At 33.0% G+C, this 478,262-nt stretch overlaps 35 protein-coding genes, 3 long non-coding RNA genes and 2 pseudogenes across 60 annotated transcripts; 26 read left to right on the top strand and 14 right to left on the bottom strand.

The window, feature by feature from the left end:
- The first annotated feature begins 11,673 nt into the window (after positions 1-11,673).
- On the top strand, positions 11,674-18,870 carry LOC140059541 (YTH domain-containing family protein 1-like). The gene is made up of 5 exons (XM_072105481.1): positions 11,674-11,875; positions 13,009-13,033; positions 13,812-13,900; positions 14,839-16,458; positions 16,880-18,870. Exons 1-5 carry the CDS (start codon positions 11,855-11,857, stop codon positions 16,907-16,909), a joined length of 1,785 nt encoding a protein of 594 aa, XP_071961582.1. The 5' UTR covers positions 11,674-11,854; the 3' UTR covers positions 16,910-18,870.
- A 2,443-nt stretch (positions 18,871-21,313) lies between these two features.
- LOC140059511 (uncharacterized) lies at positions 21,314-36,181 on the bottom strand. Of its 3 annotated transcripts, none has more exons than XM_072105452.1 (18): positions 36,117-36,181; positions 34,734-34,935; positions 31,288-31,352; positions 30,604-30,761; positions 30,328-30,471; positions 29,611-29,724; positions 29,233-29,325; positions 28,755-28,842; positions 28,598-28,653; positions 28,407-28,484; positions 27,640-27,699; positions 27,232-27,287; positions 24,919-27,091; positions 24,296-24,458; positions 24,032-24,156; positions 23,754-23,900; positions 23,326-23,406; positions 21,314-23,018 (listed from the first exon to the last, which is right to left on the bottom strand). In XM_072105452.1, exons 2-18 carry the CDS (start codon positions 34,901-34,903, stop codon positions 22,716-22,718), a joined length of 4,074 nt encoding a protein of 1,357 aa, XP_071961553.1. In that variant the 5' UTR covers positions 34,904-34,935; positions 36,117-36,181; the 3' UTR covers positions 21,314-22,715. The 3 variants fall into 3 exon arrangements, with proteins under 3 accessions (XP_071961553.1, XP_071961545.1, XP_071961561.1); XM_072105444.1 differs by lacking the exon at positions 36,117-36,181 and adding an exon at positions 35,594-35,688; XM_072105460.1 differs by lacking the exon at positions 36,117-36,181 and adding an exon at positions 35,594-35,688 and having other exon boundaries at positions 30,604-30,746.
- A 90-nt stretch (positions 36,182-36,271) lies between these two features.
- Positions 36,272-46,185, top strand: LOC140059531 (translocating chain-associated membrane protein 1-like). The gene is made up of 11 exons (XM_072105471.1): positions 36,272-36,485; positions 37,973-38,051; positions 38,377-38,489; positions 38,909-39,025; positions 39,528-39,617; positions 39,739-39,792; positions 40,146-40,216; positions 40,620-40,730; positions 41,569-41,712; positions 42,100-42,251; positions 42,792-46,185. Exons 1-11 carry the CDS (start codon positions 36,357-36,359, stop codon positions 42,917-42,919), a joined length of 1,188 nt encoding a protein of 395 aa, XP_071961572.1. The 5' UTR covers positions 36,272-36,356; the 3' UTR covers positions 42,920-46,185.
- Positions 46,186-49,165: 2,980 nt separating this feature from the next.
- Positions 49,166-50,963, bottom strand: LOC140047220 (large ribosomal subunit protein eL30-like). The gene is made up of 5 exons (XM_072092111.1): positions 50,907-50,963; positions 50,733-50,788; positions 50,140-50,285; positions 49,863-49,993; positions 49,166-49,284 (listed from the first exon to the last, which is right to left on the bottom strand). Exons 2-5 carry the CDS (start codon positions 50,751-50,753, stop codon positions 49,241-49,243), a joined length of 342 nt encoding a protein of 113 aa, XP_071948212.1. The 5' UTR covers positions 50,754-50,788; positions 50,907-50,963; the 3' UTR covers positions 49,166-49,240.
- Positions 50,964-51,188: 225 nt separating this feature from the next.
- On the top strand, positions 51,189-68,395 carry LOC140059496 (WD repeat-containing protein 35-like). Of its 2 annotated transcripts, XM_072105427.1 has the most exons (26): positions 51,189-51,309; positions 51,907-52,024; positions 52,429-52,503; positions 52,949-53,041; positions 54,229-54,491; positions 55,148-55,313; positions 55,747-55,892; positions 55,988-56,206; positions 56,383-56,475; positions 56,976-56,996; positions 57,431-57,491; positions 58,006-58,220; positions 58,751-58,914; positions 59,280-59,490; positions 59,947-60,075; positions 60,601-60,689; positions 61,017-61,220; positions 61,764-62,040; positions 62,151-62,213; positions 62,600-62,812; positions 63,054-63,128; positions 64,148-64,216; positions 64,953-65,085; positions 65,501-65,717; positions 66,570-66,638; positions 67,024-68,395. In XM_072105427.1, exons 1-26 carry the CDS (start codon positions 51,286-51,288, stop codon positions 67,187-67,189), a joined length of 3,573 nt encoding a protein of 1,190 aa, XP_071961528.1. In that variant the 5' UTR covers positions 51,189-51,285; the 3' UTR covers positions 67,190-68,395. The 2 variants fall into 2 exon arrangements, with proteins under 2 accessions (XP_071961528.1, XP_071961535.1); XM_072105434.1 differs by lacking the exon at positions 56,976-56,996.
- A 2,546-nt stretch (positions 68,396-70,941) lies between these two features.
- Positions 70,942-76,978, bottom strand: LOC140047209 (major facilitator superfamily domain-containing protein 8-like). 2 transcript variants are annotated; one of them, XM_072092089.1, is made up of 11 exons: positions 76,791-76,978; positions 76,519-76,618; positions 75,600-75,729; positions 74,902-75,142; positions 74,666-74,779; positions 73,743-73,946; positions 73,037-73,160; positions 72,773-72,907; positions 72,585-72,682; positions 72,210-72,403; positions 70,942-71,908 (listed from the first exon to the last, which is right to left on the bottom strand). In XM_072092089.1, the coding sequence occupies exons 1-11, from the start codon at positions 76,798-76,800 to the stop codon at positions 71,702-71,704; spliced, it is 1,557 nt and encodes a 518-aa protein (XP_071948190.1). In that variant the 5' UTR covers positions 76,801-76,978; the 3' UTR covers positions 70,942-71,701. The 2 variants fall into 2 exon arrangements, with proteins under 2 accessions (XP_071948190.1, XP_071948199.1); XM_072092098.1 differs by lacking the exons at positions 76,519-76,618; positions 76,791-76,978 and adding an exon at positions 76,410-76,462 and having other exon boundaries at positions 75,600-75,731.
- A 9,427-nt stretch (positions 76,979-86,405) lies between these two features.
- On the top strand, positions 86,406-88,016 carry LOC140042395 (major facilitator superfamily domain-containing protein 8-like). Its single transcript, XM_072087697.1, has 4 exons — positions 86,406-86,467; positions 86,673-86,776; positions 87,178-87,365; positions 87,789-88,016. The coding sequence occupies exons 1-4, from the start codon at positions 86,406-86,408 to the stop codon at positions 88,014-88,016; spliced, it is 582 nt and encodes a 193-aa protein (XP_071943798.1).
- Positions 88,017-88,570: 554 nt separating this feature from the next.
- LOC140047202 (histone-arginine methyltransferase METTL23-like) lies at positions 88,571-92,251 on the top strand. Its single transcript, XM_072092075.1, has 5 exons — positions 88,571-88,710; positions 89,224-89,328; positions 89,465-89,705; positions 90,199-90,283; positions 90,741-92,251. Exons 1-5 carry the CDS (start codon positions 88,633-88,635, stop codon positions 90,889-90,891), a joined length of 660 nt encoding a protein of 219 aa, XP_071948176.1. The 5' UTR covers positions 88,571-88,632; the 3' UTR covers positions 90,892-92,251.
- Positions 92,252-93,665: 1,414 nt separating this feature from the next.
- LOC140059485 (polycystin-1-like) lies at positions 93,666-123,054 on the top strand. The gene is made up of 37 exons (XM_072105416.1): positions 93,666-93,785; positions 96,866-96,890; positions 98,578-99,083; positions 99,542-99,728; positions 99,983-100,161; positions 100,555-101,185; positions 101,564-101,707; positions 102,043-102,240; positions 102,593-102,825; positions 103,182-103,338; positions 103,523-103,611; positions 104,177-105,085; positions 105,515-105,659; positions 106,538-106,724; positions 107,293-107,492; positions 107,869-108,132; positions 108,604-108,776; positions 109,228-109,399; positions 110,080-110,141; positions 110,594-110,656; positions 111,580-111,705; positions 112,141-112,266; positions 112,449-112,500; positions 112,864-112,937; positions 113,489-114,122; positions 114,570-114,865; positions 115,296-115,523; positions 115,809-115,910; positions 116,287-116,402; positions 116,679-116,844; positions 117,140-117,418; positions 117,533-117,703; positions 117,967-118,305; positions 118,399-118,528; positions 119,007-119,242; positions 119,512-119,680; positions 119,950-123,054. Exons 1-37 carry the CDS (start codon positions 93,744-93,746, stop codon positions 121,383-121,385), a joined length of 9,246 nt encoding a protein of 3,081 aa, XP_071961517.1. The 5' UTR covers positions 93,666-93,743; the 3' UTR covers positions 121,386-123,054.
- A 4,946-nt stretch (positions 123,055-128,000) lies between these two features.
- Positions 128,001-129,383, top strand: LOC140059464 (rRNA methyltransferase 2, mitochondrial-like). Of its 2 annotated transcripts, none has more exons than XM_072105401.1 (3): positions 128,001-128,180; positions 128,383-128,536; positions 129,006-129,383. In XM_072105401.1, exons 1-3 carry the CDS (start codon positions 128,049-128,051, stop codon positions 129,332-129,334), a joined length of 615 nt encoding a protein of 204 aa, XP_071961502.1. In that variant the 5' UTR covers positions 128,001-128,048; the 3' UTR covers positions 129,335-129,383. The 2 variants fall into 2 exon arrangements, with proteins under 2 accessions (XP_071961502.1, XP_071961494.1); XM_072105393.1 differs by having other exon boundaries at positions 128,910-129,383.
- Positions 129,384-129,911: 528 nt separating this feature from the next.
- On the bottom strand, positions 129,912-156,271 carry LOC140059434 (regulatory-associated protein of mTOR-like). 5 transcript variants are annotated; one of them, XM_072105351.1, is made up of 32 exons: positions 155,965-156,271; positions 154,484-154,586; positions 154,232-154,314; positions 153,314-153,472; positions 152,790-152,936; positions 152,424-152,602; positions 151,722-151,781; positions 151,529-151,629; positions 150,844-150,988; positions 149,018-149,192; positions 148,563-148,646; positions 148,194-148,304; positions 148,015-148,089; positions 147,666-147,731; positions 140,865-141,056; positions 140,138-140,281; positions 139,258-139,438; positions 137,713-137,805; positions 136,622-136,902; positions 136,212-136,315; positions 135,918-136,107; positions 135,307-135,408; positions 134,965-135,073; positions 134,576-134,690; positions 134,191-134,315; positions 133,260-133,367; positions 132,954-133,060; positions 132,489-132,619; positions 131,815-131,901; positions 131,394-131,510; positions 130,853-130,982; positions 129,912-130,535 (listed from the first exon to the last, which is right to left on the bottom strand). In XM_072105351.1, exons 1-32 carry the CDS (start codon positions 156,100-156,102, stop codon positions 130,470-130,472), a joined length of 4,008 nt encoding a protein of 1,335 aa, XP_071961452.1. In that variant the 5' UTR covers positions 156,103-156,271; the 3' UTR covers positions 129,912-130,469. The 5 variants fall into 5 exon arrangements, with proteins under 5 accessions (XP_071961452.1, XP_071961463.1, XP_071961472.1 ...); XM_072105362.1 differs by having other exon boundaries at positions 139,270-139,438; XM_072105371.1 differs by having other exon boundaries at positions 139,303-139,438.
- LOC140059478 (uncharacterized) lies at positions 155,994-158,357 on the top strand. The gene is made up of 3 exons (XR_011847200.1): positions 155,994-156,019; positions 156,855-156,968; positions 158,348-158,357. It is a non-coding gene; the product is annotated as an uncharacterized lncRNA (long non-coding RNA).
- Positions 158,358-158,715: 358 nt separating this feature from the next.
- Positions 158,716-162,975, top strand: LOC140042378 (adenosine deaminase-like). Its single transcript, XM_072087696.1, has 7 exons — positions 158,716-158,837; positions 159,158-159,387; positions 159,607-159,725; positions 160,541-160,690; positions 161,007-161,104; positions 162,164-162,293; positions 162,853-162,975. Exons 1-7 carry the CDS (start codon positions 158,716-158,718, stop codon positions 162,973-162,975), a joined length of 972 nt encoding a protein of 323 aa, XP_071943797.1.
- Positions 162,976-163,634: 659 nt separating this feature from the next.
- LOC140047194 (adenosine deaminase-like) lies at positions 163,635-168,865 on the top strand. Its single transcript, XM_072092063.1, has 9 exons — positions 163,635-163,711; positions 164,175-164,236; positions 164,584-164,712; positions 164,884-165,107; positions 166,742-166,860; positions 167,065-167,208; positions 167,393-167,490; positions 168,267-168,396; positions 168,506-168,865. Exons 1-9 carry the CDS (start codon positions 163,679-163,681, stop codon positions 168,596-168,598), a joined length of 1,032 nt encoding a protein of 343 aa, XP_071948164.1. The 5' UTR covers positions 163,635-163,678; the 3' UTR covers positions 168,599-168,865.
- Positions 168,866-169,402: 537 nt separating this feature from the next.
- LOC140047186 (uncharacterized) lies at positions 169,403-173,433 on the bottom strand. The gene is made up of 3 exons (XM_072092051.1): positions 172,809-173,433; positions 172,051-172,119; positions 169,403-171,653 (listed from the first exon to the last, which is right to left on the bottom strand). Exons 1-3 carry the CDS (start codon positions 173,019-173,021, stop codon positions 171,612-171,614), a joined length of 324 nt encoding a protein of 107 aa, XP_071948152.1. The 5' UTR covers positions 173,022-173,433; the 3' UTR covers positions 169,403-171,611.
- Positions 173,434-173,624: 191 nt separating this feature from the next.
- Positions 173,625-179,075, bottom strand: LOC140059419 (nuclease EXOG, mitochondrial-like). Its single transcript, XM_072105327.1, has 6 exons — positions 179,025-179,075; positions 177,868-178,108; positions 177,431-177,592; positions 176,842-176,981; positions 175,788-175,979; positions 173,625-175,264 (listed from the first exon to the last, which is right to left on the bottom strand). The coding sequence occupies exons 2-6, from the start codon at positions 178,010-178,012 to the stop codon at positions 174,851-174,853; spliced, it is 1,053 nt and encodes a 350-aa protein (XP_071961428.1). The 5' UTR covers positions 178,013-178,108; positions 179,025-179,075; the 3' UTR covers positions 173,625-174,850.
- Positions 178,564-182,715, top strand: LOC140059427 (elongation factor 1-beta-like). Its single transcript, XM_072105338.1, has 7 exons — positions 178,564-178,719; positions 179,789-180,014; positions 180,144-180,210; positions 180,974-181,020; positions 181,301-181,379; positions 182,177-182,292; positions 182,559-182,715. Exons 1-7 carry the CDS (start codon positions 178,640-178,642, stop codon positions 182,595-182,597), a joined length of 654 nt encoding a protein of 217 aa, XP_071961439.1. The 5' UTR covers positions 178,564-178,639; the 3' UTR covers positions 182,598-182,715.
- A 1,197-nt stretch (positions 182,716-183,912) lies between these two features.
- LOC140059388 (polypeptide N-acetylgalactosaminyltransferase 1-like) lies at positions 183,913-200,713 on the top strand. Of its 6 annotated transcripts, XM_072105280.1 has the most exons (13): positions 183,913-184,061; positions 184,890-185,151; positions 185,452-185,623; positions 186,775-186,941; positions 187,649-187,856; positions 188,703-188,876; positions 189,041-189,211; positions 191,443-191,560; positions 191,885-192,202; positions 192,534-192,632; positions 192,769-192,900; positions 197,571-197,600; positions 198,659-200,713. In XM_072105280.1, exons 2-13 carry the CDS (start codon positions 184,941-184,943, stop codon positions 198,791-198,793), a joined length of 1,935 nt encoding a protein of 644 aa, XP_071961381.1. In that variant the 5' UTR covers positions 183,913-184,061; positions 184,890-184,940; the 3' UTR covers positions 198,794-200,713. The 6 variants fall into 6 exon arrangements, with proteins under 6 accessions (XP_071961381.1, XP_071961404.1, XP_071961399.1 ...); XM_072105303.1 differs by lacking the exon at positions 188,703-188,876; XM_072105298.1 differs by lacking the exon at positions 189,041-189,211.
- A 454-nt stretch (positions 200,714-201,167) lies between these two features.
- On the bottom strand, positions 201,168-202,077 carry LOC140042362 (uncharacterized; annotated as a pseudogene).
- Positions 202,078-202,970: 893 nt separating this feature from the next.
- On the bottom strand, positions 202,971-209,116 carry LOC140059373 (uncharacterized). Of its 2 annotated transcripts, XM_072105266.1 has the most exons (3): positions 206,427-209,116; positions 204,135-205,871; positions 202,971-203,900 (listed from the first exon to the last, which is right to left on the bottom strand). In XM_072105266.1, the coding sequence occupies exons 1-3, from the start codon at positions 208,654-208,656 to the stop codon at positions 203,395-203,397; spliced, it is 4,473 nt and encodes a 1,490-aa protein (XP_071961367.1). In that variant the 5' UTR covers positions 208,657-209,116; the 3' UTR covers positions 202,971-203,394. The 2 variants fall into 2 exon arrangements, with proteins under 2 accessions (XP_071961367.1, XP_071961361.1); XM_072105260.1 differs by having other exon boundaries at positions 202,972-205,871; positions 206,427-209,114.
- A 3,996-nt stretch (positions 209,117-213,112) lies between these two features.
- Positions 213,113-223,449, top strand: LOC140059331 (uncharacterized). The gene is made up of 17 exons (XM_072105212.1): positions 213,113-213,262; positions 215,375-215,428; positions 215,679-215,708; positions 216,436-216,797; positions 217,133-217,156; positions 217,422-217,610; positions 217,831-217,900; positions 218,251-218,369; positions 218,521-218,576; positions 218,813-219,028; positions 219,360-220,285; positions 220,418-220,541; positions 220,739-220,870; positions 221,144-221,344; positions 221,784-221,951; positions 222,257-222,349; positions 222,606-223,449. The coding sequence occupies exons 1-17, from the start codon at positions 213,198-213,200 to the stop codon at positions 222,717-222,719; spliced, it is 2,943 nt and encodes a 980-aa protein (XP_071961313.1). The 5' UTR covers positions 213,113-213,197; the 3' UTR covers positions 222,720-223,449.
- LOC140059365 (uncharacterized) lies at positions 222,261-265,780 on the bottom strand. Its single transcript, XR_011847169.1, has 4 exons — positions 265,682-265,780; positions 261,942-262,047; positions 234,793-234,842; positions 222,261-222,473 (listed from the first exon to the last, which is right to left on the bottom strand). It is a non-coding gene; the product is annotated as an uncharacterized lncRNA (long non-coding RNA).
- On the top strand, positions 224,410-232,416 carry LOC140059336 (protein FAM234B-like). Its single transcript, XM_072105224.1, has 12 exons — positions 224,410-224,889; positions 225,265-225,771; positions 226,011-226,202; positions 226,573-226,715; positions 227,189-227,363; positions 227,651-227,807; positions 228,281-228,454; positions 228,733-228,826; positions 229,183-229,347; positions 229,498-229,690; positions 229,907-230,074; positions 230,749-232,416. The coding sequence occupies exons 1-12, from the start codon at positions 224,874-224,876 to the stop codon at positions 231,066-231,068; spliced, it is 2,304 nt and encodes a 767-aa protein (XP_071961325.1). The 5' UTR covers positions 224,410-224,873; the 3' UTR covers positions 231,069-232,416.
- On the top strand, positions 233,671-243,965 carry LOC140059354 (inward rectifier potassium channel 2-like). Its single transcript, XM_072105246.1, has 2 exons — positions 233,671-237,557; positions 242,775-243,965. Exon 1 carries the CDS (start codon positions 236,352-236,354, stop codon positions 237,552-237,554), a length of 1,203 nt encoding a protein of 400 aa, XP_071961347.1. The 5' UTR covers positions 233,671-236,351; the 3' UTR covers positions 237,555-237,557; positions 242,775-243,965.
- Positions 237,820-239,435, top strand: LOC140059303 (uncharacterized). Of its 2 annotated transcripts, none has more exons than XM_072105182.1 (2): positions 237,820-238,016; positions 238,346-239,435. In XM_072105182.1, the coding sequence occupies exons 1-2, from the start codon at positions 237,829-237,831 to the stop codon at positions 239,235-239,237; spliced, it is 1,080 nt and encodes a 359-aa protein (XP_071961283.1). In that variant the 5' UTR covers positions 237,820-237,828; the 3' UTR covers positions 239,238-239,435. The 2 variants fall into 2 exon arrangements, with proteins under 2 accessions (XP_071961283.1, XP_071961274.1); XM_072105173.1 differs by having other exon boundaries at positions 237,876-238,016; positions 238,353-239,435.
- Positions 239,829-241,847, bottom strand: LOC140059314 (uncharacterized). 2 transcript variants are annotated; one of them, XM_072105194.1, is made up of 3 exons: positions 241,671-241,847; positions 240,326-240,733; positions 239,829-240,228 (listed from the first exon to the last, which is right to left on the bottom strand). In XM_072105194.1, the coding sequence occupies exons 1-3, from the start codon at positions 241,802-241,804 to the stop codon at positions 239,904-239,906; spliced, it is 867 nt and encodes a 288-aa protein (XP_071961295.1). In that variant the 5' UTR covers positions 241,805-241,847; the 3' UTR covers positions 239,829-239,903. The 2 variants fall into 2 exon arrangements, with proteins under 2 accessions (XP_071961295.1, XP_071961302.1); XM_072105201.1 differs by lacking the exon at positions 241,671-241,847 and adding an exon at positions 241,052-241,069.
- On the top strand, positions 248,486-251,343 carry LOC140047178 (uncharacterized). The gene is made up of 2 exons (XM_072092038.1): positions 248,486-249,531; positions 249,770-251,343. The coding sequence occupies exons 1-2, from the start codon at positions 248,927-248,929 to the stop codon at positions 250,896-250,898; spliced, it is 1,734 nt and encodes a 577-aa protein (XP_071948139.1). The 5' UTR covers positions 248,486-248,926; the 3' UTR covers positions 250,899-251,343.
- Positions 252,723-255,661, top strand: LOC140047168 (G protein-activated inward rectifier potassium channel 2-like). Its single transcript, XM_072092027.1, has one exon. The coding sequence runs from the start codon at positions 253,352-253,354 to the stop codon at positions 254,483-254,485; it is 1,134 nt and encodes a 377-aa protein (XP_071948128.1). The 5' UTR covers positions 252,723-253,351; the 3' UTR covers positions 254,486-255,661.
- Positions 256,899-261,981, top strand: LOC140059346 (G protein-activated inward rectifier potassium channel 3-like). The gene is made up of 2 exons (XM_072105235.1): positions 256,899-258,517; positions 261,853-261,981. Exon 1 carries the CDS (start codon positions 257,095-257,097, stop codon positions 258,511-258,513), a length of 1,419 nt encoding a protein of 472 aa, XP_071961336.1. The 5' UTR covers positions 256,899-257,094; the 3' UTR covers positions 258,514-258,517; positions 261,853-261,981.
- Positions 265,781-265,968: 188 nt separating the features above from the next.
- On the top strand, positions 265,969-287,922 carry LOC140059285 (ATP-sensitive inward rectifier potassium channel 12-like). Of its 2 annotated transcripts, none has more exons than XM_072105154.1 (3): positions 265,969-266,440; positions 274,019-275,712; positions 286,341-287,922. In XM_072105154.1, the coding sequence occupies exon 2, from the start codon at positions 274,093-274,095 to the stop codon at positions 275,680-275,682; it is 1,590 nt and encodes a 529-aa protein (XP_071961255.1). In that variant the 5' UTR covers positions 265,969-266,440; positions 274,019-274,092; the 3' UTR covers positions 275,683-275,712; positions 286,341-287,922. The 2 variants fall into 2 exon arrangements, with proteins under 2 accessions (XP_071961255.1, XP_071961262.1); XM_072105161.1 differs by lacking the exon at positions 265,969-266,440 and adding an exon at positions 270,527-270,596.
- A 2,204-nt stretch (positions 287,923-290,126) lies between these two features.
- Positions 290,127-290,244, bottom strand: LOC140063715 (5S ribosomal RNA; annotated as a pseudogene).
- Positions 290,245-292,133: 1,889 nt separating this feature from the next.
- Positions 292,134-302,110, bottom strand: LOC140059269 (lipase maturation factor 1-like). Of its 2 annotated transcripts, XM_072105147.1 has the most exons (11): positions 301,859-302,110; positions 301,181-301,487; positions 301,059-301,069; positions 300,807-300,955; positions 300,438-300,503; positions 299,199-299,369; positions 298,389-298,563; positions 296,906-297,059; positions 294,470-294,653; positions 293,938-294,050; positions 292,134-293,466 (listed from the first exon to the last, which is right to left on the bottom strand). In XM_072105147.1, the coding sequence occupies exons 1-11, from the start codon at positions 302,061-302,063 to the stop codon at positions 293,229-293,231; spliced, it is 1,773 nt and encodes a 590-aa protein (XP_071961248.1). In that variant the 5' UTR covers positions 302,064-302,110; the 3' UTR covers positions 292,134-293,228. The 2 variants fall into 2 exon arrangements, with proteins under 2 accessions (XP_071961248.1, XP_071961241.1); XM_072105140.1 differs by lacking the exons at positions 301,059-301,069; positions 301,859-302,110 and having other exon boundaries at positions 292,155-293,466; positions 301,181-301,311.
- A 15,917-nt stretch (positions 302,111-318,027) lies between these two features.
- LOC140047160 (uncharacterized) lies at positions 318,028-320,776 on the top strand. The gene is made up of 2 exons (XM_072092014.1): positions 318,028-318,472; positions 318,944-320,776. The coding sequence occupies exons 1-2, from the start codon at positions 318,126-318,128 to the stop codon at positions 319,863-319,865; spliced, it is 1,269 nt and encodes a 422-aa protein (XP_071948115.1). The 5' UTR covers positions 318,028-318,125; the 3' UTR covers positions 319,866-320,776.
- A 1,353-nt stretch (positions 320,777-322,129) lies between these two features.
- Positions 322,130-385,358, bottom strand: LOC140047156 (uncharacterized). The gene is made up of 6 exons (XR_011844913.1): positions 385,050-385,358; positions 382,995-383,037; positions 376,099-376,166; positions 358,942-359,135; positions 338,820-338,882; positions 322,130-323,125 (listed from the first exon to the last, which is right to left on the bottom strand). It is a non-coding gene; the product is annotated as an uncharacterized lncRNA (long non-coding RNA).
- A 5,198-nt stretch (positions 385,359-390,556) lies between these two features.
- LOC140059259 (GTP-binding protein 1-like) lies at positions 390,557-402,349 on the top strand. The gene is made up of 12 exons (XM_072105130.1): positions 390,557-390,841; positions 391,154-391,514; positions 393,527-393,635; positions 393,902-394,085; positions 394,565-394,773; positions 396,415-396,554; positions 397,047-397,285; positions 397,598-397,742; positions 399,222-399,404; positions 399,972-400,110; positions 400,486-400,627; positions 400,748-402,349. The coding sequence occupies exons 2-12, from the start codon at positions 391,350-391,352 to the stop codon at positions 401,082-401,084; spliced, it is 1,992 nt and encodes a 663-aa protein (XP_071961231.1). The 5' UTR covers positions 390,557-390,841; positions 391,154-391,349; the 3' UTR covers positions 401,085-402,349.
- Positions 402,350-404,310: 1,961 nt separating this feature from the next.
- Positions 404,311-424,791, top strand: LOC140059249 (transmembrane channel-like protein 7). Its single transcript, XM_072105119.1, has 17 exons — positions 404,311-404,371; positions 404,836-405,130; positions 411,097-411,166; positions 412,425-412,506; positions 412,790-412,933; positions 413,423-413,499; positions 414,227-414,381; positions 414,992-415,139; positions 415,753-415,914; positions 417,025-417,194; positions 417,780-417,900; positions 418,403-418,500; positions 419,283-419,390; positions 420,090-420,296; positions 420,553-420,708; positions 421,456-421,534; positions 421,930-424,791. Exons 1-17 carry the CDS (start codon positions 404,311-404,313, stop codon positions 422,122-422,124), a joined length of 2,328 nt encoding a protein of 775 aa, XP_071961220.1. The 3' UTR covers positions 422,125-424,791.
- A 469-nt stretch (positions 424,792-425,260) lies between these two features.
- LOC140047142 (transmembrane channel-like protein 7) lies at positions 425,261-438,762 on the top strand. Of its 2 annotated transcripts, none has more exons than XM_072091993.1 (16): positions 425,261-425,442; positions 429,101-429,194; positions 429,345-429,426; positions 429,969-430,103; positions 430,503-430,609; positions 430,799-430,941; positions 431,904-432,051; positions 432,621-432,782; positions 433,025-433,188; positions 433,330-433,465; positions 433,664-433,761; positions 433,984-434,091; positions 434,175-434,381; positions 436,923-437,081; positions 437,710-437,788; positions 438,207-438,762. In XM_072091993.1, the coding sequence occupies exons 1-16, from the start codon at positions 425,426-425,428 to the stop codon at positions 438,501-438,503; spliced, it is 2,136 nt and encodes a 711-aa protein (XP_071948094.1). In that variant the 5' UTR covers positions 425,261-425,425; the 3' UTR covers positions 438,504-438,762. The 2 variants fall into 2 exon arrangements, with proteins under 2 accessions (XP_071948094.1, XP_071948086.1); XM_072091985.1 differs by lacking the exon at positions 425,261-425,442 and adding an exon at positions 427,221-427,413.
- A 363-nt stretch (positions 438,763-439,125) lies between these two features.
- Positions 439,126-450,934, top strand: LOC140059240 (uncharacterized). The gene is made up of 6 exons (XM_072105107.1): positions 439,126-439,846; positions 444,104-444,263; positions 445,488-445,659; positions 447,542-447,776; positions 448,682-448,934; positions 449,185-450,934. Exons 1-6 carry the CDS (start codon positions 439,287-439,289, stop codon positions 449,761-449,763), a joined length of 1,959 nt encoding a protein of 652 aa, XP_071961208.1. The 5' UTR covers positions 439,126-439,286; the 3' UTR covers positions 449,764-450,934.
- A 1,607-nt stretch (positions 450,935-452,541) lies between these two features.
- LOC140059218 (CCR4-NOT transcription complex subunit 3-like) lies at positions 452,542-462,992 on the bottom strand. 3 transcript variants are annotated; one of them, XM_072105088.1, is made up of 17 exons: positions 462,838-462,992; positions 461,737-461,804; positions 461,520-461,594; positions 461,311-461,400; positions 460,902-461,126; positions 460,544-460,657; positions 460,177-460,297; positions 459,425-459,576; positions 458,687-458,862; positions 458,223-458,305; positions 457,429-457,590; positions 456,269-456,510; positions 455,827-455,929; positions 455,353-455,539; positions 454,683-454,815; positions 454,033-454,158; positions 452,542-453,529 (listed from the first exon to the last, which is right to left on the bottom strand). In XM_072105088.1, exons 1-17 carry the CDS (start codon positions 462,860-462,862, stop codon positions 453,434-453,436), a joined length of 2,178 nt encoding a protein of 725 aa, XP_071961189.1. In that variant the 5' UTR covers positions 462,863-462,992; the 3' UTR covers positions 452,542-453,433. The 3 variants fall into 3 exon arrangements, with proteins under 3 accessions (XP_071961189.1, XP_071961195.1, XP_071961199.1); XM_072105094.1 differs by having other exon boundaries at positions 460,189-460,297; XM_072105098.1 differs by lacking the exon at positions 457,429-457,590 and having other exon boundaries at positions 452,544-453,529.
- A 1,157-nt stretch (positions 462,993-464,149) lies between these two features.
- LOC140059208 (centrosomal protein of 131 kDa-like) lies at positions 464,150-477,823 on the top strand. Its single transcript, XM_072105077.1, has 20 exons — positions 464,150-464,229; positions 464,777-465,054; positions 465,159-465,255; positions 465,675-465,777; positions 466,043-466,687; positions 467,133-467,408; positions 467,536-467,716; positions 468,149-468,371; positions 468,703-468,769; positions 471,042-471,221; positions 471,318-471,443; positions 472,164-472,270; positions 472,789-472,885; positions 473,310-473,527; positions 474,055-474,280; positions 474,485-474,559; positions 475,041-475,189; positions 475,580-475,751; positions 476,073-476,269; positions 476,787-477,823. Exons 2-20 carry the CDS (start codon positions 464,793-464,795, stop codon positions 476,929-476,931), a joined length of 3,546 nt encoding a protein of 1,181 aa, XP_071961178.1. The 5' UTR covers positions 464,150-464,229; positions 464,777-464,792; the 3' UTR covers positions 476,932-477,823.
- The last annotated feature ends 439 nt before the right edge of the window (positions 477,824-478,262 follow it).

The raw sequence follows: 478,262 nt of genomic DNA, 5'->3' as shown, positions 1-478,262 counted from the left end.
GATTTCACGCAGGCGGGGGCAAACACAATGATTGAAAGGGCATTTTCTTACGTTGCGTAGATTGCGTTGCGTCGCTAGCTATAGAGGTATAACCTGTTATTTCAAATATTCATTTCGACATTTTCTTATGTAACACCAATGTATAAAATTCAGGTTTTGATACTGGTAAAGCTTGCTTCCCATTTGGATGCAACGCAAGTGAATTGATCAATGAAAAGCGACAGTTCGGATGATCCATCGCGTCTCGTGATTGGTCAAATTAAGCTTGGTTCCCACTAGAACGTAACGCAAGGACGTAAACGCAACGCAAGCTTGAACCACTGACAAGCGGCAGTTCGAATAATCCATCGCTTGTGATTGGTCAATTCACTTACGTTGCATTACGTACTTGTGTTGCGTTTCTAGTATTTTACATGCGTTACGCTTACGCACTTAGTTGCGTCCTAGTGGGAACCAAGCTTGAAAGATGCATGCTACTTAACTGTATAATTTATTATCACTCTAATTATGCAATGAAAAATTGCTCATTTTAGGCCCTGTTTCTGCTGCCAACTAAATACCGTATATTATACGGTATATTTTTGGCAGCAGAAACTGCGCTCATAAAAAATATACCGTATTTTGTATACCGTATTTTCCCCACAAAATTTGTGGATAAAATACGGTATTTACAAATTTATACCGTATTTTTTGTACCCGTTTCTGCTGCCAATAAAAAATACCGTATTTTTTTTTTACATGACAAAAGGTCAACATTCGTGTTTTTATTTTCTGTCGCTGTCAGCTCTTTTACACACGTGTATATATATATTCGGCGAAAATGTGGAGCGAAGACGTCACAGGGCCTGTTTCTGCTGCAACTGCTCAAAATACGGTATAAAAATACGGTATAAAATACGGTATTTTTTATACCGTATTTTTTAGTACCCCGTTTCTGCTAACAATACTTCTTGGGTGGTCGTGTTGAATTTCATCTTTTTTACCCAAATTGCCATTCATTTATTTGATCGATAATTAAAAGTCGCAATAAAGGAAGTTTTACGTCTCACTTTCAACAGCCAGCCCTAGTGATAGAGATGTTGTGAGAGCACAGAAAACATCGTAAATGGGGACAATTAATTCGTTCCCTCCCCGAGTTATTGTATTTTGCAATGTTGTACTGCTTTCGCAGGCTCTTCAGCTTTGAGTTTACTTGCTTTGGAGACAAGTCTATTCCATACTCCTGCTTTTTTATTTTAGAAATGTCTTTATAAATGTGGTTGTCCCTTTTATTACCTTTTAGTTGGCCAGACATTTTAGCTTCCCCACACAAATTTATTTAGTAAAACTGTGACGTCTTCGCTCCACATTTTCGCCGAATATATATATACACGTGTGTAAAACAGCTGACAGCGACAGAAAATAAAAACACGAATGCTGACCTTTTGTCATGTAAAAAAAAAAAAACGGTATTTTTTATTGGCAGCAGAAACGGGTACAAAAAATACGGTATAAATTTGTAAATACCGTATTTTATCCACAAATTTTGTGGGGAAAATATGGTATACAAAATACGGTATATTTTTTATGAGCGCAGTTTCTGCTGCCAAAAATATACCGTATATATACGGTATTCAAAAAATACCGTATAATATACGGTATTTAGTTGGCAGCAGAAACAGGGCCATAGTTTTACTAAATAAATTTGTGTGGGGAAGCTAAAATGTCTGGCCAACTAAAAGGTAATAAAAAGGAACAACCACGTTTATAAAGACATTTCTAAAAAAAAAAGCAGGAGTATGGAATAGACTTGTCTCCAAAGCAAGTAAACTCAAAGCTGAAGAGCCTGCGAAAGCAGTACAATATTGCAAAATACAATAACTCGGGGAGGGAACGAATTAATTGTCCCCATTACGATGTTTTCTGTGCTCTCACAACATCTCTATCACTAGGGCTAGGCTGTTGAAAGTGAGACGTAAAACTTCCTTTATTGCGACTTTTAATTATCGATCAAATAAATGAATGGCAATTTGGGTAAAGAAGATGAAATTTAACACGACCACCCAAGAAGTATTGTTAGCAGAAACGGGGTACTAAAAAATACGGTATAAAAAATACCGTATTTTATACCGTATTTTTATACCGTATTTTGAGCAGTTGCAGCAGAAACAGGCCCTTAGAAAAGATACAAAAAGGTATTCTGATTAGTAGAAATTTTAAAATTAGAAAACACTTTGTAAGTGATCACGTGATTACACTTGCATCTAAAAATAATCTAAAAATAAATACTATTTCAACTATTGTGAGGCCCTTTTTTTTATATGGCCCTACTTTTAATATTTTCAACTCGATTCATCTTACTGCCTGTTTCCCTATAGATCGCAATGAGTTTCGTGTCCTCTTTCTTTACATATTCAATTTGTTATACTCATAAATCGAATATAAAAACATATTAAAAAATGATGTATAAAAGAGTACGGATACATCCCCTTTCCAGTGCCCTCAAATTGTTCAGTTATCCACGTAATGTCGTATGCGCAACGCAAGTTGACCAATCACAAGCCATGAGTTATCCAAACTGTTGCCTGTGATTGGTCAACTTACTTGCATTACGCCTACGTCCTAGTGTGAACCAAACTTTCGATCAACCGAACGCACATCATCGCATGTGTGTACTCGAATTACGTATCTTCTCTTCGATAAATATTTTAAATTCCTCCTTAATTTCACAACTCACTGATGTGCTTTTAACTGAAATGATCTAAATTTAACATCAATTTTACCAAAATGTCCTTGAATGATAAAAGTGTAACAATCTTTAAGCGATCAAACAATTAGAAAAATGCTTTAATTGAATCCGAGTTCAACGTGTACAGTTCACATTAACCGATTATATCCGAGTTTGACTTAACAGTGTAGGCCTACATTAACTGAGTAAAGATCCGAGTTTAATGTAACAGTGTACATTAACCGAGTATATCCGATTAGATCCGAGTTCGACTCTTTAACAGTGTACATTAACCGAGTGTAGATCCGATTAGATCCGAGTTCGACTCTTTAACAGTGTACATTAACCGAGTGTAGATCCGATTAGATCCGAGTTCGACTCTTTAACAGTGACTGTACATTAGCAGTAGGCCTAGTTCTCACTCAACTCTTTTATTGATTTATATCCCGCCTTTACCGTCCGAACTACACATCTTTCCAGTATCATCAGGCAAACCATCATACGGAATACTATATCAAATCTCCCTCACATACGTACAGTTAAAACAGACAAAATATAAATTGATTTTATGTCATATTCTATAATTTTGACCTATTTTGCGTTCCATAGCATATACATGAGTGATATTACTATTATTATTGTGTTAAATTTGTTCCCCTTTTTTCGTTTATACGAATTGAAATGTTTGTCCTTCATGAAATGTAAACATGCTGACATTGTCTATTATTGTTAGTATTTATGTTGAAAAGAAAATCGGAAGGTCGCGAATGTAACAATAGTAGAAATTGGAAGTCTTCAAAAAAGAAAACTTACGAAGTGTTGTAAACAGTTATGAAAACATAACAATTGAAATGGGAAGTTTGAATTGTATAGTAGTGAGTTTATAAAGGCTAATTTACACAGACGAGCCGCGGTAACGATAAAAAAAATATAGAATCTATGTTATTCCTTATGACCATTTTTACACACACAACGCGAAGCGGGCGCGGGGCGCGGTGTTTCAGGATAGATTCTACGACGTGAGGACAAGCTACGCCGTTTCCGCTCACCGCACGTCAGTGTGAATTGGCAAAAGGCAGACGAATAGTATGATCAAATCAAATGAAAATAACATTTGTTTTCTTATTTAGTCGATAAAACCCTTCCCACAGACATCAACATTGACCCCACATATCTAAATCTATACATCTGTGTGTATAGTTTACTGAAAACAATAATTTTCGATTTACTGATAACATTCTAAATTTAGATCCTGTTGAACCTGATTGCAAAGCAGGATATCTTTTGGTGTTTAATTAATTTCTATTACAATAGTTCGTGCGTCTTTAGTAGAGAAACCACACACGATATCCAGCTACACTCTAGTCCAGCATAGCAATTTAGATTTAATTGCGTATTAGCTTCTAAAAGATAATTGTCTTATGACAATAACCAACGATATAAATAGATTTTGAAATCAATGGCGGTATTATCGTTTTTGTGTAAAATCGTAGTAGTGATGTTTGCAGTTAAAGTTATACATTTATAGCAAGAATGTCAATCATTTGTTCAATACCAAGGTGGTGTATATTGTACTTAAGACGTCGTTGCGTATCCGGAGTTTATTGATCAGGCTGGGTCCCACTTGGACGCAAATTAATGCAAGGACGTTAGCGCAAATGCAAGTAATTTGAGCAATCAGGACGCTATGGATCATCGATCCTAAAGCTTGGTTCCCACTAGGACATACCGCAACGTAAGCGAGTTGAACAATGACAGTTCGAATAATCCATCGCTTGTGATTGGTCTACTCGCGTGCGTTGCGCTTACGTCGTGTTGCGTCCTGGGAGTAAACTATAACACGAATAAATTCCCCGAATGATGTGAACGGAAAAAGTAACACGTTAGACTATATCGATGATTAAAAATCAGTTTGAGACCACACTGCCCATACTACATACAGTATAGTAATACAAATCTGACCACCAGATACAAAATGTAACGCATTTTATTCTATTTCCATGTAATATGTGTTACTATACTAGCTAAGTTATTCTATAGTTATTTTTAAATAATGTTTATGAATTCATCTAGTATTGATTTTCTTCTTTAATATGGATTATGTATAACCTGTGTCTAAATGGTCAGAAGATTTCTAAATTGAAATAGCGAGTGAATATTACTTAAAAATATTCAATATTCTGTCAAGTATATAGCTATATATAACATTGCATTACTCAGCACATCTAAACCGCGCCGTGATACTTGGTCATCAAAGTCGACGCGAGCGTACAAAAGTTGTAAACGAGTATCAGCAATAATTTAACGCGCGTGCAAAACAGCATTTAGACATAAATGAATACGTAATTTGTACCTATACCGAATACAAGTTATTTTTGTCTTTATTATTATTATCATATCAGCATCTTCCGTATTGTTAATCTTACTGGATTTTTTTTCTTAATTTCGAACAAAATAGGCTACTTTACATTACATTAAACATCAATGCTCAAATATTATATTGCAGTCGACATATTTAGAAAGAAATGATGACTGCAATGTATACATTATATTCATGAATTCATTCCTCCTCTATTTTAGATGTAAATATCTTCGGAACATGAAGACATTGGCAATGAAATATCACCTCGGCGGGAATGAAGATGGCTGCCAGCGAGGGACAATCTATCATGGATTATTCTATTTTTAAAACATCGTGACTTGAATTTCATTTCAACTGTATGAAGATTTATTTTGGTAATTGACGTAGATGAAAAAAAAGTTGAATATCTGCTGTACAAGAGACAAGGTGATATAGGTAAAAACGTGAAAGGAATTACGTATGGGACGCATTTAAACTTCGGTTCTCCTTGAGTGCACAACGCACGGACGTACGCGCAACGCATGTAATTTGATCACAGGCGGGAAATATGAGTGATATTAGCGAGCATTATGCTGTACTTTGCTGTATATTACGACCATACTGCTTGCAATCATGTGACACACTATACTAATTATATAACAAAAATATGATAGCCAACAGACTATGTTTTCTGGCTGGCTGTTTTTTAAAAAAACTATATTTAATGAGGGTGATCCATCCAGCAATTGCTGATAATTAGGGATCCTCAGAGGTTCACAAACGTATACACAAGATGCTCTACATAAACAAAGTTTTATTACAAGTCTTTGGGAGTGGAGTTATAATTTTATCCTTAGAAAAAATCCTGACATGTGATCCAGAGTGGTAGGCAGGCATCATAACCACCAAGCCACAACTCCACTCCTTTACCGTTTTTATTAATTTCCTGCTTATTTAATTTATGTAATGCCTTTTGAATTTTGATATAACTTGATAAATTCAAAACAATTTTAAAATTGCATAATATTTCCAGGGAAGAGTTAATCTTCCTTGATAGTTCCTACTAATTTTGCAGATATAAATAAATAAACTAATTTAAAAACTCTTATTTTATTTTAAAATAAAATATTTCGATACTTTTATTGTCTCGTCTTTGTGTTTCTTTTTTTTAATGAATTACAATGATATATCAATCATGCTCGGAAGCAGGTGTGTCATTGTCTATTTAGAATGACAGTTTATTTCCACTGACCTAAATTCAAGGCAGTCGTTACTATAATATCTAGTTATATTTACGATTGATTGATTGATTGATAGTCATGATTGTCGAGACAATCATCACACACGTCATCAGTTATCTAACTATTTATAGATGTGATAATAAATGTCAAATAGATCCAAAAACTCTTCACTTTGTGTCATGGTATCCAGTTTGTAAATTATAAATAATCACTTTAATATGACATCAGATAGACTGACATTTATATATACTGTTACTGTATATTATAAATATTACAATACTTACTACAGTTTGCCTGGATAACCTCAAGAGTTATTATCTTTTACCGAATTGTTTGTTATTCCGAATTGAATTACTTCCACGCACACGGTAACTGTCTCTAATGTCCCGAACTGCGCCCCATAACAAACATTGATACATGATCATATAACTTTATACATACAGGTATATCAAATTGGCCTACATTTCATGTCTGTAATCAAGTAATCAACTTTTAGTTTAGTCAACCAACCAATTACAGCACTGGTGGCATATCTTACTTACTACAAAACCAGTGTTGAACCAATTGGGAACGTTGTTTATAAAAACATAGATGCTGGCGCATGACTTAGCTCTGTCTACACTATCAAACTTTATGTGACAAAACAAATGTGATGTGCCCATGGACATGATGATGTCATACCACTACCATATTTGGACACATCACACTTTTATTTTTTCAAACAAGTTTGATAAGTGTAGACAGAGTGCATTCTTTTTGTTTCACATCTTTTTCTTTAATTACGGTTACGGTAAAATAATTTTGGATTTTTCGATATTTTTGGGAATTAATCATGTGACATTAAAATAGCATATTAAAAGAAAAATGTTTAAAAAAAATGTTTTTAAGGGAACAATGTATAGCTCTAAAGTTGAAATATTTTATCCATGAGTTCGATGGCGTGTATTTCATTAATTGGAGATGTATTAAGCTTTGGGTAAAGTGAATCATCCTATATATAGTGTATCGAAATATGAAATACTATGCTAAACTAATAATACTGTTACTGACATTGATTCTTTAAATTGATTATAAACGAAGTAGTAGGGTAATTGTACGCGCGCTTCTTGATTAGTTCGCAAGTCATGGTTGTTGTTATTGATTTCTGCACTACATAACGGAGATAGTAGCAATATATCTAATAGTATTAGTAATTCTGAAAATTATGATGATGAAGAGAAGAGTCTTGATGGTTGTGGCTGAGATGATGGTACATGCTGAGGATGAAGAAGAAGAAATTGACCTGATGATGGAGGAGGAGATGATGCCAAGAGCAGTGGCGTAACGGCTATGAGCACGCTCACTTAGTTAAACTTAGGAGGCCTAAGACTTACGGGGTCTTCTCTGAGCAGTGCCCAGAGGAAACAGGCATTAAAACATGTCGAAAAGGGCTAAAAACGCCCGGCCTCCAGCGTTGGAAGGGTAATTGTGTCAATAAACACGAAAGACGAAACTTGGTTTCCACTAGGACGCAATGACGTACCTAAAACGGAAGTAATTTGGTCCATCAATGGATTTATCCATGGTCCATCATAGACGGAAGATCTTCCAAGCTTGCGCGTCCATCTTCGCGTTTGGTTCCCATAGTGGGAACCAACCTTATGTCCTCTAAAATACTACCTATCATTACAAACCAAACAGCATTATAATTAATTCATTACCGTATGTTTACCCTTTTTCTTAAATCCAATACCGTCGAGCAACACGCGACTACGTTTACATTTCTTACTTAACATTAACTTGCTATATTGACCATGTCTTAAATAAACTAGCGTTCACATGTTGCCGATCGAACTGTCTGCTCTGGCATGACACGATCGATATAACTAAAATAGACGCCAATGTTTTAACAGCAGTAACAGCAGACTGTGTTAGATAATATTAGACAAAATTAACACAGCGTGGTTTGACTGAAATAATGCTCAAGCAATCACCGATTAGGATTGATATCGATTTTGTTGACAACCTTCAGATTGCTATACCATCATATTAAGCTCTGTCTACACAGGTTGACAAAAACAAGTGTGATGTTCCCAAATATGGTAGTGATATGCCCAAATATGGTAGTAACATGACATCATCATATCATGGGCACATTTTTTTGTCACATAAAGTTTGATAGTAGACAGAACTTAAGACAAGTAAAAGTTCATCTGTTAATCATTTCGTTTTTTATGATCCAATGCATATGTATTGGATCATCAAAACGGATTCCTTAACAAGACAAATGTGAAGAGCTTGTCGCCTCGATGCATTCATTATGAGTACGAGGCGGTGCAGTATCGTCTGCACGATAACTATACCTGCGTGCGCCAATGATCCTGTTTCGAAACTATGCAAACTCGTATATTGGAAACTAGTCTGTATATTGCCGATTCACCATATATCGTCTGAAACCAGGCTACATGACTGACTGAAACATACCTACATGCATCCACGAAAAACGCTCGATCATCATCGTGCTCTCATACAACATATTAATGCCACGTATACCTCCACCACAACATGTTTAATGTCAAACATGAACGTTCGCTAATCAAATAGACAATGCAGACAATCAATTAATCTAAGCAAACAATGTCGGACTTTAATAAAGCTTGTTTACTCACTGGCGCAACACCTTGCCAATGCCTGCAAGATCGACGAATTAATAGTTCTTCCTTGTATAAAGCTTGGTTCCCACTAAAGCTTAGTTCTTCCCCCTCTAGAGACGCAACGCAAGAAGAACGTAGACGCACGGCAATTACAAGCGACTGTTCGAATAATCCATCACTTAATGTGATTGGCCAAATCACTTGCGCTGCGTTACGTACGTCTTTGCGTTTTGTCTCTAATGCAGTGGGAACCAAGCTTGAGACGTAACACAAGGGCGTATACGCGTAACGCAAGCGAATCGACCAAATGACAGTTCGGACTATTATTGCGCTGTGTCCTTGTGTTGCGTCCTGCTTGAAATCAAGGCTCGTCTTTCTCAATAATTGACACTAAAAGTCATAAACGTTTGTTATATCATGATGACCACTTAAAGTAGTGACATAATCACCGTCATCATCATTTGTTTATTTTCCGACATATTACGTAATATTTTCTTACGATGTAAACACTTTTCAATATAAATAAATCTTCAATAATTATCATAACTTAGGCCAGTAGAGCTGGAACAAGGTTAGAATATTACTGAGAAACTGTATATAACGTTTTTGACTCGACTGGCTTTCGATTGAATCGGAAATGACAGGCCTCCGTCTTATTTGGTAAAAAAAAATCCGAATAAACGGAAATACTTGAGCACAATTGAATCTTTATTATTATAAAGCATTACTACTGTATTATTAAAGCCATGCTGTGTCTTGTGACTTCAAAAAGCCTAAGACGTGCCCGTTTAGACGTTATTTAACGAGAGTTTTACGCGCGCCTGTTCAGACGCTGTTTAACGTGTTTTATACGCGCGGGTCGAGTTGGTCTTTCATATATTGTCGCTGGTAAATTCATATGTCGTATCAAGGTATAAGTATGTTCCTGAATGACATCTTCGATAAGATCTACTTCATTTTTGGTTGCCACTGGGACGTACGTACGCGCGCACAAAGCAAAATTTGACCAATCACAAGCGATGGATTAACCTGGCCACCTGTCGCGCGCTTGTAAATGGTCAACTCAATTGCGTTGCGCGTACGCCTTTGTGTTGTGTCCAATAAAGCTAAGCATGGAATACTAAGATTGTGAACTCAGGCCTCTCTTCAGAGATTTTTATCCTATGCATGTAAATTATTAACAATTATTAACACTGTGCTGCACACACCTATTAAATTTTAAAAGTATTAATAATTAATATTATTAATAATATTTATAGATAATTTAAAAATTATCTATAAATATTTCGTTTTTAATACCGTCTATGCAAAATGTTTAATGCGCCAGATGTCCTTTCCCTATACACCACTGCATTATACAAATTCAGCTAGCTGTATAGTACAAAATGAATATAGCTTAAATAAAATGCAACTGTATATATATATATATATATATAAATTGTATAGGTTGTACTGCCACGTACTTGTAATTATGACGAAATAATATTATTAATGTGTCAAATATTTTGTTTACATTTGAATTATATGAATAATTTGTTACCTGCAACTTAAGTTATATTCTTACCGATTTTAAGTGGCTGTAGAAATCCTTATATTATATCTTCACATTATCGTGTAATCGTCGTCTGCTGAATTGAATAAAATAATCCGGGTTTTTAATATGGTCGTTCGCGGGAAACAAACACTTCAGAGCTACTGAAAGGACCAGCTTGTGGTCCCGCGTAAACACCGTACTATTTCCTATGGTAATATATTCCACGATGACCGCCGACTGCACATTGACCGAGTGTAATTTGTGGGATGGCCTCCTGGACAATAACACAGATACACGGCGCACATAGGACACAGTATCTTTTGGGAGAGGGCGCACTCAAGACTAATTTAGCATGCAGGGAAAGAATTCAGACAAAGTCAATATAGAAAACTCGTTTTTTCCAATAAGGCAAAGGCGCGCACGCACACGGGGAACATGCATTTTACCATATAATTCGCGCCGCCGAGGGCAAGCGACATGATCAGACGAAGAGAGGCCCTTACTTTCAAATATCGAACATACGTTACCATATCAGAGTCATCAAGTTGACGCGCGCGTACATTTCTATGTTTAAACGCGCGTGCTATATTTGCTGTCTTCTTGTGCACACTGATAGGCCTAGAATAAGAAGTTGAGAAAAATGCCTTGAACAATTACTAATAATGTGGTCACCACATGCTAAATTTATCATAACACAAAAAATCGCTCTAATAAAAACATGTACAAGTTGCCTAAATCATATTACGTCAGAGTTATTGAGGGTTAATCAAACTTCATTTTTTTTACTTTAAATGTTTTCCAAACGCGCTTGGATCCGTCCCTGCTCTCTGATGATCAAGACAACATTATTAGGCCTACTCCGATTTTGTTTCGCCCCACTGCGCTGCAAACCAATTATGACTGCATCGACGTGTCATACGTACTTATCGTGTGTGAAACCACGTGACACTCATGAGCGTTAATGATTTGACAGGAGTGCGGTGTAAGAATGTTGTATATAACGTCGTGTGTGGTCTAAGCTATTTTAAAATCATTATTATTATTTGTTTATTATTTATGTATTTGAATAAAATTTCACCCGTTAAATTTAATTGAAAATACAGAATACTAAAAGTTATTGCTGCATCTGCATTGCAGCTGCTGCTAATTTGTAGAGAATTGGGGAGAATGTTTTCCTGGCAACCTAATCTTTCCAACAGCGCATGTCCAAGCATCGCCATTGTTTCGTGAGTAGTACATCGTTTCCTGAAAATTTACAGGAAACCAGAAGTGATTTTTCTCATATAAAACTCTTATATTTTTAAACTGATACTTTCATTGATCGTTGAGCAACTTATATTTGTGATTTTTAAAGACATTTCATACTTGAACTAATATTAATTGTTATATTATCGGGCAATGTCTGCTGGTGTAGAACAGGTATGTTGACGTAGCTAGCTGCTAGTATCGCCTCTCTCAACCTTTGATTTGATTGCTTCCCTGCTGAAAAGTAGACAGAGAGAAATGAATGTGGCCTTCGAAGGAATATGCTAGAAAAAAAGCTGATTCTATAATTTCAAGAAAATATTCGTTGATTTTCAGTATCGAGATTATTGTGTTGAACGCATTATTTTCTGCTTATCTGTCACAACAAAATTAAAACTGCAAGAAAAAGAAGTATTTTCGTCGGTTTTATGGAATATCGTTTGGTCAACAACAACATCGAATCCAGTTTTTCGCCAGATGGCGCGAATCGTAGTGTAGATTAGTGCATATGTTATGTAATGTTCATGAGTTGGCAATGTTGTAAAACATTGGGCAATCCAATATTTCTTACAACCATAAATTAATAAAAAGCATTTATTTTGGGTTTTTTTGTGGGGGAGGGGTAATTTAAGTTAAGATGTCATGTATTTAAACTATTATCTTCCAAAAACATGAAAAATGAAGATTAATTAATATTAAATAAAATAAAAAATTGAATAGGCCATTTGGGTTTGACAATTTTAATCGCAGCCATAGAAAAAAAAAGTTTTCACTTATAAAAACACAAAATAAACTAAAATACAACCAAAAAACCCATTGACTTCCAATCACTGACTATTTTTTGTGTTAAATTACATTTTTTTTCATGTAAATATTTTTTTTATTTGTCAAAGTAAATAACTAATTTCCAAGTAATATTTAACAACACGATTTTGGCAGAAATTAAATCACCATTTTTACATGGTTTTGGAAAAGACTTCATTATTTTGTTAAATTTTTATAATACATTTTTTGTAGAAAAATATAAACAAAATTATTTATAATATACAATGAAACTAAAAGAAAGATTAAAAAACAGATAAAATTCAAACAAGGAAATAGTATACAAGTGCAGTTTTCTGCTTTAGTTTTAGTCTTTCAACTTGTAAGATGGATCATGTTGTTTGTATTCACCAAATTTTTTTGGCAGCAGAGGTGGATCCACAATTTTTTTTTAGATATCAAAAAGTATTTCATACATTGATTTTAGCTCTCCAATTTTGTTTTATTTAAATTATGTATGAATTTTTTTTTAATTGTTTTTGCAGCGATCACGAGGGCAGAGAAATACAGGTAAAATACTCTTCCTGGTTGTTTTATGTGATGTGTGTACCAGCTGGATCTTAATCATAGCATTTATAACCAAGTTCATTTTATGTTAACCAGATTCATTATTGTCCCTTAGATAGTTGACACTAACTATCAAAGTCCAAACTGTCATCAATATAATGTCATCAATATAATGCCAATAAACTATCCTAATTTTCTATGGCATCAGTCATGCCATTGCATTTTCAGTACAGTACCCACATATTATCTACAATTTCTCTAGTATCCTATAGATAAATTCCATAATACATTACAGTATGGCACATGTGACAACTACGGTACTGTATATCACAAGAACAAGGTCACATGTGACAATTATTTAATATTTACCCTAAAATTTAAAAATATCCATAATACAAAATTCACTCTAGATACTGAACAAATGACTAAGGCCTAGAGAAAAAAAGAGTTCAAATTAAAATATATCAAAAAATGCTAAAGACCTCAAGCCTTTGAGTGCAACTTAGGGTTCCTAAACCAGGGGCCTGAGGTCACTGGGTAGAGCTAAGAACCATATCTTGGATTTGTTTGGGTGACTGGTGAAAATTCGGGGGTTTCAATGGAATCTAAAATGAGTCTTAAACAGCACTACACTCCATTTTCAGGATTTTTTATCCGGAATCTAGACATAGTGTGAACGTACCTGTACAGTAGGTTAAAGCTCCAGAAACTTAAGTATGGTTTTTATTTGCCATATTTAATCAGGCTATCAATCTAATGGTGTATTTACTTTGCTCTTCAGTGCAAAATGGCCCAGTTAATCCTAAAGATTCGATGATTGAAAACGAAGACTTTGTAGATCGCTACATGCAAAATAATCAACCAGCACAGGTATTGTTTGTACAGTACTCTATTTAAGTTATCTGCTTTAGTCTATGTAATGTATATATGTCACTTCAATTACACAAAACACTAATCAAATGTCTACAAATCCTGTTATTTTCTGACCTTTACCCCTAATGTCTTCGCAAACTGAAAGCTCCGTATTGTACAACTAGACGGTGAACTCCATCATAAAGCTTAAAAAGCAAGCCACAATGGAGAATATTATTTGATAAACTGTAGAATCCACTCTCATGAAGCCGAACATTTTTGGGGTAGCTCAGAATATTACTTTTGGGTTAGTTTACTGTTCAGAATGCTCTGTTAATTTGTTATTCAGTAAAAATGGGTATGAAAGTGAACAAGGCAATTACAGTACAAAATTACGCCAGAAAATGTCCTAGAAAAATTGAAAAGTTTTATATTGTCACTTCTTTACAGTTAACTTCTACGTGTATTGAAATGTCATTAAATTCATGTGTAATATACTGTACCTATTGTTATTTCACTCCAGCAGCCTGGTCACAGTTCACTAGTTCTATTGTCCCTTTTCTATAGTAATTCATGACAATTTCTTTACTGCGTGTACAGTCAACTCGTTTCATACCAGACACCATTGAACTCTCCCAACTTTACTTTAAAATCTGGTATTCCGAATGTGTTATTAACAAGGTAGAAAAGATCGGTTTTCCAACAGTCCAGTAATGGGGGAGTCAACTGTATTTTCCTACAATCATTAAATATACATTTTTAAACTTCTTTTGAAAAATAAATTTTCATATATTTACAAATGAATATGTATCATGATACAGAATATAAGAGTGCTAGAAAAGTAATTTTAATTATTTTTTTATATTGTATGTACTGTGCCTATGAGTAATTTTATTGGATAAACATTATAAAGGCTTTTAATATTAGTATTCTAATTGTATTTAATTTTTTTTCAGCCCGCCCAACAAGGATACAATACAGGTGTGAGACTGCCACCAGACCAGCAGCCGTTTGTTCAAAGCTACTACCCTTACTCGTTCAACACTGCCCCCTATTCTATGCCCGGCAATGAAACTCCCTGGTCAACTACCGGTGGAGAGAATTTCTTCAATTATGGATACGACAACAGCGCTGCCAGTTACATGCAAGAGACAACAACCTCATCTAGCTATTACAACCAACCAGGAACTACCCCTCCTTATCTTACTCAGGGAGGTTTTAACTTTTTCCCTGGTAATGCGGACTTTGGCACTGGACCATGGGAGAATAGTGCAGCTAATCAGGGGCAGGCAAGCCTACCTACTGCTCATTATTATGACTATCGTTATCCATCGCCACAAGCAGTTTCTAAACTTAGACCCTACCAAGAACTTAACGGTACGAACACTTCAGATGGAAAATCTCACGGCATGAAGCTTGTTGAACAAGGTGTTTCGGGTTTAAGCATTGGAAATGCAGAAAAATCGATTGTTCAGGATAAAATGGACTCGGATGTTCGTGTTGTCACTCAACCAATGATCGTTCCACCGGTTTCTCAAATACCGCCCCCAAGCGCTCCTGTGCCTGCAGCTCCTGTGCCTGCTAAGCCGACATCTTGGGCGGCCATTGCTAGTAAACCGGCTAAACCTGTGCTGAATAAATTAAGCAAAAAATCTGCTGCTCATGCTCCGGTTCCAACCCAACTGCCCACCATCAAACAAACAACTTTAAGTATCGGTACTTGGGATGAAAAAAACATTAAGACTAGCTCTCAAAATTCAGAGGAAATGACAACAAGCCAACAACCACAGCAGCAACAACAAGGACAGGCTCAGGTTCATAGACCCCCTCAGGGTCAATCAGGACCTCAAAAAATACAGGCAACAGGCCAACACCCTAAGGTGCAAAGTCAGCGTTGGGGTGGGGCAAACCAGCAACCAGCTAGAGACTCGAGCTATGCTAATCGCTCAAACCCTGCAACAACTGCGGCTGTGACCGAAGTTGCCCAGCCAACGGGCGACGGCGTAAGTCCGGTTTTGCAGAAATTACGAGCCAAAAATGAGTACAATCCGCCATCTTTGAGTCTGAACACAAAGAACGCTCGTTTCTTTATAATTAAGAGCTATTCTGAAGATGATATTCATCGTTCTATCAAGTATAGTATTTGGTGTAGCACTGAGCACGGCAACCGTCGCTTGGACAGTGCTTTTAGACAGCAATCCAGCAAAGGACCTGTTTACTTGTTGTATAGCGTTAACGGTAGCGGCCATTTCTGCGGAGTCGCAGAAATGTTATCGGCTGTCGATTACAATGTAAGCACCGGAGTGTGGGCGCAGGACAAATGGAAAGGTCGTCTCGACGTTAGGTGGATTTATGTAAAAGACGTTCCGAATAGTCAGCTTCGTCACATTCGTTTGGAGAACAACGAAAATAAACCAGTGACTAATTCGCGTGACACTCAAGAAGTGCCGCTTGAGAAAGGCAAACAAGTTGTGAAGATAATCCACAACTTTCAGCATACAACTTCAATTTTTGATGATTTTGGACACTATGAAAAACGACAAGAAGAAGATTCAAATCGTAAAACTAGTGGAAATGTAAGTAAACTGCCCTCAAACTAAATCTCCATTATTTTTTGCATTTTAATTTGTTTACACCATAATAACTTGTCATCACTGTGATAAGTTTTATTACCCACAATGTGTAATATTCAAACATGAAACTTGCATTTATCAATATATTTGCTAAGGTATTTTTCGTTCAAGTGAGTTAACCTAAACTCTGTACATGGCCTCTGTAGATCGCTTTACCTGTTCATTACTATAAACCTGGCAGTGGGTTTAAACCCAGTAGTGGGCTTCAACCCTGTGTGTGTGCTTAACATGAGTCTGTATGTTTTACAAATATTTATCTGTTGTAAATCTTATTACTTTATATGTTGGTAAGAGTAGTGACATGACCTTATTTTCATAATTTATCCAAAACGTTTACTCACTGTTAATTTATTTTTTGTTTTAGTCTCGAAGATCGAACAATCCGAGAAACTAAGCACTAGAGGTACTTGCGCTCAACCATCGATATATTGATAGCCTGATTAGATACCAACAAGCCTTGCTTGATGACTTAGAATAAATGTGTCGCCATATTGTAGCTGTCTGTGTGTCCTAATATATGCACTCTATTATACTCTTTGAGGAACTAATCTGATATACATTAATAAACTTGATTGAAATACAGGCACTATGGTTAATTAGTGCCCTTGAATGGAGGTTCTAAGACAAGTGTCTAGGAGCACTAATAATGTATACTTGTTGCAAATGTTGATGAAGAACAACTATAATCATATACAGTAATTGTGAGTGGCTAGCATCCTCTACGAAATACACCTGGATTTAGTTTAAATTAAGGAAACGTTTTCTTTTTTTGAAATCAAGTTTGTGAAGAAAAACGGTTGAAACCAAATATTGTTTACCCTGCAACAACAGTGATGAGTAATGCTTACTTTACAAGTGTTTTTACTGGAATATATTTGTATAACAAGATCGTTGCATTCATGTTAAGTGTACGAATTATCAACATTTAAGTTTGTTTTGATGACTGCAACACAAATTAAAGCGTTTGTTTGCCATTCCTAAGCATTTTAAACGATAAATCGGAAAAATTTGACCATGTTGGCACTGAGAAACTTTCGAAAAATGCTTAGTTTTGTGCTGCTGTATGTGACAACAGTATCATGGCAAGTGAAGTAAAACTGATTTTCAGAGGAAGATTGAAACTGCTATGGAACCCAAGAAAACGGTAGCGATTTTGACCAGAAGTGTCTAAATTGCTTGTTTACTTGATACATTAACCCGTACTGTACTAACAGTCTTTTGGGTTTGACTTATAAAAACAATTTATAGACTTTTAACAAATTATAAAACAAACTTCAATAAATTTTAATTCCACAATGTTCATTTGTTGGACAAAAGACATGCTAAAATACAAGAGACAAGTTTGAACTTGATTGCTGGATTGAGACCAAATATGGTGAACGTAGAATTAGCTAAGGCACTTTACAGAAGCGGTCAAGTATTTGATATCGACAGTTGTTTCTCTTTTTTTGCAATTTATGGAAAATGTATAGTCTAATTACAATTTCAAATGTTTTTGTTTACCATTATCATCATTGTTAAAATTGCTCAATTATTATATATCTAATAACAATAAATGTGATAAAAATGAACTTATATGGTCATAGTGTGTCCATATTTGGCAATAATTTTCCTACATATGGTCAGAACACCTTGATTGCCCATATATGTACATGTTATGTCCATATATTGCTATAGTATGCCCATATATAGCCATAACATCCCATATAATGTAGGAAGTATAATGTTTTGCAATACTCTTATGGAATGTAATACTTTTGAAAATGCAACACTTTTATTCACCGTCCTTCCCATTTCAATCATTTTTTAAACAATTTCCTTTCAGGTTTTCTAAATGGCTTGTTGTAATCATGTGATTGTTCATTTACAGATTCTATAGACGTATTAAATTCACTGCAACAACCCTAGTGTTTGCACAGCCCTTTATCTCACAGAAGATGTTTAGTTTACTTCTTACACTTAGTTCTTAATGTAATGTATGGATATATAATAATGTTAATGATTCGTCTTGTCTTTTATTCGCATGATATGATAATACATATATTTCCTTAATTGTGTTTCCTTTATACAAATTTATATACATTAATTTCTTAAAAGAAATAATTATGAATTGAATTCTGGAATTAATTTTGAAAATTCTTTAAGAATTTGTTTTAATTTAGCAGCAAATTAAGCATTAATGTGGTCTTGATCAGCTTTATTTTAACTATTTTTTTATCTATTTTTTCTTGATTGAAAGCTTATCCCTGTAGCACAACGTGTTATTTGTTTTCTTTTGTGTATTTGTCTATTGTTACATATGATACGGAGCGCAAGTGAACACCATACCTGACCAATAAAAACCACTGAAACCTATGTCTTTCGTTTCATTCATTGCAATTCTTCTGTTGGTGCAGTACCCGCTGCTTACTTGGGCACGAATCTAACCACTAGCCATCACCAGAAGCTCGGTGGGCTAGAGGTATAAACGCCAGGCTAGTGATCTGGAGGTTGTGGGTTCGAATCCAACCCGAGAACTACTTGCGCATTTTTTCGCAAGTGTTCTCAAATGTACTTAGTATAAAGTACAAATTACGTCAGAGTAGGGTAAAACATCTGACCAATTACACAACTCCCTGACTCAAAGCAACTCCACAGTAGTTTAAAAACAATTACAATCCTGTTGGTGCAGTACCTGCTGCTTACTTGGCCTCGAATCTAACCACTAGCCATCAGCTCGGTGGTCTAGAGGTATAAACGCCAGGCTAGTTATCTGGAGGTCTTGGGTTGGAGTCCCACCCGAGAACTACTTGCAAATTTGTTTGCAAGTATTCTCAAATAATGTACTTACTATAAAGTACAAATTACGTCAGAATAGGGCAAAACATCTGACCAACAAAGTTATATGTAGGAATTATCAAATATAGTATATTTAAACGGGCAGAAACAAGGCTGTGGCCACAACCAATAAGTCTGCTCAGGACATGGCTGTAACCAATAAGTCTGCTCAGGTCATGGCTGTAACCAATAAGTCTTCTCAGGACATGGCTGTAACCAATAAGTCTTCTCAGGACATGGCCGTTACCAATAAGTCTGCTCAGGTTATGGCTGTAACCAATAAGTCTTCTCAGGACATGGCCGTTACCAATAAGTCTGCTCAGGTTATGGCTGTAACCAATAAGTCTGCTCAGGACATGTCTGTAACCAATAAGTCTGCTCAGGTCATGGCCATAACCAATAAGTCTGCTCAGGACATGGCTGTAACCAATAAGTCTGCTCAGGTCATGGCCATAACCAATAAGTCAGCTCAGGATATGGCTGTAACCAATAAGTCTGCTCAGGACATGTCTGTAACCAACAAGTCTGCTCAGGACATGGCTGTAATCAAAAAGTCTGCTCAGAACATGGCCATAACCAATAAGTTCGCTCAGGTCATGGCCATAACCATATGGCTGTAACCAATAAGTCCGCTCAGGTCATGGCTGTAACCATAAGTCTGCTCAGGACATGGCTGTAATCAATAAGTCTGCTCAGGACATGGCCATAACCAATAAGTCTGCTCAGGACATGGCCATAACCAATAAGTCTGCTCAGGACATGGCCATAACCAATAAGTCTGCTCAGGACATGGCTGTAACCAATAAGTCCGCCCAGGACATGGATGTAACCAATAAGTCTGCTCAGGACATGGCTGTAACCAATAAGTCTGCTCAGGACATGGCTGTAACCAATAAGTCTGCTCAAGACATGACTGTAACCAATTAGTCTGCTCAGGACATGGCTGTAACCAATAAGTCTGCTCAGGTCATGGCTGTAACCAATAAGTCTGCTCAGGACATGGCTGTAACCAATAAGTCTGCTGAGGACACGGCCATAACCAATAAGTCTGCTCAGGACATGGCCATAGCCAATAAGTCTGCTCAGGACATAGCCATAACCAATAAGTCTGCTCAGGACATGGCCACCAATAAGTCTGCTCAAGACATGACTGTAACCAATTAGTCTGCTCAGGACATGGCTGTAACCAATAAGTCTGCTCAGGTCATGGCTGTAACCAATAAGTCTGCTCAGGACATGGCTGTAACCAATAAGTCTGCTGAGGACACGGCCATAACCAATAAGTCTGCTTAGGACATGGCCATAACCAATAAGTCTGCTCAGGACATGGCCACCAATAAGTCTGCTCAAGACATGACTGTAACCAATTAGTCTGCTCAGGACATGGCTGTAACCAATAAGTCTGCTCAGGTCATGGCTGTAACCAATAAGTCTGCTCAGGACATGGCTGTAACCAATAAGTCTGCTGAGGACACGGCCATAACCAATAAGTCTGCTTAGGACATGGCCATAGCCAATAAGTCTGCTCAGGACATAGCCATAACCAATAAGTCTGCTCAGGACATGGCCACCAATAAGTCTACTCAGGACATGTCTGTAACCAATAGGGCCTATAGCCGCATGGCCGTAACCAATAAGTCTGCTCAGGACATGGATGTAACCAATAAGTCTGCTCAGGTCATGGCCATAACCAATTAGTCCGCTCAGGTCATGGCCATAACCAATAAGTCTGCTCAGGACATGGCTGTAACCAATAAGTCTGCTCAGGACATGGCCATAACCAATAAGTCTGCTCAGGACATGTCTGTAACCAATAAGTCTGCTCAGGACATGGCAATAACCAATAAGTCTGCTCAGAACATGGCTGTAACCAATAAGTCTGCTCAGGACATAGCCATAACCAATAAGTCTGCTCAGGACATGGCCACCAATAAGTTTGCTCAAGACATGACTGTAACCAATAAGTCTTCTAAGGTCATGGCTGTAACCAATAAGTCCGCATGACCCTAACCAATTTGCATAATTGTCTGGAGCACTGCTTTGCTTTAAAGCTAAAAATGTTGTTTTTCTTGCCAGCCTTAGCTATCACCCAGTTTAGATTGTCACCATGATCTCTGTCGGCAATTTATGTATAGTAATGTAAACAAAATAATGCAACAAACGAAATAATTCAATTTTTGTTTATTGAACTGCCATAATGAAACTTGAAATGCTATGTTTGGAAGATTTCACAAAGAAACATCGCAATTCTCAATGAGCAAAATGAAACGCATTACTTCTAACTATAAAAAAAAATAATGCAAACTGTACAAAGATCTTGTAAACATATACATCCACCTGATAAATAAAAAACTTAATTTACAGCTTTTTTCCAGCAAATTAAAAAATATTTACATCATATTCATTGTTTAATTTAACACAACATTTTTATTACGGTTAAATATTGAAGTGTTTTGTGTATTTTCTACAAATTCTTCGGGATTAGCATTAAGAATTACAAAATATAAAGGCTGGTAATAAGCCTGGTTAGAATATTCAGTGAGAATACTATAATACAGTACAGTAGTAATATTTTATTAATAAATAATGGGACTATTATAAAGTAATCTTTAGACTGCATGAGTGATTTCTTTTTCAAATATTATCAAAAGCTATAATCCAATTTAACATTCCAATTTACTATTTTCAAGGTCTAGGCCCAATTAAACTTGATTGTAAGTCCGGGTTAACAAACGTGCATTAAATAATTTTTAAATTCTTCTTGTTATTTTTATAATTTAACCACATTTATCCTTAATCTTGCTTCTTTTTACTATGAAAACATATTTACATAATTGTTTTTTTTATTCCCGACATTAATGTCACAAATTTGAATCCTGATTTGAGTAAAGCATTTATAACATTTAACTTTAAGATTTTGTTTATATTTTGAAAATTTAGTTTAACATGTAGTTTGAACTTTTCATAAATATATGCCGTATATCCTCAGGTATAATCCCACTTTGGGTCTAATCCCACCCCCTACTTTATGTCTGATTTCACAAACAGGCATATCCCTAGGTATTGTAGGCCTCTCTCTAGCCAGTTCAGTTTTTACAAGAAATGCTTGTAATCATTTTTTTCCTAAACCATGGTTTCCCCAGAATAGTCCTACCCCCAATAGTTGGCCAAATTTTGTGTTCTATGGGGATGAGATTATACCAGAGGATATCCAGTAAATATATATCTGTTGATTTGAAATAATCTTTGAACATTTGTGACCAGTATATATAATATACATTAAAAATCATTAAAATGTTGTTATTGTAACTTGAAATTTCCACAGAGACTGATTAGACAAGAGAAACTGGAATGGCACTGTAGGCTCTCATCTTCAACTTGCATTATAATCTATGATTAATGTTCGGTACATGCAACATATTAGGTCTTAAAATAACCGGTTGCCCACGTGGGCCAACCATGCTTCTGATAAGATTCTGTGGCCGCAGAACAGGAAACTGCTGTACCGGTTCCAACCGGTACAATCCAGCTTGATTTGGGGGCGGTAGACATGGGTTCTGAATCGGTGCTGTTTGTAAAGTAGCTCCTGGTGGCGCTTGTACATAACGTATTAATGTTTGCATCTTATTTTGAGTGGTCGAAGCTGATGGTATAATCTGTACAGGATGTGGTAGATTTGTCAATTGCTGTAGAAAATAAAATGATTATGATTAATTTACCATTTTAAAAATTCTAGATCTGCCATCTGATCTGACCATAAAGTGTTATTCAAAACCATCAACTTTTGTGCTATATGGAGAACTCATAAATTAAACCATTTACCACAGTAGTACTAGAAAAAATGCAAGTTCCACTGTACTACAATGAACACCTCAAGATTAGGATTCAATAGAATTTATTGGTTTTGTCATCAGTTAATTTGTATGATGTTGATAGCAACCTAGTTTGACCTTAGACCTGAATTGTGACCTAGGCATTGCCATTGTAGATTACCTGATTGTTTGACCTCATAGCATCATTTGGATGAATCTCTGTAGGCTTCATAACGGATGACTGGATTGGCATTATAGGTTGCTAGAAAACACACGGATATCAATCCATTAGTATTGAAATTGATATACATATATTATATGTACACTGTTATTAAAGCCCTGCCTACACTATCAAACTTTGAGACAAAAAAATGTGATGTGTATGACACGATGACATCATACCATGGAGGTAAACATCCATGATTATACCATATTTGGGCATATTGCACTTTTTTGTATTATTTATAGAATTGTGATAGTGTATGGTTAATATGGTATAAAGTAGTTGAACAGTACAATCAATTATTTAATGTTGAGATATTGAATCCTACCTGATGGTATGTACTTCAATGTTTGGAATATGTATTGTCATTTTGTACAGTAACTTACTTTGTTGCTTTTCTCTGCATTATCTGCTGATCCCAATTGCTGGCATGTGCTCATGTGAACAGGCCAATGTTTTTGTTGACATGGGTAGTCACAGTAACTCGTGTTCCAACAGCAATAAAACACAGCTTCTTTCACACAGTTGGCGCACTGTGAATAAACATTCATTAGATTGAAAGTATAAATATAACAAAGGACATTCTATGTGACTATTTTGAGTATTGTGTTTGTAAAAAGAATGTTTTTAATACTACTTGGATCAGAATGTACTGTAAACATACCCATTGTTTCTTTTTTGTCAGTTCAACTTCTTTTTGTTTCTCTGTTTCCATCTGTTTCTTCAGCGCTTCCAATGCTTTGGATTTATCATGATCAAACGTGCTCCTCATTTCAGATATTGTCAGGGCTATATAAGAAGTTTTAATTTGATATTTTGATATTGTATAAGTGATTGGATACTCTTAATGAACTGTTTTCCTATGTTTTAGTCTTACATTGATTATCAATAGACCCGTTTTTAATAGAATCATAGATCCGCCACATACCTGCCACATGTTTAAATTCTTCCAACTCTCTTGTATGTCTCCACTTAAGGAAATCAACTTCTTCTTGATAACCTTTCAAGACTTTCTTTGTTTCTTCTTCTACTGAGTTCTCTGCCACTTCAGAATACATCTCAATTAATGTCTCCTTTACAACATGTGATACCTAAATTATGTTGATAAATAATAATAAAATGTTGTATTTTGTAGTTCTATCTATTGAAATCTATCTGCTGAAAACAAGCCTTTTGAATCTCATCAATATAATGTGAAGTTTGTTTTTAGTTTGGCGTGCATACAAAATTAGCACTACCTCGTGCTCAAGTATGGAAATTACAGTACTGTATTTTTTCCTAAAAACACATTAAAATTTAAAAGACACTGCAAGGGTTTGACCCTCACTAGGTTCTGGTGGTAGAACGACTATAAACCGTAGGTCCAGTACACACATTTGGCTCATGTGCGCTTTAAAGAACCTGGTACATCTTTCGAGACGAGTAGGGCATTACCTTGGTGTACTAGTATACACACAGCAACTGTCATACACCCAACTCATCAAGATTGTTAGCATACGCAGTTTGGGGTCACTCTCTATAAATAAGGTTAAATATATAAAATATATCTACCTTTCCAATATATTTGTCGAAATTTCTAATCCTTGCTGCAATTTGTCCAAAGTTTTCCGGTTTACCCTGTTTTTTGCTTGTTTTTGGCTCATCTTCATCATCTTCAGTAACTATTTTTGACAGAACATTATTGTCTTGGTTTTTACAAGAGTCACCTTTTCTTGGTGTTTGTTGGTTAACTAAATCTACTATATCTTTTACATGGTCAAAGACTTCGTCATTTTCTAATTTTCTTTCTTGTTTACTTTCATTCAATTCAATTTTTAAATCATTTTCTGTACTCTTTTGTGTTTCAATCGATTCAGAACTCTTTTGCTTTTCATCCTCTTTTTTATCAATTTCCATTTGATTATCATCTTTTTTATCATTGTTCCGTTTTGTTTCTACAATTTCCACTTCAGGGCCAACCTCATTATTTGTTTCTGGCAAGACCAAATCAGGTTCCACACTATTTTGTTCATTTTCCTTACTTTCATCTTCACCATTAATTTTGTCTTGGAAAACACTGTCATCTTTGTCTACAGTTACCTTATCCTGTTCAGGTGTCTTTGATTCATTTGTACAACTTTCTTTAAGTTTATCTTCAATTGTTGGTGAACACTTTCCATTTTTTTCAGTTGAGTCATTACTGACTTCCATAGGTTCTTCAGAACTGCAACTTCTCTTTCTTCTTACTTCATATCCAATTTCTTCAATGTCTTCATCAGAGCTATCAGATTCCCTTTCACTTTCCTCACTTTCAGACTCTGTCTGCATTTCCACTTCTTTATCCTCAACCTCTGCCTTCAAACCAAGAATTGCTTTACAAGATTCAATGGTTTTACCCAGTTTTTCCATGAATGAATTACGTTTACTGCCGCCATTCTTTTCTTCTTTATCCAACCTTTCTTCTTTATCCAACTTCTTTTCTTTATCCAACTTCTCTTCTTTATCCAACTTCTCTTCTTCAATATCCTTTACTTTTGTTTCATCATCATTTTTCTTTGATTCTGAAATATCATTTGAGGTTTCCATCTTTTCTTCTCTTTCATCAGTACCTTCATTCATTTCAACATCATTGTTGCTAGTCTTTTCAATTTCTTTTCCAACATTTTCAGTAACTTTATCAACGGTATCCTTTTGTGATTCTTTCTGGTTTTCCTCAACCAGTTTTGTTTCGTCTAAAGACTTTTTCTCAGATGACATAGTAGTACTTTGTTTGATTTCTGATTTATCGAACTCAATTTCTGATTTATCGAACTCAATTCCCGATTTACCAGACTCAATTCCAGATTTATTTGACTCAATTCCAGATTCATTGGACTTAATTCCAGATTTATTGGACTCAATTCCAGATTTATTGGGTCCATTTATTGTGGACATATCATTCTGTTCTGGTGAAGATACCAGATTATCATTGTTTATGTCTTCATTTCTTGGCTCTTCAGTTTGATCATGTTTTTTCTGCTTTATTTCATCTTCTTTAAAGGTTTCAACCAATTTACATTTTTCTGTTGATAAATTGTCGCTATCATTTTGTTTAACCTTAGTACTGTTTCCTTTTGTGATATCTGTACTTTTTTCAATGTCATTTGTTTCCTTTTCATCTTCTGTTTTGTTAGTATTGTCAGATTTTCTAGTATCCTTAATGTCATTTGTTTCTTTAGAACTGTCAACTTTCTCAGAATTAGAGATTTTTGTATTATTTATAACTTCATCCTTCTCTATACTTTTTGAACTTGTACTTTCAATGTGACCTACTTTCTTTTCGTCACTTTTCTTTTGTATATCTTTTTGTTTGATTTTCCCATTATCAGTTGGTCTCTTATTTGGATCTTCAGATTCAGTTTTTGTCAACTTTAAACTGATTTCTTCATCAACTATAATAAGTTTATCGGATTCCTCCATAGGCTCTTTCTTGATGGACAAAATTGGAGTATTTCTGAAGATACTATTTGTCTTGTTACTTTTGGAAGATTTTTGAGTGAATGTGTTGTTTTTCTTTAAATTTGAAATTTTAGGATCATATGATGTCCGGTGAGGAGCATATTCAAAATTGCCAAATTTCTTTCGTATTTTCTCAATATGAAGGGTCATTTCTGTGATAGCACTGTTTAGCCCGTTTGTTTTTTTCTTGGCTGGACATGGTATTTCCTCTGATATCTTGTAACAGTTTGCCACTGGTACCCAAGCCCTAAAGTTAAAAATAAAAACACATTTTTTTATACAGTATATTTTTACATGTACAATTTCCAAATGTTGTTGCTTAGGATCTTGGAATCTTATGGCTGTACATTGGGTGATAAATATTTAAAAACATGAAAGTACATTTACCTATCATGTTGACCAAAGAATCTTACATCTACTTGACCCTTCTTAGTTTGCAAAGCCTGTACAAAAAGTAATTAAAAGTTGTATATAAAATATAAAATAAAAGTTATAGAGCTTTAAACTTTACATGATCTGGCCTACAACTGTATATAGGAGAGGCCTATAGGATGGGGATTTAAAGGACTATGGTGGTGGTGGTACCATGCTAATGCTTAAGCCCTGTCTCAAATATGGTAGTGGTATGCTTAAATGTGGTAGTGATATGACATCATCATGTCCATATAAGGGCATATCACATTTTTTGTCACATACGTTTTGATAATGTAGACAGGGCTTTAGTATTGTTGCTGTATTTTGTCTGTGCTTGTTATTCTTTGTACAATGTATGGTATCGAAAAATAAATAAAATACCTTTGCTGGCCAGAATGGAAAGCCCTGCAATCGTGCCCATACCAAGGGATGAGGCTCTCTCTGTCAAAATACAATATAAGTGAAAATAACCACAATATTTATTGAACAAAGTATCATCAACATACTTTAAAAATAATCAGTGTCACTTAAAGCTATATATTCAATTTAATTTCTCTTCATTTCAGAAAAATCATCCATATTAATAAAATAATAAACAGAAAAAAAAATCATATATACTTGTATAATTTGTGTACATTTAACAGTAAATAAAATACTTGGGTGATTGGGTGATTAAAAAGCATAATCAATATTTGGAATTTCTAAGAAGGTGCTTAGGGTTGTTGATTGGTGGAATTAAACTAGGAATAGGTAATCTTGACCATATTTATCATGTAGAATATACGGCCATACTGCATTGAAACACCGGTTCTCGTCAGATCACCGAAGTTAAGCAACGTTGGGCCCGGTTGCGTTCTGGATGGGAGACCGTCTAGTCGTGGCGGGTGCTGTATATACTGGAGAGTGATGGTGTAATGGTAATATCGGACTAGCATGTGATAGGCATGGGTTCGAGGTTATCTGTACCATACTAATTGCATCCTTAGGCAAGATGCTCTACTCTCATTGCCTAATCTGGTAGGCGCTGCACTGCTGGCTGCCGTGGGTCCGTGGTGGGCCTAATCCGAATTTCCTCACTGAGGACAAATATTAATACAAAATACAAAAAAAAAAAATAGAATCCAAAACCTGATATGACAGACACTTACACAAGGTTCACAAAACCAGTTTTCACGTTTAATACAAGATGATAAATAACAATCTTCACACACTTCAATCTCGCTCATCTATAAGATAAATGATTTAAAAAATGATGAGTTTGCTTCTTATAAGTTAAAAAAATGTCCTGTCGCATTCATATACATATTTAGCAGTAAACTGACAATAGAAATAGTCTCACCTCATGTTTACAGATTTTTATAATCATCTTAGCATTATTCGTAAGTTTGTGATTGGCTGAAATAAAAAATATATTGAATATGAACATCATATTACAGTTCAGTGGTTAAACTAAACAGTTTTTGTAATTAATTCCATAATGTTGAATATGAACGTACATCCATTGTATATGATACAATTGTGTAAAATCCACTTGGCATCTGCAAGGAATGCATCAGTTGATCCATACTTCTTAGATTTTATGTTCTGTCATTAAAAAAAATTCAGAAAAGTAAAATATAGTTTTGTTCATGTAGTACAGTAGTCACAAATTGTAATTAACAACATGAGCTGTCAAAAACAACTATTCTGGTGTAGATTTGTTGATTACAGACCAAAACCTCACAAATAGTACATAAATTCGGTTTTATTAAAAGAAAAGTCTCTACAAGCTCTAAAAATTTGAAGATTTTGTTATTTCATGAGTTTGAAATACCTTTTCCGAATTTAATTATGGGAAAATTTTATTCTGAAATTAATGTATGAATGTTATATAAAATAAGATTTAATAGTAAATATGTTTCGATAACTTAATCTTATGTACACAGTCTTTCATGAACTAAAGATATTTAAATGATTTACATATGCTATGCTAACCTTTTCAAGAGTTGATAAGTCCATTGGATGAAATATATATTCATAATAGTCTTGTATGGCATCAGCATCTACAGGTTTCATAAATGGTTGAGCCTAGAAAACAAATAACTACAGTATTATTTTAATTCCTTCATTTTAGCGTCTGTGACACCATTTACAACTGTACTCAAAAGACACCCCACACTTGCAAATAATGACCATATTAATTATCTAAAACTCTTATTGAGGGCGTTCTAAGCTTGATTTGTTCCCATTTTGTTTTGAATATTAATGTTTTGCTTTTATTTTGTAATTTTAATGTATCTCTCTCTTTTTAAAAAAACCTGCCAGTGGAGGCTTTTTTAAATAAATTGAAATTATTATTAACTATGAACATACCCAGGTGTGTTTCATTCTTTGAAGTGAGAAGATAAGCAGTCTGGATAGCTGGTCTACTGATAACATGGCCATTGCACGCGATTGACTCTCTACACATTCAGCTTTCATTATTTTCTAAATACCAAAAAAACACTTTATGTAATTATTCATTGTGTAAACAACAACTAGTGACACAGTAGTGTAATATTCTTGCTTAAAGGGCCTTTCACACCTGTTCCGACCCGGTTCCGGTCCGGCGAATCGAACGCCAATGTTTCGTTTTCACGACGCTCCACGCGGCCAAGCACCAATCGATATGCGCGTAGCGGCGTAAAAACGAAACATTGACGTTCGATTGGATTTGCCGTCGCCGGACCGGAACCGTGCCGGAGCAGGTGTGAAAGGCCCTTAACAGTTGTAAGGCCCTGAGTTCAAATCCTACTTTTCAAGATAATTTGTTATAGGTGTTATGTACTGTATGCTATTTACGAGTTCTTGTGTAGTGCCATTCTAACGAATGGATCAATGTTCATGCCACTGTGTACTCAGATGTTACACCTTACAAGTACATGCTTCTTGGACTACTTCAAGGTTCACATCATGTCAGTGCAGTCACAGTAACAAGGACTGTCATTAATAAAATATCTCTACTACCTACATACTAAGGACTAAGATTTAGGAAATAATGGATTTATGTCTCTTCATATGTGTGTGTGTGCTGAACTAAAAAAAACATACCTGGCACTCTGGACAGAACCAGTCACCATCTGGATCCTCAGCTAACTGGAGACATTTTGAATGGTAGACTCTTGGACAAAGATCACAACAGATCATAGAGCCTTCACGGTGGCATATCCAGCAATAGAAATCATTACTCGAGTCCTAAATTATAAAGATTAAATAATAAATAATTGATTTTCACATTTTAATAAATTTTCAGGAGAATCACTGGTATAGGACACTCTGAAATCATGGAATACCTTTATTTAATCAAGGTAACCGATAAGTACTTACCTGATCACGTAACCTTTTTGGAATCTTCTTCTTTTTCCTGGATGATGGAACGTAGTCTTCTCGTTCACCAACACTCTTTCTCTTTTCATTTTTATTACTATTTGAGGTACTATCCAACTTCCTCTTGAGAGTAATCTTAAGATCTGTAGAATGGACAACTAAAAATTATATAAAACTCTTGTCTACACAAAAAGGATGTGCCCATATATGGACATGATTATGTCATATCACTACCATATTTGGGCATATCACTAACATATTTGGGCACATCATACATTTGTTGTCAAACTAGTTTGATAGTGTAGACAGAACTTAATATTATAAATACTAAATTCATATCTACAAAAAATCCAAATATCAGGCAAATATTAACAATCAAATATGGGCACTATGTAGCATGGGCGAGACTATCGGCACAGTAAATCTTCTATCAGCACAGAGAACTAGGCACACAGTCGACCTTTACATTAGATCATGCACGATACCAAAAATATTCAAAAACATGCACCGATAGCCACAAGCTTTATCTCTTATTAATGTATATAGATTTGAACCTGCGACATCTTATTAACAGGGTGAGCGTCTTACACCGCATATGCTTCATACAGTAGTATAATATAAAATATAATTATCATATATTCTTATCTTTAAATTGAATATAAACAATACAAAGAAATGTCTCACCTTTTGATTTTGATATACTAGTTTCAAACTTCTCAGGTAGTAAAATATATGGTTCTTTTCTTAACCTAAATTAACATATTAAAATATAAAAAAAAAAGTAATACAGTTATTCACTGTGGAACCTTTGTGCTCAAAATAATATCATTTAAAGGGGGCATATATGCATTTAAAAATGCTATTAAAAAATATAAATTATGATTGTTTGTTCCCTGATCGGTCAAAAAATTGCTAATGTGAGCTTTGTCAAATAGAACAAATGTGTGAAGTGAAACCAGAATTACATTTCTATTGAAATGGTGGTTACCGTAGGTCAACGCTAGATTGTTTACTGAGTACGTACTTAATGTTTGTCTTAATATTCAATAAAATAAATAATCAATAGAAAAACAAAACTGTAACTAAAAAATTTCCAATCGTTTATGACAAAAATGATTTATGATTTCTGAAGGTGACACTATAAACAATTGGTTGATAATCCATCCACTATCTGTAGTCTGTGATACAACATATGGTTGTTTTGTTATATGTTGTATTATTAATTGTTTAAGAACTATCAAATACAGTATTTAATTTGCAGGATACTCAAGGCGTTGTTTATCACAACAAATATTATTTTTTTTTTAAATCGACAGTCGATCTGTCTTGAAATTGCATTTTATGACATTAGATATACAGTGTTATTATAATTTTCTAAATAATGGATAACAATTCTTGTTCTTAAAACTTTCCAAAATTGTCATGTTCCCTTAAGAATAAGACAACAATATTTTAAACATAATAAAAATAAACAAACCTCCAATTACTACAATTAAAAAATTACACCGATTTAAAATTATTTAAAATAAATTATGAATCATGTGGATACCTCTAATTTCTTCTTTTGATATTAAACTTACCGTTTTTTCTCATTCATGGTTAAATTATAACATTTTTCCGCATATATTTAACTCAAATTATTCCCAAAAAATATTCCAATATTTGTGATATAAAATCAGCACACCATAGACAAATTACTTTCAAGAGAATCGCGAATTTTGACCATTTTAGATTAAAATATTTCAATCAATATAATGTACTTAAAAATCTGTGAATCCAAGTAAAAAACAAGCAGCATAGGAAGAACACTACAGAGCTTATTATTGAATAATAAACGACCTGTATATCATGTGACTACAACAGCCAATAGTATTAGATTATTGCTGCCTATTTGACCTCTTCATTACCTCAATGCAATGTACGGTTGTTGTCTGATTGAACAATTTCAACATGGCAGCCATTTGCATGTTTCCATGCCATTTACAGTCAAAATATCATGTAAAATTAACTCATTGCAAATGCGCTGTGTTAGTAAACTATATTTACTGTAAAAATGTATCATAAACCTGTTAATGTTACTACCTTCTGTAGTACCTGTAATTAGTTAATGAATTCTGGCTTTTCTAGTGTAAAATCCCATGCATGATGAGTAATACAGAATGTACTGTACTACTACTATTAAAACAGTCTACATCAGATTTTGTAATGATGTAAATTTGTTTAAAAAACAGAGTAATTATGTTAGAAATGTGTGAGCCATTCATATTTAAATATGTACACTATCAACAATGACTAGTTCACTGTCTGGCTTTTGTAGTACAAACAGCCTCAACGAGTTATGGCTGGCCTATAATTCTGCCATTTTCGATGATACACTAGGAAGGGTACTGTGTGTATGTACTACAGTATATGATAATAAGTACAACGCAAGGTAGAATAAGTTTTAAGCGTTATTCAGCTTAAATATTCCCATCAGGGAGTTGTTATTCATGTAGCGTATTTTCAAAATTAAGTAACAGTACAATAATAATTTGGTAAGGTGCTATGAACAGCCTATTCACTGTACTCTATGTATGGTATTGATAACAGTAGAATAACTCACGACTTTATGTGTGCAATTTACACTGTAGTATTTATAAAAATTAATAGTAATGGTATTGATACTACAACATTATATGTGTATATACAGCGATAAATATGTGTGGTGCTATATGATCTACTAAACTTCTAAATAGTAGTAGAATATTTCATTTTTGTGGTGTTGTATATGTGTACTTCCCAATATGTACAAGTATATTATTGTTACTACTGAATAACGCTATATGGGTCGAATATAACCTATTCTTTTATCAACACAACAAATAAAAGTAGTTATTATTATTTCTTTATTGACAACTGGAGATAACAGTGTTCAAAATGGCACACAAATAGTACGGTACAAGCATGAAAATAGCAATAACAAACTTAGATAATATTTTCACTAACTAAAGAACTTTGAAAACAAATTTTGACAGTAATGAAGGTTCAATAGAAAAAAAAGAGGCAAGGCTATATTACAGCAATGTATATTACAATTTTGGTATATGCGTGCAGTGCATTTTGTATAAAATATAAAGTTGTATCTCTAGCCATACCCTATAAAGTATAATCTAAATACTAAGTAATTCTAATCAGACAAAAAAGTAATAGTGTTTCTATGTGCTTACATACGTAGAAAGTATATGTACTGTAGAAAACAGAAAGAAGGAAGTTCTTATAGAAAACATCAGATGTTAACAAAAATTCAAGATGGAGGGTCTACGAATATTAAGACATTAATAAAATTAAAATGTTTAACATTTAAAATACAAATTTTGGAACATGGCAAATAACACATTAATCAGTTATCACAGTCCTGTGTTTTTTGATAGTTTGGTGTCTCAATGTTTTAATTTTTATCTTTTACAGAATATAATTTTAAGATTAGTTAAAGGTGAGTTCTGTTCTCAATGTACGAGAATGAGATATTAGGAACTTAGTAGGAACTAAGCCTTAAGCATTATGTGGTAGGGTGGCCAGTTCCTTTCAAGCGGCCTTTTCTTCACTAGTACATTCCAACCAGATATCATTTACAGAGCTGAGTGGATTTGGGAGTTGTTCTTATTGGAAAATTCCAAGTTGGATAAAACATGATAATTTATATAGATAATAATATAATATAATAATTGATAATTTGTAAAAAGAATTTGTAAGAAGGTGAGAGTTGCATTTATATTTGCTTTCCCTTTCTTCTTATGCTACAAGACAATAGTAAGTTATCCAAGTCATATTTGCATCCATGTCAGATCTAACTGATTTAAATTGTGTTGGTATATTTGCTAACCTCTCGTTTCCGTTAACTGGACCAAGAATCTGGATCAATTTGCCGAGTTAACAATTAACAATTTGGAATAATCATTATAATCAACATGAACAAATAAAGATTTTTTATTTCAACCAATTGTTATGTGAAACACCACTGAACATGATCTTATCATATACGTACGGTAGTGTTAATCTTTAGATAATATTTATTGTATTGGTCCATCATAAAATATGTTGGAAATTCATTTTCCAAATGGCATACCATGTTAATGTTAATCATATCTTACCCGGCATTGCTTCGATGTGCCCTTCGTAGTGCTAGGGGTAGGTCTTTGGCAAACGGGGGTGTCTCCAATATCGCTGGGGATGTTGTGTCCAACTTCAAACTTGTTTCAGAGTTGTTGACTGGGCTCAATGATGGACGAGCACTCGACGGAGTAGAAATATCAGCCGACATAACTCACTGAATTATTGTATTACTTCAACATTCTGGAAGAACAATGGGAAAGAATATATTTAGCACATTGGGAATAAACTGGTTTTTTTTTTGCTTAGTAAGGAAATAAATTGTACCATCATTTCAAAATTGTGTAAATAAATTTGGTTTGATCATTATTTTCTATTATTTTATCGATTTTAAGAGAATTTTGTAATAACATCAACAGGAAAATAGGCTGTAGGAAACACGGAGAATACGATTTTTGCTACTATCATATCAAAGAAATAATTCCTCATTTCAGTCAGTGTCAATTTTCCATTTTGTTTCCTTGTCTAATGACGAATTTTATTCTAAAGCTTGGGTCTCAATTGGACGCAGCGCAACGACGTCAGATTAAGTAAACGAATAACAAGCGAAAGTTTGGATGATCTACCATTTTGAAATATAGCCCTTCATGTGTTGTGTCTGATGGTGTCTGAATTAACCCAATGTACCCATAGCCTATAGCAGGTAGCACCTGTTGTATGCCAGAGAGATCTTTCCCCATTTTAATAAAGCAGTGCAACCTTGCACACTTTGTTACAAAAATGGCTGACACTCCATTGTTAAATTTAAACTATAAATAATAAAACAAAAATGGAATAGAAAAGAATAACAGTAAATAACAATTGCGAATTCACATAATTAAAATGATAAACATAAACAAACCGTTGAATCTTTACAGTGACACTAAGAACAAGTGATGAAACTTGACTATAAACCTGAAAATTTTAGAAGCATGCTCTCAACAAAATTTTCAGCAGTGTGTCTTTACTCTTGTTGTAGTACAAACAACAGGCCAAAAGTCACATGTATTTTCTTTAACCTCTGATTGGTTGCTGGTACAGCTGGCAAATAACCATGTAAATTTAACATTTTTAAAGAATTCTTGTCAATAGAGCTTGAAAAATTCTGTACTGATACCACAAATTCAGTTGGGAAGTTTTAAGGTACAATTCAAGTTAGAAAGAATGTCAAATTAATTAAAATTTACAAAAATAAGTAATATTATTTCTTATGCTTTTTTGGTTTGTGGTTTCATTTGCATGATAATCAATATGCCTGTAGTTGAGCTGTTGTGTCAACACAAAAAGCATCTCGTCGGTGGTAGAATTAAGTTAGCTTGAAAGCTAAACAAGATGTGATACTTTAAATGAAATAATCATAAAAAGAATACACTACTTTATGTTACCTTGCAATCTCACATTGTATGAAAAAAACCTGTTTTTTATACGGCTAACTTGACAAACGTGGAACTCTGGAAATTGGATCAGCCCTGGATTTGTGATTGGTCTGCCATAAAAGGACTGGTAGAGCAACGCATGCGTAAAACTTATTTTTTCGTGTGTGTCGAGCCGGCCGTCTGCTTGCCAGGAACTCGTCAAAGTGTATCTCGCTCGGCACCGTTTTTTGTAAAGAATAAGCCTTCAAAATGGGTGCAAAACGAAAAACTGGAGTCACTAAGAACCCACCGATTTTAAGCCATGAATTTATTATTCAAAACCATGCTGACATCGTATCGTGTATTGCTATGGTCATCGTTGTTGGGCTGATGTTTCAGGTATAGTTTTACATACGCTAAAAACCACACGTGTGTGTGGTGGCCTACCGGCTGACAAACAGCGGCTGAATGTGTTGATGACTGCCACATCAGCAGTTTTACTGACTTGGATTAGGCTAAGACTAAGCTAAGCTGAATGAAATTTGACATATGTTTCAAATTTTAACTAGCAATACCATCACTTTCCAACGATTTTATCAATTATTACATTACAATTATTGTACCCAATTATTCTTTGTACGTGTTTAGTGTTTAGTTAATTGTTTTTGTGGTAATTTAATAATATGCATTCAAAATACGGAAAAGATAAATGAAAACATGTTTCAGTTCGAGTGTTTTGGGGATTTGTTGATTAATTGTTTTTCTTCATCCTCTAGGGTTACACCCTGGTACTTGTAGGTATACCAGGATTCTCAACGTCCGTAGTTTCTACATGGATTTGACTAAATTACAGATGCATCTAAAAATAGACAGAAATACTACAGAATAAATATAAAAAAATTAGGCTTATGCAAAAATATGATTCTGCCTAAATTGTGGGAAATTTCCTGTAAAATATGATATTGGACACGCGATGAACTGCCTTACTTCCTGGTTTCCCCTGAAGCGGACAGAATACCTTTGCTTATCAACCTTTTTAGTTTTTGCAATCTACAGTAAATAATACACAACTGTTGAGTCAAAAAGTCTTTTTTTGTATGTGTATGAGAGCATGCTTAGAATCACCTGTTTTTTCATCTTTTATAAAAAAAAAAGAAGAAAATAGTTGTGCTATTAATTAAAATGATACATCGAATGCATTTAATAATAATTGTTAATCAACATTTTCAATTGTGTGTGTTTTTAATTTGTTTACTAAATGTCCTTCTGTTCGTTTTCAAACAATTTTGGTATGCCACAGTTTCCTATTTCGTACAATAACACACATTTAATTCAATTAATAGCATTTGTTTAAATGTCTGCCTCTACCTCATATTTCTTATATTTATTTCATAACATGCATATTAAAGCTGACCCTATATTTAGGAACAAAATATGCAATGCTGTGAACTGGGAAACGCTCTCAGAAAAACACACCAGAATTTTCTTCACGTCCAAAGATCCCAAATTCAATCTTTTAAAACAAATTTATTAGAAAATCTAAACATTTTGAGGAAACCAAACAAGGATGTTAGTTTTTTCTATATGTTTATTTTTTATAAATTACTCTAAGTACATGACTCTAGATAGAGGTGAGTGCCAGGAAGGGTTATGAATGGGTACATGGACGGATACTGGTTTCTTTTTTTTGTTAGACTAGTTTGATGGTGTAGACAGAGGTTTAGAGCTGCCCAGTGCTGGACTTTGAAGAATCATTGGTTTGAAGCACATTTAAGTAACCCTGTCTGAATCAATAAATCCGGAGCAATTTCTAATAATATATTCAAGACTAGAAGTAGAGAAATGCAATGGAGATATTTTTTTACTGTTAGTTTTGTTATTTGTAGGCATCAACTCCTTTTGCAACATTATTTGTGACTATGCAGCATAATTTGACTGTTAATTCAACACCAGAGGAAAACAAAGGTAACTCATTGTTATTGTCTAATAAATTATTACAACTTAGTCAGTGCTTAACACTTAAGTTATATTCTTAAACATCATACAATTGGCATAATAGAAATACAATTATGTTAAAATAAATTCATCTAGTTAAATTATTAAATCTTTGCAAATTGTTTTTGATTTTGTTTAACTCCAAAAAATAATTCTCAAAAAATAAACAAATTAAAATAATTGATTACTAATTATTGAAAGATTGTGCATTGCAACCTCATAATAAATAGACACATAATATTTATATTATTTCCATTTTATGCAATTTAATTTGTCTTTATTATATATTTTTTAGAACCTGTAGAAGCAACGTTTTACACATATGGAACCAAGGATTTCTTTTCAGTTTTCTTTTATTTCTTAATCACCATTGTCATACATGCTGTCATCCAAGAGTACATGCTAGATGTAAGTACATACTTCATTGTACTGCAGCTACTGCAGTACAGTAAACTTGTACTGTTAGTGTTGATGTTTTCAACAGACTTCAGTATATGTCTCTCTTATCTTTTGCCTTTGCAGTATAATAACATTGGAGTCCATAAACTGACTTTTCTGTTGTTTAGATATTCTGCTGTATTTACTAGCCAATTCTGTTAGATAACAAATAATGTTTTACTAAGATAAGATAAATCTTTATTGTCATGAACACAACCAGGCGAACATGAAATTGGTTTTCCTTAGATTCTTAAAAACACATACAATATATAAAACATTAAAAATATCAATACAATACATTAAAACTATTAGTAAACAAACTATCTTTGAAATGTTGAGTTGGAAACATGAATATAATATACTTATATACAATATCTTTTTCTTTACAGAAAATAAACCGCAAATTGCATTTATCAAAATCTAAACACTCCAAATTTAACGAATCTGGCCAATTATTAGTCTTTTACCTGATTTCTATCTGTTGGGGATTGGATACCATGATTAAGGTATGTATAGCAATGTATGTTAATCTCATGCCTGCTAGCAGGTCTTCCTTTAGGCACTCGGCAAGCCGTTTGGCCTGTATATTGCAATCCACATGTGTAGTGTACAATAAAAAAAACAAAACTATTCAACGGATTTCTGATTGAGTACTTTACATTGTGTCTTCCGTCATCCTGTAGAGTGTCGGCCAAAGTTTGAAGAGAACTAGAAGTAGTAGTAGATAGATACCCAGGCTCCTTTGTGCCACCCTTATTCTATTAAGAGGACACATCTTTATTATTTATTAAAGTGGAATCTTTTCTGAGTCAAAAACAATTTTTATGTTGGAGAGTTACTGCAAGTTACTGCAGTAATTACTATACTTTGCAGTTACAGAGAATTGTATTTTTATCTGTAATAATGTTCACTTACTTTTTCACAAATTATTGTCATACCTAAATGATAAAATTAATTTGATTTCTTATTTGGATATTAACTACTGTATATATTTGTTTATTTCTTCAGGAAGGATTTACAGAGAACTTGTCATTTATGTGGGAGGGCTACCCACATGCTAATCTCTCATACACTCTCAAATTCTACTTTATTATTCAAGTAAGTATATTATTAGAATTCATTGTTTCAAACCACCTACGTATATCAATTACTGCAATAGTGTTGTATGCGTGTGTACTACTGCAATTTTGTATTTCAAATGTTTTTTTCTTTGATTCAGATTGCATATTGGCTGCACACGTTCCCAGAAATCTATTTTCAGAAAGTTAAAAAGGTAAATTTTATTTGCATTACCTTTAGAAAGGTTTTCATGTTTCATTTACTTATTTTATAGGGTTAATTAATTGTGTATGTTAAAATGTATGATCAGCTATTAGGGCCAAAATCAACAATATATGAAAAATAATAATTGGTTTTTAAAGGGTGAGTTTGTATTAAGTTTTTGAAGGATTTGTTTTATGAAGCAATTTAGATTTGTTTTTACTTGGAAAGATTTTTGACAGTAATGGCCTCCCATACTTGTTGGTGACCTTCCTCTGCATAATGAATGCTCTTGTGCTATTTCAATACAATTTGCAGACAGATTTAATTTTTAATCTCTTTATGATCTATTTTTTTAATTTGCAGGATGAGATGAGTTATCGGTTACGTTATCAAATCCTGTACACAGTTGTTATTATTGCAGGCTTCTTGTTAAAGTAAGCTTTCTTTACTAGACACTACTGTAAAGCTCTGTCTTTACTACCAAATGTGGTAGTGATATTCCCAAATATGGTAGTGTTATTCCTAAACATCTAGTGATATGACATCATTATGTCTACATATGGTCACATCAAATCGAAAAGGTTTTCGCGCTCTTTTAAGCTTGGTTCCTACTAGGACGCAACACAAGGGAGTTGACCAATGACAAGCAACTATTCGAATAATCCATTGCTTGTGATTTGTCACCATGCACCTCGTCCCATGTGCCAATAAGACAACAGAATTAGCATGATCGACCTTGCTAATAGAAAACAAGGCATCAGACACACAGTTACCTCATCCACCCCACTACCACTAACTTTCATTTTGCCAGAATTCATGATGTTCTCTTTTTTCCAGCTTGACTCGTCTCACACTTGTATGCCTGATTATTCACTATTCTGTTGAGATGATTTTCCACTTTGCTCGACTTATGTACTTTAGCGACAAACCTGATTGCTCAGCACCATCGTAAGTCACCTTTTTAGGTATTTCAAGATTTTTAAATTAAAACTTGATCGATCGGGCAAGTTTGTGGTAATGCTGTTTTTCAAATTATTTCATTTCATAATGGTATATTTATTAAAAAAATAAACTGAAAAACTGAATTGCGATTGATTTTTATATGATGAAATGTATAAAAATATAAATCTAAAACACAAAAAAAAAAGAAAAACGGGGCAAAGCTCAAAACGACATAAGAAACAAAAAGCAAGGCAGGTCTGACATACAGTCATGAAGACTGGACTGCTTGCTTGTTTACTTTGATCATGTGAATTTGGTATTTTTAACATTTATAATGAGAATTTAGAAAATGTTATTTTAATGTTTGTTTTTGTAATTATTTGCAGTAAAGAAAATTTAATATACAGTAGAACAATTTAAATATAAAGATCTGTCAAAAAAAGTGATATGCCCAAATATGGTAGTGATGTGCCCAAATATGGTAGTGATATGATATCATCATGTCCATATATGGGCACATGTGTGTGTCACATAACGTTTGATAGTGTATACAGAACTTAAGGAGAGTAGAAGGGTTATAAATAAGCACTTGATATGAATTAACATCTTATTAATTTTTTTTAATTTGCCAGATTTATTGTGTGGGCTGTTTTATGCCCAAATATGGTAGTGATGTGCTCAAATATGGTAGTGATATGACATCATCATATCCATATATGGGCACATGTGTGTGTCACATAACGTTTGATAGTATATAAAGAACTTAAGGAGAGTAGAAAGTTTATAAATAAGCACTTGGATATGAATTAACATCTTAATAATTATTTCTTTTTTTTGTTGACAGATTTATTGTGTGGGCCGTTTTATTTATCATAGCTCGTCTGGTTACAGTCACACTCATCATACTAACCGTAGGATTTAGATTAGGCAAGGCAACAAACCAAGAAATGAACACAGAAATGGGGAATTTTAACATTTTACCAATAAGGTAATTATTAAATAATCTAAACTGGTAGCCTGAAGGGTTTTAAAACTATACACTAGTAGAAGAGTGATGGTAAATTGGTCTAAGTAGCCCCTTTTGTGAAAAAAAAACAACCCCCTATAAGAATTCCTAGGCTTTAGTACAAAGAGATGCAAGTAATTGAACCGACCTCCCAGTGTGATACTGCTTAGGGTTCAATGACTTTAGGTTATTTTAGTTGCAATAAGTTCAAATGGTGTATTCCTTTTATTTATGTAAAAGTTACGTCGATATTTATTCTAAGTTATGACAACTTTTTCAACTCACCACAAAACTTATGATTTTGTAGCCTGTTTAATTCCATAACTATTAGCAATTAATACATGTCTTATAATGTATATATTTATATAGGATAAGTGTATTGACTGGCGTTTGTCTGCTAGAGGCATGGATGCTGTGGAACTTTTTGACATTCCAACTCCGTCGCTACCGAGAAAATCAAGCTTTTACGGCTAAAAAGAAGATTGTTCCAAAAATGAAAGATAAAAAAGCAAAGAAAGAAGGTTGGTTTGTCGTTTGTTTCCTCTAAATTATGAATTTTCCCAATTTCAAAATGATATATAAGATAATTGGTGTCTAAATGATGCATAATACAAATTGCATTGGCAAAAAAATATGTTTGCAATAAATTATCTTCTTTAAAAAGTGTTGCTAAGTGTCTTAAAAGACGAATATAATCGGTACTGACATGTTTTGAGAATTCATTATCTTTATGAAAATAAAAGCTATAAAGCGCTAAGTATTCCTGGAACGTCTAATTTGTATTTTATATTTCTCTGTTCTATCATTCCCTTAAGAGGTCATTACTGAGTTCAAAGGTCATCATCATTTCAATAAATTTAAGCTCTGTACTGATAAATCCAAAATTTAGAAATATATTTTTTCTCAAAAAGCAAAACTAAAATACATACAAAATTATAATTAGTTTTGTTCTTCTCAGTTTTTTAAAAAATTATTCTTGATTATTTTGGATTATTTTTTATGGATTTAAAAAAAAAATAAAAAATTTAATATAATTGAAATATTTATTATTATTTCAACAGCGAAAACTGTAGCTGTGGAACAACCACCACAACAACAACAAGATGATGAAAATAGCGCCAATGAAGCATCCCCTAAAGCCGCAAATGGAGGAGTCCGCACTCGGTCTAAACAACAAAAGAAGAAATGAAGATTTCTTCTGAAAAATTTCTGTTTTTCATTATCAAACTAAACCCCTCCTAATTTAATTATAACAGTGAAGTCATTTTTTTGTTCATGTCAAACAGTTTTCTCCACAAATAATCCTGTAAATGTGCCAAATCATATTCAGTATTTAATACATTCAAAATATTTGCTTTAATATTTTATTATAACATTCATGTTATTCATATCACGTTCAGATTTCCAAATCAGATCTTTAATATTTTATTATGATTTTATTTTTTTTAATACAGATATTATCTCGCATTTTCATATCACAGTTTCATACAGATTAAATCTTTACTACAATATTTCTCTATGACTGTAATCGTAAGACTTTTTTTTTATTAAGCGTTGTTTAGCACAATGGCTATACCCACCAATCCCAGAGAGAACACAGTATATTTACACATGGGGAAAAAAAAAAAAAAGTTTTGGCAGTGTACTTACATTAGCATGTTGTGTTTAATTTATATTGCAAAAACAAGTTTATCTTTAAAAGAAAAATTACAAATCTATAAATAGGTTTTTAAAAGAAAAGTTGATTATTGATGCCAATTTAAATATGTAAATATATTTTTGTGTGGTCGAGATTTTTGACGACCAAAATGATTAAATCCTTTCAAAATAGCCCCACCCTACAGTGTAGACTTACTGAGTAGGCACACCATCTTAGTATTATGTAAGCTGACTTAAATCATACAAATCCACACAGTGGAAACTGTAGAGGGATTTTTATACAGAAACTAGTAAAATATTAAAGACACCAGACCTACGTTTTTTTTTTACCCTAATTTAAGGTCACACACTACATTTTATGTAAAAATAAATACCATATAGACCTATTGCGATATTTTTTTTTTTTACAAACTGTTAAAAATGTGAAAATTAAGTTGATTCTAATAATTTTAGCGGCCTCCTATAAATCCAAACATGCATCTGGCGCGGATTGATATTTTCATATTGTGATGTGATGCACCCACTTCGATCGATCGCGTGAAAGGGTAAACAAATAAAAGAACGTAACTTTCTAGCTAACATACCAGGTCTTGCCAAATTTGTATTAACAGATTCTGCCAAAAAAAAGAAAGACAATTAAGCAATGCGGCAACGTTAGGCTAGGTATACAGCTAGCATACGATGTTCATACGTTACTGCTCTTTACCAGTTAGGCCTACAAAACTCAGCCCAACTAAGCTAGGCCTAGAAACTTTTGACACGAGCTACTTAGGTAGTGCTTTGTTTTTTTCTTTTTATCACAATTAACCTTAGAACGCACATTTAAGACAAGGAATGACATGGGTTTAATGTTTTTAAAGTTATAAATATGCATTATTTTTACAAAACGTAAAAAATTGCAGGTCCAGTGTCTTTAACTGATTTGTACTTGTCTACTGCCAGTACATTTAACAACTCTATTATGGAAAATGATACTGTACGTTTTGGTTTTTCAATATTATTATTTTGAATGTATTTAGATTAGTTTTAGGCCTACAAAGTATATGTACTAATTTAGTATTGTCTGCCTGTTCAGTTATGCATGATTGTATATAATTATTATATAAAAGAAAGTTAATCGAGTTCAGATGAGCACAGTGGATGTGCAAGAAGCTATCTTCCAATCAGTATTACAATTTGGTTTTGGGGTCCCGTCCCTCCGGTCAACCCCATTTCTGTGGTCAAACCTCTCCCTACAGTCAAGTCTCCCTCTGCAGTCACCCTCTCCCTCTGCAGTCACCCTCTCCCTGCACACAACCTTGAAGTGCTTGCCATCCATGCTTAGGTTTGATAAGATTAATTCCATGAAGTTTAAAGTTTCACCATGGATTTACAGAATTTTGATAAAAATTTACATGAATACGCAGAATATTTTTAGAATTTGAATCGGTTTTGTTTTGTGAAGCTGTAAAATTGCAGAGCTGCGGAAAAAATAGAGAAAACAAACTTAGATGTAATGAATTTTGTGAATACTGTAGATTATATAAATTTATAAATTCTAATATGTTGCAGTAAACAGTATTTTGACATTAATTTAAAATGGCATATTTAATATCAACAATTTTGTATAAATGAATTTATAAATGATTGCACATAAGGTGGTATTATTTGGACAAAGGTAATTTCGGTACAGAAACAAGATTTTTTTAAATCTCGCCATATACTTGTATACTTTATTGTTAATCATTTGGCCTCTAGTTAAGTATATTGTACATAATCTAATCATTGCAGAAATCTCAAAATGATTCTGTTTACAACTTCTGTCTGTTCCCCTAATTTTTTTAGGAATAGTTCATAACCTGTTCAAAATTATTGTCCCCTTAAAAAATAATTTTGTAATATATTTTTGTCAAATATGCCATTTTATGTCACATTACTGTTGTTATTTACTATGACTAAAAAATAGATCTTTTAAAAAGAATTAATATCTGGGGAAAAATTCCTGTAATTTAAAGAAAAAAATTACACCCATCTGTCTGACAACAGGTTTTTTGTTGAAATTTATTTTTGTCTTTTTATAAGTGAAATTAGTAAGTACGTTTAATGGCGGCTGTACACGGCGAAGGTTCTGGAGAATTAGAAATGTTGTTTACTGGAAAGTTGGGGTATGTGAGTTACTACGATCTTAGGGAGTAACGCCCCTACTGTACCCCAGAATATAAACATAAAAAAAAAATATAAACAGAAAATGTTTACGATACTGCTGATTATTAAACTAAATATTACATATTTAAATTATTTAATAGAATATCAATAAAAAAGGCATCATTTAATGAAGAAAGAATAATAATTAAAACTGTTGTGACAAAAAGTCGAGCGGTGTTTTTTTAAAGAAATATTTCTTGTTATTTTTGTTATTTCTTGAGTGAATAACTTTATTCAAACTAAACATGGCCAATCATTAATATTCATTTTTTGGCTGACATATCTTTAAGTGTAATTATGCAATTTTAATTAAACTATTTCATTAAAATATTTATGTGTATTCTTTCAAAAAAACAGTTTTAAACCGTAACATTTTTAACAAATTGTATTAAACATACAGACACATTTGTTTGCACACGCCCACCATTTTTTTTAGGTTAGGTCATTGAGGTCACTAGCTTTTTTGTCCCATAATGCATTTGATTTCCATTTCAAACGCATGTTATTAATATTTACTTTAGTTGCTTTACTATATTTAGACTTGATTTTATTGAATATTTTGTCTTTGCTTTTTGTTGTTAATCCAAGATTAATAAAATACCAAACTATCAATTTGTTGAGTCAGTCTTTTTTTTTTAATGTGAAATTCAATGAATTCAGGCATGATGTGTTTATAGAGCAATTCAAATGTTATTAATTTTTGTTTATAAAGTCCAAACATTTCACTATTTTGCAGTCTTGTAGGGCTTTCTTGGTTTTTTAAAAACTCACATAGGTAAATTATTGTTACAGTTTCCCTGTAAGTCTAAATATCTGTTTGACAAAATGACAGCTTAAAATAAAGAACATGAGACATTGGATTAACATGTTTAAACAAAGTGTTGAAGTCTTCCTTTTCTGATCCTGTGAATTTAAACTACATAGTGTTGTATGTTTCATATCTTCAACCAATTACATTTAGTGACTGTATTTTCCCCATAAGTTTGGTGAAGAGTCATTCCAATATTGGTTGTGGTATTTTCAACTTTTTCTTTGTCATAGGGTGTTATTAATGGCACATTATTATTGTAGTACTGTAGGCCTACTGTAACTACATTTTGCTCATTCAGATTTTCTGGAACACAGCAATATATTTTTGTCCTATTGCGACTACTTTATCTTTTATCAGTTTTCTTTTGCATTTTACCAGAAACACAATTTTCAGATTGAAAATCTCCTTATCCGTGGCCTCCCATATGTATGATTTGGTGGGTGGTTTGGAAAAGTGAAAGTTGTAAAGGCCAATTCATGGAACTGACAAGCGGTGGAATGACACAGTGGCACTTTGGAGTCTCTGATTCACCTTGTCCTCTCCCGATGCCATGTTATGAAAGCTCTGTCTACACTATCAAACTAGTTTTTTTTTTTTTGTTTTTTTTTTTTTATTCAGTATATTACACAGAGGCGCCTTACAAGATGGAACCATCTTAGCTTCAAGGCGCCTCAGATTAACAAATACAACATTTTAAAACAACTAACAGAAACATCAATTAAATCTTCCAGAATTAACAAGAAATTGTTGTACATAATAAAATAATAAAGCATTTTCACAATTCGAAAGAAGATCGGAACCAAAAATAAGTATTTCACTTAAAAATGTAAAATTAAATGTTAAAGAAAAATCCTTGGCTAAGATATCCTCAATAATTGAGTTAGCGCTTACAAGTAGAATATCTCTTTGTGTATTATAATTAGGGCAGTAACATAAGAAATGAAGCGGATTCTCAACATTAAAGCCACAAGTACAATTTGGATTGTCCCGAAGTCCATGTAAGAATAAATGCGAATTGAGACAGCTGAAACCAAGTCGGATTCTAGTGTGAATTTGGTTAATCTTCTTATCACCTGTATCATAATAAGAACGTTTTTTTGTTTCAAACAAATTGGATTTCAGTAGCAATTTTTTAAACTCAACAAGAAATGAGGAATTTTTTATTTCATTATTTAACTCATTCCAATGTGTTATAATAGATGGGACAAAAGATAAACGATATGATGTGGTCTTACAAAATGGAATTATTATATTTCGGATGTTACGCAAGTTATAAACTTCAATATTGTCTGAAAAATTAAATAAGGAGTAAAGATACACCGGTGTTAACTTATGAATAATTTTAAAAAACAGTATTAGGTTAAGAAATTGTCTACGTTTTTCCAATGATAACCAGCCTAATTCTTGTCTTAATGCATTATGACTTGTATGTTTCCACGCACCAGTACATATTCTACCTGCAGAAATCTGGATATTTTCTAGTTCATCACCTAATTTATCTGGGATATTACACCAAACAGGAGCTGCATATTCCATTAATGGTCTAACGTGTGATATGTAAATGTGACAGAGAGCCTGTCGAGGTAGAATATGTTTGACACGACGTAGCATATTTAAAGATAAAGACGCTTTGTTAATTACAGATTGGATATGGGAATCCCACTTGAGTTTTGCATTAAGCATTACACCAAGATGCCTATGATCATTTACAAATTGTAGATTTACATTATTGAAATTTAAACTAACATAGTTATCTAAATGTTTACGTGTAAACAGTATAGCTTTCGTTTTGTTAGCATTGAATGTTACTTTCCATTTTTTTGCCCAATTATAAATGACATTAAGATCACCATTTAATTTTTGTTCTGAAATATTACGATCTGTACAAATATCATATAACGAAGTATCATCTGCATATAAACTAATATTAGATTTGATATTATCAACCATATCATTTATGAATACAATAAATAAAAATGGACCCAAAACAGATCCTTGGGGTACTCCTGCTGTAATGGTCACCCAAGGACTGGTAGTTCCTATTAATACTGTTTTGAAAATAGTCAAGTAGATCCTGATCAGATTGAACATCACTTTGTGGTGGCCTATGACATACATAAGTCAAAATCGTCCAGTTTGAAACTTGTATTTCACACCTTATCACATCTGACAAGAGATCATTACAAATATGGGAATTAACTAAGTGTATAGAATTAGATATGTAAAACTAGTTTAACAAAAAAAAGTGTGATATCATCATGTCCATGGGCACATCACATTTTTTTGTGACATAAATTGTTAGTGTAGACAGAGCTTTAGAACACTTCCAAGGAAAGTCAGGTGCGGTGCTGTTAATTAGTCATCAATCCTGTCCCTGTATTACTGTATAAATATTTTGCTTAGGTCGGGTGTGGAGTTTTCAGACTACAATCTCAGTCATTATCACCATTTAAAAATTAATATCATTGTTCTTGGTTTAATAATGGAGGAAATAAATAAATGGAGAAACATCAAGTGAACTTCGAACTATGCAGAACACCAGCTGGTGGTATGCTATAGTGTCAGAATCAAGTCACAATGATTGAACTTACACTGCACATGCACATGACGTAATTGTACCTCATCGTCATAAACATGGCAGAATTTCCAGATCAAATCATACCATTTATTTCCTCAATGGTTAAATATGTATTTTACATGTTTAATCATGTTGCCATACCATTTCAGTGATACTATGCTAGTTAGTTTACACTGGACACGTGTAAAATAATCACAAATCAGTAATTTTTCTATAGATTTTTATTACTTCATTTACAAGATATGAAACCTGTCAGCAGACTAAATAAATACATTTTATTATGACTGCTCAGAGGGCATACTGCGAATGATGTCACTATCACCTGAAAGATACAAACAAAATAATAAAATTGGATTTCATATTATTAGCGAAGACATTTGCTGTTATTCTTTGAGTAACATTCAAAATATGTATGACTACAATCAGTTTAAAAAACAATTTTTAATTTCAACCAATGTTATGCACTTGTCAATTGTATGACCCACTATACGACCCCCGGGAGAGTTGCGTCATTTGTCCGATGTGCGTCGACCTTTGAATACCATGACGCACCCGTGCGTCAAAAATGTGACTTACTTTTAGGTGACCATGACGCACCCATTTTGACGCACTGTGACCATGTTGTTTATGATATGGTGGGTGGTAAAGTGACGGACATTGACACACCTTGTTCATTGATGTGACGTACCATCTAGGTTTTTTGACTCACCCCTGCGTCAGTAATTATTTGTGAATGACACACCCATGACGCCCCTCTCCCGGGGGTCGTATAGTGGGTCATACAATTGACAAGTGCATTATGGTAGTTTGTAAATTGCCGCTGATTGTGAGCTTATGGAAATATATAATTTAAATGTCAACAATATTATGTTTTAACAACACATGCATTGGGTAACATACCTGGATCAGTAATGCATAGCGTACATACTCTGAAGTATTTACCGCATGCAGTTCCCAGCTCGATGTTGTTTCCTGTGTAATGATGTACACCAGTCTTGGCCAACATAGCGTAGTACTCAATTTCACTTTTTCTATAAAGATATATATAATACTTGAAGATTACATAATTAGAGGATGATGGAAAAAAAACCATTTTAATCTTTTTTTTTACTGTGAACAGCAATAAAAATAACATTTCAATTAGTGTTTTCAATTAAAAAACAGTTACTGTGTATACCTCAATTGTGGAGTGTTACTGGCTAAGATGACAAGCTTTGCTTTGCCTTGTCGGAGTGCTTTTAGTGTTTGTTTTAATCCTAGATGATACTTGCCACTCTTCATCACAAGTTGCAGACGTGAGTTAATACTCTCGATCTGTTTTTTCTATTTAAAATGAAAAACAAACATCGATTTAAGTGAAAAATTGTTCAAATAACATTTTATGATCATGATGGTAAGAGTTGGCTAGAAAGAGTACTTTCTACTAATTAGTAGCACTATAAAAGTATTCTTTTTTTTAACATCGCAAAAACAAACTGTGAAAAAGATAAAAAATATAAAAAAATATAGGCCTAAACATTCTTCGGCCCGGGAAACAAATTAAAAATACATTCACATTCACAATAAAAATGAATAAATTTAATTTTTTACTTGTATTTATAAAGTTACTTTTATTATTAAATATAACAAAAGTGGACAATAACGGCGATTCGCCAAATTGTACACATGTACGATTGCAAAGGGCAGTTCACAGGGCTGGGAGGCTGCGTCGTCTCCTTCACGTTCTTGATCACTCACACTCTCTCTCTCGCACTCAACCAGCTCACGTACCTGTTTTCTTGATGCAACCATTGTGAACGTTTAGCCTCCTTTTTCCAGCTAAAAACCTGCAAAGTAATTAAATAAATACTTATTTAACAAGTACATATTAGAATTATGATGATTTAGTAATCAAAAAAGTAAAATATTTCCGAAAATATGACACGAATGTTCATAAACACCTACCCTCAAAATGCACGTCGTGCGAAAAGGTCAAATATATCCGTCCCAGAATTCAATTTCATGACCTCTACATTATCAGCGAATGATTTTAATAATAAAATATCTTAAAAGCCACGAATATCATTTTTTAAAGTAAAATTATAAACTATTCTGATAATCATATATTACGGTATGTAGGCCTAGTTGATTATAATTTTTAAATATGTAGCTAACATTAACAAAACAACAAAATGTTTTTTGTGTCCTCACAATATTAGACGTTGGTGGCGCATTTTGATGTTTCCAAGGCGAAATGCCTCAATAAATAATTCGCTCTAAACGTTAAAAAAGTTTGTTCAATCAATTAATGTTTGCAATTTAGACTTGCAGTTGACAAAAAATAATGTTCATATATCTGAGTAAAAAGGTAACAATTTTTAACTATAAAACATTGAAATAAACCCTAGGCCCTACTTCCACGCTGACTAGGCCTAGCTAGGCGGCCTACGTAAGTAGGCTACCCCCACCGCAGACTAGTAATAAAAGGCAATACCCAGTGCATATCGGCCGCGGGCCAGTTTATTTCGGTCGCTGAATATGGAACAATCAATTTTATGGCTCGCCACTCTCTTCAAAATATGGAATTACTCCTTTAAACTCGACTTTATTGATGGGTCTTAAAAAAACTTAATAAAGTTATACAATACAATAGTAATACATCATCATGATTCATGCATGCATGCAGCAAGGTTTATATTGCAAATAACGTGCACGATGCATGGTGGGAAGGGTTTTGGGAGCAAACGTCTCAATGCACACGTACATGATTTGTACGTACGCGTCGTGCACTGATGTTTGCTCCCAAACTCTTCCCATCATACATTGTGCAATTACGTTCCTCGTGAAATCAAGCTAAGCAATAAACCTATAGTTGTTTAACTAGACAGTTGTCGTTTCCATTGAATTGATATAGACCTAGATATCACTGTTTTTCAATTCAATGCCAATTTTATTCTCTTTTTAGATTGCGATTCCTAACAACACCAAATTACGATGTGTGTCTTGGAATCAACGGCAGGGCTACATAGCTTGTGGAGGAGATGGAGGCTTACTAAAAGTTCTCAAGTTAGAGACACAGACAGGTATAATTTCATCCTGTACATAAATCAACAACCCATCACTTGGCATTTACAATATCACATCACGTTTATTTATTTATTATTATTATTTTCTTTTTAAAATAAACATTTTATCAACTACATTTGTTCCAATTGACAATAAATAACCTGATTGTTAGCTATAACTATAATGTTTTTTATTTTGTTATTTGTTTTTCATTACCAGCAAGGTAACCAGCATAGGTCTTTTTTCACCTGTTAGGTCTTTTCTTGCCTTTCATACCTTTTAGTAATTAAATAAATAGCTTTTTGTTTTACTCTCATTTAACAATGTACATTAAATATTGTATCTTTGTCAAATTATTTTTGTTGTAAAGATAACAAAGTATCAGCTAATTTTCAATTGTTCTTATTTTATCTACATGAAGGTAAAGATGTGAAAGTGCGTGGCTTAGCGGCACCAAGTAATCTGTCCATGAACCAAACCTTGGAAGGCCATAGTGGTAAGCAATTTGGTTAGATGTTGATGATCGCTTTTATATTTTAAATATTAGATATATTGTCCCCCTGAAAAATTATTCTTAAACATTTTTTGTTGTTGAATATGCCATTTTAATGTCCCATAGTTATCCACTTTTACCAAAAATTGGATTTTAAAAAAAAATTTAGTTACCTGAAAAAAAGTGTAATTTTAAGCAAAAAATGGTCAAATTGGCTGCTGGCCAATGGGTTTTTGGTTGAATTTAACCATTTATTTTGTCTTTCTTTTTAATTTTTTTTTCCCTTTTTTTTATATGGAAGGAAGTGAATAACTTGATTAAAACTAAAAATAACCTATCCAAAGTCTGATTTAATTAATCTTCATTTTTCATGTTTTTGGGGGACTATAAATCTTTAATAAAAAACATAATTTAAAATAAAACACAAATTATTGATATCATTTTACAGGAGCTGTTCAAGTGACCACTTGGAATTCTCACCATCACAAATTGACCACTAGTGATCAGTATGGACTCATCATTGTATGGATGCTGTATAAAGGTACGTCATATAGATAGATAAACAGAGACCGTGTGGTGTTGTGGGTTTCATGCATGCAGCCTTTGGCCTTAATGAAAGTCTCACTGGTCCTACATTATTGTTAAACAGAGACCGTGTGGTGTTGTGGCTTTCATGCATGCAGTCTTTGGCCTTAATGAAAGTCTCACTGGTCCTACATTATTGTTAAACAGAGACCGTGTGGTGTTGTGGCTTTCATGCATGCAGTCTTTGGCCTTAATGAAAGTCTCACTGGTCCTACATTGTTTGATACTAATGTTAGGATATTTTTTTGGATCAAGAATGGAGCTATAAAATTAGCTCCATGGATCACATAAAAAAGCTTGTGACTTGTGACTTATGTAAATAGATAAAGCTAACCTGTTTAAATAAGATAAGATAAGCTTTATTGGCACGTTTACAACTGAGACATTGAAAAATAAAATCATAATGAATTACAATATATACAATAAATGTTAGATATAAATAAATAAAAAGAAAATAACATTGCACACAGTATTAAAAGCAGATTCTAATTATCTTTAGAAGTTAGAGTTAAAAAGGTGGGCAAAGTTGTACAATGGATTTCCTACATATATTTGTTATACATTTTTTAGGGAGCAGTTGACAGATCTGCCTAGGCTAAATAGGATTGTTATAATATTATGAAATGCCAGCTAAATTATCACCAACCAATAAAGTTAATGCTCAGTTATTTTTTGTTGTAATAAATAGAGATGAACTAGTTTTTTCTCTGTCTGTGTTTCTGATAATATTCTAAAGAAATGAATAGATCTGTTATGTAATGCAGGTGTGAATAGCATGGCAAGCTGAATATCTTAAGCTCTGTCTACACTATCAAACTTTATGTGACAAAAAAATGTGATGTGCCCATATACATGGACATGATGAGGTCATGTCACTACCATATTAAAGCATGTCACTACCATATTTAAGTATGTCACTACCATATTTGGGCCCATTACACTTTTTTGTCAAACTGGTTTGATAGTGTAGACAGAGCTTTATACTAATGATACAGTCGGCTCTTATAATGAAGGAAAGATAATCAACTTAAATTTTCCAAAAAGGTCCCAAGTTCGTTCTCTACCACTAAAAATGCATTACCTGATTGACGATATGTAATTTGCATTTGTTGTTTACTTCCGTATTCCAATTAATATTTTCAGGCTCGTGGTATGAGGAAATGGTGAATAATCGAAACAAATCGGTTGTGAGAAGCATGAGCTGGACTGCAGATGGCTATCGCATCTGCATCGTGTACGAGGATGGCGCTGTGATTGTCGGCTCGGTGGATGGCAACCGAATCTGGGGAAAGGACATCAAAGGCCAGCAGTTAAACCATGTGGCATGGTCACCTGACAGCAAGTCTTTGCTCTTTGGAATGTCTAATGGAGAGATACATATATATGACCATCAGGGAAACTTTATTGTGAGTTCTCCATAAACCCCAGTATACTTCTTCAAATGTTCAAGTTGAGACCTACAGTACTGTACCTAAAGTTGTATATGTGCTCATAGTTCAATTACAGATCAATCCCACTAGCTAAACAATATCTGCACTGATGATTGGAGACCTTCTTGTGTTTTGGTTGTGGAAGGTTCAATTCACTATACACTGTACAGAAATAAGGCAGCGTGGAAAGGAACTGGCCATACTACCACATAATGCTGAGGCTTAGTAAAATAAGCTCCAACAGCTCATTCCCCTAAGTTCAGAAATGAATACGGGACTTACCTTTTTTACGTACACGAATACACATATGCCTGTGCCCAGAAAAATCCTCAACAAGAGAGGTGCTGTGATCCATTTCTGTAGTGATGAAACCAGTGGCGTAACAGCTATGAGGGCTCACTGGCTAAACCTAGGGGCCCTGAGCTTATAGGGGCCCATGAGCAATGCCCAGAGGAAAAAACAGGCATTAGAATAATATGTAGAAAAAGTATAAAAACACCTGGCCTCCAGCGTTGGAGGGCCACTTATGGTTCTTAAACTAGGGGCCCCTGCGTTATGCCACTGGATGAAAGTACTCCACCAGTTAAATATAGTTAAATTTCTTCTGAATAATTGGTTTCTTTTTACATTAGAATCGTCTTACAGTTTACTGTTTAACTAACGTGACAGGAGTGACGCGCATTGCTAGTATTCATTGGTATGATGGTCAGCATGGCTATGTGGTACCAAACTGCCCATGCTTAGCTATATGCTTTGATAATGGAAGAGCTCAAATCATGAAGAACGAAAATGATGAAAGTATGTTAAATTTCTAATTTATAAGTAAATATAAATGTGTTTATTGAAAAAGTGAAACATGTGTATTGCTCTGTCTACACTATCAAACTGTATGTGACAAAAAATGTGCCCATATATGGATATGATGATGTCATATCACTACCATATTTGGTCATATCACTACAATATTTGGGCATATCACACTTTTGTTGTCAAACTAGTTTGAGTGTAGACAGAGCTTTAGACACAAGACAAGTGGGACAATTGTTGTTGCCTGATTTTACTTGCCTGGATGTTAGGCAAGTGAGTTTGCTAGCCTGCATCACTAACAATTCTCAAATTATTATTCTCAATAGAATTAAACTGCATTTAGCACAGTAGCTTGACTGTTTAAAGCAATTATTTTTATAGCAATTTGATGTACTTAACCTTTGACCTTTAACCTTGCACATAGACCCTATACTGATAGACACTGGGATGACAGTAGCCGATATGAAATGGAATCATACGGGGTCAGCACTTGCTATAGCTGGGTCTCAAAAGAGCTCACAACAAGACAAGGACATCAATGTAGTTCAGTTTTACACACCATCTGGTGAGGTAAGGTTAAAGGTCATCTTACAATTACTACTGCTTACTACATACCTGACATTTTACATCTAATGTTCAAATAATATTTGTTTTGCCTTTGACAGCACATGAGAACGTTAAAAGTTCCTGGTAAAGAGATGGTCTCCTGCTCGTGGGAAGGTGGCGGTCTTCGCATCGCGTTGGCCGTTGACAGCTTCATCTACTTTGCCAACATACGCCCAGATTACAAATGGGGCTATTGCTCGGATACGGTTGTGTATGCGTTTACCAAGCCAGAGCGATCAGAGCATTGCATTGTATTCTGGGATACAAAGAACAACGAGGCATGCATTTTTGTTTCTAAAGTAAAATCTTAGATACTTTCGTTTTGTCCAAGCTTTTAGAGGCATTTTGTTATATGGCATTTCTAGAATATCTGTGTTTGCATATGTTTACTGAAACTTTAATTGTTTTCTTATTTCATTTTTAAACTTTGATTATTTTTTTTCTTACATTTCAGCGTCATATCAAATATGTGCGAAACTTAATTTCTGTGACTGCATACGGAGATCATTGCGTTCTTGCTACCAAGGCAGAAGAAGGCATGGGAAATGTAAGAACAATTGAAAACATTTTTTTAATGAATAAGCATCCATCTTAGAAATAGTAAATAAGACAAATTTACTGATATTTGAGTTCAAGGAAAACTAAATTTATAATAAAATTTTGTCAGACTAATAAAATAAATGTCTTGGAATAATTATTATAAAACATTATTGACACAAAATGTTGTATATTGACAATTGGTTCTATGATTTGAGTGCAACATGAGCCTAAGCTGTCTGTTGTATCTCTAAAGCTCTGTCTACACTATCAAACTTTATGTTTAAAAAAATGTGATGTGCACAGATATGGACACGATGATGCCATATCACTACCATATTTGGGCATGTCACACTTTTTTTTTATAGTGTAGACAGAGCTTATTTCAAGGGCAAAAGCTAGATTGGGCATGGGTGCTTTTTATTAATTTTATTTTCTATAAACTTGAATTATAAAATGCCATTTGACCCATGAATTCATTAACATTTTATGCTTTTGACCTTTTGACAGGAAGCAGATGAGATGACCCAGGTATATTTCATAATTACTCCCAAACTAATCCCCTTCTGTAACATCATGCATGGCAGTAACATTATCATTTCATCTTTCTTTCATTATTATTTCTTTTATTGTTTTACAAATTATTATTAAACATTTGCTGTGGTGGTGGTGGTGGTTTTACTAATGATAATCAAACAATATTTTCTATTTTTTAAATATTTTACTTTAGATATCTATAATAGCCTTATATAGTATTTTGCACTTGTATAGTATCAAACCCTTGATATAAAACTTAACATAGAATCAAATCCTTATTATAGTACCCACCCTGTAATATTCTTATTATTATAATACTCTCTTTAGTTATATTTATATACTTATTAGTTTAATATGTAATCATTAACCAACCATCACATATTAAATTATAACTTAATTTTTACTCTATATCTGCTTTTCATTTTTAGTATGTTTTGGTCCTTTGCAACTCCATTGGTACTCCTTTAGATTCCAAGTATATTGATATCGGTAAGATTTGTTTTTTTCATTTTTTAATCTAAACTTTTTATTCTAATCATTCCTTAACATTCACAAAGTGCATTAACAGCAACCAACATCTTGAACCACACAGTAGGTACTGAGCACTGCCTTCCGTGATTAGTAAAATGAGAGGATCTCTAATTTTCGAATTTAAGATAGCCCCTGAATACCAAACTGGCATTATGTCCAGCTGGCATAATGTCCAGCTGAATGAGTTATCCTCTACGAATAAAGTTCAAATAAAATAAACATGTTTTATGTTTTGATTTCAATGATTTATTTGGTTGAATAAACTGATACACAAATATGGAACAATAAAATCCAAAACTAATTGAACCAGGATAACCATAGACAGTCTTGAACTTATTTTCATTTGGGTCCTTAATTGTACCGTGGCCCTTACATTACACAAACATCTGATTCCATTGTGTCATCTGTATCTCTCCTAATATGTTATGTATCTGGAGAAATAAACATTTGTTATCAATTTGTATTGAAATAGAGCCACAGTTTGTAGCGTTGACCAAGACACACATCATTGCTACATCAAAAGAAGCATTTTACGTGTGGCAGTTTAAAAGTCCAAAGACAGTGACTGCAATGTCAGTTAACCAAGCTGTTGGTAGAAAGAAGGATAACAGAGAGAAGGTCTTTCATGTTGATGACCTACCATCTGGAGCTGGTGAAGGAATGCTGGATTTTAGCAAGGCTTTTGCTGTAATTGTATTTCATAACTATGTATTCTACTTCAGCCAACTGTCCCAATACCAGACTCTCTAAAATCAGAAACTCGCCCAAAACCAGACTTTTCTTGAGGTTCCAAATTCCTTTTTACCATTAAAAAAACATTCCAAATACAAGACTTTCTGGAAAACCAGACATATTAGGCCAGCCCAAAGGTGTCTGGTACTGGGAGAGTTGACTGTACAAACATTATTTTATAAAACTGTAGTAAACTTGTTATCAGTGATTATTTACTAAAGTAAAATGATAAAATGAATGTTTTCATTTGAAATATTGACTTTTCTATTCGACGAGGTGCATCGGTTATGACCCTTAAGCTCAAAATTCTTAAATGTATACAAATAGTACAGGTAACCCCAATTGTTGAAATGGAGGGAAATAATGCCTGGCATGTGACACGAAATCAAGTGATACACTGTGTTATAACAATCCATGATTATGTTAATGCAGTAACTTATTTTCTTGTTGAAATAAGTCAATCATCTTTTTGTTTTTATTTGCAGCCTACAAGTGACCCAATCTGTGCAGTATGTGCCTCTGATAAGTTACTGATCATAGGCCGTGAATCTGGTACTTTGAATAGGTACTCCTTACCGCATGTTGCCTTCGTTAACAAACATGCAGTCACATGTCGACCGCATGCCATCTCCTTGAACTCTAACTCAACGTAAGTAAAAAAAATTAATATTTCAGAATATAAAATTAATTTCATCTTTGCTTTGTAAAGTTGAACAAAAAAATTATGTTTTATTGTAGATATTTCATTCATTTGTTTTTTTTGCTGCCTTTTTTTTACAAAAACATTCCTAAAGCTCTGTCTACACTATCAAACTTTATGTGACAAAAATATGTGATGTGTCTATATATTGGACATGATGATGTCATATCACTACCATATTTAAGCATACACTGCCAAATATGGGCATTTTTGTGACATAAAGTTTGATAGAGCTTAGTAAACTTGATTTACCATATAAATTATAGTAAGCTCTATAAAAATAAAAGATAATTTTTATTTTTATATTTATATAGACGACTAGCAATAATCGACATAGCAGGCGTTTTGACGTTCTTCGATCTCGACGCTAAAATTGTAAACAGTGAAGGGAAAGAAACTCAAGGCCAACAGTTGGACTTCGAACGCAAAGATGTCTGGGATATGCGTTGGGCCGAGGACAACTCGGAACTGTTTGCTATGATGGAAAAGACCAGGATGTATATCTTTAGGAATTTAGATCCCGAGGTAAGACATGCATGGTTTTGTTTTTATAATTTTTATTGATTGGTTTTTGTAGGTCTGTCAGAAGCATTTGGAACTTTCCTAAATGATAAGAAAATAAAAAACAGTACTATGCTTTTTTTGGTCAACAAGTGTGTCTCCTGCCAACCACTTGTGACAGCTTTAAGCTATGTCTACACTATCAAACGTGACAAAAAAATGTGATGTACCTATATATGTACATGATGATATATCACTACGATGCTTGGGCATATTACTACCCTATTTGGGCACATCAAACTTTTTTTGTCAAACTCGTTTGATAGTGTAGACAGAGCTTTAGACTCTTACCAAAACCAGACATTATAATTTAATTTATTTTTAATATGTGTTAAAAGATGGTTGCAAGTTCCTAAAATATTTTATTTCATGACAACTTCTTAAATATATTGATTTTTTATTATTATTTTAATTTTACAGGAACCAATTCTCAGTTCTGGATACATCTGTCATTTTGAAGATCTTCAGATCCGATCAGTACTTCTGGATGAGATCATGAAAGACTCAGAACATCCTAGTAAAGACAACCTTATTGATATGGACATTAAGGTAATAAGAAATAGTGGAGCTGTAATATGCTATCCCAGGGTCAAGTTCCAACTTTTTCTATTCCACTCCCTTAATGATGTATTGTCCCCCTGAAAAAATAATTCTTTTAAAAAAAAATGTATCGTGTAATTTTAATGTTACCTAATAGTTATTCACTTTGCCCAAAAATTGGATGAGAACAAAATTATTTACCTGAAACACTGTAATTTAAAGCAAAAAATAGTTAAATTGGCTGCCAGCCAGTGGGAGGTTTTGGTTGAATTTAACCATTTTATTTTTTATGAAAGTAAACTTTATTCAACCTAAAAAATGACCTATTCAAAGTCTGATTTAATTATTTGATTTTGGGGGACAATACATCTTTAACCTCAAATGAGACTTAGTTTATAAGCATAATATGTTTATTGATCTTGTAAGAGTGGCAAGTTAGCTTGCTGTAGAATGTGTATTTAAATATAAAAGAAGATGAAACCGATTATTATCAATATTTTAATTATTAACTCTAATTATTTTATGTTTTGACAGTCTTTACGAGACACAAGAGATTTACTAGAGAAAGTTGGAATAGAAGAAGCAGCACAATTTATTGAAGATAACCCACATCCAAGATTATGGTGAGATTTTAAGTTATTTATAAAAAGCAGAAGATACTGTTATACTGGCTTGATGATATTAGGTCCCTGTGAAGCTGTAAAGCGTATTATAACACATCCTCAATTTTTTACAACTCCCAGTCTACTCAGCTGTAAATGATTACTTGGTTGAAAATACTAGGGACGATAAGGCGACATGGAAAGGAACTGGCCACCCTACCACATAATGCAGAGGCTTAGTAAAATGAGCTCCTAACAGCTCATTCCCCTACGTTCATAAATGAATACTAGACTTACCTTTCCATTTACATCATATCAATATCATTTTTGTTTGGACTTTCTTGACAGGCGTTTGTTGGCTGAAGCTTCTCTAGAGATACTAGACCTAAAGACAGCTGAACAAGCCTTTGTACGCTGCAAAGACTATCAAGGGATTGAGCTTGTAAAACGACTTGGTAATCTGCAGAGTGAGGTGATGCGTAGTGCTGAAGTGGCAGCCTACTTCAAGAGGTTTGAGGAGGCAGAGAGAATGTATTTAGAAATGGATAGACGGTAATTATTTGAACTCGTAAAAGTATCAGGACTGGCGTTCACACACACAAAGCCTGAATTAGACCTGGTATTCACCAATATAAAGTTGTCTGGTATACGTCAAACATAGCTTTGGTGCATTCATGTTATGTGAAATTGGATCAAGTTTGAGAGTGAACTCATGACCAAATATTGCTTAATGCTTTTTCCAAACCCATAAATAAACGCAACAACATCAGCAATACAAGTATCTTTTACCCTAAATTCATTCTATTATATATTTTTACTGTATATGTTTTGTAGATAGTTACCTTTTTGTAAATGTGTGTGTACTTAAATGAAAATTACTTTGTTAGTTGTCTTTGAATTATTTTTATTATATTGTTTATGTTTCTCTACTGAACCACTTTGGAAATCAATGCGTTAGCACTTAAAGTGTCATTCAGTATAAAGACATATATAAATAAATAAATAAGAGACATTAAATTTTAATATGACACACCTGAATGTATCCTTGCTATTTGATTGGTTAATTTTGTTAACCAATCATTATTTGTATACTAGTGATCTAGCTGTAAATCTCCGAGTCAAACTTGGTGATTGGTTCCGTGTTGTTCAGCTTCTGAAGAGTGGTGGTGGGGGTGATGACACGCAGTTAGAGTTGGCGTGGAATGCTATCGGGGATTACTTTGCAGATCGACAGAAATGGCAGCAAGCAGTCACATACTACGTACAGGGCAGAAATCAAGAGAGATTGGCAGAGTGTTATTACATGTTGGAGGATTTCAATGGTCTACAGAAACTGGCTGATGCACTCCCAGAGAACCACAAGCTACTACCGGTAAGGTTTTTATTGCATTCAGTTAAAAGAGACTGTAATTTAAATGTATTGTAACAATCAAGAATTGACTTTCAGTGTCCATTTTTTAATTTTTTCTATTACTTTTTTAGGAGATTTCTGCAATGTTTGTTACTGTTGGTATGTGTGAGGAAGCAGTAACTGCTTATCTAAAGGTAGAAAGAAAATACAGTATTTTATAGTAATACAGGATTTCATTTCATTATTTATTCAGTCTATATCAATATATACATAAAAAACATTTTTAAAAATCAGAAATTAGGGAGACCAGGGTTAACCTAACTGAATTTAATCACTGTAGCGGAGCCGGTTGACCCAACCCCAAAGACATTTTACACCACCTAAAAGACACAGAATACAGTTATAGCGAATCAAAATGAATGTGAACTTTTCTAATGAAGGATGATGGGCTTTCAATGACTGCAGCATCTGTCAATTATCTGAGAAGCTGTTAAAAGTTACACCGAGTCATGTAATTTTGCAAATTATCTTATTGGATTAAGTTTTTGGGACTAGATGTCACTTGTATGGTTATTTTCAGTGCAATAATGTGAAGAAAGCTGTTGATGTATGTGTTGAGCTAAACCAATGGGACCAAGCTGTTGAGCTAGCAAAGAATCACAATATTAAAGAGATTGATAATCTACTAGCCAAGTATGCAGCTCACCTACTGGATAAGGACAAGAAATTACAGGCTATTGAACTGTATCGCAAGGCTAATCATTTCTTAGAAGCTGCTAAGCTTATGTTTCAGGTAATAAATTTTATGTCAAAATTATATTTCAATTATTTTTTTGCCAAATTTCTTTCAAAATGACAAATGAGATACAAATTAAACGAAAAGCTAAATCTCAAAACAGAGCCTTTTGTGATAAATTATGGATCACCTGTAAATAAAACCATATAAAAGTAACAATTTAATTTGTCTTCATTGATATTTTTCAACTGTAATACAATAATATTTAAGTTTATATATAAGTTTATTTTTATTTCAGATTGCTGAAGAATATAGTAAAAAGAAAGTGAAACCTTTGAGAACTAAAAAGATGTATACACTGGCTGCCTTACTGGTAAGTATTTATGTTTTGTAAAGCTCTGTGTTCACTCTTATTATTACATCAAGATGTGCTTTAAATCTATACTGCTGCCTCTACTTGTAAGTATTTATGTTTTGTAAAGCTCTGTGTTCACTCTTATTATTACATCAAGATGTGCTTTAAATCTATACTGCTGCCTTACTGGTAAGTATTTATGTTTTGTAAAGCTCTGTGTTCACTCTTATTATTACATCAAGATGTGCTTTAAATCTATACTGCTGCCTCTACTGGTATACTTGTGGTATGCCTGTTTGATCAAAATAACCGGATAATAATGTGAAAAGCATCATTTGAACATAAATATGGAATTTGTGCTATATAAATGGATAAAATATTATTATTGCAGTACATCACCTTCTTCAATCAATGTGTTACATAATAGATATAACATATTCATTCATTCATTTATTTGATCAAAATCACATAAAAACAAGTAAAAAAGGTTCATGAATAAAACAGTATAAAAACAACATATAAAACAATGATAAAAATATTTTAAAACATCTAAAACCGTATAAAAAACAAAGTTTAAAATATTTGTAAAATATTTAAAAACCATTAAGAAATCTTAAAAGAGATAAAAAGGGGGAGAAAAAGTGATTTCGATCAGGATCGTCCAAGAAAACCAATAACTCGGGTTTATTTCCATTGGAATTAAAAGTTAAAAATAAGTTTAGATGCTATGCCGTTTCGATGCGAGATTGTTTTTAACTAAATTTCTAAATACATTTACACTCTCAGTACTTTTTATCGTACTTGGTAATTTGTTCCATTCTTTAATTGCTGAAGCATAAAATGTGCCATCTATAACATTACAAGAGATTGGTGGAACAAAATTAAAATAACTGTGTCGGGTACCATGTGCATGTTGGTTCCCAGCCTTTATAAAATTATTACCAAGATAAGATGCTACATTTGACCATACCCTTGGTCAAGGCATTTGATAAATGTCCACTATATGGTCTATAATAAACTTTACTGTTTTTAAATAGATTGAAAACTACCATGAAAAGATGAAACTATCTAGTCGTCTGAAATCAAAGAGCCGCAAAGGAGCTGATGTAAGTACTGTAGAGCATTATCCAACAAAAAGGAATCAGAAATCTCAAAATTAATATTATCATAGCCAAAAAATGTTTTTATTTATTAAATTAATTTGACTTAACATACTTTGACCTCAGCTGATACTAAGTTCATCTTATTACTCTATATATTATTCTTTTACAGACTAGCTCAGCTTTAGCTGGTCTACTAGAGGAGGATGCAGTAGCTTCTGGTGATACTTAGTTCATCTTATTACTCTATATATTATTCTTTTACAGACTAGCTCAGCTTTAGCTGGTCTACTAGAGGAGGATGCAGTAGCTTCTGGTGATACTTAGTTCATCTTATTACTCTATATATTATTCTTTTACAGACTAGCTCAGCTTTAGCTGGTCTACTAGAGGAGGATGCAGTAGCTTCTGGTGATACTTAGTTCATCTTATTACTCTATATATTATTCTTTTACAGACTAGCTCAGCTTTAGCTGGTCTACTAGAGGAGGATGCAGTAGCTTCTGGTGATACTTAGTTTATCTTATTACTCTATATATTATTCTTTTACAGACTAGCTCAGCTTTAGCTGGTCTACTAGAGGAGGATGCAGTAGCTTCTGGTGATACTTAGTTCATCTTATTACTCTATATATTATTCTTTTACAGACTAGCTCAGCTTTAGCTGGTCTATTAGAGGAGGATGTAGTAGCTTCTGGTGATACTTAGTTCATCTTATTACTCTATATATTATTCTTTCACAGGCTAGCTCAGCTTTAGCTGGTCTACTAGAGGAGGATGCAGTAGCTTCAGGTGATACCAAGTTTATTGATAATGCATGGCGTGGTGCTGAGGCATACCACTTCTTCCTACTAGCTCAGAGGCAACTCTATCAAGGTATGATTAGATAACAAATAATGCCATTGATCAACAGATTTTTTTTCACAGAATTATAAAAGTAGTGTGTTGGTTGTGATGCTTGCCTACAAATCCCAAGGTCTTTGGTTCAAATCCTGTTTAATGCTAGGAATTTTTCTAAAATACTTGTTGGCAGACAAGTGTACAAAATATGGTGTGCATGTTTGCTATCTACCGAATTTGTATACATTTTATGTAGATTTCAGCGTCCTCAAGTGTGCTTTATATAATGCATTTTTACATGGAATTGTATACATTTTTTTTCTACAGAATTGTTATATGTATTTTGTACTCAGTGATCTTATAAATGAATTCTGACCTCTTGGAATGGCATACATTATGTATATAGCCTTATTTAATATGTGAATTATCACTTTTGCATCTGTATTGGTAGGATACGTGGATGCCAGTATGAGAACTGCATTATACCTGTGTGAATTTGATGATGTAATACCTGCTTCAGACATCCACTCACTTCTAGGCCTAGCCGCCTGTGCCAACAGGGCATTTGGAACCTGCTCGAAGGCATTCATTAAGCTTGAATCCCTGGAAAGTCTGACGCAGGAACAAAGACAACATTATGAAGAACTAGCCTTGGATATATTTACTAAGTGAGTATTGGTAATTATTGTTCGATTCCAAAATGTATTTTAAGTGGAGAGAGGTTCTATACGTCAACAGTAATTCTTAGTCTTCTCTCCATGACAGTTGTCACATAATGCTTTCTATTTCTTTCTATTTTTGTTTATTGTATTATATGTTTTATAAGGACAGTTTGTCTGAAATAAAGTTGAATTGAATATAATATTGTTAAGGTGTGACAAATATTGAATCAGTCAGAGATAAATACAATATTTTGCAATAGTGAATGCAGCATTTTTCTTTAAACACTGTTTTTCTCTGCTAACAGTTTTCTAATAACTTTTTGAAGATCAACATTTATGGAAAAAAATAATTGATATATTTATTATAGGTAATCTTTATGCTTTTAAGCATATAACATGCCCCTTTTTTGTAGTTCCTTGTATTCATACATCCAGAGAGCACACCAATCTATTGTGTGATTCTGAAATAAAAGTGCATGTTCTAATATTAAATAATGCTTAAAGATGTAATGTCCCCCAAAAACATGAAAAATGAAGATTAATAAAATCAGACTTTAAATAGGCCATTTTAATAAAGTTATTTTTACTTATGTAAAAAAGTAATTATTTCACTTAAAAAGACCAAAGAAACATTTAATTTTAACCAAAAACCATTGTCTGACAGACAATTTCTTGCTTTAAATTACATTTTTTTCAGGTAAATAAGTTTTTTTTTTCTATCCAGTTTTGGTCAAAGTGAATAACTATTATGTGACATTAAAATAGCATATTAAAAAAAAAATGTGGATAAAATAGTTTTTAGGGGGACAATATATTTTTAAATAAATTAATATTGTTTTTTTTTTCTGTTTCAACTAGACATGCTCCAAAGGATTTAAGAACCAATGCATCTGAGTGTAGTAGCTGTGGAAGCATGATTCCTGATTGGTTCGTATCATTTTTGATTATTACAAACATTTACAGTTTAGAATGCTTGTCATCTAAAATTATATTCTCGCTGCTCTGGTCATGTTCAGACTAAGCAATATAATTGAACTTTGTTTAGAAAATAGAATTGGCATCATTTCCCATCCCAACTCAAACTTTTTTTCCCCATCCCTCCCCCAACCTTGTTTTTGTTCTGTTTTTTTTTTTTTTTTATGCTGAAAAATTAAAATCCCATATTTACTTTTTAGGAGACTGGCTATTATTCAGACTTTTAAAATTGTAAACATATATAATGCAGTGTATATTTGTCATCTATCAATTTAACTGTTTGCCAATAACCAAATTAAGAAAATAAAGTTAATATTGTCTTTTCTTTTTTAAACAGGTCTTCTGTGTGTCCAAGTTGCGATACTAAATTTTCAAGGTGTATAATGACCGGGCGCCCTCTAATGGATTATCAGAGCTGGTCATGCGGAGTATGTAAACATCGTGCATATGATGATGAGATAAGGAGTGTTAGCACTTGTCCATTGTGCCATGCTGTTATCTGATTTAGTAGGAAAAAAGAACTACTAAATCAAATATTATAATAATATGTCAAATATTGCTTGTAAAGGGACGATTTTTGTGGTACAGTGCAAGGTTACAAGTGATATGTTCCCATAATACATTTAGGAGGTAAATTGACCTCTAACCCAACATTTCTGGACTTATGTGCTTGTAAGTTATACCTCATGTGTTTTAGTAATCCATGATTTTTTATGAATAGTTCTAAAAAATCTATCCTTGATGGATTACTCCTGCTTTTTTTCTGTAAAAACCTCTTGTTAAGTGATTTTATATACTGTAGTACTATGATGCATTTACATAGATTAGCTATCATTTTTAAAGAAGCAGCAATATAATATTTTATGAGAGTTGTGTTATAATATGTATCATGCACAAATCCATCCATTGATGTATGTCCTGTAAACTGAGAGTAGTATAGTTCCAATCATCCTGTGATAATGTGTTATTGTATTGACAGTACTCTTAACAGCTAACCACATGACATAGTCTACAGTTACTCTAGGTTCACTTTTAGAAATGTTTTGTTGCTATCCTCTACTACTACAGGCTCTAAATAAATACAGTAATAATACATTTATGCATTTCAACTGTACACAGTCAGTTCAGGCCCATTGACACGAAAACGATCGATGGTAAATAGATAAATAGGCATTTTTCTTATATAAAATAAAACAAAAAAAGTTTTCATCTTAGAACTATAGAATAACCATTTATTCTTTTATGAAAATAATACTTTCAAGTCCAATCAAATAACGTCATGATTTGTAAGAGCAATAATATCGTGACGATATAACGATTTTATTGTTTTTATTGATCATGACGTCATTTGATTGCATAGATGGTTATTATATAGTTTTAGGATGAAAACTTTGCTAATTTCTGTTGTTTTATGTAAGAAACGATAAGATTTATAAAGCACACATATCCACAAGTGCTCAAGACCCTTAAAAAGTATGTTTATCTATTGATCGTTATCGTCCTAGTGTGTAGCAGCCTTTAGATCTGCGACGATTAGTTCGCTGGAACGATATAACGGTCATTGTAACACGCATGCACCTACCAGATATCTACAGTATATCTTTTTATGTACCTGTATATATTTGTCAACGTATTCAAATTGTCAGAATGTATATTTATTTCTATGGAATCCATGTATATTTGAAAGATAATGTGTGATTGGATAAAGAGCTCCTATCAATACCATTTTGTAGCGAAGTATTTTCTTTATCAACTTTACACAAAATATGTTGTACGTTTTTTTTTAATTATAGACCAAATTTCACATATATAAATGCAGAAAGCAATGTATGAAGAATAATGGCATAATGCAGGTAGTTCAAGCTGTTCAAATACAAGATCGCTCAGATTGTTCAGTTACGAGATCGTTCAAGCTGTTCAAATACAAGATCGCTCAGATTGTTCAGTTACGAGATCGTTCAAGCTGTTCAAATACAAGATCGCTCAGATTGTTCAGTTACGAGATCGTTCAAGCTGTTCAAATACAAGATCGCTCAGATTGTTCAGTTACGAGATCGTTCAAGCTGTTCAAATACAAGATCGCTCAGATTGTTCAGTTACGAGATCGTTCAAGCTGTTCAAATACAAGATCGCTCAGATTGTTCAGTTACGAGATCGTTCAAGCTGTTCAAATACAAGATCGCTCAGATTGTTCAGTTACGAGATCGTTCAAGCTGTTCAAATACAAGATCGCTCAGATTGTTCAGTTACGAGATCGTTCAAGCTGTTCAAATACAAGATCGCTCAGATTGTTCAGTTACGAGATCGTTCAAGCTGTTCAAATACGAGATCGCTCAGATTGTTCAGTTACGAGATCGTTCAAGCTGTTCAAATACAAGATCGCTCAGATTGTTCAGTTACGAGATCGTTCAAGCTGTTCAAATACGAGATCGCTCAGATTGTTCAGTTACGAGATCGTTCAAGCTGTTCAAATACAAGATCGCTCAGATTGTTCAGTTACGAGATCGTTCAAGCTGTTCAAATACAAGATCGCTCAGATTGTTCAGTTACGAGATCGTTCAAGCTGTTCAAATACAAGATCGCTCAGATTGTTCAGTTACGAGATCGTTCAAGCTGTTCAAATACAAGATCGCTCAGATTGTTCAGTTACGAGATCGTTCAAGCTGTTCAAATACAAGATCGCTCAGATTGTTCAGTTACGAGATCGTTTAAGCTGTTCAAATACAAGATCGCTCAGATTGTTCAGTTACGAGATCGTTCAAGCTGTTCAAATACAAGATCGCTCAGATTGTTCAGTTACGAGATCGTTCAAGCTGTTCAAATACAAGATCGCTCAGATTGTTCAGTTACGAGATCGTTCAAGCTGTTCAAATACAAGATCGCTCAGATTGTTCAGTTACGAGATCGTTCAAGCTGTTCAAATACAAGATCGCTCAGATTGTTCAGTTACGAGATCGTTCAAGCTGTTCAAATACAAGATCGCTCAGATTGTTCAGTTACGAGATCGTTCAAGCTGTTCAAATACAAGATCGCTCAGATTGTTCAGTTACGAGATCGTTCAAGCTGTTCAAATACAAGATCGCTCAGATTGTTCAGTTACGAGATCGTTCAAGCTGTTCAAATACAAGATCGCTCAGATTGTTCAGTTACGAGATCGTTCGGATTGCTCAAATGCGCACAATGTACGCACTGTTGTTTGGAATGATTAGTTCCAAGCTGCTTCGTCTGTTTCGTACCAAAATAGTCCGTACGAGACAATTTTACCAAATAAAAAATAAGAGGGTCTTAATTGTATAATGTGTTCTTTGGACACCACAAGTTTTTGACCATCTTAAAGTAGCCAAATTTACATAATACTGTAGTAGCTTAGGAAGATAGTGACAAAGGCAACACATTGGCACAAACATTCTTTAGGGTTCAATGGGCGTTGAAAATGACTGACCGCAAGTCACCGAGAATTAGTTATAGTACAGAGTAAAATTATTCAAGATAAACATTTTTATATTGTTAACTCCAATGAAAATATAATGGCTAAAATGAACGTGCCCTTTTTTAGACTTTGGACTAGGATTAAAAAAGTATACATTTACATTTAATCCAATCCATATTTTGGCACGGAGAAATAGTATCGCCAGAAATAGCAAGTAACACGTGCAGTGGAATACTTTAATTCAGCAGGTCATTTGTGTGACCTTTTGATATTTTCCAAATCCAATGCTGACTCTTTAATCTATGCATAAACTAACCATTTGCGTTGTTGATGCACATTGTAGTGCAGTGGGAGTGTGTATCATTGTAGATAGATTGAGAACTTCTGGAGTTCTTGTCCCAATAGGTAGAAACTCGGGTCTTCAAAACTTCTTGTAGGTACTAATACTGGTCACTGGTAAGTATCTTCTTTCTATCAAGTAACTTGTTACAATTTTCGGTTGTCTTAAATAATGTATTTCGTCACTTGCAGCTTTTCCCGCCGCCGAATCATAAACTGTCTCGTCAGTTGCTTTTGAAAGTCAAGGTGTTTTAGAGTGTTGACATTGTATATAAGAATGGGTACACTATTTTGAATCGAAAGCAACAATAGGCAAAAGAACTGATTTTTAATTGTCTAACTGAAATTAAAGATTGTTAACTAAATTTATTAAAGAAAGTTTTGTGCTATTTTTTTTTCTGAAAACGTATTGATTAAAAAATAAGTTACATTTGTCAAAGAAGTTAACAAAACGTTCATCTAACTTTGGATAGCACCGGTAAACAGAAACAGGTCGATATAATAATAGTTTCCTATGTCGTGTTTGAACCCTTTTTTTTAAATAGCGGCGAAATATTTTAAGTTCAATTTGGAACTTTGAATGTTCGAACGAAAGATTAAAGATGTAAAAAAGAGGCATTGAGATATGGGGCGCAGCAATACGAATTCATTTCCCGGAAGGTTATCATAGCCAATAGCTTTGTTTTTTTCTACAGACGAAATTAAAGACCTCATTGACAGTTATGGACTTAAGGTAAAAATATTTTAAGAATCTCTTCTGCACCAGCACCAATATTTGCGATACTGGATTTTAGTTATATTTTCAGGCAAACCTGATTCTTGCTCAGGCACCAGAGATCTTGAACCAACTTCCTCGTTCTATCCGTACACTCCATCCCCCTTAAATTCAAATGTTGATTGTTTCATTGATGTTTACCGCCGATACAGCTCGTTGTTTCATTTCAAATATAATCACAAAGAAATCAATTACAATACTGTAGGCACACTGCATGCATATAATTTTTTACTAACCTTACGGTGGAACGTATGAAATAATTTTTATTGCACAATTAGCATTTTAAAAATACTATACAGTTTATATAATGCATTGATATCTGCCTTTTTTCTATAAAATTATTTAGCCTTTTTCTAACAATAATTTTAATGGAGGCCTATACAGTAGGAACAATATTTTCTTTTGAGAAATAACACATAGGCCTAGAATAATTGATTATGCTTAGTCAAATCATTTAAAAGCAGCGCTTTGTCAGCTAATACATTTCTTTTGATAAACCGTATATGGCACCATTCTTTTGTAAAATGGAAATACTCCAGTTGCAACTATGGTAAGTAGCGCAAGTAAACACCCTTCTGCCCATTGAACTCCGAATTCAGTGTAGATGAATGTGCCCAATAATGGCCCCACAACTCTGCCTGTGTTACCCATGGCTCCAAAGATACCTAGAAACAGTCCCTAAAAAAATATAAAATACTCAAGTCAAGTGTGCAAAATTGTTATTTTCGAGGGCGGTTCTTGCTATTGTATGTGGAAATACGACGTTGAAAAATACCGCTACAACACCGACAAATCGGGAACGACACACCACGCGTCAAAAGTTCGCTGTCTGTGCACACGTGGCTTTGATCACACGCCTACCTACCTGCACTAAAAGTTAGCGATAAGTGTGGCCATAAAAACCAACTTACCCCAAATAACTAATCTTGAACAAATACAAACGGACGGTTTAAATTAAATTAACTAACATTAAGTTTACCTGTTGGTTTGGTCCAAGTGTTTTACAATATATAATATACGTGATTGCTTGAAGTATAGGATATCCAAAACCTAGAACACTTAAGGAGACAATATACTGTGCTACGGCTATACTAGGAGTTGTATCACACCAGGAGTACGTCCAGGGACAGCCGCCTTGACCATCGTCTGAACTATTGGTTGTCATATTTATATCTGAAAATAAAAAGTCTTAATGAAGTATTTTAAAATTAAAATTGTGTCCTTATACACCACTACTCTTGAGAACATTTTGTGTGCGTTCTTCTTTCATACTGGTAATCGTTAATCGTCCACTTTGGCATCCAATCCCGCATCCACAATACATTTTGTATTTAGAATTGTAAACTACACTTACCTGGACGAGGAGGTACGCCAGGACCCATCGGAATAGCCAACGTTGTACACATTATCATCATTATAATACCGATCGCGAGAAAAACACGGTCTTTAAATCTGGAAAAAAGAATAGGCCTAAACGTTTTAGCATTTGTGTGACTGTGCGGATACTGATAGCAATAAAATGCCTAGTATTAATAATCATACCTTTCTAAAAGACGCCCCATCGCTGCTATAACAAATATTGAGAGAATGGCCAATGATAATGCGATAATTCCACTCTTCTCTACAGCTTCTTCACGTGACCATCCAAGCAGATGCATTCCATAAGGAGAGACAATCCTAAATAGAGTAACCCCCCAAAACACTTAATTGTTTAATTAGCCTTAATAATTCGAGTGAAACGGTATATCTACAACAGACTAATATTTGTATTGTTTAAAAAGTGTACGGTGTTGTTTTCATACTTACGTTGTATTATATCCAAAACTAAAAATAGTAACGCAATAAACGGCATTTAAAAACATAACAAGCGGAAGATCTATTGAAGATATGTCAATATGCACCATTCCTTCACTTCCAACAATTTGATATTCTAAAATTAAATTAAAAATAGAAGTGTCTTCCTCTTTTTACGGTTACCCGCATTTGAATGAATGAATGAAGAATGATGAGACCATGATGATAATTGTTAAGTTCATGAAGACCAAATGGTTTGTTAGGATCTCCTGTTTGAATAGTTAAAGAAAATGTTGCAGTGTCTACCCGTTTTCAGAAGTTAAATCATACAAACTTGACCGTGAATAGAGAATAAAATAATCTTTGTAATAATTTACTAATATATTTAATAATCCTGCAGATTGCCGAGATAACAACATTTAGTGACTTGACATACACCAAAATCGCAGTTTGCCCCCCCCCCCCTCCCCCTTCCCCAAAAAGCTTTATTGGAGACATTTAGGAAAGTTTGAGCAGATCGGGAATGTTATCTATCTGAAAAATTCACACTGTACGACGGTTTTTTCATAAACGACGTAAATCTCTAAATGTCTGTGATAAGCCCATAGAACATGAATGTCATATCACTACCGTATTTGGGCATATCACTACCTTATTTGGGCATATCACACTATATTTGAAAGTGTAGACAGAGCTTTAAACATATTTTTTTACTTACCAGTACAACAATCGGTATCTGGCTTGCTGGCGTGCTGATCTGGTTCATCGGGAACTCGAATTTCGCGAAATACAAATATAACAAAAATTAAATTTATGAAGATTATAAACAAGTTTGTTATTGCTGGAAATGTGTAAACATTAATTTTCAGCTTGCCCACAGTCCAACCAGTTTCACCAATAGGAACGTAGGCTACCTGTAAAACTGAAAAGATTGAATTACATTTGGAAGGTGGACCGTGGTGCCACAACCTACATCATGTTAATCTTTGTTTTGAGGAGGAGCCTATTCACCAAGCTTTGCTTTCTTTTAGGCTCCTCCACTTTATATTTATATAAAGGGTTCAAGTCCCGTCACATGTCAGGATTTTTTCTAAGGACCAAATTCTCCACTCCCAAAGACTTCTAATAAGACTTTGTTTATGTAGAGCATCTTGTGTATATGTTTGCTTTGTGAACCTCTGAGGGTCCATAATGATTAGCAATAGCTGGATGGATCACCTCATTAAATATGGTTAAAAATATATATATATATTTGTAAAGTGAAACAAATAAATTAAATGAAAAAAATCTTGCAATACGCGAGCCTCCCGATATGTATACATTTATAATTTCTACTACTCTAGATATTGATACGAGAATAGAAAACATAATGATATCGGTCGATATAATGTTTATAATCCATTCATGCGTTGTTTTTATAAGTGAAATAATGAGTTGCTGTTTTCGCCTTCGGTACCCATTATAGATGACGATATTTTTAGGTGTTTACAGCGCCCTCTATGGGTGTATATAATATTATAGCGCCCTCTATAGTTTCATAAAATTTCCCTATATTTTTCCAAGTTGGGAAGTCTGAGAAAATGATGACGGTTAAAGATATATCGTATGGCATAATAAAACGAATGTATAAGTTATAATTACGAGGTCCAACTGTGTATCCAATTAGTTGTGCAATGACGAGATTTGATGATATTTGCGTTCGCTCCTTCAGTGTGGTTCCTTCACTGATGTAAACTCTGGTGACAGTTATACAACCTTTAAAATAGAAGAAAAAAAATCTCAAAATGTGCTTATTTAATTTAAGCTTTGTATTGAAACTTATCGTTCCTGTCCATGGAATTAGTATTTTGTCAAGACTTGAGTCAAGTTGTACTTACCTGCCTGTATCCCAGCTAACGCTCGAGCCGCTATCAACGCTGTAATTTGATGGGATTCTGGAATGTATACGCACATATACAAAATGTTAGCCATCAGTCCTACGATTAATGTTACCGTTACCGGCACCTTACAATTATATCTGCCTGCTGTCCATCCACAAATGAATCCAGCTAAGAGAGCAAATAGACCCTGAGTAGAGTTGGCCCATCCTAGCAATGTTGCAGTAGCAGTCTCGTCAATCTAAACAATATAATGATAGGCCTTTCATTGGCTTTTGAGTTTTTGATTACCATAACACCGCCATCAGTAAACTAAACGATGTTGACAATTCAATAAACGTTCTTATTTTTTATATTTAAAGATGTAAATCTCCCTGGAAAAATAATTCTTTAAACATTTTTTTTTTAATATGCCATGTTATTGGCACATAATATTTATCCACATTGACCAAAAATTGGATCTAAAAGGGTATTTACCTGAAAAAAACTGTAAATTAAAGAAAAAATAGTCAAATTTGCGGCCAGTCAATGGGTATTTGGTTGAATTTGACCATTTTATTTTATAAGTGTAAACATTATTTTTTTTACAGAAGTGATCAACAATATCAAAACTACAAAATAACCTATTAAAGTCTGATTGAATTAATCTTCATTTTTCATGTTTTTGGGGACAGTACATCTTTAATGTTAAAACTTACATCAAGTATATAAGACCAGATGGAAGGCAAGATGACTGAGTATGTTACTGCTTCAGTAAAGATTGTCAAGTACATTACACGTATCGACTTCCACCTTGCACTCTCTGATGATCTATCGAGAGCATTTTTCCTTGAATTCCAAATAAACAAAAGAAGAAGAATAAAATATTAATTTTGATAATGTATAATGTTGAACTTTGTATAAAATTACGATATGTCACCATATGTCTCATCCTCGCATCACAGACGACTTTCCATTGCATCGTAATCATATTCATCCTTAGTGTCGTCATTGGTTTCATCCTCCTCTTCCTAAGTCTTGTTCACAGTCTTATCCTCTCTCTCCCCACTAATCTCATCCTTTATTCTTGGTACCCTCGTCATCGTATCTCATCTTTCTGAATCTCCTAACCTTCCTCAATTCCTCAGTCTCTTAACCCTCATCAGTCTTATTCTCATCCACTCTCTCTCCCTTTTCTCTCATCACTACAGTCTCGAGTCATTCTCTATTATCAGTCTCTTAGTAATCGCATCTCATCTTTCTGAATCTCCTAACCTTCCTCAATTCCTCAGTTTCTTAACCCTCTTCAGTCTTATTCTCATCCTCTCTCTCTCCCTTTTCTCTCATCACTACAGTCTCGAGTCATTCTCTATTATCAGTCTCCTAGTAATCGCATCTCATCTTTCTGAATCTCCTAACCTTCCTCAATTCCTCAGTCTATTAACCCTCCTCAGTCTTATTCTCATCCTCTCTCTCTCTCTTCTCTCTCATCACTACAGTATCGAGTCATTATCTATTATCAGTCTCCTAGTAATCACATCTCATCTTTCTGTATCTCCTAATCTTCCTCAGTCTCGTAACCCTCCTCAGTATTATTCTCATCATTCTGACCATTCTTGGCACTATCTTCCAGCTTACTTTGATATGACGTCATAAGAAGTTCCGTTTCCACCATAGCTGGTTTCCTTTTCTTCGTCCAACAACCGGGTAGTCTCCTGCTGGTCTATGTATTTGCTGTCTATTATAATCAATACATTATATAATTTCCCACAAGGTTAATTTTACTTTGGTGTGATTCTATTGAATCATTCCATTTTCAATGATTTATGAATCCCTTCCCAACATACTTTTCCAAAAAGTTCATAATACGATATGAAGCATAATAATTTATTATATAATAGTTTTCTTACCAAATTCCATTGGGGCATCTGTCTGCTTCAAACTGAAAATAGACCCGAGAGAGCCCTGGTAGGCCTAGATCAAACAAAATGTCAAGCGGTCACAAGATTGCAGTAACGGTGCATTAGTTAACAAAGCAAAATGACGTCATAATATAACAAAAGTCGATCACGTGAATTATATAATCTCCTTTGTCGGAAATGATCGGATTGTGCTATATTTAGGCGCAGAATAACGGTATACCTTTTCTATTCAAAATATGTCCGTGTTTATATAGTATTATTATCATACTAAGTTTTTTTTAGGTGGGGGGGGGGGGGGCTTAGAATTTACTATAAACTATGAATTACTAACGTGGTTATATTTATACCACTTCACATTGAGCATGCAGAAAAGCAAGAAAGTTGAAAATGCACTCGGAAACTAAACCCAAGTCAATCGTGTGACTGTCACGATATAATATTAATAAGGTATAGTACTAAACAGGGCTGGTATTTAACAACATACAATAATACTGCAATCACCGCACCCTATCATGATGCTTATTGGGATCTAGCTAGATTTCACACTTACTATAGATTAATAAATCTTCGTTGGTTTAGTTTATTTGCTATTGATAAGTAGTGAACCTCGCTTTCGCAGATAATATGTCTACAGTAAAAAACACGCTGATTCAAAAAGCAGATGTAGGGCCCGGAAAATGTATTTTATTTTGTTATGATTTAATCGCTTTATTTGAACTAATTAACGTTTACATTTTGAATCTCAACACTATAACCGTGTAATATATTATAGTAGGCCATATACTATATTATCTAAAAGTAGGTTATTATCAGATTACATAGGGGCAATGTTTAAATTTCCATTTATTGTAGTAGCGCATGATCGGCTTACCTTACACATTGCCACTCATTCCTGTGAAACGAGATCACGTTATTTTATTCATATAAACGCTTAATATGCTTGATTCGAACTCCAATACACTAGGTAATACATTTATCATAAAAGTAAATACGAAATAATTAAAGAAACAAATAAACATTTAATATTTTCATCTTTTCAGAAGCTCGACTAAACTTAAACGACGATGGCACTCCATACGCACCATGTATATTGTTGCCTTTTGCGAGGCTTTTGCCAACTCGATTATTCTAACTTCAATGTGTTCGTATTTGAAATATGTAAGTCATGCTATTATATATTTTTATGACAATAAAAAAATATTATGATTAAAATATTATAATAAAGTTCTATACATTTCGCTTACTTGCCATCGGAATAGCCCATGGTGTCGTTTAAATAGCCCATGGTGTCGTTTAAATAGCCCATGGTGTCGTTTAAATAGCCCATGGTGTCGTTTAAATAGCCCATGGTGTCGTTTAAATAGCCCATGGTGTCGTTTAAATAGCCCATGGTGTCGTTTAAATAGCCCATGGTGTCGTTTAAATAGCCCATGGTGTCGTTTAAATAGCCCATGGTGTCGTTTAAATAGCCCATGGTGTCGTTTAAATAGCCCATGGTGTCGTTTAAATAGCCCATGGTGTCGTTTAAATAGCCCATGGTGTCGATTTTGGTAGACGTTAAACAATTTATTATAATTATTATCTTATATTATTGTACAATAAATATGTGTATTAGGTTTTTCGTATAGCATTGTAAAAGAGCAAAGACAATAGAAAGTGTATGAATACGGTATTATACTTTTAATAAGCCGACGTATAAATGATAAAATGAAAGCCATAGCAACGGTATCACCATGAACCTAATGTTCAGTTTTTATTGTTGTACCACAGTATAAAAATGCATACATTTAATCCATTGATAATTTCTATAAAAACAAAACCGAATATCTTGTATATTTTATAGCACACAGTCGCTTTCAATTACATCTTTATTTTACTTTAATATTAACTCTACTTGAATTTGCAATTCTTTTCGAGAAAAAAAAATTAGCGAAACTGTAAAATGCTTGACAGTTTCGCTGTCCTGCTCGGACAGCTTTTTCAGAAGAAAAGACAGCGAAATTGTCAAACAGGTAGTTTCTTGTTTTTTTCGAAAAGAACTATTAATTTATGAATATCCAAAACCAGATGAACATTTTGTAATCAGCTTGGCCTACTTATTTTCAATTTCAGATGGATGATGATGTTGAGACGACCGTAATGGGGCAACTAACGGGAATGCAGGGGTTGTTAGCATTAGTGTCATGTATTACTTGTGGTAGTGTCAGCAGTAGAATTGGCTGTAAAATTCCGCTAATAATAACTAGTATTGCTGCTCTTGGTTCCAATATAGTTTATGTGATTCCATATCATATAGAGTCTCAACAAATTACTTTAGTCTACATATCAAGAGCCTTAGCTGGAATTTCTGGAGGTATACAAAGATTTAATATTCTATATGTCCTTTAATACATTGTGTGCAATGTGTAACGACTTCTTTACTAATGTTACACTATTGTTCTCAAACTATAATAGGTTGCTTAGCGATTGCTCGAGTATACTTATCTGTTGGCACCACCATACTTGAGAGAACTACGGCAACTTCTCATTTTGTTGCTGCCCAAATGCTTGGCTATACAGTAGGACCAGGTGACATTTCAACCTTTTTTTCGTATTCAACTAGTTTGACCACCTTACAATTAAAAATCTGTATCATCAATACTGACACTGAGATTAACGCTGTAATTGAATAATGCGAATATCATTCATTTTTAAAAACGTAATAAACAACTTGAATTTCTTGTATTGTTTTGTTGATAGCTTTACAAATGGCCTATGTTCCAATTGGAGAGGAAGGTTTTACAATTTCAACCATGAGCTTAAACGTTTACACTTTGCCTGCAGTCACCAACGTACTCTTGGTCAGCCTAAGGCTGATGTGTATCTTATTTTTGTTCAAAGAAGTACATGTTGATGACATCACTACAAGTAAAATAACTCGCTTAAAACAAGGTAAAGATTAAACTTTTCGACATTTTATTGCTCATCCTTATGACTATGAAGTTGAGACCTACAGTTATAATTTTTAAATAGAAATATCCACATGAACGTTTTTGTTGTGACATGTACTTGTTTTTCGCCATCAGTAGAAGATTCATCAACAGTAGAAGAGTCATCAGTTGAGAAGGTTTCGTGGTTTTCTGGTCTTGATATAGTTGTTACCGTGTTTCTGAATCTTCTTTTCGCCGCCACCGTCTTTACCTTTGGAGTAAAATCAACGTGAGTAAAATAAATTAGTAGGCCTGCAGGTTTGCGGTAATCGATGTGTTCAAAAACGAAAAGTAGAGATAAAGAATGCCTCGGCGTTTTGTTCTTCTGGAACTGGGTCTTTTTGAAACTTTATACAATTATGATTTCCTTTTGGAAATTAACCAATTAACCAAATATCCTTAAATGTTGATTTAAAGGCGGTCCTTAAATATTATTTATTGATGATTTAGGCCTAAGGAAAAACCTTAGAATTTAAAGTTTGAATGGTGAACACGGCACTGGATCTGAACCTGACAACGAGGAAGTGGTGGTGGTCGATAATGGGCACGTAGGTGAAAATGATCGATTATGAAAAACTTATGCGTATTAATGAGTACAAGAATTGTGTCAATAATGAATCGAATTTTAATCATTCACACTGAGTTTTTTAAATTTAGTTTACTTGTCATGTCGACAACTGCTTAGGTGGTCAATGCGTAATGTATTTAGTTATTTTTATCTTCTTTCACACATTGTTATTATGTCTTATGTATATAAATATCTGTATATTTTTGTTGAATATATGAAAAATTATTGAATCATACAAAAAACAAACAATTTATATATAAGTATTTATATTTTAGAGTGGCAGCACCGTATGGAATGCACATACTTGGATGGAGTCGACAATTAGCAACACGTAATGTTGGCATGATAATGTTTGCATTAGCTGGCTGCGGCATTTTTGTTGTGATTATATTGGGGAAAATGTCAAAACTGTAAGCATAAAAATAAACGCGACGATAACGAATCCAGTAATAGTGATATTATATAGGCCTACTAAAAGCCAGATTAGATTTAATAATTGTTTAGCTATTTTTACTTCTTATCATTATTAATTATTTACTTATGACAACTGTATTCACATTATAGTTTTTTTACTTTGCTTTTAGAATTGATGAGCGTGTTTTGTTATCAATTGGAATGGTTTTAACTAGGCCTATAATAAGCTCGATTCTGCTTATCCCGTTTGGTTCGGAATCACCTGAAAGACCCACTATAGGTTTGTTTGTCGACTTATGTTGACATCATTGTCTATCAAATGTAGTTATTATACTCTCTAAGTAAATCAATAAAAACATTTACTATTAATATTGCATGATAGTAAACTAATATTGCTGTTTATTCAAATATTAATTACGTCATTCGGTTGGTCACGCGACGTTGGTATATCGCTAGGCCAGTCAGTCAGTGACACAAGAGATAGGATTGTGACACGTTGATACCGCTTTGTACGCCGCCGCGCGTCATCCATTTTCTTCAATTTCTTTCTTTTTATATCCATTCACATAATCATAAACATACATAAATAATCATAGTACAAAACATAAGAATGGAAAGGGAGAAACCCCCTGTTACCAAACTATATATATAAATATTAATGACGGTCCTTGATACTGTATTTATTTTAGATGTTAATGAAACGTCTGCTAATAGGTGAGGGAGGATGCCCATGGAAGTACTCCTGGTGTGATTCAACTCCCGCAATGTCAGTAGCTCAATACGTGACAGCTTTGAGCATTCGAGGTTTTGGGTACCCAATGTTACAAAGTACAGCATTCTTTATTTATGCCAAGACCTTACAACCTAAACATCAGGTATTTTAAACTAAAATCAGAATGAATGAACTTCGGCGGTGTCCAGGGATACAAATAAATAATCATCACAACCTTCTCTAGCCTATACATGTTATCATTTATAAGGGGAACATGCGATGAAATATAAACAATATAAATTGGGCCTATGTCTATAGCAAATGACACTAAAACTAATACAAATTTATTATGGAAAGTTATAATAGACTGAGGATTAAATATGTAAAAAGTAAACATAATGTTTGATCATGGTAAACAGCTGCTCATTATTGATATGTAAAAGTTGGTTGAGCGAGTCAAACATAGGATATATATAAAAAATTAATACTGGAAGTTTGTGTGCGGATGAAAATGAATATGTATAATGTATAAGGCCTCTATTGTATAAACATTACATTATTTTTGTTTTTTGTTCACAGGGTCTTTGTATGGGTGTATTTAGCGCTATATGTATAATATTATAATGTATTACTATTAGCCTCTACTGTATAAAAATTACAGTACTTGTGTTTTTTCTTCACAGGGTATTTGTATGGGTGTGTTTAGTGCTATGGGGAATATTGGCAGGCTGATAGGATCTTTTTTTGGTGGATTTGCATATTTCAAATACGGCGTTCAGTGGGCATTTGGCTCAAGTTGTATCATAATAAGTACTATGGGAATTGGTATAATATTGCTTTATCCTAGGTTAATTCCATACACAAAACGGAAGAAGCAAAAAGACAAATACGAGGAAGAATGTTATCTCTAAAAGTGTTGAATACCTAGACAATTTTTTAATATCAAAGTCACTTTGACCAAAAGTTGGATCAACAAACACGAGTCATACTGTGTACCTGGTCAAATGTAAACGTTATTACAGTAGAACCATTTCTTTTGGGACACTCCTATTCATGGAACATTTTTCGGTATGAACCCATTTTGGGGGGGGGGGGGGGTCCCGTGTCCCGTGTCCCGTGTCCCCTTAATAGGAGTTCTACCGTATGTATTTTTATTCTGAGGAGAATAACTAACTGAATAACTTTATTAAGCAAAATGACGTCATAATATAACAAAAGGCGATCACGTGCATAATTATATAATCACCTTTGTCTGAAATGATCGGATTGTGCTATATTTAGGCGCAGTAGGCCTATAACGGTATACTTTTTATATTCAAAATATGTTCGTGTTTATATAGTACAGTATTATTATCATACTAGTTTTTTTTTTGGTGGGCTTGGAATTTACTATAAACTTTCAACAACTATGAAGTGTAGATTTGTATGGTTATTTGTATGCATTTAAATTAAAACACTAGGTATAAGGTAAAAAGTGTAAAAATCAGAAAATAACGAAAAAAGTAGAAAACGGTAATTTATTGTACGAAAATGAAATGTGAATGAAATATGTATGAAAGGTTGAATGAATAAAGGTGGTGGTTAACCACAAAAGACAACAAAAACTGAATTACTGACTCGGTAATATTTATAATACAACTTCACATTGAAAATGCAGAAAATGCACTCGGAAACCAAACCCAACTCAATCCTGTGACTGTAGGCCTAGTGTCATGATATAATATTAGAGACGTAGTACTAAACAATATAATAAGATCATCATGATGCTTATTGGGATCTAGCTAGATTTCACACTTACTATAGATTAATCAATCTTCGTTGATTTAGTTTGTTTGCTATTGATAAGTAGTGAACCTGGCTTTTGCAAATAATATGTTAAAAAACACGCTGATTCAAAAAGCAGATTTAGGGCCCGGAAAATGTATTTCATTTTTTTTCAATTATTTAATAAGTATATAATAAGTATTATAATTAATAATCGCTTGATTTGAACTTTTAAAGTTTACATTTTGAATCTCCACACTAACCGTGTAATATATTATAGTAGGCCATATACCATGTTATCTAAAAGTAGGTTATTATCAGATTACATAGGGGCAATGTTTGAATTTTCATTTATTGTAGTAGCGCATGATCGGCTCACCTTACACATTGCCAGCCGATGCTGTGAACGAGACGTTGTTTTATTCATATAGGCCTAAACGCTTAAAATGCTTGATTCGAACTCAGAATACACTAGGTAATACATTGATCATAAAAGTAAATACGAAATAATGAAAGAAAAAAATAAACATTTAATATTTTCATCTTTTCAGAAGCTCGACTAAACTTAAACGACGATGGCACTCCATACGCACCATGTACATTGTTGCCTTTTGCGAGGCTTTTGCCAACTCGATTATTCTAACTTCAATGTGGTCGTATTTGAAATATGTAAGTCATTTTATTATATATTTTTATGAAAAGAACAATACATTTCGCTTTCTTGCCATCGGAATAGCCCATGGAGTCGTTTAAAACAGTCGTTTAAATAGACTCTAAACAATTTATTTACTTTATTTATTCCCTTATTTGTGTACAATAAATATGTGTAATATTAAGTTTGCCGTAGCATTGTATAACAGCAAAGACAATAGAAAGTGTATGGATACTGTAATTGATAAATTTCATTGTTAACTTTTATTAAACCGAATCCCATAATTGATAACTATTGATTGATAATTGATAATTATTAAGCCGTATAAATGATAAGAGATAAAATGAAAGCCATAGCAAAACCTTTCCATTCATAATAATTTCTATAAAAACAAAACGAACATCTTGTATTATAAATCGTGTCATAATTAGAACACAATCGCATTCAATTAAATCTTTGTTTTATATGTTAACGCTTGGCCTACTTTTACAATTTCAGATGGATGATGATGTTGAGACGACCGTAATGGGGCAACTAACGGGAATGCAGGGGTTGTTAGCATTAGTGTCATGTATTACTTGTGGTAGTGTCAGCAGTAGAATTGGCTGTAAAATTCCGCTAATAATAACTAGTATTGCTGCTCTTGGTTCCAATATAGTTTATGTGATTCCATATCATATAGAGTCTCAACAAATTACTTTAGTCTACATATCAAGAGCCTTAGCTGGAATTTCTGGAGGTATACAAAGATTTAATATTCTATATGTCCTTTAATACATTGTGTGCAATGTGTAACGACTTATTATTGTTCTCAAACTATGATAGATAGCGTTAAGTCTGCCATTTTTCACAATTTTTGACACTTTATTTAACTTGTTAAAACCTTTTTAATCTTTTGATTCGTGTGAATCTTCATTTTGTTGTGTTTTATTGTACAGTTTTTATATGTTTCTCCAAAGGAAGGTGAATAAATTAGAATTTGAATTTGAATAATAGGTTGCTTAGCGATTGCTCGAGTATACTTATCTGTCGGTACCACCATACTTGAGAGAACTACAGCTACGTCTCATTTTGTTGCTGCCCAAATGCTTGGCTATACAGTGGGACCAGGTAACATTTCAACCTTTTTTTCGTATTCAACTAGTTTGACCACCTTACAATTAAAAATCTAAAGCTGTAATTGAACAATGCAAGTATCATTTTTTGGCTTTGCCTCTTTCAAAATTTAAAGAAATGGTTTTTTTTCTTTTCCAGTCTGTTTCATTCTCAAAATATTTGTAAATTAGAAGAACTGTTCTTTCTTATTGTTATTTTGTTTTGAAAGAAATAAATGTTACCTTGAATTGAATTCATTTTTTAAAAATGTAATAGGCATAAACAACTTGCATTTCTTGTATTGTTTTGTTGATAGTTTTACAAATGGCCTATGTTCCAATTGGAGAGGAAGGTTTTACAATTTCAACCATGAGCTTAAACGTTTACACTTTGCCTGCAGTCACCAACGTACTCTTGGTCAGCCTAACGCTGGTGTGTATCTTATTTTTGTTCAAAGAAGTACATGTTGATGACATCACTACAAGTGAAATAACGCGTTTAAAACAAGGTAAAGATTCCAATTTGGACATTTTATTGCTCATCCTTATGACTATGAAGTAGACCTAAAGTTATAATTTTAAAATAGAAATACCCACATGAACGTTTGTGTTGCTGATCGGTGACATGTACTTGTTTTTCGCCATCAGTAGAAGATTCATCATCAGTAGAAGAGTCATCAGTTGAGAAGGTTTCGTGGTTTTCTGGTCTTGATATAGTTGTTACCGTGTTTCTGAATCTTCTTTTCGCCGCCACCGTCTTTACCTTTGGAGTAAAATCAACGTGAGTAAAATAAATTAGTAGGCCTGCAGGTTTGCGGTAATCGGTGGTGTGTTCTAAAAGGAAAAGTAAAGATGAAGAATGCCTCGGCGTTTTGGTCTTTTGGAACCCGGTCTTTTTAAACTCTTGAGTCTTCTTGAAACTGAATAAATTATAACTTACTTTTGGAATTCACTTAACCATAAAACCTTTGTGAATACCACTTTATAAGAAAAATCCTTTAATGTTAATTTTAGGGTGGTCTTTATATATTGTTTATTGATGTTTTAGGCTTAAGGGAAATTCTTTAAAACTTAAGTTTGAATGATGAACCTGACAATAGGAAGTGTGTGGTCGATAATTGTCGCTTGGTGAAAATGATCGATTATGAATGGTCGATGTGGATGATTTAGATTGTTATGGTGAAAAACTTATTTATGTAAATTTAGTTTACTTGTCATGTCAACAAACTATTACATATTTTGATCTCCATTCGCACATTGTTATCATGTTTTATTTATATAAATATATGTTGTATTTTTGTTGGATGTGTGGAAAATTAATGAAGCAAACAAAACAAACAATTTCATTATATTTTAGAGTGGCAGCACCGTATGGAATGCACATACTTGGATGGAGTCGACAATTAGCAACACGTAATTTTAGCATGATAATGTTTACATTAGCTGGCCTCGCTATTTTTGTTGTGATGATATTGGGGAAAACATCAAAACTGTAAGTATAAAAATAAACGTGACGAGATAACGAATCCAGTAAGAGTGATTGCTGTTGATTTGCATATTATTATAGGCCTACTAAAAGCCACATTAGATTTTTCATTGTAGACCTAATACGTGATTGTTTAGCTATTTTAAAATCTTATTATATTATTTATTTATGACAATTGTATTCACATTATAGTTTTGTTACTTTCTTTTAGAATTGATGAGCGTGTTTCGTTATCAATTGGAATGGTTTTAACCATAATAAGCTCAGTTCTGCTTATCCCGTTTGGTCCTGGGTCACTTGAAAGACCCACTATAGGTTTGTTTGTCGACTTATGTTTACATCATTGTCTATCAAATGTAGTTATTATACTCTCTAAGTAAATCAATAAAAACATAAACTATATTATTATTGCATGATAGTAAACTAATATTGCTGTTTATTCAAATATTAATTACGTCATTTGGTTGGTCACGAGAAGTTGGTATATCGCTAGGTCAGTCAGTCAGTGACACCAGAGACAGGAATGTGACACGTTGATAACGCTTTGTACGCCGCCGCGCGTCATCATTTTCTTCATCTTCTTTCTTTTTATTTCCAAAACATAAGAATGGAAAGGGGGAATCTCTGAAGCATAGCTTATTACAAGTAGAACCCCCTGTTACCAAACTATATATATATAAATATAATGACGGTCATTGATATTGTATTTATTTTAGATGTAAATGGAACGTCTGCTAATATTGGTGAGGGAGGATGCCCATGGAAGTACTCCTGGTGTGATTCTACTCCAGCTATGCCAGTAGCCCAATACGTGACAGCTTTGAGTATTCAAGGTTTTGGGTACCCAATGTTACAAAGTACAGCATTCTTTATTTATGCCAAGACCTTACAACCTAAACATCAGGTATTTTAAACTAAAATCAAAAAGAATAATCTTGGATGTCCAGAGATAAAAATAAGAAACAATCACAGACTTCTGTAGAAAGCCTATCAAGTTATCATTTTGTAAGGGGAACATGTGAAGAATAAACAATATAAATTGTGCCTATGTCTATAGCAAATGACAACAAAACCAATAAAAGTATTATTAAGTTATAATAGACTATACTGTATGGTTAAACATAATAATTAAGTAAACATCGTAGTGTTTGATCATGGTAAACAGTTGCTCATTATTGATACGTAGGCCTAAAAGTTGAGAGAGTCAACCATAAGATATGATATATTACTGGAAGTTTGTGTACGGATGAAAATGAATATATGTATAATATAATGTATTAGGCCTCTACTGTATAAAAATTACAGTACTTGTGTTTTTTTTTCACAGGGTATTTGTATGGGTGTGTTTAGTGCTATGGGGAATATCGGCAGGCTGATAGGATCTTTATATGGTGGATTTGCATATTTCAAATACGGCGTTCAGTGGGCATTTGGCTCAAGTTGTATAATAATAAGTACTATGGGAATTGGTATAATATTGCTTTATCCTAGATTAATTCCATACACAGAACGGAAGAAGCAAAAAGACAAATACGAGGAAGAATGTTATCTCTAAAAGTGTAAAATATAATAGGCTATTTTTTAATGTTATTATAATAGTTATTCGTTTTAACCTAAACGTTGGATCGACAAAGTGATCATTACTTCTGTCTGATTAAACTTAGACAGTGTTTTTGTTGCTGTATAATAGTAGAACCATTTCTTTGGGAAACTCCTATTCACGGGACATTTTCCAGTATGAACCCATTTTTTAAGGTCCCGTGTCCCCTTAATAGGACTTATACAGTATGTCTTTTTAAGTTATGAAGTAATAACTTTATTAAAGCATATTCATCTTTGTTTTTCATTTTTGGACAACAGAACACTTTCGTAGAAACATTAAGTATGACACCCCGTGGGTTTATATTGAAACTGTGTAGCACATTTTATTTTCTTGTGGTCCATTGGAGTAGAATAAAATAGGGTTGATTTTTAAAAAGCGAAATAGTTGAGTTTTATTTTAAACGTGAAAAGCATTACTTGTGAAATATCAGAAAGTTTATAAATATTCCAGTCGAATGACTTCTGAAAGTACCAATCGAAACACAAAACTGTAAATAACACGCATGACTGGTTTTGTTGAGAGAGAAGGAAATGATGGAAAGTCCGCGCGAAATCTTGATTTCATGTGAATGGATGAAAAATGCATGAAAAGAAAGTTTGTTTTCGATTTATGTAATGAACAACAGATAGAAATAAACATCCCAGAGGTATATACAAACAAATACAGTAAACATTAACTCTAGCTTTCTAGGCCTCCTAGGTCTACTACTACTAGTATTATATAGCCTATAGGCCTAGCCTAGCCTAGGCCTAGCTAGTAGAGGCTAGGCTATCTAAAGCATGGCCAGCTGGGTGGTCGATATCGTTTGTGTCCCTTGAGCCAAGGGCCTAGGCATAGGAAGGATTTATTGGGTTTTATATTGTATATTTATTACATAATGCAAACCTATTATTATTTGTGGCTTTTATTTACCACCAGAATTTAGTTTTTTTAACTGAGCGCTCTAAATAAACATAAAACTTCTAAAAAATCGTTCAAATTGCACATAACAATAACATAATAATATATAACATATATAATAGTATTTGCCTTATTTATTAGAATGAATGGCCTGGTGCGTTTATTGTTCATTTTAAATATTTTGTATTGAATTGAAGATTTCTTCAGCAATAATATTATTATAGTATTAGTACCGCATCTTTTTATTTTGTTTTTATAGATTCTTGACCCTCGCTATGGCATGTATACATGGCCTGCAGCAGCTGTATTGGCGCAGTATATTGTTAACAGAAGAGATTATATTAAAACAAAGTTCATACTCGAGGTACAGTACTTATACATAGGTTAGCAATGTGTTTAACCCTAAGCTGCATGCAATTTGACAACCCTTTTTAATACATTAAAAAACAGAGCCAACAACAAGCCATTTGAGACATTTATTTTCAACATATTTTTTACAGCTAGGTGCTGGGACAAGTCTACCAGGTATATTAGCTTCTAAATTGGGAGCTAATGTGACCCTATCGGATAACAGTTTATTTCCTCAATGCATTGAACATAGCAAGAGAAGTTGTAAAGAGAATCAAGTTTTAGACAAAGTGGATTTTGTTGGTATAACTTGGGGTCAGTATTCATTAGCTCTTCTCAATCTTCCACACGTTGACATTGTGTTAGCCAGTGACTGTTTTTATGATGAAAAAGGTAGGAAATTTGTTTTTATATATAGTTATACATCCAAAGGCAAATTACTGAAAAAATGACTGTGGGTATCAGTGGCTGGATCTCAATGGAGATACAAAAAAAAAAAAAAAGCTAAATCAAAACGATAAGTAAAACAGCCATAAAAGTTAGCAGAGCTTTCGGCAACACTAGCCCTTCATCAGTGCAAGTGAAGGAATTTGAATAACGTAATTGTATAAGAGCTGGCAAGTGCTGCCTGGGTAGACAGGAATAAAAGAAATACAACAAAAGGAGGCAGGGTGGAGTCTGAATAAGAGTAGAAAACAAAGAAGGTAGCTTGGTAGAGATATAAACAATTTTGGAATAAAACTATATATAGTTATACAGTAAGAGTAATTCACAAAAATATTCTTGTATTATTGAACATTCCAACACCTTTGATTTAAAAATTAGATTGAATAATATTTTCTTTTGTTTTTCATTAATACAGTATTAACCATTTTTTACAATTTAGATTTTGAAGATGTACTTGTCACTGTTGCATTTATACTAAATAGATACAAGAATTCAAAGAGTTGGATTACCTATCAAGAAAGGATGTAAGATATACTTTATTAATCATCATTGTACTACACCATTATATTAGGGAACTTGTTATTTTGCAATGACCTATGACGTCATTAATATGAGTTTGGTTTAGCAATTTTTGTCAAGTTGCTGAACCCAATTTGGTCGATTCTAGGTCCAGAACATGACCATAGCTTTCTTTTATCGCAATCATGTGTATTTTAACCTATTTTTAACATGTGCATTTTAACCTATTTTTTGTTTAAAAAAAAATATATTTCAGAGCTGGAAGGCAAATGGAAAAATGATGAAATGCATAATTTACTTGAATTCTATACTAGGGATCTAGGTTAACACAAATCGAAAGCTTCTTATTTACATGGAAGCAAAATATAATATCAAACTTAACTACTATTATTAATGTACATTTTTCTTTCTTTTAAACTTAACACCTACTAATAAAATGTACTCTTTCTTATATTTATGTAGCTCGGATTTTGATATTGTGCATTTGTTGCACAAATGGAAACTGAAATGTTGCCATATACCTTTAAAGATGTTTGACGCTGGCTCGTCGTCGATTGGTCAGTCTCATCTCCCTGGTAACCATACAATTCGGATGATTGAATTAACACTTTAATGGCTGTTTCTCTATGTTCTGATGCTGCAAATACGCTATGTAAATTGTAACAAAGCATTAACATGATATCATTATTAAACCGTCGTTTAAATGGAAGCTGTTTACAAGGACAAGCCTCATAATAATTATATCATTAATAGTGCTTTGTTTACAATCATTACGCTTCGAAGACAGAAACACTGTATTAACAATTTTCAGAAATTAGGCCTACTGTATACAGACAGAACTACTGTTAAAGGGGCAGTTTCTCAAGACCCAACAATGTGCCTGTCTTAATAGGTGTTGCCCATAGTGTTGAAACATATATTGCCTCTCGTTCGGTTAACAAAATGTGTTATTTAATATGGAAGTCTCCTGAATAGGGGTGTTATGTTCCAAAGGAGGAGAACTAAAAATTACCAATTTTAAAGTAGAAACCCACGGGAAAGAGCAGAACTGGTAGGAACACTCTTAAGCTCTGTCTAGGCTACACTATCAAACTAGGTTGACAAAAAAAGTGTGATGTGCCCAAATTCCCAATGGTAGTGATATGACATCACCATGTCCATATATGGGCGCATCGTATTGTTATGTCACAAAGAACTTTGATAGTGTAGACAGAGCTTTACACCAGAGCGACAACGACAAATCAATGGTATGTAATTATTCCGTACTACCACGACTAAAACGTATTTTTAAAACATCGATATCCATATAGTTATAAAATACCATAAAATATAACTAATGTATTAAATAGATTTTGTTGGCTTTTGAAAGTAGACAATAAAAACACACTAAACACAATGCTTACCGTGATCTATAGAAAACACCCGATGACGCTCAAATTAGCTGGATGCGTCCATAGCAACGGACGAACGCATAAGCATTAACCAATATTCTGTTAAGATAGAGTTTCAAACTTGAATTCAAAATTATTTTAATCAACTATATATGTTCTTGTAATTGTTAAAATTAAAGTGCAATGAAGTGTGAAAGATACCCAGCCAATTTGATTACATGGTAAGGAAAACATAATTATAGTACAGTAAGTTGTATTTAATGTTTTAATCATTCCCAGGATTGAATCACATGTTTTTTTGTCTTTTGTGGGTTCTTCCAACTATTATCTTTAAAAAAACGTATCGTTTTTGATACAGTATTTAAATATAAATTACGTTGTCATAAAAACATGACCACATTTGTAGAATATAAGTACAGAGTCTAAATAAATATACGAACAAACAAACAAACTAGCATAATCCTTAAAAAGTAGAAATAATGGTGTAGTTTGGATATTGAACATAAACATAAGATGTTGAGTTGACATGTACAAGTATTTCTGTGTTCTCTTTCGAAGAACAGCCACAAGTATACATAATGTAAAAAACATACACTTTAATATTTTACCATTAAAAATTAATATAAAATCTGTTTTTCTTTGAAATTAGCCCATTTTTGTTCAGCCTTGATTTTATAACATGCATATTCATTCTTTATCAATTACATGTTTTTGTCACATAAACTTTGATAATGTAGACAGAGCTTTAAACAGAGAAAATGATAAATTCACCGACGATATAGAAAATATTGTATGTCTGAATTATGACTGACTCTACATAATAAGCATCGATCCTATTAAAGTATCTAAAACAAAACGTAACTCTTGAAAATCTACTACAAATATTAACATACGTCTGTTGCCATCACTTAAAGGAAATTGCTGTTGGCTGAAATTAAGGTTCATCGATTGAATAATTTAAGAAATATACAAAAGAAAATTATCGAACTATAACTACTATTGATGTGATTTGTAGTCGGTGTCTTTATACACCAGTAACCAGTGTACGTATTCTAGTATCATGTGATTGTCTGTCTTTATGCGCCGCGTACATGCGCGTATTCGAGTATTAGTGATATTGTAGTCGAGTCTCTTGTACACGTCAATTTGTGTTATTTCAGTACCTTTTGTGCGCCGCGCTTGCATTGGGCTTATATGATTTTGTAAGAGTGTCCATGCATGCCACATATAGGTTGCCTAATCGTATTCCTACCCAATTTTCTGTCTTTATGCGCCACGTACTATGCGCGTATTCGAGTGTTAGTGAGTGTAGTCGAGATTCCTGTTGTACACGTCACCTAAGCATACAATGTTTGTCATTTTAGTACCTTTGTGCGCCACGCTTATATGATTTTGTAAGAGTGTCCATGCATGCTACATGTAGATGGCCTAATCGTACTCTTTTTTTTATTTATTTAGATATATATTATATATATATATATATTCTTTTTTTAATCTAATCGTATTCCGACCCAAATTTTAAGTCATTTAATTTATACTGTAGGCCTACGATAATGGTGCCGTTTTTACGATTGAACGTTTGTTTGCACGTATGCTATCGACTATCCAATCATTTTTGTTTACTAAAATAATATGCACTAATGATGTCTTTCATTCGCTAAAATTGTATCGAGCGTCATTTGAATAAAATACGCTGTTTATGAATACGTCGTATAGAACAAGATCATAAACGTCTGTGGCAACGTGGAATATTACTTGTTAATTGCTACCTTGCACATCTAAGTAGATGTATTGTTCGAATGCGATCGACTATGATCACTTTTCATTAATAACTTAATAATACCAACTTGAAATTGTCTTCCGGCTTTATCGATCGGAAAAAATATCAAATCGTCGATTAACGATCAGTTTTGCGCATGCGTGTTAGGTTTTTCTAGATGCACAGTGTCGATGATTTTGTGCGAGAGTTGTCCGCGCACAATCGTCGTCGAGTTTATTGCGACATTTTGGGATTAAGATATTACCTCTACAAAATGTACATCATTGGTATGTTTAAAGTGTGAATTAAGGCAACATGGACAGGCGCCTGCCAATTGTTTTTATATTTATCATCTCGGTAAGTTTTTGAAACACTACCAATTTCAATAGGCCTATTTGATTAAAAAATGAAAACGATAAAATAGATTTTCTTTAAGAAAGGCAATATTGCCGGCAAGCCATATATATATATATATATTTGTTATTATACGTTATTCTTCCAATGTTGGTATTTGTTAGTTACGAAGGAGTAAAATCTTTGAAATTATTACCGAAAACAAGATTTTCCAGATGTAGGCCTATATTATTATCTTACATCATTAGCATAACCTTATGTTCAGTTTTTTATATGGAACACAAATTTATTTGATATTAGATATTTATTATGTATTTGTCTGCGTAATATCATAAGGTAACAGAGTCAGCACATTAATTCGGCTACATAGTTTAGGTTTATAAAGATTGCCATTAACAACCAACAGACAGTAAAACAATATAGTTATTTACAGTACGATGATAATAGGCCTAACCATTTGGATACTTTGCATCTAGGTGATATTTTATTTTTTGATAATACAGTACTGGGCCTACCGATAATCTTTATTTTCCCAAAATGTATATGAAAATATAAATTGAAATAATAAAGAGAGAAAGGGTACGATAAAAGCTGCGCCTTTTTACACGTGAGCTAATGACCAAAAAATTACCAAGACCCTATCTGTATCAATTCGTTAATCTCCTTGAACCCGATGTAATACATTTTATAAATTGATTTCTGTTAATTAAGTTAATTCTACCACAGTTTTAGGTCTCAGTAAATCAATTGCAACGATTTTTTTGATAGACAAATCATTTACATGAAATTAACAAGTGGTATTAATTCATTTATTTAAATGAGGTGAAGCGTTTTAGTAGTACAGATGACGTAATGTAACCTTTCTCGCTGAATGATTTTTCATCAATTCTGTTTTGGCAGGTTAAAGGTGAAAAATGATCAGTTGATTTCCTATTGCCTATTTAAATGTTTTCAATGTCCTCACTTATACCCCTTTCACACCAAAACTCCGGAGTGATCTCCGGAGACACCCCGGGGTTTAGGACCATTCAAAACGTCGAAAAACTCCGGAGATACCCCTTTCACACCAACCTAGCAACAGTGTCTCCGGAGTTTTGCTTTTGGTGTGAAAGGGGTATTAGTAGGGAAGTTGAAATCCAACCACAAGAGTAACCAATAGTTAACACCACCTAGAACTAACCTTAATCCGTACCTAAGGGCTTCTTTGCTCAGGTACCAGAGATATGGAACCAACTTCCTCATTCCACATTTTTTTAATTCAAATCTCTCCTAAAACTCACCTGTTTCAATAGTTATTCTTTTCATGTTGCGCTGTGAGACTCCGGTAAAGACCGCTTTATAAATGTTCGATATTATTATTATTAACCATTTTGAATTAACTTTTAACCTAGAAGATGTTTTTTCTTGAAATCATAATATATCTGTATTTTAACTTAAAACAATTAACTCCTATATCAAGCAATAATGTTTGTTTGACTTGAATAATAATAAATGAAAGGAAATAAATATTCTTGATGCAGTGGAAGACAGATTTTCGTCACAGATGAATCTGTATAATAACGTGCTTTCGTAATTGGAGTAAGAAAAGAAAAAAATAAAATCGCCCAATATTTTGGGCTTATGCGTATGGTAATAATATTTTGTAATCTCCTTTGTTATCGTCCCGAAACGAAATCCGCTAATATTGGACAGGGACAGAGTGCTTGAGGAAGTCAGGGATAGGCCTACATCTGAATAAGGTGATTGTAATTAAAAACATTTAAATATAGATGCATTAAGCACCTTTGGTGGTGGAGAAGTGCGCATTAGAAATCATTATATCATTATTATAGAAATTATTATTACATTTTGAATGAATACCTAATTCAAATGACATGTTTTTTGTCTTACGTGGGTTCGTCCTACTTTTATTGCCCTTTTATTCTTCTTATTTTACTTGTAAAAAGATTCTAAACCACCGTTAGATAGATGGTCTGTAACGCAACATAAGAGTGGTTAAATTCAGAATATTTATAGATTTAGATATTCGTGGGGTTGAATGCTTTTTATGTCAACAAATTTCAGTGAAATTATTCCACACGCGTGGCTTCGTGTGCGTTCATGTTCAAATTATTAAAATACAATCGCTCATAAAACTTAGTTTGTGGTGGTGAATATAATATTTTATAGAAGAATAAGAATATGGTTATTTATGAACTGTGCTATGTTTATGAATAATGCTATAAATACGTATACATCGATAGTTTCTGTGTTATTATTATGTCAATGTAACAGTCAATGTTATTTAATTGTATCTTTATTTTTTCGATGTGAAAACATTTTAAATAAATTTGAGTTTCCAAATTATTTTATTCCATTCCTCGTTCCAACAAAAATTTGTTTATTTTTTAATAAAATCTAAACTGCATTTAAGAATAATTAGTTCCAATTGCCAAGTAAGGTATTTTATTCTATTCCTCGTTCCAAACAATTTGTTATTGTCTGCCAAATTTAGTTAATGTACGTGAGGATAGAGAAGAAGGAAGGACACTTGATGAGGGTGATTCATCCAGCAATTGCTGATCATTTGAGACCCTCAGAACAGATACAATACACAAAATACAACAACAAAAAAACAGAAAAGTTAAAGAAAAACAAAAGCCTATAAATAAAATAAATTACATGAGAATTAAAAATCGGAATAAGAAAATTTGGAAATATAGAAAATAACTGATATGTTAAATTTTAAAAAAATAGATAATATATATATAAATATTTAGATCTAAAATTTTACAATTTAAAGTCTGGAAAAGGATTACATAGTTTGGAGAAAAGTCAAGTCTAGGTTTGAAAGAGGAAAAGGATAATGAATTGCGGATAGATAGAGGAAGATCATTGAAGAAATGAGGAGCCTTGTAAAACGTAAAAGGTTATTCTTATACGTTTCCCGGTCCCTCAGATTACATAAAGCAGATATATTATTATTTTTATTCTATACAAACTCAACCAATGTCCTCCTCCATTTACAAACACGACGTTTGTTATTGTTTGCTACACGCTTTATATTAGTCGTGACATTGTTATATTCTTACTCTTTCTTCTAGATAACTTGGCAACCAGTTATCAGTGGTAAGTAATCAATATTGTTACTTTAATATAATTGTGTTTTACGATGCTGGATCTTAATTAAGAAAATATTTCCAATATATAAATTAAGTTATCAAAATAATAAAATTCAATGAATATATTTGGAAAAATATTTTCATGATTATTTCACCCAATAAAAGTTACTGTATCTAGATTTCTCCAATATTTGGTAATTTATATGTATCGCCTATTTAGTATCATATACCATAACCTTTTAATTAAACTAACCTTACATGATACAGGCATCACATGTGATACACATGAAATTCTGTATTACCGAATATTCCTATGATACAGGGAAAATATTGTCAATCTAATCTAAAACTAAAAAATAAATGTTTGGATACATTTTATAAAGGAGAACACGTAGAATTAACATTTTCTTCGTTGTTATTTGGCCTTGAACATTCGTTAGTTTCACGATTTGTATAAAAAATCCTCTCTGGTATTCATATAATTTATACACAGAACTACTATGGGAGATATTTAAAAATTCTAAAAAATAAGCCCAAATGACGATATGAGTTTTTACATTCCAGTTTATTGTGTTTCGATGGTTACAAATTACAATACATTGTTGTTGAATGTTGTTATCATAACAATAGTAAAGGATACTAGCATTATAATAATAGACGTGATGGCAATTATTGACAAAATAATCATCGCTTTTTTTATGACGATTATATTATTTTGCACAAAATTAGCTATCAAAATATTGCCTGCCTTCAGAATTTTGTTCAAATAATTTTTATCATATTAATCATCTCATAAATGTTTTATATTGTTGAAGTCAGTTTGATAGTTGTTGGTATATTATGGATTATTGTAGCGGTAATAAGTTGTCATGGTAACGTTATTCTCTAAATCTGGTAACAAAGTTGACACACTGATCTTTTTAAATATGTTATTAATTTATATTTCATATTTGGCTTTTTTTATGTCAACAATAGAATTGTGAATTTTACTCCTAGATGAATCCCTAAATACAACAATATGAGAATAGATAATGTGGTATGGAACGCCACAGAATATTACCTACTCAATATAGGCCTACAAATTGTCAACAAATATTCAACTAACTACTGTTTTTCAATGTAAATATGTAGATGCCATTTTTTGCAACTTACAAGATACAACGTAGTCCCATAGTGTCAAATTAGCCTAATATATAGAATTACAATTTAAACAGAACCGTTAATTAGAAATCCTTGTAACCAGACAACGTTACTATAACCACGTCATAAACATCAGTATCGTTATTTTAAAAGCTTTTAGTAAAGTATGGAGTTCTTTTGTTTGGTTGTCAAAATTCAATATTTTCTAAAAGGCTCGCTCATTAAGAGCCTATCATAATTTGCCAATAGATAGATTTTATTCTTAGAACGAATTAAGTTTAGCGGACAGTGCCCATGTCCTATGATAACCATTTCAACTTAAACCTCTTTTAAGCTTGATTCCCACAAGGACGCAACGCAGGAACGTAATCGCAAAAATTTGACCAATCACAAACGATGGATTATACGAAATGTCGCGTGTGATTGGTAAATACTTGCCTTGCCCTTATGTCCTTGTGAGAACCAATCTTTAAACTAGTTCCAACCCAAACTGTTATTGAATAAAGTTGTGTGCATTTCTACTGCTTACTGGTTGTTTGTGGTCTTTCTCACAGTTACACATGGTTGCTATGAAGTTGATAAGTTGGCTCGTGTATTTTATGAACCACCTGAAAACCGTGACCCAGATCAACTTACCCAACTTGGCTGTCAGATATCATGTGCACAATATGATTACGCGTTTGCTGCTGTTGAAGAGGGAAACATTTGCTTATGTTCTGTCACCAACACATATTTACCGGCGAATGCCTTTACATCTACATCTTGCAATGCACCTTGTACCGGGGATGGTGCTGAGACTTGTGGCGGTATAGGTTATTGTGAAGTGTTCGATTCTTTGAACACTCCCATTACAGTCAACTTGACAACAGGTGTTACGTTCATTGTTGGTGTTTCTGGTTCTATTACTGTTACTTCTACTGGTTACGAGCCGGAGTTTACTTTCGATTTTGGTGATGGCGTCGCTGTTACTGAACCGATAAAACTGTTGACACAATCTCATATCTACGCCATTCCTGGTTACTACAGTGTTAAATGCACAGCAGAAAATGGATTTTTGGCTGTAAGTTTGTAATATAAATTTCTTTAATAATAGACATGTACCAACCAAAATAACGCGTTAGTAAAATATATGCTTTCCATAAATGACTGAATGAAAGAAGAAAAAGCAAATTTCTGAGTTAGGTTTATGCGTATACAACAAATCGCAACTTGTCGGAGATCAAGAAATAGATTTGCTTAGAAAACAATGTGTTGAAGATTTGCTGCATAGCAACATTAGCAATACACCACTAACATGATTTAAGTTTGTATCTGTACGTAATTACGTATAGTACCTGTACGTAACTACGTATAGTACCTGTACGTAACTACGTTAGTACGAAGTCGAGTCATGTCGCACTGAACGCATAGAATTTCAGCACTTTTTTTCTAGAAAATTATGTTTGTGAAATAGCGCGTTTTTTTATTGATAGATATTTGTTACAATTGGCGAGATATGTTTGTTCATTTCTTTTAAAGGGTGATGAAGACACTACGGATGTATTGGTTCAAATGCAGATTGACGCTGATGGCCTCGATTTGGTTTGTCCAATTGTGGAAGATCTCAACAATGATTTTGATATGACTTTGACTGTGTTTAAGGGTTCTGAGATGTTGGTTGATGTTGATATGGATGGGGACACGTTAAACACGACTGCGATTGGTAGTAAGTTGTTGAGAATTCTATATTTTAACAACAAACTGACTTGAGGCCACTTTAAGGAGCTGTTCTTCAATTGCCATACAGTAAAACACTTCCTTTGGTACTTTGTTGGGTACTAGAGATCTCTCAGGAATTACTGTATATACTGTTTTGCAACATAAATTCAATATAGATTTTCACTGTGTATATTAATAATATAATAAAATAATGTTTTTAATTCATTCCTTCCTGAAATAACGAAATTGAATATTGAATAGGTCCTGCTATGTATAGTATTGGATTCATAGCACAGGATGCAAGGGCGGATTTAATGGACGGTACCTTGTTAAACTCTGGTTCCACGGTATGGGTTCTACCTAGACTAGAAATCCTACAACCTGGCTACATCATGTCAGTAGAGGCCTATGTTACTACACCTGGTACAGTCAACATACTTGTAAGATAAAGATAACATTGTTCTTGTATTACCGTAATTAATTCAATTTATTAAACAATCTAGCTTAATTATGTTTCGTTTGAAAGAAAAAATGTAGTTTAATTTAAGACTGTACTATGTTTTAATTTAAATATCAATGGTCCAGAGGCGATTAGACAAAGGACAACTATGTCTTACTGTAGGTCACATGCTTATTAAAGAAAGGAAGCTTTTAATGTATTTATTCTGTTGACTTACCAATCACATTAACCTTTTAGAATAATTACATAAAGTAAAAAATCAAAAAACAAAATGCCAAAAAAAACGAAATATTCATTATTATAACGGATAAAGTTTATACAGTAATTTTATTTCTTCCTAAATTCAAATTCTCATGTTGTTTTTGCATAATAGATCCTAAAACCACTGTGTTCAGGTGCCGACATTTACTGTCCTCAAAATAACAATTGCGATGTAGAAGCAAACTGTAACTATGACTTTGCCTATAAATCAAATCCACTATACACTGACTATTGTGGTACCACTGGCGTATACTGTGCAATGTCTGGTACGTGTAAATATGGTGGCGTGTGTTCTCCTAAGGACCCACGGTATGATGAATCCGGCCCAAGAACTGATTACAAAGTTATGGCAGCTATACCAGTAACATTTACAGTAACAAATGCGTCTCAGTATTTCCAGATACCAATAGCTGACATCATTGGAGGCACTCTTGCTGATATTGGCTTTGTTATTGGTTATGAAACGAATGCTGCGGGTTTTGGTTGGCAGAATATTACCAATAACACTATCGAGTACCAATATTCCGGAGTTGCATACAGTACGGGCTCGGTACTGGATGTCGCAGATGCTTTGGTTTTTGAAACTCAACATTATCTCCGAGTTAGTTTGGTTAAAGAACTTCTAGCGGTCATAACATACGCATTCCCGACGTATGGGGAACACCCAGTTACGGTTGATGTCCGTAATAGTTTGACCACTGAAACGAAAACATGTACAGTTACTATTCAACAGAATATAACAGGTATATATTTTGTGTGTCTAATATAATAGAGATTAAATATATGAATGAAATGTTGATAATTCGACGCTCGATCTGTTTGTCATCAACCCAGCATTTTGGTATTATATCTATTAACCAGATACTTTAAAACTATACAATGTTGTGATTTACATACATTATGTTTAGGCTAAAGGCTAAATTAAACTTTGTAGATAATTGAATTAAAATCCAAGCATTTATCGATTAATCGATATTAATAAGAATGTGTTTTTTTTGCGTTTAGAAAACTGATTCAAAACCCACATAACTGCATTCCGTTTACCAGAAATTTAAGGTGGATTTAGATTGTAATGGCATCAATTGAGCTAACACATTTTGTAATTTTCTTATCGATTTCAGGATTAGAACTGACAATGATAAACCACACTGTTGTAGATTCTACAGAAGAAGCGACACTCTTTGTATGGCTAGAGCGTGGTATTCCAGCGGCGCTGTACATTGATTGGGGAGATGGATCAACACCTGACGAAGTCGATAGAGTGTGTACGTAGTACTATTAAAGTCTTTTTTTTTTGGCTCCAATATCTGACATGATCAAGTTATTAGAAAATAAGCTCAAACAGACAGTACTTGTACTAGCCAGGGTTATCCGTTAACAAGTACAAGCTTGGAGAAGGTGAACGCAAGTAATTTGACCAAGATCATTGGAATGTGATTGGTCAATTGCGCCAGATTGCGAACCAGGCTTAAAACAAACAGGGTCGTAGAGAAGTTAAAAATATGTATTTATTTTGAAATTAAATTATTAAAATAATGTATTTATTGTATTACAATGCCCGGTATAAATTAAAAATTATTTACATATGTCTTTTTAACAGCAACCTCGCCTGATGTACCAGACAACATCACTCATTCGTTCGAGGCAGCGGGAAATTTAACAATAACAGTGAATGCAAGCAATTTGTGGAATTATGAAGTATTTGAATTTAACATCACCGTTTACAACCCAGTCGATTTAGCTGCATATGATATTGTTACAAACAGTCCTCAACCTAATGGTTTGGGGGATGTCAAAGGTAATGCAATGACGTCGGCACAACAAGTGAGTTGGCCAACCACAGACAAAAGAGAAATCACATGAATATCACGTCGTGATTGGTCAAATTGCAGTACTTGCGGTGCGCTTACATCCTTGCCGTGCGTCCTAGGTGAAACCAAAGCAGATGACGTGATCATTCTCATCACGCTAAATTCTTTCTTTCAACAGTATACAGTATAATGTCCTGTTCTTTTCTCATATGCTCACCGTCACAAATCGATTGTATTTGAACTTGTCTAAAATGTGTTATATACAGTACGTTGAAGGAAATGTTTCGAAAATATATATTTAACTTATTATAACAAATGTAATTGTATATTAAATTGTAGGAGTGATTACAACGGTTGTTACGTATAATAATGCGGCAGTTAAAGCACCCACTTTTGTGGATGTCTCGATCAGCGGTGGATATGCCTTTGACGAAGTCGTTTACGATGACATTTATGATATTACATCAATCGGACAGTCATGCTCGTTGAAAATTTCATTTACATATTCTGGCGAATACACACTTAAATTAGTATTTTCCAATCTACTAAATAGTGAAGAATATGAAGTATTGGTAAGGATATTGCAACGTTTGCAATCTAACAACAGGATGTTGAATTGCGGTGATCAAAGGGTTTATCTGTGGCTACGGCACGATCAGTTCCACGCCTCATATATGTAGGCCTCCTTGGCTTTGCTTTGCGAACGAAGATTTTACTGTTGGTATTTGTCGCAGCCAGATATAAGATCAAAGGACAGCTCAGTGTCCTGTTGTTAGATTGCCTTGGCACAGCGTATTTTCATCTAACAATGCTGTATACATTATTTTATTGTCATAATGTTTGATTGATTTATAAAATATTTGTATGCATCCTTTTTTTTGTTATATTAAAAATAATGAAATGATATTTTAATTGATCGTTTTGTTAGGTTGAAATAACAGACGTTATTTATAATTTTTCTGTAACACCACGTCATATACCAGTACAAGAGCAGTACAGAGATGCAGAAGATGCTAATCTAGTCAGTGGCACATGGCATGTCCCAATAGAAGTACCGACACTTTTTACTGCAAGTGTTCTACAAGGTAGGCCAATGTGGATGTACGATAATAGCTTTTAAAGATTACGATAATGTTGATATTAATAATGACTATGGTGAAACTGTTACTGTAGTATGTGGTGCTCTCACAGCGCCTAATAAAGAACCCACTGATTTGATATTCAAGTTAAACGGACGAGTACATTTTTGTATTATGTATTTATTATTAGGTAGCAACCTACAATACACATACTTTGATTTTGGTGATGGTGTAGCTGCAACTACATTCGACGATGTCTACAGTCATTCTTATCTGGCGGTATGTACTTTGTGTTTGTATTTGTTGTTTCAAATATTGTCAGTTTATTTAATCCAATTAATACTCATATTGTTATACAATATTAGAATATCCATAATAATAATAATAATATGTCGGTCTTACATAGCGCTTAATGCTAAAGCACGTCGCATTATTGCCATTGTTATTTATTTATTTTTTGAAATAAAAAACGTATATTGCAGATAGTAATCTTTGTACTTATCATGAGCCCATTTGTACACCTGGGTGGAGAGAGGCAAACGTAAGTAAAGTGTCTTGCCTAGCAATGCAACAACTTGAACTTCGGGTCTCGCGATCAGAAGTCGACCGCCCATTACACTGCGCCCATTACACTGCGCCCCACGCTCTATATATGGGAGTTTCAAAGTGCTGGAGAATGGATCCTCTGCCTTTCTTTTTTTTTATTATTATTATTTAATTTTAGGATATTTTATAAATCATTGCATTAGGTGCTATATACTGTAAGACTACCATTATTATTATTATTATAATATTTTAAATGGATTTAAATACTTTTTCTTTAATTGTTTTTTATTATTTTTAGATCGGTGATTATACAGTAACCGTACAGGCTAACAACTCAGTCAGTTCAACTAACGTATCTACTTTGAACATCAAAGTTGAATCCAGTGTACGAAACATAGTTGTTGATGAAGGCCCGTTAGCGGGGCAAAACGACTTGAAATACTTTACTATTAAAATCGGACAAGTTGGTAATAATACGTGTATTGTTTTTGATTACGGTGATGGAACTCCAAGGCAATTTTATGGCACACCAATAATGTGTTCAGGGTCTGACGACTATGTAGCTGTCGAATCGACAACAATCAATACCGAAATCGATATTTCCCACGCGTACACCGAAGAAAAGAGTTATGTGCTTAGGATAGAAGCGTATAATTTTGTATCAACCTTAATGGAAGAATATCCATTTGCAATAACGACACTGAACTGCCACGTACCTGATATAATAATACGTAACCACCAGCCTGATATAACGTTACCCAGTCTTGTGAACTCTAAAGATGTCTTGATTATCTCAACGCAAACTATTATTAACTGTGAAGAAACTGTTGAAAACATAAAATCTTGGAATCTAACGAAGGTCACACCAAACGGAATCGTTGAACGAGTAATAGACCTTGCGTCCTTAAATCCTGAAGACCAATTTTACACAGCAGCTTATGATGAAGCAGATATTAGATTTGACAAATTTAAGATGGATGTTGGCATTTATAAATTCATTTATACGGTTGAAATGTTGAGGTCGGAAACAGAACCAGTAGTATTTGTATCCAGTATGACACACTTTGTGAATGTGCAGAAGTTACCGTTAAACATAGCTGGAGTCGAGGGCCAAGTTGATAGACTATCAATCGGAATGGGACAGTTACTAGAATTGTCACCATATACATATTCTACAGATCCGAATATTGATCAGACATTTTCACAGGTATATTTTTTATTAAAAATTAAGTAAACGTGTTATATGTAGAAAATCTAGTCTGGGTTCAAGACGGAGTTTTGACTTAATATTAGTTAAAAATATTCCATGTTGGTTTAGGAGCTATTTTTTTCAACGCCATATGTTGGCACATATGGCGTTTCATACGTGCACTACTTGAGCTTGTATTCCAGAGACAAACTCTGAAAAGCCTCGAAATAACTATACAAATAACTTGGGGCAAGTCTACAGAAAACATGATAGGCCTAATATTTACCGTCTGACATGAACTACTGTAAAACATTTTTAGTAAATCTAGTTATTGTTATTATCTAATTTATTTCTTCAACATTTAAAACAAATAGATTTTTTAGTGTGCCCAGATATGGCAAAAAAGGACCATCGGCATTATATCTTCATTGTATTGTTTGTTTTAAGGGCATTGAAACATTCCAAATATTCTGCCGACGTAAAACTGAAAACTGGCCATCTGGGAACATAAACGACGATGTGCTAGCCAGCAATGGAAAAGTAGCCTGTATGGATCTTGAAGAAGATGAATTTGGAGGATGTTTTTGTGGAGGTTTGAATATGTTATTAATAGGGAGTTTTTAATTTGCGAGGACCTAGTAACTAGATGCATCATGTTAAAGAGTCGCTATCCAATCGAGTTTGAACAATACCATGAAAGCGCGCCCCATTGGTCTAATGGTTAGGACAACTACTGCATATGAAGCAGAAGGTTCCTCCTGTAACCTACACCCTCCCCTTACCAAATTAACATTAATGCAACATAATATCTGTTATAGTGGCACAAAATTATTTAATGATCTTCCCGACGAAATAAAAATGGCACCTTCAAAACAATATTTTCTTTTAAACCTAAACAAATTATACTCCATAAACAACTTATAATAATAGGCTTAAATGAACATATTTATTTTGGTTTTTCTGTGCTCACATAGTATTTTATTATTATTAACAATTGTCCTTGTCTTGCGTTACTTGTTTGTTTGTCTTGTTTTGTTTCTGTTCAAACTTCAGTATAATTACAACTTCTTAACTGGCTACCCGTCACAAGTGTTTTTTGGAGGGAAACCTCCAAATGCTATTACTGTCTGGGTTTTTTGCCTCTTAATTATTTATATTTAAATTGTTATTTTGTTTACCATGAAAGATAAGAATTAAATGTTATTATGAATGAATGAATGCAAAAGGTTCCGGTTTTGAATCTCGGTTGGGACGACTTTTTCTCATTCTCATAGATTTTCTCATCTTTATCGCTTCAAATTAATTAATTAAATGTCAGTATGTTTCATTGTTGTGCCTGTGATGTGTATATACATATATACTTAGTATCTTTTAGGTTTTTCATTTAATTGATTTAATTTAATTGAACATTATTTATCATCTTGTATTTATAAATCATAAATTAAATAAATTGTATTATCTGTTTGAAAGGACCTGGTATGATATTTCCTGAAAATGGGACCTATCTTCAACATACGAACTATACTCTAAACACAACACGTATGATTTCTGAAATTGATTATGAGATTGTACTGAAGGGAATAAAAGGAGAAAATGAAGGGTTAAGATACCTCGAACTAAGACTGACGGAATCTACTCCTCCTCAACCCATTATAAGGTAACTGTAGGCCTAACACATTCCTAAATACAGTGACGCTTTATCATGGAACTTTGCTATAATACTTGATTATTTTGCTCTCTGGTTTAACATTAACTGTTATGGTGTCTATTGCAATTATAAATACAATACTAATAATAATAATAGCACCAGTAGACATGTAATTTGTATAGTATTAATCCTAAATACAGTGATGCTGTATCATGAAACTTTCCTACGATACTTGGTTATTTTGATATCTTCCTGGGTTAACAGCCGATCCTCTGTACTATAATGTATACAATATTCATCCATCCATTCATTCATTTCATTTTGTACAATTATTCATGACTGTTTAACCATTGCCTTTTGTAAGTGCCGATGTTGTTTAGGCCTATTACTTGTCTTCTTGATGTTATTTTTTATCAACTTAACTGTGATGTAGCCTATTAATAAAGAATTTAATTTAATTTTTAAAGACACAGCATTGTAATTTTTTTAGAAATTTGCCTTCCGATTTAATATTATTAAATATATATTATTTAATATATTAATTTGTGATGTTTGTTTGTTTTTTTTTTAAATTCAGGATTGCGGATGGGACGCCGTTTTCTTACTCATTGGAACCGTCGAAGTATGGCCAGGTATTAAATTCTGATACTGACATTCGTGTCATTGGGGAATGTGTTCAGCCTTGTAATATTACTAGTTATAAATGGAAACTTCGACCCGGAAACGAAACCGGTTATTTTGAGGTGTCCTGGGATGATTACGATTCTAAACCAACAGGTATAGTAACCTTAATATATATTTTTAATTTGTACCATAGGCATATCATTTGACCATGATTTTAGTTTCTAGGTGTATTCTACTTAAATAAATAAATCAGCAGATATAGGTCCTCATGTGGGCAGTCCAGTAGGAGAAGCTCGCTGCAAGGTGTTTGCGAGTGACCACTCAAAGATAGAGTTCTATTTGAGATGTTTTTGCTCTTTGTTACAAACTCAAAGATAGAGTTCTATTTGAGATGTTTTTGCTCTTTGTTACAAACTCAAAAATAAAGTTCTATTTGAGATGTTTTTGCTCTTTGTTACAACCATCTGTTGCTCTTTATTTTACTTGGTACTTTAAACATATCTATATGTTATGCTGCTTATAAAAATAGGAATACAGACAAGTACATTATACATATCACGTGAGTTGGTTGAACAAAGCCTTCCTGTAGTAACTCGGTATGAGATTGAACTGGTAGCGACGGATTCTGACGGTGTAGATGGTGTAGCTGCTATCAGAATCGGTATTAACATACCTCCAGATGACGGTACTTGCACCTGTGAGTCTCCAACTACACTAACAGTAGGGGAAAGCGTAAATATAACGTGTGATAATTGGTATGACGCTGATGGTATTGGTGAATATAAAGTTTATAGTAAGTACACTTTCTGGAAAGAAATTGCCATTTTACAATATACTTGCTTTTGGTAACGTATTTTTTTAGTACAGTATATAATATTTTGTGGACGTTTCTGAAAATAGTCAAATATTCATCATCATTCATTGTTTAAACTAATCGCGAGTCGGTAAATGTTTGAGCCACATTAGGGCCGTAGCCACCAGGTACGGTTGGTAAGGTTTCAACCCAGTGTTAGACATTACCTGTCGATTATCAGTGGACACTGCATTGTTATTATTATCCTATACAAAAAGAAATCATGGGATGTAGGCCTACCTATAATGTGGAACTTTCGCTTTCGTCGACCTAGGTCATGACAATGTGTCGTCGGTCGTCGCAAATTGAAAGCTCCCTGAAACTAAACGAGCGTATAAATTATCGTCAGGTTGAGAAGCCGGTTTTTCACTAGGCGAGAACTAACTAAAGCTTAATTATAATTATTATTAGCTAAAAATAGTTTATCGACAACGGACAGCTTCTTATTTACACAAGAAACTGGTAAGCTTAACCATCTGAAGCCTCCGACTGGTCCAGAAAGTGACGATTATAAATTGGAATTGCACGTAGAAATTCGTGATAAGTTGAAGTCGTCGACCAGACTGAAAGTCTGTGATATCTTTGTAAGTATCATCTCATCATTAAGAGTGAATCTAAACAAGAGTTACATGCATAATGGTACTATTTTTTTAATTAAAAAAAAACATTTTGTTTTATTCTTCTAACCTAATAATGTATATTTCTCAACGACTTGTTTGTGTATTTTATTGTTGACAACCAGCGTAGTGTAGGCCTGGGCCTATTACTACGCATGCGCTAATTATAAGTAAGTTAGGCCTATATACTTTGAATAATGTGAGTACGAGATAACTAGATCGTCTGGTTGCAGTGCTCGAACGAGCATTGGTAGGACTAGATGTATCAAAAATAAAACTTACTTAATTCATAGTACTTTATTTCACAACACATTTGTTCCATATGCTAGCAGGGCTAACACACTCATCAGATGAAAAGTACAAACTTTGAATATTTTAATATTGTATGAATGAACGAATCAGATCTGCTGTTTATTAGGTTAGACCTCCAAGTACAGAAGAAGCAGAAGCGATATTGGAAGAACTTGACAATAAACTTCTGAGTGATGATACTCCTTACGAAAATCTTAAAGCCGGAGGTGATACAATGTCTATTGTAGTGGCAGTGCTTCTGGATGGTGGAAGTTTGAACGGTATTCGAGATGTTACTGGTAAGTTTGTCTAAATTAACTTCCGCTATGCTGTGCCTATTATCACCCTCCCAAATAGAACCAAAATGCACCAATTACTTAATACCAGATCCAAAAAAAGCTATCAAACTTAGCTAAATTTATTCATAAAAGTTTGTATTTGTTTTAGTTAGATGTTGCTTCTCGATATATCAATTATGTATAAGACCAAATATTTATGTCTGGAAGTGTTTAGTTTGTTTCTGTATAAAGCTTGGTTCCCACTAGAACGTAACGCAAGGACGTAAACGCAACGCAAGCGTTTTAACCAATGACAAGCGAAGTTATAGACAGTTAGCAATCACAAGCGAATAAGCCATCGCTTGTGATTGGTCAATTCACTTGCGTTTCGTTACGTCCTTGTGTTGCGTCGTTAGTGGGAACCACGCTTAAGATTGAAATGTTTTTTTATACCCTGAAAAGGGTCGATAAAGAAATAAAGAACCACTGTGATTGTCACTGTCATTTAAGTAAGTTTGTTACTGTTTTTATAATGTTATTTTTTGTTTTTTTTTATTTCTTATTTTGAATGCAAATGAGCGCCTTGCTTTTCGCTAGAAAATGTATATATGCCTTTTAATGTTTTGGATAGATAAATAAATTAATATAATTTTAAGATTATTTACATTGAACAACAGTGTTTTTGTTTGTTTTTTAATTAGATAAATCGTTTGATGAGCAAACTGAAAGCTTATTAAATTCGACAACGACAGAATCTACCGCAGTAAGTTAATTAATTAGTTAAGATTGCTATATTGTTTGAAGGTTTGCATAGCGAAATCATATGTTGATTATCAAGTTTACGGTACATCACGTATATAAGTTCTAAAATGAACTGTTGAGTTTCTCGACGTTACGATCAATATGCTTTGATCGTATCGTCCTCAGGAGTGAGAACTCAGAACTAATTTATGTGGTGTACCGCAAACTTTATATCAATATTTGAGATTGATAATGGAACCGCTTATGTAATTGTGAAAAGAACTGTTCAGTTTCTCAAAGCTTCGATCAATAATGCTTCCATCGTGATTAATGCGTAGGTCTACGTTTGAGACCTTTCTCAAGATGTCTTTGACAACTACTTGTACATACATAGTTGGCTCAAATACAAGTTACAACAAAATCATATCAATTAGAATCAATAACATTGTGTGTATCAATGCTGTCCTTTTTCAGACAGAGGCGAAGTTGTCGGAACTGAGCGACCTAGAGGAATCTGAAAGAAACAAAAGAGCTCAAGTAAGATCATCAAGACATATATCTTGGTATACTGGTATATGAAAACTGTGAATTGTATTAAGTATTGACATACGATACCAAAAGAAGCCCATCTCGAAATGAAGCCCACTCCTCTTTGGTCTGCATAAGTAATCTCGAAAAGAAGCCCATCTCGAAATGAAGCCCATCTCGAAATCACTGGACTTCTTTTCAAGATAGTTATTGGCTTCTTTTCGAGATAGACTATTTGAATACCAAATGAACAAAGGTGGTTTAATGCCAGATAACTTGTGATGCAGATATAATGTATGACCGAGTTTATATCATACATTTATTTTACAGTTAAAAATGGTATATTTATCACAAATATGTAAAATTGGCAGGTAAATGTCTAAAAAATTCTACAGCAATTCACAAAATGTACAGCATTCATTTCGAATTTCGCCCCTCTTTAGTTTGCAAAAAAATCTTTAAATTAAGCCCATCTTGAAAAAAAGCCCACTCAAGATACTAAAAAAAGAAGCCCACTCAAGATACTAAAAAAAGAAGCCATGAGCTTCTTTTCGAGGCTTTACGGTAGTTTGATCAGACACAAACATTATCTATACAATTGATTTTGCTTTGGTCAGATCTATTTTGTTGATCAATACAGCTTCAGTTGTTTTTGTCTTTGGTCCATGTCAAAGAATATGTCCTTAAAAGAATACATAGTGTGCAATTTAATATATCTATTAAAGGAAGATAAGCTTTTGTGCAGTGACATGACCAATATATAAATTTCCCTGAAAATCAATAGGCATCTGAGTATGTAAGTATATACCTATGCACAGAATAAAATAAAAAATGAATAAAAAAACTAATTATCAACTAAAATGTAAGTTGGTAAAACCCATAGCAAAGTAAATAATAATAATAATAATACAAAGCTGTTTTATTTCATACAGATATGTGCAGTACTTGTAGATACTCTAACTTACGCTACTGTGAAGTCAGTCCAAGATATCACACAGATTGCCAGTGCTTTTGTTGTAGTTACAAATTCATCAGATGAAATTTCCGATGACGCTATAGTATGTCGCACATTTAAAGTTATATTGGCCCTCTGACATTTTTTGTTTTTGAACATGCCATTTCTAATTTCGCATAATAGTTATTCACTTTGACCATAAATTGGATTGACAAAAATATTTTTTACCTGAAAAAACTGTAATTTAAAGCAAAAAAATGGTCAAATTGGCTGCCAGCCAATAGGTTCTTGTTTGAATTTAATCGTTAATTAATTTTTTTTTAAATTAAAAACATTTTTTCTATAGAAGTTGCCTATTCAAAGTCAGATTTTATAAATGTTCATGTTTCTGGGGACAATACACCTTTAAGGATTAGTTCGACAGACGAATAAAACATTCAATTAATTAATCAATTGATTAACTAATTATTTACAAACTGTATTCTATTTATAATAGTTTCTACATTGTGTTTTATATTGTTGCGTGTATTCATTTCAGAAAGCCGGTCTAGAAATAGTCGGAGATATGGTTTCACAACTCATTGAATTTTCTTCTGATACTAACCAAAATGAATTGGAAGAAGCAGGTTTGAGTGTTATCAGTGCTTTGGGAAATTTAATTGAGGTGAGTCGGTACTTATTATTCAGTACGTGAATAATAAGTAATACGCATGCGCATTAGTGAACGCTTTCGATCCATTTGGACAAATTTGCCTCAATGAAACAAGTTTTATAACGTATGTTTAAAATCAAACATAATAATATACTTGTAAGGCAAATGTTTGTTTTCTTTAATTTCCTTATCAGGGTTCTACTCAGTCTATAGATAACCCATTATCAACAGCAAACGGATATATATGTAAGTTGGATAATTACAATTTTCAATTCCTTTTTTTTTTGTAATCCTTTTATTGCAATACGCTATTTAACATGCATTCAGGACTTTTTCTTTCTCTCTTTCTTGTGCTGTTAAACATTACATTTAGTAAATTTAGACTAGTTGTTGACACAGTGTTTTACACTTAATTGTAAGATACTTATATACATACATTAATTTTTCAATTTAACATGTTAGGAATTTCTTTTTTTTTAAACCTCTAAAAACCGTATAAAAGAATCACTAAATATATACTCTTTGCATATGTCCAGCTATACTGTATTTTTATACGTTGCATAAAATAAAAGTGTAACAGTTACAAATATGTTTATGTTTGTTTCTTAGCTCCGTCTTCATCATTAACGTCAACTGCTGGAACTACAGCTGATCCACAAGCCATGAAAGACCGAAATGACAAGGTACTTTCCCTCATTCATTGCCCTGTCGTTTTTGATATTTGAAAGCTATTGTCCATAGAATATAGGCCTACTTTGTTGCATCAGAAAAAAGCATTTTAGTCCTGAATAAGAACAAGAGTAAAAAGAGTAAACATATTAGAATCATCTATTGTTCGGTGCGACATAGCATTTTCGTTTTTCTTTGATTTTCACTTTGAGACAACCAAATGAGTCCCTATTCTGATTTCGGCCTGCAACTGCACATGCAGCTCTGCACTTGATCTTGTGTCCATCAAATACTTTTCAATTACGTACTTTTCAGAAAGTACTGTATGGCGAAATCTATTATTGACATGTTCTTTATTGTGAATATTTTCCAACTCAACGGGTTAATGCCTAACAATTGTCTGACATTTGAGAGTTTCCGATTTGCGATGACATGAACATAGGACTGATGACGACTTATTGTCCTTAGTCGTCGCAAAACGATAGCTTCCTAACATGATATATGGACGGGTACAATACTAATCCATGCTTTCAATACTGTAATTCTTGGTATGATGGTTTTTCAGGCCCGAAATGCAGTGAACACATTTATGGCAAATCTGGATACTGTTTCCGAAACACTTGGTAATAACAAAGTACCAGGAGAACCTCCAACCGCAATTGTTACTCCAAAAATTACTGTTCAATTGATGAAGGACTATGCTCACTTGCTTGGTAATGAAACAACGAATGAAGGAGCTGGTTCGTTTGATGTTGGAGCTTGGTGCGGTGGTATATTACCGAAGACAGGTTGTGATGATGAAGTTGTGATAGTTCGACAAAGTATGAGTATAATTATAAATCCGTACAATTTTGACGAATCATCAGAACAAATTCCTGATTATGCAACCACAATGTCATTTACGTTTCGCACAGGAAGCAATGACGAGATTTCAGTACAAAATTCACCAGCACCTATTCAAATATTTTGCCCTCGCATCGGCACACCCGAACCAGAACTGGAACTATACGTTCCATCAGAATATAATGAAACTGCCTATTTTTGTCATGGAATTGAAATTAAGGAAAACAAAACAGCATTTATGTTTGATTTCCGCCCAGAAGAGCAATCGCTATATTATGCTATTATGCTGCAGTATGAGACGAAACCAAACATCACACACTATGACCATATTTGGTTTTTTGGATTCAACGAAACTGGTAAGTGTTAGTGATGTTTTACGGTTTAGATATATAAGAGTTTAACATATTGATGTTTATAAGCGTTTAACATCTTGACGTTTATAAGCGTTTAACATCTTGATGTTTATAAACGTTTAACATATTGATGCTTATAGCGTTAACATCTTGATGTGAAAAATAAAAACAATCTAAACATCAAATGATTTGGTATATTACTTGATGTGTACAAGCGTTTAAGATCTTGATGTTTATAAGCGTTTAACATCTTGATGTTTATAAGCGTTTAACATCTTGATGTTTATAAGCGTTTAACATCTTGATGTTTATAAACGTTTAACATATTGATGCTTATAAGCGTTTAACATATTGATGCTTATAAGCGTTAACATCTTGATGTGAAAAATAAACACAATCTAAACATTACAATGATTACATCTAAACATCAAATGATTTGGTATATTACAGGATTTGATGACGTAAACAAGGATGATAGTATATATTCAGTGTTTTTATCAGACTCATACGTTGGCTACAATGCCGGGAAGTATCAGTTATGTATATCTGAAGTCACACCGATTGCTGACACGTCTGACATCATATATGACGCAACCATTGATGAAGATATCGAATTATTTGACGTGGGAGACAATGTTATTGTACAACTAAACAATGTTTCATATAACTACTCCTTGGTGATTTCTACAACAGGGTGTAAATTCTGGGATGAGGACATAGGAATGTGGTCGAGTGAAGGATGCTGGGTAAAATATATTTATTATTGTATAGTTATTTATATCCGAACGAGTTTATATAAAGGGTTGTAAATTGTTTATATAGAGTTATACACATGTAGAAAATGGAACTGGAAATGGAAAGAAACTTTGTCAACTTTAGACTCATCAATTATTGGAACGCCGCCCATACAATGTAGTAAACGTGATATTAAGCTCTGTCTACACTATCAAACTTTATGTGACCATAAATGGACATGATGATGTCATATCACTACCATCTAGATTTAGAGTGAAAAAATCTGTATTGGCTAAACAATAACTCATAGCCTCCTGGGTTATGAGATTTAATTTGGTTAAGAGGCAAATTAATATATTATACAACTTAAACCCAAAACAATCTGTCTCATTTGAATTTAAATTATTATTACTAAGTTAAACCGTGTTAATTTATTTGCAGGTTGGGACGGAAAGTAATTTATCAACAACAGAATGCTTTTGTAACCATTTGACCTCATTTGCAAGTTCTTGGTTCGTTCCTCCAGCTCCTCTGGATTTCGATTACATTTTTGCAAATGCCGGGTTTTTGGACAACATTACAATCTATTGCACCACTATTGCTATATATGTTATCTTTGTTATAATCTTTATTTGGGCAAGAAGGAAAGATAAAAAAGACGTTCTTAAGGTAAAGCATAGCATGGACTTTACGGAGACATTATATAAGCTTACTTGGGAAAAGAATTCCACATTCCATTACAAGTGCAAACAAATAATAACGGTCCATTCCAGATTTTCCAGAATTATTCGTAAAACTAAAAAACATGACGTCATTAAGAGCTTAAAATGTTCGTTTCCTCTACAGGAGATTTAAGAAGCTAATTGATATGTTTATTAAATTGAAAAATTATTTCTAATGTATTTTAAATGCATAATTTCTTTATTTAATGTTTAATGTTATTGTTGGTTTAAGCTTGGTGTAACCCCATTGCCTGATAACGCACCTACCGATCGCTATTTCTATGAAATCACTGTGCTGACCGGTCAACGGAAAGCTGCTGGAACTGACTCGAATGTAAGTGAGATTTAGACTTTTAAGACTGCTAACTGTGTTTCAAATTTCGTTGATTTATTTTTTCCATTGTCGAGCAAGATTTGTTGGGTTGCTTCAGCTTTCCAATCAATATACCTTGGTCCGAATCGCAGTATGCGTTCGTATGGTTAAGTTAATATGTAGGGGTTATGTATGTGCTATATTATGCGACTGTTGCCGTCAGCAGACAAGATACTGCAGTCCGGTTTTTGTCGGTAAACATGATACCGTACGAGAATCGACTGAGAAAACAGGCCTTGTTTGATTATTTCTTTTTCTTTTGTGCTGTAATTTACGCCATCTTTATTCAAATTCATAATCTATATTTGTATAATTATGCTTTTTTTTCAATTCTCAGGTACACTTCATTTTATCTGGAGAAGACGATGAAACTGATGTACGTTGTTTTGAAGACGATCAGCGTAAAGTATTTCGACGTGGTGGCGTTGACCGCTTTTTACTTGCAGTTCGCCAGTACGTATGATATATTAAAATTAAGAAAAAAATTAAATGATATGTTAACTCGAGACTTTACATGTTTGTATATTATTTATGCATTTTAAATGTGAGTTAAAATGTGTGCTAAATGTATAAAGCCAGCTAATAAAACGTAGCCTAAAGAAAAAGTAGGCTTACATCAAAATATGCTTTGATATAAATGTTCCATTCGCTGTAGATTTCAACTGTTTAGATATACTATAGCGTATCAGTTGTAACTTACTCGAATATTGTTTTAATTTTAATTTACAGACCATTGGGTGCCCTAAATTACATTCGAATCTGGCATGATAATGCTGGAAAGGGCAAGATGCAAGGCTGGTATCTTAAGTACATTGTTATCAAAGATCTTCAAGTGCGCAAACGATATTACTTTATCGTAAACCGGTGGTTCTCGGTCGTTGAAGACGATGGCCAGGTATTATCAGATTCTTAGTTTGTTTCACGTATTTTGTTTAATGAGTGTATAATATCGGCCAATAACTCCTGACGACAAGGACAATGAGCTAAATTAATTCGTACACATCTGGTACATCTGATTCAACGTACCCCGAGTACAAATTTTTCTCTGTATTTGTGTAGTTTATGTATTACGTCATTCGCTTAATTAATCATGCATAACGGATTATAACTAGGGCCATCACAACACTCTAATAGCGGTCTAGATTCTGATTTAACGCCTCGAATAATTTAATTTTATTTTCATAATTTAGATCGATCGTCTGATCGCTGTTGCCGGTAAAGACGAAATGCAAGAGTTCAGTCACGTGTTCTCAAACCACACACGAAAGAATTTGAATGATGGTCATCTGTGGTTTTCAATTCTTTCTCGTCCTGTTGGCAACAGGTTTACTCGTCTACAGAGGGCGGGATGTTGTCTGATGGCGTTGTGGCTTGAAATGCTCGTCAGTATCATGTTCTATAAGGTTATTCCACCTGCTGGTTCCGAAAACCCTGTCAAAATTGGACCATTAACCATCACTCCAGCATCGGTAATGAATATTCACATTTTTTATCCTTTGATATTACTTCACCAATTGATCTTTATAGTATCGAATAAAAAATAAAAATGTTTTTGTATTGGCATTTTTCTTTGTATTTTACAGGTTATGATCGGATTGGAATCAAGCCTTCTTGTATTCCCTATAAGTTTACTTGTTGTGAATTTCTTTCGTAAGTCTCGTCCGCGGAAGAAACGTAAATCTCGTATTATGGCAGCATATGAGAAGCAATCAAAGGCGTTTCAGAAGAAAAATAAATTGGACAGAAATACTCTGGTATGGTCTTTTAAGTCTTCTTTAACGTTCATTGTCAATTATAGTATTTAAATGAGGAGGATTTCAACATTAGGTACTGTGTATAGGCCTACAGTATGTTTGTGACAAAATATTAGAACGTTTCTTTATGCTCTCTTCAGCATTCTTGAAAAACATCAATATTATGTTTAGTTTTATTTATCTTTAATTTATATGGTATTGATTGATGGTTGATGATTAGCATTCATGAAAAAAATTATTATTGTTATTTGTCTTTATTCTAGGTAACTCCATCAGCTGTAAAGTTCTCCAATTTAGATGGAGAAGATCTCCAGGAAGTTAAAACCAAGCCTCACAAATCAAAGAACGATGAACAATTAGAACCAATTGTAGTTACAACTACTGCATCGGTACCGGTAAAAAAGAAAAAGAAGAAAGTGCGCTTTGGTTTCCCTTGGTGGTGTATCATTATTGCTTGGATCCTGACGATATTAAGTACAGCAACTGCAACTGTGTTTGTTATCTTCTATGGTATTCAACTTGGAAATGACGAAACATCTATGTGGCTTGCTTCACTGTTCATTAGTTTTTTTACAGCAATTCTCTTTACTCAGCCAATAAAGGTGAGAAATGCGTACAATTTACTATGATAATGGTGTACATTAATAGGTTTGAAAGCAATGAATTACAAATAAACAATTAATTGTCTGTTAAAGGTTGTCCTCATTGCTGTGTTCATCGCCTGTATTATGAAAACACCAGGAGCTGAACAAGAGGAAGATATGGATGATGACGAAGAAGAATTTTATTTGAAAACTGACGAAGAGTGGCTACATTTACCAGTTGGTGGGTTGTTAAAAATTGTATTTATACTAGTGCTAGATTAATGTAAGGTGGTAGTTTAATGTGGTAACTCTACTCCTGAAATTAACAATTTAAGGAAAACGTTGACTAGTGCGCATGCGTATTCAAAATTTCAACTACTTTTTGTGACGTGAAAATTGTGCAGCAAATCAAAACTCAGGATTGGTTGTTTCGCGCAAATATATTCACCTAGTGGAAAATAAGTTTAACTTGTTATGAACTATTATTTGTTATTATTAACACATGATGGAGCTTTTGCAACAACCAACCTGGGTCAGTCAATCGATGTGTCGCCGGCCGTCACCTGGATCTAAAAACCATCAAAACTGTGTCGGAGTGGGGAGCTATGGACACATGTCTCAATATCTCCACATGGCGTAGTTTGGTCGTCCCAAATCAAAAGCTCCCTGTTATTCATAAATCATTATTATTACAACAGATGTTTCTCTTGTCTTTATAGAAGGAAGAAGTAGAAAGATAACTTATCAACCACAAAAACCCGAAGACCTTGAAAGAGCTCGTGAACAACGACTAAAAGAAATAAAAATGTTTTCTATATTTCGTGAAATTTGCTTTTACTCTTTCTTTGTGATCATTTTGATGGTTGTCAGTTATGGTAATACAAATTCTATGGCTTATGATGTTAAAAGTGTTCTCTCATCGAATATCCAAGGCCCTATAAATAACTTTAACAAGGTATGTTACTCTTCATATTACTTGTTGTATTTCACTAAATACTATATATGTATTTTTTGTTAATTCTTTTCACGTACAGTAAACTCAAGATTAAATTGTTTACAGGAGGAAACACACGCAAAATACAAAAATATTAAACTAAGCTACCATCAATGCTACCATCAATGCAACATTTCTAAAACTATCTACTTAGGATTCTTTAAAGCAAAAAAAACATATAACATATATCCACATAACACAAACCATATATTTACTTGTAATTGTTTTAGATTACAACTAGAGAAATGTATTGGAGTTGGTTAAGAGACGTTCTTGTGCCTTCCCTTCAAGTGCCTGACTGGTATAACGGCCAAGCACCCAAGGAGAATTGGTATTTCAGTGACCGCCATTCACTTATACTTGGTTATGCAGTTGTTCGTCAACAACGCGTTATTCCAGGTGTGTTGTTCTTGCTTTTTCTTGCTTACCTATTGGAACTTGTTTCAGTACCAGTTTAATAGTTTTCAACAAAGTTTATATTTTGTTTAAAAAAATACTATACAGTATAGATTAAAATTTTAAATTTGCAAAAGTATTAAAGTCTAGAAAAATACAAAGACAACTAACAACGCATCATTGCCACCTAGTCTTTACAGACTAATAATTAAAAGTTGTTATGATTGTTCAACTTACTGTCCCATAACTGTAACTATGTTTGATTATTTCAGATTTATGCGATCCACATGAGTACTTTGAAGACATAGTAAATACCTGTAATGTTGCATACTCAGTCGGTGATTCTGATGTGTCCAACTACGGAGCAGAATGGACAAAATATAATGAAACCTTAAAGCACCAGGCCATTGAGTTCCAATACACAGACTGGGATGTCTTAGATAGTTACCCATTTCTTGGACGTCATGGTTTGTACAGTGGCGGCGGGTATATCATAGATTTAAGTGGTGATATTGATTACGTACAGAGTCGAATAGACAAGCTTCACAGCCAGCACTGGATTGACAAACACACCCGCGCGATATTTGTAGAGTTTTCCGTATACAACGCAGAAGTGAATCTCTTCGGAGTCATCAACATGTTAGTTGAGTTTCTGCCAACTGGATCTCTGTATCCAACTGAACGGATAGATGTAATCCATCTCCTTAGAACGTATCATGGCTTTGCCATGTTTGTCATTATTAGTGAAGGTATATTTATAGGGTTTATGATATTTTTTATTGTCAAAGAAATTAACAACTTTCGAAGAGAGGGCAAAAAATACTTTTCTAAATTCTGGAACTGGATAGAATTTCTCATTATTTCAATATCGATAGCTGGAGTGGTTCTTTACTTCTATCGGCACGTTGTCAGTAAGGAACTTGTCGAAAAGTTTAAGGAGAATGGAAGTAAAGAATACATAAAATTGCAATATGTTGCCAACTGGAATGAAGTGTTTATGTACATGCTGGGTACTGTTGTTTTTCTGGGAACAACAAAGTTTCTGAAGTTACTGCGATTTAATCGAAGGATGGCACTTCTGTCAACTACACTAAGAGCTTGTGCCAAGGATCTATTTTACTTTGGAATCATGTTCTTTGTTGTCTTTTTCGCCTTTGTCTCAATCTTTTATCAGTTATTTGTCACTATTCTGTTTGACTTTTCAGATGTAGTCTATACAATGGAAAGTCTTATCGGAACCCTGCTTGGTGCTTTTGACTTTGAAAGCATCAGTACGGCAAGTGGGTTGCTTGGTCCAATATTCTTCTTCTTGTACATGGCTTTCATGCCGTTCCTACTTATTAACATGTTCCTTACTATTTTAAATGAATCGTTTACTGAGGTGAAACATGACAACGACCAACAGGCAAATGATTATGAAATGGTTGATTTCATTATGCGTCATTTCAAAGGACTTCTTGGGATGAACAAAGCTCGGGACTTGCTTCATGAAAAGAATAATAAAGATGTTGATAAAACACCTGCAACCGAAATTGAAGAAAAGATTTCGGAATTCCCCAGTAAGGTTGATCAGTTGCTGGATACAATTGCTAAAGTTTATTTCGATGCTCAAAAGTTTGATGATATTATTTCGAAAATGGGTGGTGGACCAGAAGAAAAGCCAAAATTGAAGAAAAAACTCAATAAAAATATTAATTTTGTGGCATAGCTAGGAGTAGCCTTAGCTATCTAAAATCTTAAGAGATATTTCTTTATACATGTTTGCACCTTTGAAAGAACACTCACAATGATTGTAAATCAGGATTGTAAATCAGGATTGTAGGCATATGTTATATTAAGATTACGATTGATTATGTTTGAAATGCCAATTACAATAGGCATGATATAAGCTTTGTTTACCTTCACACATATCCTTCACAAAAATTGTTAAAAGTCACATCGAATTGAATGTGATCACGTTATAAAACCACTTTAGACTTAGAGAACACTGACTGAATACTGTATTTAAAAATTGTAATTGTTTGTCTAGGTCTGTAACACTAGATTATAGATCTCTTACATATACTACCGTAGGACTAAAAATACAATTTCTTTCGGTTAAATTCTATATAATAATTATATTGGTCTAATGGTAGGATGTCCGCATATGAAACAAAATATTCCGGGCTCACATCTCGAATGGGGTGGATTTTTTCTCATTCTCACAGATTCTCTCATCTTTACAGTTTCTGAATGAATGCCCAGTATATCACTGGGTGGTTAATTTCTCTGTCTGTAAATGTATTATATAATTATTATATATCGATGGGTAGCTACAGTAATTCAGCTGGATTATCTTGTAAATTAGAAAGTTAAAATTTGCATTTTAACTGTTATATCTTCTTTAATGTATCATAGGTTAAGTATTGGTGATATGTATTTACAGGTGTATCTAAGTGTCAGCAAATAACTCCCCGCCCTCCTTTTATCAACATTACTATAATATGTTTCGTTTGAGCAATGAGGAACCGTATCGTAAATAGCCGTATAATATACGCATATGAGGGAAAAACAAAATTAAATAATTATGCTTATTTTTTTTTTAATCGAATAATAAAATAATATTAACGTCAATGAATGTGATTGGGCCTACTAACATCATTCTTATACATTGTGTTAAGATGACGAAGGAGCTTCTTCTCCAGAGTTAACCGATTCATGAGTGTGTGCGGGTAATTAATATAACACAAATTAAGTCACCAGGAATCAAGAGGCATTACACATGATTAAATGTGGCATAATTAAATACGGCATTAAGAAGGCCTACTATATAAAAAAAGAGTATATATAGCCATATAACTTTATTTTTTTAATATACAATTAATTATTATTATTATTATGTAAACCTATGAAGCGAGCAATCTAGAGATACCCACCTATTTAAGTAAATTTGAATATTTAAATAAAATTCAGGCTGTAAAATGTAATAGTTATTAGTGAGTGATATTATTATTTTTCAGAAGTTTGGACAACATTTTTCTTTTTTATTTTTCGACAATAATGCTTAATAATAATACTACAATATATGCAATGTGTTCTGCGCATGTCACAATATGACCAGTTATGTAAAAAATATATGTGTCGAAATATGGCAATTACATGGAATTTTAGTATGTATTGAGGTAACATGCGCAGAGCATATTATTTGTTTCTGCGCATGTCACATAATGATTTAGTAACCAGTTATGTCAAAAAATAAAAGGGTCAAAATATTTCCCTGTCCATTTTTGAAAATGACCAAAATATCGACTTTTAAAAATCAATTATTATGCAATAATTAATATTGCCAATATGTGCACATATATTGCGTTATCATCATCCTATAGAGTCATAGTAACTAGTTATGTCAACAAATAAAAAGATCGAAATTTGGTCAGTACAGGAAAATTTTGGAAAAATGGCCGATTTTCGACCCTTTTATTCTTTGACATAAATGGTTACTATTGCATAAGAAACATGCGCAGAGACGAATAATGGGTTCTGCGCATGTCAATTGTGCTATAGTAACCAGTTTTGACATAAATGGTTACTATAGCATAATAAACATGCGCAGAGTCGACTAATGGGTTCTGCGCATATTAATTGTGCTATAGTAACCAGTTTTATCGAAAAATAAAAAGGTCGAAAATTGGCCATATTTTAGAAAAAATCCCTGTACTATAGTACAGGAAAATTTTGAAAAAATGGCCGATTTTCGACCCTTTTATTCTTTGACATAAATGGTTACTATTGCATAAGAAACATGCGCAGAGACGAATAATGGGTTCTGCGCATGTCAATTGTGCTATAGTAACCAGTTTTGACATAAATGGTTACTATAGCATAATAAACATGCGCAGAGTCGACTAATGGGTTCTGCGCATATTAATTGTGCTATAGTAACCAGTTTTATCGAAAAATAAAAAGGTCGAAAATTGGCCATATTTTAGAAAAAATCCCTGTACTATAGTACAGGAAAATTTTGGAAAAATGGCCGATTTTCGACCCTTTTATTCTTTGACATAAATGGTTACTATTGCATAAGAAACATGCGCAGAGACGAATAATGGGTTCTGCGCATGTCAATTGTGCTATAGTAACCAGTTTTGACATAAATGGTTACTATAGCATAATAAACATGCGCAGAGTCGACTAATGGGTTCTGCGCATATTAATTGTGCTATAGTAACCAGTTTTATCAAAAAATAAAAAGGTCGAAAATTGGCCATATTTTAGAAAAAATCCCTGTACTATAGTACAGGAAAATTTTCGAAAAATTGCCTATTTTCGACCCTTTTATTCTTTGACATAAATGGTTACTATTGCATAAGAAACATGCGTAGAGAGGAATAATGGGTTCTGCGCATGTCAATTGTGCTATAGTAACCAGTTTTGACATAAATGGTTAATTGTGCTATAGTAACCAGTTTTGACATAAATGGTTACTATTGCATAATAAACATGCGCAGAGTCGACTAATGGGTTCTTCGCATGTTAATTGTGCTATAGTAACCAGTTTTATCAAAAAATAAAAAGGTCGAAAATTGGCCATTTTTTGGAAAAAATCCCTGTACTATAGTACAGGGAAATTTTCGAAAAATGGCCGATTTTCAACCCTTTTATTCTTTGACATAAATTGTTACTATTGCATAATAAACATGCGCAGAGACGAACAATGGGTTCTGCGCATGTCAATTGTGCTATAGTAACCAGTTTTGACATAAATGGTTACTATTGCATAATAAACATGCGCAGAGTCGACTAATGGGTTCTGCGCATGTTAATTGTGCTATAGTAATCAGTTTTATCGAAAAATAAAAAGGTCGAAAATTGGCCATATTTTAGAAAAAATCCCTGTACAGGAAAATTTTCGAAAAATGGCCGATTTTCGACCCTTTTATTCTTTGACATAAATGGTTACTATTGCATAAGAAACATGCGCAGAAACTAATAATGGATTCTGCGCATGTCAATTGTGCTATAGTAACCAGTTTTGACATAAATGGTTACTATTGCATAATAAACATGCGCAGAGTCGACTAATGGGTTCTGCGCATGTCAATTGTGCTATAGTAACCATATTTGACATAAATGGTTACTATAGCACAATTGACATGCGCAGAACCCATTATTCGACTCTGCGCATGTTTATTATGCTATAGTAACCATTTATGTCAAAAGTGGTTACTTTTATCGAAAAATAAAAAGGTCGAAAATTCGCCATTTTTTAAAAAATCCCTGTACTATTATAGTACAGGGAAATTTTTTTCATGTTTCTTGTATTTTTACTTTAGTTTTAAGTATTAATTTAAGAGGGAGAATATTCAATAATAATAATCATTACGGTGTTCACATCGTCTCTCCAGGGTATTTAATTCTAAATATTCCAGATATAAAATTAATACTTTAATAACAATTCTAAACAAGTTTAAGTGAGTATTGAATAAAATAATTATTGACAATTATTACACAGCTTGCTGTGCAATTAACACCCTTGTTGTGCACTTGAATGGGTTTCCTATGACATAATAGGTGTTAATATGTCAATTGAGTGAGTCTTTCATGGCATTTGCAGTTGAGTTAGTCTTTGGTGACAATAGTAACACTTGTAATTGAGTGGTATTTTGATTTTTAAATTTCATATTTCTAGTTAAAATGTTGAATATCTGAATATACCACAAGGTGTATTATCATTCCCTAAATAGCCCAAAAAGCTAAAAAAGTAATTTTTGAAAAATGTGTCAGTTGAGTTTGTTGTTCTTTCATGGGCAGTATTAGTACAGGGATTTTTTCGAAAATGGCCAAAATATCGACTTTTTAAAAATGAATAATTATGCAATAATATTGCCACATATGCACATATATTGCGTTATCATCATGTTATAGAGTCATAGTAACTAGTTATGTCAACAAATAAAAAGATCGAAATTTGGTCATTTTTCGAAAATTTCCCTGTACTATAGTACAGGGATTTTTTCGAAAATGGCCAAAATATCGAGTTTTTAAAAATCAATTATTATGTTATTATCATCTTATGGAGTCATAGTAACCAGTTATGTCAAAAAATTTCCCTTTTTTTTTTCGAAAATGCCCAAACTATTGATTTTTTTAATGTATTGAGGTAACATGCGCAGAACTGAACATAATATTTGTTTCTGCGCATGTTACATAATGATATAGTAACCAGTTATGTTTTGTGTAACAATTATCTCAAAAAAGTTGAATGTTGAAGATGACAAAATTTTCACAATATCTTTCAAATACTGTAACTTAATCCTAATAAGCTTTTCAGCGTGATCACTCAACCGTGACGTCATTTATACGCCATTTTGTTAAATCACATTATCTATATATAAATTTACGTAAGGGCAAAATTCGGTAAATCGCGCCTTACTTTTATAATTTTTACTCGATGGTATATAAAGTTGGTTCGTACTTTCGGTACTGATTTTAACCACCTGATGTAACCCTGTTTACTAATTAAATTAAGTTAGATAATAAGTTATTGACGGTTAAAACGAATTTAGGTTCCAAGATTTGCCCCAAATAGGGGTGTTTTCCGACCGTGGTATACACTGTATAATGGATGTCCATCTTGAAAAATACCCGCCACAAAAATGCGAGGAGGCTTCGCATTTTCCTATCTCCTCCTACGATAATTGTTTTTAATAGCTGAAAACCGGTTGAACAGCTAGAGTACACCATCATAATGTTGAAGACAGGCCGATTTTCTTTAAAAAATACTATTTTGATACATTTAATATACGTTTTTACAAATGTATTGATTTGTGATGAATGGAACATTCCAAATTATTTGGTTTAACCATACAGGTATAGATTTAGATTTATGGGCCCCCTTGGAGAATAAACATAAATAGTATTGCAATGCTGTACAATACTGTTAAGGTATTAACCACTTTTGATCGCAATTTGAATCGCAAATTTCTTACTGTGAGTGTTGGTACTGTTAGATGTAATATAAAAATATATACAAATAAACTTTATTACTGTGAGTGTGGGTAGGCCCTACTGTTAGATTATAAACATATAATATACAAATAAACATTCCAAATTATTTGGTTTAACCATAGAGGTATAGATTTAGATTTATGGGCCCCCTTGGAGAATAAACATAAATAGTATTGCAATGCTGTACAATACTGTTAAGGTATTAACCACTTTTGATCGCAATTTGAATCGCAAATTTCTTACTGTGAGTGTTGGTACTGTTAGATGTAATATAAAAATATATACAAATAAACTTTATTACTGTGAATGTGGGTAGGCCCTACTGTTAGATTATAAACATATAATATACAAATAAATAAACGTTATTACTGACAGTTGCTTCTCAACGTTTGTATTAATTAATAATTTAAAAATATATAAACGTCGTAGTGGTGTATCGTTACATGTACTTTACTATTTCAATCGACTATGACAGTGAGAGTTTTAACAAAGTACCGTATTAAATCGTAAATGTTTTACTGTATTTAGTGGTATATTATTTATAGGCCTATAAAACATTAAAAACAATATTTCGTTACTGAGTGGATAAGAATATATTTTAAAATGTTTCCTCTTTGTACCTATCTTCTTCCCCCATCCCTCAACCCTTAATGTTACATACAAAACACAAATTGGGTTTGTTTAAATGAGTCCAAATAAAAAAAATTGACTCATTTTGTTTCTCTCTCGGAAGTAATTCCCAGGGTGCTAATTTTAGCTGACTACATAAATCATTGTGTATATTTATTCGTTTCTGTAAACGACAATGTATTATAGTCTGGCAGTACGTACATTTGAAATCTCCATTTTTTTCTCGCTGGAAATACTGTGTATTCGAGAACCATCTGTGGGCACGACCTAGATGGTACGCGAGCGAAGCGAGCGTGCCATCTAGTTTAAACAATAAAAGAAAATTTACCTATACTATAGTACAAGGATTTTCCTAAAAAATGCCCAAAATATCGATTTTTAATATGTATTGTGGTAACTATTTTCGACAATTCCCTGGCCTAATTTCGACATGTTTTGAAATAAATTGAGTGTTGTAACATGGCAAAATATTTTGCCCTCCCATATGATCTGTACGACACAAATTTCGATTGCCTTATAAATTGATTCACCAGATTACGATTTAATCGATATTTTACAAAAATCCAAATTCTCTATTATATGAGATATAATGTGTAAACAAAATGTATGTTTTTTTTCTGCTGTTACTACTGAACGTTACAAAAAAACAAATAGCTGTTTTTTAAATCGCGCCCTCTTTTGGAACATGTTCAGGGGATTTCCCTTTTCCATTTTGAAAGGACACGTGTGTTATTATTGTTAATAAATATAAAACATGTTGCGCAAAATCTTTAGACCTATAGGTAACTCATTACATACCGGTAATCAAAACAAGCGAAAGGATTCCTCTAGCTCCAAAAGATGGCTTGCTAGACAAATGAGAGATCCGTTTGTAAAAGAAGCACAGGTAAGTAAGAATTAGTTAGCCTCTCACTCAGCCAGCAGAGCGCATTGCCACATTGACAGCATGAGATGAGGTCAATTCGACTACACACACTACACCAATCCACTACACGGCTAGGCCTAGCTATAGCCTATTCATAACAGGAAGCCTTCGTCGTTATTCCAAGATGTTTGTATACTATTTTGATGGAATGATATTGTTCTAGATCCAACATTACAGGGCAAGAAGTGCTTTCAAGTTACTGGAGATTGATAGCAGATTTCATATTTTTAAACCTGGTGATTACGTAATAGATTGTGGCGCTGCCCCTGGGTCATGGAGTCAAGTTGCAGCAGATAAGGTTAATGCACTTTCAACAGGTAAACTCAATGTATTTATCAAGGATGTTTATTTTTTTAAATATTTGAATACTGTATGATATTGTATTGTTTTATACGTCAGGAGCATTTCACATAAAATACAACCTCCTTTGCAAAACTATTTACTATTTTGGTACTTAATACTTAAGTAATTCTCCCTAGCCATCAGCGCAAGCTTGGTTGTCTAGAGGTTTGCCAGGCTAGTGATCTGGAGGTCGTGGGTTTATCTCCCACCCGAGAATTTCTCGCAATTATATTCTCTGTACTTTGTATAAAGTACAAATTACGTTAGAGTACGGCCAACACCCTGACACAAAGCTACTCCACAATAGTTACAAATAATGACTTTACCATTCTTGTTATAATTTTACAGACAAAAGTAAACCTTCAGGCAAGGTGGTGGCTATCGACCTTTTAGATTTTGAGCCAATACCAGGAGTAATGACATTATGCAAATGCAATTTTTTAGAAAAGCAAAACCAATCACAGATTATATCCTGCCTTGGAGACAAAATGGCTGACTGTTTGATAAGCGATATGGCACCAAATGCAACTGGAATTAAAGATTTAGACCATGAAAACATTGTGTGTTTAGCAAGTGAAGTTTTTGCCTTTGCAGCTTCTATATTAAAACAGGATGGAATAATGCTCTGTAAAATCTGGGATGGATATCTGTATGGAAATTTGAAAACAAATCTGGAAAAATCATTTACGAATTGTAAAATTGTTCGTCCGGATGCTAGTCGCAAAGAGTCTTCTGAATTGTTTATATTGGCCAAAGGATACAATAAATCATAATAACATCTTCACACGATCTGTGTTTATTTATTAACATTTTACAGTTTTAAAATAAGGACTTAGTGTTAACTTATCATATACAATAATTTGTACTGTTTCAAAAAATGTGTTTATATACTAAATATATATATATCCAAATTAACATTAGCCAAAAAAGCCACATTTAAAATTAATAATAAAGCCTATCAATATTTCAACATAAATTGTCAATATATTTATAAAATCTTAATACTAAAGTTATTGTCAAAATTCAATGACAGAATGCATAAATTAAATTAGAAATTATATATAAAACAATGCAAAGACTATGTAATAGGACGTTCAAAATAAATAAATTGATGGGATTCTTTCAAATACACAAGCAAATCTAGTTTGTAGACACTGCTTCAGGTAATACTCGTTAATTTCAGTGATTTTTAACTGAAATTATCAACAGTAATGTTGATGGTCAAAATTATCCTAATTATGTGGTTTAAATTATTCATTATTAGCTACATTTATTTGTGTAAACTTTTTATTATATAATTAGTTTAGCATGACAATCATCAACTGAAATAAATTAATATAAAATAATAAATACTTAATTATGTGACAATGATAATGACAAATTAGCTGGTATATTTTAGTTCACTCAGTTAAAAGTATATGGTTATTATTAAATAATAACTTTATGCAATTTATAATAAATTACGATTAAATGGTATATTCAAATTAGGCTGGCTATTAGCTGGCTTTTTAAAATAAAGTGGTTTTTTTTTTATAAATGGTTAATGTTGAATAATATACAGTAAAATAGTATTCAGTAAAAATAATGCCGTCTGTGTTTTTGTTCAGCCATAGCTGTCAATAGAAATTAAATAATTATTTATTATAATCTTACACAACATGAAACCATGGTAATTTAGTAGTTTTTTTCAACACAGTGTTGTGTGTTTACTTCTCAAGAAACCCCAGGTCTAATGTGTTTCATGTTTTATTGTTTAGATAGTAAAATACTTAGTAAAATGTGGATAAAAGAATTACATCAGCATCTCATATTTTAACTACCACTTTATAAACATTGCTATATTTAAATTATGATTCTCTAAAGTTAAAATGATTCCATAATACCTATATTCCGTTGGTTTAAATTAAATCATTTTTTCTTGTCGGTGGAATATATAGACAAAAATGAGTCTGTGCTACCTGCCGCTAAATGAACCTATACAAAATTAATTAAAATTTAAATTGTGTTATTATGGCAAGAAAGCAACTCATAGATAATGTTGTAAGATTATATATAAATATTGTAACATCATACAGTTTTATAATGAACTAATTAGCTATAAGGTAATAATAATGTTCAATTTAATAGCGCAAAATGAAGGGCGCCTCTAAGCGCTGAACAATCAACAAAAAATGACATAATGATGACATGATGTTGAAAAGTCACAGTGACCTAAAATACTAATACACCAATATTGCTACTCAGGGTGTCACCTGCTAAATTGTATATGATAATTAGATAAGAATACTTACCCTATGAGGATGGAAGGCTAAGCAGTTGAGAGGTCCAATTCTTTGACCTATAAAACCTTCATAATACTTAATAGTACTCAGGGTGTCACCTGCTAAATTGTATATGCTAATTAGCTGATTGGCTGATCCACTGTAAAACAACATCATTATAATTTATGTAAGGCACACGAAAATATACCTCATCCGTCACATCAATCTGACAAAATCTAAGATATAGATCACAGTACTGTTATGGCCCCCGATCGCAATGCGTTCCTTTGATACTGTATGAAAGTGGCTTGGTTGGCATAGCCTGAAAGTTATTATTGCAATTGCAATGACCTCTCTGTGACACAATTGTGACTGGTGGAGAATTATTGAACATGGAATCCAAAGAAATTGGTCTAAACATGTTTTCGTCGAATAGCTAAAGGGGAATTAAAAGGTGCCCCTGCAAACGACAAAAGTATCAGACGTGCTGTTTAGGAGGACAAAGTTTCGGGAGTTAGTAGTTTTATAATATAGATTATACAGTAGATTAGTTATGTAAAGAGACACTTACCAAGCAAGTAAACCTGCATTTTGATGAACATCCATAGCTTGCACATTTTGTATAGTATTAATAAGTTTAACGGACTCGGTGAAGCGTGGATCCCAAAAACGTATATCACCACTTACACTACAAAACAAAATGTGTGTACTCAATTTAATTATTAAAACATTAATCCTGTTATGGGCGACTTTGGTCGCTGTTGGATGAAGATGAAATACAAAAAAAAACTTAGCCATAAGATTATCCCAAATGTGTACATCTTTGACGTCTATGTGATCTCAATGTAAAAATGGGACGATAAAAAGTGTTCAACACTATATGGCTATTATAAATATAGAACATATAACAAATAAAACTCACAGTGGTATATTTACCAATGCAATACTACATAATGAAATGGTCATTATTTAAACGTATTGAATATTTTTACCTTGCACTAATAATCTTGCCTTCACCACCCTTTTGAAGATGCACATTCACAACCCAGCTGTTATGTTCCCTCAGTGTCATTACACGACTACAAAAAAACCAAATAGATTTTATGTTAATTGTCATATTCGATTGGGAACTTTCGTTGTCAACGTAAAGATTCGTTGAGTACTTTTTGTATTCAAATTGTAAATTTTTGCTCAACAGAAAGTCATTCGAATAGAAAACGTTGACAACGAAAGCTTTTTCGTTAAGAACAATCTTAACGCTCAAAATACTCAACGGCAAAACTGTACTCAACGGTGAAAGTCTAAATCGAATACGACAAATGTCAGTACAAAGGCCGAACTTGCTTTAGGTCAACCAGTTAATGACCATCATGCAGATCATTAAAAACCTGCAAAACGATATAATAAAAGTAAACGGAAAATGTAATTAATTGTATATTGGGATCCATTAAGACTTGTAAATAAATAGACAGACAATCATTACTCATTTAGAGGAAATTTATTCAGCACAAAACTTCTCACAAAGAGCAAATCAAAAAGAATCTTTTTAACATGTCACTGTCTGGCTTTCTGTTAGGAAGGAGTATGTGGGTAAAACAACTTATCCAGGGCAGTCCAGGGTTGTTTTCAATAACATGACAACCAATTAAATTCATTTTATTCTTACCTATCAAGTGGAGTTAGTCTGCGGTCATACAGTCTAACAGAGCCATCACCACAGCCAGCTATTAACAAAGATCTTCCAACAGAATCACACGCTATACTTGTTACACAGCTATCAGCACCTGTCGGGATGTCCTAACACACACACAAAAATTTATAAAATATTATACAACAAAATAATTATTCATAAATTGTTGAATGTTTGTTCGTTTTTGTAATAAACTTAAATAGATATATGTATATATGAAATCTCACAGATTTCCCCACCTTTATCGTCTCAAATTAATTAATAAAATGTCAGTATATCACCGGGTGGTTTAGAATTAATGTTCTGTGCCTGTTGTATTTATATATATATATTAAATGTATATATAGCATGTAAAAATATCAATGACTTTTTAAGTTATATGTAAATATTGAATGTATATACTGTAGTAGCATATAAATATCAATGAATTTTAATACATACTTGAAGTTTAATTTCTCTCTGTGTATCCCACACTCTTATTGCACGAACATCACCAGATGCTAACAACATTCCTGATTCTTGTTCCCAATCAACAACCAAACCAGAGCCTAAACAAAATATGCAGCCTGGTAATGTGCCCTGTTTCTAAAGCTCTGTCTACACTATCAAACATTATATGACAACAAAATGTGATGTAGCGATATATGGACATGATGATGTAACATCACTACAATATTTGGGCACATCACAGACAGAGCTTTACAAAGTAATGAAAAACTCTGTATATATAATGAGGAATTAACCTACCTCTAGAAGATGGTAACATTTCTGAAAGTGCTTGCCATGCGGTGACTAACTCTAGTCCATCTCCCATAGGACTTGTGTAGTCCCTCCATATTCTAACACAACCATCGTCTATAAAATATATGTCAACTATTATTTAATGGACTGCATTTAAATTATGTTGGAGATTATTTATCTAATTTATTTATACTGTAAATAGATTTGAATACAAACCAAATTATTTTATTGTTCACAAAAATGAAAATTGTTGTTTGTTGTTTATTATTTGTCCACAAATAATACATATATTTTCTTAATAAATCTTTAAATATTTATAAATGTGGATGGTGGTCGGTCACATTAAGTCTAGAAATAGACTTTAAGCAGAGACCACCATTAACAAAATAGAAAAAACATTACAATGAGATTAGTGTACAATAATTAAACAAATAAATATATAGAAAAATAACATTAGTATAGTCATGGTGAGTGAGTGGCCGAGCGGTTAGGACAGTGGAACCGTAATTACGTAGCCATAACATCGGCAGGGGTTCGAGGCTCACTCACTCCATGGTTCCGGTGGTAGAACGTGTCTTCTCGGATAAGGACTGTATGTCCAGTGTACACAACTAGCTCTTTCGAGACGAGTAGGTGGTTACCCCGGTGTACTAGTACGTCACAGCCACTGATCCCAAACTGGGCCCTCTGGGAGATCAGTCTTTGACTGAAGAGGTCGTCCAGTATAAAAATAAACTAACTAACTAATGGTTGCCAATAAGGAAAATCGTAAATTATTTTTAGGTATATTTCAAATTATTGTTGAGTAGAGCAAATGGTATGTTTGCTCCAAAAGTAATTCTGTTTATAAAAACAAAGTTGGGCTTTCCAAAAAATTATTTAAAAATCAAAATTAAGTGTTATAAATTTAATTATCAAACTAGTAAAACTACATTACCTGATCCTGTAAGTAACAATGGTAAATCATGCGCATTCATAAAATTCATAGACGTTATTTTTGTATTACGTGGGTTCTGATTTGTGAAGTAATTCATCTTGCCACCTTGCTCCCAATTCCAAATGCTGAAAAGATTACAGAAATAATATTACAGTGCTTTATTTTACTTAGTATCTGTTAAATGCTTATACACATTGTAAATTATGAATCAAATCAGTTTAATATAATTTTTGTTTTAAAAAGGAACCATGTAATACCCCTTTCACATTGCTTAGAAAAACTCTGGGCTTACACCAAATAATCACCAGAGCTCACACTATATACCACATTCGGGTGCTAACACTATGGTGTGTGTAAACTCAAATTTATGACTTGCAAAACTCACCAGACGCCCTCTTTGTCTGCAACTGCTATGTGAGGGTCATAAGGATGAAACTTGACCACTAATGGTGTTCCTAGATTCTTATTGATAAATATCTGGTCGTCTAATGTACTGGCAGCTGCAATTACAAAATATATTAGGATTACGATATGTGTTACGTTTATATAATACTAAAAATACTATAGATTCCCTTTCACATTGAACACTGTGAATTTAAGTGAATATTTATTGAGTTAAGTGAAATACTTAATATTTAAAGGAAATATCTCATGTAAGTTTGAATATGGCCACTGGATTCTATTTAAGTGTTAAGTGTTTTGATTTACTTCAGTACTATTTTAGAGTAATATAAATTATTCTTGTTGGGCCAATAAACTTAAGTATGAACTTACAAGCTCTCTTTATCTGGTCTTCTGCTTCATGCCGCACACGGCTGTTTCTCACAAACCTCCACTCTCTTTCCCGATGTACAAAGCTACTAGGATCCATTTCTTCTGGAAGCTGCAAGATTTTGTTAATTTTGTTTGTATAATTATTTGATAATAATAATAGTTGACTAATATAGTGCCTAATGCAAACATATCTACATACTTTTACATCATACTTATATTGCGCTTTTATATACAGTAGTATCAAACACAGTGAACAAGATATTACACATTGATGGTCTTTTAAAGATGAGTGCTAAATTCATTTTAACATTAAAATTGAATATGATTGCACACAAATCTCACCTTCATTACTGATCTGGCAAAGTATTTACAACTCCACTCTAAAAATTGAGTTGCTATTTTTAAGTTCTGTGTTGTACTAATGTCACTAACATCATCCAGAGTCTGAAAACATCAATATACAGTAAATAGTAGCTTTGTAACAAATTTAGATTTTGAGGACCAACAATCTTGTAACACTCAATATTTATATTAGATAAGGAAGAAGTAACTGGTGGATTAATGTAACACATACAGTATACAAGTATAATCCCATACTCAAGTGTAATCCCCCACTTAATTTACAGTAGGCCAGAAATTATGGTCAATTTTATTGTTTAATGCAGCACCTCAGTTTTTGCCAAATTGCATACCAATACCTCCAAGAAGAAAGCCTAAATGCCAATTTACGCAGACGAGCGGTAAGGGTGATTGGAAAAAATTGTGATTGTCGCACATAGCATCTGTATCAATCTTGAGAGGGTTTTCGTTCAACCGTTTACAGTTACCACTCGTCTGTGTAAAACGGTCTTAATAATATGAAATTACAGTCCATAAATTATTTTCAAATAATGCAAACTGTACTGCATCAAACTACTTAAATAATTATCAGAGAAAAATATAACATTTCTTACAGATGAAATAACAGGTCCTCTATCAAATATCCTGCGAGTCCTTGGAAATTGGTAAGAATGGGGTACCTTGTTGGTTCCTATTCCAATTGGTGCAGGATTTTGGGGTCTAGCTGGGGGTGTTGGTTCTCCAGGTCTTAAAGCAACTGGACGCACAATTTCAATTGGTATATCTAATTCAACTTCGTTTTCACTTTAAAAAAATCACAGATAAAACATTTTTTTTTTTAAATGATCAGACTGTGTTTTAATTAATGCTGTTGATGAGCCGATTGATAAGAGATTGAATGATCTTACCTTACTTTGACAGGTTCATCATCTAAGTTCCTAACTGGACTTGAAGGAGCCGAATTTATTTGACGTTTGTCTTTCAAATGCCTTGGTTTTGCCGTTACCGTAACCTGTAATATACATTGTACATTCAATTTTTTATACATAAATAAATAAAAATCTTGACTAAAATATTGATATTACAACAACTGTTGGAAGTTGTCTTGGAAGTTGAATGGCTACAGATTAACATCATTTGTTTAAAAGCACTTTAATCTATACCATAAAAGAGAGCATTTATGTCTGGTCTTATACAAATGTTTGCAATTGTACAAACCCACACACGACTACAATTATACTGTGAAGGTTTTTAACTACATTTGAATACCAATCACGAGTGGGTATCTTTCATATTAATACATTTACAGTTATTTTACCTTCAAATTAATGGCATTGACCAACGAATGGGCTAACTGTTTGACCTCATGGCTAGGATCACTAGCCAGCATTAACATTATTTTCCATATTTGGATATAAACATTAGTCGATGCTCCAAAGATTTTGGTTAAAGCTTTACTTGACAAACTCCAGTTATTACTGCTGGAATTGGTCGGTGAGCTCCAGTGATTGCCGCTTTTATGTGGTGCTGCGTTAGGTGTTTGGATTATGTCTGAAGCCGAGCCTGCTTTGGGTGAACCAGCAACCGGCAATGGAAGGCCTGTAAAAGTATTATTAAAATATATAATAATAGAGTAAAAAGAGCAGGAAAATAATTAACAATAAGTACTTGTTACCAAATGCAAACAATACAGCAGAACAAGATAAACGAACAATCACTACAAACAAAGAACTTATAACACAAGAATCTCCTGTTCTTCAATTTGCATTCAAAACACAGTATCGGAAGTACAGGGTTAAAAGGTCAAACTGGGCAACGCCATTTCACAGCATGGAGCAGCGCCCCCTCCAAACTAGGAAGTCAATTACTCTACCCCCCTAGAGTATTAGCAGATCCCCTCTATGATTTTGACTTTCTAATTTGATGCGGGCGCCCTACTCCTCAGTCAATTACTCTATCCCCCCTAGAGCATTAGCAGATCCCCTCTATGATTTTGACTTTCTAATTTGATGCAGGCGCCCTACTCCATGGCTCACAATGGCGCCACCCATATCTCTATTCTATCCCACAATGCCTTTCGAAATTGTTACGCGCTTCGGATGAACAGGAGATTCTTGTGTTATAAGTTCTTTGCTACAAACTACAAAATCACACTACTGTATTAGTGAAAATAAGATTTTCAATCTACTAATTTTACTGTTAGATTAAGGCCCATATGTAAAACATTATAGCTACTTTCTCATGAAAAAAAGAGATCCCATCCCTCACCCATGCAAGTCAGCGTACAGCCGTGAAAATGCCAATCTCCTGGCTTGAATGAAACCTAACAAATGTTTTATTTAGCTAAGCACCCCTTAGTTCCAATAGACAATCCCCTAACTATAGTGAATGAAGAAATGAGTTTTGTACCAGTACGATATGCATTGTGTAATGAAGCCTGACTGTGATTTCTTTGTTTTCTTATTGAATTATTGACAGACATTCGACGATTCACCTCGGGATCTACAGGATAAGAGAGAAGGTAAATAAGCATGCAAAAATAGCAAACATGCCAGGAACAATACCAGGATGAACAATGTCAGGTAACGTATGTGTTGCTGTACACTATGTGTTTCGAAAAAGGAAATCAAGAATATCTTCGTATGTATGTCGTGTAACTACAACATAGACGAGACATTCTCAACTTTATTTACTTTCATAAACACATGGTGCACCTCAAGTGTTACTTTACTAAATACTAGTGTTTATTTGCCATGCACACCTTTAAATATCAACACTGTGAGGTTTTTTTTTTTAATTACTACACGGTAATATCATTATTTGTAGGATACATCAATCAAGATGAAAATATTAACATCATTAACTACTTGTAATAAGTAACATTATATATGTCTTATATTGTCCAACATAAAAACCACCTTAAGTGATAAAGTATTGCAAATATTGAATTTCATTTAGCCTAGCAATACCCAGTATAGTATACCTTGAAAATAAGCAATTAACACTACTGCTATCAAGCATAAGCAATGCTACCAATGCATAAGCAAAACCAATGGAATTCCCATTAAAACCAACTCTTTCAAAGCCAGATTCCCAAATTCTCAAATTATTTTCTATTTAAAATTCATCTTGAATTGCAGACTTTCCATTTTAGGCCAGTATATGCGTGGTTTGGGAGAGTTGATTGTAATGGTCCCACAATCTATAATTAAAGCAATATTTAATGGCAGTTTTTATAGTGCACCAGTTGAAACGGATACAAAACAAAACACACACTGCAAAGTATTATCATGCAAGAACATTGAAGAAATGATACAGCAGCAAGAAATGGAAAGAAAGTGTTAATAATCCACAGAAGGAAAAAGTGTGACATATAAAAATAGAAAAGTATTACATTAAAAACAACAAATGAAGATTATATAAACATCAATAAATTACTTATATAGTAATAATAATGAGGGAGCTGTAGCTTTGTGGTTAACGTGCTTGATTTCCAATCCCAGGGTCCAATCCTGACCTAGTGCTAAGGTTGTAACTCATGACTCTTTCAGCTCCACTACCTAAGCCTCAAACAAGACTTTATAGTTTAAAAGCACGACGAGTTACTTTTTGTTGAAATTTAACCAAATTTGTTAAAATTGTATGGCAAGACTATCATTGCAATTTTAACATCTGTACATCTGAAATGTTACATTTTGGCATAAATAAAAAGCTACCAATTAACTTGATAGCTTTCCAATATTATGGAAAATATGATTGTAGAAAGGTTCTAGTCATACAAGTTTGTGTTTATCCCGGAAGTAATGTAAGTAAATAACTGATATATTGATATGAGATAGTAAAATACAGAATACTAATGACTTAATTGTGTAGAGCGGAACACATTTTGTCAAATATAAAAAAAGATGACAGACATAATGTTTTTACAAAGACAAACGAAAACAGATGCACTACCGTATACACTACCATTAGGCTTAGATACAACAACCACAAACCCACCAGGTGCCACAGGTGGGGGTATAGACAGGCTCTGCTCATCAAGAGAAGACTCATTTTCTTCTAGTATCTGTCTAGCAACAGATGCAAATTGCCCTTCAAATTGTTGAATTAGTTGATAGAGTGCTACAACAAGTTCCTGCAGAAAATGAAACAATGTTTATTGTATATTTTTTTTTTATTTACACCATATTTAACCTCAGAGGTTCACAAGACAAACATATAAACAAGATGCTCTAGGTAAACAAAGTCTTATTACAAGTCTTTGAGAGGGGAGTTGTAATTTTGTCCTTAGAAAAAATCCTGAAATGTGACAGAACTTGAACCCAGGACCCTTGGAGTGGTAGCCAAGCATCATAACCACCAAGCCACAACTCCACTTCAAGGGGACATTCAAATTCAAAGGAAACCAAAATAAGGGGAGACCTTTCATTTCGAAAAAATTGTTTTAAACAGTACAATGTATATCTGTATGTATTGCAGAAACCATTCTTATTGTCATATGATAATACTCCTGCCATGACTCTATAAAAATGTCAATAAAAAATATTCAAATGTTGCATCAGTTTCTTTGTCTATACCTTCCCTTTTTGTAATGATGGTATAACAAATATAAACATACACATTTAAGTATTGCAAAATGAATTTATAACTTATGGGTTCAAAATAACCGTTTTATTTAATCAAGTGTTCACAGTTTTAAAAAAAATTGTTAACCTTATTTCTATTGCACACTAAATTGAATTTCATATCTCTCTGCTATTTTAATTGTAGAAAAACTTGATTATTATAATATTATTATTATTATAATGTGTTGATTAGCATTCATACAACTTACCATTCGAACTATAGGGCTTCCATCATTTGCTACATTGATTAATGTCATCCCTACATTATGATCAATGTTAGTGGAATGGTCAGTTTTTTCTGTTGTCTTATTTCCAATAAATGTTCCAAGCGCCAACACGGCAGATGCACGTACCTGTTTAAAAATTTATGATATACAGTATGCTACCACTTATTGTATTGTCCTATACAGTTGTTTAAATATCAATTTTTTCACAAGATTACATAATAATAAAAATAATATTTATTCGGTCACCAATGAAAAAATAACCAGGAGTGAGAACAGGCTAAAGCCCAAACAGATTCTGCACTCAATCCATACAATACAAACAGTTACAATAAAACATTATACAAGAAAACTAAACAACTGTAATACAAATCAAACTATACATTTAACATGAATAAAGTGTTTTGTTAGAGCAGCCTTAAAATATTGAAATTGTATTAAATCAGTGTTAATAATAAATTAGGCATGTTTTAATATAAAAGATTATGTCTACCATCATGATTGAGCATGATAAATAGAAATTGTTAAAATGTTAATCATATCACTCACAGAATCTATTTATGCTAATGAGGTGTCTTGTTGTATGAAAACTGGGTCATGTGCATATATAATCTTAATGCTAATTGGTTGATTCTATATTAATCAAGTTTCTTCAACATGTTCCATTAGGTAATTCAGGTATCTAAACTAGGAATAACATCAAAGTACAAACCTCAGGTATGTGGTCAGTTAATAGTTGGTAGAGCTTTTCATGGGCACTGTCTCTAACACCACACCAGCGAGCAGCATCAAAGCAAGTCCATACTCTAGCAAGACATAAAGCTAACCATTGCCGTAAAAGCGGATGACTATCAGTCAACTGTTCTAAACATATTGCTATTACATTGCCTTGAAGAGCTGCTTCCTACATAAAAAAAAAAAACAATCATAATATAATAATGTTTTTAGTTATAATAATGATAACTATATTAACGTGTAGTACAGAACTAACCATCATTTACACACAAAAAACAATATTAACTAGAATTTAATTCGTCACTTTGACGAATTATAGGTGATCAATTTTATCATTTTATTGACATTAACATTTTTTAAACATGCACGTACGTTAACATGCAATCGTAAAAAGCTGATGTACGCCATCCTATGACATGATGCATATACACTTATAGTGCTGAGTTGTACCTATGTGTCATATACAATATGTACAGTATATACTGTATATCTATATACAGTGTAGCATAGGTGAAATTACGGGACCCACATCATGTTCTATTTTTTTGGTATGATGGAATTATCAAAATAAACTCGAAGATGACAATTTCGAAAGATAATTAATTGAGCAAATAAATATAAGGATTGGAAGAGAATTTGACACGTAGAAGCGCAATGCGCGCTCTTTGAAATTTGTATAACTTCGACTAAAGAAATTTAAAAACAACGTTTTAGCTTCAACTAGCCATATGATAACGTCACAACATCCGATAGGCTTAATTTTTATATGAATTCATATCTACATTTCATCAGCTTTCATAATAAATTATAATCATCAAGGTCACATTTGATTCTGAAGAGCTGTAAGATATTCAAATGTATGGTGTAGGTGAAATTACACGACCTACGTTATTCAAGTTTTTACGCGTGATGACGTCATCAAAATGAAAATGTTTACAGCTCATAAGAAAGATAATTAAATGAGCAATCATATACAAAAAAAATTACCGAAAATTGGGCACAAAATAACCGAGATGCGCTCAGTTGAATGTGATAATCTATGACAAAAGAGAAAAAAACCTAATTTTTAAATTCGAGTGGCCATTTGGTGACCTCACAACATTTTGTACGTCAAATGTGTACATGAATTTATATCTAGAACTCAATGGCTTCCAGAATAATTAAAAAAAATTGGGGGTCATCGTGCATTCTGAAGAATTATTTTCATTTTAAAAATGCCTTATTTTTCATCATTTTCAGCACTTTTATGCAGTTAATGCGCGCATTTTGTCATTTTTAACATGCTCGTATAGCATTATTTTAAGTCGGAACGAACTCAAATTCGGTGAATGTACTAAGGATGGTGAGTAGAATGCGATTTCTACAAAAAATTCGTATTTTTACGCTTTTTAAGAATCGCGCGCTCAAAAACGCATTTTTGCGCAGTAATTTTTTGAAACACGCAAATGGCCTAATTCATGCTCTAAATTGATTAAAACTTAATTTTGAGCTTTTTAAATTTTAAACGCGCGATTTTACGCGCGTGACCCTACGTGCGCGTGCGTTTTTACTTGCTAATATTTTTACCCTTGACCTGAAGTTTACGTGTAATAAATTTCATTAATATGTGATAATGAATTATGGAGATATGATTGATAATGTGATTTCACAAAATGGCGTATAAATGACGTCACGGATGAGTGATCACGCTGAAAAGCTTATTAGGACTAAGTTAAAGTATTTGAAAGACATTGTGAAATTTTGGTAATCATTGACATTAAACTTTTTTAGATATTTGTTACACAAAATAGTGCCCAGAAACAAAAATAACAACTAGACATGAAACTCGTCACTTTGACGAGTTAGTTATCCGCACGACAAACGCCACGTGCACGTCATACATTGGACACAGAAAAAGATTATGGCATATTGACATGAACTGAAGAGTATAATATGTTGTTAGTGCTAAATGCTGTATATTTTGTGTCATATACTATTTACAGTATACATAGTATAATCTGTATACATATTAATACAGTGTAGGATAGGCGAAATTATGGGTCCCGTCATTTATTCCAATTTTTAACATGGTGACGGTATGAAAATGAAACACTGATATAGGAATTTCGGAAGGAAATTATCTCAGCAACAACATATTATTGTGTAGAAGAAATTTTAATACGTAAAATATTAATGCGCGCTCTTTTAAATGTAATGAACTATGACGCAAAAGATGAAAATACGACTTTTTTTATTTAACTGGCCATATGATGACGTCACAACATCCGATTTGCCAAATTTTTACATGATTTTGTATCTACAATCCAATAGCTTCCAGAAAACGTTTTAATCGTGATTATCCCATTTTATTCTTACGAGCTATAACAGATTAAAATTTACTGTAAAGATGAAATTAATGACCCAAGTAATTAACATTTTTAGGCATGATGACGTTACAAATATTAAAATATTTTTAACTCATGCGAAAGGTAGTTGATTGATCTAGACAATATTAAAATCTCGGAGAAAATGGAATACGGATAAGCGTGATGCGCTCCATTGAATGTGATGAGCAATAACAAAAGAGACAAAAATCCTATATTTTATATTCGCGTGGCCATACGATGACGTCAAAATGTCCTGTTAGCCATATTAATGTATGATTTGATATCTACAACTCATCAACTTCCAGAATATGTAATAAAAATAACTTTCACCGTTTAGTTTAGAAACTACGACTGTTTAAAAAAAGGTATAATTTTGACGATTTTTTTAGCTTTTTGATCAAATACGCGCGCAAATTATTCAATTCGACGTGCTTGTAATGACGTAATTTTAAGTCGAAATTGTTTAAAAGTTGGTAAAATTACTAGAAAAGGCTGGAAAAACATAAATCACGCAAAAAAAGTATGTTTTTAAAGGTACGTGCGCCCCTCGCGCGTAAAACTTTGCGCACGTGTGGGAATTTTTGACATGCTCAAAATGACAAGAAATGCGTAGAAAGTTGATTAGAAATTGATTTTTCGCATTTTAAAATTTTAAATGCGCGTGCGCGCGTAACTTTGTGTGAAACATGCCATTTTTAATCCACAGAAAGTTGACTCTTGATATGAATTAAATTTTCACCAAGTCTCAATACAAAATGACTTTCGGTTTTTAATCTATGATCAATCATTTAAATTCATAAAATTGCGCGCAAGTCACGTTGCGCAACTCTGACGTTTTTCAAAAATAGGAGGTGCACAACGTCACGTAAATATCTATATGTTGACAAAGTTATGATATGTTCTGTTCACACATTTTAGAGAAACAGGGCTCACAAAAAAAGGAAGAAAGACAGAAGAATAATACAGAACTAGACATGAAACTCGTCACTTTGACGAGTTAGTTATCCGCACAACGACAAACGCCACGTGCACGCCATACGTTGGAATATTGCACACAGATAAAGATTATGGCATTATGACCTGATCTGAAGAATATGATATGTTGTTAGTGCTGAATTCTGTCAATTTTGTATCATATAGTATCAGTATAAACAGTATAATCTGTATACATATTACATACAGTGTAGAATAGGTGAAATTACGGGACCCGTCATTTATACCATTTTTTAACATGGCGACGGTATCAAAATGAAACACTAAAATAACAATTTCGGAAGGATATTATCTCAGCAACAACATATTAACCTGTAGAAGAAATTTGGATACGTGAAATATAGATGCGCGCTCATTTAAATGTGATGAACTATGACGAAAAATATAAAAATACAACTTTTTTTATTCAACTGGCCATATGATGACGTCACTACATCTGATTGGCAAAATGTTTACATGAATTCGTATCTACAATCCAATAGCTTCCAGAAAACGTTTTAATCGTGATTATCACATTTTATTCTTACGAGCTATAACAGATTAAAATTTACTGTAAAAATGAAATTAATGACCCACGTAATTAAAATTTTTAGGCATGATGACGTCATCAAAATTAAAATATGTTTAACTCATGCAAAAGATAGTTGATTGACCTAGACAATGTTAAAATCTTGGTGAAAATGGAAAATGGATAAACGTGATGCGCTCCATTGAATGTGATGAGCAATAACTAAAGAGACAAAAATCCTATATTTTACATTTGTGTGGCCATATGATGACGTCACAACATCCGTGAAGAAAAAATTCTGCATGAATTCATATCTACAACATAACTGCTTTCATATTAAATTAAAAAAATCAGGGGTAACGGTTGATCCTGAGGAGCTATAATAGATTCAAAATAGGCATAATTTTGACAATATTTTGTAACTTTTGCAACTACAACGCACGCAAATGGTCTAAATCAACGTGTACGTATGACGTCATTTTAATTTGAAATGATGTTAATCTTATTAAAAATGACTAGGAAAGGCTGAAAAATCACAATTTAATATAAAAAAACATGATTTTCATGCTGCGTGCGCACCGCACGTGTAAAATTGTTTGCGTGCGCGGGAAATTTTGACATGCGCAAAATGTCATGAATGGCGTAAAAAGTTGATTAGAAATTAATTTTGCGCATTTTAAAATTTTAAATGCGCGTGCGCGCGTAACTTCTTGTAAAACATGCCATTTTCAATCAACAGAAAGATTGCCCTTGATATGACTTAAATTTTCAGAAAGTGTAAAAAAAAAATTATGCTTGGTTTTTAATCTAAGATCAATCATAAAAAATCATAAAATCGCGCGTAAGTCACGTTGCGCAACTCTGACGTCATTCAAAATAGGAGGTGCACAACTTCACATAAATGCCCATGTTTTGACAAAGTTATGAAATGTTATGTTTACCCATTTCAGAGAAACGCGCCTCACAAAAAGGAAGGAAAGAAAGAAGAATAATACAGAAAAATATTGATCCAATACAATCACAAGGAGTTATCCGCTACTAAGCGGATAACTAACTAGACATGTAACTCGTCACTTTGACGAGTTTGGTTATCCGCCGCGCAAGTGGTGCAACATTAACATTAAGGGGATAGGTTGAGGACAAAAGGAAGTGTTCACGTTGGCATTATGACCTGAACTGAAGAATATGATATGTTGCTGAATTTTATTATTTAAATTCATATATAGTATACATAGTATAATCTGTATCCATATCACATACAGTGACATACATAGAATAGGTGAAATTACGGGACCCGCTATTTATTGCAATTTTTAACGTGTTGACGGTTTTAAAATGAAACGCGAAGTTAGCAATTCCGAAAGGAAATTATCTCAGCAACAACGTATTAGCATGTAGAAGAAATTTGAATACGTGAAATATTGATGCGCGCTCGTTTAAATGTAATGAATTATGACGCAAAAGATGAAAATACGACCTTTTTTATATAACTGGCCATATGATGACGTCACAACATCCGATTGGCAACATTTTTACATAATTTCGTATCTAAAATTCAATAGCTTCCAGAAAAAGTTTTAATCTTGATTATCACATTTTATTCTTACGAGCTATAACAGATTAAAATTTACTGTAAAGATGAAATTAATGCCACACGTGATTTAAATTTTTAGGCATGATGACGTCAAAAAAATTAAAATATTTTTAACTCATGCGAAAGATAGTTGATTGACCTAGACAATATCAAAATCGGGGTGAAAATGGAAAACGAATAAGTGGAGATGCGCTCTATTCAATGTGATGAGCTATGACGAAAGATACAAAAATCCTAAATTTTATATTTGCGTGGCCATACGATGACGTCACAATGTCCGGTTAGCCATATCAATACCTGATCCGATATCTACCACTCATCTACTTCCAGAATATGTCATCCACAAAAAATTGACCGTCTAGTTTAGAAATTACGACTGTTTAAAAAAAGGCATATTTTAAACGAATTTTTTAACCTTTTCATAAAAAACGCGCACAAATTGTCCAATTCGACGTACTCGTATGACGTATCTTTAAGTCGAAATTGTTTAAAATTTGGTAAAATTACTAGAAAAGGCTGGAAAAACATAAATCGCGAAAAAAATACGTTTTCAATGCTACGTGCGTACCGCACACGTAAAAATGTGCGCACGCGTGGGAATTTTTGAAATGCTTAAAACGACCAGAAACGCGTAGAAAGTTGATTATAAATTAATTTTGCGCATTTTGAAATTTTAAATGCGCGTGCGCGCGTAACTTTGTGTAAAACACGCAATTTTTTTTCAACATAAAGTTAGCGCATGATATAAATTAAACTTTTGCGAAGTTTCAAGTTGAAATGTTATTTGGTTTTCAACATATGTTAAATACGAGAAAAACGTTAAATCGCGCGTACGTCACGTTGCGCAATTGCAAACATCATGAAAAGCTTCGCTTGACGACGTTACGTAAATGTCAATATGTTAAGATAGTTACCGAAATGTTATGTTTGCGAGTTTTAGAGAAAAGCGTTACACAAAAATCATACAGAAAGAAAGAAGAAAAATAAAAAGATGATGATTTCGTACAATCACAAGAGGTTATCCTGCAACTTCGTTGCGGATAACCAATAAAGATTTGATACAATAACAATAGGTGATCATTTTATTCTAAATGATCACCTAATAATAAAATATGTACAGTAATTATTTACAGTTACAGTAATATTATATTACAGAAAACATACACACGATGCTCTGCATAAACATATCTGACAGTAGGGTTATTTTATGTCATGAGAAAAATCATGATATCAGGATTTAAACTCAGGACTCCAGGATCTGTAGCTAAGCATCAAAGCTACCATTTATGGTCATCATGGGTGTGCTGATTGGCTTACCTGGCCATTTCTATAATCATGTACAATCATAGCCAGTACAAAGGCTGCCATCGTCCTGTGCTCAGCCTAATAAATACAACAAGTTATTGGTAGTGAAGTTGAACATGTTGTGAGAAAAAATCTTAACATTTAACAGGATTTGAACCCAGGGCCAAGGGATGGTAACTGTGCATCCAAACCACCCAGCTACAACTCCACTCCACTGATAAAGTAATACAATCAACTCTCCAGAAACAGAACACATTTAGGTTGTGGTTTTAGAATGTATTTATAGGTGTAGGGAGATTTGTAATTGACAAATGTAATAATATTGTAAATAAAGATGTTTATTATATGTATTGATACTTACTGGCATAAATGGGTCTGCAAGAACAGACAAAAAATACTTGTGCCCATGGTCTTTAACAAGATCAGCTTGGCAAGACTAAAAAAGAAGTTTTAAAGATTTACTAATCGAAAAAATCTATAGTGTAAACAAACACACACAAAGCAAATCAGAAAAAAAAATTGCAAAAAACAATGACTTACTCGATCAACTGCTAGTATCTTAGCCCAGATGAAGACTAGCAGAGGTCGAAGTTCACGGGCTGAACTCTGTAATAACTTTAATACATATGGGAAAATTCCAACTGATAGTGCCTGTAAGAAAAATTTGCTAATTAAATTAAATGAATAAAGTCATTAAAAGTGAATAACAATTGTGGACATACTGAATTGTATTGTATTGTTGGGGACAAACTAATGTGAATTTAGTAACCATGTCCTTTTTTTATTTAGTCACATGATCAAGGACTGTCAAAAGTGAATTTAGTAGCGAATGTCCTTTTCTTATTTAGTCACATGATCAACGACTGTCAAAAGTGAAATCCACCGTCCAAGTAATAATAGTTTACTTACAAGACTTACAGCCCATGGGCCTAAATCAAGAAACCGTCCAAGCAGATCAAGAGCACGTAACCGATGAACTTGGCTTAGTAGTACCTTATTAAAAAGACATAAATAATCACACAGATATGCAATACATTATTGGACAATGCTGTTTAACAATAGTAAGGTAGTTCAAGACTTTTAACTGTTTACACACTTTATAAAAGATAGTAGTATTTATTTATTTTGATAAATAATATTTACATTTGCTTGAGTTTTAAAAAAGTTTTTCTATTTTTTTATATCTAATGCTGATGTTTTCATTTTCGTTCCACTATGTAATTGTAGCTTTACCCATTGGCAATGAAACATTTACAAGTGCGCTTGTTTTACAATGCTTTTACAATAAAAAGTGATATATAAAACAGATTTTTATAAAACAGGCTTTATTCTAAACATGTTTTATACATTAAATATCCAATTACCTGCAAGACAATAGGAAGTTGTTCTGGGGGGTTTCGTTTATCAGATCCCACAGTTAACCATACTTGAAAAGCTGTAAGTTGTTCACCAAAAAATGGACTATGTTTGTACTCTTTGCCTTGTAATAAAGCAGGAAGTTGGGAAAGACAAATATCAACTGCTAAATCCCAGGCTTGCCTACAAAATATACATATAATAATTATTGTAGAGGTACACACAAAACACAATGTAATAGCATTAAACTGCTAAATCCCAAGCTTGCCTACAAAATACACATATAATTTTGTAGAGGTACACACAAAACACAATGTAATAGCATTCAACTGCTAAATCCCAGGCTTGCCTACAAAATATACATATAATTATTGTAGAGGTGCACACAAAACACAATGTAATAGCATTCAACTGCTAAATCCCAAGCTTGCCTACAAAATATACATATAATTATTGTAGAGGTGCACACAAAACACAATGTAATAGCATTCAACTGCTAAATCCCAGGCTTGCCTACAAAATATACATATAATTATTGTAGAGGTACACACAAAACACAATGTAATAGCATTCAACTGCTAAATCCCAGGCTTGCCTACAAAATATACATATAATTATTGTAGAGGTGCACACAAAACACAATGTAATAGCATTCAACTGCTAAATCCCAAGCTTGCCTACAAAATATACATATAATAATTATTGTAGAGGTGCACACAAAACACAATGTAATAGCATTCAACTGCTAAATCCCAGGCTTGCCTACAAAATATACATATAATTATTGTAGAGGTGCACACAAAACACAATGTAATAGCATTCAACTGATAAATCCCAGGCTTGCCTACAAAATATACATATAATTATTGTAGAGGTGCACACAAAACACAATGTAATAGCATTCAACTGCTAAATCCCAAGCTTGCCTACAAAATATACATATAATTATTGTAGAGGTGCACACAAAACACAATGTAATAGCATTCAACTGATAAATCCCAGGCTTGCCTACAAAATATACATATAATAATTATTGTAGAGGTGCACACAAAACACAATGTAATAGCATTCAACTGCTAAATCCCAGGCTTGCCTACAAAATATACATATAATTATTGTAGAGGTGCACACAAAACACAATGTAATAGCATTCAACTGATAAATCCCAGGCTTGCCTACAAAATATACATATAATTATTGTAGAGGTGCACACAAAACACAATGTAATAGCATTCAACTGCTAAATCCCAGGCTTGCCTACAAAATATACATATAATTATTGTAGAGGTGCACACAAAACACAATGTAATAGCATTCAACTGCTAAATCCCAGGCTTGCCTACAAAATATACATATAATTATTGTAGAGGTGCACACGAAACACAATGTAATAGCATTCATTTAGACATAAAAATATAATGCAGTGCTTTTGACATAGTACATAATATATTTAGGATTGAAACAGTACTGTCTGCAGATTGGATAATATATTCATATATATACTGTATATACGAATTTGATCAATACCATAAAAGCACCAGAGTGGTCTAATTGTTAGGACATCTGCTTTTCAAGAAGGTTGCGGGTTCGAATCTCGGTTGGGGTGACTCTCTCAGATTTCCTCATCTTTATCGTTTCAAAGTAATTAATTAAATTTCAGTATATCACCAGGCGGTTTAGAAATCATTCTGTGCCTTTGATATTTATATATGAACATTCATATATATTTTTTTGGGTTTTTTTGCCCTTTGATATTTTTTTTTTAACTTTTGTAATGGGACTTACAGATCTTGGCTAAATTAATGTGAACTTGCATGAATGAATATTAACTCACCACATGGCATGTTGGTATGTTTGTGGTAAACGTGGACTTGAGATAGGTGTACAATTATAAGAACGCATAATTCTCTCAGCTAGAAGGAAGTTGCGAAATAAACTAGCAACTAGCAAATCTTGACGGAACAACTTTTGGAATAGATCTGAAATTTTAAAAAGAGCAGCATTGAATTTCAAATTGAATAACCTTTTTGGTTTGAACATTTAAACATCCAACACAGGTACCACACAAGTCATTTGACAAATCAAATCATGCAATGGATTGTCCAAATTGTTGCTTGCATTGTATGTACGTCGTTATGTTGTGTCTAAGTGGGAAACAAGCCTTACTGATTGTGTGATATTCATTAAGGCTCAGTCTACACTATCAAACCTTATGTGACAAAAAGATGTGATGTACCCATATACTGTATGGATTGATGTTATATAATTACCATAGTTGGGGATATCACTACCATATTTGGTCATATCACTACCATATTTTGGCATATCACAACCATATTTTGGCATATCACAACCATATTTGGGCATATCACAACCATATTTGGCCACATCAAACTAGTTTGATAGTGTAGAGTAGAGCTTTAGATAGGAGATTTTTTTATTTTAGTTTGAACGTGTGAATGGTGAATACAGTAAGATCAGTTTAAGTTGTCAATATAAAAAATAAATGCAATACAAACCTCTTGGCAATGAATTCCACGCTATAGTATCCGTAACAGCTGTAAATATCCAATTTAGTTCACCTAGAGGTGTTCGCCGATCATTCAACTGACCAGGAATTCTGAGGAAAATTATACGAATATTTTATGATAATTACATGTGTGTTACATTTATTGTTTTGAAAAGAATATAAATTTCTGAAAACATACTTACTTATCAACAAGTTCTGGTGTGATACCACTAACTAGACTACTACTTTTTTGGTAACAAAACCTGAAACCAAAAGAATAAATAGATCAAATATAAAAACAATTTGTGTAAGTAGATCAGGGGGACACAGACACTCCAGCTACCCATCTACATTTAGAAATATACAATGCTAAAGATTTAAGACTAGGTTGAGTTTAAGCGAGTGAGTGGTCGAATGGTTAAGACAGTGGAACTATAATACGTAGCCATCGGCAAGGGTTCAAGACTCACTCACTCCATAGTTCTGGTGGTAGTACGGGTCCTCTCGGATAAGGAATATAAACCGTAGGTTCAGTGTACAAATTTGGCTCTTGTGCACTTTAAAGAACCCAGTACATCCTACGAGACAAGTAAGGGGTTACCCCAGTGTACTAGTACAAAAACTGTCACACACAGTCATAATAACTGGGTCGTCTGGGAGATCAGTTTGAAGAGGTCACACAGTATAAAGAATGGATAATAATAAATAATAACAATTTTTAGGATCTCAGCCTTATGAAAACTCCACTGGACAGAATCACTGTGACTGATCAAGGATGATAAATAAATCAAGAAGATGACAATATTAAGTCCCATAATCTTAGTAGCAATATACAACTGAATGCCGATTTTAATCATGATTTTTAATACTAAAGACCCACGGCGACCAGTAGAACTGTACATTACCATCTTAAAGCTATTTTGATTGGTGTGGTCAAGCAAGATGTGAATAGATCAGCTGGTAGTTCAGGGTTCATTGGTAATAATTGATTTGAGCTGCAAGCTGCTAGTTGTATACAGTTCTTAACTGGTTGTGGAAGTGGAAGCTGATTCTTTGGAAGTGTATGAGTGTTGATGCCGGCAAGCTGAAAATAACAGCAAAACACAATAATTAACATTTTGAAATAGGCTTATATTATGTCACTTATTTTCAGTAAATGCGACCATGATTTTGAGCTAGAACTGTTACTCAGGTTCTACTTTTGTGATCTGATCTTAACTTGTTCTCCCTACACAGAAATTAGAAGCTTCACAAAAAAACTGAAATCATACCTCTCTTTCGTGAACCTTTTGAGCTGAGAAATTTTCAAATGATTCAAGTATAAGGCCAGCATTAGAACAATCATACACGAAGATAGATGGGCTACCCATCCACGTCTGTAAATCATACACTGAAAGGGGTATGTACTGTGTGTAACTCTGCAAGAATACAGACAAAAATCTATCATAAACAATATTGCATTTACATGATGCCTCAATGCTAATCAATGTTGCATATCAAGAAAATGTGTGTCTGTTCCAATCAAGTTAAAATAATAATGAAAGTTTAAAACAAACTATAAAGCTCTGTTTACACTACCAAACATTATGTTACAAAAAATGTGATGTGTTCATATATATGGCCACAATGTCATATCACTACCATATTTGGGCATATCACTAACATATTTGGGCATATCACTAACATATTTGGGCATATCACTAACATATTTGGGCATATCACTAACATATTTGGGCACAACACACCCTTTTTGTCAAACTAGTTTGATAGTGTATACAGAGCTTAAGAAACTTACTTTATTAAAAACCCAAATCTCTCCATTTGTTGTTGGTCTTGGTACGCCATGCCCATTATAATGAAAAAGGACACGTTCTTCTTTAGCATTGCGTCTTAGTGATGTGCATAGTTTTTTTACTTCTTCAACTGTCGGATCTAAACTTTGTTTATAACGTGCCTACAAATGTGAAAATTAAAGAAACATAAATTTCTGTTTTAGTAGACTACAAGATTAATGTAATGTCTCCACATATTTCTTTCCCCATTCAGAGAGTTTCCTCACTTTGATTACATGGACTGCTGTTGGCTCTTATACAACACAATATTTGACTATAACTTTAGATAATTATTTTTTCCTGCAAAGGCAAAGCAGATCTATTTTTCTAAATTAGCAAAATGTTTTTTATTCCTTTTCCATTGTGTAGGATAGCACTCTCATTATCTCTGAATAATAGAATAGCGTTCTCACTTTCTAGAAGCGTCTTTCGCAACTGCTTCGGTCCACTGTAGTGCTGTTCACGAAATCTTACGTGGGTCTGAACTGCAGCCGGACCGGAGGTGGTGTGAAAGACGAATAAAGAGGGCGTGTGGCGCAGTGTGTTGGACGTTGGACTACCGATCGTCAGACCTAGGTTCGAATCCAACTCTCGCCGCATTGCTTGTATCCGTAGGCAAGATACTTTACTTACGTTGCCTCTCTCCACCCAGGTGTATAAATGGGTACCCAGTTAGATCTAGACACAACTTTGCGCTGGTTACCGGCTGCATTATGGGAGTATGTTTCCATACGTGTTTGATCCCATAAAAAATACTGGGGTAATAATGCTTGTAAAGCGCCTTTGAGCATGATTACTCATGAAAAGGGCGCTATATAAATGTGGTATTATTATTATTATTATAATACATGGTGTACAATATTTCATTGAAGCATCCTTACTCTTGGCTGCCAACGTTCATATTGCTTCTGCAAGTTCCCTCCTATGGCATCCAGTGCTTTTTGCGCACTCATTGACAGGGGATCTACAAATATAACCATATAAAAAATTAATGGTATATACACTTTCATATCATGTATTTTTAACTAATTTGGATACAAAATCATTTTAATTTGTCTATGCTCAATTTGAACTAATTGCACATAACAATTACATTAACAGTCAATGTTATCATCCATTATTTTGTTACTTACCTATCCAGCACTCAAGTCGAGCACATGGCGTTGTCTTGACAACATCTGGTGGATCTACTCCAACGTTAAGGCATAAAACTAAAGCAACACTTACTGTTTTCATCTAAATAGAAAGAAAGCGTTTTTTTATTTCAATCAATCTTTAGATTTATTTTCACACCTGAAAGCCAGACTGGTTTTTTAGGTAAATTTAATAGTGCTAGTTAGGCCTAGGCCTCCTAGGCTACTTTATATATAAAAATACTAGCACTAACTTGGGCCTGCCTAGCCTAGGCCTAATGTAACTCAGCTGTAGCGTGTGTGTGGTAGTAGCCTACTTCTACTAGGTAGGCTAGTAGTGGTAGGTACTGGTAGGCTTACGAATTTATTTTAATTCATCGAATAACGTGACCCTAAAATGTTTCTGTACTCGGCGCTAGTTCCGTTTCGCACCTGTCGTTTATTTCGACTCAAAATTGGTTAAGTAACTTTATCGTGAGTACCACACCTTAGAATTAGGCCTCAAAAATACTTTTACGAAGGAGATCACACAAAAAGTAAAAAATAAATCCTTTAAATTGATGAATTTACAGACGTGTTTCTCGCACATCGGTTCGTGAATTTCGCATACTCCATGTTCAATGTTGTTGTTTCTATGGAGCGCCAAAAGAGCAATCATAATAGAGGGCTAAAAACTCAGTAAATTTCGTATATTTAATGCATTTATTGGTGAAAATTACGTTTAATTTTATCATATTTTGTCAATGTCAATGCAACAAAAATATTACTGTTGATACTGTACATGGTTTTTGCAGGAGCTTTTAGGAATGAAAATCGACAAATTTATCATCATATTACATGTACTGTAGGGGTATACCTTAATCTAAATAATAGTCTTACTCTTAGGCCTAGGGTTGGTTGCTATTTGACAACAGCAAATTATTAGCAGTAAAATGTTACAGCATTTTTATTGACAAAATATATTAAAATTAAACGTGTATTTCAATAATAAATGCATTAAAAGAAGACGCATTCCACTGAGGTTTTAACCATCTATTGTTGTTGCTCTTTTGGCGCTCCATAGAAACAAAAATATTGAACTTCGAGTATGCTAAATTCGCGGCGAACGGTATGCGAGAAACATGTTTGTAAAATCATCAATTTAAGGATTTATTTGTTACTTTTTATGTGATTCTTCTTCATAAAAGTACTTATGAGGCCCAATTTTAAGATGTGGTATTCACAATAAGTTGCTTAACAATTTGGAGTCAAAAGGAAGTCGAAATAAAAACAGGTGCGAAACGGAACTAGCGCCCTGTACTCTAGGCCTAGAGTAGATGTGAAAGAAACTCCCTAAGGTTTCTCGTCAAAGACCACCCGGGTTAGTCATTGAACGTAAATTTGCTAGGCCCAGGCCCATCTTGACCTATGCCTGGTATGCCTCGTCGAATACGGAGATCCGTCGAATACCCCGCCTCGCCTATCCTCACTTCCCTACTCACCCTCTCTTTCATTCGCCATGTCTGTGTTACAACGTTGCCTCCCGTAATCGGTTCGGTGTGTCTCTTTTTCATAAACGCCAGGGGCAGCTGCCAATCCGACAATTCACTTTCCTCTGACTCTGTAATATCATCATACATTGTCCTTTCTTTAGAATATTAAAACATACAATTAAACAAGCTAAAAGTGAAATTTAAAGGAGGTCTATCGTTTGTTATTATGCCCCAAGCAAGCGTCGTACTCCACATTATTTTTCTTAATTCCTCATGTTATTACGCATGCGTAAAGGCACATAAACCGATATGAAACGCCAATAGTGCTTTTATTACAGATATTTCTCACCCTCTCGCCCTCTCGTAGTGTACGCCGCACGGGGTATTGGTTTTCGGATACATTTTACATTGTATTTTTGTATAGATTTTATATATAAATAATAATGTTAAATTGGAAATAATGTCTATCTAAAATTCAGTGGTTATTGGGTAGTATAATGTTCGTTATGAGCTCACCATACCATCATTGATAGTATTTTAAATAGTAAATACACAATTACGTAGGCGTAATTTCTTTATTTAAACAAATTATTTATTATTCCTAATAATCTATTATATGCCTGATAAGATATTTTAAAACTGTATTAATTCTAAAACTTTGGGCCTTCATTTTCGAATTTCCAATGTAGGCCTAAGTGTTGCAGGCGCCGCACCCATTTTAATCAATAAAGAAACTTTAGTTTGCAAGAAGACCACCACGTGTTCCATAATTGTTTCCTTTCACATTCCTGAATATCACTACAGTGCTTACATTTAATAATTTAAACGTTTAAACTTTACTTTGTACTTTGTTCATAAATATTTGTTAATGATAATATTTATTGCTGCTGTTTGTATAGTGTGTTTAAACAAGATATACCCCTTTAGTCCAACAACATAACACTTTTTCACTCCACTCTGAGACAGTACCGTACAGTGTCAAGATGCCGATGTTTAAACCAGGGTTGTTTAGGGTACGTAAAATTAATCATTTTGGTCTTGCTGGTTGCGTAAAGCTTCTTAGATGAGAATAATTTTTCAATTTGTTACTGATCCTCTTGGGTGGTACCGGTAGTTAACTGTTCCTAAAACCGTACAGATAGGCTAAAATAAATAGATATATATCGCGATTGTGACATTAATGCTGAATACTCTGGTTTCCAAGTACTGCACTCACATGATGAAACCGTAGGCCTATTTCTCGTTTGACAGTGAGCTGGAATTTCCAATTCATATACAGGGCCGTAGCCAGGATCTGTCAAGGGGGGGTTCGGACACTAAATATTTGGGTCAACCCCCCCCCCCCCCCCTGGGGGTGGGGCCTGATGCGAAGCGAATTTTGTTAAATGACAACCCTAGATGGCCGGAAAAGACACTCTCGTGCAGCATGCTACCAATGACCAAAAGGATCGTACTTTTTTCCTCCTTCTCAAACACGTCGATAATTTAAAGGACGATAACTATTTTGTTGCCGTATGTTAGATGCGCGTGCTCTGTGCGGAACCGCCGATTGTTTGATCATTTACTCCGTATTTTGTTTTGCGTTCAATGCGAACGTACATCTAGGAGCAGCCCCGAAAAAAGCACACTGGTTGAAGGCAAATGCTATTTGCTAGCTCTATCTATAATATTTATTTACAGCAATTTGTTGAGGAATATAAATATGTAAATAGGTGATATTGATACATTTTAGTACGTATCGGCTGGTGGTCTAGAAAAAAATAATCGGATGCCATAATGTGAACTACAGTACTCTTGATACCATAGATATTATAGTGTAAAATATTAATATTCACTATAATCCTCTATGATACATTATACTTCATAGTCACACATAAATACTGATGTACGTCGGAAGGCTATATACTTTATGCATGCTGCCTGACTGCCAGTGATCTAAACAATTATAGGTACGCAGTTGTCTGGCGGTGTCCTTTGTACGAATCGTTCGTGCCCCAGTTCGCTATGAGACGCGTCAATATCATGTTACATGCAGGGACCAAACATTTATTTTTCAGGTTAAAATCGGCAATTCATTTGCAGCTTTTAGAAATGTACAGACACGTATCGCTAGTTGACGCTCATACAGAGAAGAAGGTTCACGAACAAGTTTACGAATTTTTCAATTTACAAACAACTTTTTGTACTGTGGGGCACGTATTTGGAGGATTTTTGGAGATGAGGGTGAGGTATTGGGCATGTCGGGGATGGGGGTTCGCAGTCGGTTAAGGGGGGTTCGCTGTAAAGGGGGGGGGGGGTTCGCCCGAACCATAAAAACCCCCCCTGGCTACGGGCCTGTATAACACCCTTATACTGTAATTTTTTGTTTAATTTTTTGTTGTATATCGTGTAGATTGAGTTGCACTTACATCTTGACGGTGCTTGTCGACCAGAAACACTTTGGGATACAGTAAGGTAAATAAATAAATAAAATAGTTTTTAAAAAAATACAAAAAGCAATTTGTTTTTGTTTATTTCTGATGATTTTCCATTCCAACTTCAATTACTGAAGTGCGCAAAAGGTGAGTGATTCTATAATGAGTGTTTTTAAAAACTGAAGATCGTGTATACCAAAGAAGTGTACGGTTATGAATAAATATGCATTGTTTGTTAGTTTTACTTGTATCATGAGGTAGATATAAAATAAATTTATTTTACATCTCCCTGCTTATCGTAGAGATATTATCTGTATGTTTGTATTTACCTTTTAGAGAACGTAAAATGATCGACATTGAAAAACGTTTTAAAAGCAAAGAAAACTTCATCTCAGAGTTGCGGGTTACTGGTTCAGGATCACTTCCAAAATTTATTAAAACTTTTGACGTTTTCTTACCAATATTAAGGCAAGTAGAACATTGATTTTATTAACTATATACTGACTGACAGATAGACGTATACGATTCTTCGACAATGCCGTTTAGTAGGCCTCTCATGAATTCTGACGTGCGGGGGCACAACACAATTCGACAAGAATTACGTTAACTTCAGTCAGTCCACCTCTGTAAACAGTAGGAACATTATACACACAAAGATTCACTTATACCACCAATGAACATGTTATTACCCTTGCATTAACCATTCCTTTTTATTTACTATGGAATGGAAAAAAAATTACAAAGTGCTACACTATTACATTTGGTGTTCATCTCTCAATATTATTCAGTGGTCATAGAAAATCAATCAAAAGAATTGCTTTAGAATTATGTGAAGATAAGGCAAAAGAAGGTGTAGCATATTTCGAAGCTTCTTACTGCCCACACCTATTGGCTGATGAATTGCGTGGAGTTACTGCAGAAGAAGTAGTGAAAAACGTCAATGAAGCTTTCTTCGAAGGTCACAACAGATTTGGCGTAAAGGCAAACAGTATTCTTTGTATGTTGATAGGTAAACCAGGCAAGTTAAACAGTTCTTACAATGTACACTAATTAGTAAATAAAAACAATGTTATAGTTCCACGTGGGATATGAATTTTTTCTCATTGATTCTTTCGGCACAATGTTGATGTCATTAGCAAATAGGGACGGACATGTTTTTTCTAGAGTTGTAAAGCAGCAGTATTCATAATAAAAATCCATTGCTATATCCCATATATTATTATAACGTTCATTACAGAATGGTGCGCCGAGGTCGTTCGTCTATGTCAGATTTACAAACATCATGGTGTGGTTGGAATCGGATTGGCTGGAAATGAACTAGAACCACTTCAACAGGAATACTTTGATGGAATGGATGTAAGATTATTTTTTCTTTTCTATTTTATTTCATCATCACCCTACAGAGACCAAACGTCACCATTAACAGGGTTGAAAGTCATAAAATATAATATCATATATTTTCAAGCAAAAATCATTAGATAACAAGACAACATTTAGATATTACTGACATTAGACAAAACCTTGTGACGGAAACAAGCAATCAAATAAAAAAAATACCAACAGATCCATAAACTTTACATAGTGAGTGGTATAACTTAGGCAAACGATTAACAAAACCATTTTTAGTAACATTTACCCTCCCTCTTAATATAAAAAATAAAGCAGGATATACGCAATTGATATTGTGGAACAGAATAGGAAAGTACACTTCAAAATTACCATGACAAATTGAGTTCATAGCCTTAAAAAGAAAAATTTAATCAAATAACTGACGCCTATCCGCTAAATTAATTAGAACGTCTTTGCTAATAGAACCACATTTACACACGTAAAATCGACAAAACTTGTTCTGTACACTTTGTTAGTATACAAAACAAACTGAAGTCAAATAAAGAGTACTGGTATAAAATAATGTATAAATATGCGGTCGTACCCTTTTTAACATAGCAGGGAAGTTCACCCGTTTACTGGTTTGGTCTTGACAACAATAAATAGGAAAGCCCGCGAGCCACGATTAATTTTTTTTTATGATCATCATCAAAACCATGGAGGTATATACCTCTCCATGATCAAAACAAACAGACACACGAATAGATATGTGTAGGCCTTTTTTATCTGAATTGAACCCAATTTGTTTATACTGTACTATAGATTTTTATTTTATTTTGAAGGAAGCCTGCCGTCTCAAAATAAATCGAAGCATACACGCAGGAGAGGCTGTACCTGCACCTGCTGCAAACATACGACGAGCAATTGAAACGTTTAAGGCACACCGAATTGGACATGGCTATAGATGCGTAGATGATGATAATGTTTACACGGTATTTGCATTTTTTTTTTCAAAATAGTCATCACTTATGTTGTATCATGGATTAATGAATTCATTAATTAATCCATGGTTGTATGTAGTATTGTGACCAAGCGACGTCAAAGCTAGAGAACTTTGATTAGTCAATACGTGCGTTGCGCGTGCATCATATCACTTCGTTGATACTTTTTAGCTATGGCTAAGGGCATTTCCGGAAAAAAGCTTCAAAAAACGAATGAGTGACAAGGAATTCACCCGGGGCACGTTGCACATGATAAAGATTTTCTGAAACAGTATACGTCTTCAATTTGTGTTCGTTTTTTTTCCAGTTGGTAAAAACTAGTAAGGTACACCTGGAAGTTTGCCCAACCTCCAGTGTCCGTCTTGGATCTGTTAGTTCTGACTTTAAATTACATCCTGCGAAAAAGTAAGTACTTTATGTTTTACATTCATCATCTTTAGTCACGCCTCTTGCCTTTGCAACATGACTCTTTCCACTATTTTACGTCACTTTCCTCTGCATTGTTCTGTCCTTTGCAACATGACTCTTTCCACTATTTTACGTCACTTTCCTCTGCATTGTTCTGTCCTTTGCAACATGACTCTTTCCACTATTTTACGTCACTTTCCTCTGCATTGTTCTGTCCTTTGCAACATGACTCTTTCCACTATTTTACGTCACTTTCCTCTGCATTGTTCTGTCCTTTGCAACATGACTCTTTCCACTATTTTACGTCACTTTCCTCTGCATTGTTCTGTCCTTTGCAACATGACTCTTTCCACTATTTTACGTCACTTTCCTCTGCATTGTTCTGTCCTTTGCAACATGACTCTTTCCACTATTCTACGTCACTTTCCTCTGCATTGTTCTGTCCTTTGCAACATGACTCTTTCCACTATTTTACGTCACTTTCCTCTGCATTGTTCTGTCCTTTGCAACATGACTCTTTCCACTATTTTACGTCACTTTCCTCTGCATTGTTCTGTCCTTTGCAACATGACTCTTTCCACTATTTTACGTCACTTTCCTCTGCATTGTTCTGTCCTTTGCAACATGACTCTTTCCACTATTTTACGTCACTTTCCGCTGCATTGTTCTGTCCTTTGCAACATGACTCTTTCCACTATTTTACGTCACTTTCCTCTGCATTGTTCTGTCCTTTGCAACATGACTCTTTCCACTATTTTACGTCACTTTCCTCTGCATTGTTCTGTCCATTACATTTTCAATTTCCATTTCATTTTAACTTTCACGATCTTCCTCTGGGTCGTACTCTACTGTTTTAATTATTATGAATCTAATTGAAAATACAAATTAAAATTGTAATTGTAGTATATTAGATTACAAGAAATAGCATAAATTCAAATTGTATTTGTAATAATAAATTAGATTTGCAAGAAATAACATCAATTCAAATTGTATTTGTAATAAATTAGATTGCAAGAAATAACATCCATTCAAATTGTATTTGTAATAATAAATTAGATTTGCAAGAGATAACATCAACTTTTCGCTCAACACTGATGATCCACTTCACTTCAACAACACGGTTGGGGATGAGGAAGAAATTGCACTTAAATACTTTGGTATGTCTGAAGAAGACATACTAAAAGCGGTAAGATATGACACACTCGAATGTACTTCTTTTTTGTTTATTTTTTTAATTTATTCAACTTCTCACTAACACTGTTAGTAAAGGATCAATCCCAATTGCACAGTGGCTGTGTGTGACAGTGGCTGTGTTTGTGTGGACTAGTACATCGGAGTCGTCTCGAAAGATTTACTAGGTTGTTTAAAGTTCACATGAGCTATATGTACACTGGACCTATACGGTTTATTTATAGTCCTTATCCGAGAAGACTCGTTCTACCACCACCATGGAGCGAGTGAGCCTCGAACCATTGCCGATGTTACAGTTCCACTGTCTTAATAACCGTTTGGCCACTCGCTCACTTCAGTGAACCATGATATCTCATCTACCGTTGTACGTGACAAAGTTTCCGTATAGGAACAGGCTTATTTATTATAATAGAGATTTTAATCAGTGTTTTAGTCAGTGTTATGTGTGTACTTTGGGGACAATGTATCTCATTGACAACGTGTTATCGTATACGTACTACGATAGGTTCATTTGTATTTCTGACTCTCTTAACTGCAATTTATTATTTTTACAGAGAATTCGAGCTGCCGAAGCGTCATTTCTGTCTGATGAAGATAAGCAGATTTTGGTTAAACATATTAAAAAGAACAGTACTAGACCTAATTCGGAGCAGCCCTGCTGCTGTAGTATTCTGTAGGCCTACTCAGTTAATTGTAATAATATAAATACATCCTAAGTTTCTACTTTTTGCAAATAAAAAGATTCTTCCATGGATAGTAAGCACGTGAATTACATTAGCATCCTATAGCAACATGCTTTCTATTTCACGAGTGATATAATAGTTATTTGATCACATTAAAAACAACAGTACTAGACCGACTTCGGGGAAGCTGTAGTATTATGTAGGCCTACTCAGAATTGTAATACTATAAATACATTCCCAGTTTTTACTTTTTGCAAATAAGAAAGATCACTCTTTCCTTAGCAACAATAACATGTTTATATTTCACGAATTAATAATAGTTATTTGATATATAAAGTTAATAAAAGTTGAAAACATTACCTTAAAAAGATTTTTATGTTATTCTGTATATTCAACATTCTGGTGATCTGCATGGAAAACGGTAAATCACTGAATTAAATAAGTGTCCCCATGAAAATAAGCTCGATCAACTTCGTTCGTCTTGCCGAGGTCGTTTCATTTCATTTTTATTTGTTTTTTTTATAAATATATTAATGATCTAATAAACGCCGGACTAATAAGCATGTTAAAATGCGCTGTAAGCGTCCCATAGTCATTAGTAATACACGCTTGGATGATTCCAGAGGACAAAGGTTATGACAACATTATAATGAATAGAAGATTTGCATTGAGCTTTATTAACTTTGGAACATTCAGAATGGCAAGTTCGTTTAAAGAAGGTCTTTACAGGGTAATTATTGAATAAAATGTGTTTAATAGATTCATGCTATATAGTTAATATATTAAACAATAATACATAGTGTTAGGTACAGAATAGTGAAAAGGTGGTGTTTAATTTTACGATGGGTTTTGCAGAGGAGGAAGAGGCAAGTCACAATAATACGTACCTGGGGATGGGGAAGCACGAGATTTGAGAGGTCGTGGACTGTCACTGCACTTCATTTCCTTCTTAAAATATAAATATTTGTTTACATTAATGTTATTAATCAATTGTCAAATCATTTTCATAACTTGTATAAAATGTACTGACAGCTCCAAGCAGTATTAAATGATGCAGAATCAATCTAAATAAAAACTATCTCTTGCTAGGGTAGGGTAGGGCCAGGCCTAGAAACATTAATACTAGGCCTAGGCCTATTTCAATATATTATAATTAATAATGCTATGGATGTGTTGAATTGGTTTTGTTTTAGGTTGAGTTACATTGCCACCTTGATGGTTCTTGTCGGGCAGAAACTCTTTGGAACATTGCTAAGTATGTAAAATAATTATATCAAAGAAAATGGAAAAATTGAATTTATCTTGAACTGTTTTAACCCCTGTTTTTTCTTATTTTCTTCACTTTTGAGAATTACCTCTAATAAAAATATAAATCACATTATACAAAATACAACAAGCACAACTTGTCAAATTTATTGTTTAGAAAAAAATACTCTGCTCTGAATAAACCACCCATAAAAGTTAAAACATCATTTGAAATAAATGACCGCACCTTCCAAACGAATAACCTTAATGAACAAGAAATGCCCTTGGGTGTTTATTTGAATAAATACGGTATGTAGAAAAACTATACTAGACTATAAACAAGATATGTTTTTTTAGACGACGTGGCATGGTAGATACACTGCCTGGAAAGAATTTTAAAGACTTCACTTCAGAGCTACACGTAGTGGGTGGTGGATCATTGACAAAATTCATCAAGAGTTTTGAAATTTATATGCCTATTCTAAGGTAAGTTATAGTACAATATTAAATGCCTTGATAGAATGTACGCTGTCAATTTCAAATAACATATTATTCTCATTATGATACCATCTTTGGAAACATTCTTTTAAACAATTAGACTGAAATGGTTAATCAATGTTTTTTAAATTTTATTTCATCATTTGTTATAATTATTAGAGGTGATAGTGAAGCAATAAAGGAAATTGCAAGAGATCTGTGTGAAGATAAATTGAAGGAAGGGGTTGCATATTTCGAAACATCATACTGCCCTCATCTTCTATCAAATGAAAATATGACAGCAGATCAAGTTGTACAACTTGTGAATGAAGGTTTAAAAGAAGGACAAGACAAGTATGGGGTACAAGCAAGGAGTATACTATGTCTTATGAGGGGAAAACCAGGTACTATTGTATTTGATATTTATAAATCCAAACACAAACTTTGCAAATAAACAATGCATATTTTTTCTTGTTAATTTTAATGTCCAGTTTATTCTGTTTTTGTATATACTTTTTAAATATTTATTATATACAGATACAGATAAACTTTCATCCTTCACAGGAAATTTACAAAGTTGCAGTTCAAGAATACAATAATGATTTAAAAAAAAAAACATTAGCAACAATTTAAGAAAAAAATCATCAAACAGATTATCTCTGAACATTTTCATTGTAATGTCGTAGCCTGGTAGGGACTTTCCAACTTCTGTGTTGGGCGATTGGCCTATGGTTTCCTCTTAGGCTATTTGCCAAATTTTCAATAAATAAATTCTGAGTGCATCGGTGGCTGTGTCTTTTAGTTTACATAACATAAACTTTATTGCAGGGCTGTTGTCAACATGAGGACATTTTATTAACCCCTTACTACAGTCCTGTTATTATCATGTTTTTAACATGGTGAAATTTCAGTGGTTCACACATAAAATTATCAATAGTGCATTACAATAAAATAAAGATTTGAAAATTTGAACATTGCACAAAGTACAGTAGTAACATTATCTTTGAGATTTATAGCTTACAAAAATGATATACAATCAGGGAAGAGTAAAATTATAATCTTCTCTGATACAATAGAGTCCTTGTTTATTATAATGTAATGCAGTATAACCAAACAGAAAGTAAAATTGCAATACATTTGGCGACTATCATTTCCTTATGATGCAATTATGTGCAATAGCTTGAAATAGCTAGAAACAAAATACTTGCTTTGTTTGTATGTTTGTTAGTTAGCATGATAGTGCCTACAATTTTCAAGTTAATATTCAGAATTTTTCATTTTAGATAGATATATACTTACAGACCATGCCTGTTGAAATTCAAGAAAATCGGATGTTCTATTGTTATTCAAATTAACTATTTTTAGTTGATAATTAGTTTATATGCGTCATTCCTTATTTCATTCTGTACATAGGTATATACTTATTTCATCTTTTATTTCAGAAAAAAGAATACAGAGTAGGAAATTCTCCAGAATTCTGTTCCGTACTTACAGACATGCCTATTGATTTTCAGGAAAATTGATATATTGGTCATGTCACAAAAGCTTATCTTCCATACCATATATATTAAATAGCTCATCTTCTGTATTCTTAATATGGATACATTCTTTGACATGGACCAAAATATTAGTCGACTGGTTAAACTGAATGGGTTAAGGCAGGGGCACAGATTCAAGACACTCCTAGACCATTGTTCTGGTCAATCGTGATTTCAAAAAGGTCATTGTTTCAATACCAGAGTTTGTAATTTATACAACCCCAGCAGGATTTGAACCATGGTTATTACCAAAAGCAAAAAAAATGTATCTTTCAACATGCTCCCTCTCTGTGGATATATTATGCCAAGTACTCCACTCGTTTCTGAGTACTTTCATTTATGTGTTTAGCATTTGAAAAGAAATACAGACTGTAGAAAGTTTTCAATGATGATAGCATTGTAAAAGCCCTCTATTTACAACACTGTAATGTAAGTTGCTAAAAATACATTGGTGAAGATTAAATAATGGTGTCTTATAATAGTAATATTTTTGTTTGTAGAATGGTGCCAGGAGGTTGTAGAATTATGTGACAAGTATCGAAATGATGGTGTTGTAGGCATTGGTATTGGTGGTGACGAATCACTAACTCTACAAAATGAATTTCACCAGGCATTTCAGGTAAATAAAGTTTAGCTCATCCAAATATATAAAATGTATTAACACAGTATGTTAATGTTCCAATGAAATACCTTCTGAGTGCAGAGTCTAAGCTTTCGTACCAAATATTTCCCTTATTTTTCTACAGGCCTCCTATATTTTGATCCTTAACAAAACCCTGCATTCTGAGAAAATGGAATTGGGTAATGTATCTTTGTTTTTCAGGAAGCCATTAAACTAAATATAAAGAGAACAATACATGCAGGGGAGTCTGGACCAGCAGCCAATGTAAAGGAAGCAATTGAGGTGTTTAAAGCTCAACGTATAGGTCACGGTTATCATTGTCTTGATGATGATAAAGTTTATGAGGTTTCAAAGTTACATTTATTTTCTTTCAAAGAACAATTTTGTAATTTCAAATGTTTTGTCTTGATGTTTTTTTTTATAAATTTCAATTAGATTTGATTTAGACATGGTATTTTGTCGTATATTGCTAAATAAGAGAGTATGCGATTCATTTTATCATTCTTAACATATTTCAATCTTCCAACAGTTGGTAAAGAAGGCAAATGTACATTTGGAAGTATGCCCAACCTCTAGCATGGTCCTTGGTAGTGTTAGTCCAGATTGGAATAAACATCCAGCTATAAGGTCATTCAAATTGTATTATAAATTAAAGACAAATTACTATAAAAACAAAACTGACAGTGATGAATGTATCAGTGGCTGGATCTTAACAGAGATACAAAGAGTAAACAGTCAGAAAGAATTGCTAAGCTAAACGCTATGTGTTGTTCAGAGGTAATGAGAGTACATATATAATATTATATATATCACAAACAAAAATAAAACTTGGTTACTTCATAGTACTTTATAACACTATATTAGTATAAATTCAAAGGCAAATTACTGAAAATAATGACAATGCTGTGGGTATCAGTGGCTGGATCTCAATGGAGATACAAATAAAATAAGCAAAAATCAAAACAATAAAGTAAAACGGCCAGAAAAATTAGCAGAGCTTTCAGGCGACACTAGCCTTTCATCAGTGATATATATATAGTAATATAAGGCATAAGCCTGAGTGCATAGGAACAAAAGAGAGTAGAACAAGGGAGGCACAGACTGATAAAATAAAAACAAATAAAACAACATAGCACATGAAAAGAACTGTTCTCAAATTCAACATAGCATGAAAGCCACAACAATGCCTTTGCATGTGTGCTTGTTTTTGATGAGTGAGTGGTGTATGAATGCATCATTGCAGAGTCATTCCTGCTGATAATTATGTCTTTATAATTGTTGCTAGTACAGTCGATAATGTAAACATTGTCTACTGCTAATTTGATGTCATCAAATACACTAATATACCATATGCTGTGACAAGCTGCAGAGTGTTTGTACAATACCATGCATTTTTTTTGCAGATTTGCAAAAGATAGTTTGAATTTTTCATTAAATACTGACGACAGTTTGCATTTTATGAACACATTAATGACAGAAGAGGATATTGCTCTGAAATATTTTGGAATATCTGATGAAGATCTGATAAGATTAGTAAGTGCCTTCAGTATTTAATGTACTAGTAGGCCTATGCTTATATGAATATAAAACAGTAATCCATAGTGCACCTTTTTGGTATAAATGTTATTTTATTATCTTACAGAGAGTTTGTGCTGCTGAATGTGCATTTCTCCCAGAAGAAGACAGAGACAAACTAGTGGAACATGTCAAGTATTACAGTAATGCTAAAAAATAAGTCCCATACAACTTAACAATATAAAGTATACTCCAATACACCAAGTTTGGATTACTGTATCAATATACAATAGTACGTTGGGAAAGTAGCGGGGAGAATAGTAGTAGTCTGTACTTAAAATATTAATGATTGCAATTAAGACTGCTATATAAGAATGGATTACCTAATAAACTTTCATATAGACCTACCATTACTGAAGGAATCATAAAAATAAAAGTTGTATCATTATTCATTAAAAAACGATTAAGGATTAAATAAAGTATCTTTCAGTTGTAGTTGTAGTTGTTCATGTTGTATCGCCCTCTATTAATACACTACTATTGTCTCGGGTACCATAGAGAATAATGAACCTCTATGCTCAAACAACAGACAATCGAAGGGGATATGGAAGCCTATTGTAATTTCGCGCTCTCTATTTTCTTTGATATCTTCGGCTTTCTAACGCCCTAGTGAGCTAAATGCAATGAAAATTCGGCATTCATTTCAATATGTTATTTTTTTAAATTTATTTATTTGGAAATACACCTTTAGATCGGTGGCACACTTAGCACAAAGGTGCATCCTTCACAATATAAAACTATAACAATTAACAGAAAAGTAAAAAACGGCAAAAGCAACTATCAACCCCTATCCTACCCCCTACCCCCCCCCCCCCCAATTTACATCGATACATACAGTAGATCATTATTTTACACAATGAATACAAAACAAGATATAGTAAAAGTGTATAAAATAAAATAAAATCAACTGATAAACACAGCTTATTACGAAAACCTCCTAACCCCCCCTCCCCCCCCCCCACTTTTCACTTTTTTTTCAATTTACTTAATGTAGCAATGTAGATAACATAGTTATTGAGTCATGGAATTCAGTGAATCATTTCGAAATTTCCATGCTTGTTTTCTATCTTTTACAAAAACTATCCAAAATATTTTCACACTCTTCATCAATTAAATTATCTGAGTATCCCAAAATATATTTAAGTTTGTCATTTTCATGAGAAGTATAAAAAGTATCAAACATATCTTTGCTGCCATTTCTATACATATCCACATATAAATTAAATAATTCCTGATTACGTATATTATTTAAAGCTGGACAATTAAGGATGAAATGATGGATGTCTTCGTCCGAATTTGTACCGCACAATTTACATTTTTTATTATTATCAATATTCCAATTTGCAGTTCTATCATTCAAAGGTAGAGTATTTGAACGAGCTTTAAATTTTAATGCAGCACCTTCAAAATTAGTTTTATCAATTAAGTAATTTTCAAGTCCAGGTTTTGATTTTAATGTTTCATAGATGTGGAGACTTGAATTATTTTGATATTTTGCATATGTATGCAAGGCATATACATGGCTGCAGTTGCGTGCTCAAGTTTACCGACCGACATAGTGAGCTGTAGAGTCGCCTTGCACGCGACTAAACATGATCCAGCATTTGCGCGCGCCAGAAATATTTTAGGCACCATCGTGTTATTTTTAAATGGCAACAAGGGTTACGTAAATGAAATGTATTATTTCTACACTTTGGACCGTACGGTGGCCCACAACTGTCACGCACACTATAACACAGAATCACACAATTAAAGAAGGAATTACACAATTAAAGAAGGAACTGAGTTTGAATTCCATACATCATCACAAAATCATACCCGATAAAGACCTCGAGGCTTCGTTCATTTTAATCGATTGTTACGACGTCGTATTTACATGTATTGTTTGATCTAGCTCCGAGTCTTCAACGAACATACTTTTCTTAACAAAGAAGCTCAGTAATCAGTATCAAATGTCCGTACAATTGAGTTGTATTGAATGAACCATGACAACCAACCAATACATTGCGAGTTTTAAGCATTGTGTAAACTATAAAACTTTAGGCCTATGTGAAAAAAGTGTTTTATATAGGCCCCTATGGACATATCTCATATTGTCCTATCACTACCATTTTGGCATATCACTACCCTATTTAGACACACCACACTTTTTTTTGTCAAACTAGTTTGATAGTGTTAGACAGAGCTTTAGAAAATGACAAACAATTGAGTTGTTATTGTACAGTATTAACCATGACAACCGACCAATACATTGCCATTAGCAAGTTTTAGAAAATGCAGATGCTAAACAAGAAAATCCTCGTTCGGTAAACAGAGCTTTAGGAAATGACAAACAATTGAGTTGTATTGAATTAACCATGACCAACCCGAAATACATTGCGAGTAGCAAGTTTTAGAATGCTAAACAAGAAAATCCTCGTTCGGTAGACAGAGCTTTGAAATGACAAACAATTGAGTTGTATTGAATTAACCATGACCAACCCGAAATACATTGCGAGTAGCAAGTTTTAGAAAATGCTAAACAAGAAAATACTCGTTCGTTCCAATTTTACGTGAATCAAACGGATTTACTTCTTGTATTTGTTTTTTATATTGACAGACAAGTTGACGATCCGTTCATTTTGTTTTATTAATACACTAATATTAATACAAAAACAAACAAAAAAGTTCACACTAATAATATAAAAGAAACACCATAAACATCGTCGATGTTTAAAAAATTGAAAACTACTGTTTCACACACTCGTCTTAAATATTGTATAAGTCTAGTCACTAACATGTCAGAACAATATTTTACAGTCATTAACATCCATCAGAAATACTAAATTAACACAAAAATTACACCAACTGTGCACTTGTTAAATCACGAAATTGAATTGAAAACACATCATTTTCCATACGTGCACATCATTGTTAGGCCTAAATCAAATCTATGTTAAATTTAAAAGTAAAAATGTACTGTATATACATTTTCGCATTGCAATTTTGCCACAAAAGAAGGAGTGGAGAGAAATATTTTTATTTATTTGGTTCAATATATAAACTGACACACAAATAATGGAACAGTTAAAACGAAACTAATTGAACCAGGATAACCAAGGAAGTTTTAAATGATATAAAACTTATATGCACTAATATTAAATCATCACAGTGCAGCGTTATAAGGTTGAGTTTTATTCTCTAGCCATCGATGCTACTTGGACGTCTTCCAGTTCCTATATAAAAACATTGACAAAAGAACAAATTATTTAGCATTGCGCTATTGGCAAAATGGTATATTGACACGAATGAGAGAAGAAAGGTAGATAGATTTACAAAAAAAATCATCTGGTTTCAAATGGATATTTAAAAATAAATGTTAACCTTTTTGTCAATATTAATTTTCTGAAAATAGCTGAAACGTAGCAAGTAAGTACTGGAAACTGGTTTAACAAAAAAGTTAACATTTATTTTTAAATAGATAGATTTAGGTATACGTTTAGGTTCATACATAAATATCAGCGTCTTTTTTTCCTTATTAAAAGGTGAAAGAGGAGGGTCAATTGGATAAATTTGGTAACGAATAAGGGAAGAGGAAAGAAATAAATTTAAAACATGATCAATGTAACAAACCTGTCCTTCTTGAACGAGTGCGCATATGGGACAGAATAACGACATCAGACAGTCACTCGTGTAGCTTCCCTGAAAAATGAAATTGTTCATTGTTGGTATTTCTAAAATGCTGCTTCGTTATTTCTTTGTCCAAATAATAGAAGCAATAATAGATAACACATTTTATTGACGTGTAATTGCTATATAGTTGTATTATTTAAAAAAGAACTATTGAATATTACATTACATTACAAATTTGCATCGTAATTATGTTTCATAAACTGGTTGGAAAAGAAGAAATGGTTTCAGCAGTAAATAATCAATATTTAATCATACAATGCAATAGTGTCCAAGGTAACTTTGTTAATTAACAATTCCTTGTCCAACAAAGCATTGTTATTCGTTTCAATCTCAAGCCTTTAATAATAAGACATGCAGTAGGCGCATCAATCTTAATTTTAAGAACGCTATTATAATGTTAGGTACGGAGTAGGTCTATGTTTTTTTCAAAATAATGTTATGCAAATGAGAGCTAAAGAGTTTATGGAAACATTTACAAAATGAACCGTATAAATAACGTGATAATCAATCGCAATATTTAACATTAACACGTAATATTTATCAGACCAGAAGACAGTAACAAATTATCGACAAATCAACTTGATCTAACATCCATGATTTCACAATTGCTAATCAACATTTTCATCATCATCATCTACGAAAACTGGTTTTAGAAATTGATAAAGAAACACAATTGTAAACATTTGTTGCCTACTAACCTCTATTCCCTTATTTGCTCTTGTTTTTCCTCTAATCTTGGTCATGGACCAAACGCCAATACATCCCAAGATGGACAGCAACCCATACACCATGCAACTCTCACCGTTTTTCTCTGCATTTTTTCCGGCAGTATAACATGGTACAAAATATGTGATAATACACATTCCAAAGTTATCGAAACATCCGAAGAGACCGTGCTGCCATTCGCCCATTTTTGCTATTTTATAGTTGTTTTTACTTGTTCGAAGTACTACTTGGTTTCTTTCAAATTTTGAATATCACACTTTCCCATTGATGTGTAATAAACCCCTCAAGTTAGCTAATTTGAATAATCCCAAAGGTAACCATGGTAGCATTGGCCGGTTCGACGAGTCCTTTCTATTGGTTTCAATATTCATCAGTTGTTAAGATTACAGTACTGCGTTGCTTAATTCATTGAGTGTGAGTGACAATAGCCTCTCTTAAAGTCTATTTGTGTTACTTGTTACAGAGAAAATGACGGCAGAGGCGTCACAAATTAAGTAATAAAAGATGAACCATTCGCGATAAAGTTGGCACTCAATGTTGACAAATCGATATAATAGTATAATAATTACGATTATTAATGTTATTGATTATGACCATTGATGAATTAATAAAATAATAATAAAAGTATTTAATGTGTGTTTTTGTATTAAGTACCTTGATCAAACAAAACTAAAATATTTATAGCTGATAATAATGGCTTCTGCGTTAGTACCATTGTATTTCATTAATTCTAATATTGCCATCATCCTTTGTTATGTATTCTTATTTATTTTATTGTATTGGTATGGTACAATTGCATGACATGATACTGTATACTGAATAATATAAACGTATAATAATTAATATAAATAAATAAATCATTAAAAGTGTATATTTTTAATTAGCAACCCAGGACGAGGAATCTAGCAAATTTGCCCGTGTGACCTACCACTTACATTTTTTTGTATTATTGTTTTTATTATTTATTTATTTATTTATTTTAAAAATTATTTTTTTGTATTTTGTCATTGCGGACTTCAGCGAGTCGATTCCAAATAATATATACAGTTCTTGTGTATTTCCACCAAGACTTCAACATCGGTTTAACCATGGAGAAATATATTGAATATTTGAACGCATTTCTTTATTCTCCGTTCCTTATTTGATTTCATCGTATTTAACAGCGAGCACAAACTCGCCAATTACAGGATGGCTTTTATAAATTTTGTGCTTACAAACTAAGTCTCATTTTAGGCTTAGGGAGTGGAGTTGAAAGAGTCGTGAGTTACAACCCTGGTCAGAAATGAACCCTGGACCTTGGGATTGGAAGGCAAGCACGTTAACCACCAAGCTACAGCTCCACTAAATGATTCCTATATAGTCTATATATCACATTATTATTATTATCATTTTCTGTAGATCTGATATTGATATCAATCATGAGCCTCGATTATCATTTTACCTAATCATATAATAATATCTCAATGAAAAATAGTGATCAAAACAAGATATATTGTGTTGAATGGTTAGGGTGACTAGACCAATAAGGACTATCAACATCACTTTTGTTTATTTTGGCAATTCTAACAATACTTTTTCTTTTCTAGGCACGAGACCCAAGTCAATACTAATTTAATGGGTTTTTAATAAGCTATTAAGCTCTGTCTACACTATCAAACTAGTTTGAAAAAACTGAGTTTGACATCATCGTTTCCATATATGGGCACATCAATTTTCTTTTGTCATATAAAGTTTGATAGTGTAGACACAGCTTTATAAACTTGCAAAGCACATGCGCAATTTTACGATTCAAGAAATTATTGGTCCACTTAAAATGAAAATTTGAGCAGCCTATTAATATTTAGTTTGTCTTTAACTCTAATTAAATTAATTTACAAATACGATGTAGCACCATATACGATAGGGAGAGCTAAAATTACAGGTTTCTCAATAAGCTTCATTTCATTAAAAAAATAATTAAGTGTGGAGCCATCTCTGTCAACAAACCCCCACCCTCCCCCGATACGTTTTATTATCATCTCATCAGTTCAGCCTTTTTTCTTTCATATATTTCATATTCTGCTTTCTCTGGACTTATTTTCTTTCTCTTCATTTCCTTCCACACTTTTTCAAGTTCATCCAAGTTATAAGCACTTTCAAGTTTCTTACGAATAAACATTAGTTCTAATTCTTTACCACCCATAAGCTTACAGCTAACAACACTACACAAGTTCTTTGTCTTACTCAAATTTAACATCGGTAAGAACTTTAATCCAGATTTTTTCTCTAGATCATCAAGTGAAACTTGATAGTTGGCAAGGTCTGAACCGGTGATAGGTTGATTTGGAACAATAAATGCACCAACAGCTACCATTTTGTCAAATGTATTTTCAATGACAACAATCTTGTACAAATGAGTTGGAACAGCAACCTGATTTACACCAATTACCTGTAAATAAAGTAGTGTGTAGTTACAAAAGATTAATGTAAATACGAATTTGTTTATTTAGAATGGTCCAACTATACACCACACATCAAACGTACCACACGCCCGGGTGCTACTGCTGGTTTAGTAAGTACAGTAATAATAATAATAATATGCTTTATTTAAACACGAAAACTTGGCTCAACTAGCAGTTGTTTTTCTGAGAGCATGGAGGCAAAAAGAGTTCTAAGATCGAGATCGAGGGTAGATTCAGATATATTTAGGAGTAAGGTTGATTATTTTGGGATGGGTACTATGTGCAGTAGGTGCTATGTATAGAGTAGAAATCCTGATGTATAGCATTGTGTAGTGTGTGGAGTTCAGTAGGATCCCTTACTCCCAATCCCTATCTCTTCAACTATACTTGAAAATATATTCTACTAAAGGTTCAATTGTTTATAACTTCATTTGAGTCATTTCTTTGTATTTTAAGTGTAGTTGTACTAATGTTCTTGTGACTCAAATACAACAGTGGTTTGAATACTACCTCATATTTTATGAATAATTTGCCATTTTCTTCAACTGTTGGAATAAATAGAGGCCCACTAATAACACGAACATCATGAAATGTTTGCGTTAGGCTTCTGCAGTAAATCTCAAAACGATTCCAAAAATGTTGATTGTTATTGATGTCTTGTGGAACAATATTAGACAATAAAAACGTTTCATCCATTGCTATCTGAAAAGGTAAACACATACTATTAAATGATTTCCACTAAAGCTCCCTCTATGCTATCAAACTAATGTAGTTTGACAAAAAAAACTGTGATGTGCCCAAATGTGGTCCATGTCCATATATGAGCACATCACAATGTGGTCCATGTCCATATATGAGCACATCACAATGTGGTCCATGTCCATATATGAGCACATCACAATGTGGTCCATGTCCATATATGAGCACATCACAATGTGGTCCATGTCCATATATGAGCACATCACAATGTGGTCCATGTCCATATATGAGCACATCACAATGTGGTCCATGTCCATATATGAGCACATCACAATGTGGTCCATGTCCATATATGAGCACATCACAATGTGGTCCATGTCCATATATGAGCACATCACAATGTGGTCCATGTCCATATATGAGCACATCACAATGTGGTCCATGTCCATATATGAGCACATCACAATGTGGTCCATGTCCATATATGAGCACATCACAATGTGGTCCATGTCCATATATGAGCACATCACAATGTGGTCCATGTCCATATATGAGCACATCACAATGTGGTCCATGTCCATATATGAGCACATCACAATGTGGTCCATGTCCATATATGAGCACATCACAATGTGGTCCATGTCCATATATGAGCACATCACAATGTGGTCCATGTCCATATATGGGCACATCACAATTTGTTGTCACATAACGTTTGATAGTATAGAGCTTAATACTGGTAACACTTTGTACAATCTATACAAAAAGAAGAGTGGATATATGAAAAAAAGGGAATTACAATAGGATATAACACCTAAAAAATAACTGATTCAATTTAAATGAAATATAAATGAACTATAAGTACTTGGCTATATTTACTATCTGCAGCAGGTGCCATGTGACCTCTTGACCAGCCACTATTTTTGTAATCACTATTGGATGATCGGAATATGTCGACTATTTGCAAATCTTCTTTGAAGTTTGACTTCTTGCGTGTTGCTGAACCTAAGCAAAAAATATAATAAGTGAAAAAAGTGACAAATAGAATGTTGATTTACAGTCAGCATTTTTTAGCCTTGTCCAATAATAAAATTCACAATTATTGTTTAATAAAAATACTAAAATATTACAAATTTTGCGACCAATGTGGACCTGCTTCATTTTTAAACAGCCATAACTTTTAAACTAATGTGATTTTTTAACCAAGCCACTGGTTGATTTGTCATGGAATTACCCCATGTGTAAAAGGAATCATTATTATTATTTATTCAGGCAAAAGGTATATTTTACAAAATATAATACAAATCAACAAATTAAACAAACACGACGCAAGAAGAAAATATAAAATCATAGTCACTAGCTGCCAAGAAAACACAAAAGCCACTGTCACCAATTAGGTGTGTAGGCCTACCTCCAACCAGTGACATACAACCAAAATGCCCTGTTGCAATTACCTTTTAGATGATCGCCTGTGATGTGCTCTGCTACCCAGTCAGGAATTCTTTTGGCTTGATTATACCCCAATACATGATTGGCATGAAAATAGACATTTTCTCCTCGCTCTGGGGCACCATACTTCAAAATTCTGGCTCCTTGAGATATTTTTTGCGGATCAGCTAAAAGTAATACGATCAATTTTGTTTTATTGATTCTAAATTATCACATTTTTATTAACTGCAGTACAGCCTATACGACACCACTATTGCAGGGAAACTATGGCCAACTTACACAGGGGAAACTCCTATTCAGGGGATAATTAACTTATTAATTTGTTGGGTCCTAATGGTGTCTCTTTAATAGGGGTTATTGTAAATCGATTTTTCATACACATCATGCATTCTTGATCAACAAATACAAATATATTATTTAAATTTTAGAAAGTGATGACTACCTGTTGTGAATTTTTCTTTAATGTTGTTAGGCAACTCCGTCTCTTTTTCTTTTGATTGAAAAAAACTCACAAATCCAAGAACAACGAACGATGACGTTGCAGCAATTGCCAAGTTTCCACAAAATGTTCCAATAGGTCTAGCCATACTTTTTGTTTTATGAAGGTCAGCTACTTTATTGACAATTCTGTGAAATGGTGACCCAGGGATTTTGGTGTATTGAAGGTAGCACAAATTAGTAACCTGTGAGAGCAATTTATAATTACAATTATACTATGTGATAAACAAATCAAATGAATAAAAATGAATGGTATTACCGTACTTTAAAAAGTATATAACCAATAATATACACTTCAATTTATCATTGGTAAAGCAGCATCATAATATAATGTAATAATAACTATATATTAATAACTAAGACAAAGAAGAGGTATTCTATATTACGGATAATATTGGTTATTTAACCTCCCTGACCTTGTTTGATATAGGCTAGCCTAGTAGTCACTAGTCTATACTTGCCTACACTCTACTTGGGACTAACTGTACATACTGTAAAGAACTTTTCGGTGTGGAAATTCCAGTTGTATTGTAAGTATTGTCTGAACTAAACAACCACAAGGTGGCGCTATATAAAGAATGGGTTGGTGCGAAAAAAATATACACAAGGCCCAAACGGCGTTCCATACAATATACACGTGGCTTTTTGGGTTGGTCCGGTTCTCTCGGTTCTTTATCTAGTTTGGTCATTCGCCGTCGTGCAGCAAAACAGACAAGATGGGATTTGGTGATTTGAAAAACAAGACTGGTCTTCAAGCACTGAACGAGTTTCTCGCACAAAAAAGTTATATTGAAGGGTACGAATAACCGTATGTATAGGCTAGGTTTAATTCTACTAGCTAGAGGGCCTATCTATAGACTATACTAAACTACTGTAGTGTACTAAAATAGACTCTACTCTAGTAGTAGAAAGAGGCTAGAGGCCGCCTGTAGGGAGGAAGCCTAGAACTAGGTAGTGTGTTGAAGAGAGGGATGATGAGGCTTTAGTTTAGTTTTATTATTATCCTACTCCTATTCCTCCTACTCGGCCTAGACGTGACTAGCTAGGCTATTTTTAGCATGAATATCATAAAATATAACCCTACTCAGTAGCAGTACCTACCACGGATTACCACCAGTCCAATGCGTTGGCAGAATGATTACCGTAGCTAGTATGACCACGTGCAAGGGTTCTTGTAAGTTAAATGTAGCACGTGACATTTTTCGGATTACATAAAAGCCAAGGGCAAGGCCGCCGTGCCTATTTGCTTTATTTAATTATCCTAGATGTATTGTTCATCCTTGAAAGTCATTTTAATTGCAAATATTCCAGTGCTATATTATTATACTGTTATTAAGTTAGGGTTTGCATAATTTTTATTAATGTTTTGATTTAAATTATTAAATTTACTATTGGCTCAATAGTATTTACAGCTTGGTAACCGTACACTTTTCGCGCTTCAAATGCATTGCGAGTTTAACCATCTATCTAGGCCTAGCACTTGGCTTTATTTCTCTGAACAATATACGATTTTTGTGACCAGTCAAACATAAAAAAATAACTGTTTATTGCGTTTCGGGGTATTTCCGGAGATTATCTATAATTGTTCTACTTTTCATCCAATTGATTGATATTGCTGCCTTATCAAATGGTTTAAGCCTTGGCCTCTTTCTAGGTTATAAAATAATGTATAATAAAGATTATATATAATAATAATGTATTATATTCCTGCTATGGCACAAATAATTTCAGTTGGTGAAAAAGATGAAATGTTTTATTTTCATCTTTCAACTCATAAAATTATTTGTGCCATTTTTCTCAAAAACATTTATATTTGTGTAATATAGAATACTACTATGTTTAACACAAAATGCAATTTTGTTTAGGTATGTACCTTCACAGGCCGATGTTGTCATTTTCCACGCGGTAGGTAAGAGCCCAGGTGCAGACTTAGTTCATGTTGCTCGTTGGTACAATCATGTAAAATCTTACAGTAAGGATTTTGGCAGTCTACCAGGTGTGAAGAAACCAGCTTCGGAGTATGGTCCTGCAGGTGATGGAAAAAATGATGATGATGACGATGATGATTTGTTCGGCTCAGATGATGATGAGGTATGTTTATTTAGACCTAAAAAAGCAACGTTTTTATCTATTATGAATGCCTATGTTATTGTAAAAACATAACATGTAATTAACAAAAATGATTATACTTTTACGGTTTTATGGTGTTTTTTTTTTTAGGATGCAGAAGAAGTGGCAAGGTTAAAGCAAGAAAGATTAGAGGCATACAATGCCAAGAAAGCTAAAAGTAATTTTCATTTGCTCTTTTATATTTATATATGTACTGTAGTGTTAAGACCAATTTACACAGAAGAGTGGTAACGGTAAGTGACTATTTGCATAAAATATGTGCAGACAGGCGGTTGAGCACTCGGATAGATGCAAATTTTACATGGAAAAGCACACGCTTTTCTGCTTACAGTTACTGCTCGTTTATTGGTCAACTTAAAAAATGGAAATTAATTTTCCTTGACATAATTAAGACAATGAGAAAAATACATCAAATTGCAGAAGTGATATAGGCCAATGTTAAAATACTGTTAAATAGGCCAAAGAAATTTAAAAAATAGTATTCTTAATTATTTTGCATTAACTTAATAATTTTGAAGTACGAAATTGAACTACAGTACTAAATAAATATTACAAAAACAATCAAAAGCTAACAAATGATTATATTGCTTAATACAGCTTTACCAGATTCTGATAAACTATGCTGATTAGCACATTATGATGTTGGTAATACTGAAATTAATTAACAATGTGCTCAACCATGGGACTTATACTGGTCTAATGGGAGTTGTGGCTGTCTGATGGTGGTAGTCATCTTCATTAAATCAAGACCATTTTTATTGCACCCTTGTTTTTCTTCAGTTTTTCTTTAAATTAAATTGTATATACGTTTTTTAACATTTTGGCCCTGGCACTGCACCTAGTATACCTATCCTCCATAATCATATATAATGCTGAACCAAATCAATAAAATGTTATTTTTGCCTTTTTTTTTTCTCCAGAACCTACTTTGATTGCCAAATCTAATATTATTTTGGACGTTAAACCGGTAAGTGTATAATCAGTATAATATTATACAACTGAGATATTGCCTGCTTGCGCACTTTGGGAAAATGTAATCCTTTGAGAAAAATATCATCCCTTGAAAATGCATAAATATAAATTATTCTCTTATGATTATCCTCGGAAATCTGGTTAGATTTAATAATAAACAACCAACTCTCTGCATTCAAATACACACACAATTACAATTGTAAAAAAGTACATCCAAATATGTTTTTTAAATGAAAACCAGATGTAAACATGTAAACAATTTAATTTTATTCAAGTGGGATGATGAAACAGACATGAAGGAGTTGGAAAAACGTGTACGATCTATAGAAGCTGATGGATTACTATGGGGAACAGGTTGGCAATTGACTTTATACAAATTAATTAGATTGTTAAAATATTGTAGACAAATAAAACTGATACAGTAGTAGAGATAGAAAAGTATGTATGCAGTGGCGTACCAGCTATGAGCACTCACTGGCTAAACCCAGGGGCCTGGAGCTTATGGGCGGCCCCTGAGCAGTGCCAAGAGGGATGATCAGGCATTAAAACATGTCGAAAAAAGGCTAAAAACACCCGAGGCCTCTGGCATTGGAGTGTTCCTAAACCAGAAGCCTCGGGCATCTGTGTTACGCCACTGTGTGTATGTGTATTATTTCTTGATCAAAATATTGTACATATAACATCTGTCCCGAGAAGGGTTGAAGAAATAAAAGTGGAATGAACCCACATACGACAACCTAAAATAAAGTTGAACATTGAAACATGAACATGTTTCACAGTCAAATTTTAAGTGACAAAAGAACGTGATGCATCTATATGGACACGATGTCATATCACCACCATATTTGGGCACATCACCACCATATTTGGGCACATCACCACCATATTTGGGCACATCACCACCATATTTGGGCACATCACCACCATATTTGGGCACATCACCACCATATTTGGGCACATCACCACCATATTTGGGCACATCACCACCATATTTGGGCACATCACCACCATATTTGGGCACATCACCACCATATTTGGGCACATCACACTTTTTTGTCAAACTAGTTTGATAGTGTGTAATGAAATTAGGTGATGAATCCAGCTTCCGTTTATAAAATATATCAGTTTAAAATAAAATATTTTTTTTTAAGGTAAACTTGTGCCAGTTGCCTATGGAATTAAAAAACTTACGATTTCATGTGTGGTAGAAGATGATAAAATAAGTACAGATTTTTTGGAAGAAAAAATATTGGAATTTGATGAATATGTAAGTTTAATAAACAATGTATCATTTATTTATACATACCAAGAAAATGCATACAATTATTTTGATTCCATTCTTATTTTTTTAAAAGACAAATTTAATCGGACTTCCTTAAAATAATTGTTTTGAGATAAATCATTTTTTTTGGATCATGTTTTTTATCAAATTGTTGTTTCAAGTTATATTTCAGGGAATTAATTAGCAGATTTAAAATGATGCAATGAGAAGAAATTAATTTAATGAACACAATTCTGTTTTTTTTTTTTCAGATTCAAAGTATGGATATTGCAGCATTTAACAAGATCTAAATGTTCTGAATTGCCAACTGTGCAGAGCAGTAAAGCTGCTGAATGATGCGCCTACAAAAATATTATTAGATTAGTATGTTCAAATGCAAGTTGAATTAATAAACATGGAATTTACTGATTTTGTTTCAATTTGTATTTGTTTATTTGCAATGTACTGTATACCAATATAAAATGATGTAATTAGTGTATAGTATTCAACTTTCAACAGTTGCACTCAAACAACTAAACAAAAAGTATCCAATATACTAGTATGTTTTGAGATGCTTTTACATTCAATGTTATATACAGTATATATATAAATCCAAAGGCAAATTACTGAAAAAAATGACAATGCTGTGGGTATCAGTGGCTGGATCTCATTGGAGATACAAAAAAAAAGCGAAAAGCTAAATCAAAACGATAAAGTAAACAGCCAGAAAAGTTATATATTATATATATATTATTTAGACTGACAGCTTAAAGATATATAAATGTTTTTGTTGCATAAGCCATTTTAATGTTGCATAATATTACATAATATTTATTCACTTTGACCAAAAAAATGTAATTTAAAGCAAAAAATAGTCAAATTGGCTGTGGGTTGGAACTTTAAGGCTACAAAATTGCCTATTCATAGTACGATTTTCTAAATCTTCATTTTTCATGTTTTTGGGTGACAATACATCTTTAATCTATATACATCTATCTATATCTATATATTCGAATACAAAAAGTACTCAACGAATCTTTACGTTGACAACGAAAGTTCCCAATCGAATACGACAATTAATACAATAACTAATAATCATCTATAGGCCTATATAGAGTAGTAGAGTATTAACTACTAGCATGTTGATTTATAAATATAATAGCCATTACCTATTGTCCGGACACTTTTGAGAAGTTGTTTTTTACCCATCGTCAGCAGCATGTCATCACCGCTGCCCGGCCGCATTTTTCTCTCCTAAAATTCTAGAGTAAACTCGTCGTGTCCGCCAACCACGTGCCTATATCATAAACTCAGTATGTGATTGGCCAGTAGTTGATATTCCAATTTACATGTCATCGTGTAGTTGTAACACGTGCGACAAACTGGTCAAAAATATGCGCTGAACACCAGGGACTAATACAGGTCTACAATCATTTTCACTTTTTGACGCAAACCAAAAATAAAAGTAAAACGTCCTAGCATTGTGTAGAAAAGAATGAAACGTGAAAGCGAGTTCACTCCGTTTGCTCGCTCGATTTCTTCTGCTGCCCTCTGTGGATGTGGTGCGTTACTGCTCTGCTCTCTCGATTACGACGTCCGGCCGCCGTGTGTCTGAGTCGTGTACGTGACGTGTAAATTGCAAGATAAAAAATAACATGTCCACCACCACCTCCTGCGGAAGTTAGTAAATTTATTGAAACGGACAACGGGAACACTACTCATGTTGTAAATAACACTATATACAAGTAATCGTACCTCATAAATGTGAATGTTAGGTAAGTATAATGGAAGAAATTGTATTGGAATAGTATAGACTAAAATAATAATACCTTCGCTTCGGACTAAGGCTAGCCTAGCCTAGGCCTAGCTGCTAATTAGGCCCTCGGATCATCCATCCAGCAGGCCCTCTATCTAGTGTAGGGCCTAGCTATGATAGCAGGTTGCTTGGTAGACTAGGCCTAAAAGGCCTCCTAGCCAATAGAGGCCTCTATCTAGCCTAGGCCTAGTGGAAAGCTAGGTAGCCTAGCTTTAGCTGCTTACTACAGGCTAGACGAGTCCAGTAGACTCATCGTAACATAGGCCTACACTTATAATATTTAATTAATTAAATATCAAATGCAGCAGTACTGAAGTGATGGGACTGAGAGAATGTCAATTAGAATATGTGTATGAATGATCTCTTACAGAGATTTTTAAGATTAGATGTAAGAGGAAACAAGTTAATATATTTAATTTATTATTAAATTTATATATTTTAAATAAACAAATACACAACAAGTAAAGCATAATAAGAATGTTTATTTATCAAAATAATCATGTTTTGAAATTAAATAAAGGTAAGTGAACCTCACAAAAAAAAGACAAAAAAAATATACTGAGAATAAGATTAATGGTGAAAAGAAAAAATGTTATATGATTTATCATAAAATTAAAATAAACAAAACAATTTTTGTCACATTAATCCTATTTATTTAGTGCATGTCTGCATGAAGTTGGACATGATATCTCACAGTCATTTATTGGTGGTTTGCCTCATTTTGTTTATATATGATCATAATGTTAATTTGCATACTAAAATTTGACCTTTGAATGATTTTTTACAGGCTTTGGTGTCCAGTATTTGTTGGTTAGTTGAGACCTTAAAAAAAATAAATATGATTTCGAAAAGGAGACAGTGTAAGTTGATCATTGCAACCTCTATGATCTGGGTTTTTATTGATGTAGTGGCTGTACTGTACTACTCTGCTCCTTGTATAGGACCTACATGCAAAAAAGCAAGTGAAAACGATCCCAATCTAGTGAAACGTATTGTTGAGAATGCAAATGAATGGGTATATAGAAAACCAGAAGATAAAAAACAAATAGGTAAGAATCTAAAGATTGAATACATTCTTATTGTTAAGAATTATGATAGAGGAGACAACTAGAAAAATATGGGAGACCATTTTGATGGTATGAATGATTTAAAAAGCCTCTAGCCTAAAGTAACCTAGACCTAAAAAACAATTGAGACAAACAAAATTCAAAGGGCTTCGTAAAAAGTATTGGCTTAACAAATTATTATTGTTAATAATTAAGTACAGTAAACTTATCTTATGAAGTAGTATTATTCCAGGTACTGTTTCTTAATTTTAAGAAGCAAAATAATAATTGCCTTCTCTTTAGATGTTCCACGCCAAATCAACTTAGATGCACCTGGCGAAATGGGAAAGCCAGTAATCATAGAACAAGAAAATAAAGCAGAGTCAGACAGACTTTTTAAGATAAATGAATTTAATTTAATGGCAAGCGACAGAGTTGCACTAAATAGAACGTTACCTGATGTCCGTCCAAGACAGTAAGTGTACTCAAATCATTGTTTGAATCTGACCTCACATGGATGAGTGATTTAAATGTTAAAATATGTACAGTATGTATCATGGAGGTAAAACATTTTTTTTTTCCTCCATGGTATGTATACTGTACTTTATGGTAAAAAAACAAATCAGGTATTCAGTTTTGCTGTAAAAAATGTCAAAAAAAAAAATGTAATAATGTAAAGAATACTGTAAATTATTTTGCAGTATTTGATTTGTCAGTCATTATAATTATTATACAGATTGCCATTTAGTTACATTTCTTTAGTATATATAATTATATCTATATTTTAGTATGCTTAAAAGATAATCTACAGTATGATATCATATTACACATCTGTTCAGAAGTCATCGTTAATAACCCAAATAAAAACAAGTGCTGTACTAAAATTTACTTGTATGAATATTGTTACTATTACTATATAACCTTTTAATATATAGTTTCCAATAATATACTACAGATACTCGTATTAAGTCAAGCAGAATTAATCATTCTGTCCTGGTGTGCATTAAATTCTTTAGAAATTATTGATTAGTTTGTGAAATAGGTTTGCCACGTGGAGAGAAAACAATTGTCAACCAATCCATTGTTAATGTTAACTCAATCAGTGGCAACATGTGCAAAAAGATAAAACAATGCTATTATCAATGATTGAGAATGGTTGCCACGTGGAGAGACTTGAGATTATGTGACAGCACAATACACATTCAGAACAGATATTAAATGGTACAACCTCTATTTAAATATCCACCATCCATTCATTAAATAAACAATATTATATAACACCTATATAAATTCCTGTCATTTGATTGGACGAATGTGGGTCACATGGCGTGCAATAGTACGCACTATTCAACGTCTAGATGTTATATAAAACAAATAATGAATGTTTTGTATTCGTGTAATGGTACAAATAATGGCACTTGGTGAATGATGAAAGGTTATATCAACTCGGCTTTGCCTCGTTGATATAACCTTTCATCATTCACTTCGTGCCATTATTTGTACCATTGCACTCATAAACATTCATTATTTGTATACTAGTAATAGATTAGAACTGATTAGAACTTTTTAAAAGAATTTTTAGATAATTTAAATTATGTCATAAAAATGTAATCAAATTAATTTCAGATGTCGGGACAAAGTCTACTCTAAGAATTTACCAGACACAAGTGTGATATTGGTCTATCATAATGAAGCATGGAGCACGTTGTTGCGCAATGTTCACAGTATCATTAATCGCTCACCTAGAGACCTTTTAAGAGAAATTATTCTAGTTGATGATGCTAGTGATCAAGGTATGTAATCTTTATTTTAATTAATTATGATGCATGATGCAAATATATATATTACTGCATAAAGATTTCATTCTTTGTACAATACCATGGTATAAGTTTAAAAAAAATAGTATTTAAATTATTAATAATGAAGCATATGAAATAGATACAAATGGTAAGATATTACTAAAATTACATTTTGTATTTAATGTTCTGTTGACTTTTTCCTAGCTTACTAAAATTGGAGATTATGGAGTTTTATTAATAGATATACAACATTTATTCTATTTTGTATCCTAAAATAAAATTTCAATGCCCCCTGCTGTTTGAAAGCTTTCATATGGTGATAGTATTTTGAAAAGAAGTTGTTTTCCTTAAAACAGCTGTGTACAGTGACTGTACAGTAATTAGCATTTAAAAAATTGTTTAAACTGGTGAGTTTCGACCATATGGCACACACTAGGATAAGAATTCAGTAATTTATTTATTTGTTCAGTTGTGCATCAGTGAAATTTAAATGAATATTGTTTCTTAATGATGAATATTTCTGAAAAATTGATTAGTTTGTCATTGTTTCTTCGAGGGGTTATAGATTTGGTACACCTTGTTAATAGGAAATCACAATTTACTGATTCTAATCGAGGCAAGCGGCACATTGCTTAATTGACGTTTTAGGCAAACAAAATATTTGCATCGGACACTTAACAACACTTGGCTTTATTTTTCAGATCACCTTGGCAAGAAATTAGAAAACTATGTTGCTAAGTTACCGGTGTCCGTTAATATACAACGAATGCCAAAACGTGCCGGATTGATACGAGCGCGTATGCGAGGAGCAGACGTTGCAAAAGGAAATGTACTTACGTTTCTCGATTCCCATTGCGAAGTTACAGAAGGCTGGTTAGAACCACTGTTGGCAAGGATACACGCTGATAGGTAATGTGATCATTATTACATACTGTAATTAAATGAAAAATTGAGTTTAATAATTCAATAAACAAATTATGTTATCCTACTGTATCACTAGATTTAAAGTCCTTTTTATTTATCATATACTGTATCAATTATTACCAGTATATTAATAATAGCACCAAGTGGTGAAAGTCAAAATTATCTTACGAACATTGCCTGTACTTGTTTTCAGTAATTAGAAAGTTTAACCTTTATCACCACATTTTTAAACCATTGAATCAATTATATATGGTATTTAAAACCATTATATGGTAATTTATTACATCTGAAACCATTTTATATGGTATCGTATGCCTGGAACCATGTTTAAGTCCTTAGTCTGGGCCTTTTCTTTATTTGACATTTTTTGGGTAGATTTGTAATAGAAAGCATGTCCAATGCCATCTAAAAATTCCATTTAGGCTCAACAGTACTAATTGAATTTCAAAATAGCTTCCCAGACTGTTTATATTCTACTAATGCTTAATTTTCTTCCAAGTTGTTTTTAGAAATCTGTATAGGGATCAGTGACAGCATAGCATATCCACTGTTGCAAAATTCCAGAACAGCTAACCCTAATATTTGTAATTTAAGCTTGAAACTAATACTATGTTAACATCAACAAACCTTTACAGTTTATACTCGTACCGTGCAAAAGGAATGTCTTAGACAAATTATCTCTGACGATTTTCAGTTTTAGCAATTTACAAAAACCTTAAGCTAAAGCCATTGTTTTAAAAAGTAAACAATGATCTAAAACACTACTTTAAAAGGACTCCACTGTAATTGTTAAAAAGCATAATTATAGTGTAAAATATTTCTAACCTGTAGGAGGACATCTGTATGTCCTGTAATAGATGTAATAAGTGATGAGACATTTGGATATGGTGGTCACACGGGTGACCCTCAGGTTGGTGGTTTCAGCTGGTCTTTGTTCTTCAACTGGCATGCAATTCCGAGAAGAGAACAAACAAGACGTCATGGTGATCCCACCGAACCCGTAAGGTAAGGCAGCAGTATTATCACACGAGGTGACTACTGTATTTGTTACCTTCCACTAACTACAAATTTGTTTTTCTCATAGGATATCAAGAACGGCCGTCATCATCATCCCAAGGGTTACGTCTCGTTGATTTTCTTGTAAAACATAATTTCTTTTCTTCATTCAGAACAATTGCAGTTTGTCCTGTTATTGATGTAATCAGTGATGAGACTTTCGGTTATCAACACGGGAATGACCCGCAGATGGGCGGGTTCGGTTGGTCCTTATTTTTCAAGTGGTACGGTGTCCCTAAACGAGAAGCATTACGACGAAAAGGTGACCCGACCCAGCCTGTTAGGTAGGCCAGCTGTTTACCTGGGCCTGCATTCTATGGCATGTTGACAGAATGAAATGAGCACAAACAAACTAATATTGCACAACATTTTGTTTTCTTCAAGCTGGTTGGAGAACCTTAATTCTGTCTAATTTGTTTTTATTAATATACAAATTCATTGACAATAGTCCTGAATCGGGAATAAATAACTTGATTTGTGCATCATTCTTGGAAGTTTTGGCATGTCTAAAAAATAACAAATAACCACAAGATAGAGACTCAGACCAATAGACTGAATGTCTTATAAATTGAAGCGATAGGAGGAATCTCTTGCATGCAGTCAACTGCAGTAACATTATGACCAAGCTTGTATTTAGTAACATAATATGTTAAAATTACAGGCATGGTAATGCACATTTAATAATCATTCCTCATTCTACTGTACATTATTAAATGTTCTCTTCTTGCCTTAATAATTGTGTTATTAACATCAAGTATTTATTGTGTAACCATATCCATGTATCCAGACCTCCCTACTTACAAGGAAAAATGTAATTAGATGATGTAATATACTGTAAAATCTGATACTACAGAAAATTAATGAAAATTTAATTGGAATTTATGAAAATAGACATTTATATGTCTATTTTTATATACAATTTTTGTTTTGTTCCGATGGTTGATTTTTATCAACTAAAACACACAAAATTGGTTGTTTATTCATACTATTTTGTAAAAATTCCCATTTTAAGAGAATAAATTTCCGCACGACTTGGAGTGTCGGGAGGTCTAATTATCAAAAACTTAATAATATCATGTGTTTTATAGATTTGTTTTTTAAGTTTTTTATTTTAACAATGTCTTTTACTCTTCTTGATACAAACTATTCTATATTAATTGTACTAATATAGATTTTATAATTTGTTCAGTAACATACCTTCAAGGAATTTCCTCTAAAGCCCATAGCCAGTTGGGGTTGAGGGTTCAATTAAATCAGCCTTTGTCCTCACATACCTTTTTCAAACTAAATAACAGCGGAAGTGATGGTATAGGCCTTATAATTGGCATAACTTGTGGCAAAACGAACCCCACCAAATAAAGCTACTGGCTACTGGCTTATGTTGTATAAAAATGTAACTTCTTTTTATTAATGATTTGGCAACCAAGTGCATTGAACTAAAGCATGTTGTTTGCCATGTGTGTTGGTGTATGTTTATGTATCTGCATGAATTTGCTATTTTAATTTGATATATTATTTTGTCTGTAAAGCCACCGAATGTTATTTTTCCATTTAATGTTGGAAATTAAATGTGGAAGAAATTCAGTGTAAAAATACATCAAAATATTCAGACACTTATGAATTTTTAAAAAAACCTTTTACAATTTTTTTTCTTCTATAAAATTGTAATTCAAAAGTGTCAAATTATTCTAGAGTGTATGCAGAGGCAAATTACATATAGTGTCATATTATTGGATAATCTGTCAAGCTACTAGTCCTATAGGAATAGAGTTAATAGTTATTTTGAATATTAATGATATTTTATATAGATTCAATGATCTGCTTTAAGGATGCATTTTAATTTTCTTTTTAATACTATTTTTGTTGCTTCTTTAATGATAATTACAAATTAATGATCTTTGTTGCAAATAGGAAAGTGATTTACTGGGAAAAAGCATACATTTATTCTTTATCTATTTTTCATAATTCATTAAATAATTATTTGTATAAGGCAAACATCATTAATCATAGAATCAATGTATTTAGTTTCAGTTTGGTATACCGGAATATATTTTATTACGTTTGCTTTCCTGATGTTTTTATTCCTTTTCGTAAAAGCATGATGAAAACCTAAATTTCCATAAAACCATGTGTTTTGGTTTAATTTACCTTTTGTCCACTTTCTTGTACAGTAGAACCTCTATTAAGGGGGCATCTTCAGGACACTGAAAAGTGTCCCCCTGAATAAGGGTTGGTCATAGTGGTAAAAACATATACTCTTCGTTCAACCATAAAATGTCCCCTTAATATAAGTGTCCCTTGAATAGGTGGGGAGGGATTCTACTACTGTATTTTGAATTGACGCTTTATAAATTATTGATATAATAATAATAATATAATAGCTATATCTACTGTACAGCTGAATCAATTTAATTTTAATCAATGTAACCAGAATTTCTTGTAAAGGCAATTTTTAACTGTTATTATATATTTTGATCATAAATGTTAATTTCTTAAAAATGTTGTATTTTTATAGGTCTCCTACAATGGCTGGTGGTCTTTTTGCCATTTCTAAGGATTATTTTGAAGAGCTTGGGCGGTATGATCCAGGTTTTGATATATGGGGAGGAGAGAATCTTGAACTTTCATTTAAAGTAAGATTAATGATAGTTAATATCAATATTCTAATAGTCTATACTTACATCTGTATATTTGTGTATTTAGTTGTTATTATTTTAATTTGTACATCTTTTTTTTTCTTTTTTATATTTCATTGATTGATTGAAATTTATATTTATTTCCATTTTGTATTACTATGGACAATAAAGAATATCAGTATTAGTTTTTATGTTATTTGAACCAATGTATAAACAAACTGCATTTTATTACTGAGAGAAAAAAATACTAATTTAGGCAGTTTTGACAGTTTAATTCATGAAATTAATGCATAGTTGTTCTTTTTCTTGTAATTTTCCTAGATATGGATGTGTGGAGGCACATTGGAATTTGTTCCATGCTCTCACGTAGGCCATGTTTTTAGGAAGAAGTCACCATATCACTTTCCTCCAGGCACAAATTATGTAAATAAAAATAATCGAAGATTAGCGGAAGTATGGCTTGATGAATACAAGAATTTTTATTATAGAATAGCGCCATCAGTTGCCAAAACCGATCCAGGAGATCTTACAGAACGTCATAACCTTAGGAAAAGTCTGAATTGTAAATCCTTTAAATGGTATTTAGAGAATGTTTACCCAGAGTCATCGTGGCCTGTTAATTTCTTCAGTATGGGTGAGGTAAATAGCATTTGTTTATTTATTTTTATTTTTATATTTTATTTCTTTTTTTGCAAGGGTATACTCTAGGTCTAACAGATGCACTTACCAGTACAGCTGACTTGAATAGGCACTCTACAGAAAACAATGCATAAAGATATTTTTGTTAAAACGTCAAATTACATATCCATTTCATTAAAAGTTAAAATTGATAGACTATAATAAATAATTAAGTTAAAATTTAGTTTTTTTAAATATTAACAATATACAGTATATATCATATATATATATAATACCATATGTTGAGTTTAAATGTCTTGAGCAAACTGTTATTAAGCTTTTTTTTTTAAAGATTCGAAACGTAGAGACAAACCAATGCTTAGATACTATGATGAGAGACACAGGTCATAAAGTTGGCCTCTATGCTTGCCATGGTCAAGGGGGTAACCAGGTATCATTTCATTTTAATTTGTATCGATACTTAATTCATTTATTTATTGATCTTCTTTCAAACACACATTATGTATGGTATACAAAAGAGGAGGAAAAAATGATTTCTGTTCTTACTTGATACTATCTTTTTTCAGATCTGGGCTTTTACAAAGAACTTTGAATTAAAACATGATGATTCCTGTCTAGATGTGGCACACACAGGACCAGTAATGATGTTGTCATGCCATCAACAAGGTGGTAATCAGAAATGGTCCTATGATAAACAGGTATACAGACAGAATTATTTTTACAATCTACATAATAATATGTAGGGTGATTGTTGGTCACTGTACTGCTAATATTACTCGCCTACTACTTTAATATATCTTCTGCTAGATAGTCAATGTACTTCTAGGAGACATGGCTACCTTTTGCTAGATAGTCAATGTACTTCTAGGAGACATGGCTACCTTCTGCTAGATAGTCAATGTACTTCTAGGAGACATGGCTACCTTCTGCTAGATAGTCAATGTACTTCTAGGAGACATGGCTACCTTTTGCTAGATAGTCAATGTACTTCTAGGAGACATGGCTACCTTTTGCTAGATAGTCAATGTACTTCTAGGAGACATGGCTACCTTTTGCTAGATAGTCAATGTACTTCTAGGAGATATGGCTACCTTTTGCTAGATAGTCAATGTACTTCTAGGAGACATGGCTACCTTTCGCTTGGCTAAATTACTTTCGGCTATATGTACTTCTAGGCGACTTACTAACTTACAGCTATGCTAAATTACTGCATAAGTCACTGTACTAATCTACACATTCTGCTTAAAATGTAATTTTCAGATTCTTTGCTACCCAACATTGCTAAATTGCATTCTGCTAGATAGTCACTGTAATTTCATTCTGGATAGTCAATTTACTGTACTATTGAAATACCTGGTTACCTTTCTAGCTTTGCTATTTTTCCTTCTGCTAGATAGTCGCTTTAATATTGAAATACCTGGTTACCTTTACAGCCTTGCTATATTGCTTTCTCGAAAGTCAATGTGATTATTCCTAGCTATCTTTTACAGTTTCTATTATATAGCCTTGCTATTCTGCTAGATATTCAATGTATTGTGGGGAACCCTATCTATACAGCCTTGCTATTCTGCTAGATATTCAATGTATTGTGGAGAACCCTATCTATATAGCCTTGCTATTCTGCTAGATAGTCAATGTATTGTGGAGAACCCTATCTATATAGCCTTGTTATTCTGCTAGATAGTTAATGTATTGTGGAGAACCCTATCTATACAGCCTTGCTATTCTGCTAGATATTCAATGTATTGTGGAGAACCCTATCTATACAGCCTTGCTATTCTGCTAAGATATTCAATGTATTGTGGAGAACCCTATCTATATAGCCTTGCTATTCTGCTAGATATTCAATGTATTGTGGAGAACCTTATCTATTTAGCCTTGCTATTCTGCTAGATAGTCAATGTATTGTGGAGAACCCTATCGATACAGCCTTGCTATTCTGCTAGATATTCAATGTATTGTGGAGAACCCTATCTATACAGCCTTGCTATTCTGCTAGATATTCAATGTATTGTGGAGAACCCTATCTATATAGCCTTGCTATTCTGCTAGATAGTCAATGTATTGTGGAGAACCTTATCTATTTAGCCTTGCTATTCTGCTAGATAGTCAATGTATTGTGGAGAACCCTATCTATACAGCCTTGATTTTCTGCTAGATATTCAATGTATTGTGGAGAACCCTATCTATATAGCCTTGCTATTCTGCTAGATATTCAATGTATTGTGGAGAACCCTATCTATATAGCCTTGCTATTCTGCTAGATAGTCAATGTATTGTGGAGAACCTTATCTATTTAGCCTTGCTATTCTGCTAGATAGTCAATGTATTGTGGAGAACCCTATCTATACAGCCTTGATTTTCTGCTAGATATTCAATGTATTGTGGAGAACCCTATCTATATAGCCTTGCTATTCTGCTAGATATTCAATGTATTGTGGAGAACCCTATCTATATAGCCTTGCTATTCTGCTAGATAGTCAATGTATTGTGGAGAACCTTATCTATTTAGCCTTGCTATTCTGCTAGATAGTCAATGTATTGTGGAGAACCCTATCTATATAGCCTTGCTATTCTGCTAGATATTCAATGTATTGTGGAGAACCCTATCTATATAGCCTTGCTATTCTGCTAGATATTCAATGTATTGTGGAGAACCCTATCTATATAGCCTTGCTATTGTGCTAGATAGTCAATGTATTGTGGAGAACCCTATCTATATAGCCTTGTTATTCTGCTAGATAGTCAATGTATTGTGGAGAACCCTATCTATATAGCCTTGCTATTCTGCTAGATAGTCAATGTATTGTGGAGAACCTTATCTATATAGCCTTGCTATTCTGCTAGATAGTCAATGTATTGTGGAGAACCTTATCTATACAGCCTTGCTACTCTGCTAGATGGTGAGGGCGTGTGGCGCAGTGTGTTGGACGTTGGACTACCGATCGTCAGACCTAGGTTCGAATCCAACTCTCGCCGCATTGCTTGTATCCGTAGGCAAGATACTTTACTTACGTTGCCTTTCTCCACCCAGGTGTATAAATGGGGTACCCAGTTAGATCTAGACACAACTGCGCTGGTTACCGGCTGCATTATGGGAGTATGTTTCCATACGTGTTTGATCCCAAAAAATACTGGGGTAATAATGCTTGTAAAGCGCCTTTGAGCATGATTACTCATGAAAAGGGCGCTATATAAATCTGGTATTATATATTATATATTATAGATATTCAATGTATTGTGGAGAACCCTATCTATATAGCCTTGCTATTCTGCTAGATAGTCAATGTATTGTGGAGAACCTTATCTATTTAGCCTTGCTATTCTGCTAGATATTCAATGTATTGTGGAGAACCCTATCTATACAGCCTTGCTATTCTGCTAGATAGTCAATGTATTGTGGAGAACCCTATCTATATAGCCTTGCTATTCTGCTAGATAGTCAATGTATTGTGGAGAACCCTATCTATATAGCCTTGCTATTCTGCTAGATAAAATGTATTGTGCAGAACCCTATCTATATAGCCTTGTTATTCTGCTAGATAGTCAATGTATTGTGCAGAACCCTATCTATATAGCCTTGCTATTCTGCTAGATAGTCAATGTATTGTGGAGAACCCTATCTATATAGCTTTGTTATTCTGCTAGATAGTCAATGTATTGTGGAGAACCCTATCTATACAGCCTTGCTATTCTGCTAGATAGTCAATGTATTGTGGAGAACTCTATCGATAGCCTTGCTATTCTGCTAGATAGTCAATGTATTGTGGAGAACCCTATCTATATAGCCTTGCTATTCTGCTAGATAGTCAATGTATTTTGGAGAACCCTATCTATATAGCCTTGCTATTCTGCTAGATATTCAATGTGTGGAGAACCCTATCTATACATCCTTGCTATTCTGCTAGATATTCAATGTATTGTGGAGAACCCTATCTATATAACGTTGTTATTCAATGTGTTATCAAGCTAGACAGCCTTGCTATTCTGCTAGATATTCAATGTATTGTGGAGAACTCTATCTATATAACTTTGTTATTCAATGTGTTATCAAGCTAGACAGCCTTGCTATTCTGTTTTGTGGACTGTGGAATTAGGTTATGTTACTACTGTATACAGTTTTAGTCAATTATAAAAGCATGAAACAAGATATGAAATACATGAAACATTAATTTTCTATCATGCTTACTTTTGATTGAATGCCTAATGCTCTAGTTAATATGTGCAATGTTTCCATTCACCATTAATGCTTTATGCTTCCATGCACTTAACGCATATAGCTTTAATTAGTCTGAATTTATAATTGAAAATCTCATTTAATATTAAGTATCATTACACACATTGTTAACTATTCATTTTTACAGCAGGAAATCTATACTGTACTTTGTGTTGCTATTAATTTCCATGAATAGCAAACAGATTGGCTATTTCAATCTAAAATTATTTGTTTTTTAACTTAATTCAACACATGTATTGCTGTGGCAGGTACATGTAAAGGTTAAATGTCGCTAACTTTTTTCATGGCACATTTTTGACATACTGTACTAGCTAATACAATTGATAAAAATAATATCTTCATAGAGTGAGCAAATCAAACTTTATGCATAGAGATATTATGTTCACTATAATATCTCTATGCTTTATGTGACATGTGATGTGCCCATATATGGCATACCACTACTATATTTGGGCACTTGTTTCGTCAAACTAGTTTGATAGTGTAGACACAGTTTAAAAGCCAATTTACACAAACGAGCGGTAACAATAAGTGAGTGAGTGGCCGAGCGGTTAAGACAGTGGAACCGTAATTACGTAGCCATAACATCGGCAGGGGTTCGATGCTCACTCACTCCATGGTTCTGGTGGTAGAACGAGTCTTCTCGGATAAGGACTATAAACCGTAGGTCCAGTGTACACATCTAGCTCGTGTGCACTTTAAAGAACCTAGTACATCTTTCGAGTAGGGGGTTACCCCGGTGTATTAGTACATCACAGCCACTGATCACCAACTGGGCCCTCTGGGAGACCAGTCTTTGACTGAAGAGGTTACCCAGTATAAATATAAATTTCAATTCAATTCAATTCAATAAGCGAAAAACCATGTAGATTCCATATTTTTATTACCGTTGCAGCTCATCTGTGTAAATTGGCCTTAACAGGTATGAAAGGAGATAAGGAAAACAGATAGTTTGATAGATTAGATTTGGACTCTCTTTCCTTGATCCTACTTTATTGGGCATGGACTTTTATTTGTTATGTTTATGTTTCCGCGACTTAAGTTTTTGCGTGTCTGCATAGTGAATAAGGGTATTTTATCCTTTTTGTGAAATAAGCACAAAAATAATATACAAATTATTTTTCAATGTAGGAAAGGCAAAAGTGGACTTATTTTCAAGAGGTGAGAGCGATGTTAGGTGCACTCTTTTGCTCCACTGCATCTTCATTTATGTTGCTTTTTTTTTTAAATTCACTCTGCATGCAAAAGCTACACTTCTCTTGCATTCTTTGGCTGAAATTATTAATTTAATTATTCTTTCCCCTCACTGCTTGCCACCTTCCAGCAACTCCCAAACTTGCACTGTATGTAGATGACAGCAATTTATTTTACAAAGCAACCTGAATATACAAGAAATATTATTTAATAAGTTACACCATAGAGGAATGAGTTTAGAACTAATTACTAATGACTGAATGTAAACAAAGTTGGTGAAAATACTTGCTACCAACAGGTATCATTTAGTTTGTAGTATTAGTTAAGTTAATGTAGACTTACTATAATCAACTAAGGTACAAATTAAACAAATATTGCGCAAGACATGGGTGAATATATTGCAGTATACATTAATATTTTTTGTTGAGTCTCCTATAAACCTATACCTATGTCTACACAACCTGCACCTAATAATACACCCAATGAATAGGAACAATTTATTAACAGAATGAATGGGTGAATTAATAAGGAAAATGTTCAATATATGAAATTTACTATTGATTGTACTGTACCATCAGAGCAGATGAAAAAAACCATGATGGTATATTTTCAGTAATTGTACAGTCAACTCTCCCAATAACTGACACCTCTCTGTAAAGTCTGATATTCAGAATGTGTTTTTAATGATTAAGAAAAATTTGGGACCTTCTGGACTGGTTTTGAGAGAGAGTCCAGTATTGGGAGAGTTTACTAGTTAAAAGTCGGAGTAGCTCTAAAGCAAGTAGCTCTATCAAATGCCTGAACGGCTTGGCTAATAAGTAATATAAATTAATGAATGAACTACCTGTTGAATAAATGTGAATTATTTATATACTATACACCGATATATACAGTAGCGTGGAGATGAGATAGTTGTTGTTTATTATTTCTTATGCTATCTTATTTTATACTGTACCTTTGCATGTCTGTACATGGTCTTCATCAGACATGGTTATTTCCTTTCATTGAGTTATTCTTGTTTTCAGACCAAAGAATTGAAACATAGCAGTGGACTATGCTTGGATACATCAGAAAAGGCTCACGATGAACCAAGTGTGAAACCATGCAATGGTCACAAGACGCAACAATGGGAAATGATCAATATGCAGCTACTTGACTGAACAACATAATTTAAAAACAACTTACATGTTTTATACTACCAAAAAGAAACATTGCCATTGATGGCAATTTGCTCACTTTTGACAGTTTTGAAGATAATTTGTGTATTGAAAACACCTGTGTAACATGCAAATTTCTTACTGTCTTCTCTGAAACAAATCAAGTATTGTATGTTAACTTGTTAATCTACATAAAGTTTAATTCAAATAATTTATTGAAGTAAATTAACATTTTGATTTGAATATAATCTATAAGCAAATGAATAATGGAGCATGTAAGCAGAACATGTTAAATTAGTTTTGTTTTAGATCCTATAATCAGGAATATAAATTTAATTATAACATAGGATATATATTGCATTGTTTTTTGCGATGTAGATCAACTGTTAATAGTGCAATAAATAACACAAGTTCTCCAGTCTAACAAGCTGTACGTTAAAAATAGTATAACACACCAATGTGTATCCTTGCCATTTAATTGGTCGCTTGTCATGTGCCATGCATTATTTGGATCCAACCCCATGATTAGTGGAACTTTGAATGTTCAGGGTTAATTTAGAATTTTGTGAACATGATGTTGCATTTGAAAACCGACCTTAAGTGTGCTCTACTCCACACACCATAATTTGTATAGGTCTAGTGCCTAGCCTTTGACAGTCACAGGTGTGTTATAAAACAAATAATGTTTGTATTTGTGGAATGGATTACATTAGCTGAGAGATGAACTGCTCCACATCGATAAATAGACCAGTTGCAGTCCATCTTTCAACTAATAGAAATATTCTATCCATTCCAATAATAAGTATTATTATTTGTTGTTATACTGTAGTAATTTCTATGATTTATTGCATTATACAGAAATCACGAGGATATGTATATCCAACATTGGACTTAATTTTCGTTTTTGTTAACACTATTTTGGATGGGAACATAGGAATATTATAATTGTAGATTAAATTAAAGAAGGAAAATGTAGTAAAGTATAATTACTGATTAATTAGTAGAGTAAGTGGATAAAGGGAAAGAGACGCTTCTATCGTGTACAACAAAGAGCCAGCATACTGTAATTTAATTAATAATTGGTGGTTATATCACCGTTCTTGCTGCAGCCTGGGTGTACTGTAGGGAGAAAATATTCTCAATTTAAATAATGTCAATCCTTTTAAAATAGACCAAATTGCTGCAACAATAAGGTACTGTTTATTAGTGAGGGGGACTTTAATTAATAACATTTCACTGATTTAATATTTAGTATTTATATACTAATTTGAAGACTTCATTTAAAGACTTTATTTACAGTTTTACAGTACTCTTGAAAACTATGAAATATAAAAATATACAATGATTTCTATCTATATTTTGTACTTTGTACCACAATTTATTTCTGTATATTACAATGTGCATTTAATCAACAGAAGTCAAACATATTTGTACAGTAGGAAGGCCCAGGAAATGATTTTTTTTTGTATACACATATCAATGAATCCTATTAAATGTTCTTAAGTGGGGTTCTTTTCCGTCCATACTTTTATGAATTTGGTGATATTTAGTTTCATCATTTTTAATCTTTTTATAGTGTCGTAAAATCCAATCTATAAATCTGGGCGTCGCATACATTTATATTAGAGCAATAATACTTAAATAAATTGCATGCTGGTAAACATGAATTTGGACTAACATTAGTGGTGATGGGATTTAAATCTTCAAATATTTAGCATTTTTTTCTATTTGCTATATTATAATTGATGTGTGGTGGGTACTATACATTTCCGCCTAAACCATGTTTGTTTATTAACGAAAAAGCAATATCAATGTATAATTTCTAAATGCGATTGATTATTATTATACTGTTGTACATCTACATTTTATGAATTGTAGTGTATTTGCACATTTATTTTCCCATAAACTTATCAATTAATTTTATATTGTGTGTATTTCATTTATTTGTTTTAAATTCTAACACAGTCAACTCTACCATGACTCCTACAATTCAAGCCCCACTTGGAAAAAGTGATGTCATTATTTGGAAACCGCTGGACTCAATTAAGTGTAATGGTAAAATGGTTACAAAGATTTTTAAGCCTTGTACTGATTCGTCGATGAGAAATTTCGGAAACTGGATTACCAAATTTGACTGGTCGCAGGTCTATAGTATAAAAGATGTATATGATAAAGTGAATATAATGAATGATACCCTCACCACTGCGTACAACAAGTTTTTTCCTACCAAACATTTGCGAGTTTATGAGTGTTGTATAATGAAAGTACTACTAGGTCATGGGACAATGAACGAAGGAACAAAAGACCACAATGTGCCAACATTACATATGTCCTCAAGTAAAAGATGCATTTATAATAATTTACAACATTTGGTTCTTTATGTACATGTCACTAATGCTGCTGTAGAATTTTTATTATGTATTTTTAAATGAGCTTTTAAATATGGTATTTGTCCAAATTTCTTGCCACAAATATCACAATTAAAAGGCGTTTCTCTTGTATGTAAAATCAAATGGGCATTTAAATTGCCTTTGATTAAATTTTCTCCCACAATCTCCACATTTATAAGGCGTCTCCCCTGTATGTATTAACAAGTGTCTTTTCAAATTGCTGTTTTTGCTAAATTTCTTTCCACACTGCTGACATTCAAATGGCGTCTCTCCTGTGTGTATCATCATATGTGTTTTCAAATAACTATTATTTTTAAATTTTCTGCCACATAGTTCACATTAGAATGGTGTTTCCCCAGTGTGTACTCTTAAGTGTGTTCTTAAATTGCACTTCTGGATAAATTTCTTTCCACAATGTTGACAGACATGTGGTGAATCACCTGTATGTATCATCATATGAGTTTTCAAATAGCTCTTGCGTTGGAACTTCTTTTCACAATAGTCACATTTGAATGGAGTTTCACCAGTATGTATTCTTATATGCCTTTCCAGATGACTAAACCTATTAAACGTCCTTCCACAGTATTCACATTCATATTGTGTTTCCCCTGTATGCATCCGTATATGTTTTTCCAAATCAGTAAGTTTATTACAAATTTTTCTACAGTATTTACATTCATATGGTATCTTTCCAGTATGCCTTCTAAGATGAATTCTTAAATTACTTTCATGATCAAATACCTTTCCACAAAATTCATATTCAAATTGCATTTTTTCTCTTTCAATTCCCAAATGAACTCTTAATGTATTTAAATCTACATTCTGTGCACAATGTTCACATTTATACATCATTTCATCTTCACTATTGTCTTCTATCAATTTTACAGATTTTTGCATTTTGCAATCATCAATACATTTTTCACCATCTTTATTTTGAGCATAAATAAATCCAGTTTTATTAGTTACCAAATTATCTTCATTACTTTCTTCTGCAAGTTCTTCATCTGAGCCTTCTTCATCAATCCGAATATATTCTTTATAGTAACCTGAAAAAGAACAACTGCAGTACAGTATTTATGAAATAAAACAATATGTAAAATGCTTATTGATATTTAAATAGGACATATATAATGTAACCATAACAAATAATAAAATATGCATATAAATATAAACTTTACCTATTTCAACATTGATTTCAGAATCTTCTTCCATAGCCATTAGTGTTTTTATTTCATTTAATGTTACACCATAAGTTCAATTTTTTGGATACATTTCATGAAAAGATTTCTGTTCATTTTCAAGATGTTTGTATTTTAGTATACATGTCATTTAGTCCATTGTCTGTAGTCAATACAATAATCATCATGTGGTGGTGTGATCGATCCATTATTTTTTAATCGATGTGAATAATCAGCATTCAATAACAAAAACATACCTAATGTAAAAATAATATAACACTTGTTTGTTTGTTTGTTTGCATTATTTTTTTCCTATGCAATTAAGGCAGGAATCATGAATAATTCATTACCTTAATTATTTTCTATTACAAAGAATTGCAAGATAGCTGATCTACTTCCCAAACTAAACCTAACCTTCTAAATAATCTCTCTCAATATTAAAAAAAAATCAAGTTTAGAATAATTATTAGGCCTATAATATATTTATAATAATTATTTATCCAATTTCAAACCGACAAATCAACGGCCACGTACCTCCTCCAGAGAGAGAGCCTAGGCCTATATAATACTGCAGAAGGAACGGTAAACAAAGCCTTGGTAGAGGGCGCGAACCGACCAGAGTACGTACTCCTCGTGGTTGTGTTGTATTTTGGGTTGAAAACGCGTGTGGAGGAGGGATAAACGCGCGGTTTATCTAGAAAAAATGATTGGTTAAAACTTTCTAAAAACTTTTCCAACCACTTTTTCCCCCTCAGTAAAGGAGAAATTAAAATACAAATACAATATTTTTTTCAAAGATCTTTTATTACAGAACAACAATACAATGTGCTCTGGCAATTTTTACCATCCAAAAACAACAAATAATTTAAAGATAAACATTGTAGCAACAACATTCACAATGTACATAAATAAACTTTTCAAAACAAATAACTTTTAGTTTAAAGATAAACAGTGTAGTAACAACAATATACATAACTAAACTTTTCAAAATGGCAATGCCATTTATCAACTGAAATTGTATTTAGTAAGCATCTTATTATATCTGGAGCTTTTTAACATGCAATAACACATGTTTTTTACAACTACTAAAATCCTTGAATTTTTTCCCACAATGTTCACATGCATAGGGTGTCTCTCCTGTGTGAATCCTCAAATGAACTTTTAATGCAGTACGTTGACTAAATTTCTTTCCACATTGTTTGCATTCGTAGGGTTGTTCTCCTGTATGTATCCTGCAATGTCTTTGCAAATTGCCTTTTTTGTAAAATTGTTTTCCACATGTTTCACAAACATATGGCTTTTCTCCAGTGTGAATCCTCAAATGTTCATGCATACTGCTGGATTGCCTAAATTTCTTCCCACAATATTTACAATCAAATGGCAACTCTCCAGTATGGATTCTTAAATGTGCTTTTAGACCACTTTTTTGTTTGAATTTTCTCCCACAATGTTCACAAAAAAAGAGTGACTCTGTAAATTTCTTACTTTTCTCTGTGAATTGCTTTCCACAATGTTGGCAATTAATTGGTGACTCATCACAATCTGTAATGGAGTGTGACAGCATGTTACTTTTCTCAGAAGAAGCCTTACCACAATGTTCACATTCAATAGTTAATGACTCTCTAGTATGGGTTTTTAAATGCAATTTTAATGATGTGTTGGAATGACATTTCTTTCCACAAACTGAGCATTCAAATAGAGCTTGTCCAGTGTGTATTTCCTCCAAATGATTCTTCAAACTATGATATTCTTTAAATTCCTTTTCACAATATTTACATTTGTTTGGCTTTTCATCTGTACGCAACTTTAAATGTCTTTTTAATTTACTTGCTTCTTTAAATCCGTTTCCACAAACTTCACATTGAAAAGGACGTTCTCCAGTATGTCCCATTTCATGAGTCTTCATCACAACCAATTGATTAAATTTCTTATCACAAAATTTACACTGATAAGGTGTTTCTCCTGTGTGTATCAAAATATGTCTTTTTAAATTATGACTTGTAATAAACCTCTGTCCACAATGTTCACATACATAAGGCCTCTCTCCAGTGTGTATTTTCATATGTTTATTCAAGAACGATTTTAATCTAAAATCCTTTCCACAATGTTCACATATATGAGGCTTTTCTCCAGTGTGTATTGTAATATGTTTAGTCCAACGGTTTTTTTGTTTAAACTTCTTTCCACAATGTTCACATACATAAGGCATCTCTGCAGTATGTGACCTCATATGTTCAGCTAAATCCTGTTTTTCTCTAAATTTTTCCTCACAATGTTCACATACATAAGGCATCTCGTCAGTATGTGTCCTCATATGTTCAGCTAAATCCTGTTTTTCTTTAAACTTGTCCTCACAATGTTCACATACATAAGGCATCTCGTCAGTATGTGTCCTCATATGTTCAGCTAAACCTTGTTTTTCTTTAAACTTGTCTTCACAATGTTCACATACATAAGGCATCTCTGCAGTGTGTGTCCTCATATGTTTAGCTAAATCCTGTTTTTCTCTAAACTTGTCTTCACAATGTTCACATACATAAGGCATCTCTTCAGTATGTGTCCTCATATGTTCAGCTAAATCCTGTTTTTTTCTAAACTTGTCTTCACAATGTTCACATACATAAGGCATCTCTGCAGTGTGTGTCCTCATATGTTCAGCTAAATCCTGTTTTTCTCTAAACTTGTCTTCACAATGTTCACATACATAAGCCATCTCTTCAGTATGTGCCCTCATATGTTCAGCTAAATCCTGTTTTTCTTTAAACTTTTCTTCACATACATAAGGCATCTCTTCAGTATGTGTCCACATATGTTCAGCTAAATCCTGTTTCTCTCTAAATGTGTCCTCACAATGTTCACATACATAAGGCATCTCTTCAGTATGTGTCCTCATATGTTCAGCTAAATCCTGTTTTTCTTTAAAATTGTCCTCACAATGTTCACAAACATAAGGCATCTCGTCAGTATGGTTCCTAATATTTTCAGGTAATTCCTCTATCTGTACTCTCATGTGGGATTCAAGACTCAATTCCTCTTGTTCACACACCTGGATTTGATATTCATTTTGTACTTCGAATTCGTGTGAAATTTTTGTTTGCATTTTCAATTGTCTATCATTAGCAGGATTTTTATCATATTCACATTCTTCTTCTTTCAAGAATTTTGTTGCTGTTGAATTTGTATTGTACTGTTCAGTTGTTTTACTAGTGTCATCCATGCAAGTGTTGTCATCATTACTTCTAGGCTCACTTTCGCCAATGATTTCTCTGCCTTCTATTGGACTATTCAAAATACAGGTATCTTTGTTTAGGCTGTTTGTATTCTGTTCTTTTTCACTCATCGCTGTTTCAAATAATTGAAAGTTTTCATAAATTATAATTTGTATTTGCTCTGAATCCAGACAAATTTCAACTTCCTGAGATTCGTCTGTTTCTTTTACCTTTGGCAAACAATTTTTCATATCATTACCAACTGTATATAGTTCATCTTCATTAGAAATCTTCTTGTCATTAACTGGAAAAAAAAATATGAATATATCTTTAGGCAATGAAGCATTTATTGTGTCGTACTAGATATCTGTATTAAATTGTGTAAGTTGAATGTGGATTTGTAAAAAAAAAACGACCGAGGAGGAATTAGTTGTTTTCTGGATCTAGAACCACCAATACAGTAGTACCGGGTTGAGGTGTTGACCAAGGAAGCATGTCCCAAATTCCCAACATGCACAATGAATCGACATAACCTATAGTTAGGTTGTTTTTTGTCGCAAATCGCAAGGCTCCCTATTGAATCTTGAAAGCCAACTAAAAAATTTAGAAATATGACATACGGTAATACAGAAATTGGTTATAAATTAATATTTGGCCTATTTTCCAAAAAAAATCATTGTAGTATTAGTACAGGGATTTTTTAAATATTTTGTTATTGGTCTTGTTTATATTTATATTACTTATAATATTTAAATGATTTTTATAATCAGCAGAATCATGCCCAACATGAAAATAGTGCTTAAAAACCACACAATGTAAGAATGAAAATCATTAATGCAATGAGCAGAATTAGACATACTTATTGAAAAGGTAGAACTTGAATGACTAGCCATATTTGTATTGTGTAATGCTAAATGCTTTTTAAAACATTTATAGTCTTTAAACTTCCTTCCACAATGTTCACATGCATAGGGTGTCTCTCCTGTGTGAACCCTCAAATGAACTTTTAATGCAGTACGTTGACTAAATTTCTTTCCACATTGTTTGCATTCGTAGGGTTGTTCTCCTGTATGTATCCTGCAATGTCTTTTCAAATTGCCTTTGGTGTAAAAACTTTTTCCACATGTTTCACAAACATATAGCTTTTCTCCAGTGTGAATCCTCAAATGTACATACATAGCATAGGATTGCCTAAATTTCTTCCCACAATATTTACAATCAAATGGCAACTCTCCAGTATGGATTCTTAAATGTGCTTTTAGACCAGTTTTTTGTTTGAAATTTCTCCCACAATGTTCACAAAAAAAGAGTAACTCTGTAAATTTCTTACTTTTCTCGGTGAATTGCTTTCCACAATGTTGGCAATTAATTGGTGACTCATCACAATCTGTAATGGAGTGTGACAGCATGTTAGTACTTTTCTCAGAAGAAGCCTTACCACAATGTTCACATTCAATAGTTAATGACTCTCTAGTATGGGTTTTTGAATGCAATTTTAATGATGTGTTGGAATGACATTTCTTTCCACAAACTGAGCATTCAAATAGAGCTTGTCCATTGTGTATTTCCTCCAAATGATTCTTCAAACTATGATATTCTTTAAATTCCTTTTCGCAATATTTACATTTGTTTAGCTTTTCATCTGTATGCAACTTTAAATGTCTTTTTAATTTACTTGCTTCTTTAAATCCGTTTCCACAAACTTCACATTGAAAAGGACGTTCTCCAGTATGTCCCATTTCATGAGTCTTCATCAAAACCATTCGATTAAATTTCTTATCACAAAATTTACACTGAAAAGGTGTTTCTCCCGTGTGTATCAAAATATGTCTTTTTAAATTCTGACCTGTACTAAACTTTTTTCCGCAATGTTCACATACATAAGGCCTCTCACCAGTGTGTATTTGCATATGTCGTTTCAACCCCGATTTTAATCTACAACCTTTTCCACAATGTTCACATATATGAGGCCTCTCACCAGTGTGTATTGTGATATGTTTAGTCCAACGGTGTTTGTGTTTAAAGTGCTTGCCACAATATTCACATACATAAGGCCTCTCTCCAGTATGTATGCTAATGTGTACAATCAAGGTTGATTTTGATTTAAACTTCTTTCCGCAATATTCACATACATGAGGCCTCCCTTCAGCATGTTTTTCCATATGTCGACTCAAGATTGATTTTAATCTAAATCCCATTCCACAATGTTCACATACATGCGGCTTCTCTCCAGTGTGTATACTTATATGTTGATTCAACACAGATTTTAATCTAAAATCTTTTCCACAATGTTCACATACATGAGGCCTCTCACCAGTGTGTATTCTGATATGTTTAGTCCAACGGTTTTTATGTTTAAACTTCTTTCCACAATGTTCACATATATAAGGCATCTCTCCAGTGTGTATGCTAATATGTTGATTCAACACAGATTTTAATCTAAAATCTTTTCCACAATGTTCACATACATGAGGTCTCTCACCAGTGTGTATTCTGATATGTTTAGTCCAACGGTTTTTATGTTTAAACTTCTTTCCACAATATTCACATACATGAGGCCTCCATTCAGCATGTTTGCCCATATGTCGACTCAAAATTGATTTCAATCTAAATCTCATTCCACAATATTCACATACATGCGGCTTCTCTCCAGTGTGTAAGTTAATAATATGTTGATTCAAGACAGATTTTAATCTAAAATCTTTTCCACAATGTTCACATACATGAGGCCTCTCACCAGTGTGTATTCTGATATGTTTAGTCCAACGGTTTTTTTGTTTAAACTTCTTTCCACAATGTTCACATACATAAGGCATCTCTGCAGTGTGTGTCCTCATATGTTCAGCTAAATCCTGTTTTTCTTTAAATGTGTCTTCACAATGTTCACATACATAAGGCATCTCTTCAGTATGTGTCCTCATATGTTCAGCTAAATCCTGTTTTTCTTTAAACTTGTCCTGACAATGTTCACATACATAAGGCATCTCTGCAGTGTGTGCCCTCATATGTTCAGCTAAATCCTGTTTTTCTTTAAACTTTTCTTCACAATGTTCACATACATAAGGCATCTCTTCAGTATGTGTCCTCATATGTTCAGCTAAACCTGGTTTCTCCCTAAACTTTTCTTCACAATGTTCAAATACATAAGGCTTCTCTTCAGTATGTTTCCCTTACATTTTCATCTAAACCTTGTTCTTTAAACTTTTCTCCACACTGTTTAAATTCAGGTTTCTCTCCTGTATGCAGTTTTGAACATTCTGTTTTATTTGGACATTGTTTACAATCAATCGACTGTTCCTTACTTTCTTTAGTAATTGTCATTATACTTGATTTTTTCCATTTGTTGATGATTAATTTAACCTTCATTTGGTTATCAACAAATCTCTGTATTTTTCATCTTCACTTTGTTTCAATATGATTGGTACAGAATATGATACACTAGCATATCTTTCTTGTCTTTTATCTTCATTTGCCTATATATTTTAAAAACATGCACTCTCAATAAATATTGATTCCTGTCTAGTTCTAATGTTTAAGTTTGATCTGAAATTGAAAGAAAAAATGAGTAAAATAAGTTACTATACTGTACTGCGTGATCAAACCAACATTATCAGAAATCCAAAACTTATTTAAACAACTAGACCTGAATTAATTAAAATTGAATAAAACTGCTTATCTGAGTGAGATTACTAAAGAAGTTTATTCATAATAATCTATAGTCTACTCTGGAGATAAAGATAAACTGTCATGATGGTGCTCACAGCGGGGAGGGTTCACCTACCAATGAAACATAGCAAACCCCATCAATGCTGCCCATCAATCAAAATCGCATATGATTCATGAATTATGATTGGTAGTAAATAATTATAAAGTGATTGACATAAATACTCATGTAGCCTAGCTAGGCCTACCTAGTACACAGTAGTAGGCTTATTTGATATAGGCTAGACTACACACGCTAGTACAGCAAGTAAATTATTTTAAACTTTATTTGGCTCGCGCCCTCTTTGGTCATTACCAACTAGACTAGGCCTTCTAGAGGGGATCCAGTCAAGTCGCCCCATCGCAAAGTCGCCCCATACAAAGTCGGCCAATACAAGTCTCCCCATCGCAAAGTCGCCCCGGCACAGTCGCCCTATTACAAAGTCGCCCCATCGCAAATTCGCCCCATCGCAAAGTCGCCCCAACGCAAAGTCGCCCCATCGCAAAGTCGCCCACGGTTTTAATCATAATTATCGGTTGCGTTTGATATCGATTGCGTTGTTACTTTGGTCGCGCTAAATGTCGTATGCATTATAATGTTTATCCTATTATAATTTGTGTTTTCATTTTTATTTTACAGGTTTTAATGGAGTGATGTGCTTTTTAAAAATCATTAAAAAAATAGTCCCTTGTTTGAAAGTTCTAAAAAGATTATCCCTGATTTATAGTTTCGAAAATGTTAATTTAATAGGATTTTAAAATTAGTTACCAGAGCCACAATTACGAATCTTTTTTCAACCTACGCGTGGATACCAGCTCATTTTTTAGGATAATATAATAAATGTATACATGTGTAGTAGGCCTTCGTATAGATTTACAGTAGTTAAAACAATGAGTGTTATAGGCTACTTATTGATCATTTTGCATTTATTGACAAGTTATGTGTCTTAATTTTATAATGACTTTTCAAAATGAAGAAATAAAAAAAAAAAAGGATTTCATCGCCGATATTTTACATGCAGGTATTTTAGTAAAATTAAAACGCTACATTTTGACCATGGAAAAACCATCGTACAGTATCGTGTGCGTGTTTTTTAAAAAGGGGAATCCCCGACGGTCAGCAGAAAGACGTAGCAGCTGTGAGGAAACTGCAGATACCAGAAGGCGCGGCTCCGATTGGTTTCAGAGAATGTTTCAGATGGCGAGTCGCCTTTTATTCAACAGCACAATGATCATTTTACTGAAGACATTCTTTTCAACCCTTTTGGTTATAGAACATCCTAATTATCATGCCTAATAAATATCCTCATATCGGGTGTTTATTTAATTTAAATTTAAACAAGACAGTGAAGAGGCACGGAATAATACGTACACGGACGTACAACGAATACACACGCACGTCATCATTTATATACGACATAGTGGTGATATGATGCAATTTTATAATGGATATAATGATGGGATTGACTTTCCAGGCTTACAATCAATGTTCATTGTAATACTATGTATATAATAGTAAACTGAATGTTTATAAATAAATTGTTTTTATCGCGACCAAAATTAAACGCGACCGATTTCGAACGTGACTGATATCATCGTAAAACTCCGGCGGGGTTTCCCCATTTCAGATGGTGCGTTGTAGTGCGACAACGGCGGAGTAATTACGGGGGTTTCCCTCTGGTAAAGCTAGCACGTTAGTGCGACCGCGGAGTGATTGGTCGGGGGCTTCCTCTCTGATGATGATGGGGGTGCGCGCCGATCGTGTGACCTGAGACTACATGGCGGGGCTTTTATGCCTACACGTTCCGTGTTATTTTGTGTATCATTGCGACATTTTACGCACTTGTAAACTATTTTTTAACGTTTTGGGGCGACTTTGCGATAGGGCGACTTTGTGATGGGGCGATTTTGCGTTGGGGTGACTTTGCGTTGGGGCGACTTTGCAATGGGGCGACTGTGTCGGGGCGACTTTGTTTTGGGGCGACTTTGCGATGAGGCGACTGTGTAAGGGGCGACTTTGTATGGGGCGACTTTGCGATGGGGCGACTTGACTAGCATCCCTAGTTAGAGGCCCTATATACTCCTATAAGTATAAGCCTAGCTAGGCCTAGCCTTATTAATATTACAGTACTACTAGGCCTACCTAGCTAAGCCAGGTCTACAGTAGCAAGCTAGGTTCTATTACTATTATCCTAACTAGCTACGTAACCCATGTTTTTAATTACTTCTAACTAATTACTTGTTATATATATGAGATCGGAGGGACAGGAAGCTCGAGCTGCATGCTGTGTATCGTACCGATTTCATTTCGTGTATGAAGCGCTAAAGACGTAAATACTGGATGAACCAATTAGTAATTTAAATCCAAGCACTTAGGATCTCTAATTAATAATCAATATTTTTAGATTTAAAAATCTATTTCTATTCAGCAAAACACGAACAGTGAAGTGGTTTCTTCCTTAATTAAAAAAATTGTATTACTATTCTAAACAGAGAATTGTAATAAGCCAAAGGCCAGAAGGCGTACTCTGAAAAGTGTGTTTAAAAACATTATTTATTTTTAAAAGATAATAATCTAATCTAATATAATATATTAAGACCACATCAATTACAACACATATTCTTGTTAAAGCACAGGAATGAATAATTTATTGGTAATTTAGCATTGTTTTTGTACGAGGATCATATAGAATGTGTTCGCATTTATATGCTTATCACGCTGCGTTGCTGCTCAGTGTTCTCATACAGATAGGCTCAACACAGGCGTATAGTAATAGTAGTGTGTATTTCGTAGGGCATATCTGATTGGTCGATTGCAGCCACCATCTTGTTGGTACCCTCTCCATGAAGAATCACTTTTTGAACTGAGATAACATTGCAGTTTGCAATCTAGCCTTCGGGTATAAAATCTTTGATATTAACATAATAAACACTAAATGAACATATTGTTTGAAGGTGTGCATGGGGAAAATCAATAATCGAAATGTGAAACATATTAAATTAACTAAAATATCTATATTTCTACCACGCTTTGAGCATTTGTCATCTTGGAAGAATAGCTTCGTCATCCGATCATTATCGGATCTAATCAGAGTGCAGCATAATTTTGCTGCTATTTGATGAATGTAGATAAATCACATGTCTTACATATATTGTAAATTTTGGTTGGTGTAATACAGTTGTTAACATTCATCATCTAAAGTGTTTTTTCGGAGATAACCATTACGGATCATTCGTCGTAAAAACGTAAACCAGGTCGAATCAAGTTTATTTGATTGTGCAGACGTTAAAATCCAGTTTTGACAATTGAATGTCATCGACTTCAAATATAAGCTCGGAGGAAAACAAATGTCGAGTTTGGAGAAGAATATTGTGATTTAATAAACATTCTTCATTGACGAAAATTTGTTTTTGGCAGATTCGATGCGACTATTGAATTCCCAGTCTTCTGTGGTATTCTGGTCATGGACGATTTGAGCCTGAGCCAAGATAGCGAAACCTGCCGCCGGCTTCCCCTATTTATAAAACCAAGTTGTCGAATGGAATTAATAACAAACAATGCATTATAATTATGGATATTTGAAGGATCAATCACAATATTCATGCAAAATTATTCTTGTTGTCAGTACAATACTTTTTTTAAATTATTTTTATGTCCCACTAATACTAATAGTAATACTGTATTTAATAAAAAGAACAATAATAATTGTAAAGGCGCCGATGTCATCCCATAAGGAACCCACGTCTATATCATGGAATTTGATTGGTTGGTGGTTGGGCCCCCAGCAGTGCGCGGGTATCCACTATATTGTTTGCGTTATATTAAAATAGACAGGAGGAGGAGAGAGAGAGAGAGCTGCAGCAGATGATCACACGACAGCATTTCTGAACTTTTTCATGCTAAATGTTCAGTTATTATTAAGTTAAAATGCATAACGAAACACTGGTAAGGCCTGATAGCCCATTTCTAAAGTCAAGACCACACGACAAAAGGTGAGAATAAATGAAAAGCCCTAGGCCTAACCAGTCTAAATAAGCTAGGCTGCCTAGAGGCTAGGCTAGCCTACTACTACTAGCTAGTAGTAGTAGGCTAGCCTAGGCCTAGTTAGGCTCTAACTAGCCTAGGCTAGCCTACTACATCGTCTAGGCCTACTAGTAGAGGCCAACAAGAGGCCGGCCTAGCCTATTAGGCCAGGCCAACAAGAGGCCGGCCTAGCCTATCTATTAGGCCTTAAATATTTCAGGCTAGGCTAGGGGCTTTTAGGCCTAGTCTTAGAGTCTAGAGGTGCGTTAGCCTAATAACTAATTACTAGGCCTAGGTAGACCCTACTCTAGAGTCTAGCCTAGGCTAGACTACTAATAATAAGTAGGAGATGGGCCTAGCCTAGCACGTAGGCCTAGATAAATACAGTCCTAATTTATTTATAATTAGCCCTAGCTAGAATAAATACTAACTAAGTGAGTGTCAGTGTCTGAACTGTCAAAAAGTGTCTTTTTATTAATTGTAATTTGTAGCATGATATAGGCCTAGGCCTATAACTTGTCTGATTACATTAGAAAATCAGATAGAAAAAGCCTAAAATCATTTCTACTCTTACAAATCTATGTATTATATTAATTATGAATATGACCTGATCAATTTTATGTATTACCAAAAATTTATTTATTTAATATTAGCAAAAGCATTTATTTTTATTTAACCTTCTGTTTTTAATGTGTCAGAATCAATAACTTGTCTGAAGTTTATAATCTATCAGAATCGATAACAATTAAATAAATTGTTTAGTCGGTGTTTTGTTATGTTAGTCAGTGTTTAATTTGTATGCACATTTTTGGTGTGATGTGTCAAAGCTAGAGTAAATTAGAATGTGATTTTAAGACTCTTAATAAAAACAAAGTTGGGAAAACTTGAATGAATTTTGTAATATTAAGTAAAGAAATTTATTCAAGTAAGTAAATAAATACCCACAATTGTCAAATTACTACGTGACATTTTGAAGCAATTTGTAAGCACTGTTTATTAAGGAAACAGATGATTAGAGGACTCAGGAAAAGAGGATTAATACAGGAAACCTTAGACTCAGGAAAAGGGAAGTGTGCTCTCACTAGTAATGGTAGCCAAACCTAATACAATTATCATTGTAGTCGACAACATATAACTCAATTTTGGATTTTAGCAGGAAAGAAATGTATGTATAATTGTTATTTTGCAAAACTCAATCAAAGTTTTCCCAATGATAGTTTTCCTAGGTGGTAGTTGCCTTTAGAGACATACAGCATGAATGTGGGTGGAAAACGACGCGACGCTTACGTATGTTTCCTTCTTAAAGTATTTCCTGTAACTAACATGCTTAGTCATCATACTACACACCAGATAAATGTGGTTTTTTTTTAAAAATCAATAGCTTCATTTTTCAGTTAACAGATAGTTAAGCTTGGTTCCCACTAGAACGTAACGCAAGGACGTAAACGCAACGCAAGCGTTTTAACCAATGACAAGCAAAGTTATAGATAGTTAGCAATCACAAGCGGATAAACCATCGCTTGTGATAGGTCAATTCACTTGCGTTGCGTTACGTCCTTGTGTTGCGTCGCTAGTGGGAACCACGCTTTAATAAAGAATACTTAAGAATGTGAATGTTGTCTGCATCAGCATGCCTTACTGTTTGTCTGACTGACAGGAAACAGCTAATTAGTATTATAAGGCAGACAGTGAGTGAACTTGACTGAAAAAAAATGTGCTATGCTTGTCTGATACTATAATCACCATTATATATTGTTTCTTCCCCCAATATATTGTAAGGCCTCTGGGTTACTTACTTTACAGTAATTATTAATTATTTACTTTCCAGTATATTGTCTTAATAAATGGATTTCTTAATGAAATAAATGCTATTATTGAATTGAAAAAATCATACTGTTTTTACATTGAATATTAAGTAACTGTATGTGTACAGCTGGTGAATATCAGGATGTAAATCAATTTACTAATACTCTTGGTCTATGGATGATTTCAAATTCTATTTTATTTCATTGGTCTGCCCTCTAGTAGTAGTATACATACTGTAGATGATTATGTTCATTAAATATATTGTTTGTTTTTAGGCCTAAACTTCGATTTAATAATCCAAAGCAAACTGAGGAATGGCTTTCTTCCAAGTAAGTGTTTGTAAATTGTGAATTTAAATAGTCCCAACTCATTCATTCCCAAAGTAAACAACAATGATTGATATAAATGAATAATGAAATATCCATTGAAACTCAGTTACTTGGCTTATTTGAGTCTCCACACATTTATCAAATAAGATGTAAAACAATAAATTGAATGCATACGTCATACTGAGTGGAGCTATGTGAATATAACCCTGCAGTAAACCTATTGATCTAAAATCAAACTATTTATTTTCAGGGAAAAGACAGACTACACATATTCCAAAAGGTAAGCATGAACAAGTACATGAACCACATTCTTACAGTATTTTCAGTGTTCTCTCTCTGATTTTATTTCTTTTTATCCTTCTTTCATTGTTGGCCTACTATATATTTATATATATATTTATTTTTTTTATCTTTGTTAATTTTGTGTTTTTATAGTTTATTTTGTATTTTATGTTTGTATTGTTTGAGGGTCCCTAATGATCAGCTGATGCTGGATGGACCACCCTCATAAAATATTGTTGAAATAAAATTTTTTTAAATAAAAATATTTCAAATGTTCAAAAGAGCAACAATTAAATTTGTTTTGAAATTACTGTATCATACAGTAATTGATTAGTTTCACTTTCATCCTCATAGCCCATATACATTTTTACTTACCAAGTAATGCTACTGAATAATTTATGCACATAATTAGTGCACATACAGTAAAATTATAACATTATTAATATTAGTAACAATACATTTGTTGTACAGTACTGTTGGTTCCTAATAAATATGTTACATTAATGCAATTTATTCATACCTGATATATATAAAATCACAATGGCTTGCCTCACTTTTTTTTTACAGAGTTTAGTTTTCTTATATAAAATTATAGGTTATTTCCTTTTCTAGAGCTAGTGCACAAACAACTGCAAAATAATCACATTGTTGGTAAATGTAGAGCAGCAGTTGAATTGTTGTTATTGTATTCGCTTACTATACACATTCTGTTTTCTTTCTTGTAGTGCAAGCTACTCAGCTTCCAAGGCAGAAGCAAGTTTAGCGGTCATAACCAACAATTACCCAACACCAATAATGTCCCGTAGATCACATGGTGTTATATACAACGATAGTAATGGTGCAAGTACAGCTAGGAGATCTAAACGTCTTGCTTCAAAACAAATGCCGTTAGAATCGTATGATAACCTTAATGAGTATTCTGAAAGTATTACTAGTACAACGACGAGTATTTACTCACAAGATACTCATAATAGCTATGATTACACTGATATGTCAGATTGCTCAACTGCTATTTCATCAAATATTAGAGGAAGATTATTTCCTTCTTCTGAACAATATAGTGAAAAAAGACTGGATCATCTCTATGGTAATTATATCATTTATCATTCGTTTACATAGAATAAAATATGGTAACGAACGTATATCTATATATAAATCCAAAGGCAAATTACTGAAAAAATGACAATGCTGTGGGTATCAGTAGCTGGATCTCAATGGAGATACAAAAACAAAAAAAACGAAAAGCTAAATCAAAACGATAAAAAAACGTATATCTATATATATATTCAATCTGCAGACAGTACTGTTTCGATCTTATTAGATCTCGTCAGTGCAGATTCATGTAACTTAAAAGTAAAGTTCTTATGATAATAATCTAGACTACACTAAATAACATTGTATTATATTTATATTTCTAAATAGGTCTCGATAGAGATGAAATTTCTGGTGAGTACTTTTTTTTTACATCTCGGAAATGGATACAATTAATGTAGAAGAACAACACCCATCATTGATCTCAATGTATCTCTGTCAACAATTGGAATACGAATGTGTGATGCAAAAAGTAGTAATATCAGGAAATAAAAATAAATAAAAGAAAAATACAATATTTAGCTAGTCAATTGTAATCAATATTAATTACTACAAGAAAAAAAACATGAGCATGTTTAATGTATTTATGTATTGAGACATGTTCAATATTTATTTTCAGATACTGAATCAACAAGTGCAATTTATTCCCGAAGTAGTAGCTTTTCTTCAAATCTAAGGTCGTTAGATCATAGTGCTTCAAATATGGTGATGAGGTTATTAAATGTAGTGTTTTCTGTTATTTCTGTTATCATCTTAACAACATCGAAAATTGTAAGCACAGTCATTATTCATCCTACCAAAAGTCTTGGTAAGTTTCCCTAATAGAAATTCTGTTTTTGATTCAATTGTAAAAATGAAGATTATTTCCATTGACTCCCACACCCTTGTTTATATTCAAATCTTGATCTGATCTTACCTGTTACCATCCATGTATAATATTAAAATATTTGTTGTTTTTATACTGTATATTACACCATCATTCATGGAAATAAGTAATTAAATAATATATTATTATTTCCTGTTTATAGCCAAGAGTATAGTAACCCAGTCTTCCTCAGAGCAAACTGATATAAAAACACAAATAGTATCAAGTTTAAGGTCAGTGTTTTTTTGCATTGTCTGCCATAGATTTTGTTATTAAAGTTTAATTATTAACATGTTATTTAGACAGGTATGTTTAGCTAATACTTTGATACTCCGATATTAGCCTACAACTAGTAAAATAAAGGGCTTACCTGTAAATCAAGTACAATTTAAATCTCCACTGCCAAATGATGATGATTCTATGAATATTTAGATTCTGTCTCTCATAAGTTTACTATAATGAGAATAGAACCCTGTTACATAAAGTTCCTCACTGTAATAGTGGTAGGTTATAATTAAGAAACATCATAAATTCATAAATATTTTGTTAATTTAATTAATTGTTATTTTTTTTCTATATTTAGCAAAATATTACAGATTTTTACGTCATCAACATCATATTATAAAGAAGATAGAAGGCAGAAAAAAAGAAAGGCATTTGGTACATTATGCTGTTGGCTTGTCTTACTACTTGCCCTTTTAGGTTTGTTTTACTTAATTTATTCATTCATAAATGCCTTTCTGTATTGATGTCATTATTATATACCAACTTCTAAAAATTATTTCCAATATTTTAGTCCCATGATTACAGTTTCATTTTCTAGATTGTAATGCAATTTATTTTTATATGACAGGATCTGTTATGCTTTTGGGAAGTTATTTTTTAATTTCAAGCCACGAGGAAACGGAGGTATGAGACTAATGAAAGCTATCTTGGTATATAATATTAAGCAATAAATAACATGAGTTATTTATTCTTCCATAATAATACATACAATATCAAACTAGTTTGACAAAAAAGTGTATGTGCCCAAATATGGTAGTAATATGACATCAACATGTGATCATCACATCACACTTTTTTGTTACATAGAGTTTGATGTAGACAGAGCTTTATACATTTATTTAAAATTACATTATCTTTAGGTTGATTCATCTATTCATAATATTGATAAGACGTTGGATAAAATGATGAGTAACTTACAGAATGAGAAAACATCTGATAAAGTTTTAACGGAAAGAATCGTAGAAGAAAAAGTCATCGCAGTCCATGAAATACAAGCTTTGATTTCTACTCAAGTTCAGAAAGAGATTGCTGCTGTTAATAATGTGTTACTTGCTCAGCAAAACAAATTAAAACTAGTATGTTTTTTTTATGCAGATACAGTATTATATATAGTATAATATACTCTCTCAATACCATTCTTGTCCTGGCCTAATACAACTTTCAAGAACTTTTTTAATGGTAACAATAATTTGGGACCTTTTGGTATCTTTTGAAAAGTTTAGTTTTGGGAGTGTTTGGTATTGAGAGAATTGACTGTATATAATTAACACATTTACTAACTTATTTTTTATTATGTATCTTACCCAATAATCTGGCTATTAGTAAGTATGCCTAGGAACAATAGCCACCTTATTAATCATTGTAATCAAATTCCAATATTAAAATAATTATTTGTTTGTTTTTCAGCAAGAAGTTGTTATTAGTGATCTCCAAGACAGAATCACAAAACTGGAAGAAGGTCAAACAAAATCAGAAACCAACATAATTACATTGATGAATATTCATGAGACAAATATGCAAAAACGAGAGGTTAATTTGGAAGCTCTACCAAATGCTACTGCCACTGATAATGGAAGGATAGCAGCCCTACATGGAAATGTCTCTAAGCTTTCAAATATAGTTAATCAAATGCAGACAACGATAAATCAACATAACATTACTGTTTTCAATTTACAGAATAATAAATTAAGTCAGTTGGAAAATAAACTAGAAATTTTAGACGAAGAAGTGAAAACTTATCAGAAAGATATAACTGGTACTGTGCAAATAATACAGGAAAAACTGATATCCACAACCTCTGAAATGTCTGGCCTGAAGTCTTATGTTTCAGATTTACAAGATTCCAATTTAAACCCGCAACAAGAAACTGTTATCTCTGAAAGAGTAAGCAAAGAAATAAATCAGCTTAAGTCAGACATTGTAGAGATTAGAAACCAACTGTATATTCCTGGTACTTCCAAATGGATTGATGTTAATTTGTTAAACGAACGTGTTAAAGCATTGGACTCTCAGGTTGAAACCATTCAACAAGATCTGGTGATGTTAAGTGCTACAAGCAACGTTGCTAAGCAATCATCCAATCCGGATACAACTGGTCTATTGAAATTACAAGAAGATATAGTTCTTTTAAACACTATTCTTGGAGTTTCACCAGGTAAAAAAGACAGTACACTTATAACATTACAAAAGAGGCTAGCAATTTTAGAGGAATCAATTACTGGAGATGAAGCAAACACTCAATTTGCTCTTGATCTGTCAAAAGCAACGGGTGATGTTGTTCTACTGAAATCGGGTATTGACAGGTTAACAACATCAGTAAAGGCTTTAGAGAGGTAAATAAAGCAATTCTTATAGTATAAATATAAATCTCTAATTTTAATACAAATTTTAGTACAAATATCCGATACATTTCTGTATGATACCCTCCTCTGTCTGGTTTAAATGGTTTCATTTCCTTTTCTCAGTGGTGTTACTGTAGCAGATTTGGAGAACATACGGACAGATGTAACGCATCTAAACACTGTTTTTGAACAACTTCAGTTTGATCTGATCAAATGCTGTAAAAATGCTTCAGCTATGGCTGCTTTGGTATGTTACTTTTATTTATAATTCATTTCAACTTACCAGACACTTAGTTGTGTAGACTTGATTGGGGTGTGAATTTCATCTTCCCAGTCTAGGATGTAAAAATAGAAGTTTTAAACTGATCTTAACATTCGCACATTTCTAGATATTAAGTATTATATATTATTATATTAAATACCTATATTTACCTAATAAAACAGTTTATGTCCGATGAATCTGGTGGCGTTCTCGATTTCTTGATGTCAAGATTTGTTGGAAGAGATGAATTGGATCTGGCAAATGAAAAGTTATCAACCAGTTCTCTAAATACAACGGCTAATTTGAATTTACAGGTATTATTCTATCTATTAACTATTATTGATAAAATGCATGCACGTACTATACATATACAGTTATATACTTAAGTTCAAATTTATTTACTTAATAACTAAAATGATGTTCTTCAATCTCAATCATATACAACACTGTCATTCAAAACTATGGCATTGAACAATGACATGCCTCAAATAAAAACATTAAACAACTTTTCCCTTCTTCATAATGGAAATGACAACTGTAATGTGCAAAGGTGTTTAAAATTAATTTGTTTTTTTTTACATTTATAGGAAATTCGCAATATAGTGAATGACCTGATGCTTATTAACAATGCAGACAAAACTGGTATGGTTGACTTTGCTTTAGAATCAGCTGGTGGTAGTATAATAAGCACACGATGTTCAAAAACTTATTCCTCAAAGACAGCATTACTTAGTATTTTTGGTATTCCCTTGTGGTACGATGCTAGTAATCCTAGAATGGTTATTCAGGTGAGTAGTATCATTTTTCCATATGAAGCAATTATCCTGAAATTTTTACTATTGATAACACCTTTTGCTGAAAACCAATGCCAGTTCTTTGTTTGCTAATAAAATTACAGCATTTGTAATTTTTTAATTGTCTAGGTATTTTATAGTTCCATAGTAATATACATACATGTTCTACAGTTATATACTGTACTTAAGTTCAAATTTATTTACTTAATAAATTTAATGTTCGGATGTGCATTATGAAACAAAAAGCTGCTATAATAGAAACTGAAATTGGTTTTGTTTCAATCTGAAAACTCAATCTAAAAATGCCAGGATTTGGTAATTTAAAAAAAAACACAAGAACAGATAAAGACAACAATTTCTACTTGCACATTTGGTCCACTGCCATCATCTATTAATATTATAACCTATGTTTACTCTATGCTAACTATTACAGCCTGATGTGAATCCTGGTAACTGCTGGGCATTTGCTGGAACTCGTGGATTCATAGTGATTCAACTATCAGGTCTTGTTAAGATAACTTCCTTTTCAATGGAACATATTCCAAGATCATTGTCTGCAACTGGTAACATTGACAGTGCTCCTAACAACTTCTCTGTAATTGTAAGTTTATATTTACTCTGTATTATTTTTTAAATACTATATTTATTCAAATAAATTTCCCGGGCGTTTATTGTTCAAGATGGTTTTTAGGGGAGCACTTATTCGGGAGAGGTGTTAATTTTTTCGAATAAATACTTTACTTCTAGGGTCTATACTAATTTGATCATTATTGCCAGGTGTTCATGGATTGCCATGAAAATGAACTGCTACAAGAACATATTGGGAGAGACGTTTAGTAGCCTAGGGCATAAAATTGTAGCTCTAGAAAAACAATAAAACTAAATAGATACTAATTCTTTTTGCAGGGCCTAGAACATGAATATGATTCTGAGGGAACTCAACTTGGTAATTATGCTTATGACAAAAATGGACGTCCTATTCAGTTCTTTGCTATACAAGTAAGTAATTCCCGTTTGAAACATCTCATTGCAAGTGTAGTTGTTACTTTAGGCTCCAGGATGTAGGTATAACATCATTTGATTTGTCATTCTAGCTGTCCCTTGTCATTGGTCAATTGTGCTGCTGATTAAAATTTAGGATTTATAGAAAATAAATAATTATAATTGCCGTATTATATTCAACAAAAGCACAGTATATGGTTTGTTGTGTTGAAATATGAAAATAATATATCTTGTATTTCTAAATAAATTACAGAAACCAAACCTACAGCCGTTTCGCATTGTGGAGTTAAGAATTAACAACAACCATGGAAACCCAGACTACACTTGTTTGTATCGATTCAGAGTTCATGGAATTCTGGAGAAGTAACTGTTTCAATACACTACTACATTCATAAAATGAATGTCAACTCAATCTAATATCCCTTTTACATCTCCTAGCTAAACTGGAGTTTACACACTTTGATGCACACCATATGAAATTCTGGTGTTGATGCATTGGTATGTACACTCCAGAGTTTTTTATAGACTATGTGAAAGGGGTATTATTCTTGTATATCTCTTAACATAACAGTGTACTGCATTTTCACTGCCAATTATTGTTTTTGTAAATCCTCTGTTTATGCTATCCTTTATTTTCTTACACTCAATGCCAAAGGAATTATACTTAGAAACTGTAAATATGGTGTGTAAATACTTTTTCAAAAATGTATTGAAATAAAATTGACATAATACAAATTTGTTAAATCCTTGCCAAAATATGCATTATAAACCCTGCTTAGAAAGCATTGGTTTATCCACTGTATATTCATATTTCAAACGCACAAACTTAGATATAGATCAGGAATTTTCGATATAAGTAAATAGATTCGTCTTGCAGGGGTGAAAGTGTGATGAGGTAGATTTAATGACAATAAAATGGGTCTATTATTTATCAGTTTTGATGTAAAGTATTTAGTTAAATGTAAATAATTTATCATGTGGTTTGTTTCAATATTGATTTACTGAACATGTCATTTAAAAGTTTATTAGAATGTTCATTTACAAAGTATTATTAAATATTATTGGTAAATATTTTGATGTAAATATATATAAACCACTGATTGATAATGACATAAATATATTTATTTCATTTTGTAGCATACACAAGTATTACAATTTATGTGTGTTTATTATTGTAATGCAATTTGTATAAAGGAACCATAGTTTATTAGAGTATAAGAACTACTGGTAGTAGGACTGTGGCTTGTTGGATATACATACTTGCCTTGCAATCTTAAAACCCAGTGTTCAATCCTTACCTAGTGCCTATTTCTACTCCACTCCCTAAGCACCTTCAAACAAGACTTATAACCATATAGTTTGTTCATCCTGTTATTGGATGTGTGCGATAAAGAAGCAGAAAAAGCTACATATAACTGAAATTACTTTTTTCTTTATTTTTTGCTAAAACATTTATTTTATTATTGGTAATTATTTTGCTAAAATAAATACCAGCCACCCATCAGTGATATATTGTTCATTTTGAACATTAATAATTTATGTGAGTATGTTGTAATGTAATTTTCATGCTAAGCATGATTTGTACACATGATGCATAGTGTATTTTGCACACAATTTAAGTTCAGCGTTCTTGTGTTTTTAAAAAAATTTTCTCACAATTTTGTTGCATTCGAAAACTGTTTATTTGGCATTGACTGAACCAGGGAGGTATTTTTATACCTCCCTGACTGAACTAAACTTAAAGTTTATCCCACAATTTATAAAGTATTTATTGAACTTTTTATTTTTACATTTGGAAAGAAAAGTGAACAATTTTCCATTCACAAAAAATATTAGATATTACATTAGAATATACAATTTTATTAAAAAAAACACTAAAAAAAACTTGTGTATTTTACTTGCACAGAAAAGAAAAAATATGTATGTTTTTAGGTTTGTATATCAAATAAAAGAATATTTTGAGAACAAAAAATGTTTGTTTGATTGAATTGGCTTGGAAATTGATCATAAAATACATAATATAAGAAATATATAATTTATACATCCTACAGTTTAATTTATTTCATAGAAGACACCGCAAGTTATTTTCCCTTTACTGATAAATTTGCGGTTCCAGCGTTCCATAGATTTAGAACATTACCAAGTTGCCAAAACGGTGTATATTATCATCCTTGATTTTATTTACCGTTTGTTTCCGTGTGTGTTTGTTTTACTAAATAAACGAATTTTAGAACAAATGTGAATTCAAAGTCTTGCTATCATCTTGAAGTTTAAAACATGTAGTTAAGTATCCTTGCCATCAATTACGTTTCACTCTTTTCCGAAGTCTAGCTGCTAGGCTTGATTTTTGGCCTAGCTAGCCTAGGCCAGGCCGAAAACACCTCGCATGCCCCCTACGCTACGGCTACACGGCGATTCACCGGTTGTACTACCCAAAGGCCCACTACTACTGTGACGCTACTAGGCCTAGGCCAACATCGTGTACTCAAGATACGTTTTTGTTTGCAATGCTATCTGTTGAATGGCGCTTTTTAATGGTACGTTTTGATCCTGATTATGTAAATGTTTAGGCTCAAAAACATGTATAATATTAATAATATAAAATAGGCTAGCATATGGCCTAGCTAGGCTAGGCTTTTTTTACTTTTATTTAGCTAGGGCTAGGTAGCCTAAGTCCTACTACTAACTAGGACTAGGTAGTAGGTAGGCAGGCCGCCGCCTATTTTTAAACTTGACTTAATTTTTTTTATTAGTGTTGTAATCGTGGCGTAATAAACATAAACCCAATCACATCGCTCTGGAGTTCACACACTACAGTATACAAAAGGCAACTAGTAAAGTCTAGGCCTAGTGTGTGTAAACTTCGGACTTTTGATACGAAAATATCTGACAGTGTTGATTCTCTTTTGTAGACCTAAGAAGTAAAAGGAAAGGGTATCTGCCAGTTGCTCTGTTGCCGTCAGCTAGTGATGATAGTGATGAGGATGATGTCTTTTTACCACCTGTTGCTGTTAATGGTAAACTTCAACTACCCAATGAACCACACATCCAAGATGACCAGCCTACAATTCAGAATCCACTTGAGACAGTTACAAATGCTCACTTCAGTCTCACTGTTCGGACACCACACACTAAACAAAAACAGCCAAATTGCCGTTCGTTCTGTCTGACATTGATATGTTTAGTTATAATGGGCATTTTATTTGGATTTCTTCTTCAAATTGAAATTAAAGATTTAGAGTCATCAAACTCAACCAATTTCAACTTTTCTTCTGAAGTTGTTTGGGAAAATATTTCAAGACTGTATTCCAGCGAGTCTGTTGTGCGTTTAGAACATATAAATGATGATGGAGTTTTAGATTTTGTGTATACACTATTAAGATCAACAATACAGAGAGCCCATTTTTGCAAGAGTATTAGTAAGCTTGGTTTTTTTTGGTTTATTAATTTTAAATCAAATTTCATTTATTTGAAATTTGTAAATCTAAAAGCAACACTTTATTAGTCTAGATTCTAGTAAATTAGTGTTGGTAAAAGGATACATTTTGGCACACATGGCGTGTCATACATAAACTTGAGCTGGAATTACAAAGATCAATAATGGAAAAGGCAAGTCATTCTTTGTAAGTAACTAACATGTTGTTTTGTTTGTATATAGATATGAGTGCTCCATGTCTTGGAGCAATACAGGGAGTTGATGGTAAAAGTGGTGATTTACTTTGGCAAACAAATGTTGATAATGATGTATTTGCTATGAACTGTGGCAAGCTTGATGTAGATAGAGATGGATTTAAAGATTGCATTGTCGCTGGCCGTGGTGCACAACTCATGGCTCTTAATATTAGAACAGGTAAGAAATTAGGTGGTTTTCCTGTGAAATTAAATGGAATAGTATTTCCTTAGCGAAGCAAATGCAATAAAAAAAAAGTGATTACTATTACAAAAATCTGGAACTCCTCCTTTGAGACACCCCTATTAAGGGAGCACTCTCCTATTAAGGCAACACTACAGCCAACCCATATTTAAGGGGCACCACTATAGACACTTAACTACTATATGAAATGAATGAGAGTCAATATATATTAACAGTAACACTATAACAGCCAAGCCCTATTCATGAGACACCACTATTAAGAAGACAAACATTTGGTGTCCCCTTAATAGAGTTCTTCTACTGTAAGAATCAAACAAGTTTAGATGAGCCACAATATTTCTTACAGGTAACGTAATTTGGTCAGCTAATGATTCATACAGTAATTCCTTATGGAACTTTTATCAGCCACAAATTGTACCAGACTTAAATGGTGATGGAGTAGAAGAAATTGTAGTCAACCATGGTGGTAACTACAAGTATAAACCTGAGGTAAAAAACAACACTCAATGCAACTATCAATATGTAATAATAACACAGTTTGATTTGTTTTATAACCTGAAATCCAGTAGTACCAATTCCTTATTACATATGCATGTGGTACTGTGATGTCAGATTGTACAACTGTATGCTGTTACTTCATAGGTTTTGTTCTCTCAATTTACATTGATTTAATTTATGAAACTAGTATAGAAAGGCAATCGGAGAGCGCAAAATCCACCTTTGCATATGCAAATTTAATTTAATGTTCCCATACAGCTATGTAACTATCCTTTTTATAACAATTAAGCAATCAATTTTTGAGTAATTCTACTAAATAACAAAAATAGGAAGAAACAAACACACACACAACCGACCAACCTCTTGCCATTTGAGGAATTTTGGGGTTTCTCTTTTTGCTTTTGAAAGGTAAATGTTATAGGGTCTTCCAGATTAAAAAAAAACATTGATTCTCTTACATGCAGGAGTTAGATAGAGAGGCTGGGAGAATCCTTTTATTGTCTGGTAAAACTGGTTTATCACTGGGAAGATATTTAAACATGTCAGATGAGCATGAAACTTATTCAGCCATTACCTTATACACACATCAAAATGGAGCTATTTACATTCTATTTGGCTCAGGTGGAGAGACAGTTCAAGGTGGGCTTTTATTACATTTCATACTTTGTAAAATAACAAGAAAACTTTGTGTGAACTTTGTCAAGAGTGAAAAAGACACTTTAAAGTGAAACATTAAACTCTTCTGATTGATATGTTATTACAATTACAAATAAAAAAAACTAAACAAACAATTACAGATCAAATCTATACACATAGGTTTAGAATAGCTGGATCTTAGAAGAGATATTTATTTTATGAAATCAAATAATATGTGATCCATTATAACCAACATTAATTTACTGTCTTCATTTTATTTATGCTTTAAGGGTCTTTGTTTGGAATCTCTTTACGAGATCTATACTGCTATGTAATGGAGACAACACCAGAAATGTTAGATCTTCAGATACTCAAATCTGATGTGTATAACCTGAAATGGGGAGAAAGCAGCAGTCTTGATGATACAAATAGGATAGAAATAATGAGGTAAATCTATTGTCTATTTCTTTAATTGACGTTTGTATAATTCTGAGCAGAGTATTGAGTTCTATTGTTAAGAGATACCTTTCTAATAATTATTGAATAGTGCATCTTTTTTAATTTAAAAAATCTCATACTCCAAGAGATGTTGACAGATTCTGTAAAGTAAAAGGATATTGTCAATGTCACAGAATACTGTATCCTTGTCAAATAATAATTTATACAACTTTTATAAGTATCAGTTCGCAAAGTGATTATGACACTTGACTATCAAAGAAAGACCTGATAAGAACTCTTAGTCTATTCAGTTGTAGTACATGGCATGAGTAAAATACTTGGGAGGAAAAGACAACATGGAAAGAATCTGGCGACCCTACTGTACCACATAATTTCCAGGCTTAGTACAATGTGCTCCTTACAGTTCATTTCCCCATGTTCAGAAATAATATGGTAACCTACCTTGTTATACATATTTATAGGTCAGAAGGAACCAGTGGTGTAATGGTACCAACAATCTTAGCAGATATAAACAACGATGGAGTAAATGATCTTATTGTGTCATTATTCAATGGAATGTATACAGTTCTTAATGGTAATGATCTTAGTGTAATTTGGACAACAGGTCAAATGTTTGAAGGCTATCAATCATACAGGTAATTATGTACATCTGTTTTAACATCCACCTGTGTATTTTATCATAAAGCTATGTTATTATATCATAGCCACCATTGAATCATATTGCCAGATCTTATATTGGAATTATAAACACGCAAGTTGTTTTATATTCTCATGTATAACACAACATATAGATATATAATAATATATTTATAATTGTTATTTTGGGGTTCTCTGTATTGCATCATTTTCTCTCGCAATTTCATTATGTTGTTATCATGTATATGTCAAACATAACCATCTTCATTATTCACAGTATTCCTGCGCCTGGTTATTTTAATGATGATGTGTACCTTGACATCATGGTGTGTTTGTCACTTGGTACATGGCCAGTATACCATCAAAACACTGTAATCACTTTGGTTCTCTTTTCTTAAACTCTGTCTACACTATAAAACTTTATGTGACAAACAAATGTGATGTGCCCATATTCGGACATGATTCTGTCATATCACTACCATATTTGGGTATATCACTACCATATCTGGGCACATCAGACATTTTTTTTGTCAATCTAATTTGATAGTGTAGACAGAGCTTTAAAAAATATCATGCTACTGTTACAAAAATATATATAATATAATTCAAATGCTACAGTTTTATGTATGCTAATTTATATCTTAATAGAATATATTTTAATTATAATAACTTTTCGAAGTTTCAAAATGTCAGAATATCATATGAGTAAAATATAACTTTTTCACAGGTAGCAATTCTAGATGGGAGAGATGGCTCAACATTATGGTCTACAACTGCATTGTCACAGCGAAGGATGATGAATTCTCCATTATCTGTCAGCCAGGGTTCACACAAATCAGCTTTTATATTTTGGCTAATTGGTAGAAGATTTACATTGCAACAGTCATGCTTTGTAAGGCTTTATAAATTCTATTTACAGTAGACACAAATACTTTGTAGTAGACTTAAGATGTTTTTTGTAAATAGATTAGAATTAAAATAGAGAATTCTTGGTATTAAATTTTGCCCATAGTAACAACCACACAACGATGTATATTTTCAGTTGGATGATAGCCATGCTAAGTGCCCAATGCATCATCATGGTGATCACAAAAAACGTCATACAGATTCAGGCAGTGAAAATTGCAATAATGAAACATTGCTATTGGACGAGGCAGAGTTACTAATGGTTGACAGAGACTCTATGAGGGCACCATCAATTCTAACCAGAGTACAAGCAGACACATACCGCTATGGTAACAATTTGTAAAATTCTCACATTCAATGGGGGCACCCACATTTTTAAACAGGGTGCAGGTACCTACCGTTAGAGTAACTAGCTTTTCGAGGCTTGTACATTCCATCAGTTTTATACAGCGTACAACTTTTAAATTTTTTCATACTATTTTTAAGCAAAAACTACTATTTTTTGTGTTTTTGGTTTTAATATGTATTTGAAAATTGCTTTACAGAACTCACAAATAATGAAAATGAACCCAATCAAAATATATCTACAACAACTAGTGATAAGCTTTTGAGAGAAGAAAATACAAAACAAAACACTCACCATCGAAAACGGGAAGTAGAAAAAGAGGATGGGTCTGAATGCACTGTCCTTGCAGCAACAATTATTGCTACTGGTAAGTATACACATGTGAAACCTTTTAAATTATTCTAACTTGTTTATTGTCCAACAATGTTATTAGGGAGCTTTTAATTTTTGACGACCAATAACCTAACTACATCAATCGTGTCATTGGTCATTTTCTGGACGTAGAAACCGTCAAAACTGTGTCGAGATGGGGAGCGAGTAATCCCGTCCCAGTATACCAGTATGCCTACAATGAATTAACATGACTTAGTGGTGGTTGGTTGTTGTAAATTGAAAGCTCACTAGTGAAAGAATTTGATGTAGCAGAAGAAAGCAAAGCTACAAATGAAACCCTTGAAATCTTGAATGGGTTGTGATAGGAGGGGTTTCTGTAATTGCATTGCAATCCAAAAATATGCATGAAATAATACTGTAATAGAATAAGTTAATTGCAACAAAAAGAAACTTTAAAATCCTAAAGAAAACTATAATAAATACAAAATAAAATAAAACTGATTATTCAAAGGATGACCATATACTTTTTTTTAATGGGCAGATATTATGATTAATATCCATACAACTAAACTATTAGAGTCAGGGGAAAAATTACAAAAGGGGTCCTACTTTCTAGGAGTTTTATCAGATAATTGACCACAGTGCTGATTTTGCCATTTTCCACCGAATACATTTACAGGCACTTTCTTTATGTCTCTACTTGATTAGGAGCAGTAAGTGATATAGATTTTGACGGGAATTTGGATATGATAAACTTGTACAGCCGTGATGCCGTTGTTCTTGATGATGTGTATTATGTAAGAAGTTCCTTAACAATACAACGTTTAAAACTTCATACTCAAAATTTGTTTAGAGTACCACTCAACAAAAATACAACCTTTATTAAGTCAGAAAGTTGTCACAATTGCAATGGTAATTCAGAAATTAAACTGTTTAATAGTGGATGGTTTGGCTATATGGGATTGGATGGTGATGGCATATACAATGATGGTCAGAATAAAAGTATTAAAGATGTATTGTCCCCCTGAAAAAATAATTCTAAATTTATTTTTTTGTTAATATGCCATTTTAATGTCACCTAATAGTTATCCACTTTGACCAAAAATTTGATCGGAAAAAAAATTTATTTACCTAAAAAAATGTAATTTAAAGCAAAGCATAGTCAAATTGGCCGCCAGCCAATGGGTTTTGACCATTCATTTTATAATTGAAAACATTAATTTTATTAAACAAATATTATTATAATAACAAATAAATTAAATCAACCAAACTAACATTTTATGAACTGCAACATTATGCATTTTAATTTAGATTTAGATAAATAAGTATAGGAATAAATACTATGATGATAGTAATTTTTAAATGTAAAAAGGACCTTGTGGATATAATACAAGTTTTATTATTTTAATGGATGTAGTAAACAAAAGGCGTAATTAATAAGATTCTTGTAAAAATTGGGACACACCTGGAAAATGGAGGAGCCAGCGTAGTTGGTAGGATTTAATTAGTGCCCTGCAAAGGTATAAAACAATGCATCTGGAAAATGCACCTATAAATTGAGGGGAAAGCATAGTTATGAACAAAAAAAGGGGTAAGCACACCTATAAATTAAGAAGTGATGGATAGCTTCTTATGTATAGTGCAATATTGTAGATTTTTGTATTTTGGTTTTTACTATGGTATGTTGTATATTAAAAAAATCTTTTACAAAATGTGACATTCCTTTGATGACAAACACATGAAAATGAATACTTCATAGTTGCACTAGACCCTTGGAATTACAAGCCAAGAAATTGCCAAGTATTGAACACGCATTTTATGTTCACAAATTGCCTTAAGTAATTTACTTCCAATAAGAGTAGGTAAGTTTAGCAATATGTTAGTAAGGTCTTATTTAAATGTATCATCTCTAAGTAGCTCATTATCAAGAATATATGCTTTCAATGTTAATAATGTCTTTCAACACTGCATTAGGTAAATATGATGATATTTGCCTCTACTGTTAAAGTATGTACTTATACAGTAAATACCAATGTGGTAGTGCTTAATATGTATTTATATTTGTGTTTGAGCTGAGGAAATTATACCTTAAAATATTTTGTGCCTTATTTTTATAATCTGTAATTAATCATGCCAAAAACTTTCCAAAGCAATATATTAAAAAGAATTTTTATGCAAAAAAATTATATTTAAGTTATATATACTGTTCATCAAAACAATGCATGATATAGATAATGAAGCTGCAGCATTACATCATTACTATCAACCAAACAATGCATGATATAGATAATGAAGCTGCAGCATTACATCATTACTATCAACCAAACAATGCATGATATAGATAATGAAGCTGCAGCATTACATCATTACTATCAACCAAACAATGCATGATATAGATAATGAAGCTGCAGCATTACATCATTACTATCAACCAAACAATGCATGATATAGATAATGAAGCTGCAGCATTACATCATTACTATCAACCATACAATGCATGATATAGATAATGAAGCTGCAGCATTACATCATTACTATCAACCAAACAATGAATGATAGATAATGAAGCTGCAGCATTACATCATTACTATCAACCAAACAATGCATGATATAGATAATGAAGCTGCAGCATTACATCATTACTATCAACCAAACAATGCATGATATAGATAATGAAGCTGCAGCATTACATCATTACTATCAACCAAACAATGCATGATATAGATAATGAAGCTGCAGCATTACATCATTACTATCAACCAAACAATGCATGATATAGATAATGAAGCTGCAGCATTACATCATTACTATCAACCAAACAATGCATGATATAGATAATGAAGCTGCAGCATTACATCATTACTATCAACCAAACAATGCATGATATAGATAATGAAGCTGCAGCATTACATCATTACTATCAACCAAACAATGCATGATATAGATAATGAAGCTGCAGCATTACATCATTACTATCAACCAAACAATGAATGATATAGATAATGAAGCTGCAGCATTACATCATTACTATCAACCAAACAATGCATGATATAGATAATGAAGCTGCAGCATTACATCATTACTATCAACCAAACAATGCATGATATAGATAATGAAGCTGCAGCATTACATCATTACTATCAACCAAACAATGCATGATATAGATAATGAAGCTGCAGCATTACATCATTACTATCAACCATACAATGCATGATATAGATAATGAAGCTGCAGCATTACATCATTACTATCAACCAAACAATGCATGATATAGATAATGAAGCTGCAGCATTACATCATTACTATCAACCAAACAATGCATGATATAGATAATGAAGCTGCAGCATTACATCATTACTATCAACCAAACAATGAATGATATAGATAATGAAGCTGCAGCATTACATCATTACTATCAACCAAACAATGAATGATATAGATAATGAAGCTGTAGCATTACATCATTACTATCAACCAAACAATGCATGATATAGATAATGAAGCTGCAGCATTACATCATTACTATCAACCAAACAATGCATGATATAGATAATGAAGCTGCAGCATTACATCATTACTATCAACCAAACAATGCATGATATAGATAATGAAGCTGCAGCATTACATCATTACTATCAACCAAACAATGCATGATATAGATAATGAAGCTGCAGCATTACATCATTACTATCAACCAAACAATGCATGATATAGATAATGAAGCTGCAGCATTACATCATTACTATCAACCATACATTCTATAATTGCACTTTACTTTTGCTGATTATGTTGACTTCTTGCTTATTTTGGTGGGTAGGTAATAACTAAACCGACTATAGTTTCATCAGATTCAATGTTTATTTATCTCAATTCATAACTGTATACTGAGGACGATCAAAGCATATTTATTGAAACGTCGAGAAACTCAACAGTTCTTTAGAACTAATACATGTGGTGTACCGCAAACTTTATATCAACATGTATAAGAGTAGTTCCTACACATTGACTTTATATGCATATCTTCAATTTACTTTAATTCAAGGATAATAACTGCTTGCATTAATAACAACCATAGTCCTAAAACATTGTTTATAACTTTATAATGATATTTTTTTTTCTAACAATTGTTACGGTTTTCTGCGGTTGACATTTAGTTGGTTTAAATATAACTTTTTCATGCGTTTCCCCCAATTATGAGAAACAAATGATTTAGTGATGAGAGATTGGTGTGAAATTACGGTATGTAATAAAACAGCTTAAAAAGATTTGAGTATTATATAGAGAAACTAACGCTTTGATTTGAAATGTTTTGACACGTTTGTATAACACCGGTTTTGATATCTCATCAACATTAGTACAACATTGATGATACCTATTAGCAATTTTGTTAGTTATGCATCATTTAATCATCCAGTCAAAGCAATAGTTACGTTTTAAACTAAATTTGTTTTTTTTTTACTATAGACTACACTGATATTTGTAACAATTCTTAGTCGTTTAATTTGATTCTTGTAATCCATGGTGAAAAGTAATATTTATATAGTTTAATAAACTAATACAGGTATTTGTATATTTGTATTATTTGTGCTAAAGTCATTTCTGTATTATTTGCTAAGTATATATCATTATTATTTTGTAAGTAATATTTATATCATTTCCTTGTCATATGCAAGCATTTAGATTGATTTGTTATTTATCATATATTTTTGTAAACTCTGTTTTGTAAGAGAAAAAAAATTATAATATGTTTACCAGATTATTGTTCAGTCCACCGTTGACAGTACTGGTTTTCAAAAGTTTGCCTGTAAAATATAGTTTGGAAAAATATTGAAACATCAAATGAAAATAATACTTTAAGGAAATATAATTAAGAATATTTAGAATATTAAATTGATCATCTGACCTAGTTTTAGATGTAACTGTATATATCCTGTTTACTTGGTATATATTTAATGATTTTAATTAGAACTTTATTGATCCAATATATCAATAACTTCATTAATTCAAGGTATTTTTTTCATCAATTAAAATCGTACAAGGCAGCCAAAGGTTAAAAAGATAAGAGAGATAAAAAATATCAACATACACAATTAGCATTCAGCTAATAAAATTAAATAAGGCTAAAATAAGTACAATATTAATATTTAAAAAAAAAAATATTTAGCATTATTAATATTAACAACTCAATTATTGTATTTGAAAATGAATATTATATGAAGAGCATATTTATATACACAGAAGTATCATTAAAGAATTATTTAAATATTTGTTTGCTGTGAATAATTCATTCAATAGATCACCATATAGGTCAGTAAAATAAACAAGTACCTGAATCAGGGAGTTGTCATTTATTTACTCCCTGGCTGAACTAAGTAAAGTGGGGGTTAGTCCTTGGATAACTTTGTAATTAATCATTTAACAAGTTTTTAATGGCTGGATTTAGGCGAGGTTTAAAATGCCGGAATTGACTCGGTAAATTTGCAGGGTACTCACCAGTTCTTTGGGAGTGTTTAATGACCTATGAGATACAACAAATTTTATGGCAATTCTATGCAAATTATGCTGCTTCCGCGCAAAAATATAATGTTTAAGTCGGTTTTCATGAACGTGAGTAGATTCAAGGATGTTCCGGTTCTTTGAAGTTCTGGTTTCTCAAAAATTTCATAAACAGTCAATGTATTGTAATGATGTATCAAGATCGTGTAATTTTTCAGCATTCACAGCCTTGGAACTTCAGTTTGGAGAACTTTATAAATTGATGTTACTAATGTATTACAGAAATGATCGAATAAAACATTAATGAATGTCATGAAAAATCAATTAAACAGACAATAAATGACTGTGTCAAATATTTTGTGACGTCAAACGTCGGTTTTAATAGTATAACAATATGATCTATTGTTGTGTTTTAAATAATTCACCCCATATACAAAATGGATCAATCTAGAAAGTGACAACTGTTTTAACATTTTACCATAGCCTTTATTTAGAAGCACACATTTCATCTGGTGTAGTACTATCGTTGAGGAATATTTCTCATAATTTATAATTAGGTTTTGGAATACGTTTATTTCTTTGAGAAATTAAGAATAGTGACATAAGATCCTTGAGTACAGCTAATATGATTGATTTTTTTGTGTGCTAATTCTATTGTGTGAGTTGTTACTTGTTTAGTTCTTTGTCAGCGTTTGAACACTACCACATCCAAGCTGGTTATTGCTGGTCATACCGTACAATGTTTCTTAAATTGTAGATTTGCTACTCTAGTTAGAGAATCAAGTTGACATTGCTTTTGCTTTACAATAAAAAAAATGGCAGACACACGATTTTCAAGTGAAGGAAGAAATCATATTGAAGCCAAAAATTACAGGAACCATGCTAGTTCAAATCATCATCAGATTATTCCAATTAAAAAGGAAGAGACTTGGAAACGTCTGGTAGAAAAAAATGGACACTGTAACGTTACCCCATCAATCCGCGCAAACTTAAGGCGATATGCTGTAGACCTGTTTACAACTTCTGTGGATATGCCATGGCGATACAACCTCATTATGGTGATTCTTGGTTTTTTTCTTAACTGGTTTTTGTTTGGTTGCATTTACTATGCCATAGCATTTAATAGAGGTGATTTTGACAATCTTGAAAATCAAGAATGGAAACCCTGTTTTCGTAACTTTAAAAACTGGAAATCTGCGTTCATGTTTAGCATTGAAACACAAACTACTATTGGCTACGGTTTTCGTTGTCCCACCGAGGAATGCGGAGAGGCTATGTTTTTTCTTGTTTTTCAAACCATTTGGTCCAACCTGTTAGAGGCCTTTATTATAGGTAGTTTTATTGCCAAATTTTCTCGTCCGAAGTTAAGAGCAAAAACAATCATGTTCAGTAAAACAGCATGTATTACAATGAAGGATGGTAGACTAATTTTTCAATTTCGACTTGGTGATCTTCGAAAAAGTCCAATTGTAGAAGGCCACATTCGATTGCAGATGGTGAAACATCACATAACTAAAGAGGGCTGTTATGTACCATTTCATGTTTTTGACATTAATATCGGGCATGAATATGGCTTAGACCGGATCTTTCTTGTGTGGCCAATTGAAATAGCTCATGAAATAAATGAAGAAAGCCCATTATATGAATACAGTAAAGAAACTTTGTTAGAGTCAGATTTTGAAATCATTGCAATTCTGGAAGGGATAGTCGAGGCAACTGGTACTACAACGCAAGTAAGAACTTCTTATTTACCAAATGAGATTGAATGGGGCTATGATTTCAAAGCAGTTATTTCCGAGAAAAATGGAGTAATGGATGTTAATCTTGATAATTTTCATCGCACTTTAATCACAAACACAAGTACATTAAGTGCAAAACAATTGTGTGACAGTTTTGTTGATTCTTTGGACGAAAATGTGAAACATAGTGACAACCAGAGTGAAACAGACAACGAAGAATGTGAAAACAAAGAAACTCGCATTGGAAGGAAAAAATTGGAAATTGAATCATCTTTATAATAGGTAAGCATAAAATATGAAACCAATTTTGTTTGCAATAAAAGTATCAACAACATTAATTGTAGCTAAATTTCAACTATGTACTCAATAGCGAGCTTTCGTTTTAGTACGGTAAACGTGCAGTACGGCCGGTTTAACCAACCGTGACCGTACTCATTTACTAGGTTCCCGTCATGTCTGTTTCTGTTTCGTTTTGTTCACGGGCGCGACGGGAACATGTGCGCGATGTATCAGGTACCATCATCAGTTGACTCGACTTTCAGCATCTTACAACATGGCGAACCTACATAGGGTACGAGATGCTCTTGTTGCTGCCTATATATCAGATGTTCTGGACGAGGAAGAATTCATTATGTTGTATAGTATGAATTCCCCAAGTAATCCTGATTTTCAGTATAAAAGTGATGAATATCAATTCAACTTGGATAAATTCAACGATGATGAATGCAACAGCTATTTCAGGTAAGCCGACCATCAGGCTAAATCAGGGTAGCACTTCATTTATCAATTTATAATCTACTACTAGGTAGGGCTAGATAACGTTAAGGCATTATAAAGCTTAAATACATTTAACATTGGTTACTAACAATTATACTTCCATATACCTTGAAGGTATTGCTTTCTTTTATGTATAGCCCTAGTAGGCTACTATACTATCTACAGAAGCTACTATTTAGTAATAAATGTTGATTAAATATTAAATTAATATATGATGCCCATAACATGTCCAGTATCATGTATGTTATCCATTATGAGATTTAAAATATACTGTGTATTATTATTTCCCTTAGATTCCAGAAAAATGATATCTACCGGCTGAAACATGCTTTGGGGGTGCCACCAACTGTAATTCTGGAGAATAAGTCGAAAATTGATGGACTTGAGGCTTTGTGCATCACACTCCAAAGGTATGCATATCCTTGTAGATATGGAGATCTTATCAAGGACTATGGACGTTCAGTACCACAGCTTTACTTGGCGTTTAAGTGGATGACCAACTACATCTTCGACATCCATAGACATCGGATCTCATCCTTAGATCAGCCATGGTTATCCCCACAACATTTACAGGAATTTGCTGAGGCAACACACACAAAGGGTGCTGCTTTGAGGAACTGTTGGGGGTTCGTTGATGGAACCGTAAGGCCAATATGCCGACCAAATCAGCATCAACAAGTTATGTATAATGGTCACAAAAGAATCCATGCCATGAAATTCCAGTCAGTGACAGCTCCCAATGGCCTCATAGCTCACCTATATGGACCTGTGGAAGGGAGGAGACATGATGCATTTCTCCTTCGTGAATCGGGTCTGTTGACAGAGCTTGAGGCCAGATCACATGATCCACAGGGAAATGTATTGTGCGTGTATGGTGATCCTGCGTACCCATTGCGCCCACAATTGCAAGCACCTTTCCTGACGGTACGGATAACACCAGAACAAGTGGCCTTCAACGCGGCAATGTCCAAAGTCAGAATTAGCGTTGAATGGCTATTTGGTGACATTGTAAATATATTTAAATTTACAGACTATAAGAAGTCTCAGAAAGTGCAATTGAGTGCATGTGGCAAAATGTACATTGTTTCTGGAATACTTACAAATGCACATACATGTGTGTATAAGAACAATACATCTGCCTATTTTGAACTTGAACCGCCATCGCTGGAAGAATATTTTCAATGAATGTATTTTTTTTCTAAATTATTGTAAATAATTGTGATAGAAGTGATATTGAATTTATTAAAAATTGTATAAATTATAAAGTAAATAACTGTTTCCATTTAAATTTAAGAAGTTATTCATATAAATATTTTTATTGTAACCATATACATATATACATTCATAAACATCTAACTGTAATACAAGAGAACCTTTAATAGATTAAAAGAAATAAAATGGTTCCAGTTTAAATAAAAATCCTGGAAAACTCTTAAACACTTAACTGTATATAACATACCAACACTAAAGATACACCTGCAATAGAACAAATATTTAGTGTATTTTTAAAATGTAAATTATTGTAATTGTGACTAAAGTGATAGCTGAATTACCGGTATTATGTTAAAACGTCGTAAGGTAAATAAATGTTTCTATTTATTGATATTGAAAAGCATGTATTAATTATATTTTGTTAATGCTCATTCATATAGAAACAAAACTTCTTTGATTTAAACTACATATTCTTTGGCATCAATGGTATTCAAAACATTCAAGATAATAATTAATAGATTGAAAGAAACAATGGTATAAGTATATATAAATAAAGGCATGCATTAATAAACACAAATATATATAAAAACAACTATAGTAGAAAGTATATTGCACAGATTAGCACAATAAAAAAATATATCAAGGATCTAGGTTTTTCTTTTCCATGGACTTAAGAAATGCCATCATCAGTGTTTGCGTTTGCTGGTTTTGATGTTGCAAGAGTTGCTGTTGTTGAAGTATTTGCTGCTGCATTTGTTGTTGTTGTTGCAGTTGTTGCTGTTGGAAGGCCTCAAATCGTCTTTCCCTTCCTCTTTCTTCTGCCCTCCTTCGTTCTTCTTCCTCTTTTTTTCTCTCCATCTCCTCCCTTCGAAGTTGCTGATCTATCTCCATTTTTTTTTGAATGATACCGATTGTGTCATTCCCACTATTCCTTCTTTTTGGTGTGTTACTTTCAACATCAAGCCTAAAAATAAATTTACAAAAATAAGAACTAAACTAAGGAAGAGGGGGATAAAAAACACTTTAATCTGCCTCTACATTTTACATAAATTTGGTATTACCTTTTCCGCGTTTCTCCAAATGTTTCACATGCACGTTTTCTCATTTCTGCACCATCAGCCTTTTTCTTCTCTTCATCTCCTCTTTCCTTTGGTAACATTTCTATATCCTCCTCTTCTTGGATGAATTCTTCAATACTTTCCCTTATTTGCTTTTCCTCATCTGTCTCCTCCACTGCAATTCCACTGGCTGCCTTTTCTTTGTTATTTTTTCCTTTCACCTTATCCATCAAATTAGATATGCGATCTCGCACTGCCCGCCTGTCAACTTTGTATTCACGGGCCTTCATTGCATCAGCAACAGCCTGCCATGCCTTTCCCCGCTCAGTTGTGCCCTTCTTGGACTGAAAAGGTCTAGCCAAGATTACTTCTCCTATTAGGATTTGATCCTTTTGGTTGTCCCAGATCATGCTGAAATAAATAATAAAATCACATAATTTATGATAGTGTTTTTTAATGTAATATTTTTCTCATCAATTCAGTGTAGGAGTTTTTAATCTAATGAAGTAATAAATGAAAATAAATAATATAGCTTGAATGAACTATCCACTTTATACAATTAATCATGCTAATATTGATTGACATTGATAACACATTTATTTCAGACTGAAAAAAGCATACTATTATATAATATTATATGTTTTGTGCATACAAAAAAAAAGTTTACAATAATAATAATATATTAAAATAAATGTAAAAAAGTGAGCACTATTGAATTATCTAACTAACCGGTTTGTACTCTTTTTTGTCTTAATTTTTTCTGCCTGTTTTGAAAAAAAAATAAATAAAAAATCAAGATAAAAATAATAAAATGTACACAAGCTTATCTACATATATCTTATATTGTATGACAATAAGATAAATACTTTAAGCTACATTGGCAGGGAGTTGTTATAAATCTAATAAAGTAAACAACTCCTTTGTTTTAAGCAAAGCAGGATTGAATTGAAGATAATTTGATTAGCTAGTTTTTATCAATATTATTGAACTTGTCATTTTCTGTCATCTTTTGAGTAGGGGGTCCTACGTATCTAGACCTCCTATTTGTGCAAGTTGTGTTTATTTGTAGGACCGTGTAGGGATAGCCTAAATGCCAGCAGCTAGGGTATCGCAGCTAGGCCCTAGGCTAGTTAGTTCGATTAGGCCACTGGTTTGCCCTCTATTATACTACTACTAGCCTAGGCTAGCTAGGCCCTAGCTAGGCCGAATCTCTAAGCCAATTTTTTTATTTTATATTTGGCATCACTGATCTAGAGCACTACATTAATGAACATTCATTTAATATGCTATAGCCTAGTCTATGTTTGATTACATAAAGCTAAAATAACGACTGATTAAACTGCTTTACCTTTGACGATACTGCTTCCATCGTGTCCTTCGTATTAAAATACACAGCTGAATGTTCGTTTCAGACAGGACGCTATTTCTTCTCACTACCGTTCTGAAATTTAGCGCTACGGCGAGTCTTAAATTTCTGCGCATGCGTAGATCACATTTCGGTTCAAATTACCGTACTGAACTACTTCCGTACTAAAACGAAAGCTCGCTAGTACCTTTGTTACTAATACTGTATATATATTGCTGGTTGGATGATTACTAAAATATGCTTTCTTATTCAAACAAAATGAATGATCTAACTAAAATTGTATTTATTGATGGTAGTGTGAATTACAAAAGTGCCAATCAAATACTGTTTTGATAACATTACATTTTTATTACCTAATACATAAATTGAAAGTCAATAGTTTGAACTCTGAACAGAGAAAATGTTTGTGTAATAATAATAAAAGTAATAGGAGGCCTACTGTAAAACCAGAAACTTTCATATTATATATCATTCTTTATACTGTAGATTGAGATATTTGTTATAACACCATAATTACTGTACACCATGATTAATTGCTTGCTTTAAATTGACATACAATAATGCTTTTTAAATGTTGTTTTAAAAAACAACGTTTCGAAACAAATATTAACATGAACAGTACAGAAAAATAAATAATAACAATGTTACTGAAGTGGGTAAACATACTATTTAGAAGTAGATACCTATGAGCATAAATCTTAATTCTGACAGCGTGAGGCTAAACAAAAACAGCATCGCGTGCCCTACAATAAATTTATATTTCACATCTGGTATTTTCACAAGTCAATTAAGAGCAATATCAAATTACTTTAATTTCTTCAGTTCATCAACAAGATATATCTGACCTTCACTTACCTACAATTAACTAATTAATTGGTTCTGCTGGCTAAACTTGAAATTGTATTATTAGATATGGTTAGTAATTGAATAACATTATGGAATCATAAACAACATGAATGTCAAAATATATGAACGCACTCAATTTGACTTTTGGTACTTTTTGGTACTATTTATATCACAGTTATATTGTTAAATTGGAATTAGTATCAGAATAATTGCTATGTATGTTTGTTTTTTTTCTTCTAGAATTATTCTAACTGGACGAATGGATTTCCTTGTACGATATTTAGAAAGCGAATATTGTAACAGAATATAAAAACTGAAACTGAAACTAGAAGATAGTGAGGTCAAAGTAGACAAAATGTAACTTTATAGAGAGATATTTGATGCAATCATGTCTAAGAAAATGTTAAAAGTACTTTACAAATCATGTGTACACAATATTTCACAGCAATGCATATTCCTATAGATAGAAAACTAAAGATCAGTATTTAAAGTTTTAACTATGCATTTTATACTTTTACTAAGCATACAAATTACTGTATAAACAGGAAGATGTAAAATAAAGTTTACATCTCCATGGTATAAATATAAAAATATAATAATAAGCTATTATTGTAGCATACAGTGTTTGTAGGACTATTTATTAGACAAATGGACTGAAATAAAGTATTTTGTATAAAGGGTAAACAATATCAAATTGGACAGCATAAACAAAATGGTTTGGAGGGAAGGCACATGGCTATCATTACCCATATTTTATTTGAAGAACTGAACAGTGCTATAATTAACTTTCTACAGGTACAAGATTTCTTGGTTTTCATAAAGAATAGTAGAAATTATTTCAGAACTTTCAGAAATGTTGGTTTATTTTCTTGAGAGTTGATAATATAATCAATTAAACTTGCCGTCTTATTCAACAAATAGTCCAAAAAAGCATCTTGTTGGATTGATCATAGAAATATTCATAGATATATTATAGTGAACCTCTATGGATTGAAGTATAGCTCTCAAATTATTCATCAATAATCTCAATACATTTTAGGTAGTTTTATTTAAACATTTCATTGTATAATATAGTTAAAATCTAATATGCATGGTAATATAAGGTTTGTCAGATTTCAGCATCATGTAATTTGGTAAAAATAAAAATGCTCATTAGATATGCATTAAATGCTGCTGTTGTTTTCTTAAAACTTGATTACAAGTCATTAACTTTAGTACATATTTGTCAATGAATATTGTCACAGTTCATTAGCAATATAACAAGTTTTAACCATGGTGGAGGAATCAGTTCATATAATACTACTAGTGTAACTTTATAACTCTAAATAAAGACGTTTTGAGAATTCAGCGTTTCGATCTATTTCATCCATTTTCAAGAATCATGAACATGACTCATTTTTTTCCATACAGTATTTACAAAATTGTCATCAAAAGCCAGACAATATTTCAATTAAGCAATGAGTGACTGATGCTTTTCATGCTTTTGTAAATATATAATTACTGTATAAAGAAAAAAAAGATGAGTCACGCTCATGATTCTTGAAAATAATCAAATAGATTGAAACTTCCAATTCTTAAAATATGTTCTGTCCCTTTATATCTAATACAGTAATATATATAATGTATATTGTATATAATATACTGTATATCTAATACAGTAATAGCATTATTTTATTTGAAATTATTTAGTGGATATTCTAACATTGGTTTATTATTATTATTATTATTATTATTAAATTAAATTAGTAAATACATGAGGAATAAACAAATCTATTATAACAGTGTCATACAGGCCCGTGCGGACCACCCCTTGAAAAACAAAGGCCCCACTTTCAAAATCGTGCAATTAATTATCAATTATAGAATACTGTGGTGTACTATATAATTTCTCTGCATAACTCAGATTTTCGGATAAAATTGAAAAAATTCATCTCCTTCCCAAAATATTTTTGAATTAAAAAAGAAACTCAGATTTTAGTGTGTAAAAAGTGTCTCTGTAAGCGGATTATAAAACAACCGAAATTGCTCTGAGAGCAAAAGCTGGCCCCAAGCCTACAGTTGCTCGCTGCACTTGAAAATACTTGTTGTCAAGAAAACTCCCCTCTGATGCATTCTGGCTACGGGCCTGTTATACAGTATATTTCAATTTCCATGTAACCTTATTGTAATTTAACAATGATATTTCAAACATACTGCTACCTATCTTGAATTCATTTCTCAAATTCTGTTCAATTTTAACAATTCATTAAGTCACATTATTGTCTTGTTTATATATCGTGATGTTGTATAAATACAACAACAATTTATAAATATTAAATGAGCATGTCAATTAGTTAAATGTAGGTTAAGCTTCTTACAAGACTAAGGACAAATTGATGCTTTGAGTTTGATTGTCAATCAATAATGAAAAGAATAGGTGATGTAAAAAAGGGCTTGTAATGCATAATTCACTAGAGGAGCATACTGTATATATTTTTTAAGCATAGTATAGTACAGTTTTTATGTAATTTTTTATAAAATGATTTTTTTTTGCATACGAGGAACATTTGGACATTCTAAACTGCAACATGTGACTTTACATATTCAGTGATATATGATGCAGCCATATTCTGTGGTCGTTCAAACTCATTAAGTATTTACAAAAACAGAATATCAATATTATGCTTTAAAAAAAATAGGGTTTTCCCTGAAACTAAGTTGCTAAATTTGTTTATATCATAATTGTAGTTTTATTGAATAAAACAGACTATAATAAAAATGGTGTACTTCTTTAAAATGAAGTAGAAATTTCTGTTATTATTTTACAAAATAACAAAGCAACGGGATACAATATAAGGGAAGAAGTTGAAAAACAACATGAGCATTGAGGAAGTGAGCCCTCAGTGTTTTATTTGCGTTCACACCATTCAGTTGTTTGAAGTCTGTAATTTATAAAGTGAGCCCTCAGTGTATTATTTGCCTTCAAACCATTGAGTTGTTTGAAGTCTGTAATTAAGATTTTAGAGAACATTTCCATTAGAAGCCTATGTTCAATAGAAAAGGTCCGATATGGATATGGATGTAAATGATTTTTAAGAAATGTTGTACAGATACTCCACACAAACAAACCATAAAAAGAAAACAAAAAACAGCATGGGAAAGCCCAATATTGAATTAATAACGATAGAGGTGTGAAAGTCCGTGGGAGAAATATTGGCAATACTAATCTAGTATTATTTTAAACTTATATGGTATTTGTTCAATGTGTTGATGACCTCAACTAGCAATTGTGCCATACATACATTGATTAAATTGTAATCAATATCCAAATTTCATAGTTTTTTAATTAGCCTATAGCAATAGCATGTGCAATGTTAGAAAAGTATAAAAAAATAATTTAAAAAAAAAATAAACGCCCCGCTATGAATAAACGCATCCCACCCCCCCTGTTCAAATCCCCCAGGGCCTTTATTTTTTCCTTAAATAAACAGCCCCCCCCCCCCCCCCCTCAACATGCATATACACACAGTATTGTATTATAACTCATTTATAATATGTAGTGAAATTCATTGAATTCCCTTGATCTACAATTGACAAAGAATTTTGAAATGTTACTGTATTATCTTCTTGATATTAATTGTGTTGTATTTTTAGGGAAAATTTATTTGATTATACATGTTACCATATTACACCCAAAAAATAAACGCCCCTCTAAAAACCCTCCCAAACAATAAATGCCAATACGACAATAGTAACTTTTTAATGTCACATATTTAGTAAGTATTTACTCATCACTTTTACCAAATATTGGATCCAAAAAAATGATTTAAAATTAATTTAAATTGAAAGGATCTTAGTGACTGCTAAGCTACCACATACTTGATCTGTCATGTTATTAAAAACTGGTGATGAAAGATGAAATTTTACTAGTGGTGGTGTTGTTGGTGGTGGTAGGTGGTGGTGTTGGTGGCGAGAACTGTAATTCCCCTTGGCTTTTTAATGATTCAATATCTAAAAAATGCTAAAGTTAAAGTATGTATATATTTAATTTATGCAAAAAATAAAAATTGAATTGAATAGGATTTATTGAAAGTGGTAGCTCCATTCACTGACCATATATGGCAAATACATTGTGTGTCACCAGTTTATTGATCAGTAAATTTATAAGTAAAAAACAATTCAAATGAGATGTGACGCAAATGAAACAAACTAAACTTTTGTTATGCTTTGTCGGTTCATTTTACCAACGGCCTTGAGCTGGCAAGTGGAACCCTAAATAGCCAATAATTTAAAAAACAATAGTTAAATGAGGTATGATGAATTAAACCAATTAATTGGTTCATTTTACCAAAGGCCTTGAGCTGGCAAGTGGAACCCTAAATAGCCGATAGTTTCACGCTTTGAGTTACATCATAATCTTTGCAACATGACGTTGCAAGTGACGGGTGCAAACTTTTGTTAGGCGGTTGTAAACAGAGAGTTTCTATCACTTTTGTATTGTAATCAACTTCCTGAGTATTGTGGATGATCAATTATTTTAACACCATCTTATAACACCAATAAACACCTGTTGAGTCTCTCACCTCTTTACCATGCATATCATTTAATTTCAGGATTTTGCATGAAAAACACCCAAAATGTAAAAATTATTCCAAAACAACTTTTTTTCCAATGAACTTCACATGGTAATAATTAAGGCACTGGAATAAACTTGAAAGAACTGGTAAACACCCTAACAATATATACTGTATATGATGGTAAAAGTTTGAAACCTATAAACCATGAAATAACAGGATATTGGCCATAAAAACCTACTTAAGTTTGCCATGTTTCTTTTTGTTCTGGCCCTTTTATACTTTTTTTTAAAGATATTTATATTTATTTATTTATATTATTTATACAACTGCAATTATTATTCAGTACTTTTTAAATGATAAAATGGCATTTATTCTAATGAGTTAACATTTTAATAAACATTGGTTTCATGAAAATGGAGATGTTTAACATTTAATATAACCATGGAGGAAATTCCTCCATGATATAACCTAGCCACATCTCTAAATTCATATAATAAGGTCTCTTGCATACAAACCAAATGGGAAGGTGCAGCTGACACTTCAAGACATGAGGAACTTTTGCTACCTGTTTTACTAAAAAATACTATGGACTTGAACTAACAAAAAGGCCTGCCAGAGAGGGCGCAATATTTGTACTGGTTCCGGGTGAACGGGAACTGTTCGTGATGGGGTTTGCGATACTGTTGGCAATTAGTTTTCATTGATTCAAAGGTAGGACCACTCTACCGATGTACTTAGCATCCAGTATAGCTCAAATTCCATGCTAAAATTGTGCGATAAATCGTGACATGGGCCAGGTAGTTAAACTATTAACGTATATACTCGGGTATAATCCTATTTCAGGTCTAATCCCACCCCGCCTTTATTTCTGATTACACAAACAAACATAATTTATTATTGACGCAAATTTTCCAGGAATTCGGCCCTGGGCCCCACCTGCTGCCTACCCCTGGGACCCCACCTGGCCCCAGCCTAATTTGATCAATCTACTTTCTGTTCCAAACCCAACTCCCAAAAAATAATCCTTGATTTTGTCCTTAAATACCTAGTAAATGGGGAACATAAATAATTGCAAGGAAAAATTTATTTTCAGGCGCTAAAATATAATAATTATATAGATATTATTATTAATAATATAGATATAGCCTATTAATAATTTAGCCAATGAGGCCATGATGTGTAACTCATTTGCTTGATGTGATAAAAATATTATTATAATACAGTAAGCTACTGTATGTAAAATTATTATCAATGCGGTGAAGCTATTGATGTCTGAATTTACCAATGTACTTGAATATGGCTATACACATAGCCTAATCTGTATAAATTATAGTCATGCCTATGCGAGGTCAGTTGAGGCAGTAATAGGCATTGTGCATCCATGCGTGACAAAAAGCTACTCACACACACAAAGGCTGTCTAGTTTCAACATAGAAAATGATTCAATTTACTGACTAGAAAAGTACTAAACATTTGCTACATTGATTACTTATCATCAATTTACAAGGATCAAGATTGACTAAATGTAAATCAACCTTTGCTTTCTATTATTATTGTGCTATATTGCTGTGGTAGGCCTAGGCTACCTTAGTACCTATTTTGATTGTCTATTCTACTCTAGCAGAGGAAACACAGTTTAAGTGTGTACTTAGTCAGCTCTCAGTTGAATAAGTTGTACAGAATAGTGGCCTAACATTTCTAGTTACATTGGGCCTAGTTACCTTAGCTGAGTACCATCACTGATATTCTGAATTGCTTTGTTGAAGGGACAATATAAATTATTTAGGTAAAGAAGGCATTTTATCAGAACTTTAATTGGAGATTTTTATTTTAAAAATGGCAATGGATGGAATGCGTAGAAAACCAAATTTTTCACTGGATGAAAAACTGTTTTTAGTCAACTACATAAAGGAACATAAATCTCTTCACGATGAATTTGATCCATATGGTACTGACCTTACAAAATCTTTAAATGGATGGAGTGAAATTTCAAATGCATTCGAGAGTCATTTTCCAAGTAAAACACCTCGTGATCCTACCGATTTAAGATCTTGCTGGAAGCGTATCCGTGATAAAGCCCGATGTATATATGCTCCACAGTCTACACCCTTATCTTCAAATAAAAAACACCTAACAAAACCAAAATGGTTGGAAAAAAAGAAACCGATTCCAAATATAGTCAGCAAACTGGCATGGGAGTTTATGGTAGAGCAAGAAGGTAATACTCCACATGGCTCACTGTACAAAGGTCAAAATGACACCAGAGAATGGCCACAGCAATCGGAAGCAAATTCTTATGACCAAATGCATTCTGCAAATTCGCCAGAGCTTTTACTTGTAGAAACTGATGATAATACTAATGAGTTGGCTGAAAATAATGATGTCATCAGGATTAAAAAAGAATGGATTGAAGATGAAGCAGAAAATAAAGATCTGTCTGAGTAAGTTATTTAAATTACATAGATACTAGTGATTATTTATTGCACTGGTAGTAGGCCTACTACTTTAGGCTACCTTAGTGCCTATTTTGTCTTTCACGTTAGCAGAGGAAGTACATAACTGTTTATGATTAAACTGTACCATCAATAAGTTTGTTTTGTCATTACATCCTGCCTAACTTAAAACTTACTTATACTTAAGTACCTAAACTCTTAATTAGTTTTTTTTATTTTGGTACAGGAATGTAGATGACGAATCATCCGAAACTAGAACATCACAAGTCAGAAAAGATGTGATGCCAAAGATTATGATGGTAGAATCATTACAATCTGAATCACGCAGAAGTCTTGAGATACCAGAGGATACTAATGATATGGATGAAGATATTTATGATAGTCAAATTGAAACCAATCAGGAAGATTCGTTTCAACTACATCACCACCAGGATCAAATGGCATTCCAACGTAGCAGCGAAGACATAAGGCCATATTTAGAAAATAGGTCCCAATCAGAAAGAAGTATGCGTTCCACAACAAGAAATTTTTCAGATAGTAGATCAAGACGTGGGTCTTCTGGGCAACACAGCGAAAGCTTGGGATATATTCCAATACGACAAGAACAAGACAAAACTATGATGTCAACTGGATTTAGGCCGAGTCAAGGTCATGCATCTGGATTTAGATCAGGCAATCATGAATCCGAGTTTGTTTCACTTCAGGAGGATAGATTAACTGATGACCAACTAATAACCACAAGTAGGCCTACATCAAGAAGTCAAAGACAAACCTCGCTAGACTCTAGAAATGTTGTACAAAAGAGAAAATTGAGATCAAAAGTAGCAGTAAACACATTCGATAGACGACAATCAAAGTATTACCAAGGAATGAGACACAGGCGTTCAAGGAACTTCTTAGCCCGTCGAGAACGAGCTCTAGGCAACTCCCGGCAAACTGTACAGGAACAGCCAGAATTGCCATGTGATGATATTCCTTCACCCCCTCCTCCTCCTCCTCAACAAGTTAGAAGTCAGAATGCCTGGAGGGTTAGGAATACATTGAACGAATCCAACCTTGAAGTCTTTGAAGAAACAGCAGCCAAGAATATGAGTTTCCAGCGAAAAAGACCAATATCAGATGTTTACTGCAACCATCCATCTCATAGTGCATCTGCCGCACCAATTATGGAAGTACCAGAAAACAGATCTTTCAACAAAGAAATAAATGAAGATATGTTAAAGATGGCACAGGAAGAGCATAATATTAAGATGCAGATTCACAAGCGTAAATTAAGAGTACTTATGCTAAAACAGTGGTCATTAGAGCAAGAATGTATTCAGGCTGGATATGATCTTCCACCAGATTATTATTAATTTATTCTTGGCATGTGGAAAATCAATTATTATATTATGAACATAGTAGTAAAATTTGATATTCTGAAAGACATTGGAAACAAATTATTGCTTTGAAAAATAAGTGTATGTATCAGGGAGTTGTACCTCCCTGTGTATATCAATGTAACAAAATGCTGCTTTTAGGTTTTTAATTAATCAAATATGTACTTGTTGTTATTATTATTTTTTGGTTCAGCTGTTTAGCTCAATGTATTTTAATCAATTTTAAACAAAACATTATCTTTTGCTTTTGCTGTTAGTTTAAGTCAATAATCAATTCTTTGTATTACTTATTACTAATTAGTATCAGAAAATGTGGAAACTATGATAAATTTTTTATCTAAATAAGATTTTTTGGTTGCTTTTAGTCTTATTTTAATAATGAGAAAAACAAGGTACATAATGTAACATTTAATTTGTAAAAGTTTTAATAGTAAGTGTCGTAGTTAAGTAATCAAATAGTATTGTACTGTATAATGCGAGCACAAAATAAAGTAAAATTTACCAATTGAATTGTATAATACTGTTTTCTTTTATTAAAATTCTTATAGTTCTTCATTGTACAATGTAAAAGTAAATTATAATATCAGACAATTCATCAACAATACTGAACTGCATAAAGTTTAGACCGATAAAGTACAGTGTCCCTATTCATGACCACATGTCCCTGGCCATGGACCACATCTCCTTTTTTATCTAATTCAGTGGAAAATTATAAAAGGTGGTTTTTAATGAGTCCAGTGAGCTAAATATTGGCTTTGTTCATGTGTAATAATATTGGCGGGTGCTACCAACTATGTCTATATGTAAGATTGTTTGAATACTTTTGAATATCAAGGGACAATACAATGCCTAAGGCGGCATCAGATTGTTACAAGATTCACTCGCAAAACAATTTTGCACAATCACTCTAAAAGTGAACATGGTATACTCAGAAAGTTACTTGTTTTCTATGCTAACCGGAGTAAATAACCAAATAATGTTTACAAATCAAACAATTTTTTTTTCCATTATTTGAATTAATACACATTTATTTACACATAAACAGCTAAAAATTAAAATTTACCTATCAACCAATTTAGTTTTTTTTCTGTTGATCTATTTTATTATGTAAATATGCAAATCTATTTTCTACACTACCAAAATTAACACAGCTTCCACGAAAGATTCAATATTTTTTAAACACACTTGACGTGGTTTACAGTTACACAGAAGCAACTCTAACAAAGGTAAGTATCTATTTATTATATAAATTACATTGCCATATACAGTATTAACTTTACCCAAACAGTTTTCACCAATTTATGTGAGATTAATTATGTACCGTAATTTAAATAGAAAATGTTACTAAGGAGGCAGAGACTAGAAATGATGAATGAGATAACCTTTTAGAAAACTTTTCGAATCAACAGGTTTGCATTTAAAAATAAATCAAGGTCTTTACAATGTATTAAAATAAAAATATGTAGTGAATTGTATTTGAATAACCTATTACCTAAATTCAAAATCTTGTTAATACCTAAGGGAGGCATAAACCGAGTGTCTACATATTTTTCCATGAAAGTTCAACAAGTGTAACCTTTGCACAATGAAAACTCCTAATAAAAGCAAGTTTAAACCAACCAATTGCATAAATTGAAAATGCAAACATGAGTTTTAACCTTTACAATATAATAACCATGGAATAACCAATCAACTATTTAAAGTTTAATTTGAGATCCAATCAAAAACACACCATACTATGAAGTTTACAGTTGCAAAGCTGACACAGAGGGTGGCAGATCAAAGACTCTAACAAGTAGGAGCAAACAAACTCAGTCAGGCGTACAATGTAAAATAGCGTTTACTTTCCTATTGTGCAGCAGATTTCCACAGCTTGGACAAGAATAAAGGTGTTTAAAAATGTCAAACAATAGGATCAGTTCTATGAGTTTAAGTTCAAACCAGTGACATAAGCAACTTCATTTTGTGCAAAGTAACTCTTCGAAAAGGACATACACAGAGAAACGTCAACTGTTTATATTATATCAAATATTATGGATTTATAACTTCCTTAGGAAAAGGAAACTTTCTTTATATCTGATATAAGTTTGAATAGTAGCAAAAAACAAGTTTATTTGTTTGTTGTATGTTATAATTGGAACCTTGACTTGTTGATCGTTATTAAAAACTGCCTTTCATATGGTTTATTTGTTATTTGATTTAACATGACTTGGAACTATGTACTTACTGTACAGAGAAGCTACAATTTACTCATGAATGGATTGAATACACTATACTGTAGGAGAGGATAAGAATATACTATTACTTGATGTTAACAAACTGCCAAGTGAATAAAAATCACTTCTGCAACTCCAAGTCTACTAAGTTTCCTTAGCTTCCAAACAGGCTTTCTTGATCACATTGATTATCCAGTAGTTAGATAATCAATCATGGGAAAACCAACATTGTCACGACTTGTTGATAAAAAAGGACATTGTCACGTTGTCTACAAAAATCTACATTACACAAAAAGTTTTTGTAAAGATATCTTCACAACATTGTGTGAGGCAAGATGGAGAATTTTAATTTTATTTTTTGCATGTTGTTACTTGGTTAGTTGGATGTTATTTGCAGTAATATGGTACACTATGGCAAGTGTTAATGGTGACATAGGCTACACAGCAAACAACCTTACTGATCTTGATTCATATATACCTTGTGTATATCATCTAGACAGTTTTCTAACAGCATTTCTGTTCTCGTTAGAGACACAGACTACAATTGGTTATGGCTACAGAGTTGTCTCAGATGGCTGTCCGCTAGCTCCTGTAGTTGTTGTAATCCAATCGGTTTTCAGCTGCTTTATCAACGCAATTCTATTTGGTTTAATTTTTACAAAAGTTGCAAGACCAAAGAAACGAGCAGTAACATTGAAATTCAGTGATACAGCCTGTATTGCAAAAAGAGATGGCCGTTTATGTCTGATGTTTCTTGTGGCTGACACCAGGCCAACACATCTTTCCAATGTGACAATTCAAGCCAAGTTTGTTTGTTCACGAACAACATTAGAAGGAGAATATATTCCTTTTTATTCATATGACCTGAATCTGAAATCAGAAACTGAAGCTTTGAGTCGTTACCTTTACCTGGCATGGCCTTTGATCATCTGCCATTACATCGACCAGCAAAGTCCACTCTATAACATTTCTAAAACAGATTTATCTAGAGCAAAATTTGAGATAATTCTGTTATTAGAAGGTCTGGTTGAACAGACCGGGTTACAGTGCCAGGCACGAACATCGTATATTCCATCTGAAATCAAATGGGGAAAACGATTCTCCAATTTAATGATTGATCGTAATGATGACATTAAAGATCACTGCATTGTAAACTTTTCTGTATTAGATAAACTTGAAGACCAGTCTATACCATCCCACAGTGTAAAATATCAAATGGAGCAAACTAGAGAACCAATGAAAGATGCATTGAAACCATATGAACATGACCACAGTAGCAATCAAATGACAAGTAATGGAGTTTGTACAATAATTAATAAAGCATTTGAAGAACAACATCAAAGATGAATGGTTATTATTAATGCAGCCAGCTATTTGGTTATCATCAGATTGTTGTTACACTTTCATAACAATCAAATGCTGTACACATCATAACTAGAAATTTTTTTTATTGAGAGAGAAGATTTAGAAAACTTAACAAACTTTGAAATTGTAAAACTCATTAATTTTTAATATTTAAATCAGAATTAAATTTTTTTTAAAACATCCTTTTTGCCAAAAAATATTTTATACCTTTATAATGTACTTTTATATGTATTTTTTATATACCATTTTATATTGATAAAATCTAACAAATTTTATAATGTGAAAGTTTGGATATAAAAATGATTTCAACTGAAATAATTAAGTGTTGAATTAAGATTATGATCTGTCCCTGAGTGGCAGTAATTTTTTTTAAATTCTGAATCCATCCTCCACAATCAAAAACAGAGTATGTGGGAGTTTTTAATAATATTGTGGGATTGTTTTTTTCAAACTCAAGATCATGTCACTCACAACAATAGACCTTTCCTTTATTAGTTTATTGTGTCTAGATTAGGAAAGTTAAGTTCAACAATTAAGTTTAATTTTGTGATCTACAACAGAGTTAAGTTTCTTTTTGTTATTTAACAGTATTAGTGACTCACTTCTGAGATTTGCTATTACGCATAAGTTTAGAAGCTTTCACATTAGATTAAGTTAAAACATTTAGTTGTTCAAATCAACTACAGTACTTACTTACAACTCAATAGATGTAAATAAACAAAGCAAATATTTTAAACATAGTTTCTACAAATTTTATAAATAGATCATTTATACAGTGGCAGTAAAAATTTCACATTTAATGTTTTGTAAAATAAAAGGATGACATTACGTACAGTAAAATAAAATGAATGATAAACACCAATATTATAGTACATACTGTGGAAAAGGAAAGGAATTAATATAATTTACAAATTAAGAATGTAAATAATTGCGCTTTATACTTTTATATTAAAGTACAGATTAACTTGGTATTTAACTAGAAAAGAAATTCTTCCAGTGTTCTTGAAAATATTCAAAAAAGTTTCACATTCTTCTTCCATGACTACACGATTACTGTAAACATTATTAAATGTTACGACTTAGTTATATAAAGTGTTTTTTACTTTTCAAACAGTAAACATTAATCATAGTAATTAATCAAAGAGTAAACAATAATGATTTTATTTTGTGTAAATACAGAGGAATTTTGTAATAAATGTTTAAAAATAAAGAATAAGAACAAAATAATAAGAATTTGTTGTGAACTATGTTTTACACATGGAGGTATCTTTTTTATCTTCATAGTTTACATAACAGTAACGTAATACTTCACTTCACATAACAATGTTTTTGACATATTCCAAAAAGTTATGGATTAGCTAACAGGATACATTCCAAAACAAGAATACCTTCTTAAATTTTCTATTGATTGTATATTTCTTTTTCTTTTTGTTAGGTAAATCATAGACTTATTGACAGTTTTAATCAAATAGCATGCTGTGATCTACAACAACAAAAAATCAAAGTCACCAACATATGCATTACGTGACAATTCAATACTGCTTCATAAGCATTCGCTACAATTATGAATTTTCTGGAAAAAGTACCGTAATTGATTTTGAATAAAACTTTGTATTGCATGACAATTCAATATTTAGTATCCGTTCATTTACATTGGCCTTTAAATTATCTTGAAAATTTAATTTTTTTTAAAGAACTAATTGATAAAATGACAATCATGTTTAAAGAAAGTGGAATTTTTTTTCCATAAAAATTAAGTTTTTGGCTATGAACACATTTACAGGTATAGCATCCAATATATTAATTATGTACATATGTACATTTTATAAAGTTTATCAGTTCAACAAACATTGTATTTCATCAGGTTTTGGAATCACCCAAAAAAACAATGTTTTATGATTTTCCAAGGCTAGAGGAGTGTGTGAATCAACAAGTGTCATATATTTCGTACAACACTCTTCTGATAATTGATAATTTTCACACTTTGCACATCAATAATCAAACCCTGATTGGTTCAATTCAAATCCATATTGAAATCAGTATTTAACAACGATGCAGGGTGGATAAAGTTGGGTAATAGTCGATGAGTTGAATCATCAACAAGCAAATTTCGTTGAGCTAGAAAATAATTGTGAGAATATCATAAGATTAACAAGATTTTAGTCTTCATGATAAAACTTAACAGAGGAAATAAGCAGACTGACTCACGTATCTCATATGTGTTTTATTAGGGCTGGTCAGGCACGGATACACCGAACATTGCACATTTACTGTTTGATTTAGAAGGTGACTAGAGTAAAGTTATTTTTAAAGTTGTCAAGTTCAATTTACTACACTTCACATTTTTACTATCTGTTATATCGCAATTGTATTGTAATTGTTTAATCTGATAAACTTAAGTACAAGACTGAACTTCGGACTTAAAGATAAGTTTTGGTGGAAATACTAAACAAACGATTAATTAGGTAAAAGGGAAATAGGAACAGTAGTGTGCAGTTTGCCTTATGAGTAACAGTCGTGGATCTGACTCCAGGGTGAAAGTTTCAAAGTGAATCAGCTTTGAATAGGAAAGGAAATCAAATCAGGAAACCATGAAGAAGGTTGCTTCCTTTTCTGATCGATGTAGCGTGCAGAGTTACACATCGTCTTCAGAAGAGGACCCACTGAAGAACAGGCCAGTTGATACGCCTGATGCTCAAATGCGAAGAAGAAAATCTCTAATGAATATCGTAAAGCAAGTCAATTGGAGGAAAGGTCGCAACCTCCAGCGTCTTGTGGAAAAAAATGGCGACTGTAATATCATTCATAGAAATGTTAAAAGCCGTAAAATGGACATGGCAACTGACATTTTTACAACTTTTGTAGAAATGCGTTGGCGATGGCTTTTGTTTTTATTTACAATTGGATATTTGATTGGATGGGTTGGTTTTGCAGGAATTTGGTATGGAATGGCGTGGCAAAATGGTGATATAGGTTACCTTTCCTGGGAGAATTCTGATGATTACGAACCGTGTGTTAATAATATGGACAGTTTTGGAACGGCTTTTTTATTCTCTCTTGAAACACAGACAACAATTGGATATGGTTTACGTGTAGTCACTCCGCATTGTTGGATGGGGTTTTTGATGGTAATTATTCAGTCTGTGTTCAGTTGTTTAGTGGATGGTATTTTGATTGGTTGCATCTTTGCCAAGCTGGCCAGACCCAAAAAAAGAGCAGTAACTTTAAAATTTAGTAAATGCGCTTGTATCGCAGAACGTGATGGGCAATTATGTCTTATGTTTAGAATAGGAGATATTCGTAGCAGTCACCTTTATGGAGTCACAATACGTGCACAGATGATGCGACCAAGGATCACACAAGAAGGAGAGTGCATTCCTTTGTTTTGTTATGATCTAGACTTAAAATCCAAAAACCATGACAACAACCTTCTCTTAGTTTGGCCAATGATTATCACTCACCAAATAAATGCAGACAGCCCACTTTATGATTATTCAGCCGAAGAAATAAAAAATGCAGATTTTGAAATCATCATCATCTTAGAAGGAGTGGTTGAACAAACCGGTTTACTCTGCCAAGCTCGTACTTCATACTTACCATCAGAAATTAAATGGGGTGAGAGATTTTCAAGCGCTCTTATGACTCTCTACGATGAATGGGAACGACAGTTTTCAGTGGACTATAAACAATTCAATAAGACGTATCCCGTTTCAGACATGCCCATGTGCAGTGCACGGGAGTTAGATGAGAAACGTTTCCAAGAACGTGAAGGTCTTGACTTGGAAAGTTTGCGAGGATATCAACACGGATATCAACACAAACGTCTACTTGACATTAAAACGCAAGAAGCTGTTAAGGAATATAGACCAAATAGCAGACAACAATCAAATGGTTCATGTGAACCTCGTGAAGAAAAAGCTGGCTTAGCATCGATGGAATCACTTGAGCAATTGGAACAGAATATTAGCAATAGTTATTTGAGATCTCCATCACGACAATCAAACGTTTGATGAGGTAAATATTCTTATTAAAATATTCAAACTTTTAAATATATAATTGTCACTTTGGCTCAAAATTCAACAAATTAGCAATTTGGTAGTACATTTTCCTAAAATATTTAGCTAATGTTTACAGGTTGTGCCTAGTTGATTTGCTCATTTTGATAGTTAGATTTTTTTAGTGTTCTTAAAATAAATCTTTTACACTTAATCAATTGGCAAAAAGTGACCATGAGTTTAGTATCTAATTATTTAATGAGAATAACTTAATCTACTTCCTATTGTAATTCCATGTAATTTCCTAAAATGATAAAATTCATTAAATAAACCTTTGGCAGATATAAGACCATACCATCCAAATTTTAAAAAATTACAAAGTACAGGTACCAAATTATTATAGATTTTCATAATCATTCATTAGAAGGAGGCTTGAAATAAACATAAAACAACTTGTTTTTTAATTGTTTGAATCATAGAAATATATAGTGAACTACTGTTAAATATTAAGAAAGCAAACACAAAACATTAAACCACATTTGTGGTCAAGATAATTGCAGAGTTGACACTTTCTTTTTTTACAAATCTTTTTCTAATTAGAACTTAATGAGTTCAAGGGGCTTATTTTTATAACTCAAACATATGCTTATGCATTTTAGGCCAACGATTGAATTTTAGGTCAACAGAAAAATAAAAACATACATGTTAATACTGACTTGTAAAAATCATTTTGCGGCTGTAAAGCTCTGTCTACACTATCAAGCTAAATGTGGTGCCCATATGTACATCATCACTGCCATATTTGGACATATCACTACCATATTTAGGCACTTATCACACTTTTTTTATCAAACTATTTTGATAGTACACAATCTCTTTTTAAATTGAATTTGTGGTTAAAAGACCTTGATGACATATTACGAGGCCTATAGCTCAAAATAGATTTAGATTAGATAAGCACCTACACTAGTTTGCTTAAGCCGCATGTGGAAAATTCCATTGAAGGAAATGATAACAATATGGAGCTATTGAAAGTAGTTGAGTTTTAAGTCACATTTTGTATGATTCTATATTTGCGTCATTTCACTCTCACCAACCAACCATTGGAACCTGTAATAATATTTTCAAATGTTTTCTATTAGAATGTTTGATATAGTTTTTTGGTTTTTTTTAATGTATTATATTTTTATAGTTCATCATCATTAATATATTAGATTGCTATTAGCGATATTATGAACGATTTTAATGAAATAGGAAAATAAATATATTATGCTTTCAACATAATGTTTGAAAAGCTTAATGCTTTATACATGATAGTAATTATAAAACCTCAAATTCTTTCCTGTCACAGTTTGTATGACACATACGAAAGCCAGTGATTATTAATATTGAGGTGATACAAAATGGCACAGTGGATCAATTCATTTATATTACATTGAAAAAAAAATTGTAAATGGAAATAAAGATAATTTAATTATCACAAAGGATGCCTTAAATTTCCTAGCCACATTCTAAATGAACCCTAAACTTCAGCTTATAAACTCCATTAAAAACAATGTAAACATAACATTTTACTGGCAAACATAAAATAAACTTTCTAATAAATAGGCAAAACACATTTTGGACATACTGTAAATAGACACTGTCTATAATTTACTTTTTCTCATGGATATCAAATTAATTTGAACCAAAGAAAATAAATAATAGTATTGTTAAATATAACCACTAACAATAAATTACACATAAATTAAGTTGTAAAACATGTATAAATCATAAAGATTTAACTAAATTTGACATTGGAATAATAATTACTAATGAGAACTTCTAGACATGTGACCGTCTGAACTTTCAGCTAATTTATCTGTAAGTGAACTAACCCACATCCTTGCAGTTACATGACTGTTGATTCTTTATCTTTCATAACATGGCTTTCATAATCCTGTATCAGCATTAAATGATAATTAATATTTTCCCTAGCCCTTATAAAATGTTTCACTTATATTCCATTAACATAATTTCATTTTTTTTTACATTTTGTGTCATTTAAATGGCAAAATATAATTCTTTTTTTGGTAAACTTTTTGCACTTTTGCAGAAAATGTAGGTTATTTTGTGTCACATGTTTTAATTTAAAATAAAAGTCATCATTTTGCCAAACCTAATAGTAATACATGACTTATAAAGGAACTTTTGACAGTCATGAGTGTGAGTGGCAGAAAACAACCAGAAAGCACAAGATACTTCCAAATATTTAAAACATTATACACGAAACTTTTTATACAAACCAAAATGTTAAAAACCATATATAGCCAAGTTGTAAATGATATTATACATCACAGTTGGATATCTGAGTGCAACAGGTTTAAAATTGATTATTAAAGTATAAAGAGTATGACCTCTAATCCCAATGGCTTTACACTACAAGGTACCTAATAGATGTACTTTTCGGTGTACACCATGCATGTAAAGTCACTTACTGGATTATTTTACCATCTAAAATAATGTAATGTATTACGGTATGTTATAATTTGAGGCCTATATTTTTATATAAGCAAAGCAAATGAAACTTTTTCCTTTTTGTCATTCATTTTCTTGTTTTTCGTATTTGTATCCTATTTTTTAAGTGTTGAGGGCCTGATGCATGTCAACCTCGGCTCTTATGAGTCACCCTCATTAAAAAAAGTTTAATAAATAAAATAAAAAATAAACTTTTTTATTTTTGCTCAACTGCTAGGCCTAATCTATTTTTCTATTAAATCAATTTCACTTTTAAAATTGTGTTAATAAGAGTTTCTTCCAATGTTGTATATGAGCATATGCTTCACTTTAAGTTTATTCCATACTAAAGAAAAAGTTGTTGCCATCCCTTAGCAATATAAAAATTTGACTGAAGAAATCACCATGGGCCTCTATATATAATACAGTATAGGTTTCAGATATTACTACTGAAATATAACTACCATACTTTTATTTTCAAAAATGTATTTCTAATTTTTAGCCTAAGCTTACACAGTAAAGCTTTGCATACGGTAATACTAAAATAAGCTCTTATATAGAGGGCAGCAATCATGGTTTTTAACTTTACTTTTATTTACAGTAATTAAATCCAATCAAAATTAAAAACTCTGAATAGACACTGGAAAACATATTTGTGATTATTCTCAAAATCCGCTGGGGGCCCTAGGGGTTGCTCCCTATTTTGATATGAGATTAAAAATATATTGGTATTCATATTTAATGTTAGCGCACCCCTGCCTTATAATCTGCATAAAAATAGGCATGCGCTGCTAACAAATTAATAGTTGGTGGGTTATATTATAGCAGTCATGTTTTAATATTTTTTTTTTATTACAGACACCACTTATGCCAAATTCATATTTGATCAAAACAATACAAGTAGGCCTAAACATCACAGCAATTACCTGCGGAATGATAATACTCACCGAATGATGAAGAATGCTGTTGATTCACTTCTAACATGACAGCAAGAAGTATAAAGTCCACAAACTGTTGGTAATTGTGACGAAACCATATATTCTTTGATCACTTCTATCAAGAAAGAAGACATATTTCCAGTCATTTTATACTAAGAAAGTTGTACTGTGTATAACTTTTAATGTGATATGCAATTTACCTGTGAAAATGACTTATTTTTAGTAATGTGTAGAAGCTGAGGCATTATTGATTAAGTTTTCAACATTTTCCTGATACCAGGAGTCAGATTTATCAAACTTGCTTAGCAAAAATAATCATCTTAACTTTTTTTTAAGTCAATTATCTTGCTTAAGTAATTTTCCAAAATAGCCAAAACATTATTTTTTTCTTAATAGATTTCAAAATCCATTCCCTGAAAAAAGGTTCAAAAAAAGAAAAAGTTTCAGTTTTTCACAAACAATGCTTTATATTTAGCATAAGCAAAGGATTGATAAATGACAGCCTAGGATATCACAATCAAATGTCATACACATTAGTAAATTGTACTTTAATTTATGAACTTTAAATTGAACACCAAATTGGCTCAAACTAATAAATAATATAAATTGCCTGCTTGCTAATAAGCTGCTCATATACATTTGCAAAATATATATTAAAACATTATAAATAGAAGTAGTATGAGATGCAGATTGATTGATATCATTTGTAAATTATGATGAAACTCTTGAAAACATACCTACTGTATGTTGTTTATGAATGCTTTGTTCAGCAGGTCTGTTTACAAGCATGGCCGTAGCCACCAGTAATGTTGCATCTTATTTCACCCTTTTTTACTCCAACCCCCAATTTTTCAATTATTTATAACTTTAATTTAACAAGAATATCATTAATATGTAATTAAAACTGCTCAGTAGGCTACCGTCTCTGAGACTTAGTAGGGACCCTTTGACAACTGTACCAGTGACCTAATTCTTCTCCTTCTAAAAAACGCATCATTTTCATTCTTGTGGCTACGACCCTGTTATGTTCTAATATGTGTTAAGTGCATGAGTGAAACAAGAAGATAAAGAATGAAAATGATTATACATAGAATGCATGATTTCAGAAGTGATGAAATGTTTGAAACATTAAGTATAAAATCACTAGAAGCTTTAAATGGGGAAGGGGGAGGGGGGGTTGGGTCCATGAATTTTTAAACTGGGAAGCACTAACATATCTAACATATAATATTAATAGTATGTCCAAATTTCATTTTTTCTGTGAAAGGTGGGAGTGCTTACCCTTAGCGCTCCCCCTGCACCCACCCCTGGGTATTGGTATTCGTGAAAGTTGATGAAAATCATCCTTTCAAACAAATAGGGAGCTTTCGATTTGCAACGACCGGGGATCGATGACAAAGCTAGGTCAGGTCAACCAATGTGTCGTCAGTCATCGCCAGGACTTAGAAACCATTCAAAACTGTGTCCGAGGAAGGACCTAGAAAGTATCAGAACTATGTTGAGGTGAAGAGCTAAGACAAATGTCCGAATACCTCACTTGCACACAGTTTATAAACATGACATAGTTGCCAATCGTCACAAATCGAAAGGCCCCTAATAATTAAATTTTGTTTATCACCAATTATTTTAGTTTACTTATGATGATGTACAATACAAACTAATTTAATTTCTAGAAGATCAGTCGTTTTAATATCATTTATTTATTATTTGATACATTTATACTATAAATTGCTATTATGATTTATTTAGTAATTTCTTTACAATACATTTTTTTTTAATGATCAGGTTTCTTTTCTAAATCAATTTCAGATAACTATATAATTCATAGAACCATTGATTAGATAGATAAAATAGCAAAAACTTGTTGTCAATGAATACTTTGTTTTTATTATGTAATAATAATAATAATAATAATAATAATAAGATTTATAGAGCGCACATATCCACAAAGTGCTCAAGGACATGATTTTATTAATTATTAAGGTAGATGAACCAGCAATTTTACGTAAAACAAAACAGTTATATGGTTAAAGAAAATATATTTTTTGGGAATTTAGTTGAACCATTCCAGTCATTAATGGTAATTCAGGGAACATTTGTGCCAGTATAGCATCCAAATGCTACACAATACCACCTTTATTGCTACGCATCAAATAATATGGCAAACACATTGCAATACAAAACTATATTGCCTACTTAAATTTAGATTGATAAACAGTGTTATTAATAATTTTTTAATCAAAATATTTCCTGAATCCTTTCAAAACAAAAATGCAAGAAATAAAAAATCAATTAATAATAAATTTCCACTTTATGTGCAAAATGTATACATTTATACCCTAATTAAGGTCAACGTGCAAATTGAATTCAATTACAAAAGGTTGTAAAATTAACAAAATTGTTTTAAACTCTTTATTTTTACAGAAACAAAATACAGTATATCTAAATAAAAAACCAAAAAGGAAATAAATTTTAAAAATGTATTGACAAAAATGCATAGAATTTATTTCAACAGTGTTGTTTTATGTAAATAGTGTCACAAATATTTGTCAAAATGTTTATGTTGAAAAGTGCAATCATATCAATACTTTGTAAACCTTCCAAAACAACCTCTGAATTGGAAATTTTGAATTTATTAACATTCACAAAGCGACAGAAAAATTCCTCTGAAAGTGTGAACAAAATTTATATTCAGGTAAATAAGGGCTACAAATTAGGTTTAACATATATTATATTTTTCTACTTTTATCAGGTTGCCGTTTCAAAATACAAAAGAATTTTATTACTTGCTTTTTGCCAATTGTGATAATATTATTGCCAAGAGTCTTTTGCAATTCTTAAAGCAAATAAAGGCCAAATAAAACAAATAGTTTCACGTTCCGTTCAGTTTCAAATTTTAAAGCCACATGAATTTTCTTACCATAGTTCTTTTTTTATTCTGTAAGAATCGCACAAAACAATTTACCATAGAAAATGAATGATCTCAATCATAATGGTTAAATATCACCATCAAGTTTGTTAAAAAAGTAGCTATGATAAATAGTCCCTCATTTAAAGAACAAATCCTGGATGTGGAATAGACTAATTTGTTTATTTGGCCTAATTTTGGTACTTGATGGCTTCGAATGGATACCTTAAATCAGTGAATAAAAACAAGTATTCTCCATTGTAATGTAAATAACTTTTATCTCAATAAACTGTTGCTTGATATATAATAAATTGTTTTTTGCTCTGTTTTATTTACAGTATTATATTTATGCAACATAACAACCAAAATAACTTGTGGCAATCTTTGCTGTAGTAAAGTAATTTGTCAAGTAGTTTACCAAGAGGCTGTCAAGCAAACTGTCAACTGCCTAGCTAGTATGTGGTCGTATGACATTCTAATGCATTTATATTTTTTATCGGTTACAGTATATCATATTTTTTATTTCATTCAACTGCATTTTTATGAAGTTTTAGCGGCCAAACACACACACACACACAAAATTACTTATAGATTTCATTTTTGTAACACATGGAAGTCCTAGGCCTATGCTCTATGCAAAACAGATAGGAATAAGACGTCCGACCAGGGATTAGACCTACACTTGATGTAATGCACGTCATCGAGTAATTGGGTAAAGAGAGGCCTATATAGGCCTAGGCCTAGACTAAGTTTGATGGAAAAATAATTATACTTATAATAAGATACGAAAGTTACTTATATCTCTATAATCTCTATTCCAGGTATTGTTGTATAAACTTACAATTCCATTGGTTGATATCCGCTAAAATGCGGATGACCAATAATATACAGGAAAGTTTTGGTGGTGTTGCAACTAAGTTTTGAAAAAAGTTTAGTTTATTTGTCGTCTGCTTGACTATTCCATTTTCTAATAGGGTTGCTTTAAAATTTACAAAATGCAGTGTTGTTTTTATAAATATTACAGTATAAAGAAAATAAATTTGCAATACATATATGATTTATTTCAATTTCTATAAAGAAATATCTTTATTAGGTTAGAATTTGGTTGGTTAAAACTCGATTTGATTCCTATCCATTGTTTGGATTGTCTTTGTCTCGGGAGAATACACCTATACCAAAGATCTTATAAGATCTTTGCCTATACATATTTACGATTGTTGAGGGCGCTCTTGATAAATGGACATTCTGACGGCTTTGTACAGCAGTGTAGGCCTACTCTTAATTTATTTTCTAAAAAAAGTGTTCTTATTTTTATTCTTACAGCGTAAAGTGTCAAAATTATAATAATAGGACTGTTATTACAGTACCTGTATTTACGTTTTTGAAAACGTCCCAAACTTAATACATAGTCGTGTAACACCCGGAGTCTCGTAAATGACGTCACATGTCACTGATTTCCATTCATGCCATGTGTACGGTATTTTCCATGTGCAGTGGCGCGAGCAAAACTGTGCGAGTCGTTTCTTGACCCTTTAAATCGTTAAAACGGTTCCTAAGTTACGAGTCTTCAATTCCTTAATTGAAATTATTGATAATTATGGTAAGTATTTCCACACGGTATACTTTGTTTTGAAATTAAGATTCAATTAGTAAAGATATTGGCATATGTTGTATGAAATATGTAGGCAGCAAGGCACCACTTTGTTGTTTTACACTGGGTGTACTGTGTATAGAAGCCCAACCGGAAGGAAGTACAACTTTGGTTGAGTCTACTACGACGAAGTAGGCCTACTTTTGTTCACTTCGAAATTGTTTCGATACATTTTTTAATGTAAATTAGAGTAATTATTTATAGAATTGTTTGAGAATAATGAAAAACAAAATGTAGGCTAAGCCTAAGGTATTACAATTTTATTATTCTGACTGGGCATGATGTTTTTCAGTACAGACAGTATGTAATTGTTTGTAGGCCTAGTGTAGGCCTAATTTAGAATTACAAAAATATGTTTTATTTTTAAATTTTATTGTTCACTTGATCACCTTATGTTGAAAGTTCAGCAATTATCTTAACAGCTTGAGATACTAATTAAAAATCTTTTGTGAGGTGTGAAATCACAACAACTATCGAATAGTTTAAATTTGATTTACTACACATTCTTTCATTGTCATTTAATTAGATCAAGTTTATTCAAGCATGACCAACTTCAAACGTTTCAACTGCTAGGATGCAACGTAAAGTAATTTGACCAATCACAAGCAACATTTCAGATGATCTGTCGATTGGTGAAATTACTTGCGTTTACATGCACGTCTTGCGTTGCATCCAACCACTTCCCTTTGCCAGGAATTACAACCTACTTTAAAAGTTCCTATCGAAAGTGTCATAATAGATAATTGAATGAAAAATATGGTCATCGTTTTTACTCATGAGTAAGCACTGAGATTAATAAAGTATCGCCTATCCATTTCTATCAATATCAAGATCTTCATAATCTTTATAAAATAACAATCAACGTGTTCTTTCAAACGTATTTGATGACCAGAGCATTACCTCTATTAACTTCAAAATGATTTATTATTGATTGTTGTTGAGAGCACAGGCTATTATCAAATTCAAGTCTGATTATATTTATTTTACTCGTTTGATTTGCATTACTTCCACTGTTTGGTTTGAATTATCCAATAATTAATTATTTACCTTGAAATATATTTAGATGAATATTTTTTTTTTCATACTCGTGCAGCTAATTTTTTAAAGTTTAGCCATTTAAAATCTAAAAATCTGTCTACACTATCAAACTACCATATTTGTGCACATCACACTTTTTTTTTGTCAAACTAGTTTGTGTATAGACAGTGTATGTTCCTACTTCTGCTATTAACATTGGTACCAGTATATACATTGCTGATCTGGTGTCTACATTGCATAAAATGTAATTACTCTAAAAATAAAACAGACAAAGTTATAGTTTCTCCCTCAAAATAAAATATTTATTGTACGAGTACTTTCGATCATTAGGTACTGATAGAATATTGGTAAAAGAGGAATACATATAGAGACACTAGAAAACAAAGGAGTCTATTATAAGCTATATGGGCATAACATAACAATGAATAATTCAGACTGATAAAAAAAAAGAACACTCTATTACTGTAAAGGGACACTCTCCGGTGAAATAAATGGTGAGAATTATTTGTTTAACCCTATGTGACCCTATTTATTAAGCGGGTCCCAAGTTGTCCTCTTAATAGAGGTTTTACTGTAGCAAATTGAGATAACATTATAAATTATGATTACTAGTGATATACAGTACTGTACATCATGTGATTTCAAACTTTACATTAGAAATGTCATTACTAACATAGCTGAAGTAGATTGACACCAACATTACAAGAGCTTATTATAGATCACTTTGAGATCTCTTGATTACGTCTGTAGGTCGACGCGCCTTCATCTATCTTTAATCCTGATTTATTAGTGTCGTAGTCGGCACTCCTTTTTTGTCGCTTTGAATTTCTGTATGAGAAAGTCTCTTGGTGATGGTTAAATTTGTTTTGTTGGTTTTCTACTATTTTGGTATAGACCATGGTACTAATGTTATAGATAGACCATGGTACTAATGTTATAGATAGACCATGATACTAATGTTATAGATAGACCATGATACTAATGTTATAGATAGACCATGGTACCAGGGAACATTTTCGCCAGTGTAGCGTAGCACAAAGCTATACAAAACAACCTTATTGCTACACATTTTGAAAATTGTGTAGCAAAAAATACAATACAAAACTATGTTTCTCAACTTAAAAATCAGTTTGATTAGCAATATTGCTAAACAAAATTGTTAAATGAAAATCTTCCCTAGGTACTATTTTAAAATGGTACGAATACCCAACTGTACTATAGAATTCATTGAAAAAAATTAGTCAGGATAATTAATGCTTTTAAATGCTCAGTTGCTTGAATTTTAATACAGAACATGGTCTTAACCTACAGTATAGTAGTACTGTATATACATCAGTACACTGTATTAAGTTGTATATAATAATGATCTAAGTATGATCTAAATAATAGATATTACTATATTAGTAAGAAAGCTTGTTTTCACCTATTGTAATTTTTATGTTTTTATCACAGAACAATTGTTAGCAAAATTTAACAGATGTGTTTGAAATGTCAATCCAATTATAGATTTTATTTTAGCATTTAATCTTGGTGTAACAATTATTCCACAATAATATTTATGACTTCTGATTTTAAAGAGGACCAACATTTTATTTTGTGAACTGTTTTAAATTTCAATCCTTATACTTTGTATATTAATATTAGTATTCCTACCAAGTTTATTAACTGTCTATATTTGTATTATTTATTTTAATTATAGATATTACCTGTACACTGTAAATGACCAATTATTGTTCACTTAAACTTAAGTGAAACAGAAAACCCATTTGGTTGTTTTGTATGATTGATGGATTATTTTAAGCTATTAACTCATCGTTGATAATAATTTAGTCAATTGATCCCATCTAGCAGAAATGCTTTTATTAGAACCATAAACGAGAGGTGAAAGGTTAACCGTGATTTGTTCATAAGTGCTGGAAAGACAGGTGATGGATGTTATTGTATAAAATTAGAGTATGATTTAAAATCTTGTTAGTATATTGTATAACCATTACATTTTAACATCCACACTCTATCAGTTATGAAATGGTCACATTGTTGTATTTCCTCTTTTTTATTTGTTGTTTAGTTTAATGTTCTGTTTATTATTTTCTGAATTATTATTTTATAAACTCTTCATTTCCACCTTTGGTTGTTTTTTAGTATTTAAACCAGTCAAATAAAAAAATGTATTACAAAATAGATGTTTATATTTTTTTTAAATGGCCACCTTGATATAATCAGGGGCGAGCCCCAACATCCCTTACAATATAATAATATTGTGTCAAAATTAGATATCAAAAAATAATTCATAATTTCATTTTAGCTGTCAAAAAGGGGAGTGTGCCCCAAGCGCAACCGCCTTGGATCCACGGGGCCCACTGATATGATATTGACTGTGATGCCCCAAGCGCAACTGCCTTGGATCCACGGGGCCCACTGATATGATATTGACTGTGATGCCCCAAGCGCAACCGCCTTGGATCCACGGGGCCCACTGATATGATATTGACTGTGATTCGTGACATGGTTCAACCAAATAAGTTCAATGTTTAAAGTAAATTTGCTTTAGTCTCCTCATTGATCACTCTCTCTAGATTAAATTAACATTTGAAGACACCATAGACAATATCCATTCAAATAAAAATTTATGTCAACATGAACTCTGCATTTAATCAGTACTGTACACTGTCTCATAATAAAAATACAGTACTGTAAGTAAATGGAATCATGCAATATCTATTAAATTAAAATTATTAAAACTACTTTAGTCAGAGGTTGATGCTAGTGATAAGTATTATACTGCAAATATTGGTATAAATAAGGTTTCTCTATGCCTGTAAATTTATATATAAAATGGTATACAAGGAAAAATGATTAAGTAAATTATTAATATTATTGTCTTTGTGTATAAGGAAATAGCTTCTAGTATCAGCAGATATTTTGTTACAGTTTAATGCTGCCACTTGAAGGTGTGGTTTGCGGGGACTGTACCATTTATGGACAGCCTGGTGTTTAATTTAAATAGGTTCTACTTTTCTATCTAGTCTTTTCTTGAGAATCGGCAATTGTCTGATACAGCTGAAATGTAAGTTGTACTGATTGACTACCAAAATCACTGTTAATTTATGCATGGATGGTTTGTTTAATTTATGTAGCTCACAAAGGGTATGTTCAGACTCACGGAGTTACGGTGGAGTTATCTACGCAAGGCGTACGGTAATCCGTGGCGTTAAAAGCCAAGGTGTTCAGACACAACGATCAACATTCCAATGCCTTGCGTTTAAACACTCTGATCAGGTCAAAGCAGATAGAACTATATGTATACATTCATGACAACTGCATGAAAGTTTACATTATTTTTTTTATTTTTATTTATATAATGTTTACCTTCAAATATACTGATTTGTTCTTACTACTTGTACATTTTAATTCAAAATAATTTAAAATGTAACTTGTTGTTACATGGACAATTATCTGATTAATTGATTTAATTTATGAAAATATCATATTACTGACGCCAACTTTACTGTTCTTTAAAATCTGAACCTGAAAATACATTTGACATTGCTATTTCGCTGTCGTATCATAGGGTACGGTATGTAGTTCCTGTCTGCTAATCGTGGTCGTGTATTTTCATTGGTTAAGGTTAAAATCACTGATGCATCACTGGATTAGCGTTATGAAATCTACCCTCTCCCGCTAGAGTTATTAACGCCACTGGCGCGGAGTAACAGATTCCTAACGCTAATCCGCGGCATGGTTCAGACACAAAAATATGTACGCCGCTTACAAGTTTGAAGATGGCAAAATTTAACCTTTCAGATTGTCCTATAATCGTGACAGATTATTATGGCAATCTATAACTTTAATGTGCAGACGTCTCATTTCATTAAAACCTATCTACTCATTTCAAATGCATAAAATGATGTCTGTTTTACATTTGTTTACTGTAGAACACCAAAACATTTGACGTCACATGATTCATTAGGTTCCTAGCAACGAAGACATAACGATTGCGGTCTATTTAATTAAATTCCTTGTGGAATGTAATAATATTGACCGAGTTTGTCCGTTTTCACTGGTTGTTTTGGTCAATGCCAATTTGTGTTGGATAGCAGACACTTGTCAAAGCTCCAATTCATACCAGAAGTAATTTGATTAAATTTAGTATTTCTGATGTTTTCTGTACTGTATATTTTGACTATACTGTAGCTCTGTCTGCACTATGAAACTTTGTGTGATAAAAAAAAAAAGCCCATGAACATTGTGATGTCATATCACTACCATATTTGGGCATATCACTACCATATATCGGCACATTACACTTTTTTTGTCACATAAACTTTGATAATGATAATGTAGACAGAGAATAAGGATTTAAGATTAATGGTTATTGTATTGTTTTTTTATCTATGATTTGAGATGGATCCCTTTAATTTCAATTGAGTGGTTGATGATTCTGATGTAACAACAAATTCAGTAATTTAGTTAAAACAATTGAATTACAAAATTCATCTGATCAATTTGTGTTTAGCATTTCTGAGTCATTTAAATTTCCAATAAAGAATGGTAAATAGTATATTACTTAGTAAACACAGTGTACACACTGTGTTATATGTTTTGCCTTTGTTGTACCTTGTTAGTACAGGAAAGATCTCACCTTACCAATGTCAACTTCACACTCCGCTGAAACTAGGACACCTGACAATCATAGAACATAATAATTAAAAATGGAATTTTAAGTATGAACTTAACCTCGGTTGGTAGTTGTTAATTACCAATATATTAGCAATTGCTGCTGTTAATAATTAATAACTGCCCCATAAACTTGTAACTAGATACATTATTTTTAGACAGATCTCTGTTCATACCTCTACCACACAGTATGTTATTTAAGCCGGTTCTACTGTACATACACCGGTCCTGGTAGGGTGTACAATTAATTTAGAAAATTCATAAATCATAACAAAATATGTGAAAACAAGACAATTTCGGTACAGGTACTGTAGTATACAAAATCATTTTTTTTTTTTATATTTTTTTTAACCAATGCAATATACTGTAGTTATGATGAAATAATGTTAAATCCCAGATCCAAAGCATTTACATACCAACAATAAACACCAGATTCTAACAATATGCTGTATTGTATTTAGCCCAGTCACTTTCCATTGTGTACTAAATGATAACAAACTAGGTAGTACAGTAACACTGATAGTGATATGAAACACTAAATATTGTAATGACTAACAGTAATACTTATTTGTATATGGTTCAATGCTTAAGCATTTACCCTATTTTGACTTACTGTAAGCAAAAATATTAATGCAAACCTACAAATTGCTCGCCATTTGAAATCCATTGCCATAGAGAAAATAATTTACAATATTTTGTGAAGAATCGTAAGAACATGACAAATGGATTTGATTTTAAACCATAGTGGAAAACATAGTAGTTTCAAGCATTGGTATCTAATGTTGTAAGTTTAAAATATAATATTCTACATCATTGGTATATTCGTCTCCAATATCTCCCATTTGACAGTTTATGTTACAAACCTTGGGAGAACCTCAATACATTGACTTGCAATTGGTTTCTAATTATTCTTAGCCTTCCTTGGAGATGTTGCCGTCTTATAACCCATATGAAATGTTCAGATGCAACACCCCTTGAGATCTTGCTGCTGAGTAGGTTAGCAAAACAAACTGTATAATGATGTTCATAGAAGCCTGTACTACAAGTTAAGCACGCTTAGTAGTAAAGTAACTTGTAATATAGTGCTGGGCTATCAGCAGGACCAAAGCTGCAACGACAGGTGTAGTTACAAGAATTTAGAATCGATATTATAGGTGTGTCTTATACTAGTACACTAATCATTATTATTACACATTTCATGTTTTAATTAAAATTGTAACTGTTGTAACTGTAATTGTAAAAATGTCACATTAGGTGTTACAGTACACAACCTACAATGTATTCGTCATTTGTTCCTTGTTTACCGTATGCATTGTTATGGGACACTTCCTTTTCCTTACTGAGTTTGTATTGTTTTTATGAACAAAATAAGATTGTTTAATTTCAAATACGTATATTATTACTTTGAGTTTACATTAGAATGTTTATAATGTATTACTTTAGTCGATTTATTTTCAATTAATGTTTTTTGGACTTTAATGTTATGGTAGGTAATTAAGTGTTTTAATTTGTAATTTATAGTGATGAGTTGAAATCACCCCAAGGCTGTAATAGTCTAGTCTTTTAATTACTGGAAAATATAGCATTTAAATCTATCTTCAGCAAATCTTGTCTGCTACAGTACATACTGTAACAGTACAGAGCCACCACTGATCTGTGCATAAGCCCCTATGGTAAAAATGGTATAGTCCATATAATTACTTAACCAACTCTATTGAACAAGTCGCTCAGTTTGTTGAGTTAAGTTGCATACTGAGTACCTCTCTGTTTTATACTCCCAATTAATTTACAGAAACCATTTTACTTTTACAGGAGAGCGGACTACTGAGTGCCGATCCTTAAGCCTCTTTTATTGTGTTGAGACCAAGCAATGGCAGGACGTCTAAATGTTTGATAAAAACACCTATGAGAAAATGCATGGATCAGACAGTACATGTAGACTGCCCGGAGCAGAAGGAGATCGAATGATGACAGGATGGCGTGGAAGTATGGCTAGCTCAATAAGTAGTTCTGATGTGGAGGGCCAACCAATTGAAACACATGCTGATGTACCAAACCACCATAGCCGAAAAGAATCTATGAAATCGTATAAGCTACGCAAAAAATTGAAACGTCGAAAACAAATGCAACGATTGGTACGTAAAGATGGTTGGTGTAACGTAACACATACACATATTAAATACCGTGGATTTTGGTTTATTGCAGATATGTTTACTACGTTGGTAGATTTAAGATGGCGATACAATCTACTTACATTTACGCTAGTTTACGTTCTTGGTTGGTTTATTTTCGGACTAATTTGGTATATTATTGCTTCCGTTCATGGTGATCTTGGTTACTCAGAACGTTACCCGAATGGTACATGGGAACCATGTGTTTATAAAGTTGAAACTTTTACAGGTGCATTTTTATTCTCACTCGAAACACAAACAACAATTGGCTACGGGTTTCGTAGCGTCACAGAACAGTGTCCAATAGCTATTTTTATAGTTGTCATCCAATCAGTAGTTAGCAGTTTAGTCGACGCTGTCATGATTGGTTGCATTTTCGCCAAAATTGCGAGGCCCAAGAAGCGAGCGGCCACACTAAAATTCAGTCGTAATGCAGTCATTGCTCTAAGAGACGAAAAGTTATGTTTTATGTTTCGTGTAGGAGATATACGGGATAGTCATTTATTTGAGGCCCATCTACGTGCATATATGGTTAAACCAAGGGTAACAGCCGAGAAAGAAATCATTCCCCTTTTTCAATATAATTTAGACTTGAACTATGACACAGGTGAGGATCGTATATTTCTTGTGTGGCCTTTAATTGTTTCTCACACCATTGATGAAGAAAGTCCACTTTATACTTTATCTGCAAAAGAATTGGACACTGCAGATTTTGAAATTGTTGTTATATTAGAAGGTATTGTAGAACAAACAGGTTTGACAACGCAAGCAAGAACTTCTTATTTGCCGTCTGAAATTCAGTGGGGACATCGGTTCTGCAGTTCTGTCATCGCGATTCATAGCGAAAACGATAATCAATATGATATAAATTATTCTAAATTTGAACTAACATATTCTGTGCCAGAAACACCTAAATGCTGTGCTCAGAAACTTGATGAACAGAAAGAAAAAGATGAAGACGAAGAAGTAACGTCTGAACCTGCAATGAATCTGTTAAAGAAACTTGTACGACAAGTACTGTTAGAGGAAAGAGTTAAGGCTTTTAATGAAACTAATGATAGCCACCAAATGAAGGGCCATGCAAAAGTCTATCCAAGATTAACCAATGGCAACGTACGCTCTGCCTCCCACGGTAACATCAAAGAGCTGGAGAAAGGTCGTGATCTTCTACCAAAAATAAAATGGGGATCTATATCATCTAATGATATTGCACAGTTAACTTCTGGAGAATCCATTAGTTTTGATGAACATCTTGAAAAGCCTTCTCCAAAGCCACGAAAAACATCAAAAGAGTCGCAGATTTGAACATTTCTACAATGTTCAGTTATACCAAAGGTAAGTAAAAGCTCTCACATCAATAAATTATCAGTAACATACAATACTAATATGACAATTTGACTTGTAGGTTTTGTATCCATTTGTTTACTGGAGGTGCACATGAATAACGGTTAAAAAACATTGCAGAGTATCAGTTTCAATTTAAAACAAAGACCTCTATTAGTTGAAAGGTTTTAAACTTTAAGGAAATACAAAGTAAAAACCTCTAGTAAGGATACAAATCTCAAAAACACAGTACATAAGTTTTTCTTAGTACTCTAGGAAAAAGATTGACTGTGGTACAGTATTACAGTTACACATAATCAAATAATAGTAGTATAATGAGACAATGGCCACATCATTTGGCAAAATAATGTTGGGATTATACTTGGGAGATGGCTTTTTTGTTATTTTTTATTATAAATCTGAAAAGGCTAAGCCCAAGGACCCATTTAGTTGAATTGGGTTTCTGCTTGACTTGGCCTAAACAGTCCTAAGATGACATCGGTCTACTTTACGATTCTCTGAAAGCCTACTGTAGATTACTGTGGGTAGGTAGGATTATAGAGTACAGTACAGTAAATATGGTGTGATGAAACATACTATGCTGATAATAAAATTGAAAAAAATCATCTCCTTCCCAAAATATTTTTGAAATGAAAATTTGATTTAAAAAATAGGCTGATAATATTTATTTAAGTCTTAGCAACACAGTAGTCAGTATGACTTATTTTATTATTGAATAATATTGAATCTCCGAATGCATGCGAGACCTAATGTACTAATATTCAACAATTATCAATCTTCAACAATTATCAATCTTCTTGAGCTCGGTAAAGCGATTTGTGTAAACTTTAGACTTGCGTTCTGTACTGAGTCTACCAATTAAAACATTAATTTGAGCACATCATTACTTTGTAGACTACCAAATTACATCACAATGTTTGCTCTGTATTGATTGAATTAAAAAAACAATTTACAGTACAGAATTCATGTAAACCAAGACTACTGTATACCCATTAAATGTCAATGTTGACATTAAGGAGAAATTGTATTATAAACTATTTAATTAAACAACAATTACCAAATGAAATGGAACACTGAAAATTAATTTTAAATTTAATAATTATGTCTTATCAGATTCTAACTAACTTAAAATCTAATTAATCATTTTGGTGATCATTAGTACTGTATGCCTAATTCCTTTACCTTGCCTTAATGTAGAATGTATTGGTCAAAGAAAGTACAGACTTAATATTAGTTATTTATGGATTGAATTAGTTGGTCCCTAGATGCACTCAATTTGTGGACTATCATATATAAAGCAATCATTCTCAGAATTGTTCTGGTTTCTGAGTAGATAGAGTACAGTAGAAATTAAAACAATAATCCATAAAATTAATTAACAATATTTTGATTATTTCTATTAAGACATTAATAATGTTTTAGTCCTTAAAGTTGCAATAAAATTCTGGGAAATTTTGATTAGTTTGTTTATAGTATCAGATAACAGTATGAATATAAAAAAAATGTTTTCCGGTGTACGTGATCATAAATATCATATTTTGATTTTACATTAAATTTAATGTCTTTTTGAATCAGACCAGCTTTGCAATGTTATTTGATTCACTTGGTCAATATGGTCACCTTTCCCAAAACTGAATAGTATTACCATTGTGCAAGTCCTCCAACAACCTTGTATCTAGTTTCCCTGAAAATTGAGTAATTTAAACATTTATGCAATTGAAGTTTGAATTCCCGCTTTTTATATATATATTTTTTATAATATTAATTATTAATAAACCAAGGAACCGGTTAATACCAGATGCTCTTACCTGCAGTATTTGAAAATGTCAACATAAATTATGCTTCTTATTGATTTTTTATATAATTATTATAATAATTAAATGGTTAAAATAGTTGCTAGTATTTTAATGCCATTTTAGTGTCATTGCTAACCATCTGGTTTTTAACTGAATTTATATAATAATTAATATTTCGATATTTTTACTAAATTACATTTTTCTATGTCTACACTATCAAACTTTATGTGGTGACAAAAAAATGTGATGTGCCCATATATGGACATGATGATGTCATGGCGCTACCCTATTTTTTTGTCAAAGTAGTTTGATAGTGTAGACAGAGCTAATAATAATAATATGAAACAGAATTTTGATATATTTAGTCATTGACATTTCCTTGAACATATAATCTATATTCTATGATGTAGCAATAGTAATATTCCACAGGTGATTTTGAAAATATTCATTCACTAAAAAACATCACAAAATGAATAAAAATATAATGTAGTAGTATGACTACTAGTATCACTATAAATTAATGTTTAATTATGTCTAATGTCTGTCACATACTTTATGTAGTATTTTACATTTTGAGAATAATTTTCTAGATACAAATGGCTGTAAATTACCTATTTGGTTGCATTTTAAAACAGATGCCATGTCGTTGATATCCTCCTGTTTAGCATTTTTATGCTTAATGATAGAGGACACAGTAAGGTTTTAAACAGTTTTATGTTTTTTAACCAGTAAGATGTAAATTTTATTTATTTTTTGTATGGGATTTTATTTTATTATTTAATTGCGAAAGATTTTACATTTGTAGATTTTAATTTACATTCTTATTATGCCCAAATATAGAATTATGAGTGAATATCATAACATCTAAACATTATAATTTCTTCCCAAATTCTTTATCGACATGAGTATTTTAGTGGTCTAATCATGATCTAAATTTGATGCCATCATTGCCTACCACTTGTTGAACAAACAGGTGCCAGTAATTGTAATAACATTACTTGTAACTTGTGTACAAGTCCCTGATTTATAGTACTTTTGTTTTATCACAATGACTTTTATAGGGTTTATAAAATATTTACTACTACTACTGTAGTACTATGACTTTACCTAGTAACTTTCACCCCAGTTTTTACAGCACACTCGAAAGACACCCAAGTGTTTGTTCTGATTATTTGTTAAGTAAATTTACTTGTGAATGCTATCCTGTTGAACAATCAATTTATATGAAGGCTGTAAACACAAGTGTATTGTGTGATCATGAGATGTTTACACCAATGAACAATAGAGCTGTGGCCAACCTACTACCAGGGAGTTGCAACTCCCTGCTACAGTACTACAATTATCAATTATATTGGTCTTCTTCAATTCAATTTTTTTTATACTGTGTTGGGTATAGGACTGGTTCCTGGGTTGTACCTCAATTTAACATGTACATGTTTCATAACTGCTTGAAACAACTCAGCCTAAACATAAACACAAATAATGTACAGGGACAATAAACAGTATGTAATATCGTGTCTTCTGATAGAAACATTTATCCCATATGAAATACTATTGTAGCCGTTTAATGTTGATGTTTTTTCAAGAAGCCAGCTGTTCGGCTGAATAGTTTAGTAAGTTTAGAAAAGGGTTAGAACCCCAAATCAACGTTGTTTTCTATAAAAAAAAAAAAAAATGTATTGTAAGAGATTAGTTGGGGGTTGTTGCCGTTTGCAGATATGACTCTGCCTGTTGTCGCTAAAAAATAAACAAGAATTGATGGTCTAACATTCAATTCCTTGGTCTGTACCTTTCTTTACAACAACACATAAACAAACTGCAATATGAAATTGAAATAGTACCACTAAAGACAAGTTTATTTTTTTAATTAATGTCTGATTAGAGTATTACTGTACTTGAAATAAGTTGTTATTTGAAAACATGTTTGTACACCAAAGACGTTTCTTTTACAAGGTAAAATTAAAATTTGTAGTAAAGCGATCAAATAGCTAATTTTGTAGTATGTCAATTGATCCAAAGTTCAGTGTAATTAATTAATAATAAGAAGTAGGTATTATCATGATTGCTTTCATTTTTCTTTATACTCATTCCATCCTCATTTTAGACATCATCGATCTCTAACCAGATTATCGTTACGAGTTATTGCAATTAAGTTTTCGTATAAAATACATCGGTTTCCTACTCTAAGATTTTGAATATTGCTTCCAGTGGTTTTTTATATACCGTAGTCACAATTTCCATTACTCAATGGCAGTATGCAATGCAATATTTTCTGTAAAAATGGTTCGTATCAATTGTAAACTGGGTGCTTTTTGTATTCATTTAACCTTACAAAGCCAGCCAGTGAACTTTCATTTATACTTGAGATTTTTGTAAACATCCGTAAAAAATGATTGTCTCTTGACAAGCCTTCATCTTTAAGAGGATTGGCTTGTATGCTTATTGTCTGTCGTTCATTTTTTCGATTGTTTTAATCTTTGTAACAATTGTACAGATTTTCTGACCTTTTGTTTGTACAGATTTGAGTCCATTTGTGAATTCCCAAGTGCCATCCATTATACACACATTCACTTTGCAACCTTGCATATAAACATTTGAACTGTTACAATAGAATCAATATTCTTGAAATTTGGATTCTAATATTTTAAATAAGAGAAATTTTTCTTTTTAGTTGATCCAACAGATCAAAAATTACTAAAAATGGTACTTACTACAGTACAACAACGTTTTGAAAACATTCAGTTTTCTTTCTCAAGTAGACTGGTCAATACGTCACCTCAGTGTTTTTGAGGGCGCTGTTTTTTTGCTGCAACATTGACATTGCTCTACCCACTTGTTTTCCTGGGTCTGAATGATGTCATCGTATGTGTGAGACGTTGTGTCCGACGTTGTGTCCACCATCGTCCCTTTTTGTTACAGATACAATAACACCGATGTGACGTATTGATCATTATACTGTAACCAAGATCAACAGTCTACTTGACAAAGCAAACTGAGTTTGAGAAACGTTGTAATAACTTAATAAGTACCATTTTTAGTACTTTTCGGTTATTGAATCAACAACAACAACAACAACAACATTCTCTCTTAGAATAAATATTGCAACTATCATAGTAACTCTTATTTTCTTATTTAATGCGCTGAAATGGTGACAATAGGGAGCATTCGTTGATTTGTGACGACCAAAGTTTGGTCATGTTAGTTCACTGTGCACATCGGGATATTGGGACATTTTTCTTACTACCCACCTCAACACAGTTTTGATGGTTTATATGTCCAGTTGACGACCGTGTCTTCGGTCGTCGCAAATCAAAAGCTTCCTATAGTTAGCATTTTACCAATATTTATTTCAAACTGTACACTCAAGTGAAGATGATAATCAGTACCACTTTTGATCTGAAGTAGAAAAGTACAGTAAAAACTGTTATAGTGTACAGTTGGTTCAAGTACACACAGTAAAGTAAATGTCCCACTTCAGATCAAATAAAATGGACCAATCAAATGCTTATTTAAAAGTTTATAACAAACTTTTAGTTTTGGATGAAAGGTTTTTATAGAACTACAAAACCCAGTTACAAAACATTTTAAAAATTGCATGATAAAATTATGACACCTAAATTTATGGGAAAAATAAAATATCGTTAAAAACTAATGTTTGGATTTACGATTTAATGTTCCTTAATAATGATGATGCAACAATGACGGAGAATATTTAGATAGATTTTAACGCCATGTATCGTTCCATTTGTATGAATTATTGGCAAGATGATGTTATGCTCATTAGTAATCTTGTCATGAATTATATTTAGCATGTTAGTGAGTTTTCTTACATTTTTTATAGTAAAGGTTGATATAATGTTGGTCACATAATAATGTGTTTTTAATATTTTTGGAATAAATTCATATTTCTTGCTCTCATTATATTGGTTTATTTTAAGATGTACGGGTACACTGGATTTAGTGTGTTTGGGTGCTTTCATTTTAATTATTCTACTGCAGTCTGCAGTTACTGCAGTAACTACAATTTCTTTTTAACTTCAATATTTAGCAAACTTTTTTTTTTGTAATTGTACAGTACATACTGTTTATTGCAGTGACTGCCTCATAAACTTGAATGAACTAAATTATTGCAGTAAAATTGTAGTAACTACAGTCACATGATGTGTTAATTAATTTCTTGAAAATTAAAAAAAATACAGACAGCTAGCTGGTATGATTAGAATTAATATAAAATGTGTTTCACCATGTACATATGAGTATAGTCTCTATTTGTTTCTAATTTTCATATCTATGCTCCCCGAGACTAACTTGTACGGTGTATTTATAAGTTGCTGGTACCATTAAGAAACTTTTTATTTTAAGTTCAGTTATGGTTTCTATCCAAGCTGTCAATTGTTAAAATTTAAATTAATTATTCATCTGTCGGTGCATTATTTTAGTGATTTTGTTTATGAGCAATTATTCTAATTTGGTACTAAATTGTTAAAAGGTTATTTTGATCGGGTTGTTTTTATGAAGTATTGTTGTAGGTTTGTGGTTTGTGTGATTAATGCTTCCAATTAGCGCATCATGATGATGCTAGGCCTAGTCAACGTTAAACCACGCTATAAGTGTGTTCTTCACTATGTTTTCTCATTTGAAATTTACTATTTAGAAATACACTGTAGGAGATTAGGGACATGTTTCTGCTGCTAAAAAAAATAAGCATGTGAATAAATTACTCCCAATTTCTTGTCTGTAGAAATTGGACAAATTTAAAATAACCAACAACCTGAAAAAACCACCAAAACTATAATATATCACACTCACATGCAATAAGTTATAAATATCTGTGGCTGCTAAATACAGTATGTATCTATTCTATGTAAGAAAGATTTTGCCTTTTAAAGTAGTTTTTCACTACTACTAAAGTCTCCTTTAAAATGATTTATCTAACCTGCCATCTTCCCTTTCAATTTACATGTTGTTTTAGGACAGACAAGACAAGGTATTAGTTTAAAATATTGTCAAGAGTATAAATCTAGATCCAAATTGTAAACAAAGTCTTGTGCACCATGAGCTTATATAACTAGACCAAGATCAAGAGTCATCTCAACATAAGTAACAGTATCAAGATTGATTTTCTAAGAAGTGCTGATATTTTAAACTTGATTGAGTGATTCCTATCATTGGTTTATTTGGATAGAGTTGTCCATCACTTGACCGGTATTGACCCTACTGGTCAGCATAGTGCCCTGTGAAATATATCATACCAAATGACTTTCCTAAAGGTTGTGTTTATGGAACATGCTGAAGGCAGCAGAGAACAGGAATATCCTGAAGTATACTCAGCTGTTTACCATTAAAACCAAACAGCACTGGATAACAGATAAACTCATACAGTATCTGACTTTTCTAGATCTAGAAAACTCGGATATCTGACTTTTCTAGATCTAGAAAATTCAGATATCAATATCTGGGTTAAAAGAATTTTCTGAAGAAAATAGATAAACATGCCCTAATTGTAGGCCTACAGTAACTTAATTTTTAAAAATGAAAGCAATCCCGAGTTGTGACATTACTTTCCATATGTATGACATTACGCATTGTTCCAAGAAATTTTGAAATGTAAAAAGATCCCTACAGATTTCACTCTTGTTTCTATTTATAAACTATAATGGCCATAATCGAATTATGCATTTTAATGTTGAAATCATTTGTCATTATTAAACTGACTAATTAAAATGGAGACAAACTTTCTATCAACTTTGATCTAATATTATTTTTTATACATAAAAACTTTTCATCAACTGTGAACTAATAATGGCCTTTTGCAAATGTATTTTCTTTTAATATATAAATATAATATAATTAACTGTTCATTTATCCCTAATTAATTAAACATTGTACTTTGATTTTTTGATTTGATTTATTCAATATCGGCTCATTACAATTACAACAGAAAACATAAAAATATATGTATAATGAAACAAAAAGCCAGGATTGTCACAAGCGAACCCAATCACTGTTTAAAGACTTTCCTTTAACATAAATAAAATATAACATAAATAAAATATAAATATAAAATAAATGACGACAAAAAATTAATTAATAAAAATCAAAGAAATTATGTAAAAAAATACAGCAGGGACCAGGACTTATTTTTCATGTTTTACAGTACATTCAGTACAGTTTAAAATAGAAAAAATATCCCAACAGGATTGTGAAATTAACCTTATAACAATATTTAGTTGATTTGACCTAATTTTGCCTAAATGCAATTGCTACATAGTAATGCAAAACGTTTAACAGCTTCTAAAAACATATCTGAAAAGAAGGCGATGATCATTGTGAATATCATTACTAATGTATATGTATCCTCAGATATTAACATCTCACTCTGGTTAATAGGAATATTCTGGACATCTAAGTACTTGTGAAATGGTTAATACTGCGATTCATTTTGTCCCTAATGTACCTAGCTTTTCATAGGCTGAATCTTGAAGGTCAGATTAGTGTACTAATTTGATTATTTACCAAGGTCTAGCAATTTCAATTTATTAAGTTATTAAGAAGTATACAAGTGTCATGTAAAATAATTCTCATGAGTTTAATCATCGAAATGCAATTATTTATGAAAGTAGCTTGTACTTTATTATTATAGTACTTAAGTATGCTTTAATGATTTTTGCAAACAGGATATACTGTAGTGTACAGTATGTGTTATATAATGTGATCGGACTAGTAAGAGACATACATATCATCAGAGAATGTTGTTGGAGACATAATGTTATAATCGACACCATAAAATGTTATCAGAGACGTTGCGTTGTCATCTACATCATTGTATCTGGCAGGCCTTAATACCATAGCTTTACAAAATATAGGCCTCTACCGTATTTTCAAATAGAAAAGTGTGCTCGATACCGATTTTAATAGTCCCATTGTCTAGACGAGGTTGTGTGATGTTGTGAACTTGCATGATGAGAACAGGGCTAATTTTTCACCATATCACCCGGCACAAACCAAAATACAATGGGTGACCAGTAATAAATTGAGCGATGTATACAAAAATTATCATATTTTTTGTGGAAAAAATATCCTAATCTGCATTAACTAAAAATATTATTTATTTTAGTTAAATTTTTGATATTAATATTTTGTTATTCATCGAAATTGGTAAGAATAGATTAAAGTGAGTAACAAAAACAAGTTAATTCATTGTAATCTATGCCATTTGCGTCACAGCAATAGCAACGTCCATTTGTCCTAGTAATCATATCTACTACCAACTGAAGCGCAATCATTTTTGCAGTGATTAAAACATTCCAAAACATTGATGACGATCCCAAAGTTGGATTCTGATACATGAAACGCTTTAAGATAATGCCTATAGCTATGTACAGGTGGGCGACCTCAAGTGTGATAGGTCGAATAATATAGTTTGGGGGATTTTAAGCAATTGTGGTGTCTAATAGATTAAGCCTTAGAGTGAAATATTAATAGAATCTATGAATGCACGATAATGGATTCTAGTATTATTTTGTTGGCAGGTTTCCACCATTAGGAATCCATTGTTTTTGCAAAGTGTTGATTTGATTTGAATTTATTTTGAAAATCATCATAAAAAAAAAATATAAAGTGATAACATAAATTACGGACATTACAAATAATACATTTGTAAAAGATTTTCCAGGATAGCCCAAAAAGCTTATCAGCTTATTTCCATTGGGATCCTTTGTTGTAACATATGATATGATACAAGTTATTAAAACTACAATGTTCATCTAAGTCATTAATATGATATTGTGATAAGTTTCATATATCTCTGTCAACAAAACATGATTACACTTTTTCTTGGGCCACTGTATCTGTCAGTCAACATTAAAAACTTTTTAACTAGTATTTTTCTTTTTATTTTTATTGTTTAAGCGCATTGAGGCTTCTCCATAGTCAGTGCTGTAGCCACGAGAAATAAAGTGATGGGGTGGTCAAAAAAACCGGAAACAATCAATGTGCTGGCCACAGGGTTGATAAAGGCCTCTCTGTGAAAAAGTGTTCATGTTGAAACCTTTACCAACCCGTAAGGCGTGCTATATAAACCTAAATTATTATTATTAATAAAAGACGGCAACGTCACATGTAGGTACTAGTTCCTTTTACCTCAATTAAAAAATATGACAAAGGTTAAACTGTATGATGTCATGAATAAGTGAATTACAAACAATGTTATTTCATCAAATGAATACTTAGATTAAATAGACATTTAAATAAACAACGTATTTTACTTTGACTGACAGTTTGTTATGTGATTGATTTTTTTAGCGATATAACTGATCTATCAAAGGTATGCTAAGTATCTTGTATAGTAGAATGCCCAGAGCTAGTATAATTTGTTGTACATATTATGAATGATTATACGATACTCTATAGAATATTGACCTGTGGTTATTCTGTTCATCTATACATTACCAATTTGCCTAACTAGGCCATGGCATTCCTATATCCCTGATTACAGTATACAGTACTAACAGTAGCCTATTAGTATTTGAGCATAAATAAGTTTTAATTGAAAATAAAGCAATACTAAGTATTTGGTTGAGTTTATTGAACAATTAATGTCAGACAATATTATTTTTATTATGTATTTTCTTACAGCTCAGGATGTTCCTTTAGAGGGCGCCATTACCCTAACCCATTATATTGGAAACTATTGCACACTATTGCAAACTATTGCACACTATTGCACAATGATACTTTTTGTTTGCTTTAAATGTATGGTTTTAATCTTTTTGTATTAGCTTATAATGCAATTTAACTGTTAATACCTTTTTATTTACCCAGATAAGTATGGTAACAGCATCACTTGTGCAAAGCCTCAACTCTTCTTGACAATGAAAACTACAGTATATTAAGCACATGACAAGGTCTAGGGAACAGAGAATACTCAGCAATGAGGGAACAGCTAAAACACACGACAAAGGTCTAGGGAACATAGGATATTCAGCAATGAAGGAACAGCTAAACACATGACTAAGGACTAGGAAACAGACGATATTCAGCAATGAGGGAACAGCTAAAGCACATGACAAAGGTCTAGGAAACATATATTCAGCAATGGAGGAATAGCTAAAACACATGACAAAGGTCTAGGGAACACATTCAGCAATGGGGATCAGCTAAAACACATGACAAAGGTCTAGGGAACATAGGATATTCAGCAATGAAGGAACAGCTAAACACATGACTAAGGACAAGGAAACAGACAATATTCAGCAATGAGGGAACAGCTAAAGCACATGACAAAGGTCTAGGAAACATATATTCAGCAATGGAGGAACAGCTAAAGCACATGACAAAGGTCTAGGAAACATATATTCAGCAATGGAGGAACAGCTAAAACACATAAGAAAGGTCTAGGAAACACATGATATTCAGCAATCAGGGAACAGCTAAAACACATGACAAAGGTCTAGGGAACACATGATATTCAGCAATCAGGGAACAGCTAAAACACATGACAAAGGTCTAGGGAACACATTCAGCAATGGGGATCAGCTAATAACAGCAAGAGGAACCATTAACTAATTAATGGTGACATATTTACAAAGATGATGATGGAAACAAGTAAAATATTGAGGACAACAGACATATGGGGCAGATAGATAGAAGGTGTGCTAAAAAAAAAGTGGGCTAGATAATTTCAGGCGATCTTATTAATCTTCCTTCAGATTCTTTTGATATGCATAGTAGTATGACTTCCAATTTTCAAATAAATCTATTATGTTTTTTAAAAAAAAGAAATACTTTTCTAAAAAAAAAAAAAAAATAGAATAGCAAAAAAAAGACAAAAAAAGGTTAATACCATACGACTTTAAAATGTTTGAAGTTGACAGCTATGTAATTACCATTTACATATTTCCTGTTATATTATGTAAATTGTAATTTAATAGCTGGGAAAAAGCCACAAAAATGATTTAGAAAATAATTTAAAAAGAATCTGGTATGTGAATATATTATAATACTGTATAGAACGACAATAAATGTATTTTGGTGCTAAGTATTGAGACAGCCATGTTAATATGCTTATTGTTTCAGTAAATCAGATTGAGGATATAAGATATTACATTTGCTGTCAGAGCATTGGCGTACAAAAAACATTAATTTTGTTATGTACTGTATGATACTGAATATGGTGCATTTGATGTTAGCTTTGATATTCATAATGTGATGTACATTTGGCCATTAGTTAATAAACATACGAAATGCTATGTACAGTTATAACACTGAGAGTTCTATATGGCGGTCGGCTACATGTATATACATTTTTCCATTTGTTGTAGTTGATCTGACCTGCAAAATTTGTTATAGTTTTTTTGTTGTGGTTAGAGAAGTGGGTTAGAGGTGGGTGGGCGGGCTAGGGTGGCTTGGGTTAGGGTTTGTGTGGGAGAGGTTACGGTTGGGTTACGGGTGGTAAGTGGGTTAGAGGTGGGTGGGCGGGCTAGGGCGGCTTGGGGTTAGGGTTTGTGTGGGAGAGGTTACGGTTGGGTTACGGGTGGTAAGTGTCTGTTGTATCTTTGTATTTATTATGCAGCTTATTAAGCCTACAATTAAAAGTACTGTACAGTTTACCATGTATATATTTAAACGTGCCAAAAAAAAAGATAAATTCTATATAAAAATAGTTTAGTAGAGAATCCTAGCCTTAAAGAAACAATTACAAAATCATATGTAAGCAACTAACTGCAGTTAAAATTAAATCTCATTCACTCAATGTTCAACTTTACTGTATATCAATTCGCTTGAACCTTGAATATGGAACACAATTTTGGGGTTTTTTTTTTTTTAATTATAGGCATGTTATAAACTGTCATGACTCATTATAATTATATCTTTAGCACATTCACCAAGGTTAAAACATGTTGCTTCCACATGTTCCACTATAGATCACATTTAGGGTGATTAAGCTGAGCACCTTACTTTATTGCTGTAAGTTTGAATAAAACGTTTGGCTTAAATCCCTCCATGGTGTAATCATGATCAGTGGAATGTGAACTTACCTTGTTAAGAGATTAATTGATTTTAAATGTGAAACTGAATATTCGATGCATTTCCAATATAAGGTCATAAATTATATTTATAAACATAGATAGATGTGGGAGTGAGTTAGATCAGCTATTTCACAATCAGTTTTAATTAGCTGCTGTTCTGATTAAGTGATAACAATGGCATTTATAGTTTCACTTTAAATTATACTGCATGCAACTTTATGTGTTTGCATGCATCTGCTTCTTATTACTTAATATTGAGTTTAAATTGCATTTACAGTATTATATAGATTGGTCCATGCAAGTGTTACACCTGTATTGTAATTAAGCCCCATACATGCGAAAATATGTATTTGCATACATATGCTTCTTAATACAGAATCTTAACTAACACAAGTGGGCTTAAATTGCATATTATTTACAGTATTATAGATTGGCCCATACAAGTGGACACCTGTATTGTAATTAGGCGCCCATGACACGTGGTTGTGAAGCTGTGCTTCAGTCAGTCATGCTGTAATGTAGAGTTGTGTATATAAAGGGGGTTATTGGCTATAGTACTGTATTTTTCCTATTTCTAACCCAATTACAAAAAAAATTCCATGAGAAGAAATAATGCTTAGTATTTGTGTAATGATTATACCGATACATTCGGGAAGTTTTAAAAATAACTTTTCCTTGATTTCCAACTCCTCTAATAATAACCAGTGTTTTCAACTTTAACCATATAAAACTAATTATTCAACGTTAATAGTGTATTGATTACCATGAATGTTTCTCAGTTTAGTTTAATGATCGTTGTGGAGGTGAAACCGAGTACTAGAATAGTTACTAATTTATAAGAACATTGTTTATTTGTAAAATTATAATATTAACTTTCCCTTTATGATATTCGCAGGGTTGATGCTGTACTGTTCACACTTTAAATTATTAAAAATATTCAAATGTATTTAGTTGTATAAACATTGGAAATAAATATTTTGAAGAATATTTGATATTGTACTGCTGTCCAGCAATTGTGAACAAAAAATGGATGAAAAAAAAAGTAATCAAAAGTAGACTTAATTATTTCTGTTGCTTTAGTCTGCTGGAGGAAGCAAGTAATTTAAATTTTGATTGAAATGTTATGTTATCAAAATCCTATGCATATGTGATAAGGAATAAAATTGTCATAGAATTATGTTGTCAGTTTCTCTATCTTAAAGCTCTGTCCACACTATCAAACTTTATGTGACAAAAAAATGTGATGTGCCCATGATGATGTCATATCACTACCTTATTTGGGCATATCACTACCATATTTGGGCACATTACACTTTTTTGTCAAAGTAGTTTGATAGTGTATATTTTATTTTATTTTAGTTTATTCAATCGAAACCAACAGCGATAATTACCGCCACTAACAGGTTTGATACAAACAAAGCCAGGAGAGTTTAAAGCACCTTGATTGGTCCTGACATTGATCAAGGGCTTCTCTCGTCCAGTGCCCACCTTGACCAGAGGTCTGAGGCAGATACTAGATGCAGGGGCTGCCATAAGAGTCAGCAGTGCTGATTTCAAATGCCTAACGGGACCCCAGCTCCGTATACAGCACCCGCTATTCCCAGATGGTCTCCCATCCAAGCTCTAACCAGGCCCAACGTTGCTTAACTTCGGTGATCTGACGAGAACCGGTGTTTCAACGTGGTAAAGCCGTGTAGACAGAGCTTTACTATTTAATGATTAATCTCTTCTTTAATCTGGAGTAAAACTCTGTTCACCCTGAACCTGCACATGTTGAACACACCGGGAGTTGATCCCTACTCTTTTCCAATAGTGTACCAAATTCTTTATATATTTACACAGGCCCAATGGCTTTACATCCTATCCAAACGATGAGGCAATGAGAGTAAAGTATCGAAGGATACAAACAAGCAAGCAAGCACACAGACAAGTCTTAAAAACCTATGTCTCTCGCATGCTAATCTATTATTCATTACCATTATGCCAAACCGCTAGTCTCACCTACTACATTATTTAAGTTTGGACATGTATTTGAACTCATCCTATATATAGAGTAAATAGAGGCATTCCAGTTTACATTCTTTCTCAGTGTCCAACGGAAAGTGTTGCTATTTACTTGGCTGTTTCTATATAAATGTAATTCACACTACTATTGCAGGCTTATTAATGAAAAGCATAATCCGATTGGAATTTTCATTTGACATATTATGATATGACAACCTATCCATTGAATAGATTGACCACTGTTGACTGACCACCTGTTAAAGCATATGGAATGCCAAAAAGAACAAACCATAACCAATTTGTATGGAATTCCAAAAAGGACAAACTGTACTAATAAATTACTACAGTACAAATAAAACTGGTGATTTTCTTGAACAAGCTGTTCATATAAAGAACAACAAAACTGATCTTTTTTTTTTAATGAGATTATTAAAAAAATTCAAAAACTACATTACGGTTGAACTACAGTGCTGTATTTGCAGTTACTGTAGCAGTGGTCAGTTTCTCTATCTATTGAATGACCTATTGGAAATCATCTCAATTAAGTTTAGTATTTTGCATGGATCAGTGGTATTTAAGAAATCTTAATGCAATGGCTGCGGGAATGGCTGTATGTGATTTGCTTTTCTACACCTTGATTACTATGTACTGTATACAAACGATTTATCTCAACAGGTTTTTGAATTTTTGCGTACTATAATGGTAATACAATCTATCTTTGATATCGAATCACTGCATTGACGTCATCAATATTGGCGCTGGTACTTAAAACACATTAACAATGCTTGTATTCAAAACTTTAAAGAACCCTAACAAACAAATTATTCACAATTCTGTAAAATAATCCAAAACAGATTTTATGGATTTTAGTTTTCTTTGCTCCGTCCATGAATGATAAATTAGGTATTATTGATCAAGGTACAAAAAATTAACAGAAAAGTGCATAGAAAATGTGACAAGGAACATCTTATTGGTTTCTCCTTTAACTGTAGATATCATCATCCTAAAGAAATAACAGTCATGGCAAAATACAATAGGGTAAAACAACTAATGTCAAACATGTGTATGAAACAGTGCAGTGTATTTATCTGTTGTACTGACATAGGCAATCACGTTTTATGTCAAATGACCTCTTCAAGTAACGTCACAGACTACCTATATCTTAGTCACATGTGTAACCATCAAGCCACCTTGATCCTGTTTTTGTCAGTTCAGTAGTAATGTGGGTTTTTTAACAACTCGTGTAAAGCTTGAAATTCAACAACAAAATGTGATGTGGCTATACATGGACACAATGATGTCATATCACTACCATATTTGAGCATATCACTACCATATTTGGGCACATCACACTTTTTCTGTCAAACTAGTTTAAATAGTGTAGACAGTGCTTTATAAATACTTGGTATGAACTTACTATGGTTAGCCAACAGGAGGGTGGTATGTTCTAATCTCACATAAAGTCATGCAACCTAGCTGATTTGTGAAACCTAGGTACCTATCAAATCCTATTTACTGTACCTACAAAAAATAACATTTTAATGTCAGTTAAGATTTAATCAAAGTAAATGTGATGTTCATATTGTGCATCCTGCATAAAATACAAAACCAGAGATTACACATTATAATAGATTTAAATTATTTTATTACATGTTACAAATTACATGATCGAAAAAGTATTATTTGGAAAATAAATGAAAAGTTTAACAGTTAAAGACATTTTATCATACAGTTTAACAAATTTAAGAAGAAAATATTTTAAATAGAAGACACGTAAACAAATAAACATACATGACTAAATTTGTAGGTTTTACCAAAATACAACATTACATCACATACATGTTTGAAGGGTTCAAGAATGTTAAACAACATACATACATACACATAACATAACCACACATCATTTTTACAAAAAAAAGTAAACACTTTTCACAACATACATACACACACACATAACATAGCCACACATAATTTGTACAAAAAATAGTAAACACAAAAAGTGGTTAATCAATAAATTCCTAAATCTGTTAAATGGCAAAGCAATATTTTTACGTTGTACTACAGTAAAATATGTTTTAAACATTAATGGAATGTCAAGTTTATTTTGCCTTTAAAACATACAACTTTTTCTTACATAGCAAAAACAATGAACATAATATACAATAGGCAGGAACATATTTTGCCTTACAAACAATAGTACACTAATAATAGAGTATATTACAAAGACATTGACAATAATATTGTAAAAGGTTTATATAAATAAAATGCAGTTGAAACTTAATTGAATTTAAAAAATGTAAACAAATGTCAAGGAAAAACAAATTAAAAATACCAGATATGAACAAGTATAATTCCATGCTTGAGTATAATCCCACCCTGTTTCATCAAATTTTGTACGACAGGCATAATGGAACTATACAGTCATATAAGATAGTAAAAAAAAATTAGAAATTGATAATCTTTTAAAAACAATTGATTAAATTATAATAACATATTACATTATAACTGTTATGAACATAGACGTACATGCGAGGCTTCAGAAAGTACATGCGAGGCTTCAGAAAGTACATGCGAGGCTTCAGATCGTACATGCGAGGCTTCAGATCGTACATGCGAGGCTTCAGATCGTACATAGTAGTTCATGCAACGTATGAACAACAGAACATCTGAACAATCTTCAAACTTTCTTTTTCTCTTTCTTTTGTTTCTGTTCATTTTTCTTGTGTTCGCGGAATTTCTTCCTCATAAATCGTGGAATATCCCAGCCTTGTTGAGACATGTACTCTTTTAAACTCCCTAGCGATACCGGTGGTAGATAGTTACCAATGTACTTCCTAGTCCACCAAGCACCGTTTTTAGCCTCTTTACTTCCAACTTGTGTATACTTGTATCCATAATGTTCCACTTTTATGAACCTAGAAAATGTAAATATAACTAAAGTCAATGAAAAGCATTTGTTTAACAGAGGAATAGAAGACAAAATATGTTTGTATGATGTTTTAGTGGATATTAGCCCTTGATGGCATTTGCAGCAATAAAGGAATTGAATTGAAAACAAAAATGGCTACCAAGAAGATACAGAAGAAATAACAGAAAAAGAGTACAGTAGTTATTTTCATATATTACATAGCCTATGCAAATACATGAACATGATTGGTTGAAACTGCTTCACATAACTACAACTGCGGATCATAAATTGTATATGTCAATATTGCCTTTTATATTAGTAAAATATAAGGTTTGACATCCCCTCGGGAATGATATTTTGCTCTTGAGAATATATATTTCCCTCAAGCAAAATATTATTGCTTCAGGGATGTCAAATCTTATATTTCACCTCAAAGCAGGCAATATCTGTATATCAATACTATGCACAACATACTTACTGAGGAGGGTCTTGATGTTTGAAGGGGTTGTGATCAATAAGCGTCATTGTTGCTTCATCATTTGCTAACAACTTCCCAGCTAAGTGTACTAACCAGTTATTTTGCTGATAACTCTGTGAAAACCCAAAAATGTTGTCAAAAGTATTTTTTATGATAATTTGCACATTATAAATAAGCAATACTGTACAATTATGCTAATAATCAAGAAATATAGATAGACAGGAAACCTTGTCAGAAAGAATGACAACGGATGGACAAAACTTATCACGACATGGAAGACAAAAAAAACAGATGATGATGCATTTACTGGTATAGCCTGCATGAAAACTACACAGGTCAGAAAAGGATGGGTTTGACTTGGGAATGCCTCACCATGTAGTGGGCTGACAATAGTTGAAAAAATAATGATAATGATGATGATGATGATAATGATGATTAATGATGATGATCATAATATCTGATTAACATTGTTGATGATTTATTTTATTAGTTATATGTGAAAAAAAATTAAATAATGAGAAAAAATAATAACCTGAAAAGCTGCAAACCACAGGAGCCAATCAAGTCGGTAGTGATAAGGTGAGATGAGACAAGGTGCTCGAGTAACATTACCGGGTTTACATTTAAACTCATACTCCAACCATTCTGCCTTAGGATCTGTCGGATTTAAGCTTGATGTACCCAGGAAGATCACTTCTGTTCTCTCTTTTGTTACACTTTAAAAAATAATACAGAAATAGACATTAATAAACTTATATAGTAAAGTTTGATTTACACCTTGTGTTAAATTAAAAAGGATAGATAGTTTATACACGTCACATGATGGTGTACTTAAACCTAACTTTACTAGTGTTTATTCAACTTGTAAACGATACACTTATATAGCAGCCCCTGACGATTGAGGTAGTGCATTAAAATATTTTTAAAAGTTTTAAAAAAAACTAGGTTAGTTTATTGTGTAATTAACAATAATTATGAATTATATATTCTAAACTATTAAGTTAGTATTAGTTATTTTAATTTATGGAAATCTTTTAAACAAGGAATTCTATTCAGAATGTATAGTGTATAAAAGAGAGGAAAGCATAAAAAAAAATAGGAAAAAGTAAAAAATATTATTTTAGCAATGTAAAAATGTATAATTGTTAAACCATAACAGGCTAAAAACACCAGAGAAAATATTATTACGACACAATACTTAGTGTTCTAGTATGGTTATTTACCGTACTAATTATATTTACTGGTGGTATATGTGTTACAGTGTATTTTATTTACTGGTGGTATATGTGTTACAGTGTATTATATTTACTGGTGCTATATGTGTTACAGTGTATTTTATTTACTGGTGCTATATGAGTTACAGTATATTTTATTTACTGGTGGTATATGTGTTACAGTGTATTATATTTACTGGTGCTATATGAGTTACAGTGTATTTTATTTACTGGTGGTATATGTGTTACAGTGTATTATATTTACTGGTGGTATATGAGTTACAGTATATTTTATTTACTGGTGGTATATGGCCCCGTTTCTGCTGCCAAAAATATACCGTATATATACGGTATATTTTATATACGGTATATTTTTTGGCAGCAGAAATGGGTCTCATAAAAAATATACCGTATATATATGCGGTATATACCGCATAAATATCCCCATCGTTTGTGGATATTATACGGTATATTCCAAAATATACCTTATATTTCGTACCCCGTTTCTGCTGCACTCAAAATATACCGTATATGTGACCCGGCCCATGACACGAGGTCAAAAACTAACAGAGCGTGACGCGTTTGTTTGGTTTTTCTGCTGCATTGACACACACGTGTATAATAAGCAAGCAACAGATCAAAATATCACTGTGGACTGAAGAAATAACTATTTTTGCAATTCAATTGTGGAGAGAAGCGAAGGTTGTGGGGAGACTACATGGCAACAGAAGAGATACCGAGATTTACAAAAGTATCTCAAACAAAATAAAAGCAGAATTTGTGGTAGACTTAATAACGCCAAAGTTCTCGGCAAACGCCGTCGTCTTCTTTGCATAAATGTAGTCAATGCCCATTCTACATTTCTAGATTGTTTGTGCGATGTAAATTCGTTGCCACTTCTGATCATTAGATTTAAAATAGAAAGCAATGCTAAGACGTTTTGAGAAACCATCATTGTTTTGTTTTTGTCATGTAACCTCACTACACGAGACTCTAGGTCAATCCATACTTCCGTCTCACAAAATGCATTTTGGGTATATGAAAGCCAACTTTTTTTACAGCCCACCCACGAAGTATGTGCAGCGGAAACGGTGCACGAATTTCATATACGGTATATATACGGTATATTTATACGGTATATTTATACGGTATATTTGGGATTGGCAGCAGAAACAGGGCCTATGTGTTACAGTGTATTTTATTTTGTGATGTTGTAATGGCAATTGTGAACCTATAGTATGTGATGCATATTTTATATAACTTTTGTCTATTTTTTAAATGCTTTAACTTTTTATATATGTAAAATACTCAAAATAAGAAAAACAAAAACAAAACTTTAAGCTGCAGAGATAGTTTTCTAATGAAACAAAATTGATATAGATTATTGTAACAATTGTGAAGAATAAAATAAAAGTGAGTGAATCTCAAAAAAGTTAATATTCTATGTCTGTGCAGACTTTGTCCACTTTACTTGGTGTATTATTGTTAATTATTTACTGTATGAGATAACAATACTTTGGACATATCACCAGACACTGGGCACTAGAGCAAGATATTTTAATGGGAGCTATGCAAAGTAAACGATCGCGAGGAAGGCAAAAGACAAAATGAATGGACAGTGTTGCTGTTGGCACAGGATTGCCAGGCATGGAGAAATCTCATCAGCTGTACGGACACAGTTATCTGTGCTAAGAATGAGATAAGAAATATAGATATTACATTTATTTGATCAAAAGTTAACCAAAACTGTTCACCTTCCAAAAGCTCCATAAGTGTTGACAATACGCAGTGGGTCAAAAGACGTATTCATAGCTTGCCTCTGAGATAACAGGTTCTTAACAACCGGTATACTGAGGTAAGTGATTAAGGCAGCGAGGGCAATGTGTAGCACGCTGCGAATGTATTGACCTGTAAAGATAGAAAACAATTATTGGTAACAGTATCTTTAATTTGTACAGTATCATTGGCAAATTGTGTGATACACCATCACATGTCTTACCATAGGCCTAAACTACTGTAATCATCAACATTCCATTAGAGAGGTACAACATGTGATAGATGTGTGACACTGTTTTACAGAATTTGCTATGATACTGGGCAACAACATGCTTGTAAGTTCTTATATATACACTGTAAAATTTTACTTGGTTTTTTCATATAAACAATTTTATTTTTTATTTTAACTTTCAATTTTTCAAAGTTATCTCTACTATTCAGAAACAATATTAATGGTCTCAAATGTCGGTCTCATGAATTTCTTTGAAATCCTTCTAGTTATTCAAACTATTCCTCAAATTATTCAAATCAAATCTTACAAGATGGTTGTCTGTTCTATTCACCATATTTGTTAAGTATTAAATGGCCATTCACACGGACAACCTTGATAAATTTAATAAACGACTAAAAATTCTTTGAATACAAGTATAAAAAAAATGCAACAAACATATGCTTTTAGTAATGAGATATCTTAAATGGTGTTAATGCTTAACTAATACTACAAACTATTTTTTTCAGGAAACTGCTTCAGTCCGGTGGTTTGCGCTACCCAAATGTATTTCTATTGAATGCTCAACGAAAAATTATTTCTCAGGTGGACACAATTACATGACCTCCACTAAGGCTAGGGTTAATTATCTTAAAGCATTCTTTTATTATTCTTCAAAAGCAAAAGGTGCAGATAACAAATGTATGTATCTTAACTAGACAGTTTAACTCTAACCAAAGCAATCTAACAACATGATGCTGAGCTACGGAGATCAAAGGGTTTATCTGTGGCTGCGACACGATCAGTTCCACACCCCTTCAACAGACACCGCCATGGAGAATATATACAGTACAGTACTGTTGGTATTTGTCGCACCCAGACATAAGATTAAAGGACTTTTACGAGTTCCTATCTTGGCAACCCGAGTTCAGTGTCCTGTTGTTAGATTACCTTGGTCTAACAACACAATGAATGTGAGCAATGGGGAAAAAAGACTGCAAACAGTAAAAAGGCTACCAGCACAAACTCTAACATTTTAATTTTACCTTGATAAACCAAAGCAAAAGAAAGCAACGGATGTATGTATCTTAACAAAACAGTTTCTCTTTAAGAGACACCGCGCCATGGGGAATATGTACATAGTTGGTATTTGTCGCAGCCAGACAAGTTCAGTGTCCAATTAATGTGAGCAATGGGGAAAAAAGACTGCAAACAGTAAAAGGGCTACCAGCACAAACTACAACATATAATACCTTGATGAACATGCCTTTCATTTGATTCTGTCTGTATTTGCTTCACGTATGCTTTGGCTCCCTTTGGATTATTGGCAAAAAACTTGGCGAAGAATGTATCATCAAAGAAGCATATACACGGCAATATAGTCAACCAATTAAGAAAGCTCAGATTGCCACTTGTTATCAAAACTATCTGTGAAGAGAATGAAATTGTGTTTATTTCCATTTTCTTTTTTGGATTAATACCTTTATATAACATAACATATTAACTTTTTATGCAATAATGATATATATATATATACTGAAAAGTGAAAGTGTATCAATTTCTGATTGCAAAATTTAAATGCATGGCATATCCTTTGACATTCATATCAAGGTAGAAAACGGCTGATTAATTTAATAAAAGTTTATTTTCAGAACAAGATAATTTGGTCTATTCATTTAATTTGAATATTTTCATTTGTTGAAAGGCAGACAGACGGACAGTTAAAAAGGTATAAAGGCAAAGGTGTTTATTCTGGTCCTCAAGTGCGGAAATTCGGATGAGGCACTCCACAGACACATGGCAGCCAGTGCCCACCAGATCAGCACACCGAGAGACAATCCCTTACTCTTTTCAAAAAGTGTATCAATTTCTTTAACATGCACTATATGCACTACACAGGACCAATGGCTTTACATCCAATCTGAAGGTCCCATCAACTAAGCTCTACTTCTTCTCTTTAATCAACTCATAAGAATATCCTCCGCATTAACTCATAAACGTTCATTGTATTTTAATTTTAATTGCTTTAAATGTTTAGAATCTCTTAAGACTATAGCACATACCTGAAATAAAATTTGAATAGTGCCACCTATCATCAGTGTTGGTTTCCAAGGAATAATTAGCAACCAGGGAACAACTAGTTCAATAAAATGATTTGATGCTGTTTCAAATTGATGCATCCAAGTTGGGCATTGATGCAGATAGTAGCTAATGGGATTAGGAACTGGTTGTGTCTATAAAAAACACAAAAAATTTAGATACAAACATTTGTAAAACTGACAAACCTAACTGGTATTTTATGACGAGATGAGATAATCTGATTTATTCTTTCAAGTCAAAGATTGTATTTTAAAATGTATCTGCCAACATTCTACTAATACTATGATTTCATATAAACTTTGTCTACAAAAACACGATCAATATTTAGTTTTTATCTTTAGTAAACGGCAATGACAGAATAGCGGTAATATAATCACATCAACATTGCAACAACACTAAGACCTACTTTCTCTATGAAAGTTGCTATCATAAATAATGTAGAAATGCTATATGCTTCACCACATTTCAATGCTAGATTATTTAACTAAGTATAAAAGTCATATTTTTTTACAAAAATGAGTGATAAATCACACAGGCAACATAGAAAACTTCAACTTCAAAAACAAGTATTTTCAACATTACTTTTTGCTATTATTTTCATCATTGATGCTACTAAACTGCATATTTGATCAAAATGATTTTTTTTCAGTCAACTTTCCTAAAGCTCTGTCTACACTATCAAACTTTATGTGACAAAAAATGTGATGTGCCCATATATGGACATGATGTCATATCACTACCATATTTAAGCATATCACTACCATATTTGGGCAAATCACACTGTTTTTGTCAAACTAGTTTGATAGTGTAGACAGACACTGAAGAACCATGATTTGGACCAATTTGTTTGTTTTTTTGGAAGAGTCAGATGTATATGTATTTTGCATGAATAGAAGAAAAGAATTTAAAACTTTTTGAACTGTAACAATTCTGGTTTCGAATACAGTTTTCAGAAAATATGGTTTCTTAAAAGTCACAATAATAATCCTCTAAAATTGTTAGGAAGCTTTTGTTCTGCGACAACCTACTGTAGGACCTATGTCTATTGGTCTGGTCTGGTTGTCTGGACCTAGAATCTGCCATGAGGAGGAGTGTGGAAGCACATCCCATGTCCATGCATGGGTACAATGGTTTTGCACACCGCAAATCAAACCTTCCTATTATAAATTTGAGGTGGGTTCACATTATATGAGTAATCTTACTTCATAATGGTAATTCATACAAGTAAGATCCCTCCAGCACTGATCACCACGAATCTTGATTAGTCCCTACAGAGTAAAAAAAATATGTCAACTCCTTCAACCAAATGTTAACAGTTTATCAAAGAACTGTCTGAAATATATTTCAAAAATCTGTAGTGCAATTTGCAACAAACGTGCATTTTTGTGTCAAGAAAATGGTTTTAGAAAATTCAAAATATTAAATATTTTAGATGTTTCAAAAATTGTACAGCATTTCAAGTAAAATTTAATATTAGTACTTACTAATTTATACTTAAAAATCTATAAAGAAATATTTTATATATTATTATTTGTGAAAAATCAATAAACAAACAAACAAACAAAACTTACAGCTCCAATCATAATGCGAAATATAAGCCAACGAAATCCAAACAAAGTTACTACAGGTGTAGGGGTGTTTCTCGGAACCTGCTTTAGCGTGAACAATGGACACATAAATATTGCAAGAAATCCACACTCCAACAGCTGGGACTCCCATCCTAAAAAAAAAAGAATTACAGTACTCAATGACAATGCTTTCCACATTAGTAAGCTAATCGATCATTGTTAAATAATTTAGTTTGTAATAGAATGTAAACTTACCAAAACCATACCTAAACAAAAAAAAAGGAAACAAAAATAATGTAAGTAAAGAGTCCATTCAAATGTCAATTGCTGTAAAAGAAATATAATGGTGTAAAAAACCAGCATATAAACTTACTTACCATCGTTGTCCAACATTTACCAGTGAATGGTAAAGGATCCATAAGGCAGCCATAATGATCATATTACAACATCCAGTGATGATGACAAAACCAGACAACATCAGTCCACTGTATGCGATGGCATCCAACCAGTAGTCAACTTCCTTCAGGTCTGTAAACCATAGTAATGTTGGACCAAAGTTCAACCCCTGCCAGATGTTTCCGTTCACATGATCATTGATGCGCTTTAAGTATAAATTTGCCGGTAAGAGTCCCTTACTGCCGATGAGTTCTTTGTTTTGATGCAATGCAACTAGGTATGCAACAACTGCAAAAGTAAGTGAGTAAATAAAGAACCAACTAAAATGTTATGTATCTCAGTTCATAGCAAAGATTTCTGAATGGAAAGAATTAACTGCCAACTTTACTGTATCCTCTGAGTCTAGGCCTAGTAGTAGTAGTACACAAACAAACCCCCACCCCAACTACTTCCCTCCTCCTATCCTAACCCCTGCTGCCACCCCTTCTCCCACCAACCACCTGAAAAATAAGTACTAATTTATTATAGTTTGTTTCTTTCAGTTTTCTTATAAAAATAATCCAATCATATAGACCTAATGATCACTTCCTTTCCTCTCACAAATTATTAGTTACGGGGAGAAAAGTCAATTGATTCCTGTGTGATACATAATAACTTACAATAAATGAAGGCCTGGAAACGGAGAAATACGATGCGGGTTAACCAATAAGTACCAGACTTCAATTCAATGTTTGTATTATTAGATATAGTCTTTGTGAATTTATTTTCTTTTTTATCATGTTTTTCTTTATTCTCCGAGTTGTTTTCAGATCGAACTTTGTGGCTAGGCCTCGGCCGTTGTCGCACGGACGCCGTACCCTCCATATTTTGGTCACCGAAGCTGGGAGAGAGAGAGAGAGCTAGCAGCTAGGCCGGCCGCCGGGGAGACTCCCGACTCGACAACAAATAAACAGAAACAAATTTAAGAAACATGTCTAGCGCCCCCTCTGAGCAGTACTCAGTAATATCTTCAAAGAAAAATATAAAAATACGGTGAAAGAAAAAAAAAGAATTTTGTGGTTAACTTAAATTTACAAAACAAAAAACAAGGTTATAAAGTTGTCGTATTTTGGATAATATATGTCGTAAAGGGAATATCTATTAGAAACTTTATAATAAAGTCAATAAAATATTAAATTTTAATTCGATTCAGACACGATACATAATACGCCAAGGAATTGGCGTCTTCGTTGTCGGTTCCGTTCGGCCGACGACGTATTCGGCACAAGATTACTCACAAACAGTAGCCGATCGCTTTCATTATGATAATTAATAGTAATAAAAACCAAGTAGTTATAAAATTACAATAGGTGGTGATATTATATGGACCATTGAGAGTTTGTTGACCAGAATAGGTGGTCAAGCGTCCTGAATGAAGACCTAAGACTACTTCCGAGTCTAGTAAAAATTAAACCTCTGACACAGAATCAAGAATAATTTGTTACACAAAAAATCATTGAGTTCTGGTAGATCACCATAGTGGCACATCACACAGAGGAGAAGAAGAAGGAGATGTTGTCAGCAATCCCCTTAAATGGAAAAAAAGTTTGATATATGGTTACTAGTTTGCTACCCTGAATTCATTCCTGTACTGTTTTTAATGTTAGGCCTATTGTTTTGAATTCGAGTAATGAGATGAAATGAAAAACGTATTCAGTGTTGTTAAACTTATTACTTATTTATCATTCATATTTATTTAAAACATACATTACTTATTCCATATAGGCCTAAGATTTTTAGGAACAGTTTCCACCTTATTCGTTTTTAACAAAGCCCAGCAGACAAAGCATGGTTACAAATTACACCTAATTGATCTTCAACAAAATAAAAATTACAAACACAGACATTTGTTATTTGACTTTTACAAACATTACAATTGCATTGGATGGGTTTTCCAGGTACCACCACGTAGAGAACGCTGCAGGGAAGACGGAGCAGGGTCGGGATGATCATAAAACCCAGACATTATCAAGTTCAAGTTATGTCTAGGGGAACAACAATGATGAGTTTTACATCCATTAACTCGGCAAATTTGCCTCGGCAGTAATATTTATTATAGCATCCAAGCCGCGCAGGTAATTTGGTAGTGGGAGCGACTAGCGGTATCACAACGGGTGTTTGGTGAGGTGCTGGGTCCTGACCGACAGGCCAGGATTGATATATAGTAAAGTAACCTGGGTATGACGTAATTCATGTCTCAAAATCAAAACCATCACGATTAAAGAAAAGCCTAAAGGCTGGTAGAAACAGATGCCCACGGTGATTAGAATTGTGCGATAAATTATCTATGGGAATCATGTTAAATAAAACTGCTGAAAGATGTACTGTATTGTCCCCCTGAAAAAAATATTTGTTGTTGTTGAATATACCATTTTAATGTCACATAATAGTTAATCACTTTTACCAAAAATTGGATCGAAAAACAATATTTTACCTGAAAACTGTAATTTAAAGCAAAAAATAGTCAAATTGGCTGGTTTTTGGTTGAATTTAACCGTTTCTTTTGTCATTTTATTAAAGAATATATCATTTTTCGGGTTTTACGTTTGTTAATTAATTGATTCATTTTGTTAAACTATTTGACCTATTCAAAGTCTGATTTTATTAATCTTCATTTTTCATGTTTTCAGGGGACAATACGTTCCGCCAAATAGTGATAACTAATAATATACGCGAACAACGATTGTTGACAGGTAATATATACGTACATGTTTTGTGTATTCTTCTCAGTTGTTGTTTTCAATTATTTTTAGGCCTATTTATTATTATTTTCAGTTCTTCAGTATTACTATTTTGCCAATTATTATTCGTAGTTATTAACTGCTTAATTTTTGTAATTTGAATATCTCAGTGACCGACAGCGATCGATTATTATTTTTGTATCTGTTTGTTGTCTATTTTATAAGAACTCACCGTGTATATAAACGTGTGCCACCGTTGTAAAAGTGTAGTTTCAATAAATATTATATAGATAATAACTACATCATTGTATTTCTTGTTTGATCCTTTATTGTATGGAAAATGATAATTTAGTATTATCGGTACTGATGTATTGATCATAATGAGTTTTCGACGATTTCTGCCGAATGCTCTATAATAATGTGGTGTTTTTTTTATAGATTGTATTGTGCATTCGACTTAGACCTATCCTTTACATTATGTGGCTTCTTTTAACCATTGATGCATTTTTACAATTTAAATATCATTTGACTGTTTTCCTCGTCACTTATCGAAGGATATGAGTTTTGAGGTTCATGGAAAATGATATCGGATGTAAAATCAGCTACATAAATCGATATCGATGAAATCGGAAATACACCGTACCACTTCCCTAATATATTTTGTCACTGGGTTTCGTAGAGGACATTTAACTACGGTACATTTTATTGGTGTGTGTTTATTTCTAATTTCCTATCAGATTTTCTCAGAAATGTTAATACTCAGGTGTACGTTCTGTCAGATTAAGATCATTGCAAACCAATCCGATTAAAACTTGTAGTCTTACATTTTTCACGACATTAGAAAACAATAATTGTGAAGGACGTCATTGGTTTCTCGTACTTTCTTTGCGTACTACAGCATTGACATATAGCTCTTATCCATTAGAAAACACCAAGGTTAAGGCTAGAGCATTGACGTTAAGCCATACACAATGATGTATAGCAGCCTATACCTGCGGCAAAACCAACGTCTTATTCCTCTTGGTATGTCATAAGAAATAATATCTTTACAAAACAAAACTTCTTAAATCTTATACACTGCTAGATGAATTTAATCGCCAGTTTTCGTTATTGTGTTTTTTTTTAATGACATTTCTAAAATCTTAATTTGTCGTCCAAGGCTGACCATTCTCACGTTCGTTAACTAAGGTCGGATGATTGGTCAAACTCATGCGTTGTGCGTACTTCTTGCGTTCAATCATGGGTGGAACCAACGCAGAACTATTTCGATTAGAGGTATCGGTGTATATTCGATAGGGGCTACACAAATTGCCGTGTTTTTGAGTATTAACATATACACAACATAAAGCAAGAATTCAGGAACTGTGAGAGACTCGAGATATAGGTCCATGTCTAAATTAAAATAGCTTTATCACTCGCATTCCCAGAGTAAAATATATTTAATAACAATACAACTTTACAATTAAATTCGTCTGGGTTTAGTTGAATGAGTTAAAGTACAATTTGTTTTAAGAAGAGTCTAGACATTGTATAACTTGCGCCAACATGGAATGCATACGGTACAGTTCAAAATTGTTCTATTTTCATAGTTAATTTACACGACTTATGTCTCGACGTCAAAGAATTCGTTAAGTCGGGCGCTTTGGTGGATCCCTGATGTTTGGGATATATGAACAATTACCTATCACGGGTATTACATTTTCAGTGTTATACGACAATATCTGACAATGTGAGGTTATAACATTTCTGCTAGCCTATGTTACATAACGCCATTACATTAGTTACATTCATCAGAATGTTCGGTCGGTAATAATAATATCCTGGATTTATATAGCGCCTAATGTTGTGAAACCTCTAAGCGCTGAACATTTACCCCGGTCATTTTTGCATCAAACACGTATGGAAACATAACTCCCATAATGCAGCTAGTAATCAGTGCAAAGTTGTGTCTTGATCTAACCGGGTACCCATTTATACACCTGGGTGGAGAGAGGCAACTGTAAGTAAAGTATCTTGCTTAAGGATATACGCAATGTGGCAGAGTTGGATTCGAACCGCGATCTCACGATCAGTAGTCTAAAGGCCAACTCAGACAGCGTCACACACCCGGTAGTACTGACCGATTCACACATACACAACAATAATCTGGATGTACACTATTAGGCAAATTTAAGTCTATGAAAATCATGGAAGAATTAGTAATGGAACATTATATCCACGATATCTTTGTGGAATTAAGACAATAAAACAATTTAATGAAACAATAGTCTTTCATCTATTACAGAGCGCCCTCTTTTATTTTGGCCTAACAAACTTTTAGTGTCTGTACAAGCATTGTATATGTTTATATTAAAACAATCAGTAAAATGAAGTGCGATATAAATTATTCGGTAAAAGAATTGTCATTAATTACGGTTTAGCGTTACCTGTAGACGGTACAATAAGCCTATAGTGAGGAATACAGACATACAGTTTAGTAAATCTATTTATCCAGGCAGTGTAAAGTATCACGTCCACGGGAGGGTGCAAAGAAAAATCTTATAAAGCAGGTGGTAATACGCGTCTAGACAGACACTGAACAAGTTTATCCGTCGTCGCTTCTGGGTCACATATCTTTCTTCTTTTTTTGGCATCCTTTCCCATCTGCCCGGGACTTATAATAACGTATGGTTTAGACATTTAATTTAACAATGGTATGTTGTCTGGGACACGCAGGTAGGAGGGTGAGATGTTTGTCAGATATAACTAATGTCGGGTGTGATTATGAACTATATTTTGAAATGTCCTTTTCTATAGGCCCTATTGTTGTGTTTTTCAAATAAATGCGAGTCAAATTAACTTTGTTTATGCTTAAGTATATACCAACATAACATATGAACGTCACCCACACCACCCACTCTCTCATCAACACATCAGTCCATACGTTTAGCAACATAATTTTTAGATTTTCCAGGGTTCTCTCGTCTTTCGATTGTTACAATGTAAAAATATAAATAGGTGCAATATTTTTATTACCATAAAAGGCGGTCGTTTTGTGCATACACCCATACTAATAATTGTTAATAGAGGAAGAGCCATTAAATTGTTTTTCTCCAAAAATAACCAATTTAATCTGGTATTTTTCCTTGAGAGTGGGCCGTAAAACGAAGCGGCTATACATACGTGGGTTGGATCTATAGTTTCGATGTTACAGACAGACAGTGTTTTTCAATGAATACAGCTTGGTTCCCACTATAGGACGCATCGCAACGACGTAGGCGCAATCAAAGTGAGTTGACCAATCATAAACGGCTGTTCTGGGGCCGTCTCCTTGGCGTCGGGAACCAAGCTTAACGAACAGTCAACTTCTAGGAAATCGTTATACAGTCTTAACCTGGACTCTACCAATAGTCGACTGTTTTACCACAATCAGCGAATTTGTTACGGTACAATATTATTTTAAAAGAACATAATTTACTTAATTCAGTGGGATTAAGGACAAATGAGGCTAGCTAGATACGGTATAACGCTTTAAATTACTGTAACACACTGATATAATTCATTTGATAAATGTGATGTATCGGTAACATACTGGATAGACTGGTCCGCACGTCCCATAAAGAGCGTGACTCGACATTTACGTGCGTATAGAGTTCGCTCACGACGTGTATACGGCGGCCCCATAACGCATCTATTTATGAGACTGATCTCTCATATTTTAGGCCGTTATAATTTATATCGTATTTTAGCCTGATCCAGGGACTTCTCCTGGTCGATGACATTAAGTACGGGACATGTTGATATGACATAAGCACAAACTTAGTCTGAATTGCGGTTTTCTCATATGATTTTTCCTTCCGAGTTCCGCTATCATTCTTATAAATTATTAATACCACCTATCATAATATAGGAATCTAAATCTTCTATAAGGCGGCGACGATACAAATCCGAATTTGTACAATACAAGTGACGTAGGACCTGTGGAATCCTATCTGAACATTGATGAGATGAATGAATTAAGAATTTTGTATTATTTGTTATGATTAATCTATGTGTTATTTTTGTTTATCACGTTAATAGCCTAAAAGTACTGCGAAATATAAAGGTGAAAGCAGGTGAAGTACCGTACTCTACGGTATGGTACCGTGCATTTATATTGTATTTACGACCAATGACCAGAAGTTTCCAACAATTTATTTATATAATCATTAGTAACAACAATTGCAGAAAAGGGGAATTCCTATATTACAAATAAGAATGATGAAACAATCATATTATTACTAAACTGCCTACCAACAATTACTGGAGTATTAACCGCCTACCGTTGCCATGGAAACTTATGACGCATTGGAGCTCACATAACCCTCAAGCGCGTGTAGGGTATCGTGATTACGGTTTTTAAATCGGATCAATTAATGATACGGAAAAAGAGCCATCATTAGATAAACACCCTTTATTCTCTACCGAAAGATTGTTTACAATTAATTTCCTTCATAAATATTCATAAGATTGGAAGCGCGTGGACAATATAGTGCGCTATATATTGAATAAACGTATCAGCGGTATCGCAACACTGTGGAGTAAGGCGATATATGTTATACTGTTACGTATACGATCTTATACACAAGGATATGATTGCAATTGTCGAAAATCGACACTTAAATCACATTGATAATTAACATGTATAGTATCTAGTGTAACCGACTGTTTCTTTCTATATTGCCTAGTATTATTATTAGTCATTACAAAACATGGTATCACCTCTTTTCAAAACCATGCAACAATCCAAGTTAAGTTTCCCACTTATCGACATCAATGGCCTTCCTTCCGAACCAACATCCCCCATCCAATCAACAACGCCCTTAAATGTGTGTTTTTATAGCAAACAAACAGTCTATTTTTGTCCAAATTCTGTCTACACTATAAAATTGTATGTGACAAAAAAAATGTGATGCGCCCATCAACATGATGACGTTATATCACTACTATATTTGGGCACATTTTTGATAGTGTAGACAGAGCTTAATAAATGAAACATGGTCTACAACTATACACATGGTAAACTTTAGAAAACCTTTTTTGCAGAAGTAGCATCTGGTAGCCAGATGTAATAGTAAAAGGTGATCATCTCACAAAAATAACATTCGTATTGCCTCCCTGGTCGTATTATTAATCATAACCCATTCCAATCAAGACGGATCGAATGAATTAAACTGCTATTTAATTTGTATCCGATTTTCTGATTTGATTGTTACTTCTGCTTCTAATTTTCGACACAACTTAACTTGTCAAAATACAGGGATTATAATCAGGGTTTAACAATTGAACCTGCCTCCCACATAGGTATCCTGCCTGCAATTTGATTGTACGCACTTCACTTTCAATTAACATTATTAGTTTTAGATGCAGTTATTCCTACACTCAGTGCCTATCCTAAAGGCACACTAGTGCTCAGCAGATCTTTTCGATATAATGCCAATGCCTGCTTGATCACTGAACTGCCTATTTGGCCTACTTACAAACAAAACACAATTTATTTAAAAATTATAGAAATTAGGTCAGAAGGCCTAATATCTATTTTTAGAAAATGCTGATACCTGGTAAAATAAAATAGGCCTAAGAATATCTGGCATTGGTGCAGTGGGTCGACTTATTACCGTATGGTAATGATTTTATTTGTTTATATTGTAGGCCTATTATTATTATTACTGTCACAATGTTCTTTTATGTATTTTGCTATTATGTATTAAATTAAAATTGAAATGTACAACAACTAATGATCGACTATCTGACGATTATACACATGCTTTCCGTGTCGTAGGCCTAGTAAACACAAACTATAGACCTACATGCCTAAAATCTTGAAATAATTTCATTTTTTTTTCATAATATTATAGAAGAGAATTTTTACTTTTTCGTTGATCCAATAGTAAATAAGTACTATTTTTAGTACTTTCAATTGGATCAACATTAACCAAAAAGAAAAACAGGCCTACAGTCCTACTTTAAAAAAAAAAGCCTACATTCATGTAATGTAAGTTGTAACAAACAACAGACTGAAGACAAACAAGCGGGAATACTAACGATTGACACTCGTCTAAATGGACCCGTCTAAAATAAATGAATCCTCCTGAAAGCGGTCTGCAAAGAATACCTTAAGGCGACTCAAGAATGGAAATGATTTCATAAATAACTACTATACCGCTTGTCAAAGCCTTTTTGTCAAGAAAGCAGTAAAAATTAAGTAGACAATCTTATCAATAACTCGTCACAATAGCTCTCACAATTTAAACGTCAGACTGGAGAATAACAATGTTTAACCCTATTCTATAGCGAAAACATTTATTGTTACAAATATAATAGAACACAAAATAAATGAACAGGATATTAAGAACGGTATAATGTCATGTTTAGCCATCTTTGTTCAAAAGTATAATTGATATAAAGAAACTAATAATAAGCATGGGTTGTTTTGGTGTTTATCCCGACAAATTGTATACAGGTAAAATACTTAAACTCGACTTCACCTGTGTAAAATCGATGAGAATAACAACACAAACACATCCCACAAAATAGTTTATCGAAGTCGTCATAGGTTAACAATGACACACTCCTGCATCATAAAAATGGCTCACAGCATTGTACCCGCTGCACAACTCCAATCGAACCCCTTCCCTCCACCTTACATCTCTTAGCACAAATCTCTTCACATTAATATCAAACAAAAACTTAATGATACCGGTATGAAAATGCTGTTGTGAGAAAGTTGGTTTGATTTATTAACATGGGTAATTATAGTTGCTACATTATTGATACTTAATGTGCATAGCTTGTATGACTGTAAACTTCCGATGCCGAGTCGGTACTCACATTAAACATTATATGACATTTCGTCTAACCATTCAGTGTCACCTTTCCGCAAAGTTTACCTGTTAAAACGACCGACTTTCATCCAACCATGACGCCGATTGCAACAAATTACTGCAAAAGATTTGAAACATCCCCAAGAGAGACCGGACGATTTACGAAGGGCAGGCGGTGAAAGACAACGCAACAATTGCTGTGTGACGGCCTATCCATAGCACCATTAATCGTAGAGTCTCGCGAGATTTCTTGGGTCGATAGGGTTAGGTTTACCTCTAGATTTCACACCGTCTTCAAAGCGTTTTAGACCGGTATAAGTTAGTCTGAAGTTTGATGAAGGAAAAAGCCAATATCACCAAGCATTTATACATATTTACGGCAACCCATTACACAATAAATCGAGTCGCTAATTTTTAATCAAAACGTTTATGTCCCAGGGTACGGTACCGCAGTACCCAAATGCAATGTAGGTATTTGAACAAAAACACCGGCCGGTATCTATTATTAATGATATGGCACGGTTAGAACTTTACACAATTTATTCAGGTATTCATTTATTCAATTCAACATTATACCATAGAGTAATAATAATTATTTCTCCATGATTATACTATTAATATTTCAATTTCTGTATCCTTTACTGGTTACAGAAACATTTTGTTCCGGCGTAACAGGTGGGCGAATAATAAAGTGTGTGTGTGTCACGGTTTCTATGATCGGAAGTAAACATTGACGGAATCGGCGGAGTGAATCGAACCTTCACGATATTCACCTATATTTCCTCCAACGCTTCCATTTACTTACTTTTTAAAGGATATATTGTCCCTCTGAAAAAAATAATTTTTAAAAAGAATTCTTGAATAAGCCATTTTAGTTTCACATAAGTTATTTTATTCACTTTGATCACAAATTGGATGGAGAAAAAATATTTACATGGCAGGCCTAATATAAAATAATTATTAATTAAAAGATAGTCAAATGGAAGTCTATTAGGCCTACTGAAAGTCAATGTTTTGTTTTGTTAAATGTAATTGTAATTGTATATTTTGTCTTTTTTATAAGCGAAATCTTTTTTTTTTTGGCAAAATTGAATGCCATAAATTTATTAAAACTACACACTGTAATTGTAACATCTTATTTTTCATGTTTTTCTGTAGATCATATTTTTAATTTTACACCCCCTTAATTCAAAATTGGAACAAACCCACTCACTCAATTTTAAAAACATTTTCATTATTAAACAAACTTTGTTTTCTTTCGTTTTCCATGCGTCGGTGTAAGGTAGTTAAGGTCTATTCAATTTTGCAAGTGAGAAATCGGTTATTTTAATTCAAATAGGAAAATCTGGTCGAACTCCGAGATATCACGTATTATTTAAACTTAATACCTTTGTGTTGATGACGTCACTTGAAACATTAAAAAAGCATTGATCCACCGTCTCTCTAAAACCGAAAGCGTAGGCCTAGATTGTCAGACATACTTTGTACATCGGTTGAAATTACGCCTATTATGCATTTATGGGTGGGGAAACGAAAGAGATGCATTGCTAGGCCTACGGTGGTCAGCTCAACTTCAAAGGCTGCAAAAGCGTTTCCGGTGCGGAGACACTTTGATGGTCAATGAGGGATATAAAGGTGCTATTTCCGGCCCACTCAATTGGCGACAACTAGAAACTATTGCGGGTGTTCTAAAATAAACAAATGCTGAGATATCGGCAATAACTTTTGCTAATCATTGAATTGAATGGAGGAATTACTGTAGTGCGGATTTAAATGACCGTGGACCTATAAATTAGGAATGGGTCCACGGCAAAACCCTGGCATATCAAATTGTAATTTGTATATCGCTTATTTACAAAGTTTGACCTCCGAGTATCATTTGTCATAGTCATGATTTCCTTTAAGCATAAAAAAACGAGCGAAGCCATGATTCGACGTTTCGATCTTTATTTGATCATCAACAAGAATAAAACATAGTATATTTCAGAAATGAGGAAATAAAATAGTATAGAACATGATTACTGCAGTAAACAAAAATCAACACTGGAAAATACAGAATCACTTCCGCTGAATATGAGTGCTATTTATAATGTTTATAATACTTCCAGTTTAATGCTATCAAAACTATTCTTTCCCATTTGGCAACTAGTTACATTCCGTGGTTTGATTCTCGTAAATTAAAAACAGGAAACAGTCACTAATTAGTAATAAAGAATATAGATTGTTACGAAATACGACTGTGAATATACGTCATTTATTTTGGTTCAAAACTTGCTGACGCGTTTAAAACACATGTGAAAACGCTCGGGTCTGTCATCAAAATACTAAACACCGAATAAAATGTCAATTTGAAAAGGTGTGTTTATTTGGAGAAAACATTATAAAAGTGTCAATGGTACTAAATGTATCGGTTCGTAAAAAAAAGTGACCTCGTTTTACTAGATTTACACGGTCAACTTAGTCACAAAAATAGGTCTATACTACACACTCAAACTAAACAATCAGCAAGAAATTTACATAAAATTAGTATTACAGCCAATACTTAGCTCAAAGTGGAGAGTTTTACTAGAATATCAGGTATTGAAACTATTTGAACGTATTTATAAATTGTATTCTGTCTACCTATCGTCCTGTGTTTATTTTAAATTCAAAAGATCAAAACTGTAAAATATTTTATTCGTCAAATTGTAATTAAGCTGAATATTGATTGTAAAGCTCTGTCTACACTTTCAAACTTAATGTGTCAGAAAAATGAGATGTTCCCGTATATGGACATGATGATGTCATATCACTACCATATTTAAGCATATCACTACCATTTGACCACATCACACTTTTTTGTCAAACTAGTTTGATAGTGTATAGACAGAGCTTTAATTCTATTGTTGGAATTTGCGCACTATAATTTATAAATAAAACATTATGATAAATTACATAATCTTGAAAAATACCCTTTTAACGATCGAAAAAAAAAACAATGCACCTATTATTGATGACATCATAATTACGGATTTCGATGATCGCGACACAAACATAAACCACAGTTGCATGACCCTCGTCTTGGTACGAGGATTTTTAATTGTCCGGTTAATAATAATATGACACGTTCCAGTACAGTAGTACATTTAGGTTTCGTTGGATTTTGCAAACCCAATTCTACGGAATCAGGAAACATTGGGTTACAATATCGATATCCATGAACAAGTTGGTGATTTACATGGAAATGATATTTATGTTAATTCCATTTTTCTACAAATGTTAATAATATTAGGCATACAATTTGCACAATGATTTGGATCAGGTTATAGTTAAAATATAATATATATAATTATATTTTGAATAATATATTTGACGACGAGGCCAGTAAAAGATTTTTTTACCGTTTTACCGGTTTTTTTTATGACAAAGTTGTAAATTAAAATAGATATAACACGTCGTTTGCATTCTAATCTTTCTTATTTGGAGTGGAGTTGTGACTTGGTGGTTATGATGCTTGGCTACCACTCCAGGGTCCTGGGTTCAAGTCCTGACACATGTCAGGATTTTTTCCAAGGACAAAATTACTCCACTCCCAAAGACTTGTAATAAGACTTTGTTAATGTAGAGCATCTAAAAAATTGTGTATTACGTTTGTCTTGTGAACCTCTAAGGATCCCTAATGATCAGCAATTGCTGGATGGATCACACTCATTAACTAACTATGAATATTTCAGATGTGTCGATAGATGTACAGTAAAGCTGTATGCCACTCACTCACTCACTCACTCACAATATTGTGCGATCATGGAGGAAACTCGGTGTGATTAATACCGACCCGGGTACCGACCACGACTGGACCTTAAAGCTACCGCCATAAAAAGTACAGATGACCACCACGTATTACGTAATTATATCAGCACGTATCCTAATAATACGTTAAGTGGGATTAGAGCGAAACACGCACCGATCCGGATACAATGGCCATATCAATATAATAATAATAATTTATTTGGAAGCTACACTTTTAGACAGTGGCACACTTCTTGAATGAAGAGTAAATAAAATAAAATAGAAGTTAGAGATAAAATGATAGGCCTATTTACAGTACAAGGAAACTTAAACTAAATTATGTACAGTACAAGATATAAAAAAAATAACATTAACAAAAGTAATACTTTTGAAACATGATAAATAAAATAGATTGGTGAAATAGTGAACACAGCATGTGACAATAGTGTAATTATTTTATTACCGGATTTAAAAGTATCATGGCTTCATGTTGAGAACATTTAAATAGCGATTATACTTATCTCTTGTCAGAACGATTTATATCGGATTAAGACCCGGCGGTCTGATTGAAGTAGTCACGTGATAAAGACAGATTAATGAGAAACTAATGACGTGTTAAATAGTAAAGTGATTTTATGTTAATTAACCGTATGCCTAAATGATAGATGTTCCGACATACCTAATTCACCATAAAAAGCATTATCATAAAGCAATAATTTCGCTACTGTATCTAATATACAGTCTTTAAACAAAACTGTATACCACAATCAATATTACAAAACAATTGAATAGTAAAGGTCATAATAAATATAATGGCATAAAAAAAATGAGTTTTTGTATTTAATTTTAAACCACCCATACATTTTTAGACCACCCGTATCAACAACTCAACCGCAACAGCCTCTGTCATCCTGAAGGTCCGACGTACACCGAAAAGAACAGACGCTTAGGACCCTTCCACTACCCTTATGGGTATAGTTAGTGTCAAACACGTTGATATAAAGAGCAGTTCAATGAGTAAATCAAACATCTATTGAATCAATGTACCCTCAAAGGGGTAATGAAATTATCCATATTTCATCAGAATAGCCTGAGAACGAGAGAAACCGACTACTCGGAATATAAACAAAAATACCGCCAAAACGTGACAAATTGTAACATTTTACAACCGGATAATTCCATTTCGTGGCGAATGTTAACTAAACTCCAACGACCTAATGTTAACATACGCGGGCTAAATTACATACGTCTAAGAATTAATTAATTTTATTACATTTATAAACATTTCATTTCTTCTCTAATTCTATAGGCCTATTTTGATTAATATTTATATTAAAATATTTCAAGTAAATTTGACAATATATTATCGGTATAAATGCTTATCCATTTGCATGGTTTCATAAAGTAGTAAAGACAATAGATTTAATCTTGCGATCATAAAAATGTTGTAATGTCACCAAATCATATTATAGATACGATACGAATGTAAAATATGCCTATAGTAGGCCTACCACACTCGAATTTGGAATTCGAAATAGCGTGGTAAATATTGTCGTATCTATCGTAGTCATAGAAAAGGATGCAACAGTAATTATATAGTATTTTGGCAATCATTTTTACAATAGTGATATTGATATTAACATTTTTTAATAGGTGTTATCAAAGATCTTTGGCTTTATCCCACATGTTATAGAGGGCGTTATTTTTTTCTAAAAGTCCAAAAGAATTGGCACGATGCCCAGTGTGACATTTGAACTTTTAAGGCCTAAAAAAAGGCTTGAAAGTTGACATGGGCCTTTTGCCACAGTAAACTTTAAATCCGTATTATAAATAAAATCGACGTATTGAATTTCATTACAATAAAAATGAAGTTTGTCAGGGCAGTTGTAGGCCTACACAGCAAACACTGCGTCAATGCATGGAGTTTTTAGAAATTTTATAACTCCATGATGGTTAATGAAAAGTTAATTAATACATTGAGAACAAACAGAATATGTTAGTTTGAACTTACAACATTAACACGGTTTACCCATCCATTCTTTGCTACAATCGAAAAAAGTAGTTTTCAATCCATAAATGTTGACCTCTGTGAGTGTGACCATCACAGATTTTTACATTTACGACATTAAAATGACCGCTAAACCTGGATTCAACGAAGTAGTCACGTTATCGTTATTTAACCGTCTTTATACCGTTCTCTATCAATCGTCAGACCGTTTCTTAAGCCTATGAATCTATCAACAAATGTGGCCTACAGTATGTAATTAAGCATAAATTTAAAGCAACATCAATTTATTTGGAAAGCAATCAGGACTTTTGCATGGCAGTTATAAATTATTTTAAATATATTTTAAGGAATTTAATTAATAAATTAAAAAATAGTCGAGAAAATAGTGCACTGTTTATAGGATTAGGACTATCTGACCGTGTGGATTTTATGCCCAGCCCCAAAAACCACGTAACGTAGTTGAAACACGAGGTGTGGCGTATTACAACTGATGCCCAAAAGGTGCGGCTGACGAGACTCGTATGGATGCCAATTTGAAAAACACCAAGCAACAAGGTAGGGCTAATACGCATCCACACCCCTTTAAGTTAAACATAACATATGAGCCCCACAGTTCTTCCTTACACTATATACCAAACTTATAATTTATCAGAATTTCAAAGCTTTGAAGTTTCTAGTTCGGCATGGTCGTACATTCACACTATTCATACTATAGGCCTACCTAAAATGTTGCTTACTGCCAATGTTTAACCCGGACCCTTTGCACAGATCACAAGGAAATGTCTGGTTTTACTTTTAAATGCTCGAATTCCTAGTTACTTTTGACAGTTACATAACAGTAAGTTAGCAAACAACCTGTATTCCAGTAACAACCCCACACCATCCTCGTATTAATTAGCCCAAAACAACGTCATCATATAGTAATAACCTGTATTAGGCTCTTAATCATACATTTGGCAAAACAACAAACAAGTAAACAACAATTATATAGAAGAGAAGCCAGTGTTATAAACTGCTGTGTAATGTTTGAGACAAACCTACACACTCTGGATAAATATCATTTCTTATTTACTGTATCAGAGTTGAAAACAAAAAGACGCAAATGCACCACTATACAACTACTTCTGACGTCACGTAAACGAGTCAGACAGATGACTCATCGGTAGGAATCAATCTGAAATCAGTTTAGTTTACTTTTCCATTCTAAACTATTGGGGTTAAAAACTGTACATTTGTATATGTTTTTAGCCACTTTAACTTTTCTTTATATATTTTGTACATTATTAATTATTACCTAAACCAATTAAGTATACATAGGCTTAAGTCTAGTTTCGCGCTAGCATTCCCCAGGGCAACTCTCTTTTGAAGTTGTACAGTCTTGTTGAGTCACCGACAACGAGAAGTGACACATTCCAACCAATCAAAACAGTGATATCAGAATAGGGGAGGGCCGTAGTACTATTTCCTATATAAAGTGTAAAATATTTTGGAATTAGTTAACAAGCTAGATAAACGTTGGCTGGAGTAAGACACTTTTAAGTCATACAGCTTTTTTTTTTGGACTATACTTTATAAACACTTCTTCAAGATGAGTTTAACCGATGAGAAAGAGTTGGAACTAAGTTTAACAGAACGTTCAATGTCAATTGGTAGCGATGGTCCGAGCACTCCTGGTAGTGTAAGTGACGAGTCATCAGATGGGGAACAGAAAGACAGTATTCGGGATGCAGTGTCACAGGTACTTGAAGGCTACGATTGGAGCTTGGTAACAATGCCAACAAAACACGGAGGTAAAGATGGAAAATCTAAGCCACATATTAAGCGACCTATGAATGCATTTATGGTGTGGGCTCAGGCAGCCAGAAAACGTCTTGCAGATCAGTATCCAAATCTACACAATGCTGAACTCAGTAAAACACTCGGACGTCTTTGGAGGTAAATATATTTTTCTTCTTTTCTTAATTTTACTTTAATTTGAACATGCATTATGATGCTTTTGCAAACCATCCATGAATGGTTAGTATAATAGTAACTGTAAATGTTTCTTTCATTTATTATTTTTGCAAGAATATAATATATCAGTTCACTGACTTTTAATTTTGGTTAGGTCTTTTTACTGGGAGTACATCTAGGTTATGCAAATAAAACTTTTCTCTACTGCATTTATAATCTTGAAATGTTGAATCAACTGGACAAACTATTGTTCACTGTAACACCTCTACAGATTGATTCACCTGAAGCACAAAAATGAAAGTCAATAACCAATGAACGTTATTTTACTAATCCATCGGCTATTTACTTTTTACAAGTATATTCAACAAAACCGTATTTTATAAACTATTTCAATGTACAATAAACAAACAATGTAACATTTAGCTAATCATACACAACTATTCTATCTTGCAGGAGTCTTTCTGAAAAAGAAAAGAAACCTTTTGTTGTCGAAGCTGATCGTCTTCGATTGGAACACAAGAAGAAATACCCTGATTATAAATATCAACCAAGACGCAGAAATAAGCCAGTTAAGAATGGTTGTCCACCAGACTCATCTCATCATCATCTCAACCCAAGCATTTTTAAGAACTTAGTACCAGATACCAATGATAGTATTGAACTACCATACAGAGGTACAAAATCATCTGCCCCAGGGCAACATGGACCACCAACACCACCAACCACCCCAAAAATTGATCCTGAAATGCCGCCAATGAAACGGGCAAAATACGATCGCATATCAAACGTTATGGATTTTCCAGTACCACATATGGCCGACTTTGTTGAGCCCAGCGAACTTTCAATGTATCTTCCATCTGCTAACTCAATGGCAAGTGCTAACCTGAACTCAAGCATGACGGCCGTCTCAAAGTCTACACCACCTCCTTACAGCTCTACAGCATACACAGTTCTCACAAGTACTAACACTTCAACAAGGCAGGGACAAAACTGGATCAACAGAAATCAGGAATCAAGCTCACCCCTGAATCTTAGCAGTCCTAACCATCAATCACCACACCATGAGATGGTTAGTACCAATCAAGCAACATCATACGATAACATGAGCTCACCAGAACATCAACAACAAGCCTATGACTTCACACTCCAAAATGCAAACCAGTTTGATTATCAGTCTTCTAACTTCAACTACGGACAGAACAGTCCCCAGCATAACAACTTTTACCAATCACATACTGCACAGACAACACCATTGCCTAGCATGTTTCAGTTCCAGAGGTCACAGCGGTATATGGAGGTTGCCGACGCAAATTCTGTTGGACCAATTCTTCAGGACAGAACGTGGGATAATTACGCAGCAATGGCCAGATCTTAATAATCTGTATAGGCCAATGAACATTAATTATGCAAAACTTGTACAAATTGTATATAATTATAAACATAAATATGTATAAAAGTTTTTAATATAAGTACACTGTAAATTTCCTCACATGTAAATATTTATATAAGTTTGAGATTTAAAAGAGGGTGGTTTAAAAAGATCTATTTTTAGGATACAGTATTATAGAAATAATTTTATGGGACCAAGGGGTGTTTTCTAAATATTATTTTGGTAGGGTAATTATATCACCTTGATCCACAGTTCTCTTATATATTATAGTACATTAATTTCTGAAATATTAACTATGCACAAGTTTTGTTGGCACTGTTTTCATCTGCAACTAGATGATGAAAGTACAATTATTAGTTGTCTCATGGATGTAAATCCCCTTTGAGAAAATAGAACAAACTGCTAACAACCAAGTATTATATTCCAAAAAGCACACAAATATATAAATTTGATATTTTTATATAAAAACTATATGTGGCACTTGTCTTCCAATAATTAAAATCAGATATTTTTGTATGTTTAAACATCAATAATTTATGCAAATATTCTTTAAGTCTATTTGTAAGTAATTTTATAAAAGATGATTAAACTTTTTTTATACTTGAGTTTTTTTATAAATAGAGTAAACATCATAATTTAATTTTTTAAGGGATAAATGTCATTCCATATGTAACATTCTGATTTCTTATAAAAAACATTCTAACTTCAAACACTCTAAAGTGTTTAAATAAGTTTATATAATATTTTGTCTAGTTTTGTAAATAAAACATTGTTTGTCGTGTTTTATAATTTTTTTAGAAAAGCATAATATTATGCAAATTGTATGGTTGGTCAGGTGATCTGATGACCATTTGTATCATACAGCATGGTAAATTATAATTTAAAACAAAAATTAATTTGTTTCAAGTGTTTGTTTCTTTTATCTGTTCAAAGTTGTTACGATAAGATGCGAGGGAATATGGTGATGAATTGTGCTATGGACCACAATACACTAAAAAAATGACTTGACGAACTCTGACAATGACATTGTAATGACAGAAATGATTTTTTTAAAGAAAACCAAGACATGTCTTGATTATGATTCTGCATGGATTACCGACGGAACATTCTAATTCTCATCTCCAGATTTCAACAAACACTATATAAACCAAATGATAGAACAATGAAATCTCAGCACCTTCCCACCGCTACTTCCCTATATCTTTCCCATGATTCTCATACCGTGTATGAACGTGTGCCACCATTGTAAAAGTGTAGTTTCATAAATATATCATTATTAATAGACAAACAACTTAACAATCGCCTGCTCCCACAACAACTGTTATACATACTACTGTATTATTGTATTTTTTGTTTGTTTCTTCTGGCAATAAAATTAATTTTTTTCAATGAGCGGAAGGCAAGTGAAACTTCAAAGTCTGAACAAACACACAAAGGAAAAATGGGAAAAATAAAGCAATAATATCTATTATGAATATGAATAAAATAAAAAACTCTTTGAATGAAATTCACGCATGGTATAAAATTATACAAAAGGATATATCATACAAAGAGCTAATAACAAACTTCCGAAACAGTTTTTTTCCTTTTATGACATTTAAAAGACTACCGCCTACTTTAGTAGACTTGGATTTTTGTTGGCGCTATATTTGTCTGCATCATCCTTATTATTCAAGTCATGCTCTGATTACTATTACTGTACTATCATAAATATGTAGATACCTAGGACTTCAAGGAAAGGAAAATCACAGTGAATCCAAGAATATATAGCAGCAATAGCAGTCTGCAAATGTTTACACTTTTAGCTTTATGGAATGGGTGCGGCATACGTACCATTGATTTTGGGATGATAAAAAAAGATCCTAATTAAATATTTTCCATGCAAGTCTATAATAGTTGCAATGAATCCAAGAATAAGCAATCTGCAGATTTGTCTGCAACACTTTTACCTTATGGAATAGGGCGCTGCATATGTCAGGATGTACCATTGATTTTGGGATGGTAAAAAAAGATCTTGAAATCATGATATCGAATAGTTGCAAATTGCATTATCATAATTTTACTTTTATAAAGTCTTTTTCAAATTTCAGATAAACTTTCAACAATTACAGATTGGTCATTCTTTTGAAACACATTCTTTGGTTGAATCTATATTATATTATAATCAACAAAAAAACAATCAAAAACATTTATAGAGTTTGTGAGCATTTTAATTACAATCATTACCACATACAACATAACCATGGAAAATAAAGTATGTAATACATTTGTGCATAGTTACTACAACATGAAAAATAAGTATGTGCTGAAACATAAAAAAAAAATATATTACATCCTGACATACTTAGTGCCTCAAAAATAAAATATATAACCACAACAACATAAACTAAAATTAGGTGCTACATTTTGGCATACTAATACAGTATTGCAACATGAAAAATAAGTACTGTAGGTAAGTTTGCAACATGAAAAACATTTTGACATACAAAGTGCAACAAAAATAAAAATCAGGCACCAATTCAACATTGACAATAATCATCAAACATGAAATAAAATATAATACATACATTTACAATACATGAAATAAAGATAACAATTCTGGCTCTGTCTACACTATCAAACTTTATGTGATATGATAGCACATGCCCATGGAAATGATGATGTCATATCACTACCATAGTTATGCATATCACTTGTTTGCTAGTGCTGACAGTGCTTGGCAACTTCTATAATACTACTGTGTACCACATCTGATGCCTGTATTACAGGCCATAACCCTAAACCCAGAGTAAAGTAGTAGTTTTGTATATCGGCAAAAGAAAATGATATACACACACACATTGTATTTGTACTCAGTGCAGACAGAGCTTAGCACAAACTAATGCATTATTTGGGTTGCCTTATGCAAGTTTATATGTAACACACCTGTTGGCAATCTCCCCACGTTGCATCTTTATAACATTAGAAGAGTAGCCTTCAAGGTAAAATTAATAACTTTATTTAATTTACAAAACAAGATACAAAGTTGATTAGTGAGGTGTGAAACAGTTGTACCATTTTATTATTTTACATTATTTCCTCAAAGAATGAAAGAACAATGGCAGAACAAAGCAATATAACGGTATTTGATTGAACGCACGTTCAGGCATGCAATCGGTATTCACAAGCGAACAAATAGATTTTAACGTATTCTGATTTTCATTCTTTAGCTGGTTGACGTTTCAAACAAATGCTAAAATTCCACTCTGTAAAGCAAACAAAAATGTAACTAAATAAATTTGTGTATTGTTGAGGCGGTACGGTGGGTGTTCATACACTCTAATTGGTTAGAGTATCCATTAAGGTATGATGACTCTATTCAATGATACAAAGAAGTAAATAAATTAAACGTGATTACTTTCCCATTCAAACTTACCAGACCAAGTGTGTTTACTGTTTTTAAGATCAATTAATTTTTATAAGGAAATCAGTCAATCGTTTTTGTTTTTATCTTCATCCTTTTAATATGATATTGAATATTGCAGCCAATGAGGGTTAATAATCTAAACCCATGAGAAAGTTATGTTATTAGGAACGGATTAGGCGGGTCACAGGGGATGCTATTTCACATATTGTTAGTATTCACATACCTAATTAATAATTTAAATTAAATTAATGAGTTACAATCAACTTTTTTTTGTTGCTAACATTATATATTATTATTATTGCACTGATGAAGGGTGTTGCCTGAAAGCTGTGCAATATTTTGTTTTGATTATAGTTCTCACTCCTGAGGACGATCAAGCATATTGATCAAAACTTCGAGAACTTCAACTTCAGAACTAATATACAGGGTGTCTCGCAAACTTTATATCAACATTTGATTTTGCCATGCAAACCTTCAAACAATATAGCTTTTTACTTATTTTACTTTGTATCGCCATTGAGATTCAGCCACTGATACGCTAACCATTGTCATTTTTTCAGTAATTTGCTTTTGGATCTATATATATTAATTAATATAATTTGTATTTCGCGGGTTGGTTTGGAATTTTTTCTAATGCCTGTACATGTTTATACATTGTACTGAGAAATATAAAAACACATAGTTCAAGGATTGGAAACTGAAAGGATATGATAAAAATCTGTCTAAAAGTAGAAGTCAAAAGTTCTATATTTAAAGAATAGAATAATAATAGTTGTAAGTGGCATTGATGGTCCTCCAATGTCACCATGGTAATAAATGGCGGCTCTTCAAATAGGCAATAAAAAGGTCAATTTGAATTACAGGAAAATAAAAAATAAAATGCTGTAAGTTAAATAATGGAAGGAAATGTCTATTATGTAATTGATTAGTTTCTAAAGTAAAGTTTTTAAGTTTCAACTTTAGGCCTATGCAAGTCTATTATTAGTATTAAGGGTGATAAAGTTGTTAGCTCTGTAACTGAAATTAAGGGGACTACCTATCTACCAGTACTATAACTAATTGATAAGACCACCTATTTGAGTTTAGACTCAGCATTTGAAGCTATACTAGTAAGACTTTGACATTGGTACAATTATTTATCCATAACTATAGATACCTCAAGGTTGTACATTGTCAATAAAAGCACTATAAGATATTATCAAAATTACAAATAATGGAATAACTCAGTTTAATAATATCCATTGAACACCTGATACTCTGTACTATATCACCACATACTGCATTATTTGTACAGCATCATTATAGGCAACTACTATAATACTGTGTATCACATGTGATGCCTATATTACAGGCCATAACCTTTGCGTTAACCAAATCAAATAAAAATACAATACAGAATAAAGTAAAGTAGTTTTGTATATCGGCAAAATAAAATGATGTACACACACATACCATAGTATTTGTACTTAGTAGCGTAATAGCTATGAGATCTTAAAGGGTCCCAGAGTATGAGCAGTCCAATACAACTACCCAGCGTTGGAGAGTCTCTTAGGAGTTGTAATCCAGGGGTCTTATACCCAGCGTTGGAGAGTCTCTTAGGAGTTGTAATCCAGGGGTCTTATACCCAGCGTTGGAGAGTCTCTTAGGAGTTATAATCCAGGGGTCTTATACCCAGCGTTGGAGAGTCTCTTAGGAGTTGTAATCCAGGGGTCTTATACCCAGCGTTGGAGAGTCTCTTAGGAGTTGTAATCCAGGGGTCTTATACCCAGCGTTGGAGAGTCTCTTAGGAGTTGTAATCCAGGGGTCTTATACCCAGCGTTGGAGAGTCTCTTAGGAGTTGTAATCCAGGGGTCTTATACCCAGCGTTGGAGAGTCTCTTAGGAGTTGTAATCCAGGGGTCTTATACCCAGCGTTGGAGAGTCTCTTAGGAGTTGTAATCCAGGGGTCTTATACCCAGCGTTGGAGAGTCTCTTAGGAGTTGTAATCCAGGGGTCTTATACCCAGCGTTGGAGAGTCTCTTAAGAGTTGTAATCCAGGGGTCTTATACCCAGCGTTGGAGAGTCTCTTAGGAGTTGTAATCCAGGGGTCTTATACCCAGCGTTGGAGAGTCTCTTAGGAGTTGTAATCCAGGGGTCTTATACCCAGCGTTGGAGAGTCTCTTAGGAGTTGTAATCCAGGGGTCTTATACCCAGCGTTGGAGAGTCTCTTAGGAGTTGTAATCCAGGGGTCTTATACCCAGCGTTGGAGAGTCTCTTAGGAGTTGTAATCCAGGGGTCTTATACCCAGCGTTGGAGAGTCTCTTAAGAGTTGTAATCCAGGGGTCTTATACCCAGCGTTGGAGAGTCTCTTAGGAGTTGTAATCCAGGGGTCTTATACCCAGCGTTGGAGAGTCTCTTAGGAGTTGTAATCCAGGGGTCTTATACCCAGCGTTGGAGAGTCTCTTAGGAGTTGTAATCCAGGGGTCTTATACCCAGCGTTGGAGAGTCTCTTAGGAGTTGTAATCCAGGTGTCTTATGCCCAGCGTTGGAGAGTCTCTTAGGAGTTGTAATCCAGGGGTCTTATGCCCAGCGTTGGAGAGTCTCTTAGGAGTTGTAATCCAGGGGTCTTATACCCAGCGTTGGAGAGTCTCTTAGGAGTTGTAATCCAGGGGTCTTATACCCAGCGTTGGAGAGTCTCTTAGGAGTTGTAATCCAGGGGTCTTACACCCAGCGTTGGAGAGTCTCTTAGGAGTTGTAATCCAGGGGTCTTATACCCAGCGTTGGAGAGTCTCTTAGGAGTTGTAATCCAGGGGTCTTATATTTGCCCTGTGCATTACTCCACTGTATGTGACCCTAAACAACAAACTTTAGACAACATAAATACATTACTTTACCCAAGGACACAAAAATGACCAGCGTGGGAACCAATGAGACGTAAAAACTGAACAAGGAAAAGATGAAGGAAGGAGAATGATATGAAGGAAGTTAGAAGTGGTTTGATTCGGGAAACACAGGATCAGAGTCAGGTGCGATAAGGTAAAACCTTCAACATCCTGGAGCTGACAACAAAATGTCAATTATGTATTACAGTGAGTCTATATATATTATACTGTATTATATCTAATTACTAAACAGGTTTAACTAATTATCTATCAAAGAAGTACTTTGTGTAGAAATACTGTATATAGAAAACAAATATATTTTTCAAATCAGGAAGCATGTTCTTACTTGCATTGTTTCAGTTAAGTAACTGTCAACCAGTCTAAAGTGAACAGGTAAAGTGTTAAGCAGGAACTAATTCAAAGACAACCGGAAAACTTAATAAGATCTACCTTACAGAGTGCTTAAACTGGCACTGCGGTCACTCGTTTTTATTTGATAGTAGGTGACAATACTTAGATAAGGATCAATTCTCACATGATTTTTTGGTAAACCTTTGAATATGGAGAAAAATGTAAGGGAATGTCTTAACTGGCACCACAATTTCTTTGGGGTTTTTTGCCAAAACTAGACTGGAGAAGACAAATAACTTCTTTCCTACAAGATCATCTGTGAATATTTTACAAAATTCAGAAATTCATTATAGGGTACTTTTAACTTTACGTTTGAACTTTATAAAACTAGATATTTATAACAGAACATAAATAAACAAATAATATAAATAATTGTCAAAAGTAGCCTACAAAATACAAGTATAAATTGACAAGGTATGCAAATCTAGGTTCAGGTCAATAATAGAGGAAATACTTGGTATGGGTGAATGAACACAAAGCATGTTATCTTCTTTATTTCTCAATAACAATAAGGTAAATTATTGATTTAGATCAAGTGTATAAAAAGTCAGCTTAAAATTGAACCTTTTGAAAGTGCAACAACTCAGCCCAATTGCCAGATAACACAGTATGATAACATATATTTAGGCCCTGTTCAGACCCATGGCGTTAGACCGTTTTAGCGTACAACGTTACTATCAAGGTCACGTTACAAACCGCAGAGAAAAAAACGAGGTGTTCAGACCCATAGCGTACGATTATTGTTACAACGGAAGTACGTCATCCAGGTTGTTTCTAGTTGCATATTCATGTGCTCTTACCCACGTGTTTTCATCATTTCCACTGTATATAGGCCTAGATCTCAGCCCTACAATTATGACAACATTTGCCGTAAATAAAACATACCTCAGAATTTATTTAAGAAAAATATAGTAAAGCCAAATTTCTGTTTCAATTGTTTTTATTTTGTAGTAAAAAACATTTTCCCCAGGCTCTTGTGCTACGAAAATAAAGCAGGCCTCGTAATGATGAAGAAAAATATGATTGTGATTAGTCTATCCAGTCCAGTCAAAGATATATATTCCCACCCAGTCCAGTCGGTTGAAAATAACCCTTAACTTGCTAATAAAAGGGACACAGCTCCCCTTGTTTGTTTACTGATTTTTTTAGGAGTTAGGGGGTTTTCAGCATTAAACTTGTCCAGTCTAGTCTGCCTTGTATGAATGAGTGACTTGATGTCCCACGCTAGTTTTTAGCTTGAATGAAATGCCTGAATGGCTCTAGGCCTAGCTAGGCCTAAAAGCGGATGGGATCGTAGTCCCTATGTTGAAATACAAGGTGCATGTATTTATGTCATTTGTTAGAAAATATAATGGTAATCAGTTGATAATAGTTTGTAGCCTTTGTAACAGTTGTATTTGTAGTGTAGTTAGGCCTTATTTATTCTGGCCTTTTTGTTATTGAAATCCATCTCACACATTGACGATACAAGATGTCAGCCTAGGTCAAACCTTGTTTCGCGTCATAACAGGAAACGTTCTGATTGGATACAACGTTGACTTACAGTAGCGTCGTACGCTAAAACGGTACTATCAACCGTTTTCCACTACAACGCTACAACCGTTGTACGACGCGTTGTACGCTAATCCCCAACTGTTCAGACACACATTCTTTTAGCGTCGTACGCTAAAACGGTCTAACGCCATGGGTCTGAACAGGGCCTTAGTTGTCAATCGTGGAGAAATAAGGACAGTACTTTATTTTTCCATGTTAAAGTAAATGGTATCTATTGTCATCTATCAGTATCAATCATTTAAATTTGTAACAGTCACACCATTAATGAAGAGAACTATTATCCAATAGGAAATAATCTAAATGACAAAACAACAGATAAAGAAATGTTTTTACTAATAGAACTTCAGAAGTATTCATACATACAGATATTAAACTGGGCTTGTGGCTCAGTGTGTTGGACGTTCGAATCCAACTCTTGCCGCATTTCTTGTATCCTTAGGCAAGACACTTACTTTTGCCTCTCTCCACCCAGGTGTATAAATGGGTACCCAGTTAGATCAAGACACAACTTTGCACTGATTACTAATACTATACTGCATTATGGAAGTATGTTTCCAAATGAGTTTGATTAAAAAAAATGACCTGGGTAATATTGTGAAGCACTCAGAAGCATTGTGCAATAAGCGCTATATAAGAACGAATATTATAATCATTTAAAGGATAAACCATCCTGCCAGTTTCTTCTGTATCTTTTATATAAATATGTAATAGTACAGATAATGTACATTACATACAGGTGATATAGTGGGCCTATATAGCTGTGATATCAAAAGGTTTAACACCTGTACCTGCTGTTAATAAGAACATTATACCAGACTTTACAGCATAAACCAGGTCAATGTGTGACGTACCATCTGCACGGTCTTACACATCAGGAGGCAGGAATCATGGGATGTTTTACTGTGGGAATTGGTGTGTGTTTGAGTGGGGTTTTATAATACAACATTAGTATGATATCATAAATATTATGTTGTCTAACAAGGGACTTATTTTGACGTCATTACAGTTATACCAATGTTATTGTACTATTATATTATATTAAACTACCATTATATGCAGGGCCGTATCCCCCAGTACAGTAAGATTTTCTCTTTTTCACAGAGGCCTTTGACAACCCATTGGCTTGAATATAGAATATTCCTTGCGAAACCTGGACCACTTTATTTCTCATGGCTACATGACTATTATATGCTTTATCAGAGAAAAGGTACTCATACTATAGGATTTAAGGAGGGAAAGTGATATATCTTGATATTTCCATAGTATTGTGCCACTGACGGTTTATCGAAAATAATAAATACAAACAGTTCTTTGAGAATAGGAAGCTAGTATGAATTGTAAGTCATTACCCCTCTGTTACTACATCATCATTCCACCTGGAAAAAATCCATCACACGATTATTATTTTAATAATTCCTTGAATATCTTATCGGGAAAATCTTTCAAAATCATTAAGTCTACAAATACTTAGAATATCGACTACCACAATTTGTTTTGTACACTTCCTTCCTAAAAACATAATATGTTTAAAGCTCTGTTTACACTATTAAATTTGACAGAAAATGTGTGCCCAAATATGCTAGTGATATGCCCAAATATGGCACTGATATGACATCATCATGTCCATATATGTCACATATGTCACATAAAGTTTGATAGTGAAGACGAGGCTTTACAGAAAAGAATAAAATTAGTTTGAACTACGGACTGTTTTTATATGTGAAGTAAAAGAATTACAAAATCGTATCACCTTATCTGTTACCAAGATGAAATTTCAGTTATTCTAATATTTATGTTTGAAATTGAAAACCAAACAAAAGGTCAAATACTATTTTATATCAACTTTGAAATAATTAGTTTCCATCAAAGAAAACACCAGTTTACGAAACTAAATTAATTGTTTCAATTTTCAAAGTTAAATGTTTTTATTTTGGGTTTAAGTACCACACATTAAGTTACTTGATCTACCCGGCAATGTTAAGGCTAATTGTGAGAAACGTGCCTATGGCAAATCAAAAGACACTCAAATGCAATGTTAATATTCCACCATATAAAAACAAGGTAACGTTCTTGACAGTGTAACCTGATATCTATCCAACACTGTCAGAAAATCCAGGCATCAGTGGAGAGCCTACCTTTTCTGATAGGTATCCAAGCCAGGGCTATGTTTTGATTAAAAACAACGGTGTTACGTGGACCGTTTGCTGGGTTATAAAAACTAGGCCGGCAGCAGGAAATAAGATTCAACTCATTGGGAGTAACGATCGGCAAGTTGGAGGTGATGTACCGCTGTGATTTCAACGAATTACCTGGCGATCCTCTATACCAGACTTCCTACTAGGACGGTCTGTTAGTTTTATTTGCATGATGTCCCATTGATGATGTTTCAAGGGTTGGGGGCCTAGTACTCAGCCATTACCTTATGACTTTAGTTAATCAGATGCAAATGCAAAAATTATATCAACATTTATTGAACTATGAACCTTTGTCATGCCGCCAAACTTCATTCGTAAAAATAGGTTAATTTAAAACAAATAATACAGGTAGTTTAACAAAACAGACTGATTAATTGGGTTCCTCATTTTGCTATTTCTGATCAACAACAACCAATATACATCAAGAATTGAATTGTCAAAAACTACTGTATAATAAAAGACAAAAAAATACAAGATAAATACTGTATACATTAAGCAAATACTGTACGAATAATATAGAATCAACCTGAATATTCCATAAAAAGAAAAAAATGAACCAACATCTCTCCTTTGATTCCTTATCACTAAGGAACTATCATCTATTCTTTGAACCTGTTATAAAACAAGCCCGTAGCCAGGAATTTTATAGAGGGTTCATCTTTCCAGAAAAAGGAAAAACAAATAGTCATAAGATAGGATAGTTAGGCCTATTTACCATTACTTTCGTTGCTGGTTTCTAGTTGAAAGGGCACTTCGGGCAAAAGAGGGGTTTGTTTGGGCTTGCGAAATGTTGCGGTTTTACCGTTAAAACATGACTTCCTAGATCTGTACAAGTGCCTATAAATCCACAAATAATTTCCATGAACTTTAATAGGAAGTTATTATCCATCTTAAAGTATAGTATAGATTTATATTCCTTTTGTAAAATGCTTGGCCAACAGCAACATTCCAAGTCACACTAACATAATGTTTCTATTCATCCACTTAAAGCTGAATTATTGCTTAGTAAACTTGGTAAATTCCTGTTAATTAAAGAACTACATCTTTGGCACACGCAACTAAACTACAAATTTATAACTTTGCAAACTTCTTTCATCATGGAAAATTCCTGTTAATTAAAGAATTGCATATACGGCACACGCGAAGTAATCGAGGGAGCAAGAAGGACGTCAAATCCACAGACGCTTTTTATATCTGTTAACTATAATTTTGACTTATTAAGTATCTGGATTTACAACTACTTCTTTATTAAATACATTCCAGGTGATTTCGTAAATTATTACTCTTTGGTAAAAATTCTTAACAAAATGGTAATTTATTATAATTACACTGAAATCTAGATCGATCTGCCTGCTCCTAAATTGGGAATGACACAGTTGGTGTTAGTGACCTAGGTTAGGCTAGATGCAACTGAAAAGCATTACCGAATCAAGATATTGTGGGATACTCTTGAGCCCACGTGGGGTTGTGGCACAAGCTAGCTAGCAGTCACAATAAACCAGGCTACAATTCATTCCTCGTTTACCATCACCCTAGTGGCCTTACCTCCCCTGATAAACAGCAATGGAATCTGTACTACTTCAATATTTTATGATTTTTATTCTCAAGGGTGCTGATGAATTGATAAGGTATTTACAAATTCTGGTTAAAAATTTTACCTTGTCATGGCAAATTACCAAAAAGTATTTTAAATAGACACAAAGACAAATAATTGTGTCAATGTTCAATCATATTGCTTAATAAGCAACAAACTAAAAAAAGGTTAAAAATAAAGGTTTTGACATTGAAACAGGTTTAATTCAGGAAATATCATTGTTTAATATAGATGGTATAGAGAAGAGAAGAAAGACTTATTGAGATCTGCAATGGAATTTGTATGAACAACTTTTACAAAGTAGATAAATAAATTGTGACAATGTTCAATATCACACAAAATCTCAGGACAAAATCTGTGCTACTGTATTGTTCTTACTAAGTATGGCACCACAAATATTGAAGTAAAAGTTGCAAAATTAAAAAAAAATGAGCTAAATCAAATAAACAAATTCCATAATTGAAAAACAAATTGAACAACTTACTGCTTGATATAACTTGTCACCAATGAACAAATGGTTATGACAAAAAGGCCTTAAAGAAACAAATACTTAATTAAAGACCTGAGGTACACAAAATTAACACTTATCAAATCCATCATTTAGCTGATCAATGCTAATGTTATTGCAGAGATCTTTTTGTTCAAAATATGGGTAAACGTTTAATAAATTGAATTTCGATTATTCAACATACCTTGTTAATTTGCTTGGCACGAGACAACCAGTCTAATTGGCGCATTTAATTCTGAATTATTATTACAAATATCAATATATCTGCTTAATTTTTTTAATGTAAACTAGCTTTAGGACGTTATTGTAATATTTTAAAATTGATCAAAGCCGTGAACATCACTCATCACACTAGTGCATGGTGTAAACAGGCATTTAGCAATGAGTGATCTTTTATTATATTTTACATACCTACAAAATTCATTTATATTAAATGGAATTTTCTTCTATCTTGAAATACTTGCTGCAGGAAAAAATTGTGTATAGGGAGTACATACATGGGACAAACTTACAAAAAAGTTTTGAAAAAGTTTGTCCAATTTGTTATAAAACTATGGTTCCAATAATAATAATAATAATAATAAATGCTTTATTTCAACATGGAGAACTTGACTTTTTCGTCAAGGCCGTGCAAGGCCATATTACTATTTACTATTCATTTACTTCACTGAGAATTGCCATTGGACACATATACTGTGTTTAGGCTGGTCCAACTCATTTGGAAACTAGCTAAGGGTGTCTAAATTTGGGCAGCTCCATCAACCCAGAGCACCAGAGCATTTATATTTATCATTTTCTGGCCTAAAGTCTAAATGAGGTCTTTGGAGGAAAAACTTACTGTAACCGCACCAGTTTCACTTTGGGCATAATTACCGTTGACATTGAACAGTAACAAAACTTAGATGTACATCACTGGAAAGATAAACAGAACTTTCGTCACACTTTATGATTCTACAGATAATTAACTAACTTACAGGTGAATATCCAAGCGGAACTAAAAAAGCTCTTTCAAATAGGATTTTACGCTCATTTAATCTAACCTTTGTAGAGTTGCTCCTCAGAACAATGTCAATAAATACAGTTATTAATTTTTATTCACGTTGCATACCTTAGAACCGCATCTGTAGAAATACTCCGTTTGCAAAACACTCTGATGTATTTTCAATCATTACTGACGTGAAATGTCGTTTAGAGATCAAATTGACTGGAAAAACGAGACGCAAATAGTATAGGTAAACACGTATCTGTATTGATTTGTACCCGAATAGCCTTCAGAACCAAACTTTATATTGGTGTTAATTTAACTCAACGCTCAACAGCGCAGAACTTTCAATGAATAAGTATCAATTTCAATCCAAAAGTTTTGTTGCGGATTTAAGTTAATTTTATTCATTCTTTCTGCTTGGTATGACTGAATCTGCTGCACGTCCAAAGCAGTCATAATGCGTCAGCATTTTCTCTTGGCCACCCCGCTCAATTTATTATTGTATTTCCAGAGTACAAATCTTACTTTAATATAAGTATATATTAATTCATTAATTAATGCCTTAATTCTGAGTAAACAATTTTATCTATGTTAGTATAGTAGCATAGTGTTTGAAACATGCTATAAATTTAAAAACTGTATTATTTTTATTCTTTTCTGTTTATAGATTACACATTACTCAGACAGCAAGTAGGCCTACATTTGCAATTTTTACTTGGTTGGCAAATGGACCAACGCTATTTTGAACGCATACATTGTTGAACCCACTGAACATTAGTATACACAGTATATAACAAGTTTTAAGGTGTAAGTGTGCATTTTCTGAGGTGACCAATAAAGGTTCATGTTCTCAGGGAGCTGTGGTTCTGAAGACATGCACCTCGGACCACAAATCCTGCATCCACCCCAGGGCATACGACTAAGGGTAATAAATGCCCTACTTAATATCTATAAGGAAATATATAAATTTATACATTTATGGAGAGACTGTTCTCCTGCGATAATCCCCTTTAGCTATTAAGTCTAGCCTCTTCCTAAATTGATTCTTTTCACAACTTTATTGTCTCCATGAATTACCAGTTAAAAACGGTATAATAGCTATCGTATACCAGGGTAAACACTTACTTTTCGTCCCCATAATGCAATGAAAGGGGGTGATTTAATCGCCATTGTCCCTATTGTATTCTTTTGTCCAACAAATTATACAAAACCATAACTACCTCTTTTGTGTTCATTGTTCAGGATACAAATGAAATGTTTATTCAGGACACAACAGGTTACGATTAAAGACACAGGTAACGAAATGATGCGAGATAAACCTTTTATGAAGTAACGGCTAACTAAAAACCTTTTGTTCTGTTTTTCACTACTCTATTCTGTGGTGCCGCGATGTCTAAGGAGTAAAAGGGTTTTGAAAATTTAATATATAATAAAGGAAAGTCTACAGTTTAAAAAGTCATAATTTGTTTATCTTTTTTATCTTTTTTCCCTGTTGATTGTTCAGCGTTTAGAGGCACCCTGAATTTTCCGCTATAATAAATTGAACATTTATTATAATGATTATCTGAAAAAAAGGGAAACTACGGTAATGTAAAAATAGTTTAAAAATTACAAAAATAGAGTACATTATCATTCATGATGACAATTGACAATTGGCAAATTATAATGGTGACAGTGGTAGTTACTTAATACCAATTACATCGAACCACATCATTAAAATATGAATACAAATATATATCTTTCATTGTACTTATTTCCGATTCATAGACTTAAACCAAATCCATATAGAGACATACTTGTATTATAGTACTATAGAATGGGGTAAATCAAATGTTTCCTGAGGCTTAAGTATATATACCAGTGCTTTAAGTTCTGAGTTGGGATTCAGTGCTTCTATATTGGTGGAACTAAGCCCAGAGTTATGTGTTAAGCCCCACAAACTATAGTGAATCATACCATTTTATAGGCAAATTTACACAGACGAGCGGTAACGATACAGTAGGTAGAGAACTCCCGTCCGCTCCGAGTTGTGTATAAATGGTAATAAGGAATAATATAGATTCTATATTTTAATTACCGTTACCATTCATCTCTGTAAAATGGCCTTAACAGACACATGATATTGATTTTCTGTTTTTGTGGTTGTCGGTGGTACAGTTTGTGTTTGGAATGGTTTCTTTTCCTGGTCCTCGAGACCAGTCACATGACCAGAAGGAAGAGAATGTTTATTCTGTATCATGTCCTGACTGTAACCATGTCTTTAATATATACAAATAAATAATAATGACATACCTAAATATTAACCACCAAAAAAGAACCAAACCGGAAATACTTTGAATATTAAAATAATATCATACAATCAAAAAAACCAAAAACTGGTCTCCAGTATGTCTAGAAAATGTTATATACATATGAAATTCTCTTTGCAAATTATCCATACCTGGCAAATACATCAGTAAAATGAATACTAGTAGAGAAATATTACGCTATACAGTAGTCAAGTCACACAAGCGAAAAAGAAACTCAAGTAGACATACCATAATTGATTCTAATTTCAGTGATTAAAATACTAAAGCTGATTTACTATTGATTAAATTAAGTTAATGGTATGTTGTGATTTTGTAAGTGCGGGCATTCCATATTAGTTACCTACACACTTGTGCAAACCTTATGTGTCAACAGTTGTTTGTGATGGATGTCTGCAAGGCATTCATTCTGTGTCTTTGTACCTTCCTTCAATACAATTTTGTAAACTTCAAAAACCCAAAATAGAACTTCTATTATGCCATAGGCAATGAAGAACAGATGAATAGCGGAAACAGAAATATAATTTCATTTATTCAATTCAGCGTTATTATTATTTCTATGTTATTAAGGTGAGATGAATGTACGAATGGTCGTCACAGTCAGCTTGTTGACTGTGAAAAAGAGTATACAATAATTTGTATACTCTAATGTACAATAGGAAATATAGATGCAATAATAGTATGTATATACATTGGATTAAAAATGTTTAAATAGTAAATACATACATACTGTATGTACTAATAAACAATATTGGATTAATGTAATGGCTTGAGGTAAAACATGGAGTCCAAGTACTTGGTAGTTAAGAGCTAAAGCACTTATTAAATATTTCGCAATTTTGCAAAATCACAACAGTTCAAGCTGCAAGATTTAGGCTTTACTACAAGATTTACCATAAATATGTATCAACAAAGTTAATTGAGTTTGTACTGGAAATTAGATATAATAGTGGGCTCATACTTCAGTTTTTTAGATGTGATAAGATAAATAAGTGTTTTGGGGTCATTGTACACAGTTGGTTATACAGATACTGTTGACACAAGAGGTACCCATTAGTACAAGTAAAATCTACTTGCAAGAAACGATTACCAACTACACTGTTGGATATGCCTTGTGGGCGAAAGTCAACCCTTTAAGCTCCCTAGGAGCCCAGGCTAAGGAAAAGTTCACCGCTCTAGGCACCTTTGGAACGATCGTTTCCCCTAACGAAACCAGCAGAAGACGAACACAGTGACACACCTTGATAAACCACGACTTCTCATGTGCCGCCCGGAACCGCATACACGGTTCGTGACAATGGTCAGCAATAATCGCGACATCAATTTTTGATTAGCCGCAAGTAGAGGGTACTGTGAACAGTGGAAGTCTCCGTCGGAGGCTATGAGGTCAATTCTTACCTGTAGCATGATGACACATAATTCATCCAGGGACTTTATTTTAAAGAGAGTTTGACAGACTAATTAATAAGTACACTACTTTCTCATCTTACCACATATTACACAACTACCAGTTAATATGTAACATTATGCTTGAATCTCTAAATACTATCCATAAAAAAATTAGAACGATAGCTATATCATTTACATGCTATACGACCAATAACCATATATGGCTTTTGAGATGGAATAACACAGATGATGAAAACACATACAACAACGCATCAAGTTGAAAAAAGGAACCAATAGCAATGGAGTGTGATTAGAAGTTTCAATGTATTTGAATGAATTAAACACATACACAGAAAAAGAATTACACATATTAGTACTTTTATCATTGGACAAACACCACTGCTGATTACTGTTAACTGTTCTAGTTTTTGCAAACCAATTCTCATTGATATTAATTTGTGTAATCAGGGAACAATTTCGCCACTTTCAAATAACCGAATTCAGATTTATCAGCCGTTTTTATTAATAAAAATGTTTTCATAAAACTGTTTTTTGGTAATCAAGTAAAAAAAATTAATAAATATTTAAAAGCCACATACTTAATATATAATTCTTTTAATTTTGTCAAATAACCCATTTGATTTAGTTTGTACTCAAAACTGCTGCATTTTCCCTATATTTTCAAATGAATGATATCAGAGAAAGAATAACGATAAAATAGAAAATTATTATAAGATGTCATTTTACACTTTGCGCTAATTAAATATAGTATGTATGCTAATTAAATACAGTATGTATGCTAATTAAATAAATGTACACTAACAGTTAATAGGAGATTTGAAGGTAAATCCAGTGGTGATTCACACTTGCAGACTCCTTGTAGGCGTCAAGCAGAGTAATTACACGATTGATAGTTAATTAGTTATACTTGCAATGCACGCGCCGCAAATCAAACACCGATATTCAGAAACCAATCCTCAATTAACAACATTTTACGTTCTGACAAACTGTGAAAACAATGATTATCAGATGGTGATTGGCTGTTCCTAAATGACAAATCATCAGCAACGATTAATCTGTGTTTGCCCCGGGAACAAACCATGGTTTGTTATTCTTCTCTCTTTGAAAACGATAATTACTTTACTCTCATGTTGCTTGCTCGTTTTATCCTCTCGCTTACCAGCTTGCATCAACAAACGCAGATGATTTTTCTTGTTATAGTCATCGAATGTCTCCAAACCCTTTGAATTGTCACGGCTTTTTTTGGAAATAAAACAATTTGATATTCCTTGCTAATGGTGGTGCAACAGGTTCCGCAACCGACCAATGGCACGGTAATTAAACACTAATTTTAAAGACATTCGTGGACCACATGTAATGTCTTAAGGCCTATGGGTAGATCACAATGACAATGTATTCTTAAATTTTGTTTAACTTAATTTTATATCCGCCTTCTTGTCTCCCTATCCTAGTCTAACCAAGTAAAGGGTGTGCTATTACCATGGTAACAGTATGTAGGTCTCGATTCTTTCATTTTATTAGTTCTACTAAAAATGTGTCAAGGGACTAAAAACGTCTTCTGATCAGATAAACCTAAAAATACATGATTGATACAGACATTTCTATTGTTTTCCAAGCTAAAAATAAACCACCAATTTGCATTGAATTAAATTCAAGCATTTATAATTAAATTTTATTTGTATTAATGATTTTATCACAAACATTACATACCTCTTCACGTGGGTGTCTTTCTAACCTTGGATGACACAGGAAGGCTGGCACCGTTACAGTGTCCTATATTTAAACAAATGTTGCAAAATTATTCCCAAAAAATTAATAATTTGAAGACATTTTTAAAAAGTTTTAAAATAGAATCTAAAAAGGTGCATTAACAGGGGCAGATCCAGGAAAGCGCTAACGCTAACATATAATATAATATATATATATAATAGTCTGTTAAAAATAGGATATTAAAAAGGAGTTCTTTGTGTAGTAATATGTGTTATTGTTTGTTAATATCAATATGACATTTTTTAGTAGTTCATATTAATTTTATCTATCAAGGGGTGTTCATAGCACTACTTCCCTGAATCAACCTTGTATAAATTATGAAAAAATAAAACACAAAGCAAGGCTGTAAAAAATATCTATATGAATATTAAATAGAAACTATAAATAGATTTTATGCTATATATACACAGGCCTCGGTGTGAGAATGTGAATATTTGATTCAATGATATTAAACTGTCTATTTAAATATATACGATGATACATTTACACATACAATTATTATTGCTCCATTTTCTTTACAAGTTGCATGTAGATCAAGGTATGTCACATGGTGAGACATGATATTTATAGACATTGATATAATTATTGATATTCATAGACTTCCTAAAATAGCCTTGTCCTCTGTGTAGAAAACTCCCATTTATTTATATACGTTTCTTAGAATATTTTGTCATTATTTATGGCATACATTTTGTTAAAAACTTTATTCGACTGTCCTGACATACCAAAAACGTTTGGTTTACAACAAATTATTTCACAAAATAATGTAAGACAAAAGTTAAAGATATATTGTCCCCCTAAAAAAATATTTTTTTAAATTTTTTTGTTGAATATGTTATTTTAATGTCACATAATAGTTATTCACTCTCACAAAAAATTTGGTCTGAAAAAAATTTATTTACCTGAGAAAAATGTAATTTAAAGCAAAAAATGGTCAAATTGTCTGGAAGACAATGAGTTTTTGGGTAATTTAACTGTTTATTTTGTCTTTTTATAGGTGAAATAATTTTTTCCCCCCGTTTTTTTTCTTATGGAAGTGAACAACTTCATTAAAACTGCAAAATGGCCTATTCAAAGTCCGATTTAAAAAATCTTTATTTTTCATGATTTTGGGGGACAATACATCTTTAAATATTACAGTAAAAGTTTGTAATACTAATAAAATATAATATTACTATATACCGTTTTGGAATTATAATTTTATTTTTATTTATTTTTTTATTTTATTTAATTTTCAGGCACAAAAATACATGACAAAAAGACAGCAGTGCAGCACCCTGAGGATTGCCATGAGTGCAAAGCACTATCGAGATGGCTCTCCATATACTGCACTTGAACAATCAAAATACAAAGATATACAAATTTAAAAATTGTGAGGCATCAAATTAAAACAATCATCAAAATTGAATCTAAAAAATATATATATATATATATATATATATAAATAAATATAAATGCCTTGGCGGTTTTTCAATCTCAATTTCATCTTAATATGTATTAAACTTTTATTTCATTGAACAGAATTACAATTTTTACTAAATGGTAATTAATTTATTACTTCAATTTCAACAAACCATTTGGATATAAATTGAGTTTACTTTAGAATGAATGAAAGGTGGTATAAAATTAAAACAAGTGCACTGGTTTCATCACCACAGTTCACACTGCAGCCTATGGTTCCCAGGTTGATCGTTCTGTAAGGTGTGTCCCACTTTCCCACCATCTGTGATTTATAGATTAACCGACCCTAGATGATCTGTAGTCGGTGTCACATCAAAGAATTTCACCATCTTGTTTTGTTTTCATCTCAATCTCTGCTGATCATCATGTGCGTGTGAATTTTAATATGCTTGGTTTTAAGATATAGGTCTACACATTTTGATAGCTACTGGTAAGTACAGGCCTACATCAATTGTGCAAATTTTGAAGCAAATGTCATTTCCTAATGTTTATTACTGTATGTATATTTGATATGTTTAAAAAAAACTAAACTAAAATATTAGACTAAAATTACTTGAGAGGAAATAAATAATGAAAAGAAACAGGTTACCCATCCATTAAATGTTTGTGATGTAGAGAATATAGCAGGGAATTACCTAACACAGCACTCAGCTGTCACAAAGAAATTGGTCTAAAAAACAATAACATAACATACTGTAGCTGAATGTATAAAGGTGAATCAAAAGGTGCCCCAGCATGTGGTTTACACATTCAATTTATATAGATAAATAGTTTTCACATTTTGATCCTAATATTTTTCTACAGATTATCTAAACCTATACCAAAGCACTATGTTTATTTGATTCTTAAGCTCTGTCTTGGGCATATCATTGGGAACATCACACTTTTTTTGTCAAACTAGTTTGATAGTGTAGACCGAGCTTAAGACCCCATTTAAACTTTAGCTTTTAGCACTCTGGGAACAACCGAGCCGGCACAATTTTGAGGCTTCGGGCCGGCAATTGCGGGCTTCGGACCGGCACTTCGTACAGTGTAAACACTCGCGGTCATAAAATGAACGTTCTGGGTCAACTATAGCTTTAAGTTTACGAAACTTATTGCTGATGAATCGGAAATTCTTCATTGAAATTAAATTGTGAAGTATACGTCTTTTTCACGAAACGAAGACATCTTCGATCGATGACAAACAATGCGGTGCAACAAAGCGTAACCAACAGAAATAACATAGCGTTTTCAGGGGATTTCAGGACACCATGCGGCGCCTATGCTTATAAACTGTGGTGTAGGCTAATATAGGCTAATCTTTAAAGAACATTTTACAGTAAAAATTTTGTCCATACGACTGTCCGTTGAGGAGTTACGAATTGTTAAGTAACTTGTCCTCCGAAAATAGGCTGAAAACGCTATGTTATTTCTGTTGGTTACGCTTCGTTGAACGGCATTGTTTGTCATCGATCGAAGATTGATCTATTACTATTCTTTAGAAAACGAGACGAAAACATTAGTAGTAAAGCAATAATACAATTGTTTTGATCCATATTAAATACCGTTATTTGATTCTTTTTTGATAAAGTTGATAGGCCTAGTGTAGATCGACAACGCTTAATAATATTATTATTAACTTTTTAAGACGCACATGAGCGGATATGACGTGAATGTAGCGAAATCGTATCATCGAGCACTCTTCCTTGAGAGAAAGTGTAAACACAATAGTAGGGGTCCGAGGCCGGCTTTTTGGGCAAGTGTAAACACATTGCGGGCTAAAAAGAAAGCCGGCGTCGGGCCGACTTCGGGCCGGCTAATAAATCGTCGATGAAGTGTAAATAGGGTCTTAGTTAGACTACTTGTTTGATCAAAGTCATGACTATTTTGAAAATTCTTTCAAAAACAATATTTTTGGAAATATTTATGCAGCATTTCTTGGAAGGATAAGTTTTAAAAATCGGTCAAACAGAAATATGATATCTTGTCAAAAACACAACTCTGAGTTTACTGAATTTTATTACAGTAAATACTAAATGTGCTCATGTACCATTTAAACTTTTAATGTGTGTTTACACATGCATGCTGATCAGGTAATTTAAGTAAAACAATACAGTAAATTAAGTTTTGTATGAGGAATTTCACAGTTTTATTACGAGCATTAAGCTCACAGCCTCTTTTAATCACTAAAGGTAAGAATCACTAAAGGTCAGTTAGTTTTTCACATAATATTTTAAACGAATCAAATCAATTTAATGCAAAATTTCTAGTATGGTAGATTATAATTGTTGTGATTCCTTTAAACTATTGCTTTAACATGTGTTTTTTTCTGTTCAGAGTTAATCATTAATGTATAACCTTCTATAACAAGTTGTTTTGACGTTTGAATAGCAATTGAATTGTGGAACTATGATAGTTCAACAAATTATCTAAACCTATATTGAACTACTACACAATTATTTAAACTACAAACTAACTAACTAGAAACTAATTTAATTCTGAATAACGGCCGGCGTAGTACTCTAAGCTAAGTACACACTTACAATAACAATATAAAATACTGTACATGTCACCAAAATGAATAAATAGTTTTACTACTCAATAAAATAACCAGTTTATGAACGAAATGAGTGAAACGACAATGAAAAGTATAAATTGAGAGATGAGTGCGGTGTTTGATTGGAAAAATAAGGAGCAATGACCCATCAGTGGTAGTGACTGACCAATGGGAATATCCGGTGGTGAGTGACAGTAAACGTTCAAATGCTTGACAAGTACTAAAATAAGACAATTATATTCACTTTATTATTATCACACTTAACAAATTTTCTAAATGTTTACAATCATTTTCCAAGGTTTCAATTTGATTTTAGGTACCGGTATTTAAATTTCACCTTTTTATTGTGTGGCATCTATCCAAAGATATTAGTACTATTGCATAATATCAGAATATCCACTGAATAATTTCAGATTAAAATAAAACAAGGGAGTGTAATGGTGTAACGTAGAGGCCTGAGGCCCCTGGTTTAGGAACCCTTAGTGGCCCTCCAACACTGAATGCCTCGGGCATTTTTAGCCTGATTTTTCCTCTGGGCACCCATATTGTTCCAGGGCCCTGGGTTTAGCCAGTGAGCGCTCATAGCTGTTACGCCACTGACAATCACACATTTTGATAATTCAACATTTCAATCATTTTCAAGAATTACCTTTATTCATTATTTACAGTATTCATAATTTGTGTCACTGAAAATATTTGAATTGAATGATATTTATTAAAACAAACTATAATATATAGTATGTGAAAAGAAAAATGATCATAAGAAAAAAAATCAAACAAGTGGCCAACGTAAAAAAAAACTAGACTTTAGTGTTATTAAATGCTTGTAATCTCACAACCATCATCATCACCATGTTGGAAATGATTTTATAATGTTTGTGACCTTTGACGTGTAACCCTTTCACCCATACATATTTAAAATAACTCTTCATCTTCCCACTATTTTTCAAATTTGCAAGGCAAGAACATGCAAATACAATGAAGTAGATATGCTTTTATGTCACTATATTATTTCGGGAAATCAGAATCATTGTTGAACCCCTAATGTAAAGTTCAGAAATATTCTGCCTGCCATCTATCATAACATGACAAGGAAATCACACTCCTCAATTGCATATTTTTATCCTTTGACTGTAGAGGGAGTGGGGGATGATAAACCATGAACTAAAATCACGAAGGAAATGAGGAGATAAACAGGTGGGTTTAATATGGAACGGTTATGGAAATGTTACCATTTTGTTCATAACAAGTTATGTGGTACCAAAAAAAAAACATGTTCCTCTGCTGATCATCTATTACATTGCGATGATTTATGTCGTCTGCTTATTGGTGTGCTCCTGTATAATGCACTTCAGTATGTATCTAAAAAGTCGTCTGCTTAAATTAGTTGTCGTCTGCTCATTCATGTTCTGGTGTTTAGATATATTCCATTAAAAAATAAGTCGTCTGCTTAAATTAGTCGTCTGCTCATTCATGTTCTCCTGTTTAGATGTTTTTCATTCAATAATAAGTTGTCTGCTTCAATTGCGTTGCAGAGTCGTCGTCTGCTCATTATGTTCTCCTGTTCAGATGTATTCCATTAAATAATAAGTAGTCTGCTTCAATTGCATTTTTAGCCTACACACTGGCGTGCTTTGGATCAGATGTACCTTATTAAGTATTAGAAAAAGATTAACTACTTAGCACAGACTTTGCGATGGCCAGGTCTTACACCACAAAAGAGGAAATTGATTTCATATGTTTTTATTGTAGGAACTGATGATGTTTTAACAGGTGAACTTAAGTGCTAATACTGGGTGAACTGAAGTGTAGACATAGGTTTTACTGCTTAAAATTGTAACAGACAAATAAGTATAAAATTGGTTACAGATTTTTAATATTAGGCACAACTTTTAACCCTAAAAAAACAAACTCTACAAATTAATGGGAACAAGATATGTCTGCAACATGTTCTAGTTCTGATAACCACTTTTACACACTAAACTATTGTTTTATTGTACTAAATTTCCAATTGTTATTGATAATTTTGATCATAACACATGATTTAGCAATTATTTTTATTAGATTTAAAAATGAGAACAAATTAATATAAAGAGCAAACAGTGTTTTGAGCAAATATTTAATATTTTTATTCCCTTTTTACGTAGCTTAACTTGTCAGAAAGATCTTTTTAGGAAGTTTCTTTGGCGGTGAAGTTTGAAGTTTATTTTTGTTTGAATTGTAAACAAAGCACCAACGTCAACGAATCTGTAGCTTTGTTATCTATTGTTTAGAGTGAATTGTCCCTAAACGCCTTTTAAAGTTTTTGTTGGATAAATCAGTTGAATAGTTAAGTTATCAAGGGATCTCCAATACTCCCGAATAGACATTCGAAGAATGGGCTTTGAATTTGGAGATTTATTCAGGCTTTTGTGGTGTTATTACTATTATATAATATAATAACCAGTGTGAATAACTTTATGTAAGAATTGAGGAGTGTGGCACAACAACAATGCCCGTTATTGACTTTGTGTACAGCAATGTTTAGTTTTTAAAGAATAGCAACACAATATAAGAATCAAAAGAATAATACACATTAATACTATAAATCTAATAGGAGTCAGTAGGCACCAGCATGTATTACTTTCTATATACTATAAATACTATATAATACATAGTATTATTGTAACCTTGTCATTTAAGCCCAATAGCTAGAACATTGACTTCTATATTGTATGTTTTAGAATCCTTGACTCTGACCAATATTCAATGATATATAAATATTTAATAGTGTCTTAATCAAATACTATTGTTAGTCACAATGATCATATAAGTGCAGCGATATGTGGTTTCTATTGTGACAAGAATGCTCTTCTTCCCATAGTGTCTGTTCATTTGTATGTTCAACATCGGCAGGGGTTCGAGGCTCACTCACTCCATGGTTCTGGTGGTAGAACGAGTCTTCTCGGATAAGGACTATAAACCGTAGGTCCAGTGTACACATCTAGCTCGTGTGCACTTTAAAGAACCTAGTACATCTTTCGAGACGAGTAGGGGGTTACCCCGGTGTATTAGTACATCACAGCCACTGATCACCAACTGGGCCCTCTGGGAGACCAGTCTTTGACTGAAGAGGTTACCCAGTATAAATATAAAAAAAATTTTCAAGCTCATTATAAAATACAAACTATAGAGAGCATGAAAAGAAGAAAAACTCAAACATTATCATAACGTTATAAGGTTAAACCTATGTCTCAACATCAATACATTTCTAGTTATATTTCTAAAATAATTCTTAAAATATCTTTTTAAAATGTAAGCATTTATTACAAAGTGGTAACAATATTATAATATGTCTGGATAAACTCAGGCCAATGACCACATAAAAACTTTTTACTGTAAGCTGAGCAAGTGCAAAGAATTGAGGCTTGGCGTCTCCCTTGAGGCTCAGGATAAAGAGGGTCATGAAATTGCACTGGATTAGGCAACAAATTGACCTTACATCATTATCATTTTTGTCATGACATTTTTATAAAAAGTTTACATTTATAAAGCTTATATAAAGATGATAATGATGAAATTAAAAGGTATTGGAAAACAGTTTTATTGAAGCAATTTCAAGACCTAAATAAGTTGTCGTTAAGTAAGATGAGTTTATTTAAATTCGGTCTTTTTTTAAAGTTTACATTTACGTTTATATAAAGATGATAATAATGATGAAATTAAAAGGTATTGAAAAAACGTTTTCATTGAAGCAATTTCAAGACTTAAATAATACGACAGTAAAATTAATTCAACTTAATTTCCTTGAAGTATTTGTACTTAATAGTATAATAATCATCTGTAATTGGTGATATTATAGCAAATCAGAATCAAATTATATCTATTAAGCCTTCTGTAATACATACTCAACCAATTTAGCTCTGCTTTTAATCTGTATTTATTTAATTTGCTTGGTTGATACGGGTTGTGTACCTTCACCAAGATTCAATTGTATTGATATTTTAATGATAATAAAAGATTTTGATTTATTACAAACTAAGTAACAGGGATTGTTTCTATTAATCTGTTTTTACTTTTAATTTATCTTGTTAAAGTTGTCATTATAATGGTTATATAATTAGATAATTTGATTTTATGTTATGACAAAATTGAATTGAAAATTGAACCATAATATTGAGCAACAGTAGGCTAAATCAGATAAAATATATGTAAAATTGCCTATTGTAAATGTACAACATTACCAACTTACAAATTGTGTTTGGATAAAAAAAGATTTAACAAAAATAGTAGGGCCAACTATGTAATCTTATAGCCACTGATATTTCTTTCCCTACTTATAGTAGCAAACAAAAGTATCTGTTTTAAAAACATTTTTAATCATCTTAAATTAATGTCCAGTTCAAACATTAAATTTGTTACTTATAATGTTAAAAGCATGCCTTTTGCAACTGTTTTCATTTCAAAATCAAACCAATTACCCTATTTAACTTCATAATAAATTTTCCTAGAAATAAACAGCCAAATTAATAGCTTCAATATACACTTAATAATGATAGGGGCAAGATGGCTGGGCTTTTCAATCTGTGGGTTTATATTAATTTCACAGCAGCCCTAATAAAACTTTATGATTCAGCACGCAATAGTTGACACAATTATTAGCTTCACGGCTTCAACTTTCAGCATGTTAACCGGAACTAAAAAAGTTCCTTAAATTTTATTGACTCCTCAATTAAGACCTTTTGTTTAGCAACATTTAAAAAAAATATGATAAACAATGAAAAATTATTATTATTCATCATTTTAACTAGTCCACTAAAGATATATGCTGGGATTCATTTTTAGAAAAACAATTAAATTAAAATCTTTTAAGAACAACCTTCTACAGGTATTAGAAAACTAGATTCTTGGAAATCTACAGTGAGTAAAAGTATATAACAAAGCAACCTGTTGCCATAGAAAATAGGGAATTTTAAAAAATGCCAGGACGATTGGTCATCAGACAATCATAAAACTAAACTGGAATCATGTATGTCCAAATGAAGACTAACTACTGATAAAACCACTTTATTAAGTGTGACTGTTTGCATTTGAGTGCTTGATTATCTTTGGAAAGTAACGGTTAGGCGCCTAGTAAGGTGAGAGAAAGCTAACAAGTGACAGATTACCTACTATTTAGTTTTCAAGTATTAATATCAAACACTTGTATATGTTTATTTATTGATTCATTAAACAGATGATTTGGAATTGTGTTTGATTGAATGTTGTCAAGTGTGCAATTTGATTTTTGATGACAAAAAATTGACCAAGAGTACGAAGATTTGTAATCAAATCAATAGCCTAACTGGCTACTACCAATTGGCTTATGGCCTCCTTTAAACTGTAATAGTAATAATGCAACAATAATACAGTAGACTCTCCTAATACCGGACTCTCTGAAAACCGGAAACATTTCCAAAAACCAGACTTTTCTTGATTGTTGAAGTCAAAAGGTTAAAAATCCTTTTTTACTATTAAAATGACATTATGAATACAAGAATGTCGGGAAAACCAACCTAAGGGTGTCCAGTATTGGGAGAATTTACTGTGTTTTATTGGCTATTCTTGGGCCTCTATTAGTCAATCAGTAGAAGACCTCCATTCAGGGGACACCTCTATTAAAAGGACATCTTCCGGTGGAACGAACATGGAGCAATACCGTATATGTTTTAATACTAAGGTCAACCCCTAATCAGGGGCTATTAAAGGAGAGAAGTCTTTTCCTTGATTTTAAATACAAAACTATGAAACAGAGACCTAATTTATATAGTACATTGGTAGTACCTCTACTAACACTGCACTACTCCCTGGGAAGAAAAGGTTGCCAGTGCAAATAAAACAAATTATCCAGATAAAAAAGCATCGCCACATTTTTAACCGGCCTAGTTTTTATCCATCAACATTCTAAACTTTGGTCTTTTTTTAGCATTTCTTTAAAAGGTATTATTTCTTGTAATGAAGACCCTGGTTCAATCTCATGCTAAGATGATAAGCACAGGCTCTCACTAAACTTAAAATTTTAGAAATGTTATGTCTAAAACAAGACTACATTTTGGCCTTAATTTAAGCAAGTGGTCAGGTCAGTCTGGGTAAGGCAGCTAATTGTAATAGGTCTTTACTTAAAATTCAGCTCAGCTACAAACATTTTTAAGCAGTTTATAGGCAACAGTAAGAAGATCAAGGTAAACAAGTAATTAAAATTAACAGCCTCCTTGAATGTTAATAATTTGTTGCTATTGATTCAAATTGGATTAAAATAACATGTGTGGCAACTCTATACTTGACTGTGAATGACAGGTTAATGTTATATTAGATGTGTTAAAGGTGTGCTAGGGAAGGAGAGCAAATACATAAAATGTCCTTGCCATTAATAATGACAAATTTACTGACTAATTGCAAATGGAGATATGCAGGGGCAGTTCCAGGGAGGTGAAAATAGGCAAATTTATTTCTTTAAACAAATTTTTAAATAAAAAAAATGCAGGAAAACCACTGGATATAGGCCTACAAAACTAATGTTTTTGATAGGATGGAGGTTTGATGCAAGAGCTGAAGTCAAGTGAACATATAAAATGACTATGTTGTAGACATTCTTGTTTTATGGTCAAATAGGGGCAATTAAACAGGTGGTGAGAAATACTACAGACTGGTGGCATTCAAAGGGTAAATAGGGAGAGCCTGATAAAACGGAATATGTTACATTGGGTTGAGATTAGGGTACTATAGCAAAGGTATGACATTAGAGTCACCAATTATTTAAAGGTTATCATAAATGATTAACCATAAAAATAGTGCTGCCATATCCTGTTAATGAAAACTCTTTAAAGTTTACCGCTTGAATAACTGGTAGTACAGTAAGATCAACATAAAAAAAAACGTGGTAGAACTTTATCAATAAGTACAGGTTAAATGGATTAAAACAAGTGTGCTAAATCACACGCCCAGTTGAGATACGTTCTGTACTTTTTAATGTGAAAAGAAAACCGACCAAAATGTGCTTTTAATGGAAATAGCCATTAAGAAGTTTTTCTTGTGTGGAATAACAGACATTCCAACGATAACACATCATCAAATTTCTAAAATCTCAATTCCCATGTCTTGCTTTAAATTTTATAACTAAGCATTGGCTTTAAATCAAGAAGTGATCTAGCCAAAAAAAAAATTGGCCAGAATTCAAACCAATGAAATTCAACAAAAATATAGCTTTCATAACGAATTCAAACCAATGAAATTCAACAAAAATATAGCTTTCATAACGAATTCAAACCAATGAAATTCAACAAAAATATAGCTTTCATAACATACACAATCATATGATGTGTAATGGTGGAAATGATACACTTTAAAGTTGTATAATTGGTGATGAAAATGTCTAACTATTTAAAAGAAAATTCACCATAAAACAGCAATTTTGATCATTTAGTATGTTTATTATTCTGTAGTTTTTATTTTACAGAACATTATAAAAATTCAAGCAAAGTTCTTTTTTCCATAAATCTGTAAAAAAAATCTGAGTCTGAGCTTGACTAGTAGTAGGCTTATTTACCAATAACACTGCTATTCTCTAGGGGTGCCTTTGGAAAACTCTTGAACACCATACGGCCCACGACATCCTTTGGCAATATAAGTTTCACTGACAAGCTCAGAGACAACTACATAGTAACTAACAGGAATTATCTAGATAACTTGCCCTAGATAACGATTACTAGACTGCCAGAGGTAAACATTATGCTGCTCTCGGCAACACTACTATCACAAAACTTCACACTATCTCTAATTAATCACTTTCCCCTCAAGCTATATTTTTTTTTTTATCATCTTTTAAAAAAATAGGATAAAAAAATAAATGTTTAATATCAACAAATATTTTTCTGGATTTTATTCACACAATAACTGTGCTTATATCTATAATATTAAGTTAAATATTTATGAATTGTTTTGATCTGGAAGAAAGTGTATAGAATTTTGACACAGTCCCTGATTCAATAACATTGGAATATGAGCTTAGCATATCTTAATATATAATATATCTTAGTCTTGGTCCAGATAATGAAAGATATATATATGATTAGAGAAGCCCCACAGTTGGATATGATAATATTATATCTTCCATATCCTCGGGTAGCATTTTTATTTGTAAATTATTCGAAGAAAAAACATGCTAAATGGCTCTTGGTATTTATATAAAGAAAAATAGTAAAAATATCTGTGTATTTCTATTATGAAATTTTGATTTTATTTTTTATGTATACAACATCATAATAAATCCAATAGAAACATATAAGCACAAATAATTTATTTACTTTTGGTTAAATATGTTTAAAATAAGGATGCATTTAAAATATTAGGTCTTCAATGGTGATATCTTACTCTACCTAAGTTCAACACCTATGAGAAAAAGTTTATAGAAAATGAGGGCGCTATACATAATTCTTTATAATGATTATTGTAATCATCATAAAGTACTTGGTCAAGATATCTCTTGGTATTTTATAGTTTCAGCTTCTTATTGCAGTGTAATATTGTGTGTTCTTAAACTTAACCTCTCAAAAAAATAGAGACAACTTAGAGAGTGATATAGTATTAGCTATTCTATCTATAAGTATTATGCATTTATGCAGTTCATTGAAACTTTTATTTTTTAAGTTGTATCAGTTGTTTTTTTGTAAATAGTTTTTGAATCATAAGTACTGTAAATGCATTTCTAAGGGTCTGTTTCTGCAGAAAAAATCAAAATAATCCATTTTTTCCAGTCACCGCAAACCACAAAAATAATCGCGTTGCATTTGAAAATTGCTACGACTTTAATCGGTTATTCAGGTAATCGGTTTTTAAAATCACGTTATCATTCCCCACAGCGCAGTTCAAGTTATGAAAGGCCGATGAGAGTTGGTTTGTTTACATCCTATATCGCTGCCTAAAACTCTCACATGTAGGATTAAAAATTACTCTTACGTAAAGCTATATTATTTGTAAAATAAACATCTACAGTAGGCCTACTACCGTACCACATACAACAGAATAATGATGTTATATTAAGGACACGTCGGCGAGAAAAGTTTGTTTCGCCGTTCGTTGGTTCTACCTTCGGCCATATATTTCTACCGAAACAAGTCAACAGACAACAGGCCTAAAAAAGGATGTAAAACATCGTTAGCCTGGAATGGTGGGATGTAACGGTGTACTTGTAACACAGAATCCTGGAGTCTCTCGGTATAATTCTCCCCCACAAAATAATAAAAATCAAATGTTTAAAGACCCCTTCCCTGCAATTTTGGACGTTTTTTGGAAAATAATACATATGTATCACTTTAAAAACATTAAACCATGTCATTCCTTGTCTTAAATGTACGTTTTATGGTAAATTATGATAAAAAGTGAGAAACAATGCACTACCTAAGTAGCTCGCGGCGATCGACCTCTCGTGGACGGTCTTAGGCCTAGCCTAGCTAGGCTTAGTTTTGTAGGCCTAGCTGGTAAACATCGGTAACGTACGAACATCATACGCTAGCTATATACCTAGCCTGACGTTGTATAGTTGCTGCATTAATTGTCTTTCTATTTTTGCCAGACTCCGTTGATACAAATTGGGGAAAACCCGGTATTTTCGCTGAAAAGTTAGGAGTCTTCCATTTGTTTTGGCCTCACGATCGATCAAAAAGTGGGCGAATTACAGGTGAAAAACAAAAATATCAATCCGCGCGCAATGCATTTTGGGATTTATAGCGGGCCGCTATAATTATTAGAATCGACTTATTTTTCACATTTTTAACCGTTAGTTATCGCAATAGGACCATATAGTATTATTTTTACATTAAATATAGTTTGTGATCTTAAATTATATCTAAAAAACGTAGGGAAGGGGGCTTTAACATTTGATTGTTATTCGGTCTACATCGCGATCGTTGTTTTGCTGATCGTCGTCGATATCGCGCAAATAAACAGCATGCTTTGTGACGTGAATGAGTTTGCCATACTCTAGAGGTCAAAGTGGGGTCAATAATCGCTATTTGTGTTGCAGCTCAAAACTGCTCCGAAATAATCGGTTAAAACAAGAAATAATCGATTAAAACACGCAATGGATTGAGTGTTTTTAATCGGTTATTTTTAATCGGTTATTTTATTTTGCGCCGTCTCTGCTGCCCAAAAATAATTAAAAAAATAAACGGTTAATAATCGATTATTTCTGCTCAGCAGAAACAGGCCCTAAATAGTTTTTAAATAATTAACGGCCTTGTGAAAAACATCAATCTGGTGATTTAATTGCTGCATCCGTTTTGAAACAAAGTTGATATTATTATAGTACAGTATATTAAGTTACCAATGTCCATTTATTAAAGCATCTACTACCTGTTGGTTTGCTTCCTTTAAAGAAAAAACATTTTTTTATCATTTTATTTCAAACACACAGATAAAATTTAGCAGATTTTATTTCAAAGCTACATATATATTTAAAAGCTGTAAAAGCTGTGATTAAATATACTAGAATTAGTTATTCCATGGTGGTAAATATTTTGAACACAATTTGAAAACATAAACAACTATTATTCACGTCCTCAAATTGATTGATTAAAACTCATTTCTTGTAGTTGTCATACTTTTTTTTTACAGCAATAAACAAGTCATAAGACATATAAGTCATTTCCCTATTAACATAGTGCACTATAGTAGGATATGCAGGTTGAAAGTGAAATTAATTGTACTAATATCTTTTTAAAATGTTATATAACATAATAAATTGCTTATATAGCACTTTTCACTTTTCTAAGCTGACTAAACTACTGCACTACGCAATACAGTATATTTGTACAACCCCTCACTCTTCCCTAAGATGCACTGTATTTGTAAAGTGCACACAGGCCAGATTTGTACACTCGTTTCTTTATCCAACTAATGGTTTACCAGTCTTGAACCTGTGCCAAATTTATGGTTTTCAACGGCCCTGTTAACCTCTTGGCCTCATGACTCCTGTCATTTCATTCTACAATAACTGTTTATGAGTTGAATGGGGAGAATATTTTCATGAGCCGAGTTGAATAGATACTGAATAAATCCACCAACCAAATGCCAGCAGGGAGGGAGGAGAAGAAAGTGTGTGGTATGGTCAATTATTATGTATAGTACGTTTGGTCATGTTGTCAAAATACCAACACATATATAAACAAAAACAACAGGTGCCCAAGAACGTCTGCAACACAGAAAGTCCACTCCTTTATTTTATTTATGGTAACATATTTACTCTAATTTGCTAAGTTCTGACGGTGTGTCATTTTCATGATCTTTTTAAAAAAATTATTACATTATTTTGTAACAATAGGCCTATTTAATAATATTATTTAATATTTAGTGTTTAATAATAATAATATAGTATTTAATTCATAATGTTTGGTATCCTTTTTATAATCATGGAAGAATTACTAATATAGTTATAATTTAGAACAAGTTACTAGTTACATTTATTATTTATTAAAATTTACAATGCATTGATTTCTAAATTTCTTTATATTCACTTTCATTAGACCTATACTACGTACTGTGTATTGGCACTATTTTTGTGTTATACAGTTGAAATTGTTTTTGTTTTCATATTTTCACCTTGAATGTATTTTAACACTGATGACCAATTAGCACTGATGACCAATAATGTAAATAACTCAAATTATTGTGGCTTGCAAAGGATATGGAAAAAACTGGAAATGTCCGAAGTATGGCTGGCTGGCGACAACTAGGATTCTACCAATGGGTTCAAAAGGAAGTGACTTATACTATCTGTTGCGTTTGCTATTGAATTCAAATTGTTGATGATGTCAAGATGTTAGTTTGACGTCATTAAAAAAGTAATAATTGGTATTAACTCATCATTAACATTACGATGAAGTAGTTCCCTGGTTTAAAAATAGAAACGGGTAGAATGAATCATATCTGATCTTGACTGACTCATTTTCGGTGTTTACAACATAAGAACAAAATGGATTAAAATACTATAATGTCAGGTACCATAGATTAAACTTGAGTTGAACTTTATGCAAGGGACCACTTAAGATTTCTATAAACTTACTAACAAAAAAATTGCTTGTTAAAGTATATACAAGGTGAGGTATAGTGTAAAAGATTTTTACTTAGCAAATGTTTCGCTTAGTTTGTTTGTATACACGATAACATCCACAGTTTTAAAGTTTTTTTTGCAAAAGATTATAGATCATTCTTATAGACTTTCAGGAAAATCGATATATTGCTAATGTCACAAATTATTGTTTTAACTGTTGGAACGCATTAAAATTAAAGTACAGTAAAACATATTTCAAGGATGATCAAACTTCACTATCAAACTTTTGTTGGCTTAATCATAATCTCATACAATTTTAAGTCCGGGAGTTAGATTGGACACAAGAGGAAGTCACAGGAGCAATCAGCCTTAAATGATGTAGCATTGATAAGGATCCATTGACCCGGCTATCAACTATTTAATTTATATTAAAGAGATTTTGATTTGCAACAACATAGGACAGGCCCGTAGCCAGGGGGGATTTTTATGGTTCGGGCGAACCCCCCCTTTACAGCGAACCCCCCTTAACCAACTGCAAACCCCCATCCCCGACATGCCCAATACCTCACCCTCATCTCCAAAAATCCTCCAAATACGTGCCCCACAGTACAAAAAGTTGTTTGTAAATTGAAAAATTCGTAAACTTGTTCGTGAACCTTCTTCTCTGTATGAGCGTCAACTAGTGATACGTGTCTGTAAATTTCTAAAAGCTGCAAATGAATTGCCGATTTTAACCTGAAAAATAAATGTTTGGTCCCTGCATGTAACATGATATTGACGCGTCTCATAGCGAGCTCAGCTGGCGCACGAACGATTCGTACAAAGGACACCGCCAGACAACTGCGTACCTATAATTGTTTAGTAATAATCACTGGCAGTCAGGCAGCATGCATAAAGTATATAGCCTTCCGACGTACATCAGTATTTATGTGTGACTATGGGCCTGTTTCTGCTGCAACTGCTCAAAATACGGTATAAAAATACGGTATAAAATACGGTATTTTTTATACCGTATTTTTTAGTACCCCGTTTCTGCTAACAATACTTCTTGGGTGGTCGTGTTAAATTTCATCTTTTTTACCCAAATTGCCATTCATTTATTTGATCGATAATTAAAAGTCGCAATAAAGGAAGTTTTACGTCTCACTTTCAACAGCCTAGCCCTAGTGATAGAGATGTTGTGAGAGCACAGAAACATCGTAATGGGGACAATTAATTCGTTCCCTCCCCGAGTTATTGTATTTTGCAATGTTGTACTGCTTTCGCAGGCTCTTCAGCTTTGAGTTTACTTGCTTTGGAGACAAGTCTATTCCATACTCGTGCTTTTTTATTTTAGAAATGTCTTTATAAATGTGGTTGTCCCTTTTATTACCTTTTAGTTGGCCAGACATTTTAGCTTCCCCACACAAATTTATTTAGTAAAACTGTGACGTCTTCGCTCCACATTTTCGCCGAATATATATATACACGTGTGTAAAACAGCTGACAGCGACAGAAAATAAAAACACGAATGTTGACCTTTTGTCATGTAAAAAAAAAATACGGTATTTTTTATTGGCAGCAGAAACGGGTACAACAAATACGGTATAAATTTGTAAATACCGTATTTTATCCACAAATTTTGTGGGGAAAATACGGTATACAAAATACGGTATTTTTTTTATGAGCGCAGTTTCTGCTGCCAAAAATATACCGTATATATACGGTATTCAAAAAATACCGTATAATATACGGTATTTAGTTGGCAGCAGAAACAGGGCCCATGAAGTATAATGTATCATAGAGGATTATAGTGAATATTAATATTTTACACTATAATATCTATGGTATCAAGTACTGTAGTTCACATTATGGCATACGATTATTTTTTTCTAGACCACCAGCCGATACGTACTAAAATGTATCAATATCACCTATTTACATATTTATATTCCTCAACAAATTGCTGTAAATAAATATTATAGATAGAGCTAGCAAATAGCATTTGCCTTCACCCAGTGTGATTTTTTCTGGGCTGCTCCTAGATATACGTTCGCATTGAACTTGAACGCAAAACAAAATACGGAGTAAATGATCAAACAATCGGCGGTTCCGCACAGAGCACGCGCATCTAACATACGGCAACAAATAGTTATCGTCATTTAAATTATCGACGTGTTTGAGGAGGAGGAAAAAAGTATGATCTTTTTGCTCATTGGTTATATAGCATGCTGCACGAGAGTGTCTTTTCCGGCCATCTAGGGGTGTCATTTAACAAAATTCGCTTCGCATCAGGCTGGGGGAGTGGGGGGGGGGGTGGGTTTGACCCAAATATTTAGTGTCCGAACCCCCCCTTGACAGATCCTGGCTACGGCCCTGTAGGACTTTAGGAACTAGTCATGTTAATTTATTTTGCGCATGCGGGGACATTCAGACGTGTGTCCATGCTTCCCACCTCAACAAGTTTTACGAATTCTTAGTCCAGACGACGACCAACGACACATCAGTTGATCTGACATTGGTTGTCGCAAATGTGAGGACATTGGGATGTACTTTCTTACCTAATTCCTTAACACAGTTTTGGTGGATTATAGGTCACAAATGACCAACACAATATGCATAGGTCATAGGTCATTTAAAGGATATGGTAAATTTACTTTCTTGATAAATTATTATTTCATTGATTTTGTATTGAATCAAAACCAATCTAGAGTAATGGATTTATTTAAATTGCCTAAAATCAAATGCTTGTAATTTGCTAATATCATCTTTGATTTTAATAAATACACATTTTAAAACACTAAACAACCCTGAAAATATTAAATCGGTTATTTTTTCCATACCACTATTATAGCATGTGATTCAAGTTTACCCTCATGTGATAGTAATTACTAGATTGGTTTGGTTGCTCAAACTATGACATAAAATGCATACATTTACAGTATACCAATATTATCAATATGCGTACAGTACATAATTGGTTATACATCACTGTCTGTAGCACTTGAATGTGTAGTTTGTATTATATATAGTATTTACTATTAAAAACAATAACAAGGAATTGTTTTGGTTAATTCTAAGTACTATACTCCTATCAGGTCAAAGGTTATGTATCACTTCCTCGATAAGGAGGAAAAAAGGAAGAATAGGAAAGATATCAGCATAAATCAAATATCAGACCACCCAGAAGAAGCGATTACAAGAGTCATACCTAAGCCAGTTATCACACCTTCTCACAATCTAAAATTTTCTCCAAAACAAATTAAAAAGGCCAATTTACACAGACGAGCAGTAACGGTAATACAAATATAGAAGCTTATGTTATTTCTTACGACCATTTATACAAAGCGCGTAGTGGACCGGCAGTTTCCGCTAAGGATAGATACAGATTGTATGTGGAACAAAGCTATGCAATCTACTGTGTAAATTGGCCTTTCCCTAACATGATCTATGGACCAGCCTTCTGCTGAAAAAGCTGAATAAACAGTTTAAAGAATATAATTGTTATATTGACTGTATTTCTGCTGAATTTGTGCTCTAAAAACAACATCAGTCAAAATGTACCAAAGTTTAAACTAGCATTAAAAAAATACTGTCAGGGGAATGTTTTGCTGCAGTATCTGGAGGAAATTCACAACATTAGTATAACAGTAAAAAATATTCAGAGTCACCTGTTAGCAACCACCTGTTATTAGCCCACCTGTATAATCATTCGCATTATTCAAATCAGATTTCCTCACCTAGCATGCTTCGCTCCCACGCCCCCTCCTTTTAATTTTTGTGCTTTGTAAATATTTTTATTCTACTTTAACATTTGGTTTATGAAAAATTGTTAATGACTCTTAGAATTTCTATTCAGCAAAAACAATTTCTACAAATTTACAAAGAATTTATATTTATCTTATTGAATGTAACATTTTTACATTCAATAAGAGAAATAAGATTTAGTAATGGATTTGTATTTAAAATGCTTAGAGCCATTTTTGTTAAACTAAATATTAAAAAAAAAACAAACTCACCATAATTATATTTTGTTATAGAATTCCGACCATGTTGTCAGCTAGAGGGCAAACGGTTGCTAAGCAATGATAAGGTGCTTATTAAGCAGGTAGCAAAAGTTAATCTTCACTGGTATTGTGGTAGTTTAAGTAAATCCTTAAAGTTAGGTTATCAATAAGCTTTAACCCTGTCTGCTTCAGATTCAACAAATCAACTAAAAGTTAAAGATATAATTTTAGTACTGGTGCGAGAAAAAACTAAAGATCAGTATAGTAACACATACAGTGTGTCTATACTAATGTACAACATTTAAATGACACACCTAAAATCTCTAAGAATTACGCAGAATTCTTGTTTTCAGTCAATTTTTATTTCGGAAATTGTACTATACCAAAATAAAGACAATAGCTGTATTGTTTGTAGTGTATTTAATTATTAAAAATCAAGATTAATATCAAGGATTGGCTATTAGGATATGGAAAATTACACAAACCAATAGTCAGGTGTTGGTACTGGATACCAACAATAGTATTGCTCTACTGAGGGGAGCTTACCATACGAAAAGATAAAATTTGTCCATTCATTTATTATTAGTTTTCCATTATCTATTAACTGAATTTTTACAACTTCATGATTTAAACCAATAAATACTGTAGTAATCATACTACTAGTAGTACTACTGTAATAGTACAGCAATTCACATCAAAATAATGGTTGAATTATCACTAATTCATAGGCTTAATTCTTAAGTCTAAAGTGATGAGTCAAAACTATTATCTCAAGTGCTAAAATAAGATGCACATTTCTACAAAACTACAGTCAATTAAAAAAAATGTCAAATAAAAAAAAAAATCTTTACCATTAAAAAAACAATATCATAGGACATCAGGCTATGTTCTATATAGGGAAACAAAATCAGCATGTTTTTATGGAAATGTCAATCATTTATGGACTGATGTCATCTTACTAGCAGCCGTATGAAATGATTTCTTGGAAATAATTAATATTATGGTCTCATGCAACTGGAATTCATAAACCTGGATCTGGCATCATCACAATCACATCATATCTCATTACAATGACTAGATCGTCTGATGTTTACTACACAGAGTTTGTTATTAATTTGCAGTGATAGGTGATAGAAAAAAGATAGCCATCAAAATCCTTACAAAACACAAATTATTGTGAGAAAAATGTCTATCGTTCATGAAATAATTTCTTCATAAGTGGAGAAGCAAAAAGCTATATAAAACCAACTTATTGCTACACATTATAAAATTGTATAGCAAAACATTGCAATGCAATTGCTATAGCCTGTGTTTCTGCAGCCAATACAAAATTCAGTTCAGTTAATCAGTTAATTTTTTAAACCAAGTGTGCAGTATATTACCAAACAACAAGATGCTTAATCAAAATTATTGTAATTATCCGATAATTATATGATTTGAATGAGATAATTAGCAGTTTTTTAATTTTTTTCACGAGTCGAATCGGTTAAACCCTGTTTCCACAGACAGTTTATCGGTTAGTTTTTATCAGTTAATTTTTGCCTGCCCTAGACTCGGAATTAAGTTTGATTTGCTAAACAAAATATATTCCAAAATGTCTTTGTCCTCTGATATTTATTACTGTACAGAGGTTGTTATATATATACAGTTATCCAAGATTTTTTTGTTTTAAATCACTTATAACATTAATTATAAGACCTCGTCTTTGTCCTCAGATATTTACTACTGTACAGAGATTGTTATATATACAGTCCAAGATTTTTTTAAAAATCAATTATATCATCATTTATAAGACCCTGGATATAGAAAGATCTAGACTATAATCTGTTGGATCGGAAGTCACCCTTTGTCATCATAAACTTACTAAATCCACAATATTTTTAATATTTATAATATGATTATCAAAAAGGTATTATTTGCTGTGTCATAATGTGAATATAAATCAAACTCTAATGGAATAATTTGGTCTGTCCTACAACAGAACTGCCTTGTATCCATGCAGCATGATAAGTTCATAAAGTTATCATGGTAAGCGATCAATGATCATGTTGTAGTTGGAAACTGTACATTACAGTGGCGGTTCCAGGGATTTGAAATAGGGGTGGGGAGGAGGAAGGCCAAAAAATTGTAAAAAAGAAGTGCTGAACTGAACCTATCCTATCTTTTCCATTTTCGATTCGTCTATGCATTATTAACAATATTGGTACTGGTGGTGCAGGTATAAGGATTTGAATTTTGTGAGAAAATACAACAAACATTATTTCAAAAACGAAATTGCCTGTGATTATAATCGGTAATGTCTGTTATATTAACAGTACAAATGAAAAAAAAAATGTTTTGTTGTTTCTTTAGGCCACAAAAGATTGGTTTTGAAAAACACATACAGAGAAAAACCAAGAAAATTTACAACCAGTCTGTTGGAAAAGTACTACAGTAGATTAAAAAAACACAAATGACTGACATGATTTTTGACAGTCCTTTTGTCTAAAGCAATTATAAAATGTAATTTATGGTTTAAACAATAAAAACAACATTATTTATGGAGGTTATAAACTGTTTTAGAAGTACCATTGTTCAACAAATTAAAACATGTGTTTGTTTTCAATATGGAACAATTTAAATTTTGATGTTTACTCAATGAATATATGTAATATACATTAACAATGTGTTTTGAATGACTATAGATTTACTTTTTCTACACTGGGGAATTGATGCTATATTTCACCTGGTTTAATAATAAATATACATACACAGAATATTAAATCAAGACTGATATATTTGTGAATTGAGAAATAGGGGCAAAGTGCGTTTCTTAAGTCCATATACTAAAGGTATGACACAAGCTTTCTTTAATGTTTACACCCAGACGATAGGGAAGAGTTCTTTTGACAATTAATGTAATTAGTTTTAAATGAAGATACTCTGTGTTGATTTTTCTAGAAAACTTAACTGAAATCAGTATTGAATGTACGCTACTTTTTTCCCAAAAGCAGAACCTGCCACTGGTACAAATGATATAGTTATACAGTATTACGCCGGATATAGATTTGTTTGTTTGTTTGTTTGTTCATTTTTATACTGGGTGACCTCTTCAGTCAAAGACTGATCTCCCAGAGGGCCCAGTTGGTGATCAGTGGCTGTGATGTACTAATACACCGGGGTAACCCCCTACTCGTCTCGAAAGATGTACTAGGTTCTTTAAAGTGCACACGAGCTAGTTGTGTACACTGGACCTACGGTTTATAGTCCTTATCCGAGAAGACTGTACATGCTATACCAGTAACCAGGTGATGTAGCAAAGGGCTGGAATTGAAAATTCCCAAATGACTGTGGGAACCATGCCAAATTAAATAGATATTTGATCCTGTAGCAAACTCTACCTGCCACAACCTGCAACCATTAAATCAAAGTTATGATACATTTTGATCATAAATTGCATCAAAGTGGAGCCAAATGTGCTGTAAGAGTGGTTCCCACTAGAACGCAACGTAACGCGGCGATGTATTTAGTTTAGTATTCAAACATTTGAGAAAGAGGGAAAAAAAAATAATTTCTCTATCCTACTGATCCATCCTCTTTTTTTTTTATAATATTGTCATTTGAAAGTTTTTATCTAGATTAGATGTTATCCTTATTCTTCCAGTCCATATGATGGGGTGAATAACAGTGGAATTAATGCTGCTAATGTCAATATATTATTTATATAGCTCATTCCACAAACAATGTCTCAATGCGCTGTGTACTTAGATAATACTTTTCAATTACAGGCTTCTCCCCTGAAGTTATGTCGGTGCTACCAACTACGGCACTATTTCTTCTGTTAAAATAAAAACACACCTCTCTCCTTCCAACTCTTCCTCTCCCTCCTTAAGATATTTCGTGAGGATTGTTTCCTTCACTATTACTCCTTTTCAAATCAGCTTGTTAACAAACAAGTAGTTATTATTCATACCATTAGATTTGTACCTACCTATATAGTATAAAAGTATCCGGTCAGGACCAGAAACAAAATAATGTAAAAATGGTTTATTACACTAAGCAGTGCAATATGACCATAATTGACCCCTGCCAACTGCTTCAATTAGTAAATTCAAAACTTAAATGTTTTTATTTACGAGTATGACATGGGATTGATATGGCATTTAGCAAAAAACAAGTAACTAAACAATATGAATACGGATATCTACTGTATGTTTGGAGTATATAGCTTCTTTGTTATAATTTTACATAATGTAATGAATTATTGTAACACTTTATTTGCAAGACCTTTTCCCTAAATTATGTGTCTGAATAAAGAAAGAAATTGATAGTTGGATGAAACGAAGCATTGCAAGAATGACACAATATAAAGGCATTTCTAATGGATATAAAATACAATACGAGTTAAAGCATTATATCATTTTATGTAAGTACATTAGAATAATGGCGGCTCTATGTTAGAACATTGATTCCTTGTATATTGCATTTTATTATAAATTGATGAATACAATTTAATTGCGAGGACTGCAAAATTGTACATAGACAACACACTTCTAGCTGTTTGTTTTTTATTCAAAGAAGGAACAATGTTTAACGTAACCAACCAACGTTGATGGTCAGAATTACGTGCTTAGTCAACATGTTAGAATAAGCATCAATAACATCTTTCTGCAAATCACAGTTAAGTCTGTAACTAAATACATGTATACTTGCAAATACATGATGGTATCTAGGTAACCGCACATTAGTGGTGAAAAGTTGGTTTCACAACAAACTGTAGGACTAATAGTCTTAATTCAATTACGTTTCTTAATCATTTTTATACTGGAACATCTTCATAACAGAAGTGTTTCCAAAAATATTATTATATTATGTAAATTCCCATGCTCGAGAATAACCCCAACCCCTAATTAAGGCTAAATGTCGGACACAACAAATATGGTAAATCCAATATGAATGAAATCGGAGTCTAATCCTAATGCTCATTTTCCACTTATTTCATACCCATGGCCCACAGAAGTCAGCAGGTAAAACAGTCGAAACGTAATTACGTAGCCATAACATCAGAAAGGGTTCGAGGCTCACTTGCTCCATGGTTCTCATTTTCATTTCATTTATTTATTCAACCAAAACACAGATACAGAACAGAAAAGAAACAGAGAACAACTGGGCAACTAAAGCAAAACAATTACTATAACTCAAAGATTCAGTTGCCCCTTCTGGTGGTAGAATGAATCTAGTACATCACAGCCAGTGATCATAACTGTGCCCTCTGGTATAAATAATAACAAACAACAGGATTATACCCGGCTATATACAAATTATTAATTAACATTTCCTAAATCAATTTGGTTAATGCAAACTAACATGTGTGTGTCAAAAATGTGTCAATATTATTGAATGGCGGTTTTCACAAAGAACAACATAGGCCATGCAAATACAAATATTCAAATTTGATATGCAAATTTTATGTTAGAACATTTCACCTAGTTTGTGAACTTTCAACACTAAAATGGTTCACATAATTGTTACTCATAATTCATTGTTTGAAAATGTGGCAGAAACTACATAACTAACATGATTCCATGTTTTATGGTGGAGACTGTCAGGAGACACTTGATCACATCTACACACATGGTTCACCTCCTTACTTTTTCCATCGGCCGACAAGGGAATTCTGGTTAACCAGTTGGTAAAAAAGAGAAAATATTGTAACTCATTAAGATATATGAGATTTCTTTGTTGAGAAAATCTTAATTTACAATATTTTCTTTTAAAAATGACAATATGAAAATGTATATACCGTTAGCCTATACCGGAAAGACTGAAACCATTAGAATGCACCATTATGCACATACCTCTTTCTCACAAAGTATTTAGTTGTTTCTTTTCACATTATTATTGTTCAACCTATTACGAGTGCAACCAGCTCCTGTTTTGATTTTTGTTTTTTCCCCTTTTTTTTTGAATGTTAAGCTGAAACCGTCATCTAAACCGGGACTACCCATTCTCTTTCTTACCTTTGTCTTGTTATGAAATTTTTAACATACATTTTTACCTTTAAAAATATTTTTAACATTTTTTAAACAGTTTTAATTACTGTAGTATCACTAGTTTTAATATGGTCGTAAATCTTTATGGTATTTTAACTTGCTTTCCAAAGTTCTTATTCTGGTTTTATACATGTATGTACTGCGCATATGAGCAATCATTGATTAGATATATGGCTCATTAAAAATGATTTTATTATTATGACTAAAATAAGAAACAAGACCTAATGCCTTTGTCAAATTATCTTACAATACAAGTAACAATTTTCGTTGTCCTTGGCTTTCTAAAGAAAACCAAGAAGGGTGTGGAAGCAGCCAATTAATTAGCCGATTCAGACGATGTTGAAATTTTATTCAACTTTGATTGCGTGAGAATATTTTGTTACAAACTTTTGTAAGTGAAATTATTCTATTCGCAGTTTAACAAAACGATGGCTCAAGTTTTAACAAGAATTAGCAGATAAATGATCTCCAAGTCATGCATCATAGAACGATTTGAAATTGATACAATTTTGCAGAATATCACGCTTCATTGAATATTGGTGGTGCTAAGCATGTACAGTTATATTAACCAGGATGAACATGAAAGCACTTTCAATCTCTTGCTTGACCCAAACCCTGTAACCTAACCTGTAGCAAAATTTTTTTTTTCTTAAAAGGAAAGATGCACATGATCAGTGAATAAAATTTACCGGCAGCATTTACCAACTGTGTTTGAACTACCGTAGCTCTTTCTTAACCAAAACTGGAAGTAGCCCGCCCTCTAAACATGTCCAAACACACCTGGTGCAGTATAAATGTTGGCAAATTTCCCAGACCAGGTAATACTATGGTAATACAATTAGTAAGGTGGAAAATTTCCCATCAAAGTACTTCCTAAAATCATTCCTTTAAAAGGTTATACACATACAATTAAAAAAATTGTATTTGAGAGGATGTAAACAGATAGGATAGCAACAAAAAAATAAAAAACTCACAGAATAAGGAAAAATTTAATTCACTCGAAATAGTGGTCTACTATTAACTATAGTATCATCAAGTATAATTTATATATAGTGATATATGTAAAAATATATAATATAATATAATATTAATAAATATTACAATGAATTCCTGTAATTTTAAAGAGAATGTCCTAATCTAAAACACATGTACATAGTATTATGACCAAATATGAAATGTATACACTTTATTGCCTGGAATAAATTCTTCCAAAGTTTAGGTTGTTTTAAGTCAACATGCTAACTGGAAATTCAAATCTATCGGTGGTATTGAAAGGATCAGTACAAGCAATTTTTCATTCTTTTTTTTAAAGCATTTTTAGCATTGGTACTTGCACCAGTTAAATACAAACTATACCGACATTGGTGGAACAATGAAGAATAAAGGAACCGGCTCAATTATCAATACAAAAGTCACCTGAATACAAATAAGAGTATCTATACATATACAAGCCTGATCAACGTACGTTTTATTGTTAACAAACTGAAAAGCTAAATGCATGCTTTTAAGTTTTACCGCTTAAGTTGTTTCTACCAGGTTTGGTTCTGATTTCAAAGGCACCGCTGACTTCATAATACTTAATGGACAATATAAACTCTGTTGGTAACAAATCGGACAACAAATAGGGATGATTTCAATCTTATCTTATAACACACAGGTACATGGGAAAAAATTTTGTCTTTGTAAACTCACAAGATTCTAATCAATTAAATCGGTGTTTAAATCTTGATAATAATCAATAAAAAGATAGTTATTTTGTATGTATTTTTACATAAAACAGTTTCCCACAATTTAAAATATTTTAAACAATCAAATATTACCACAATAATGTGTTGATAACGATCATTTTTTTAATTATTTTTAATGAATTTCCTTTAATTATCTGTTTATTAACTTTCCCACATATTAAACTACCCACAGGATTTATAATATAAACCTAAGGATATTTCTATTTTCTAATTTAGACTCATGAATTTCAGTAATTTATTAATAACATAAAGCTCTGTCTACACTATAAAACTTTATGTGACAAAAAAATGATGATGTCATATCACTACCATATTTGGGCATATCACTACCATATTTGGGCACTTCACACTTTTTTTATTTTTTTGTGAAAATAGTTTGATTATAAAACCAAAACTACTAAACAGCAATTCCAATATAAAATGTTTATTTATTTATTTATTGTATTAAAATTATTATGATACCAGCAAAATATGATAATATAAAATAACTTGTTTTGATTGGCTGCGAGTGGATAGGTATGAGAGGAAGAGGAAAGAAAGAGGAAATGGAAATAAAACCGCAGTCACCTGATCTTCATAAATGTTTAAAGGGACATAAATGTTTCTAAAGGTATGGACAGATTAATAAATTATTTAAAATACCATTGTTCCTATAAATTCAACTGCTCAATTTTCATATCATTATAGGCCTTCATTTAAAAGGAGCGTGATCACGCTGGCGCTAATCTGATGATGATCTGAGGATAGCAAAAAATACTGTTTCCTAATTTTAAAAAAACATTTTGCTCCCCTTTTATATCTTTAAATGAATGTCTGTTGTTAGTGATGCTACAATGTGACACTAACTGTGTAGTGGTTTGACATAAACATGTGCAGAGAGCTCCAAAAAACAAAATTTTCATTTAGATGTAAGAAAAAGGTGTAATCTTGTTATAAATATTACGCCCGTATTCTTAAACCGGACTTTAGTCGTAGTTCAAAGTTCGACTTGAAAAAGTCGTAGTTCGAGCTATTACCGTATATTTCGGTGTATAAGTCGCACTTTTGACACGCAAATTTGACCTCTAAATTAAGGGTGCGTCTTATACACCAAACATAAATGCCTCACCACACAGATTGTACATATCGTCACCTCGTCGCCTAGGCCTGAGTAGGTTAGGGCCAGGCCTAGAGGCTAGCTAGCTACAGACAGTGTACTAATGTAACGGCAACCTGCTTCTGCCTAGTTTTCAAGGCATTTTAGCGTGATGTTATACTAAATATGATGAAAAGATTTGTTCATTATGGAGCTGTTTTAGGCGCTCCGATAAAATTTCATTTGTAAACGTTTACGATTGGAATAGGCCTAGTATTTATTTATAGTTATACGCACGATCGCCGACCGCCGTACCCCCAGTGCGAGCCCTTCTTGGCGGCCACATGGTGTACGGTATTCGACTAGTATATTCTCCAGTTGATTATAGCATGGACCTAGCATACACACTTCTCGAATACATAGATACTAATTGAATACGATTGTCCGTGAAAACGTGCGCCCTCTCATAATAATCGAGCGAGGCTAGCCCACACACACGTGCGTGTTACACACACGGTCATGCACTCGATGTTGCGGGTGCGAAACTTATGAATAACAAGTTAGAAAGAATTTGTTGAGGCTGGGCGCGGCCGAGCCTGCGTAGGAAAAAACCTAAATAAAGGACGCCGTTGTAGATATAACAAAATATACTATTACAATAATATTGATTACAATTTAAAAAAACATTGTTTTGATGAAATATAAAGTGCGTCTTATACATCGACGATATAAAAAATACCGATATTTTACTCTCAGTTAGGGGGTGCGTCTTATACACAGTTGCGACTTATACTTCAAATTCGATTTAAAACGAAGTAGTCGAAGTTTGCAGTTCGACTTAATGAAGTCGAGCTTTTAGTCGAGTTGCACACGTCTGGGTAACAAAGGCTATACATTGGCTAATGACAAGAGAGTATTTGAGGAGCAGACAAAATTTTGCGCATTGATATCACTTTCCATTTTGAACTACGTTCACAGACACATTTTACGCATCAGGACTATATACATGAAAAATAATTTTAATCATTAATTATTAGAACAAGATCAGTATTAATTTAACAGTGAAGTATATTTGATTAACAACAAACAAAATCTTCAAAATATATTTAGGAACCATGGCGGTACGGTAACTTTTATATTTTCTAGGTCCCCATCAAGAGAATGGTTAACCAATTTTCAAGAACTCTCAGACAATATACTCTCCATCATGCACAAATATACTGCTGTGATCATCGCTGGTGAATTCAATTATGACTTTGGTTCGAACTGGAACTGTAACATTGAGTTTGAAAATATAATGTTATCTCTTAATCTTGTTCAACTTGTAAATTTTCCTACCAGATATACAAATAATGGATCACATTCTATGTTAGACCTTGTAGATTCCACTTGGACTTGTTTTAAAGACCTTTTTCTAGCCGCTATTGATGATTGCATACCCAAAGCTAAAAGCAAACCTCGCAGAAAATCAATCTGGATAACAACTGAAATTATTAAAATGTCTCATAAAAAGAGACGCCTTTATCGAGATGCAAAGAAACATCTGAATAACATGTATAAGTGGGAAAAATACAGAAAATTTAGTAACGCATTGCGTGAAACTACGAGAAAGTCTCATTATTATTACCTCCATAATCTTAGTTTAGGCTGTAAATCTAATCCTAAACGATTTTGGTCATATGTTTAAAAAAAACGAAAATGTGCAACAGAAAGAAAGTATACTTTAAACGGCAATATCATAGATTCAGATTTAAATGCTACTAAAGCATTTTCGACATATTTTCAGTCTAATTTTACTGAAGATAATGATGATTTCAATGTAACAAACGAAACATCTTATTGTAATCACAGTGAAATTGTCTTACCTTTAACTAGTATTTTCATCAATAGGGATCAAATTTTCCGTGCCCTGTTATCTTTAGATACTAATAAATCCCCTGGGCCAGACGGCATTACCCCTATGATGTTGAGTATGGCTGCACCTGTTATATCCCCAATTTTGCTTAAAATTTTTCAAATGTCCCCTGACCAAGGCATTGTGGTGAAGGAATGGAAATTGGCCAACGTTAGTCCTGTACAGCACGGGTTCTGTCCTGGAAGATCTTGTGTTACACAAGCTTCATCCATATACCACGAATGGTCCAAAATATTAGATGGTACGAACCCACCAGTCGTCGATGCTATATTCCTTGATTGGGAAAAAGCATTTGACCGTGTGAGTCACCCTAAACTATTACGTAAGCTCCACAATTTTGGTCTATGTGGTCCAATTTTGAAATGGATGGGCTCCTTTCTTACTGATCGTTGCCAACAGATTGTCCTCAATGGACTGATATCTGACCGTACGCCTGTTGTTTCAGGTGTACCTCAAGGGTCGGTACTTGGCCCATTACTTTTCAACTCGTTCGTTTTTGACCTCCCTATGTCGATCACCTCTCAAATTAGACAATATGCCGACGATACGGTGGTGTTTAGGCCAATTAGATGTGAATATGATGCGATATTACTTCAAAAAGATCTAGATAACATCGATGAATGGTGTCAAAATAACATGATGAGACTTAATGCTAAAAAATGCAAAGTTCTCCATATTACTCGCAAACGTAATCCCATTCATGCTCGTTATCATATTCACACTAATGACCTTCAAGTAGTTACCTCCCACAAATATCTTGGTATTCACTTCGAAAGCAATCTCTCTTGGTCAACGCATGTGTCCGCAATTACCACAAAATCTCTCCAAATTGTCGGATTCATAAAGCGTTTTGTGATATTTAACGACCCTGTAATTTTGATGAGGCTTTTTAACGGTTTATATAGGCCCATACTTGAGTATGCTGCCTCTGTTTGGGTGCCTCATCAAAAACAACATATTACTAGCATAAATAAACCTCTTCGAAGGATCACAAAATTGTGTGCTAAGGGCGATTACGAGCAACGGCTCGAACATTTAAATTTACCATCTATGGACCGGAGAATGTGTTTTCTCAGTATACTTTTTATTATGAAATGTTTGAATGGTCGAATTGATTTTAATATTCATGATTTTGTTGATTGTAATCCAAGATATTCCGAATCAGTTATTTTTAAACACAAATATGCCAGAACCAATTCTTTTCAATATTCATTGTACACTAATTTTGTATTTTGATTGTTCAAGTGCAGTATATGGAGAGCCATCTCGATAGTGCTTTGCACTCATGGCAATCATCAGGGTGCTGCACCGCTGTCTTGTTGTCATGTATTTTTGTGCCTGAAAATTGAATAAAAAATAAAAATAAAAAATAAAAATGATCGCTACGAACCACGCACTTCATAGCGTGACAAGAAAGCGCTAGGCCCCCTAAACATTTCATTGCGTGGTGAATTTCCGCATCTGCCATTGTCGCTATGGCATCACGTAGTTCAAGTCGGACTTGCGCGAAGAAAATAATGTAATTTGTATACGGTTGTAAATAAAGATGATTTTCATTATTATAACTTATACCAATGTATATTTAATTTAAGCTAATATAAAAATAGATATTTCATTCTTCAATATCTGGCCAATATAACAACTCAATGACTGTTACGTTTTTCATAAACATCGTTTAAAAACTATTTAGTCGACCATTTAGCCTGCCCTCTCCAGGAATTAAAAAATCGATCAAAATCCGTCTCGATTTAGTCGAGGTTGGCCTGAATTAGTTGGCGATTTAGTTGAAGTTCGGTTTATGAATTAAAATGACGTCATTTTTAAAGTTTTAGCTCGAACTACGACTAAAGTCCGGTTTAAGAATACGGGCGTTAATGTCTGCATAGTGTATTTAGTTAGGTTGGTCGTGGCCTCCCCGACGACATCGACTGTACCGTATTATGGTAGGGCCACCGAACGGGCGCCGTTTGGTGGCAGCACTCGACATGAAGGGACCCTTAGGTATGTGTCGTCCACACCTGTGCGCAATTGAGCCCAGTAAGCTGCGAGTCGCAGGTTATTCCCCCATTTACATTACATGCTATTAAATAGTCACTATAGAGCCTACCCAACACTCTAATGGTAGGACGTTCTCAAGCAATAGAATTTAATGTATATGCGCATTTTTATGCCCTGGCAACCAAGCAAAGCAATGATCTAACACCATTGATGATCAATACGATGGGATTTAGTATATTAATATTAGGGTGAACGACCAGTGAGGTATTAGGTGAATAATAAGTGGATATCTATTTCTATAGCAGTCTATTCTTTATCGTTATTGTACGTATTCTTATTTAAACAAATGAAAATTTGAAAGGAGTGAATGGCACGGTACACATGATTGTGAGGTGGAGGATTACGCCTTTGTGTTTCTATATAGCAAATGAAACAGTCTTTTACAGTTTATAAAATCTTAACAATTCAACTCAACAACCGGCACAAAGCACTAACTGAAATAATCAACAGTAATTCATTACTAGGCATTGTCTGAAAAAAAAAGAAAAGTAAGGTATCTCTGAGTATGTTTGTAGACACTGCAGAGACATCTAAAATTGAATTTATATGTTGCATACCTATGGAGGTTAAATATAAAATGGTCTACGTGTATACTAAGTACCTACGTGAGTGCTAAGCATTCCAGAAAATACTTAAATCATTTGACACCAGTAAAAACATACCTTCATAAACTATATTTGAAAAACAACTTGTTGATAAGCATTTTTGATCATAATAATATACATTGTGTCAAGCAATTGTAATATGTAATATTTCATTTAGAAATAATACTATTATATATTTAATCGTTCAACCAAATTTTATGTTGTGAATGTGAAATAAATCATAATGTTGCAACATGTCCTACATTTGTTGCTGAGGTTATGATGTGGTATAGTGGTATGATGATGAATTTTTTTTTTTTAACTAAAAAGTTTGAATATACCAACCAGTATACCAATGTAAAATGTTATCAGGACAGAAGCAAGAATTTTGAAAGAGGAGAACTTGGAGTCTAGCGCCTAATTGTGTGATATAAAAACAATATAAAGGGAGTATGCAGTTAAAATAAAAAGGGAACAAATAAATGTATGATGTGTGTAAATTTACTGTAAGGGACGAATCCAGGAATTTCTGGGGGTGGAAGGGGGTGGGGGGGGGGAGCACTAACAAAATATTAATAGTCATTTAAAAATAGATATAAAAAGTACTTCATTTAAGTTTCAAAAGTGTTCGGGTAGGAGGGGGGGGGGGATGTTGAGTGTGTGCTTCTATAGCTTCCTAGATCCACCCATGAGACTACGGTATGTATTTTCTTTGTGCCCCCTTATTTTCTAGTCATTAAATATGTACTTCTTCTTTGTTTCATATATCCATCAGAGATCTTTGTAAAGCACCAACATGGGTGCACATAAAGCGAAATATTGGTCATATAAAAAAAACTATAAAAAAACTATCAAATATTGATATAACCAATATTGCGCCTTCCTCCATGGGTGGCAATATCTAAATTAGTTCCCTCGGACAACAGTAATAAAAATAGTGGGTTGCAAAATTATTGCTCCATGAGAAACTACAACATTGTGCTTCACATCATAAGCATCGAAAGGAAAGACAATAAATATATGTACACAAATGATGAGTTTGTATGTACAAACATGGCATACACCCACTTGAGATGATAGTGAATGTGTCCATAAATAAAACGATGACGTTAGTTAAAACATCAAACATTAGGTAAATGGGTAAGGAATGTTAAGGAGATTTTGACTGTTTATCATTTTAAAAGTAATAAAAAGAAAATTAAATAATGATACAGTCAACAATATACTGTATTTAACTATAGTAACGCAGGTTTAAAAGTTAACTTGTCATCGATGGGCAATACACATTAGAAAACATATCAAAACTGTTGGTTGGGAGGGCCAAAATGGATATTATTTAGTATAATTAATAATAATAATAATAATAATTTATTTGGAGTTTACACTTTTACAGTGGCACTCGACCAAATGGAAGGTGCATCCATAAGAAATATACACAACAACAAAAATATGATAAAGTAAACAACAATTACAATAAAAAGTCAAGGCACACTGACACATACATACTACACCTACTGTACCTGATTCATAACCACCAAAATATCAAGAACTTTATATGATTATTAAACGGCCACCAAAAAAAATGAATTGAGTCTTAGTGTAAATTAACTATCAATGAGAAAATAAAAAGAAATATTGATTTTGTTTGATTTTTTAAAGAAAGAAATGGTTTTCTATAGGCCTAGTCTATTTTGATGCATACTGTTATTTTCAATCTGCTTGGCATTAGTTCAATTAATACCAGTCTTTAATTTAGGATTAGTACTTAATCCTTAATGGTTTAAGTAAAGTTCAATGAATTATCACAATTCATTTGGGAATTAAGATCCATATACAAGATATGCTAATAAAAAAAACAGTGCATGTAAAATAGCATAACTTTCACACATTGTTAAAGTACAATATAAAAAATAAGAAGTGATAAAGAAAGGGAGGAGATTAGATTTCTTTCACTGAAAAGTGAAACAGAATTATTTCACAATTACTGCATTTATTTGTATTCACACTGATAAAATCAGGGTTTTTTTGGGAGGGATAGACATTTATAATGATTTGGTTTGGTCTTGCCATAGAGGCTCACCTATAAAAAAAATAGTGGGCTATGGCTGGCCAGCAATGGGCATCTCGGCTGCACACTCACCACCGGCCTGGTTTCATGAACTGACCAATTTTGAGAGTATGACCCCATTTACACTTCAGCTTTTAGCGAGCCCGAGGCCGGCTCGAGGCCGGCTCCGAGCCAAAAGTGCACAAGTGTAAACACTCTGGGAACAACCGAGCCGGCCTCGAGCCGGCTCAATTTTGAGCCTAGTCTAGAGTAGGCTTAGGGCCGGCAATTGCGGGCTTCGGGCCGGCACTTCGTATAGTGTAAACACTTGCAGTCATAAAATGAACGTTCTGGGTCAACTATAGTTGAAAGTTTACAAAAATTATTGTTGATGAACGGGAATTCTTCATTGAAATTAAATTGGTGAAGATTGAAATTAAATTGGTGAAGATGTATACGCCTTTTTCACGAAACGGAAGACATCTTTTTTGATCGATGACAAACAATGCCGTGCAACGAAGCGTAACCAACAAAAATAACATAGCGTTTTCAGGGGATTTCTGGTGCATTCAGGACACCAAGCGGCGCCTATGCTTATACACTGTGGTGTTTTTTTCGATGGCCTTTAAGAAGTGAAAACAAATTTTCTAATTTTTTTCAATCACACAGTTATGTAGGCTAATCTTTAAAGAACATTTTACAGTAAAAATTTTGTCCATACAACTGTCCGTTGAGGAGTTACGAATTAACGGAGTAACTTGTCCTCCGAAAATAAGCTGAAAACGCTCTGTTATTTCTGTTGGTTACGGTTCGTTGCACGATTTATCAAAACATTAAACATTAGTAGTAAAGCAATAAAACAATTGTTTTGATCAATATTAAATACCATTATTTGATTCTTTTTTTGCTAAATTTCGATAGGCCTAGGCCTAGTGTAGATCGACAACGTTTAATATTAACTTTTTAAGGGTTGGTGGGCGCACATGAGCGGATATGACGTGAATGTAGCGAAATCGTATCGAGCACTCTTCCGCAAGAGCAAGTGTAAACACAATAGTAGGGGCCCGAGGCCGGCTTTTTGGGTAAGTGTAAACACATTGCGGGCTAAAAAGAAAGCCGGCGTCGGGCCGACTTCGGGCCGGCTAAGAAATCGTCAATGAAGTGTAAATGGGGTCTATGGGTGTCTATCAACTAACAGGAAGCTTTTTCTCCCCAAGACATTTGGAACTTAATCAAAGCAACAAATCAAAACAGTCTGGTAAAGTAAAAATTAACCCCCACTTCCCCTCCTGTTCTTAAACCTGTACATGGATAAACATAAGTTCAACAAAAGATTAAAGATTGTCTCCCTAAAAATATATAATATATTTTTTAATTGTGTCACATTATATTTTTATTCGCTTTGACCAAAAATGTGATTTAAAAAAGTTATTTACCTGAAAAAATGTAATTTAAAGCAAAAAATAGTAAAATTGTCTTAGTTAAATTCATCTGTTTATTTTGTCTACTTGGTTATTTTTTCAAAATGGCATATTCAAAGTCTAATTTTATTCATCTTCATTTTTTGTTTTTGAGAGAAAATACATATTTAATAAAATAATTGACAGATATTATATTGAATTTCTGTTGTGTAATGTAAAGACTTGATAATTAATTTTTTAGAATAATACTTTGTTTTTTTAAATTGTAAAAAGCAATCAATGGGCATACCTAAACGATGAGATCACCGTCTAAATGTAACTTGGGATTTTTCTCCGTCAATTGTTGAAGTTGTTTGTCTGAAAGAAAAGTTATCAACAATCAAGTTTAACAACAGAAATAAAGAATTAAATCTTTATCTTCAATGCAATCTCTAGTGACATTGATATATAATTACTTTACAGGGAATAATAATAAACCAAGTAAACATAGCCAATTCATAAGCTGTTCTAATTTAATTACAAAAGAAAAAATATTAAAGGGGTAGTGCATTGGAATACCAGGCTTCTATAGTTAATAGCTCTGTATACACTATCAAACAAAAATAGTGTGATGTGCCCAAATATGGTAGTAGTGATATGACATCATCATGTCCATATATGGGAAAATGACATTTGTTTGTGATTTATAAAGTTTGATCGTGTAGACAGAGCTTTAAACTAAATTCATGCCATAGACTAGTGCAATAATAAATACAGCAGTACTTTTAAACTGAGGACAACAGTAAACATATGATGTTTTATTTAGTTACTGATTTGGTATTAAACAGTGGCACTCATCACAGAGGCAGTACATCCATGAAATAAATATAGTACAGACAAAAAAACATAAATAAAGATGGAAATGAATAAAACATACAAGACTAGACAAAGGTAAACAGTATAGGTAACAAGACAAAACAATCTTTTCCTCCAACTAAATGTTCAACAATATTATTATTAATAAATATAATGTATAATAAGAAAAATGTAAATTGTAACATTATTTACACACTAACTTTTATGTCAGATATGGAAAAAAACTGTACTGCAATTTAATACAAATAAATTGTTTACAATTTAACACAGAAAAAAATTGAAAAACTCATCTACTAAACTGTACTTATTGATGAATTATTTACTTAAGAACCTCTGGGCATAAGTAACAAAATATTTACTTAGTTTTTTTATATCTGACTTTTATTTAAAATGTCTTAGAAAGTTACACAAGTGGAACAAACATGAAGTTGACTTTGGCGTATTTTGTTCTTGATTTCAAAGTTAATTAAGTGCACTGACTTTAAGTAATGAAAGATATTTTCACGCACACTTAATTTCTGCAATCGTTAATGTTAGTAGTAGGCCACTTAGAATACTGTAAATACACACATTTTTCAATTCTTAATAATTATTCTTACTGAATAAATGATATTGTTTATTAGTTTAACAATAAGTAAAAAATCATTTTAATAAAAATGCTGTAAGCTTATTGACATCTAAAAACTGTTTTAGATACATTTCATATAAATTATGAATGAAAGAAATAAAATAGTAGGTCCTATTCTACATCTCTTAAAGAGGATCAATAAAAGCATAAATAAATGTTGTCTACTGCCTCGTCAAGTGTTTATGACTGTTAGTAGGCAAAGAGTCATAGTGTAGTAGTTAAAGTTTAAAACCTGGGAAAAGTGGTACCTCAAATTGGTCTTGCTGGATGTGGACATTTTAAGGTAATAACATAAAACAAAAGGAACAATAATTCATCTTAAGGAAAATTAACAATCTAAAACAAAAATATTGATAGCCAGAACTAAGAACCTTTAAACCAACTTTCTAAACTTTTTTTTTTTTTAAGAATTACATTCTAAATCTGATATAGTATTAAATCTGCTTGTATCATTTGAAAAGATTGAAATATTTTTGATGAGTTAATGCCCTGAGATTCACACCACTGGATTTATCTAGTCTCAAAGTGTGGTTAATATTCTATCTAGTTAAGGTCAACCTAACAAATCACTACAATAAGAAGGATAACTTTAAATTGTATGTCCATCTTGGCCACTTCCCTTTCATAGTATCCAGTACTTTAAAGGATTTAAAATGTCTGATAGGAATATAATAAAATGGTTTAAATGGTAATTACCACAAATTGACATTTAATTATTTTTCATTTTTCTTTCAAATTATGGGCATGCCATAAACGATGAGATCATCGTCCATACAGATGGATAAATAATAAATCAGTCCTGTTATTATTATCAAACAAAGTTGTAGCCTCAGTATGAATGAACTTATAATGGTTAAAATGCATGTCTGAAATTTAGATATCGCCAGATAAACTTCCTTTTTTTTTTGGTTCCGGTATGAAGGAGGAGATATCATTCATACAAATGGATAAAATAATAATTCCATAATACTGTTATTATTACAGTATTCTAAAAATATTTGTACCCTTGGTATAAATGAGTTATAATAGTTAAAATGCATGTCTGAAAATTAGATATTCCTAGAATTTTCTCATTTTCTGGTTCCGGTGTGAAAAAAAGCAAAAATTGGAATGTTGAATTGTGAAATATTAAGGGAAAATAGCATAATGTCTTGGGGTCTTAGGTGATAGCATGAACCGTAGAAGTGTTATATTTCTGGCTTGATAACACGCTATGCTTTTTAGGTATGTCATGTTATGGAATTGTAAAGGCAAATAAATCAACTTAAACTTCAGTTTAAAACATGAAAGTGTTGACAGAGACATGGTTCTGCGATTTTAAGAAAAATTGCATTCAAAGATCATCAAGAATAACAAAATATTTTGTTGATGAGGATTAATTTGAATTTGTAATACTGTTATAGTTATAATATTATACTAAGTATATGTTAAAGAAATTAAATTCAAAGGCAATTTAATTGAAAATGGAGATACAGATAAGATAAGCAAATATGTAAATAAAAACTATAAAATAAATCAGGCAGACATGCTAAGTTTTTGGAAAACTCCTTCCTATTTCCTTTGTCAGGGCTAATGATTAAATATGATAAAATGATAAAAGGATTTATACAGTTGTCATAGGACATAGGGTTAGCAGCACTTCATTTACTTTCTTTTTTTTTCACAACATAATCCCCACCTACAGCCCTCCTCTCCTCCCTTTATTGTTTTTCTCTACCTGGATCTGGCATGGCCCCTCCCCTATCCCTCCCTTTATTTTACCCCTACCTGGATCTGGCATTCCCCATCCCTCCCCTGCCTTTCTTCCCCACAGCCCCCCCCCCCCCCCTTTGTTTTAAACTCCCCATTCTTCTCCAATCCCTTTGTTTTCCCTGGATCTGCCTGTAGGCATGATAGAAATAGTTACCTGTGAGTAAAGCTTTTAAAACAACAGGAAAATGAGTTGTAAATATTCTGAAGTAGTTATACACCACAAGTTGTAAACATCGTAAATTGCTTTTGACTCATATACTTGTAACCTTGGGACAAAATGATGTAAATACAGTTTGTGGTCCATGGATATTATGTAATGAACTTGAAGGTGGGTTTAATGAACAATGGATTGGGTTGGGTTATCCCAGAAAATCACATTTGAAATCAAGGAGTAAACATTTAATATGTATTTTCCATTATTGTAAGTCCTACTTTTTATCAATTAATTACGGAGGCCCAGATCAACTTATTAGCTGGGGCCGTGCACTTATATCCAGATCCCTGTGGGGACTGAGGTTCCTATTTTTGTGACATTTAATTAATTACAGGTTTGATGATGTTCTCTGTACTGTTGGTGAGTGGCAAAGTTGGACGATAAAAGTGACACAATGCAGATTCGGGCTTAGCTTCTTGTTGGTCATACTCATAGAGCTGTAAAGAGCTCAGTCAATATTTCAAACACATATGATCTTGCCAACACTTGTTTAAGGATACCATTGCCAATAATTTAACTACATTTGGTATATTGTCAACATAATGATTAAGTATTGATTTTAAAGACTTCAGGAAACGCATAGAGTTGACAGGTACGCAATAATTTAAACAGTGACTTAATGGCATTTATCAAGGTCTCAAATTCCATTATATACACCACTGTATCCTTTTATGTGGTGATCACAGGACATATTCAAACTAAACATCCTGGAATTCATTCATTTCTATTGGTCTTCCAAGAAATATCATGTAATCTTCTACCAGATTTTAACCATCAATTACATACACATTTAATCCACTAGAGACAGGTATGAGAGTCTAGACACTTTAAAACTGCAAATCACCTTCCCCACCACACCCCATCCCCTCTCTACTTTGGAAGTGGATGGATGGGGTGTGGTCATGTTTTGGTTTTGTTGCTGTCGAAAATTAGCTCAATAACTGTACCATATAATATTGTACACTATTATATTGCACATTCCAGTAGACCCATCCCCACCCCCACCCCATTAAGGGGACACCTCAGGTCCAAACAAAGTGTCACCTGAATATGGGTTGGCTATAGTGCAATTCATTCCACTGGAAAGTGTTCTCTTAAGCGTGGTTCCCACTAGCGACGCAACACAACTGACGTAACGCAACGCAAGTGAATTGACCAATCACAAGCGATGGCTTATTCGCTTGTGATTGCTAACTGTTTATAACTTCGCTTGTCATTGGTTAAAACGCTTGCGTTGCGTTTACGTCCTTGCGTTACGTTCTAGTGGGAACCAAGCTTAAATAGGGGTGTCCAAAAAGAGGAATTCTACTGTATAATATATTGTACACTGTATATTAATATACAACTGTTACATTTTTGTTTATGTAACTTTATGGATGAAGTAGATGTGCGGAACTGAAACTAACAAAGTTTGTATCTCTGAGGAATAGGGTGTTATTGTTAGTTTAAGTTTAGTTTCATTGACATCACAAAACTAATGCAAAGATGTAACACATGTTGATCACAAGTTAGGTTTCAAATTATGCAATTTTGAAATAGAAATGTTAAGAGATTATAGTAAAGTACATTTTTTAAAGGGATATTCTAGTCCTTTTAACCCCCCTCTTTAAAAAAAACAACTTAATAGCAATTTTTTGTATTGCATGAAAGCGAAAAAATGCTCACTTATTAATGTAACAATGATTTGGCAACTAAGAACTGTTTTAGTACCAGTATATCTGTATTTTGAACAAATAAAGGAGTTTTTATTACTTTTTAATACTAGTCTAGTTTTAATCACTTTTTGTCTGAACAATTTGTTACAAAAAACATAAAGAATTGTCAGTGATGGTGGCTATCTCTCTAATTTCATTCAACATAGAATTCAACACCAAACTCAGTTTGGTCACTTATTACTTTATGCAATATAATATCTTCAGGTCAACTCACCACAACAAATACAAGAGGGCAGTATACTCATTTTATCAATTTGAATACTGTTAAATTCCTATATTCACAGGTGTCTATAACATTATTGCATAATTGTTCAAAAAGGAACTATCATAACTTCACAACAACTCCATAATTGTGTTTTGACTCCATAATTTTGTGTAACTCCAATAACATTTTAGTGTTTTACCAAAATTTACATACAAAAATTAAACATATCAGTTAATAAAAATGGTTTTCTGACATGAAATGTTTTTATACATTACAATTACATAAAAATGCAGTAAACCCTCCTTTGGGACATCTCTATTCAAGGACAGCCTTATAAGGGGAAACTTTGTTAGGTCCTGAAGGTCTCCCCAGTGGTGTAATGCAGGGGGAAGGCCCTTGATTTACTTTAGTGATCTTATGCTGGGTAATTGCATTGCATAGCTCATGTTCCGGGGTCGATTTAAGCTCTCATAGTCGTTACCCCATTGGGTGTCCTCTAATAGAAGTTCTGCTACTATCGACATAGAAATAGAGTTTCTTTGGGAATGAATATAACATAAACCATAGTCGTCTATCCTTGTAAACTTAGGAATGTTTAATATTTAAAATAACTAGTTTATGACTTCTATTATTAAAATCAACGTAAATTGACCACGCAAACATGACGCATTAACAGTGTAAAAATAAAATAATAATCGAGTGAACTTTGGGATATTTTCTCATCATAATGTTACCTCAATGATTATAAAAAGGGGTTAGAAGACTAGGGTAAACATGACGCATATGTCTCATGGGATTCTACACCTCTGCAACTGGTATATGTATCACACCAGCAGAAGGCGTTTTAATACCAAAAACCATTAAACAAAAAAAACTATGTTAGATTAATCATAAACTAGAACTCCCTAAACAACCTTCAAAAACTCAGGTAATAATCAATCAAATATGATAGCCACTCTCAAAGGAGATGAAGTAACCAAAAGAACATGTGGTAGGCATAATATGAAAACTAGCTTCCTCTACAATTTATATAGTCAAAACAGAAGTCATTAATCCTAAACTCGGCAATTCTGACATGTTCCATTCTTAACGTGTGATTAAGTCAGACTTACTGATGTAATATTGAGACAGAGGCTTTAGAGCAAACTGAATAAAGTTATCACAGTTTTATGGTAATGTATTGGATATGATAATGAAATTTTTCTTTGCAATCTTGCATGTGACAAGAAACTTGTTTTAATTATACTATGAATATTATTGTTATTTTGCCACTATTGAAATTAATAAATATTCTTGAAATGAACTGAAAATGAAAAACCATATCTGTAAATAATTTAGGTGTGTTTTATTACAAGAAAAAGATAAATACACTGTACATCATTATCAAAGCACAACAAACTACAAAGCAACAACAAAAAGTGTTATTAATAATTTAAAATTATATAAAACCTTTTAATTTTTTTTCTAAAAATAAATATAGATTTAGCGGTTTTTAAACTGTTTATTCCATTTTATGGTAATATATTGGATATCTTTCTAGACGAGTAGGGGGTTACCCCGGTGTATTAGTACATCACAGCCACTGATCACCAACTGGGCCCTCTGGGAGACCAGTCTTTGACTGAAGAGGTTACCCAGTATAAATATATATTTCAATCAATATGATTTGATAACCATGTACAGTATATGGTATATGTATCTTTTTCTTTTAATAAAACAAACAATTGTTATAGTTTTCACTAGTGTTTAAATTTGTACTGTACAATGATGTGATATCAATTCATAAATGAACCTGTTTATTTATGCTTTTACTTACCATGGTTTAATAAAGAAGTCCTGTACAGCATCCTGAAAGATAACTGAAAAATAATATAATTACATTTAATAGAATATTTAAAATTTCATATTAAAACAAGTTTTAGTTATTATGTCTCGGGTTATGTCTAGAAATTACATGTGTTTTTTGGTAAACTAATTTTGGGTAACGAGAAAAAGGTGTCAAGAGCACCAATGAAGAAAAATGAATAGAAGAAAAACGGGTGTCTCGAAAACAGAGACCTCGAAAACAGAGACCAGAGACCCGAGACCCAGGGTCTCTGTTTTCGAGAAAATCTCGAAAACAGAGACCCCCACTAAAACGTCTCAATATTACGTTATATAGGGGGTCTCTGTTTTTGAGATCTCGAAAACAGAGACCCCCTATATAACATAATATTGAGACGTTTTAGTGGGGGTCTCTGTTTTCGAGATCTCGAAAACAGAGACCCCCTATATAACGTAATATTGAGACGTTTTAGTGGGGGTCTCTGTTTTCGAGATTTTCTCGAAAACAGAGACCCTGGGTCTCTGGTCTCTGTTTTCGAGACACCCGAAGAAAAACTTATCATCAAGGAGGTGAATTTTATATTTAATATGTTTTTTATCGTACTAATTATTTGCCAATCTTTAAGATGAATTTCTATTTTTATTTCATTAAGCATTTCTGTATTCAGTATTCAAAATCAAAATAAGACATGATTTGTAGGCTAAAGTTTAGTTGTGCAACAGGTTCATTATCCATCAATATTGCTGGAAAACATTTGAAAATATTGTTTATTATAAATAGAAACGTGAATGTAAATTACATTCTTGTTACATAAAACCTATTAAATTTTTATCCTACACATTCTATTTCACTTTTTTTTGTAGATATTCATGAGACCACTCAACAACTACCTGCTGTCATCTCCACTCCTAAACAGCTGCATAGCAACCTGTCCCATCCATAGCAACCACAGTTGAGTCATTAGGTGCATGAAATTTGAGTAGTCCACTATGGTTGCAAGATTTTCATTTGATCAACAGTGTTTGTATAACTGTTTATTTCAAATTCTTACTACTCCAACTAAGGGCAAGGGCTATGATTTCAAAACAAGTCGGTCATTTTGTGGTTTATGTTACATTGCGATCTTGTATAGAATATTCATGAATTAACGTCAACTTTAGAATCTTAAATACTTAATTACATTAGGGGCCACTTACTTATATCATTGAACATTCTCACATGTACTTCCTTTAAGGTGCCCCTTTCCACTTCTATGCAAGTTAAATCAATTTACAATAGGTGTTTCTCAGAGTAAAATGTTTTCTTCAAATTTGGATTAATAATAATTTTTAAGAATGATATTTAGGATGTAGAGCCAGAAACAATGTATTAGGCCTACATGGTTTTTCATCAGCACCAATACATTTCACATCAACTCAAGGTTGGCGGGTCATATGTATGTGGCAGCTTAGACAGTCATAATGCAGGCCTAGGCCTAGTGCATTACAATTATGTATGGAGGTCATGTTTCGTAAAATATATAAACTCAAGATAATTAAAATATTCGCGTTTATTTCCTGCAAAAACAAAGATGATAGATAGCCTAATTTCACATGAAGGTGGGAACCAGCTTTCAAATAGGAGGGGTAAGGGGGAAGACTGGTCAAAATAACTAGTGTTATCAACCAATACATTTATAAAATTCTCTTTAAACTATTTATTCATGGAGAAAAGTATAAAGATATTTTAAAAGGCTTAAACATTATTATTAACGGATAGGCCTAACATAATTTCTATGATTCATGACTGTATACTATTTATTTATTATTCTAGGCTAGTTGAAAGCCTCAGAGACCAGCAGACGTGCTGGACTGTGACCTTACCTGCTGAAGTGAGTTAGTTCGTGAGAGTGGTGCAAAAGTGATTAGTGTGGGTGCTTAATTATAGTTAAACCTGAAGAGATTATTATACATTTTTTATAAGAAACATAGTCTAGAGACAATAATGCATATTAAAATTGGTGAAAATTGTGAAAATATAAATGAAAATTGATCTTATTTTTCCTACCAAAATTCAAAAACAATTCGCCGTGGGCTAAATCTAAGTTGTCGTCTGATTGGGCGCGACACGTGACGTGAGAAACTTTGGTGATATATAGAGGGCGACATAAGTCACACATTTCAGATTCTGACAAATTTATCATCAACTTTTGTTTTAATATAAGATGGGAGTATGATGGGCATATGGGAACAGAACGATTTATTAGAGACAAAAAAATTATTGCTACAAAACAATAATATTAGTATATATCTAATCAAAAAAAAAAATGTTAGAACAATTAAATAAACAATAAAAAGTGACTGTATAAATGCAAGTTTCCAAACCCTGCTGACACCTCCTCCTGACAAAAACAATATGTTTAATAGCGCCACCTATAGCTAATAACGTTACTGTATTTATAGAGGGTGGTATTGCGTTTTTTTAACTTGTCGAAAGCAAATTGCAGCAAGAATTTGAAATGTGAAATACAATTAAAAAATACAATTGTTAACGTTAAACTTAATTAAAGCTAAATTGGATATCGTTTTAAATTTCAAATCTTGCAATATACTTTTACATTATGATAATATTATATCTGAATGTTTCGCATAAGGTTTTTAGGGTTTAATAACAAAGAATAATGGCACCTGTAAGAACAACTAAACATACGGTTAAAATAATAATAATAATAATATTTATTCGGTCATCAATGTAAAAATAACCAGGAATGAGAATAGGCTAACGCCCAAACAGATTCTGCACTCACTCCATACAATACAAACAGTTAAGATAAAACCATATACAAGAAAAATACATAAATTATTACCCATTTCATAACAATTAAAACAATTATGAAAACTTAATTATACCAAGGCTTCATATAGGCTTACTATTGTGAAGTTTAATAACGAGAATTGTTTTAAAGAGCAAATTAAACTACCAATAATTTACTGAGCCGGCACGTGTCTTATTCGAATAATGTACGCCTCTCTAATTCTTGTGTTATTATTAGAAAGTTATTTGGATGGTATAAAGTAACTTTACTTCCAAAAAGACATCGCGTTGGCCACCAACGGAACGCAACGGCGCTACAAAATCATACACAAATACGCCCTCTCATACACTGATGCCTAAAACACAATCAAACCATGTTTAAATGTTTCTAAAAAGGTAAACCTTTACATCACCACGTCTTCTCATATTAAATGTTCATGTAATAATTTACTACAAGTTCAAAACATAATTGGTTCCTACGATTTTACAGATGTATTCAATCAATCAACCAACCGTTAAAACGCCGCACCCATTGGGTCTATAGGCCTACTATGGATGAAGTAAGCCGAAATAAAGAGAAATGAACGAATGAACGAACGCACGAACGAACGAACGAACGAACGAATGAATGAATGAATGAATGAATTAATGATAATTACCCGAGCCCGAGTATATTAAACAAAATCTTGTTAACGGTATACAATGCACTTATATTACCTAGAATAACGTATGCTATCACAGTATGGGGTGCTACTTCTGCTACAAACTTAAACCGTATACATATTCTCCAGAAAAAAGCACTTAGAAATATTTGTCATGTTCATTTTATGCATCCTTCTCATCCACTTTTTATTTCAACCCAAACATTAAATATTTTTGACCTTTATACGAAACACACTGCTATATTTATGTATCAATATAAACATAATCTATTACCTGAATCATTTAATAACTTATTTAGTACATCTGCCTCATTCCATAATTACTCAACTAGAAACAGGTCAAACTACTGTCCACAACTAAAACGCACCAAAGTCGGACAGCAATGTATTTCCTACCAAGGAACACATATTTGGAACAATTTAACAGACTATATAAAACAATCCCCCACTTTAAGTTTGTTTAAACAGAGATTAAAGCAATATTATAACAATAGAAATATTTAAGTTAAGTAAATCACATTATGTTATTTTGGTTTGTTCTTTTTGTTTGTACTAATTGTTTGATCTTTTTGTTAGGGTTACATGCTTAAAGCACTTGTGCTTATTTTGTATCCCATTCCATTATCTTATTATTTGTATTGTATTTGTATATGTTTTTATTTTGATTATGGAATAAAAATGTCGATGAATTGATTGAATTGAAAATAAATTTACACTCTATTATGATGTATACGCATATTGCATAATATACCAAACACGTGATCACGTACTGGTGTTGTGACGTCCTAATCTTCTCCCCCCCACCCTCCACCCTCCCGCAGGTACTCGTATGTCTAATAAATACGTTAAGCATAAATAGCCGTGATTATCAATCGTGTTTATTAATATCAAATCATTTGACATTTTTGGAATCTGTTCAGAGAAATCCGTTCAGGGAATCGGATATCGGACATTCAATTCAAATCGCTTGACGCTGCTTGTTAACAACGATATTTCATAGAACGTGACGACAACCTGTCATAATATCTCACAAAACAGCATTTTATTGGCACACAAATTACCCCCAGGACGACAAAAATCCCGCTAATGGAGACTGTAACGTACAACAACGTTGGCATGGAAACACACAGCTGGAAGAATTATGCACGAACGAGAAAGGGTATAAATATGTAATTCTCAATTAACAACTACGACGTAATAATGTTAAGATCAAATATAAATAAATTAATGAATAGATGATTTATAAAGTATTATAAATCCTACATTGGAACGCGTTTTCCGCAAATTTGTTTTTTAAAAAACCCGAACTAGTGTTATTATAGGCACCTTATTCGTCGAAAATGTAAAGACGATCGTTTTCGACAATTTATCTTCCTCCTGATATGATTAAAATACATTCATTTTTAACACTGTAATATTAAAAATACATTTAAAACCGTACACACTATTGCAAAAATAGTTAAAATACCGAATTAAAAGCTCTTCGTAAAATGTATAGACTATTGCGTTTCTGCAGTGTTCCTGGTTTTTGGAACAAAATAAGTCGATTGTTAGATTTTTGCCTCATTTTAACAATGTGCAATTCTCTCTTCAATATATTATCATTCTAATATGATATTACCTGGCATGCAATTACCATAATATAAAGGGTTAGGGTATACGAACTTTTAAATATTCAAAGTGTACCCGAATCGTCGTTCGGAAATGACCGGAGCAGCATGCGGTTGATTCTATTAATAGATTTTGTTACGGGACATCCTTGTGGTGATGCGATTATAAGTATGCTTCGTAGACGCTTAGGAACGCAGTTAGGCCCCCTCGAAGAATAATAGACCATTGATAAAGCATACTTTAACACACGCATTGCTGTATCCTTTTTTAAGCTGATAACATTTTTTATTTTTAAATGCCAATTTGTTATCTTTCCCAGCATTATATTCATTTATGTTTATTTTTCTTTAAATAGGTTTATTATCTCGAATTGATATTTTTTTATTCTAAAAATAATAATAATTATTAATACTGTATCACACTACTAATATAACAGGTACGGTACCGTAGCACTTTTACTTAAAAAGTGAAAAAGTAAATATAGATCAGGTTATCATCTAAAATTGTAATATAGTGGTGCTTGTGTTATATGTTATTGCATGCATTTTATATTTAATATACTTGTCAAGTAAATACTAAATACATTTATCTACTCTATCTAGCCTACACGTGTATTTATGACTCAACAAATACAAAAATTATTGATGATACGTCACATACCTTTTAATCAATATAGCATTATTCCAAAGGAACATTGGTATGATCTCGTCATGTATACTTTCCAATTTCCAATTAAATATCTCCTTAATTAGCGATGTGATGATTGACATTTTGACGTCATCAATCAAAGTATGGCTGTCAGGCAAGCCGACAGGTGTAGAGCACGCTATGACATGACATGTAAGCCTAATCCAAACAAAATGCCCAAATTTATCGGAAATAAATAATTCCACATATTTATTGAAATAGACAAGATTCACCAACATGTTATCTTCTTCTTGATGATAATGATAATCGTGAAGATAAATTTATAAACCAACATCAGTAGTAAGCGTCCTTCACAGATAACCATGGTGATTCCACCATCATGTGGTAGCAAACTAATTTAAGTTGGCATAATATCCTTTTATGAATCTTCATTTCATCCGGGTATGTATCTAGCATCCTTCAAAATTTTTCAACAAAAAGAATATATAAATCCACATTTTTTAAATCGCAATAACGAATTTTAAAAGTGCTGAATCTTTTCCATGATGAAAACGGAAAATGAACGATGTATAATGAACTCAATAGCGATCAACGAAGCGTGACTCAAAAACAAGGAATCTAAATTTTCTTTAATCCAACGACGAGTAGATAAAAAACAACCCCCCGGACTGGTAGGTATCGGTCGCCAATTGGTAGTTCGGAATAAACATTTGAATAGTTAAAATAGTGTTGGAGAACGGATACAGGCATTATTTTGTATTCTGTGGTTGTGCTATATTTGAACGAGGGATCAAACAGTAGGAAACTGTTTTTGACGACCAAGCGGAAACATCGATATATCATAATGAAATTATTTTGCAGAGAGGTGGATGATAACACTTTATCATTGTTATATTCCCTCGTTGAATTGTTTGGATAGATAATTTCTGTATTCAAAGTCTTAGTACAAAGTCTAGTATTAGTATTAGTGCTTTATTTCAGGGTGACAAGTGGGGATTCGCAGGTGTGTTGGGATATCTGTGGTGGAGTCTCTAACAATATGAAATTAGTTACTGAACTTAATGATAACTTATAATGATCTTTGATTATTGTATTCCGAAATTTAGAGGGGTAATCGGTCGGCCTACCCACTCTCCCTCTTTTAATTCTAATGATATTAATATAGGCCAATCTTCTATTTGAAATAATTAGGCTTAATTCAATAACTGTCACTAGTCTGGTCTGACCTTTTTTTTTCTACAATGTCCCCTAAATATCAGATCTATATCGATTCCCAATACATATAATAATACGGTGCTCTGATTGATGTACCACCTCCCCCGTCCCTAACAGTATACCGTAAAACCTCGAAAAGAAGCCCATGGGCTTCTTCTTTTTTTAGTGCTCTTGGATAGGCTTCTTTTCGAGATGGGCTTCTTTTCGAGAGTACTTTTGCAAACTGTAGAGGAGGGCTTCTTTTCGAAATGAATGCTGTAAATTTTTTGAATTTCTACTACAATAATGTTACTTTTGAGACATTTTTTCAACCATGAAATTATGTATATACCAATTAAAAAACCATATAAAAAGCAAAAAAACAGTCCTATGATTCACCGTCAAATACAATAATTTCGTCATCATCTCAATACAGTATGAGTAGTCTGTCTCGAAATGAGACGACGAGATGGGCTTCTTTTTGAGAGTACTTTTGCAAACTGTAGAGGGGGGCTTCTTTTCGAGATGGGCTTCTTTTTGAGATTTAAGCCCATGGGCTTCTTTTCGAGGTTTTACGGTACTACACTGAAAATCCAAGGTAAATATTGAGGGCGTTCTTCTTCATTATCAAAATGATGACATCGGCCTGCAACATGCAAAAACATGACAAATTAGCAAGACCTGGGAATCAATAATTTGTTTACTTTCTTTGAGAATTCCTGCAATTTTCACTTGGTTGCATCATCGTGTAGTATAAAAGAAGTGTCAAACTATTTTCACGTTGTTTATAAATAAATTTCGTCGAAGGGACTAAGAATAGATTACTCTTAATATTAACAGCTGCCTAAGCTTGAAATCGGGTGAGAGCACGTCGCCGTATTGGTTAAACTTGACCCGCCGTATACGTGGACATCGAGAAACAGCAAGAAGGTAACATAACTAGGCCTAGCCTAGACTTTATTAATCATTCTGTAGGCCAATATATCTCTGTACAAAAAATAGTACAAGTAAAGTATGTTATTGATTATTCTATTTAATTTTTTTATTTTGATAAATATAGTGTGTAGCCTCTACTAGATGACTAGAAAAAGTCTATAATATAATATAATAATATATTATTATTATTATTACCCTAGGCCTAGTCCTATATAAAATATAATTTAATTAATAAGTAAAGTATTAATAAAATCTACAATTTGAAAATTGAGTAATTAATCTTGTTTTCAATTAATTTGATAACAGGATAGGAAGCCAACTTTAGCATAGAAGAAGTCTATGGGTGTACGTCGTCAACTATCGCTGTGCAGGACAATATATTTTACAATATTTTGCTTCAAATGTAGGACGTTATAAAATTACAAACGGATTGTTTTAAATAATTTAAAAAAATAATAGGCCTAGTCAAATTTTGTACTGATTATCTGATTGAAAACTCAAAATGTGTGCAGCTATTGTCACTAACTTTATGCCAGACTCTTTGAGTTCAGAAAACTTGCAATCGCCAACGACTCCTGATATGCCAGAAAAGGCGGCAAGTCTTTTTGCTCCTGATGATGTCGATTTATTCGGGAAAGACCACATATTGGCAAAGAATTGTTGTAAGGTATGATTTTTCATTACTTTTATAATAAGAAACTGTTTAAGTTGTGGTGTATGCAAGATTAAAGATAGTGTCAGTGTAATATTAATATATTCTGACTTGTAATTGTCCTCATATAAAAAGTTGTTTACAAATAATCAATACTGTAGATTATATTACATAACACTTTAATTGTTTAATTCTTCTTTGTCTGTATGTCATTTTTCACATCATTGGAATCGACAGGAAATGATTTCTTTTAGTTGAATCATCGCAAACTTTAAAGTAATGATGATGAAGTGTTGTGCAATACTATGGATTAGATGTCAACCATAGAATAATATGGATTAGATGTCAACCATAGAATAATATACAAATAATGAATGTTTATGAGTGCAATGGTACAAATAATGGCACGAGGTGAATGATGAAAGGTTATATCAACGAGGCAAAGCCGAGTTGATATAACCTTTCATCATTCACCAAGTGCCATTATTTGTACCATTACACGAATACAAAACATTCATTATTTGTTTTATATAACATCTAGACGTTTTTTTTCGTACACAAAAATGTTTCAAAAAGTACTATTTAACGATCGTTGAATAGTGCGTACTATTGCACGCCATGTGACCCACATTCGTCCAAGCAAATGACAGGAATTTATATAGGTGTTATATAATATGGATTAGATGTCAACCATAGAATAATATGGATTAGATGTCAACCATAGAATATTCTATAGTAAACCATAGAGATAATTATTCAAATATCTCTATTAATTTCTATGAGTAAACCTTGATCATTGGTTGTTCCACTGCACTATATAATTCTCATAATTTCAAAGTAACACTTCTAATTAATTTTAAACAAATTTTAATTATTCCATGCAGTATGTACACTCGTCCTATCTTAAAGATGTATTGTCCCTTTGTCAAATTCCAAAAAAAAAAAAAAAAGATTTTGAAAAAAAGTGGGTCATTTTGAAGTATCATAATAGTTATTAATTTTCTATCAAAACATATCTCATAATGCAACGCGCTTATTTGGCTACTCTGTATGCATAATCATAAAACTTCCTCGTGATCTTTGTGAAAACACCTTCTCATCCGTGACGAGTTGTTTGTAAACAATCCTAATTAGTATCATGCATAGTGTATACTCATGGTTTGAAATCTTTGTTTACTTTCGCTCGGGACGATTATCCAGACGATATGTAATCAAATTAATTTAGCTGTTACGTAAAATTGTTGTTTTTGGCTTGAATTTTTGACTTAAAGTGAATAACTTTAATATTACTTTGATATGGCCAATTTAAATTTAGAATATTTTGAACTTCATTTTTTTGTGTTTCAAGGGACAATACATCTTTAAAGTAATAATACATTTTTATATTGTTTCTTGTAAATTTTATATGCATGATTTATATACAGTTTATAAGGCCAACAGAGTTTCTCTACTCGATGATACGGTTTTGAAAAATTGAATAATATATACTGTACTGTATTACATGGCTAGCTTTAGTTACTCTGCTCAGTGTGAGATGATTGTTACTGTTCTGTATTGTTAGGATTCATTCATTATGTCCAGATATACATTCATTGTTGTCATTGTATTGACATTTCCAATGGCAAAAAAGCTTTCATCAGCCATTGTTACCATAACTTTAAATAAAACTTATTGTACTACAGTTTATGTAAATCCATAAGTCTTACTCTTCAACTTCAAATGCATGTATGGTACTAAAACATAGTCTTGAACACAGTTGATGATTTTGTTTCACCACTCAAATGAAGTGAGATGAGATGCATTACATTGCTTTATTTACATTTGGTTCTCTCCACCCAGTTTTCCATACATAATAAATCGGGGTAATTATATGAAATTTTGATTTGGACATATTCATTTATTTCTGATAGTACATCATATACAAATCATACAAAACAAAAAGAGAAAAATATTATGTGAGCTATATGCGCTATATAAATGAATACATTATTATAATATTAATGAATAATGTAAATTGTGTTTTATAGACACGGTTTGTCAATCCAAATGAAGAAATGTATGAGCACTTACTAAAACAGTTAGAACATCGACTGAAAGATGGCCACAGTGAGGCTATATATGAAGTGGGACAAGGAGGTAAAAATCATTATTTATCAAATCTAAACAATAACTAAAGCTGAGCTCTGTCTACACTACAGTATCAAACTAGTTTGACAAAAAAGTGTGATCTGCCCAAATATAGTAGTGATATGCCCAAATATGGTAGTGGTATGATATTATCATGTCATATATGGGCACATCACATTTTTTGTTGTTGCATAAATGTGATAGTGTAGACAGAGCTTTAGTATTGAAAACAAAAGTGTCATTAATAAAAATTTGTTGTAAAATTATTTCAAAAGGTGATGGAACAGAAGATGGTTTGTCAGAAGAGGAAATGACAAAATCTCTAGAAACAATAAAAGGCATGGCAGATACCCTAAACGCTGATGTTGTGGTGTTAAGAGAACGCCAAGTAAACAACAAAATCGTGCAAGAACTTCTCATCAGAGGTAGAGCAGAAGAAGAAGATTTCTTAGAAGTCCGGTAAGAACAAATTTCTCATAAAAATGGAATCATTTTAGAATGTAATTGAGAACTACTGCACTTTATTTTGTGGCTTAAAAAGTGCAATAGTGTCATACAGTTAACTGTTATAATGTTTTTGTTCTTAATTCAGGGTGGCGCTTATCAGCAATATAATAATATAATATCAATATTACTTCATGGTTAACATGCTTGCCTTCCATTACAAAGTTCATAGTTCAATTCTGAGCTACTGTTTCTACTCAATTCCCTACTCTTCAAATATAAGCATGATATAATTGGTCAGATCAGGGAGTTCTGGTCAGATGTTTTGCCCTACTCAGGAGAAAAATGGCAAAAGGCTTCCTACTTTCTAGGAGTTTTATCAGATAATTTATATTGTTTTGACAACTCTTGTAACATGGCCACAGTGCTGATTTTGCCATTTTTAAATTGCCGATTTACTTTGAATATGAAAATAATTTTTTTATATTATTCAGAGTGGCAGTCGTGGGCAATGTAGATGCTGGAAAAAGCACTCTCCTAGGTGTACTCACCCACGGTGAACTGGATAACGGCAGAGGATTGGCACGACAGAGGCTGTTCCGTCATAAACATGAGATGGAATCAGGAAGAACCAGCAGTGTTGGAAACGATATACTTGGTTTTAATAGTCAAGGGAAAGTTGTCAATAAGCCTGATTCTCACGGTAACTACAGTAGAACTAAACCCATATTAAGGGGAAACTTTATGTAAAATAAATGAGTGGAAATATATGTTTAACACTGCGAAAACTCCTATTCATTCACACCCCTATTAAGGGGACACTTTTATGTAACATGAATGAGGGAAAATAAAAGTTTAACACTATGGCAAACCACTATTCATAGAACACTCTTATTACGGAGACATCTTTATATAAAATGAATGAGGGAAAATATATGTTTAACACTATGGCAAACCCCTATTCATGGAACACCCCCATTAATGGGACACTTTGTTCTGTCTTAACACTTTGACTGCCACAGAGGTTTTTCCAGTTAGAAACTGCCACCGCCAGCGTTTTTAGCCCAATTCAATGTTTTTATTAAAGCTGATTGAAACCATGTATGTGATCTGATTTATATGTAATTTAAACTAAAATAATCATAAAGATTTTAGCTTTACAATGGTACCAAGAACGATTTTTAAATCGCAATATGTAAATCGTAATAGTAAAATGAAAGTAACCCACTTTTTGAGTTTTTCGTAGTTTCGCGCAAGAAAGTTGAGATATTCGCGATTTTGTGCAAGACATCACAATATGAAAATATCGCCCGGTGAGATCAACAAACAACGAAAAAGTTACCTACACGGCACCGATAGGCCTATAAAAACAAGTTATCACTATCGAAAAATGTATTACATTTTATAAATCATAAATCTTACATCAATGTTTCGCCAAAATCCACATAGTAAAGACACCAGGCCTGGTTAACCAGGCCTAAAGTTGGTCCGGAACCGTTTTACGACTAGGCCTAGGCTAGCCTAGTACTACTACTAGCCTAGGAGATAGTAAACTGATGATAATAACCATACAATTTCAAAACAAGTTTGTTGCGTGAAACTCGGTCACTTTCAGTAAAACACCAAAACAATTAGGGTATACATACAATAATAAAATTAAAGACGCCATTACTTTTTATGCAGATAACAAACAAACATGTCAATCCACAAAAACCTTTGTAATGCTTCGGCGGCATAGCTAGTGCGCGACCGATACACAATGCGCTAAGCCATCGTTCTACGCGCTACTGTGATGCGATTTTTAAAATTAAATTAATACATAAAACATTTTCTTTTTGAGAATTGTAATAAATCATATGTATAAAATTGTGAATAAATGATATAAAAAAAGAAATAGGCAAATTATTATACTAGGATTGAACAAAGAGAATGTGGTCTGCCAACAGTGATGGTATAGATACAAATTCCTTTTTTTTTACTGGTACCACTTGATTGATTGATAACTGTTTAATTTGTATGTGGACTATTGTTTTTCCAAGCCACCTTGAATTCAAATAATTAAATTTGAATTGATTGTTTGCGCAATTCAGTAGAATTACACTTACTTGCATAATATTAATGCACGTTATTGTACCATTGTTTCATTTACATTTCATTACACAGCTGTACAATTGTAAAAAGGTTGCATGTCTCATTGTACTATATTAATATATTATTCCTTAAAAATGATCACCGTTGAATGTATAATTGGACATGCGCCATCTATCAATATTTTAATTGTCTAATTTAATTTTTGTTAAACCTGGTTCTCTTTACATATTTAAATTCCATAATGGTTTTTCAGGAGGTAATTTGGACTGGGTTCGAATCTGTGAAGAGTCATCCAAGGTTATAACATTTATTGATTTAGCTGGACATGAGAAATACTTAAAAACTACAGTTTTTGGGATGACAGGCCATGTCCCTGACTTTGGTATGCTCATGGTAAGTGAATATTTTAACTATGTGCATTAGTAGAACACACTGTTAAAGGAGCTTAGTCACATTTGAGAACCAATAGATCATCTCCATAATGGGGCTTAGTCACATTTGAGAACCAATAGATCATCCCCATAATGGGGCTTAGTCACATTTGCCTCGTAAAAGTAAATAAAGAGTATAAAAGCAAAATAATAGAAATAAAAATTATAAAAAATTAAATAATATAGGAAATAAAATCCAAACAATCAAAACTAAACCCAAAACCAGCTGTGAATACTGCCACCACAGTGACTAGTTCTGTGATAATCAACATGATGATTATGGGAACTACTGAAGATGAAAAAAAACCGGGGTGTCAACACTGGCGTTTTTATTGGTGTGTTCCCCGGGTGTGTGTAAACTCATAAGTCTTGTAAGGCGATGTGAAAGGGATAACAGTGATAAAACCTATATTGTCTTCCGAATCAGATGAATAATAATTAATTTTTATTTCAGATTGGAAGTAATGCTGGTATCATAGGAATGACCAAAGAACACCTTGGGCTAGCATTGGCATTAAACGTGCCAATTTTTGTTGTGGTGACCAAGATCGATATGTGTCCTCCTAACGTTCTACAGGATACTTTAAAGTTACTGCTGAGAATTCTTAAGTCTCCTGGTTGTAGAAAAATACCGGTGTTGGTAAACAGCCAAGACGATGTTGTCACATCTGCAACAAACTTCAGCTCAGAGAGGTACAGTATGTTTGATATGTGTTGTGCAGTCAACTATTCCAATGCCGGACACCTTTAGGCTCGCCTATTATGTTTGGTTTTTTTAATGTGTTTTAAAGGTAAAAAGGAATTTGGGACATTTAGACTTATAAAATAGATTATCCATCCTGTAATTGGCGAGTTACTCGTTGCATGCATATGACATTTTTTAAAAGGGCTGGTTTTGGTAGAGTTTCTGATTTTCTGAGAGTCCGGTATTGGGAGAGTGGCACCCTACCCAGTCCGTTCAATTTGGTAATAATTAATGTATTGTTTTTTGTTTCTTTACTACAGAGTATGTCCAATCTTCCAAGTATCAAACGTAACTGGTGAGAATCTGGATTATCTCAAGATGTTTTTGAATCTTCTGACAACAAGAATGAAATGTGATGAAAATGATCCTGCAGAATTCCAGATTGATGATACTTACTCTGTTCCAGTACGTACTTAGAGCTTTTCTTTTGAACCACATGATACTAAATAATACTGTACATTCTTACAAATTAATTTGCATTACAACTATTATACTTAGCTTAGTGCAAGGATGCCTAGACATGGGTACAGTAGAACGTCTATTAAAAGTACACCTTCGAAAATGTTCCTTTTTTAGGGGGGTTCTCCTGAATAGGTGTTGTAGTAACATAATTATATTGCACCTTGGGAAAAGGGGGATAACCTGCGACTTTCGCACAGGTGTGGATGACTTTTTTCTCTCCTAGGGGTCTCTTTGTGTCGAGTGCTGCCACCTAACGGCACCTTTCAAATGGGGGTGTCCTCTGAATAGGTGTATCCCAAAGAAAGGGTTCTACTGTATATTTAGATGATAATGATAATTTGTGTACAGAGTATATACACCATAATATTGTCATATATTAATTTGTGTACAGAGTATATACACCATAATATTGTCATATATTAATTTGTGTACAGAGTATATACACCATAATATTGTCATATATTAATTTGTGTACAGAGTATATACACCATAATATTGTCATATATTAATTTGTGTACAGAGTATATACACCATAATATTGTCATATATTAATTTGTGTACAGAGTATATACACCATAATATTGTCATATATTAATTTGTGTACAGAGTATATACACCATAATATTGTCATATATTAATTTGTGTACAGAGTATATACACCATAATATTGTCATATATTAATTTGTGTACAGAGTATATACACCATAATATTGTCATATATTAATTTGTGTACAGAGTATATACACCATAATATTGTCATATATTAATTTGTGTACAGAGTATATACACCATAATATTGTCATATATTAATTTGTGAATGAGAGTACGTTTATTGTAAATACATAATATAAAAATAACGCTTAAAAGAGAACGACGTTTCGATATTAATTTGTGTACAGAGTATATACACCATAATATTGTCATATATTAATTTGTGTACAGAGTATATACACCATAATATTGTCATATATTAATTTGTGTACAGAGTATATACACCATAATATTGTCATATATTAATTTGTGTACAGAGTATATACACCATAATATTGTCATATATTAATTTGTGTACAGAGTATACCATAATATTGTCATATATTAATTTGTGTACAGAGTATATACACCATAATATTGTCATATATTAATTTGTATATTAATTTGTGTACAGAGTATATACACCATAATATTGTCATATATTAATTTGTATATTAATTTGTGTACAGAGTATATACACCATAATATTGTCATATATTAATTTGTGTACAGAGTATACCATAATATTGTCATATATTAATTTGTGTACAGAGTATATACACCATAATATTGTCATATATTAATTTGTGTACAGAGTATACCATAATATTGTCATATATTAATTTGTGTACAGAGTATATACACCATAATATTGTCATATATTAATTTCAGGGTGTTGGTACAGTGGTTTCAGGGACAACCTTGAAAGGTGTCATACGAGTGAATGACACATTACTGTTAGGTCCTGATCCACTCGGACAGTTTCAGTCTGTTATCGTTAAAAGCATCCACCGAAAAAGAATGCCTGTTAAAGTAGTGAAGGCTGGACAAACTGCTTCTTTTGCTTTGAAAAAGGTAAGTTGTTTGTATAGTATATTGAGTTATTCTTGTCTGCTTTATCTTCTCAATTTTGTCCAAGTACTCACACTTTCACTGATGAAGGGCTAGTGTTAGTTAGTGTTAATGTTTTTGTCTGTTTTACTATATCATTTTTATTTAGCTTTTGCTTATTTTATTTGGTATCTCCATTGAGATCCAGCCACTGATACCCACAGCATTGTCATTTTGTATCTCCATTGAGATCCAGCCACTGATACCCACAGCATTGTCATTTTGTATCTCTATTGAGATCCAGCCACTGATACCCACAGCATTGTCATTTTGTATCTCTATTGAGATCCAGCCACTGATACCCACAGCATTGTCATTTTGTATCTCCATTGAGATCCAGCCACTGATACCCACAGCATTGTCATTTTGTATCTCCATTGAGATCCAGCCACTGATACCCACAGCATTGTCATTTTTCAGTAATCTGCCTTTGGATTTAAGTTATTTATTTAAAATGGTAGATTTGTTTTCATTTAACTTTTTGGTATTATTATGATGATGATAATAATCCATTTTGTAATTTCTCAACAGCAAATTAAACGTTCTCATGTACGTAAAGGAATGGTGATGATATCTCCGCAAACAAAACCTGAAGCATGCTGGGAATTTGAGGGTGAAATTCTTGTCTTACATCACCCAACTACTATCAGTGCAAGATATCAAGCTATGGGTAAGTAAGAATTTAAAAATATTAGGCAGATTATTTCCTATAAAAGCTATAAAGAAGTATGAAGACCAGCATATTATAAAATTCAGTATTTTATTATTTAAATTCTGTATTACTACAATTCTACTATTAAAAGTCAGTCTTATTTTTTATTGTTTATTGGACTTATAAATAATCATTATTCTATATTTATTATTATTATCATCATTGTAAATAATCACTGTTTATGTTTTATGATTTTTTTGTAAAAATCACTGTACTATACACGTTATTATTATGACTTATATAATATATATATAATATCTAAATATTATGATTGATTGAATAAAGTTCACAATAAACAAAAATAAATACATATGTGCATTTACTATTTTCTAGTTCATTGCGGTAGTATACGTCAGACAGCGTCAATCATTTACATGAACAGGGAACACTTGAGGACTGGAGACAAAGCTATCGTTCATTTCAGATTCATTAAGAATCCAGAATACATTCATGAAGATACCAGAATGGTGTTTAGGTAAGTTTAGTTTTTTATAAAATAGTTCAATATATTTCTTGTATTCGAAACAGTATTCCTTTGAAATGGAAACATCAAGTTACGTGAAAGAAACTATAAAAAAATCTTTTTGTTTTCTAGGGAAGGAAAGACCAAAGCAGTTGGTAGAATAGTCAAAGTGTTCCCACATATTCCACCAACGGAACAAAAGCAGAAACAAAAATCAGGGCGAGGACGTGGTTACCATAACCACCATCACCAGACTGCCCGCGGTCAAGGGTCCGGACCATCGACCAGTGACTCAACAGTACACACCAATCCGCAATATTACAGTTACAGGGGGCAAGGAAAACGAGGTGGAGGAAGACGTAGCCGTAATCGCAAGACTAAAGATTCACCCGATGAAGTTAGCTCTAATGAAACTGTTGTTGAGAAAACGCAGAGTCAGTCAAGCATATCATCACCACCTACACTCTGATTGGTTGAATAACATTTGTTTGTTGTTGAATATAATGTAAAGAAGAATCATAAATTTGAAAGCAAATTCATAAAAATAAAATTCTTAATCATCGCAGCTGTTAATCACATTTTTGTTTTGCTATCATTGTGTGATAAATATTTAAATGGCCTGTAATCAAAACATAAACAATGATTTCTGATTAGTATATTGTTTATATTTTTATGACATAAAATATTATACTCCTTCCTGCAATGCTTGCCAAATAGCTTACTGCAATAGTTCACAATTTCCTACAGCTTTAATCTTATCTGATAATGTTCAATAATAAATTAACCAATTTGTTTTTAAGGTTTTTTTTAAACCAATGGTTGTTATAAGAGCCTTTTTTAAAAATCATTTCTTGTTGTTTTAGTATCTGATTTAGTGTTTCTTTTTGAATGGTTTATCGTTATGTAACAATTTATTTTTTAACTGTTTTAATCATGGGTACTGTATTTCATCTATTTTAAATTGTTTGGCAATAAATTAAACTGCTTTATCTACTTATTAAAGTTCCGCAAAGCAATTTGTTCTACAATACAAATTTTATTTTTTAAAGAAACGCAATTCTGTATTGAATTAAGAAAGATTGTTAATATTCATAAATATCAAGAATGAGTAATTTTATATTCATGTTATATCTTACGGGGCGCCATTTGGGACATTTGTACGTGAATTGTAACATAATTATTCATGTCCCAAATGGCGCCCCGTAATATTTACACCTTTGATATATTTTGTAACCCCTTTACATAAAGATAGGCCTAATCCCTATGGTAAGTATTTCTACGATGTGTTTGTATTATTATTCTTCATGTTGGAGTCTTGATCAATGATGGAGGTGGGTCAAAGATTGTATTTTGAAATGTAATTTTAATTGTCTTATAAATTTAAATAAGATAAAAAACCAATTAAAATTAGGGCACAAATGCAGTGAAGTTAAATGGAGGATTTTGAGTGGTAACATATTTTATTGTAAATTGTCTTTGAAAAAAAGTCATGAAATAAATAATTCGATTTTATACAAGTTTTTGTTGTTTTTATTTATTCCAACAATATCATCTGATCATTGGAGCAATACAGTTGACACAAGACAATTAACTAACTCAGTTTAATAACTAAATAATTGTTTCTAAAATGAATGGCCATCTGAGATTTCATATTAGTTTTGAGTTTTTAAAAAAAGCATGTCGGATAAAATTTCGGAAGATTATTATTGTTTATTTTACACAAGAGATATATAAATGTGAAAATTGTATATTATTGTATTATAATGTATGTATTTATGAGTTATTATATTGCATTCAATAAAGTATGATCAATATTACTATTAGTACTGTACTTAGTTGAACTACGTAGTACTACGTCATAAAACTAGTACGTCATCAAACGTCATAACCAATCATAGTTGATCGTTTTGTCTATTTATGAGGGCGCTGTTTTAGATACAATGTGGTTGCTTATTTCCGTTTGATTGTCGACTGGGCGTTGTGGCGCGCGCCTGTAATCCAGCTACTTTGGAAGTCGGGGTTTGAGGATGGCTTGAGTTCGGGAGTCCTGTTGTTGGTTGCTCTATGGCGATCGAGCGTCCACGCTTAGCTCGGCGTCGATATGGTTGGCTAGGCGGAGGTCTGGACAACCAGGTTGTCTAAGGAGGAACGTACTGGCCCAGGGCGGAAACGCAGCAGGCAAAAGTCCCCGCGTGGAGCAGTAGTGGGATAGCGCTCGTGAATAGGTAGCCTTCAACAGCCCGGACAATATAGTGAGACCTTTCCCTTTTGGTTTTTTCTTGGGGTTTTTTTTTTGCGCTCTTTATTTATTTATTTAAAACAAATATTTTCCACTCATTATTATTATTTATTTTTATGTTTTTCTTTTCTTTTAATAATTTAGTTTTTGGTGCGGTCTTTTTTTCGCTCTTTATTTTTTTAAACAAATATTTTAGACTTATTACCGTATTAATTTTTTTTCTTTTCTTTTATTTTATTAATTTCATTTTTTTGTTGTGTTTTAAAACAAAATTATTTTCCCACCCTCTTTATTATTTATTTATTTATTTTTCTCTTAATAGCCCTAATTTCGTTTTGATAATTTTTTTTTCGCTCTTTAATTTTTTTCGCTCTTTAAAATAAAATATTTCTAAATAATTATGTTCTTTTAAATTTTATAATAATTGGTGTTTTTTATCTCTAATTTATATCAGCAAGGTATCTCATTCAAAATAAGTTGCAACTGAGTTGCTAAATAAGGTTTAAAGTTTGCAATAACACTGACTTATGTCTTATAAAAGAATAAAAATAATGATTTTCATCGCACATATTATGTTCTTATATCAACTTATATTAATTCCTTTAAATTTAAGTTTGAAAAACATATTCCATCGTAATTTGTTTAATGTAGTCCTAATGTATATTTTATATGGTATTTTATATTGTAAAAAGTTTAATTCAGGTAAATATAATTTTATGTTTATATTTTATCATTTCAAAGAGGGTCCCTGTTTCAGCTGGCCTGCGTGTTTTCAGCTGGAATAAATAAATAACAAAAATTTTGCTCTAGGGTCTCCTTTATATTTAATTTTGAATAGTTATTTTTTAATCTGAAATTCTCACACCAGCCTTATGGAGGTTGATTTATTTTGGCCTTTTAAATTTTTTATTTAAATTACTTCTTAAAATATGTTCTCATTTGTAACAACGGTTTTTTTTTTCTCTCTTTTGCATTGAAATATTGTAAATAATCAGTTTCTTGAAGCTTTTAATGCATTCATATTTTCGGCAGTTTTTTTTCCTAATAAATAATGGTGAATAATGATATACAAGTCCCATGCACTAGAAATATGATTTATATATTTATTTCTTCTTTTGTCTGTCGATCCCTTAATAATGTTGAACTTGATTTCGCAATTTACAATGCAGCAGCAGTTTAACACAGATTGATTTTATCTCTTTAAATATAAAGTCTCAAGGAACTTTATCGTTAATCAAACAATTGACCGTTGTAAAATCAATATATCTATTCAACGTAAGTTTTAGCTAACAATGAGTGTTGTACAACACAAACGGGGTAGTGATGACATTCAATGACGTGATCATGGCAAACATACAAAAGTGACCACAGCCATCGTCTCGTGCTGAATAAGTTTTTCACTATACAGTTCAATTTTGTAAATCGGAAATAAACCACAGAAATAGACAATATCGGAATGAGCGAAAATGAAAGTATTGATAGAGGAAGTTCTGCGTGCCTGAAAGACAACGAAGAATGTAAGTTTAATTTGAATGTATGGCCATTGATGATATTTATTTCTCTCCATATTTCTGACACGTCTCTATAAATAAAGGCGCGCCCTACATGGAGGAAATAATTAAGAAAAAAAAGCATTATTAATATTATTTCTGCGAATAACGTTGTTTAGTTCAAAAGGGATGTTTTAAATGAGCGTGTATATTTTTTAGTGTTGTTTATAATATCAAAAAATATATATTATTGTATAGGCCTTGTTTTTTCATGTGTACAGAACAGTACAGCATACCTCATTCTATGGTACAGAATGATAAACCTTAAAACAAGTATGGCGCCCCCACGCGTTGGGGAGTGTGTAAAAACAAATTACAAACAAACCACCTTGCGCCGATAAATTAAATGAGAGTGGATTTTGACAGCAACTTTTGTGAGAAGTTTCGTTGAAGTTTTATAAACATTTCCAACAATATTTTTAATATTTCAGTACCATTACATACCAGAAATACAACACCAACTGAAAGTAAAATACATGCTTCGAATAGTGAGCTACTTGTTAGAAATTCTCTAGCCTCTGTGTCATTGAAAATGGATCGTTCTGCTAGGCCCACTAGCAGTAGCAGAAATCTGTATGGGAATTCACTGGCAGGCGGGCATCTTGATGCCGCAGCCGAATTGGAACTTCAAAAGTTGCAAGCCGATACATCGCTAGAGGCACATTCGCAAAGGGCTAAAATAGTGAAGGGTTTACCAACTACGCTTGAAACAAAAAGAGAAATACGGTAAGATAATGTGGGAGTATTATATTATTAGGCCTGTCTGTAGTAGGCGGCCCTAGGCTAATTTATTTTTAATTAGACTTTTTAATTTTTAGTAATTACTTTTTACGCGTACTTTCTGTGTGGTAAGAAGCTTGTCAATAAAATCATGGAGTTTACTCCATGATAAAATCAATAAATCAGTCAATAAAAAACAAAAAACAAACAAAAAACTTTTTGGGCCTAGAGGCTAGGCCTAGCTAGGCTATATTATTATTATTTAGTCCTCTAGTATGTAGGGTAAACCGTAAGTAGGCGTATTTCACCCTATCATCAAGTAAAGTAATCCACTATACAACCTCTGGGAGAGGTGCATCATGAATGCGTCATTTACAAATAATTATGGGTACCCATCCATGAATGAACAGTTGTGAGTCAATGTCCGTCACTTTATGTACCATGTGTCAAAATGGGTGCGTCACTCATGGTCACCTAAAGGTACAGTAAGTCACTTTTTATGGTCTTCGTACATGACACACATCGGACCAATGACGCGCCTGTCCTGGGGTCGTATAGTGGGTCATACACAGTAATTGACAAGTGCATAAATGTCCTCAGATAAATTACATATACATTACTTCTCATGTCGCTATGAATTATGAAATTTAATACATGGAGTCCGACTATTTTATGCTTTAAAAAAGACATTTACAAAGTACAGTAGTTTATGGTTTACAGTTTGTCTTAATTTAATTTTCTGTACATTAGTAAAAAGAGGTTTCCTTCCTAATCTACCTCACTGAAAGGGAACAAAGTCTGAAATGTGTCACCAATGTGTTGACTCACCAATCAGTGTTTGTCATCATTTTTATTTCATATTTTAATACCTTAAAATCAGTGATTGGCCTAAAGTTGGTCATATTATCATTTCTTATTCCTAACTATTAATATATTAACTAAACTTAACTGTCAATTATTCTTGTTTTAAATGTTAAATATAAAAAAAGTTGAATTAATAATTTAAAATTATGCACAAATAAGCAAGATTGAGTATTAAATAAGCTTAGTAGAGACTAAATCCAAATAAATGGATAATTCTTAGTTTAGGAATTATCTTAAACCTAACTCACTGTCTGTATTGATTTAATCAGTATTCAGTCTTGAAGTAATTTAGAAAGCCTGACTGCCAATATTAATGCCATTCTTGTCTGTAATTAAATTTAAAAGACACTAATGATTTAATGTAGATTTACAATTTCAAAAGACATTTATTTTCCTCCATAGCAATACAATACAAAATAATAAACAGAAATGGTAAGGTATATTAAAACAATGACAATTATGTCATTATTGTATCTTTAAAGCGTGTCTTATACTTACATGATTTTATTGGTATCATTCTTAATCTGATCAGAGTAATGAACATTCAGGATATTTGATACGACCATGAACCTACAGTAGTCTAGATTAGGTCCATGATATTATAGGGCAGACGCAGGGACTTTAAAATAGCTATTTTTGTTTTGTGTAGAGATATTTGTTGGATCTACTGTAGGCTATTAGTGTACCTTTCTTGTTGATCTCCATTATTTTACTATTAAAGCCCCATTCCCTACGTTTTTTAGATCTAATTTAAGATCACAAACTATATTTAATGTAAAAATAATACTATATGGTCCTATTGCGATAACTTTTTTCGTCTTTAAACGGTTAAATTGTGAAAAATAAATCGATTCTAATAATTATAGCGGCCCGCTATAAATCCCAAAATGCATTGCGCGCGGATTGATATTTTTGTTTTTCACCTGTAATTCGCCCACTTTTCGATCGATCGTGAAGCCAAAACAAATGGAAGACTCCAAACTTTTCAGCGAAAATACCGGGTTTTCCCCAATTTGTATCAACGGAGTCTGGCAAAAATAGAAAGACAATTAATGCAGCAACTATACAACGTCAGGCTAGGTATATAGCTAGCATACGATGTTCGTACGTTATCGATGTTTACCAGCTAGGCCTACAAAACTAAGCCTAGCTAGGCTAGGCCTAAGACCGTCCACGAGAGGTCGATCGCCGCGAGCTACTTAGGTAGTGCATTGTTTCTCACTTTTTATCATAATTTACCATAAAACGTACATTTAAGACAAGGAATGACATGGTTTAATGTTTTTAAAGTGATATATATGTATTATTTTCCAAAAAACGTCCAAAATTGCAGGGAAAGGGTCTTTAAGTATTATTTTATTAATTTCGGTATAGACAACAATACAGCTAATTTATATCAATTATAACATTTCATATTTTGTAAACATATTTTGGTTGGAATTAAAACAACATTTTTTTATTAAGTCCTTGAATAAAATAGTCTTCACATCTGGAGTTATGCAAATGTAATTTACATATTATGCACATACTTTTATTAGTAATGATTGATATTCGGTGGGTATTGTGCAGTGTAGCAATACCCAATAAGTGAACAGAATTCTATTTGTATTTACTACATTTAAAAAATGTGTTTTAATTTAATTATACAGTAACTACAGTAGGCTGAGTTTACAGCTTTTTCTTTAATATTGTAAACTACATGTAATATAATATGACATTAAAAGCCTTTACTATTCTAATTATATCATAATCATTATGATCCACATGTTATAAATGTTAGTGTTTACACTTAAGAAAACAATCCTCTCATACCCTGAGGGAGTTGTAAAATAACAACTCCCTGCTCATACTAATGAGTTCTGTGTTTAAATGAGTGCCAATTTCTGACTAGGAAATACTACTGTACCAAATTACACTGTTGATTGATTGACAGACTAATCCAAGCTACTACACTAGAAATGCAACTACTGTATATTCACTTTCTCATATACTGGACCTTATATAAATACTGCATCATAATGTTATTACCTCCGCCATGGAGGTTATGTTTTCACCCCTGTATGTTTGTGTGTGTGTGTGTTTGTGTGTGTGTCTGTGAACAGCCTGGAGGCCACAGTTTTCATCCGATTCTCACCAAATTTGGACACAATGATCTATGCCTCAAAAGCTCAGACGAGTTCGAATTTGAGGGGAAAAGGTCATAGGTCAAGGTCACAACTAACAAAAAACTATTTTACTGCCTAGAGACCACAGTTTTTATCCAATTCTCACCAAACTTAGCCACAATGATCAATGACTCATCATATAAATGTGGTTACATTTTGAAGGGTCAGGGTTAAAGATCAAGGTCCACAAAAAAAAAATAACAAATAATAAAAAACCTCAGCTGGACTTGAACCAGAGACCTCAACTGTGAGAGGCTGGATACATAACCATTACACCAAACTCTCATCCACTACTTTGTAGTGTGCAGTTAGCCTATTTACACTTTAGAACTAATAAAGAAAATGTAACCATTTTCGGGGGGAATTTTATGTAGGGGAATTTTACAGTAGCCGGAGGTTTGTACTCTCGGAGTACCCTCTAGTTATAGTTTGTTTCTTTCAGTTTTCTTATAAAAATAAGAGTAAAAAATATTTTAATTTTTACCCTCTAGTGGGATATGTGTTCAATAACATTATGCAGTAACTAATAAATACAATTTAAGTAAATAAACTAAAAGGATCCCCATTCGATTATGCATCCCATGAGCTTACAGTAACTTATAACAAATTGTTAATGGAAATTGATCTTTATATCAAATGTCACTTATATTTCTAAGCAAAAAGAGAATGGTAAACAGTGTCAGTTGTAATCATACATATTTTATACTCCATGTGCAAACTGTGGATATGTCAGGTTTGATCTTATTTTTTAAAAAAAACATATTCTCAGTTCTTTGAAAAGTCAATGATATTGATTTACACTACAGGCACTTTCATAGTGATTCACCCACAAGTTAATGGTATCGAATGATGTTACTATAAATACTTTAGGATCCATTTTCATGCAAATTATCAAATGTACACAAATTCTTGTGTATTCGGTTTTCTAAAGAATCCCTCTTTTGAAATCAATGAAGCAATGATTAGACAACAAAATCTTGTGTTATGGAAATTAGCTTTTGTTAAGGTGTACCACCTAGTAGTGAATTCACACACCATTGAGCATGCTTTGTTGTTACATTTGAAATCAACAAAAAATCCTATTTATTAAGGCTTACAGTACTTTTCTTTTGAAGACGTTCGTTTCTTTCTTTCTTTTCTTTCCTCTTACATTACAAACACATGGTGAACCTCAGGCATAACGTTACTAGTGTTTATTTACCATACAAACCTTTAAACAATTACTTTTCACAAACCAGTTAGTGCTCAAGTCAATACTATACCTAAAACCAATACTGAATACTGAAATGCTTTATTTGTCCATTATCATAATAAAAATTCATCTTAAAGATTTTCAAATATTAATACGATAATAACAGATGAATATAAAATATTTTAAAAAACAGAGTACACACACAATATTGCACAAAACTTAAGTTTTAAAAATTTAGAAGTTACAATACAATAAAAATGCATAAAACACTAAATTACAAATTTTAAAACAATTGGTAAAAATTTGTTTAAAAGTTTAATATAGTCTTAATACAGTACAATATGTGATCAATTATTAATAGTATGGATGACGTTGACAAAAATGTAAACCCTTTGATTAATACAACTTGTATAATAATATTGTACAATATGATTGTGATACAAATAGGGTCATAAAATCACAGCAGTCCTTCAGTACCTTCATATTATATGTGAGGACCTTCATATCTAACAATTTAACAACAGCTTTGTGTGAGCATTCATTACTTACAGATGGCTTTCTTTGAAAGCTGCAAGCAACAACAATAATATTTATTTCTGTTTCTATGCCAACATTGAATGAATTAATGCCTTTAATCTAGAAAATATTTGACTTAATCAAGTTGTATTGATCGTTATGAAAATTGTGTGAAGATAGCTTCCTGAATTAGTTACCATTACAAAAATATCTTTATTAATATTATGAAAACTGTAAATGTTAACATTATTGAATGTGCATAGATATAGCATGATATAATAGAAAGAACAATTTTTTTTTTTGGTTAATATTTGAACGTTATTGTTAGATTGTTTGAATTCCAGTTTTAGTGTTTGTAATTAGCAATCTACAAAAAGTGATTAACTGCAAAATGGCTTATTCAAAGTTTATTATATTATATTAATCTATATTTTTCAGGTTGTTGGGGGGGGGGGGGCAATAATCTAGAATTCTTAGTTTACATTAATTTATCCAAATCAAATTTTATAAAGTAGTACTATTTAGAAATTCAAGTCTGCTTTACAACATCGACAATTGAAAATTACCCTAATTAGATGAACGTACTTGAATTAAGCGTTTTCCTCCGTTTATACGTAAATTAAACAATAGCGTAACCATGGTAAATACATTTGTGATATAAAAAGATTTGTTTAACGTTCAATTCATTATTGATTTAAAGAACTCGGAGTTTAGATTACTAAGACAGTATTCCCTACCATTCGTGAACAAGGTCATATACATGGCTGCAGTTCGTGCTCAAGTTAGGGTTTACAGACCGAACGACCGACATAGTGAGCTGTAGAGTCGCGTTGCATGCGACTAAAAATAAGCATCAAACATACAAAATTAAACAATTAAATTCTCTCCTAAGATACAGTTAAGGTGGGAGTTAGCATCTTTACAGTATGTTAGTTTTTTGCTTAGGGTTCTCCATTTCAACTGTGTATTTGACAGTTAGTTAATAATATGCAGTACTAGTGAATTTCATGTAAATATTTCGAGAAAGAAATTGCTGAGTGGATGTTTGTCTACTGCTCTAATATTTTTTTTGGGTTTGTACATAAACTTAATTAAATAAAATATATATAGTAAGATATGAATGAAAAATATTACTATATTTATTTACTTCTGTTTGTTTGAGGTGTAGGATAGAGAACCAACTCAATTTGATGCTGATTGTTTACCATAAAATAACAATGATTTTATCATTTCAGACGTAAATATGGAGCAACAAAACTAAAAGCAGATACTGGATTTAAAGCATGGCGATTTGAAATGAGCCGGGTATGTTTATTATAATCATGATTATGACGGATGAATAAGGATGATGATTATGATGGATGAATAAGGAGGATGATTATGATGGATGAATAAGGATGATGATTTTGATGGATGAATAAGGATGATGATTATGATGGATGAATAAGGATGATGATTATGATGGATGAATAAGGATGATGATTATGATGGATGAATAAGGATGATGATTATGATGGATGAATAAGGAGGATGATTATGATGGATGAATAAGGAGCATGATTATGATGGATGAATAAGGATGATGATTATAATGGATGAATTAGGAGGATGATTATGATGGATGAATAAGGATGATGATTAAATATGATGGATAAATATGGATGATGATTAGGATAGATGAATAAGGATGATGATTATGATGGATGAATAAGGATGATGATTATGATGGATGAATAAAGATGATGATTATGATAGATAAATATGGATGATGATGATTATGATGGATGAATAAGGATGATGATTATGATGGATGAATAAGGATGATGATTAGGATGGATGAATAAGGAGCATGATTATGATGGATGAATAAGGATGATGATTATGATGGATGAATAAGGATGATGATTATGATGGATAAATATGGATGATGATTATGATGAATGAATAAGGATGATGATTATGATGGATGAATAAGGATCATAATTATGATGGATGAATAAGGATGATGATTATGATGGATGAATAAGGATGATGATTATGATGGATGAATAAGGATGATGATTATGATGGATAAATATGGATGATGATTATGATGAATGAATAAGGATGATGATTATGATGGATGAATAAGGATCATAATTAAGATGGATGAATAAGGATGATGATTATGATGGATGAATAAGGATGATGATTATGGTGGATGAATAAGGATGGTGATTATAATTGATGAATAAGGATGATGATTATGATGGATGAATAAGGATCATGATTATGATGGATGAATAAGGATGATAATTATGATGGATGAATAAGGATGATGATTATGATGGATGAATAAGGATCATGATTATGATGGATGAATGAGGATGATGATTATGATGGATGAATAAGGATGATGATTATGATGGATGAATAAGGATGATCAGATTATGATGGATGAATAAGGATGATCAGATTATGATGATAAATGATGGTTGGGCAGCGATGACGATATGTTAAGATTAACACACACAAACTTCATTATAAACTTCAAATACATTTTTTTAATGATTAATTGCCTTAGCAATGGAAACGTTTGAAGTTTAAAGTATCAGATGGGTTGCTTTGGTTTGAACTCTGGAGGTCATCTATCAAAGAGGTCGAAGGTAAATATATGAGAGTCAAGAAATGTTTCTATTTTGTTTGACGTTTTTAATTTTCATTGGTTGTTGAAGAAAAGAAAGAGAAGAAAACTCAGTTGAAAGAAAATCATTTTTTGTAGCATAGGTAATTTGTGCAACTGAAAACATGGTTATTGCTAACTAATGTAAGGCTAATTTACACAGAAGAGCTGTAACAGTCAATTCAAAGCAAAAATTTAGAATCTATGTTACTTTTTATGACCATTAACAAGAAAACCTTTTTTAAAACAGTTGTTTGTTTTTTCAGGAAAGTTTGGTACAGCTGTTGTTTCCTATTTTGTATTTCTAAAATGGATGATGTTTCTTAACATCTACATTTTCCTTCTCATGTTCTTGTTTGTCGTCATCCCTCAAGTTGCTTTAAATAGTAATAGCAATGTTGAAAATGATGGTAAGTATTAGTTTAGAGTTTTAGAATTAGGAAAAAAATCCTCCTACCATTATAATAATTTCAATAATCTAACCACAAGCATCGTGTTTATCTCCATTATCGATTATACTATTAATATTATATTGGACCAGATTATGATGATGAGCAAATATTAAAATATTCCTAGTTCCACACAAGATAATTGGGTCTTGTAATATTTTTCCAGGTTAACTATATTGATTATATACAGACAACTTTTATAGTATTATCAAAATAATTATGAGTATCATCTGTTATGTATTGATTTTATTATTTGTTTTTGCCTAAGAGAACTCATCTGGCTGTTCTTATTATCTCTGGTTATTTTTAGTTTTTCATATAAAACAAGTCACAAGTTATGAATACATATCTTCAATGTTGTGTAGTGTTTATGAGTAATTGATTGATTAAATTATATTAAAAAAAGAGAAAAAAAAGTTATAATTAATCTTCTTTTTTTTCTCTCTGTAGTTTGTGATGTACTTTATGAAAGTAGTGTATCTAATGATTCTGGAATTCAATTACTACTTGACTTCTTCGAAGGAACCGTAAGTCCAGAAATATAAAAGATATGATGATTAAATTTATTCAAACAAACCTATGCATTCATAGTTTCTCACAAAAATAAAATTATGTTATTTGATCAACATATTGATTGAGGTTTATTGATCTATCAATAAATTGAATAGAAAATTGATTCATAAGTTGGGATTGATACTGATTGATTACTGTAGTAAGTTTACTTATTTGTAGTTTTCTTTTAGTATAGTAGCCATCTCAGTAATGCTCTTCTGATACATCAAAACATTTCAATTAAATTTACATAATAATGGTCTTATATAGCTCCTAATACAATGCTATCCAACACACAAAAATGATCCATAAGATATTCTAAGATAACCAAAAAGGGAAGAAAAGCAGAGGAACCATTTACACCGCTCCGTTCTCCAGCACTTTGAAGCTCCCATATAAAAGTTCGCCGGAACAGTTTTCACAGGAGCTCGAAGTGAAAAAGACACCTGTCTATCCTATCCTGCCAAAATAAAAAGATGTTGCTTAGACTTTCTTTAAAAATATCAATTGATGTTCCCTCTTTAATAGCTTGGAGGAATTATTTATTTATTCTTTTGTTTTATCTAAATAATTCCTCTGTGGTGCAAGGAATAAGTAATGCATTTGAAATGTATGACTGTCTTTATTGATAAGGTTACATTAGTTTGACTATTATTGTTTACTATTGCTTGTTTCATTGATTTGTTGCCTTATATCTTGCAGGGTTGGATGGAACAGACAGCGTTATTCTATGGTTTTTATATACCATCTAATCTAAGTATCAGTGACAACACAGATCACACTTACAACCTTCCTTTGGCTTACCTCTTGGTCTCCATCAGCTATTTTATTCTCAGTCTTTTACTGATGGTTCGATAGTAAGTTAATTTTAACGGTCAACTCTCCATAAATTCTAGTATTCCAAATGGTTTTTTAATAGTACTGTAAATGATAATTTGGGACCAAAATGTCTGGTTGTGGGAGAGTTACCATTTTTAAACTCTGTCTACACTATCAATTTTTTGTGGAAAGTTTGATAGTGTAGACAGAGTTTAAGAAAATCTTGTATTTGGGTAGTCGACTGTATTATATTTTGCATTAGAGTAGAGGACAAATGCTCTGTCTACACTATCAATCAAACTTTATGTGACAAATAAATGTGATGTGCTCTAGCATATTTAAGCATAAAACTACAATATTTGAGCACTTTTATTTGTCTGATAGTGTAGATAGAGCTTAAGCATAATTTGTACTTAAGTTGTTGAAAATTGAATACTCTCACTCTCACACACTTTCTATAGTGTAGCTATTCAAGAGCACATAAAATATAATTCTATTTGTTACCATAGAGATAGTAATTTCTATGAGGTCATAGTTTGTTTTTCTCCACTTTCTAACTCTATGGGGTATGTTAACAAGTGAAATCAATTGTTAACCTTTGTGTCATTTGTAATAATGTTTTATTTTTTATTTACTTCCTCCTAAAAGCACTGGCCAGGGGTTTAAAGAGAATCTAGCCAATCAGGAAGACCGTTACTATAAATATTGTAACAAAGTATTTGGAAGTTGGGACTGCTCGTTAAACGACGGCAACAATGCTTATCTTAAACATCGTAGTATTCATTATGATCTTACAGTAAGTAACCTCTTGTGTGTGTTTGTGCCGGGATTTTTAGAACAATAAATTTATGAGAATGTTAGATGGCGCCATTATAATGAGGACTGATTTTGGCTCTGTTCAAAGGAAATACACAGGTCATGTTGAGAAGAGTTTTATTATATTGCTATTAATTACAGTAATCTTATTATTTTATTGCTAATTAAATCTACATTACAAAAAACATGATTTAAGCTCTGTCTACACTATCAAACTAGTTCGACAAAGTTTGATGTGCCCAAATATGGTAGCGATATGATATCATCCTGTCCATATATGGGCACCACACAACATTTTTTTGTCACATAAAGTTTGATAGTGTAGACAATGCTTTAAAAACATAAAACAATGGTTAAAAAAAAGATAGGTAAGTGCACAAACGTGAACCGAATCAATATAACATATGCCTATACCAGGGAGTTGTACAACTCCCTGCCTATACTGTGACACTTATCATCTCTGGTTATAATACATAAATTAACTATATAAACTATATACAGTGTAAACAATAAAGTTTTAAAACGTGTGTATTAAAATAATATTTCATCTTTTTATTCATAAAACTTAACACTATTTTTTTCATCATCAACAGAGTGCTTTGGAAGAAGAGCGTCTTATTCTTAAACGAGAGTCACGAACATTCAGTAAAAAAATCTGTTTGTTTCTTGTTCGTTTGCTCATCAATTTCTTCGTATTTGTGATCCTAGGAGGGGCTGGATATCTTATCTACTTCACTTCAGAGTTGGCAGTTTTGGTAATTTCACTTAATATTCTATATCTCATATGTTTACAATATAATTATTGAAAGGTCTAAATGGTACGTAATAAGTAAATGCTTACAATAAAACCATGGATCTATAAAATTATTTATTTATAAGTCCATGTTAAAACCAAATTATCCTATTATTATATATTGTGTTTAGTATAAAATAAATCAATAATTTTTATTTTAAGTTATTTGGTAAACTGTAAACCATTTTTTATTAAAAAAATTTTTTATTCATAGCACAAAAACTCATTACTGAATATAAACTCAATGTTTCCATTATCGTTAAAATTCCAAACATTGCATTCCTTGTACTTAAGTTACTGGTAAGTATCTGCTCATTGCTGTAAGCTTATTTCACTTATTTCATTTTTAAGCAAATACAAAAGTAATACCAATTCACATTGTCAGTCTCAATCTTTAAAGCAACTAGTTTCAATATTTTTATAACACTATGCTGTAAAATATGCTTATATTTCTTATAATTAAGTTTGTATTTTTAAAATTGTTATAGATCAGTCAATGTGTATATCAAATGTGCTATATGCTTATATACAGTAGAATATGTCGTTAAAAGCAGCCGCTGCACATTTTGAAGATAATTCTATGCATTTAATACTGTCATATTTATAATTTGTTAGCTTACTTTAGTAATGCTAAATAAAAGATAAAGTATTGCTTTATTTATATTTTCTTAAACTTATAATACTAAATTCTCTATTGAAAAAACAGATATTAAATAAATTTGTCAATTCCGGCTAACAGTGTCACCACTACTAACATCACACTCACAAACATATAACTATTAAACGCATATAATAATTAGCCCTTATGAAGGAAAAGTGTTTTCTGAAAGCCTAGCACTTCTTTCTGGCTGTTGTAGATGTTCATTGCTTATAGTATCTCCATTGAGATCAAGCCATTAATACCCATATCATTGTCGTTTTTTAGTAATTTATATAGATAATTAGTATTATATAAATAATAATGTCAGCAGATCGGTATATATTGCTTTTCAAGCTTTAAGCCTCATTCATGAACCATTCATTATCATTGTGATCACTGTCATATTGCATATTTCCCTGTCCACATTTACAGAATGAAAACGAGTCAGCCATTACAAGCAATGGCTTTGCATCACTGATCATCAGCTACCTTCCTTCCATCTCCATCACTATATTAAATGCCATCATTCCCATGATATTCAACGTACTCGTTCGCTTTGAGGAGTACAGTCCACAGTTTGAAATCAACCTCACTTTATCAAGGTAATTCATTTATTCATAACTTAATGTTTGAGAGTGTGTTAATCTCTGTCTGCACTATCAAACTAGTGTGACGTGCCCAAATATGGTAGTGATATGCCCACATATACATAGTAGTGATATGACATAATTGTGTCCATATACATTTTTGTTGTCACATAAAGTTTGATAGTGTAGACAGCTTAAAGCTCTGTCTACACTATCAAACTTTATGTGACAACAAAAATGTGATGTGGCCAAATATGGACAAGATGATATCATATCACTACCATATTTGGGCATATCACTACCATATTTGGGCACATAACATTTTTTTTGTCAAACTAGTTTGATAGTGTAAACAGAGCTTAAGAAGGGCTAAATAGTAAATAGAACAACAAATCAATAGATCAACATATGAGTGGAATATGTTTAATGTTTCCCATGATATTCACTATATCACAGCACATTTTGAATCTATTATTTTGGTAGTTCCATAAGTAATTGAAAACATGAGGTAAAATTCGTAGTTTAGTTTAGTAGATCAAACAAAATACAATACTTTAGAGAAATCACCATTTGTAATAATCATACTTTTTATTCATTTAGAACTGTATTATTGCGACTGGCTTCGTTGGCTGTGCTTATTGCTTCATACTATCCTCAAATTATCTGTGAAGACAACGAAAAAGATGAATCCTGCCGGTTCTGTTCAAGCAGTGGATTAAGGGTGAGTCTGTTGTTTATATTATTAAGCCTTGTCTGCACTATCAAACTTTATGTGACAAAAAAATGTGATGTGGTCAAATATGGACATGATGATGTCATATCACTACCATATTTGTGCATACCACTACCATATTTGGGCAATCACACTTTTTTTGTCTAGTTTAGTTTAATTAAACTAGTTTAATAGTGTAGACAGAGCTTTATAGTAAATATATATGTAAATTGATATGTTTTGTTTTGGTGGACATTTCTCTTTAATGTTAGGCCTTGGGTGTTAAAGAATGGCTATTGAAGGAAGTCCATAGTCATATAGCTTGGCTATATATAGGCTTGGATAGTCCCAATTGCAGTTCATAATGATGGGGTATTTCTGGGCATGTGCAACATAATCTAATAATATGTTTGTGTATTAGTTAGCTTCTTTAAGTTGTTTATATCAATAGTGAGATTCCCATTTTCCAATTGTTGTTTTTATTACTGTTTTTGTTGTCTCTTTACCACAGTGCTGGGAGACTTACATAGGCCAGCAGTTTTACAAACTTTGCATCACTGATTTTGTTGCTGTTGTTGGAGTTGTAGTCTTTTGGGAGTTTCCTAGAAAGTGAGTTGATCAAAATTCTAAAACTTTTAGATATTAATTCGAATTAAAGGTTGATAATTCTGAATATATAATTATTTGAGTCACATGTCATGCTTGGAAATCACCTTCCATCCAATTGTTTGGTATAGATGCTGACGCCTTTTTTTGAATAGCGCCATCTATGATTGGATATCATTTTCTCAATATAGCATCCTCTACATGCTATTATAAAGTCTTCCTGATCTTTCATTTTTTTTAAGTTGGGACTTCTGAATGGTAAAGATGAAATAAATCACCCCTACCAAGACATTCATTGAAATATGTATTAATAATTTGATTACTACAGGAGAAACCCCTTTCTTTTGGGACACCCCTATTAAGGGGACACACCTATTAAGGGGACACACCTATTAACGGGACACCCCTATTAAGGGGACACACTTATTAAGGGGACACACCTATTAAGGGGACACACCTATTAAGGGGACACACCTATTAAGGGACACACCTATTAAGGGGACACACCTATTAAGGGGACACCCCGATTAAGGGGACACACCTATTAAGGGGACACACCTATTAAGGGAACACTTTCCCATAAAATTAATGAGAGGAAATATATGTTAACACTACAACCAATCCTATTAACGGGACACACCTATTAAGGGGACACACCTATTAAGTGGACACACCTATTAAGTGGACACACCTATTAAGGGTCCCGGATGTGGCCTCTTATTAGGGGTTCTACTTAATGTTTAATTATGACTGAATTAATTACAATTGTATGTTATTTTTTATAGACTAGCAGCAAAATATTTTCATTTTGGCATTGCTAAAGCCCTGGGTCAGATGGAGTTTGAGATTCCTAAAAATGTACTTGCTATTGTTTATTCACAAGCTATTTGTTGGTAAGTTGTACTCTAGCACTCTTTATATAAATGATGACACAGACTTTCATTTCATTTATTTTGTCTCCATAAAAATATAATATAAAATAAAAAAAGGACAAAGAACAAGAAAACATTACACATAACCAGGCAGAGACTATATTCCTAAAAAGCAAACTTAATCACTATCTAATAGGTCTCCTATTGCACTGATTGTATTAAAAACCATTTAGAATAAAATTTGTTAAAAATGCATATAATACAGACTGTTGTTAAATTCTCTCAATTGTACTTTATTTACACTACAGGTACACAGAGAGTGATTAAGTTGTAGCTGTCAGTTCAAGTTATTTCCAAATTGTATTAATCTACAAGTATTAATTACAAAATATACATGACTATTTAAGGAGTCTAGTAAGGTGACTTATCAGTGACCCTACTTGTCCCCTCCCAAGAGCTGGTGTATCCATTAAGGTCACACCCAAGTAATTATTAGATACCAATTCCATAAAATAAGGCAATTAATTATTAGGAGTTGACACCTTAGTGGTTACAGCCTATAGTCTACATTAGTTAAGTATGGCCAACCACATGAATTCCAGGAGAATGAGTGACACGCTACAGTACTACTTTCACACTAACAATGTTATAGATTCTTATCTAAGACTAGGTGTACTGTAATCTATGACAATAATACAAAATTCTCTCTTTTTTTTACAGGGTTGGATCATTTTATTCTCCACTTCTTCCTTCCATCTGCCTGCTCAAGTGCATCATCTTTTTTTACCTTAAGAAGTGGAGTTTGTTATACAATATGATACCGTCAAATCGGCCTTATCGAGCTTCAAGATCTGGCAACTTCTTCATGGTCATTTTGCTTATAACATTTATGCTGTGTGTTATTCCTGTTGGCTACTCAATGGTCAAGTATGTTATTTTATAACAGATATTGTAGATCAACTCATCTGTATTATTGGTCTAATAATAATGATGATTTAATAATGATTAATTATTTACATACACCATTTTCATCACTGTCACTCAATACAATGAAAGGTGCGACAAAACATCAAGATATATAGCATGATACAAATTAAGTAACATGGTTTGATACTAAAAGTGATGATTTAAAAATAAAACATTGATATCAAATTAATATATTATATACATTATTGTTTTTTAGAGTGCTGCCGTCTCGAGGTTGTGGTCCATTCCGCGATACAGAATATATGTGGCAATCTCTAGAGGACGCTGTCAATCGTTGGCCGTTGGTTATCCGAGAAATAACACAATTTATAGGCTCTGTGGCATTTATTGTGCCATTCACTATCGTCTTATGGTGAGTTTATTATTGTAACAATATTTAGATACAGATTCATTTATTGTCCAATATAAATGGAAATTACAGTGCTCATAAATTATCTTGGCTTGCCTAAAATAAATATAAGGGGAAGAAAAAAAAAATATCTATCTATTATTTCAATACAGTTTGTTTTATTTTGAATTTTAAAGCTCTACACTATCAAACTAGTTTGTCAAAAAAAGTGTGATGTGCCCAAGTAAGGTAGTGATATGCCCAAATATGGTAGTGATATGACATCATCATGTCCATATATGGGCACATCATTTTTTTCACATAAAATTTGATAGTGTAAACTGAGCTTTAGAAGTGTTTTGTCATTGTATATTGTATTGTTTTTTATGATTTTGATTTTTTTTTCTTCATTTTTGGCGGTTTTTTAATGAATTGAATTTATATTCAAGGAAAAACAAAACTTGTTTTATTACTGGAACAGCTAACTTGCCAATTCTTTATAAACTTCTCAAACCTTTGGTAGCATAAATTATAAGTGTGTACTTATGGATATATCGTTTGTGCTAAGTATCATCACAGAATATTGGTAATCAATATTGCATATTCAAGTATTGTAATCTGATTGATTTTACAATACATTATCTATTATAGATTCACAGTTAATTGATATTACGGCTTCTGCGAATTTATTGACTACGAAAATAATCTTGTTTAAATATGATTGGATAAGTTTGCTAATGTACAAATTTGTCTTTGTTTAATTGTATTTAGCTTAATTTTGTACTACCACCATGCACTAGCATCTGCACACACGGAGATGATTGTTCTCTTGAAAGATCAGCTTATAATGGTAAGTTATAAGTATATGCTCACAAAGCTTATTAAAAAGATATATGCATCTTCAATATGAACCGAAATATGCCCTCTGTCACGCTTTGAATTTTGCCAAGTATTCGCTCATTCTCTGAGCACCTAATTTAATAACATATTGAATGACAGCCATAGACATTGTTGATGTCATACTGTACAGTGTTTACCTATCTAATTAAAATCACAGCATTTAAGCAGGGATATGTAATCTCTCTAATTCTTTTATAAGCCGGGAAAAAACTCATGTTCAACAAACCACTCCACTGTCTAGAAAATTCTGAATACATTTTCCCTCATATTTTGCCACATTTCGTCACCAGTAGAAATGTAGCATCATTTTTCTTGATTATTTCTTTAAAATTGTTTATTTTACAGGAAGGCCGTGACAAACACTTTTTGCTGATGAGACTCAACAAGCTTGATCCAGGAATCAAAGGTGGACATCAGAAAGCACATAAAGAAAAACAAGAAATGATTGCAGATCGACATGTTAACAACACACCTCCTAGAACACCATCAAATGCATGGGAGAGGAGTGGCCCATCACATCCAAACATACCAGATCCATAGGAAACTCCTAGTATTTTACAATAACACCCGGTTTCCAAAAATAGGAGCGGATTTAAGGGTCTTTCACACCGGTTCCAATCCGACGTTAATGTTTTGTTTTCATGCGGCAGGTATAAACAGGCTTTAGCCACCAAAGCTATGTCTTTTTTACCTCTTTCAAAAAAAATAATAATTACTATGCATTAAACGCAAATAAAAACAAGACACTGTCGACTTTCCACACCCCTTAACAGAAACAGCTCTCAGCAGAGAATATATACATAGTACATTGTCGCAGCCACATAATACAGTACTTTGGTATTTGTCGCAGCCAGACATAAGATTAAAGGACTGTTACAAGTTCTTATTTTGGCAAGGCGAGCTCTGTGTCCTGTTGTTTGATTGCATTTGTACAACTAATATCACAATCAATTTTTTTTTGTCAGTTAGTCTTGAGTTCAGTGTTGAATGGATTGAGTCACCTTTGATTTTAAAATGTATATTAAAAGTTTCACCTTACACAAATAATATATACACAGGAAGACATTGGCTATAAACCTAAATAACAGGAGCTCTACATTACAGGATTACATTTTCTGAATGAGAAAACCACAACAAATTACTCTTGTAATATGATATAAATAATTGTTTATTAAAAAATATATTATCCAAATCTCTGAAACTTGGATATACAGTAGATTGTAATTCAAAAGCTGTGTTACTAATCACAGGCAAACACGTTTATAACCAAAGAAACGCGACGTATATAAACCTACTGTATTCAATCCCACCACCACCTCCAAACTCAAAGAGCGTCTACCTTTACTTCAATTTAACCTTACATTTTGCAGTCATTCACTTCAATGAATGATATATGGGAAGCAATTAGGGCCAAAATTGACTCCATTATATTTGATGCTAGTGTCTTCCAATTTTCTTACAATTTATCTAAAAAGGACTGACTTGTATATAGTATTTACTGAGAAAATATTTGTGAACATATTTGTATATATATAAATTTGAAATGTATTTTAAACCACCTTTTGCAGTTTGTGCAATGTTTTAAGAGAATTTACAAACAACACTTAATTATACACTTTTTAAATAAAGAAAAGTGATTTCTGTTTGGACTAATTCTTTTTAGCTTGACCAGTTTTGTGTATAATTGTATGTTTTATTTTATACATTGTTCTTATTGAAACTCTATATGATAGTTTCATATGTGCAGTATTTCTATTTATAATTTCCTTCATGTATATCTAATGATATACGGTATATGAATATTCTCCAACATTGAATTATTGTTTTCAATTGTATCTTTTAGTACATACTAAAATAATTCATTATGTAGTAATGCTTTACATAGTTTGCTGTAGTTTTAGATAAACATGAATGATATGTTTATAGAATATGTTGAGTTTTCTCTGTTGTATTTTTCACATGATTTATAGCCATTACCATGCTGTTATGTTGTATCATTCAGTTGTATATTTAGTTTTACATTCAGTTGTATTATGTACTATGGTAAACACCCATTCAAACCATAGTAACAACATTGATTTAATACTAAAATAATGGTTTTATTTTGAACAATAATTACAGTAGACCATCTCCTTTGGGATACTCCTATTAAAGGGACACCCTATTCATGGGATATCTCTATTCATGGGATACCCCTATTCATGGGATACCCCTATTCATGGGATACCCCTATTAATGGGATACCCCTATTCATAAGATACCCCTATACATGGGATACCCCTATTCATGGGATACCCCTATTCATGGGACACCCCCTATTCAGGGGACACCCCCTATTTAGGGGACACTGCTATTAAGGAGACACTTGGGTCGTAAAGGTCAGAAAGTAGGTGAAATTATTGAATTTTAATAATAATAATAATGATCATCATGACTTCATATTGGACATCCGTTATCCTGAAAGCAATTGACAACACATTAAGTTTACTTAAATTTAACACATTTTTTACAATAGTTGTATTTAGATTATATTATAAACAATTGTGTGTAAAGATAGGTATATTTTTATTTTGTTTAAGGAAGATCAGTTTTACTAGTCATACACACCTTGATATTTTTATTGTATTTTAATGTTTATTGTATTCAAATGGCCAAGCGGTTAAGGCAGGCGCGCCGTTTACCGTACCTAAAGAGCCAACAACATCGGCAAGGGTTCGAGGCCGACTCGCTCCTAGTTCTGGTGGTGGAACAAGTCTTCTCGGATAAGGACTATAAACCGTAGGTCCAGTGTACACAGTTATAACCTGTGTGCACTTTAAAGAACCCAGTTCATTATTCGAAAAGAGTAGGGGGTTACCCCGGTGAACTGGTTCACAAAATAGCCCCTGTATCAAGGGGATTACCACCTATCTGATAGGACAGTGATTAATTCACTATTGGTAATCCTTGGCCACATTGCCTAAAGACATAAAATAAAATGTTTAATTTTACCTTTAAAAAAACTTTTGTGAAAGTTTTTTTTAATATCAAGATTTATAACAAATGGTATTGTAATTTTGAAATTGAATTTAACAGTGAATGCATTGCAGTTAACAGTTACTGAAGTAAAAATTGTCTTCAAAATATTTTATTGAATATTGTACAGAAAATAGCTGAATCCAAAATTCATATTTTTGGTGTTGGATATTAAATGTTAGTAAGACCTAATTGTTTTGGTGAGAATTGGTTGTTCCCATTTTGCAAGTATGCTACTTATATGCTAGACTTGCTCCAAGTCTGTATTTGTTGTCGATTTTTGTCTGGAAGCTCAAGTAGTACACGTATGAAACGCCATATGTGCACAATATTTATCTTTTTACTAATAAGTCAAAACTCCGTCTGGAACCCAGACTACTCATATGCTTTCGGGAAGACCTCTATTTGTAACGCATTTTGTTCATTTTTCATGACATATCGGTTCGCGCGCGCACTCACCGACAATTTTATTGTTTTTCAAGCGTAATTATAAAGTTGGTCGTCATAAACCACCAAAATGACGTCATAATGATTTACTTATGTGTGTCGCAACAACTTTTGTATCATTTCTTTGACTGCTTCCGAGCGGCAGTGACTAAGACTACGATATACTATAAAACAATAGCATTTAAAATGATAAAATCAAATAGAGTAATATTCAGTATAGCATTTATATACTGTACCGTCTTCACTGCACTTGAACAGGAGCATAATCACTGAAGCGTAACCTCTGTTTGTCTCAGACGTTCATATTTTATTCATATGATTCGATCAATATCATGATGGCTTTTTTATAAAATATATATCATTGTACGAATATTGTGACATGACCAACAACACAAGGTATGTATCTTGCAGTATCTATCCGTGAGACGTGTCGGCCCCATACAATCAAGTTTAACATTACGTGTATACTTGGTCAGTGGGCCATATTCACCAATCACAGGCTAAGGGCAACATTTATCAATTAAAATACTCTTATTATCTAAGCGAATACGAATACCACTTTAAATACGTATTATATTTAACATAGTTGAAATAGGCCTACTTTGGTTTTAAAGGAAATATTGTATCTCACGTTACGGTAATAGACGATTCAGTATACCACACATTTGCTTACGACATGGTTATTGTTTTGTTTATTAAGGGACATGTCGTTTAAAAATAGAATCTAATAAATATTTTATATTATGGTACAATAATTATACAGTAACGAAGGTTCGAGTTGGCATGTTAATATAACCTTAGCTTATCCTAACCTTTCGAATATTCATTATGATATTGTTGCTTTAGGCGTTCATTTCATATTAAATTTTAATAATCTTTACATTACAAACAATAGCTGTTGTTAATGTTTATAGAGCTGTTGTTTTGACGCACTTTATGACAAAAGCGACCGGTTGCGTGCTTACAACTTACTTATTTCCTGAACAACGCTAAAATTACCAGGCGAATAACTTCCTTGAAATACCGATTGTGTAGTGACAGACTAATTGTCACTTTAAAAAATGTCACTTAACAAATTAACAGGCCACATTCAATATACTTTTTCGCGTACACGTTGTTAATAAGTAAAGCGTGGTTCCCACTAGAGACGCAACGCAACGTAAGGGATCTGACCAATCACATGCGATAAATTATTCGTTGTGTTACTTATTCGTCATTGGCCAACTCGCTTGCGTTGCGTCCTAGTGGGAACCAAACTGTATAGATTATCTAATACGCATTGCTTTAAGGTTCATTGCATCTACGTATCCTTGCGTTGTGTCCTAGTGGGAACGAAGCTTTATAGGTTATGGTGTGCATTGCTTTAAAAGCGTGGTTCCTACTAGCGACGTAAAGTAACGCAACCGACGCAACGTAAGAAAATGCCCTTCTAATAATTGTGTTTGCCCCCGCCTGCGTGAAATCAAACCTGCAATGTTTGCAGCACAATTGCGTCGTCGGTTCCCACTTGTGATTACGCAATACAGCACTTTGCGTCGATACGTCGCTGCGTTACGTTGCGTTGCGTTCTAGTGGGAACCACACTTTAGGTTGATTGCATCTACGTATCCTTGCGTTGTGTCCTAGTGGGAACGAAGCTATATAGATTATGGTACGCATTGCTTTGAGGTTGGTTCCCACAAGGACGCAACAACGTAGGCGCAAAAACGAGTGAGAGTGTAATCACAAGCAACAGTTCAGTTGATCCAAAGCATCGTGATTGGTCAAATTACTTGCGCTTAAGTCCTTGTATTGTGGGAATCACGATTTGACCGTCCAATCAGCGTGGCATATCCTAGTAAATCTAAAGGCAGTCCGTATCAGAAAGTTTCTTTGTTAATAGTCAGTTCAATATTCAAAACTAGAGGGGGCTCGACATGGATTATTTTATCTCAATGGGAAATTATTATTTGGTACATCATTGATCGTCTTCGCCGTACTGTTTGCTTACTACAGCCGTCACGTCAACTGTTCAAACAAAATACTGATAACTCTACAAACACGACTGCGTGTAATGATTGATATAACCCTGCCCGTTTCAAAGTCCGTCACTATTTCAGGAAAATGACGGAGATGAACCGGGACTCTGATGATTTGGATCGTAAACGTAACTAAAATCCTCCAAAACGTTTTAATAAAACGCGTGTATTTTGTGCTGATTAACGTATAATCACGCTATTGTTCGTTATAATATTATATAATGGCGGAGTTGTACGATGATGTTGATGTTTTTGATGGAGATGATAGTCAATCTTTACCACCGGTTGGAGCAGTAAAACGAGCTTGGGTTAAACAGAAGTATATAAGCCAAACTAGTAGTGATAACAAGTAAGTTACTCTTAAATGTTTGCCGCACGTTCTTAATCTTGGTTCCCGTACCAGGACGTAACGCAAGGACGTAAATGCAACGCAAGCGTGTTGACCAATTTAGCGACAGTGCGAAGAATCCATCGTCAGGCAAAATCACTTGCGTTGCGTTACGAAATCGTGTTGCGTCTCAGTCTTGAGAACCAAGCATTAGAAAGAAACTTCCGAAACCTAGGTGCAATTACGGACTTGAATTCGGCGTGATCAAGGTGTATTAATAGGCGCAATTAACACGAAATTAAGTGTGTAAAATAACATGCCTTTATGAGAACAAAATATATATTTTGAGTTCAAATGTAATATATTGTAAAGTTTCGTTAGATACTCCGTCCGGTACATATATTGTGGTATACCCGACGTGGTTTTTTAAAACCGAGTATTTGACCTACCAATAATTACGTAGGCCCTACATGTTCACATTAGTACATAGAACAAAAACATAAAATGTAAGGTAAACACACAAAAAAAAAACAGCTAAAAAGGTGAACGATATCATTACATTACATGGAATGAAATCATTTACATTTTACATTATTTAGTTACTGCACTAGTGGGGCTTCACAGAAGTTATATTTATAAAATTGTTAAAATCAAAGAGTAACGCTTGTACTAAGGTACTATTAAAAATATGTTTTCAAAAAGAAAAATGATTATATCTGAATAGATAGCAAGAGGGAAAACCGTATATTATTTGTACTGTTGAGAGTAGGCCTACCTATACTAAGTAATTCATTAAATAATTTATAGCGGCTACTGTGCTTGATTCATTCTATGCGAATATAGTATGAAATATGCAAAAGGTAATGGTACAATAATTATTTAACCTTCATTTTCATGAATATTTAACATATCACAAACAATAGGCCCATTAAAATTGGTGATTTATCATCTGTGTATTCCATATTGCGTATTGCAAAATCTGTACAAAATATGTTTTGAGTCACCATGATATTGTAATTATTATTAGTAGGCCTATACTTTATGTGTTCATTTTATAATAATGTAAATTTTATATCCAGAATGATATTATCACTATAATATGTGATGAAGAATTATAATTTTATGTTTACCTAATGGCTGTATTTACATTACTTATCAGTCAAACTTGTTTGTTCATTATACGGGGATTTTCTATTATATCTATATGATTTGGCGACCTTTTCATTTGAGTAGCCTTTAAAATAAAAGAAGACAGAGTGTACTCTAGTAAAAGTTATACCAGCCAGAGATTATAGGCCCTACGGGTCTTACATATTACTAGATAATTTTATTTTCAAATATTTCTTTACCGAGATTAGTCTGGGCTCCAGACGGAGTATTGTCTTAATATTAGTAAAAATATAAATATTTTTGCACATATGGCGTTTAATACGTGTATTACTTGAGTTTGGTCAAAATCAAAATAAAAACAAATAAATAACAAAAAAGACAATGAATACAGACTTGAGCCAAGTCTATACCGAGATCTACAATACAGTACAAATATTGATATACATTAGTAGAACTTTCTTCCAAGTTCACTGGTCCTAAAATGAGTCCTCTTAAGGGTTCTATTACGGAAGATGATTTGCAGTATATGTTATATCATGGATAAATTTCCTATGGTTATATTATGTCTTTTCATTTTAAGTTATAATTTATTTGATAGAAATAAAGAAGTAAAGAAAAGTAAAAAGAAAAAGAAAAAGAAGAAAGAAAAGCAACTCTCAGGTTTCAAAGCATGGCGACTAAATACTGCATTGGTATGTTTTCATGATTACTAATATCTCCTAATGTGTAGGCCTAGTATTAATTCATAGCTCCTAATTTAGTGAATTGTACATTATAAGTGCTCTATATTGTTAACACTTGCATCTATTAATTTAAACCGTGTTGTTCTATTTTCTTCTTAGAAATTTCAACGAGCCCGAGATCAAGTTAAGGACTTCTTTTTGTGGTTTGAAATTTGGAGAGCATCATTGAAGGAAGTTGAGGGTATGTAGATCGTATTCCAATTTAATGTTATGTTTGATACTTCTTTTTATCTTAAGCTCTGTCACTATCAAACTAGTTTGACAAATAAACTGTGATGCGCCCAGATATGGTAGTGATATGCTCAAATATGATGGTGATATGACATCATCATGTCCATATATGGGCACATAAAGTTTAATAATGTAGACAGAGCTTTAGATATTAGGAATATATATTGAATAGAATGTGTATTAATTATTTATCGATTCTCAGAACTATATTATATCATAAGAATATTTGGTAGTACAGAATCTTATTTGTAACACATGTGGTGCCTGTATCGTGTATAGGTTGGTTATTAAGGGTTATGTTATGGTGTATGATACTAGGAGATGTGAGACACATGTGATGATGTACTGTATTACCAAATATTCCTATGATACCGGAGAAATTTAGATTCAGTACCGAGAACCGGGTTGAATATCTAAAACTGACAGACAGACAAACCGACTTACTGACTGATTGGTCAAGTAACTGATAGTGCTTCTATTGTATCGCTACAGGTCAGTTTGGAACAGCGGTTGTGTCATTTTTTGTGTTCGTGAAATGGATGCTGTACTTGAATATTGCTATCTTCCTCGTGATTTTATCATTTGTTATCATTCCTCAAGCAATTATTAATAAATCGGAAACATTAAGTAAGTAATAACATTGTAGTGTCTTGGAATTTGTTTCATGTTGTTTCCCACTATGAGGACGTATAACGCAAAGACGTAAACGTAATGTAATTTACGCGTACGTTTTTTGCGTTACGTCGTATACCGTACGAAACGAGCTTTATAATAGTTTCGTACAAACTGCTGGTGCTCGAAATTTAACGCATATGAAGCGTTGATCTCATTTCTTGGACGTATAATGCAGCCCAGTTCGGATCCATCATGTCTTGATTGGTCAAATTACTTATGTTGTGCTTACGCAAGCTTTAATCATGGATGTATACCCCCATGATTAAAAAAATATATATCAATAGATTGGTATAACTACCCTTTAATATAACTATATTTAGCCAAAATCATGATTTATTTGTTCTCTGTTAGATTCGAATGATACTTGCAGTGTATTGTATGAACAATTTGTGCAGCATGAGACAGAAACTGATGCAGGCAATGTATTTAAATACGTTGTTGATTTTCTTGAAGGAAATGTGAGATATTTATTAATTGTTATCTATATTAGTTGGCTATCAATCAATCATAAACGTTATGATAATATTATAAGATAATCACTAGGTTATTAGATTGTTTTATTTGGTAATAAAATTATCGTTTCTTCTACCTGTTTTTGTACTATATTCTTTTAACCTACTACTGTACTGTTTTCTTGGTTATTCTAGGGTTTTATGGAATATACTGTATTGTTCTATGGTTTCTACACACCTTCAGTCAATTACAGTGACATAAGTTACGACATGTCTATGGCGTACTTGCTAATAGGATTTGCTTGCTTTCTTCTAAGCGTTATTGTTGTAGCAAGAAGGTAACTTGTTTTTACCCATAAGCGTTCAGTAAAATAACTCGGCTGCTATACATCAGTGGTTGACATAATTAGAACTGCTGTTGTGTGCCCCTGAGTCAACACTGTTTTTTTATGAACCAAATGTGTAAGCACAGAAGCTACAGTGCATTGCAAGCACCACACAGCTCTAAGCACTGCACTTGTAAGAACCGCAGCTTTACGTTCCGCAGTTGCAAGCGTAAAAAACACCGCAGTAAAAAAAACAACAATTGTTTAAGCACTGCTGCTATAGGCCTAAGCATGTTAAGCTTGGTTCCCACTAGAACGTAACGAAAGGACGTAAACGCATCGCAAGCGTTTTAAAGCTTGGTTCCCACTAGAACGTAACGAAAGGACGTAAACGCAACGCAACCGTTTTAAAGCTTGGTTCCCACTAGAACGTAACGAAAGGACGTAAACGCATCGCAAGCGTTTTAAAGCTTGGTTCCCACTAGAACGTAACGAAAGGACGTAAACGCATCGCAAGCGTTTTAACCAATGACAAGCGAAGTTATAGACAGTTAGCAATCACAAGCGAATAAGCCATCGCTTGTGATTGGTCAATTCACTTGCGTTGCGTTACGTCCTTGCGTTGCGTCGCTAGTGGGAACCACGCTTAAACAATGACAAGCGGAGTTATAGACAGTTAAGCTTGGTTCCCACTATAACGTAACGCAAGGACGCAAACGCAACGCAAGCGTTTTAACCAATGACAAGCGAAGTTATAGACAGTTAGCAATCACAAGCGAATAAGCCATCGCTTGTGGTTGGTCAATTCACTTGCGTTGCGTTACGTCCTTGCGTTGCGTCGCTAGTGGGAACCACGCTTTAGTTGGAAGTATCGCTTGCACGGAGTAGTTAAATAAACGTTCAAACGCCTGATGAATGAGTATTATCATATAGGCCTACACACTTTTTTACACGTTATGATATTTACATTTTAGAGCAGGAGATGGCTTTAAACAAAATATGTTGGACAGGGAAGGACATCAGTGTAAATATTCTCAGCTTGTATTTACTGGATGGGATTTTTCGCTCACTGATTCCAAGAACGCCAGTCTCAAACACAAAAGTATTCTGTTTGAAATAACGGTAAGACAAGTGATCCTCTTTTCATTCGGGTTCGTTTGTACGTTTGGTCGCTGTATTTTGTATTTTATTCAGATGCGCATTCACACGTTCTTCAATTAGGCCGGTTACAACCGCTAATGTAGAAAACGCCAGCTAATGTCGAAACAACCGTTATTGTAGAAAAATCCACCGCTAAATGTAGTAAAACCTCCAGCTAATGTAGAAACACCAACATCTTATGTAGAAAATAAAAATCAACACCAGCTAATGTAGAACGGTTAACAGCTAATGGTGCAACGATAATTTCCTCCCAGCTAATGTAGTATCGCCAGCTAAAATATTATATATTTTACAAACCTATGTCTAAATCATGTGGAAATGCATCTCTTTACTTAGCTATCAGTCCATCCACCTCTGGTAAGCGACCGACTTTCAAAAAGGGGAAATCTCGTAAATGGTAAGAAACAACCCTCGTTACCGACCTTCTCTATTGAATGGCCACCATCTCTGTTAAAGGACCGTAATCATAAACGACCACCTCTCGTCAGTGATCAGAATCTCTCAATTTATTTTTTTTTTTCGTTTTGTAGGGTGATCTTGGAGAAGAGCAACGGAAAATACAACAAGCATCAATGTCAACAAAAGAAAAGGCTGTACTCTACACAATTCGTATTGTGATTAATGTGGTTTGTGTTGCTACGGGAGTAGGGGCTTTGATTGGTATTGTCTACGTTACATTGTACGCTATAGAAGTAAGTTGATGACGATGTCGCTGGAAATGATGGTGGTGGTGGTGGTGGTGACGATGACGATGATGGTGGTGGTGGTAACGATGATTAAGATAAGGATGTTAATGATGATGACGATGACGACGATTATGATAATGATGTTGTTATTGTTGTTGTGATTGTGGTTGTTATTGTTGTTGATCCAGGTGATAATGAGAAAGGAATGATTAAGTTCAAATAAATATTGATATTGTTCTTGTTTTTAGAAATCATCTGATAGTGGTATGAGCGGAATTGTAGAGTTCTTGATCAGTTATCTACCGTCAATCACCGTTACTGTTATTAACAGCATTGTCCCAATTGTCTTTGGTATTTTAGTCAAATTTGAAAAATACAGCCCAAACTTCGAAATAAATATTACGTTAGGAAGGTAAGAGGTGTTGTTTTAGCTGATTATAAAGTTTGCCATTCGTATTTGATATAGTTGGTCGCTGGAACAAATGTAGGCCAATTGATTAAAAGCGCAAAGGACACAAATTCATCAATATCATATTTTTCTTTTATATTACAGGACCGTCCTTTTGCGGTTAGCCTCCCTAGCTGTTTTGATTGGTTCCATTATACCTAGAATCACAAACTGTGATAACAACAAAAACAATATTAGTTATGTAATACAATACTGTGATGCTTGCGAAGAGGACACACAGGTAAGTTCCTATGATACGACAACGACGACACATTTTTGTCAATGGAATTGTTAAAAACGGGCGGTAGAACAAGGTTCACGCCTTTGCGTCATGTTTGTTTTGATAGCGCGTAAAAACTTTATTTTTCGTGTGTGTAAACAACAACAGCACCGTATTTTTAAAACATGTGGTACAATTTTGGTGTTTTTTTATGCCTAGTGTTGGGAGACATATTTAGGACAGGAGATGTACAAACTGTGTATTACTGATTTCGCAGCGGTTATTGGGGTAATTCTCTTCTATGAATTTCCTCGAAGGTAACTTTCTTTAGCCTTTTTCTTCTATATCAATCATTTCAAAATGCAACTATTATATAATTAACTATTAAGTAATTGAATCAATACTACACAGTGGTGGGCGGCGTATAATAGAATTCTGGTGTGCGCAATTGTGACGTCGTACGTCGAACCAGGGAAGAGTGAAATTACATCTTCCCTGGTCGAACTAACGGCAGCATTGATTATCGTTTTCACCCACAGGCTTATAACTCGTTACTTTGAATGTGGCATAACTAAGATACTGGGAGATATGGAATTCGAAATACCAAAGAACGTGTTAGCCATCGTTTACTCACAAGCCATATGCTGGTCAGTGATTTTTTTTTTTTATTTGTGTGATATTGTGTATTGGAATACCTTAACCCATTTAATAATAAAATGACTTTCTTTAGGCTTGGAGCATTTTTCTGTCCATTGATACCATTTATGACAGCAGTGAAGTTTATCATCGTATTCTATTTAAAGAAATGGAGTCTTCTGTATAACATGGTGCCGTCTGCAAGGCCTTACAAAGCATCACGATCCGGGTTCTTTTTTATGGTCATTCTCCTTGTTACATATCTACTCTGTTTTGCACCAGTGATCTGCGCAATGACTTTGTAAGTGTTATATTCTCCTTGTTACATTTCTACTCTGTTTTGCATCATGATCTGCGCAATGACATTATAAGTGTTATATTCTCCTTGTTACATTTCTACTCTGTTTTGCACCATGATCTGCGCAATGACATTATTAGTGTTATATTCTCCTTGTTACATTTCTACTCTATTTTGCATCATGATCTGCGCAATGACATTATAAGTGTTATTCTCCTTGTTACATTTCTATTATGTTTTGCACCAGTGATCTGCGCAATGACATTATTAGTGTTATATTCTCCTTGTTACATTTCTACTCTGTTTTGCACCATGATCTGCGCAATGACATTATTAGTGTTATATTCTCCTTGTTACATTTCTACTCTGTTTTGCACCATGATCTGCTCAATGACATTATTAGTGTTATATTCTCCTTGTTACATTTCTACTCTGTTTTGCACCATGATCTGCGCAATGACATTATTAGTGTTATATTCTCCTTGTTACATTTCTACTCTGTTTTGCATCATGATCTGCTCAATGACATTATTAGTGTTATATTCTCCTTGTTACATTTCTATTATGTTTTGCACCAGTGATCTGCGCAATGACATTATAAGTGTTATATTCTCCTTGTTACATTTCTACTCTGTTTTGCACCATGATCTGCGCAATGACATTATTAGTGTTATATTCTCCTTGTTACATTTCTACTCTGTTTTGCACCAGTGATCTGCGCAATGAGTTTGTAAGTGTTATATTCTCCTTGTTACATTTCTACTCTGTTTTGCATCATGATCTGCGCAATGACATTATAAGTGTTATATTCTCCTTGTTACATTTCTACTCTGTTTTGCACCATGATCTGCGCAATGACATTATTAGTGTTATATTCTCCTTGTTACATTGCTACTCTGTTTTGCACCATGATCTGCGCAATGACATTATTAGTGTTATATTCTCCTTGTTACATTTCTACTCTGTTTTGCACCAGTGATCTGCGCAATGACATTATTAGTGTTATATTCTCCTTGTTACATTGCTACTCTGTTTTGCACCATGATCTGCGCAATGACATTATTAGTGTTATAGTCTCCTTGTTACATTTCTACTCTATTTTGCATCATGATCTGCGCAATGACATTATAAGTGTTATTCTCCTTGTTACATTTCTATTATGTTTTGCACCAGTGATCTGCGCAATGACATTATAAGTGTTATATTCTCCTTGTTACATTTCTACTCTATTTTGCATCATGATCTGCGCAATGACATTATAAGTGTTATTCTCCTTGTTACATTTCTACTCTGTTTTGCATCATGATCTCTACAATGACATTATTAGTGTTATATTCTCCTTGTTACATTTCTATTATGTTTTGCACCAGTGATCTGCACAATGACATTATAAGTGTTATATTCTCCTTGTTACATTTCTACTCTGTTTTGCACCATGATCTGCGCAATGACATTATTAGTGTTATATTCTCCTTGTTACATTTCTACTCTGTTTTGCACCAGTGATCTGCGCAATGACTTTGTAAGTGTTATATTCTCCTTGTTACATTTCTACTCTGTTTTGCATCATGATCTGCGCAATGACATTATAAGTGTTATATTCTCCTTGTTACATTTCTACTCTGTTTTGCACCATGATCTGCGCAATGACATTATTAGTGTTATATTCTCCTTGTTACATTGCTACTCTGTTTTGCACCATGATCTGCGCAATGACAGTGTTATATTCTCCTTGTTACATTTCTACTCTGTTTTGCACCAGTGATCTGCGCAATGACATTATTAGTGTTATGTTCTCCTTGTTACATTGCTACTCTGTTTTGCACCATGATCTGCGCAATGACATTATAAGTGTTATATTCTCCTTGTTACATTTCTACTCTATTTTGCATCATGATCTGCGCAATGACATTATAAGTGTTATTCTCCTTGTTACATTTCTATTATGTTTTGCACCAGTGATCTGCGCAATGACATTATAAGTGTTATATTCTCCTTGTTACATTTCTACTCTATTTTGCATCATGATCTGCGCAATGACATTATAAGTGTTATTCTCCTTGTTACATTTCTACTCTGTTTTGCACCATGATCTGCGCAATGACATTATTAGTGTTATATTCTCCTTGTTACATTTCTACTCTATTTTGCATCATGATCTGCGCAATGACATTACAAGTGTTATTCTCCTTGTTACATTTCTATTATGTTTTGCACCAGTGATCTGCGCAATGACATTTTAAGTGTTATTCTCCTGCCTTGTTACATTTCTACTGTTTTGCACCAGTGATCTGCGCAATGACATTATAAGTGTTATTCTCCTTGTTACATTGCTACTCTGTTTTGCACCATGATATGCGCAATGACATTGTATAAGTGTTCAGCAAATTTCATCATAAGACATAAGATGATACCTTTTACTTTCTGCGACTTATTCACTGTTTGTAAAATGGCCACCAAAGTATAGATTTGAAGTACGGTATAATTGTGAGTGTGGCTCCCTCTTCATAGTACTTTATGTTATTATATTACTTTTGTTTACAGAATGCAGCCTTCCAGAGGATGTGGCCCTTTTCGTTACTTGCCTACCATGTGGGAAACCATTGTTATATCATTTGAGGAGTGGCCAGATTTTATACAGAATATCGTCAAATATGCTCTATCATCCGGTTTTTTGGTTCCTCTTATTATCCTAATTCTTTCGTAAGTTATTCATCTTTATGACTATAGATAGGCCTTTTAATCGATATATTCAATTGGCATAATCATCATGTGTTGGTTCGAAGTGGCCGAGACCAGGAGCGCCTAATGACCAAGTCTTAATATTGGCACATAGGGGTACTTTTGATGGACGGTATAAGAACAAATTTTTTCTCGGATAAGTACTTGAAAATGGACTTCCTGTGGACATGGAATCTTCCGTGATGAGTCGAGGGTTACCCCGGTGTTCTAGTTCAAATTCAGAATTATTTATACCATGGTTATCATTTGCACCCACTCGGAGTTTAGGTTCATTTGAGCTGCAAATGTATTATCACACCAATAATCGTTTTTAAAGTAGGCCTACTTGATCTTAATTAAGCTCTGTCTACACTATCAAACTAAATGCCCAAATATGGTGTAATATGACATCATCATGTCCATATATGGGCACATTACATTTTTGTCACATAAATTTGAAAGTGTAGACAAAGCTTGAGGATGTTCAGAATTAGATAAGACGGTCTTTCATCAATTATAAAAATATTAAGAGATATGATGAAGCGAATATGTAACACGTTATTACTTTTACTAATAGCCTATTATAATGTAGCCATTTTAATCTTGATAGGTTAATAATGTACTACTATTATGTAGCTGGCGGTGCTCAGAAAGAAGTCATTAGCCAGCTAAAGGAACAGCTTGTTATGGTAAAGCTTAGTTGCTACTAGCATTTTATAATACCTGTCGCATGTAACAAAACTGTCACACTTAATATATTTACCTTTCACACTATGTAACTTAACTTTTATAACTTGTTTAGTTTGATTATTTAATAACTTTCATGAATGATGATCTGCAATGTCAATCACTGTGTTAATATTGCGTAGGCCTACTGTGTTATGTGCCGTTCCACGTTGTGATGTATTCTTATGTGCACGTGAATGATACTACGAGCACGTGCTAAATGTGCTCCATGTAGTAATGTTAGCGTAATGTTAAGATAATCTTGTGGTGATGATGTAATAATGACGTAATAGTAGTGGCCAAAATCATTGAATAGAAATTTCAATAGAGCCGGCGATATCAACAAGTAGGCTAATATTGTTAATTCTCTATTTTCTATAGGAAGGGAGAGACAAACACTTTTTATTACAAGAAATGCAGAAATTACAACCCTCAGTAAAACAGGAATTGCGACAGAAACGCATGACAAGTGGTAGCACTCCTGGTACTTTGCGAGGGAAAAGACAATCTGTCCAGCAACGTCAACCAGTCTACGAAACCAAATTTTTCAATGATGATGACGTCATTGGATACGCGATGGATGACGTTTCAAGTGTATCATCTATTGTAGAAATAGCCGGACCAAGTGGTGATGTAGGCCTATACAACTCAGACGATGAAGATCGTTATAGTAGATAACAGTGGAGAAGTTATCTGGTTACTCGATCCTGATATGGAATTGTTTATCTCCATGCTCCTGCGTGGTTAAATTTTTTTAAATTAAAAAGCGTCTTTCGAATGAGATATATAGTGACACGTGCTTACTTATAGTTAGGCCTACAAGTAGTAGTAAGACGTTCAAGATTATTTTAAAGTTTTTTCAGCGACTTGAGTTTTTCAAACTATTTAGGCCTATATGCCCTACACAGATTTGTTTTTGTAAATTTGTACAAAAGATTAATAACATGTATTCATAAATTAATAAAAAATCTATTCAAATTAGTTTTTTTCTAATCTATTTTGAAAGAGATCTATAAATAATAATGATGAATAGCATTTACGGTATCATGACGTCGTACATGTAGGCCTACGACGGCCACTTTGAAGTCGTTCATGTACGACGGCCACTCAGTGACGTCGTTTGAATCGGACGGACGGACGAACACGAAATAATAATTCCTAGTACTGTATACGTAATTGTCACAACAGCACAGTGTTGTGTTTACGAACCTGATGTCATACATTTTCAGTTTGTGACTTTATTTGACAAATGAAGCCCGCCCCCTATTACGTAATTAGACAGTTGACTGAGCAACAGACAAAAGATCGTTGTAGAAGTAGATTAGTATCTGTATGGTATCCGTTAGTTACCATAAATAATCGATTGAAATGAAGCTAAAAGAAGCAGTCGTAGAACCCAGTAGTGTTTGCATCACAATTAAGTGTGTTTAATGGGTATAGAAGAGCGTACAAGCTGCGGAAATGGAGTCTATGGAGGGGCTAGCCGGGCCGTCACGTTCGTACACCACCAACAGCCATACTTCACGCTTAACTACCACCCGTACCAGGAACTTATTACTTTCACATTCGGTTAAAATTAAGGTTATGTTATTAGTATTATGTATATTTTCGTTGCTTTCGTGTGTACAGTCAGTGGATTTGACGTGGGAAAATGTAGAACTGAAAATTCAGATTCCAAAGGAATCCGAATTCGATATGGACACTGTTGAGTTAATTACGGTAAATTATACATCCACGTCTCCAATAGTAATAATGGTAAAGAGCAGTGACACAGAGGTTGCGGGAATCGATGGTGTCACAGAATTTAATCTAAATAGTACTACGAATGATACAACATTACCGGATGATTCACTATCTTCTGTGAGTGTCAACGTCAGTGGTACACGATTTGGACGGGCTAGACTAGAACTCGACATTATTTATTATGCAGCAGATGGAACCATGAAAGAAACTATGTGTTTACACACTGCAGGAGATGGAAAACCGAGATGTCCCGAGATAGTCGTCTTACGAGTCACATCGTAAGTAATCATTTATTAGAGTGACCTTCATTAATGAGACAATACCTTTTTAACATTCTTTTAATCTACGTTCTGTTACCGAGAGACAAAATGTTACAGTCCGTGACCCCATTATGTACCCCATCCTACAGTTGCCCATCTTTTCTTGCTGCCCCGCCCCTGGCTAAATAAATGAGGATATTTCGTGTCCTCATAAAATTCATATCGACCTGTTTCGTAAACCCGCTATTCAATTCCTAAGGAAGGGCCAATCATGAACAGTTTCTTGTTCTTTTATGTCACAAATTCAAGTACGTTTATTATAAATAATTTTAAAGAAGAACATAACGCTAAAAAAAGGAGGAACGACGTCGTGTCTCCTTTTAAGCGTTAATTTTCTTTTATTTTTCTTCTTTATTTATTGTCATTATCAACATTAATTCTGATAGCTCGATCGATATAACACGGCTGTGCGTCAGTTGTCACCACTAAAACAGTATCTTTATAATTAGGATGTAATTATCAGCGTGTCACTCTACTTATTACTTAGAAATGTAGCCTATACATTACAACTAATATTAGTTTGAAACGCCACTAAAGAGATTAAATTCATCGAATTGAATATTTTTTCCCATTTTTTTTTCTCTCGAAATTGAATAGAATAAAATAAGTCCAAAATGCTGTAGCCTAAACGAAACAAAAGCATAGTATAGGAAGTTGCTAAATTAAAGAACTCAACTGGGTATTGATTTTCTGTCAATTTTCATTAGCTGTCTGATCGCATCGTCGTACACCGTTTGCTTCCTGTCAAAAATCGCTCGCATTTAAGCCTTGACGCAACGCAACGATGTAGGCCTAAAGTGAGTTGACCAATCACAAGCGACAGTTCGTAAGATCGTAATTGGTCAAATTGCTTGCGGTGCGTCTACGTAATTTCGTTGCGGTCCGCTTACGTTACGTCCAAATGGAAACCAAGCCTATGTGCGCTTTCATCTAGTCTGGGTTCCAGACGGAGTTTTGTCTTAATATTAGTAAAAAGATAAATATTTTGGCACATATGGCGTTTCATACGTTTACTACTTGATTCTGGATACTCAGAAAAAAATCGCGGTCGAAATAAAAACAAATAAATAAAAAAGACAATACAGACTTGGGGCAAGTCTAGCTTTCATCGTACCTATGGAGATTTAAGTTACTTCTTACTAATTTGACATTTTGAAGATTAAAATTAAAGATTTAAACATAACTATATAGTTTATTTACCGTCGTTGTTCATTGTATGTAGTACTGTATAATTATGCTAAGCTGATATCAACAATTAAATTTCTTAAGTATCAAATATGTGAATTTCTACCCAGTGTAAATTGGTCGATTTTATCCAGGTCTTCATATTTTCAACTAAAATATACAACTCTTTCACTTCCTTGTTATCAAAGAAAGATTTAATTCCTGTTTTGGTGGAATTAAGTCGCTTGTGATTGCTAACTGTCTATAACTTCGCTTGTCATTGGTTAAAACGCTTGCGTTGCGTTTACGTCCTTGCGTTACGTTCTAGTGGGAACCAAGCTTTACTTGTTGTTCACCGTGCTTATAGTATTGGCTAAACAATGTAATTTTAATTGGTCACCATGCCACCATGCTATTATTACCTATCAACGATGCGACAATTAGGATTCTATGAATTGCATTGTATTATACCATCAAATTAGGGATGTTTAGCAACGCTACGTATAATATAAAGCTTGGTTCGCACTAGGGAAGGGAACGCAAGAACGCAACGCAAGCGAGTTTGACCAATTACACCCGACTGTTCGAATAATCCATCGCTTGAGATTGGTCAAATCACTTTGCGTTGCGTTACGTCATGGCGTTGAATTGTAGTGGAAACCAAGCTTTACGAAGCGAATACGTCACCAAACGTACCGTATTCGTTTTCGTTAGTAGTAATTGACTACCTAGGCTACTGATATTAATAATTATATTGTATCGGATAAATTTTTTAAAATTCCACTACATTAAATAGATCAATCTGAACACAATTGGATTATAATAAGGTGGCCTTGTATTTTATAACCTGTTATAAATGGAGCTGAACTGGCTACTATGTTTACTATTTGATACACCATTGTAGTACCTATACAGTATATACAAGTACCTATATAAAACATTTCAGTTAACAATAAGTGTGTTAAGTTAACAGTAATGTGTTTTGTATGCTTTCTATGACAATAGGTCTAAGGTTTTTATATGATTAAGCATATTTAAACATCACACTTGTTGAAGTGTGAAAATGTTTTATAGGCTTACGTTATGGCACAAACAACCTAATATTACCTATAAATAGTGTACGTTCCTTACTTAATAAGTACTAAGTATTATTACTTGGAAATGAAAATAAACAGTTAAAAAGAACAATTCTACGAATTATCTATTGTTATCTTCCATAATCAACATTTTGTTCAGCTGAATTTAAATTTTAATGGTTTTCAAAAGTCGATAACTTTCTACTACATGAAACAGAGTAAAAACATATTTTGTTCATTTAATTACGGCAGTAGGCCTACATTATGAACACGTAGAATTAAAATAAGTTGTTTCTTTATGGTAACACTAATATTAGAGATTAGGTCGTCCATATATCCGCTTTGATGCCATGTTTGTCGTTAAAAAGCACGAGGATGTTTGAATATTAATTATGACGTGGGGGTTTGTTTAATTTGTGGTAACATAGCATCCATTGCTGCTCTTGTTTGGTAGTGTAGTCCAAATCTATGGACCATTTGTGATGCCGGTTTATTCAGTTTTTCATTTTGTTTAGTAACTAGTTACACCTAATATTGTACCATCCAAATCCCCATTGGATGAATGTATTCGGTCAGGTCCAGTTCATTTAGTTTTTCATTTTGTTTAGTAACTAGTTACACCTAATATTGTACGGTAAGTCCACATCCCCATTGGATGAATGTATTCTGTTGGGTCAGTTCATTCAGTTTGTCATTTTGTTTATTTGCACCTAATATTGTACCGTAAGTCCAAATCACCATGGAATATTATTATATAGAGAATGTATTCTGTCGGATCAGTTCATTCAGTTTTTCATTTTGTTTGAATAGGCCTAATGCCGTAACCTACCATCTCAAATATTTATTAGTGCAAATTAGATGTAGTTATTATTTAATATACGAATATCTTTTTACAAAAGATAATCCATTATTCATTAATTTGTAAGTATATATCCTCTTTGTCATAAATGCTGTTTACATGCAAATATGATGGAGTAGGAGAAGTTGTATTATTACACAAGCTATATATATATTACATGCTATTGGCAAATTATGTAGTTTTTTTTAATGCCGAATAAACATTTTTATTATTTCCTTTTTACGAAGAAAATGCATTATTCCACCGCACCTTAATTTATATTGATAAGTAGGCCTAACAAATAAAACAGGTTTTATTAATATTATTATAGAATGGGGATGTACTATATTATTCATTACCAATGATAATGAATAGTGTGTTTTCTTTGCTATATTATCTTTTCAAAGGAAGCGATCAAGTGTAGATAATTATTCCTTTTGAATTCAATCGTTAAAATCGGTTGCTAAGGGTTCGCAATGAACGAATTCACGTTATTATTAACAGTGTATTTAGTTGGTTACTTTTGTAGGCCTAATATAATCTTCCTACAAATAATATGCATTCGATTTAAAGATTGTAAAGGTTTCACCAAACGGGCATGGAAAAAGAGAAGAGAAAGCAAAAATGAAAATAGTTCTTTGTTTTTTTTAATCCAGCTGTATTACTTTTTTTTATAAATATTTTGTAGGCCTACACAATTTAGTTTAAGTTTCCTTGTAATTATAGGCCTATTGTTAAATTATTACTTTTTTTTCTCTAACTTTTATTTTACTCTGGACGCACCTTAAGTGTGCCACTGTTTCAAAAGTGTAGCTTCAAAATAAATAATTATTATTATTATATACTGTATCTTGACATGTGTAAATCAACCCCTATGGTAATATCAACAATAAACAATAACTATGGGAAGATCAGTGTGTCAGGTCCAGGGGGTAAAGTGCCTCCCTTTTAATCCCGATATATACAGTAGATTGACTTAATAAAACAAAACAATTGTTGTTGTCAACATGGCCCCTTTCCCCCATGACCCATGGGTAGCCCTCACCTAAATAATATTGAATGGGAATGTGTGCCAAGATCCAATTTCAATTTGTGTTTTAATTCTTTAAATATCTTTATTATTTTGAAACTCCTTAGGTTGGTAGACTTGATTTTTCAAATCTGTCTAGGATGCGTTCTCGTCTTGGTCACAGGTATGATGGGATGCAAACTAAAATGGGAGTACATCCGGGACATCATGAAGAAACCATGGGACGTCATCATTGGTGCGATTGCGCAGTTTCTCATCATGCCTGCGGTGAGTTAATTAACCGCTTTCTATTTAATGATATTTGAACATTGTCGTAAATAAAGATGAAAACACAATCCATTAAGATTGGGCCTATAAAAATACGAGACTAGTCCTACTAATTATTAATAACCAATAACTTCATTTATAATATCATCATGGAGTAAAGAAATTACTTCATAATATCATGCAAGTTTAAAACGATGAGAAAACAGCGCTTTGCATAGATGATAAACGCATATAGTACGCAGCGATAATTATACTCAATCTCGCGTTTATTTCGATCATTTGAAGTGAAGATAATCTATTTTCTAGGCCTATAAACTATCGTTGTTTGAATGAATAATGTTCACTTATTTATAGTATTTTCCTGTTCAATCAATCTTAAGCGAACACTTTATAATAATGATTGTATTACTGATCTAATGAAATTCCATGGTAACCATGATACTAAATACGTTTAAATTCGTAATGATGTTATTACAATCTACCCAAAAAAATCGATGTAGAGACGCCACTATCATTTTCACACAAATATCACTGCAGGTGCAAATGAATCGCTTACTATTATATTATTTACGCGACCTGTTTGCTCCCAATACGAAAATCTCATTCCTGTTTAAACCTAACATTTATAGCGTATGCTAATAGATACGTTGGTGGCAAACTGGTTAATATATCAAGCCACGCTTCAGGACGGATGGAACCAAACTCAGAATATTCAATATAATTTCAAACTGTCTAATGATCATTTTTTAATAATTATTTTTATGTCATTATGTCAATTTCTTGGCGCTTCAAATTTTCACCCCGATATTAAATCAAACACGTATATATGGATTGGAAGACAACTTAGCTACCATAATGTTTTAGCTATTCAGTGTTTGAACCTACCAGGTAAACGTACCCATTTGTATGGGTAGAGAGAGGCACAGGCTTGGTGTTTTTGTCTTTTTGTTCTCTTCCTTTTGGTTTCCACTCTTTCTCTTTATTGTTGAGCGCATAGAGACATCATTATTTGCGCTATCTAGGCCTAAATCTATCTATTATTATTACTGTACTTATAAGCATGGACCTATAGGTCCATGGTATAAGTGTCACAAGCAATACGACGAGTGTTGGTCTCGAACCCCTGATGCGGCCTAATCAACACTGCGCCACACGCCCTATACCCTATTTTTGTATAATTGAATTTTTAATATTGAATCCTATACATATTATTTCATATTTCAGGTAGCGTACGGATTTTGCCTGGCCTATGGACTAGACGACGACTATGCAATAGGTGTGATACTGGGTGCAAGTTGTCCAGGTGGTGGTCTTAGTAACATCGCATGTGTACTCATTGATGCAGACGTGGTCTTAAGTATCGTGCTTACATTTAGTACCACTGTTCTTGCTCTCGGTACGTTTATACATTTATCATATCAAATATTTGCGGTGTCGAATTACAAGTGCCTTTCATAATATTCGCAATGAACGGACTGTTGTCTTGGTAACGCTCACCAACGCGTATATTTAATTCTTGTATTATTTGATATCTAAACAAAATGCTGGTGTATGATAGGTCAAACAGAATATTGAAAAAGTAGGCCCAGCATTCTAGGCCTACAATAGTTTGTATTTCTATTATTAAATGACTAGTATTCAAGATGAAACCGTAATCTTGATTTCTATTTACTTGTGCCCAAATATGGCAGTGATATACTTAAATATGGCATTGCTATGACATAATCATGTCCATATATAGGCGCATCACATTTTTTTGTCACATACAGTTTGAAAGTGTGACAGCGCTTTAGGTAAAAAGTTTATAATCGTGTGTTCGGGAGTCCTAACTTCGTGACCCGTGTGTTCTCGTTACAAAAAGAGGTTTGGGACTCCCACTTACCCACCCCATTTTCCACCCCACTTTTCAGAGGAAATGTTCTTAAATATCATATTCGTATATGTCATATTTGCACCTGAAATTATAGTTTACGAATATAAAGGTCAGATATAAAATAATGTAATTAATACAAGTTGTAGGTGAGACACAGCCATGATAACAATGAATATTAAATTGCAGCTATTGAAATAGTGAAATACAATGTATAAATTATTCACGTTTCGTTAATCGGATATTCAGTCTTTCGTATTTCAACAATAATGTTATTGTTATTACACGCGTCAGATTGCAAGCCGTTGACAACCGCGTTTTGATTTTTAAAGTTCGACTAAATTCAATTGATTTATAAATTTTCACTAGTTTCAAATTGATTTAGTTTGCCCTCATTTTATACACATTTCTAAGAGAAATTTGGTTAATTTAACGATTACAACTTTTAGTCTAATAACATTGACCTATGCAAGCCGTCAACAACCGCGTTTTAAGGGTTTTGAGGGATGGGAATGATTTTAATTATCACTGTTTTAAAGTTCACAAGTAGACCTATACAGTATGTCAATTTCTAAAGAATGTTCTTCACGGTATGTTTTAAACGTATATAATGTTCACAACCTTTATGATATGGGAAGCAAAAAATATTTTATATAATTATGTTTTGTTATGTAAGCCGCGAAAACACATAATGTAGATTTACATAATTAAGACTACAATGGATTGTTTAAAATTCAAAAAAAAAAAAAAAAATGAAACCTACAAATGCTCACTCCTAACGAAGCTTCATTAATATTGTCTTAAAAGACACTTCATACACTGTATCTTTTCTTATTTTAATAATAGGCTAATTCATAGTAATTAGACAGATGGTACATTGACGTCACTGTATAATTGAGGCCTATTCTGTACACCATATTACAACACTGATTATTAATTAAAAATAATTGTCAGTCGGAAGAAGCGAAACTAAACATTTTAGGCCTCATCATAATGCAAAAATGCAAAATATTTTGGATATGAGGCGTGAAAAAGTCTAGCCTAAATGGCCCATGTATATTTGAATATTTCCCCTAATAGGCCTAAAGCTGCAGGTCCTGATTATTCTGGTCATCGATTTTAATACAAACTGTATCAACAACAAAATGGGACGGAAATGGCCTCCACGACAATTCCTGGGCTTATAAAGGCTATAACATATTGTTTTTATTGGTTTCTCCACACATGTAATACAATGGGTAAATGCACAATAACAAGGACATAAAAAACTATGTGAATGCAGACCTATTCTTCTATTGAATTTTATTACTGAACAATATGACACAATGTTTGTAAAAGTCTCAGTTGTATTTGTCAATATATGTATTTTAATGTATTCTTGTATCATTTTTATTATTATTATCCATAGGTATGATGCCATTGTGCCTCTGGGTTTACACATCTCCGTTTACGGATGACGAAACCTTTCCCGTCCCTGTCCGTGATATCGCTATCGCACTCGGCGCACTTATCGTACCGTTAGCCATCGGCGTCATCATACGAAAACAGAAACCAAATTGGGCAAAGAAAATATTAAAAATCTTACGGCCTTTCTGTATTGTTGTATTCCTTATTTTAGCTGTTTTTGGAACAATATCTTCAAGGTAATTCGCAATAAATAACTAACCAATATTATAACTGATACAATCTGAAGCGCAACCAGTCTATGGTCTACTTTGGAATACCATTAAACGGAAAGGACCTATATTGTGGAATGATATAAGCAATTTTATTAAGAACCAATGTACCTTAAGTTTATTTAAGAAGAAATTTATTCACAGTTTATTATCAACGTATCAGTAATATTATGTTATATTATTTAATTAGTAGAGTAACATTATTTAAGTTTACTTAAACAATATATATATATATATATATATATATATATATGTGTATGTAAATCTATTACATTTTTTATCTAAAAGATGATATTCAGATTTTATTACCATGTACTAGTAAAAATAAAAATAACTATATGTAATCTTCATGTTAACCTTCTTAAGAAGTAAGTTAAAAATTATCATTTTATGATCAAAAAGAAATATAATATCTAATTTTCTCCTTTATATAAATATATTATTTTATCCAAGGGGTTGCAAACACAAGTGTTCACATGTCTTGTTATGTATTGCACCTTTGTCTTGTCTTTATGTTGTCTGTAATGTCACTGCACTAACGGGTGACCGGCTAACGAGCTTCGCTCTTACGGTTATCCATCCATATATATTGTTTATCTTATGTTCATAAATTGAAATGGAAAATAAACTGAAACTGAAACTTTATATTATATTAGTACAAAGATAAATATTTTGGAAAATATGGCGTTTTATACGTATAGAACTTGAGCTCAGAAACTTCCCAGACAAAATTGGGACTAACATAAAAAGGAAAGATATATACAGGCTTGGGGCAAGTCTAAAGCGCAACGATGCGACCTCGTTAAGTGTAGTTTTAGGCCTACAGGCTACTACCAATAACATCGCTATTGTATCTTTTATCTTTATTTCAGGTACATTTTCTTAGTGTCTGATCGAGATATGATTCTGTGCACGTTCACATTCACCACCTGTGGGTTTATACTTGGTCTACTCGCCGGGATAGTATGCTGCCGAACTGCCGTCCAATCAAAAACGATTGCCATAGAAACTGGTATCAAAAACTCTGCTTTAGCGCTCGGTATTATAGCCATCGTGTACCCAAAACCTGATGCGGATATTCTTACGGCCGTCGTTCTTTGGTATGCTGCTGCCCAATTCTTCTTAGTAAGTTGGTTTATTGGATTGCATATCAAGAAACTTCAGGACCACACAAAGTGTATCTTAATAGAGGTGTCCCTAAATAGGGGTTGGCCGTTAGCTTTAAAACAAATTGACCGTCATACACTTCTCATGAAAAGTGTCCCAGTAAATCACTTATAGGTGATCGTCCCGAAGAGTTTTCTACTATAACTCATGCAACTCAACTTATCTATTTACTTATTGATTGATTGATTTTACTATTATTTAATTCCAGATCCTTGCAATGGCTCTCGTCTACGCAGTTACGACCAGAGAATGTTTCAAGAAAAGATTTGGTAACAAGGTCAAAAGCGTCGATGATGATGACGACATGGACGATGATAGTGACGACAACTCTAAGAAGAAGCGAACACCCGATGACGACGATGATGACGACATATTCACCGTTTCTAAGGATCCGGAAAAAGTTAAAGATGACATTACCGCGTTTGAGTACCAAGAACGAAACGGGAATATCGCGCACGAGGAAATCGACGAAACTCCAGCGCCGGTCAAAGCAAAGAAAAAGAAAAAGAAACCACGTAAAGTATCTACTACGGATGAAAACGAATCAACTGCCACGTTATCACAAGGTATGCAAAGTGAGCCAAGCGAAATAGTGCCAATAAAGAAGAAGAAAACTAAGAAGAAAAAGAAGAAAAAGAAGAAGGTTTCTAGTGACGATACTGAAGGTAGCGAGGAGGCCACACCAAGAGGTTTACCACCCTTGAAAACAGTCAGCGGTGGTCGTATCCGACAAGAACCGACGTTTGCGTATAATAACCAATCATTTAATAATGATGGCGAGACATGATACGCGATGACGTAATAATACGCGTCTGTTAAGAATTGGTTCACACGTGCGTACACCAGAGCAATATTTATACGTGCGTGTCAAGCTTTACAAAATATCTAAGCTTAATGTGTTTGTGTTTGTTGAACGTATTTGACATTATATCCGTCCATCATACTAAGGAAGTATGTATAATGTAATGCATTCCAGAAAATGATTTTTAAAAGGCTGCGATGTTTTTGGTAAACATTCTATAAATTGTTAAATAGGTTAGTTACAGAAATTTAGTACATCAAAAACATTTTTATTATATCAAAAAGATATTTTACAAACGTTTGTCAGGATATTTTACGAAACAATAGTGTGTTGGTGTGTACTGAATTTAGATGCGGTCTATGAGAATGGATTTTAAATGTTACGAAAACATTCCGTGCATGAGGGCTTTCTATCTTGCATAAAATGCGGAGGTAGTGCAATGGTAAGTAGTTGGTGGTACAATACAGATATTTTTAAATAGATAAGTACCGTACGCACCAGTAAACTTAACAGCTATTGCTCACGCCATAGAGATATCTCTATGCTCACGCTAGCGTAGTTGTATATAATAATAGTCGTTTTGTGTGCTGTGCGACTACTAATACCTTTCTAATACTGCTGCAATATAGTATATATGATCAGCAGGGAAGAGTGATTACAACTCTTCCCTGTTATGATATGTATCTATGTATTTTTAAAGTTTCGAGTTTTATTCTTTAGCTTTTAACAGGATTAACTAATTGCAATATATGTATTACACCATATATGGAGAAAGATAACATACACTGTGTGTAACCACAGATTACACGGGCTCTAGGTAGAAAACACTAAACCTTAACAGCTGTATAGTTCCTTTTCATTAATTAGTTCGCAATCGTATAATTTTAACGAATCAAATCTGTCATACTGTTTAGTATTTTCCGTCCATTCTTATTCATTGTAAAGATGTAAAATGTGAACAAAAAAACCCGCTTCACAACAATATTACGATATATATATATATGTTAAAAATGTAACGATCCGCAGGGAACATCTAACACGTCGCACTAAGAGTGCAAGTTATTTTTAAAATTCTTTGTATGGTACGATATGAGGCTTAGATAATCTAAAAATGCATTTCTATTTTGAATAAAACATTGTTGCTGATGGAAGAATATTTTGTTTTTTTTCTAAATAAAATACTCTAATACAATACGTCAATAAACTAAACACTGTGTAGCTATAAAACGTTACTCGGTAATAATTAAGTTAAGTTGTAGATAAAAGAATTTTCCAAGTCGTGAATAATGTTCATAATAGGCCTACTATAGAACGTGTTACATAATTTAGATGTCGTGTAAATCTTAATTTTATACACGTATTATTACTGTGTTTGCCTATTATAATGTTCAAACATTGTTATGTACCGGTAGATCGAAATATGTGTGAAAGTTCAAGGAATTTGTCTCGTCATCGGAACATGCTGCGTCATCGGAACATGATGCGTGTATGTTTCTTTATGGATGAATTACACGTTAATCATACTATTCAACACCACATTGGTGAAATTAACAGACAATTTCCATTTGTATAGCGCCAGGGGGCGGTCACAGGATGATTTTAAGGGGGTTGCCCAAGATTCCTCAGAGAGCCGTAGGTACTGAGTATTTGCGCCACAGGCCCCCCATGGTGGGGCCTGTGGCGAGGAATTTTTCTTAAATGACACCCCCAGATGGCCGGAAATGTACTCTCGCGCGTAAAATTCACGACAAATAGAAATGATACTCTATATCGGGCTACATAGTAGCAAACAGATCGTATCAGGCCTGTTTTTTCCGCCGGTAAAACACAAGCAAAAAACTTAAGGCAGAGGAGGTCCCCGACGAAGGTACTTCCGATAATGTAATAAATTCTAGCAATTAAAATCAATTAATACAAATTAATTATTATCAATTAATAATTAAAACAATTTAGAAAAAAAATGTGAAGCTAGGCCTATATTGAGCAAAACGTTAAATTGTATTATTTTGAAATAAATGCTAAATAAAAACCACAATTTCCAAAATTCATGAAGAAAGAAGCAATTAAACACTGTTTTTTCAAAGTTCGGAACGTCCGTAATTATTACGGAAATTCGCCCAAATATTACGGACGTAGGGAAATAAAGATAAATATAGTCTTTTCCAACCCTGGACTTCTATAACGTTAACAGTTAATATATAATATGATGAAATGGGATCTAAATTTTAATTTAGTGGCAGAAAAAAACATTTAGTATGAAATTAAGGGGCAACTGGGGCAACACCCCTGCGTCCGCCCTGAGCGCCATCCTAACGATCATTGCTCATGGCACTAGTACACCTCTCCCCTGTATGGGTCATGTCATGTCAGTGCTGCCAATTCTTGCTCCCCGTCATCTGTACACGACAGTGGTGTTGTGACCCCTACTCGTCTCAAAAAAGTAAAAACAGTAAGAGTCTACGCTATCAAAATAGTTTGACAAAAAAAGTGTGATGTGCCCAAATATGGTAGTGATATGCCCAAATAGGCTAGTGATATGACATCATCATGTCCATATACGCACACCACATTTTTTTTGTCACATAAAGTTTGATAGTGTAGACAGAGCTTTACACATTCATTATGAAAGAGAAAGAAGACAAAAAACCCAGATTTTACAATTTTGAATTTTTACTGAAAATAAAGTGATCAAATACACTGATATTCACCTCATATCATGTTTATAAAAAAAAAGCTATATTGGTCAAAATAACACTTATATGCAATTTAAGATTATAGTATGAGACATGCATTTAACTTATTTTTTAAAACATGTGTTTAAAATATAAGTTAAAAGTATATTAAATAAACCATAATATTTAAACAAACAGAAATTAAATACAAAAAATAAATTACTGTATTATGGCAAAAATTAACAATGCTAATTTTAATTATTGTAGTCATTTATAAGAGCAATTTATATTATTAGATAATTTCTCCTACACCTCTTCCCCTTTATTACACCCTGCTTTTAGGTAGCCCATAACCCTCCCATGGTCCCCCCTCCCAATTGCACTTCAGTAAACATGAGGTGAACAACAGCGTATCTAAACAGTTTAATTTCAGTTAAAATCCAGCTGCGATTTTAATAATTTTTCTAATTTTTTAAAACGTTTTATTTTCTAGAAAATAAAAGAAAAAACATTTTTAAAATGTTTTTTTTTCTTAAAAAAACAAACGTTTGAAACAAAAAATGTTAATAAACCGAGTACAACAAGTTTTTACATAGCATAGTTTATTATAATATAATACCCATTATAAATAATGGAACTATCCAACATATAACGAATGACATCACCAGTATGTCATTCATCTTACGTTTCAATGACATCATGAATGACATCACATACCATATATGGTATCACATGTAATATCGTGCATGACATTTTATCATGTCATCCAAAATATGACATATGAAATCATTCATGATATGAACTCTGACATCAGTCATGACATGACGACTTCAACCATAAAATGAGTGTAAATCTTTTGACGACATGATCTGTGACCATTAAAATTTCTTTTCTCCTTAAAACACAATGTTCCTTTTCAAACTGGTTGTTTCAGCCAAAACCCCGGAAATGGTGGCTGTCAAAGTGATTGCGTAATGTCTCTATCACAAGTCTCGATCCTCAAGGTACCTATACTCAAAAGTGAAGGCTTCTTTTTTGCGTTGTCCCCATTTTTCATAGTCAAAGTAGATATATGTTCCCTGAAAGAATAAAAAAACATTTTTAGAATTCTATTTTTGAAATCTGTAATACTGCTAAAAACTTAGGAGGAGCAGACCTGTGGTGAAAGCTTCAAGAGGATTGATGAAAGACATTTAGGGCCTGTGCATATTCATTATATTTGTAAGGTTTTTTATTGTTTTGAACTAGGAAAAGTATAGTGGAAGCCACCTCTTAGGATAGTAACATTTGTTAGTTACAAAATGTACAAGATTAGTGTACGTTTACATGCATGAACAATTTTGACCTCCTGGATAAGTGACACTTGAGTTTATAACAAAAGTATAACACTTTGCTGTTCCAATGCTAATTATAACGTGACCTTGCCGATACATATCTACACTATCAAACTAGTTTGACAAGGAAACTGTGATGTGCCCAAAATGTTAGTGACATGACGTCATCGTGTCACATAAATTTGATAGTGTAGACAGAGCTTAACTCCATATATCGGAAAATATACATATAATTTGAAATAGTTCACCTGTTCATATTCATCTGTAATGGTTTTTGGTTCTTCGTGTCTCTGAAACCACATCATATACTTTGTATGAAATCTCCAACTTTGCTTTTTCAATGCCTTTGCAGCTAAATACTGTGCTTTGGTTCCCTTAATACAAAAAATATGACAGGTAAATTAACCAGAATGTTTAGTCGTATGTGATTGAACAGATGTGGATTGCCAAATAAGCGTGTAGATGATTACAGTGTAAACCTGTGCATGCGTATAATTGCTTTGATGCTCCACTGTGTGGATGCATACCACAATTAATATACATGATACACAAACAAGTCATATCATTACAATTATGCAAACATGGGTTAAAGATCAAAGATTTTTATGAAAACATTCCAAAAATTATCAATAACTTTAAACACAAACATGACTAATTTTAAATAAATTTTTTTCATTTTTAACAGAATATAAAGCATAGTATAGTATTAAAAAAAAAGTAAAATCTATATTAAAGTTTATTTTATTAAAATTATAAAATTCACAAACCATACATCAAACCATAACATACCATACAGAAATATATTTTAATCAAATATTGCATATTATCTAAAATCATAATTCATACAACAATTTTACTACTATTAAACAGAAAACAAAAAATAAATTTAGAAACTTACCTCCTGGTAATAAAAAATAAAAAAGAGTGATTCAGTTGAAAGCCTTGCGTAATACTCGAGTGCATCCATGTGTGGCGGCATTGCTGGGCAATGGTATGCAGGAGTTGGGCATGGGTTCCTAGGCAAGTAATGTCTGCAAAAAAAAGATTATTATAATAATATTAAAATGGTAAAAGTTTTTCTTTCACTCTCTGTTATTATCTCCAAAGAAAACCATCCAAACAGATTTGTAATCAAATTGCAGGAACTCCATTCCCCTGGTTCCCGGCACAGTTCGGGTGAAGTGCCAGCAAATCAAATTGAACGCTGATGTTTAAATTTCACGATGATACACGTGACTATGCACCAATTGATATGCGCGTAGTGTGTGAAAAAGCAACATATAAGTTTTATTTGATTTGGCGGCGCCAGACCGAACGATGCCAGAACAGGGGCGAAAGTCACTTAATAGCACAAATACCAGTTAAGATAAATCAACATTCATCCAGTCAGTGGCTTGTAACAGAGAGTGGAAACAGTCTACTTTTATAGTTTTATTTCATCTATTTCATCAACCATAGACCAAAAAAACAACAGTGACCAAACGATTGAGACAAAATAGCTTGACCTAACCTAGTTCTCAATTTTTACAACTAACAATTACAATGCAAAAGGCATAAACACCACTCACCTTAATCGTTCTGAATCTGAAGGGTGAGGAAGATGATGAGAAGCAGCTTCCATCATTAAAAGTTGGTAGGCGTGGTCTTTGGATAGAGGTTGCGGTCCGAGTGGTGTCACACCCAATAAGGCTGGAATCTTTGTTTCTTGTGTTTGTGGTGAACCAATTTCTTGTCTTGGAGTACTGTCAAATATTACTATGAAAAAAAATTTAAATATTTATTCACAGTCGTTTATCACTAAAGGCCAATTTGCACATTGGTGTGACGGTAATAAAAATATAGAATCTGTGGTATTCCTAATGACTATTTATACACAAGATGGAGAGGACAGGCGGTTTTCGATCAGGAAAGATTCTACGTGGGACAAGCTATGTTGTTCTTCCGCTTACCGTTACCGCTCGTAAATTAGGCTTAATGGTTCAGGTCTATGTTTACATGAATTACTATTGGCTTATAGTAATTCACCTTCATTTTCACCTTACCTCTATTATCAGTAGGAATTTCAGGTGAGTGTATCTGTGCATCTAAGCCTGCATTTGTTACTGCTTTTTGCGCTATTGTTTTTAATTTCATGGAGTTGTCCTCCTGTTAAATATAAAGATACACATAACATTAATACACACTGAGGTTTCAATCAACACAAAGTTTGCTTAAATAGTGAAATCTTGTATCCAGGTACACCTACTACAAGTAATGCTTTACAGAAGTTATATACCAATGTGTACGTTTATTAGCCCTGAAAAAGGATTAGTGTTTTCCAAAAGCTTGTCGCATCTTTCTTTTCGAACTGTTTTACTTTTTATTTATAGATTGCTTATTTTATATGTATCTTCATTGACATCTAACCACTGCATACCCACAGCATTTTGTTTCAGTAATTTGCCTTTTGATTTATATTATTATAAAAAATACCAAAAAATGTACCTTAATATTTGATGTTGTAACAGGGGGTGTAGGTCCATTCATTTGAACAGAGTTTATTGTTGTCATCATGGACGGCGGCATGCTGTTCACTCTAGTAGGTTCCACATTCTGTACTTGTGACTGCACTTGCATTTGTTGTGAATGTGCAGCATTCATTGAATTTGATAATCCTATTACTGGCATACTGTTTCCATTATCGACTTCATATACTTCATGTTCCATGTGATCACTTATTACAAAACCTAGATACAAAATATCAAAAATGTTTACCATCAATAGTATGATATCTTTATTATTATTCGTAAAATTTTACAGATATAAAAAATTTAAAATTAATGTACATTAATTTCTAATTTGGTCAGTCACTCATTATTCAAGTCAAGTTTCAAGAGAATTTACACTGAAAATACAAATTATAATAACATGAAAGTAAAGCTACTGCTGTATACTATTTCAAAAGTTACCAGTAACAAAATAAATTTCACAAAATCATATCAATAATAAAGCTAGAATAGAGAAAACATGAAAATGCATACTGATGAAAACTTAGTGCCACAAATGTATAGCATAAAAAAAATAAAGCAATACACATGATAATATATAGAAATGAAATATCAGTTAAAATAACAAGATAAAATAGCTACAATATGGAGAAAGATATATAAGTTACGAATCAAACAAAACACCGGATCAGCTATCTCTGCAAACATATGGTTGAAAAGCCTGTAAGAAAATTCCTAAACTACATTTCAATACATCAATACAAAGCGATATGGATGAAACAGGACAGATAGACAGACAGACATATACTAAAATATATTTATGACCAATAAATTGTTTTTGAGGATCCTAGAGGAAACAACAAAAAGCAAAGAACATTGACTTTAGACAAAAAAAGCATGCATTTTTACATTAACCATGTACCAAAATCATAAGCAAAGACTAGCAATTACAGAGAAGAATCCAGATGCTTATACCGAGCATGCAGGTTACAACCATAAAATGCACACAAATGATTTATGCCCACATCGATTACAGTCTTTTATCAAACATCATGTTAAGAAGCATTTAGTTAAAATAATCCCTTAATGCCAGCATAAACATTTGTGATAAAAACTGCAAGTCGATGTGGACATAAAATGCATCAAAGTTGTGCGAACCTTGTCCCCCATTAATATCAGGGCGAACTTGCTGTGATGGTATAGTGATGACATTAGTAGTGGGAACTGATGAGTTGGTTGAGATTTGCAATGGTTGCTGTATTGGTAACAGTGGTGGTGCCTGTGTTGGTTGACCTACTCTGCTAGGCCCAGGCTGTGTTCCTGAATTGATAGGACAAGAATGCTAAGTGTTGGGGAGACAGTATCAGTGTGTAAATGTATATGTATTGTATGGGATAAAAATTAATGGCTATTTTCAAGATACAATAATTTGTTTGTCCTGTATCAGAAATTATTATCCATCGATTAAGATAAAATACAAAGTCTATCATAAAACAAAGTTGGTTGTGAATTAGTAAGGAAAGAATCAACTGATTGATTGAGCTGACTATACCTTAACCTTATTTAATCTCATCTCATCATGCATCTGGTTAGAAGGAAAAGCGAGTGAGTGGCTGAGCGGTTAAGACAGTGGAACCGTAATACCTAGCCATAATACCAGCAAGGGTTCGAAGCTCACCCGCTCCATGGTTCTGGTAGTTGAACAAGTCTTCTCGGATAAGGACTATAAATCGTAAGTCCAGTGTACACAAACTGGATGTGCACTTTAAAGAACCTAGTACATCTTTCGAGACGAGTAGGAGGTTACCCGGTGTACTAGTACACACAGCCACTACTTAAAAGTAGGCCTTCTAGTAGGCCTCCTAGTTCCATGATAATCAATTTGTTGATTGTGGAACGATAAAGAAAAGCAGTTATTTGCAGAGAAATTATTATAAGCCAACTTCTCTTACCTTGTTGAGTATTTTGTGAACTAGCTGCAACAGAATATGCTGGCCCTACTGGTGGTTGGGCTATTGTATGAGATGTGGAAATACTATAAAGAAACAAAGCACAACAAAATTACTTATAGGCAGAAATGTTGCCTCAAGATGTACAAATGAAAACACAAATATCTATATTTCTGTCTCTTTGCAATAATATCAATGACACGTTATATTAATGTACATAAACCAGGGCCCTGGGTATTATTATAAAATTTAGCAGATTGCATTAACAATGCAATTTACCAAGCTCCAAAATCTGAATTTAGGGGATATATTCAAGCATTGGATTACATACTTGGTAATACTGTATATGATACTAAACTGAGTTACCAGGGAATCAGATATTACCCAAGTATTATTGCAGTCGGTAACATATATGTCAGACTTTAATATCTCCCTTCATGATATAAAGCAAGAAATATGAAACTTACTTAATTGTTTTACTACTGGTATTTTTGGAAGTGTTTGTGACTGCAGACGTAATACTTGTTGCTTGTGTAGACGATGAGGATGAAGATGAGGATGAAAGGGTACGTACTCTTGAGTTTAAATTAGGTGAAGGTGCTGCGTTGTTATTTGTCTTTGCAACTGCTTTCCTCGGTGAAGGCTGCAAACAAATATTACAAATTACAACTGAGGTATTATAGATTGGCTAGAATGTCATCGCAGATCAAAAAGTGATTTGCCATGTAGGAGGAACCACTTAATATGGCTATGCAGTCCTGCACCACTACACAACGAATATTAGAAATTACCATTGAGGTATTATGGATTTGCTAGAATGTATCAAAAGTGATTTGCCATGTAGGAGGGACCACTGAATATGGCTATGCAGTCCTGCACCACTACACAACGAATATTAGAAATTACAATTGAGGTATTATGGATTGGCTAGAATGTATCAAAAGTGATTTGCCATGTAGGAGGAACAACTGAATATGGCTAGTTTTAATTCACACCAACTACGCAATCATGTACCACTTTATTTCAGAAAATGATTTGATTTTTATTTACTAAATGATTTTCCCTCCTGTTGACATCACTTTGCTTCTAGCTAGTTGACACTCTAGTTGTGTATAATACCTATAGACATACTGGCTTTTGTGGTTAATTACACAAGAATTCAGAACTAGAAGTGTTCACTAAAAATGTTATAAACAAAGACTGACCTCACTTTCTGTTGACCTATGTCTTTTTTTTTCTTCATCCCTTTCTTTGGAATGATTGACTATAGGTGAACTTGCAACCGGAGATGAACTAATTATCTCACTTCCTAAGATATCACCATCTTCTGGTGATGTTGCCAACGTTGAAAGTCCATCTGTTGATTACAATTAAGAAATGGTATTGTGATTGTGACAGATACTGGTACGCAGAGAGATGAACTGGCTGTCACAATGGCAGATAGGAAGTTATGGAGGAATCTAGTCATACAAATTTGTGTATGTCACGGACTAAGTAAGTAAGAAATGGTTATTCAAGATCCCAAAAACGGACCCTATAACATACAATTGGTGACAAGCTTGAAATGTACAATTTGTGACAAGCTTGGAGAAAGCATTTTTACGTTGTTTTTCAACAAAAGACACAGCTAAGCAAGCTAGGCTTATCTACCATCACTTTCACTGCTGGTCTTTAGTTGGAAAAGGATACTTCAGGAAAATGGGAAACAGTAAAATCCCCCTGGATACAGGAATGGATGATAGAGTTGTCATTGAATTTTAAAAAACATTGAACATTTAATTGAAAAGGTATATAAAGCTACGCTGACATGGCACATTATTGTCTATTATATTATTACTAAAGTCTATCCTCTTATACAGTAATACAAATGTTTGGAGATAGATGAAGACCAGCACAAATACTTGCTAGACTATGTGAATACTTTGTAATTATTTTAATTAAAATTGAGTGTACTAACTGGTAGACTCACAATCATGATCTTCAAACTCAAAATCATCATAGAGGTATTCATTTTCAGCAAAGTCAGGGTCTTGACAAGAATCTAAGTAATATTCTAAGTCTTCTTTTATTTGTTTTACCTGAGAAAACAGAAACAAAAATACATGAATTTCATTCTACTGATTGTTTGCATTTTGCAGGTCATGGTATTGGCTATATAAGGTTTATCACAAACAGCTTGATTTCGCGAGGAACGTCATTGTACAATGCATAATGGGAAGGGTTTGGGTGCAAACATCACAATGTGTACGTACAAACAACAAATCGCGTATGTACATGCCATGACGTTTGCTCCCAAACTGCGATAAACTTTATTGCAGACATACCTTTTCTGTTTCAATATCTGCATTATCTAGCATCCTCATGATCATCTCTAGTTTCGTAACGTGACCATTATGTCTTTCTATGAAACTTTGTAACTCATTTAACCGATCTTGTTTCTAAAGAAAAAAACACAAATTCAATCATATTTGGATGTGTCTGGTGAAACACACACAAAGTGTTCACATCAAATTCATTTAGATTCTGTATTATATATGCGCCTGACTGAATCTTGGCCTGGTGTATACATAGTTTAAATTATTCAGTACAATAGGGAATACATTCTTCCCTTTATTTGCTCACTCATAACATAATAATAATAAAACATTATTTTAGATATAGTAGAAAATTTGACAAACTTACATCTGATGGGATTTTCCTTTTCTTAGAATTTGACGTCAGAGATTCCATCTCACTTTCAAATTTATCCACTTGTATTTTTAAGGTATCTATACATTGTGATAACCAACCAGAAACTTCTTCACGCTCCCTTTGAATTGGGTCAATACGCGCCGCCAGACCCAGGCCTTCTTTAGAGTATGCTTTAGTTTTCGTTTCTCTTTCTACTACTTTGAACCTTTCCATTTGCTGTTAAATCAAACTTTTCAAATTAGCACATTGTTTTATCAAAAGATCAGAGAACACTAGTCAGGTCATAAAATGGAACAGACTTAACATTAGTTGTTTGTCTGTATCCAAAAAAAATACTTTGGTTAATATTATTGCATGCATTTGGACTAAAATATACTTTAAAAAAATCTTAATTACTAACCGTTTCTATAAGTTTTCGATTGTCTAATAGAGTCCTCTTGTCTTTGATATCGTTTGATGCTACCCATGTTTTAATTTGATCTCGTAACCTCTGCAAAAGATTAAAGTATTTGAAAGACAGTCTGGTTAACAATGATAACACAGCTACTTTATGCTGTGGTTGGTGCTAAACCCCCCAGTAACTAGTCCACATTTTAACATTATGATTACCTGCAACTTTTTTATTTCTTTCTTGAGTTCACCTTCACATTTATCTTTCTGATTACTGTTTGTTGCACTTTGAACCTAAACGATATTAACAACATGAATGTGATATCAGTGCTATAACATTCATATTGCCATCACATTAAAGAAGAACATTATTAATAATAAATAAATGTGCACTGCAGTAAGAGCATGGAAATGAATTAAAATGTATGAATGTTACCTTTTGCCAAATATCCTCAAATGTTTCTACTCCTTCTGACACTTTCTTTAGACACCTTTCTATTTCACCTAAAAAAAGGAACATACACTATAATTAATGGAGGAACAACACTTTAAATACTGTAAAAGAATGCAATCTCAAGCTACAGAAGACATTTAGTGAATAAGGATTAGAATATTGATAATTATTACTGATATTAATCGCAAAGATAGATTGCATTGGAGCCATGAAGTGTTTAGGCTAATGATATAGTATGTTAGAATAGCAATATCCAAGGAAAACTTTTTTTTTATAAATATATTGGAAACATCTAAGAATTCAGGTCGCAGAAAGGTCAGATATCACCTTGATATATTACTACTATCCTAGAATATTATTAATTACTAATGAGTCTCAAATAGATTTGCATAAAATTAACTAGGCTAGATCTATATATTGGAATGGCACGGTTCAAAATCACTGGACAGCATGTACATTGTAATTGATATAGTATAGGTTTTCAACTAAACTGGTGCGGTGTGGGTTTACCTATTACCTGTACCACACAGAAAAGATAGAAAAAGAAAGAATTAAATGCATGATAGGAAACAATGAGTAGGCCTAGCTAGCCTAGATAGATGCTTGTGTTGTGCTGATTCAATTGCCTTCACACCAAACATTGACATCACCATGGTTGACCAATTATGACAATAAATAGCAACAATTTAATTAAGGACTGTGCCGTGCCTAGCTAGGCTATTTTAATATTTATAGGAAACTGTTTTTTTATATTCGACCGTTTATGCCAAAAAAAAATATCCTCCCTCCTGCATTATTTGTTGAGGCAAAACAATTATTTAGAAAGAAAGAATTATTTAGTTCGGTAAAATTATAACAGGATTTCATAAAATACATTTTTCATCATGTATAAATTAAATTTATTTAGCTAGCCTAGGATTGGAATAGACTTCAGACCAACCCAACACCCATCGCCTGGCAGAGAGCAACTGCAACGTCAAACTTGCAGCCAGCAAAGTGTTCATGAACCAGCCTAGGCTTTACAGCACCAGACCACAGAATAAACAACAATGAAAGTTCAGCAATCTTATTCCCATATCCTACCTTGAAGCTTTCTTTTATCACCCATTATGCCATGTAAATTTCAAAATATATACATAGCTTTATAAAAGAGAAGATAGAATTCAATAAATTTGCTTTAATAAAACAACGAATATGATTGTTATTTATAACAAAACGCTTCTCTCACAACATACAAATTGGAGATTTTGCTGTAAATGGCAGTTTACACACTGTGATTTGTTTATGATTCCGCCAAAATAATCATTATTTTTTAAACACTTGTTAGCTTTTGGATGTTGTATTCAAGTCTAAACCATAAATACATTTAAATTGAAAGATAATTTATCATAAATAAGAATGAAACAAAATTTGCCACAGATTTATATGAAATTACACTACGAGACCTAGTTGTTGTTGCGTATTGATATAGTGAACCCAGCCTATGTCATTATGGGATATCATTAACCTCAGGTCAATTTGGGTCAATTCATTTTTTAAGAAAGAAGAGAATTGATGTCATATTATTAATAAAAAAATCACAAACATTTTGCCTCATTTGCTTATTGCTGGCCATTATGTGTCTTGATTTATTCATTTCTTCATTTTACACGCACTAAATGAACCTAAACTGACATAATAAGCAAACAAAAATCGTTATGTCTAAAGATACGGTACCGTATCCATACTTTTAAAAACTAAAGGTACGGTAATTATAGAGGGCGCTATGTAATGTGGATGTTAATCAAATAGGTTATTGCATTGGTTTTCTGCAAGCCAGCTGTGTAGCCTAGTGGGCATGTGATGAGGCTTTGGCTTAAGGGGTTGGGGGTTCGATACTCTTCTTGACGTCTTTTTTTTTTTTTTTTTTTTTTAGTTTTTAATTTAAGAGAGATTATTTAGAGGGTTAGGTTTTTAATATTTAGGAAGGAGTTTAATATTTAGGAAGGAGTTTTATATTTAGGAACGAGTTTTATATTTAGGTACGAGTTTTAGGAATGCAATTTTACCGTACTTTTAGCAAACGGAAGCGCCCTCTATAATTACCGTATCTTTAGTTTTTAAAAGCATGGATACGGTACCGTATCTTTAGCAACGGCGAACAAAAATTTCTTCCCTTGTTGCAAGGAAGGATCCTCTGTAATGTCACATAACTTTGCACCATAAAATATTTATTTAAAGAATCATTTAATAACTCTTTTAATGTGCTTATTATACATGTTTGTATTACGTTGGTGTTTGTAGTTTTTTCAACTTATGTGATTGCAAAATAAGACATCTGAAATGAGAAACACATTAAAAAAAAAAATATGTTTGTATCTGTAACGGATACAATCTATGCATTAAATGCTCTGCTCTGCTGATCTTTTTTTCGAAGTGATGTTTGTGTGTCGCGCCGCCGAAATGTGCAGGTTATTCAATCTTTTAGGGGAATAGGTATGTTTTAATAATGTAATGTCTTTAAATCAAAATACAAACAAAAATATATAACAACGCAACGTAAGCCTAGTAAGTTAAAGTAAGCCAGGGCTCTCTTAGTAGTCTAGATAGAGGCTAGGCCAACCACCATGGTTGCGTTTGAGCGAGCAGGAAAAAAAGGAAGGCAGGACCATCAGCTGCTGGGCTGGTTCGGCGGTGAAAGATGAAATCGGTCGCGTTTGAAATCGGTTGCGATACAGAGCGCCAATTTTAAACGTTACCAACAATAGCATGGAGGTTAAAATAAATAATTATTTTTTACCCCCATGTATACATGAATATACTGTAAATTAATCACTGATGGTTTTAGCCTAGCTAGGCCTAGTAGTAGTAGTAGTAAGTAGTAGTAGGGTAGTAATAGACTGCAAATTTGCAAATCTATTTTTATTTGTAATGTTTAGCCTAGGCCTATAGGCAGCCTAGTAGTAGTATGCTAATTGAATAAATATAATAAATTGAGTAAATAATATAGTATTATTTGATGATATTTGTTACTTTATTGAAGGAACGTGAGCAATGTAATGGATCTCAGCTTAACAGGATCGCAGATTGCATCTCAAAAGAAAAGACCTACTAGTAGGCCTAGCTCAGCTGGTCGTACAAGACCACGATCAAGCAGAGAGGATGGGAGTGAGCCTGGATCCAGTAGCAGATCAAGTACTACTGGAAGACGACACTCAGATGACCGACTAAAAGCAGGTGGAGATAAGAAATCCAGCCTCAGCAATGGCTTTATCGATGGATCAAATATTCCGGGTGGAGCACGACCAAAACATAAAAGAGGTAAACAGCAAAAAAAAATAGTTTATAAAAGACAAATTTGTTTTTCCTAATAACATCCAGTATGTTTAATTCCTCCTAATTTCAATAATATTTGTCATTTACAGCAACAAGCAATAACTATGAATTATCAAGTCATCGTAGCAACTCCAGTCATTTGAATAGTGGAGGAACAACTTTGGTAAAGTCACGGGTAGCAAACAGGTAAAACATAAACTTAAGCTAACTTACCAATAGTATATGATTAATACATTTTTATGAGTTTAAAAGTTTACTGTGTGAGTTTAATAAAACAGTAATTGAGTCAGGTTTTCAACTAATGAGAATATTGTCTTCATTAAATAAAAACAAATCATTTAGTATTAGTTTTATAACACATTTAATTAATAAATTTATTACCACTTCCGTAATTTTAAGGCTAAACCATGCAAAATAGCTTTAGATTCTAGCCATGAGAGAACTTTACCTCAGTGGTCATGTATTGTTTGTAAGCCTATCACACATCGCACAAAAATCGCAATTACAAAAAACATGCCTGTGTAATTGGTAAAATGTCACATGATACAAAATCAACCAATCAAATGAAAAGAAAATTTGACCGTAATATCTTTGTTTTACTTCAGCAATGATGATTTCCTGGAACTGTTTAATTCAAGTCATAAACCTGTCATTCAAAAGCCAAGAAAGATGGGCAAATCTGGTAATAAAAAGATGTCGGATAACTTGGTAAGTTGGTGGTGTGTGCTCTATCAAAACATGCTTTTTATTTTGGTATTATCTGAGTGTTTTGACAGCTCTAGTAAAATAGATTTGTATTTTTACGTGGCAACCGTACACCCAAAGAAGTTGTATAGAATAGAATAAAACATTTTTGGTTAGGATAATTCTAAAAATTGTTTGTTTCAATATCAAAAAATTTATAAAACTTGACAGGCAACATAATTTGCATAATAAAACTCAGAGAAGTAATCTGTTTATTCTTTATATGCAGCCATCTGCTAGGGCATTTCAGATACCGTCCAGCGCAAGAAGTAGCAGCACTGTTGATTCACTTCAATTAAACACTGATCGTTATGACATGCCTCAACAACTGAACAGCCATGTGAATTCTGAACATCGGCACCCCGCAAAAATGGCTGCCACTTTCACTACAACAACAAACATTTTAAGAGATTCACAAACCAACTTGAAAAACTCCAATCAGAATCCTTTGTCACAGAGTAAAAATCACCAGAACGGGCCAAGAAGGTCTCCTAGTCCAGTAAAGACCTCTCAGAACTTGTTACAAGTTAGTCCGCGAGGGGACAGTAAAAGAGATGCGGCTAAGGTATCATCAATGTCGACGTCCAGCTCGGTTATTAGATCTCCTACACCTGTTAATAAAGATGTTGCCGAGGAGTACATTTTAACGGTAAACAATGCAGCCAGTCGTATACAAAGGTGGTACCGAGAACATCGGCAGAGCAAGAAGTCTGGATCGGACGAGATCAGACATTTGCTAGGCCAGAAGAAACAGCAACGAGAACAAGCAATGTTGCAAGAACGAAACTCAAAGGAAGAACAACAGAGGGCAGAGTTTGCCAAGCAGAGACGACGAGATGAGAAGGCTAGAATGGCAAGGCAAGAGGCAATCAAAGTAAATATCTACATGTACATAATTAGAGATATGTTTCGTACTTGATATTTCAACTAAAAAGCTAATTTCTTGGTTTTTTAAATCTTTCACCATTTTAGTCAATCTGTAAAGCTTTGTCTACATTATCAAACTAGTTTGATGTGCCCAAATATGGTAGTGATATGCTTAAATTAAATATTTTTATATAGTTTATTTTATATCATTGTTGTTACTTTGGGAGTACGGAACCTGAACTCTTGTTATAGTGATTAGGTTCACTTTTAGGTTCCTGCCTACTCCCTTAGTTTCTGTGTTTTGTTTGTTTGTAACTGGTTTTTGGCAATAAATAATAATAATAATAATAATAATAAATATGGTGTTATGACATCATTTTTTTGACACAAAGTTTGATAGTGTAGACAGAGCTTAAGTCTATGCTATCTATTTATATTTTCTTTTCTCTCAGGAACTTCAGAAGAAAAGGCAACAAAAGCAAGATGAGATCAAGCAAATGGCTGAAGATGAAATCAAGTTTTTACAAACAACTGGAAAGTTATCTAAAACTCCGGTTGGTAAATCGCGTTCTCGCGTATCAAGTACAAGTGGTAGATCATCAAAAGCTCGAACAGCTGCTGCCAACGCTGCCTCAAAGCAGGATGGGGTTCCACAGGATAATTCTGATAGCGTCGCTCATCCAGCAACAGCCAGTAGTGTGGGGAGGCATGTTGATGAGATATTTGAGGTAAGAATATATTTTTATATTTCATTAATTTTTATTTATTTCAAGAATATTTAGTTTATTCTGTTAAACTGTTAACCATTGTTTATTTTTGGGTGGTGACAGATGCATTATACATTTTTGTTTGCAGGAATCGACAACGCATCGAACACGAACCACAAACCAAAGTGCTGCAGAGACAGATGCTGGTAGTGAAGCAAAGACTAAAACCACCTTGACAGACCTCCTAGATACATTGAAGCTTTTAGAGGAACCAGTGAGTGGCCAGACCCCCAGGGAAGAACCTGAAAAGAAAAAAGGGCCTGCATGGTGTAAGTATATTGGGACTGGTTCAAGTAACCGTCTACATATACTGTAGAGACATCTGGTAGCCATTGACATGAAGTTGGCATTTTTAGATTATTTAATATATATATAATGCGACATTTATATAGCGCTCTAGAAGATCAGAGCGCTGTGGACTTAGATGTTACACCTTTTTCAATAACATTCTTATCTGACATTCTCTTCTAAGGGTCCCATCATCACCGGCAGCCAATTACATGACAGTGTCTCAATATGTGTGTGAACTGGTACACATAGTAATTAAAAAAATTAGTGGATTTTATACTGCTTTTAACAATCAGCAGATTGTCCCAAAGCATTCACAAATTAAATGTTAAATATACAGGTTGGATTACTAAAATAAAAAGGATATTAGTAATAATGTGATGTGTTTAATTCTCTTCTTTTTTTTTTGGCAGTGGATATATTTGATAAAGATGATCTAAATGAAAACCAGGATGATAATGAAGATAATGATAAAGGTCAAGAAGAAGGGTCAAGTCTTTACCCCCGGGATCAAGATGTTTACCTCTCTGCGGAAAATCTTCAAGATTTTACAGATCATAAACCCAAACAAAGTGATAAACAACCTACAAAGGCAAAAGCAACTAAGAATGCTTTATTAACAGAGGACAAACTTAGGTGAATTTTATAGTTATCATTCACATTTATCTTTATTGTGTTTAAAGCTCTGTCTAAACTATCAAACTTCATGTGACAACAAAATTTGATCATGTGGCCCTATAGAGTATCGCGTTCTGACAAGGAGATTTCACATGGTATTGCGAGATCAGCACCGTGATACTCTATTGACATGATGTCTCTGACATATTTTGGAATATCACCACCATATTTGATTACGTTACACTTTTTTGTCAAACTAGTTTGATAGTGTAGACAGGGATTAAGAATGTTAATGCTTATTCAAGAATACAGTATTTTATACCAATTTTATATTAATTTTTTATTATAGGAGCATTATGACATTTTTAGATGAAGTTGATAAAACAGACCAGGACACAATTACAGATTTCCGTCAGGTATTTAATATTCATTTATGAATGAATAAAATAGACCTCATTTGGGACACCCCATTATTGGGACACCCCTATTAATGGGACACCCCTATTAATGGGACACACCATTATTGGGACACCCCTATTAATGAGACACCCCTATTAATGGGACACCCCTATTAATGGGACACCCCTATTAATGAGACACCCCTATTAATGGGACACCCCATTATTTGGACACCCCTATTAATGGGACACCCCTATTAATGAGACACCCCTATTAATGGGACACCCCATTAATGGGACACCCCTATTAATGAGACACCCCTATTAATGGGACACCCCATTATTGGGACACCCCCATTAATGAGACACCCCTATTAATGGGACACCCCTATTAATGAGACACCCCTATTAATGGGACACCCCATTAATGGGACACCCTATTAATGGGACACCCCTATTAATGAGACACCCCTATTAATGGGACACCCCTATTAATGGGACACCCCTATTAATGGGACACCCCAATAATGGGACACCCTATTAATGGGACACCCCTATTAATGGGACACCCCTATTAATGGGACACCCCTATTAATGGGACACCCCTATTAATGGGACACCCCTATTAATGGGACACCCCTATTAATGAGACACCCCTATTAATGAGACACCCCTATTAATGAGACACCCCTATTAATGAGACACCCCTATTAATGAGACACCCCTATTAATGGGACACCCCTATTAATGAGACACCCCTATTAATGAGACACCCCTATTAATGAGACACCCCTATTAATGAGACACCCCTTTAATGAGACACCCCTATTAATGAGACACCCCTATTAATGGGACACCCCTATTAATGAGACACCCCTATTAATGAGACACCCCATTAATGGGACACCCCCATTAATGGGACACCCCCATTAATGGGACACCCCTATTAATGAGACACCCCTATTAATGGGACACCCCTATTAATGAGACACCCCTATTAATGGGACACCCCTATTAATGAGACACCCCTATTATAGAGACACCCCTATTAATGAGACACCCCTATTAATGGGACACCCCTATTAATGGGACACCCCTATTAATGGGACACCCCTATTAATGGGACACCCCTATTAATGGGACACCCCTATTAATGAGACACCCCTATTAATGAGACACCCCTATTAATGAGACACCCCTATTAATGAGACACCCCTATTAATGAGACACCCCATTAATGAGACACCCCTATTAATGGGACACCCCTATTAATGGGACACCCCTATTAATGAGACACCCCTATTAATGAGACACCCCTATTAATGGGACACCCCTATTAATGAGACACCCCTATTAATGAGACACCCCTATTAATGAGACACCCCTATTAATGGGACACCCCTATTAATGGGACACCCCTATTAATGGGACACCCCTATTAATGGGACACCCCTATTAATGAGACACCCCTATTAATGAGACACCCCATTAATGGGACACCCCTATTAATGGGACACCCCCATTAATGGGACACCCCCATTAATGGGACACCCCTATTAATGGGACACCCCTATTAATGGGACACCCCTATTAATGGGACACCCCTATTAATGAGACACCCCTATTAATGAGACACCCCTATTAATGAGACACCCCTATTAATGGGACACCCCTATTAATGGGACACCCCTATTAATGAGACACCCCTATTAATGAGACACCCCTATTAATGAGACACCCCTATTAATGAGACACCCCTATTAATGAGACACCCCTATTAATGAGACACCCCTATTAATGGGACACCCCTATTAATGAGACACCCCTATTAATGAGACACCCCTATTAATGGGACACCCCTATTAATGAGACACCCCTATTAATGAGACACCCCTATTAATGGGACACCCCTATTAATGGGACACCCCTATTAATGGGACACCCCTATTAATGGGACACCCCTATTAATGGGACACCCCTATTAATGAGACACCCCTATTAATGGGACACCCCATTAATGGGACACCCCTATTAATGGGACACCCCTATTAATGGGACACCCCTATTAATGGGACACCCCTATTAATGGGACACCCCTATTAATGAGACACCCCATTAATGAGACACCCCTATTAATGAGACACCCCATTAATGAGACACTTTGTTGTCCTCAAAAGTCTCTTTTTAATTTAGGTTCTACTGTATCCATCAAACAAAAGAGTCAAATTTATTATATGTAATTTTCTTTAAATATTTTTGTTTATCATGGTAAAATTTGTTATTTTCCTAGTCTTCGACAACGACTCCAAGAACCGGACGTAAATCTTCGACCTTTATGCCGTCAGCTGAAGAAATTAGCAAGATGGAGGAAGCATCTGCCGCAGCCTCAGAGATCGCCAACACTGTGCTTACACAGAAGTTACAACTGGAAGAAAAGGACAGATCAGTCAAAATGTTACAGAAATCTTTGGTAGGCATAATAAATCATTTGTGTGAAGTTTTACTATTATCGTTTAAGTTAGTAGAATTTAATTTAAACAACATAATGTTTTTGTTTTAAAATTAGAGCCAACAGCGTGAGCTAACAGTACGACATGCTAAAGAGCAAGAAAAAGAAATGAAAAGAAGAGTAAACCATCAAAAAGAAGAATATGAGAACACTATAAAAAGACATCTTGGTTTTATTGATCAGGTATGATTAGATATGGTATAAAGCTCTGTCTACACTATCAAACTAGTTTTGCAAAAAAGTGTGATGTTCTCAAATATGGTGATGATCATGTCCATATATAGTCAAATCAAACTTTTTTTGTCAAATTACTTTGATAGTGTAGACAGAGCTTTAGATTATAACAACAGTGGTTTACTTGTGTGACTGTATATACTGTATTGTTTCATATTCTGTACTGTAGTTAATATTAGGAGGTTATGTTATGTTGATACTGTTGCTTTTGGTTGCAGCTAAGCAGGCCTGTATAAGCCCAGTGATAAAGTAATACTGTAATGTTAAAGATGTATTGTCCCCCAAAATCATGAAAAATAAAGATTTTTTAAATCGGACTTTGAATAGGCCATTTTGCAGTTTTAATGAAGTTGTTCACTTCCATAAGAAAAAAAACGGGGGAAAAAAATTATTTTACCTATAAAAAGACAAAATAAACAGTTAAATTACCCAAAAACTCATTGTCTTCCAGACAATTTGACCATTTTTTGCTTTAAATTACATTTTTCTCAGGTAAATAAATTTTTTTCAGACCCAATTTTTTGTGAGAGTGAATAACTATTATGTGACATTAAAATAACATATTCAACAAAAAAATTTAAAAAAAAATATTTTTTTTAGGGGGACAATATATCTTTAAAGACAAAGTGTGTAAATGGATGAATTGACTTTTACATTCTATCTTGACAGCTTATTGATGACAAGAAGATGCTTAGTGAAAAATATGATGCTGTATTGAAAGAATTAAAAGAAGTTGAAAAGAAATACTCAAACAAAATTAAAACAATGGAAGACAGGTATTCTAATCTATTTATTTTATTTATTGAACAATAATAGTGTCACAAATGAGGCATAATTCTGTATTACTACTTCCAGGCCTTGTCTTTTAAGGCGAGCGAGTGTGATCACTCACCTAACATACTCCTAAACTGCCCTTGAGGAGTGCGATTTTCGACACGCTTGATAAACATCTACACACCAAAATACAAACAGCACACCTACAGCATTCCTGAATGTAGTGAGTGCAATTTGTAGCACACCTATAATTTATAAAAGACAAGGCCTGTACTGTAATTTCAGCAAGTTCCTCTCAATCACTACAGATAAATTGTACCATGCTAATAAACCAAGTCTCATTTGAGGCTTAGGGAGAAAATTAACAGATACCTTTCCACTAGGTCAGGCTTCAGCCCTATACCTATGTATTTATGACCATTCTACAATTGTTTCTGAAATTTACCTTTGGACCCAACTCTCACATCCAACCCTGGATGCTGCTTATACATCATATTATAAATTGTTCTCGTTTTTAAAGTCATGGAACAGAAATGACAAAGCTGAAAGAAATCCAAGCTGCTGCTGAGAAAATACGACGAGAAAAATGGATTGACGAAAAGACTAAAAAGATTAAGGTAATACATATTGGAAAATTAATTTTTAAAAATTAAATAGAATAGAATTCCATAGTAACCCATTAAATTTGATGTGTATATGTGTCATGTTTATCATGATACGATTTTTGACATTTTAGCTACTAGACCACTAGGCTTAGTATATTGTGAGTATTATTAGCCCCACTGGACATTTCACAAGCCCACTCATTGGATAATTTCTGAACTGCCGAGGTGCGTCTAATTTATGTGAGCATTATTTGCTACGGTCATTTTGTCCTAATTTCAAGGCAACAACCTACTAGGCACCCAGGTTTAGAGGAGGTTGACTAGTTCAGAGCTATTTTTACTACACTTTGTGAGATATCGAGCCCTGTATATGAGTTTCCATGTATACGAGTTTCCATGTATACATTACTAATTATGACATTATGTACGATGCTAGGAAATAACAGTTAAAGGCTTGGAACCAGAGATACAGAATTTAATTGCAAAGCATAAATCAGAGGTGAAAAAGATCAAAACCATACACGAAGCAGAGTTGTTGCAATCTGAGGAGCGAGCAGGACAAAAATACATCAGACACATTGAAGAACTCCGCGATCAACTTGCTGATGAAAAAGATGCTGCCTGTGCCCGAGAAAGAGAGCTAGCCAAACAAAGGTGACCATATTTGTCTAATAATTATAGAATAGATAGATATATATAAACACCACAGGCACAGAACAAATTGTAAACCGCCTTGTAACATACTGAAAATTTATTAATTAATTTGAAACGATAAACGAGAAAATCTGTGAGAATGAGAAAAGCTGCCCCAACCGAGATTCGAACCGGGAACCTTCTGCTTGAGGGGCAGATGTCCTAGCCATTAGACTACTGGAGCCTTCATGGTATAGTTCAAACCCGATTGGATAGCGACTATCGACGTGGTACAGCGGTACACTACTAGTTCCTCAATTGTACGCATGCGCACCAGAGATCAAATTGATACGCAATCATGCTTATAAGTCTCATTTGAGGCTTAAGGAGTGGAGTTGAAAGAGTCGTAAGTTACAACCCTGGCACTAGGTCAGGATTGGGATTGGAAGGCAAGCACATTAACCACCAAGCTACAGCTCCACTACTAATGTACACTAAATTTAAGTATGCTTTGGTCGTTTATATTTTTGAATTTTTTTCTTATTCAGGTACGAAAAGCAATTAGAACAGGAAGAGGTAGCCTATCAACAACAACGGCGCAGAATGTATGCAGAAATACAGGAAGAAAAGGAAAGAATAGCAGAACAGTCAAGAAGACAGCGCCAAGAGATGGATAGACTACAGGCACAAATCGAAGAAAACAGTCACAAGGGCGCACTAGTTATGAGACAGGAGTTTGATAAAGCTAGAGAAGAACAAGAAAAACGACATACGGTGAGATACTTATTATTTTTGTAGGCAATTCAGAGGCGAGTTTGAAAAAGATCATCAGGGAATTCTAACCATTACAGAAAAATTACAAAATGTAGTACATTAGTCAACTTCTTGATTAATTAAATTGTTTATTTAGCATTTTGTAATTTGTATGTAATATGTATCATATATTTTTTAATTGTTTAATCATTTTCTATCTTTCAGACTGAAGTTCGAGAACTAGAAGAAAGACTTAAATTAGAGAAAGAAGCATGGGTAGAAAATTACATGAAAAAGCAGGTATGAAAAATTTAAGTTAAGTTAACATCATTATTTCACCTTTAGTTTAGTTTTGTTTCACCACAAGTAAAGAGAAGTCGGATCTTGTTGTTAAGTATGCATCTTAGTATCATTAGAATTGAGCAGAGCTCTATTGAATCCATTTTTTAAAATCAATTAAAACACATTCTATATTGCAAGATTCTAGTCATCCCATGCATAATGTATTTAAGGTGTTATGTACCATTACCGGTCCATCATCTCTCGTACAAATAGGTTTCGTAACAGCTTTTACCTAGCTGCCATTCGGGCACTGAATGCTTGTCAGTATACCGTACTAGAGTTTATATTTTTCTGTTATAATATATATCTCAGATCAAACATAATTTCTATTTATATCTATTTATATTTTATATGCAAATGACAATAAATAGAAGTATACAGATTTGTAATTGGCCTTCTCAAAGACAATTTGATATCCTACATCTCTTTACAATTTAAGGAAACTCTACTTCTGGCAAAGGAGAGAGAATTGCGAGAACATGTCCGTCAAGATCGCGACAAAGAAATAGAACTTGTAATTCAGAGGTTGGATGACGACGCCACAGCAACACGTGAACAGGTTGAAAGAGCTGCTGAAAATCGAGTCAAGTAAGAGTTCTTTTTCATTATCGAGATTCTTGATTCAATTCTGTCTCAGATTTGTTATTGTTGTAAATTTCACTTATAACACTATTGATACTAGTCTTTTCGTTTCTACGTTTGTAAATACATTTTTTTGTGTATTTTTTATGTTATATTCTATATTGATATTTTGAAGGATGCACCTTTGTGCTATAAGTGTTCCACCAATCTAAAGGTGTAAATTCAAATAAATAAATAAATGTTGTGTACTGTGTTTACTGACCATTCTCAAAATCTTTGAGTTCTTAAATCAAATCTGATAGGGGTTTAGTTTGTTCCCGATTGTTGTCATGTCTTGACAATGCCAGCCTAGGAAATATATATATTATGTCACATTAATATTGTAATTTTCACCAGACGTATTCGAGATAAATATGAAGGAGAGCTGAAAGAAATGGAGTTGTCAGAAAGACACACACAGGAAAGATACAATGAAACTAAAGCAAGACTAGCAGATATGGAAGGTGAAAACATACGATTGAACGCACTCATCAAGCAGAAACAAGAAGAAGTTAATGATATCAAACAGGTAAAAACGAAATGTTAAATTAACAAGTGAAAATAATAAAAATGATGTCATTGAGATAGTAGCGACCTTTCATTTTCAGCAAGTTATTGTTCCTTGTGTACCTCGGAAACATATGAATATGCACAGAATGACTGTTCGACTCAATAGCTATGTGATATGTATATAACAAAGGTTAATAATAAGTAGCTGTTTGCACTCAATCCTTTTAACAATACCTAGATGACATTGACACATAACTTGACCCCTTGACCTGACAAACACGTCCAGCTCAGCCTTCATATTCGTATTTGAATTTATTCGGTTATGGTAACTTTTTTCTAGGACTGTGACCGATTAACAAAAGAAAGAAAAAATGTACAAGAGGTGATTCGCCAAGAATTTGCAGATCGTCTGGTAGCTACTGAAGAGGAAAACAGACGTCTGAAGAATGAGATGTCCGAAATGAGAGCCAGGCACAAACTAGAGGTTGAAAGAATTGAGACGAGTAAACAAGAAGAGATGGATGAAGTACATAAAAGGTAACCATGGATGGGTGGTATGGCTATGGTAAAGACTGATTGCTATAAACCATAAGTGTAACAGAGTTGTATGGCTAAATGTTGAAGACAGGAGCACAATACACCATACCCATAACAGGATGGGTTTGTGACTGACTTGCATTACTGTTTTAGTGACCTCCTTTCCGCAAACTTTCTTTAGTATTGCAATGAAAAAGATAGGACAGTAGGTTAAGTTCAGCGCTTCATTTACAATGTGTCGGCCCTCCGTCCCAACTATTTAAAAATGCTGAATCTGCAACTGTGTTTACCTAATTTTATTAGATGGGTATGTGACTGACATGCATTATTGTTTTAGTGACCTCCTTTCCACATACCTTCTTTAGTATTGCAATGCAAAAGATAGGGTTAAGTTCAGCACTTCTTTTTAATATGTCGGCCCTCCATCCCACTATTTCTAAATGCTGGATCTGCCAATGTGTTAGTGTTTACTGTATTTGTATCATACGTATCTCATTTTACCTAATTTTATTTACAGGGTTAAACAAGCCATAGTAAAGAAAGATGACACTGTGAACCAACTAAGGCAACAGTATGATGCAGCAACCAAACGAGCCGACCACCTTGAATCTTTACTAGAACAACAGCGAAAACAACTTCTTAGCTTGTCTAAGAAGAAGTGAAAAGGGGTGCATTGCCGGTTCTTTTATGTGATCTCATATTGGTACATATTTCAAGACGACCAGTTACATTCAGTGACTCCTTAGTTATGAGATATATGAGAGAATGAGATATGTCTGAGAGTTGTGAGTCATTTAGGATATCTGGGTCAATATTAAAGAACTAAGGACGTGTTGTTCAGTGTGTTTGTTAGATTGTGGATTCGAAAACCAACGCTCATCCCATTGCTTTGTTTCCTCAGGCAAGACCCGCTACTTACGCTTGCCTATCTCCACCCAGGTGGGTACCTGGTAAGGTCAAAACACAATTACTAGCTGCAATATTGAGTATGTTTGACCGGGGTAATAATATGTACTGCACGACATTAGATCTTTAGTTATGGGAACTCTTGTAAGCTCACTAGCCAGTATATTGTGCAATACCACATTGAAGTGGTTAATAAAATGTTTAAAGACGTAGCTTCTGCAAAATGTTATCTTAAATCCATGAAAATTTAAATTTTATATAATAATGTATGTTTTAGTCATTGAAAATGCAGTTTAGTTGACAGATTTAGTTGACAAGATGAGGGTTAGGATAATTTGAATTGTACTGCTCAATTAAGTAACACCCTACTGAACATCCTTTTATCAGTTTGTTTATGTGAGCATATTCTCGACTAAATGCAGGAACCCTTTTTTTAAATATTTTGAATTTGTATATATCAGATGTAAACAGCTGTATATTATGTTTTATACACAATTTTGTTAGAAATATTTTGAGTGATCAAGTTGTCTGTGATTAAAAGTTGAACAGTGATATACCTTGTTGTTTTATCCAAAATTATTTTAACTAAAAGAGAGACATAATAATTATGTGCAAAGCGTCACATGCCCTTAATTTGACGCCACACCATTAAAATAGATGTTCAATTTTGACTGATATTTTAAAACATTTTAAAATAAATAATAATAATAATTTAGGTATTTGTATAGTGCCAGTATCAACTAAACCAAATTAAAAAGGCGCTTGTGTAGTATTAGTTAAAAAGATGCGTTTTAACTTCTTTAAAAAAAAATAGCAATAGATGTTGATTTAGTAACATGTCGAGGGAGAGAATTCCAGATAAGCAGCAGAGATTCAAATTTAAAGGCAAATAACAGAATATGTCTGATCTCTTTTTACATCCTTAAATATTTATAGCAATGGTTTATAATTTAGAAAGCATGATATATTTATATATAGGCCTACAATAGACCCCCTGCATTGAGACATCACTATTAGAATGAATTGAAATAAACGACGGGCAATATATATTAAGGGGACATTATTCAGATGTTATATTCAGAGGACA

The sequence above is a fragment of the Antedon mediterranea genome, chromosome 1 (assembly GCF_964355755.1).
Source record: "Antedon mediterranea chromosome 1, ecAntMedi1.1, whole genome shotgun sequence".
NCBI lineage: Eukaryota > Metazoa > Echinodermata > Crinoidea > Comatulida > Antedonidae > Antedon > Antedon mediterranea.
Note: the sequence above shows the minus strand (reverse complement) of the source record. Positions and strands in the feature narration are given on the sequence as shown.

Coding starts and splice junctions, on each gene's coding strand:
- LOC140059336 (XM_072105224.1), top strand. Junction 227,364..227,650: donor AGGTGGAGAGACAGTTCAAG/GTGGGCTTTTAT, acceptor TTATGCTTTAAG/GGTCTTTGTTTGGAATCTCT. Junction 230,075..230,748: donor AGCAACAATTATTGCTACTG/GTAAGTATACAC, acceptor CTACTTGATTAG/GAGCAGTAAGTGATATAGAT.
- LOC140059354 (XM_072105246.1), top strand. CDS start 236,352: ATGGCAGACACACGATTTTCAAGTGAAGGAAGAAATCATATTGAAGCC.
- LOC140047194 (XM_072092063.1), top strand. CDS start 163,679: ATGGCAAGTTCGTTTAAAGAAGGTCTTTACAGG. Junction 166,861..167,064: donor AATTTCACCAGGCATTTCAG/GTAAATAAAGTT, acceptor TTTGTTTTTCAG/GAAGCCATTAAACTAAATAT. Junction 167,491..168,266: donor AATAAACATCCAGCTATAAG/GTCATTCAAATT, acceptor TTTTTTTTGCAG/ATTTGCAAAAGATAGTTTGA.
- LOC140059373 (XM_072105260.1), bottom strand. CDS start 208,656: ATGAGGACACATACTGAAGAGATGCCTTATGTATGTGAACATTGTGAA. Junction 205,872..206,426: donor AAGTTCTACCTTTTCAATAA/GTATGTCTAATT, acceptor TTTTTTTTCCAG/TTAATGACAAGAAGATTTCT.
- LOC140042378 (XM_072087696.1), top strand. CDS start 158,716: ATGATCGACATTGAAAAACGTTTTAAAAGCAAAGAAAACTTCATCTCA. Junction 158,838..159,157: donor GTTTTCTTACCAATATTAAG/GCAAGTAGAACA, acceptor AATATTATTCAG/TGGTCATAGAAAATCAATCA. Junction 159,388..159,606: donor TATGTTGATAGGTAAACCAG/GCAAGTTAAACA, acceptor CGTTCATTACAG/AATGGTGCGCCGAGGTCGTT.
- LOC140059331 (XM_072105212.1), top strand. CDS start 213,198: ATGCATAACGAAACACTGGTAAGGCCTGATAGCCCATTTCTAAAGTCA. Junction 215,429..215,678: donor GAGGAATGGCTTTCTTCCAA/GTAAGTGTTTGT, acceptor ATTTATTTTCAG/GGAAAAGACAGACTACACAT. Junction 220,871..221,143: donor CGGCTAATTTGAATTTACAG/GTATTATTCTAT, acceptor TTACATTTATAG/GAAATTCGCAATATAGTGAA.
- LOC140059303 (XM_072105182.1), top strand. CDS start 237,829: ATGGCGAACCTACATAGGGTACGAGATGCTCTTGTTGCTGCCTATATA. Junction 238,017..238,345: donor GAATGCAACAGCTATTTCAG/GTAAGCCGACCA, acceptor TATTTCCCTTAG/ATTCCAGAAAAATGATATCT.
- LOC140059434 (XM_072105351.1), bottom strand. CDS start 156,102: ATGTATGATGATATTACAGAGTCAGAGGAAAGTGAATTGTCGGATTGG. Junction 151,630..151,721: donor ACACCAGAACTTGTTGATAA/GTAAGTATGTTT, acceptor AATTTTCCTCAG/AATTCCTGGTCAGTTGAATG. Junction 149,193..150,843: donor ACATACCAACATGCCATGTG/GTGAGTTAATAT, acceptor TATATTTTGTAG/GCAAGCCTGGGATTTAGCAG.
- LOC140047202 (XM_072092075.1), top strand. CDS start 88,633: ATGGATGAAAAATGCATGAAAAGAAAGTTTGTTTTCGATTTATGTAAT. Junction 89,329..89,464: donor AAACAAAGTTCATACTCGAG/GTACAGTACTTA, acceptor TATTTTTTACAG/CTAGGTGCTGGGACAAGTCT. Junction 90,284..90,740: donor ATTACCTATCAAGAAAGGAT/GTAAGATATACT, acceptor ATATTTATGTAG/CTCGGATTTTGATATTGTGC.
- LOC140059427 (XM_072105338.1), top strand. CDS start 178,640: ATGGGATTTGGTGATTTGAAAAACAAGACTGGTCTTCAAGCACTGAAC. Junction 181,021..181,300: donor TTATTTTGGACGTTAAACCG/GTAAGTGTATAA, acceptor ATTTTATTCAAG/TGGGATGATGAAACAGACAT. Junction 182,293..182,558: donor TATTGGAATTTGATGAATAT/GTAAGTTTAATA, acceptor TTTTTTTTTCAG/ATTCAAAGTATGGATATTGC.
- LOC140059218 (XM_072105088.1), bottom strand. CDS start 462,862: ATGGGTGATAAAAGAAAGCTTCAAG. Junction 458,863..459,424: donor ATAGGTCAACAGAAAGTGAG/GTCAGTCTTTGT, acceptor ATTTGTTTGCAG/CCTTCACCGAGGAAAGCAGT. Junction 455,540..455,826: donor AATTCCTACTGATAATAGAG/GTAAGGTGAAAA, acceptor TTTTTTTCATAG/TAATATTTGACAGTACTCCA.
- LOC140059485 (XM_072105416.1), top strand. CDS start 93,744: ATGGACAGGCGCCTGCCAATTGTTTTTATATTTATCATCTCG. Junction 93,786..96,865: donor TTTTTATATTTATCATCTCG/GTAAGTTTTTGA, acceptor TCTTTCTTCTAG/ATAACTTGGCAACCAGTTAT. Junction 110,142..110,593: donor CAACGACAGAATCTACCGCA/GTAAGTTAATTA, acceptor GTCCTTTTTCAG/ACAGAGGCGAAGTTGTCGGA.
- LOC140059208 (XM_072105077.1), top strand. CDS start 464,793: ATGGATCTCAGCTTAACAGGATCGCAGATTGCATCTCAAAAGAAAAGA. Junction 467,717..468,148: donor GAAAAAAGGGCCTGCATGGT/GTAAGTATATTG, acceptor TTTTTTTGGCAG/TGGATATATTTGATAAAGAT. Junction 468,770..471,041: donor CAATTACAGATTTCCGTCAG/GTATTTAATATT, acceptor TTATTTTCCTAG/TCTTCGACAACGACTCCAAG.
- LOC140047142 (XM_072091985.1), top strand. CDS start 427,286: ATGGCGGAGTTGTACGATGATGTTGATGTTTTTGATGGAGATGATAGT. Junction 430,610..430,798: donor TTGATTTTCTTGAAGGAAAT/GTGAGATATTTA, acceptor TGGTTATTCTAG/GGTTTTATGGAATATACTGT. Junction 432,783..433,024: donor TTACATTGTACGCTATAGAA/GTAAGTTGATGA, acceptor TCTTGTTTTTAG/AAATCATCTGATAGTGGTAT.
- LOC140059388 (XM_072105280.1), top strand. CDS start 184,941: ATGATTTCGAAAAGGAGACAGTGTAAGTTGATCATTGCAACCTCTATG. Junction 192,203..192,533: donor ATTTCTTCAGTATGGGTGAG/GTAAATAGCATT, acceptor TTTTTTTTAAAG/ATTCGAAACGTAGAGACAAA. Junction 192,633..192,768: donor ATGGTCAAGGGGGTAACCAG/GTATCATTTCAT, acceptor ATCTTTTTTCAG/ATCTGGGCTTTTACAAAGAA.
- LOC140059496 (XM_072105427.1), top strand. CDS start 51,286: ATGTTCATATATCTGAGTAAAAAG. Junction 60,076..60,600: donor TTATTGATATGGACATTAAG/GTAATAAGAAAT, acceptor ATGTTTTGACAG/TCTTTACGAGACACAAGAGA. Junction 62,813..63,053: donor CTGCTAAGCTTATGTTTCAG/GTAATAAATTTT, acceptor TTTTTATTTCAG/ATTGCTGAAGAATATAGTAA.
- LOC140059314 (XM_072105194.1), bottom strand. CDS start 241,804: ATGCGCAGAAATTTAAGACTCGCCGTAGCGCTAAATTTCAGAACGGTA. Junction 240,734..241,670: donor TGGAAGCAGTATCGTCAAAG/GTAAAGCAGTTT, acceptor TATTTATTTCAG/CATGATCTGGGACAACCAAA. Junction 240,229..240,325: donor TTTGGAGAAACGCGGAAAAG/GTAATACCAAAT, acceptor ATTTATTTTTAG/GCTTGATGTTGAAAGTAACA.
- LOC140059511 (XM_072105452.1), bottom strand. CDS start 34,903: ATGTCGGCTGATATTTCTACTCCGTCGAGTGCTCGTCCATCATTGAGC. Junction 30,472..30,603: donor CAAAAAGGTTACGTGATCAG/GTAAGTACTTAT, acceptor TTTATAATTTAG/GACTCGAGTAATGATTTCTA. Junction 29,326..29,610: donor AAAGAATGAAACACACCTGG/GTATGTTCATAG, acceptor TTTGTTTTCTAG/GCTCAACCATTTATGAAACC.
- LOC140047178 (XM_072092038.1), top strand. CDS start 248,927: ATGGCAATGGATGGAATGCGTAGAAAACCAAATTTTTCACTGGATGAA. Junction 249,532..249,769: donor GAAAATAAAGATCTGTCTGA/GTAAGTTATTTA, acceptor ATTTTGGTACAG/GAATGTAGATGACGAATCAT.
- LOC140059346 (XM_072105235.1), top strand. CDS start 257,095: ATGAAGAAGGTTGCTTCCTTTTCTGATCGATGTAGCGTGCAGAGTTAC.
- LOC140047168 (XM_072092027.1), top strand. CDS start 253,352: ATGGGAAAACCAACATTGTCACGACTTGTTGATAAAAAAGGACATTGT.
- LOC140059269 (XM_072105147.1), bottom strand. CDS start 302,063: ATGGAGGGTACGGCGTCCGTGCGACAACGGCCGAGGCCTAGCCACAAA. Junction 301,488..301,858: donor TTTCCAGGCCTTCATTTATT/GTAAGTTATTAT, acceptor TTACTTTTGCAG/TTGTTGCATACCTAGTTGCA. Junction 294,051..294,469: donor TGTGGTTTGCAGCTTTTCAG/GTTATTATTTTT, acceptor GGGTTTTCACAG/AGTTATCAGCAAAATAACTG.
- LOC140059285 (XM_072105154.1), top strand. CDS start 274,093: ATGTTTGATAAAAACACCTATGAGAAAATGCATGGATCAGACAGTACA.
- LOC140059531 (XM_072105471.1), top strand. CDS start 36,357: ATGGGTGCAAAACGAAAAACTGGAGTCACTAAGAACCCACCGATTTTA. Junction 36,486..37,972: donor TTGTTGGGCTGATGTTTCAG/GTATAGTTTTAC, acceptor TGTTATTTGTAG/GCATCAACTCCTTTTGCAAC. Junction 38,490..38,908: donor TCCAAGAGTACATGCTAGAT/GTAAGTACATAC, acceptor TTTTCTTTACAG/AAAATAAACCGCAAATTGCA.
- LOC140059419 (XM_072105327.1), bottom strand. CDS start 178,012: ATGGCTAGACCTATTGGAACATTTTGTGGAAACTTGGCAATTGCTGCA. Junction 176,982..177,430: donor CACAGGCGATCATCTAAAAG/GTAATTGCAACA, acceptor TTTTTTGCTTAG/GTTCAGCAACACGCAAGAAG. Junction 175,980..176,841: donor CAGATAGTAAATATAGCCAA/GTACTTATAGTT, acceptor TTACCTTTTCAG/ATAGCAATGGATGAAACGTT.
- LOC140059464 (XM_072105393.1), top strand. CDS start 128,049: ATGTTGCGCAAAATCTTTAGACCTATAGGTAACTCATTACATACCGGT. Junction 128,181..128,382: donor CGTTTGTAAAAGAAGCACAG/GTAAGTAAGAAT, acceptor ATATTGTTCTAG/ATCCAACATTACAGGGCAAG. Junction 128,537..128,909: donor GGTTAATGCACTTTCAACAG/GTAAACTCAATG, acceptor ATAATTTTACAG/ACAAAAGTAAACCTTCAGGC.
- LOC140042395 (XM_072087697.1), top strand. CDS start 86,406: ATGTTTACATTAGCTGGCCTCGCTATTTTTGTTGTGATGATATTGGGG. Junction 86,468..86,672: donor TTGGGGAAAACATCAAAACT/GTAAGTATAAAA, acceptor ACTTTCTTTTAG/AATTGATGAGCGTGTTTCGT. Junction 87,366..87,788: donor CCTTACAACCTAAACATCAG/GTATTTTAAACT, acceptor TTTTTTTCACAG/GGTATTTGTATGGGTGTGTT.
- LOC140059259 (XM_072105130.1), top strand. CDS start 391,350: ATGTGTGCAGCTATTGTCACTAACTTTATGCCAGACTCTTTGAGTTCA. Junction 391,515..393,526: donor TGGCAAAGAATTGTTGTAAG/GTATGATTTTTC, acceptor TGTGTTTTATAG/ACACGGTTTGTCAATCCAAA. Junction 394,086..394,564: donor GAAGATTTCTTAGAAGTCCG/GTAAGAACAAAT, acceptor TATATTATTCAG/AGTGGCAGTCGTGGGCAATG.
- LOC140047209 (XM_072092089.1), bottom strand. Junction 75,730..76,518: donor TCTTATGACGTCATATCAAA/GTAAGCTGGAAG, acceptor TTGGAATTCAAG/GAAAAATGCTCTCGATAGAT. Junction 73,947..74,665: donor TGGATACACAGTTGGACCTC/GTAATTATAACT, acceptor CAATCTTTTCAG/TTTTACAGGTAGCCTACGTT.
- LOC140047160 (XM_072092014.1), top strand. CDS start 318,126: ATGAGTTTAACCGATGAGAAAGAGTTGGAACTAAGTTTAACAGAACGT. Junction 318,473..318,943: donor ACACTCGGACGTCTTTGGAG/GTAAATATATTT, acceptor TCTATCTTGCAG/GAGTCTTTCTGAAAAAGAAA.
- LOC140047220 (XM_072092111.1), bottom strand. CDS start 50,753: ATGGTTGCATCAAGAAAACAG. Junction 50,286..50,732: donor TGGTTGCATCAAGAAAACAG/GTACGTGAGCTG, acceptor CATTTTAAATAG/AAAAAACAGATCGAGAGTAT. Junction 49,285..49,862: donor GCTATGCATTACTGATCCAG/GTATGTTACCCA, acceptor TGTATCTTTCAG/GTGATAGTGACATCATTCGC.
- LOC140059240 (XM_072105107.1), top strand. CDS start 439,287: ATGGAGTCTATGGAGGGGCTAGCCGGGCCGTCACGTTCGTACACCACC. Junction 444,264..445,487: donor AGTTTCTCATCATGCCTGCG/GTGAGTTAATTA, acceptor TTCATATTTCAG/GTAGCGTACGGATTTTGCCT. Junction 447,777..448,681: donor TTTGGAACAATATCTTCAAG/GTAATTCGCAAT, acceptor TCTTTATTTCAG/GTACATTTTCTTAGTGTCTG.
- LOC140059249 (XM_072105119.1), top strand. CDS start 404,311: ATGAGCGAAAATGAAAGTATTGATAGAGGAAGTTCTGCGTGCCTGAAA. Junction 415,140..415,752: donor GTATTCATTATGATCTTACA/GTAAGTAACCTC, acceptor CATCATCAACAG/AGTGCTTTGGAAGAAGAGCG. Junction 419,391..420,089: donor TATTCACAAGCTATTTGTTG/GTAAGTTGTACT, acceptor TTTTTTTTACAG/GGTTGGATCATTTTATTCTC.
- LOC140047186 (XM_072092051.1), bottom strand. CDS start 173,021: ATGGGCGAATGGCAGCACGGTCTCTTCGGATGTTTCGATAACTTTGGA. Junction 172,120..172,808: donor GAGCAAATAAGGGAATAGAG/GTTAGTAGGCAA, acceptor TTCATTTTTCAG/GGAAGCTACACGAGTGACTG. Junction 171,654..172,050: donor CACTCGTTCAAGAAGGACAG/GTTTGTTACATT, acceptor GTTTTTATATAG/GAACTGGAAGACGTCCAAGT.
- LOC140059541 (XM_072105481.1), top strand. CDS start 11,855: ATGTCTGCTGGTGTAGAACAG. Junction 11,876..13,008: donor TGTCTGCTGGTGTAGAACAG/GTATGTTGACGT, acceptor TTGTTTTTGCAG/CGATCACGAGGGCAGAGAAA. Junction 13,901..14,838: donor AAAATAATCAACCAGCACAG/GTATTGTTTGTA, acceptor ATTTTTTTTCAG/CCCGCCCAACAAGGATACAA.